Source organism: Myotis yumanensis, unplaced genomic scaffold, assembly GCF_028538775.1.
Source record: "Myotis yumanensis isolate MYYU_CA2020_CCGP unplaced genomic scaffold, mMyoYum1.0.hap1 SCAF_5, whole genome shotgun sequence".
NCBI lineage: Eukaryota > Metazoa > Chordata > Mammalia > Chiroptera > Vespertilionidae > Myotis > Myotis yumanensis.
Genome location: NW_027223756.1, coordinates 48199749 through 48776464, shown reverse-complemented (window position 1 = coordinate 48776464; position 576716 = coordinate 48199749). Strand labels below are relative to the sequence as shown.

At 44.0% G+C, this 576716-nt stretch overlaps 2 protein-coding genes across 3 annotated transcripts; one reads left to right on the top strand and one right to left on the bottom strand.

Moving 5' to 3' along the window:
- Positions 1 to 128515: 128515 nt before the first annotated feature.
- Positions 128516 to 508251, top strand: MAML3 (mastermind like transcriptional coactivator 3). Of its 2 annotated transcripts, none has more exons than XM_070415205.1 (5): positions 128516 to 129756; positions 355054 to 356571; positions 495902 to 496165; positions 501144 to 501225; positions 506328 to 508251. In XM_070415205.1, the coding sequence occupies exons 1-5, from the start codon at positions 129289 to 129291 to the stop codon at positions 507323 to 507325; spliced, it is 3330 nt and encodes a 1109-aa protein (XP_070271306.1). In that variant the 5' UTR covers positions 128516 to 129288; the 3' UTR covers positions 507326 to 508251. The 2 variants fall into 2 exon arrangements, with proteins under 2 accessions (XP_070271306.1, XP_070271305.1); XM_070415204.1 differs by having other exon boundaries at positions 501141 to 501225.
- A 6911-nt stretch (positions 508252 to 515162) lies between these two features.
- Positions 515163 to 527429, bottom strand: MGST2 (microsomal glutathione S-transferase 2). Its single transcript, XM_070417210.1, has 5 exons — positions 527289 to 527429; positions 525150 to 525249; positions 519691 to 519761; positions 516123 to 516204; positions 515163 to 515419 (listed from the first exon to the last, which is right to left on the bottom strand). Exons 1-5 carry the CDS (start codon positions 527344 to 527346, stop codon positions 515290 to 515292), a joined length of 441 nt encoding a protein of 146 aa, XP_070273311.1. The 5' UTR covers positions 527347 to 527429; the 3' UTR covers positions 515163 to 515289.
- Positions 527430 to 576716: the final 49287 nt, after the last annotated feature.

Below are 576716 nucleotides of genomic sequence, written 5' to 3'. Positions count from 1 at the left end.
AGTTATATTCTACATTTCCTATTGGAATCTCCCTGACATCCTCGTAATTTTTTTTTTTTAATGTGCATACAGTAAAGTTCATTCTTTGTAGTGTATAGTTATATGGAGTTTGACAAATGCATAGAGTCATATATCCACTGCTCCAGTAATTTATCTTGAGTAAGTTTTAGTGGTTTGGGAATTTTGGGGAAATGGTTCATTCCATCTAAGTTGGTGAATTTATGAACATAAAGGTAGGTGTTTGTAATATTTCCTTATTGTGCTTTAATGCGTATGCGATCAGTCATGAGGTACTATCTTTCATTCCAGATATTGGTAAATTGTGTCTTTCTCTTCTTCTTGGTCAGCCTCACCAGAGGCTTATCAATGTTATGACTTAGTAAAAAAAAAATCATCTTTTGGGTTAATTAATTTAATGTACTTTTTTGTTTTTCATTTCATTGATTTCAGTTCTATATTATTTCCCTTCATCTGCTCACTTTATACTTAATTCACTGCTCTTTAATTTCTTAAGGTGAAGGAATAGATCACTGAATTTAGGTCTTTCTATAGATCTTTTCTCATGTAAGCATCTAATGGTATAAATTTCCATCCAAAGATGCTTTGGCTGCATTCTACAAATTTTTGAAACGTTGTATTTTTATTTTCATTTAGTTCCAAATATTTTTTAATTTCCCTGATGGCTTACTCTTTGACCCATGGATTATTTAGATATGTATTATTTAATTCCCAAATATTTGGGATTTACCAGATAGATATTTTTCTGTTATTAATTTCTGGTATAATTCCATGTGATTTGAGAATATACTCTGTATATTTTCTATTCTTTTAAGTTGTGAAGGGTTTTATGTCTGAGAATACTCCCTATGCACCCGAGAAGAATATGTGTTTTGCTGTGGTTGGATTCAGTGCTCTATGTATGTCACATGGACAAGCTGGTTGATGGTGTTGCTCTGGTCATCTAGATCCTTACTGATTTTTCTGCGTACTCATTCTATTATTTTCTGAGAGAGGAGTGTTGAAGTCTTCATCTAAAGTTGTAGGTTTGTCTATTTCTCCTGCAAGATCTACCAGTATTTGTCTTGTGTATTTTGAAGTTATTGTTGGGAGCATACACATTTAAGATGGTTATATTTTCTTGGAGAATTGACTGCTTTTTCATAATATAATATCCTCTTTATATCAGATAATATTTGCTATTATGAAGTCTACTTTGTCTAAAATTAATGTAAATTCTTTGTTAGTGTTTACACGATATATCTTCCTTCATCCTTTTATTTTTAACCTAAGTAGGCCTTTATATTTAAAATGGGTTTCTCACAAAAAAAAAAAAAAATGGGTTTCTCATAGATTGCATATTCTTGGATGTTGGTTGGTTGGTTTTGTTTTTGTTTTTGTTGTTGTTGTTCTGATCATATCTGTCTTTTAATGGGTGTGTTTAGACCATATTAAAGATGAATGTGATGGCATTAAAATCTATCATCTGACTGTTTTTTATTTGTTTCATTTGTTATTTATTTATTTTTACCTCTTTTTCTGCCTTGTCTATGTTTAATTCAATATTTAAAAACTTTTTTAATGATTGCCCTAGGGTTTACCATATACATTAAAAAAATAAAATCTGAGCCTATTTTTAAATATATTATATTATTATATATGTACTATTATACATGTAATATATACTATTATATATGCTGTAAACACACAATCCATTGTTAATATTGTTGCTTTAAACAGTCAGTTATTTTTAGAGCAATTAAAACAAGACAAAAATAATTTTATAAGACCTTCATTTATTTTATTTCTGACACTCTTCATTTCTTGGTGCAGATCCAGTTTTCTGGCATATATCATATTCTACCTTTAAGAATTTCCTTTAATATTTCTTATAAGGTAGGTTATCTGTTTGTAGGTAGGTCCCTACATTTTTGTTTGTTTGAGAAAGTCTTATAGTTTTTATACATTAGAAGGACATTTTTCTGGATGTAGAATTCACGATTGATGTTTCTCTCCCTTTTAGCACATTGTAGATATCATTCTATTTAAAGTTTCTCACAAGTAATCTGCTATAATTGTTCCTTTGTAGGTAATGTGTTTTCACTGCTGGCTTCCTTTAAGATGTTGTCTTTGTCATTGTTATGTCTTGGTGTTTTACTTTTTGTTTTGTCTTGTTTTATTTGCTTTGTTTTGTTTTTAATTCTTCTTGGTGTTCTTTGAGCTTCTTGGGTGTTAGCTACTAATTTAGAAAATTTTCAGCCATTATTTCTTGAATATTTTTTTGGTCTATTCTTTTTTCTCCTTCTGAGATTCTAAATTACACATAAGTTAGATTGTTTGATATTGTGCCACACTTTGTTCTATTTTTTCTCACTCTTTTTTCTCCTCGTTTTTTAGTTTGGATAAATATTATTGACCTATATTCAACTTTATTGCTTGCTTCTTTGACTACATCAAGTTTACTGATGAGCCTGTCAAAGATATTCTTCATAACTGTTACTAAGTTTTTTATTTCTAGCATTATCATTTGATTCTCTTACTGTTTCTATTTCTGTACTGAAATTATCTGAGTTTGCATATTGTTTACTTTTCCATTTGGTCCTTTAACATATTAATCATAGTAATTTTAAATTCCCTGGCTGAGAAACCCAACATATGTCCAAGTCTAGTTTTGAGGATTGCTTTGTCTTTCCAGACTATTTTTCTTCTTGCCTATTGTATGCCATGTGGTTTTTTCTGTTGAAAGAAGAGCATATTGTATAGGAAAATAGATACTAAGTAAATATTTTTTATGCCAAGATATGAGCATGCCTTTCCTTCTGCCAGGCCTTTAATGTGACAGTTTATGTTAATCTAGTCAGAAATTGGACTGGAAGTTTATTGTTGCTATGGTTACCTTCAGTGCTCCAGAGGCTTCATATTCCTCTAGTGACACTTTGATTTCATTTCCCCTCTTGGTTTTGGGTCTCCACTTGGGCTAATCTCGTGACAGAGTCTGAATCTTGTTCTCTCAGCAACATTCCACTGAAACTCTTGTTAGCGTGGTGGTAGGAGATGGGTGAGGGTTGGCCTCTTATGGTCTCAGGAAGCCTCAGTCTTAGACACTGGAAACCTGAGTCTGAAGTGTTCCCACCCCTCTCCAGCATAGGGCTGGACCTAGCCAGTATTCTTGTTCCTTCCCCAGTGGGAGAACTCCCCCTTCCCCCATTCTTCTGGCCTAGCTGCGGTCAGTTTCCACTAGTGCCCTTAGGTACAGTTTTGTTTTCCTTCCCTCTGCAGATTAAGGCTTTGTTGGGTAGGGGACATAAAGGAGATGTCTCAGGGTGAGGTGGACAGTGGCTGCTGTTCTTCCCCAGTTACCACCTTACAGGTCATTTTCTTGGGATTCTTCCTGGTCTTCCCTGTGAGCACCTGGAGTTCTCAGAGGGAAAACCTGCAAGAGGGTGTGACCCCTCCTATGTTTGAAGCCCCCTGGGACTTGATACTTTCATGCTAGCCCGCAGTTGGCCTTTAACAATTCTTTAAAGATGTTTAGTTTAATCTCCTTATTAGCTTTTATGGGATTCAGCCACGTCTGTCCCAGGAAAGCAAATGCTTGTATCTTGTTTCTCCCTGCAGGCCTTTGTCTCTCTCTTGGTTTTAAGGTAGTTGTTTGTCTGCAATACAGGGTGGGGCAAAAGTGGGTTTACAGTTGTGAGTACACAAAACATAGAATTTATTCTTGTATTGATATTTATTAGTTATTGTATTATTTTCCATACAAACAACTGTAAACCTACTTTTGCCCCCTCTGAATTAGTTCTCTGATAAGTTCAAGAAAAGTTGTTAATTTGAAGTTTATCCAGCTTTTTGGTGGAAACAATGCTTTTTTCAGCTCTTAATTCTCTGACCTTTCATCACAACCATTATTTATGTTTTAAAATTCAAATTTCACCAGCATTAACCCAATTTTTAAAGTTTTGGAGGACTTTTGCCACAATCCAAAAAACATCTTTCTAAGTATATTTGGAAACTAGAACTGGGAATCACCAATGAAGAGGGTATAAAGATGTGATGGCATAATATTTTGGGTCACTATTTTATATATATTTTTTTCTTTTCTGTATGTTTCTCTTACTCAAATGTGGAGCTGATTCTGTGTTTCATTGCCTCAAGGGGGGAGGTGTGATAAGACAGAAAGAAAAGGTAGCTTCCAAGAATTTCTGGGTTTTGTCTCCAGAAGCCTGAGCCCATAGAACTTAGAAGGTTTGCAGAGATGGAAGGGCATAAGGGTTTATAAGAAGCAAAGAGGATAGCAGGAGGGAAAAGAGCCTTTCCCAGACTAGAAAAAAGTTTCCTGCACCAGGACTGGGTATGAAGGAAGGCCCTGGACCACAGCAGCGAGGATGCCACAGAACCCATGATCCAGGCAGACAGGACCCCTAAGCCACCTTACAAGAGAGTCCCATCTTAGGCGTGACTTGGAAGCGTAAAGTACCACCAGTTCTGAAAAGCCCGTAGGACCAAAGACAATGGGAGTCTTAGTAGAAACCTGTGACAAATAGCAGAGTTCTCCACCTCCACCGATAACCTTCACACTGCAGGATATGCTGGACACCTGAGGTGACCTCGAGGGGGGAGGGGCAGCTCCAAGAATGCCAGAGATTCTGTTTTCTCAGGAGCATGGAGAGATTGGAGCACCAAGTCCAATATAGTAGATTTCTAGAAAATAGAGATTTAATGTTCTTTGCACACTTTAATTGTGGATTGAGAATCATACCTGCTACTACAGGATTCCATTCCCAGCAACCTGGCTATCGTTCTGTTTTGTTTAAAATGTTTTGGATTCTAGTGACTCAAGATTTTTTTCCACTCCAGTGCATCTGAAAGGTTCAATGTGCTCTCAATTGTAATGATTCCTCCTGGGGTGGGGTACATGGTGATAGAGACTGTAGGGGTAAGGCAGTTCGAATGAATCTTCCAGGTGATTCTAAAACTATACATACTCCCCTCACTGGCTCCCTTTGCCCCCACTTGCCTGAGAATCTCTGTTCTCCCCTCTTGGCCTATATGCTTGTTTTTTAGGGCACAGCCTAACTCTTAAGAAGGAGTTGTCATCTTACAAAGATGCATGGAAAAGCAAACAAATATCTGTGAAAATGTATAGTGTTATTTACATTACAAACAACTAAAGAATAAGTGTATTTGTGAATCTGTAGATAGAAGAGAAAAAAAAATCCCTGGATTTCCTCCTTGTGAAGTGGTTGTTGACTCGGAAAGCTGTCCTTCTTCTGACCCCACCACCCACAGGGGTTGTAAGAAGGATCATGTGAAACACAGAAACATCTGAATGAAAATGCCCCCAAAATGAACAACTGAGAGAATAACCGCATTTCTCCGGTTCAGTTCTGTTGACTGAGGGCTGGTGCTGGTGTGTTGAGAGCAGAGATGTGTGGTTTTCCTAGTGTTTCTGCCAATGAGACAGCAGCTGGCGGGAATAAATGTTGGGGGAATAACGCCTTTTGCATGAGTTTTCCAGAGCATCTGTCCGATGCCATTGTGGAGAAACACAGTTTGAGACCTGGTGTGGAACTCATACTCTTATTTTTGTAAATGTCTCATCACCACATAAGGTCACAGCAACCTGATATCTTAAAGCTGCTGCTCAGCTTGTGCCCATTTCTCTAATCTAATAAAATGATATCATGGCATTTCTTCTCTCTTCTGGGGGAAAAAGGCCAGAAGCCAGGAATCTTTTGGAAATTGGAGCACAAAGCGAGAACCAGGTAGAGATCTCTAAAAATCTAGGTTAAAATGTTCAACAGGTGGATTTATTGGAGCCTAGAAAACACCACTGTCCCAGACAGTGTGGGTGTCACCAGCGACTCACTGAGAGGGTCTAGTTGCTGCCCAGAGGGGCTGGATGTGGGTTGTCTCTTGGACTTACTAATGGAAGAAACTTCTGGGAATAGAAAAAGTCCTGTCTCTTAAATGTGGTTTTAAAAGTTGCTCCTATTACAGCGCACTGGTGAGGAGCTCAAGCTCTGGAGTTAAAACTGAGTTTGAATCCCAGTTACTGCTGTGTGACTTCTGGTTAGTCACTGAAGTATAAAAATGGGATAAGGTAACACCTATCTCGAAGGGCTGTTGTGAGGATTAGATTAGGGAATGTAGTGCAGAGCCCATGGAGCTTCACAGTCAGCACTAGGTAGTGCCAGCTACGCTCTTCCTTTTTCAGTATTTAAGCCACAGGCTACCACTTTGTACCGTTACTCAAAGGTCGCTCCCCACTAGAAAAGAAATGTCTGTTAACATCCAGGAGAAGAATAGAGATTTACATTTTTATTATTCCACTCACTGAGAAGAAAGAATTTTATATCCTTTTCAGGAGATTTGTTAGGGTCAAGCAACTAGGTTCTTTATGTAGGAGTCCCAACATATTATAGGGGCAGTGAATTGCCGCCTAGCTTTCAGGTACTTGATAGAAAGTCTAGCCTGGTGTTTGATTCTCTTGGGTTCAAGGCACTCAGACCCATTTGGTGGTAGAGAGTTATTGTAAGAATAGACAGGAAGATAAAAATGGCAGGGAATCGTTTCGGCAGCCACAGAGCCATGCCTCCTGCTGGATTGGAGGGGCATTCACGGTTATGCAGAATCTCAGGCCCAGGGACCCCTCTGGCCATGGTCATCTCATTGCCCTCTGAGACCAGCTTTTCACTGCACTTGACACCAGTGTCTCCACCTAATATTTGGCCAGCTTCTCTGTCAACATCTACATCTGCTGCTCTTGCCTCCTCAAGATTCATACCCAGGAGAGAACTGTGTGGAATATTTTGTTCTTTGGTATTTAGGGCTCCTGTTATGGTGCTGAGTTCTCATTCACAGAAAGCACTGGAATCACAAAAGGACAGAAAGAAAGGGACCCCGTTATTTCATGAAACGATGACTTATTGCCTTTATCCTTGGCTTTACTTTGTAAATTAGTAAGAGAGTCTTGAATTTAATGGCTGCCTCCCCAAGACCCTAGCTCAGGTCCTTGGATCTAAGTCTCCTAGTTCTTAGGTACAGGTGGCAGATTTGTAATCAGAGAGATGGTTTTTCTGTTCTTATTACTCTCCACACTAGCTCGTATGCTAGGTTTCAAATCCACATTTCTAATTTGATCACTCTTTGCTTGCAGGATAAACTTCAGGTTAGTGACTGTTACTTAATTTGTTAAATAGAAATGCAACAATTTGTGACAAATCAACTGACATGAATATCCCCTGGCATGAAAAGATGGAAGGCTGACTTAGCGAGAGGTCTTCTAGGAAGCCCTGCACCTGGACATCACAATTGGAGGAGAGGAATAGAACCTAAATGATTATCATTTATTATGTCACCTCACTTAGTTAACATATAAAATGTCATTTCAATTTTACAGAAAATTATGTGAAGGCTAATGTGACCTTCAAGTGAATTTCTTTCTTAGTAGTTCTTCCTATAGGTTGCAAAATTCCTGGATGGTATAATGATCATTATCTTGAATTTTTAAAAAAATCAGCAAGAAGCAATCTTCTCTTTGTAATAACAACAGTGAGTTTATGAGATGAAACAATGAAAATCCCGAGATTTCAGAATAATTTTGCTCCAAACTACTAATTAAATATATAAGTATGTAATCACACATGTAAATCTGGGTTTTCCTTTGCTTGCAGTGCCCCTAGCTCAAACTCAAAGGGTATTTCTAGTTCCTCTTTTTCCTTTTTACCAAGCTTGATCAGTGAACGAGAAAGTCTTTTTTAAAAAAAAATATATTTTATTGATTTTTTACAGAGAGGAAGGGAGAGGGATAGAGAGCCAGAAACATCGATGAGAGAGAAACATTGATCAGCTGCCTCCTGCACGCCCCCCACTGGGGATGTGCCCGCAACCAAGGTACATGCCCTTGACCGGAATCAAACCCGGGACCCTTGAGTCTGCAGGCCTACGCTCTATCCACTGAGCCAAACCGGTTCTGGTGAGAAAGTCTTTTCAATCATCTACGTGTTGGAAAGTGTGTAGCTTTTGAATCACAGGGCGCATCTCAAAATTAGAAATGCCCCCTCTTCAGGGCTCACGCCAACACTCTCAAGAGGCATTTGTCACTAGTTTCAGGTCTGACATGTCTTCGGGTAAAAGTCACTAGAAATGTTCCTTGAGATGGTGTAGGTGGGGAAAGCAATAAAAAATGGAATTTTTATTCTTTAACAAGTAAATTCCAATTCATATTTGCTAGAAAGCTAAAGAGCTGTTTCTCACTTACAGTGTTTTTCCTAAAATGTTTGCCAAACAATTTTTTTTTAAAGCAAAGCACATTTTCTCATCGAAACATTCTAAATACATCCTCATGGGATATTTGAGGTGACAGAAAAATATTTTATTACTACTGATAATGATCACTAACATTTATTCATGGCTTACTACCTACCAGGTATTGTTCTAAGATCTTTACCCCATCCTCTCATCCCCACAATGATGAGAGATACTGTCCCAATTTCCCAGATAAGGAATCAAAGGAATAATGAGTTTAAGTAACCAGCCCACAATCTCACGGTTGAGGTGGAGAAAGAATGAACTCAGACACTGACCCTGAGCCGCCCCCTTAACCTCACCACAGTGCTGCCACCAGCAGAGGTCCAGGTTCATCAGGAGGAGACGGAGCATTTCATAGTCTGTCCAACATGGAGATAAAATCCACTGTACGGTAAATTGGATCGTGGAGTTTAAGGTCTCCATCCTCACCCTTGATAACATCCTACGAACTTATCTAGGATGGCCTTACTGTTTCTCTTGGCTTTAGACTCTCTCATGGTAGATGGTTGGGAAATATTAATTGCACGATATAGATTCACTCATTATGTGGGACTGAGTCAACTAGTTCCCTCCCTCCTTCGGGTATTTATAGAATAGGTAGTTGAATATTACCAATTCAGTTTAACTGAGTTGAATGCAGATGTTGTAGTTTCACAAGTGCTACTGAGAAACGGTTGCAGAAATCAGACAAATGAAGATTTTATAATTATGTTTTATTAATGATAAAGCTGGATTGTGGCAACAGTCAGACTCTATTATGCTTTTCCCCACATCTAAAGCTTTGTATACCACCCCTAAAGGAAGATTGGTGCTGCAGACATACATAGGTATACATAGATATGTATTGCTATACATACATAGCAAAACAGCCATATCAGCTCTATCTACTGTGTTCCTCCATTGGAACAAAGTGAGAGCGAGGCCTTTAGACCTGGGCCTCACAGCAGGTGGGCTCTGATCCCTCTCATGATTGACACCCAAGAGGCAGGAGGTGAGTGCAACACACCCGTCCTCAGACAAGGAGATCCAAAAAGAAAGAGGGAGAAAGGACTGAGTCTCATGCTTAGTCCTTTCAACTTCACCAAGCAGACAGGTACAACTTGGCCCTCAGGGAAAGTAAACAGGGTGAGAGAGGGGCGGGCTGCAGCTACTTTCCAATGGTTTTAAATGAAAGTTTCTATCATATGGTCCAAGGCCAGAACTCTATGAGGGAGGGAGAGGGAAGATTCCCTCCAATGCTAGAAACTGTGCTGAATGCTCTGAGCCTGCTGGTTGCTGCCTTTGCAATGAGTTCTTACTCATGTAAAACAGGGACACAGATCTATTGCACCTGGAGTGAAGGTTCCTGAGAGGAGTGTGTGTGTGTGTGTGTGTGTGTGTGTGTGTGTGTGTGTGTGTGAGAGAGAGAGAGAGAGAGAGAGAGAGAGAGAGAGAGAGAGATTTATTTAAGACTTGACCATAAGAGGTGAGAGATACGAAGCCAGTTGACAGCAATTAGGTAGCTGGGAATGCACTCACCACGGCCTCCTGAGAACATTTCAGTCAAGGGGAGAGGCTGGATATTTTCTGTGTCTGAGAGGCAGGAGCATCCTATTTGACATAAGGAAGCATCAGATTTAGGGAGCGTTTAATTAATACTGTATTACTTCCAGCACTTTAAGAATTCCATAATGGAGCAACCCAACCAAGTGCAACTAACTGAAGATCAATTTGACTTGACTTTTCACATGGTAAGGTGGAAAAAGTACTAATGTGTACAAATTCACAACTGTCTCATTTTAAGGATAATTGTTGTCTTAGTAGCTCAGTTCCTATGCCTTTGGTGTTCTGGTCAGGAAAATGGGTGGGAAGGAGAATTGGGAGACGTGAAGAGACACAACTTGATTACATAGGAAAATGCACAGAGCCACCTAAGGAAGCAAAGAAAACACCCGTCATCCAGGAAGGATAGCAAGAGAGAAAGAGGGGTAGTGACAGGAGAGGCAGCCTGGGCTGGAGACTTTGGAAGAGAGGAAGAGAGAAATTTGAGTAGCTGCCATGAGCTGTGTGATTTGGGGAAGAGAGGAATGGAGAGGATTTGTAACAAGTTTGTAATAGGCACTTCTGAGTAACTCTGTCTTACCAACATCAAAAGAAAGCTTTAAGCCCGGCAGGTGTGGTTCAGTGGTTGAGCTTCGACTTATGAATCAGGAGGTCATGGTTCAATTCCTAGTCAGGGCACATGCCCGGGGTTGTGGGCTCGATCCCCAGTGTGGGGCATGCAGAAGGCAGAAGGCAGCCAATCAATGATTCTCTCTCATCATTGATGTTTCTATGTCTCTCTCCTTCTCCCTTCCTCTCTGAAACATATGTGTGTGTGTGTGTGTGTGTGTGTGTGTGTTATAAATCCATATATATGTATATAATTTTGTTTCAAATAAAGAACGCTTTAATAAAGATCTTCATCACTCTTCAAGATTTGGGAATTGGATTTCTTAGATAAATTATCATGAGGGGACAGACTTTAAGGAATGGCAAAGAAGCCCATATGTATTTGTATCTGTCAATTTGGCTCTTTCTAGGTTGGGCATCCAGTGGTACTGGCAGGGGGTGATTGTAAAAAGATGAGCCAGGAGGTGGCTGGGGTGCACAGCAGGATGTGATAGTGGCTCAAGGAGAGTAGTGACAGGGACATGTTATAAAGTGGTCCTTGGCAGAAGCCAGAGATCTGAGGTATCATCTCCTGTCTAGTCACTCTTGGCCAACACACTTCCTGTCTCCTATCAATGGGCTTCCCTAGCTGAACCTTGTGAACAGTCTCTGGCAAGCTGCCTTTGAGCCTTCCATCCTGAGGATGTCTGCTGGAGAGAAAGGCCTGCTGGTGAGGCAAGGTCCCTGCTGGTGGGTACAGTGTTATAAACGTCACTGTGCTGGGCTTCAGGGTCAGCCCTGGTGCTGGATGACTCTTCACTTGCTTGGCCTCAGTTTCCTCATCTGTAAAACAGTCTTGGTAAGTGGATATCAATGATCCCTTTTGGTTATAACATCCCAAGATACCTTTCCAGGTACTCATTCCATACAGCAGTGATTGGTGCCAGTTTGTCCTGTGCCTGAGGCCTGGCCAACGCCCCTTCCCCTCCCAGATATTCATCACTTTCGCTTCATGCCCTTCCCAATCAGACCTGACTAGGAGTGAGCAAGGCCAGTGGAGCCATGGCTAGAGCAGGAAAGCTGCCTGCTTTTCTTTAATCTTAATGCGGACGATCACGAGAATTCTCATGTTTTCTGTTCTAAGGCTTGTGGCCAATCACAAGAATTCTTTAGAAATATATTAGCTTGTAAGAACATGTAATAAATAACTTCAAAATAAAATGGGTATTTAATTTTAAAGCATGCCTTTAACATTTATGTAAAACATTTTTTGTACTTGCCCAATAGAAACTTATTTGGCCACTGGGTAAGGCTAGCAATAAAACTACTGGTCCGCAATGTGTTAAGCTCTAAGCTAAGTGGGGAGGGAGCAGGTGTCTCCTCAGTGACCCAGGCGCTCTGGGAACCACAGCCCCTACACGTGTACACATGTAGATTGAGATAGTAGATTGTCTTTGGAGGTCAGACAGCTTGCATAGCAGGAGGAGGCAGCTTTGTTTTTCTACAGACACTTCTCAGAGCCACTGAAACAGCAACTGGATAAATATAGAAGGATGACGCATGAACTCTGAGTGGATGTGTGCGCGTTAGCATGCATGCACAAACAAGCCTGTGAGCTGGAGACTGCCACGTGGCCCACAACCTCCAGGAATCAACACCGAGGCTCCCATAGCCAGAGAGTCTGAGCAGAATGTGGTGTCATCAAAGAAGCCTGGCAGGAGGGTGAGATGAGGCCGCGAGCACAGTCATGCCCTCGGCTCCTTGGAGCTCTCTCAGAGGTTGCCCTCCAGTCAGGCCAGGCTATATATAACCCTGCTTACTGCAGTGCACATGCGATCTTTCTGAATGAAATACCAGAAATCCTTCCAGACTCTGTGAGAGCATCAGCTAAGTGGCATTTGAAAGCCCTAGAAAATGAGTGGGAAACTGAGCAGGTGTTTTGCTCATTGTGAAAGGCAAACACTGATTTGGAAGGTTTCAAGGTAGGGAACATGGGCCAAACTCAGTACTGCCAATTTTTAATTACCTGCACAATTAGCAGCCTGGCTTAACAAAGCCTATTTTGTCAAGCTCTGTTTTAGAACTAGTGAACTGCAGCAATAGCACTAAACAGATGAACAGTGCAGTGATCATATCCCACTCTCAAAAACCAATGCTCTGCCCACACAATCCTGGAGCAGGCCCTCCCACCACAGATATCTGACACTTCCTTCTTGGCCATGACTAAATTGGCATAAGGGCAGGGATCATGTCTCTATAAGACCATCTGCCCTGTGGTTGATCAATCCATATTAACTAAACTATATTAAATCAATTTGATGTGCATCAACAGTAACTTCTTGGGATAAAAAACTACAAAAACAGAGTCTTCTCTCTTCTTATTACCATTCCTAGTCATGACTGTCATTTGAAATAATTTCAAACCATTTAATGGGAAGGCATACAACACCTAAAGGTTACTAGATGGCATCTCCTTGGGGACAGGATCTCTGTGGGAGACCCAGTATCAGGTGACCATCAGGCCTTGGAATGCTTTGGCACAGGTCCCCTTATAAAAGTTGTATATGCTTCAGTCTGTTTCTCAGGTCAGGCCTAAGAGACTCAGACAGGCCTAAGAGGACTCTGAGGAACAAGGGGGCTCAGAAACAACAGCAGAGGACTTTGCCTCAGGGACTGAGTCAGAGAAGCAGAAACCATAGGCCCAGAGCAGCGCCTGCTCAGCTTTCACAGAGCCTGCAGCCCTTTTATTCCTGAGTCAGACAGGCGTTGGCTGACTCTTCTCCAGAACTAACCCTAGGGCGATCGTGGTGGAAGGAATCTCAGACTCCCCGAAAGAGACCAGGCAACGCACCCCTTAAGCCACGATTCTGATTCCAGCGACTCTCCCATAGGTCGGGCAGTGGGCCAAGTGGTGTTCATCGCAGAGTCACTCAGAAGATCTTGCCCCCAAATATGGACTCAATAACTAATTCCACCATCATAAATATATTTGTGAGAGAAATCCATTGCTTTTTCTTTGAGAGTCATCCACAAACAAGAAATGCTTTATACAAAGAAATGCTTTTCCTTCCCCACCCTTCCCCTACTGATATCTGTGATGTACAAGCTACATATATTAGGTTTCCTTACCAACTGACTACCAGTTAGGTTAGGCCAGAGAGGGCCCTGGCTGGAAGTCAGAGGGCTGGGGAAGGGGAGGAGGAAGGGTATTTCCACTCTTCTCTCTCTGCCTTGGTGGTGTCTCTGGTGGTTTCTTCCATGGTTCCAGCTGCCACCAGGCAGCTCAGCCATGACTCCAGTGTTCTCACGGTGGTCCAGGCTCTCGTCCCCTGGTACCTCCAGCTCCAGCTGTTATGAATCTCTGCCTCATCATCCCCCATTGGTTCTTCAGCTCTTCTACCCGCCCCCCCCCCCCTTTAAAAAAATTTTTTTTTATTGCTTCAGAGAGGAGGGAGCGGGAGAGATTAGAAACATCAATGATGAGAGAGAATCATTGATTGGCTGTGTTCTGCATGCCCCCCACTGGGGATCAAGCACACAACCGGGGCATGTGCCCTTGACTGGAATCGAACCCAGGACCCTTCAGTCTGTAGGCTGAGGCTCTATTCACTGATCCAAAACAGTGAGGGCTCTTCCAACCTTTCTGTAGTGAGTTTCCCTTTTGTGAACTACTTGACTTGGGCTCTATTTTCTTGTCTCAACCCTGACTTATTCAAAGGGTTGGCGTATAAACAATATAAGAGAAATGAATGGTTTATTTCTCTGCACCACCTACAGTGGCATTGAAGTCCTAGGGAGCTAAGGGAAGGACCCTAGGGAAGGAAAGGTAAAGAATTTGCCCACTCTTGTCTACCCCACAAAATACCCCTCTGACTCTGGTGTTGTAGAATTTGCCCCACTCTTGTCTACCCCACAAAATACCCCTCTGACTCTGGTGTTGTGTGGGAAAGCCACAACCCAGCAGCCCTCTTCCGCCATCCTGATGCATCATTCCCAGGCTTTGTACCACAGAGTCTCTGCCCCTGCTGAAATCTGCCTGCCAGCACCCATGCTTGGGAGCTCCCAGGGCAGGCTTCTGCACATCCACCCTTCTCCCCGAACAGCTTCTCTCTTCTCACCTCTGTCTACATGGCCCTTCCTCCTTTGCAGCCCCGCTGAAAGCCTGAAATCTGAGCACCCTGTACTGTTACACGTCTTTCAGCGGGTGACGGATGGGATCTGAGCTTAATGCTCTTGCACTCTTGAGCTTGTTTGTTTTTGCCAGAGACCTTGTAGTTTTCTTTACACACGCTTTCTTATTTGACCCACAGAAGCTTAAGGTCTATATGGTGATGAGACCATGACTGCTATTTCTTTTGCTGCCTTCCCCTGCCCCACGCTCAGCCCCTCCACCTTCCAGCCCTCATCCCCCTGCTATTGTAACATTTAGCACTGTCCAACCATTGATATGCTGCCTAAACAAGTCCCCTCAGCTAGGAAGATAGGTTTATATCTATCTGTCAGGACAGCATGCTTTCTGTGAGAGCAAGGCTGGTCTGAAGCATGTCAGATCTGTTCTCTCATGGACAGACCCTCCCCGCTCCCCCCTGCCCCACCTCCCAGTAGAGTGCAGTTTCCAGGCATGAGGTTTGCACAGTCCTTACTTTTATTTCTCCCTGGGCCTTGCATGTTTCAACACTTCATTTGCAATGCAGCTGTTTTTATCCCAGCCCAAACCTCCTGAAGGGGATTCTTGCTGATGGCCTCTGTGGCAGAGACGAGCTCCTGCCTGAAGAGATAAATTATTTATGGTGAGTGGTGCCCTAATGGATTGTGTGATCAATAATGCTTATAATAGCACAGCACGGACAAATCACAGAAGGGCTCCAACGCGCATCTACATCATTCTGAGAAGACGGGGTCCACCAGATAGCAAGAGGAGAAAAGGGGTACTCGTGACGTCAACCTCAAGTGGTTCTGAATGAGGAGGAAAGTGCAGTATTATTTTCTTCTTTTTTTTTAATTTAAAGGGACAGGTCAGCTCTTAGTCATGAAGATGACTGCACCAAAACGCCACTTAGCAAAGACCAACCTCACTGCTCTAATTTAGCCATGAGCCTCCCCATGTTTCCGAGTTTCCCAGAGGCTCTGCCTAGAACAAGCCTAATTTCTCCTGGTGTTGGTATATGGCAGGCCTGCAAGTAATAAAGACATTAGTATCTGTTGCTTAGAGTATTAATTGCTTCACTGCAGCACGGAGCTTCAGTTCCTAGGCAACAGCCAGTATCTCAGCAGACCTCCGTGCAGACGTATGGTCCCAGGTTTAAACTTTCTCGAGACTCTGCTCTTGTTTGCCTGCTGGAAAGCTCCACTGGGCTCTCCGGCTGGAATTTCATATTCATCATGTCCCAAACCAGTGGCATTATCTCGGCATCTCTCTCCCCACTTCCTGCCTGCTACCTTATTGCTCATTGTACCCCCATCCCTGTTTTTCCTCTTTACCTACTGTTATCAATGGCACATCTTGTGGCTCACCATGCCAGGGTGCCAAACTCTTCCCTTTCAAGGCCCAACTTAGGTGTCGCTCCCCCTCTGAGGCCTCCTCTCAAATCTGAACCCCCATGCTGCTTGGATTTCCTCATACCACTCACCACAGCCTAGCTAATGTTCTGCATTTTGAACATGTGTCATCTCCCAAACTATATGAGCCCCTTTAGGTTATGGGCCACTTCTTTATCATCTTTGAATGTCCCAGAGAGACAAAAATAACCATGGTAGACTGGCAGAGTTTGTAGAATAAATGAGTGAATGAACAGATTCACAGGCAGGCAGTGGAGGTGGCACAGGCAATGTTTGTTTTCTTTCTCACCCACATCCCTAAAGTGTGCAACAGAGGAGAGTGGGGAGGGATTAAGCCACATCTGAGGAATTCTGGGTGAAAGGTCCCCAAACTCTGTGTCACTAGACTGAGTCCCACCTCCCCTTTCCTGGGTTCCCATAGGTATTTCTGAAGATAGTAAGAGTTCCTGGTATCGTCCCCATAGCTCCTGCTGACCTCAGGAACTAACTCAGGAGACAATCCTGTAGAAAGGAGAGGGCAACCTGGCTCTTCTGGGCTGGTTTGGGTATGGAGAAGCTATAAACACCTTCCCAAGGCTCCAGAAAGCTCCAAAGGAAAGACACAGGTCAGCATCCAACCACAAGCACTGGAAAGTCCCGAGGGTGACCACAGTCACTTCTCTAGTCACTCATGTGCTCGAATAACCAAGCGAGGTTGGTGGCAGGACTTGACTCACACAGGCTTTGTGTCATCTTTCTGAATTGATGGGGTTGTTTTGATGTACAAAGAAAGACCAAATGATGTTTCCATAAAATGTGTATAAGTGCCTAGCCCATGGTAGGGCACTTAATAAATGGTCATTTCTTTCTGTCGTCCCCTTCCATGGGTGCAATCCAAGATGCATGCCTGGGTTTAATTCTCTAAAGAAAGCTGTCCTTCAAGCTCTAGGAAAGGGACAGTAACAGATTTGCAGGCAGCTTCCCAGGTGAGGTTTCAGTCCCCACATCACGGTGAGTTCCTCCATGTGGCAGAATCTATCCTGGTTACTAGACACTCTAAGGCTCCATTGTTGCTGTGAGAACTTTAATTTTGTATTTTCTCACTTGGGTGCAATTAAGTTTTCAAACATAAAATTGAGCTAAGGTCATCTTTGAGCATTTCATTTACATTTTCTTATAAAGGAAACCGCCCTTGAATATATTTGGCTGTGTGATTGCGCAGTGAGATAAGGACACATTTAAATATTCATCTGGGTAACTGCATCTACAGTCTGCTTTCATTACTGGCCTCCAGCACTCTCCTGGATAGGAACACCCACCTTGATAATGTCTCTTGATATTCACGCTGGCTCTTGTGAATGACATAGCCTTGCTTAGCTTATTTATTTCCCCTTCTAATCTTGCAAACCACCTGATTATCATTGAGGCTGCTATCTATTCTAGAGACACTGTTCAGGATGACTTCAGGACTAGAAATTGCAGCTGGCTCCTTTTTAGTGCATTTTACCTAAGAATTTTACATATGAATGGGAATGGAGAAATGACAACTTTTGGATAGGCAACTAACTCTACACAGTCTTACATTGTACATTTTGCCCATTCCAAAAATCGAATCTATCATTCCTAATTATTCAATTTCTTCAATTCTTTAAAAACTAGAACCCCAAAGCACTTTGTTTCCTCGATACCTTTTGGCAACACAATTCTTCTTTTCTGTGTAGCTTATCCCTGGTCTATAGTAGTCTTCAACAATTAAGTCATTGATGAAGGCATGAAAGAATAAAAAAAAAATGAAATGACAAAGACTCCCTTGACCTTCTGTGGTTAGGAGGTGCAATGACCTTGTCTCATGGTTTTGTAATCTGAAAAAGAGCTGATGCAAACCATGACTTGAGATATGTTCCTTGTGCTTTGGGGAATTAGGGTTCTTTTTTGGAGACATACGTCCTCAGAAGAAGAGTGATTATACAACTCCATGGCAGCGTACAGGAAAATATATCAGAATTCAGCAGAAACTGTAACTTCACAGTTGAGACCTAGGCTCTCATGTGATTGTCTAAACCAGGCAGGATTGGGCAAAGGTCACACCAGAGGGAAGTCCTCAGGACCCCGACCTCCTTTCAGCAGGAGATGGTGTTGGTGACACAGTTCTGGGAGGCACTCAGATTCTCTCTGAAGCCAACATCTGGCACAACTGCCTTCTCTGAGGAAAGCTATGATTAAGACCTTGACCGTCTCTGGTAAATGAAAGGGTTTTGAGATTGTATGTAGCAGTGAAGCGTTGGTTGGATTGAATATTTGTGAAGCCTATGAGTACAGCAGTGTCAGAGGGAAGATGCCTTCAAATTTTATATATTCCACCCTCCCCCAAATTCTTAGAGATCAATTGGAGATGAATTATGCTTTAGCTGAAAGGCTCTAGAAAGGAAAATTCAATACCGGACTGTTTTAGAACTTATTCAAAGTAAAAAGGAAAGAACAACAGAGTTCTTTCTACTGTACATCCTCCTTCAGATCCACTCATCCTCCTCACCTACAACTTTACCTGTGCTCTTGTCGGAAAAACCCAGGTTAGTTCTCCATCATTCTCCACCCCTGATTCCACTCTTGGGTGACAACTGCCTTTCTCCTGGACCATAACCTAAATACCCTTGCTGTTTGGCTTATTGCAGAAATGTCCCTTCCTCAGGCCCATGTCCTGAGGCATGTATAATGGAAGAAGATGGCTGCCTACACCAACCAGCTCCTCAGGCTTGATCCATTGATAAAAATGTCACCACCATGAAGGAGGTGCCAGTCCTCTGTCTGGAGGTGGTGGCTCATTCCAGAAGAAGGCTGCCTTGCCTAAACACACAGTGTGTTTGAGGACAGGAGGTGAAGACTATTTCATCTGAAAACACCAAGTTAATTCATTTCCTTAAAGCTATTTATTTAGAGGCTAAAGAGCAAAAGCAGAATTCCCACTAGCACTGTTGACATTTTCTGCTCAGAATGATTCCCTTTCAGTCAACAAAGTGAGTGCTTTTCAGGGTCTGGGGGTTGGCCTGAACAGCACAAGAGAGACCAAAGTACCTTCCATTAGACCCCTCCCAGCACAGACAGTCCCCCATCCACACGCTCAGCAGGTCTTAGTCCCTTGCCCACCCCACAGACCCCACACAGCTACCCGGTTTCTCTCCAGTGCCGTTCTGAGCCTCTGCCAGCTTCCAGCGGGGAGGCCGACATTCATTAGTGCGGATTGTTCGTGTGCTGTGCTTTCCGAGCACCTGGAGGAGGAACCCAGCTCTGACTGCTGTCGCCTCTGCCTTCTAAGAAACCTGTACAGTGCCAGCCAGTGTGCAGAGATAGGCTCTAACCTTGCCTGCCCACCTTCCCAAGGAGAGTGGATGGAGATGAGGAAGGGGGAGTGGGAGAAACGGAGGGAGATCAGACAGAAGTATTCTGCCTCTCTGACTCTCCAACTCTCTTTATATCTGAAACAATTCTGGTGCTCTGCTAACAAAGCTTTAGTCACTGGGAGCCTTATGCATTCAGACAGTTTTGCTCACAAATATGGCAGAGAAGCTGCGAGGTGCTCACCACCCCTGTTACCTATTTTCCTGAACCCACTGCTAGATGACATTACCCAGCCTCTTCAATTAAATGGAGCTATGTGACTGGGTTCCAGACAGTGAAAGATGAGAGGAAGTGATGGGTATTACCTGTAAGGCAGGACCATAGGACCTCATGCACGAGCCTGCATGCTCTCTCATCCCCGTTAGCAGGCTCAGTGTCCCCAGGGTGAACTTGGGAGCCACGCATTATAGGCAGAGGCTAGGTCCCCAGATGACTGTGGAGAACAATGAACCATGAAGTGAGTGGAAAATAACCTTGTGTTAATCCATGGAGACTTTGGGGTTGTTGTTGCAGCAGCTGGCCTTACTTGCCCTGACTAATACAACCATCTTCTTCCACACCAGTCCCAAAATGGTGTGGCTGCTGTTCTTTGTGTTTTTTTTTTTTTTAAATATTAGAAATAAAGTCTCCAAATTTATAGATATTTTAAAAAGCAAATGACATAACAATTCTAAAGGGGGTGTTCAAATTCTTTAGTGTTAGAATTCATTTGTTTCTAGGACTGCTCAAAGAAAGTAAATTTCATGGTAAAGCTTTGATATTTCTAGTTCAATCACAGATTTAAGCTATAGTAATATTGATAGATAGTCTGACTAGTATTCTTTTTTTTTTTTTTTTTTTTTTTCTGGTAATTTTTTTTTTTTTTTTTTAATTTTTCGCTTAAAGTATTACAAAGGGTATTACATAAGTATCCTTTCCCCCCCCCCCCTTGACAAACCCCTACCCTCCCTTACCCCCCAGTGTCTTATGTCCATTAGTTATGCTTATATGCATGCATACAAGTCCTTCGGTTGATCTCTTACTCCCCTCCCTCCTGTCCCCCAACTCTCTCTGGCCTTCCCACTGCAGTTTGACAATCAGTTTGAGGCAGCTCTGCCTCTGTATCTATTATTGTTCAAAAGTTTGTAATGGTCTTTATTATCCATGAATGAGTGAGATCATGTGGTATTTTTCCTTCATTGACTGGCTTGTTTCACTTAGCATAATGCTCTCCAGTTCCATCCATGATGTTGCAAATGGTAGGAGTTCCTTCTTTTTAACAGCAGCATAGTATTCCATCGTGTAGATGTACCACAGCTTTCTAATCCATTCATCTACTGATGGGCACTTAGGCTGTTTCCAGATCTTAGCTATGGTGAATTGTGCTGCTATGAACATCTGGGTGCATATATCCTTTCTGATTGGTGTTTCTGGTTTCTTGGGATATATTCCTAGGAGTGGGATCACAGGGTCAAATGGGAGTTCCATTTCCAATTTTTTGAGGAACCTCCATACTGCCTTCCATAGTGGCTGCACCAGTCTGCATTCCCACCAGCAGTGCACAAGTGTTCCTTTTTCTCCACATCCTCTCCAGCACTTGTCGTTTGTTGATTTGTTGATGATGGCCATTCTGACAGGTGTGAGATGGTACCTCATTGTTGTTTTGATTTGCATCTCTCGGATGATTAGTGACTTTGAGCATGTTTTCATATGTCTCTTGGCTTTCTGAATGTCCTCTTTTGAAAGGTGTCTATTTAGATCCTTTGCCCATTTTTTGATTGGATTGTTTATCTTCTTTTTGTTAAGTTGTATGAGTTCCCTATAAATTTTGGAGATTAAGCCCTTATCAGATATGACGTTGGCAAATATGTTTTCCCACGAGGTGGGTTTTCTTGTTGTTTTGTTGATGGTTTCTTTTGCTGTGCAGAAGCTTTTTATTTTGATGTAGTCCCATTTGTTCAGTTTCTCTTTAGTTTCAACTGCTCTAGGAGCTGTATCAGTGAAGAAATTGTTTTGGCATATGTCTGAGATTTTGCTGCCTTTGTATTCTTCTAGAATTTTTATGGTTTCCTGTCGTACATTTAAGTCCTTTATCCATTTTGAGTTTATTCTTGTGTATGGTGTAAGTTGGTGGTCTAGTTTCATTTTCTTGCATATGTCTGTCCAATTTTCCCAACACCATTTATTGAAGAGACTATCTTGGCTCCATTGTATGTTCATGCCTCCTTTGTCAAAAATTAATTGAGCATATTGGTTCGGGCTAATTTCTGGACTCTCTATTCTATTCCACTGATCTATATGCCTGTTCTTGTGCCAGTACCAGGCAGTTTTGAGAACAGTGGCTTTGTAATACAGCTTGATATCTGGCATTGAGATCCCACCTACTTTGTTCTTTCTCAGGATCGTTGCAGCTATTCGGGGTCTTTTTTTATTCCAGATGAATTTTTGGAGAGTTCGTTCTAGATCTGTGAAGAAGGCCATTGGTATTTTAATGGGAAGTGCGTTGAATGTATAGATTGCTTTGGGTAGTATGGACATTTTAATGATGTTGATTCTACCAATCCAAGAACATGGTATGTTCTTCCATCTGTTTATGTCTTCCTCTATCTCTTTTTTCAACGTCCTGTAGTTTTCTGAGTAGAGGTTTTTAACCTCTTTAGTTAAGTTTATTCCTAGGTATCTTAATTTTTTTGGTGCGATGGTAAATGGGATTGTTTTTCTGATCTCCCTTTCTGAAAGTTCACTATTGGTGTATAGAAATGCCTCAGATTTCTTGGGGTTAATTTTGTATCCTGCTACATTGCCAAATTCATGTATTAAGTCTAGTAGCTTTTTGATGGAGTCTCTAGGGTTTTGTATGTATAATATCATGTCATCTGCAAATAAGGACAGTTTTACTTCCTCTTTTCCAATTTGGATGCCTTTTATTCCTTCTTCTTGCCGAATTGCAATGGCTAATACTTCCAGTACTATGTTGAACAGGAGTGGTGAGAGTGGGCATCCCTGTCTTGTTCCTGTTCTTAGGGGAAATGGTGTTAGTTTTTGTCCATTGAGTATGATGTTGGCTGTGGGCCTGTCATATATGGCTTTTATTATGTTGAGGTATGATCCTTCTATTCCCACCTTTCTGAGAGTTTTTATCAAAAATGGGTGTTGGATTTTGTCAAATGCTTTTTCTGCATCAATTGATATGACCATGTGGTTTTTTTCTTTCAATTTGTTTATGTGATGTATCACATTTATTGATTTACGGATGTTGTACCATCCTTGCATCTCTGGGATGAATCCTACTTGGTCATGGTGTATGATCCTTCTGATGTACTGCTGGATCCGATTTGCTAAGATTTTGTTGAGGATTTTGGCATCTATGTTCATGAGGGATATTGGCCTGTAATTCTCTTTCATTGTGATGTCTTTACCTGGTTTTGGTATTAGGGTGATGCTGGCTTCATAGAATGAGCTTGGAAGCGTTCCTTCCTCTTGAATTTTTTGTAGTAGTCTGAGGAGGGTAGGTTTTAGTTCTTCCTTGAATGTTTGGTAGAACTCCCCTGTGAAGCCGTCTGGCCCTGGGCTTTTGTTTGCTGGAAGCTTTCTGATGACTGCTTCAATTTCTTCCATAGTTATTGGCCTATTGAGGTTTTTAGATTCTTCCTGATTGAGTTTTGGAATGTTGTATTTTTCTAGGAATTTGTCCATTTCCTCCAGGTTGTCCAGTTTGTTGGAGTAGAGTTGCTCGTAGTATTGTTTAACAATCATTTGTATTTCTGTGGGGTCTGTTGTTATTTCGCCTCTATCATTTCTGATTTGGTTTATTTGGGACCTCTCTCTTTGCTTCTTGGTGAGCCTGGCTAGGGGTTTGTCAATCTTGTTTATCCTTTCAAAGAACCAGCTCTTGGTTTCATTGATTTTCTGTATTGTTTTTTTGGTCTCTATTTCATTGATTTCTGCTCTAATCTTTATTATCTCCTTCCTTCTGCTCACTCTGGGGTTTTCTTGTTGCTCTCTTTCTAATTCTTTGAGTTGTAGAGTTAGATGATTGACTACCATTTTTTCTTGTTTTTTGAGATAGGCCTGTAGAGCTATAAACTTTCCTCTCAGGACTGCTTTCATTGTGTCCCAGAGGTTTTGGATTGTTGTGTTTTCATTGTCATTAGTGTCCAGGATGTTTTTAATTTCTTCTTTGATGTCATCGGTAACCCAATCAATATTTAATAACATGCTATTCAGCTTCCAAGTGTTTGAGTATTTTGGGTTGGTTTTATTGTAGTTTATTTCTAACATTATGCCATCGTGGTCTGAGAAGAAGCTTTTTATGATTTCAATCTTCTTGAATTTGTGGAGACTTTGCTTGTGACCCAATATGTGGTCTATTTTTGAATATGTCCCATGAGCACCTGAGAGGAATGTATATTCCGCAGCTGTGGGGTGAAGTGTTCTGAAGATGTCAATTAAGTCCATCTGATCTAGTGAGTCATTTAGGATTGCTGTTTCTTTGCTGAGTTTTTGTCTAGTGGATTTATCCAGTGATGTCAGTGGTGTATTAAAGTCCCCTACTATGATTGTATTGTTGTCGATCTCTCCCCTGATATCTTCCAGAAGTTTTCTTATGTATGTGGGTGCTCCTGCATTGGGTGCATATATGTTTACCAGGGTTATATCTTCTTGTTGTATTGATCCCTTTAGTATTATGAAGTGGCCTTCCTTATCTCTGGTTATGGCCTTCACTTTGAGATGTATTTTGTCAGATATAAGTATTGCTACCCCAGCTTTCTTTTCCTTTCCATTTGCGTGAAAGATATTTTTCCATCCCTTCACTTTCAGTCTGTGTGAGTCCCTTCTAATGAGGTGGGTCTCTTGTAGACAGCAGATGTATGGGTCATGTTTTTTTATCCATTCAGCCACTCGATGTCTTTTGGTTGGAGCATTTAGTCCATTTACATTTAAAGTTATTATTGAAAGGTATTTGTTTGTAGCCATTTCTTTTTTGTGTGTGTGTATGTGGCTGTTTTCTTTCTGAGCTTGATATTTCTTCTTTTTACACCAGTCCCTTTAGCATTTCTTGCATGGCTGGCTTGGTGGTGATAAACTCCCTTAGCCCTTTTTTGTCTGTGAAGCTTCTTATTTCCCCTTCAATTTTGAATGATAGCCTTGCTGGATAGAGTATTCTTGGATTCAGTCCTTTGCTTTGCATCACTTTGTAGATTTCCGTCCATTCTTTTCTGGCCTGATGTGTTTCTGTTGAGAAATCATTTGATAATCTAATGGGAGATCCCTTGTATGTTACTTTCCGTCTCTCTCTTGCAGCCTGTAAGATTCTCTCTTTATCCTGAACATTTGCCATGGTAATTATGATGTGTCTTGGTGTGGGTCTTTTCGGGTTCACCTTGTTTGGAACTCTCTGGGCTTGTGTGACTTTTTTCTTCCCCACCTCAGGGAAGTTTTCTGATATTATTTCTTCGAATAGGTTTTCTAATCCATGTTCGTCTTTCTGTTGCTCTGGCACCCCTATTATTCGTATGTTGTTTCGTTTCATGTTGTCCCAAAGCTCCCTTAGGCTCTCCTCCTGTCTTTTAATTTTTTTCTCCATTTGCCGTACAGTTTGAGTGTGTTTTGCTTCCTTGTCTTCTAATTCACTAATTCGGTCCTCCGCTTCTCCCAGTCTACTGTTGATACTTTCAATGGAGTTTTTTATTGAAGCTATGTCACTCTTCATTTCTTCTTGGGACTTACTTAAGTTGTTGATTTTTTCATCTGTTTCTTCTAGCTTCTTGCATAAGTAGTTGAGTTTTTCATCTGTTTCTTCTTGCTTCTTGAACATGTGGTGCATGTACTCTAGGAACCTTATTCTGAATTCTTTTTCCGTCATGTTGCATATCTCTGTCTCACTTAGCTGCTTTTCTGGGGAGTCCTCCTTTTCTTTCCTTTGGGGGTTTCTTTGCCTACCCATGTTTGATCTCGCTGACATATGTAGATGTTGAGATGTTCAGTGGCTGCTCCCTGGGTGGCAGGGGCTCCTTGGGTTGTGGTTGCTGCTCAGATGGTTGCGGTAACAGCTGCTTTCCAGTTGGCAGCAGCTCCTCTGGTGGGTGTTGTTCACAGCTGTGTTGGCTCTTCTGGCTGGTAGGGGGAGGCTTCAAGTACAGTTGCTGTTCCACAGACAGAGGGTGTGGTGATCAGGAGGCTGTGGTGATCAGGAGGCTGCGGTGCTCAGGGGGCTGCTGTTGCTTGGATCTGCGGTCTGGGAAACGCTCCTCTCTTATGGGCACTGCATGGTCCGGTCAGTTCCTCAGGATGCCCCCTTTAGTCTCAGTTCTCCGCAATCACAAAATCCAAATCTCAAATCTCCTGGCGCCAGCAAACCCGCGGAACTCCTTACCCTGGTCAGGGTCTGTGTCTGTCCCAAGAGACGCGGCTGTCTGCCATGCGGTCTCCCTCCGACCCTCTGGGCTCAGGTCTGGCAAACTTTCCTGCCCAGATCCCTGGTTTTTAACCTTTCCAGGGGAGGTCTGCCCTTCCAGGCTGCAAGCCGTCTCACCAGCTGAGTAAATTTGCCAATTCGGGGTGGGTGTTATTAGTTTCAGCTGCTTACTCCGTTTGCTCCGGGACAAGACCTGGGACGCGTCTGCCTATATCGCCGCCATCTTCCAACCCTAGTCTGACTAGTATTCTATTTAGCTTCTAACTTTAAGAAATTCCCACTGGCAGCTGAAGAGTCCTAATTCTTTGAGAGAGGGAAAAAAAGAAAAAAGAAAGTTTGGGGGTCATTATAAACTCACTTTTCCACCCCCCCTTATAAATTCATATCACTACTGAGTTGGTATTTAGCCTTACATTTATGTGTGTGAGTTTCTTGCAGACAAGGCCTAAACTTTACAATACTTTATATATCTCATAATAAAATAGTAAGCACAGTATTTGACAGTTTGGTGGATATTTTAAAATAAAATCAACCTTTGCCCATCTTTTTCTTGCATCCTTGGATCATCCCTCTATTTAGTCATTTGCATTTGGGGCCTCAGGAAAAGTTTAAGAGCAGATATTAGAGAAAAGAGGAATAACGGGTTAGCCACGGGGAGGAAGGGAGTTAAAGGAAAGTCCCCAGAACTTAGAGGCTGGCAGGTACCTGAGAGACGTTCCTGCGCCCCCTTCAGGAGTTCACCAGGTGCAGGACTGGGCAGGAAAGACAGGTGCCCTCCTTACCCACCTTGGTTGGTTCTGCCTCGAAAAGGAAGTGACCTGCATCCAGGTTCCCAGCCAGAGCCCAGGAAGCAACACAATCCCACAACAGGCCCCGGCATGATGTTGAATTTATAAAAGTGGCAAAGAAATGGAGAAAGATTTTGGACAGCCTCTTGGAGATTTCTGAGGCCCGGAATTGTGTGGCAGAAACAGTTAGTATATGCCGAAGAGGTGCTGGAAGGAGCTGAGAGAGGGCTTGGATGTGCCTCGTGGTCAGGAATAAGGTGAGTCAGCAGCCACCTGGGGAACCAATAACCGAAGACCAGATGGCAAGGTGGACACCTCGGGGGAGGCCAGCATGGATGGCGGATGATCCCGAGGACCAGATGTCCTCTCCCAGTACCTGGCACCGTGTAAGCCTCCAGAATGTAGAGGAACCCAGGGAAAGGTGGGAGGGGAGAAGCCAAATTAATTGAAATTAAATTCCTGCAACCCCAGAGGAATGGAGGCTTAAAACAGAAAAAAGACAAACAAAGAATTACATTTCTGCCTACCCGAATATGTGGAAGGGAACGGATACCTCTTCCATGTGATCCAAGAAACAGGGGTTTTTATTAACTTCAAATGAAAGGCAAAGGGATGTAACTAGTATCATGATCTCAGGAGCAATGAAAACCCCACTTTCTCCCTCACCTCTGTGTTAATGTGTGAATTTCCACCAGTATAACATGCCCCCTCTCCCTTAGACTTAAGATTTTCCCCTTAAAATACACATGCTGTTGAGGGGTGTTACCTTATTAATCATTTATTCCTTAATGTGAACCAGCTCATTGTATGTTTTTCTGATAGCAGGGTACCAGCGAAGAATATTTTCTGGGTAAGAGGAGGAGGGAGAACGAGGGTGAGGGATGGAGAGAAAGGAAGGCATGGAGGACAGCAGAGAATAAATGAATCAAGGGACAAAATAATGTGCCAAAAAAAAAGCGTGTGGTACCCCTCGAATGCAAGCTCTGCCTACCTCATGCTTTGGGATAGGAGCAGCGGTAGGACAGAGCTAGCTCTGTGTTATAGAAAACTGCCCTGCTACTCCTCGAGGAGGTGCCGCACGCTGTGTGTTTCATTTCTAAGTGCTGCGGTGCCCAACATCATCACCACCCCTCCCGCCCTCTGCGAATCTCACACAACCTGACAGACTAAGGAATTCATGGAGCCCGACAGTACACCTGCAAGGCAGTGCCCATTACATCAATTAAGCACCGATAAACATTATTTCAGTAGAGAGATGGTGCGCCTAACAGGCCCCAAATGCGATTCAGAAGAGGCCCAGGGCTCGTGAAACCATGGCTGTCTCTTGAGGGGTTAAACCAGCCTTTCGTGTGACGAGGCTGCAGCAGAGGCAGAGCATATAAAGCAGGTGTTTGCTGTGACAGGAATCTGAAAAGTTAAGCCAGGGGAGAAACAGGTAAATGAAAGCGAACATAAGACCTAAATCCCACAGCAAGACCAGTGACAGGGAGAGTCACTCGGCAGCCACAGAAAGATATGATTAAGAAGGAAGAAAAACAATGCCCCGTCCTTTGTGTACGAGGATAGTGAATTATGATGTTTTTTTTCTCTCATCATGACCTTGTGATATTGAGTAGCCTCCCCTTAGGCAATCAATGTTGACATCAGCTACATGCTCAGATCAATAGACATTTCATGGCATGTCGAGAAACTGTTCTCAGAGGCAAAGCAGGCAACATGCGTACCTGGTTCACCCACATCACCTGCCTCGCCGGGAGACAGGATGTGGAAATGGGTCAGCATCCTTCTGCGGCTTCGGCGAGGCTTTTCCACTGCACCTCGGGCTGAACCAGTCTCTGGGTTATTTTCCACTGGCCCAGGCACATGGCCATTTATTAAATCTGGAAATAAATCCTGCACAAGGCCCCAGGGGAATTTATTTGTTTTGCATGGTTCTAATTCAGTACATCCAGCTAGAAGAGACAGCCACTCCACCCTTACCAGTTCTGAGAAAATAAATCATTGCTTATTTTCAGACTTTCTGCCTTAAGAGTTTGCTCATTGCTGGCTTGGGATTTTTGAACAGTGGTTCTCAAAAAGAACATGCTCATTAAACCCAATATTCACCAATATCTGGTGAATATTGATGCCAGCAGGGGTTGTAAAGAACAGCCCCCCCTCACCATGTTGAGCCTGCCACAAGCAGGTACTGATTCACACCTAGGCAGGTGGGACTCCCCTGCTGAAATTTGCACAATATGCCCAGAGCGGTATGTCTGAGATTTTCATTGTGTAAGAATCACCCAGGGAATGTGTTAAAATCCCTATTCCTGGGCCTGGATCCCAAAGACACTGATTAAATAGGTCTGTGGCAGGGAGCCAGGAATCTGCATCTTTATAAGCCTCACAGGTGATTTGCCTGCAGGTGGTCTTGTGGGCAAGCTTTGAGCCAAGCCCAGCCTGCAGGCAGGGCAACGCGGAGGACAGAGCAGCAGCTTCTCCTCTCGGGTGTCCCCTTCTCTACCTGCTGTCCATGCTGACTCTCAGCCCTTGCCCTCAGGATCCTTCCTGCCTGTGTTTATTCTCTTGCTCCATTGCCAGATCCCCCTTGGCCAGCCCGGCTCTGACCACTGACTCCTTCTGGAGAGCGTGGCTCTGTGCAGCTTCAATCCCAGCGTGGCAGTATGTGGCAGATGTCATGTTCACATGGGGTGGTGGTGTGCAGTGATACTTAGGGCTTTAGTGATTTTTTTTCATGGTCCAGGCCACCATGGTTACTTTTTTTCCCTTTATCTGCCAACCAAAGGTACCAGACATAAGCTCCTACAAACTCCCACCCAGTGCAAACCTAAAGGGGAGGGATCTTCATCATTCATTATAAGCATTTTCTTCAAGAAGGAAGGAAATATACTACCAAAATCTCCCAATTATCTGCACTAATGAAGAAAGCCATGGCACAGATAATCCAATTATTTTTACTTTGAAATTAATTGCATGGTTTCTTGACAGAAGATATGCTTCCTAACTGTGCCTCGTCTTTCCTGACGTGTGGCCGATGCTTCCTGAGCCATGTGCCCGCTGATTGCATGGTGACAGGGGAGTGTGTGGGACGGTCGGTGGGGTCTGACTGCAAATGTATAATGACAACTGCGTTTAGGTGCAGTGTGCTACCTGCAAGTCGCAGGACCCAGACACTTGGACACAGAAAACCTTGGACAACCAATAATTGTAAGAGCCAGAACATGGGCTGGTAACTACCCCTTGCTGTGTCCAAATCAGTGAAAGGGAAGCAAATGTGATAGCAGAGCTGATGTGCATGGCACCACCAGGTCTGACCATCTACATGACAGTGTTGCCAGCATGTCAGGTCATGGGGAGCGGGGGTTGGGTAGGATGGCTCATATGGTCCCTTCTTACTGTGAAATTCCATGGTGCTAGAACTGCAAACCCAGTGGTCAAATATGGGTCTGGAGATGTGGGTGACGCTTAATAGAGTCTCCACCAGCCCGAGGAACAGAGCACAGCCACTACAAATTGCTGCTGTCAGAATTTGGACTCATTTCCTCCAAGTTTTGAACAGGAGAACTCCATCAGTTGGTCAGCCAATTAACATGTACCCAGATGGACTCTTCAGGGCCCACGTCCCTTCCTGGCAGTGGGCTGGATAATGAGGTAATTAGATAGAGAATTGCACTCACACATGCAGGGAACTTTTATACTTAATCATACATGGGAGCAATAATGTCTCCAATCAGGATTCACTTACTTTTCATGTTGGCATCAAGCACTTCCAGGGGAGGTAAACTGAGAACTGTGTGGCAGTACTGCCCTCTCCGCAGTACCTTTCCCTGATGTTGACACTGCCTTAGTCTCCTGTTCTGAATGGAGAGAGTTGGAGAGGAGATGGGTATTCTAAGTGGGGTGCCCTGGACTGACACCTCTGGAATGTGACCTGAGGCTGCCACTCTCAACAAGACATGGTGCCCTGGCGTAAGGATGGCTACTACACCTACCAGTGCAGTGAAGTCTCAAAAGGTCCAGAGTATCCCCTCTAAAATGAAAGACCAAAGTCTTGAATCCTCTATCACACAAAAGGGAGCATAGCACCTGATAGGCCTCTTGGTCTTCTTCTGGAGGCAGCATATTCCACACCCTGGAATTCTGTTCCAGCCTGTTTACCAGCTGACTGAGATGATTTGCAGCTCTCCATGGGGCCTGGAGTAGGAATGGGCTCTGCAGCAGCTCTTGGCTGTGGGGCAAGCTGCCTGCCTCTTGGACCATTGATCCAATAGAACAGTGGTTCTCAACCTTCTGGCCCTTTCAATACAGTTCCTCATGTTGTGACCCAACCATAAAATTATTTTCGTTGCTACTTCATAACTGTAACGTTGCTACTGTTATGAATTGTAATGTAAATATCTGATATGCAGGATGGTCTTAGGCAACCCCTGTGAAAGGGTCGTTCGACTGCCAAAGGGGTCGCGACCCACAGGTTGAGAACTGCTGCAATAGAACCTTGGGTGTTGGAAGTGTCAGTAGTATAAAAAGATATTGCATGGAGTTTATGGCATTTCCCAGTGTGAAAACAATTCAGGCCTCTGGGATTCTGGAGGAGGGCCATGCCATCTACAGCAAACTTATATATCTTTTGAGGAAGCTCTTGGCATTATTTCTGGACATGTTTCTGATTGAATGTAGACTATGGGGCATCACGTGACCACGCATCCAGGCTGTCTGGATGTGGTCTGTCAAGTTATGAAGTCAGACAGGCTCAGAAGTTGTCTGTTATGAAATGGAAATGCGTGGAACCAGAAGCAGGAGGAAGTTGCATGAGCAGGGAGCCCAGAACCCCTCATCACCCATCACGGTTGCATCAGCGCCTATCCCCAGCTCTCACCTATTGCCAAAGGAGTGTCCCATATGACCCACTGAAGGAGGATGGAGAAAGTCCAAGCTTGGTTTATGATGGGTCAGCTTATCAGGGACTGTGGAGGATCTGAGATTTACCTTGCTTACCCTGTAAGCTAACAGGTTATCCTGACACAGTTGTATAAGATCAGAAGATATAAGATCAAAAGAATTCTCTTACTCAGCACAATAGCAGTAGCCAGGGTATCAGCATTTATTTTATTTTTATTTTTTTTGGTACCAGTTCCCTGAGCTCTAATTCCTGTAGGGCAATGCAAAAAAAATGCTAAGTGACACCTGAACATGTAGCAGGTTGCATTATAGGAGAGAAACCATGAGCTTGCAAAACCCAAATCTTCTCTAATGGACAGTAATCATGTCTGCTCTTTGTTCTGGAGGGAGACACTATAACTCACTGTCTTCCACGGGTGTTCACTTTACTCATCCTGGAGAAGATGGTCTGGAGCAAAGGCAGTCAGTGCCTCCCTCTCCTTGCAAACATGTAGAACCAATAGAGATCCGTGGACAACTGTCTCTCCCAAGGCCCGTTATGGGATGCAGGCCAGAAATGAATGGCACCAAGATTACAGCCATATTCAGGGGGTGACCTTGAAAGACAGCAGAAGACAATCTTCCCAATGGGAAGAACAGTGAGCAGTGAATCTGGTCCTCCACATTGTGACCTAAGGTGAGAATATGTAGAGTCCTGGGATGGCCACTACTAAAGGGAGTAAAAGAACTAAAAGATTGTCAAGAAGTCTTGGGACAGGGGCACGTTAATGGGCATTTTGGGTTGAGCACTAAGTGTCAAGATTTTGTATTCCACTTTAATACCCACTCAAAAGGCATTCTCACAGGAGAGGAACAGAACGGTCAGGCAGACAAAATGACTCGGCTAGTTGAGGTTAGCCATTCTTTGTCATCAGCTATCTCAGAACTGGCATAACAGGCACATGAAAGGAATGGCCACAGGGACGGAGACGAAGACGATGGATGGACCTGACAGTACTGGCTTCCGCTTACCAGGGCTGATCTAGACACTACTGCCCTGGAGTGCAACCTGTCGGCAACAAAGGTCAACACTGAGTCTCAGCTGGGGCCCTCCTCAGGGACACCAATGGGCCATTTGGTGACAAGTTGCTTACACTGGGCCCTTCTCAGCTTGGAAAGGTCAGCAGTTCCTCTTAACAAGGAGGGATTCCTATCTCAAAATGAATTTGTCTTTGCTGCCCACAGGTCCTTACCAGCATCACTATCCAGGGGTTTACAGAACACTTGATCCAGAGTCTCAGCATCTCTAACAACATAGCACCCAACCGAGGACCCACCTCACTGTGAAGGAAGTAAGGGGTGGGCCCATGGGATCCCTCACTGTATCACATATCACACCTTCCAATATCTGCCAGTCTCAGAATTCTGAACTGCCTTCTAAGAGCACAGTGTCCATGTATACAGTGTGTGTGTGTGTGTGTGTGTGTGTGTGTGCTGTGTATGTGGCATATGTGCATGAGTATAGTGTGAGGTTGATATGTGTATTTGTGTGTGCTATGTATAGATATTTGTATTGTGTTATATGTGGTGTGCATGTGTGATATGTGTAGTGTGGTGTGTGTACGTATGTTTGGTGCATGTGTATATGAAAGTGTGTGTGATACATGGTATATTTTACGTGCCTGTGGTCTGTGTGTGGCAGGTATGTGTGTGATGTGTGTGTAGGTGTGTGGTATATGTGTAGCATGTGTGTGTTGGGTTATATGCATGTGTGTGGTGTGCCTGTGTGCACATGTGTTTGGTGCATAGGGTATGTATATGTGTGGTCTGAGTGCAGAAGGCATATGTGTGTAGTGTGTAGAGTGCGTGTGTGGTAGGTATGTGCCTGGGGTGTGTGTGGTCTTCCAGCTGAACATTAACCCGTTTGGGGATGGCTAGTGTATTTTCCTTCTTTTACTTCCAGAATGTCTCATTACTCAGCAAGGTCTTGAGAGCATTGTTGGCTGATGGGAGTCAATTTCCCAAGTAGCTTGAAAGCTGCTTGACTCCCTTAGTCGTCCTTGACAACAGGGCTCCAGGGCATCAGCTCCTGCATACATCAGGCCTCCCACTGTTGGGCAGGTAACTAACCAGCCATGACATTGGCAGTCACACTCATGTGCTCACACCACCCCTGCATGTGACAGGGGCACAGGCACACAATGGCACACACCACCAGTCTGGGCTCCAAACAGCACAGCAGTTCTAGCAAATGCTGCTCATTACAGGGAAATGCGGCCTGTGATCCCATGCTACATCGCCTTTGGTCTCAGCTTTGTGCAGACAGCAGACCTCATCTCTCAGAGGCTGCCGATGGTTCCATCCAAGGGCAGAGTTAGGGAGGGGCAACAGCAGGGCTCGCAGGCCAGATGCCTCCATCCCGTCTCTCCCTCTTTTTCTTTTTTTAGGCTTTAAAATGCTTTTCTTTCTTGATTTAATCTTCCTTCTCTCAGTAAAAACTGTGGACTTGTAATAACTACCGTTTATCAAGGACCTACTGTGTGCAGGTACGATTGTACGTGATCTCTGATCCTCAGGATAATCAGCAAGGTCAGCATTCAAATCGCATGGTACAGCCGAAACCGGTTTAGCTCAGTGGATAGAGCGTCGGCCTGCGGACTGAAAGGTCCCAGGTTCAATTCCGGTCAAGGGCATGTACCTGGGTTGCGGGCACATCCCAGTGGGAGATGTGCAGGAGGCAGCTGGTCGATGTTTCTCTCTCATCGATGTTTCTAACTCTCTATCTCTCTCTCCCTTCCTCTCTGTAAAAAATCAATAAAATATATTTTAAAAAATCGCATGGTACAGATAAGGAAACGGAGTCTGGGAGGTGAAGGCCTGCCTATGTGGAGGAGCCTGGGTGGGAGCCACGTACATCCAGCTCTTCCCACTGTATCACTCACATGCTTAGCGTTGTCTTGGTCACTGGAAAGGGGAGGGGCTTCTTCTCCCCCTAGCCTTTATTACAAGGGAAACACTGCATTCTCATCTCGACTATTCTTTCTCTTGGCATCTCCATTAGCCAAAAGACAAAAATTAAAATCTAGAGACACCCTAAAAAAATGTCACAGCTTTTCATGACTCCAATCCAGAAAGCAGTGACTAAGGAGCTACTTTCATGTTGCTCTGTCATCAATCTGTGTCTTCTAAGGGCTATCCCCTTGTGCAGGGTCGATCCACTCTAGCAGTAAAACCTTGCCCAAATGAGTACACTCTCAAATAAATACACTTTCCCCATTTGTTCCCATTCAGTCACCTGGACTGTCAAAGACCCATTTATGACAGAGGTGTGCTCTGCCACAGTTTGCTCCTGTCATCTGAATGGGCTCTTCTCTCTTTCAGCTCCTTAAGAAAAACCTATTCCTAATTGCAGGTATAAGTCTGTGATTTTCTTTGAGTCACAGGAAGTGCCCTAAACCCATCTATTACTCCTAATTTGCTTTGTCAAGAGATTTTACTTGCATTTATAGGAAGGACCAGTGGAAAGCATTTTGGGATCATGAAAGAATGCCAGTGCAGTTCGGCTGGGAAATACATGGGCATGGTCTGGATTCAGGACCCTGCTTCCGAAATGCATTGCAAAACCATTTAACATGCTCAAGCATTCTCCGAGGGGCAGGACTGTCCTGCAGAATAGATAACACGGTCCAACTTCAAGAAGTTAGCTAACAATTTAGAAGATAAATCTTTGGATGCTTAGCCTTGCCAATGTTCTGATGCTGAATGGGGCCGGAGGGTCTAGTGCAGGGCTGAGCCCGGGAGCAGGGGCTGGTGGAAGGTGGAGCAGGGGCTGGAGAACTTGGATCAGGATGTCATCTTGCTTAATCAAGGTGAAGCCTTACCCGGTTATCAGAGAGAGGAAGAGCCAGCGAGCCTGACTCCATAATTGCTACTTATCTCTCTTAAAAAAAAAAAAAAAAAAGGACTGGGAAAGAAGGGAGGAAGGAAAAGACAAGTTTAGCCTCTCTGTAGGTTATTTCTGAATAATGGAGATATTTGATATTTTTGTTATCATTAATCAAATCTGTGCTCTTTTGGAGTAGACACCTAAGTGGATGCATCATTAATGGCTTACTGTAAAAGCACAATCATGCAAATTTAACATAGCCTCCTATTCATTCTAACTAAAAACTCTAACGGTGAACGTCTTGAGCTTTCACCACGCACCAGACATCAATGGTGACAGCTTTGCACACATCAGTTTCCTCACAACCACAGATGAGGAAACCAAGGCTCAGAGAAAACCAATTGCCATTTCTCTGAATTTGCATATGGTATAAAGAGGATTTGACTCTCTGAGGTCTTACCCAAAACTGTGCTCATCGCCATGATGCTCCTTTTCTTCTCTGGCAAACCTTTAAATTCCACTAAATTATTAAAAGTGACAATAGACTTCCAATTTTGTGCCCAGACCAGCTCACTAATAAAATGACCTCCTTGTTATGGGTGAGGATATATTTGATACAAAATTTGCCACAAATTTTAACAGCATTCAATCTTGAGACTGTGAGTTACTGTATCCTCCATGTGTTGGTAACTTACTTTGATTAAAAATGGGATAAATCAATGAGAGAGGCCTTTCCCCCAAGGCTGGGTTCCTTTCACATGAAGGTCAAATGTGCACTAATTGGTTGTAATATAAATTATGTTTCTTTCCACAATCAGTTTGAGATCCTGACCTGTTTAGTGTCAAGAAATCACAGGGATTTCTTCTTGTCAAGGTTGGCTCAATTCAAAGATGATTTCCTTAACTCATCAAACGGTATTAAATACATTTTAAAATAAGGAATGAAAAGTTCATAGAAACTTTTTTAAAAAGCTTCCAGTGGTATAGAAAATGCAGTGAGAAACTCGACTCCATTTGCTTTCCTGTGTCAGACATTTTAAGGACAGGAGGACAATGTAATTCCCTCTGGTGACACCTGTCACACGTCCCCTAGGAGAGGTGATATGGAAGGGCTATCATTTTGATCAATTGAGCAGCTGGTTTCTCCTTGCTTTAGGATTCATTGGTCTGGTCTGTTTTCTAAAAGGTTTAGGAATTTTAACCTTTAGCAAAATGAGCAGATCCCATTTCTATTTTTCCTGTTAAATATCTATTTTGAAGATATTGAAGAAAGTTCTACTAGGATAGTTTTCACTCCAAGATGCCAATTCTCTTGAACTTAAAAATAAAATAACACACTCAGAGGGAAAGCAAATACAAACACCTGTTTTTGGAACACTGGGTACAGTCTAGAGCAGTGGTTCTCAATCTGTGGGTCGCGACCCCTTTGGGGATCGAACAACCCTTTCACAGGGGTTCCCTAAGACCATTGGAAAACACATATATAATTACATATTGTTTTTGTGATTAATCACTATGCTTTAATTATGTTCAATTTGTAACAATGAAAATACATCCTGCATATCAGATATTTATATTACGATTCATAACAGTAGCAAAATTACAGTTATGAAGTAGCAACGAAGATAATTTTATGGTTGGGGCTCACCACAACATGAGGAACTGTATTAAAGGGTCGCGGCATTAGGAAGGTTGAGAACCACTGGTCTAGAGGGACATGAACAAAAGTCGATTTATTTCACCCTCAGCTTCCCATCTCCCAAAACACAGGTGCCTCCCAATAGGGTGATCAGATCAAATATAGGATGGCCCCCATTCAATGTGAATTAAGATAAACAACAAATAATTTTTAATGTAAGTTTGTCCCAAATATTGCATATAGTTTTTCCTTTGCTAAAGCTGCCCACCTTACCTCAAAAGCTTTTAAGCATATGCTCCACAGCTGTCCTGGGGAGTCAAAGCTAAAGAGACAGATAATCCCATAGTATCAAGAGCAGGGAGGTACCTACCCATCCTTAAATCCACCTTTGACTTTACATATGATCAAATGGAGGTCCAAGAGAGAAAGAACATTTTCCAAGACCACCTGGCTACCTGCCCCTGTCTCATAGGGCAGTGCCCCTCCCTCTAAGGACCTTGCCTCCTGGAGGAGTTGGATTCTGACGTTAGAATTAGCCCATGGGTAAGCGCACCACATTTCTCACTGAAGCCATAGGAACAGGGCCCAAGGAAATGCCATCCCCTCTCAGAGAAGGAAAATAGAACTGGCTACCTTCATGGAGGGGAGGGGGGAGGCAAATTACAGCAAACAAAGCACAGATTAGCATCTCAATAAATTATCCTGCCACTGAGGCTTCCCACATCAGGTTTTCTTAAAGTAGGGGCACGCTCCAGTTAGTAATTTGTGATTACTGCGGTTGGTTACAGAATGCTCCCCCCTGGAGACCTTTCAGAGTCAGATAGAAAACCATTTGTCTTTGTTAGCCAAGTTGCAGCCCTACCTAGAGACCTGCAGGAGGATGAATGTAAATGACGTCCCCAGAACTCCTCTGAACCTTAGAATCTATGAAAATTTAAACAACTAATATAATAATGTTCCAACCTAAGACTAGAATAAATGCAGAAGTAGCTCAGTGTTATTACAGAGCTTGGATATTACTCAAGGATTTACAGAATCAAGGAAAATCCCTCCAAAGGCCCTGGGAATGCCCTGCTTGCTTTCCTGAAACTTCATAAGGAGGGCGCAGAACACTGGTTGGTGATGATTGAGGATGTTATTTATATGCATACAACACACTCAATTTCCTTACCATTTGCAAGGGATACATTCTAAAGAGCAGGCAAACAGGAAAATGCATTGTTCACCTATAAACAGGAATAATTGGATAATCGAGGCCTTAGGCCAAGGTACCGAGACTCCACTGCCTAGTGGTGGAAGGGGCTTCGTTTCCAACTCTCCCATTTCCCATTTCTTCTGCTTCTCCAAGGTAAGCTGATTATGGGAACTCACCTAATAAAGAAACAAGGAGCTCATTACCAGAAATAATTTGTCAGTCTTTGTTGTTAGGGGAGAACCCTTCTTTCCCGCCACACCATCTGTGGAAGGAGAATCATTAGCATAACACTCCTGGCCTTCCCCGCCCCCAACCCCACCCATTTGGGAAGAGGAAAACTGGGTGTATGCCACGTGGCATCTCTCTCTCTCTCTCTCTCTCTCTCTCTCTCTTTCTCTCTCTCAGCAGGTTCTGCTCACCTCCTTCAGGGACAGCGCTCCCCTGTGGGAAGGGCACAAGATGGTCTGCTCAGGTACAGAGCTATTGAGTAAATTTGTTTAAATCTAATGTTCAGTATTTGGAAGACCACCTGTGTTTAAAAACATAAGCCACATTCTTGAATATCAGCTTTTGTAGTAATATTGGTGAAGATTTGACCTCCATCTGCCTTAATCTTTTGTCTTAATTCTCAATTGCTTCTGAATTCCAGCAGATTAATTGGGGCCCCTCAAATCCCCACATCCACATCAGGGATTCCTTCATGGCCCACGTAGTTGGTGATAGGGGTTACTCAACCACAAAAATGGGTGTATGATTGTGTGCTCACATAAGTTCATGACAGGAAAGAACGTGGGTCTAAGGGAACACATCACAAAGCAGTCTGACCTGGATAAGGGTTGCTGGAAGACTTTCCTGAGGACATGTGCTTGCCCTACATTCTAAAGGAATAAAAGGACTTAAGCAAGTGGAGAATGGGAGATTCAGGATGTTCCTGGTGGAAGCAACAGAGTGTGCAAAGCCCTGTGCCAGGTGTGAGGAACTGGCCTGGCTAAAGTGCAGAGACACAGGGAGAGAGTGGTGCAAGATGAGATGGAAAGGTAGATGTGGCCCAAATACACTGGGTCTTGAGGATCATGTTAAGGATCTTGGTCTTTATCCTCAGAGTACTTCTACCCAAGTAAGGATTTATGCAGAGAACAGAGCTCGGTAGGATGAACATTGATTCTATCTGTAGTGTGAAGAACAGATGCGGTGAGGGTGTAGAGCGAATGCAGAATAATCATTGCACTTGCCTAGTGTTGACATAAGACATGTCCACACCTGTAGAGAAGTTTTATGAGTTTATTTGAGCCAAACGGATGACAATTGTGGGGAAGCAAAACCTCAACGGATTGAGAAAATGCTCCGCAGAATGGCCATTTTACCCTATACATGACAGTCAAAGGAGGAGACAGGTTACATGAAATTCATTGGTGGAAGATTAGGGAGGTGGGACCAAGCAAAGTGGAGAAATCTCTGAGATTGGATAAATGTAAAATGGAGAGACAAATACTTCTTTTACATTAGTGGGTACAGGAGAGTTAACAATTAACATTTACAGCACATAGGGATGGTATGTCAGGAAAAAGATAACTATGAGGGGTTCTGAGATACCCTGCTCTGGTGGGTGTGCCCTGAGGGTTCTAGAAAAAGGAGATGACTCTGACATTCCAAGGGTATGTTATCTTAGATGCAAAAAGACAATAGACAGGCAATCTTATGGTAAAGATTGATCTTTGTCAAGGAAGCTACAGGCCTAGGATGTGACTAGCCACTATGACTCGCTTTTAGTTAGGAAATTTAATTTCAGACCATCCTGTGGTTACTTTTGGTTTCTGAGTCTGTAAGGCTCACCATGCAGGCCTCCCCTGAGCTTGTCAGTTTGAGTATGTGGCCCCTTTTTCATCCACACTAGGTCAACAGGGATGGCTGTTAGGACCAGAGCTATGTCAGGGAGAAATAGTTGGTAGTCAATTTCCTGGCACAAAAGAGAATCACACCCTTAGCCAGCTAGACTTAGTTCACACAGCTATCTCAAAAGAAGCAAAACAAACCACAGAACTATGTAAATGGTATGAATTACAAGTGCATCAGAGTTCCAAAATTCACTATGGCAAAAATTTGTTTTTACTAAAAGTTTCAATAAAATAAAAAAGCAATTTAAAATTTGTTTTACCTTCTCCTAAAAGAGCCAACAAATCTCTAATCACATAAGTTATATCCAGGATAATTCTCATTTGAGCCTTTCCCTGGACATAGCACCATCCTCTGTGGGTGATATTTGTTACGTGACCAATACAGAAATCAATGGTCATCACAGTCAGGATATGTCTCTACTGTTTTGTTTTGTTTTAGACTTTGTTTGTTTTTATGCTGCTTTTCTACTAAAATGGGAAAATAATAATCTCTTTGTCTGTCTAAAAATATCTCTTTGTAAATATCCCTCCGAAGCTCATAAGCTACTTGAGTGAAACTGTTTTCCTCCCTTTTCCACTAGAAGCACAAAGATAAGTTATTCCTTGATGAAATTATTGACTATATATCCCACATGACCTCCTTCGAGAGCAAGTAAATATTCCCTCACTAACAATGGGTGTGGAATGGAATAAAAATGGAGCAGTTTGGAAAGTATGGAAGTTCTTTGAGATTTGATAAAAGGAGGCTGGTCTTACACAAAAGGGACTTGGTGATTCACAACAGCGCCCCCTACTCCCCAGTGGGAGAGTCTGCAACCTAGAGGGGTGTGGCCTCTACTACAACATAACAGGCTCACCAGATTCCTACTTGGCCCAAAATCCCCAGACGTGAGTCTGTGTTGAGCTCTAGCTCTTTACGCTCCCAAAAGAGAAACTCCACTCTGAGAAATGAAATGTTTTAGTTACCTTTCAAAATTGTATTAATTTAGAGTATGGAGAATAACAGTACTTAAAAAAATTTTAATTCTGAAGAGCCTGAATTTTAGACTCATGTTCAAAAAACGTTTTTTAAAAAGTCACTTCCAAATACACAGAAATTCAAGGTAAGTTTGGAAACGTGGGCCTTAGCATTTATGTTGTTGGTTTGTGCTAACTAGGCTGACCAACCATCATGGTTTACCCAGGACCTTGGGTAATTCCTGGACATGGAACTTTTTATTTTAAAACTGGGACAGTTGGGGAGAACGGAGATAAGTTGGCCATCCTCCCTAATAAATATGGTTTATTAATTTTCTCAAGAAGTTGAAGCATCAATTGATTAGTGAGTATTTGAGTATTTTCATCTGCTCAGCCCTCTGCTAGGCACTGGGAGATACAGAAGGAATAGAAGTCATGAGGCCCATCTCTCGCCTGACACTCTGTGGTTCCTTTATTGCTTCCCAGGGGGTTTATAATCTAATTTCCACTAAATACTCAATGACTGCTTATTAGATATTATTTGTCAGGTACTGTGTTTGGTATTTGGGATGCAAAGATGAATGAGACATTTGAGTCGGGCCTCAAGAAACTTCCTCTTCTGTGGGGAAGACAGACCCTGGTAAAATACAACACAACTTAGAAAGGGCCATTCTACAGCTACAGTAAAGTACCAGGCACGCGTGACAGGCAGGACACAGCTAACTGTGGCTGCAGATATATGCAGACACACAATGGGCCAGGTTGCCTGTGATGTTTCAGGCTAATGGTGGTCTAGACTATAGCTAATAAATACAGTAATTGTTCAGAGGAGAGAAAGGGCCTTCTTAGCAAAGTGATCATCTCTGTGTGTCCAGAAGTGATCATTTCTGTGTCCAGAAGTGATCATCTCTTATGTGTCTGGAGGAAGACTTTATTGAACAGATAGGGTCTAAGGTAGACTTGGATAAATTTTTAATATGTATGAATAAATAGGAAAAGACTCTTGCACAGGCCAATCATACTGGTATGATATGAATCAAAAATTATGATTTATCCAGGTCTGTGCATCTGAGGTGCAGCCAACAACCAATAACCACCAAAGATTAACAAGCAGAGATAATATGAAGAAGTGTAGTGGTGTCACCAAAAATGTAGATAAGAAGCAAGAAAGCTTCACACCCCTTGGTGAGGTGGATTTAATGAAAGAGGAGAGTTTCACATAGAACTTAAGTTTGAGAAAAATAGGCTAAGGCCAGATGATGAAGGATCATGCATTGCTGAGAAGTTTTGTTTTGTTTTAATCCTCACCCAAGGATATTTTTTCCATTGATTTTTAGAGTAAGTGGAAAGGAGAGGGAGAGACAGAGAGAGAACATCAATGTGAGAGAGATACATTAATTGGTTGCCTCCCGCACACACCCCGACCAGGGCCAGGAATGGAGCCTGCAACTGAAGTACGTGCCCTTGGCCGGAATCGAATCTGGGACCCTTCAGTCCAAGGGCCATCACTCTATCCACTGAGCCAAACCAGCCAGGGTATTTGCTATGAAGTTTGAAACTTCTTCTATAGATACTGGGGAGCCATTGAAGGCTTTTGAGTGCTATAGTGAACATTATATTTAATTTGTTATAATCTAGCAAAAGTCATTACCTAGGTTTTGTATGAATTAGAAAAGGTGCTGAGTTGGTGAATTAAAACCAAGGGAGTTTTAACACATGTGGAAAGGAATATTAAAGAAAACTCTCCCTTTTTACTGCAGAGTACAGCGGCAGGCTTGTGGGTGGGGAGGCTTTGGCATCTCCCTGGGAGGGTTGGGCAGTTAGTGCACTTGCAGAGAGAGACACTGGTACCTCCTCTACCGAGAGGATCATGGCAGACATGGATGAGTCTTTTCTTCCACTAAAAGCAGTCTCTTAAGTGGATAAGGTCACTTACAAAGAGAAACCAAGCTCCAATTTCAAAATAAAAAACAACCGGAAAAATGGTTACACCTATGTATGCCTAGACTGAATTAAACAAAGTGAAGAGAAAGCCCTGGCCAGTGTTTTCAGTGGTTAGAGCACCAGCCCATGCACAGAAGGGTCTCTGGTTTGATTCCTGGTCAGGGCACGTGCCGGAGGCAACCAATTGATGTGTCTATCTCACATTTATGTTTCTTTCTTCTCTCTCTCTCTCTCTCTCTCTCTCTCTCTCTCTCTCTCTCTCTCTCCTGCCGCCCCTCCCTCCCTTCCACTCTCTCTAGAAATCAAGGGGAAAAATATCCTCGGGTGAGGATTAGCAAACACACACACAAAAAAAAGTGAAGAGAAAAACTATCTGCATCATTCCATATTATAGACTCTTTCCAATTCCTTTCTCATAGTCTATTTCCATTTCTAATTCCACCTGTACAAAATAGAATCATGCCTGCTTGTAATTACTTATGCATTCATGAATACTAGTAAGTTAAAGTCGTTCATCTATTTACAAAGACAGTGTGAACATAGTAGCTTAGGAATTGCTTCTTTTTGCTATAATTTTTAAATGTGCAAAGAGTTTCTTTCTAAAACACATATTTGCAGATGTCACTTTAAACACTATTTTCTGAGATTATATTTTCCATAGAAAACAGATGTCTGCAATTATCCCTTTTTTGACCTCTGAGACTTATCAAAGTCAAATAGGTAATCATCCAATCAGACGGGCTATCATTATCAGAAGAAAAGTAATTATAATCTGAATATGTTTGAACATGATTATTATAAGCTTTAAACTGTTACACTTTTGATTGGGGCAGAATTGGGAGACATTATCACTTCATAATTCAAATGATGTAACTTCACTTGTTTTTGTCATTTGGAATCTGGAGAGCTAAATTTATTTAACAATATAATTCTTTAAACATGAACAAATTATGCAATAATCTCCTTAAAACCATGAGAATGCTTCTCAAAATCTTGACAGTGAAATTAGGGAGTTTTTTTTTTTTTAACCAGAACAAATCAGAGCTCAGTGCCGAGCCCATCGGAACAGGAAGCTTGAGGCAGACGTGTTCATTTGACAGACTCTGTGTCATCTGCTTGGTTCTGTTAAAGAGACAAGCCACCTTCCTGCCTGCCTCTGGAGGCCCACCCATTGCTGGCTCAAAGCAAACGCAGAACTAGGCCAAATACAGAAATGATGAGTGAGAAAAAAAAGGAGAAAAAGCATATAAGAAAATGATTGTTCCCAAGAAGATGTATGAATAAAAGAATGAATTAAATTCAAAACCAAAACAGAGAATGTTTTAAAAAATTTAAAGACTTGGGGTGGTGGAGCATTGAAAACCCGATGCATATGGAGTAAAACAGCATTTCCCATTGAAAAAAAAAATTTAGACAAACCCGATGGCACAATCTTTTTGTCTAGATGTTTGATTTGGAAATATGCTTAACGTGGTGAGATGCCCTGATTTTTCTCCTCCAACTTTTTCAAGGTCTGTTCCTTTCACACTGCGTTCAGGCTGGCATGCGCATCTCCTCTGGGGGAGGCCTGGAGACGGCGGGCATTCCTGGGCTTTGGCTGGGCCCTGAGTTCACGTGGACCTGGTGATTGTGTATAAAATGAGCACATGGAGTCCTGTAGTCGAAATGTCTGGCATTCCTGCTCTCTGAACATGGCATGGGTTGAGGTTACAAATGTAGGCCAGAGGAGCCTTTATAGTATTTGAACGGTATCGAATGATTATTTTTGCATAAGCACAGTGTTTCTTAGGATGGGGGTTTAAGAGGTACCATTCAACTTGTAATTTCGGTTCAGCAAAGACCCAAGGCTTCTCCCCAATACAGCAGAACTTTGGTAAAAGCACTTCATACTTTTCCATCTCCCTTATTAATTTTATCCCTTTCTGCTCATTGTTTCTTCTTGACTTGACTTCTTCCCTGCCTCCACTATGCCTATGTGACCAATTCCTTCATTCAACAAAGACTGATAGTATCAGTATCTACTACCAGTCAAACACTGTGGACATAGCAGTGAACAAAATAGATGAAGATCTTCACCCATCTGGAGCTTACATTCCAGTTAAAGTCTTGCTAATTCCAGCTGCAGAAATGGTAACTGAGAACAAAGTTATTGACGGAGTTATCAAGGATGTAAGGTAGAACTTGATTTGTCGCCCAGGGACTCAGTGTCTCTGGGGGCAGGGCCCAGGGTTCGCGTGCTGTGAGAGTGATTGCCCTGGGTGCAACTCCCCCAGAGACCGCAGGACACTTGTAAGAGACTCGATCCTGTGCTGCCAAGAACTTCCAGTGCCTCTTGGACTCTCACCTCATGGACAGGTGCCCACCCAGGACACCTTTGGAAGATGGGGCTGAGCAGGGACCCCCCTTTGCTCTGCCTGGTGCTACAGAGATGAGAGTTCACTACTTGATTAGTCCCTCACAGGCAGAGATCCTGTTTTATTGACATGACTAATGATTGGTAACTCCCTAGCACAGTGCCAGGCACCGTCTGAGCACTCAGAAACCTCTGAATGAAGGAATGGCCATCAACTTCACTTGCCCAAACCTTTGACGTTCTGTTCAGTCCAAATGGAGAGAACTTCTTTTGTCTGTGTGCTCCCTATTGGTCACCGATTTCCATTGTAACTTATTATCTTGCAAGGTGTCAAGAGGCAATTTCCAGCTCGATTCTTACTCTAAATGTCATCTAGCCCAGGCGTTTAAATTATGGCACTGCTTTTAGATGGGGACACTTTGTTGATATTTAGTCCACCATGCTGAATGTTCTGCACACCCAAGCTGATGAATGCAGCTTCTTCTTTTTTTAAAAAAATATATCTTATTGATTTTTTACAGAGAGGAAGGGAGAGGGATAGAGAGTTAGAAACATCGATGAAAGAAACATCCATCAGCTGCCTCCTGCACACCCCCTACTGGGGATGTGCCCGCAACCAAGGTACATGCCCTTGACTGGAATTGAACCTGAGACCCTTCAGTCCGCAGATCAACACTCCATCCACTGAGCCAAACCCGTTAGGGCTGAATGTAACTTCTTAAAGTTGGTGGCATCCAGCCACATCTTCCCTTCCTTCTCTTTCCTTCTAAGGAACCAAGGCAGCCTGTTAACACTTGATGTGTTTATCAGACATCGCACCTTACTCACTGCCTTTGAACTTTGTGATCATATCATTACCCATCTTTTCAAAATATCCTTCCCCCTCAATTTTGCCTGGCCTCATTCTAGCCAACTTTTAAGACCCACCCAGCAAGCATGATAGCCCTGTCATCTCTGAGTAGGGGGACCAGCAGCCTGAATGACACAAAATAGGAGACTTGTACCTGCCCATATTAAAGCATGTTTTTTCATTCTGATGCTTTGACATCTGGAGCCTGGCTGACTCTGGAGAGAATTCCTGCCACGTCCTAGAACTGGCAAGGGACTGACTTGCAAGTAGGCCTTTCATAGGCAAACCAGCCAATCTAGAGCCCATCCCAACCACCTTTTTTGAGTCTCCCACATTGGACCACTAGTCCATTGCCCTAATCACCCCAGGGCAACTAGGGACAGACCCTAGGCCCCAGACCCCACTAAAATGATCTAAACCAGTCAGTGCTAAGCTTGCTTGCCCTGCCTCACCGTCCCCTTCCCACAGAAGGCACACAAAGGCTTTTGCCCACGGTTTCCCCTGCTGCTTCTCCATGTGGACGCATGCTGCCCCCTGTTTCTAAGGAACTGTGACTAAACACATCTTTCCTTATGACAGTCATTTCCATGTCTGCATATCTTACCATACCTGATTAGTGTTCCCATACCTAACACTAATCCTGTGCACGTTTCCAGCACAACCCCATATGGTTTTGGTAGTGGTTCTCCACTGGTGGTGATGTTTGACTTCCAGACACAATGGGGAAAGAGGTGCTACCAGCGTCTGGTGGGTAGAGGCTAGGGATGCTACTAGACACCCTACAATGCACAGGACGGTCACCCACAACAAGAATTATCTTGCCAAAAATGTCAAGCATGGCAAGGTTGAGAAACCCTGGGTTACAGTGAGGATTCAGCAAGGGAAAGTGCTCACTAGAGTGATTCTCAGGCTACAGTGTACATCGGAATCACCTGGAGGGCTTAGCAAAATATATACTGCTGGGCCCCTCCCAGAGTTTCTAATTCAGTAAGTCTGGGGTAGGACCTGAAGATTTGTACCTCTAACAGATTCCAAGGTGATGCTGATGGTGCTGTTTCAGCACCAACTTGGAGACTCATTAGCCTAATTTATAGCAGTCATTCGATAAATTTCTCATAATTGTTATTTTATCAGATCTGCTAGGTCAGACACTGAACCTTATACTTCACATCCTGCACATCTCTGGGGTTTGCAACAGGCACTTAATAAAAGAGGTTGATCTCTATTTGACATTGAAGCATTACTAAGCGGTGAACTCTGCCTACTAAGATACATTTGGGACTCGATTAGAAACTTGTCTAGTTAGGAATATGTTCTTGTGAATAACAAATTGCCCCCAAAATTTAGTGGTTTAAAAAACAACCATTTTTTTTATACCTCATGATTTTGTGGGTCAGGAATCTGGGCAGGGCCCCGCTAGCTGATCTTCTGTTGCATGGGGCATTGATAGGAGCTTCTCAAAGATATTTACCTGGCTGATGGGCCCATTCATTCAAAGTCCGATACTTTGCTGGAATGGCTTGAAGACTGGGCTCCACTGAGACTGTCAACTAGAGCGCCATCCCCCCCCCCCCCCCCCCCCAATTTGGTCTTTCCATGTGGTGGCCCCAGGGTAGTCAGACTCATCACAGGGCAGCTTAGGGCTCTCAGAGTGTTCCAGCTAACCGGGTGGAAACTACATGGCTTTTTATGATGCTGCCCCAAAAGTCCCATGTTGTGACTTCCGCTGTACTCTACTGGTCAAAGCATGTACCACCACCACCCTTCCCTGCAAAGGGTAGGAGATACAGTTCCCACATTTTAATGGGAAGAGTGTCATAGAGTTTGTTCACTGTGTTTTTAAACCACCACAGAATGTTTGATTGCAGCCCTCTTTCTAGTGAATAGAGTAGAACAAATAAGTAAATGACCCTAGGACTTGATCATTTTACTCGGCTATTCTCCGTTCTGAACTTTTCACGATAAATCTCCTCCCCAAATATATCTTTGCAAGCCAGGCAGCTTCCCCGCTACTGTCTTCATCTTATGACTCTGACTTGGAATAAGTATCCATATACCTGTCAGAATTGCCGAGTGCAGTAAAACCCACAATGAAATGCCCGTCATTGTTGCAGGTTCATTACACAGAGTGAAAAATTACATCCCCCAAGGACACAGTCCCAGACGGCATTTCTCTCCCCGCTGTAGTCCACGGTGCCTGTGATACAGGTATGCTTCTGTCCCCATCCCCAGCCTGGCAATGGGTTCTGTATCACCGGATTCACACGTGATGCTCCAGTTCTCTGAGTGACGCCTTCTCTCGTGTCTCCAGAGCCGTGTTCCCTGTGAGATCCTGGGCTCTCTGACCTGCTCAGCGTGTCAGCAGGAGCTAAACGATGACCTCACCGGCAGCCAAGGACTGCATTGCTCTCTGTGATTATCCGAAAGGGAAAGCAAAATGTCACTTAAAAGGTAGCTTGTGCTCTTCCAGTACAACAAAGGATCTTCTAGAAATCTCCTATTTTTTTAAATGGCATTATAATGTGCTTTGTTTTGTTTGATCACTTTTATCATTTCTTAGCAGAGGCCCGAGTGACTTGGCTGGGGTAAGGGGGGACAATTATAATGATTCATTTGTATACATTTGTCCTAGTGGAAACTTGATCTGGTGGAAATAGTATTGGAATATTAAGTAAGAAGCACTCAACTTTATTTTCTGTTCTATTTGAAATCAGACACAAGGTACAAACATTATATAGGCCCAGGAGTGCCACGGTAATTCAGTGATTCATGAGCCCCCACCAGCACCTTGGGTGTTTCTAAGTTGAGTTGACATAGCTTTCTCCTTGTCCTTCCTACATGACCCTATGTTAGTGAATTTTCTAGCTGCCCCTCCCCCCATATCAACTCCTCTGTTAAAGTCCCTCCCTTTAGACAACAGGGAGGTTCTGGAGAGGATGGGGTCAGGCAAGCACACACCACGCTGTCCTACAGACCCCTTGCTTTCCAGCAAACCTCTCCCAGCAAGGGGTTCCCAGGCAGGTCCTTAGCCGCAGTCCCCTGAATCAGAGCTGTCCAGCTCCAGAGACCAGTGGATAGGTCAGGATCTAAGCAGGAAACAGAAACCACTGAAGAATTTGAAACAGAAGGGCTTTGATGTAGGGATTGATTACACTGGGGATGGAAGAGCCCAGAGGCCAGCCAGGGGGCAGTGAGGAATCCAGAGATTGCAAAGACAGGAAGCTGATACTGCTGCAGAGCAGATGGGAGGGGGCGGGGCTGCAGAGCTCAGGGGTATTGTCACCAGGTGCAGGCTGGAACCTCATGGACCTGCCCCACCACAACTGGAGCCAGAGAGGTTGTGCAGCTGCAGAAAGGGAGGAGAAGTACCTATTCCCCCCTCCCTACCCCCAGTGCCTCCCATTCTCTGGCCTTGGGAAAGCAACATACAGGGGTTACTCCCCTTTGATTCAGTACAAGGTAGGGAAAGGGTAAGAAAGAGACACAGGGTAGCAGCCAGGACATGCACTGCAGTGACCCTGCGAAGCTATTATCACTCAGCTGTCTGTGGTCTCTCAGAGCCCAACACATGTCCATCCTCCAGCCCAAGGTCAATGTCAGCTGCTCGAAGGTCTCAGCCATTGACATCTGTAATGATAGCACCGATGGACCTTGTCCAATAACAGCCTTTTACATGAACACCCCACCTTGGTCACATTTCCCATCCTGCCCACACTCCCAGCCCCCAATCCAAATCTGGGCTGGAAGTAACCCCTTAGTATATTTTGCTTATATCCTACTTTGTGACAGGGTATTTACATACTTGATTTATCTCTACGTAGACAGTAAGTTCCTCAAGAGTAGGACCTGGGCCTCATTCATCTTGCTATTTAGCACATCATTTAGCAAGTGCCTCACAGAGTGGAGTACTCACTAAATATTTAGCTCACAAATGGAGAGAGCACCAGCCTTCAGTGTTGGTGGCAGTGGAATCAAAGGGACCCAGACAGTGGGGAAGAACTGTGACACTGTTATGGCAAAGTCTAGGGCAGGGGGCAGGGGAAACACGGTCCTCTCCAAGTGCCTATTGATTGCCAGTCATTCCAAATGTTCACTAAGGGACCGGGGACCAATGGGCTAAGGCTCACCTCTTGGAAAGCTGTTGGAGTGTCTGGGTGCTGGCATTTTCTTTTCATAAACCCTCGAGGTACAAAGTCAGGAGCCAGAGCAGAGGGCATGGTATATTCGCTTTCTGCCTAGTGTCATGGGCAGTGAAACCCAAGCCCTGCTTCTGGTGGACTGCCACAAACACACATAGTGTCTACAAACTTCAGATGAAAGATGATAGGTTGGCACCGTCATTATCATACTTTTTCATTTTCCCACTATCTTTGAGCTTCCTGAGGACAAGGATCTTTATTACTTAATTCATTCTTTTTTATAACTATAATATCTAGCACACTGCTGCTCAATAAATATGTATGAAATATCAAGTGTTTCTTAGAGCTTAATAGAGATATGGTTTAAACTCCTCATATAAGGACATAATTATTAAGAAAAGCTATTCATCAGCTGTTTTTTAATGTTCACAGAAAATGGTCCTAGAATCTATATGCTTGAATTAAAAAAATTTTTAAAAATATCAAATCAGACCAGTTTCCCCACCCCCCTTCCCCCTCAGAGTGTGTTCTCCAGACTACCCAAATCAGAATTACCTGGGAGAGCCTGGCCTGGCCAGTGTGCTCAGTGGTTGAGTGTTGACCTATGAACCAGGAGTTCAGGGTTCATTTGCCGGTCAGGGCACATGCCCAGGTTGTGGGCTCGTTTCCCAGTAGTGGGTGTGCAGGAGGCAGTAGATCAGTGATTCTCATCATTGATGTTTCTATCCCTCTCTACCTCTCCTTTTCTCTCTCTGAAATCAATAAAAACATATTTTTAAAAAAGAATTTCCTGGGAATATATGTATATTTCAAATATATATACAGTACTATATATATATTTGAAATATACATATATGTCTAATTTATGAGCCTTCACCCCCAGAATGTTATTCTTTGGGGTGAACCTGGGAACTTACATTTTAAAGTTTTTATGGTAAACTACAATTTCAAGACATTGGCCCAGAATGACAAGTGAGAAAACTGTCACAGGGAGAGTTGACGCAACTCTGAAACTTAGTTATCCAGAAGATCTAAGGAATTCTACCCATGGGCTCTTTAAGCACATGCTGGAACTCTTTTTTAAAAAAATTTCTTTATCGATTAAGGTATTACATATATGTCCTTATCCCCCCATTACCCCCCAGCCCCACCTCACTTATTCCCTCACCCCCCTGTTGTCTGTGTCCATTTGTTAGGCTTATATGCATGCATACAAGTCCTTTGGTTGATCTCTCCCCCTTACCCCCGCCCTCCCCTACTTTCCCTCTGAGGTTTGACGGTCTGATCGATGCTTCTCTGTCTCGGGATCTGTTTTTGTTCATCAGTTTATGTTGTTCATTTTATTCTATAAATGAGTGAAATCATGTGATATTTATCTTTCTCTGGCTGGCTTATTTCACTTAGCATAATGCTCTCCAGTTCCATCCATGCTGTTGCAAATGGTAAGAATTCCTTCTTTTTTACCACAGCGTAGTATTCCATTGTGTAGATGTACCACAGTTTTTTAATCCACTCATCTACTAATGGGCACTTAGGCTGTTTCCAAATCTTAGCTATGGTGAATTGTACCGCTATGAACATAGGGGTGCATATATCCTTTCTGACTGGTGTTTCTGGTTTCTTGGGTTATATTCCTAGAAGTGGGATCACAGGGTCAAATGGGAGTTCCATTTTTAGTTTTTTTAAGAAACTCCATACTGTTCTCCACAGTGGCTGCACCAGTCTGCATTCCCACCAGCAGTGCACGAGGGTTCCTTTTTCTCTGCATCCTCGACAGCACTTGTCGTTTGTTGATTTGTTGATGATAGCCATTCTGATAGGTGTGAGATGGTATTGCATTGTCATTTTGATTTGCATCTCTTGGATAATTAATGACTTTGAGCATGTTTTCATATGTCTCTTGGCCTTTCTCTGTCTTCTTTCAAAAAGTATCTATTTAGGTCCGTTGCTCATTCTTTGATTGGGTTGTTTATCTTCCTTTTGTTAAGTTGTATGAGTTCCCTGTAAATGTTGGAGATTAAACCCTTATCGGTGATAACATTGGCAAATATGTTTTCCCATGCAGTGGGCTTTCTTGTTTTGTTGATGGTTTCTTTTGCTGTGAAAAAGCTTTTTATTTTGATGTAGTCCCATTTGTTTATTTTATCTTTAGTTTCCATTGCCCTAGGAGTGGTATCGGTGAAGAAATTGCTTTGGCATATGTCTGAGATTTTGCTGCCTATGGATTCCTCTAGTATTTTTATGGTTTCCCATCTTATGTTTAAGTCCTTTATCCATTTTGAGTTTATTTTTGTGTATGATGTAAGTTGGTGGTCTAGTTTCATTTTTTTGCATGGATCTGTCCAATTTTCCCAACACCATTTATTGAAGAGATTGTCTTGACTCCATTGTATGTTCATGCCTCCTTTGTCGAATATTAATTGAGCATAGTGGTTTGGGTCAATTTCTGGGTTCTCTATTCTATTCCATTGATCTATATATCTGTTCTTTTGCCAGTACCAGGCTGTTTTGAGAAAAGAGGCTTTGTATGGAACTCTTTTGTCTTAGATGACTTAGAGCCAGGAAATTGGACAAGATGACCTCACACAATTCTTTCTAGATATTTAACACTATGAAAAACACCTTCTCTATCATCCCCTCAAGTTCAACATGCACAGGAACAAAACTCTGGACACATCATATCTCTGCTGGGGATGAAAAGGGCTTGACTAATTGGTTGTCCTTTTCAGCTGCTTTTTCTTCTGTTCATTAAATCCAATATTCTTGAGTGCGTACTTAGTGCAAGGCCTAAGGTACTTTAAAAGAAACGTGGAATATGAATCAACCATCTGTGAGGAACTCACCACCCAGGATATTTGAGACATGTGACAGGAGATCAGGATAAAAAGCTAGGGTGCAACTCAAAACACTAGAAGAAAAGTCAGTAGCCAGTGTTGGTTGAGTACATGAAATTAATCATACAAATAACACCTCTGAGCAAGGTGATCATTTCAGGCTTGGAGTGCACTTGAGCCCAATCTATAAGAGTGTGTATGTGGAGGAGGATGGGGGAAGATTTGAAAGACAGGAAGGACCCGGAAAGCCAGGAGTTGGAGTGGCATGAGCACGTTTTAGATGAGGAGTAGTAAAACCATTTGATAGGTAAAGTCCAGAAAGATGGGAAATAGATGAGCAAATTGGAAACCTGGTTTGTAGGGGGTTCTAATATCATACCAAGAGAATTTCGTACATTTTCCTTAGGGAAATTGGAGGCTTGGGGTTAATACAGTTTGGAGAAAGTAGTGTTTTAACTAGATTAATCAGATGACAATTTTAAGATACTGTATCAAGAGAAAAGATGTGAAGTAGACAGACCAGTTAAAAGGCTATAGCAATAGACCAGACATGATTACTTAACCAGGAACTGGAGTATAAAAGGAATGGAAAGAAGGAACTGATTGAGAGAGATTGTGAAGTAAAGAAAGGGCGATAGAACTCAGTGGCCAATGGGAGATGGGGTTGCAAAGGAGAGAGAGGAATCATAATGGGCATCCTTTTAAATTTTTTAAGTATTGATCGCTGGTCAGCTGTATCCAAATTTGTAGACAAAGGTGTTTCCTCTGCATCTGAGCCTTGCCGGTGCATTTTCCCATGGACTTAGCTGTGTAATAACCATGCCGGTGTGCGTATCCAGGCGTTTCTCTATCATACTCTAATGTGAGTTGTTACCAAAGGAGTGTCCATGTGAGGAAGTAGCCAACAAAAATCCATAGATAGGTGGGCAGGCAGATAGATAGATAGATAGATAGATAGATAGATAGATAGATGAGTCATGATTAGGAGGAAATAGTACATATTGATGTCCTCGTCATAGGCAAGAGAATCTCTGCAAAAAACTGAACTTGAACTCTAGTTTCCATACTGAGTTTGGTTCCTAAGAGAGGAAAATGCAAGCTATTCCCGGAGCTTAGTTATTAACTCAGAGAAGAGAAAGCAGACCCAGAAGCTCGAGGGAGAGCTGTGCTCCAACTCAGGCCCCATCTGAAGGGGTGGTTCTGCTGCTACAATGAATGAGTGTCTGACCAAGTTTGAAAATAAGGAACTTGAAGTAATGAGATCAAATGAGGGAGAGGCTGGCATGGCACTGACCTTATATTCCAGAGAGAAAGGCCAACTTCTCAGTCAAAGTCAGACTGATTATGTGGCTTGTGTCTTATTTGGAGAGAGGCAGAAAATGTCTTACCCTAATCCTCCATGAAACTCTAGATGTTCGATGGAAACGGGGATGGAGGTATCCACTCATTTGGAAACAGAACTTGGCCTCAGGAACCACTATATTCTGCAGAAAGTGCTCGATGTGGATGCACTTCTGTGAAAAAGGATAAGATTAAACCTCAGTTCAGATATGAGTAAAGGCTGGAGAGAGCTTGTTAATAAGCTTCTTATCACAGCAAAAAAATGGGGGTCAAAGGCACTCATCGGTCTGGGCCTTTGGAGTTGTGTGGGCAGAAGGAAAGAATCTGAGGAGCTGGAGTGCTCGGCAGAGGGTAGATACAGAGCAGCTGCCACAGGTCGCCTCCTTGAAAGACCCCCACAGAGGCTGGGAGCCCGAGCAGCATGCCCGCCTATGTGGGGAGAAGCAGAGGTCAACCGTAGAAAGGGAGGCTGTACTGTCCAAGGACCCCGCTCCTACCTGGAATGCAAGTTTCCACCACTTGTCACCAATTCTGCCTGGGAATGTTCCCTGACCAAGGAGCAGAAGCTGATCTGGGGCATGCTGACACCAGAACCAGAAGTACAGAACCACTATGGTGCAGGGATTCTTCTAGAAGCTCTAGGGACCTGCCAGGGCAGAGGACTGTCACGTGGAAACAGGAGGATATTAGCTATAATGCTGCCGCTGCTGGGAGGCACTTGCTGAGTGCTTGTAATGTGCCAGGTATTGGACTGAGCTTTTTATACCTTCTGTTGCCTTAACACCTCACACTGAACTTATGAGGCACTATTATTATCCCCAAATGAGGAGACTGAGGCTCAGAGGTTAAAAAAAATGTGTCTATATTTACAGCCTGGATTTCTCACCACTGCCAGATACCTCAGATGACTCCTCCCACACCCCTCCCCCCACTTTTTTTCTTGGTTAGCGGAAGCACAGAGGCACAGACTAACTGATACTCCTCTAGACTATAGGCCTCTCCCATGAGTGTTTGCACTCACAAGCAGAGGTCTTGAACAAAGCCTGCGCACAGCCACGTGAAAAGCTTTACTCATCTTCCAGACACCTCCCTGATACAGGCAAAGAGAGGAAATAAACTTGCTAAGCTTCAGATGCAGGGACTGGCCCCGTCAGAGGCGAGAGAGTCTCTGCAATGATGAGAAGCACTATCATTTTAACCTTGTTGTTGGACTAAGCACAGTTTACGCTAGTGATGAAAAAAAAAAGGGGGGAAAAGATTTGAGATGTACGATGGAAAGATAAACTCTTGTCCCTTAGTGGCTATTAGAAATATTGTGAAAATACCATGAATGTGTGAAAGATGACATGATTATATTTGTTTTCCCACTGGGCATTTCCTACATTGCAAGAATTGACAGGGGCAGAAGTCCTCAGTGCAGATGTAGAGCTGGAGGGGCATGGAGGGACAGCCAGCAGCAACATGCCCAGACCCTCCTCTGAGGAGGAGGCCCCACTGACTGAGCTCCAGGCTGGGGTGGATGCAGGGCAGGTGGCTTTAGGCACATAGTGTGCCCAGTTGCCAACACCTGCCAGCATCTTCTTTATTTCCCGCCTCCAGCCACCTGTTCTTGGGGCTGCTTAGGTGGCAATACCCTGCCCAATGTTTCACTGGGATTTGGTATCAGATTCGCATCCCCTACAAAATTTGGAACACGAGAGGGCGGCTCGGACAGCCAGGAGGCACAAGGAGAACCAGCTGGCGTTCGTCTGGCTGCCCCACCAAGCGCCATACGCAGAACCTTCCAAGAAGTTAGAGCCACCGACCTGGCCCCCAAGGAGCCACAGGGGTTTTAGAAAAGAGCAAGGGAAGAGACACACAGCATGTGGTTTAACTGAAACCAACCTGAAATCCTTCTTGCAGCCGGGCAGTCAGGACTGGTTCTCCTGGAAGAGGCACCATCATCAACATCTGAAGGCCTAGTCGCAGGCAGTTAGTCAGGGCTCAGGCTGCTGAGTCAGGCCTGGGATGCAAACTGTGTAAAGGCCTGGGGTTAAATCAGGTTGTGGCTCCAAAACTCTCCTGACCTGGCAGCCAACCTCATGAGCAGTAAGTAAATTTGGGCTTTGATCCCTGGAGAAACTTGCTAGCAGGCTTGCTTGTAATAAGATAGGACAACAACTATTGGGGGAATTGGGGTCCAAGATTTGCTCATCCCCTGGTAACATTGATTCTTCTTGTGGAGCTCAGTACAAGGCCATGCATCTCAAGGTTATGAGCCGATACCATGGAAGTGAGCTGGCCAGATTAGGCTTCACTTTCCATAATGGATCCATATGTCTCCAATACAGATGTTAAGAGAATTAGTCACATAACATCTGCAAATCACTTACGGTGTCCTGAAGAGAGAGGCTGCATAAATAGGTAATACAAAAGTAATCTGCCCCGTGAAGTTAGTGATGTGGAGCCCTTGCAGGAGTAGACATGAGGGCTGTATGCCAGCAGTACTGAATTGAATTACGGTGACTTCTGTGTCTACCAAGAGAGTACTTGCGTCGCTGTGTTCCGTATTTAAATTTAGGATGCAAATGGAAAAACAGTTTTTACAACTCTAAATACACTTTCTACTACAGAGAATAGTGGCTGAAGCAAAAGCAAAAAATAGCTGCTCGCACCACAGCTTGAGAAAATGTAAATCTGAAAACCATCGTTTTTATTTGCATGCTACCAAATAAGGACATTGGGGAAGCAGTGAGTCACCAATATTCCAGCATTTACCAGATTCCAACAAGAAGCAAGGGCACTCTTTAAGATGGTATTCTAACGTTTACATGAAGCTCTCCCCTGAAATGTAACCCTTTCTGTTCCTGTCTGAAAAATGGGCCGAAACACAACTGTACAGAACAGCGAGGGTGCTGCTCCAATGAATGATTTCAACACTTTCAAACCCTCGGGAATATGGGAATCATACCTCACATCTAAAGAGTAGTTTAGGCTTTTAAAAGCACTTTCACCTACATCATCTCATTTGATCACATTTGATTCTCACAAAATCCTTGAGGCAAGGTGTTTGTAAGCGTGTGGCTGTCATAGTAAAATGTCACTGAACTGTGGGTCTTTTTGTAGAGACAGGATGAATCACTCTAGGGAGGAAAAAGGAACAAACAAATGAAAACAAGGAGATTTAGAGATCTAAGCTCCCTGTTGACATGGCCCCTGTATACACCGAAGCTCCTCACGTACCGAAAGGCAACAAAAAGGCTTAGGAATCGCTTGCAACCCAAGTGTGTTTTCTTCTTCTCTAAGCCTCTAGAAGACAGTTTAAAGAGAGTTGGGAATGTTCTGGCCTTTTGTTTTGAAACTTCCTCTGCTTGTTGTCTACTTGTCTGCTGACTGTGAGATCAGGCTGTGTGCTTTAAACAGACTGAACAACCTCTACGCAGGCGTCGACGACAGGTTGACTTACTTTGAACGTGTGGAAATGTTGACTGAGCTCCTCGAGGATGTGAAGATTCTTCTGCCTCCGTGTGACACGGTGAAGAGTTTAAAGGAGAGCGCCGTCTGTGGCAGCCTTTTTGGGAAGGCGGCAGAAGAAAAACGTCTCTGTTCTACTGCACGACCAGCTATCTGCATCTCCCCAAGGATTTTTCATGAACCTGAGAAGGAAATCTGTATTATTCTGTTTCCAAGGGCAAACCACGAAACCACGGAGCACGATTTCCAAAGGTGGAAGATATTTCTTCTTGTGTTCCCAGGTTAGCAGTGGGCCAGCGCAGAGCTCAAGCCCTGCATCCCACGAGAAGCATTTTCTGGAGAGTGTGGGGCACTGCTGTAGATTTAACATACTAACTTACAGCAAAGTAACAAAATAAACAAACGAAGGTGACATCACATTGCCCCCTGCTTCATTGTACAGAGGGGAAGGGATGAGAAGGGAAGAGAAGGGAATTGCCACCAAGCAGGGATACCTACACTCTGCCTCCCTCCCACACCCTGAGTTGTCATCCATGTCTGCACAACACAGCTCACGGTGTGCTGCTCCTGCCAGAAGGGTGGCCGCAAGAGCCAGCAAGTGTGTGTGTGTGTCTGGGGGTGGGGGGTGGGGCCTAGTCACCAGGACATCAAACAACAGGTTATAATAGAAACCAGGGCCCAGGAAACAGGTTTCTGGCCCTGCCTCCATCTCTAATTATCTGTGTGACTTTGGACAAGGCATTCCACCTCTTTCATCTCTATAAAACAAAGGGGTTGGGCTAAGTATTCTTCTCCAAGGTTTCTAACAGCTCCTAAAAATTAGGATCCTTTTGGTAAGCACTGTGTAGGGAGGTTGTGAAGCGAAGCATAATTATCCCTGTGAGCTGTGAAAGAACAGACCTTGGAGGTGGTGTGAAAAATAATCCACCAGGAATCCTTGTGATGGGTTGGAAAACTATATAGAAGCATCAAATTGTGTGTAGCGTATAACATGAGGGGTATGAGATGTATGAGCCAATATAAATTGGGGCTCATATGGAAAAGCCCACATCTTAACACAGAAAAGCCTGGCTTTTGAAGCTAAGTGGTGCCCTATTCCCTTCTACAATCTCTCCCCATGATAATGTAGCACCTTGTGCACACAATTAAATGTCAGCCTCAGAAAACATTTCCCTTGGCTTTGTTGTTCCAGAACGGGATTCTTTTGTCTTCACTATAATGGATATGCAGAAACAATGATAGGACAGAGATTTTTTTCTAAAGCGATGACAAACACACTGCTGCTTCCTCCCTCCCTCCTTCATCCTTGTCCCCACCCCCCAAAATAAATCATTGTTCCAAAAAAAAAAAAATCCTATTGTCTATTGTCCACGGAGATCAAGATCTGCCTAGGAACAGCTCCGGCGGCTCGCAGCGGCCCCGAGTGGCCGGTAGGTGGCGCACGAAGGCAGCGCAGGCGGAGCGCAGGCCGATCTGGGAGGGGGTCTCGCCGCCGCCACCCCGCCCGCCGCCGCCTTCCACCCCCGCCTCGCGTGCTAATTGCTGGGTACTCTACTGGGACTTAGGTTAGGGGAAAGGAAAGCGGGAATGGGAGGCGGAGAAGGGAGGTGGTGAATCCGGTTCCGAATACACAAAGCCTCCCGGATCTCCTGATCTCCGAGGAGCCTAGCGCCCCTTCTCCCTCCTCCATCCCCTGGGCCAAGGATCCGACCAGAGCAGCAGACAGACCACTAGGAAGAAAATGGTGATCTGGGTGTGAGCCCCTCGCGCTGCTGTGCCGGGCGCCCTCCAAAGCCTGGACACCTCCCTCCCCAGCTCACCTATCCGGGCATCACAGCCCAGGCCCACCCCAAACGCTGTCCAGGCGCGTGGGGCTGCCTTCCGACTCCGGAATTGCTGAGGTCAGCGAGAGGAGACAGGTCCCCATTACAGGCCAGGTCTCCCAGCCGCAGGGCCCCATGTGGGTGCCTGGGCCCAGGTGGCGCCATCAGCAAGCCTCCTTACAATAGAGGGGCAGCTATCCTGCCTCTCAGGCGTGGGGACTGGCGCTGTCATTTCATGCACCCTCCAGACACCCAACCTCTGGCTGGTAGAACATGGTGTTAAGATTCCCGAGGGCCTTAAAGTCAGAGGCCTGGGTTGGAACTCTGAGCATTAACACCTGGGTCTTTGTGACCTTGGGGGTGTTCCTAAACTCCCCAACCCTCCATCTCCCCAGCTTATCTCATAGGAATGTTGTGCAGATTTTTAAAAAGTGGTGCTTAACTTAGCAGGAGGCCATGGTTGCAGTAACTATTATTATTAGCAACCTGCCTCTCCTCGGAGGAGGAGGGAGATGCGTAATCTGCTGCCTTAAGACAGATCTCAAGACACTGTTGCCTAGACTGAGGAGAAAGTGTCTGAGAGGACCATCCTCAGACTGGTCATTCCTAATGCAAGGTCCCATCTGCCCCGGGCTGCCCTCAGCCCCCATCCCTCTTCCTGTTCCTGAGGCTGGGCTGTCACTGTTTTAGACCCTCCTCTCCTTCCTCTCCCTCCTCTCTCTGGTTGTATTCCCCTACTCATTTGGAGAATTCCTAGAGAGTGGACAGCATGGGCTTTGAAGTCGGACATACCCATGTTGGAATCCTAGCTCACCCAGTTGCCAGCGGGGAAATTGGACCATTTAGCCTCCCTGAGCTTCGGTTTGCTCTTCTCTGAAAACAGTGGTCATGATACTTAGCTCACTGGGTTCCCGTGAAGACTAGTGGAGATAATGTATATAAACTGCCCGGCTTGTACTTTTCCTCCAGTAAATTTTAAAATTTCAATTTAACAGTTGAAATTAGGTAAGACTGTCTTACAGAAGATAATGGAGGTTCACTGGAATTTCCACAAACGCCCATCAAAGGTGAACCCAGCAACTGCTAACAATTAGGTTCTTTACACACATTTGAGTCAGCAAGGTTCATTTGCCCTCCAGGAAAAGAGCAGAAATCTAGTGAGGACACACTCTCCCCAGAGCCTCATAGGTATACCTCAGACACTTAAATAGGCTTATTAATTCTTTGGGGCCACCAGATGCCCATTTTAGAGCAATACTCCAGCCAGAAGGTTCTTGCTTTGAGCTGCATTCTAAGCCATGGTGTGTACCTTGCTGATGGGTGATTCCATGACTCCTTCTTAGCATTCATCACGTGTGCTGCTACCCAAGCAGAGGTGTGGTGGCTAGGGTGTGGCACTGAGCCACCACCTGCCTGAAGTAGGCAGGAGGTCAGGAGCTGTTGACTTTTCTCTGAAAGGACACGGGCATTTCCATGAGCATCAGATATTTGTGACTCTTGGGAGAAGCTTAGTCTTTGGGCAGACCAATTCCCATGGGCAGTGGAAGGACCAATAGGTAGGTGTGGTAGCCCACCTCTAAGATGGCCCCCCAAAACCCTTGCCTTCTGATATTCATGTCCCAGGTAGTCATCTTCCATGTTAAGGAGGACTGACATATGTAACCAAGTGAATATTGTGAAGTGACAGTGTGTGACTTCCAAGGCTAGACACTGTGACTTCCACTTGCTCTTTCTTGTATCACTCACTGTAGGGAAGGCTAGCCACCATGTCATGAGAACACTCAAGCAGCTATATGGAGTGGTCCTCTTATAAGGAACTAAGACCTTCTGCCACCAACCAGCCCCAACTTGCCAGCCTTGTGAGTGAGCCATCTGGTTGATGTGCAGCCTCTAACTCCAGTCAAGCCTACAGATGACTACAGCCCTGGCCAACATCTTGCTTCATGAGAGACCCTAAACCCAAACCACAGTTAAGCCATCCCTGAATTCCTAATTACTGAAAACCTGTGTGAGATACAAAACATTTAGGTCTGTTTGATGTGTATCGATGTTACATAGATGACAAATGCATCAGCACTACCAAGAGCCAGGGCTTCCATTGCCTACAGTGGAGCTGGTAGGGAGGGTCCCACCCCCTCACTTGGTCAGCCCTGCTGGTTCCATAAAATGTCTAGGCTCTAAAAACCTCTGTTAACCTCACCTGAATGCCCCACCTGCAAAGGATGGGGGCGGGCATCAAACTAGAATCTCCCAGGAGCACCAAGTTCACAGTAGCCCTAACCCTTTGTTTGTTGAGAAGGGTTGAGAGTAAGTCCTCCCCTCCCTTCCCTGCACCTCCACCCCGGGCCACTCTGGTGCTTGGCCCAGGTCTGAAATTGCCAGCACTGTCACTACCTTTTTGGTCTTATGAGTGTGTCTGTTCAGCTGTGCTGGTTTCAGCATGTCACAGTGAAGTGCGAGCACAGGAGAAGAGGCTCTGTCAGATCTTTCTCTCTTCATGTTAGAAGCCCAATGCTGAAAAGCCGGTAGGTCGGGTGGGAGGAAACAGGTTACTATGTCCTGAGGGGTGTAGAGCCAGGCTACAGGATGGATCAGGTGTGGAGGCTACACTAGTCAGGTCACTGTGCTGCTTTCTGGAGTTTCCCTGGTATTGTCTTCGGTTATCTGATGACGGAAATGAGTGGCTGAGTCCCAGCCCCTAAAAGTGGCAGACTCACTCTTGTGCTCCAACTCTCTAGTAGGAACCTCACTCTTTCACTGTTAATCCCTGGGAAGAATCATGTGCTCAATTCAAGCAGAGAAAATTAAAATGATTTACTAGATGGTAGTATTCAGCTGACCAAATGCTACTTGAAATCCTGTTCTTTCACGATATATCTGGCAGTGAGTATAGTTAACTCATGATTTTGTTAAGTCTAAACATCTAAAATATCTGACTGGGCATCTGTACCATTCAGCTAGAGGTCTGTGGCTAATTGTTTTGTGTAAACCCTTATAGCTCCTAGATCTAGGGCCATAACAGGGTTGGCTTGTCAGGAAACCTCAAACTCTTGTAAGCCATCCCGATCCCCTAAAAATCCATTTCTTATTTTTGATGTGATTCTAAGGTTCAGTTTTTTATTTTTTTCAGAAAGTTTTATTTCTGTTGTATTTTTAGATTCCAAAGTATTTATTTAAGGTGAACAAATGATACAGCATACACAACTGCTGGAACTGCTTTTTAATTGAGAACAAAAAGGGAGTACCTGGGACAAAACGATGCAATTACCACACATTGTTTTCAGGGAATTTTTGTCAAGTTTGTTTATCTTATTGTTAATGTGATGATACAGCAATCCTTGGAAAAAGAATAACATTTGCGTTAAAGAACAAATCTAGATAAAAATGGAAAGCAGAGTTAGCACAACCCACAAAACCTTCGGGAAGAACTCTTGAAGGAAAACCGACTCAGGTTCCACAGAAGAATGTGGCGCAGTCGTGTCTCCCTTTATAGTGCCAGAGTGTTCCTGGACAGAGGCCTCCTGACCTTATCAACTCATCATCTATTTTTTGATGTGATTTCTATTTTCAGGACCTTGTTTCTCCCTTTTGTTCCTGATGCATCTGGTCATTGATGCCTTCTACTGTGGTCCTATCATATTCAATGTGACCGGCACCCACCTGGAGAGTTCACTATGGTGGCCATGAGTCAGACCCAAGGTCATTGTTCAGCCAGGAGAAGACCAGAGGAAGAGCTCAAGGATCCACCCACTCCAGTCAGAAAAACTGGAGATATGTGGAGTCTGAAGGATGACCAGTTTATTCCAAAGGATCTAGAAAGGAACTAATAAACTATCAGTACCTAGCCAAGCCCTGGATATTTTTTTTAAAAAAGCGTAACAAAAACTTTTTTATTCTATTGCTAAGATTTCTGATGTGTAGCCTAATTAAAGATAGCTATCCAGTGCTTATAAATTTACGTAGCTCAGCCACCAACCTTGTAAGAGTAAGGAAAAGAAGAAACTGAGGGTATTTATATTTCACTGATAAATGATGGAGTTGAGTATCTCTAAACATGTGAATTTTTCCTATTCAAAAATTCTGCAGCATAAATTCTATAAATGACTTTATTCTGACATCAATATTCACTCATTCAGTCAGACATTCAACAATTATTTAGATGCCTAGTATGTGCTAAGCACAGAAATGCATCAATGAATAAAACAGACATGGATCACTCATTATAGTCTATAGACAACCGATCCCCCACAAACATGTATAGATATACCCACAATTGCATACATTCTGGAAGAAAATTGAATGGATTCAGAGATAGAGTATAACACAGTGTGCCTACATAGGTAGAGGGATTAGCAATGGCCCAATGGCCTCTCTAGGAAGAAAGCATTTAAATCAACAACTGAACAATTAAAAAAAAAAAAAAGAAAGTCAAGTCAACTTTAGCCTGGAATGTGCTGACATTCCAGGGAAAACACACACAAAACCAGTGTAGGCAAAGACCCTGGGGGGCTGAGGGAGTGTAATGTGTTTAAAGAAGAGTAGAACATTATGGATGCAAAATGTTGCAGACTAGAGAATGTGCTAAATCATAGCCTCTCAGGGTTTGATTGGGTAATTTGGTCTGGCCACCTGACCAGTTCTTCAGTCCCCTTCACAACAATCCCTCTGAACAGCCATTCCCCTTATGCTTGATTCTTTTCATGCGAGGGAATGTACTACCTCTTGAAGTATCTGTGACAGTTTAGGTTAATATGAATTCGTTCCAACCAGGAAGGTGGAGCTGGAATCATGAATTGTAGTCCTGGGTCTGCACCTGAGAAAATTTCCAAGTTGAAGTGGAAGAAGCTACTAAGATAGCTGTGTTTGCCATTCTTTATTAGGCGGAGAGCCAAGGACATACAGCCGGCTTTCAAGTTCATCGTTATTTTCGGGAAGAATGAACTGACAATGATAAGACAGCTCTCACAAACTTCCCACACTTTGCAACTATAGTAAAATTCGTGTCAGTATCCTCCTGGCAAACCAGTGACTGCACAGCAAGGTCAGTTAGGCTCTTGAAAGACAGCCGTGTGCTTGGGTCAGGGTGATGAAGTGGGAGTGACTTCCTGTGGTATTTGTGGTACATCACGTAGAGGAAGTGCACTGTATCCACCAATTTTACAAAAGTCTTTGATAATATGAGTTGATTTACACACAACCTATAATATTGACCTGACTAATAAAGAAGCTCAGTGGGATTCCACAAAGATTTTGCCAGTTATTTGAAAGAATCCCCTGTAGCCGGTCCATTCCACTAATAGTTGAGACTGGTTTGAGTGTTTACTTGTTCCCAAGTACATCAGGACCTCTAAGTTTCAAGGTCTTTGGGAGGTACTTCCAAGCTACATAACCCACAGGCCATTCTTCTTAAAGCCATTTATGACTGCTAAGCCACCCTACTTGAGACAGCCTCCAAAGGATTTTGGACCATCTTGCATAGTTATAATGTTGCTAAGGGTATGAAAAGTCAAAAAGTTGACCAAAATGAAATGCTAACCTGTGCAATGAAAATCCTATTGGCAGCCAATAGGATTTTACCTCTGAGATACAAGAAAAAAGCCTCCATTGACTTTTGCTTCTCAGCTAGCAGTAATGCTCTAAAAATATCAAAGCAGTAGGAAGATAAAGCCAAAAAAAACAGGATATCTTGGTGAGACTGTCAGGTGGAGTATGGTGCCTATGTGGCACCTGGTTCTAGACCAGACTAAATAAAAATCTATAGATCGGTGCATAAATGTCACACCCAACTTCTTGAGCCAGTTCATGGGATTGCCTAGTAGACCTGCTTCTCATTAAAGGATAAAGACAGATCCATCAGTATGCCTGGAACACAGCCAGCCCACCAGGACTGAAGGGATGACCACCGGGCCTACCAAATGTCAAGAAGGAATGTCAACAGGATGCTCTTAAGCTGCCCCTGTGGTGGGTTGAAGCAGGACGACTCTAAGGAGTAGGCCAAAGGATTCCTTTCAAGTTTTGCTGGAGCACGACTTTAGTGATGACTTGTAGCTATGGCAGTTTGGCAGAGAGAGCAAGAGACCTTGCTGGCCAGCAGCAGGGAGAAATGAGCACAGGCATCTGACAGCCAACTCCATGAGAGAGCCCATCTGGAAAGAGCAACCGGCCCTGTGAACAGGGATTAGAATTGTGAGCCATAGGGTAGTCCTTGCCTTTTATACAACATAGAAGCAGCAGCCAGTTGTGCAGTATGGTGTAATAGTTCGGCACCAGGTTCTAGAGTCAGGTTGCCTGAGTTCAAATCCTGTCTCTGTCACTTACTAGCTGGGTGACCTCAGGATTGTGTCTTAACCTCTGTAAGTTCATTTCTTCACCCATTGAATTGGAATAATGATCACACCTACTAATGATTTATGTATGTTGCCTGTTAGAACAGTGTCTTTCTAAGTGCTCAATAAATGCTAGCTCTAGAATTATTAGTCTCTATGGCTCCCCACAGGAAACTAGAGATCATATTGTAGTCTGCCATTAAGAGGTCCGTGTTCATATTTCTGCTATTTACTACTAAATAGGAACAACAAATTATTAAGAATTTTTAATATCAGTTTCTTCTTCTGTCACATACAAATAATAATGCTACATGGGCTTTGTAAAAATCAATGAAATAGTCATGAAACATCAACAGTTGGGCCTGGTATGCTGTTGGACCTCAATCAGGGCTAGTTATTATTATTTGCTCTGATTGCCTAGAGTCTGGCAGGGCTCTCTGGTAGAAGTTTTTGTGATGAGAGAAGTGATCCGTGTCTGTGCTGCCCAATATGGTAGCCACTGGGGCTACTGAGCACTTGAAGGGTGGCTGGTGCAACTGAAGAACTAAACTTGTCATTTAATTTAATTTTAATTTTATTTTAATTGAAATATTCACATATGACTTGTGGCTAATGTATTGAACAGTGCATGCTGGGTTGTTCAGGCCTCATCCTGCCCCCTCCATATCCTGTCTACGCTCATGTCATGTCTAACTGTTGGTTATTAGTATCTCTAACCGGGGTTGGACAAGAGCAAAGAGAGGATTTGAAACCCGATTTTGGCAGGTTGGTATGGTGGCATAATAGAAAGAAAAAGTCAGTACTGAGTCTATGGGAACCATTCCATTCCCATTTCTGCCTACTGTTCTTGGGCAAGTCACTTCACTGCTTCCTTGGATAAGAATAACACTTTCTGCCCATCAGTAGATGAATGGATTAGAAAACTGTGGTACATCTACACGATGGAATACTATGCTGCTGTTAAAAAGAAGGAACTCCTACCATTTGCAACAGCATGGATGGAACTGGAGAGCATTATGCTAAGTGAAACAAGCCAGTCAATGAAGGAAAAATACCACATGATCTCACTCATTCATGGATAATAAAGACCATTACAAACTTTTGAACAATAATAGATACAGAGGCAGAGCTGCCTCAAACTGATTGTCAAACTGCAGTGGGAAGGCCGGGGAGGGTTGGGGGGGAGGAGAGAGGGGATTAAGAGATCAACCGAAGGACTTGTATGCACCCATATAACCATAACTAATGGACATAAGACACTGGGGGGTAAGGGAGGGCAGGGGCTTGTCAAGGGCGGGGGGGGGGGGGGGGGGAAGGACACTTATGTAATACCCTTTGTAATACTTTAAGCGAAAAAAAAAAAAAAAGAATAACACTTTCGTTAAAGAACAAACCCAAGGGCCAGCATCCCTGGGAAGGAGAGGTTAGATACTGAGATGACTCCAAAGGTCCCACCCATCACATGATCACTAAGGGGAAAAGATAAGAAATAGTACACAAGCTTGATTAATTTTTAAGGTACTGCAGGTTACATTTAGTTGTGTTTAGTGTCTCCCAATTTAAATGTGGTGTATATAAGTGTTGGTATACAAACTAATACCAGTGAATAGACAGAGATAAAAAAAGAAATTGAGGCCAAAGAGCAATTAACCTTGGGGCAAAGAAAAAGGATTTTGATGAAAAAGGACATGTGTCCTTGGGAGCAGAGTGTTCCTGCCATATCCCTCTGCAGTGGCCTTCCAGCCGTGTGGGTGAGAGTGGAGAGTGCTGGGGAATGTTTCGCTGGTAAGGGCTTTGGATACACAAACCCATGCTATGATTTATTGTCTCCTACTGAGAGCAAAGTGGAAAGGAAACTCTGCAAGTCAGATCTCCTAGAATCCACCCTGGGTAGAAAGAGCACAGGACAAGGAGCCTGGAGGCCATGTTCCTCCTCTGGGTCTGTGGCTAACCAGCTGGATGACCCACATTTAATCTGGCTAACTTCTCTGGGCCACAGTTTAATCTCCTGTGCAAAAAATTGGTTGGACTCTACTCAGACCAGCTTGGAAAATCTGTGGTTGTGTTTAGAGCCCCCGAAATTTCAAAGATGCTTTTTTTTTTTTTTTTTTTTACAGGAACAGAGTGTGATGAATTACAACAGCAAAACCAGGTAACAATCCCCTCAACACACACACACACACACACACACACACACACACACTCACTCACATCTTTTTTAATCTTCTGAAGGGTGTGGTCATTCCCTTTTGGTTATGACCCCCTTAGTCCCTATGAAAAGCAACTTATTAAATGAGGGGATCCCATTTGCTCATAAGTATCATTCTGATTGATTAGCCTTGACAGTACCCAAAGAGTTTTCTAGACATTTTTAAAGAGACAGAGCAAAGTAATTCCTCAAACTATCAGGGAGGTGGTGATGGTGTGTGTGTTTGTGAAGTCAAAATGAGAAACCTCACCCCCCGGCTTCTATGAATGGTGAAATATAATACACTGTTCTCATTTGGGGCAAGCTGATTATTTGCAGGAAAAAAACCAACAAACTTTCAGAATAGAAAAACCAGGGGCTGAAGAAAATCATCCAGGATAATTGAGTTTATTAATCTATTTGACTTTAAATCTTCTTTCCTCCACCAGTTTTATAGTCTCTAAGTCCACAGATTGTTTTGAAACTCAAGCCCTCTTCCTCTGCTTCTCCCAAGGTTGCTGCATGATAAATAGCTCAGCCTGCCCTCCCTGCTCTCTCCCCCATTTCTTCTCACATTCCTCTCTCGCCTTGTCGATTCTTTCCTGAGAGTAGGTGGGAACGTCTACCCAACAGTCCACTTGCTTGGGCCCTGTATCTAATAACACAAAGAGAGAGTGTTTTAAAGGAAACACTCCGGGAGTGATTCCTACAGACATACACATACCTTTTTCAGACCAGAGGTCTCCTGGAGGCAGTACTAGCTGGACCTTGAACCCTAATAACATCAGGATGAGACTGAAGAGCCATAAGCAAGGGCAAGTCTACCCTTATGTTTGCCGTTTCTGGGTCCTCCGGCACCTCGTTGGTGAACAAGCTTCCCTGCGGTGTCTACTTCCCAATGAGGCTCTCTCTTCTTTGTTGGGGTCCCTACAACTCAATTTATGGCCCTTTTATTAGGTTGGCAGGTGCTTTAAGTGAGGGAGGAAAGAAGTGGCATGATTTGCATGCAGTTTCAGCTCAGGAAACAAAGAAGTGGAAGAACGTATCCAGTCATTTTTTTGCATAAAGGTTGCAAAAATTCTTTAGGGACCACTGAGAAGAAGCCTTGTCTCTGCTTCAAGTCTAGATTTATGATGCATTAAGGCTAGAAGGGATTTCTAGATCATGAAAACTACTGATAGGAAAAGGGGCCTAGAGAGAGAGGTGAAACAACGTGCCCAAAAGATCAGACATTGCAGAGCTAGTTAGGAGAACCCCAGGACTAACGGCTGGGTCAACTGATTTCCTCAGATCTCACAGCACATGCACACACACTCTCTGTTTCTGCCTTGATCATCTTCAAAAAGGACCTTCTTTGGTGGGCCTAAGGAAAAATAGTAATCTCTTAAAGAGACAAAGGAGATTGACAATCTGTTTGCTAGCTTCCCTTTCTTTCTTTCAAGATATTCAATATTCTGACTTTGCCCAGGAAGTAAAGAAAGAAGAAAAAAGATAACCAGCTACCTTGATAAACAAAACAAAGCAATAAAGAAAACTGCTTTTTAAAGGAGTGTGTGTGTGTGTGTGTGTGTGTGTGTGTAAAACCAGGGCCATATATCTTTTTCCTCTGATTAAGCTAAATAAAAATGTAAATGACCTTCCCGTTGAGTGGAACACATAGAAAGGAGGCCTTCTTTGCTTATTCCAGCCCTTGAAAAGCCTAAAAATCAGCGTGGGGACAAATGATTCACTCCACCGCAGACACTGGGTCTCTGGTCTGCCCTGTATTCTGCGAGACCATCTCATTTCCTTTGGGCTTCCCCCAGCTCTGTCCCAGCCCTTGCCAAGTCTCCTTTCATTATTAGTCATTCTAATAAACACTCCTAATAAACACAAGCCCTATAAACCAATCCAGGGGGCTACTTCTGGCTCCTGTGCTCCCTTTAGGGAAAACTGATACCTGCATTAACTCTTGTCATCTGTCCTGGAGAAATCCAGCTGAGATCTCTAACATATTTGGTCGCAAGCTGCAATATAATGGACATGTTTAGTGTACATGCTCTTGTTAAATGGAATTTGCATTCCTAACTGATCTAAAAATGCTTAATTATTAATAAGTCCCCCAGGGATTAGTGACATTTGGGATGATTTTATCATGCTGTAAATACTTAACAACATAATGTGTGCAGTGGTATCTAATTCAACCTTTTTCATTTCAAAGAACATTCCCTCCCAATTTGTTTGGACTTATATGCCATGTAGATTGTTCCCTGAGCATGCAGCCCTAGGTGAAGGTAGAGGGGTGTCTCTGAGGAATGGGACGGATTGAAGCTGGGGCTACAGTGCAGTGCTGGGGCTACAGTCCTGGGAGATGGAATTGGTTTGGGGTGGACTACAAGCCAAGTGCTTCCATTTAGGTGGAGGCACTGGTGGCAATAAACAGAAGTTTCTGGAAAGATCTCAGGACTATGTGTCACAGGACCAGGAGCTAAGCTTCCAGTTCTGCACCAATTTACCGTGTGACTCTGAGCGAATTACCTAACCTCTCGGAGACGGAGTTTTCTCACGTATGTGGGAGGGATGATCACACATTCCTTAGCCGCCTTATTAAATTGCATGCGATGCATATGAAAGTGCTTTCAACAATTAAAGCACTTTATAAGGAAGATAGCCAAAGATGGGATAGAAGGAAGTAGCACTTCCTAGGCCCCCTCTATGTACTGGGGGGGGGGGGGGGGGGTCGTGTTCAATACTTTTACAAACATGAAGTCAGTTAGTCTTAGCAAAACTATCTGAGATAGGCCTAGTTGCCCCATATGCAGAGGAGGAAATTGAGGAAAATCTCTAGCTATAAGCATAGTGTCAAAATTCAGTCTTTAAATAGGGTAAGTGGGTAGCAGGTCCTGCCATTAGGTTTCTATGATCTTGACCTGGATTGGTCAGTGATAATGAATTTTCCACTCATGACTTCCTGATTCTGGCCGTCACCGTGAGACCCACCGTTGATGCCATTTCTGTCCTCCACAGTCTCAATCATTCCTTCTCCTCCATTTCTGTTCAGGCCCCTGTGTTCTGTCCCCAGGATGGCGGACATACCATTCTCACACAAATGCTTTGTATATTGCGGGTCCCAATTGGCAGTGTTGGCCTGGAGATGAAGTTCTCGATGGCTGTGTATGAGAGAGAAGAGTGGAGCAAGGTTGGAGCAAGAGATCAGAAGCCAGTCCATCACCTGTTTCTCGGGGACCTCACTTCACCTCTTTAAGTTTCAGTGTCTCCGTTTGTTGGTGGAGAGTGACACACAGCACCTTCACTCTCAGAGTCGTAAATGTCTTTGTAAAGCACGGGAGATGCTAGAGAGGCCTGCAAGACCCCATGGTTCCCTTTATGTAGCAAAATAAAACCCCATCTGATGGTCTAAAAATTATAGAACTTTTTTTTAAAGAAGATGATCTTATACCTGAAAAAGCACTTGCATTTTTTTTTTTAATTCATCAGCAGATGGTGTTCCATAAAACCCACTTCAATGGTTGGACTTAAATATTTGTATAATAAATAAGCATAAGCATGCACAAGGAGCTGTGGCTGTTATTATTACTATTCATTTACTTTTCAACTACAAAATGCATTTTCATACTAATTTTAACATGTTTGGTGTGCTTATTCTTGACACACACACACACACACACACACACACACAATAGAATTTTAGAGAGTGGTATTGGCACCCTATTTTATAGGTGATAAAACTTAAACCAGAAAAAGTAAATGGATTGCCATGTCCCCACAGATAATTAGGGGCAGAGTTAGGAAAATAGTCTAAATCCCTTTTTTTAAAAAACTATGTTTTTATTGATTTTTAGAGAGGATGGGGGAGAGATAGATAGAAATATCAATGAGAAAGAAGCATCTATCAGCTGCCTCCTGCACACCCCCCACTGGGGATTGGGCCTGCAACCTGGGCATGTGCCTTGACCAGGAATCGAAATGGCGACTTCTTGGTTCATGGGTTGATGCTCAACCACTGAGCCACATCAGTCTGGCTAAGCTAAGTCTTGTCTCAAACTCCTCTCTTGTCTCAAACTCCAGTGCTAATCCCTCTAGCTTCATTTTTTATAATCCTGGAAACTGAACTTCTCCGTCGTTCGGCCGTCTACATCATTCCTCCCACACACACGCACTTACTGCTATAATAGGGCTACAGTGCCTTCTCTACATTCCTCCCCGGGGGAACGGAGCCCTCAAAGGCAAGGCTCTCATCCCTGATCTTCTCTAGGAAGGTTTGCGGTCAAGTGAGAGCTCAGACATGACTCGTTAAGCTTGTTCCTCATTGCAAGCTCTAAGAAAAACCTGCCAAAAATCACATTAGTGAGTCACAGGGACCTCCAAACTGCTCTAAGTGGAGGAGCCAGTGAAGCTGCACGAGTAACTTTCGGGCTGAAATCGCCGTGTTGCGATGCTATTCCAGACATGCGTTTGCTTTGAACATGCTTCTAAAGTGTATTCAGGCTTAGGTATCAGAAGGGAAAGTGTGGATTGAACACCGAAAGAGCACTTTAAATGGGCACCTTTTTCTGTGGGGAATTAAAATGCAGAGGTTATCAGAGGCTGATGGCACTAGCTCCATTGTGAATATCAAGCATGTCAAACTCATGGCCTGTGGGCCGCATGCCTCATTTATTTGGCCCATGTTAGCCTTTGAGTTTGACATGCTTGGTGTACACACCTTCACAAGGACCTGGGTTCTCTGTATGCCCGTGGCCAACTCAGGTTGCTATTCAGTGCCTTTCAAGTGAGCACCCCCTGCCCGGTACCACTTGGCAAAAAACAAATGTTCTATTGAGATTTTAAAACATTGAAACTGAGAAAGCTGCGCAGGCAAACCCCAGCACAACAGACGGCTGCTGGCCATGGTCTGGCTGCCGAAACTCCATCAGTAAGAACAAACCCTCTTGAAGGTGCTCCTATCTGCCTGCCCCACTTGAGCTATGACTGCCAGGGCCAGCATCCCTGGGAAATTGCCCTGTAAAATGAGCAGCTCCTTTTCAACACCAGAGTCCCAGCTGCTCCCCACCTCCGAGGCTGCTGTCGGGCATGACAGAGTGGCCAGCTGGGCCTGGCTCGCCTCTCTCCCTGCTGAAGGCCTATTAGGAGTCCGAGCTGGGAGGCACAGGTGGGCAGAAGCAGTGTGGCAGCCCCAGGTGGCACACCTGCCCTCCTACCTGCCCGGTCTTCTCCAGCTTTGGGTTGAGGGGGTGGGTGAGTTGAGGGTTGGGTGTCCTTTGCAAGCGGATCAGTCTCCCCTCCTCTTCCTGGGCAGCATCGTGCACCTTCACCCACCTTAAAGCCCTGCCTGGAAACAGGACACTGAGGCCAGCCCTTCCCCTAGGAGCCAGAAGGGCCCTATCTGGCCCAGAGCCAGGCTCTGAAGAATCGGCACCGGGCAGAGAGAGGTGGTGGGTGGGGCAGGGAGCCTAGTGTTACACATTCAAAGCCTAATTTCGGATCAGAGTCATATTGTAGCCAAGCCTGAAAGATCACCGAGGCCCCCAGATGAACCCACAGCTCTGAGGCGGGGCCTGGGCGCGTCCTCATCTCTCTTGCCCACATGTTGCTGTCCGTGGGGAGGTTATGTTAGGCGTGTTTGGATTTTCACTGGTATTTTTTTAAAGCCACATCAGTTGGCTTTTTGCCTCCTGCTAGCTGAGGGACAGTGCACGTTTCCTACCCCGATACCTCTTCATGTTCGCAAACTGCCCCAGCTGAGACGCCAACCGGAAGCCTGGGCTCCTCGTGCTGCTGCCTCCCTGCGTTAGGCCTGGGACTGCCATCCTGCTTGAGGTGGCCCCAGCACAGACAGCAGCTAGCAGGGCCAGGGCAGCTGCAGGTGGCAGCTTCCTGTTAACAATAAAAGCGACTCTCGGATAGGGAAGAGCGAGGAGACCAGGCAGGCACTGGCCTCTGGGAGCCACAAGAGAGAAAGGCTGCTCCCTTTGCTTCCAAGAGTGTGGGCAATTCCTTCGGAGAATTTGCTGCTGCCAAGAGCCGGCTGTCGCCTCCCTGGAACTCGGGGTATCAGGAAGCTTGTTTGCAGAGCTGGCCAGCCAGCAGCCGGAGCAGCTGGTTATAATTATGCGTTGCAGCTTCAGAGGAAGTTGCTGGCTGCTGAGCGTGTGCTGGGCCTGGCTGCACACTGGCTGCTGGGCTTAAGGGAACAATGGAGATAGAAACCAGTGGCAGAGCCGAAGGGGAGGAGCAGGACGAGGGTGAAGACAGGCAGAAAGAAAGGGCGCGAGCTGCTCCCAGTGCTGAATGCGGAGAAACCCGCCAAGGATCCCTGCTCTTGTTCCCAGACTGAGAAACAAAGTCTGTGGCCCCCTGTGAGGAGCCTCCTGACTTATGTTTTAAAAGCGGTACCTGCTGAACGCTGTATTTAGAGAAGTGTGCCTGGCTGACAGACTGAATAGCACTTCTCAGCCTGTTTAATCTAAATTGATGCCTCACTGCAGCAGCTGGCTACGGGGAAAAACAAAAGAAGTCGTGATGAAAAGGCAAATCGCTCCTGCCTGGAAAGAACTGCTGCCAGGGCTGCAGCTCGGCATTTCAGGGCCCTGCTGAACGCGGGGAGGGAAAGACCGCTCTGTAGACGCGAAATGTGGTAAACTAACAAGTTGTTGTTTTGTGTGTGTTTTTTCCTGGATGGAGAAAAACTTATTAGTGTCTGGTTCCTTGTACTCTCCTAGACGTCTTCAGTGTTTCCTAATTCGAACACAGCAGGAAAATGAACGTAGGAGGGGTGGGACATGGGGTCGGGGCCGTCTTCCCCGCTGCGCTATTTGGGACCCCAGCGCTGATACCATCCGGATCTTCTCTTCAGCTATAGGGGTGGTCACATCCACATTGTCCCTCTGTCAGCAGGTCACCTGCAATATCTACAAGGCTTGGCGTCCCCAGCAAAGTATTCAGAATCCCACGGTTTTCCCAGCTCAGGAAACAATTTCAAGGCCCTGAATCAGACAAGTGGACGAGCCTGAGATTCCCGTGGCCTCTCCATGACCCCTCTGCACTTGTACAACTCCTGATTTATGTTGCTTTCAAAGTGGGGGGGGGAGGGAGGGTGGTGGCTTACCTGGTACTGGGCACCCTTGATGTAGAAAACTGACAGCCACACACAATGACACATTACTGGCTTGGCTCATAAATGAGGAGGCAATTTCATTACCTTTCCCCCTTGTCCACTGCCTAGCACAGGATGTCTTGAAATGCTATCAATCAGTAGGCGTGAATGCAGAGACGTGCCAGCCTGTACGTGGGCACGGCAGCCTCGTTCCCTAATGATTAATGAAAATAAATGATGACACCATTCTCTTTAGGAACTGATGGCGAGGATCTCCTTATTACCTGGGTGCAGAGATTATGGCGACAGGCCGAAAGGATTTTTCCAGAAGGGTCCAAGTAGGCAATATTTTTTCTTCATTGTTCTTCTTTCTCCTCCACCTGAGGTCTTAGTTTTCTAAACACTAAACACACACACACACACACACAATTCCTATAGCTCTGCTGTTCAACACAGTAGTCACTTAAGACAATTTAAATGAATTAAAATTGATAATTCAGTACTTCAGTCATTCTAGGTCCGTGTCTCCTGCTCAGTGGCCACGTGTGGCTCGGCGCTGCCACGTTGGCCGGCACCACATTACAAAAAGTTTCCGTCGTTGCAGAAAGTGCCGCAGCGCAGCCTGTCCTAGAGCCTCTGCTTGCTCTTGTGGCTCAGCACTCCTGCTCCTTTCTGAAGAAATCCTCTACCAGAAATTCTGAGAAAGGTGGAACCCATTTTTCCTTGCCCACAGCTTGGAACTGATGAGCTCCCTCAAGGCTCCTGAAGGAGAGCTCCCTAGTCTGTGCGGGCAGGACCTTTTGGGTAACCAGGTGTGGCCTCCCAGGCACTGAAAGGACACGGAGGCAGCAGGAGTGGCTCAGGCAGTCTGACCCCCACCTCGTCCTTCCAGTACTTCTCCTGGACAGTTCTGAGTCATAGCCAGGAGGAGCTATTAGGAGGCCAAGGGGTGGGTCAAGGTAGATACCAGGGCGTCTCTGTAAAAATTTGCACAGGAAACAGAGTGATCGCTGCTATAGAACTACACTGTGTGCTGCTCTGCTCTAGGAATTTCTGCCACCAGGCTTGGCAGGTGGGTGGAGATGCACCGAGCAAGGAGGCCTGATGCAGCTGGTGGGCCTTCAAAGCATCCCCGGGGAGAGATCATACCCACTACCTGGAACCAGCAGCTCAGGTCCTTTGTGTGTGTCGTGGTGGGGGCAGGGATCAGGCCACACAAAACTTACACAAATAAACCCAAAGCTATGCTGAAAGCACTGTCTCCCTACTGACTGTAACCAGAGGAGACAAAAGATAGGGTATTTAACACTTTTACTAAAATAAAAAGAAATTGCACCCAAACATTTACTGACTTTTTAATTTTCTAGTTTAAAGTACAACCTTGTTGGCATATGGTATATATGTTGAATATTTAAAAAATTGTCATTTTAAGCTCCTTTTGGCAAAATTTCCAAATGGGCTTTCTTCTCATCTCTCAGAGGAATGATAAGCTATAAAGCTTATTAGCAAGTTGGACAACCTGAATACAAACTGTATCCTGAGCCTCCCGCACTTTAATTTAAGATGAAAGTGTCCACGGTGCAGGCCCTGTGACCACGGCATGATTCACAAAGTCTCATGGTCTTGTATTCGGCTCCATTGTGGTGAGGGTATTGGTGCTAACAGCGCATTCCTGGAAGCAGATAAACAGGATATTACCCAAGTCGCTCTCTTAGTCCAAGCTACTTCATCACAAAGCAGCCGTTGTGTGTTACAGCCACCAACCTGAGCTATTGACTGGCCTGATTCCCCCCCCCACACTTTTTTTTTTCCAAGGAATAAATGTGGGCCTGGCCTTGTTTGAAAGTGAAAGCTGACACAGGGAGGGAGAGAAGGAAAGGGACAGGCTCATCAAGTCCAGCTTGGAGAGTTTCAAGGTTAAGAGTTAGAAACCTTCTAGGGTAAGAGATCCAGCCCTCTTCTTTCTGACCCCTGTGGGGAGTGTGGGGTTGGACGGGGCTGGGGGGCTGGAGGGTTGTTGAATGTTCTCTGGGGAGCATTTCAGAAAATTAAGTGGGACCGCTCTCCGCATCAGTGAGGTGGGGAGGCAGTCTGACAAAGCACAGAGCAGCCAAACAAGATCCAATAAAACCTGGTCCCTTTCCAACCTTTCTCCCTAGGCTTTGGGCTGCAGACCCTGCCTTTGAGGGCAGCTGTTCCAGCCCCCAGCAGCACCTCCGATAGGAGGGTTTGGCCCAGTTCAGAGTCACTAAGCCTCCTGTGGCAGCTGAAGGGCACAGGTCCTCCAGCTACAGCCATCAGTTAGCTTCTCGAACTGGGGGTGTCCTCAGTTAAGCAGGGAATAGGGCAAGTGGGGACCAGGGATGCAAGGGGTGTCATTCAGCCCATGTCTGGCTGAGGCAGGCTCGCTGTTTCACCCAGCTCCAGAAAGGCCAAATGGTACCCTGATCCTTGATGAACAAATCCTCTGAAAATGAAGCTCCTTCCTAATGAAGCTGGCTGTTTGCTTTTCCTTTAAGTCGTCATAAATCATATGCAGCAACGTTGGCATGAGTCATATGGCTCGTCAGCAAAGCTCCTGCTAAGCCACACAGCTGCACGGGACAAAAATACCTCTGTGAATAGAGCATGTTTGTCCTGCAAGGTTTATGGTATAAATAAGAAATCAGCAGAAACGTAGGGGTTCCCCAGCCTCTTGTTCTGAGTCTCATAACCCCTTAGCTGCCTCCTCTATCCCTTCAGCTGCCCTGTGTCCACCTGCCTCCCTGCTTCCTTGTCTTTGTCAAGAAAGAAAAGGATCTGATCAAGGTTATTTTCATGTTCTGATTGTCCGATTCATTGGTGAGTGACAGTCTAAGTCAGTGATGGCGAACCTTTTGAGCTCGGCGTGTCAGCATTTTGAAAAACCCTAACTTAATTCTGGTGCCGTGTCACATATAGAAATTTTTTGATATTTGCACCTATAGTAAAACAAAGATTTATATTTTTGATATTTATTTTATATATTTAAATGCCATTTAACAAAGAAAAATCAACCAAAAAAATGAGTTCGCGTGTCATAGGTTCGCCATCACTGGTCTAAGTGGTAATCTGTGTAGAACCTCAGCCAGGTAAAGATATTTGGTCTTCCTCTTCCAACGGAACAATGAAAGACACTCCTTTGTAAAAAGGACTTGCGTATGGATGGGGTAATATGGAGCCCAGTGAAACATGTCCATGTGGCCCAACAGTGAACTTGCCATTGGTGGGTCCAGGGGTGTTTGGGGATTCAGAAGTGCTGTCTCTCCTCTCTGGATAGTCTGTGTCCTTACAGAGATATGTCTGGCCCAGGCTCAGCCCCAGCTCCTCAAGGCCTCTTCTGGGGCTGTTGGGGGCACCGAATCAGGCCAAGTCCATTCTGCTACAGGCCAGGCCACCTGCAGGCTTCTCCTCAAACTTTTCCCCACTTCTCGGGGAATCACAAAGCACCTCGGAGAGTCCCATTCCCTTTTAATTCCCCCCTCTATCAGAACTTCCAGAATCTTGTTTTTTTGTTGGCCTACTTTTATTATTTTGGTTAATATTTAATAATTTCACGCTGTACCCACTTCTTCTCTGTCCTCCGTGCATGGGCCCATATGATTTGTTACTGCTTCATCGGCTAATGAAGTTTCTGACACTGACGTGTGCTGTTGGAATGCATTTGCCTCACTAATGGAGGTGCCACTGTATATGTGGGTCACTTAATATCTGTTCCGTGGCATATCTCATTTACCTTCAGATTAGGGTAGCATTTAATATGTATTTAGGGCTTTGGTTTTAAGAAATGTATTTTTTTAATTAAATACATATTTTGAGTCCTGACATGTGACATGTTTTGCTTATATATAAAATGTTTATATAATTTGCCTAAGTTCAGTGAAGTATAAAATACACTAATGAATGATAGTAAATCACTCTATACATAAAAACCTCTATTGATTTGTGGCTGGACTAGAAAGAGCTTAAGACTTTTCTAACATTCCAAGTCCTGTTGCTTTTGGATTTACTTCTCCCAGTACACAGGAGAAATCCCTGCCTGCACCGATGCTTTAGAACAGGATTCTGGCCACATTTCTGCTCTGAGGCATGGAAAAACACGGAGAAAACTAGGCGATGAGACATTTTCAGTGATCATCTTTTCTCTTTGAACTGTCCATTGACTTCCTCAGAGAAGTCCTCACCTGATGATAAGAATGAACTTCAGTGTCAAAGGGAAGTGGATTCGAATGTGTTAGCTCATGACCTTGAACAGTTGCTTAACCTTTCTAAGCCTCATTCTTTTCATCTTTAAAAAATGGATGATGATAGGTATTTCCTGAGTTGGTTATAAAATGAAAAGTACTCAGCCTGATCTCTACCTGTAACAGTATTCAATAAATGCCAGTTCTCTTCCTCTTCCTATATTAACATGGGTATCCGTATCAGATAAAACCATATTTAGAAGACAATATGAGGAAGTATTTTTATCCTACCCCCATCATCGTGTAAGGTAATTAAGTAAATTGTCTATTAGAATGTGCGCCTAGAAAGTTACCTTGGTCTCACATTGTGGATGTCAAAGCACCAAGCCACTGCCCCAAGGCTCTTGTGTGCTCATCAGCACAGTGTTACGTGGAATTAGTCCTGTAGGGCAGTGAGCAATAGGAGTCCCAGCCAGGCTCCAGGCTGGAGGAGAACCCTGTGAGGCATGTACCTACCTGCCATCACCATCTCCTTTCTGGAGGATGTTCTGAAGGCCATGGAGTGTAGCCTGCCACCCACCCACACATCCACCAAATTTCTGTTAAAGTACCACTGTTAAAATTTCATTCCTTTTGTTTCAGAATTAACAGTGACACACAATTTAAATGAACTCTTTTAAAGGAGTGGAAATATATTGGCTTATATAATTTGGAAGTTTAAGGTGACACTGACTTCAAGTACACCTGGAGCACACGTCCAACCACTAAACCAATCACTCTGGCTGGGACATGCAAAAATTTCATTGGTTAGACTTGGGTGACCAGCCTACTCTCAAGCAAGGGGTAGAGATGGTTCTACCTGAACTACATGGACAAAGAGTAAGTTTGGGGGGCTTGCAAAATAAAGAGATTCGTTTCTTGGCAGACAAATGCAATAGATGTCTACAGGAAGCGACTATAGCATAGCATGTATTATGGGAGTGTTAACACGTGAATCTAGGTTGTCAGCTGGTATATCAGTCAGGGTCTAATCAGGAGATAGAAGCCATTCCAGTTATTTTAACAGAGATAATTTAAAATAAAGAATTCATGCCGAAACCGGTTTGGCTCAGTGGATAGAGCATCGGCCTGCGGACTGAGGGGTCCCGGGTTCGATTCCGGCCAAGGGCATGTACCTGGGTTGCAGGCACATCCCCAGTGGGAGATGTGCAGGAGGCAGCTGATCGATGTTTCTCTCTCATCGATGTTTCTGACTCTCTATCTCTCTCCTTTCCTCTCTGTAAAAAATCAATAAAATATATTTAAAAAAATAAAATAAAATAAAGAATTCATGCCAAGTAAAAAGTTGTTAGCTAGGTAACTAAAAGTGTGAAAAGAGGATATCAATATGATTCCAGGGCTGAGATGAGAAGGGAAGAGGATGGAATTATCAAAATCTACAAGCTTGGAGGAGATGCCCTATGGAGCTAAAACTCAGACCAATGGGTGGGGGTGATGCTCGGCTGGTGCTGGGAGCTGGGGGTGCACATCATGGCTGGTTCTGCAGGAATTGGGCAGACTACGTACTGGATCCACTCACTGCTGTGGGAAAGAACTGCTTCTGCCGAGTACTCTTAGCGATGGCAAACAGACCTCAAACCAGTAGGAGCAAACAGGAAGGAGTTAGTCCCTTTTCCTCCTCTAGACTTGCAGGCTCCCTCAAGCATTAGCCCACTAATTTCAGAACCTAACCTGGGGCTGCTGGCAAAGGAGAAACTTGGTTTGCAGAGTCTCAGTTCCAGCATCATAAAGCCAAGGGTGGGTGTGGAACTAAGAGACAGTAACTTTATGACAAGGAGGTAATCACACTTTCGCATGCATTGATTGCTCCCTTAAAGACTGGCAGAAAATAAGTGTACTAGAGACTTGGAAGTTTGGATGGCATTGAACCATGCATGGGGGTCTGATCATGAGTCTCTCCTACCTTCAAAGTTCCTTATTCCTGGGGCAGAGCAGACCTGATATCAAAGGGCTATGCTAGGCGTGACCATAAAATAAAAGGGATGGCATCCCCAGGAAAGCACTTCATTCCCTTGAATTACTCTTTCAGGCATCCATGCTGCAAGCGGTCAAGCTTTCCCTTTGCCAGCCAAGCTGTCGGTAGTCAATGGCTCGGTAATTATGGAGCCCTGTTGATCAAAGTTCAGCTGAAACTTTCCCAATGACTAAGCATAAACAACCTTGCCAGAGGAAGGAGCCAGTGTGTTTACACAGAATGTTTGACCTTTTCCTAACGAAAGGTTCTTCTCTTGGTCAAAATTTCTCAATAACTCTGTCACTTAAGATTAGCTCTTGAAGTCCTGAAGTTTTAGACACATTGAATTTCTCTAGTTATTCTTACCATAGTTGTATGAACCCTTTGATCAAAGCAGGTTGTGTGTGTGTGTGTGTGTGTGTGTACATGCTTTATAAAGCCAGGTGGAAAACACATATTCTATGTAAGCAATAAATGTCAGAACATCAAGTACAATTTGATGAACTTTAGTAGAACAGCTATTAAGCAATATAGTCCTTACTTTTGCTGCAACAAATTGCGAAGGCTCAACTTTTCAAAGGAGAAAAGCTGAACATGAAAAGCACTACTGAACCATGAATCCAGTTTTGTTTTATTGTTAGCAAAAGGCTGTCATCTAAATTTTATTTCTATTAATAAATGAGTAATAAATAACAATTGTTCCAAATAAGAATAAACTTTCCAGGAAAAAAAAATTATAGACATACAAATCTGTCATCAAGAAGTGACTTTGAGCATGATAGAAATTATAAAAACACTTCATTTTGTTTTAACTAAGTGCATTATAGTTTTCAAATCTGTCTTCCCACTCAGTCCTCCCAGGACCTGTGTGAGGTAGGTAAGATTTATCATTCAACTTTACAAATTCGAAAAACAGAACAACTGAAGCTCAGAGAGGTTTAAGCAGTCTGTGGAAGTTGTAGATGGTAGAACAGAAATCAGGTTTTCTGAATCCTACGTGGATCCTCATTGCATTGCCGCTTCTTTAACTCTATAGTCAAGTTTCAAAAAATGACAAAAGTAAAGGATCATAGCCTGCTATTTACTGCATATATAAAGTGGTAAGATCTATCCTTTTATCTGGTGCATCTAAAATGTAACTTATAAGTGGGAAGCAAGATTTGAGAATAATAATAATAGCTAATGTTTATTGATTTTTACTACTACTCTTTTCCTTATTCAGCCCCTATAACTACTCATGAGGTATATATTTCCTGTAGTCTCATTTTCCAGATAAATAAACAGAGGCTCAGGGAACTTTCCAAAGTCTCGTAACCAGTAAGTTGTAGAGGAAGGATCAAGTCGATGTTTGTCTAATTCAAACCCCACGCTCCTCCCTGCTCCTCCGCGCAGCCTCGGCCCTGGCAGGACTGCCTGTTATAAGTGCTGATTCATCCCACTCTCCCAGACCTGCCTGAACACAGAGGATCTAAATAAAGACGACGCAGCCACAGCCTAGCACACTGCAAATATATCCTCACCTGGGAAAGACATGAACTTCAGCTTTTACTTGCCACGCAATCTTGGTTAAGACCCTCCTTCACATTCTTCCTCAGTGACTAGGGAGTGACAATATCAGGGTCATCTTAATGGCCACCGACCTCTCACTTACCTCCATTGGAGCTTGCCCTCCCAAAGGATGAGCCATTGTCCCGAAATGCGGGCTTTCCCCGCTTTGTTTAATACCTTAGAATGAGAGATGTCAGGTAAATTCCAGTTATTACCTAATTAACTGGAGTGGATAATATTCTCAAACTGCAGGCCTCAAGGCAGGAACCAAACTCCAATGCTGGCCTACATAGTGGTGTGTTGGGTTTTTTAAAAAAATCATGCACTACCCAACCCATTTCCAAGCAAATAGTTCAGTCCTTACTAGCTTTGTGTCATCTTCAAAACATCCCAGTGGCATTAATCCATATTATGGACTTGAAACTTCCTTTTTTTCGGCTTCAAGTCTAACTTATTTTCAAATTATAAAACTCAAAAGTGCCTGAAACCACAAAACTTTTTTTTTTTTTTGGCACTCATAGCTGAAAAAGGGCTGAAGTTTCCCCCCAAGATTTTTTATAAGGAATTTGCTCTTAGGCCGATGCTTGTTAACTGGAGTTCTTTTTTCTGACCAACTTTTAACTTCCTGAAAAGTGGGGATTATGACATGGAGAAGGCACTAACAAATCCTAATCTGGGCTAATGAGCTGCATAGGTAAGCGAGTGGCAGGCCACTACCAGAAGATAATAGCGCCCTCGGATTTTCTTCCCCTCCCAATTAAGCATCGAAGTGATTATCTGCATGTACAGCAGTATTCCTGTAGTCACTGTGCTAGACTAACGGTCTGAATTTATTTTCTGTAATATTCTTTTTAATAACAATGTCTATTAAAGACATCTGTTGAAAGTCTGTAATGCTTATTTCGTGAATAGACAGCATAAGAGTGTGCTTTAAGAATTCTGTTTTTAGTTTAATGTTATGGGCTGTTAAGGAGAAGGTTTATGGGTGTAACATTATTAGTTGGAATTTGACTCAAATTGAAGTCAGGCCCAAGAATTTACTTATCCATAATATTATGAAGGGCTTTTTGAAAACATTAAAAAGTTTAACTAAACAAGAATATTAGTTGAATTTAATGTTTTACCTGCAGTTCTCAAGGCCACTCAAAACACTTCGTAATCACCAGATTTCAAATTCACATGTTAGCCCGTCTCTCAAACTACAAGACTTTGTGAAAGTCAGAGATTTATTACATCAGGTCAACATTTTAACTCTGAGAGAAAAAGAGAGAGATTTGCTGAATTATTTGAGTAGAGATGAAAAAAAAAATCCCATATGTCACACACCCTTTGTTAGGATGTGAGGTGCCAGCTGAGCCATGGGGATGGTGGCGGAACAGCAAGGCTCAAGGTCCCCAGCCCAGGCTCAGCCTGGACAGAAGCCACCACACTAACACCATTGCCAAAGTAGAAATGAATCACCCTAGCCATTGGCTGGGCTTAGCATCCCTGCAATTTCGTTTGAAAACCTGAATGATCAAGATGAAAAGAAAGCAATGAAACATACCAAATTTTTCCTCGTGCAGTTTGAAGAGCCCCTCATTCTCCATGTCTGTGGCCTTGACACTTCTTTTGGCATCGCTATGAGTAACATGAAGGGTAATTCACCACTGTCAGGGAATTTGGCTGTTTCATCACCTACATAAGAGACCTGCATAACTCCATGGTGATTGCCGTCTGGATGAATTATGTGGCTCCTTCACGCACTTTGTGATTGAACAGTGGTAACTCAGATAATGCATTATCCTGGGCCCCTCTCTAAGAGGAATCTGCTACTGTTTCTCGCAGAGCAGTGAAAGAAAGACCTCATGGAGACATTTAAAGTCACATCACCGTGCCGATCCCAACTATTACAATCGGTAAGAAGCAATTGCTAGACCAGATGTATTTGTGATGATAGATGCACCCCTGTGTTCATTGCAGTATTTTTCGCTGTGGCCAAGACATGGAGACAACCAAAGTGTCCTTCAATAGAGGATTGGATGAGGAAGATATGGTACATATATACAATGGAATACTACTCAGCCATAAGAAATGACGTTTGCCGTAAGTACTGCCATTTGCAACAACATGGATGGACCTTAAACATATTATGCTAAGTGAAATAAAGTCAGTCAGAAAAAGCTAAGAACCATCTGATTTCACTCAGGTGTGGGATATTAAACTGAAACTCGTGGACACAAACAGCAGTGTGGTGGTTGCCAGAGGGGAGGGAGGGAAGGACGCCTAATGGATGGTGATGGAAGGTGATTTGACTTTGAGTGGTGGGCACACAGTATAATATACAGATCTTGTATCATAGAAATGTACACTTGAAACCTATATGATCCCATTAACCAATGTGACCCCAATAAATTTAATAAAACAAATAAATGCAACAAAGCTAAATCTCACTGACAATTCTTTCAGCTGCTTAGAGCTGGTGCTGATTGGTCATCAGGTTCTTAGAAAAGAGTAGATGAAGCCATGCCCAAAATGTGGCATTCATACCTGGCAGAGGGAATTCCCTGGCTTTGCCATCCATCACCCCTCCATCCATCCATCCAACATATCGTTGCATGCCCACTCGACGTCTGGGCTAAGCACTAGCGATTCAGCAGGAAGCCAAACAGATGTAGTGTTGCTTTCCTAGGGTTTCTCATCTGTTGGGAAGACAGAAATGAAAGGTTTTACAAGTGTGATGAATATTAAGAAGGAGACAGGCAGGCTACTCTGGAAGTTTGTCACAGGAGAACCTAACCTAGTCAGAGGAGTCCAAAGATTTCCTAAAAGAAATAATGCTTAAACTGAGACCTAAAGGAGGAGACTGGGGAGGGAGTGCCTTTGAGTGTGCAAAGTCCCTCAGGCAGGCAGGAAATGCAGGGCAGCCAAGAGAAACGGAGAAGTCCGTATTGGTGGGAGATAGATAGACAGGGGAAAACAGGTCCAAGCTGAGCCAGGAACAATAAACCAAGAGGGGAAAAAAAGTGTTATATCAATAAGATTTTATTATATTATGATTCTGGAGGCATGGGGAATCTTTAAAAAATTTTTATGAAGTATATCATATATATTGAGTATATATATTGTATGTGTGTATATACATATGTACTAATATATATAGTTTAAGTAACTATATTCTTTTTTTTTTTTAAATTAAATCTTTATTGTTCAGATTATTACATTTGTTCCTCTTTTTTCCCCCCATAACTCCCCTCCTTCCAGCTCCCACCCCACCCTCCACCCTCACTCCCACCCACTGTGTTCATCCATAGGTGCATGATTTTTGTCCAGTCACTTCCCGCATCTCCCACACCCCTTTTTCCCCCAAGAATAGTCAGTCTATTCCCTTTCTATGTCCCTGATTCTATTATAATCACCAGTTCATTCTGTACATCAGGTTATTTATTCACTTGATTCTTAGATTCATTTGTTGATAGATGCATGTTTGTTGTTCATAGTTTGTATCTTTACCTTTTTCTTCTTCTTCCTCTTCTTAAAGGATACCTTTCAGCATTTCATATAATACTGGTTTGGCGGTGATGAACTCCTTTAGCTTTTCCTTATCTGTGAAGCTCTTTATCTGACCTTCAATTCTGAATGATAGCTTTGCTGGATAAAGTAATCTTGGTTGTAGGTTCTTGGTATTCAGCACTTTGAATATTTCTTGCCATTCCCTTCTGGCCTGCAAAGTTTCTGTTGAGAAATCAGCTGACAGTCGTATGGGTATTCCCTTGTAGGTAATTGAGCCTCTTTCTCTTGCTGCTTTTAAGATTTTCTCTTTGTCTTTTGCTCTTGGCATTTTAATTATGATGTGTCTTGGTGTGGTCCTCTTTGGATTCCTTTTGTTTGGGGTTCTCTGCGCTTCTTGGACCTGTAAGTCCATTTCTTTCTCCAGGTGGGGGAAGTTTTCTGCCATTATTTCTTGAAATAGGTTTTCAATATCTTGCTGTCTCTCATCTTCTGGCACTCCAATGACTCTGATATTAGACCGCTTAAAGCTGTCCCAGAGGCTCCTTACACTATCTTCACACTTTCGGATTCTTTTTTCATTTTGCTTTTCCAATTGGGTGTTTTTTGTCGAATCTTTGGTTTGATTATTGTACTCCTCTGGTCTGCTATTGGGTATAATATTCTTTATTTCAGTCCGTGTATGCTTACTTTCTAATTTCTTTATCGTAGCATCGAGGGTCTCATTAGTTTTCGTGAGGCTCTGCACAAATTTATGGCAAGCCCTCAAAATTGCGATTCTTAGCTCCATATCCTCCATTTCTGTCATGTTTTTTTGTCTCCGCATCTTTTATGCTTTCTTGGTGCACCCCCTTGTGGTCTCTGTGCGCAGTCTTGTTCTAGCGAAGCCTTAATTGTTGTAGTTAACACTAGAGGGATTTGACCCCCAGGCCGACTGGCTATAGGAATCAGCTGTATGGAAAACGTCTGCCTTCTGGGGAGGTGCTAATCCAGCCTTTGCCTGAGGCGATCGGCAAATGGCTGTGCTCAGGCTTTGGGCGGGGCGGGATCAACAGGGCGGGCGGAGGGAGCAGTTATGGCCACGCTCAGTCCCGTTCCCAGAGGCTCTGCTTCTCAGAACCCCGGCAGCCGCTGCAAACCTCGGAGAGAAAGCTGCCCTCAGGTTCCAACTGATGCCGGATAATCCCGCTTCTCCCGTTTGAGTCTGGGTCCCTAGAGACTCGCCCGGATCTGGAGCCCAGAGTCTGAGACTCACTCCCGACAGAAAACGACAACCGCGCCCTCAGCCACCAGCCCGCTTTGCGCGCGCACCTCGGTACCTTTGTATTTTCCACACTGCGCCGCCTCTGAGCCTCGATTTGCTGTTCTCTTTCCTTCTAGTTGTAGAGTCTCTCTTCAGCCAGCCTTCCTGTGGTTCTGGGTGATGTCCGTTCAGTCTTTTAGTTGTATTTTTGAAATGGTTGTTTGCTGCAGCGGTCTCCGGTGTTTACCTACGCCGCCATCTTGGCTCCTCCTCCTCCCTAAGTAACTATATTCTTATTAAACTATTGCTATTTAAACTATAGTTTAAATGAAAATAATAAAATGATCATACTTGTACCAACCACCCAGCTTAAGAAATACATTTTTGTGACATTTAAGACACTTTTTATATCCTCCCCAACATATTTCCCCTCCTCATTTTTATTTATAATTTTACCACATATGTGCATATCACTAAGCAGTTCATTGGTTGTACATGTCTCCCTGAAATTTATATAAATGAGATTATAGTCTATGTATTTTGAGACTTTTTTTGAAGGAATTATGCTGGGATTCATCCATGTTGATGTTGCAGGATAGGACTTCAATCTACAGCTAAACTTTAATTCACAGTGAGATAGGCAAAATAGGATGGATTTGGGAAATCTGTAGTCAGTTCTCATATTTCTTTTCATTCCTTAGTATCTCTGACCTTCTTCACCCACCTTTATAGTAAGTAACAATAGAGCTGATAATGAACAATAAATTTACCAAGTAAAACCTGATATTTGCAAAAGGTTTTGTACTTTGTCATACAAGCATATCATTGCATTTTATGCCCCATATTGCCAATTGACAAGTGAGGGACTTGAGGTCTAGAGAGATTACAAAACTTTGCAAGGAGCCCCTTTATATGGCAGTAGGTAAAAATCTCAGTTTTGCTCTCCCCACATCACCAAGTATTAGGCAATGGGAAGTGAGAACAAGGAGGGACTAAAGACTTGAATGATTAGAAAACTTGGTAAACAGTTTTTCCTGATATCTCATCATCTCCTTCTAAGCTCTGGGTGTGAGTACAAAGACAAACACATTCTGATTTAATCCCCACGTCTTCCATTCACCCTTGCTTCTGGCCTTCTAAGATTTCTGAGAAAAAGCAACGTCACGAACTGCTGTGTTGGCCGGTGGAAAGCTACGGTCAGAACTTATTTCTGTAACTTTGCTGTGCGCTGGAATGTTTAGTGATGAGATGAATTTGCCACAAATACATTGCATTTTAAAGTTTCCAAAGTACTTCACACTCTTTATTTTATTTCTCACACTCCAGCAGCCTTCACAGGTAGTATTGACTCCAGGGTGAACCTTGGCAGGGATTACATGACGGCTCAGGGAGGCCAGGTTCCCAGTGTCCAAGTCCTTCTCAGAACAAAGATCTTCTTAGTCCTGACTCCTGATCCAGTCTTCTCCAAGATCGCATGCTCGGCCTACACCCGGGATCATTTTTAGTTACGTCACTGCCTGAGATTAGGTTCTGATTATCTCTGAGGTCCTGGATCTAAGCGGACCATGGAATTTGTCCTAGGGCACAGAGGATTTGCATCGGGATCCTTGGTGCAGAAGGCAAATTTCCCAGGCTGACCCTGCAGTCCCAGGGCTGAGTCATAACTGGATGAGCTTTAGGAGCCTTGGAGATGACATCAATGAGTCATATCCAACTTGCACTCAACCTCTAAATTTGCATCTGTATTTTTTTTAATCATCATCCTTCTACTCCATTAATTGCTTTGAAATATTTTTATCTACAAAACCACTTGAAAAACATGTTGGCTTATGGTCTTGTCTTGCATAAATGAGGGCCCTCGCTCATGGACCTCCATAATACTTCCGAGACTGTTCCATGTGTGCAGCACAGGCCCGAGAGCCACAGCAGTCCCCTGGCATTTGAAGAGTTTGGATTCACTGCTTGAATTACTCCAGAGAGACCTTAGGGACCCCTGACCTATGTGACTTATAGTTTAGCTAAGACCAATGTGATCAAAGTGAGCTGCAAGGTTGGAGACACCACATTCTCTAGCTACCTTACCGAATGAACCTAGTCACCTGCTTCTGATCCGAGTTTTGGAGCACTTTAGCTGTTCTCTCTTCTTTCTCAATCAAAAACAGTGAGAGATGTTATACGACAAAGCGGTGTTTGCCTATTTGGGTATTTACAAAGGTCTTAGGAAACCTTTCTCAAAGGCCAGGAGTCTCCTCTAGTCACCCACAACATTGTTTGAGAGAAAAATAAAATGACACAGTGCAGGATACAATCTATGTATACATATATGTAAAACATGAAAAAGATTGCAATGGACAACTCAAATGTGAAAGAAATTGTATTTCCTCGGTAAGATTAGAACTGTGTTAGTCAACTAGAGCTGTCTTCTTATTCCCGTGGCAGTCATTCCGATGGCCACACGTAGGTGCAATGGGAACTGTAGTTTTTGGCTGTACGGCTGCATCTCTGCCCTGAGGGGAGTGTGAATTTCAGTGGTCAGCTAGCCATCTGTGCCACAGGGGGCCTGATCCGCATGTAAAAGCCATCTCCTTGCTTGCCTTGTCTCATGATTGAGCCTTTCCCATGCTGTAGTGCCTCCCTATCCCAGCCCTCACCGACACTCACTGCTCTCTAATTGGCATGGGGGTTGGGAGAAAAACCTGCATGCCCACCCAAGTGTTTATGAAGTCAGTCCTCTAACTACGAAGGAGGAGGGGTGATGAGCTATGCTCTGTCCGCACAGGTTCGTTCCTATTGAGCCTTCTTTATTTCATCTGAATGATGCTTAACAAATTAAGTATGAATGAATATATTAGAGATTCCATCCTCTGTGTATATAGTGTCCCAAGGAGCCTTCAGTGGAACAAAACAGCACTTGACCCCTCCCAGGACTGAATAACCTTTCTGTCTGGCTGGACAGGGCAGGTTGGGCCAGGCCATGTGAAGTGGTAGCACTGCTTGCAGTTCCCCAAAGGCAGCTACTTCACCTGCTGTGCACTGTCTCCTGCCCCTGAGAGGCTCCTGTTTGGAGTAGAATCTCTGGTCTCTGTCCTTTGTGCCGGCCCGACCGCTGGAGAGCAGGGTTTAGCCATTTCTGAAAATCCCCTCTCATGCCTTAATGCCCTCTCATCACAGCCCTCTGTGTTGCATGAACATGAAGACCAGGTGGCTGTTGGCTGCTCTGTGTTCTATTACCTCCAGAGTATATTGTGTAAAACCCACAAACCCAACTCCAACTAATGTAAGCAAAAAGGCGAAATTTGTCGGAAGGATGCTGTGGACCCTCTTGATAGTCAGGGAAGAGCACGTATCTGCAGGGCTTCCCTGCCTCCCCTCTGGTTCTCTTGGCATAACTGTGGCATTTCCCCCGCTGCTCACTGACTCCTTGCTTTTTCTCCATCTATTGAGATGTTTATATGGTTTTCCTTTCCTTTATTTTAGCCTGTCAATATGGTGGATTACATTGACTTTTTTTTTTTTTTTTTTTTTGTATTTTAAAGCAGCATTGCATTTCTAGGATAAACTCTACTTGATCATGATGTATCATCCTTTCTGTGTAATTATTGGATTCAATTTGCTAACATTTTATTAAGGATTTTTGTCTATTTTCATGAGGAGTATTACTCTATAGTTTTCCTTTCTTGCAATGTATTCATCTGGCTTTGATATCACGGTAACACTACAGTCATAAAATGAGTTGAGAACTCTTCCATTTTCTGAAAACACCAACACACAAGTTTAGTGTTGGTATTAACTCTATTTCAAATATTTGGTAGATTCACCAGTAAGCTACCTGGGACTGGAGTTTTCTTGGTGAGAAGGCTTTCGACTCCATTCAGCTTCTTTCGGGTTGATTTGGCCCTACTATTGAAGCAATACCCTCTGAGTTTTCTGTTGGATGCCCTGCACTGCGACGTTTCCCCATTCCAGCTGGAGAAAACAAACTGATCCCAGCTCTGTGTGGTCTCCACAAATTGTTTCCTCTGCTCTGGGAGGTTCCTGTCCTCGTCTCGGGTCATTTTCTCACACACATGCACCGATCAGTATTTACCTGATGACTCACGGGGTACACTCTGCTGAGCTCTGTGGTTCTCTGTGCCTCTCTCTTCCCTCTAATGCACTTCCCAGTGAACTTGAGCTACAGTGACTTCCTCGAACTCTGAGCTCCATCTCCTCCACTTAGGGAGATTGCCAGGCCCTGCCTGGATTCCCCCATCCTGTTCTGTGGCCTAAAACTTTATCCAGGAAGTACACTGGGCAGTCATTAACATAATTTGTTTCCCTCTCTAAGTGATCACTTTCCCGTGCTGCTTGTTGTCCAATGTCTCAAAAGCATGACTTCACACTTTTAATCCAGAGTTTGTAATTATTTAAGTGGGAAAGAAAATCTGGTTCTTGCTCATTCATCTTGGCCAGAAGCAGAAATCCCTTATATACGTATTCCTGTTTGTGTAGATTAAGTTGCTTTGACCCTTTTAAAAGCCAACTTTTACAGAATTTTCAGTCCATCACAAGCTATGGATTTTTATTTTTTACAGTCAAATTCTTGCAAATAAGTTCTCCCTGATTTTGTACTTATGTGATTAATTGAGCAACTTAAAGTCAGCTCTCATATTTATTCTGTTAATTTTCTTCATATTAATTTGGTTCTTAGGTATTTTGAATTTTGTTTCTGACATCCATTCTACTATCTCGTTTATTAAATGAATATCTATGCCAATCATAGGCCTGGCATTGTTTTAGATGACACAGAGTATATAAACACCGTTCTTGTTCTCATGGAGCTAACAATTTGGGAGTGGGAGGAATACACAACAAACAGACAAAAAGAGATACACCAATGAATTATTTCAAATAGTGCCAAATGCTCTGAAGAAAACAAAACTGAATGCTGTGACAAAGAATAACCAAGGCAAGGGAGTGGCTGCCTTAGCTTAGATTTTCAGGGAAGTTCTTTGCACGGGTTCTTGGTTGAAAACAATAGAAAACAACTCACTTAAGCAGAAAAGACATTTTGGAAAGAGTTTCAGGTATCAAATAGCATGGGTACATAGGCTGCAGAAGCCAGCTTCCTTAGGACCCCAGGGAGGCAAAGCACAGCCAAGATGAACTCACACCTTAGTCTGCACACCACCTCCACACCAACCAGCCACGGCCACTGCTAGCAGCACCACCACTGGGCCACCATCACTGCTATGAGCTCCTCCACCCTTAGATGCTGCTGATGTTCTGTGGACTCTCCGTGGCACCACAGCTGCCAGGAAATCTGCCCTGCCCCAGCCCCTATGCATCACTGTCTTAAGATTTGAAACTCAGGGTCAGGAATTGATTCAAGTCATACGCACATGACTAAGTTTCCATAGGTGGGGAGAGAGACCACCTGAACACCTGGCCCTCAAAAGTTCCGATGATGGGAGCCACAGATGTTTGGTTGTTGGGGAGGTAACAGACAATGTCTCTACAGCCTCTCTAAAAAGGTGACATTCGAAACACTATCTATATCATGAGAAAAGCCAGCTACATGAAGATATGAAGGAAACACATTCTAGCTCAAGGGAGCAGCAGGAGCAGGAATCAGCTTGGTGTTTTCATGGGACATGAAGTCCTGGGGGGCTGGAGCATAGTGGACAAGGAACAGAGAGTCAAGAGATGAATCCAAGAGGTGGCAGAAGCCTGGCATGTGCAACCTTGAAGACCGTGATGGGGATTTGCATGGTGTTTTTATTGCACAAGGACCACTGGGTTATAGGAAGGGGGAAGATGTGACCCCTCTTGGTGGGGTTCACTTAAAATTAGAAGCAATTTTTTCTTCCTTACATGAAATTGTAAAAATGTTATAGATGGTTAAACATTAAAGAATTAAAAAATAATTTAAATATCATTCTATCAGTATTTTCTTTATAAGAACAAACATTTTTTTAAATCCTCACCCAAAGGTATGTTTATTGATTTTTATAGAGAGAGAGAGACAGAAACATTGATGTGAGAGAGAAACATTGATCCATTGCCTCCCATACATGCCCCGACCAGGGACCAAACCCACAACCTTTTTGATGTAGAGGACTCTGCTCCAACCAACTGAGCCACCCGGCAGGCATTTATCAATATATTCACTTTTGCCTATTCTCTTCACACCTTGCTATATGCATACCTATCCTATTTTTATATGTCTGCCCACTATACATCTACTTTTATATTTTATTCTTTTTACTGAATAGTATATATTATACACGTTCAACACCACGGACAATGCTGTCATGCAAATTTGTCTTTACATACTGTCCTTTGGATGAACATTTAGGAATGGGATGAGTGGGTCACAAGATACAAAGTGTTTTTAAAAATGTAATGCCTATTGCCATGGAGCTTTCTGAAAGAATTGCATTGATTTATAAGGTTACCAAAGGCCATGAGTGTATTAGTTTCACCAGTTATATAACTGCTGGTTTTGCAGAGGGAATGCGATCCAGGGTGCTCTTGTTTTCCTTTCTTGGATGACTGACTACTGCCACACTTGCCCATTGAGGCCACACAGAAGCATTGGTGGAGCTCAAGGAGGAAGTGAGAGGGGAGGAGAAATGGATGCCTTCTCCCTTCCCAACACACAAATGGAAGACCTTTTGGGACAATAAGCAAAGACACCTTAATGGGATACACTGGTTCCAAGAGCAGAGTAAATCTTGCTGAAAGCTATTGCCATACCTAAAATAGACCGTGTCAACTTATAAAGGGGGCACTTCAGCCCTGGCCAGTTTTTCTCAGTGATTAGAGCATCGACCCATGGACCAAAGGGTTGTGGGTTTGATTCCTGATGAATTTATTGTTTTTTTTTTTATCATGTCTTTTCTTATTCGTCTGAATCCAGGGTGTGTTTTTTTGTGTGTGTGCATATTATAGATACTATTCTGTCATATTTGATGCAAAACTTTTCCACAAGCTAATATTTTTCCTTTTTAGGTTAGTGATGTGATTTTGCATTGTTATGGATATTTTAAAAGTCTGCTTACTCAAACCTGTCATTTGTCAGTCTTTTATGTTTAGATTACCTGTTTCTTTATAGCTGAGAACATTATCCTTCCTCCACAGATCCTCTAAAGATAAAAAAAATCTTTATTGTTGAAAGTATTACAGATGTCCTCCTCACCAGTGACCCCTTCTAGCCTGTCCCTGCCCCCTACCCCAGGCCTTCACCACCCTATTGTCTGTGTCCATGGGTTATGCATATATGCATACAAGTTCTTTGGTTGATCTTTTCCCACCCACCCACCCCCACCTTGCCTCTGAGATTCAACAGTCTGTTCCATACTTTCATATAATTTTGAATTGTTCAGTACTTGTAATCTATTTGAGACTAATTTTTCTGGTTCTTTAATATGTGGGCATAATCCCCTCCCCCAATATTATAAAATCTTCTATATTTTCATCCAATTTACTGATAAAACTTTGGGAAAGTCCAAGTCTGCCATCTAAACCACTAGAAACTTCTTTTGGGTTTACACTCATCCATTCATCAATATTCTTGGTGATTACCCTATCAATCAATTCTCCAGGGATCATCTATACATCCCCATCACTTCACAGAGTACCTTACACTTTGTTTATTTGGCACCATAAACATTTGTTGAATGAATGAATAAAAAGAAAGAAGGAGTTAATTAGCTGAGAACCTATTCACTGTTATAATATTCATCTTCCTATACATCCACAAGAGAAAAGAGAAGGACTTATAGGAAGCCTTCTGAAGCCACCTGACATATTATTTCCTTGATCCACTAGTCTGGTAATGTTATCAAAAGAGAAAATGAGCCATAACCGGTTTGGCTCAGTGGATAGAGCATGGCCTTCGGACTCAAGGGTCCCAGGTTTGATTCCGGTCAAGGGCATGTACCTTGGTTGCGGGCACATCCCCAGTGGGGAGTGTGCAGGAGGCAGCTGATCGGTATTTCTCTCTCATCGATGTTTCTAACTCTCAATCCCTCTCCCTTCCTCTCTGTAAAAAATCAATAAAATATATTTTTTTTTAAAAAAGAGAAAATGATGTTAGGCTCACCGAATCCCTGTTGGATGCACACTGACTCCCAATAATCACCACCTTCTCGTCTAAGTGTTCACAAAATGCTTAATAATCTTTTTTAGAACCTTGACTGAAATCATCAATAAGCCCCTTGATTTCCAGAATCCATTCCTATCTTGCCCTCACTTCTTTTTGAAAATGAGGAATAGGGACCATGTCTTACTTGGATTTGGTCTCCTCTTTGCTGAATACTGTTCTGGAAAAGAAAAAGTAGTTGTTTAATAAATGTTGAATGAATGAATGAAAAAATAACTGATCATTATCCAACAAAATCTTCTAGACAGCTTAAATGACATTATCAAAATAAACACATAATGTTGGGTAATGCATGCCAGCAAATTGACTCTGCCCATGGTCCTTTGGGCCGTGATGTAGAGGGAGTTCTGAAAGTGCCCACTGCATGAGAGGGGTTCACAGGGAGGCAGAAACGTGAGATCATCCTGACATCAGGAAAATGCCCTGCCTGGCATTAGTGACAGTCCCCAAGTTTTTAGGTCCTTTGGGTAATACTCGACCCAGGCTGGGAGATATTTGCAGAGACGTGACTTTATTGTTTGAAATGCCGTTTATTGTATTCCTTTGTTGTTAAAACAAGAAGGAAAGAAAGCTTTGTGTGTATCACAACTTCTTCCCAGGCCTGACCACCTGAGCAAGGGTCCAAGTTGAATCACTAGTCTTCGGGTGTGCAGGAAGAATATTTAACATTAAAACAAAGTGCATTAGAAAGTCATCTGCCTTTGAATATTCAACTGAATTCTTTAAAGTTATTGCATATGGATAGTGTTTATTTGTCATAAAGTAGATTCAAGTTAATCTTACTGAAGGTCAGGCTGAAGGTCCCCCAGTTTAATGAAGCAGCAATATTAAATTGGAATTAGTAAATTTGTATTGGAGAATCTGATAAGCAATGCCAAATCTAAGATGAGTAATGAATGCAAGGTTAACTAAGGCTACATTCTGTAATGATGTGTTCTAACCAAGATGATTTGTTGACCTGGAGAAATCTTGGTCCAGGTAAGAAAAAGAATGTGTACTCAGAATAAGCCTCCCACCTGGCAGGTGACCAACAGTAGGGGGTCAAGCGAGAGTCCCACTTGCTCTCTTTCTGGATTCCACACCTCTCTCTAGGACTATTACAAAAACAGGGGGTCCCTGGTCTATAGTTTGCTGGCACTGGCCCTAGATTGTCAACCTCTTCCAACAGCCTTTCTGGATGTTTTCTGGCTGACACCTGGCTCCCCCTTAGACACGTTTTCTCTAGTCCTCTCAGGTGGTCTGGTAGTTATTTAGTCTTTGTACTATGGAGTCAGAGGTGGAATAGGTGTTCTTCACATCCCACATTGCTGCTCTGTAACTGCGCTACTCTTCTTCCAAAACACTCAGCTTGGAATCTCACTCATCCGATGGTACCACCCCCTAGATTCTGCTGTCTACTGACCCCAAGGCCACTACCCCTTGCTCCTTGTCTTCAAAATCAATCCAATTATTATTCATGTGATTTCAATAACCAGATCTTCTTTTCAATACCCTGGCCTTTCGGTTCCTTAATTTCTTTTCTCCAACAGCTTCAATCTCTGCTACTCACTTCTACGGTCATACCTTTAACCTTTTCATTATTAATAATTTCAACACTGCAAACATTTTAATTTCAGACATCCTATTCTCTTACCACCCCTGTTATCTTTTGAGCTGGTTCGCTTTGGCAGCCCAATACAAACAATCCTTCTATACCATCCTTCTATGCCAACATTCCTATCACCTTCTCACTGTTCCATCCCATGACATCCTCTATCCCTTCCCCACCCAGATTAAACTTCATAGTCTATCTTCATAACCATCCCCTTACATACAGAATTGACTCCTTGCCCCTCTCTCCCTTGTACTGGCTTGACTTACCCAAGTCTCAGTTAAATTTCAACTCTACCTATTAGGTACTGATAGCTTAACAGCATGACCAGACAAAGACCCAAACATGGCCAGAAAAAACAGCCAAATATGCTGACTGATTTCACATAAAGTTCATGGCCACGAACCTCAAGTGGTCCTTGATACTGCCTCGAACTCCTCCTGGTTCCATCACTTTGTCATGTTCCCTGGTGGCCAGTTCCATCTTAGTCTTCCCTCTCTTCAAACCTCCAACACCTCCTCCCCCATCTTTGTGCTCAGAAGTCTCCCAACACACATCCAGCCACCTGTGCCCAAATACTCTACTTTTGGGCCCCATCCTCTTTGACTACTCAAGGACATTGCCCCAATTATCCCCTTTCTCCACCAGTATCATCAATTGTTCCCTCTCTACTGGATAGTTCTCATTAGTGTACAACATACTGTCCTTTTCTAATTTGAAAAACCCTTTTGACTCTACTGCACCGCTATTTGTCTCTTCTCCTTTGCAGCAAAACTTGAGAAAACAATTATCTATTCCCACCATTTGCAGTTTCTCTTCTCCCATCCTCCCTTAAGCTCAATCCACTCTGGCCATCTCTTGCACCACTCCACCCCAAACTGCTCTCATCCAGTCACCAGTGACATCACATTCTTAGGCTGCAATGGCAGTGCATGGTCCTCACCTATTGATCGATTAGCACCTGTTCTATCTGTGTTTGCCTGGAGAGTCCACAGTATACTGTCCTTCTGAGAATGGAATGGTGCCTGGTTTTATGAAATTAAATTTGTGGGATATAAACAAACCAATCTATAGAAATATGTCTTATAGCTATTCATTCATCTGTCTTCTCTGAGTTAACAATGATTTATAACAGAGCAGTAGTAAGGACTGTTAATTGTCTTCATTTTAGTACACTTAGATTTCTTGCCAGGGACTGGATTGATGGGGGGAAATTTTATGGAAAATGGAAATTTTTGTTTTCCAACTGAAAAAGCCCTTCCTCTCATCTATTTCTCAATATTTAGAATCACAGAGTAGTGCTAGACTTAGACTGTATCTTACAGAACAACTAGCCAAACCTAGAGAAAGCCCAGAAAAGCTAAATGATCTTCCCAAAGTCTCACAGTTAATTATCGACCAATTTGAAATAGGACCTGAGCTTCTCACTCCACGTCCAGTATCCTTTCTCTCATACTTGCTATTGATCTGCATCCTGACAGGTCTCTCAATGTCCACGTTCTATAGTGATACTTTTACTCCACTATTCAAGGAATCCTTTTATTCTCCTTGACTGTGCAGGGTCTCTAAGTCCAATGTCCTTCCCAGCGCCTTGGTGCCAATAGCTTTTCTAACAGGTCTTTCAACATGTACATTCTGTACTGATCCATTTCACTCGCCCCTGGACGGTTGGGGATCTTTGGTTCCATCAAGAAACGCACTTTAGGCATTAGGGCTCAATCTGACAGTGGCTCTGATTTGTTGCTTTGCCCCCAAGTTGTATGAGAGACACATTTGGCAGAATCCCAAGTATATTCCAGCCCCAAATACTTAAAGATGTTCTCACTTGGGCAACATTGGAAAATGTAGTCCCAACATAAAATTCTAGACTGGCTGCTTGTTCAGCCATTGGTCAAATGCATTTGTAGTGTTCCCACTCGGGACTTCAGAGAGCCTCTGAGCCCTGCCCTAGTTGTTGTTTTTTTTAGCTCAGTAGTTATTGCATATATATCTATAATCAGGAAAATGGGAGGAGAAATGAGGCCTTTCCCCTTCCTAGCACACAAGTGGAAGACCTTTTAGGACAATGATAGTAAAGACACTTTAATGAGATATACTGGTTCCGAGAACAAAATAAAACTTGCTGAAAACTATTACCATACCTTAAAAAGACTGTGTCAACTTAAAAAAAAAAAGAGATTCTTCAGCCCTGGCCAGTTTTTCTCAGTGGTTGGAGTATCAGCCCATGGACCGAAGGGTTGTGGGTTTAATTCCTGGTCAGGGGTACATACCTGGGTTGCAGGTTCATTCCCCTGCTTTAGTAGGGGCATGTGTGGGAGGCAATCAACCAATCTGTCTCTCTCACATTGATGTCTCTCTCTCTCTCTCTCTCTCTCTCTCTCCCCCGCCCCCCACTCCTCCCTCCCTTCCACTCTCTCTAAAAACCAATGGAAAAAGTATCCTCGAGTGAAGATTAACAAAACAAAACAAAACAAAAAAAGAGGTTCTTCTTAGCATCTAGAATGATAACTAAGACTTCATTCTGTGCCAAATACTGTGAACTCATGTGTCAAATTGTGTATATCATTACATTGTATACTCACAACTATACAGAATAGGTGCTATTTTTTAGAATTTTAAAAAAATACGTTTATATTGATTTTTATAGAGGAACGGAGAGGGAGAGATAGAAACATCGATTGATCAGCTGCCTCCTACATACCCCCTACTAGGGATTGAGCCCACAACCCTGGCATGTGCCCTGACTGGGAATTGAACTGACAACCTCTTGGTACATGGGTTGATGTTCAACTACTGGGTCACACCAGTTGGGTCAAAATAGGTGCTATTATGGATGAGAAAGCTGAGGCACAGAGAGACTAAATAGCTACCAAGGTCACACAGCTAATACAATGGTGGGGCAAGATTTGAACCAGGAGTATCCTGACTCTGGAGTCTTCACTCTTAACTATTGAATACCCTACCTTTTGGGAAGCCACAAGTTAATGAGCTGGCGTCCACCCTTGGCAGAGCCAGATGGAGACTTGGGGACAAACTGTTTCCCTCTAAACAACCATACAGGCAAAGCCATCCCTTCAGTGGAGAGGAGCTCCTTGAGCTATCTCTATTAAGGAGCGATTCTTAATAACATCCATTTTCTGAATATCCTCTTATAAATCCACTTTAAGATCTAATTTGGTCTCTCATGGAGCACAGCCTAGAAAGGGAGAATGCAGGTCAATTCGTGGGCCTTCTAGTGTTTTGCCCAGACTCTATGGGTTCTGGTTAACAAGAGTCTGGGTGCTCCTCTGAGCTCACTCTCTGGAAGCTGACAGATCAGATGCAGAGCTAAGAGCCAGAGGCCCATGTAGTGAGTGCCACCCTGGGGAGATCCAGGTGCTGATTGCTCCCTGAAATGGCAGACATCTCGGCATCGCAAACCTTTTCCTTTGAAGTTTCAGCTGTCCTATCTTCCTTATTAGATCGTGGCCTCTCAATGGGAGCTACCCGTGGTTGAGATGTCTTGGTGTTCCCTACAGTGTCTGTCATTGCCCTGCCCACATCCCTAGGAAGTTTCTGTGTTCTTCAGCTGACTTCCAGCTGCCAGAATGGCATCTCTGTGCTGAGGACTTCGCCCCAGAACTGCAGGTGGCATCCTTCAGGCTGGAATTCCCTGACAATGAATCTGCCCCCCTCCCAGTAGTCTTCAGTCGATGAGTCTTGGGAAGAGGTGTCTGTAGACCTCAGCACTCCCCTCCCTCAGGTGGGATGATTCCAGGCCCTGTGTTGCACTATTTCCCGAGGGGATTAGGTTCCAGTCACCCACACTGGTCTAGCTTCATATCATGTCCTTTCCGACTGTTCCCCAATCCCCATGTCACTTCTCCGCTGCAGCATCCATGCCCAGGAATCCCTGTCTCAGGGCCGAAAATAAGACAAAGTGAGGAAGGCAGATGATGGTTACAGAATGTCCCTTGTGCTCAGCATCGCGCTAGGATTGTTATGGGCGTGATTTATGAAATCCTGTCATAGGACAGGGAGCTTCTTCTTGAGGAGCAGTCTGAAGCACAGAAGGACGTACACCTTGCTCCTGGGCAGGTAGCCGCTCAGCCCTCTGCTGAACTTGGACCACTCACTGTTCTCCTGGGCTTGATGGCCATCCTGCTTCCATCCTACCCTGTGGCCCTGGCCAGGCCTTCACATTCCAGAATAAAGACTCAAAAGTGTATGCAATCAAATTGTTGATGTTTCTAGAAAAACCTCTGATGACTTATTACTTATTCTGTGGATAGATAAAACATGTATCAACATAAGGAAGTGTTTGCAAAATACCTTTTTCTCCTCTGTTCTGTCTCTCTTTCTGGGGAGTGAGACTGTGCCCACGTTAAGGCAGGGAGCAGGCATGACTCATTAACAGCCTGTTCAGCAGGCTGGTCCATAAAACTCTCCGCATACCAACTGATGACACAGACACAGAAGCGAGAGGAGAAAGCCGGCTGAGGTGTGAGGACGGCTCCCCACACCTGTGTGCCCAGCTGCACTCCCGCAAATATTCTGAGCCAGTGTGTGGGCAGAGGCTCAACAACTCACAGAGAAAGAGCTCGGCGAGGCTTTGCTGTCCTCTCCTATTTGACAAATAAGTGACCAAGCTTTTCCTTTTCTTAGCCTCAGAGGAAAGCTGTAGTGTTTGTTTGTTTTTTTGGTTTGTTTGTTTTGTTTTGTTATTGTTGTTTTTGAAGATCTCTCTAGGGTCACACATAGAATATAAACTTAACAACATGTTTTTGTCCTAAAAACATTAGGGTCCAACAGCAGAGTTTACCAACCTGATCCTTCATTGAATGAAAAGCCCTCACTCGCTCCATTGCCTCACCTGGACCTCAGAGCTACTAGCAAGTGCAACTTCCCTGGTCACCCAATGGTCGGTTCTGCCATTTTCGTGGCGAGAATTCAGTCAGGGTCTAGCTTCCAGGTGGGCCTCACCTCCGAGAGTCAGATCAGTGGTGTTCATGAGGGGTCTCCAGACAGATCCCCTAGGAAGGCCCTTCCTCTTGCTCTGACCAAATAGGTTCTCGTGAGGGAGTAATTGTCCCAGAGCCCCTATTGATTAAACGCTGAGAAACGTGCTTAGGTTGCATTTGCTGTCCGCCAACTAGTGATGGCTCTGTGTCTTCCTCTAACTTCTTTCCCAGCCGGGCTTTTTTGTGGTTTAGTATTGAAATAGATGCTTCCTAATTAGATAGATCTCTGTTGGGAGGCTCAACCTGAGAACTTCTGTGGTGTTTTCATATTAGATATCGCTCCCTGGATCAGCTCTGTACTCCCCGGCTTTTCTAAAGCATAACTCACTGAATAGCTCCTTAAGCAGGCAACAGCCACATAACTAGTAATTAGTGTCTTGTCAGCTGATATCGGCAGCATGAGTTTTCCGCTGCTGACATCAGCAAGTCCATCATATACTTAAAGCTATAGCTCCTCATAATTGTGATGAATATATCTAAACTATCCAAGTCATAAGGAGATCTTTTTGAAAAAGCAAACCACGTTTAGGTGAAAGTATATAAAACAAATTACAAGCCAGATTTCAGCACAAAAATGAGTCTGTAAGAGCCCACAGCCCTGGATAGTCTTCCAAGCTGTGGCACAGACATCTATCATAAATCCACCACCAAGTCTGCTCCTTCCTGATTAGGGGATGGCGTTGTTTGGTCAAGGTCATAGAGAACATCTGTTTTAATGACAGAAGTCAGAAGAAGAGCAACCCTTTCAGCCTCCCTATTTTTTATTCACTGATTGCTCATGAAAGAGCTAGTGATTTCCCCCCAAAATATGCTCTGATGAAAAATAAAACAAAATAAACATTTAACTCTTATGCTGAATGAAAAAAATTACCATGTCAAGCTGGTGTTTAGTTAAAAATTCAAAAGTTGAAATTTCAGAACAATTCAAAAATTGAAATCTCTGAACAGTAGCTATATTGCTTCTCAAAGGAGTTACACATGAATGTGACCAAAGTGCAGAATAGGACAGATAGAATGATTTTAAAGAAATTAAATATGAAGAAAAATGCCTATTTTGCTGATAAAACTATTTCATCCTTAGGAAATAGTTAGAGAAAACATATTTTTCTTTGAGAAATGTACCTCATTGGTTATTTAACTTCTTCCATCCCCTAAAATACTGTCGAAGTGACACCTATTTTTAGGCTTTGTTCTGAAGTTTTGCACTAAATTGATGATTGCTACACCTGCAAAGCCTTACCTATCAAACTGAGTTAGCCTGAACCAGACTGCAATTGCACTAAACTTATCAACCTCCGAGAAACTCAGCCTGCTACCACCAAAATACAAGAGCTAAGATTTAATAAAGGCATCCTAAACCGGTAACATTTTTCTTTCTCCACCATTTGAGACAGTGTTTGTTCATCATATAGAAATGGTAAATATGCATGTTAGAAACCCAGGAAACAAATATGTCAGCAAGCATTTTCTGCATCATTAAAAATTATATTTAAACAGTTCCCCAGCTGTAAATTAAAGAAAGAAATTATGTGCCTAAGCTTTCATAAATGTCACAGACCCAATTCATAGAAATTAATAAACACAAATCAAGTACAATTTATCTTTTTTTTTCATTAAATAAAACAGTAATTCACCAAGTCCAAATGAGAGCTACAGACACTAACACATTATTAAAGGGCACAGTGATACTGTATTACCAGAAATGTTAGTAACACATTAGATATGTTGCCTCAAATGAACAGGAATAAATTAGAAGTAGCATGTATATTTTATGACATGTTGAGAGTTTTTCTTCCTTGTTTAACCCACCCCTCTTTTTTCAGAGTTTAACCCTTCCCCTGGGGCAACAAATGCTATCAGTTCATGTCACAGTCTCCTTCAGGATGATGCAATGGCTATACTTGGGGGGATGGAATCCTATATAATAAAAGGCTAATATGCAAATCTACTGGTGGAACAACCAGTCGCTATGATGCGCACTGACCACCAGGGGGCAGATGCTCAACACAGGAGCTGCTCCCTGGTGGTCAGTGTGCTCCCACAGGGGGAGCGCTGCTCAGCCAGAAGCCCTGAGCTGGGCTCATGGCTGGTGAGCACAGCGGCGGTGGTGAGAGCCTCTCTTGCCTCCACAGCAGTGCTAAGGATGTCTGACTGCTGGCTTAGGCCCACTCCCCATGGACATCCCCTGGCAGATGGACATCCCCCAAGGGCTCCCGGACTGCGAGAGGGCACAGTCCAGGCTGAGGGACCCCCCGAGTGCATTAATTTCGTGCACTAAGCCTCTAGTATTTATATATTTAGACAAGATTGGGGAATAAAATGCTGATCCTTCACTAGCTTTTCTTGTTTGTTGACCTGCACAGCCATTTCAGATACCCATTTACATTTTTTAAAAGGCCCTGGACAAGGGGGCAGCTTATAGTGATGGTTTTTAATTACCTGGATCTCTGTGCTTTGATCTAGTGCCAACTGGACTGGAGGGGATGAAGTGCTGAGATGAGCCAGGGCAAAGATGAAGGGGTTTTTTTTCTTCAAAAAAACTTTTAAATTTTTTATTTTACTTTTTAATTTTTATAGATTTATTTTTTAGAGACAGGAAAGGAGAGAGAGAGGGAAGGGGGAGAGAGAGAAAAAAAGAGATAGAGATAGAAAGAGAGAGAGGTGAGAGAGAGAGGAGAGAGAGAAACATCGACCAGCTGCCTCCTGCATGAGCCCCGAGTGGACCAGGGAGGGAACCCACAACCTGGGTATGTGCTCCAACCAGGAATGGAACCTGCCACCCCTTGTTATACAGGACAATGCTCCAACCAGCTGAACCACACCGGCCAGGGTGAGATGAAGGCTCTTTATTAAAAAGTTGCCTTTTCAGATCATAGAATTTATGTTTGTTACACAACTTAGAAAAGACAGAAATAGATTTAAAAGTAAAAATCATTAATCATCTAACCTCTCAGAGGTAATCACTGTTAAATTCTGATATGTTTCTTCTGGCCTTTTAAAATATAAATGCATATGACAAAATTTGAAGTATATCTTATACCTTGCTTTTATTTGTGGGCATGTTTCACCCTATAAGTTATTCTTCAAACACATGCTACGTGGTATTGTATTGTACCTACTGTCACCCACTGAGCCATCCCCGGGATGTAGCTTGACCATGAACAAGGTGGCTTTCTTCAGTGAAGGCTGAAGAGCCCACCCATTGCTGGCTGTCCACTGAGACTAGAAGGTGAGGTAATGAGACTCTGTGAAGGGGATCTGGCTGAGCAGAGCTGCTCATGTGAAGACCTGGAAGGAAGGCAGTCTCTGCAGTGAAGGAAATGCCTGAGGTAGGTGTGAGCCTAGTCTGTCCAGGAAGCAGATGGACATCCATAACTAGGAGAAGAGTAGGAAATGAGTCAGTGAGGTAGCATTGTCAGGCCGCATAGGTGACTACAAGAAATTTGGAATTTACTAGCAACATGGAGATGGAGAGCAACATAACTAGGAGAAGAGTAGGAAATGAGTCAGTGAGGTAGCATTGTCAGGCCGCATAGGTGACTACAAGAAATTTGGAATTTACTCTGAATGCCAATAGAGGACTTTGAGGGTGGGGGTCTTAGGAAGGGTCATGATTAGGATTGAATTAGTTTTAAGAAGTTCTGTCTGGCTGCTGTTGGCAGAATTGACTGTAGGGGAACAAGAGTAGACGCTGCAAGACTAGTGGGAAGCCATTGCAGTCAGTTGCATGAGACTGTGCTGGCTCGGGCTGTGTTGGGAGCTGTGAAGGCAGTAAGAACTGGTTGGATTAACGGTATATCTGAAGATTTTGGGGATCTAAAGAACAATATAAATGAACAAACAAGACAGATTCACAGACATAGAGAACAGACTGATGGTTGCCAGAGGGGAAGGGGGCTGGTGGATGGGTGAAAAAGGTGAAGGAGTTAAGAAGTACAGATTGGTGGTTACAAAATGGCCATAAGGTTGTAAAGTACAGCACCGGGAATATAATCTGTAAATTTGTAGTAACTACATATGGTACCAGGTGGGTACTGGAAACATCAGGTGGGTGGGAATGCTTTGTAAAGCATGTGATTGTCTAACCACTAAGCTGTACATCTAAAACTAATACAAAATATTGAATGTAAGCTATAATTGAAAAAATATTTAAATTAAAAAAAAAGATAAAACCAGCAACATTGAATGGTGAATTGGATGTAGGGTTGAGGGAAAGAGCAGCCGACCCTACAGCTCTTACCTAAGCAGCTGGTGACTGGAGTAGCCTGTACAGAGTCAGGGAGGCCCTGGAGAGGAAAAGGTTGTGTGTTGCTATGGGAAGAAGGGAAGCCAAGGGCTCTGCTTTGGACAAGTTAGGTTTGAGATGCTTATTTTATCTCCAGTGAAGATGTCAGCTAGGAGGATGGAGCTGGATATGCCTTGGGAGGTCACCAGTGTGCAAGTGATATGTAGCATCACAGGAGAGAGCGAGAGCATCAGGCTGGCCAGCAAAAATGAGGAGAGGAACTGAAGAGGGTGCAGGGCTGAACTCCAAGGAACTTTAACACTTACATACCAGAAAAATATGAAATAAGAATGAGAATGGATGATCACTGATCTAGGAGGAAAAACTAGGGGAGTATAGGCTCATAGTAGCCAAGAGAAGAAAGTGTTGCAAGAAGGAGGGAGAGATCCTTCGTGTCAAAAGCTGCCAAGAGACTAGAATGACAATTTTCCATTAAATTTGGCAATGAAATGGTGAAGACGATAGCCTGATGTAGTTGGTTGAGGGAAAAATATTAGGTGATGGAGTGGAAACAGTGAGTCTAGAAATAAGATTAAGAGCATTCCCTTCTATTTGTAATTCGCTGTTTCTTTAATCTTAAATATTTAAGTTTATTCCAACATAATTTTTGTATCTGTTGAGAATGATTTTTGTCTTTCATTCTGACAATGCTGATTACATTAATATATCTTATGATGAAATATCATTACTTGATGGGAAAACTCCACTTAATTATGTTGTCTCCTTTATATAGATTGATACATAGGTGTATGTTGAATTTAATTTGTTCTTATTTTAGTTAGGATTTTTCTGTCTGTGTTCATAAATGAGATACAATTATTCTATGATTATCTTTTCTTATGCTATCCCTTTCTAGTTTTAATTTCCAAGTTACACTATCTGCATAAAATGAATTAGGCAGCTTTTCTACTTTTTCAGTTATCTAAAATAATTTATATAAGACTAGAATTATCTGTTTAATTCCTATAAAACTGTCTGGGTCCAGGGTCTTTGGAGATTAGGAGGTTACAGAAGATACAGAGAATATTTTACTTGTAGATTCCATTGCTGTAATGGTTACAGGTTTATTGTTGTTAGGTGTTGTTTTTTATTTCCCCCTTCTTCTTCTTGAGTCAATTTTAACAATATCATTTCTTTCCTATCTGTTCTCTGATAATTTCTCTACCTTCCTACAGCAAACTACATTTCTGAGAGTCCCTATCCAATTGGCAAGCTTTGGGTAATGGTAAGCACTAGCAGAAAACTAGTGGGTAGGAGGAAGGGCGACGCCAAGCCATGTCTCCTGTCCCCCCTCTGCCTCCAGCAGTGGCTGTCTCTTCTGAAGTTCCAGCTCCCACAAAACAGGGTTCAGGTCCCTCTCATCCCCTGCCACAAATCCAGCTCCTACCGGTGGGTGACCGTAGTTCTTACACTCCATTAATGCCAACTCCCCAGTGGTCCCTCAGGCCCTAGAGGTGGTAATAGCTTCCTGATGGTATTAATCCCAGGGTTGCCTCACACCTACTCTTTCACTTTGAAGTTCTCCTTTGTAGTGAATCTCCTGTATTAAATTCCTTTTATTGGACTACCTAGAGAGCTCTGTTGCTCTGTTTTCATGGCTGGGCCATGACTGATGCAGGTAGTTTATATTTTTCTGAAAATCATCTACTTCATTTGCATTTTCTAGTTTATTGGCATACATATGAAAAACTGTTGGTACCATATTTAATTAGGATGTTTAGAATTTTAACCATATTATAGTTATGTACTCCTTTTCATTCCCAGTATTATTTATATCTTCTCTCTCCCTCCCTTTTCTCTCTCTCTCTCTCTCTCTCTCTCTCTCTCTCTCTCTCTCTCCAATCTTTTTAAAGACCTAAAAAATATATTCAGTTTACCATTTGAGTTAAAAAATGAAGCTGGGAACACTATACTATGTATACTGGCTTAATGAACAAAAATTACCACTAGAAGGATGAGAAAGACTAAAATGTTGGTTGTCTGTGGAAGAGAAATTGGATGACCAGGCAAAAGAAATGGAAAGAAATCTTTTAGTTACATACCAGTTCATACATTTTGAATTTTGGACCATGTAAATGAGTCACCGATTCAAAGGATAAGATTTAAAATAGTGTGCAAGAGCAGATTTTAGATTTGCCTTCCTTACTCTTATGCTAAAGTATATATTTTTTAAATTTTATTAACTTCTGCTTTTAAAATTATTATTACTTCTCACTTTTCACTCTATCTAGATTTACTCTGTTCTTCTACATCACTTATTTTCAGTTTATCTTTTTAATAAATGAATGTAAGACTATGATTTATCTTTAAAAACATTTATCCTTCTCATTTTTTTATAGGTGGTAATTTCATGGTGTCTATTTCTAAATATTTTATTTGTATTTCCAACGTAATTTTTTCTTAATCATTGGATTATTTAAGTGGATCTTTAATATTTCAAACATAGGTGCTTTAAAATTTTGTTTTTATTGTTGATTTCTAATGTAAATGTACCATGACAAGAGATTGTGGTCTATAGGGCAACTTTACTTTGAAATTTTAGCCTTATTTGAATGGTCAATTTTATACAAGTTCCACTAGTGCTTAAAATCAAAGTGTATTTCCTATTAGTTGGATGTATGATATGTGTGTGTGTGTGTGTGTCCACACACATTAACTCAAACTCCATAACTTTACTTTGCAAAATTTTATTTTATTGTAATTTTCTTCTAATTGATCAATTAATTTTTAATATGTGTATTCAACTATTCCACCATATTTTGCAAAATTGTCTTTATAATTGTCAGCTTTTGCTTTACTAATATCAAGAACATGTTGTTAGTTGCACAGAAGTTCATGATTATATTCTTAGAGGATTGATACTTATGTAGTGTCCTGTTTTTATTTTTATTAATGCATATATTATGTTTTCTGATATTAACAAGTCTCTACCATCTGTTGTGTGTTGTGTATTAACCTGGTATGTTTTGTTCCATTCTTTGTTTTCAAATTTTCAGAATCTTTTTAAGTTATGTATCTTGAAAGAAGTATAGAACTTAACTTTTTAAAAATATACTATAATGAATGAAATAAAGAAAATCATCTCTATTTCCAGGTAACATGATTGTATACCTAGAAAATATGAAGGAATCTACCAAAAACAACAGTAACAACAAAAAAACCTCTTTGAACTCATGAGTTCAGCAAGGCGGCAGGACCTAAGATGAACATGCCCAAATCAGTTGCATTTCTGAATACTAATAGCAAACAAGTAGAAACCTAAATGTAAAAAATGCAGTACGATTTTTCCAAAGAATATTAAATATTCAAGTGTAAATCTAACAAAAATGTATAGAATCTGTATGATGAAATTTACAATATACTGATGAAAGAAATCAATGATGATATGACTAAATAAAAAGACATACTGTGTTCATGGATTGGAAGACTCAACATAATAAAGAGGTCAATTTTCCAGAATTTATATACAAATTTAATATGATTCCTATGAAAAGACTAGCAAGGTTTTTTGTAGACATAGTTGAAATTATTATAAAATTTATATGAAATGTCAAAGGAACTAGAATAGCTAAAACAGTTTTTAAAAAGACGAATAAAATGCCCAGGCGGAGTGATTCAGTAATTGAGCATCAACCTATGAACCTGGAGGTCACAGTTCAAGTCCTGATCAGGGCACATGCCCTGGTTGTGGGCTCAGTCCCCAGTGGGGGATGTGCAGGAGGCAGCTGATCAATGATTCTGTCTTATCATTGATGTTTCTATCTCTCTCTCCCTGTCCCTTCCTCTCTCTGAAATAAACAAAAACATATTTTAAAAAAATAAAAAGAAGAAGAAAGTAGGAAGAGTCAGTCTACCTGATTTCTTACATGGCTACAGTCATCAAGACTGTGCAGCATTGGTGGGAGAATAGACACAGAGATCAATGGTGCAGAATAGAGAACCCAGGCAGGAGCCCACACAAATGTGCTCAACTTATTTTTGACGAAGGTGCAAAGGCCATTCAGTGAGGGGAGGATAGCCTTTCCAACAAATGGGCTGAACCGATTGGACACCCAGTAAAAAAACACACCACAAATACCTGAACCTCATACAAAAGTTAACTAAATTAAATCAAAATAAGCCACAGACTTAAGTGTAAAGTGTAAAACTAGAAAAGTTTAGAAAAAAATCATTAGAGAAAATCTTGGGGACCTAGAGCTAGGCAGAGTTCTTAAGCTTGATACCAAAAGCACAAATCCATAAACGGAAAAACTGATAATTTGGGCGTCATCAAAATTTAAAATGTTTGCTCACAGAAAGACTCTCTTAAAGATGAAAAGACAAATTACAACTTGGGAGAAAATATTTGCAAAACATATATCTGACAAATGACTTTTATCTAGAGAATATAAAGAATTCTAAAAGCACAATAATAAATAATCAAATCAGAAAATGGGCTAAAAGGCATAAACAAACTCTTCACCAAAGAGAACATACACATGGCAAATAAGCACATAAAAGGATGTTCAACTTCATTAGCCCTTAAGGAAATATAAATTAAAATAGCAATGAGATATCACTACATACCTTTCAGAATGGCTAAAATTAAAAATAATGACAACACCAGATGCTGGCAAGAATCAGAGAAACTGGATCACTCACACATTGCTAGTAGGATATTCAATGGAAAGTAGTTTGGCAGTTTCTTTTAAAAATTAAACATGTACTTATATGATTCAGCAACTGCACTCCTGGGAATTTACCACAGAGAAACAAAAATGTATGTTCATGCAGAAACTTGTATAGGATTGTTCATAGCAGCTTTATTCATAATAACCAAAAACTGGAAACTACCCAGTTATCCTTCTATGGGTGAAGAGATCAACCCACTGTGGTCTATCCATGCCAAGGAAGAGTACTCAGCAATAAAATGGACAAAATATTGATAAAGGCAACAACCTGGGTGAAATTCAAGGGAATAATGATGGATTTTTTTTTAAAAAGGTTACAGACTGAATGATTTCATTTATATAACCCTCTTGGAATAACAAAATTATAGAGATAGAGAAAAGATTCGTGGTTGCCAGGGATTGGGGATGGATGATTGTGGTGGTAGTGACAGGAAGCGCTTCATGTGCAATTGAAAAGAGCAAGCTAAGGACAACCCGAAACCCTTTGAGAATGTTGTTACAACTGAAAAATACAATTTTCACGGAAGATGCAGAAATTTGTGTTCTTGGAATTGAGCATGACATGGAAATACATTATTGATCAATGAGAATTATTTAATTTCATATCCATACAGTACATGGACAATATACATTAATCCTTCAGGTTCAGTATGTTAAATACTGGATGACATCTGCGTTAATACATTTTAAAAAATCAACTTTTAAGTATGAAGACATTTGGCTGTTTATCAACTAGAAGATTTCCTATAATGTTAGTTAGAAAATCATTCTGAAAAGCAATCCATCTAAAATTGTAGAAAGCAAATGTTTTGGATTGCTAAATATTTTCATTTTGACATACTTGGGAGTACAATTCAGAACAAGCTCTATTCTAAAAGAATGGTTCTCCAATCTAAGAAGGAGATGGAAAAGACTTCTCACTTCAAGTACTTTCCTGAAATATCAGTTTTCATAAACATCCATCTGTTTGGGTTTTCATTTCCCTTATCATCAAGGTTATGGAAACACAAGTCTCAGTTTTTAAATATGAGTTTTTAAATCAGAAATGCAAGATTACATCTCTTGAATGTTCTTAATGTATCTTTGATTAAAATAATACTAGTCTGTAAGAGGCAGATATAAAACTTGGATAATAAAAATTTGGGGTTAATTTTTAAAATTTCAATAGATTAGTAAGTTCTTTTAATAAGTAAATTTTATTTTACAATTATTTATTGTGATTAGAGATAATATTTGAATGTCTTTACTATTGTCTTCATTTATTTTGTTTTCTTTTTATAATTTTCCTTTTCCTGTTCTCTGCTGAATTGATAAGTGCCTTTATTCCATTTTTAATATCCCCAGATGATTTTGACACTATAACTAATATTTCTCTTGAACACACTGAGGGTCTTTCCATGATTTAGCCACTTATGGAACATCTGATATCATTATTGTTATTGTTATTAGCATATAGAGTTTTAGCTTTTCCTCTTTTTTTAGCCCCAAAAGTTAATTATTTCAGTCAATGGTTAATTAAAATATATTCATTTATTTTGTCAGCTTCTTTGCTTGTTATTATTTCTTTCATCCAATATCTTCCCATCCTGCCTAGTTCAAATCCTAATTCTTACTAGCTATGAGATTTTAATCTTTCTGTACCTCAGTTTCCTTTCTGTAAAATGAGGTTAAAAATGGGTCTACCTCATACTTTGTGAGGATTAAAAGTAGTTGATGCATGTAAACTGTTAACTATTGTTATAATTTTTATCAGGCTTTTTTTGTTATAATCAAGTTAGGCCTAGGAGGGGGTAAACCTCCCATGGGTAAAATGTCTTTATTTTGTCACTATTTGGAATGATCATTTAGTCTCAGTCTCAGTACAAGAATCCACTAGATCAACACTTACTTTCCGTTGCCTGTGTGAATAATTATTTCATCTATCCTTGCTGATGAAAAGACTGCTGCTAGCCCAGTGTCATTCTTTTATAGGTAACTTGCCTTTTAGAATTTTTCTATTTGCCCTTGATGTTTTAGTTTCCTTACAATGTGAAATTTTTTTTTTTAATGTTGCTTGGAATTTTTTGTGAACTTTTAGTTTGAGGATATGTCTTCCATTCTGGAAATTTCTCAGCCACATCAAATGTTGTTCTGTCTTTCTCCTTCGTCTGGTTTTCCCTGAACCCCCTATAGATTTTATCGGAGCCCCTCCATCTATTATTCATGACTCTTACTTCTCTTTCATAGTTTCCCTCTCTTTGTGCTGAGTTCTGTGAGACGTTTTAGTGCTACTTCCAATTCCCTCTTTGGCTGAGTTCCATCTAGACTTTATCCCATCCATTGAGATTTTTAATGTCATAGGATGCATGTTCCAAAATTTCTAATCAGTTTTTCCCATATCTACTTGTTCTTGAGGATATTGAGTTTTAGTTGGTTCCTATAAATAATTACTCAATCTTGTAAATATTCACAGTTGTGCATTGAGGTAAGGCAGTTTCAGGACTCTGACCTGCTAAATTCTCAGGAGGTTAAATGCTTTAAATCCATTCGTGTTTAGTTCTAATTTTTGTAAAACTAGTTTATTTTATGATATCCGATACAGTGACAAGGATTTTCGAAATGCCTTATCTTTTATTAGTTCCTGTTTCATCAAGCTCAGGGACTCAGCTATGCATGTACGTCCAGCATACTCACACTGCACACAGATTCCCAGGAAAATCATACTGAAAGGTAACAGGAAAAATGCAATCACTCCTTATCTCTTAATGCTCCTCAGGCAGTGCAATAGGCGCAGGTTAATTTGCAGTAATTAGCAGCTCTGTGGATTCAAATGGTAGTGGCTGAGACACGATTATGACAACCTGTCTCCAACCTTCCTTCAGAAAGCCTCTCAGACTCATTCTTCTAGGGGCCTAACTTAGAGTCAGAAGGAATGTGAAGAAACATTTCCCCCACCAAGTGAATGTTAGCACCGAAGCGTTTACTCAATGGCCCCTTTCAGTCTGCAAAATATAGCCAGCTATCCCGGCTCTGCTCTTTGTTTCCCAGGGGTAAATGGTTTTAAGCTAAGACATTTTATTACTTCTGTTTCATTAGGAGCTCAGACTGAATGTGTCCCTTTTATCTCAAAGGATCCCAAAGTCCTCAACAAGTAATGTGCTGGATGACAACCCCTCATTTGAAGACCAGCCCCCTCTGTGAAGTGCTGGACTGAGCTAAGTGTTAAATCTACTATTGATTAACTAAACCTGCCATGGGGTTGGTTAGAGTCATGGAATAGGCAAAGAGGCCTCAGTTTTTAACTTTTTAGATATATATGAGCATTAGCATTTTCAATAGATTTTAATGCCAGATATTATTCAAAAACTTTCCAAGAAAATGAATGTAGCTATTATATATATATATGATGTACATATGTAATTACTTTAACCTTATTACTATCATCTTGTATGGAGCTGTAACACAGTGTTTGCAACCGGAAATGGGAGCGCGCTCTGCGCATGCGTTCCCTAGTAGGTTCCTGTATCTTCCCATTCAGTCCCACGTACCAAGAAGGATAGGCTTCTCCCTGACTAGGTTTATTTATGGGCAACTGTAGAATTTTAGAGTTGGAAGACGATATGGACATTAACCTTCTGATATAGATAGATAAGCACCAAATCACTAGTAAAGTCAAGGTCAAACATGGAATTAGTAATAAGGCTGGGATTATGGTTTGTAATTTCTGAACTAATGTCCATGATGTCAGAAGGGCCTATAAGTTAATATGAATATTTGGTCCATTCAGAAACCACCTGAGATAGTCCTTATACTTTATAAAGAGTCTGTGAGTAGTATAAAAATTGTTACTTCTGACATGTTATAAACGAAATCAACAATCTAATTAATCCATTATGAGATACTTAAGAACTCTGTTTTGAAGGCTTTGAAAGACAAAGGAAGATGGCCCAAGGAGCAATCTGCAAATGGGCAGCTTTTCCAGAGAGCCCCGGGAGGAAAAATGAATGGACAAATTTATGAATCCGAGTTCTTTGAACAGTTCTAGCATGGTGTGTATTTGTGGGTGTAAGGCCCTTTGACTTCATCGCAAAGCTTAGCACTGTAAATGTTGGTAAACTTGCACTCTTTCAAGATACTAAAATTGGAGCAAGCTCTTGTCATTGAAATGAAGAGAAACCTACCAAACCATATTCAAAACCACAAAGATTGTACAGCCCATCCTGTCCATCACAGGTAGCATATTTCAGAAAGCTTAGTATGTATCAGGCAACCTCATTTCATTGCCCTAATAAGCCACTGTGGTTGATCTTATAATCGATACTGCCTCCATTGGATAAACAAAGAAACTGAGATTTAGATGCGTTATGTAACTTGCCCCAGTTCATGTAGCCAGTAACAGCAGGGCTGGGATTTGTACCCAGGTTGTCTGATGCAGAGTTTAGCTCCAAGTCACTATGCTCTATGAACTCCGTTCTGTCACAGAGAGGGATGGGAGTTCATGAAAGAAGATATTTATATACCCCCAGTGCCTGGAACTGTGCCTGACACCTAATGGTGCTTAGTAAATATTCGTTGGATACACAAATGAGTAAATTAATAAGAGTTAATTAAGCTCCTACCACATTATTAGGCATGCATGACCCAAGAAAGCTTTTCAAACAAGTCTTTGCTGTTACCTTAGTATCCACCAAATTGCTTCCAACGGGTCACAATATGAACTTCATAGGAGTCCCCTGAGTAAATTGTTAGCTCTCTGCAGTTCTGTTTAGTTGTAAACTGGTGGAGATACCACATAGTGGGAATTATTTGTATCCCTGGAAAATAACTTACGGAATAAGTCTTTTTCAATCCTTGCTGTTCTTCAGTGAAATTACAAGAAGTACATTCCGGTTGGGAGAACTGATGGTTAAGCCTAGGCCCTAGTGTCTGGAGTCAGCCTTGTCAGCTGTGGGACATTATTACAGTGATCTCTGCCTCAGCTTCCTCATTCAGAAAATGCTGTGCATCCCCTAGGGTTGTTGTAAGAGGTGTGGTCAATACATGGTAACTAGTATTACATCAAAAGTATCTTGCTTGCTTCCTTAATTCCAAGCTTAATTCCATCCTCAGCAAACAGGTATCGGGGGACCCTGTGTGCCAGCCTCTACTCCTTGTGCAGGGGATAGACACACAAGGTTGTCTGCTTTCATGGCCTCATGTTCTAGAAGGAGACTTGAGAGATAAATAAAATAAGATGCACTATATGCTTTATGGTGCAATGTGACTCCAAGAGGGGTAGGAGGATGTAGGAGATGGTGGGGGAGGATTATTTCATACAATTTGGCAGGACGACCTCTGAGGGACACACCTAAAAGGAAGAAGGCTGGTCCCTGCAGACACTGGGAATAGAGCACTTCAATAGAGGGAATTCCTGGCCTATTAAACAAAAAAAAAACAACAAAAAAAAAAGAGGCAGGGCTTCCAGGAAGCAGGTGAATTGAATGAGGAGTGGTAGAGATGGAGCCAGTGAGGTGGAGGGGAGCCAGGTCCTACAGGGACTTCTGGCCATGGGGAGGACTTGGATTTTGCCCTGAGTGAGATGGGAACCGTTGGTAGGCTGTGGGCAGGGGTTGGACATGGCCTGGCATGTTTGAGGAGGAGCACAGTGGCTACTGTGGGCATAGCCATTATAAAGGGGAAGTGGTGAAAGCAGGGAGACCAGTTAGAACACTATTGCACTGGTCCAGATGAGGGATGATGGAGGTTTAGACCATGATAGTAGCCGGAGGCAAGGTAAGTGATGGTCAAATTCTAGATTTATTGTAAAGATAGAGCTGACATGATTTGCTTTGGGTTGGATTTTAAGTGTGAGACAAAGAGGAGAGTCAAGGATCACCTGAAAGTTTTTATACCAAGGTATTGGTAGATTCATTTTACCATTTGTTGTTATGGGGGCACTGGAAAGAAAGATTTTAGATAGGGTTCTCCAAAGAAACAGAACCAATAAAATGTGTAACTAGATAGGTAGATAGATAGATAGATAGATAGATAGATAGATAAGGCATGGCTCACGTGATTATGGAGGCTGGTAAGTTCCAAGACCTGCAGGGTGAGTTGGCAAGCTGCAGACCCAGGAGGTAATGGTGTAGTTTCAGTCCCAAGGCCGGCAGGCTCAAGGCCCAAGAAGAGCCAATGTGCTTAAATTGGAGGGTAAAGGCAGGAAAAATCTGGTGTCCCAGTTTGAAAGCAGTCAGACAGGAGGAATCCTCTCTCACTTGCAGAAAGGTCAGCCGTCTTATTCTATTCAGGCCTTCAATTGATTAGATGAGGCCCACCCACATTTGGGAGGACAATCTGCTTTACTGTCTGTTGATTTAAATGGTAGTCTCATCCAAAAACACCCTCAGAAAAACACCCAGAATAATGTTTCACCAACTCTCTGAGCACACCATGGCCCAATCAAGTTAACACATAAAATTACCCACCACAGAGGAGGAGCAGATTTGGAGAGGAAATCAAGAGTTTTGCTTCAGACATATTAGGTTGAAGATATTTATTAAAACTCAATGGAGAGATGTGGTTAAGGCCCAGCGGTTCTCAACCTGTGGGTCGGGAACCCTTTGGTGGTCGAACGACCCTTTCACAGGGGTCGCCTAAGACCATCCTGCATATCAGATATTTACATTACAATTCATAACAGTAGCAACATTACAGTTATGAAGTAGCAATGAAAATAATTTTATGGTTGAGTCACAACATGAGGAACTGTATTTAAAGGGCCAGAAGGTTGAGAACCACTGGGTTAAGCCATGGGTGTAGAGCAGTGTCCTTGAGATATCTTTCCCTTGTACATGCTATATGCAATTCTGATATGAAATTCCTTGTGTTGACATTCACTTTATTGACTCTGGCCTAATTATTAAGATTAAATTGCTAATTTACTGACTTATTTAGCTCTATCAGAAAATTTATTCCTAAGACATCATAGCTTCTCACCTTTCTGAGCCTTCTCCCTTCTGCTTTATTTTTCAGGATGCCCTCTGCTCATCTGCCCACCCGGAATATACATTTTTAAGATTCATGAGATAGTATCACCTCCTCATTGAATCTTTCCCCAAATCATTTAACAACTTTCAGACTATAGACACTCCTACTCTTCCTTCTCTTCAGATTCTCCTTCATTTCCTTTCTTTTTTCTTTTTTCTAGAAAATAGAAAGTTTTTAATTTATTTCTCTTTGTTATATATATACATATACAATTAAAGCAATATGGAAAAGAATAAATGATGGTAAAAAGCACCTAAAATCCTAGAGTTTTAACTAGCTTTCTAGAGTTTGCTAGATTTACATATACAAAATTACATGATTTTATGAGTGTTTTTAAAATGCTATTTAGTCTGATTTTAAAAATCAACAATAGCCCGACCGGCGTGGATCAATGCTTGAGCATCTACCTATGAATCAGGAGCGTCACTGGTTCGATTCCCGGTCCAGGCACATGTCCAGGTTGTGGGCTTGATCCCCAGTGGGGGTTGTGCAGGTGGCAGCCGATCAATGATTCTCCCTCATCATTGATGTTTCTATCTCTCTCTCCCTTTCCCTTCCTCTCTGAAATCAATAAAAGAAAAAACATTTAAAAAATAATTTAAAAAATCAATAATATGTCAGGAAGCTCTTCTAAATGTCAATCAACATAGCCAACTATGACTCATTTTAACAGTCGCTCGTTTGGGTATATGGATATAACGTCCTTTATTTATCCTATCTCCTAAAAGTGGCTTCCTGGCTTTGGGCCCAATTGGGTCTAGGACAGAAATGGTGTCACAAGGACTCGCCATTTCGCAGCTCTGTGTTTCTCTGGATTGGCTTTCTTTTCAAACAGGGTTTGTCCATGTTGTATCAAAGCTGACCCAGGCAGCTGCAAACTTATAGTCCTTAACATATGACTTCTGGTTGAGAAAATGTTCCTTGTATGGTAGTTCCAACAAAATTCCCAGAGAGAGCTTTAATTGGACCAACCCAAGTCACATACCCATCTTTCAGTCAATCACTGTGGTCAAGTGGAAGGCGATCTGGGTGACCACGTGCCCCTGGAGCCAGGCGAGGCTCAGTCTCCCCTCCCCTTGGCAAACCATTGGCTGAGAATGTTTAGCCTGGAGGATTTTGAAAAGACATAAAGATATTCTGTTACCAGGTGACATGGGTGTGGTAATTGAAAAGCCAAAAACAATAATACTTAAGGCAGATTAACATAGTTTTTTTGAAAAAACACCAGTGCTTTTGTATTTAATGACTACAGATTAGCATAACATTGACTTACCATACAAGATGTCTATGGTTTGAACTTCACTTTAACCAACAGATGCCACACTGTTTCTATTTCAGGGCCCTTTGCCAATCAGCATTGTCTTTTTTGCAACATCTGTCAGTTACTCATCCACTGATTGAACTGAATTGGATCAATGAACTTCCACTGTCCTGGGCAGCCATTACCAGCCATTACTTTATCCCTGTGCCAGGTCTGTTTCTTAGGGAAACTGAGTATCATGACTGTTTCTTTCTCCCATGCTGAAAATGTCCTTTAACAGAGAATTGGCTGGAGGGGATGCAGAAAAAATTAAGAGCATGGCAGCCAAAGCCGAGACCTTTGGGGTCTCCTGGGCACTAATACACTGTTCGTAAAATTGTTACATTTCAAATTAGATTGTTGTCTGGCCTCACCAAAAGCCTATGAACAACTAGAGGCATGACTGGGCCAAGGTATGTGGATGACCTGGCTAGGTTCACATTTGGTGGCCCTTGAAGTCACTTTGCTGGGCATTTACTCAAAGGAGAAAGTGAGGGCAGTGGAAGAGCTGAGGTCACTCTTAGCCGTCTCCCCTCTGCAGGCCCAAACTTTCCTACCCCACTCAGTGAGACAAAAGCCTTGTGATACCAGGACACACTCTTCTTAGCGGGCACATGGTCAACCATGGACCTTTGCATGACTTCAGGGTCTCGTAAACCCCACCCACCTTTACGTAGGCAGATAATCCTAGTGTCCCTCCTGAGAGGCACAGCACTCCACTGGGTTCTAGAAAGTACAGTTTTCTCCATCTCATCACACACTTGGTTGGACCATCCTTAACCTGCCCAACTCAGAGGAATGAAGAAGAATTTGAGGAAGCTGACATTAAGCAAGTGGGTCATTAATCTTTGGACCCAAAGTTAACCATTTCAGAGCCAATGTGAACCGGGGGTTGGTGCCATCAAAAAGAGAATCAAATGATAATATGTTTGTGATGCCGGGTGGCAAATTGGTAGAGGAGGGAGCATTTGCCCAAAAAACCAAGGTGAAACATAGAACTATTTTCAAACTCTTTTTAGCTGTGGAACCCTTTATTCAAAGGAAATGGTGCTCCACATTCAAAGAGAAGGTGGATGAGTGTAAGAGGGGCTAATACCCAACCAATTGCTCTCCCCTCCTAAATAGCCCCCGAGGCCCCTCCGAGGGGATTCTTAGGGCTCAATGTGGCTTAAAAACTGCTGACCTGGCTTAAAAACTGTTGTTCTGTGTACTAGAACAACAGTGAAGAATGCAGTTTGCTCAGAGACAAAGTGGTGTTGCCTAGGCTTGGCTCCAATGTTAAAAAGGCAGCATGCAGCTGAGGAACAGACAGTATCAAACCATTCAACAGGTACCTTCGGGTGATTTTTCATCAGACAATGAAATATGATGCTTTGTGTTCTTAAACTGTTATATCTTATCATTTGTTAACTTTTAAATGACACGCATAGGATGGTAAAACTTTCTTTAACATTGGTGTATAATTCTAACTAAGCTTAGGTTGTTTTTTCCAGTCCCCTTCTTACAAGTCTTGTTTTAATTATTAATACACCTTTTCCTATCCCTCCCTCAAACTCTAGTCCATCAAGAGCCGACTATACTTCTCTTATTTAATCTGCTGTAATACCGACCTTTCCTTCTCCCCACTAGATTGTTAAGCTCTTTTGGGGGAGGAAAATGTTTCTGTTAAAGTATGCATCTCTCGCACCTAACACAAAACTTGTCAGCTCTCAATAAATATTTTCTGAATGAACGACAGTAGTGAAAGAATGGCTACAAGAACCCTACAATAGTGACAAAACCACCCAAAGGGGAATCCAGACAGGTGCATAAGATGGAGGCTTTGGAGCTGATTTGTATGCAAGTTATATAAAATCTTCACTCCTTCATTCTCTCATCTATAAAATGGGAGCGATAATTTGGTGGCATTACAGCTTCCTCAGGCGTGTTGTTATAATTACCTTAAAAACCTTACACCATCCATGAAGTAAAATAAGTACACAGCATTTGGCACATTCCTCTACTCACTCTCAGAAGCTCCAATATAGATCTTCCAAGCCAGATGAACAGATGAAGTAAATGGAAGATCTTATAGGTGAATTCACCTTAAAGGCATATTTGGGCCAACTCTGGTTTATGTTGGGTTATTGGGTAAACATGTGGAAAAGCCTTGCCTACTATCTGACACGTGGCCATGGGTGCATTACAATTGTGAGCGCTTCCCCCTGCTGACAGACAGCAGGGTGCAGTGAGTCTGCGGTGAGGCTGGCCTGACCATCTGCTTCTCTTCCCCCCTACACATCTCCAAGACAATTTATAGCCTACCTCGAGCACCAGAGAAACAGCCTTTTGAACTAAAACACATCTTACTATACTTTTCTTCCACTACATTCAAATAGTTTCTGCAGAATGGCACCACAGCATTCCTCTCCTCTGGGACTACTGTCCAGGGCTGGTCACAACTCCCTTTCCAACTTTGTAACTGTGCTAAATTGTGAGCTGGTCACTCATTCATTTCACTCATCCCCGAAACACAGTTACAGAGGTCTGTCTTGCCAGGACCCGGTGATAGGTCCAAACGCCAATAAAACGTAAGTGAGAGGCAGATGAGTGAGTAGACAGTTACAACACAAAGTGATAATGCGAGTGCCAAGGAGGAGAAATGTTCATGGTTCTCAGAGCCCTGGGAATGAGGGCTGAGGGAGGCATGGCCAAGGACAGCTTTCTGGAAGGGTGATGCCTGAGCTGAATCCCTTCTCAATGCTACAGCCACAGGCTTCTGTTAAGGCGAGATCTGGCTAAAATGTAGTCATTTCAGTTTCATAGAGATGTAGAATCTTAAAATGAGTAGGAACCTTAGGAGCCTACTTCCATGTCATGTTCCTTCAGGGGTGTGCTCTCTGGGGTCAGACCTTCTGGGTTCAAATTTGGACTCTGCCACTTTTAATCTGTGTCTTGGGCAAAGTTCCTTCCGCTTCTTTTTTTTTTTTTTTTAAATATATTTTATTGATTTTTTACAAAGAGGAAGGGAGAGGGATAGAGAGTTAGAAACATTGATGAGAGAGAAACATCGATCAGCTGCCTTCTGCACACCTCCTACTGGGGATGTGCCCGCAACCAAGGTACATGTCCTTAGCCGGAATCGAACCTGGGACCTTTCAGTCCGCAGGCCGATGCTTTATCCACTGAGCCAAACCAGTTAGGGCTCCTTCCGCTTCTTTACCAGTGAAGTGGGGCTAATAGTAGAGCCTGAGAAAGAGCAAGTTTCAATGAATGTTGGCCATTAAAATGATATCTGCTGCTATTAATGATCACCAGTAAATGTTTATAAGAAAAAGATACAACTCAATTCTTTGATTATTTGTTAAATAATTGTTTCTAAAGTTAACAGTATGTCTGCTGATATGCCTCCAATAAATAAAAGATTTCATAAATATTTTTCCCAAATTTCAGAAGTCTTCAACATCTTAACTTGGAAGCCAGACCTTGTTCAAGGCAGGTGCCTTATTATATCAAGTGATTTTGCACTGAGAGTAGAGGTATATATAAAAAAGAATGAAAAGTTTTTAAAAATGTGTCTGCCATGGACTTTAGATAACCTTTATCCTAATAACAATAAAACTCATATATATATATGAATAAGAAAATAAACTCCATCAATTCATATTTTTTTTCAAATTTTATGACTTGTCTAGAGCTTAGTAAACCTCTTCTTAATAAAGAGTGAAAAGCAATAATGTAAACAGGCTCTTTCTAGTAATATTGAAAATACATAAGGAAGCAAACTTTTGAAACACCCGTAGTCCACAGGGGATGTCACCTACATACCGTTGGTTTACTAGGTAGAAAGAGCTCATTAAAATAGCTCCAAGAGGCCAGTAATTGTTAGACTAGACAGAGTACGTGCTTTAAAAGTAATGAAACTCTATATCCTTAAATATATCCCATCATTAAGATTTCCAGTTAAATAAATCTGACCTTTCCCCCTAATAAAGAGGTTTTACTATATAGGGATAGATATTAATACAACATTCTCAGAGTACTGATGCTGAAAAGGCTACTCAAATTCAGCCTTCTGGGACTTTCGCCTTTGCTTTGCTCCTTCCCCACCACTTAAAGGTCACAATTCAACACACCCAATTAAGGTTAGGGAAGGGCCTTGAGCCCTAAGTGCTAGTGATTCTGGTCAGAGGACTGCATCTTTGTCACAAACTACCTGACAGGCAATTGTTGTGAACTTAAGTGAGTCTACAACTGCCTTGGATTCTTGCTCTCCTACCCTGAGCTCTCTACAGTGTTTCATTCTGTGAGACATAACAGGATCTGGGCAATGCCAGGTTAAAGTTAAGCATGCTTTGCTGCAAGACCTCGTGTGGCCTTCAGTGCGGTAATGAATCTTTGAGAAAGAGGTGGTACGGCTCATCTCCTCAACTTCCTCGGCTCAGAAGCCTTTCTGGTGAAACAATTTATAGGGCCAGGTTCTTCAGAAGGCACTCTAGCAAACACCAGAATAATACATCCATTGCATCGGCCAAGTAAGGAGTGCGAATCAGCCTGAATCCTTTCTATGGCAGCGTTGTCCCAAGGAGCTAGCCAAAACTTCGGAGGACCTTCACGATGTGGCTCCTGCTTATCTCCCAGCCCCGGCCTCATTGCTCCTCATACTCTCTCACACTCACACTCCTGCGAGAAGACACTGTTGGTGGATCTGCTGAAACCACAGGCCTCAGGGCCTCACCCTGGCTGTTTCCCAGCTCCCACTGCGTACCTGCCACCAACCTTTGCTTGCCTTGCTTCTACCCAGTTTTCAGAGTGAGTTCTTCCTAGACCTCCAAGCATGCACCCCGAAGCCTCTTTTTATGTGTCCCCATACCCACTTTATCTCGGTCCTATCACTGCATCTCCTGTCCTGAGTCTGGTTGGCCATCATTGAGGTTGGGACTATATTCTATACCCTGTTATGCTGTATTCCCAGTGCCTACCCCACAGGTGCCTGGTACACAGAAGGCCATAACTATATTTGTGGAATTATTGAAGTGACAGCTCTTGCTTGACAGTTGAGGGCACACCCCCTGCTGCTGGTAATTCAGACTGCCCGGACCCACTCTGTGGGCATATTTAAATGTTTGCTTACTCACAGTGGATATCAGAGGATTCCTACTCTACCTTAATCACCACGTACATTCTTAAGGTATAATTATGAAGCCAGTTCTATTGATCCACCTTAGTAGGGAAGTAGAAGTGGCACATATACTGAAGTTTCTACACAAAAACCTTTTTCTTATCACTAGGACACTGGGTCCTGTCAGATGGACATGGGAGGATGACGCAGAGTTGGCCTAAAGCAAAGGGAATCTAGTTCAACTCCTTAGAACTGTCAACTTTGGCTCAGAGCCAGAGCCTCAGGACAACCTGGTGCAGGTACTTATTCATCAAGCCCTTCTTTTCTTTGGCATCCAGAAAGATATCATCAGAGTCTGGGGATGTAGCCATGTAATTGCTTTCGAATCACTGCTGTGGCATCTCAGATTCCTTCGCCTTTCTAGAGCACCAGCACTGCTGATGTGTCCATAGCTCTGAGCTGGAAGTGCTGCTCCGTAGCAGCTTTCGTAAAAGATAAAGATGGTCATGCTATCAGAGGACTTGGTAGGGAGAAGAGACTAAAATTGCTTCCTCTGAACTTGGTCTTCCTTTGACTTCCAAGGAGTTCTTCCAGAATGGTGACTAACAAAACTGGCAACTTTGCAGGGATATATCATGAGAGTCTAGAAGTAGCCAGTATAAAGGCCTCTGATTCTTCTAAGGTCACTAGAGTAGATTAACATCTCAAATTCAGGGTGACTTGTCTACGTTACTCAAGACTCGTCGTGTTCACTTCCTGCTTCTTTCTTCTAATTGTCCTGCACAATTAGGATGGGGTTTCTGATCTTAAGTATGTCACAGTAGAGTACTACACAGGTCAGCCCTCCCCTGCCCCCTGGGCCCCCCATTAGCCACCACTCAGTTTTACAGTTTCTTCCTTCCTTCCTTTCTTTCTTTCTTTCTTTCTTTCTTTCTTTCTTTCTTTCTTTCTTTCTTTCTTTCTTTCTTCTTTCTCTCTCTCTCTCTCTCTCTCTCTCTCTCTCTCTCTCTCTCTCCTTTCTTTTTCTTTCTTTCTTTCTTTCTTTCTTTCTTTCTTTCTTTCTTTCTTTCTTTCTTTCTTTCCCCACATTTTGGTCTTGGAGCTTGTGGCTGCTACTCCTACACTCTTGATGAGATAAAAGATAGATGTGTGTGTGTGTGTGTGTGTGTGTGTGTACTCATACACCCATGAGCAGTCAACCTTTCTTTTTTATAGAATCCACTCATGTACTAACCTTGGTCAGCAAACTAGACTGTGGTTGTGCAAGAATGGCTCCATTTGTCATTGTGCATTTCTGAGGTAAAGCCACCAAATGTGGTCTTCCACCTGCTGGTCCCCCAAAGAGAAGGATGCAAATTCTTGTGTATTTTTGCTTTCCCTTCATGATAGGAGAGAGGTAAAGAGCTTGATGGGAATGCATGTTGCTGCTATTGTTGTACTATTTTTTTTTTCAGAATAATGAACTCTCAATGAAAAATTAAATTTGGAATCACAGGAAAAAGCTGGAATTAGAACCCAAGTCTTAAAACTGAATGAAGACCCTCAAACTTGTTGCCTTTGTAAATCAAATTGTAGTCGCATGTGGTTGTAGGCGCATGGAGTAGGAGGAGGGGTAAGAACTAAACTACCCTGGAGAGAGATGAGAATGAATGCAGAGTCATGGCTTCCTCTCTACAGTGAAGCCGGGTGTTTCCTGAATTAATAGAGATATTATTCACTGAATGTGTGAAAAAGACAAAGGCCACTTTGTGAAGTCTTTTTCTTGTAACTTTTTATAGTTTTCTCTATGTTTTTATGATCTGATTCTTTGCTATAGCACTAATTCAATGTAATTTTCTAACAGACTTGGAGGGGCAGTTATGATACAGCATGCTCAGTAACTAGCCCTCTGAAAAAATATGGCAACTTTCATTGACAGATACTCTCCCTCCTTGGTTTCACTACTAGGCGGTAACTTCACACCACGTTAATCAATATTTTGCTGCCCATTTTACCATATAATCCAGTGATGTTAAAGATATAGTTAGTTCACCATATAAACCTGATTAATTGAAGAAAAATATAGCTTCTTGTTGCTGACTTTATGAGGTTAGAAATAGCACCCAATGCTAATCTGCAATGCCAAGAAATGAAGATGGCTTAAATCATATCTCATGACTAATGCATGAGACCCAAAGTTCTTTTATTCCTGGCTATTTTAGAAAACTGGGGTATATTTTTTACCCTAAAAACGAATTCTATAAGATTTATTGAGATAATACAAAATGCCTTATTATTGATAGCACACAATCAAGATTTTATTCTGATGATCACAAAAATGTTGTTTCTCTATTTTAATTTTTTTTTAAATTATACAATGGGTTAAGTCCAGAACCAAGAATATTATATCTGATCCTTAATTGTTGTTTTTTAAAATAGTCAATATCTGGTCATATGATGGAAAGTTTAGATTGCTTTCTGTAGTCACTATTTCATTTTAATTGTACTTGTGAATTCATTTAAACAGAAAGAAATATATCTACTAATAAAGTAATCCTGTTATTTTTGCTTGTTTTTGTTTTGGTCATGACAAACTGTGAAATGCTGTGTTTTTCCTAGAGTTCTAGTGTATGAAATTTGCAATCTTTCCACTTGATTTACAAAGGGTCCTTAATTACTGCTGTCATTAGCACCTAGTGTTCAAAACAGTCTGTTAAAATGTACTGTTAGTCTCACCTTCAAGTCCCTGCTTCTTTAATTTTTTTTCCAAGGGTAAGTAAAACAATAATTGCCTTAATAACAACAATCATATACACTAAATTAAATAATATTCCAAGTTTTTTTGGTGCCTATTTCTTTTTGTTCAGAATTCAGCATGTGTGTATTAGGACTGGCCTAAAATTTGAACAAGTGTCCATAACGAGGGTTATTACTAGGATAGACTTATTACCTGGGTTTTAAAAACAAGTCACTCATTTGCCTTTTTCTTTCCACTTGGCTAGGGATGACAGACAGCTGCTGTGGAGCTTCAATGTTTCTGCCTGGTCATGCACAGTTCTGCAATATAATGCATAAATGTATAACAGCAACTTGGGCTAGCTTGATACCTCTCTTGGAATAAGGAAATCCAACCAGGCGTGTCCATGTGACCCTCCCCCTCCCCCCCTCGCGTGTGTGTGTACACACACACACACACACACACACACACACGTTAAAAGTTAATTCATTCCCAAGATCCCCCAGAATCTTTCTTTTTCTCTGTTTGGCAGCTCTGGTTCCTAGCCTGGGTTGTAGTGAGCTTGGGGGCGTGGGAGGGGCGGGAAGCGGGAGGCCAGGGAGGCGGGAGCCGGGAGCCGGGCGCCCCGCGCCGGTGTGTGTCGCGCCCGCTCCTGCCGGGTGAAAGTCCGGGCCGGGTTTTGCACCGTGCCCCCGGGCTTGTCTCACGGCCTCCAGCCGCCGCCGCTGCCGTGTTTACTGAGCTCGCGCGTCCTGATATCACTCCGCTGGCATGGAGGAGGAGGAGGAGGTGGAGGAGCGAGAGGAGGAGGAGGAGGCGGCGGCGGCGGTGGCGGCGGCGAGCAGTTGATCATTGTGATGGTGGCAGGAGCAGCGGCGGCAGCGGCAGCCCAGCCGAGCGTTAGGGGCTGCTCTCCGCGCGGCGTTTTGCAAAGGACTTCACCGATCTACTTTTGCAGTCGCCTCGGACTGTCCATGTGTTTACTTCCCCCAGCCCGAGGATTCGCTATCTAGGATCCTGTGAAATGCAACTGAGCAGCCAAAGTACTTTGAGAACACGGGGCGGCATAAACACCAAAACTTTTTTGTGGAAGGAAAATGCAATAAGCAAGCTTGCCGTTTTCCGATGCGGTGTGGAGTGAGTGTGTGTCGCGCGTGTCCGCACTGGAGGCATATGCTTGTGTGTGTACATGGGGTGTGTTTTTCGGTACGTAGGGAGAAAATGCTTGCCAACCACCGGAAATCTCCTGGAATTTATTAGAAAATAATGGATTATAAAAAGAAGGCAGGAGAGGAGCGGATCTCCCCTTGAGTTGCAACCCGATTTGCTGCTGGCTCAGTTTTGTTGTGATTCTTTTTGTTGATAGGTGTCTGATGGCATTCTGATCTCCCCTTTTTTCTCCTTGAGCTTTACAGTTTTTACAAAAAAGGGAAACAAAAAACCACCCCAAAATCTCTCCCCCCCCCTTTTTTTTTTGCCCCGTCGGGATTGCTGTTTCCATCCATGTGCTTGCGTCTCCCCCGCGTTCCACTTAAACTATTTTAATCCTTGGACCCAAGGAGGAGGCTGATAGGGGGGTGGATAAAAAAAGTTCTTCCAAAATAGTGTGCCCGGGGAGCAGGATGGGGGATTTCGCAGCCCCCGCTGCTGCCGCGAATGGCAGTAGTATTTGCATCAACAGTAGCCTGAACAGCAGCCTCGCCGGGGCCGGGATCGGTGTGAATAATACTCCCAATAGTACTCCAGCTGCTCCGAGTAGCAATCACCCCGCTGCCGGCTGTGGCGGCGGCGGCGGCTCCGGGGGCCACGGCGGCAGCTCGGCGGCCGTTCCCAAGCACAGCACCGTGGTGGAGCGGCTCCGCCAGCGCATCGAAGGCTGCCGGAGGCACCACGTCAATTGCGAGAACAGGTACCAGCAGGCTCAGGTGGAGCAGCTGGAGCTGGAGCGTCGGGACACGGTGAGCCTCTACCAGCGCACTCTGGAGCAGAGGGCCAAGAAATCGGGCGCCGGCAAGCAGCAGCACCAGAGCAAACCCCAGCAAGATGCGGAGGCTGCCTCGGCTGAGCAGAGGAATCACACGCTGATCATGGTGAGGGCGCGCGGGCAGTGGGCACAGGGCGCGCGCGCGCGCCTGGGGGGTGGTGGTGCTGGAGCTTCTTACATTGGGGGACGGGGGTCTGATTTGCACGGCGGGCGAGGTGGGCCGAAGGGTTAATGTCAACTTTTCTGAGAGGGAAAAGCTGCGGTCGCCGCTACCTGTTAATCTGTCAGGGTTGTCAGATGTGGGGAAGAGGGGGCGAGAGGGGAGAAGCCAGTCACGACTGCGAGGGGCGGAGGGAGCCTGGAGGAGCAGCGGAGGGAGGCACTGGAAAAGTTTTTTTCTCCTCTCCTTTTCTTAGATACGGATTTGAAAGAGTGTGAACCCAGAGTTGAAACCTCGCTCCTCCTCTTCATCGCTCCCACCCCACCCCATCCCACCCCACCTCTCCCCTCCCCTCGAAAAGCCGCCTCGCCTTCCCAGACCCGTCCCCCTTCGCCCACCCCTCTCCGCACATCCGCCGGGTTCGGGGGAGAAATTGATGCTGTCGCAGATTCTGGGCGGGCACCAGGCCCTCAATCCCTAGGGGGGCGGTGGGGGAAGCGAGAGGCTCTCGCCTTTTCTCCCCAGCTCACCCTCTTTGGGCTGAGAAAGTCTGAGAGTTTTGTGAATGAACTTTGAAGTGGGTGAGAAGCGAGCGAGGATGGCCGCAGCGCGCCTCCGCGGGAGCGCGCGCGGATGCGGGGCGCGGGTGCGCTCCTCGGCGGCTGGAGACCCGAGTCTGGCCCGGCAGGTGGAGCTGCGGGTTGGGTCGAGCGGAGAGCGGCCTGGCGGGGGCGGGAGGGGAGAACTGAGTCTTCTGTACCAGGAGTCCCCGCCACGCAACTTCACTGGGGACTGTGTCCCCTCCTCCTCTGAAACTCGCGTGCACTGAGCTCCGCTTCGGCCCCCGCCAACTTTCCGGGCCCGGCATAGAAGCCCGGAGGAGTGGATGGTAGCAGGGAGGTGAAAGAGGCTTAAATGGCTGGGTGGGTGGGTTCGAGGGAGACTGAGCAGCCAATGGCTTAACTTCTCCGGGAGGAAGGGGCAGTTCCCACTCCCTAACCCTGAGGGTAGAATCCTTTCTCTTATCTCCTCTCTCAGGTTCTTTTGCTTTCCTTCCAGGGTGGGGGAGGCCGGAAGCTCGGAAAGGTGTCTGCAGCCCCTTCCCCCACCGCGCCACCCGGGTTAGTGAGGCTCGGGTGTGCGCAGCGGGCCGGGCGGTGGGAGTCTGAGCGCGCGGAGCGCCTTTGCCCGTGCCCCTGGCACACCGCACCTCGACCGGCGGCCCTCGCAGTGTGCGGTTGATAAATCGCACCCGTCCTGGGTCTGGGAGTCATCGGCGCCGGGGGCGGTGCGGTGCCGCCGCAGGCTAGTGCCCGGCGCTCGGTGACAAAGAGCCGGCTTGGGGGAGGGGAAGAGGCTAGGCGGCCTCGCTCGCTCCCCACCCTCTCCACCTCCCCCGCCCCGCACGTGAAGAGGAACAATTTGTTTATCTTGGCCTTCAAGAATCCTGCCCTCCTCCCCGTTCTCCGAGGCCGCCCAGCCCCTCCTCCCTGCCCTCCCTCCTTGGCGCGATCCTGCCCAGTCCCGCCGGCAGCACCTTCCTCCTCCCCTTCCTCTTCTCCCAGATCGTCCTCCTGCAGCCCGCTTTCCCCCTCCCTTCTGGGACGCGGCCGTGGGGGAGGGAGCGAGAAACGCTTTGTCCGCCTCGCGGCCCGGCTCCGTCCCGGAGGCCGCGGGCTGGGAGGGGCGCAGTGCCCCGCCGCCCTGCCCCCGCCCCGTGGCCGCTCCCACCCCGCTCCCGCCTCCGCCCTCCGCCCTCCTCCTCCGGCAACGGAGCCAGCCCCGCGCGCGAAGAAGAGGCGGACTTGGTTTTGAGGAAGAACGAGTGTCAGAGAGTCAGGGAGGGCGGTTCTCGCTTTACAAACAGGAAGCCCCAAACCACTGGCACACTGTAGCTTGTCTGATTGTCCCCGGAGGCGGGGCAGGCCCTGCATCCTGACTGTATCTCCCCGCGCCCTCAGCGTACCTATTCCCCCAGTCCGCCTGGGCTCTTCTTCCCGCCCCCCTTGCGCCCTTCCGCAGGTCTGGAGACTCACTTTGGGAACCTAAGGATTTGCCAGGCACTAAGGATATCATCCTTGCCTACTCTATGCCCCCTTTTCTGTGTTTGTTCGCGCGGATGGCGTAGAAATGGGCTGTTTTCTTCGTGAAGCCCCCAAATCCCAGCACCACGGAATCTCCCCCGACCTTCGGGGTGGAGAACTGCTGTGGATCTGACCTCGTCCGCTGGGCACCACTGGAACAAAAGCCAGCGCCTTCCCCTGTGTTCAGTCGCTTTACCTCGTGGAGCGACAGCAGTAGAGTTTATGGCCAGAAAGTTTTTGTGTTCGGGTGGTGTTCTCTGGAGGGTGCCACATGGGCCCCTCGGAAGGGCCCAGGGGAGGTCTCGGGGTGCGCGCGCCTGTGTTCAAATACGTCCGCAGGTGGAAGCAAGCCCAGGATGCTGACTTCACCTGGAAGGACGTAGCAAGCCCAAGCGAGGGCTTACTTTTGAAAATGAAAAGATACTGCTTACTTGAATGGATGGTGTGCAGAATCGGAGCATACTCTAGCTTCAACTGTATTTCACATATGCATCTCTCGCTGATACCAGTGGCAAGTATGTGTGCTGAGTGTGATGAAAATAAACAGCCTTAAATCTTAAGCAAAGGATTGCATGTAAATTCTATGTACCACAAAAAGGAAACAATCAACTCCATCCTCTACAATTTACTTTTCTTTAAAAATAATTAGGAATTCACATTGGCCCCTGAAATGAAAGGGTATTTTAACTTAGCCTGTGTACGAGATAAACTCTTGAAAAAGGGTTTGCAAAGAAAATGTTGATCTTGATTTTCTTGAATTGGCTGCTGGCTTATAGTTGTGCTCTGGTAGGGCACAGAGCAATTATATGTAGTTCACACACTGGGCCCTTTATTTGGAAAGCCCTAAAGAAAAGCAGTAGTCAGTCAGAACCAAATAATAATAATAATAATAATAATAATAATAGTGATGATAAAAATAAAGATGAATAGGATTCTTTTCTGTTTTATTGCTATTGTTTACCTTCGTAGAGCCAATATGTCCAAAGTACTAAATATCGATCAGTTCTCTTTCTGCCTGGCTTGGGTTAAGAAGGCTGTCTAATCAGGCCTTTACCTCTTGATTTGTTTTCTTATCTCACACATTTACAAGCATATGCATGAAAAACAAACAAGCAAACAAAAAGCAGGGTAGATGAGGTGAAACAGAAACCTTCCTTGGCTCCAGACTGCTGGGAGGGGCCTGAGTTTTGCGTGGGTCTCTAACAGCCCTGTTAGAAAGCCTGGTGCACAGGCCTGCGTTGGAAGCTGCATTACCTGGACATGTAGTCAAACGCTTTTCCCCTGACATACACTTTATTTATACAGAAGTGTTCCCCTCCAGGATTTATTGGTGAGGCCTATTGATTTCACTTATTAGAGAGTCTCAGTTGAAAATGTGCCTTTTTCTAAAATAGTTTTAATTATTTGTGGTAATAGAAGGAGACATTGTTCATTCTCTGTACTTGGAACTGCACTCCTGCTTATATTAAGGTATATTCCAACCGACAAATTCATTTTCAAGCCAAAGATTCATGGACTTGACAAAGGTGCAATCACTCAGGCACACCAAAATGCATGACAGTGCAGTCTTCAGAATTGCAAAATGGTGGTGGTAGGCCTTGGCCTGGCTAAGTTCCCCTGTTTTCACAACCATTTCACTACCTTAGCGCCATCGTAATTTTCAGAGCATGCTTAATTTATACACAGCTTACAGACTGCAGGAATCTAGGCGATTCCTGCTCTGAAGTGTTTATCCCATAAAATTCATTTGGTAATAAGCATATTAATTATTGAATGTTAGAGAACACGGTAGCCTATCCAGAACGTTCTCATCCATTCCTGGAATAGATCCAGGAAACGTCATCATATCAGTCCATCGCTAAAGCTCCTTATAAATGAATCTGGTGTCCTGTTTCTTATCCTGTTGAAGGTAAATCACTGGCTCTGTATCCAGTTGTTTTTGCGAGCTTGTAATGCCAAACCACTTGTAAAGCTTTCCTCTGGACCTTTCATTGGCTTCTCCTCTTCTGCTGTCCTGGGTTACAAGATTGACATGTGTCTCTTGAAAAGCCTTCCATAGCCCAAGAGCCCACATAGGTGTACCTTACATTTGTGAAAAACTTTTTTGAAATTTCATTTCTCTGTGCTTCATAAGTGCTTGTCTTTTCTTTTAAATTTCAAGAATCATTCCCCACCCCCAAAAGCTCTAGTGCAGTGGTTCTCAACCTGTGGGTCGCGACCCCTTTGGGGGGTCGAACGACCCTTTGACAGGGGTCGTCTAAGACCATCGGAAAACACATATATAATTACATATTGTTTTTGTGATTAATCACTATGCTTTAATTATGTTCAATTTGTAACAATGAAATTGGGGGTCACCACAACATGAGGAACTGTATTAAAGGGTCGCGGCATTAGGAAGGTTGAGAACCACTGCTCTAGTGCATATTAATTGTTATTTATGTCTTTTGGTATGGTGCATTTTATTTAGTGCTGGGCAGCCAGTGATCGGAAAAGTAGAAGCAGAGTTAGTTAATCATTAATCATAATCTATAAAATGCTCTCAGGCCCAGTTGGTTCCCAGGGAAAGCTGAGTTTTCAGGCAGGTAATATATGTGACGCTTTCCATCCTGTCTCATTAGAATTATAAGCAAGCTTTAGAACCTCACTGGGAAAAGAAACAGTCCGGGTGCATGGTTTACTGACATTTCTGTAAGAAGAAGGATGAGGGTTTTAAACCTTAAAATAATTAGATAGAGTTATTTTTCTAAATACTTCTCTGAGACCAAGAGCCAACTGTTGTTTAAGAGGTTTCCTGACCAGGTTCTTCCATTTGGTTTAGATAATAATGGGGGAGACATCTCTCCTAGCCTCTCTCCCACCCATCCCTCCCACCTCTCCCCCTTCTCTCCCCTTAGAGTGCTACATACATGGAAGGAGTCCAGTATAAGAAACCATGTTGCACATTACATAGTAATTGTTGGACACACTAGAAGTACTTGTGTTTCATTTAATGTCCTTGATGGAATATTATTTGTGATGAGTGCTCTATGTTTGTTATTTAACAGTCCTGCATTCTTGGAACTTAGGATGGCCAAATTCTGTCATCTTTTTCACATTACCCATCACAGAGAACTGTGAAATCAATCAATCGGACATTAAAATCTTATAATGAGGGACATATTTAAAACCTGAGACTTCATAATCTATGCCTTTTAACTTTCCCAACTAGCTTTGCATTTTTTGGAACTCTGTTATTCAGAGCTGGTTTTCAGTTTTCAGATCCTGTGGGTGCTTGCTTTGTTTTCCTTCCCCCTCCTACTGCAAGCCTTTTGGTCTTCTCTCTGATCTTTATCACCTTTACCAAAGGTTGGGAAGAAGCACTAAGAAGAGAAATTTAATTTTGGTGCTCCCTACTCTCATAATAAAATCATTGAGTGAGATTCCAATTATTTTAGATCAATTATGGATTTGGTTTTGCATACCATGTAATCTTCATTAGCACAAAAAATAGAGAATAGACTGAATTTTACAATTTCTTCATCCCTTCAACATACTTCATATAAGTTAAACTACTAAATCACATTCTTGCATCTAAGACTTTTGCAATGTTTATTCTTTGTAGTCTTGCAGTGTTATTCTAGCTAAGGTTAAGGGGATAACAGGTTTTTTTGGTTTGTTTTTGTTGGTTTGTTTTTTCAGCAGCATTAGGCTTGATGCCAGTGACTTCTCAACAGCTTCAGGCTGAGTTATATCCCCTCTTCATGACATTTTAAGTAAGGTACTATGCTTTACTTTCCTGTTCTTTCAAACTAATTTGTCATTGGTTTCTGCCAAAAAAAAACCTGATTTACAGGTGTCTGTTCCACAGTTATAGGATCCCCCAAATTATAGTTCCATTAAAACATACAGCATGCTTTTCAGGCAGATGCATTCCAAAAATTCATTATTCATGTTTGTTACTTGGAAATGCAGCTTCTGCGAATCAGCTATCACCAAGAACTGATTAATTATCCTTCACTTAAAATTGTTGTGTGTGTTCAAATCTAAGAAAATTTAAAGAGCTAAAGAAATAAGAGCTAAAGAAATACTCAGGAGATGGAGTTAAGAGACTGCTATATATAATAAATGCTTTAAGATCCCAGGCTTCCATTCAGAGAAGGAGTACACTTTTTTTTTTTTTTTTTTTTTTTTTTAAGTCTACCTGGCTATCGCATCTGTTAAACAGTTTGCGATGTGGGTAAGCAACTGCATTTAGGAAAGAAGCACAGCATTCCCCGAGGGCCAAATACACACAGGCATGGAAAAAAGAAATGACTGCCAGTGGCTTGGGTTTTTTAAGGCAAACTATGCATACTGTCCTTGGGGGATTTAATACAAATCTCAAAAGGCTCGAGGTATTTCCTCTGACATAAGGAAAGTGATTCCTGGAGAATCATTTAGACACTTCTTTTTAATTATATTGGACCTCCCATTGGTTGGAATGACCTTTATGCTGAAGTAGAAGCTTTGAAAATATGAATAACTTATAGCCATCCTCCTTAGCAATGGCTTAACAGCTGTAGAAAACTTAAGTGAAATGTTTAATTTTTAACTAACCACCTCCAGCATTTCATTTCTGACTCCTTCACTCTCCATCCTGTTGGGGAGAATCTGGTATGTCATGTTTCCTGGTGTGAACTCTCTCCAGCATTTGCTTGGACATCCGGAGAGTTTCTTAGGACACGTTCCCCGTATCTCCCCTCCATCGCAGGATACCTTTCTCCGCCTCCAGAAAACTCGTGTCTGGGCAGGCACTTCTCTCCCCGCAAAGGAGAAGTTGAAGAGCCCTGAGTCTATTTGTGCAGCTTCAGCCCAGGGTCGTAACGATGACTCCTAAGCTTGCAGGGCTCTAAAAGACAAGCTCCGCAGTGCCCTTTATCCTCACAGTGGCTGGTTATTTCTTTCTTTGATTGTTTTGTAGATGTTGAAAGTAATCAGTGATTGACAGTGAATCTAAAGGGACTGGTACCCACTGATGGGCTTTAAGGAAGTGCGGTACCTCAGGGAGGAGAGGCCAGACGGGTTGAGGGTTTCGCATCATCTAGAATGGATGGCCAGGGAGAGACACATAAGGGAGATGCTGGGTTTTGCTTATTTGTGGTGAACAGACGGTACCTGGTGCCTTGGGAGTTTGCAGAGGTAAAGTGTGCTTTTTGTAATCTGTTCTGAGCCTGCAGACCCCACTGAAATGCAAATATGTATTTTCCAGAGCTAATGGCAATATTGTTTGTAAATGGGAAGAAATCCATTTCCTAAAATATTTCAGCGCTCTCTTAAATTATCACTATTGCCATTTGAATGGATTCCCTGTGGTTTCCTTTAAATCAGTGATTTTTCATCCCATGGGGATTATGCCCCCCCCCCCCCCCAACATCTGGCAACATTGGGAGACAGTTGGGTTTTCACAACTGGAGGGATGCTACACTGTGTAGTGGGGAGAAGCCAGGGATGCTGCTAGACCTCCTACAAGTGCACGCCCCACAAAGCATTACCGGGTCCAAATACAAGGATTGCTGCTGTTGAGAAACCCTGCTGTAAACAAGGGGCTCCCCTCCATGGTTGCCAATACACAGGGCAGAGGCACTCACAACTTCCCAGCACTCTCACAGCCCGCGGAGTGGAGTAGGGAGGCGCTGCCATGTGGGAGAGTGGCTGGGAAGAAGTCAGAGGACTGCTGGCCTGTGACAGGCCGGCTTTTTGTTTCCTGTCTGCCTCTGTCTCCTTGCCTGTCAGGAAGGTGAACAGTACTCACTCTTTTTACCTTACAGTGTAGTCGTTAGGCTCAAATGAAATGCTAGGCCTATTTTTATGAATCACGTTCATTTTGCTTCATTGTTTGCCTCTTGCCCACATGCAGACGTAAAGTTGAGTGATGTGAGGCATGTTTCACTCATGCACAGGCCAAGGTCTAATGACTAGGCATTGAGCAACGGCTTCCTATTGGACAGCATTTCCAGGTCCTGGGATACAGTGGCATCCTTGCTGTCTCTGGCTCACACAGCAGGGCACCGTTTCATGTTTCAGATGAGGTATATGAAACGGTCTTTGTGGTTTTAGGAGAATGTGCTAATGGAGGTCATTAATAAACTAACATTTAGGAAAATCCTAAGGGTGCTAAACGCTTTGGATCTTCTTACAACCTTTCTATAGCTTTAGCTTTCTTGCATTGTTTTCTATAACAGCATTTTCTTTCTTTCTTTTTTTTTATATTTTATTGATTTTTTACAGAGAGGAAGGGGGAGAGATAGAGAGTTAGAAACATCGATGAGAGAGAAACATCGATCAGCTGCCTCACCCCCTACTGGGGATGTGCCCGAAACCAAGGTACATGCCCTTGTCTGGAATCGAACCTGGGACCCTTGAGTCCGCAGGCTGACTCTATCCACTGAGACAAGCCGGTTAGGGTCTTTCCTTCCTTCCTTTCTTTCTCTCTTTCTTTCTTCCTCTCTTTCTCTCTTTCTCTTTTTCTTTCTTTCTTTCTTTCTTTCTTTCTTTCTTTCTTTCTTTCTTTCTTTCTTTCTTTCTTTCTTATAAAATCACTTTGTCGATGGAGAGGATTAGCTGGCACGACAGAGGATAAGGTGAAAGTATGGTTGTTAAAAATGAGGTAGATGATCGTCTTTGCTTCCCTTGTTTTGACCAGGTGACTTGTAAGCACCATGGCTTGACATCAAGATTTTAGAGGAAATTAGACAAAGAGGAGAGCATTTAGAAGGAGCAAGCAAAGCAAGGTGGTGCAAGACTTGCACCCATGTCACAGAAAGGACAGGTGGAAGACCTGGCGGTGTTTAGTCTGACTTAGGAGATGATATGGTTGCTTTCTTAACATATTTGAAGGGCTGCCATGTAAGAAAGGACTAGATGAGCTCTTTGTGGCCTCAAGGGGATAGGTTAGGATCAGTGGTTGGCAGTTATTAGGAGCCAGGTTTGTTTTAATATTAAACACACACAATGCACAATTACATGAAAATTAAAGCTGTTCAAAGATGAAATAGGCTGTCTTGATGAGTGAAAATGTTCCAGCAAAAGTTGTTCAATTGGCTGAAATATTGCAGAAGGGATTTCAACATCTTATTTTATTTATTTATTTATTCAAAGATATTTTTATTGATTTCAGAGAGGAAGGGAGAGGGAGGGAGAGATAGAAACATCAATGATGAGAGAGAATCACTGATTGGCTGCCTCCTGCATGCCCACTACTGGGGATCGAGCCTGTAACCCAAGCATGTGCCCTTGACCAGTCCACAGTCCAATGCTCCATCCACTGAGCCAAACCACCTAGGGCTCAACATGTTCTTTTTTAAATTATAACACTTTAAAATAATATAGAAATAAAACAGCAGTTAGATAAGGACAAGGACTTTCTGTCTCTCTTCATCTTTCTATCCTCATGACCAGAAAAAGACCTACCTGTACATGGGAGGAACGCTAAATATGTGTGGAATAAATTAACTGCAAGTAAGTAGATTAAGAAGTGACGTAATTCCTCTCTCTCGATGTTACCCCCTTCTTAGAAGTTATCATGGTTTAGAATATCTCTCTCCAGACCTTCTTTTGTTTGCTTACATGTATACTAAATGTTGTATATCATTGGATGTTAGTTTTTTCCTATATCAATGAAATTATATTACACAAGGTTTTGAGATCTACTTTTTCCACATACTGTATTTTGGAGAGCTATCCAAGTCAATACATGTAGATTAGATCCTCAATTCATTCTTTTTAACTCTTAGATAGCATTTCATAATGTGAATGTTCCATAGTTTGTTGAATGATACCCTGTTGTAAGACACATTGGTAGTTTCTCTCTCTTTTTCTCTCCCCCCCCCCACCCCATTGCCAATTTAACATTACTACAATGAACATCCTTATCCATATTTCCCCTGTACATATGTCAGCATTTCTGTAGCCCAGATTAGGACTTCTTTCTATATATGTAATTTGTATAAACAGAAAAAGTTGGCCAAAAAAATGTCTTGATCTAATATGATATAATATAGCATCTGAATTATGTTACTACCCATTTTAGGGCAGATGATAATTGTGTCTCCTTTAAAACATTGCTTTAAAAGGTATCAACCCTAGTAACTGGTGTTGGTCTTCGAAGTCTAGGGGAAACAGGATTAGTCTTCAAAGTCTGTATATCTGGCAACACATCTTACAGGAATGACTTCCCTTCTTTTCCTCTGGCCTAAAGAAGAAGTTAGGAGGACTCTGCTCACCCCTCCTGCTCAGGCCCTGAGGGTGGGAAAGTCACTTCCTTGAACAAGTTTGTAGTTCCTTCCCCTTTCCCCGGCTTTGTGTTTCACAGGCCCGTGTGCCTGTATTTCTAAAATGTAGTTCAGTTGGTGACGCAGTGCCTGGGGTGGCCGTGGGTGCAGGTTTGCGTGGTCATACAAATCTCAGGTCTGTGAGCTGCCACCTCCTACAGGTTAAATTGCCCTGACTAATCCAGTCGTCTGTGTAATGTGGTAATAACAACCTGCTGACCTGGCCGACTGTGGAAAATGCATCAAAATGGACTCACCTTGACAGCCACGGGCAGCATCTGTTTACAGTGAGGGGTCCTTTCGGTTTTCATTGTACACACGCGCTGGAGGGGTCTGAGGGCTGCCCTTCACTGGAGTCCTTGGGCATCCTGGTTTACCTCTGGCATAGCAGCTTCCCTCCCCCGAGATACTACTAACTGGAGCCTCCATTTTTATGGAGCCAGAGCACTTTGGCTCCAGAATCCATGCTCTTGGCTGCTACATTATTCTGCCTTCACCTGGCGGAGGTGTTCCTTCCGGAAAAGGCTGTGTGAGCACCTGCGTTTCTTCAACAACCGTGCTCTCCCCAGGAGGAGTCTTCACCTTCCTGACTTGCCTTCAGGTTTTAAGATCAGTTTGAACAAGAGCCAAAATGAAGACGCGTGGTAGTGCTGGGCCTTGCCCGTTTCATCCCGAGGAGCCCCGCTTTGTCATCTCCTGGCCTCCCTACTCCTGGCCTGCGTGCCTCCCTTTCCCCTGTCCTTTACCACTGCCTCATTTCACCGTCGTCACAGTGACAGGGGCATCCGCAAAGCTGTACAAGATGTAGGTGGCAGTCATTTGAACCACAGAAATAAGCCAAGGGTGGCGTGGAAGTGCTTGGCGGCCTCAACTTTACAGGCCATTCTCTACTAAGTGACTCGGGTGAACTAGGCATCCTGCCTCCATGCGTGACAGCGATTTTCAACCAGTGTGCCACCGGAATTGTAAAAAAATGCAGTGCCTGACTGTTTAGTCGGGGCGCTGACTTCTTTTCCCTTAGACTGTCAAATAAAAAAATGAGCCTGGCCGGTGTGGCTCAGTGTTTGAGCGTCGACCTACGAACCAGAAGGTTATGGTTCAATTCCCGGTCAGGGCACATGCCTGGGTTGCGGACTCAATCCCCAGTGCGGGGCGTGCAGGAGGCAACCTATCAGTGATTCTCATCATTGATGTTTCTATCTCTTCCTCCCTCTCCCTTCCTCCCTGAAATCAAGAAAAATATATTAAAAAATATAAAAAATTAAAAAATGACAACAGCCTACAAATACAATATCTGTAAAGTGTGGATTAATTAAATTACACTTTTTTTTTGTCAGATTGGCAAAAAATATATCTCTTAGCATGCTGCAGAATTTTAGTAATTCACCTGTACCATGAGATGAAGAAGGTTGATGACTAAATGCTGCTTTGTGGCAGCCATTTTCTGCCATTTATCTGTGGGACATAGCATCTTAGTAAGAAAAATCCTTTTAGCCAGCTAAGGTAATGGGCTAGGACTAGGTGCTTAGTGCGTACTTCAGGGTGTGGGATTCAGACTGAAGGCAGCGAGGTCTCTTCTGTTTCAATAGCTTGAAGAGCAACAGTTGGCTGTGTGCATGAAAGAGCCTTGCTCCTGATCTCGCACCCGGGCCGTCCACTGTGGTAACTAAGAGACCATTAAAGTTGATGCTCGAGTCAGGCCGTACGATTTCACTGCTGTCAAGGCAAGTTTAAAGAGTCAAGTTTAGTTTTGCTACTCTACTGTCTCTCTGAGGAGTGTCATCTCACTTTTCTCGTATTTGTGTCTGATTTTCCCTGGATCTGTTTCTTTCATTTCTAGTGCGAGAATGTTATGAAGATGACTTTCATCTCTGTGCAAGGTGAGCTGCTGCCTTGCATTTTGTATGAAGTATAACATTTACCTTTCTAGTGGTGATAAGCAGATAAATGGTTATCAGATTATAATTATTAAACAACAACGACTTTCTAAAAGCTATTGAGATTGCAGCCATGTTGCTGTAAACTTCGAATTTCTGATTCCTTTGGAAAGCATTTTCTTATCCTCTTTGAAAAAGTGCAGAGATAATTTGTAACAGCTAATAAATGACTAGAATCAAGTTGTGCCTTATTATGGTGTTTCCGACTGTCCAACCTCAGGGAGAAGGCAGGGGAGGGGGGGGTTAGAGAGCAACCAAAGGACTTGTATGCATGCATATTAGCATGACCAATGGACACAGACACTAGGGTGCTGGAGGCTTGCCCTCAGGGATGGGAGTGGCGGGGGAGGGGGGGGTGGTTAATGGGGGGGAGGTGGAAAGGAGGCATGTAATACTTTAAACAATAAAAGTTGTTGGATTTTGCTTAAAAAATATGGTAATAGATTATTCAGAGTAGTAAATGTAAAACACTTAGCAAAGTTCGCAAAATTGTATGTAAGAATTCAAGACATGTTAATTTTTTATTATTAGCATTGAATAAACTTATACTATTTCAAAAAAGAAAAACATGTTACAAAAAGTGTTTCAGACCTATTGGTTTTTCTTAAGGAAGTTTAATAACTATGGTTATATACTTTTAATCGGAGTACCTGAGTTAATATTTTTGCAAAGAAATCTGACATGTCAGGACCCAAGAAAATTTTCTGCATACTAAGTAAAAGGAATAAGATAACACTGTCTTGATAGTTTACTCTTGAGTTTTAGCTTCAGAAGGTCTAAGTGATAATAATGCCAGTTCCCAGCAGGAGTAAAACATACATTCCCTGTGGTTGCTCCCCTCTTCTGTCCTGGGCTCCTCTGTCCCCATTTCTAATCTACTGTGAAATTCAGTCCTTTCTCCTGTCTCAGTGAGTAGAGTGTGTGGCTAGAGCAAGGGCCGCCTTTGCCCAGCGTGCAGGTGGTGTTTATCTTTAATCACCCCAGGTATTTTCTCACAGTGGTGTGTCCAGATCCACACCTCAGGATGGTAACATTCTGTGACTCTTCACATCCTGCACTCGCCCTTGACCAGATGTTTGGTAAACAGAGGTGACTTGTGTAAAGAAGCAATTTCTTCTCAGTGTAGAAGTTGGTGTGGCTCAATGGTGGAAAACCTATTTTGCAGTTTAACCAGACATTCCTAAATGCTTTGCAGCTGCTACTGGGTTTTTAAAAACATTTATTTTCTTCAATGAGGCATGGGAACCATGATTTTAGATTTGGATTTCACGTTGCTTAATTCCCAGAACCCATAGAAGGAATACGTGGGAAAAAGTTGTTTGTCATCACAGTAAATAACCACATGCAAAAACTATTCTGGGCAGGTTGTACTTGTTAGAGTGGAGCAGTCTGGAGGCCACAGCGAACCGGAACACGCAGCGGTAACGGAGGGTGACCAAGTGCGATCAGCTGGGACTTTGCGGATCAAGGCTATCTGGCAGCGGGCTATTGAAATTCAAATGGGCTGTTGCTTTTTTCAGTGTTTGATCCTTTTCTTAGATTGAAAGGACTGATATGAGTTGTTCAGGGCCTTTTATTACCGTTGAGTCTGTGGTCCAAGATTGGAATGAGAACACGGAGAAATAGGTAACAACAGCCAGGGAGCGTAATGACACTGTGAGCTTGTGGGAGTCATGCTTTGTCCCCTTGGCCAGGCACAGGTTGTCTGTGTTACTGGTTTGGTAGGCTTGGTGTTTATCTGTGGTCTGGAATGTCGAAAGATTGCAAACCTAAGAATTTTGCTTCCCTCTTTACCCTAAAGTGATGGTGTAGTCATTTCTGATATTGGCTGATGGGGGTGGGGACAACCATATATGGAAGGGGATGCTAGGGTGGGAGCAGGGGCTGGCTGTGGTATTCTCATTCACTCTTTCTAATGCCATTTTCACTACTCTATTAACAAAGAGTGGATACTTTAGATAATTATTTATGTCTGTCTTTTCCTTCACAGTATAATGCACACTTCACTTGTTTTCTTCAACTTTTCATAATATATGTGTTTATGATACACTAAAGAGCAATAAATTTGTGAAGGGAGATAATTAGCTTTGACAGACTTACAGAAAATGAGCCTATAAGAGGAAGAAGCAAGAGGGTTGCTTAAGAAAAGGATTCCATTACTGGGTTTGAGTGAAATTATCCAGATAAGAAATTCTTCAGTGTTTTAAAATTCACAACCCTGTGGGTGGCACAGGTTATAGGAAGAAGTGGGTCATTTTGTGATTTTTAAAAACTGCAATATTTTTCACAGTTAAAAAAAATAACTCTACTTTTAATTCTCAAAATAGAATTTTTAAATGGAGAAATTGAAGATACGGAGCATTAGAATGGGAGGCAGAAGCAGGAAGTCAGCCTCTGGCATTGAAAATGCCTCCTGTTGTCTGCGGCCTGCTCTGACTGTAATCTGTCCTGGCACGAGTGCACAGCGCTTTGAGGAACTGTTGGTTAATAGCTATCTTACCTTAAAGAATAGTTTTCCTTTCGCTTTGGTGGCTCGTGCACTCGTGGAAGGGGCCTCCGAGAAACGTGGCTCGCTCAGCATCAAGTGACTCAGCGCCACCCCCCCCCCCCCCCCCCAACTCTTCTCAAAGGAGACAAGGAAAGCGTGACCGTTTCTGTGGAGAAAGAGATTAACCATGGGTTGGGGTGTTAGTCTTACTATTCTTGTATATAATTTTCTACTTTCTGGATTAAAAGAAAACTTGTGGAACAGAGTATTTGTGATTATAGCAGAGAAGGTGGGGGGTAGGGGCAAAATTCACGTCATCTGAGGTAAGCAAGGCTCCGGTATCGCTGTCATTTCTATGGCGCATCCTGCCTGGGCCCGATCATGCCTCATCCACAGTGGAGGCCCTGATGACACAGGGGGAATAGAACATTCTCAGGTATATTGGCTTTATGCTCATCAGAGAAAAGAAGAGGCATTCTGGGGGAATTTCACTGAGAAAGAGAAAGAAACCGCTTAGGAGGCAGTTCACAGTCAAGTACAGGACGAGTTACACTTGGTTCCTGCCCGCTCGCAGGGTCTCTCAGCATCGACTAGGGACTTGCATGGAGGGGCGCCCAGGCGGGAATATGAGGAGCTGTATTTCCCTGTGAACTGAACCCAGTGTCCCTGGGGACCGGAGTGCAGAGCTCCTTTACAATGTCCCGCTTTTCTTCTCTCCACACCCACAAGCTGCTTCTGCCCCCCGCCCATCCCTATGTCTTTTGTTCCATGAATAAATATTATGTGGTTTGGTGCTCATTACTCTTTGATATGAAAAAAGGCAATTCATTAGGTTGGAGGAGGAGAGGGAGGGAGACACCATTTTTCACCCGGTGCATCAAGCACGGTTACACTGATTTGAATTCCCAGAAAAGTAATAAAACGGCAAAAATAATGATAAAACAGCTCCTGGGCTGACAGCTGTGCGGCACACGGAGCGCCAGGGCCCGGCCGCAGGACAATATTGCGGAGCATATGGGACCCTCGCAGGCCAGTTGTTGAACTCAGTGGCCGGCTTTTGTTTGAGGGACTCTGCCAGCTTTGGGTCGGTGGTAGCTCTTCAGAAACTTCTAGTCCCATTGGCAGGCGGGCCCTTGGTGCCGTGCCAGGCTTGCAGTCCCCGGGCTGACGCAGGCCATGTGGAAAAGCTCCTGCTTGGAGAGCATTCACGCCTCCTCACGCTGGTCACTAATCAAATCATTTGTTCAGTGACTATAAATGGGGGGACCCTTTTCCGTAGCAGCTCAGTGGCTCCATCACAAAAGGGAAATGTTCTGCAGGAATGCCGGTCAGTGATGGGATGCCCGCGTCACCAGCCTCACCTCTCCTCGTGCGAGTGAACGCTGTTCTGTGCTAGTGCTTTTCAGAAGCACTGTGCACGTTACCTCTTCATGCTTCAAGCTCCAGTAGCTAAAACCAGGAGAACTGATCTGGCCAGTGTTGCTAGAAAGGAGAGAGAAGATCCATCTATCCAGTTTTCATAAGACAGTGCTAAAATAGGCCCTCTGCTTCGCTTGGGCCTATATTTTAAATGTGTGAAGCTGGCATGTGTGTGTGCATAAAATGACTAATTAGCTCCACTTCCCTCAGGAGGGGTCTCCCGGGCTGGCCCTGCGAACATGCGCACGTCGGCCAGAGTGGCCCCGTCATCTTGAATCCCTCTATGGCACCGCCACCCATTCGGCTTCCTTTGCTCTTGACTCCGGACACACAGAAGGGCTGTGGGCCCTGGGAGAGCGGTTCCTGCAGGCCCAGCAGAAGGCGTGTCTCCGAGAGAATCACACTCCGGAGGAAGGGCAGTAGCCGGAGCTGCTGTGCTCGTGCGTGAGAATAGTTTTATTTCGGGAGCTGAGAGAAAGCCGACAGAGTTGATATTCTGATTGAAAAGCACCACGCGTCACCACTTTCTTGGTCTCTGCGGGACCTGCTTTTGCAGAACACCCTTTCCGGTTGTGTTCTGGTGTTGGGACGAGTGGATTTCTTTTTCTCACGAACAAAGGTCATTGCAAGGCCAAATCCACTGGGAAAAATATACATATGCATGTATATGTATATTCATTTATGTCTGTGATGTTCTGCTAATCACTAATCAGAGATTATATTTTAACACAGAGATGCTGCTAGGGGAACTGATTTTTTTTTCAGGCCTTAGTTTTCCTTTGTTGATCATTGGCCTTGCAAACCAATGTTTTTTAAGGGAGGAAACGAGATCTTGCAAACCTGCTGTAAGTGGACAGGGATGTGCTGGGAGAGTTCACGCCTGGGCCCTGGATGGAATGCAGAGCATCGGGAGGGATGACTGGGCCCTGTTTTCTGTTTACTCTCAAGGCTGGTCACAGCAGTTCCTCGCCCCTGTGAGCATCCTTCTAGCTTTTCCCTGACAGTGTGTTTACACAAGTCAGAATCAGGGGAGAAGTATCTCCGGTTTTACTTTCCTGAGTTGCCTGAGTTAGAGGAGCAATGTTACCTTCTCTCCCTTTAAGAAAGGCAAGCAGGAAGGTAATGACTGGAAAAGGCTTACAGTGGACCCTTCCTTATCCTTGCCCCAGGCACTGCGGAGCCAACCACAGCCATTCCTGGAGGTTTTAGTACAACGATCACAACCTCCCCTGAGGGAGCGCGAGTAGAGGAGGCAGACGGAAGGACTGGGAATAAGAATGAGCGAGGAGGGAAAGCTGGAGAAAAGGGGGGGAAAGGTGAGGGTAAGAAATGAGGTGAAAATGGTGGTAGATGAAGTATCCTTGTTTTCATTAAATTAAGTTTGCGAATGTCTAGATAGCCATTTTATGTTTGCACAGTCATATTAGGCCTTCTCGTGGTGCAGCACGTTGTAAGTGGAGCCACAGGGAGACTCAGCTCCCCTACTAGGTCACCAGGTAGGTAGCTGACAGAGCCCAAAGGCCAGACTAGCAAATGGTCTCCGTTTGGGACAGCTCTTCCAGTTGGATGAAGAACTATGAATCCAGCCCTGGCTGGCTGGTGTGACTCAGTTGGTTGGGCGTCATCCTGTGCACCAAAAGGTTGCCGGTTCAATTCCAGGTCAGGGCATGTGCTGGGGCTTGCAGGCTTGATCCCTGGTAGTGGGTGTGTAGACGGCAGCTGATCAATGTGTCACTCTTACATCAATGTTTCTCTCTCTCCCTCTCCTTTCCTCTCTCTCTCTAAATTAATAAAAATATATTTTTTTAAAAAAGGAATATTAATCTGAAAATCCAGCAGGGTTTTTTTGGTTGGTTGTTGTTTTATTTATTTATTTTTTATTTTTTTACAAACTATTAGGAAATAGAATCTTTAGGGGTTAAGGGCACAGTTCAATTAAAAAAAACACAACAACTCCCTCAGTGTGATTTTTATTATAATTATTTAATACCTAAAGGACTGTTATAATTGAATTTTAGGGTGCTTCATTTATACTCCAGCTGGCGAGATTTAGAAATACTATCACTTTGTGGTCCTCTAATCGCTGTCCCAAACATTCGCAAAATGCCCTGTGATACAATTATAAGTATCTTCTGGGGACCTTGTAATAACGTACTATCTAGTTATCATTATAAAGCACCAGGGGGCTGTGAGCCAATCAGGTGGCATTAGTGGCTGGTTGGTCATAACCCTGTAATTGATAGCACAAAGTGCTTTGGGTAATACTACACATTTTATAAGGGGGGGGGGGGGGCAGTCTGGATTTAGGGGCAGGAAAGGGTTACATACTAATTTTTAAGTTACACAAACAGGACTTTCGTAGTTAGTGCTTATTGATAGGATACTCTAAAACAACTGACTGACAAATTTGTCTAGAATAAATGAAAGATGAAGTGTAAAGATGTAGCCCAGAAACTCTGTAGGTTACCATGAAAGAAAGGGGGAGGGTACTGTTGGGTATGGAAAGCTGTGTCTTTGTAAAACGAAAATTAAACAAAGAACAATAAGAGAACATATGCCACGTGTAGGAAATAGTTACTTGATATGGGTGCATAGTAATCTTTGAATTAAAGAGCAGAGAGTGAATGTTTTCAAAGATGCTTGTGCAAAATCGGAAGTCTTTAGCCTTCTCCTCCCAGGGCCCCACGGAGGCCTTTACGCACCGACTTTGCCTCCTTCCAGAGCTCTTTAAAGTGGTTGCCACCTCTCAACAGCAATTGCTTCTGAGTAGTGTTCAAAGAACCCTGACATGAGTCCCTCGGTGTATCATTATCTAGTCTCATATTTAACCTTTTTCTAATAGCCTCCCCAAAGTCCAGAGTTTTCTGTTAGTGCCAGAGGAAGCGATAAAAGGTGTTTTTCCCCCTCTTGACTGCACAGCTGTGAGACGTAGAGTTATGTGGAAGTCGTCTCTGTTTTTCCTTTTTCTGTCCTCTGAGGGACCAGGTAGATATGAAAGTGACTTACTGTGGAGATGGGCCCAGCCTTGTGGCAAGTGTTGATGCATTAATAACTTCTCTTTTTGCAATTTTTACGGAGCCCTTCTCTTGCTTAACTCTTTGTCTAGGAGAAAGGGCAAGGGAGTAAGTACATGCATTCAGAGAGTATGTGCCTCTCTCCTCTTTCCTAAGCTTATGAGTGAAGCACACAGCCAGGAAGAGGTCAGACACAAGCTGCGCAGTTGCACACAGGCCTGAGAATAGCAGCAACGCTCATTTGGTATAGCCCTTCCCCCTCCCAACACCTCCTTACAGTAAACAAACCCTATTTGTCCAATTGCGGCACAACCTCGGGACCATTGTGCCTCTAGAGGGATGTCACTTTCTTATTTAGAGAAGCATATGGAAATGATGATTTCTCTGATGCCTTTACAGAGGCATTGGAGAGAGCACTCCTGAGTCCAGGAGGGCATGGAACATCAGACTGTCTCGGGTAAGAGGTGGAAAAACTTCGCCTTCACTCTTCACAGTGTCTGGCCTGGTGTTGGGGACAGTAGACTGACTACGGACACTCAGGCCCCACTGTCATCACCATGGAGATGGAGGAGATGGGCCATGGAGGGGAGAGCTGGGTGGAAGAAGAAGGGGAGGTGGAACGAGTAAGGGCAAGGACTGCCAGGAGATGTCTGGATGTGGACTCCTCATGACCTAGAACTGATTTTTGCAGTAGAGGGGAAGTTTCTCCACTTTCCTTGGAGGTAACTTGTGGACATTCCATTCTGATTTCCCGTCCTGGCTTGTTACCTGCTCAAGCGTCTCTGTGGCTCTGCCTCTGCCCTGAGTGCTTACGCAGCAGCAGTTTGTGGTTCAGTGGGAGGAGTGAGGCCACCCCCTGAGTGGCTCTTCTCCCTCCGGCCCCTTACTCAGGGCGTCCCACCCTTCCCCGACGGTGGCTTTGCCCTGACTCTCTACGGGTGCTGTGTGCCCATGACGACTACAGCCTTTGGTCTCTTGGCGGTGGTCTGCTGCTTTAGAAAGCTATTGGCCTGTGCTGGTGGGCATGGTGGGAGGGAAATCTTGAAGGTCTGAACCCAGATGCTACTTTTTACCATTCAGTCCCTGAAGGATGTCCCCACTCTGCTCTGACCTTACCAGACAGGTGACCCTTCTGGGTTGCTGCCCCCAGCTCTCAGTTGCCTGGTTGCCTGGTTCGTACATATGGCCCGATAGTCATGGTTGTTCTCAGACTGAACTATCTACTTCTATCAGTTTGTTCTTCTCCCAGCTTGCCAAAGTTAAAATCTTATTTGGGCTTGAACACACATCTAGAGGACTAGCCCAGCTGCCCTTGGAGCTGTGTGTGGTGAGAGCCTGTGTGCGCACGCGGGTGTGTGTGTGTGTGTGTGTGTGTGTGTATGTGTGTGTGCTCGTGTGTGCGTGCAAAGGGCTTTCTGGGTCCTCCAGGTTGGGAGGAAGCCTCCGCTCCACAGACCCCATTGCCTAGCATAGCAGATGCTCCCTAACAGGAACCAACTAGTGGTTAGAGCGTGAAGCTCTGTAAAGGCCGGGATTTTTGTCTCTTTGGTTCCCTTCTGTCTTCTGGCCTAGGACTAGTCCTTTGGACATAGTAGGTGTTCAACACACATCTGTGGACTTAATTAATTTTATAGCCAAGCATGGTTGTCCTTTGGCACAAGGTTTCTACTCTAAGTTCCATACTTCCCTCCCCATCTTTCCCTTTTAATAAACCAATAGAGTTCTCTCATCTGTGAATTTATCTAAATCCTTTTTGAGCCTATGGATAGTTTTGGCTTCTGTACCTGCTGAAGTGATGAGTTTACTGTTTTCATTGAAGAGACCCCAAGATCTCGTATGTGTTCTAAAGCACCCTTCATAATCAAAGGCGTGTGGGTGGTGGTGGAGGGAGAGGGGTCTTTGGAGGAAAATGGACAGATGAGGGGGCAACAGAGAGTCAGGTCACAGGAGTAGGGGCCTCACCGGTTAAAGAGGAGCTGTCTGTCATATCACTTCGGTCTTGCTGTGCAGGTGATGCTGTCTGTGAGGCACTGCATGAAGGCAGTGATGCTGTAATTTAGTGAAGTGACTATTTGGTGGGAGCGGTGGCTCAAAGTTTAAGGACAATAGATTCTTTTGATCTTCTATTCATAGTCAGTTCTTAACACCCACATATAATTTTGGGGACGAAGTAAGATAGGCAGGAGACTTGGCTTGTATTCTGGCAAATAGTTTCCTTAATATTAAATCTCTGTGCCTTTAGTAAAGTTATTTAATAAGTAGGCCTCAGTTTCCCCACCTGTAAAGCAGGGGTAACAGTAGTTCTGTCCTCACGGTGCTGATATGAGAACTGAGAGATAGAATTCATGTTGAATTTTCAGTCAAGTTCTGGATACATAATAAGCATTCTATAAATATCAGCTGTTATTATTAGCACGTCACCCAGATGCCTACTGTTGTGCCTCGTGATGGCAGGCTCAGTGGGTAGCCAACATGTTTTCTCCACACACACACAAATTGAGCATGACTCTGTGTGGTGGGTGTTGTAGGGGAGAGTTGAGTTTTTGATGCTGGCTCCCTTGTCCTTCTTGTGTGGAAAGTATTTAGCCTGTGTAGACTCCATTGCAATGACTTTCAACAGGAGTCCAAATTCCTTCAGCACTGTTATTGTTATTCATTTCAAACTTGACATGCATATGCTGCCTTCCATTATTTATCATTGATCATTCCCATGGCACCTCTAATGAGCAAGAAGCTGGGCAAAGCATTGACAGAACAACCACAACTGGGCTACCACCCCTGCCCTGGAGGAGCTAGAAGAGGATTTGGATGGAGGAAGGATGGAGGTGTGAACCACGGGGCATGAGCAGGGAATCACAAGTGGTTTGGTGTTGTTGAAACAGAGGTTCAGGGCAAGTAGTGATGGGAGAAGAGGCTGGCAAGATAGGCAGGTGTTAAGATTCAGAGGGCCTTATAAGTCATGCTCAACAGCTTGACTCTGTGATATATGTGAGGAGAAACCATCAAAGGGAGTGACATGGTCAGTAGACTTTAGATAAAATATTCAGTTGACCATATGAAGGATGGGTTTGAGATAAGGACTAAGTCAGGGAGGTCAGTTAGGAGATTGTTGAATACTCCAGCAGGAGATGGCAAAGAGCTTGAAATAGGTGAGTGGTAGGTAGAGATGGAGATGTGAGACCATTTTCAAAAACAAATTAAGGAAGTAATTATTGAGTAGATAAAGATGATTTGAAGGGATCTGCAATGACTAAAGGGTTTCTGGCTTGGGCGATGTCATCATTATCCACTACAGGAAATGCCTTCGGTTTGGGAGGGAAGATGATCAGTTCATCTGTGGATATGCAAAGTTTAAAGGGCCTTTCCCTGAGGGATGTCCAGTAGCCGTTTGGATGTGCAGGCCTAGAAGATAGCCCAGAGGTCTGAGTTGTAGGTGTAGACATTGAAGATGGCTAAACCTTCAGAGTGGGTGGAATTGGCAGAGGTGTGCAGTATGAAAAGAGAAGAACTAGGCGGGAACCTTGGAAAACAACATTCGGTGGGGGCTTTTTGAAGGAGATCCTCAGAAGGAGATGAAGAAGGAATAGTCCCATCCATTGATGAGAGGAACCAGGAGGACATTGGTATAGTGAAAACTAAGGAGGGTGTAGCCAGTAGTCCACAGGCAACAAGACAAGGACCAAATGGTGCCCTGACATTTGGCACCTGGAGAATCCTGGTGTTTTGTCAGGGTCGTGGCAGTGGGATGGTGTGCACAGAGGTAGTGGATGAGAAGTGTGGCAGAGGGGAGGCTGGCTTGGAAGGGAAATACTGCGTGCCTAAGAGGTAGGGAGGGGACTAGGAGGAGATCTCACATTCAAGAGAGGGGACCCCTTTCAAGTGAATATTTGTGGTTGGTGGTCGTTGTTGTTCCTACAATGTCCATTTTAGTCTATTATTATTATTTTAAAAGAGAGTCCACTAAATTGAATTATGATGTTGCCTCTTTAAAAGGTGTACATTCTCTACTAGATAGGAGTGAGATGGTCAGTTGATTTGCCTTGTGCATGAGTAAGTATATGTATGTAATATAATTTGTATTCTTGCAAAGGACAAGTAATAATGCCATGTGATTACCAATAAATTTTTTCATGGTGAGTACTTTATTGTTTCTAAATATACACAGTTTAATAGCTTTTATTTTGTAAAAAAAAAAGGAGAAAGAAACAAACCCATGCTTTATATTGAGTATTTATTAGCTTATATATTAATATTAATTTCTGTTCTGATATGAGTCGGAGTGTCTTTTAATAGCATCTATACGAATTGAATGTCAAAACTTCAGGATATTGAAAAATAAGCTAAAGTTGGGCTTAATTAAAAAACCAAAGTCATTGCCCAGTTTCCTTAATTAAAGAACATTAGAAAACAATTAATTTCTATGAATCATTTCTTTTGGAAGAATTTGCCTCCCTGCATTATAGAATCTGGGTAGGAGTGGATTGGATGGGAAATAGGGCGTTTGTAGACTGGGTGTCAGCCCGATGGGACTTGCTTTCATGGTAGTCTCTGATGTGGACAAGTTACTCTGTTCACGATCCTAATCATGGAGTTTAGGCTGCCCCTGCCTGTACTGCAGACTTTCCTCCATTAAGGACAAGGTAGAATCCATTATTTCTAGGAGTTCACTAGCACAACGGCTGTGGTGAAGGGTCAACTCAAGACTAATTAGAGTTGGAAATAGGCCTGGTAGCCTTGAAAATCCAAATACTAAACCCACCTTCCCTGGTGGTTCTGCTTTTTAAAGCAGTGCCCGGGCTTCTATTCTGTGATGGCTTTTGGCTCCTGTTCTTTCATCCAGATTTTATTGTGCTTCTCAGGGATGACTGTGCAGTGTCCCCAAGCTCTTGAGTGAGCACATGCTAGTGGTTATTATTTCTTTCCAAATTAAGAGAGACTTGGAAATGTCTGAATGTTTTCCCCTCCTGGACACTTTCCCATCGGATCTAGTGGGTGCACTTTAAGGAAGTTGCATCACTGTATTAGGGTCACAGAGCACTGCACTAGGCACCTGCTAGGAGCTGAAAAACAAGTCAACACAAGTTCAGTCTGGGGTGCATTTAGGGGCAAATCAAGAAGGTAGTACCTTGGGCATCATTTCAGAGTAGCCATCATTTTTTAGCTCCCCATCCCCAGGGACGCTGATGTACATGGCAGGTCACACAGTGCAATGGTGGGTGTAACCTGGATGTATAGGACGTCACAAAGAAAATTGAGAAAAAAGGCGGGTTAGATGATTGTTAAAAACCTCAGAGACAAGGGTAAAGCTAGACCTGTTGGAAGGACTCAAGTTGGAAGTTTGAGAAGGAAGGAAACTAGGAAGTGGTTTTTGGTAAATATTTGGAAATTTTGGAGGGAAATCTGACTGGGTTACTCCTAAAAACTGGTGTAAAACTTGGGGATTTATAATTCAAACTTTAATTTTGGGGTTTGTAGTGAAAAGTGACACAAAAGGAGTCTCACTTGTCTCGAGGCTGAATAAAAAAGACCTCCGCTTGCTCTACCCCAGAAATCTTACAAAGATTTCTTTTTATGAGTGACTTCTCTCTCACCTCCCCATCTTCATTACTCAGAGGGTTTACACAGTGTCCAATCGCATGCAAAGAAATCAACCATCTTTTAAAGATGTCGCCCCATAAAATTAAATTTAAAAAATATTTCCTCTTTAAATGCATCATTTCATTTGAGTCAAAATACTAAGAAGTAATAATGGACTTCAAACATGGTTCTTCTGTGGGGAGCGGGGGGCGTAGACTGTGCTATACTTTCTTGTGGGGCTAAGAAAGGGATTTACCTGAACCCATCAGACTTAGATCCAGAAAACAGAAAGATACATTTGAGACTTTGTGAGAGAGAGAGAGAGAGAGGAAGAGGGAGAGGGAGAGGGAAAGGGAGAGAAAGAGAGAGAGAGAGAGAGAGAGAGAGAAGAAAATGAACATGTGTCAATTTCTCATCTACTTAAAAAAATGTCTTTGTAAAAAAATTACTCATAACCCCACTCTTCAGAGGTGCCATGCAATTGGGGAATAGTGTTTCAGGCTTTTAAAAAATTATGTGCATGTAGACATATATGTATTTTTCCAAAATTGTTAATCTCTTATAGCAAATATTATAGTTTATTTTGTTGTATTTTTGTAAGCCACCTTAAACCTTTTCTGGAACAAGATGGGACTAAATAAATATGGAGTCACAGTATCATCTAAAAGTGAATGTAATTCCAATTGGGCCAGCTCTTTCTTGATTGTAGCTCTCTCTTTACAAAGCTATAGAACTTTACCTGGAAGAAGTTTGAGATGCTCAGAATATCTATTTTGTCTTACTTATAACTAGAGGCCCGGTGCATGAAATTCGTGCACTTGGGGGGGGGGGTCCCCTCAGCCCAGCCTGTGCCCTCTTGCAGTCGGGGAGCCCTCAGGGGATGTCTGACTGCTAGGGAGGCAGGAGAGGCACCTGCCCCCACAACTGCGCTCGCCAGCTGTGAGCCTGGCTTCTGGCTGAGCAGCGCTCCCCCTGTGGGAGCACACTGACCACCAGGGGGCAGATCCTGCGTTGAGCATCTGCCCCCTGGTGGTCAGTGTGCATCATAGCGACCGGTCGTTCCACCATTTGGTTGATTTGTATATTAGCCTTTCATTATATAGGATATCATAAACATATTGGTTTAGTAGAGAATGGAGGAGATTGGAGGATAACATAGTAAGAAAATTTCAGGAAAGCTCAAACCTTGTCGGTAGGATCAAAGGTACTTACAGATATTTACTTAAAATTTAGTTAAATATTGGTGTGCTTTATTTTAAAAAATGATGATACATTCAGATTTACAAAATGGATTCACTGTTGATGATCATGCCTGTCATCAAAGAATTTTTCTTTAGGTAAATCATTTGCCTCACTACCCTTGAAGTACACATACTTGTAGTATCTTTTCCAAATTTTGTTTTGCTTCTAAAACGCCCTATATCCCATCCAATCCACATGCCACTTTGAGGGAACAAAGTCAAATAAAGTCTATCTGTAGAACTCTATTTTTTACTTTGCTGTATTGAGTCTCTAGCAACACAAGTAAAGCAGTGGCTAATGTATGAAAATAGAGGTTTTTCCCTCAGCTCTGGAGTCTACATAGCCTGACAACTTTTTTTTTTTCTGTTCAGAGCAGTGATGTAGGTGTGACTGCCAGCCAAAGAAGATTTCTGAGTGCTTTCAGAGGAACATTGGGATTTATTTACTATTAGAATCCAGGGATGGATTGTAAAGAGGCTAGGCTGGTTTTCTAAGGCCATAAAGATTGGATTATTTATGTGAAAATTAGATGCCTTGAACATTTAAAATTTTACCTGGACCATGATCAGTCCCAATGAAACATTATTTGAACTTCTTTGCCACAACTAGAGACAGATCTCTTTGCTTCAGAGACTACCATGTAAAAGAAAATAAAAGCTCTAAGAAGTCAAGAAATTGAGTCTGAGTTCATGATAGTTTATGTGCCCAAATGAAAATGACTCTGCCCTGGCCAGGTAGCTCAGTGGGTTGGAATGTCATCCCCAATATGCCTAGGTTGTGGTTCAATCTCCAATTAGGGCATATACAAGAAGTAACCAATGAATGCATGGGTAAGTGGAACAATAGGTTGTTCCGCTTCCTTCCTCTCTTTCTCTAAATCAACCAATAAATTAAAAGAAAAAAACATAATTCTACCTTTTGATGTTTCTTTCTGCAACCTATCTGGTGGCAGAAATTTTAGTAAAATAGCTCTTATATAAACTTAGAAAAATGCAGACTGTATAAAAACTTAATCAGAAGTCTGACCCTCAGTCTAGATTCAGAGTTTTTAGCCCAAAACATTTGCTCTGACACTGGAAGTACATTAAAACCACTGTTTGTTTTTGTTTTGTTTTATTTTTAAAATAGTAGTTAATGATCACCTCAAGGTAACCCATCCTTAAGGATGCTTTAGCTCTCAGAAGAAGTACCGAAGGACACTTTTTCCCTGTTGGTAATTTCAAAATGAAAACTGAGAGGAAAAGAATAGTTAATAACATATCCATATGTTTCTCCATGAGGAAAAAAAAAGATTAAGAAGAAACTATTAGATCTTAGCCGTGACTGTCTTTATATGGGAAAAGGTAAATTCTAATGGACTGTATTCAAAATTAGAACTGTGGGAAAGAATTATATGCAACAAAATGCAAAAGATTAATGTGAAAGCATGATGCCTAAGAATCGGATACCCTTAACATATTAATCTCTATCAGGCACATTTGCACATTTCCATGCTATCAATAAGGAATTAGAGAAACAAGGATGATATCAATTTAACCAAAGGTTTCATTAATTTGGCTTTGGTTAATAACTACTTTTCTAAGACACCATCTAGCTTAGATGTACAGCTTTTTGTATAAGGTATCGGTTGTAACCTGTAATTTAATACTGCTTGTTACTCATTAGGAGAGGCACTTAGATTCATAGGGTAGGCGTCACACTTTGGTTAGCTTTTAACCTCAGGAGACAAACGTGATTGTGATTGGAAGTCTCTTTTCAAGCCTACAGTAATTATTAATTTGCTTCTTTGGAATAGCTAATAGCAGTTGATAAAGTGGAGAGATTTAGAGATGTTTGGCCGCAGAGGAGTGCCTGTCTTCAAATGCATCAATAGTGTGTATCCCAATGTGTCTCCTTAGAGGTTCTATTGAAGAAATTTCTAATGACTGCATTTAGGGAAACTTAATGCACCACCCACCAGTTCATATCTATAAATGGATTATGAGGTGAGGGGGGGGGGGAGGGAGAGTAAAAATAAATGAATCCAGGCAGGTATCAAATTATTTGAATTAAATTGATTCCTATCTAATATAAGACTCTCATGGCTAAATCTAGCTTCCTTTCAGGTCACCTGAAATGAGTAGACAGTGCTTACAATTTCATCTCAAACATAGATATTAAAAGTTATTGATTACAGTAACATCCTTTAAAATGGTTTCTAGAAAGGGTTATGTAATGGAAAACTGAATAGGTTTTTCTATTAGCTGAGATTGGCACTGAGGACAAGATCTTGAGGTTGACTTCATCATGACTTTTGCCTTGAATTCTGTGGAAATGCTGTCATAGACATTGACTTGTAGAATATGTGTTGAAGCTTTGTTTAACTGAAGTTGCAGTTAACACTACCTACCATTCCTCTAGCTAACAAGCCTACATTAGTTTCCAAATCCCTTGTCAAAAAATAATTTGGTTGATTTGGATGACTACATTTAAAGTATAGGGCCCCGTGTCCTTCCTCTGTGTGCCATCAGAGGCCTTGGCAGGAGGGACAGAATCTAATCCACTTGGATCTCTTGATCTTGTAGATGTTACTTTTGCATTTGGAGAACGTGATGCCTTCTTCTCCTGCTGTAGCTCATTCAGTTCCAGTGGGCTCTAATATAAACACTGACCAGATGAATGAATCAGGGCTGTCCAAAATATTTTCAATGGTATATACTTTTGTCTTGTTAGGAACTCATTTTTTCCCCACAGTAGAATATAGATGCCCCACAAAGATAGTCCAGGTCATGATTCTACTACCAGATCCTCATATGTCATATGTATTTTTTTTTCTTCTTCTTTTGCTTGTTCTCATTCTCCTTCTTTTCCTTCTTCCTCCTCCTCCTTCTTTCTTCCTCCTCCTCTTCTTTCTCCTCCTCCTTCTTCTTATTAGCTAATACTTATATGGTACTTACCATGTATCAGAAACTGTACTCAGCCTCTTACTTTTACTAACTTATTTAATCTCCAAAGCAGCCAATGAAATAGGAGTATTTGCAGATGAAGAAACAGAGGCACAGAGAGGATCTGCAAAGTGTCCTGACACAAGTCATACATCTAGTGAGTGGTAGACCTGTGGTTTGAACTTAGGCAGTCTAGTTCCAGGGTCTGTGCTCATGACTATTATTTTTTAAAAGATTGAATTCTGTGTTTAATTTTCTCCACAGGAAAATCCTGTAAATATTTTGACCTGTAGCTGATATCAGAGAGAAAATCTTTGTGGTAAATGTGTAGCTGTAGACCCTGAAGAAATGCCTGTGTGGCCGTCATGATTCTCATTTTAGAACATTTAAAAAAGGAATTTAGTGTGTTCTTTTAGGGTTTGATTTCTTTTGTATGTTTGCATATATGACTGGGTATGGTTATCTGTGAGAAGCCCTAAAAATATGTGCACAGAAACTGAGAATTACTACATAAAATTATTTTTAATCTGAACTCCTGGCCTCTGATATTGACTGAGAAACTGTTTGGCTCCTTGATAATCTCAGGCTTCTGTAACTTAATTTTAAGGCTATATCTGGAATTTAGAAACTTTAAAATTTGTATTTTCATGAAACCTGCAAAGGTGGCATCGGTTTACTCCAGTTTCTCTGTTGTCTACTAATGATTTTGGTGTGTTTAGTGAATTAAAAAAACAACAACACAATTTACAAAGAATTTCTGATTTGGAATACCTGGCTTTGTCACTGAGAGAGAACAAAGAGTGTTTAAGAAAACATAGAGGAAGTACTTGGATCAATATAATTAGGAACCCCAAACATGTCTTTGTGGATTATAGTACCTAAGATAGACGATAATGTCCTTCCCTATAATTAGTATTTTACTTGCATTAAGGCCCTAAAAATCACTGCAAATCACAATAAGCATAAAAGAAGAAACAAAGAAACCTGCATTTTGGGAACAAACACCAGAACTTTTAGAAAAAAAATATTTATTTTTCTATTACAGTTGACATTTAATATTATTTTACATTAGTTGCATGTGTACAGCATAGTGGTTAGACAATTATGTAATTTACAAAGTGACACCCCCTCCCCCAATGAGTCTAGAACCCAGCTGGCACCATACACAATAAAAGCAGAACTTTTTATTCCACTGAGGAAGAGGAAAGACAGTCAGAGCCTGGAACTAGAGCTTCTAACGGGCGTTGAGGTGTGGTCATTAGCCAGAGTGCGCGGAGAGCTCACGTTGAGGAAGGTGACACACGGAGCTGTGCAGTGTGCTTGGGTAACATGCTATATGCTTTTTATAAGTCTCACCTGGGAGGGGAGATGTCAATTGATAAAATCCCATGACACTTCTTTACAAGCCAAGTGTTACTGATCCAGTTTGGTTGGCTGTGCTTAGCTTCCTTAAACCTGCACAGTTTCAGTTGAGTAAAGCATGATTCACTCCCTGCCCTGTGGGGTATAAACCAGCTCCAGTGGTTTAGTCTGGAAGTGGCCCTGGCCACCGTGGATGGAGGGCAGTGGGGTTGGCACCGGGGTTAGAGTGGCAGTTTCTGACGTGACTTTCAGAAGGAATTGAATCTTTTCAGGCATCCAAAAGTCACTTGGTTACACGTGACTCGTGTTGTATTTTGCGTTTTTGGGCTGCCCGTCCTTGTACTGTAGTAAAATAGACATCCTTTTGATTTCTGACGACAGGCAGTGGCCCTGACCATGAAAGACAGTGTTCTGTATATAGGTATCTTTTCCAGGAGACCACGTGGCAACACTTCAGGGCTGATGATGAGTTAGGGGCTTCCTGAGTCTTAAAAGTACAAAAGGGCCGGTTGTCTGGGGCTCTGGATACAGGATGGAGTTGTTTGGAACACATGCAAAACAGTAAAAAGTCAGAATGCAGGAATGCAGCGTGACTTGATTCATTTGAACCCAGATGTTCAGAACTTGTGGTCATTGTAATATGGCTTTTTACCTTATATCTACCAATATCAGCAAAGTAGTGGGGTAAATAAAACAGGAGTAAGGGAAGATGTTTAACCCATTAAATAAAATAAACCGCTTTTATTTAGAATCACCTATTTTTTAAACAATACAATAACTGCAAATAAAATCACCAAAATGAGGATCTTAAAGGACATGTATTTAGCAAATATTTATAGTCTGTACAGTTATACCTGTTTCTAAGTAATTCCTACTTTTTATTAGTCCATGTCACCTTACCATCAATTAGTATGAATTAGTAAATATTTTCTCTATTTTAATTGATATCTGAATTTCCAGTGATTTTGTGTATTTGGGGCAACCTACTATATTAAAACTTAAATTTTAAGAAGACGATTTTTAAAAAATCCTCAATAATATTTTTTTTATTATTATTAATTTGAGAGGCGGGGGGCGGGGGGGGGGGGGAGGAGAAACATCGATTGAGAGAGAAACATTGACCCAGGAACGAACCTGCAACCTGGGAATGTGTCCTGACCGGGAATCAAACCCACAACCTTTTGGGGTACAGGAGGATGCTCCAACCGGGGCTTAAAAGGGCGATTTTTGCCTTATAGGAAAGGATCTTAATTTCTCAAGGTCTCCATGTTAGTATTTACTTAATAGTAAGATTTCCCCATATAAATGTTTGGTTATTTGTATTCAGTTTTTCAGAAGCATTTCAGTTGCATAAATTGAGTACACTTTGTGTTCTTTATGCATCCGTTCCCAATTCCAAGTCAGGGATTATATAGTGTGTGTCCAAGGTCATCAAGAAATGAATTCATGCAACTGTTCTTCAATCTTAAACCTGCTTCTGAATAGCTCTGTGGTCCTGGGGTCTGTCTGCCTGAGGAGACCGATTACTTTCTAGATTTATCCTGGCGTTAGTCTTTTTGCACTCAGTGATTTGTGTTATTGTGGATGTAAACGTTTATGTATTAATGTGCATGCCCAAGTAAAAATTATACGGAGAGCTTTGCATACCGCACTTGTTTATGAATTGCTCATTTTTTTCCTAGCCATAGTTTTATTTTAAAAGTGAAAATTTAAAGCGAAAGTGTTTGTGTTAATGAGGAGTGAGCGCTTGGGTTTCAGGAAGAGGAAAAGCTTATACTTTAAGACTTAAAATAAAACGTATTGTTATGGGCTATGAATAACTTGGAAGTAGTGCTAACTCATGTGGAAATCTTGGTCGAATGAAATCCTTGGGCAGAAAGGTAATGAACTGAAAACAAATTATTTTACACATCCATATAGGGCAAATGTTTAACAAAATTTCAGTAGCATAATTAGTACATTGCAATGAAAGGAGACTTCATGAGTCTTATCCTGTGGAATATTATGGCGCTTTAGGAGACAAGTTGGGGCTTTTTATTTCAATAAGACAATTTGTTTGCGTTGTATGAAGTGATAGTATATTTTCACTGTTAAAAAAAATCTATTTAAAAAAATTGAGACAATTGGGAATTTTAACCCTACTGAATGTTTGATATTAAGGGTTCATTAGTAAATACTTTTCAGATGTGATAATGGCATTATAGTTATATTTTTTGAAAAAGAGAATAACATTTAAAGGTACATTCTGACATTTTTATAGCTGTGATACGGTGACTGGGATTTTCTTTCATATAATACGAAAAGGGAAGTGGGTGTCCTGTCCGTTCGGGCTGTTGTAACAAATGACCATAGACTGGGTGGCTTATAAGCAGCAGGCATGTATTGCTTATGGCTCTAGAACAGTGGTTCTCAGCCTTGGCTGCACATTAGAATCACCTGGGAATCTTTTTAAAATCCTGATTTCTGGGCCTCCTCCTACGGAAATTCTGTTTCTTTGTTACTAATGTTGTGGTCCCACCCCATAACAAAGAAACAGAATTTCCGGAGGAGGAGGCCCAGAAATCAGGATTTTAAAAAGATTCCCAGGTGATTCTAATGTGCAGCCAAGGTTGAGAAGCACTGCTCTAGAGCCTGAAAGTCCGAGGTCAGGTTGCCAGCATGGTCAGGTGAGGGCCCTCCTCCTGGTTGCAGACTCGGACCCTCACGTGGCAGAAAAGGCTGCACATCCCTCTGGAGCCTCTTTGATGGAAGGGCACCAATCCCACTCATGAGGGTTCTTCCGCATGGCATGCCTGAGGCATCTCCCAAAGGCCCCACCTTCTCAGACTACCACCCTTGGGGTTAGGATTTCAACATGTGAATTGGGAGGGAGACACAAATATTCAAGCCATAGAATTGGGGTTGAGGTGTAGATGAAACCCATGGGTTGAAGCTGAGTAGTTTAAGTTTACATGTTTGACCTTTCCAAAAATAAAAGGTTTGAAAAAGGGAAAAGGCACACATATACACAACACTTATACAGTGAAACTACATCAGTATTTTGTTAAAGATAGTTAAGGAGGATTTCAAGGGGAGGAGGTGCCTAAAAATATCAGTGGTTTGATTGCGTTGCAATTATATATAGCTATATACAGCTACGTGATTTAAAAACCCAATAATATTATAGTTTTATTTTAATTGAGATAAGCCTGTACTTAAGTGAAAGAAAAAAGAATACTAGCAGTTTTGGCAACAGTCTTTAATTCAGCAAACATTTTTTTTAAAGCTCCTCTGTGCCAGGTACTGTAGAGATAGTTGGAAATTCAAAGAACACAGATACGGGCCTCTTGCTAAGGTAGCTGGTGAGACTTTTACACGTCGTTCCCCAGGATCATGTGATGAGGGCTCTAGTAGAGTCACTCAAGAACATGGAGATTGGAATGATTTATAGGAACACGGAGGTTGGAATGATTTAATTCTACTTTTGGGGGAGGGGAGCAGTAAAGAGCATGTCAGAGAAGACTGTACAGGGGGCTGGTGTCTGATCTGGGCCTCAAGGGATGAGTAGGGCTGTTCTAGGCTGGGAAGATGGGAAAGCCATTGCAGACACCAGAAGCAGCAGGGTCAATAGCACGCAGGTGTGAAAATGAGTTCAGCCAATGGCGATAGTTTCAGTGAGTGTGAAGTGCCAGGTGCAGTGGGGTGGGTGGGGTGGAGGATGAGGCCAGTAAAAGAACATGAAAGTAAATCCAAAATGTGCATTCTGCCCCCTGCACGGAGAGTAGCACCACTGAGACCTGTTAGCCTGGATCTCCAGGCCCAGCTTCAGGCGACAGCTGTGACTGTGGGTAGGATTTGTCACCTCATTTGATTTGTGGGGTTCTAGGTAGACTAACTGCAATGGCCCTTCACTTGGGTAGACAGGTTGGCATTTGTGTACTGATAAAGTTTGCTAACAGCTAATGAGCACTTCCACTTCACTGCCAAACAGGTTGCTCCCTTGCTTTGTGGGAGTTCCGGTTGCCTCCCTACTTTATTGAATGATATTGATGCAGTTGGAAGCCCCTCTAGTAGGTATGTCCCTGCTACTATTTCTTGGAGTGGAAGCGGGAGGCTCTGACCCTCTCAGGCCATTGGAGGGCTGTGTGACTGGCCTCACTGAAGAATTATCTTCCTACCGCTGGACCTCGGGGCTACAGTGAGAAGCTGACACTGCTTCTGGGCAGAGGTGGACTTGTACCAGGAAGTCAATGAAATTTGAATTTCAGGTCCTCTCCCCTTTACAGCTATTTACAAAGTTCTGGGAGGGGCCCTGGACATTTTCAGATAGTCATGCTTTATTTTCCAGTCATTTCATTCCTAACAGATTAAATAGCCCAGGCTTCTGACTAGCCCATGCTTCTGAGCATCTTCTAGAAGGGTCTCCGCTTTATTTTTTTTCTTCCTGAAAAGAACCATATTATCGTCCTTACAGATCAGTCACAGATTACTAAGCAATTGCATGTTAAGCAGAAGCTATTTCCTGAGCAAGTGAAATGTGATAAACAATTTGGTAGCGACACAGGAGGGGAAGGAACCCACACCTCCTCCTTGTAGGCTCCCTGGGTGGATTCTACTGGTCCTGCAGAGAATCTTTGCTAAGTTTGGCCCTGACCAAGGCTGACTGGCTGGCATGCTGTCCTTTGTGTCCTCCATCCTGCACTATTGCTTTGGAACTCTGATCTCTTTTCTCCTCTCTGACCTGAAGTCGCCTCCTGGCTTTCATAGGCCAGCTGTGTGTGGCCAGATGTAAAGCCAGTTCCATGTCACTGGGAGGGAGCACATGAATTGGCTGCATGCATTTCTTGGCTACTTTCTCCAGATGGTCAGTGATGTTTCCATTCTATATTGGACAGACAGACACTTAGTTTTACGTTGCTTCCTTTAATGTATTTGCATCATAGTCCTGGAAACATCAGGTGAACATATTACACTAAAAATATGGAGTATGACTTGGGGAAAAGGTTACATACCAGGGCTGGTATAGGAAAAGTATAACATGGGCCCAGAACATCTTATTGAGCCAGAATAAGGGGGATGGTCAAAGAATTAAAAGGACTGCAGAGCCTGCTTGATGGGCTCCCACTGGCCAAATTGGGAGGCTTTGGACATCAAAATGAATATAGTAATGTATTATAGCCAATTTAGTAAAATAAGAATCCGTAAGTCCATACTAATCTAAGAATTGAATAAATAAGTGGGAGGAGCAAAAGCTCACATTTAGACGAGCAACTAATGAATACAAAAGGAATGATGGAGTTACAAAATCATGAATGTATGCTAAGACTGATAGGGGAAAATTTGGTGAAGAACAGATTTACATAGTTTCTCCCCATTTTGGCGATATGGGTCATGGGTTGGCCATTTTGAGTAGAGATTATTCAACATTCATGTTTTTCCAGCATCTATGTCCTGTGAAAAAGGACACAAACTATAAATTAGAAAGGCAAACATAATAAATTTATAGTAGAGAAGTCGCGGGTATATCACTTTAACCAAATGATCCAAGTTAATATTGCCAATACAGAGACAAACCAACGTCGCATGCCTTAAGATGCACTGAAAATACAAAATTATCTCTGTGTTCTAAAAAAAGAATTACCAAATCGAAAAATAAAAATAGAGGGCCATTCTATAAAGGAATTGGCCATAATCTTCAAAACTGTCAAGATTAAGACGACAACTGCTGAGGAAGGCCAGGCGAGGGCTGGGTTTATAGGAATGGACAAGTTGGAAGGGTTGTGAGAACTTTTGGCTTCCTCCAGAGGTTTCCAAACCAGTTTTTTGAATTTGCTTTTCAAATGAAGTGGTGTCGTAGAAAAGATCCTTTTAATTGACATTATAGAGATCTGTTACAAGTTGAATCTCTTCCCATAGTATGTGTGTGTACGGGGAATAGCAGATAGGAAATTCCTTTGTGAATGGTAGCCTGAGTTTTCTAGCTCTATTCTATCAAGACCTGTATTTATTGAGCCCTTATTATCTAAATTGTTTTTCAGATTCCACCATAATGGAGAGGAGACAAAGCTAGGATGACTAAGATCCACAAATGATTATATGGAAACATTTCATCCAAGTGTTATAAGTTGTCAGAATTGATTAGAATGTTCTGGTCATGGGTTGCCATTTTGACTAGAGATTACTCAACATCCATGGGTTTGCCAGCAATCTATAGAAAATGATGCAAACTCTTGAATTTTTCCACTAGGAGGCTCAGCCTCCATTTCATCTCATACCATCTTTTGCTGACCTCCTCTGAGGGCTGCAGATGAACACTGATGGTCAAGAGAAAGGTAAAAAGGTCTGTTCACCAACCACCAAATAAAGTGTCTGTGTCACAGAGGCCTTTGACGAATCAGGCTTTTCATATTTGTTGCACAATATATATAGTGGCATGTTGAATACACAGCATAGGTAATGTTAACGCACAGCTATAATGTTTTGACAGCTGGTTAAATGGTTTATGGCTGTGGTTTTTAGGATTTAACCTAAATAAAACATTTCAGGTTCATTCTGACAAATGTACAAATACTAGTCGAAGAATTTCTTTATACTTAGAATTGCATTGCTTTTGTGGATTTGTGTATATTTGATCATATGGAATTGCTTTATTCTTCTTAATAGGAGTATTTTATGTTAACCACAAAGCTAGGAACCACTCCATAAGGCTTTTTTGGTAGTTACTGCGTAGATGATGGGTATGACTTTATTTCTGCAAAAATGACTGAAGTTAAAGAAGGGTGCGGCGGTCTTACCAAGAGTTGAGCCACCTGCCCCTGAAGGATTATCTTTCTGTGCCCTTTTGTCCATTTTTGCTCTTTGTAGTTTGCTTTTCAAGTCCACATGACTTTTGACTTTGCCTTTACATTTAATTCCTCTTTCCTGTAAGTACTTGTCTCCACAAGGTTTTTCCATAAAAGTGTTTGCCGGTCAAAGTTCACTTTTTAACACTGTATGAATGAGACTTTTCTAAGACCATGTTGGACCCACCACTAAGAATGTGAGGGACCGAATCCAAATATCAATCCGTTGCCCTTTTTTATTATTGAGTGTGAAGGAGAAGGGTTGCAAAGTACTGGGGAAGAATGACTGGAGAAGTGTCCATATTGAAGACCTCTGCTTGCTCACCCTTGTGAGCTGTTGTACATTCAGGGTCGCTGGGACTGCCACGTGCTGTGTAGAAGGGGGATTGTGATACTTGTGCAAAGCTTGCGATGGTGGTAATGAAATGCTTTTAGAATAGGCAGAAATAGGGAAATTTTCTTACTCAAATTTAACAAAATCTTCAGATGGTAATCGATGAACTAAAGGTGTTTGTTTCTCTCTCGTTGGCTAGTTCATTCTTTGGCTGCAAAGGGACAGTTCACACACAGGCAGCTACATTTATACCGGCCACAGCCTCCTCTTTCTCCCACCCACCCCCCTTCCCACTTAAGGTTTCTTTTAGTTTTTGCAAAGCAGCCATGTGAGAGGAATAAAATAATTTTGAAGAGCATTATATGGTGGGAATTTTGACAATGAGTGGAAGATGGTAATTACTCTCTTCCATTAGACTCGGTGGCTTTGGACAGATAAGCTGTATTGAAACGTGTGACCAGGGCATGGGATCATGGATTGTCTTTCACTGTTGTCATGGCGACAGTGATGCAGGTGGCCTATAACTGCCGGGCTGTCAGATCTTATACATCAAACTGGTGCTAAGTGAAAATATGTTAGAGGCATTGAGGAAGAAATTGCCAGCAGTGTTTATAGGATCAGCTGGAGAAAAGCTAGCCTCGTTGAAGAAAAGATTTCCGTTAAAAGCGCTGGGTGATACTGCAGAAGCCGAGTTTTAACTTTTTATTAATAAGATGAAAGTGGATTATTAAAAGAAAACATGCTTTCTGGATGTTGCACTGCCGTCTGCATACAGATAATTAACACAAGGCCTTTCTGCTTCCCCCTTGAGCTAATGTGATAATATAGTGGCTTCAGAAGAGGCAAGAAGACGCTGCTATGCTTGGGGGCGAAGGAACCAGTTCTGCAGGAGGTCTGAGTCCTTTTCCAAGAGAGCCTCACTGAATTATAGTAAGAAGTGCTGAGAAATCATCGTAGAAATCCAGGACACTGCTTTAAGTAGCACATGGAGTCCAGAGTTATACTCTGTTATGCAGATTGGACTAAATCTACTGAAATGTAGGAGAATGCATTCAAATCTGGAGAGGCTCCTCTCCGTCAAGCATAGTTACCACACTTTTCTTTTCCTTTTTTTCCTCGCCTCTTCTTTTTTCTCAGTGTCTTCTGTCTCTCCTTAAAAGTATATAAATGCTCTGAACTGAAACCCTTAAATGCTAAGCAACAATGGGTATAACCCGCGTGTGCGTGCATGCATGCGTGCGTGTGTGCGTGCGTGCGTGCGTGCGTGTGTGTGTGTGTTGGGTTAGGTTCGGGCTAGTTTAGGGATGGGAGAGGGAAAAGGTGTATAAAGTGTTTCTCCAGAGTTAGCATAGCATAGCCGAGAATAGCTTTTGCACTATATGTGATTTGGGATTCAAAGATAAGATAGTGGCTGTTGCCTTTTAAGTTCTTACAAGCTAGAGATCATTGACTTGCAATGGTAGTTCCCACTAGATTTTGTTTTAATTTCTATTGTTCTCTCGGAGGCTTCTGTTTTCAGAATAGTTTTTTTTTTTGCTCACCCTGCCATGTTTTTTTCTTTTATCATTCTGGTTGAAGGCTTTCTTCTTTTTCAATCCATAGTCTGAGACTCTAAATAAAAGGAGAGATTAGGTAGAACACGTAAAGTGTCTGGTCACCTAACAGCCCAGAAAAATAATTTAAACGATTAAGATGAGGAAGATTTGTACGTTCAAAGCACTCAAAGGTGATGGTTCTTCATTGTTAAGCCAAGTTGCTGATTGAAAACTAGACTCAGCTTTAGTCTCCATGTTAACTGCTTCATCATGTAGTTTATATGCCCAATGGAGATTTTAGTCCTCCATTCAATAATGTTCATAAATTCTCCACTCTTTTGTTTTCTTGTTTTCATAAAGACACCACCTCTTTTAAACCTAACTCTTTGATGAATAGATTTCGTTCTAGAAATCATTCTCAGGATTTTGATAAGCCTTGTCTATTTTAGGTCCAAAAAGAAAAATAATGGATTTTTTTTAAGCTGTGATTGCTGATCAGTAATTTTCAAATGGCCCCAGGTGAACATCGAGATGAAATGTTAGTGTGCATCAGTCTCCATGTCCCACTAAACTAGTTTGTTAACATCAGATTTCAAATCCTGGCACTCTGGAGCTGTTTGGAAGTACCAATTCTTTATTTTGTTCTGTTTTGGACAAAGAAACTAGAGTCTAAGGTCCCAGTTGCATAAAAAAGATTCTTCTCCACTCACGGCTCACTCGTCTGTGGATGCGCCCATGCACACAGGAGTGTAGACTTCTGTTGGACTGGTATGTCTAAGACTAGTGCATATAGCAATTTACTACGTGTATTCGGTAAGGAAATTTACTCTGGAGAGCCATAAATGCATTGACCAGAACTAGGAACGACTTATGACAGTCAGGAGCAGTTGGAAAGAAAAGAATATATCTGGGCTATCCAGGGCTGAATAGGATTAGCCAACCTACCTTTGCCTCTAAGCAGGAAATGTCTAATCAAGAGAATGATTTTTTGAAACATCAGGAAATGGAAAATTAATTTGAGCTTCCTCTCCCCCAATTTTCTACATGTCTCAGGAGGGTTTCTTTTTAAGAAAAATCAGTTTTTACAAAGAAATATTCTGAAAGAAAGATGACAAGTGATTCACTCGTTTTAGGATAATTGTCCCTAGTGGTATAGCATAATGCAGAGTAATGGGATTATTAGGAAGGAGTCCTAAGCGTGGGATTAGGAGCACTGAGGTGGAATAAACATGCTAGCTCATTTAAAATCTTTTTTGCATTTGTAAAACTATAGCCACCTCATATTCAGTTATACTTTTTCAAGGACAGAAATGTCTTCCTACTTATCTCATTGGGTGTTTGCCCATCAGGATGGCAGGATTTCAGCATCAGTAGGACAGCATGCCTGTCACTTTGATGTGTCATGGATGTATTGACCAGACTGTGGAATAGGGTATCATTTTCACCTCCATATTCCCCACAAGCAACTTCTCTGAGTTACATGCTCACTTATTAATTTGTCAGTTAAGCTATTTAAGTAGGCAGCTGTTTGTTGCACTTTATCAATACAAGGCTTTGTAAACAAGAAAAATGGAAGGGATCTAACTTGAACATGCCCTGTAGAGAATAGCCCTGTGTTCTCAGGCAGAGGAGGTCTGACCTGTTCGGCCTTTTCATGGTTAATTCCTATCTTCATCCCACAAGACACTGAGAGCTTCCGTAGGGACCCTGGGCACCTGCCTGCACTTAGCTTAGCTCTGAAAAAGTAGAGCAGGTGACAGGAGTGGAAGAGAATTTGCAATGGAGTGTCAGGCTTAGACCATGATCATGTAATGTCACTGGTTAAATCTAGTATCATGATTATTTTGATCACTATTCCAAATGGCTTTTCCTCCAGTTAAAAATAAAATGCCTTATCCAATAATGTGAGTTAGCAGAAAAGGATTTTATTTCATGCAGCATCTCTTTCGTGATAGGGTGCACATAAGGCCTAGACAAGGAAGTTGTATGCTGGCGGTGGTGGTTTGGAAGGGCGCTCAGGGCGAAGACCCTGGAATCTATCCCTCTGAACAGGGAATCCCAGTGGAAATACCAGGGCTATCTCTTATTCTCATATAGGCACTCTGCATCCTCTGCTCCCACTCAGAAAGTTTAGAGAGAAAAGGTGAAAAGGCTTTAAATTAATACCCCAGATGAAACCATCAACAAAACAACAAGAAAGCCCACTGCATAGCAGAACATATTTGCCAATGTTATCTCTGATAAGGGCCCAATCTCCAAAATTTATAGGGAATTCATACATCTTAACAAAAGGAAGATAAACAATCCAATCAAAAAATGGGCAAAGGACTTAAATAGACACTTTTAGAAAGTGGACATACAGAACGCCAAGAGACATATGAAAACATGCTTAAAGTCACTAATTATTCGAGAGATGCAAATCAAAAGGACAATGAGATACCATCTCACACCTGTCAGAATGGCTATCATCAACAAACGACAAGTGCTGGAGAGGATGCGGAGAAAAAGGAACCCTCCTGCACTGCTGGTGGGAATGCAGACTGGTGCAGCGACTGTGGAGAACAGTATGGAGTTTCCTCAAAAAATTAAAAATGGAACTCCCATTTGACCCAGCAATCCCACTTCTAGGAATATATCCCAAGAAACTAGAAACACCAATCAGAAAGGATATATGCACCCCTATGTTCATAGAAGCACAATTTACAATAGCTAAGATTTGGAAACAGCCTAAGTGCCCATCAACAGATGAGCGGATTAAAAAACTGTGATACAACTACACAATGGAATACTGCGCTGTGGTAAAAAAGAAAGAACTCTTTCCATTCGAAACAGCATGGATGGAACTGGAGAGCATTATGCTAAGCGAAGTAAGTCAGTCAGAGAAAGATACATATTACATGATCTCACTCATTTGTGGAATATAATAAACAACATAAATTGATGAATGTAAATAGATCCAGAGACAGAGAAGACCGTCAAACTTGTGAGGGAAGGCAGGGGAGGAGGTGGGGGTAAGAGATCAACCCAAGGACTTGTATACATGCATATAAGCCTAACCAATGGACATAGACACTAGGGGGGTGAGGGGATGTGTGGGGGTTGGGGGTGGGGGGTGGGTGTGGCCGGGGAGAAGTCAATGGGAGATAAAGGAGACATATGTAATACTATATGTAATACTTTAAACAATAAAGAATTTTTTAAAATCCCAGATGAAGGACAGTGCCACTAAGAGAATATTAAAATATAGGGTGCCCCCAAAATGTATATACACACTTTGAATAATTATAAAGGCAGTGTTTATTAAAATACATTTCATTTTCAAAATTGAGTTATCAGCTGTTAAAGTGTGCATACATTTTTGGGGTCACCCTGTATATGTGTTAAAATATATGTGCAATTTTAAATTATTTTGATTGGTTAAAAAAAAGTTTTGTAATGTTGCCTTAATTCTCTTACTTAAGGGATTGTACTATTGGTTTTTAGTACCCAATGAACAGTTCTCTTGGAGAACAGAGGTTACTAATATTTGTACAGCCGTGTATACTGTATCTTTCCTGGGAGAAGAAGAGCGGAGACTGGTTTGTTGAGTCATTGTTTGAGTCATTTCCTGACTGGTCGGATGGGCTGGCTTGTAAACCGAAGTTTGGTCTCTGCTGTGGGGAGGCTGAGACTGCCTTCCTGATGTTCATGTGGTTGTAGCCAACACGCTGGAGATGCGGCGGAAGGAACTGTGTCCAGCGTCAGCTTGGAAGGCCTGACTGTTCTGCAAAATCCAGGAGAGCCATGTTCTGAGGACAACACAGATTTCATCTCGTTCTGCTGTGTCTCGGATTTGTTGTGACATGATCCACTTAGGAAAACCATTTCCATATGCTTTTAAAACAATACTTCAGCCTGATTTAAACCTTTCTATAAATTTGCATCTCCAATATGCTGGTTTAATCTCGTATGAAACTGGAATTTTGGTTGCACAAAAGAAGCTCAGCCCTCCCTCAGAATCAAAACAAACACAGACACGAACAGCAATAAAAGTTCCAGCTAATATTTTCAGAGCACAGACACCCATTTACATGCACCCAGCAATTCTCTGCTAGTGGCCACTTTAAATCATTGTTCTTTTTAAAAGAAAAATCCAATATAGTCGAAAGCTGTGCCTATAAACATACGGTGCTTCCTTGCATTATCTGAGGTAAAGGGAAAAGCATGTCTTGCTTTTTTAGATCAAACAGGTTTTAGCTAATCAAAACATCTTTACTAATTGCATTGGTGAGCTATATAGCACTGCGAGAGGGACTTTGAAAAGTTTGGGGGGATTACAAAAATGTGATGAAAAAATAAGTTGTCTATTATCTTGTAGTTTTGCAAAACACATGTCATTGGGTTGTGCCTTGCCAATGGCTTCTGGTAGGGGAGCAAGCACTGGTCCCCAAGGCCTTCCTGACCAGTTGAGAAGCTGGGGACTTTGCTGCAGTCACAGCAAAGCCAGCCTCGTGGGGGCGGGGAGAGGACCCCTGGCCAGAGAAGGATAGGTTTGGGTGTGAGCTACATTTCCTGTTTTGCTAAAGGTCCCTTTTCCTGGATTTCACACTTGTCTTTCTGCATTTCAGCTTCTTCTTTCTCCTTTCCACCCCTTCTCTGGCCTTCATCCCCTGTACTTTGTGTAATGGGTAGTATCACAAGGCCATCGTCTGTGGACACAGAATGAGGGGGTGGTGGGACTGTGACGCACCAGGACAACAGCTGGGTGGGTCATAAGAAGTGGCAGGAACTGGGGATGCACACCCAGGTCCACACTGCCTAGCTTTGTGACCTCGGAATATGTTACTGACTTACATCCCTCCCTCCCCCCAATTCATAGTTTAAGGCCCTAACCCCCAATGTGACTATATTTGGAGATTGTACCTTTATGGAGACAATGAAAGTTAAATGAGGTCAAAGGGTGGGGCCTTAATCCAGTGTGACTGGTGTCATAACAAGAGGAAGAGACACCAGGAGTGCCTGCCTGTGCAGAGGCAAGGCCATGTGAGGACACAGAGAGAACATGCCATCAGCAAGCCAAGGAGAGAAGCCTCTGGAGAAACCTCACCTGCTAGTACCTTGAACTTGGATTTGTAGCCTCCAGAACTGGGAGAAATAAATTTCTCTTGCTTAAGCCATTCAGTCTGTGCTATTTTGTTATGGCAGCAACAGTGAACTAATACAGGAGAACTACAAAATCTCTCCAGGCCTCAAGTTCCTCATCTTATATTTAAGATGGAGTCAGAAATCTGTCCTGTGTTTTAGGGTTGTTGTGTGAGAAATGCCGTGATGCAGTCAGTATAGTGCCTCAGTGCATGCCATTGCATGTATGAAGGAATTCATGACCACAAGAACAAGCTAGTGTTCATTTTCTAATAGCCCAGGCCTTTTGCCGAGTACTTAGCAGTATAACAAAACAACACAAATCATTATGCATACATAGGGTGGGGCAAAAGTAGGTTTGCAGTTGTTCGTATGGAAAATAATACAATAATTAAAATAATGCAAGAATAAACTCTGTTTCGCGTCCTCACAGCTGTAAACCTTCATTCACCTCAGCCTTGATGTTTCGAGCTTCCCAACACATTTTGCCTGGCTGACGTTTTGTAGAAGACCCAGACTTACGGCACAGATGATTTTTTCCCCTAGTTCCAACACAGGATATACTTCCTTCAAAAGTTGGTTGAGTTCTCCACACATTTTTATGTTATTTTGTTTGCAGTCTCTGGGCAATGGAATAGGAGATCTGGTAAATTCCAAACAAATGCTCGGCTGACCCAGCACATGGATTTGCATCTACTAACTCAGACTCTATTATATACTAGAATCACATGTATCTGCAAAATAATGTAGTAACTTGAGTTTACCTGGCATCCCTTGGCCAAGGAACTGAAGATACTTTCAATCTGTAACCTCTGCTTCTACTGGTCTCAGGTATCAGATAGGATTCTCCCCATCTGATAGCTAGGCAAGTCGAAGCACAAAGATTTCTTCCTCACATGCCCAGGAGGTGTGGGTGGGAAAAGACTCGCCTGGAGAGTCTCCTGGCTTCCTGTTCAGTGTTCCAGTGGGTTGTTCCCAATGTTATCTATTCAGTACATCTGTCCAAATATTGGTAATGAGCCTGTCTTTTCCCTTCTCAAAGAATAGAGCTTAGGGTTCTATACCTCCAGGTTGTGTAACACAATGCTCTTTATTAAGCTGGCAGTCAATAAATCAAATACTCTAACAAATAGTATTGAACACTTGCTGTGTGCCACATCCTGTGGGGTGAAGCTATAGTAAGATGTGGGGTCCCCGAGTTGCTGATTGCCTAGTTGAGGAGAGGAGAGATGGGCAGCTGAGGTTTTAATACACATGTGTATGTCTAATGCACATTTCTTTAAGACAAGTTTAGTTTCCCCCAACTGTTCTATCTACTGACAAGTAAGATAAGTATTCCATTTGGAGGAAAGTTATTCAATTAGGTAGGCTAGGAAGCTGAGCTAAAAGTGATTACGAAGGTGTTCCAGTTACCTATTGCTGCTAGCAAACCACATTAAGACTTGGTGGCTGACCAGCGGTGTGGCTCAGTGGTTGAGCCAGGAGGTCATGGTTCGATTCCCGGTCAGGGCACATGGCCAGGGTGGTGGGCTCAATTCCCAGTGTGGGGCGTGCAGGAAGCAGCTGATCAATGATTCTCTCTCATCATTGATGTTTCTATCTCTCTCTCCCTTCCTCTCTGAAATCAATAAAAATATATTAAAACAAAAAGACTTGGTGGCTTATACCAACCACCATTCAGTTATATCTGTGATTTTATTGATCATGAATTTGAACAGGACTCAGCTAGGTGATTCGTCTAGTTCATGCAGCATTGACTCTGGTCATTCAGTGGTATTCAGTCAATGGATGGTCTGGTCTGGCTTTACTCACCTAGCTGGTATCTTGGCAAGGATGCCTGAAAGGCTGATCTCCCCTGGCTCTGCCTCTTCATGTAGACTGAGGGCCTCTCCCTGAGATTTCTCTAATAGGGTGATCAGATTTCTCACAGGGAGGCTTAGGGTTCCAAGAGAGCAAGGCCAAAGCTAGGCTTGAGAATGGCATAATGTTACTCTATTGGTCGTAAATGGTTACAGGCAACTCATGTTCAAGGGGAGGGAAATAGGTTCACCTGTCAATGGAAGAAGAATCAAAGAATTTGTGACCATTTTTAATCTGCCACAGATGGCATATACCTCTGTGTTTTGCTGGGGTTTTTAGTATATATTTTTAATACACCAAGACTTAATTTCCAGTGCATTTTTTTTGACAGAAATTGAAGTGCCTTGGGAATGTCTTGCCCCATTTTTACCTTTTTGTTCTACCTTCTTCATGTAAGGAATGATAAAATGTGGGAGAAAAAAATGAATACAATTTGGTTTCTATCATGGAGGAACTAACAGTTCAGTGGAGGACCATATGGATGTGGGCAACTGTGGAACACAAAGCTTAAGTAATAAAATTGAGGAACGTACCACTACAGGGTGAGTGAAGCTCTGAGTCAGCCAGGAAATCACGGAGGGTTCCAAAGCGGAAGTGACCTTTGAGCTGAGCCTTGAGGAGGACGGTGGTCTCTACAGATGGGAGGGGAGGAGTGGGGATGGTGCCCAGGAGGAGGGGCAGGGAGAGTCAAGGGACAGAGCAGATGGTGTGCTCCGCAAACAATGGCTGGGAGCCTGGAATGTGGGGCCTGCGGTCATCCAGGGGGCAGGGGTGTGGTGGTCATGGGAGGCGAGGCTGAGCAGATGGGTTGGGGACACGTGGACTTTATTCTGAATGCAGATTTGTTCTGAACCTAATCGCCATAGGAGGATTTGTGGCAGGGGAGTGCCATGATCCAATTTCTGACTCTGAATGCTATTTCTAATAGCAGGTTTGGGATGGATTGGAGGGATGGCAGACAAGAGCCGAGAAACCAGTTGGAGTCCAGGAGAGCAGTCGCTGGGAAATGGAATGGGAGAGAGAGGTTTTGAGTGTGATGTGTTGGAAGAGGGGGTGGAGGGACAACTTTTTCTGAATGCCTAACCTGTGTCCGAACACTCTGCTTATATCCTCTCCCTAATTTATTTCTCTCAAAAAATCCATTTTCAGATGAGGCCACTGAGGCTTGGAGACATTTAAGAGCCTCTTGACATTGGATAGCTAGAGGTGAGCAGGCTTGAGATTCAAAGCCAAGCGTGTTTGGCTACAAAGCACCTGTGACTTTCCAGAAAACTTCATTGCCTCACCAGCCGAAAATAACTGAGAATCTCTTACTTCTGAGACTAGGTGGATGCTTAAGCCAATAACAAAAATAGAAAACACAGAATTTCGCTTAAGGCTTTTAAAAATGCCCCCGAGTTGTGTCGTGTGTGTGTGTGTGTGTGTGTGTGTGTGTGTGTCAATTACCTACTTCCAACTTGAATATAATTTTAAAACACAAAGTTTTTAGCTAGTTTCTTTAATTGACCAATTCTATAGAGTTGTTAGAGATAAGAAAGTAGAATACACAATTCATGTTAGTTTACCTGATACTGTTTCTTTTTTGTGCATAAATTATTCTTGGCCTAAAAACCGGTTTTATTGCACATTAGGATCTTGTACACAAAGGGCCTGTTGTGCCACGTGGAGCACACCAAGACACCAGGGAGGTCTGGGAAGGAAAAGTGAAAATGAGTCAGAGTGAGAGAAACAGGGTAGCAGTTTCATTTGGGAACTTCCTCTGGATAATGCCTCCCTCCCACCCACATTAAGTCACCTTTCTCATTTTAAGAGCAGAAAGGTAAGAGGGACAACAATCTATGTATCTTAAATTCCACTTCTGCCTTAACGCAGAAGGCCAGGGCATGGGTTGCTCCCTCTGCCATTGGGTTCCCAGGTGCACTGGACTCATGGCTGCAGGTCTCGCTTGAGGTGCGATTCTTGATGCAGGCCACAATGGGATTTGGAAACAGTGGTGTTTGAAGGATTGGTACCACATCCACTGTTTCATTTTCACTGGTTTCCAGAGCCCTTGAGAAGTCCTGGTGACAGGTGATGGAGAGAAGAGGGATTTCGCTTCTCTTTTCTGTTGCTCAGGCTCCACGGCTAGAACAGAGCTTGCATGTAGTAGATGCGCTGAATGAATGATTGCTTACAGGCCATGGGCCAGGTTCTCCTCAGTGCTTGACATCTGATGTCTCAATCTTCACATATCAGTGAAACCTAGCCCTCCACTAATCAGATGCAGAAACCAGTGCTGGAGAAGCTAAGTAACTTGGCCCGTGCAGCTGGATTTCAAACCTGGATTGGCGTAGCTCTCAAATCCTTGCCCTTTTGAGTGTCCTACACTATTACATTCTGGATCAGAATGTTGTTTGGGTGTAAATCAACACCCTTCACACATGTAAAAGAGAATTTACTTGAATTTGAACTCTTAAAAAACCCCTGGACCGAACGCATATAGGTGCTCAATAAATGTTGACTCAATGAATGACTAGTGCTTATTTTTCTCAAGTCTGCTACTTTGCTGTTAACTATCATGAAGAAAAATATGGATGACTTGAAGGTTTTTAGCTTTTAAAAGGTTATTTTCAAGGCAAGCGTCTTATTAGAAGGGTATTGACAAAATACTACACCAATAGGTGATAGCTGGTTAAGGCTCCCTATCCTATGCCAGTTTGGTAACATTTGGTAGAAACACAATATTGGGAATATTGTAGTAATTTCTCTCATCTTGCTAAAAGCGTTCACTCCCTCCCTGTCACCAGGAAGGGAAGAAACGGTGAGCTAGGAGGCGCAGTGGTGAAATTTCTGGTTTTTCAGGAATGGTCAGATAAGTGGCCACACTTTAGCTTCTTTCCTTCTTTCATCCTCTTTATTTAACTCTTTCGTATTATTTATAGGATTAACCAATTTTTTTCTGCCCTCTCTCTACCCTAACTTTCCCTTCTATACATTCCTTCTTGTAATATTCTGTTTCTAAACAAATTCTTGCTTTAATACTTTCTAATCTAACAGCTCTTTCTCTTAATCTCACTTCAAACTCCTATCTTTTGTGAAAAATAACCAGGTCATCTCTCATCCTCCCCTTCTTTGGATTTCCCTGGGTTGGACCTGCTGAATCACTGAGGAAATGATGACCACATGACTGGCACGAAGTAAACAAAATCTCGCTTTTTCCCTCATCTAAGCTGCTCTCGTTACATTTGAGGGTCTGAGACAAGGTGGTGAAAGACTGTGGGAGAGAGGGAAAGAGAGACAGACAGAGGAGAGAGCGTCGTCAAGACCAAAAGAAGTTGTTTTGGAAGTAGAACCTGCCTTGAAATAGATTCATCTGTTGAGCTCTTGACCTGAATTTAAATCTTAGTCCATCCGTGTTTTGCAGGGATGGCGAGGTGTGGGACATACTATATTTGGTAGTTTTTTGGCCGATAAGGTTTCCTGTTTCGCTGTGTTTTAAAATAAAGCTGCATCTTCAGATGAATTCTCTGGAGCGTTGAGTTATTGTAGGTCAGACACTCTTGGTGGGCAAGGCCTGTGACGTGGTTTCACATTGGATGAAGTCAGGCAATGACTCATTTATCAGGTATCTCGACAGTAAAATTTCTAGATAAACACAATCTACCCCAAGAAGGGCTAAAACTTAGGAAAACAAAACATGTTGATAGAAATTCTTAAAATGTTTTACATTTCCTTTTCAAGTAGAGAATTGTGGGGCGGAATTTGGCCCTCTCATCTCTATTGTGAGATGGTGTCATTAGGTTCCGTTAATGGGTTTGGACTCATTATCCGTAAACATGAACTGTCCCCAGACTGCTGTGTACCTTGTATGTTTTTCAAGTTTGTCTCCTCTTCTGCCTGCCGCCACTGTGCCGGTCCTAGGATCCTCTTTCTGCCTCACCTCGCCTCCTCTTCTACATCTAACTGCTGTGGCCAGGGAATGAGATTGTACAAAAAAGCAAGAACAAATGGCCTCTGGATGCAGAGCAGATGACCCCTAATAAGTTCTCTTTCAGCTCCGGCGTGTGCACTTGCTGATGCTTTGGCTTCTCAGAAGTGTGTTTGATTGGGGTTCCAGGCTTGTTCTGGTTTGTGAAGATTTCAAGACAAGTGAGCTGTCATTTTGTGACTCATCATGTACTGTTTTAAGCAACTACACAGCCTCAGAATAAAAGGATGGATAATCATCTTCAGTTTCCTGTCATGATTCACATCATTGTCATCATCATCATCTTCAGCTCCATCACATTATTAGGTACCCAAAGAACAAAATATGTTACGTAGACATGATCCTTGGTATCTAGGTGTCTGTCTTCTTTAAACAGGTAACACTGATATGGATCTAATTCAGACTAATAGATGGCATTAGCCAGGAATCTCAAAATGCAAATGCAAGATGCCAATTGCTGAGAGCTTACCAGCTGCTGAGACTACAGGCAGATATCACCCAGGCCCCCTGAGCTGTCCTTAAGGAACCGGATACAATGATAGAAGTATGCGTCGGCATACAGGGCCCAGAGGAGCAGCAGACAGCTTTGTCTGGATGTGGAGAAGCAAGGAAGGATGGTGCCTGGGCACAGTCACAGGTATTAGCGAGGTGAAGGGATGGGAGTGACAGTTCTGTGGGGAGAGCGGAGCCTGAGCACAAGCAGGAGGCAGGGAGCATCTTGGTGGGGCAGGTGCTCGCTGCAGGCCCATGCTGCTGCGAGTGACTGTGGGGAGGAACACAGCTTCCCAAATGTCGTGCTACGGGCTAGGTCCCCACAGCCCAGTCTTATATCCCTAAAGTAGACTGAGTGCCTTCCAGAGGATGCCGGGGGCAGGGCAAAGGGACACTGGATGGTGGAGTTAGATTTATGTAAAGGTCCCTTCTGGCTAGGGATTAATGAGGAAGATAACTGTGGGCTTAGACTAAGGTCATGGCCTTATCTCTGGATTCTGGGAAATGAGTTTGAGAAATGCGTGTGAAGTAAAGTTCAGAAACTGTAGGGGATGAGGACAGGAAGCAGTAATGTCTGACCCCCAGCCCGCCCTAAGCACAGGTGATGTCACAGATGGAAGGGTCACCTGGGAGAAGAAGATAATCAATGCAGCTTTGGACACACAGGTTTGGCCCATCGATGGAGATGTCCGGGGAAGCACTGGGAGTCCAGGCTGAATGGTCAGTGTGATCTTGGAGCATTTGGAGTTGGAGGTTCCACTGATGTGCGCTGTGAACACTGGGGAGAGCCACTGAGGTTGCTGGGAATGGCAAAGGTCCTTCCCATTCAGTCAACACTGAATCTGAACAAAGAGACCAAAGAAAGGCATGTTGTCCCCCAACTGCAGGGGACTGTGACATTGTTGGAGAGAGGTGGGGCTCCTGTCTGAGGCCACCGGGCAGCTCTGGGGTAGTTGGTGGCAGGAGCCCAGGATGTGGGAGGCAGCTCCTCTGTGGATGTGGGCTCTGTTGATTGGCCTGGATTTTCTGTTCTTGGCCATGAGTGGCGGCTTCCCAAACTTCCACAGGGCTGCCACTCACGGGGATGGCCTAAGAATAGGAACTTTTTCTGCATAAAGTAACTTTTGCCTTTGAGACAAAAGAAAAGGAACCATTTATTGCACACTTCAGGATCCAGACTAATCAGCTGAGAAACAGAGAGGGAGAGAGGGTGGGGGGAGATATTCAAATAGTTCCTTCAGCTTGAAACGGCATTTTAAAAAACACAAAGAGCCGAAAGGAATAGAAAGTTACTTTTGTGTGGGCCCTTAATTAGGAAGTTCACCCTCTGGCCGCCAGCTATCTTAGCAGCTACTCTTCATCTTTTGAAGTGCTCTCTCTTCTTCGGAGCTAGGTCAGGGCGATGACTGAAGGGAGCAAGAAAGGAGCAAATTGGTTCCAAGTTTAAGGTTTTCTTAATTAGAAGGCCTGAGAGAAGATGCGTGCAGGCCCTGCGTGTCTCCTGGCCTGTGGCTGCTCAGTGCTGGTGGCCCCTGATGAGCTTTATTTGACTTATGATTTTTTTTTTTGTTATGCACTGAACAGATTTCCTTCTCTGGTATTCGGTGGGGAGCATGTAGCCCGAGGATGGCAATTAGCTATAGCTTGGCCAGCTCTCCTTTGCGCAGTCCAACATGAGATGCACAGTGACTTTGGAACCTCACCAGAGGTACCAAAGCCCTCTCTGTGCACAATGGCAGGACAGGCCCATCCTCAGAGAGCCCCTTGCTCCCTCCCCCTCCCAGTGCCTTCTTACCTGGATGAAATCCTGGGGAACAGGGGTCTTGCCTGCAAATGGAACTGACAGCACGTTACATCATCAGGCCTGCGAAGTTCATTGGCAGAGAAGTTGAGTCTTATTTTAGACCCACCAACTGGGCTGTGGGGATCCAGCCAGAACAGGTCTCTTCCGGCTCTGCCCCAGCTGCCCACCTCCCCCTGCAGTTGCTGGGGCTTCCGAGGATGGAATGTCGGTGGGAGCTTGCTGCTAACTGCAGGGCCAGCAGGCTGACCTCACCGCTATTGAGCTGAGGAAACGAAGGTGCTGACAACCACCCAGCTAGCTGACATTCTACCCTCCACGTTGGCTCCCACTGCCCTTCCCAGTTGATATGAATTGCAGTTCCTCGGGCAGAAGCTCGGTTATTGAAGACCCTGGCTGTTCCTCAATCTCACCTCCTCTCCCTTTTCTTCCGGTAGTCAGAGTTTAAACTTAGCCATGAGCTTCTATCCCTAACGTAGACCCAGTGCCTTCTAGAGCAGCGGTTCTCAACCTGTGGGTCGCGACCCCTTTGGCGGTCGAACGACCCTTTCACAGGGGTCACCTAAGACCATCCTGCATATCAGATATTTACATTATGATTCATAACAGTAGCAACATAACAGTTATGAAGTAGCAATGAAAATAATTTTATGGTTGGGTCACAACATGAGGAACTGTATTTAAAGGGCCAGAAGGTTGAGAACCACTGTTCTAGAGGATGTCTCGGGCCAGGTTCATACACGCTTCCTTCGGAAACAGGGAAGGTTTTACCTCCTGGGAGAAAAGCTCAATGCAGTGAACAGCAGGTAGGTTTGGTCCAGGAAAGCGGAGGAAACAAAATGTTTGAAAAGGCGAGCCCTTGCTTTTGTGGTTAGGACCCCCTGAGCCATCAGAAAGAGGAGCTTTTCAGAAATTAAAAATCTGGATTCATGACTTGGCAAAGCGTGTTTTTTTCCCCTGATTTAATTGCAAAAATTCACATTTGGTTATGCCTTTAAGGAATCTTTTTAAAAAAGTAAAAGTTTGTGACTAAGTGCAAATTTACCACAAACCTATAATTCAACAATAGGATACAAATATAATTTTTAGCTATTTCAACTCAGAATTGCCTGAGAAAATTCATATGTTCCCTACACCTTAGGGCCACGTGATCCACGGATAAACCCCTGCCTGGGAGTCTGAGGACAGAAAAGAGCGGTGAGAACTGAATCAGGTCTAGCTGTCTTCACATCGGGGCTGCGCCCGCCTCGGTTTCAGGAGAATGTGTTGCAGTAATCCCTGCCGTGTCCCCTGCTTGTCTCTTGTCTGCTGTCACACTCAGCTGCAAACATTTCCATTGCTTGAGTGTCACCATCATTATTATTGACTTGGGGGCTTTTAATAGTCAGATGTTCCTGTGTTCAGTTGCTGCCACCTCAGTGTAGATGCGACTCGGGTTCAGAACAAAACCGGAGCGTGGTCGGAGCCTCCAGTTCCTTCGGAGCCCATTGCAAGGTTTCTGCTAGAACCCAGCGCAGCCGCAGCGGCTGGCATGGGCTCTGCCAGCCCTGGAAGGCCAGGTCCTGCGCCTGCATTTCCTGTCCCGCCCTCCTCTGGGCTGGGCCCTGACAGCACACACTGAAACACAAATGACAGCAGTAATTGGCTGAGATAAACCCCGATGAGTGAGTGAGCAGTGCTGCGGGGAGTTAAGTGGCTAAGTGACAATTACGGCTCTGCAGCCTCCGGGATCACGAGCAGCCCGGGCCGTTTGTTCTCGGTTTTAAAGGAGCAATAACACATTAATTGGAGGAGAGCTTCTCCGCCAACATTGCCTCTCCAGTTTCTTGTCTGAGGAGCGGGAGTGGGTGGAGGCCAGGAGAAGGAGTGTTTTGTTGACTGCCTTCTGCCACTCTCCCGACCCTCTCCCCCACTCTAGTTGGATTCAGATTTTGGGGCTGTATGTCCTTGATTTTGCTAAACTGACAGTTGACTTAGTTGGAAGATTTTGTAAAAGCAATCTTGCAAGGAGGACCTGGTAACTCTCAGTCACAGGATTCTGGTGTCCACATCAGGGAAGAGCAGGGCCTTCAACTCTCAGTTGCTATCTTTCCCTCCATGAAGTCCATTTACCCCTGATTTAAAAAAAAAAAAAAAAGCTTTATTCCAAAAATGATCTATTAGCCCGACAACAATGAAAAGCAGACATGATCGCTGTCCTTTTCGGAGCTGACAGTCGGCTTGAAGAGACAGGAAGTAAATAAACTATGGCCTGCTGTTTTACTTGTTCAGCAGAGAGCCTTAATAAAAAGAAACTTGTGTCCTGCGGAAGGTGGAGCCGTGGGGAAGGGGAAGTTGCAATCTAGGGTAGGCTAGGCCGGCCCTGCTTTCTTTGAACCCTGTGCTGGTCACAAACAAGCATTAAGATGACTAGCTTGGACTTGAGATAAGCAGACTAAACAAACCCGTGAACTAGTTGAGAGCCCTTCTCTGGGTATAGTGGGCCTTTTTCCGACATTCATACAGCTCTCAGGGTCTAAATACCTTCCAAGCATTGTCCAATGGGCTCCTTGTTTTTGGTTGGTTTCTTTCAGCCCAGGCAGCCTGGTCACTTTTTATTAATCATCCCTTCTGGGTGGGAGGGGTCTAACGGCTTCCTTTGCCTAGTGCAGAGAATTGGTCATTTTAGGAACAGGCATTTGTCTCCTGTGGGATGTGTTTCTAACAGCAGGCCCAGACCTACATAAAGTAGCAAAATGATGAAAGGAAAAGGTAACCCTTATGGTAACAGGTAGAGAAGTTCAGCCCTCTCTTGACTAGTCTTGGGAGGACTTAGGCAAAGCTCGCTGCTCAGCCAAGGCCAGCTTTGTGGAGGCCATGAGGGTGCAGCTGTGCTTGACTGTGAAAAGCCATCCATGTCAGCCTTTTTGCTCAGCACACTTCATGAAATGACCAGGCAGAGGTGCAAGGAAGCCTACGACTATGGAAACACATAGTAGTAGCTAGAGACTCTCCGAGAAGATGAATACATTGTTCTTTTAAATAAGCTTTTGTATTCAGTGTCATAGAAATGTGGTTAGAGTTAGACTGTTTAGGTTTGAATTTTGACTCTGCCACCAAAGCCATTTGATCTTGAGCAATTGTTTGTTCGTTTCTCAACTGTCAAATGAGAATAATGATAGAACCCATTTCATAATTGTCCTGAGAACTAAGAGTTACTGTAGCACAGAGTAAGGCTGTAGGTTAGCACTTAGAACAGTGCCGGGAACATAGTAATTACACGTCAGCTGTTTTTGGTACCTCATATCTTTAGTATGAATCACAAGAGTAAAACAACATTTGGACATTCCATGAACACCATGCAGGGCCTGGGCAGCCCCAGAATCATTCCCACCTGGGTTCATTTTGCTTTTTCATTGTTAGATGTAGCACACTGGACAATGAGGTACACAGAAAGGATTCTGTGGAATGTCTGTCTACAGATTAAAAACAACAATAAGGCCACAAAAACAAGCGGCAAATTATTTGGATATCAACGTGGTTCATCTGTCATGGAACAAAATGGTGGTAGCAAATACTGAAGGTCTTTGAGGAAAACTGTTTAGCTATTACGTCGTCAGAAATTACATTGGCTTTGGAGAAATATACTTTTTAACCTTTAAATCATTTAATTTACATACAGCAAAATCCACCTTTTTTTGGTGTACTGTTCTGTGAATTTTGGCAAATATACAGTTGTATAACCACCAACACAATCCCGACTGAACAGTTCCATTACTCCTGCTTCAAAGCAAACTTCCTCCTGTAGTTCCTTTGTAGTCAGATCTCCCTCTACCTTTAATCCTTAGCAACCACAAATCCACTCTCCTTCCCTGTAGTTTTGCGTGTTCCAGAATGTCATGTGAATATAATCAGAGAGTGTGTAGTCTTCTGAGTCTGACTTCTTCACTTAGCATAATTTGTGATTCATTCATGCTGTTGCCATGTATCAGCAAAAAGCTTATTTTTACCTCATAAATAGTTGAATTCTAGAGCTTGATGGAATCTTACAGATCAGAGCCAAACACTCTCATTTCCCAGGTGAAGAAACAGAGACCCCTGGGGTAAAGTGACTTGCCCAAGGTCATGAAGCTAGTCAGAGAAAGAGCATGAACTTGGAATTCTGTTGTTTGTCTGGGCAGCATCTATTAAGTCATGCTGGGATTAAGAAGAATGTGTTGCTGATTGTCACAAGTGAGTTCCATTCTTATTTTTGGTCAAAATCTGATCAAACTAACTGAGCCTATGATAATAACTTTGGAAGGAGTAGATTTCTGGGAGGTGCAGTTTCTTGAGAAAGTATATAGATAAGTTTCTTGGTAGCACATTTCTTCTGTGGCACATCTTTCTTTTGCTGTCATCAATCATAGATGATTTGATTTGATAATAGAGCTTAACCTGATGTCCTATTATTTATTTCGTGTTCATAATAAGTTTTTGATGTCTAATTTATGGGACTACAATGAATAGTACTATCTTCCTGTTAGTTGCCATTTTATTTATTTATTTGTAATCCTTACCCAAGTATGTTTATTGACTTTAGAGAAGGAGGGAGGGAGGGAGGGAGGGAGGGAAGAAGGGAGGAAGGGAAAGAGAGAGAAAGGGAAACATTAATGTGAGAAACATTGATTGGTTGCCTCCTGTACATGCCCCCTTCGTGGATCAAACCTGCACCCTGGGTATGTGCCCAGTCTGGGAATCAAAGCCACAAGCTTTCTGATGCCTGGGCCAATGCTCCATTCTACTGAGCCTCCCTGCCAGGCTTTGTTGCCATTTTAAATACCGATATGTTTCTAGGTGGTTATTCTAGAGCACATCACAAGTGGATCCAGAGTGGAATTCAGAGCTAGTGACTCCGTTGTCATTTGTTAAAATAATTATTTGTGGGAATTCTACCATGTGGAGAGCCCTGAACGATGGAAGATATAATTAAGGCACTGCTTTTTGAGAAGATCACATTTGAACAGGTACTATGAAGTAGGTACACAAAACATCCTAATTCAAATGAGTTGTTTTGAGTACAGTTAGAATCTTGGGAAGCACTGTGAACATACACAGGTGACAATGCCAACTCCCTCTCCTCAGGGAGCTTATAAATACCAAAGAGAGGTACAAACAGATGCTACTGGAAAAGTGGCTTCTTGGTTGGGAACCAGCAGGGGATATGGTTTATCGGTGCATAAAGCACCCTGGGATTCCGTGCATGGGAGGGACAGGTCAGATCTGTGCTACAGGGGGGCTACCTGGTAGCACCACATAGGACAGGTGGAGGGACAAAGACCGGAAGCTGGGAAATGCATTAATCTGGGCAGAAGTGAGGAAACCCCAAACCCTGGGAAGGGAGAAGGTGTTTTGGAGGTAGAGATAACTGAGTGAAAGAGAAGATGATGAGATTGGGCCCTGGATGCCTGAGTGGGCAGTCCCGACATGATGAGGGAATCAGGGTTTGTCTGGTTGGAAAGTGGACGGTGGAGAATGAAAGGAAGAGGGAAAGGGCTTTCTTCCTCGGACCAGATAAATTTTGTGTGAACACATTTGCATGTGTGAAGTGGTTAATAAGTATTGATGATTGATTATGACTCATTTCCAGAAGGCTAAATATTTCCAATTTTCCTTGAGAGGAAACATAGCTGGTTGTGATTAAACAATTAGTTTTTACCTCTTCTTCAAGCTGGCATGATTCAGTGCTTAAAAACAGGCCGAGTGAGTAGTGAAGGAGACAGACAGTTTACACAGGATGGAATACAGACCATAAATTATCACTCTCAAAAGTATACACCCTAGTTAGGAGATAAAGGAACACATATTAAGACAACTTTAAGGTAAAGTTTTGTGCCTAGAAGACTAGAAACAAAGTCAATAGAAGTTTTAAACCCAGCATTGATCAAAATGAGGGAAAATAGCTTCACTTACCCTTTGCTGATGTTTCTGTAAATGAGTCTGATGTATCCAGAGAAGAATCTTGCAATAATTTTAAAAATCTAAAACTTTACTTTTCATAGCCTTAAAACCATAGAAAACCCCAAATAATTATAAAGAATGAAGTTTCCTGTGGCAGCATTATTTACAGTGTTAAAAAACTAAAAGCAGGACAAATCCTAAAATAACAGAAAGTCAAGGCAAATATTGCTGAATAGGAGATTTTATTTGACTTAGAATGAGCTGCTATGACAGGGATGAGTATATAAAGTAATATTCAGAGGCAAGATAGCATGGACCCTCTCTTGACAACTAGAGGACATGATTTGCTAAGAGAATTGGAGTCACACACAAATGGAAGTTTATAATGCAGGGAAGGGATTGGTAGAAGAGTCTGCTCCGTGTTTTCATTCTTTTTCCTGAGTCAAACGGGGACATATTCAAAAACAGTAAGAAGATTTCAAGTGACGTTGTTTACTGTCCATTGGTTCCCCACCCACCTCCTTTCTCTCTCTCTGACCTCCTGGTCCTCTTCAAGTGGTTCATGGTTCAACTTATATTTACGATATGGTCACGAGACAGAGACATACGATAAATTAACTCTATCTGTGAGAGTCTGAAAGCTGGTACTTTAGTTCTGAATCCTTCATTCCTGTCAGATCTGGAGTCAGTCACGTAACTTTTGATATTTAAAATTGACTGGTCTTCCTTGTTCTCACATTGAGAAGATCATTGAAATAAAACACGTAGAGGTACTTGAAGCATTTTGACCACTGGATAGTATATTTGTTTAACTTGATTGTGAGACAAAAGAAATGGATACCAGGGCTGCATTGGTGAGACTTTATCAAAGTGGAATTAAAGAGAGAAAAGTTGTGTGAACCCCGAGGGGGGCAGAGTCTTAGGGCCACACTTGTGCAGCTGAGCCCATGTGGGGATGTCAGAGACCCCTGTGAAGCGCAGCTGTTCCCAGCTTAGAGTGACTTTGGCATCACCGACGCTTTGAATGTTTTATGTATGTGCAGACGATGCTCTAATCTTGGGAAGCAAACAAGCAAGGAAGGCCTTTAAGAGCTGTTACTTATGTTCAGAAAAGACTTGTGCTGCCTCCGAGAAGAGAAAGCATCTCGGTGAAGCGGAAAGAGCACATGAGTTTAGTTAGGACCGGAATTCCCTTTAGTAAGTAAATTTAGGCCACTAGCAGTTAATGCAGAACACATACATTTGACTGGCAAAATGTTAGAGACCCAAGGAACAATCTGGAGGACAAATGGCCACAGATATAAAATGCCGTTGACCCTGCACAACATGGGTTTGAACTGCGTGGGTTCACTTATGTGCTGATTTAATTTTTCAAAAATCTGCACATACATGGATCCATGCCATTCAAACCCGCATGGTTGGAAGGTCACCTGTAATGACAAACAATGGATTTTCAGTACAACCGGAGCTTCAGTCTCTGGAAAAGGTGACTCTATACGAAGACGGCAGCTCTGTCTACCCAATAGGCAGGCTTTCGGGTGTTTCTAAAAAGCATGGGTACCTCATTCTTTATTTTGAAACTGAATTATAAACTAAATTTCAAGGTACCTGTGGGGAAAACATACTCTTGTGTGAGACAAGAAAAGCAACTGGAAGACTTTTCAGAATTCTTGGTTTTAAACATGCGCCTTCCTGTATTGGCCAAGCAGCTCTCGGAACATGACTTTTCTGAGAGGCTTGTGTGTGGACACGGCGGGTGAGAGTCGGTGGAAGGACCAGTGCAGGGAGCTATCCAGTTTTCCTTTTCCCGAGAGAGAATGCTCTCAGCTATGACAGAGGAGTACTGGCTGATGCATGTGCCCAGGTGGCTCAGGGAACCAGGGGCAGGGGGTGAAGTAATTGCCTCCTGTGCTTTACTGGTAGAAGGGCGCCTTCAGGCCTGCACTCTGTCCCTGTGAATCAGATCCAGACTAGGGCTGTCCTTTGAAGTTACTGGCTGCTCCACCTGGACCAGCCCTGTGACTGCAAAGCAGGATGAGTAACTGGTCCCAAATGTTTAACTACCCACTCCCTGTGTGTTGAGAGCTTGGGAAGAAATAAGCAAAGAAAACACAAAAACAGGTCAGACAACAGGTAGTTAGGCCTTTTAGTGTCTCCCTGCCGGGCTGGTATGTAAATAAGACCTGGGTTTCATGGACTGTTCCCAGCCTGCTGACACCTGCATTGTGGTCCGGGGAGCAGACGCCAAGAGGCAGGAAGCCGTAGAGGGGACCGAAAGGGGAGCATTTTCCAAACTGTCACCCAGCAACTGCAGCCACGGTAACAAGAATAACCACCTGACACCAAATTGTACGCACTGTTCTTTAAAAAAAAAAATTCTAAGGTTACTATTGGCCTGGATGGTTAATTGTAGGGAACAAAAATGTAGCATTTTAACTATTAGCCCTTTGTATTTTTCCCATCTCATGATAAGACCTTGCACACAATGTGTCCAAGCCATTTTTTAGTCCTCAAAGTAGGTTAAAGGGTTCTCCTTCTCTGGAAAAATAAGTCTTGCTTGTGGGCCCCAAAAATAGTTCCTAAAACTTCCTCCTTTTTTTTTTTTTGAGTCTTTTTTATTTTGGAGGTCAGGAAATAAATGCTGGCTTAAGGTCATGCTTCATAGTAACTTGAGATGAAAAGTGGAATGTTAGGACTAAAGTGATGGGAGTGGAGGTGATGGGGGAAATCTGACACATCCATAGTCAGATACAGGGAGTTGAACACTCTGAGAAGAAATAAACTTGAATGGCTGATCTACTAGTAAAAATGTATAATGAAACAACATTGCTCTTGTCTTTGAAGAGTCTGACCTTTGGAATTACATACTTACATTACATGTGTGTACATGCACACTACATTGCTCATATGGCAGCAAATCATAACAACTCGTTGAGAACAATTTTGTAAACAAGTAAAATTGAAATGACTGAAACAAGACACCATTGGCTTTAAAGGTTTAGATGCCATTAAAGGGTAAATCTTCAAGTAATCATTGAGCCTTTGCTTGTCCAGTAATTTATATTTTCAGTGAGAGTTTGGTAAGGTTTCTGTCAAGTGCATATTATAGGATAATAGTAGTCATTCAGTACTTATCGATGCTGGGTGATGGTGACACATGAGCAGACTTAGGGAGATGGGTCCGACATTCCCTGCCGGCAGCACACAGTGAGTTGCACCTGGTGCTCCTAGAGCTGAGTTCCACTCCCAGCAAGTTGGTTATTTTATTTTTCTAAAACTAGGGTGTTTCTTTTGCCACTGGGCTTCTTTGAAGCCTGCAGGAGTCCGTGTGTGGGAGAGAGCTTAGGCCTGGAGGAGGAGTGGAGTGGGCCAAATGCCCAGTAACAGCCTGGAGAGGTAGGAACCCGCAAGTTGATTTTAAAACAAAACCCCCAAACCCTGCCGTTGACAAAACATCATTTGGCCTCGTTAAAACAGGGAAGATTTAAAGGGACCTTCAGGTAAAGCTGAGCAAGGAAAAACTAAGGAGTAACTGGAGTGTCCAGAGAGGTGGTTGGAGTCTGGTGGTTTAACTTTTACAGACAGACCTGCATGTTAGGAGAAGCAAATGGTTCAGGAGAGCCTCAAGTGGCAGGTCGCAGAGCCCAAATGACATTTATGTGCAAACTGGGAACATATTCATCTGTATGCTTTCCTGTTTTTTTCTGGCTACTTTAGATTCCATATTAGACACAGGTAACCCCCTAAATCTGGCCCCGGGCAAGAGAGGGTGAAGGTATTTTGAAACGGCCTGTGGTGGGAGTGTCCGTCGATCCAGATGCAACTTGCTGAGCCTCAGTTAGAGCCATGGAAGTGGTGGCTGTTTTCTTCCCACACCCAAGAAGAATGGGCCATAGGGGGAAATAGGAGAACGCTTTCCTGCTCTAAAACGACAAGGCTGCCTTCCCACGATGAATGTCGTGGAAAGAAACAAGACCAGAGTTTTATTTTCAACTCTCTACTCATTCACCAGGTTGTTTCCGAAAATCACTTAGCAAATCTGAGCCTTCGTTTCCTCTTTCGGAAAACGGTAATACTCATTTCTGCCCTTCTCCCGCCTGCATTTGCTGTGAATACTAAATGAAGTTGTTCACTGAAAGAAAGCAGAGTAAACTGTTCAACATTACGTAGAGGGTGGGGCAAAAGTATGTTTTCAGTTGTTCCTATGGAAAGTAACACAGTCATTAATTAGTAAACTGTGTTTCACATGCTCACAACTGTAAACCTACTTTTGGCCCACCCAGTATACATGTAAGATGATTGTTATTTAAAAATAATAATAGCACACCCGGTGTGGACTTGTGTTGTTGGCCGATCTCCCCTGTGTTCAAGAGTGCCCGCTAGGAGAAGCCTCGGGTGTACAGTTGACTTGTAAGCAGAACTTTTTCTGGTTCCCTTTGGTTTTAGGGCTATTGGGCTGAGCTCAGCCTCATGGGGACCCAGCAGCCTCATTCTGGTCTCCACTTGTAGCAGCTTTGACTAATCCCAATTCAGCTTCTTTAAAAAAAAAATCCCTGAGTGGTTTATTTCTGTTCTGGGGAAAGCCTGGCGGGTGCTTCTGTGACTGCCTCATTGGAACCCTCGCCTCCTGATGTCGTTGAGACGAACTTGGCCCGTGAGGTTGATGCAGGCTCGTGGCCTTGGCAATGGCACCAGCGGTGGGCAGAGCCCCTCGTTAGGCCTAAGAGGCTGCAGACAGGGAGGAAGGTCACTGGGATGCAATGGAAATACTAAGCCCTCCCTCCGGTTCTGCTGAGGTGGTTCCAGTCCTGTGGGCCCGTCTTCTCTTTCGGAGAGAGGGTGCTGCTTCACCATGCGTGATGCTGTGTCTCCGGGCGGCTTGCTTTACATGAGACCAGGCCTGAATAATGAAAGGGAAGAATTTCCATTTGGGAACATATGGAGATGACCAAACTCACCCCACTGGGGCCCCAGGCAGCATCAACTTGCCCCGCTGGCCCTGAACAGCCCTGTGTGATAAAACATTCTTCCCTGGAACCCTTTTGACTGGGAAGGAGGCACAAGGGGAGGACACAGCAGGGATTCTTTCTTTTCAGCTGCTTCGTACTCTGTTGCTTACATTCACTCCACAGATCTTATTGGGCTGCTACTGTGTGTGAGAGAGAAAGAGACCGAGCCTGCGCTTTATGGAGGAGACTGATGAGCTCGGCCCTGTTTTTGTTGTCCTTGGTGGTGCTATGGATCCTATTTTATGTTTACTGCCCCTTGACATTTCTTAAAAGGAGTCTTCAAAGCAGAAAGCCCTATTCTGAGGACAGGTTTCTGGGCAGTAAAGTTGACAGGGTTTAACATCGGGAAAGTAAACCTAATAGAAAAAGAAAGGAGAATAAACAACTCCGGCTCCATTCCCAAAGGCCTTTGGTGGGAAAAGGCCCTGTTTATGGAGATCTAGGGGCAGGCCCCCCTGTTCACATCCTCCAGTGGCTTTGAGCATGAGGTCTCTCTCACCTCCCGCCACATGCCCCGGCATTGGTAGTCACGGCTAAGTATTAAAGCATTAGATAAAGTCATGCCAGTAAGACGTCAGTGTTTACTCCCAGGATTTCTCAAATCAAGTCACTGTTGACCTGTTTTCACCGCCCCATCTACTTCTCCCTCTGCTCATCCGGGATCCGTGCGCCTCCCTTCTTCAGCCAACCCATGCCTGTGGATTTAGTGAACTTTGCATTTGCATATTGAACTTGAAACCGACTTGCTTACCATGACTGAGGCAGTCGTGAGAAAGTCTTATTTCAGTGAGCACACAGTATTGGTAAATAATGAGACTGCTGGCTCATGGTTCTGGGCGCACCATTTTTCTACTCAGTGAGCAGACAGCGAGTCAGTGAGGACTTGGCTGGTGGATCTTCAGGAGTGGGTTATAAATGTGTGCTTACATTTGTGGTCATGTCCACATGTGTATGTATATTTTGATTTTCTTGATGTGTTTAGTGTATGACAGAAATATTTGTTATATCCACACCTCTTTCTAAACAGAATTCCAGGGCTGAAAAAAATCTAGGCAGAGGGAGCCTAATATATTTTTAGAATATAAAAGTGATATTGCTATAACCACAGATCGTAAAAGAAAAAGAAAGAAGAGCTACATAGAGAAGGTAATGCGGCCCATGCATTGTACACATTCCTTTTATAGTAAGGCTAAGGCATGGGGGAGAAAAGAACCCCCTTAGCATTTCATGTTTTTTGTGCTTAATGATGTATAAATATTTGGCTGAGCTCAATAATTAAAACTATGAATTTCTTTTTCCTCATTGATGACTGTTCCATTCAGAATTCCTTTTTACATACATGCAAACAAAAACATCTTCTGGGGTTTGGCTTGGGGTGGACTAGACCAACAGTTCAAAGCCAGGTGTTGGTTTGAGCGGAATCAGTGTTTGAAGCTAATGCAGCCATCAGTACTAGCTTCTCTCATCATTTTTGCATTGGCCAAGCCAGCTTCTGCAATGGGAGAGCATTAATCAAACAGAACAATGAAAATGTTCATCTATTTTCTTTTTTTAAAATTAAATCTTTATTGTTCAGATTATTACAGTTGTTCCTCTTTTTTCCCCCCATAGCTCCCTCCACCCGGTTCCCACCACCCCCCCCCCCCCCCCCCCGCCCACTGTCCTCATCCATAGGTGTACAATTTTTGTCCAGTCTCTTCCCGCACCCCCCACACCCCTTTCCCCCCGAGAATTCTCAGTCCACTTCCTTTCTATGCCCCTGATTCTGTTATATTCACCAGTTTATTCTGTTCATCAGATTATTTATTAACTTGATTTTTAGATTCACTTGTTGATAGATGTGTATTTGTTGTTCATAATTTGTATCTTTACCTTTTTCTTCTTCTTCCTCTTCTTAAAGGATACCTTTCAGCATTTCATATAATACTGGTTTGGTGGTGATGAACTCCTTTAGCTTTTTCTTATCTGTGAAGCTCTTTATCTGACCTTCAATTCTGAATGATAGTTTTGCTGGGTAAAGTAATCTAGGTTGTAGGTTCTTGCTATTCATCACTTTGAATATTTCTTGCCACTCCCTTCTGGCCTGCATAGTTTCTGTTGAGAAATCAGCTGATAGTTGTATGGGTACTCCCTTGTCGGTAACTGACTTTTTTTCTCTTGCTGCTTTTAAGATTCTCTCTTTGTCTTTTGCTCTTGGCATTTTAATTATGATGTGGTCCTCTTTGGATTCCTTTTGTTTGGGGTTCTCTGTGCTTCCTGGACTTGTAAGTCTATTTCTTTCACCAGGTAGGGTAAGTTTTCTGTCATTATTTCTTCAAATAGGTTTTCAATATCTTGCTCTCTCTCTTCTTCTGGCACCCCCATAATTCGGATGTTGGTACACTTGAAGTTGTCCCAGAGGCTCCTTACACTATCTTCATATTTTTGGATTATTTTTTCTTTTTGTTTTTCCGGTTGGGTGATTTTTGCTTCGAACTTTAGGTTGCATGCTTGCTATCTGCAATGTTAGATTTTGGGGTTTTTGGCAGGGCCCTGCAAACTGTGCCGAAAGAGCAGTTTCTTTTTTCATTTCCAATCCATGGTGGACGGATGCATTTAGAAAATACAGTAAAGATGCATTAATGGAAAACAGTCACCTGCTTGGATGTTCCTTCAGTTACATATTAAGGTTCCTAACTGCGTTCTCAGAGCTGTGCATCTCCTGCAGGCGTGGAAAGTTATCTGTTCGGGGCTGAGGCTGAGTTTAGGGACCATACTTTGAGTAACACTGTCCTCCAGCATATTCTGACCCAGGGCTAGAGCATCTGTCTGTGATGGTTGAAGGAGGAAAAGTGCTGAAAAAGAGATATTTCAGCTGTTTGTCATTTCTGCAAGCTTTTCTATGCTAGCTTATGCTAGCTCCTTCATTAGTCTTTGCCTTCCATTTTTTATATTTGTACCTGTGGGTTAATTACACATCTTAACTTCCTGTTTCCTGCAAATTAACCTTTACTTAAAAAATGTAAGTGATTACATGCACTTCTTTTTCACAAAATTAACTACCAAGCACTCTGTGGTATTCTTTGTTCAAAGGAGTAGCGTATTGGTTGTTGTTGTTGTGTTTTTTTTTTTCCTTAAGTACATTTGAAGTAAATCCAAACACCTGTCTTGCATTTTGTAAACATGTATTTTGGAGTGAATTACACCTTCCCTGATTCCACAGGTATTACAGGTCAGTCTGAGACATTACATAACAATTAAGAAAATGAATATTCTGCTAACTTCCTGTCTTGGACTTTGAATGCCTATATGAGGGCAGGAAGTAAGAAGATTTTGGTATTAGTAATACAGAATTCACTTTTCCTAGTCATCTGGGAAATGTCAACAACTTCCTTATACCTGGCAAACCATTGACTAACCATATTTTTTAGGATTCAGAGAAACTTGGTTTTGGAAGTGGGGCTGTTTACTATTTAATTTCCCAATGAAAGGAGTAAAAATATAAGTATATAGAACTACCATTTGCTGCTTACATTTCCCACGTTCATTCATGAATTTAACACCCTTAATTCCTTCCTTTTTTAAAGACAGTTGACATTCTGCTGAAGAGGTTGTCTTCCTTTTTTGGAGAGAGAGGCAGAGATGTCCTTGCCAATGGTGAACCCCAGAAATGAGAGGAGCTCCTGGTCCCAGTTTTGCCTGGTTTTCTTAGTGACCCTAGAATGAGATTTGGAAGACAGAGTTCCCATCCAGATGAAAGGAGCCCTGGGGATGTTCATTGGCCATTGTGGACATAGTTTAATAACTTAGTACCCACACAGATCTCTCTCTCTCTCTCTCTCTCTCTCTCTCTCTCTCTCTCTCTCTCTCTCCTGCCTCTTTCCGCCTGTGACATTGGTTGCTAGGACCTACGGGCAGAAATCCCCCTCTGTCTCCTTTCCTTTTCAGTCCTCCAGGTGGGCCAGGTGAATTTGTACTGAGTTGGGAGCTTCTGTTCCCAGAAGGAGTTCATCATCCTGGCAGTGGATGCTAGATACAACGCTTAATTTATTTGATTCCATAGCTGTCTTTTCATTTTTATGCCTATCTTGTCTGTTCTTGCTCTACTTCCCTCCTTTCTTTGAATGTTTAGCTTTTCACCTTTTACATTGTCTTCTAAAGGCACAAATTACTCATCAAGTCCGGGCAGGCTTCAGGACCCGAGTTTGGGGGTCTTCTAAAAGCAGAGTTCAGAGTGGCCACCCCTAATCACCAGGACATAGCTGGTGTCACATTAACAGCCCTGAGCGCTTCTCTTGTAGCTTTCCACAGAGCATTGTGTGGGAGGCACAAAAGTGTAATAAAAATGGTAATGATGAAAAGAATCCTATTTTTCTTGAGGGTTCTTCTGCTATTTCTGAACTAGAGTGTAGGGGTCATAAGGCTCATGCTTAGCAGGCTGATAAAGTTGGAAATGATTGTTGTGGGAGTGGATGATATTTTTTATAAAACCAAAACATCTGGTTTCTATCCTTGGTGCCTTCTTGTCCTTTGCCTGCATCTTTCCCCTGTTGTCTGCCCTCTTGGAAAGAGAGAGAGAGAGAGAACAGACTTAACTTCTAGGAACGACTATTGGTTGCAACTGATTCATTTCCAGAAGTGTTTGAGGACAGAAGGACTTGACTTTATTTTTAACTCTGCTTTGCTAAGAAGGGGATAGTGGTGACTTGATAAATAATGTAGTCCTTTCTGCAAAGATGTGGTATACATTATCCCTAGCAAATACCAAAGCAGCTGTTATCATCCAAACAAGGGTTCAGAGTGGCTTACCAACCTGCCCAATGTCACAGAGCTTTGTGAGAGGTTGGAATTTGAATTCATATCGGTTTGACCCCCAAACCTAGTAGTGTATTGAGAAGAGGCAATATGACTGATGCAAGCATTGGCATCCCTGCTAGAGTGACACTTCAGGGCTGATGTGGGGCCACCAGATTTCGTTGGGAATGGAGGGGACAGCCCTCTAATTCCTTTCGTGGCAATGAGGACCGGGCAGGTTTGTATGAATTAGGAACATTGGTATAATAAACTACATTGATAAGATTTCTGCTGGAGACCTGGAGAGATGAAGAGAAGCTTCTTCAAGGTGTTTCAAATGAAAAGAACTTGCAGAAATTATTGAGGATAAGCAATGGATGGCTAGAAGGAACAAAACAGATGCAAACAGGTTTCAGGGGAAGATCATGCCCATGCAGAAGCCAAATGCTTGCTCAGAGTAAATAGCAAAGAAAATGGACTTTTGAGAGGGGTAGAGGCAGCTTCTCCAAGGTCATACGAACCGAAGGGCACCAAGAGAAGCAGGGCATAGTGAAGGCCGAGCTTCCAGGGGCCCGGAGCCTGAGACCTTGAAGAGACCGACACAGAGGAAGACTGCAAAGCCAGTGCAAAATAACCGGAGATTTCTCAGTCCAAGCACAGAAACCTTACTTGTCTCATTTAAATATGCACACCTCATCCTCAGAGCTCCCCCCATAAAGAAGATTTGGTCAAACTTTTTTCCTCTTGTTTGTTTTACAAAAACAATAGGCATAGACTTTCATTTTGAAGATATAAAATATAAATGTTAAATATCTTTTTCTTTTTTTTAGATTGCACAAAAAATCCAAAGCAGAATCTGCAGCCACCATAATATCTCATTTGATCTTCACAGACCTTGGAGTAGGGAATATTCATAGAAAGAATAAATAATAAATAACTTTTATATTGTGTTTTAAAATATGTAAAGTGAATATACATATATTATATGTTCTTCATTACACCTGGGAGGGAAGTTGTTTGGTGAACTTTTTTTTTATTGTTGTTAATCCTCACCTGAGGATATTTTTCCATTGATTTTTAGAGAGAGTGGAAGGGAGGGGGAGAGACAGAAATATCGATACGAGAGAGACACATTGATTGGTTCCCTCTTGCACGTGCCCTGGCCAGGGCCAGAGATTGAGCCTGCAACTGAGGTACGTGCCCTTGACCGGAATCAAACCTGGGACCCTTCAGTGTTCAGACAGACACTCTATCCACTGAGCCAAACCAGCTAGGGTGGTGGGTGAACTTAATTGACAAACATCTAGGTTTTTATGTTATGAGCACAAGAGACTTGCATTTTGCTAACTTATTTTTTCTATGAATTCATACTTGGCCTTTAAAAAAATTTTTAGTTCAGTTGATTTTGGAAAACCCCAATCAAATTGTGGCCAGAATATAGAAAGGACTCTTTGTGGTGAAGTGGTTCAGAGCCCTGACATAGGAAGGGGGCATACCTGGATCCGGCTTCTGCCTCTGTCTCTTGCCAGCCCTGTGACTTCGGGCAGGTAGTTTAACCTCTCCACGTCTCGGTGTTTCATCTGTGTATTGGGAATAATACCTGCCTCAGAGAGAGGTGATGAGCATCAAGTGAAGTGGTAGAGCTAAAGCATTGAACATACTGTCCAGCCGACAGTGAGTCCTCAATATAAGAAACAATTACTATTCTTGTCAATGTCAGTTTTCTCCCCCTTAGAGGTCGGTTTGGTGACAGCTGAGGATTCTGCCCCAGATGTTTTCTAAGCACCAGGCAGAGCTAGCAGGTAGAAGGAAAACGTACAAGCTAGAAACCAGCTGGAGAGGAGTAGTGACCCGTTCCTTCACAGTACGTGTCCTTCTTTTTCCGATCTCTGTTCCCTGCTTGGCACCTGGCCCTCTGGTTGACTTTGGTTCCTACTTAATCTTTAAGGTTTCTCACTGATTTCCTCTTCAGCACTCTCCAATCAAAGTACTAAAGTGAGTTGTTGGCAAAAAGCAACATATGGGTTATGTAGAAGATCATTTTTTCCAGCCTCAGGGGCTGAATGTTGATTGGTGTTTACACTTACACACCCTCCCCCAAACTGGCAGCCCCAGGACCCCACACCTGGGTCTCCTGTTATCCTGCAGGTTCCTGGAATTGCACCTCAATGCAGGGTCAGAAGAAAGAGCCAAAGGAGCTCATCTGCCACTTCCATCGTGATGCTGGTCCATAAGGGACTAAGTTGAAGAAGGAGGTATAAATTGGTACAGAAACCAGACTTCTGCAGACCGTTGATTTCTGGTCCTCCCATCTGGTTTGCTGGGGCTTGTCATCCCCCTGCCCTCCCCCCTTCCCTTCCAAACACAGCTTTCTGTTCTACAGGTGGAGTCGTGGCACATTTAGAGAAATTTTACCCTGGAAACACTGTGATCGAGAGGAACACATTACAACTTCTGTATGAGCTCAGAACAGGAGCCAAAGGTGCCCGTTTCGGCTGCCTATCCCAGTGATGGCGAACCTATGACACGCGTGTCAGAAGTGACACGTGAACTCATTTTTTTGGTTGATTTTTCTTTGTTAAACGGCATTTAAATATATAAAATAAATATCAAAAATATGTCTTTGTTTTACTATGGTTGCAAATATCAAAAAATTTCTATATGTGACACGGCACCAGAGTTAAGTTAGGGTTTTTCAAAATGCTGACACGCCGAGCTCAACAGGTCCGCCATCACTGGCCTATCCTCTTCCGTATCCCTCCATATTTTTCTGTTTGTGGGATACTTACATGTAGAGGCGGGGTTATTGGCAGCTGCTGTGGCCTCTAAATGGTTTTCTTCATACTGATACTGTTGTGGGAACAGGAGGAGGGGAAGCCAGGAGTGTCTGGGTGACAAGCCAGTGCAGAGGTGTTGGTGGCTGCTGTTTGGATCACAGCAGGCTGTCTGTTCTTTCCTTCCCCACATCTACCGCATGGCCTCGTAGCTCAGACATGCACACATTCTCCAAGTAGTGCATTCTAGGACATTCTTGCACCCCACACCAGCCTGCCCAGGGGACACGCGGAAAATGAATGAGAGCTTTCTTAACTAATGATATTCTCACCATCTGGCTAGCCAGTCACTGAGAACATAAGGCAGATGCTCTTTTTAAAAAAATTTACCCTGGTCCTTGGTAAAATGATCCATGTAAAGATTTTCTGTGTTACTGAATCTGAAAGAGGATGTCTGTCGATATGTTTTCATTTTGTGTGTGTGTGTGTGTGTGTGTGTGTGTGTGTGTGTGTGTGTTTAAATATGATTACTGTGAGGTTGTGAGCTGGAGACATAAAGTGATTTTTTTTTTCAAGTCCTGGGCTGGTGTGTATGTGTTTATATTTATTCTCGGCCCCTTTGGATTTCTCAGTGTTAACAAAGTAGGCGTCTTCCCTCCTCTGTTTTTCACATTTAAGCTAACAGGGCGATGGGAACCCACATGGGGGAGGAGGGGGTCTCGCCTCCGTGTAACATTCCTAAAATTAGAAAGCTGGGCCAGCGTGTGCCTCTGCACGGTTTCATTGAGCTGCAGGAATGCATCTCGGGGAACAGGCTGGCAGAGTCAGCTGGATGGAACAAGTTCAGGGCAGCCTTGCGGCTCCGAGGATGGTATTTCTGAGGGGAAGGAGAGCGCGCGTGTGCACATGAGCTGCTCAAGTCCACGCGCACGCGTGGGCTCTGCGGCCGCACGTGGACAGCTGCTGGGAAACCTCTGAGCAATGACAAGGCGTGGTGCGAGTCCCCGGGAACTCAGGGACAAAGGAGGCCACCTAAGATGGAACAGGCACGAGATCCTGGAAGCTGGCACGGAGGATGTAAAGTACAGCACAGGGAATAAACAATGATAGTCTGATCACTATGTATGGTGTCAGATGCGTCTGAGATTTATCAGGATGATCACTTAGTAAGTGATAGAATGCCTGATCACTGGCGTTTACACCTGAAGCGAATGTAATATTGTATGTCAACTATCATTGAAAAATAAAAAATGATTAAAAAAAAAAGAAGTGCAGGAGTGAACAGACAGACATTGTCACTATCCTCACAGAACTTAGAGTCCGGCTCATTTTTCGTTTAGTATTTATAAAAAACCAGCAACTCCCTGTGCCTTTCCTCTGTGGTGTGATTTACCTATAAGCTACTTCGCAGGCCCTCTGCTGCCAAAGCCACCCCTGCTCCTTTCACAGCCTCGCACCCCTGGACATAGCACATGAATTTTGTTTCTTGCCATGATTTCCTCTGCAGAAGAGAAAGGCAGCCACTCTGTAGTAGAACCTGTGGAAAGAAAAAGACTCCACATTTTGTCCACAGAATAGTTACATTTCAAAGTTGCGGTAATCAGGTGAAAATTGTTTTCTTATGTCAAATCGAAGCTAATAAATGTCGTGTATTGATTATGTGACTATTCAAACCACTTACAAAGCCTGATTTTTCTTAAAATATAAAGAAAGGAGGATAAGACGTTCTGAAAGTCTGATCTGTCAGGTTGTGAAATTTGTCAGCAACCCCTTCAATGTTTGGTTATAATAGGAAGGTAGATGGGACAAAATGAGGATTACTAAATAATAAGTCACTTTTATGGAGTGCTTATCCTGTACTATGGAATGGCCTAAGAATTTTACAGTGTTAATAGTGATACAAAAACAACACATATTTATTAAGTGCCAACTATATATCTGGCCCTATTCTTAGCCTTTTCTAGCTGTTTACATTTAATCCTCAAGACAACAATATGAGATAGGTGGCATTATGTGTTCTTGTTTTTAAAATGAGAGCACAGATTTTGGAGGGGGCGAAAGAATGTGTTTTAAGGTCCAACTTGTAAATAATGAGGGTCAAGATTCAATTCCACATTTTTTTTTCACTCAAAAACTGACATAATGAGCTCTTGGTAGATTTCTCTTTACTGAACAGTGCTTGTTTTCATTCTCTTTCAAACCCAAGAACTGGCCCAATTAGTGTGAAAAGTGCCTAGGCAGAGAGAGACCCTTGTTTAAGCACTTATATATTTTTGAACATTCCTTTGTGAGTCAACTTCAAGTTAGTGGCCATGCCATACCTCCCTTCTGAGAAAAGTATTCTTGCCATGCCTTCCAAACATTAATTGAACATCCCCCCGCCCATGTACCAAGCCTGTGTGCTCAGGTTTATGGGCACACATTAAGCTATCTGCAAGGAATTATAGATAATGCAAAAATGGAGAAAAACCATTGTGACAGTTGTAAAACATGGTACCAAAACTTTCTGATACTCTTCCCATTGAGAGGTGAGGTCCATATCCTCTTACGTCTTGTGACTACCTGGACCAAAAGAATACATGGAAATGATCATTCCAAGGTTCCCAAGGCTAGGTCAGAAAAGGCCACAGTCACTTTGCTTAGTCTTCCTGGGACCCTTGACCTGGGAGAGGCCAGCTGTAATGTAAGAAGTCTACCCTGAGACGGCTCTGCAGGTAGGCCTCTGGTTGACACTTGGAGTAAGTAGACCACCCAGCCAACAGCTACTGTCAGTTGCTGCCTTGCAGATGAACTGTGGTGGGCAGCCAGCCCAGTGGGGCTTCACATGATGCAGAGCCGACAGACCTGTGACTGTAGCCATGAGAAAACCAAGCGAGCCCTTCCCAAATTCCTGGCTCACTACAACAAAATGGTTGTTCCAAGCCACTGACTTACAGGGATGGCTGTGCTAATTACCGTAGTCAAATTCGCACACAAAGTGTCTAAATTGTCAAGCTTTGAAACCAAGTATTGTGTAGTTTAAGGTGTTTCTTTTAAACTATTTTTTTTTTCCTGAAAGGATCAGAGCTTACAATCTGAATATATTGGATTGTGAACAGTGGTCACTTAATTTAAGATAACATAAATACTAAATAACATATTCCATGTAGATGGTTTCTGTATGCATTTAAAAATTACCAGTATGCACTGTAATTATTGTATGATCTTTATTCCCCAATTTATCCTTCCTTTTTGGTTCATCAAAAGCATATGAAATAGGTTAAGATGGACATTTATGCATTACCTGCAGAATAAATTTTAAATGTTGGAAAACTTTGAATGCAGGGAAGGGGACTCAGTCTTATGTTATATTTATTATTACAAATAGAATTAGCTTCCTAATCTTGGCAGATAAGTAAAGGCAAACAGAAAACTCTGCTGTTTTAGAAATTTAATCCTATCAGCCATACCACTCCCCGCCGCCCCCCCCCCCCCAACTCCAATTACTTTTATATATTCTGGGGCATTATAATTTAATAGCATATGGAAATTGTATCAGGTTTTATTGTAAATACCATTTATGCTGCTTCCCTCAACTGGCTTTGTGACTGTCCCCAGCACTTCTCAGAGAATCCGTGTGACAGATTTGCAAACTGTTGGCCATTTTGATAACTGGGTTCAGAGTCATGTCTCTGAAGTAGTAGAGGAAATCGACCTCTTTCTGAGAGCCTTGGATCTCTTTTTCACTGTTCTCTCTCTCTCTCTCTCTCTCTCTCTCTCTCTCTCTCTCACACACACACACACACACACATACACTCCCTATAAAATGTTATCCTGAGTGAGCCACTGGGGTTATGATATTTAGTGATTCCCTTGATTACTATCCCAAGTCCCTTTCTCTGCTTCCAAACTAGTGAAAATATCCCAATAAATGTTGATATTGGAGGCAAAGCACGCCAAAATGCATTATTCAGGAATTCATATGGAACATTATTGTTGCAGTTGCTCCTATAAGCAATGCTGGGCCTATCCCATTTACATAAAAGTTCGGAAGTCTTTGAGATAAAAAATAGCCTGTGTGGTAAAAAAAAGCTCCTTCATTTGATGTTCGAACAATTGGCACAAAACGATTTGCAGTTCATCTCTCAACACTGATCTGAAGATATTAGGCTCAAAGTGATCCTAATCAAGACTTAAATTGGATGGGCTCTCCTGGAAAGGAAGCGCCGCTGGTGGAATGGAAGGACCGGGGCAGTGCTGGCGCTGCCTGCCAAGGTCAGGCTACAGCTTCCTGCAGCCGCTCCCACACAGGCCTCCCGTGTTCTATATGCTTCCTGCCTCTGGTGATCTGAGTGAAAACAGAGCTGGCGTTCCCTTAACACCATTTCTTTGGTAATTATTCAATCCCCAAAGTTCACATTGGTTATCTTTAGTAATATGATTCTCCCCTCCTCCCTCCTTATTTTATGAATATACTTGTTTTCTTAGCTAAGGTAGACTCTTAGATTAATTCCCAGTGCACACCTGTCCACATACATGTCAAACTGGGCAAACCACTGACCTGTGTGGCCTGAGAGGTCTGAACCTGAGAGGGAATTGTGTTGAAGTGTCAGAAAGATACTTCCTAAAACCTCTGTTATGGAGAGCCAGTGAGCAGAGAGATGCAGACATTCAGAGAATCGGCACATATGAGGAGCGGACCTCTGTTGCATGTCTTCTACGCAATAAAGACACCATGTTCGCTACTGAATAAGTTGTTTGGTCCTCAACGCAAGCGCAAAGGTATGATTCCCACTTCTGCTGTTAGAAAATTAAGACTCGGAGTGGCTGCTGGCCCTGCCCAGTAGCCAAGTTGTGATTCTGAATCAGAGCTGTCTGCTGCTGAAGTCTATTTCATACATCTGATCGACTTACTCTCACCCACCCTTTTCCGTCTGCCTGGTGCATGAGACACATGGAGGTGTCCCTGAGAACTGTGTGTAAATCAATCATTGCTAACAGTGGGCACTAAGAGGCCTGGCTATTTAAGCTCTTACAAACAGGGAAGACCTTGAGTAAATCCTTTTGAAAAGTGAGAATGTCATCCATCAATGGAGCAGAAACTTACCGAGCAGCTTCTTCATGCCAGGAGCTGGACTTTGCTCTGATTCCGGTGGAGCCTGCTGTCCGATGGAGGTGCCAGGACTGGGTGGTGAGGGGACTGGGTAGGGCAAAGCCCCTGGAATGATTAGAATAGTCACATGCCGATTCACTTGATCTATAGCTTTGGATTTTTACGTGTTAGCTTAGTTTTTAAACAGGGAGTAAAACTTAAAACTCCTGTGTAGGCTAGAAGAGAGTTTTAAGGCAGGGCTCTGCCAAATGTTTCAAAACCTTAATATGGATGAGTCAGGGCCCAGATCCTCACAGCAGACTGTTAGCTTTGCAAGGCCGATGATTTGTGAAGGCCGGCGGAGACTGTCTGGACTGAGTTTAATCCAGAAGGTCTTGAAGATGCTAAAGCCAAGAGACATGGATTTTGAAAAGTTACAGCTCTGGGGGCGAAAGGCCGCTCCTGGTTTCTAAAGGCAGACGGAATCGGCTGCATTTTATATGAGAAATAGCACCATCAGTAGAGCCAGCAATTTGGGCAATAATTATATTTCTTTTCCTTCTGCTTCAGTAACTACTGGCAATGTATATCAATCGGGGGGGGGGGGGGGGGGGCGGGAACTACAAAGAGAGATGGGATTCTACCTTGATGGAATTTTTCAAAGGAAGTAAAAGCAGACCCTAATTCCAAGCATAACTGAGTGTTTAATGTCAGCTTAATTCATACTTTCATTTCTATATATGTACCCTTCACAGAGGGGCTTTTGGAGTTTGCTGGTGAACCCTTCATAGCAAAGCAGGTCTCTACTTCTGCTTCCCTAAGAGGTCTTGGCCTTTATTGGAGGAGTTACCTCCATGGCTGGAAGGTCTACCCTAGAAGGACCTTTACATGCAATGAAAGCTAAAGACAACCTCAGTCCAGACAGACATAGTGGCTGGGAGCATGTGATCTCTGTCTGTGATTTAAATGGGTGATTTTGGCGAGAGAATTTCCAGTTCCAGGAGATGGGCAGTTTGAAGTCTTTGGAATCTTCCAGCAATTTGACAAGAGGCTTGAGAAAACCTTCTGGTAATTAGGAGAAAGCTTTTAAGAAATAAAACCTAAAAAGACCCACTTTAATTTTAGGGCACGGCTGTTCTGTTGTTTTTGGTAAGATAAGATGAAGGTCACGAGAGAGAGGAAGTGATGGGCAGTCTTCACTGGTCCGTGCACAGTACCGTGAAATACTGTTTCCACAGAGGACCAGGCACGGCAGAGTCAGGAGGGCTCAAGCTTCTTTCCTTATCTGTCTGCCCGGAACCAGGCAGCCAGGGCTCCAGGGCTACCTTCTGCCTCTCCCCGAGGCATCAGCCAGACAAGCTGGTGCTTGAAGTGTGGAAGGGCAAAAGCCACCTCCAGCCCAACTCTATAAACAACAGGACCATTTAGAGTTCCATAAAAGCCCACGATAAAGCACTTTATATGCCAGGACTTGGTAAACTTTGGATAAGACTGTGTTCCACTTACATTTTCTCTTATATATAGTGCCTTCCTCATCCACACAAAGGCTGATAATGTGCCTCTCACATTTCCTCTGGCGTGAGTGTTATGTCAGAATGTGAAGACAGCTCACTTATGAAACAGTCTTTCCCTCTTAGTTCAGTCATTCCTGTAGGTGGTTGCTGTAGAAGATGGATTTTTTTTTCTAAAAAAACTCAAAGAAGATTGTTTGAAATTTAGAAAGCAGAAACCCACTTATGTGATTAAATATGGATTATAATCAAGTTGGTAAGATACAAAGTTTGCTTTTGATTTTCTCTATAAGAAATGGAGATTTTCCAGAATCTCTAAGGAGGAAGGAGAGGGGAGCACGAGGTCGGCCTTGATACTTCCTGACACACATTCTTAAATGCTCTCTTTTTAACATGCCTAATGTGTCTCATTGCACCAGGATTCACCCAGGGCATCTGTTTGTATATTAAAATGTTAGAGAACACCAAACATCATTTCACGGTGCTATTGAAAGCTGCATAGTGCTACTTAGGCTAAAAAAAAAAAAAAAAAAAGACAACTTGAAACCTCTTTCCTTTCACTATTTTGTTTTAAAGCAGTCAAACGAACAAACGAACAAACTCAGAAGTAAAGAGGACATTGCAGTTTAGAGTGTTCTGGAAGGTCAGTGGCTATCAGTTACAGCATCTCAGCCGTGTGCCAGAAGATTCTGACCTCATGAGGTGTACCAATATGAAGATCCTGTGTGCTTTAAACAAGCTTAACTAATAACTGTAAGGACCCCAAATAGAGCATAAAAGGGAAATGGACCCCTGGGGGAAATAGATTAGAAAATCCTTTATGGCTCTCCAAAGTGTGGGTCGGCTTCAGGCAGGGAGCAGAGAAAGCGCTGACGGCACCCCACAGGGAGTACATGGGAGGAACTGGGAGGTCTCTTCTGCCATGGACACTGGCAGGCTTTGACTTTCCAGATAGGATGGCATGACGAGTCATTTGTCTTCCTTGGTTCCTTTCTAGGAAGGCTACATGTATGCCTTTGTCTGAATATTGACCATTTATTGCAGTCCTATGCCACTCTCAAGATTCATCCTATCTCTACCTCTCTCTTCTACTAGTAAGCTTTCAGTTCATACTGGCTGCCTCTTTACTAATTATCCCAATGCTATTAAAGAAAAAGAAAGGAAAAAAGGAAGGCTAACCTGAGTAGTTCCAGCCTGCTTCTTAATAGCTCTGTGATCTTAGGAAAGTTCCTCCATCGCTCTGTGCCTCGTTTCCTTAACTAGGATGGAGCTAATATCTGCCTCAAGGTGTGAGGATCTGATGAAACAATGTATACAAAATGCTTAGCACAGTGTCTGTCACATAGCAAATGCTTAATAGTAGTTATTATACTAGTAGTTTTGTTTTAAAAAGTCAGGTGAATGTTTCATTGACTCACTTGTAAACCACAGAAACATTTCATCAACTGGCACTTGGTTATTCGGCAACCTCTGCTACTGATCATGAATGAAAACAAGTAAATAGTGTATAATTTAAAAAGTAAGCAGAATTGCCTCTAACTAGCCCCCCAAAAAAAGAAAGAAAAAAGAAAAAAAAGGGCATCAAAATATATGTCCTTAGAACTATGCACTTTCCTCATGGCTTTTCCAGTTCTCATTCAGTTCTTGACTCATTTGATCCTATGTATTTGTATTTTACACATGATGTTTAACAACTGTGATGACTGACTTCTAAGCCTATAACAGATTAGATACAGCAGATTGGAAGGGAGAAGGACCCATAGAAGCAGCTACACGATGGGCAGAAATAAGTAATAACTCAATAGCAAGTAGAAGGAAAATCACTGAAAAAGGACAGAAAAGTCTATAAGAGCACAGGAATTCAGAGCCATTTAATGGGTGACACTGGTTTTGAAACCTTAGCCCGTGTCAAACCTGGAGGGCTTGTTAAAAACAGTCGCTTGACCTCACCCCAAGTGTGTCTGAGCCCATAGGTCGAGGAGGATTCTGAGTATATGCTGTTCAAATTCTCAGGTGGTGCTGCTGCCCTGGTCCTGGGACCACACCTGTGTACAGACAGTACCCCATCAAATGGTATGAGGCCGAATTTTCATGATCCAGAGATCAAGAAGAATGTTTAATTTTGTATACTGTTCTCTGTTTAAGGAGGCAAAAGGGCTTGTGATTCATTTTAGAAAGATATGTTCAAAATAATTAATAGAAAAAGACAACTCTTAAGGCATATCAAGAGGGAACTTTCAGCTATCAGAAGAGAGAACTGTCCACAGTGATGTATTGCCCGAGACGCCTGCGCAGCCCAGTCTGCTGGGTGCTATTATAATGGGGATGGGAGGTATCTTTTCCCACCTGACAATGCTATTTGATTTTTTTTGGAGGTATTTGTGTTTGGGTGATTACTTTGCTTCCTCCTTCTTTTTTTTAGTGACTTTCTAGATAAAAAAGACTTCACAAACATGCTTTTTCTGCCATACCAACTGTTTGATTCAACTTAGCTCTCATAAATAGTTGAGCTTGTTTCAGTAACAATGTCAAAACACTGGGCTCTGTGGCAGTTGCAGATACAGGCACCATATTGTCACTCTCTTCTCAGTTCCCTTTGCCAGTCAGTGGTAATTTCTGCCAATTCCAAAAATCGTCTAAGGAACAAGTCATGGACTAAGGTGACTGCCTTGCTCGTGAAGACCATTGCCATTCTGAACATCAGATTTTAAGAAATGTTGTTAGGTAGGAAGAAGATGTGTTTAGATTGGCACACATTAATACTGGCCAAGGTTGTATTTTAATAACTGGGTATAAACTTGGCTGTTCCTTGACTTGAATCAACACATTGAAACTCTTGCATCATGGGGAACTTGGATCATTGTTTCGATTGCAGAAGTTCTTCAGAATTCTCTCCTCCCAGGCCTTCTAAGAACAGCATTTTGTTTCCTGCTAATCTTGGAGTGCTGGCTTCCTCCTATACCAGCAGCAGTATGTTTTCTAACTGGAGAGAGAATGCAGCCTTCCATATCATAGTTAGGGAATTATTTTCATTAGGCAGATCTTGGCCTATGATAAATCTCCTTGGTGCACTGAGCTGTCTCACTTACTCAGGGACAGTGTTTTCTTCTGAGTCTAATTCTAGTACAAAGGGATGACTGTTCCCAGGGTGTTCACTGAAAAATGAAATATGCCTCTAGGGTTTGGTGGCTGAGGAAGTCGGGGGAAAGGGGAAGTCTCTGCATGTGGGTGCCACGTAGACATCACATCAGATGTGTGTGCCTCATTGTCACTACTGGCCGATAGGAAGTCTAAGCCATCGCATCCTCGCTGATAACTTGGAATAAAGACAGCGATTCCTGGGACCACGCTGCTTATTCTTCCTGCCTGTTTAGCTGAGCGGATTATTCTCTTGCTGATGTCATTGCAGCTGGAACCAGGACCCTCTGGCTGAAATCCAGGGCCATGTGTAGTTTGGATTTCTGTTTACATGTGATCACGCTGATCACCGCATTAATACTGTAATTAGGAATAGGTCAAACCTTTTACTCCAACATGACAATATGAAGTACTAAGTACCAGTATTTAAAAAGAATATTTAGGAACATCAAACTATTCTAACAGTGATGTTTTAGGTAGGCAATGGCTGAATTTCAGATGCTGTTTTACAACATTAATGTAGGATCTGATGCTCTCTCTAAGAGAAGTCCATAAATTAAGCAAGACTTGAATTTTCCTTTTAATTCCATGTTTGACTTGGAAATGCTTTACTGTGACCAGCCATGTCAGCGCTGATCTAACCCCGTTCAGAGGAATCTTTATGATGTTGTCTAGGATATCGGGGCAGGGTACTCGGGTTAAATTAAGGGAAGTTAGCCTTTTGCAGTTCACCATTTTTCCTTGGATTTCAGGCTTGTGCTAATGCTGTCTGTGGTTTCTTGATGGCTTTACTATCCCTTTCCTTTTTTGCCCTTGCAAATCCCAGGAGACTCTTCCAGGCCATTATTAGCATAAATAAAAATTGATATTGCTTCATAGATCACATCATATATGAAAATTTCAAGATCTTTTGAGTTCTCAATATCCTAACTGTTTTGTTTGGGAGAAACATTTTGGCCCATGTTTTAAATGCCTCTCACATTCCCATGAGAAAAAGATGCATATTTGATCTTGCCACTGCAGTGTCGCAGAAACCCTGACCATTTCTGTAAAACTAACCAACCCTTTTATTTTCTCCTATCTCTTAACCTGGTCTTTAACTCTTATAAACACACTTAATATCACCAAGGCCAGCCGTCATCTCATCCCCCTTCGTAAGGGCTGACTCCCTTCAGTGAGGAATATACTAATACAAATGTAGAAAATGTGATCTATATCAGACTATCTTCTGGTTCAGACATGTTACTGTCTTTATTGAACATTGACCCATTTCTTTATGCATTTATTCTATCCTCTTAAAAATAATAAGTATTTATTTTATTTCCTTAATAATCAGATGATGAGAACGTCAGAGCATTTCTTTCTACCTTTGGTCTAAATCCCCAGTCAGCAGATGTTCCTAAGTACATTCTTTAGGAGCTATGTGGTATCGGATGTTTGAAAACTTTCCCGTCCATAAATATGCTCTACAGTAGGGGACAGTGATTGCCTTAAGGGAAAGGAACCCCTCCTGCCACCAGGCATTTCTTCAGGGGTGTTTACCGCAACCCTCCTGTATTCCTGTGACTGTGTTTACTGAATACCTACTATGTTCCAGGGCTGTGCTGGGGATATTACAGTGAATAAGGAAGATGTTTTTCTTTCCTTCATCAAACTTAAAGTCACCCTAACGTTCTCGATACTATAATGACATCTATTTCTTTGTGGGAAATAATGAGAGTTGTTCCGGAAAGCACTGAACTCTGACTCTGCTCTACAATTAGAATTTCTAGGCAGCAGTGAAATCACAATGAGAAATAATTTCACCTGCACTGTGGCGTTGTTCTGCTCGTGCAGAAGAACAGATGATATTACGAGTGTTTTACATGCAGGCTGCAGCTTCTCTGGGAAAACACAGCCCCAGACTCTGTGTTAATTTCTCTCATACCCTTTCTCTTTTTCTGCCACTTTTTTTCTAACTGTGCTTGGATATATATTTTTTAAATTGGGTCAGTAATGTGAAGATCCATGTTTAAACCCAAAGGATTAATCAGAAGAACAACTTGTTTATATGAAAACATTCATTGTATTGCTTTTTAAAGCAGCAAAAAGACATTTTTAAACAAACAAAGTGCTCAATATTAGGGAATACTGAAATGAAAATAATAGGAATACCAGAAAGTAAAATGTGCTGGTGAGCATTATGTTCACACACGGGAACATGAAGTAACATAACTGAGGCAAGCAGAATACAAACACTATAAACATATGCAATGACAATAACGATCTTCCATTTCATATCTACTATATATCCATTCATTGATTGAAATCAAGGAGGAGTAAGGAAAGAATTACAGCAAATGTTAGTATCTTTTTCTTAGCAACCTTAGTAATTAACAAAAACAAAACTCAAAGGGCTTCTACTAACAACAAAGAAAGCGTTGAACTGAAAACAAAGCTCTATTTTACATTTTAATAGAATCATACTTTATTTTCTCTTCCTGGTCCATTATGTATTGATATAGAATTCTAAAAGGGTATGGTACCTAATTTCTTAAATGAGTAACACTTCTCCCAAAATCCACATTTGGGTTATTTAGAAAGACAGTTACATAAAGAGAAAACTAGAGTAACTCTACATTTATTTGGAGGTTAGGCTTACATCAACCTCACCCATGTGGTTTTAAAAAATAAAAATAAACATTATAAATAAAGAACTCTGAGAGGTGGGGGTACCCTTCACAATTAACCTGGGAGAGGCATGAGCCACCCTGAAATCCACAGCAGCCATCATGTGTAAAGTAAGAGAGCAGATTAGAAATCGTGTGAAAGCAAGAAGTGCAGAGAGCAGAAAGCAGGAAAAAACACAATCTAAAAAGCAGACTTGGAGATCTGGGGGTGTGTGGCAGTTTGGGATCATTTAATGCAGGGTCAGAGTTCTACTGAGTTCCACACATCCCCCAACTCCAAGAGAATTGAGTAGCAGGCTATTATTACTAATAATATTCATAATGATGATCCTGTAATAAACCATCAAGAAGATGCTGTTTTCTGTTTAAGGACATATGGCTATAGGTATGTAATGTTATAGAAAGATTTCCATAAAAATACCTTTTATTTCATTGACTAAAACTTGAGTATCTGGATAACTGAGCTACACAGAATACTCTATTTCTCTTAATGCCAGATAAAGTGTATCTTAGACATCACTTTAGAACAGTCTTTTGCTGACCATTAGGCTATTTCTTTTATTTCTTCTCTTTTCATGCCAATAAATGGACTGATTTGGTCATTTTCCTGTGGTTTCAAAAACAACAACAACCTTGTGTCAAATGGTCCCTGGAGTCTGTATAAGACTTTTGGGGCAAATTTCTTAGAACATGGTTTTTATTCATTGTGTCCATTTTTAAGACAACTTTTTAGTTAAACTCTTATTAACAAATAAAGCAAAGTTTCACCTTCTCATTCTCTGCTCTTCAAAAATTAAATAGCTCTGCAGGGTGACAAGGTGACAAGACCTCTAACTTGAGGGCAGTCACCATGATTTTACCGTGTTACAGCTTGGTTGTTAAGGGCCCTGGGTTTGGAGCTAGACTGCTTAGGTTTAAATTCTGGCTCTGTTACTAACTAGTCTGATGATGCTGGGTAAGTTACTTAACCTCTGTAATCCTTGGTTTCTATCTCTAAAATATGAGCCCTAAGTAGAAGGGCTGTTGGAATTTGAAGTGCTTAGCTTAGTGCCCACACACAGTAAGTACTCAATAATTACAAGCTGTTATTATTACCCACTGATTTGTTTTTATGGCCAGGAGACCTAGAACATGATTGAATCTTTTCTTAACAATTCCAGGAGAATATGAAAAGAAAACTGACATTAGCGGAAGGCGTACTGTGAGCCAGGCCTCAAAAGAGGTGCTTTTTTGAATTGATGTCATGACACCCTTAGAAAGCACTTGGGAAGCTGAGATTACTCCTGATTATGAACACCAGTTAATTTGCTAAGTGCTGTGTGGCAGGAACTGTGTGGCATGGAAGCTGTGTACACACATATAATAGGTGCCCAGCACTTTCCAGAGGGTTCAGGATTAACCCCCAGGCAGCGTCCTGGCCACCCTTTCTTCCCTGTCAGTGCCCACCGCTCCCTGCCCTTACTTCTGAGGCCACGTGCCCCTGTTGCCCAGCTGATTCTTACTCTCTTTTTCATCCTTCTCTTCCCTCCATGCACTTTTCTTTTCTGTGTGTTGTTGTTTGTTTGTTTCCTGTCACCAGCTCTTCATTTCTAGGCCTTTGAATAAAAAGGTTGGTCTTTTAAAGAAACTGAGAGCCAGTCAATGTATTTATTTCCTTTCCTTTTCTTTCTTTCTTTCTTTCTTTCTTTCTTTCTTTCTTTCTTTTCTTTCTTTCTCTTTCTTTCTTTCTTTCTTTCTTTCTTTCTTTCTTTCTTTCTTTCTTTCTTCTCTCTCTCTCTCTCTCTCTCTCTTTCTCTCTCTCTCTCTCTCTCTCTCTCTCGCTCGCTCTCTCTTTCTTTCTTTTCTTTCTTCAAACTGAACCTTCATTGGGCAGCAGGTGTTAAGTCCTAGAGTGTGGGAATTTCCCCATGCCTGGGCGCCCGTGGGCAGTCAAAGGGATTTGATGACAGAACTTATGACTTGTACTTTTGGACCTTTGACTTTTCGAGGTTGTGTTTACATGTGGCTGAGTTGTCAGGGGTGATGTTTTTACCTCCGTAGAGGCAGTGGAATATGTGTTTCTAAGCTCATTTTGAACATGGGTTTTCCCCAGAATTCTAAAGATCTAGAGAGCTAGATTCAGGATAAGCAATATATTAGTATAGTTGTGATTTATTTACATCTTGTTGTTCAGACAGTTGATTAGTTAACCCAGCAACTTCTTTAAAAAGTTTTAAAAACAAACAAACAAATAAACAAAAGCCATAGAAAACTGTCCCCAGGGAGCTGTCTAGCTAAGGGACAAAAAAATTATCTCTGCTCTGGGATCTTCTTTTCAGATTAGTATTGGTGGTTTATCAAATATATTAAGTCTGCTTAAACCAATTCATTCCACCGTAATATACCCATAGAATTGCAGCAAACAGGAAACAAGTAGAGTTTTTGATGATGTGAGTTGTGAACGTGCCACCCCTGTTACTTTGAACCACTTCATTTTAACAAATAAATGAGATATTTGGGGAGAGGAATAGTGTTGGTAAGAATAACAAATTCTTGAGTGAGAAGGGCCTTTAGAGCCATGTGTTCTGACCTAAATAATCCAGGAATTCCTTCCACAGAATCCCTGACAGATGGTCATACACTTGTGTTTTAAATACTTTGTAGTGTCAGGAAATATGTTATTTCAAGAGGCAGTGTGTTTCATTGTTGGACAGCTCAAGAGTTAAAAAGTTATATTTTTTGTACATTCAGACCAAATTTTAATTCTTACAACTTTCACCCACTGATCCTAGAATATTTATTAAATATACTATACAGTTGGATTTAGCACAGGGTGACTAAAAAGCTGTCAAATGTTTGTTGAACCTAAGGCTGCCTCGCTGTTTGGTGCTGTGGAGGACACTTAAGGTTCTGAGCTGGTCTCTGTGTGTGGGGAGCTCACAGATGATTGAGGAGACAAGCTAACACATTCTAAATGAACTGACCAGGGGTGATCAGAGAACTGAAGATTGCCCCATACTATCACAGGTATGGAAGTCTTAAGGGAAGAAGGTAGGGAGAGGGAATGAGCCTTGAAATATGAGTATGGTTTTGCCAGGTGTGAAAACAGCAGTGGGCATAGGATTTTAAGCAAATAATGAAGAGACCACTATCCTAATAGATTATAGTAATGGAAGTTAAATTCAGTAAAAAGGATATGGAGGAACTTGAAAACTCTGAAGTCTTTAAATTAATTAATCACGTCCTTCATTACTGTTTTCAAATCATAAAAGTAATACATGCTTATAATAAAGATGCAAACAATACAGGAATGTGGTTATTAAAAAGTGAAAAAACAACAACAATTTACCTTTTCACTCCCCTCACCATTCCTTAGACCTAACCACAGTTTTAACCACTGATGTATATTCTAGGCGTCCCCAAACTATGGCCCATGAGCCAAAATGGGCCCACTATCTCTTTTTGGATGGCCCATGGGCTAAGAATGATTTTTACGTATTTAAATGGTTGAAAAGAAATAAAAAGAATAAGGTTTCATTAGATATAAAATTCAAATTTGAGTGTCCATAAATAAAGTTTTGAATCTTGTCAATAAAAATTTTATAGAATTTCATTTTCTCTCTTGTTACATAAATATCTATATAAAAGCCTCAATTTTGCCTTTTGTGCCCCCCCCCCCCCCCCCCCCCCCCCCGCCCCAAGCCTACAATATTTGTTAAGTGGCCCTTTAGAAAAGATTTGCTGGCCCTTGGTGATTCATTCAAAAAACTGTTGTGTAGATATACACAAACATGCATGTTTATGTTGTGGGTTTTTGTTGTTGTTGTTGTGTTTTGTTTATAAAAAGAGGGATTGTCTGAACAATGTTATGGCAAAGTTCTTTAGATCTGAAACCACTGAATAAGAGCCACCATTGGTTGTGAGGGTAAACTGTGTGTAGAAGCCAGACAGCCCCCAGTGGAAAACCCAGGATCTGGAAATATGGCCCCTGTCACCGTCCAGGGGTAAAGCGCTGTGCTCCCAGCCTGGGTTACCTGCATGCAGATGGGAGTGGGAGCTGGTGTGAGACTTACCAAAGAAACAGTCCAAGGGGCCTGGTGAGTCACTGAAGGAGGTGAGGCGGGGAACACAAGGGCCCCCACTTCCAGGTCAGTGCTGGAAGACATGATGGATATTGGAAGGGACTGTTTGGAGAGCAAGTGTCGGTCTTGCTGAATTTGGAGGCTCTATCCAGCTCCATGAGGAGCACCAGTCAGTGCCGACAGTTCATATTTGTCTGAGGGCTGCGTAACCCCTCACCGTGCATTCGCATCTTGTGTGGTTGATTTAATAAAATCCAACTTTCACATTTTGAATGAGAGAAGTTCTATGTGCCCCTTTTCCGTTACATACAACTTGTGACATCCACCCATACAGTTAATGGTAAAACAGTATCTGGGAAAGAAATGAATCAAATTTATCATCATTTACCTTCCTTATTAAGGGAAAAGAGTAGATTTAAGAATGTTTGGAGGGAAGGAGCCTCTCACTATCTCTAGAACATGTGGGGTTTTTGACGGACACGTGAGGCTGCCATTTCCACCCAGGGAACAGATGTCTCCACGCGGGCCCCTGTGATTCATGGCACCGGCACAGTGCTTTACTTTGCACACAGAACACGAGTCTGTGTCCTCTTGTGTCCTGCCAGTGTGCAATTCTGTGAAAAGGAGGCAAAGTTTCAGTGTTATGCTGTTCGTTAGACCACATGGCTGGCTACCCCATAGCAGCTCCACCTTGTGGATTGTGTCTGGGTGGTGAGCCCGGGCGGCTCCTTTTCTGAGTATCCTCTGGGCGCTCATTTCCGTGTTAACATGTAAGAGAGTCAGGGAGCCACAGGTGGGGAATTTTAGCCTTTCCTTTGACTTACGTTTGAACCACGTCTGGGTTTTCCATAGGTTTTACTCAAGCCTCCTGCATACTAATTTTTTCCCTTTACCCATTTTGTGAAAGCAGCAGGTAAATGAGATCACAAAACTAGGAACTTTAAGGAGAAATGTAACCAGAATACCCCCACAACTCCGAGGCACAGCACAGATTAACCCCAGGCCTGTGGCATCGCTGTGAGGTAGAGGCCACAGTGATTCAGAGGTTGCCTGGTGCCAGTGGGCCAGTGGCCAAGCCACGGGCTTGAAATCAGGAAGGCTGGTTTCTTACTTCAGCCCTCCACTGGCTCACTCTGTGCTGTTGCAAGCTGCACAGCTCCTCTGTCTTCCAGTTAGGAAATGAGAATCTCACAATTTAACATCCAACTATTCCAAGTGGGATGCTTGGGAATAAAAAGCAAAAATATTTGCAAAGCACTCTGAGCATTCTCAACGAAGAGTGACATTTGAATTTTCAGTTCCGCTCAATGTGTACCTATCTCGGTGAAGATTCGGTAGATATTCTTTGCCAAAACGAATCAAGCTGTACCTCCCGACCCATTACTTTTAGAATCACCCAGACTTCCTTCTCCTGGAACCTTTACTGTAGTTTTAAATATAGTGCTTATTTTGGGGGCACAGAGAGAAAAATCATGGATTCTGTGAGTGACATTGTTTCTTATCCTTAGTGGAGAAAAGAGTAATAGACTTACTGATATTTTTCATCATTAACATATAGGCATGTTTCTGTGCTTTCAGAAAAGTATAACCTGGACTTTCATAATTAAATGGGTTTTTTCTTCCTCAGTGGGAGGGGATTTCTGGGACTGGGCTAAACACATAGAGTAAAACAAATATGGATTCATTAACATGCTATTACAAAAGCAGAGCAGTTCCTAAATACCTGTACTGTACGGGTGCTTCACTGTCCTATCTTTGTCTGTAGAGGAAAAATTGAGCAGATATTGGACAAAGTTTTATTTTTCCCAGGATAATTTAATCAGCTATCAAAGAGGATGGTTAATAAAGTGATTTCACCTTAGTAGTGATTCTAAAGGAACTGTGGGCTCTTATCAAACTATGTTTTCCCACCCCAGTGACTTGTGTGTAATCACTGTTCGAGCAAGTCTCGGTGGAGGGCTGAAGACCGCTGGCCTCATGGGAGGTCTGAGGGACAGGTTCTGAGGCCAGCCAGCGAGGGAGGAGCTGACCGTTTCCTCACTCAGGTGTGAGCCCACAGTAGTGAGAACTGTGTTCAGTGGAGCAAATGGCTGCCTTTGTAGGTGATACCAGGTTGTACAGCCATGCCCCGAGCAGTAGGTGTCACTGTAGTCAGTGGCTTTTCCTGCTCAGAGCCTAAGGGGTTAATTGGGTCTGGTTTAGTTGGGCTGATGGAGGCCCAGCTGTGCCCCCCGGGTGTTGTCTTGGTCTCTAGGGCCCCAGTTGATCTTAGGAAAGGCCCCAGTCCATACTGAAAGGCACCGGTTTTTCTGTAGGAAGGGAAGAAAGATACTTTCCCTTCTATATTTTAGAGTTTAAGGCTGGGTTGAGTTGGGGTGGATCAGTAGGTCAGATAACCCTTCCAAAATTTGGTGGGGTGCCTAAGACAGAAGCCCTGTTATATGCAGGTGCTAAGAGCTTTCAGAATTTCTATCTGCATCCCTCTCAGAAATTTCCCTTTACCACAAAGGAGGCAAAGAAAAAACATCTCTTTCTAGCAGAGATGTACTTTTGCCACTTTCTACTCCAGAGAAGCTAAAATGGAATTTAGAAATAACTACTGTGTTGGCTAATTAAAAAAACAACACACCAACAACCTGTGGTTACTTGCTTTTTCAAGCACACCCAATTTTACTTCTTCTTGTCTAGTAGCACCCTGGTGTGAAAACAAAATAAAATCTAGGAAACTCACCGTAGAGTTTCAGATTCATCTGCTCTCTTCCTTTTTGCCTAGATAACCCATCTCTCTCCCCACCCACCACCCAGTGTGGTTTCTCCATCAAAAAAATACATGAAGGAAGTATATGTGATATACCTGGAAACTCATTAAAAATACCTCCTGTCCAGTCTCTGCACTCCTCGCCACCTACCCCCCCCCCCCCCGCCCCACCCCCCGCCAGTTGGTTGTTGCTAATGCCCTGAATAAGCCTTGCTCTTTCTGGTAGATATGGTAAACCCAGACTGCTCTCAATCTCTCTCTCTCTCTCTCTCTCTCTCTCTCTCTCTCTCTCCCTCTCCCTCTCTCTCCCTCTCTCTCCCCCCACCCCCTCCTTCTGTCTCCCTGACTGAGTGGCTCCCTTTTAAACCATCCGCACACTCCTCGCTGAGCCAGGTGGCGTTGCTTCCTGTCTCTCCAGCTCGCTGTTGCTAAGTGAGAGGCACCATATCACACATAAAGCTGAACCAATAGCATCCTGACCCCCATAGGCTGGTAAAAGCTGAAGAAAGAGACTCCCACAGTGTTGTCTGCGGCTGACGGGTCCTCCCCCCTCCCTCTCCCCTCCCACCTTTTCTTTTCCAACAGGAAGGGGAGGTGGTGAGGGAGATGGTAGGAGGAAGAGGGAAGAAAGAGAATGGGGGAGGTGAATCCTAATATGCCTTGCTGTACTTGAGATAAATGCCATTTTTTCTTTGTGAAGAAAAGGAATGGTGGCTTCTCTTGAGCAATCAGGGACCAGAGGTGCACTTCTTTCTGCCCCCAAACTGCCTGTGTTGTCACAGCTCAAACTCTGAATAAGACGTCTGCTACCTGCATCAGCTTTCTCCTCTCTCTCTCTCTCTCTCTCTCTCTCTCTCTCTCTCTCTCCCTCTCTCCCTCTCCCTCTCTCTCCCTCCCTCCCTCCCTCCTTTTCTTCCTCCTTCCCTCCCTCCCTCTTTCCCTCCCTTCTTCCCTCCCTCCCTATCTCCCTCCATAGCTATGAATCTTTTCATTTTTTTAAATCCCCACAGTTTTGCAGATCTTGGCACCCCTGTTCTTTCTTCCTCTCACCTCTCCTCTTTCCCATCTCACAGTGTTCTCCCATTCCAGAGTGCATGTTCTTACATGTAAAAATTAGCAAAGGGTATTTCATCTACGGTCCTGTGGAGGTAGTCATCAGAGCATCCTGGGGAATTGGACAAGACAGGAGGAATATTTATAAAGGCCATTAAAAAAATCACCTGTTCAGAATGTCCCCATCTTTGGCAAGGTCTGTACAAGCACAGAGTGCAATGAAGGGCTGTTCTTAACTGGAAAACGGCCAGTGTAGACACCAGTGGTACAGTTGAGATTATACAGAGGAAGTGACATTTCTCCTATAATTACCTGGTTATTTTGGGCAACATCAGACCCGAGTTACCTAGGTAATTATGGCTTCGTAGATCTGACCTTCGAACAAAACAGATTCCAGTGAAGTTTTCCATGGAAAATGTTTGCTATCTTTGGTGATGAAAGCAGGGAAGGCATCCACCGTTTCTGCAACCACATGAAGTCCAGTTCCAAGCAGACTTTTCTTCGGTTTGATGCCCAGTAGGTTCCCAATAAATTTCTCCTAACCTCTTGGAGATGGCTTTATTATTGGCTGCTCACGTGCCATTCGAAAAAAATAACCTGTGTTTATTTCTCAGTTGAGGGTATTGTGATTCTCTGTAACCTATTCCTAGGTTTCTTGTGTTTTGGTGGGATATCCCTGGTTAAGCTGTCCATTTCCCTCAAGAAATTTTCCTTTTATACTTGAAATACTAGCCTACTACTGGACCTGAAATCCAGTCTACTTCCTCAGCACCACATAGAAAAGTGACCATGCCACCTCCTTTTACAGCATTTACAGTAATCTTTATCTTTTTTTCTTCTTTGAACCAACACTAAAATGTTTTCATGAAGTTAAGCCTGCGGTATCGGATTAACCAAAAGGGAATTACCAGTGAAAAAACGTACCCAGTGCTGAGTAACTGCAGTGTTTTCTGTTTGTTTTAAGAGCCCGTCTTTTTCTTATTATCAGGAAGTAAAAAAAAGACAGCCAGTGCTGTCTCCCAGGCACCATTTTAAAGCTAAACTTTCAGATCTCATGTCACTTACTTTCAGTCCATCCAGGTGAACCCAGAACTGTTTGCAGGCAGCTGCATGCTCAGAGCTGAGTGATACCTTTTCGCCCCCCCAACCCCACTCCCACCCCACAACACACACACACACACACACACACACACACACACACACACTCCCCGTTGGGGGGAAGTGTTAATGATAAATTAAGGCTCCAAAAGTGGACAATGGTCTTATAAAAAAAAAAATACTGACTTGCAGCACCTCCCATAAAACTGACTTGCCCCTGGACTGGTCCGTGGGTGGGTGTTATCAGCTGTTACTCATTCACTGCATATCTATTTTATGTTCATCGCTGCGCTGAGAGTTTTGAGCTGTTCCGTCGGGCATGGTGCCTCCATCTCTGGGTTGCAGCCCTCTCCATTTCCCAAGTTTATTATTCAGATACAGGCCCCGTGCTTTGGCCAAGTAAACCTGCCCCGACCAGCTCTTCCTGCTTCTCGCCTTCTGGTTGGTAATTCTCTTCCTTCAAATCCCTGTTGCACCCCCACCTCCGCTGCCCCAATGCCCTGCCCCAGCCAGCCAGGCACAAACCCCTCTAACTCCCTCAGCACTTTCCCCAGATGCACACTTGTCTGACCTTCTTTCTAGACATTAGTTATGACTTCTCTGCCCCAGGTACCGGACACATCCTGTGTTCTCCCCGCTCTGCCCTTGCTGAAGCTGGGGGTCCCTCCCAGACTACTGCTCTCCCCGCCAAGCTCTGGCGGTGGAGACTGGGCCCCACAGTCCCTCTCAGGATCCATAGTGAAACTTTGCTGTCAGTCTCGCCCACGCAGACTGCATCTTCCAGCCTAGGAAGCAGCAGGGCCTTTCTCCCCGCCTCTTCGCCTCTTCGCCTCTTGGTTAGAAACTGCCCGTGTTCTCAGTTGTACTTGCTGTATTTTTGGTCGCGCCAATAGATCAGAGGCGGGCAGTAACCACTCCCCATGCCCCACCAGCCTCCCTGCAGAGCCACGTCAAATCTAGGGTTCCATACAGATGGCATTTGCCCTGCAAACCTAGAGTCAAGACAGTCTCCCAAGAGCCCTTTGGGTCAGTGGCTAAGCCTAAACTCCTTTATGAAACTGTATCCTCCCCACTGGATTTTAAGCTTCCCAGGGCCCATGTCTTCCCCATCCTCCTGTTTCCTCACGTACCCAATGTCAGTGCCTGGTACCCAATAGGTACTGAAAAAATGCCTAATGAATTGCCTCATCACGGAGCCCAGGAAACCTTAAAGATGATGTCTGCAACTCTCCAGGTTTTCAAATATGTGCAGGAAAGAATGGACTTTTATGTGACTATTTTAAGTCAGATCACAATGTCACGGAGTTCAGCTAAACATTATTGTTTACCCACCAGGAGAGGGGAGGTGATGATACAGCAACAGGTGACCCCCAAATCTTACTAGTTTAACATCACAAACGTGTAATTCTTCCTCATGTGTGTTGCGGGTTGATGGAGAGAGGACGGACTCTGCTTATCGTTGTCGCCCAGGGAGTCATTGTGACCAAACTAGCCACTATCTCACACCAGAGGCTGTGCCGAAGGAAAGAGAGGTCCGGAGGGTCTAACATCAGCAATTTAATGTTCCAGCCCAGAACCAGCACCTGGGACTCTATTCACAGTTTATTCATCAGAACTGGCCACATGATCCCACCTCACCACACAAGGGCCAGGAAGTGCACTTCTGCGTGTGCCTGCAAGATAGCGACCTGGAGATATTTGGAGGAGAGCATGAAATAAGTCCCACATTTTACTGCTCACGCAAAGGTTTTTGGAGGAAGTTTCTGTTTACTACTATGTGTGGCAGCGCAGAGAATATTCACATAATTCCTCTCTCTTCGCATGTAGCATTCTTTTCTTCACCAACCAAGGCAGATTACTGTGCTAAATCCAGGAGACTTGGCCATGGCAATTCAGGGATAAACGGTTTTGTTGTCTCAAAGTATAAAACAGAGGACTTGCCCATTGTTTACACTTCTTCAGCTGCTCTTACCAATACTTCAGAGGCTCTTCTGATGGTAAGTTATATCCAAGGCACCTATCCAAGGACTGCCCCCAAATTCACCTGGAGTGTTGCCCCTGTCAGGGTCATAAAAAATCAGTACAAGGTTTTATAAATTTAGCCTAAGAAATTAGCCAGAGTGCTTACAAATATTACATAATAGCTGCATTATTTTTCACAGTAAAACATTGGAAACAGCCTAAATGTACAACAATGGGGGATTAGCTTTGCTAGTCATGATATGTAGAAAATGGAGTATGCGCAGCCATTCAAAGGATATTTTTGAAGAATATTTAGTGAGATTGGAAAAAATGTTCGCCACATATTGATTGCTACTTTTTTAAAAAGCCAGCACTGGAACAGAATAAATAGCAGATTCTGCTTTTTAGAAACGGGTTATAACGGAAAAGAAAAATACTAATATAAAATATTCAAGATACTAATGGAAGCAGGGCTTGTCTCTTTGTGGTAATATTATGAGTGGTTTTTGTACTTTTTCCTTGCGTTCTTTTTTTCCAAGTAAGCAGGAATGAGTTGTGCATAAGGAGATCATGTGAATACCTCTGGCCGTAGGCATGTTGATTTCAGGAAACAGGGGTGGCGTTAGTGCTGTTAGGGGAGTAGATGGACTAGGAGGCACACCGATGACTCTCTCTATGGTGGACTGAGCCTGGTGCCAAGACAGAGGTTCAGAAACAGACTTCCTGTGGCTCAGGAGACAGTGTGACGTCAGCTCCCACTTGCCCAGCCATCGGCATTTGACCATTCCTTCTGCCGAGGCGCTGTCTAGATCCTTCTTGGCATTTTGACTTGACATTTCACAGCCGCTGCAAATCCACTAAGCAGGGACATGACACTGGCACTTTGAGGCCACTGGTAACACTTGGGTTTGTAAAGAGATGCTACCTTTGCTGATGTAGCAAAAAACTGGCACGTATTTATTTGGGGCTGATACAAACCCTTGTGAAACAGGGGCCCGTTCTGGAAGAACTTGTAACACTCATTCATCCTGTGTTGTGCACTGAGCTATAATGCCATAGCTGTCATCCACTCTCAATGAACAATTGTCATATTGTCAATCCACAGTAATACGGAACAATTTTCATTCCCCATGTTGAAATATCGCCATTGTAATATAATTCAGTTCATATTAACAATGCTTTGATGACAATTCTTTTCCACTCCACCCTTCAGCCCTCCCTCTCTCCTTTTCTTAACCAGAGGGAAATGTATTTTGACAATATCTCCAGTGTTAACGGTTTTCTGCTTTTAAAACAGTAGGGCCCCGTAGCCCTCATTGAATCTGCAGAGAACACACCAATCTATTTTTTATATATTTTTTTGCTTTTTATAGAACTATCCTGGGATTTGGTAGTGCCTTCCCTAGAAGAACGAAAAGTATTTTTACCCATTTGACTTATTATTAAGACCCCCCCCCCCCCATGGACAATGAACATGCATTATTATTCTTCCCTTTATTTAAGGATCATAATTAGAACTCAACTCTCTTCACTTAAGGGTTTACAGTCTGTTCATTAGAAAAGACTGCTTATGTTTTGAGTATTAATGGTGATGGCAGGAGCTGTTTACATGGAGGAATTAACTACCCTAATGAATTTATATTCACTGATTTTCCCTAGAGGGGAAGTTGCTTCTATGTCTGAGTGAGTCTTCACCAGTTTTCAAGGTACTTTCCTGTCACAATAGGCTATTTTGAGCTGATTGAGAGTGTTATCTTCGTTGGAATTTTCCCAAGAGCTAAATCTAGGCAGGCACACTTGATTTGATTAAAATACACTGTGCATAGGTGCATGAGCTCTCCCAGGGACAGCGCTGCAACTTTAAAATCAAATAAAAGGTATTGTCTGTTGGACGCATTCACTTTTCTCAGTTTTTAAATTCTTTGCTGGCCCTCATACTTGTCCCAAAATACGTTGCAGAATGTGGGGAGTTGGTGAGAGTTTGGGGAAGGGAGGAAGTTAGATGTCAAAAACCACCAGAAAGTTTTGTAAGGTCACGGATCCTCCCGACGGCCGCTTGGAAAATGTTAAGGTATTGCTTTCCCGAGGCCTCTTCCTCGGCATTCTTGTGAACGAAAAATCAGGGCTTCTGAAGCAGTGTATTTCTCAAATATAGGGAAACAAAATTGAAACTGGGCGAGAAAAAGAATTCTGTCTGGAATCCGAGAGTTGAGCAGAGCCTTGGGTAAATGAGGATAGATTTAACAGACGACATGTCTGCATCCATCAGAGAAGGCTGGAGAAATGAAGGGAGAAAAGGGGTGAGAAGCAGAGGGGAGGGAGGAAAAATACGTGCATAAAATATGCATTTCATATTTAAATTGTCATATGCCTGGTGCGATCGTGCATGTTGGAACAAATTGAGTAGTTTGTCTCTTTGTCCCCAAAGGTAGCCCTGTTTTTCCAGACTTGGGTCCCTCCTTGCTTCTGAGCTTTGCAGGGCATTATACCACCCAAGGGTAGACACCTCAGGGATGTGAAGTACAAGACTGTTACTCAACAGCTTGGAACAGGAAGCAGAGACCCTGCCACTAACTGAAACTTCACAGTTCATGTAAAGTGTGTGCCCACTTGGGATGCTGCCAGAGCCCAGGCCAGATCTCTCCCCTCCAACAGGAAGCACCGGGGCCCGCAGGAAGCCCCGCAGTCGCTGCTCCCAGGCCTCACTGCCTCTGTGCACGGAACCTGTGCGACTGGGTCAAACAACTGAGACCTCAACCTTAGTTTTGACTTTGCCCCTTTAAAATGGAAGACTAGATCAGGGTGGGGGAGGGATGTGTGTCAGGCATGTTTTGTGGACCCATAGTTGTTCATAAGGCAATTCTTTGTGCTATGGACCAGCTCTGCCAGCAGCCTTTAAAGCCACAAGTTAGGAACAGTGAGCATAACTTTAGTATTCGTTTTTTTTTCCATTCATTCTTCATTCATTCCCTCCCTAGTGAAATGGGGGTGTCTTAATAATAAGTCAAATGGGTAAAAATACTTCCAGTTCTTCTGGGTAAGGCACTCCCTAATCCAAGGATCTGTAATAATAAAAGCATAATATGCTAATTAGACTGGACGTCCTTCCGGACAAAGCGGGCTGCCAGGGAAGCCTGGGTCCCTGGTGCCAGAGGGAAGCCGGTGCCGGCAGCTGGGGGAAGGAAGGCCTACTCTTGCATGAATTTCATGCATCGGACCTCTAGTAGTACTATAGCAAGAAAAAAAAAGTAGATTGGAGGGCTATGGGACCTACTGTTTTAAAAGCAGAAAACTGTTAACCCTGGAGATATTGTCAAAATACATTTCCCTCTGGAATCAGACAGCTGGTTTTGAAGCCCAGCTCTGCTACTTCCTGGCAGTGTGATTTGGGCACACCACTTACCTCTTATTAGTAAAACGTGGATAATAATAATCGCTACTTCCCAGGAGCTTTGTGAGGATGAAATGAGTTAATATGTACTTCCAAACAGCACCTCACACCTAGCAAGACCTTAGTAAAAGTTAGCTCTGTTATGCATTGATCTCATGAACAAGAGACAGCTACCCATATAGTCTTACTCAGATCTCCTCTAGCTAAAGGTCCCTCATGAAATATCAAGCTCTCTGGAGGATGGAGTTGCCACATTCCCTTTAAACTTTGGAGGTATGGTTTCCCTTTTTATTTATCTTTGTATGAATCATTTTTTAAAGAAAATAAATATCCTCATCTTAAATAGTGCTAGAGGTGAGACCACTCCTCTGACTGTTTGAGGGAGGGGGGTGCATTGCCTTCCAGTCCCTCCACTGGGAGTAGCTGCCCCTCCTGCCGTTCCCTGTCTCCCTTTCTCTTCTCTTCCTTCTCGGGTCACTATCATCGTCCTACCTCCGCCCTACTCCACAGAGCAAAGGTGTCCACGCTCTTCAAGACTCACTCCCAAAATAGTGTCATTTGCCTCTTGAATCAGGATATCTCAGTATGCATTTGTATAGAAACGCGTTCATATTATCGGACATTAAATAACTTCTGTCTGAAGAAATGATGTCTTGCTTTAAATGTCAGGCATATAAAAGTTTAAAAAATATTCACACTGCACCATACCACACAGTGATTCCATGGCGTCTTCCATGAAAGTTTCATAGAATGCATTTTAGAGACAAGCAGAATGGATCAAACACTGGCTAAATAGTAATTGAAGTTCTGTTCTTTCAGGGACTTGAGTGGAATTAAATGTATTCCCTTAGATTGTCATAACGTCTCCAGAATAGAAGGAGGGTAATATTTTATGTTTATATAATAGTGGAAGAAGACTATTATTATGCATAAAATATATATTGGAATCCTATTTAAATCAGTGAAGGGTTCATTTCTGACACTGATTCCCATATTCTGGCAGGATAAGGTCACAGTGAAAGACATAAATATAGCAATTGTTCTCTGTGCAAATTAACATTTTCATTTTTCACAAAATGATGATGTGCTTTTGTTAAGCACTTTACCCTGCATATTGTTGATTTTTGGAGGGGGGTGTGCTTTGCCGTTTCTAATTTCTGTTGAACATAATATTGGATGTTATAACCCTAAGGTTAGGCCCTAGCCGGTTTGGCTCAGTGGATAGAGTGTTGGCCTGTGGACTGAAGGGTCCTGGGTTCGATTCCGGTCAAGGGCACATGCCAGGGTTGCGGGCTTGATCCCCAGTGTGGGGTGTGCAGGAGGCAGCCGATCAATGATTCTCTCTCATCATTGATGTTTCTATCTCTCTCCCTCTCCCTTCCTTTCTCTGAAATAAATAAACATATTTAAAAACACACACTAAGGTTAGAGGAAGGAGGGATGGATAGGTTGATGGGCATCAACCATATAAACCTCGCATGGGAGACAAAGGAGCATTACAGGTGGGAAGAACTCTCAATCCTCTGCCTAGATGTGAGTTTTGTTTATAAATTCTTTATAGAGGCTGCAAACCACACAGGACAAGGACCTCACTCTCAGGAGTTTAGGTACGTTTCGAGGAGTATCTCCTACGTTCAGTGTTTCTTTGTTTCCCTTTTGTCTCCTACCCAGTATCCGTTCACACATTCAGATGATTGGAGATGCCCTCAATGCTATGGTGGAGTAGGAGTAGAAAGGAGAATGAAAAAGCGTTCCTACCCTCAAAGGTCTTATAAGATCTCTCCTTTCTTCTCCCTCTCCCTCTGTCTTTCTCATATGAAACTAGACTTTAGGCAGTGCCCCTCCCATTTTCCTGGATCTTTTCTGCCCTGGACTTTCAGTTCTGGAGTGTGTTACCAGTATGCCCACTTATGTCTGCACTTTCCTTGTGCCCTTGTTGAGGGTCCATCAGTGTGTGTGTGTGTGTGTGTGTGTGTGTTCGCCCACCTGCCCCAGCAGTGGCAAAGGAGTTGCCCTTTACTTTCATATGTGTTTCCTTTTTTGGGGGGGTGGGGCAGTTGGCAGTGGTGATGGTAGAGTATATTTGCTCTTGAAAGGTAAAAGAGAAAACCTCAGAGGCATTTTATGGCAGTGTGATAAGTCCTCCGTAGCAGGGTGGCTCTTGTTTTTGTGTGTGTTACACAGGGACAATCCACGGAGGTGTCCCTTTTGTGAAATTCCTGCCTGGCCTTGTGTTCAGGAAGGACTCCTGAGCAGGAAATGCAGAAATGGGCAGAGTAGGGGAGTCATACAAGTAAACGAGCAGTGACAACACAGCATGACAAGGGCGGTGTGAGGGCTGTGCCTAAAGTGCTGAGGGGCCAACCCGAGCAGATTGGGGAAACCTCTGAAGGGGGTGAAGTCACCTCCAAGGTCAGGGCCTGTGATTCAATGAGTGCGGATGTTCCCACCAAGGCAAGGCGTGTCGAGTGCTCAGACCATGTGCTTGAGAGAAAAGATCTCCCGTGCAGTTACCTGGGCTGGTGGGCTCCCGGGGAGATAGGCATGCAGGTTCCCTAGGGGCATTCCAGCAGGCAAGTAGGATGTTATGGCCTCATCGCCCAAACTTCCAAGAGTAACCATCTCAGCCCCATCGGCCTCACCTTGCTCTCCATTTGGAATTCGCCCTTGTTTCCGTCATCCCCTCAGACTTCTTCTGAAGGAAGCCTAGGACTCTTGTTTACTTTCCACGTTTGCCTCAGTGGTATTCCTGCGCATGTGGAATACCAAGAGCATCTTCCCAAATAACAGCTGCGCTTGCGTGGACCCATCTCTGTTCTGTGCGCTTTATGTAGACTAACTCCTTTAATCCTCACCACAATCCTGCAAGGTGGGTACTATTATTACCCCCATTTTACAGGTGGGGAAACCAAGGTACAAGGAGTGGAGTAGTTGCCCAAGGCCACAGATCTAGTATGTGGCAGAGTGGCATTACGGATCCAGAGAGTCTGGCTCAGAAATGATTGCTCTACATACACACAACACCTCCTGAAGGTACCATGTGCAGTCACTGTGTGCGGCCCTAGGAAATCAGGGAAGTAAAACACAAGCTCTCTGCCTCCCGTAGGAACAAAAGACATGTGAACATATCAGACCCATGCAGGAGTTTCTCTATATTGAAGTTTGTTTTCAACAGCCTTGAATGTTCTTATTTAGAGAAGTGAGAGCTGCCCCTTGCCAGCACTGTGTGACCTTGGGCAAGTTCTCTTGTTCCCCGCCTTATCGAGGACACGAGAGAGCTGGAGCGAATGATCCTGAAGGTCCCTTCCTGCTCTGAGGTTGTCTGGTTCTGTGTTTCTGCATCAGGCGCTCCGTGGCACTGAAAACAGGTAGCACTTCCGAGTGCACTTCTCTCTGAGCCTCTTCCTCACCCAGGTGGGATCTCCACAGCCTCCTGTGAGCTGTATTAATCACACAGAGACTGTCATCTTCGCAGACTCGGGTGGAATGGCTAAGGTGCCCTCTGCAGAAGATATCGTGGCTAATGTTCTCATTACTGACTAATTGGCTAAAGAGACTTCTCTCACATTGCATTTAGCCTGATTGATAGTTTTGTATCACCTGATGGGTGGAATGGACAGCCAAACCAATTACCACCACAGAGAGCACCCGGTACAGCAAAGCAGTGCCGCCTGAGACAAAAGGCCCTTATAGATCACGTCTAGGGAGGGTGCCTGCTGAGAGTTTGTTAGACGAAATGATTTTCTGAAAAGTACAGTTTGACATGTACTTGGAATCCATGTACCTCAGGTCACCCCTAAGCTCACTGGGCCTTGTCTTATTGAAGGAAGGTGTGTTTCTGGTTATGTTTCAAGCATGGGTAGCCTGGGTAACCAGTTAGCTGCGTAACTAACCCAAGTTAGCTTGTGCTACGTGAAACTGTATATCGGTTGGCTCAGAACTCACGCTGCAGGCCTCCCATGGGTCACGTCCCACCCAGTCCTTTACTCAGTAGCCCTCGTTAGACCTAGGGCATTGCTCAGATCCCTGCCTTGCTTATGTTGCTCAGGCTGTTGAGAGGAAATAACATTCAGGGCACTTGCTGAGTCATTTAAATCGAGTCCATCTCTTTTTAGTGAATGTATTACTTTGTTGAAATCTCTGTTGAAAGTGCAAGTCTCATTTTCAGAGAGGAAAGAGAATAACACATTAGGATTCATTCTCAGAGAGGAAAGAGAATAACGCATTAAGATTCACCTTAAAGTCCAAGTCAAGGAACTTCTCCATCTCTTCTTAGTCCTTTCTTTTTCTAAAGTAAAGAGTCAGAAGTCATTCATCGCACTTCGCTGTAAATAACCTTGATTTCTGAGATTTCCTGGGAAAGATAAGTGAGTTCTGAGCGCCTTTCCCTGTAATGTATTGAATTGACTAGGAGATGTCAGTGAACCAATGAGCTGTCCTCCACTCTGTCCCCCGAGCAGGGCCGCAGTGATCTCAGCGTCGGCTTGGGATTCTTGTGAATAACAAGGCACGTGACAAGAGACTTGTGACCCTCGGTTTGATATAAATTCTCGTGGTTGAAGTACGTTTCAGTCCATGTTGGAAAGTAGAATTGAGGAGTCCAGGGGAATGGCTGTAATCACAGCAGCGACCACGCTGTGCTCCTGAGTGTTGTCCTCTTCAGGTGTTTTCTTTGCTTTCAAAAAAACAAAATACTTTCTGGAGGTCTGGTTGACATACCGAAAGCTATATGTATTTAATGTATGCCACTTGCTGAGTTTGGAGATAAGAATACACCTGCAACACTGTCACCACAATCAAGCCCATAAACTTATCCATCACCTCCAAAGTTTCCTTCCTCTCCCCTCCCCCCGCACCATTTATTTTATTTTTAAAAATATTTCAAAAACATTTTTCCTTGCCATAGCTGGTGTGGCTCAGTTAATTGAGTGTTGTCCTGTGCACCAAAAGGTCAGCAGTTTGATTCCTGCTCAGGTCACATGCCCAGGTTGCAGGTTCGTCCCTGGTTGGGGTGTGTGCGGGAGGCAGCCATTGATGTTTCTCTCTCTCTCTCTTTCTCTCTCTCTCTCTCTCTCTCACTCTCGCTCTCCCCCTCCCTCCTTCTCTCCCTCCCTCCCTCCCTCCCTCCTTCTCTCTAAAATCAATAAAAACATATTAAAAATATACATTTTTTTCCTTTTGTGGTAAAGCACTTACCATGAAAATTTTTTAAATTTCTTTATTGATTAAGGTATTACATCCGTGTCCTTATCCCACCATAACCCCCCCCGACCTCCCCAACTCTTACCATAAGATTTGCTCTCTTGGCAAATTTATCCAAGTATACAGTTCACTATTGTTCATTATCGGCTCTGTGTTGTACAGTATATCTCCAGAACTTATTCATCTTGCAAATTGAAACTTTGTAGCCTTTGACCAATCCCTTCCCACTCTCTCTTCCCCTTGGAGATGTTTTCTACAAGGCACACCAGGAGTTGGATTCTAGAGATTAGCTCTAGAGGACCAACTGTCAGGAAGAGACATGAAAGAAAGCATGATTATTTTGGTAACTTAACAACTTGTAAGTAAATTATCCTTGGGTGACTATTAGATGGAAAGAAATGGGAAGAAAGGACCTTTCACTTGCAGGGCACAGGAATGCGGGGACACATGGCCTGTGCGCCTTCTCATCCTCTCCATTCCTTGTGCTCAGGGAGACGCTGGGGGGCTGTCCTGAGACCGTGCAGTTGGCAGGAGCCATCAAAGGGGTGGAGGTGAAGGTGCTGATCCAGCTCAGCACCCGACTGGAAAGGGTCATTGTGTGGCCCAGCAGTGGCCTAGCAGTTGCAAGAGGGGCAGGTTTTCAATCATTGTCGCCCTTTCATCCTCCGTGTGGTATATTCCCTGGCGATGCAGATGGAGCTGGTAAATACATATGTTCCTGCACGTTGGGTGCCCGAGGTCTGTCTCTGTCTTCCTCTCCCTGACTGCTGCATCCACCTGTCGAAAAGGAATCCAGGAAAGCCGCTGAGCATGCTGTAACGTGGGCCATGGGTGGCTTATCCCCGGGCCTCATAGCAGCACAAACTGTGAGAGTGGGCCTCAAATGCATTAGAAAAACACATGCACTTCTTATGTAATGAAAACCTTGACCGGCAGGGTATGTCAGCTCAGTTAACAGCAGAAATACTGTTGACAGAATAAGGCTGTAGTACAGTGACAAGCCATTTAGAAAAGGAATATGTCCTGATCCTTACTTCCCGATACAATCCTTTGCCTTTGGTAGATATGCTCTGTTTCTGCTTTGAGTTCACCCCAATCCATTCTCAGCTAAGCTGTTTGTTCTTCTACGAGCTCCCCAATGAGAAATACAGCAGGGCAAAACTCTAACGGAAAGCACCAGCATGTTCTGGAAGGAATTAAACTATAGCTTTACCCCTCAACCTGAGATGGAGCCACTTAGAGTGAAACTTTATTACCATTTTCCTGGAAAGACCTTTCATATATTTTCTGGAGATAAAGACATGGTTTGTCTCTTAAAAGCTCTGTTTTATTAAGCGATGATTTCAGTAATAACACTATTGTATTAAACAAGGAGGGAAATCTGGGTCCTGTGTTCAGACATCAAATCTATAAAGGATTGTGTTGATTTCACTAATTTGGGACATGGACATGGACCATCTTTGAGAGTTTAACCTTAGAACTTCCTGGACTCATAGTGTTGGACAACTAATCACATATTTGGCCTGTGTCCGGTAATTACTTTCCAGTGAGTTTGTGAATATGATTCTGCCAACCTCTACCCAAATAGAACCCCACCAGTGCATTATTTGATTTGGTTATATATCGTTAACTGGAATTAGTATACTGGAATCAGACAGACAGGGAGTTAAAATACAATCAAATAATAGTAATGCCCTCTTTATTACGCCCTCCACATCAGGGTAGCTCTTGTTTCAAATCCTCTAAATCCAAAGCAAAACAAAAATGTGCTCAGTTACTGAATAGTTGAATTTGTAGATATAGGAACATTGGACAACAAAACTTCAACCAACTGTTAAGGGTTTGAAATTTTTGGTAACTTGCTCCATTTCTGTCCAAGCCAAATCGCAATCAAATTATGGCACATCAGTTGGTCCAGTTCTGCACGACCTTCTCCCTTTTCTAAATGCCAACATTTTGTGCTTGGAAATTAATTACTGCCTTTCATTCATGGTCCCCTTTTCAAGGGCTATGCCATTGCTATGGGGCATAGAGATGAAGACGATTCTCTTGAGGTTTGTTTCTGCATATCTCTTGGCGCCGTGCTGCTCATAGGATGTGTTCAATAGGTGTTTTTAGGGCTACTGATTATGTGAAATCATCTGGGAAGAAGAGGTACAGCTGGATCCTTCTTCTTCAAACACCAACTGGTGCTCTGAACACCTGTTGGCAAGCTGATGGCCTTTTCTAGGAAACACACTTTCTTCTCTTCTGTAACTTTTTGACCAGAAAAAAAAATCAACCAGTGCATGAGAGCATAAAGGGGCCTTGGAGGGTAAGCAGGCAGTTCCATTCCTTCATTCTTTACAAACAGTGAGCGGTTTTTACAGCAACAGAAAGGACATAAATTCATTGGAAGAAAATGTGGAATTTATCCAAAGTGCAAAGAAGGAAGAACAAAAGTTGATCCTTTTCCTAGATCTCTAATAAGTTTTCCTTAGAATACATTTTGAGAAGTGACATTGACAAGTTGAAGAGGTTTCACATGTTAAAAGTCTTTTATAACATACTGCTAAATGCCTTTCAGTAAGGTTGTACCCGTTTACCTACTTGTGCCAGCGGTGTGGGTGTGAGTCTAGTACTCTTATTTTTATGTAATGTGCAATAGAAATAATTCTCAGATAACTAAGAGGTAATATAGTCAAAGGATTTCAAGCCTCCTTAGACTTGGTGAGGAACTGAAAGGAAAAGTGAGATGATTTTAAATACATGGTTTAACTATAATGAACAATCTCAGTCTCCTTGAAAAGAAGATAATTCTAAGTCTGAAATTTTCATTCAGATGAAAACCACTCTGCCTTCAGTGTTAGAGTTTCAACAGATCCCAAGACCAGGTCATTGGCTGCAAAAATAGGCCAGAGCAGCCACTTTCCCTTCGGCCTGATTTTTATCACTAACTCTGATAAAAGAACACTTAACCTTAGAGCTTTGCCTTGTCTTTTCTAATGAGTGGGTTGAAGTAAGTTACATCTAGAACCATGTTCAATTCTGCGATTCCAGGACTGCCCGTCTCAGTCGATATGGCTACAACTAGAGTGCTGGGAACACTGTCTTGTGGGTGGGGACACCTGCCCGGTGAAGGAGGGAGGTACATCTGAGGCTGTGCTAGAGTTAGGACCCACATTTCCACATTTTCCGTGGGCATTTTTATTTATATAATCCTTGCTATGGCAGGCACTTGGCCTGTCAGCCAGGGTGGGATCTGCAAAATGAGTTCCTTCCAGGAAAGCTTGATGTGAGGGATAGAGCCAGGATGGAAATGGAACCCCGAGAGAATCTGAGCATTGTGCACAGGGTGGGGAGAGCACACTGCTGTCGGGAGAGCAGGGACATCCTTGTGAAGGCAGAAATTTCTCAGGTGCGTCTTGGCAAGTCAAGATGGTAGCAGGAAGTTTCTGACTGAACTAATCTTGTCATTTTCAAAGGACAGTGACTAACCCTATGAAACTTTCAAATTTATGAGTGGAAGTTTCCAAGCCGTTACTACAGGCTTATTATAAAATTTAAGTTAAATTCCATTTCAACAAATGTCATTCATTGAAAGTCTTTGCATAACCAATATTGCGAAGCCTTTGCCAGTGGATTACTTATTTGAATCAAAATTTAATATAGGAAAGTTTCAGTGAAAGAACTGTGGCAGGCTCAGGGGTTTGTTGTCTATCCCCTAATAACCTCACAGTCCTCTCGCAGAGGGTCGCACACTTCCTTAGAGTTGGAAGCAGTGGGGAACTCTGTTCTCTGAGGTCGTGTATAAGAGAAATAATTACATAGTTCATTTTAAAATATTTATTCTTTCTGTAATAATAATATATACACAGAATCTCAGCCCTGACCTTCGGAGGAGACCTGAAGGTCCAGTGTTCTGATTAGTTCAGATGGACACACTCTGGCTGTATTTAAGGAATAAATATTTAAATCATGGGATGGGAAAGCATTGGGCGGATACCAGAGACGTTTTCTTCATGGGTAACCTATTTATGCTTCAGTTTGTCTTAAACGCCCCCATTTGGACATTTTCAAATACAATAGACGGGTGAGAGTGGTCCTAGCCGGTAGTCCTAGGGAAGGAAAGGTGAGGGACAGTCCCACTGGATTCTACAGCCGTCTTCTGGTAGATTTGAATCTCCGCTGTCGCTGCCCATCGTGATAACCAGAGCTTGAGTTTGTCAGCCGGTATTATGGGCTGAGGCTCTCACCAACCAATGTCATTTCTGAGTTTCTCATTATCAAACACGGGAGCCGCAATCTCTGCCTGACGCTGCAGTGCCTAGAGGTGATAATGATGACTATCTTCATCCCTGGGGTTGACACTGTCTCCTGGGTTATGAGGCTTGCCCAGTGGCGGGGGTAGGGGGTGGCCCCAGGACTCCCTCCTCCCTGAGCACTTGGAGGGCCCTGGTTGGAAGCACACATTTGTCCCTCAGCAGCTGGGAGACTAGGATGGGAAGCCCAAAGGGGCAGAGAGTGGAGGACAAGGCCTAAGAGTTGAAGAGAAGGAAGCCCAGGTGAAGTAAAGGAACCTGTGCTTTTTAGGAAATACTGAAGAAAAACAATGTGAGAGAAGGGAAAAGTCATGAGGAGAAAAAGAAAGGGTAGAAGGAGGTGGATGGGGCGAGAGTGATAGGCCTTGGGATAAGCTGCTCCCAGCCAGGCCCTCCTTTTGGCTAACAGTCAGGAAAGCTGGCCTTGTCTTCCTGCGGCCTTTGTCTCCCCCGCAGAGACAGGCTTCCCTGGGATGTGTTTGGACAGTGTAGGGGAGGCCCCTTGCCAAAGCTGGTGCTCATTGTTCAGTGCCTCTGAGTAGTGGTTTATCAATAAACGGTCATAATTTTAAAATAATTTAATCCTTTGTTTCCCACGAAGCTGCCACAAAGTTACTGATGTGGCGTTGCAAGATGAAAAATGCAATTACCCTCAAAATGGGAAGGGAGAGGTGGAATGAACTGTGGACAGGATCAGTGCCAGACTGAAGGAGAAGAAATGAATTGTATGGGAAATAAGTCAGGGGCCATGTGGATGCAGATACTGGGCTGGGCAGAGAGAAAGATGTGGTGATGATACATATATATATATATGTCACTTTATTTTTAAAAATATGTTTTTATTAATTTTAGAGACAGAGGCAGGGAGAGGGAGAGAGAGAAACATCAGTGAGAAAGAAACATCAATCAGCTGCCTCCTGTACACCCCCTATTGGGGATGGAGCCTGCAACCCTGGGCATGTGCCTTGACTAGGAATCAAACTGGGGACCTCTTGGCACATTGAATGATGCTCAACCAACTGAGCAACACCGGCCAGGGCTATACTTTATTTTATTCATTTTTTCCCACTCATAGAAATGCTATATCCACTCCCGAATGAAAAAGTATGAATATGTGAGTAGCTGTCACTGAGATAGAGGAGAAAATGTATCCTCCTTATTTTGTTCCCATCATCTTATTTGTCACACCCAGCTAAGAATCCTCTTTAAAGTATCCACAATAACTTTAATTAAAAATACAGGTTTGGGATAAAAAAAATTAGATTGATTTCTTTGGGATGAATTTTAAAGAACATAATAAATTGACACCTTCACTTATTTCAGTGAAAAGAAAGAAAAACGCACACATTTGCTAGGCTGCTGTAAAAATGGCATCCATGTAATAATTATGGGTGTCTTATTCTAGTCTTTAAAAAAGAAGCATATAATTGAAGTGATAGATGTAATATTTGCAAGCATTGCAAACTTGCTAATATAGTAATATGCCCCTTTTTCTTTAATTTGTGACTTCTCCGTTGTTAAACTCTTTAGAGCAAATCTTTTTCTTAAAAATTTTCTATTTCATAAAATGCATTTCTGTACTCTCATACAGAGTGAAAACTAGTTGGTAATTAATCTAGCCCAATAATTAACTGCCACAAATTCAGATACCATACAAACAAGAAAGGAATAAAAACAGAAAGAGTGAATATATCTAAATCCAAATATAAGCATGGATATTACCCAAAAAATAAAGATAAGTTAGTGTTTCTGTTGGTTTGTGGTCTTTGCGGCATCATTGATAAACAAGAGAGACAATTAATTGTCCTAATTGCCATGCCAGTACTGAGGGGGGAACCATTGCTGGGAATGGCCAGGTGTGCTATTTTGAGGTGGGAAATCACAATAGGAAACAGCTCCCTCGTCCCCAGTGGGAGCAGCCTCCGTGCTGTGCTGTGCAGAGCAGGGTTTGGTTTTACTGAGAAGATGTCACCTGTCCCACGGGGGCAGGAGCAGGTGTATCTGAGCGGTCTCGGGCCGTTGGCTGAGTCCTGGGGATCTGCAGCACTTCTCAGCCTGTAAAAGTGGGGCAGGTGCTTCACGCAGGGTCAGTGCCTTCACCACAAAGACCAGACATCATTGGAAAAAACCAGAAGCAATATGCAAGTGATGATGACAACGGTGCAAAAATAGAAACACACACACACACACACACACACACACACACACACACACACACGAAACCTGAGAGTAAATGGAATCTGTCTGTAGGACTCTCACAAGAGAACATGAATCACCAGAGAGGTTCCAGAGTTACAACCAAGAAGTATTTATGGCGATCACTGGTGCAAAGGCTAATAATACAAACATAATAAAGAAGAGAAAGGAAGGCATACCAGAGATAAAGGAGACCTCGCATTAAATGAATAGGGAGATAAGCTTAAGGTTTATGCTCAAATGACTGAGCTATTGATGGCAAAGTGGCTGAGCTTCTGAACTGCTTTTTAAAACTGGCTTTTAAGAAGACAAATAAGGATAATTAAACAGTAATGAAGACCTGTTTCATTAAAAGAAGAAGGAGAAAACAAATAAATAGGCGAGATCTTGGATGATGTGTTAACCAGTGTTAATGGCAGTAGTAATGAATTCATCATTTTATGGGAGCTGTCCTTTGGAAATCATGAAGAATAATCAGACAGACAGACACTGGAGTAAAAGATGAATATCCAGTTGTAAATTGTCCTGAGCATTGTTGGCAGAGATGTCACAGATAATCCGAACACAGATTCATTCTAATGTCTTATTTTAGCCACCTTTTCAGAATCCTTACCCCAGGAAACTATCATAGTTCCCACTAAGACTCCAAACTTAACTTTCTCTCTTCTGCCCCATCTATAGCCCATTGTTGCTGATGTATAATGAAAATTAACAGTTTAAGAGAGCATTGTCCTATATATTTCACAGAACAAGAGCCCTTAATTCTAAACAGAATTCATTTTAAACCTGTTCCACAGTGCCTGCCCATAGTAAGCATTCATAGACTGTTGTTGAATAAATAAGGGAATCAGGAAAACCACATTATTAACCAATAGAACATTTGGGAGGTTAAATCTATGAACATCTAAGAGATATTAGAGCCATCAGCCTCAACAGCATGGATTTATAGCATTGTTTATGTTAGACCAACTGAATTGATTCTTTTGAAAATCTGAAAACAAATGAACAAAAAGAATGCACTGAATGTATTATTATTTCTAAACACACCCAGAAGTTAATGAAACAATTGATACCAGATCTCATGAAATCTAGTTCAGACAAAGAATTCAGATTGACTTGAATGTGTCAGATTGATTGAAAATTGCCTGAAGGACTGAATGTGCAATGATAAGAGGCAACGGATTGAGTCTAGAGGAGGGAGGGAATCTATGTTCAGTGCAGTCTTATTTAACATTTTTATTAATTATCTGGGAGAGAATGCAGATAGTACATTCATTAAACTTGTACAAGAAGCTTAATAGAGGGGTGTTTTCAAGCAGTGGGTGGGGCGGAGGATAATACAATGGGGACCTACTTCTTCAAGAGTACAGTGGTGTTAACAATTTGATTAAAATCAGCTAATGTCCTGGCAGTGTTTACTGTCTGCAGAGCACAGTCCCAGGCACTGTATGGATTAAAAGAAGAGTTAAAAACTTAGCAGAAGCCCTGTCAGTGTGGCTCAGTGGTTGAGCACTGACCTATGAACCAGGAGGTCACAGTTCGATTCCCTGCCAGGGCACCTATCTGGGTCGTGGGCTCTTTCCCCAGTATGGGGCATGCAGGAGGCAGCCGATCAATGATTCTCTCTCATCATTGATGTTTCTGTTGCTCTCTCCCTCTCCCTTCCTCTCTGAAATCAATAAAAATATATTTTTAAAAAAACAAAAACACACAACAAGACCCTCAGCAGCAGAGGATACGATTCCCTGCTTTTTCAGCACCCAGTAGTGTTCCATTGTGCAAATGTACCGCAACTTTTTTATCCAGTCATCTACTGATGGGCACTCACTCTTTGCCACAGCATGAATGGACGTGGGGAGCATTATGCTAAGTGAAATAAGACAGTCAGAGAGAGGCGAATATCACATGATCTCACTCATATGTGGAATCTAATGAACACAGTGAATTAACAAGCAAAATAGACACAGACTCATAGATTGCGAGCAGGCTGACAGTTGCTGTCAAGTGGGGGGTGCGGTGCTGGGTGAGAGGAGGTAGAGGGATAGAGAAAAGAAAAAAAAGAGAAGAATCTCATGAACATGGACCACAGTATGCTGATTGCTGGTGGGGCGGGGGGAGGGGGGAGGAGGGTATAGGGGAGATAAATGGTGACGGAAGGAGACTTGACTCGGGGTGGCGAACACACAATACAGTACAGGTGATGCATTGTAGAATTGTGCACCTGAAACCAGTATAATTTTGTTAACCAGTGTCACCCCAATAATTTCAATAAAAAATAAGCCCTGTGCTCTTTTCCGTAAACCCTGCACTCAGTGGTGGGCCCTGCGTGTTTGACCAGGCTTAGTCTATGTAGAAGGAGAACAAGGCTGCATTAAAAAAAAAATATTCTGCAGCCCTAGCCAGTTTGGCTCAGTGGATAGAGCGTCGGCCTGCAGACTGAAGGGTCCCAGATTCACTTCCGGTCAAGGGCACATGCTGGGTTGCAGGCTCGATCCCAGTGTGTGCAGAAGGCAGCCTATCAATGATTCTCTCTCATCATTGGTATTTCTATGTTTCTATCTCTCTCTCCTCCCTTCCTCTCTGAAGTCAATTTAAAAAATTCGGCAGTAGATATGCCATAACTAACTACCCTGCGAGGGGAAGGGAGGGAGTGCTGCCTTAGTACAAGCTGTGGGAGCAAAGGAGGGGTGCCATTCTAAACAGAGCAGTGAGGAGAGCAGGTTCACTTGTTACACTGTAAGCTCAGCAACTGGAGCGAGAAACAAGGAAGTGACTTGCGTTAGATCAAGGCAAACACCAAGTGCAGCCAGGAAGCAGCCAGCCAGGCCGCCATTCCTTCCAGCTCACAGTCTGAGCCAGATTGTGGAGTCAGGACATGGGGCTCACCTAGTGCAAGCTCACCTCTCACTGGGACCCTTGCCGGATTACTCTTTTCTCTCTTGTGTTAAGGTACACGACTAAAACACTAAAATTAAGGTGCCATTCTTATTTGTGTGTTTTTAGTATGCTCTGAGGAGCAATCCTATGGAAACACACATAAGTATATAAGAAAGTATTGTATATAAAGATGTTCATTAGAGTGTTATTCCTAATATTAATCCAGTGGTAACACCGTGGTTGGTGTCCAGTAGTTGGGGAAATTTTAAGTAAAATTTGCTGTCCCTTCTTGATGGGATAGTCTCCATCCATAAAGGGTGTTTGTGAAGAATTAAAACAGGAAAACATTGATATTTCAATATTAGGTGAGAAAACTAAATGGAAAACTTACCAGCAAGCATGATTAAAAGCAAGTACTAGTGTATTTTTAGAAATACACTCTGGGTTGAGGGAGAAGAGGATGCTAGAAAATGTAGTATTTGTTTACTCTGACCAGTTAATTCGTTCAGGGTTTATTCCTGTCTCTAAAGATTTTTATTTGCCTTTTCATGTTTTGATGAGCCTCAAGTAAAGATACTTAGGGAAAGTATGATGATTTGCTATGTGGTCATTTTCTTTGAAAAAACAAACCCCTTTATTTCCTAATTATTGAGGAATACGAGCTGTTCTGAAGATGGATGTATATCAAGCACACCTGGAATACCAAATAGAAGTTTGGCTCTTGGTCTTATAATCAAGGTATAACCCAGTGGGTAAAGGACCAGGATGTACCCTATAACCACCCTGATAAAGCAGGCGCTCACCACACACACACACCGTCCAATTAAACCAATTCCTAAAGACTGAGAGCCAATCAGTGAGTGAAGCTATAAATGCCGAGCGCAGAGGTGAACAGGGGTACCAGGCTCATTTTATTTCATTTTTCCAGCCGTGGCTGAGAGCACTGGCTGAGAAGTGCACTTCTAAAGGAGGTTGAAGCGCACACAGCAGAACTAGAGCTGGCAGCTCGTCCTCTAAAACCTGCCTGAGACGATGCTGGCACTGTCGCTGTGGTTCTTTCTTCCCGTCTCTCTGTTCCACGGTCACCCTGTGCTCTTCCCTTTTATCTCACTTCCTTTTCCTGGCCCCAGTGTCAGGAGAACTGAACCATGTACCTAGGTGTGTATTTGGCCATTTCTGGACCTTTATTTTTCAAAGTACTTTACTTATCATATGTCTCTTTTCATTAGGATAGAAAATTCTCCCATATTCCTGATCAATATGCTTTATCCTGACTGTCAAACATGCAGAAGCAGAGAGAACAGGTCCCTCATACATCATCACTCAGACTCAACGATTATCAAGATTTTGCCATACTTTCTTCATCAAGCCCCTCTTGTTGTCATTATTATTATTTTGTCAAAGTAAAAATCTCAGACTTCATGCCATTTCACCCTTATTTACTTCAGGAAACATCTCTAAAAATTATGGAAGTAGTTTATATAATCACAATGCTATTATCAGACCCAGCTACATTAACAATAACTCCTTGGTAGCTTCCAGTACCCAATGCATAATGAAACTTCCTTGACAACTCAGAAAAGCCTTTTCCAAGTTGGTTTGTGTCAATCAGGGTAGAGACAGAGTCATATGTTATATTGGTTGTTAGGTTCTGTGAGTCTTTTTAGTCTCAGCCTCTGCTATACTCCATTAGCATGTTGAAAAACATTCCTCTTTTTTTCATTCTTTTTATTGAATTTATTGAGGTGATACTGGTTAACAAAATAATACAAGTTTCAGGTGCTCAATTTCACAACACATCACCTGTACATTATATTGTGTGTTCACCTACCCAGGTCACCATCACCATTTATTACTCCTCCCCCAGCAATCACCACACTGTTGTGTGTCCATGAGTTTTTTCTCTTTTTTTTTGCTCAATCCCTCCACCACCATCCCCACAGCCTCCCAACCCTGCCTCTGACCTGACAGCTGTCAGCCTGTTCTCTATCTATGAATCTGTCTCTATTCTGCTTGTTAGTTAATTTTGAAGAACATTCTTTTAATGACTTAGAAAAATAGTCATGGCGTACTCCCAGGAAGGAAGTGAAGTAACAAGGTTGAAGTCAGTTAACTTAGCCCATTTTAATTTCCATGGGAACTTTCCCAGAATGTTTCAAATTGAGCATTTGGGGAGGAGCTCTCACAGCCTCCTTAGATACAGGGAACAGACAGAATGTGTTTCATTGCATTTAACCTGTATCCTCATGATAAGTCAGACCTTCCCCCTTGTTCTGACGGAGGTAGAACCAAGAGGTTAGAAATTTCTTTTTCTTTAGTTACATCATGGAGTTCATGTAACTCCATATTATGTCCTTCAATTGATATATTTTTATGCCTTTGGTTCCATTGTTTTCCAAATCTAAGCGAGAGGTAGTGTAGCATATGATTAAGAACAGAGACAGCTGAATTCGGGTCTCAGCTTTGCCACTGACTGGTGGTGTGGGACCTTGGCAAGTCACTGATCCTCTCTGCACCTCAGTTTCTGCATCTGTAAAATTGGGGTAGTAATCGCACCTATCTTATAGGGTTGTTGTCAAGATTGATGCGCACACATCGCTTAGAATGTCTGTCACATGCTAGGCACTTACATAAGTAGTTATTGCTGGCATATCATTGCTATGTCCTTGCTATAAAAACAAGAAAGTATAAAGCCCAACCTAAATTTGGAGTTAGAGTACCCTTAGTTTTCTCTAGACTGTTTTAAGGGAGAAAAACCATGTAAATAAAAGTAAAGGTGAATAATTTTGTGAAACTGTATAAAAAGCCATAGTTTCAATATTAGGAACAATCCTTTGGATGGTGATCATTTTCCCCCCAAAAGTGTAAATATCAGGATTACCAGCATTTCAACAGAAATCAGCTGAGAACGTAGCCTAAGAATGTAGGCCTAAAGACTCAGTTGTAAGAGTGCGCTTCATTTCTCTGTTTTGGGTGAATAATGTTTATTAAACTTGCATATTTAAATGAAAAAAGCACAAGAAACTATTTTAAAAGCCACGTCTGAATGCCAGCAAATGTTTCAAAGAACAAATGTAAGCTTGTTTGAACAATTCCCTACAAATTCCTTCCTTCTGCGTATCCCCCCTAAACAGCCTTTGCAATATTAGTGCTCAGCCTGGGCATAAAGGACCTAATGTGAAGAGTGTAAAAGAGCCCATTGTCTAGGCGGCTCCTGGGTGGTGGGAGGTGCCCGGAGGTGTGGGCTCAGCAGGGGAGAGCTCACTGGTCCAGAGTGCCTGCATGGAGCCCCAGCTTCCATGCTGTTGACCATGGCCACTTAAGTAGACGAGTTGAAGATACTCTTGGAACTGTGTGGCTGGACAGAGCCTGTAGCCATCACATGGGCCTGCTCCCTCAGGAAACTGAAGTCCAGGAAAGCTCAGTGACTTATGTCACACAGGAAGGAAAGATGGCAACTCAGGTTGTTCTCCTGCTGGCCTAGAGCTCTTACCTTCATTGTGCACAAAAATGTTAACAGGGATTAAGTTAAAAGGATTATATGGCTAAAAGGTTTGGGAAGCGCTGGGTCACATCTGTGATACAGGTGTCTTTCCCGAAAGACTTCTCAGAGCCTTCAGTGTCTTAAAAGAGGGATCATCATGCAGCACTTCTCAGATTTATTGGACCATGGAACCCCTTTTTCCTTTGAATATGCTTTGGGTAAAAGCTACCTTGTGCAGTCCTTTACTTAAATAGAGCAGAGGAGACAGGAATTAAGGGAGAAAGTAATGGCATAAGCTCATAATATTTATTATAGCCATCTTGACCTGTATTTGAACTAGGGTTATACATTCTTCTATTGAGTTAGTAGTGGCAGATGAAGTCAGGGAGGGAAAGGTAAAAATTGATTAAACTGCTTATTTAGTGGGCAGAGCCAAAAAGAAATGGGCATATTTTATTGTCTGTTCTCAATTCCTTGAATTGTATAAAGAAGAGATGAATTTCTCTGGCCCCATTGCTTCCTCTCTCTGGCCTACACAAATTTTGCTATTTCTAGAACCAAGTTAATTCATTGTTCTTTGCTAGGCATCTTATTGATCTTCTATGTTATTAATATTCACTTTTGGCTGCCAGATTAGCTCTAATGAACCGTTTACGTTTATTTTTAGCACTCTTGGAAAGTTGGGATGTATTATCCAGACTGCATTCTGCTGTGCAGGAGTTGTACCCGCAAGGGATTTGAAGTCTCCTTTCCCCTTTGTCCTGTGTCCCCCACTTTAACATTACCCTGACGGAAGTAAAGGTAGAACCCCAACTTATGAATAGGCTGGCTGTTCTAATAGTTTGGGGGAACTCAGAATTTATGTTCCTATAAAAACAATGTTCCTAGGCTAGCCCACTAAACAAAATTGAATGCATTGTGATTTAAAATGCACATTTACAATAAAAAGAAGCCACTTTATTTCCAACCCCATAAAATATATCTACTAACTTTGTAAACAGGTACCCTCTCTCATGCTCAGACATGTTTGCTGGAATCAGGAACTTATTTTGGGTCCCTCCAGGGATATGGAGACCGTACAGTGTAGGGTTAGACCAAGCACTCTGGCACCAGACTGCCACTTCCCCTGTGCTCCTGGCAGGCTATTTCACTTTTCCATGACCAGTTTTCATATCTCTAAAGTGGGGATAATAATGACACATATTTCATAAGGCATCCAGCACATAGAAAGTGTTTGCTGCCAAAACCGGTTTGGCTCAGTGGATAGAGCGTCGGCCTGCGGACTGAAGGGTCCCAGGTTCGATTCCGGTCAAGGGCATGTGCCTGGGTTGCGGGCACATTCCCAGTGGGGGATGTGCAGGAGGCGGCTGATCGATGTTTCTCTCTCATCGATGTTTCTAGCTCTCTATCTCTCTCCCTTCCTCTCTGTAAAAAGTCAATAAAATATATTAAAAAAAAAAAAGAAAGTGTTTGCTATCATCATGATGATGGTGCTGATAATGGAGGTGAATCTGATAGGAGCTGTGGGTGGAGGACAGGGCTCAGGCCAAACCAAATTAGATAGAAATATTGGCATCAATGACACTAGGAAGTAGGTGTGTGTGGAGGGAGTGATTTTAGGAAAGGAAAGAAGGAAGAAGACCCCAATATAGTTGTGACCTGGACTAGCATTAGGAAAAGAGGAATCAGAGAGGAAAGGAAAATTATTGGGTCATTTTTTCTTAATGAGAAAAAATATGAGGTAAGGAATGTAAGTGGAATATTTTGCCTTTTTTTTCCATTTTGAGACGAAGTCTAATTCCTTAGCTACTTTGAACCTCAGTTTCCTCATCTTATAAACTGGGAATAATAGTATGAACCTTGCAGGATTGTATGAAGAGTAGAATATTATATCTGAGACGCTCAGGAAATGACAGCAATTTTTATTAAAGGTTATGTTGCTAAAGTACTTGCAGCAAATTACTCTTTTTTTCCACCCCCTGTTAATCTCTTTTACATAAGTAATCCATGCTCACTTTTGAAAAGCAGAAAATTAAAAAGAGTCAAGTAATTCATCCAAGATCACGCAGCTACAAGAGGGTTAGGTGTGTAAATCCCAGTGGTCACAGTGTTGTTTTATGTTTTAAGGCTGTACTGACAAAGAAGAAACAGCCTCAGTTCTCTGCACGCCCTGTGTTCTCATCTCTACGGAACTGTACTTTAAAAATGAAAAGTTGGCCCACACCTTTGCTCTCTGTGCAACAGATCTTATCAGGAAGCAGGGCTTCAGCCTCAGTGTGCCTCACTGGCACTTCCCTGCAGCTATCTGAGGATAGAATTTTGCCTTGTCACCTGACCCAAGCCTAAACTCAGGTAAATTTATGACAGTGAGCCAATGTCCACAGAAAAGCTGACCCGAGTGAAAGATTTTTTGCCTCCAAGTCAACTTTTTGTTTATATTTGATGTCTTCGGCAAGGGGTTTGGCCCTCCTCTTTGCAAATTTTGCAGTTTCTCTGTCCAGCAGGCAATTCCTGATGGGCGTTTTAATAAAACCCTTCACCCTTCTTTGTGCTCAAGTAAATATTGTCTGCTGTCTTCCATCCCTCAGAAACAGGCTCCCACCCACTCTGACGTCGCTGCTCCATGCAAAGAAACCAAACACGCTAACCCCGAACAAAGAGAGTTCAGGGCCACGGCTTATTTCTTTTCCCTTTATTCTGTAAAATATTTATACACTATTTACTCAATACCAACCTGTTTGAAGCCCTTATAAACAAAGCTGGAAATGTGTGCTTTATATGAAGCTCCTAGGTTAGCAAGTAACTGGCCAAATGCACAGGCAAAATCAGCCGTGAGCAAGATCTCACAGTACAATTAGCTCACGTGCCCCTGAAAACGATAACATAGCTCCTGGTTTCTTCTCTCCTGTCAGTCGTCTCCAAGTCTCCTCCCCACCCCCACCTAGAAAAAGACCAGGCTCCTGTTTGCATTCAGCATTTACATAGGCAGGTCCCTCCTGGAGAATTGTGAGATAGCCCAGGCCTTGTTAATACTTAACACTGAATAAACAGGGCAGGTAATGCCCATTGTTAAGACTTCCCAGTGCCCTACAGCAGCACAGTTGACAGAGGTCAGGAGGGAAAAAGTAGTGCTGCTGTTTGCAGGGGGAAGAACCTTCTGAAATGAGACGGGAGGAGACAAGGACAGGCACACATCCCGTGTCTGTCTCAAGGCCGTTTTCCCGGGAGAACTGCCCGGCTCTCTCAGAACGGGTGTTGAAAGTTTTGCAGTCTCAATACTGAGAAAGATGGAGACTTAGTGATGGACTTTAGTACCAGGAAGTCCTCACTTTATAGTACCCAGGCCTTTAATAATTCTCCAGGAACATGAAGCAGGCAGATTAACCTTCCTAAATATCATATTATTGGTAGCCTCTTGTGCCATCTTCACTCGGAACACCTAGCTGCCTGTTGCACACTGAAGCCACATGACCTTGCTGGAAAGGACTTTGTACTTACTTCCAAGAGTAGCTCACGGGGGACACCTGTTAGAGTAGGTGTGGTTCAGGAAAGGAGCTTAAGTTTCTCGATGGTACAGCAGTAGGAAGATGAAGCTCTGAAATAGATGGGGGGCATCTCCAGTGAGCTACCACACTGTTTTCCATAGTGGCTATATTATTTTGCCTTCCCACCAGCAATGTATGAATGACCCAGTTTCCCCATATCTAGTTGTGTTTTGTAAATTCTTTATATATTCTGGATATAAGTCTTTGGTCAGGTGGGTGGTTTGCAAATATTTTCTCCTAATCTGCAATTTATTTTTTCATCCTCTTAAGAAAGGCTTTCAAAGGACAAAAGATTTTAGTTTGGATGAAGTCAAATTTATCCGTTTTCCCTTTACTCATAGTGCTTTTAGTATAAACTTTACGAACTCTTTGCCTAGATCCCAAAGATTTTCTATTTTTTTTCTAAGATTTTTTTTAATAGTTTCATATTTTACAGTTAAGTCAGACCATTTTGAGTTAAGTTTTGTATAAGGTGTGAGGTTTAGGTCAAGGTTCTTTTATAAATGGTTATGCTTCAGTCCTTTTGTTGAAAAAGTTATTTTTCCTCCACACAATTGCTTTTGCACCTTTGTAAAAAATCATATGAATATATTATGTTGTGTGGATCTATTTCTCAGTCCTCTATTCTGTTCCAATGAGCTAATGTCTATCTTGTTACTGGTACTACAGTCTTGATCACTGATGCCTTCCACTCTATTCTTCTTTTTCAAAGTTGTTTCAGTTATTCTAGTTTCTTTGCATTCTCATTTAATTGTAGAATATTCTTGTCTTTATATACAAAACATTGCTTAGATTTTGATAATAATTGCATTAAACTTGTATATCAGTTTGAGGAAATTAATATGTTTGCTTTGTTGAGTGTTCCCATCCATGAATTCAGTATGCCTGTCCATTTATGCCTGTCCATTTAAAACTTCATTGATTTCATTCATTATGGTTTGTAATTTTCAGCAATAAGTGTTGTATTTGTTTTGTTAGATTTACACCTATTTCATTTTCTTAGTGACTATAAATGGGATTATGTTTTTAATTTTGGTGCCCACATTTATTGCTCGTATATAGAAATCTATAATAATAAAAGGGTAATATGCTAATTAGACTTGACGTCCTTCCAGACGAAGATGGGGCCGGAGCGAAGCCGCCGAGGTCCCAGGTGCCTGCTGGCAGCCAGAGGGAACCTGGGTCCTGGGTGCTGGAGGGAAGCCGGTGCCAGCAACTGTGGGAAGGAAGGCCTACTCTTGCACGAAATTTCATGCATCGGGCCTCTAGTATAATTATATTTTTGTGTGTTAATCTTGTGTCTTGCTACTTTGCTGGAACTCACTTACTAGTTCTAGGAGGATTTTTTTGTTGTTGTTGCTGTAGATTTCTTGGGATATTCTATACAGATAATCATGTCATCTGCAAGTAGGAATAGATCCATTCTCATCTTTAATTTCTTTTTCCTGCTTTACTTCCTTGGCTAGTACTTCTAATACTTTGTTGAATAACATTGATGAGAGCATACATCCTTGCCTTATTCCTGATCTTGGGTGGGGGGGGCGGGGGGAGCATTTTAGTCTTTCAACATTAAATACATAGGGTTTTTTTTAAAGATGCTCTTTATCAACTTAAGAAGTTTTTCTCTATTGCTAAGAATTAAGAATTTGAAAGAGTAAATAGGTTTGAATATTATAAATCTTACTGGTTATTTTTGTTTAGCTCAAGAAATTATTATAGAACTTATCTTCTTGCGAGTTAAATATATCTTCAAGACTTATGCAAAACAGGGCCACCCAGAATGGTAGATGTCCTTTTTATTGCCATTTCATACGAGATTTTAAATTTCATTTCTTCTTGCTTTTTGTAGTTGACTTTTATTCCTTTATTTTTGTTTTGTTTTAAATTCGTCAATGGACAATAAACTTGCATTATAATTGCTCAATGGAAGTCTTTGAATTCATACTTTAAAATAATATGTTTATAATGAGTATATAAAAATATTTCAAAAAGCTGTCTGAAATTTAGTTTTAGTTGGAATTCCAAATTAATCTTCATTTGATTTGTATTTGCTTACTTTTTACTCAGAATTTTATTTTAGAATGTGCAGCTTTACTTTTTTCTATAAAATTAAATATGCCAGAACTACTTACTAATATGTGTATTTCTTCGGAGCAGGCTATGAACATAGAATAAATACATCTTCAAGTTATTTTAAAAACAGCAGCAATAAAAAGTTAATTCATACACATTGTACCCTATTGTAACCCACCGTGCCACTCAACAATACAGAATTTCTTGTCATTACATATTCTTCTATATCAGGGGTGGGGAATGTCTGGCCTATGGGCCATAGAAGGCCCTTGAAATCATTTGGTCTGGCCCTGCTAAGGCACCGGGGTGAGTTACTTAAATGTTTGACCAAATATAGCAGGCTAACTTTTTTTTTTTTTTTTTTAATATTTTATTGATTTTTCACAGAGAGGAAGGGAGAGAGATAGAGAGTTAGAAACATCGATGAGAGAGAAACATCGATCAGCTGCCTCCTGCACATCTCCCACTGGGGATGCGCCCGCAACCCAGGTACATGCCCTTGACCAGAATCGAACCTGGGACTCCTCAGTCCGCAGGCCGACGCTCCATCCACTGAGCCAAACCGGCTTCGGCAGCAGGCTAACTTTTAAGTTGATAATTTTGTATGGCTCGTGAATGATGTTATAAATATCCAAATGGCCCTTGGGAGAAAAAAGATTCCCCACCCCTGTCTACTCTCTAAGCATGATGAGGGCAGGTATCATTTCTTTATTTGTTTCATACAAATAAGGCACTCAGTAAATATTTATTGAATGATTGAATAATTTCTGATGGCTGTGTAGTATTCCATTGTTTGTAAACATCATTATTCACTTAAGCAGTTCCTTATTGTTGGATATTTAAGCTGTTCTTAGTTTTTATAATGATAGACAGGTAGATAAGTCTTTGTATTCCCCTCCTGCTTTGATGAGTCATCTCATTTCAAATTATGTCCGCATTAGACTTTTGAACATGCATATATTTTAATCCTTTATAGGGCCTTGTCATTTCAATTACTCCACTCTCTGGTTGTTTGGTTGGATATGTATGTCAAGCTGCTTGACAAATGAGCATATGGCATTACTTTACTGTCCCACGGTGTTGGGAAGTTGGAACAGTGTTCGATGGTGAGCCCTTTAGGAGAATTGAGAACGAGGTTGACCAGGAAATATTTAAAAGCTATAACTAAAATTTATAACACTAATTTAGCAGAAGATCATGGGAAGGTGGTTCCAAATTGTGTAGCTTCTGCAGTGCTGCTCCTGCAGGGATCAGCTTTGCCCATACAAATGAAGGAGAAGCCTCATCACATCCTGAAGTGTTTTTAGAACCGTTGAAGGTGTAGTGGGGTCTATACGACATCCCTATCCGAGGAGGCAAGTGGCCCAGCATCATTGTTAACATACATTTAATGTCTGTGATGGTGAAGAAAGGATCTCTTTTGGAGACTGAGGAGAGGCACATAGGTACCACAAATAGGCTGCTTGCCCTCAAATGACTTGACCTGGAGGTAGGGAAGTAGGACTGAAGCCCTGTGATGCTGTGGCGAGAGCTCAGGCTCTGGAATTAGGTACATCTGGGTTTAAGCCATGCTCTTCCGAGATGTATAGCTGTGAGCAAGTTATCTGATTTCAATAAACCCGAGGTTATTCATCTGTAAAATGGAAATGAAGATAATATCTAAGGTTATTTTGAAAAATAAGTGGAAAATGCATATAAGGCTCTAAGAACAGAGCTTGGCATGAGATAGGTATAAATTTTTTCTGAAAGAAAGAAAAATGGCACCAGAGACGGTAAGGCATTGTGTCAGAGATAATACAGGATTTCAGAGGACAGAGAGATTACTCATCACTAGTGAAGATTAAGGAAGATGTCACAGGAAAAAAAAAAAAGTAGTCTTAAAGGACAGTTGGAATTGTGGGTGGCTGAGAAGAAAAGTAAGGAAGGTATTCCAGAGGAAGGAATGACATGCACAAGGAAGAGGTGTGTTCATGGGACTGTAGGTAGACCAGGGGGCAAGGGTGAAGATGGATTGAAATATGTGCCCCTGGCAAACTAAGCATTTGGCTCTGAATATTTGTTGCATGTTTCTAGTGGGAGAGTAGGGGAAGAATGATTGTTTGTTAGTAAAATCAGTATACCTTTCTTCATGTTTTTCTATGTTCAAAATCAGGTGTCCATTGCATGCTTTGAATGTAACATAACATCTTAGCATATTTATCGTTGTCTTTCATTTTATTTATTTTTTATTTATTTTTATTGTTGAGAGTATTACAGATGCCTCCCATTTCCCGCATTTGCTCCCCTCCACCCGGCTCCCACCGCACCCCATGCCTTCACTTCACTATTGTATGTGTCCATGGGCTATGTATATATGCATATGCGTTTTTTGGTTAATCGCACATAATTGGATGCAGTCATACTCACCATGGATAGAGGTAATTTACATGGATACAGTCACATGGTCTCTGCCCAGGGCATAGTTTGCATGGATGGGAGGGGGTCTGGCTTACATTTCACTAGTGAGTGAGGAATCTGAGGGTAGAAACCTGAGTTAACTGGCACTGTGTTTCTAATTTATTAGTGGTGTTTCAGTGCCCCCTATGGGATGGTGCCAGGGCAGCTGTTTCACTGGGTGTCTGTATAACTGGACACTGAGGATGGAGTGGAGTAGAATGTAGAGCTCAAAAGGCAGGTTAGAGCCAGATCCGGGAGAACTTGACTCACTGGTGAAAAAGGTACGGATTTTATTTGTTAGACAAAGAGGTCTCTTGGAAAACCGTTAAACAAGTGCCAAGATGGAATTTAGAACATTTATTTGGTGCCAAAGTGTATGAGAAAATGAAGGCAGGAAGCTCCGTTGGTGGTAACTTTGGAAATACAGGTGTGAGGTTGTAAGTTCTGGCTTTGGATGTGAGTAAAGCAGGTGGAAGGAAACAGAGCTGCAGGCAACATGATGAAAACACTGGTTGACTAGATGGCTGGATATATCTATATATATCTATATCTATATCTATATCTATATCTATATCTATATCTATATCTATCCAGGGAGTGAGCCAAGACAACAGAGATATTAAGTCACATTGACCTTCTAGGTATGTTTGTCACCATAGTCTATAACAGTCACAATTTATGTCTTCTTGCAAATACAATATAATAGATTATCATATATCATGGGAACTAAAGCTTAGATTCCAGATACAAAACTTGCTTTTTAAACTAAACCACACTCATTCTTTTTTAAAAATATATATATTTTATTCATTTTTTTTACAGAGAGGAAGGGAGAGGGATAGAAAGTTAGAAACATCAATGAGAGAGAAACATCAATCAGCTTCCTCCTGCACACCCCCTACTGGGGATGTGCCCGCAACCAAGGTACATGCCCTTGACCAGAATCGAACCTGGGACCCTTGAGTCCGCAGGCCGTCGCTCTATCCACTGAGCCAAACCGGTCAGGGCCACACTCATTCTTTTATCTCCTTTTTCTCATTGAATTAGCTCCAAAGTAAGAATTTCCTGTCTTTCGTTTTTTAAAAATTCATCTTTATATTGTTGGAAGTATTATAGATCCCCCTTTGTTTTTTTCCCATTGACCCCCTCCAAGAATTCCCTGTTTTTCAAAACTTTCTGTTTAAGGCCCTTTCCTTTCAAGAAAATGTGTTTGATTGAAGATGTATTAAGTAATAGGTAAGTGGTTAAAACATCTGTAGGCTTTTTAAAAAGATTTATATTACTTCCCTAATATATGTGAAAATTAATTTAGACGTACTAATTCAGAACTTTTGATAATTTAGGCAGGGACAAATTTCCATTATAATTCTCCATGAAAAATGATTTTTCTCCCTTTTCCCTTTTTTTCCCCCAGAGGTGGAATGTTTAAGGTGGGATTGAATAAGAAAATAAATGGTTTATAGCATTTTGGAAAAGCAATTAATATGCTAATTAAAACATATTCTCCACATATACAGAAACTTGCCAATCTACAAATAGACAGAGGTTAGACTTATATAAACAAACAACCTACTTGGAATAAAACTAATGAATACCCTTTCTCTGTTTTGTAAACAAATTAAAGTGTTTAAGGCTATATTTCTTATCTATTGTTTAATATGATCATTATTTCAAATTAGAAATAGCTTCATATTTTTATCAAGTGCACCCCTCTTTCAAAATATTTTGACAATTTTCTTTCAGCTGAATCTAAAGAATTTTTCCTTACATGAGCAGATCTCATGAAGCTGTTGTAGTTATGTGAATATATTCAACAAAATGCATTCAAATAGATATCTTAAAGGCTTATGCTTGGCAACACATATTTTATTGATTTAGTTCTAGTTAGTGATGTGCTGGAAAACAAATGCCATATCTAAATAAAAATTCTTAATTCTAATTTTTAAATAGTTCAGACTGATCTTTCTCCTACAAAGAGAATGAATTAAAAAGCAAATATGACTATATTAGCAAAAAGTATATATTTACATGTTCACTTTGAATGAATGCTAACATTGAAAAAAACATTTGTGCCGTACAGTGCACTTGTGTGTGCGCACTCACACCACACACAAGCACACATTAGGGGTACAAATGTCTAATCACCCCAGTCAAACACATCTGATTTCAATTTATTCCTTCTGCTGAATGCCAGATATGCCATTTAGAATCAGGTGAAATGGGCCTCTTTTAGAAAGGTCCAGAACCAGTATCTAAACAGGGACTTCATATTTGTAGCTAGCATTAATGATTTTTTAAAAGTAGAGCATGGTGGAGAATAAAGAACAGAGTTTTGCCCTAACCGGTTTGGCTCAGTGGATAGAGCGTCGGCCTGTGGACTGAAAGGTCCCAGGTTCGATTCCGGTCAAGGGCATGTACCTGGGTTGCGGGCACATCCCCAGTAGGAGGTGTGCAGGAGGCAGCTGATCGATGTTTCTCTCTCATCGATGTTTCTAACTCTCTATCCCTCTCCTTTCCTCTCTGTGAAAAATCAATAAAATATATTTTTTTTAAAAAAGAACAGAGTTTCTCCCTTTGCTCCTTCATCTCATTTAGTATCTACTGTGCCATTTACATGCGAGGGTCAGGTTACCTTTTGCCCTGGGAAACAAAGCTTTTACAGTATGGAAGAACCCTTAAATAAAAGCATTGCCTATTTCCCCACCATCTTAGTTGAAAACAATTTCTCTGGATAAGCAAAAATTCATTTATTTCCTATACCATCTAGCCATTTGCTCAACATATGGTAAGCCCAGCCTTGGGGTGTATAAATTATGGTAGTATACTAAGAGACATTCTATCTCAAATGAGTTTAGGCTAAACTGATAAAATTCCTGTGATTCTAGCTACCTCCCTGGGTACTTAATACATATTTGTTGAATGAAATAAATGACTAGCTTTTGTGCATAAATTTCTGAGAATAATTTCTTTGACTCCACAAAGGAGAACTTCTTAATGAAATGATGTTTAAAATCTATTATTATTATTATTATTATTATTATTACATGTTACAGTTGAGTCAGATAAGTGTCTAATGTAAAGATTCTTAATCATTGTTTACCTTGGTTAATTGAAGACAAAAACATTTTATAGGAAAAGATCTCTTGCTCACCAGAATTAAGAGACTAGGAAAAGGCTGGGAGAACTCATTCTACACTGAACTGGGCGAGGTCTAGGGAGGTGGGTCAGGATCGGGAAACGGGTGATGGGAGTGCTGAGGGGAGGGTTGTTCGTTCTAAGAAAAGGGTAAGACACCTGTGCCACAGATGAGGCCCGTGGGAGCCTGGCCAGGATTGGTTTCTGGTTTGGACCCCTCTGTGTGTCTTCCTGGCAGTTCCCAGTTAGTGACCCCCAGATGTGAGGAACCCAAATGCATATTGCACACTAACAACAGGCACAGAGTGATGTTTTGTCTCCACATCAGCTGTGTCAGACTGGAGCATAGATGCCTCTGTGTGGACAGGGTGTCAGTGCACACTACACAGGATGGGGCAAAAGGAGCCTGCAGTTGTGAGTACGTGGAACACAGTGTGCTCTTGTATTACTATGTATTAATTATTGTGTTATTTCCCATATGAACAACTGTAAACCTCCTCTTGCCCCACCCTGTATTTTGGGGTCCCTGCCATGGGATTATAGTAAGAACTCAAACTCACAGGAATAACTGTCCCATCCAGTCCTAGTTTGAAAGGTATTAGCATTTTCAAGAAAGATGACCTTTTTTACTATTCAAATAACTCAAGGTCAAGCCAAATATGCAAATTATAATTTATGAACAATTGCATCGTCTCTTTCCTATCAGGTCAATTGGCAAGCATGTTTGCCATGGTGAAAAAAATGTACAGGTGGGTTTATATCCCTGTGAAGGCTGACACATGAGGAGGCCAATAGAATATCTGTTCTATTGCAATTAATTATCAGGTGTGTGTGTGTGTATGTGTGTGTGTGTGTGTGTGTGTGTGTGTGTGTAAAGGTTGTTAACAGATAAAGATTCATCTCTTTTTCCCATTCTCATAAATTTTATTTGTTTATTAGAGTAAGATACTTTGAGATTATCTGGCAGATGAACTATGTATATTCAGTATCTGAAAATCAATATAAAGGCAGGCTTTTCACTTGTGAGGAAGAAAAAGAATTAGGCTTGTCATTTGCCTTTTCATCTCTTATCTGCCCATACTTTCCCTCCATGATTCCTTCACGGACCAGTGTCATGAGGAAATGATCAGCAGCCAACTGTGTTCCTAATAAACCTGTTTTGAAAAAAAAAATTGTTTGGTCAGAAAATGTTTGGTCCTCACCATGTGATAGGATTCTGAAAGGTCAGCCACCCGTAAACACCACGGGGAAACATTTAAAAACTCCTCTAACTCTGGGACCAGCCTAAGTAAATATCACAAACATTAGTCCTAGGCATCGGGACTCTCCTTTTTCAGCAGTGCAGACTCACTTAGCACCCAGCAGGGCCATTTCTTGTGGATAAAAAATTCTCTTGGACAGTGGGGCCCAGTAAGTGACTGAGCTACAGGAGTAATGCCACCTAAAGGGCCGTGTCCCTCCGAAGGCAGGTGTCCCAGAGGCTGCGTCAAAGAGCAGGAAGCAGGCGTGGTGGGGGCAGCCGGTGGCTTCTGCGGGAAGGGGTGGAAAGGCACGGGGTTGAGAACTGGAGGCTGGAGAGACTCATCCTTTCCCGACTTGCTCAGTCAGCACTGATGGACGTGTGACCAGCCTGGTCTCTGAGGCTGTCCTGGGCCGATGGCTGCAGAGCCTACCTTGATTCTCCTTCTGTTCCAAACAGCGGACTTGAAATGGCTGAGAAGGCAGAAGCAGCAGACACAGGAACTCCTTTTCAATTGTGATTTCCCCCTCTTTTTTTCTAGCTCTCTGAGGCTTTTCCCACCCTGCCCCCAAATGTAATGAAACACAGAGACGTTTTCTATCCACCCCCACCCCCCCCCCCCCCGCCTCGGCCCCATTTTCCATGTCCTTATTATTATTTTAGCTCCTAGGAAATGGCACTAAGAAGAATCCCAGGAAGTGAAAGCTGTGATGATTATGATTTCTAAGAAGGGCCAGCCCTGTTCCAAGTTTCTTTAGAATTTTTTGCTCTTTTAATGAGTGTAGACAATTTCCCTCAAGTTGATGATAGATTTTTAGCTACTATCATCATAGTAGGTCATGTCACCATTTAGCACATACCCTTTCCCCCCTAAAATCTTTTAAATCTTACTTTTTCCTCCACAGAGATTAATATTCTCTTTGGTGACAATTTATAAACAAAGCTATTTAAACAAAATGCAGGCAAGAGATCCTTATATTTTCTTCATATATCATTTGCCCCAGCAACGTGCAGGGGCACATTCCAGGATGTGTAGGCTTCAGAGATTCCTTTTCAAAATTATTACCCACCTCTGTCCTATTTTACCACCAACATTATGAAGCTTTTTGTTTCTTGGGTATAACCAAGTGTATATGCACTTACGTATAGCACCAACTTTAAAGGGTTTGGGGGAGGATTAAGTGAATTCATATATGCAAGGACGGGCAATAGTGCCTGGCACAGGGTAAGCTCTATGTAAGTTTTGCTGCTATTGTTGCTACCTGTTTTATTGTTTTCATTTGATAGAAGAATATACAGGGTGTCCCCCAAAAATGTATACACATTTAACAGCTGATAGCTCAATTTTGAAAATGAAACGTATTTTCATAAACATTGCCTTTATAATTATTCAAAGTGGGTGTATACATTTTGGGGGGGACACCCTATAGAATGTCAATTTCAATTCACCCCTAGCTATGGTTGGGTACAAAGTTGGCCCTGAAATTGTTCGTCCTTAGAGTTTAACAGAACTACTTCAGTTGAATGAGAAGACAGGCCAACCACATGTTCCTCCCTTTTGCTCCGGGGTCTTGAAATGTCCCCCCATTTACTTCTTGTCACTGTAATACCAACCAGGAGGGATGAGGGCTGCGGGTCCCTCCTCCTTCCGCTCACCTTCTCCATGTGGTCCCCTTAGAATTAGGGAAGAGACAGAAGAGTGTTTTTTTTTTTGTGTGTGTGTGTGTGTGTGTGTGTTTTTGTCACCTCATTCGTTCTGATGAGAAAGAGTCAACTTATTCTGTGAAGGCCACTGAAATTTGAAAAGCCTCACATAGCACATGATCGTAAATGACAGGCTGTAAGCAAATGACCACTGAAATTCAAGGTCAAGAGACTGAATAATGAGTGTTTACCCACCGGTCGCTTTAACATTGACCTGTGTGTCCCACAAGATGTCTTGAGGTTGAATTATGTCACAGCATAATCCCCTTGAACACTGTTGTGGGAGATGGTTTGAGAGAGAAAGGTTTCCGCAGGTGAGTGACAAGACTTGCATTCCCTCTTGCAGTGCACAAAACAACTAAACATCACATGCATTTTACTGCAGAATTTCACTCACGGGTTCACATTAAAATCTTTTTTGTCAATGGCCATTGAAATAGTGGTATATCTCCCATGAATGCGATGGTGCTCATTCCCAAAATCCATCTCCGGGACATACGTTTTTCTGTTCTCTTTCTAATCTTTTGGGAGAATGGAGGGCAGGAGGAAATCCATTTTCCCAGCTAGGTCTGTATTTTTTCAGAAAAGATGTTTCACTTGTTGTCCGATGGTACTGAGACACTTTTTCCAATCTGTCCTTATTGAAAAGAGCAAACCCTCTCCCTGCCACCACCTGGGACCTGGGGTCTTACGAAGTAAGTGCTTTGTTTGTACACGGACAGCGGCTCTGAGAAGACTTGGTCTGGTGGTGATCACGTCTCCAGCGTCCTGGTGGCCCTGTTCGTTTTTTCTTTTCCATGTTTCAGTTTTAGGTCTCTGTGCTGAGTTGATCCTTTTCCCCAATGTTCTCTAGGTTAGGAAAGATTTTACACATTACTTGTGAAATCTCCAATCTTTTTCTGTCAAGGATGTCTAGGAGGCACGTGTGAATTAAACTGAGCTTGATCTTTTGGGGGCGAGAGGAGAGGTGAAATGTTAAAAATTCCACCACTTTGCATAGGCTTTTCACTCAAGCTAATACCGTCAGGTTAAAAGTCCCTGTCTCCCAACCCCATGACGCTTCCTTCCAATCTTTTTGTTTGTTTTTTTCGAAGAAGCTCAGATTTGAACTACTTTGCTGAACTTCATCTTTTCCTCTTATTTTACTTGATTTCACAAGAAATTCGAAACTCTTACAGAAGAAACCAAAATCATGGTTTGTTCTGTTGATAGTTTAAAATATAGCTGTATCTGGGGAAGGTAGCAATGAAGAGATGTTCTTTCTTATCTCTAAAAACAAACCTAATTAAAATGGCATAAATCCTTTTAGCCAGGAAATGACGGTCTCTCCTCAGCGGCAGCTGCTGGGAGCCACTGGTCAGCTGGGGAGACGTGCTTGCGGGTTGGGGAGGGGCCGCCGGGCCTCCCGCTGCTGCGTCCTCCGCCTGCATTGTCTCCCAGACACTTGGTGCTCTTTGTCTGCGGTGGGTGGCTCCTGCCACACGCTCAGAGTCCTGTCACTGAGCCTCATTCAGCCCGTTTTCTTTCTTTCTCTCCCCACTCTTCCCTCCGCCCCAGGTCTGTTCCTCTCTCATTGGTTTTATGAGTCGAGTGATTATGGAGAGCAGTTTGGTAAAGTAAACGCTCAAAGGGTTACGGTTTCTAATGAGCTTCAAAGAAATGAGATAGGACGCCTCTAGCGTGGACAGTGTGCCTGCCTGTGTGGATTTGGGAGTTCCGTGTTCTGGATGTGACAGTTTCTACTAACAATACTGGGCGGCGATGTGGAGGGGGACCTGGATGGGGAGGTGGTGTGAGCCCTTAGGGGGCCTGTGCTGTTGAGTAGCCTCCCCGCTCCCGGCCCCCCACCCAGTATTTGGAGAGAACTGTCAGTGCTTGGGTGCCATTGTTAATAAGAAATGAAAGGCGACAACAAATGCCTTGTGAATTTCAGTGGCCAGGTAGGACGTGCAGAGAGCCTTCTGAAATAAACACGCTGAACCGTATTCTGTCCTGTGTGAAGCATTAATGTCTTGGTGAGGCTTTGCTCTGAAGAGCCCATTTTCCACCTCCCGCTTCCCCTCTGCCTGCCCATTACCTGTAGCTCGCAATGCATTTTAAGTGATTCTCTTGCCTGAGCTGAGAAGGAGAGCAGCTGGGGGAGAAAGGCTGGGTTAACAAGGCTCTCAAAGCCATTTGTAATTTATACAAAAAACTTTCCTTGAGGGGACTGTACAGTCCTTCACACCCGGAAATCTTTTGGCTGGGACAGACGTAATTCTAGGAGCCAAGCCCTTGTTGTCGACATGGAAACTGAGCTGAGAGGTACTTCAAGGTGTTTCCTAGGACACAGAGCTGGTGTGTGGCCACACTGGGACTTGGATCTGATGCTCTTTCAAGAATCCTTCAGGGACACACATTAGGAGCTTGTGCCCTTTGACACATGTCACTGGCAAAATGTTATTATCTCCACTTGAAAATGAGGAGTGACAGAGAAAAAAGAATGTTCACAAAGCTAGTGACATAGGGCCGTCTTCCTAATGGATAGGAATCACGTTGACCTTACAGGCATCCGTCCCCGGTCCCTGCCATCCCAGAGTTGCTTCTGCTTCTCTTTCCTGCACTGCCCCCAACTTACCACCTATCCCTCGCACCATTCAGCATTTTTTCCTCCTTATACCCAAGGTGTGTCCTATATTTCTCTCTCATTGGGTGCTTTTCTCCCATCATATCTGGAATTGTGTCTGAAAATCCCTTCTAGAATTGTCCCCTAGGTGGCCCAGACCTAACTCATGTTCCTCAAGAAGCAGTGTAGTGTCATTTCCAAATGCACCCCAGGCTAGTGTTGCAGGGTAAACACAGAGCAGGCCTGGGGCAGGAGGGCAAGTCCGGGAAACGCCTTCACTCCTGTGGATTCCCATGCAAAGTTCCTTCCAACTCCAGAATCCTACATTTTCATAGGAATTGCCAGAGAGAGATTTTATTTTTTTATTCTCATCCAAAGATATTTTTTCTGTTGATTTTTAGAGAGAGTGAAAGTGATGGAGGAGGAGGGGAGAGAGAGAGAGAGATAGGGAGACAGAGATAGAGCAACAGAGAGAAACATACATCGATGTGAGAAAGATACCATGACTGGTTGCCTCCACATGCACCCTGACTGGGGCCGGAGATTGAACCTGCAACCGAGGTACATGCCCTTGACTGGAAATCAAACCCGAGACTCTTGGGGCTGCAGGCTGATGCTCTAACCATTGAGCAACTGTCCAGGGCTGCCAGAGAGAGGTTTTGAGGAAAAATGGGTCCACTGCAGCATCAACCCAGTCCAGTGCTATTATTAAAGGTTCAGGCCCTTGGATACCAGTATCTTTAGTCCCACATTGAGCCAGGTGCTTTGTCCTTGCATTGCCGTTCTGCCACCATGGTGGGAGCTGCTCCAACGGGCTCTGCCAGCGCTCACTCAAGGGACCAGTGGTGCTGGTAAAGGAGGACCCTGGGAGTTTTTCAGAACAAGGGATGCTACGCACACAGGTTTCTTTTCTGCCAACTGGCTTGGGTATATATAACAAACAAATCAAGGGATGTGTGCCGCTGTGTTCGTGTGGGTATTTTGGTTTTCTGTGTTGTGACTTCTGACTCCACTTCAGAGTCTAGGTCCTTAAGGGTAGCAGGGTTAGGCAGTGGGTTGCTGCTTAATGAGTAATCAGTGATAATGACACCAAACCCCGGGCCTTCGGACTTTAGGTCTAGTATTTAGAACCTATTGTCTGGTGGAATTTGAAGTCATTATTGTCCTCCGAGTGGTCACGAATGTACCATGAAAATTTGATAGGAAATTGGCAGGATTATTCCTTCCCATTGTGACTTATTAAAAATCATGATTTGTGCTTTCTGCTTCTACTTCTGTATAAGTTTTCCCACTTCAGGCCTCAATTGGAGTAATTTTAAACCTATTCCAAATATATACAATTGACCCTTGTACAACGTCAGGGTTAGGGGTGCCAAGACCCCTCACCCCCACCCCTTTACAGTTGAAAATATGCATATAACTTTTTACTTCGCAAAATCTTAACTACTGATAGCCTATTGTTGATGGGAGGACTTACCGATAACATAAACAATTAACACATAGATTGTATATTATATGTATTATATACAGTATTCTTACAGTGAAGTAAGCTAGAGAAAAAATCACAAGGAAAAGAAAATACATTTACAATAGTGTTTGTATTTATTGGAAAAATCTGTGTATATGTGGACCCATGCAAAAGTGCAGTTCAAGCCCATGTTGTTTAAGGGTTAACTGTATAAGTTAAGGAGAAGAGATTTCAGGTAGAGAAAAAAACCAAGTGTTCACCGGAATGATTCTTATCTTTCCATGTTGCTGTGAAAAGGCATGGTAGTCCAGGTATGAATTTGGTGGTGGTATGTTTTTTTAAAGGCTCTCTACATAGATTGACAGTAAGTTAGACCAAGGATATGATTAAATGCCGGTTAACCTTCGTGAAGCAAATATAAAGTTCATGTTCCAAGTAAGTACATGAGGAAAAACTCAGTATGGTTTTCATAGAATCATCTGGATTAATTGGGAAGCAATGTTGGGTTAGTTAATATAAAACCTTTGATGTATCAAGGTGTGCCTGTATATAGATGCATAGACAAGTGAGATTATTCCTCTGACTTTTTGTCACCTGCAATTTGGACCCATTTCTTATAAAAAGTGATCCAGGAGAGGGTCAGCTTAACTTTTTAGACACAACTCTGTTATCAACTTCAGAGACTTTAACATGTCCCTTTGTTACTTAGGAAATCTGAGACCTCTTGGGGGCATCTTTTAAGCCCTTGGCTTTCCTTTCACTGGAATTAGAATCCCTGCTCCCTACCTTTCTTAAATTAGTATCATAACAGTTATCAGGACATATAGGATAACAACCCCCATCAGAAGGCAATTTGGAGCCTTCAAAGTGATTCCATTATAGAGAAGAAGCTCTGAGAATGCGTTTTAACATGCTGAGAACTAATGGTGGCTAAACACTGCCATTGCAGTTGGAGCAGTAGCTTGTATATTTAACACACATCTATTCCATTCTTGGCCGAAACAGCAGATCAATCTGTGTTTTGTTAGTTTATTTGAGATGTGGTTTTGTGACCATGCATGCATTGCACTTGAGGGAAAAGAAGGCCAAATCTTTTCTTAATTCTTTGCTCTTTTTCCGCTGAGGGCACTATTAACAAAGCTGGATCATTGAATCAATCCTTGCCCTCCTCCATACCACCATTCTTCTTTTTTAGGAAGAAAACTCTGAAGCAGAAGTAGAGCTGGGATAAAGGTTTGGGTAACTGGCCCTATCGTTTGGTATTTCTGTAAACAGAGGGAGACGGATATGGTGATTACAGGACATGCATTCTGCTCTACTTTTCTGTGTTTGTTTGTTTTGGTTTTTTTTACCAATGTGTTATACGATCCCAGGTAGATAGGTTTATGCTCCTTTAAGCGGTTGGCCATGATTTTTAACTTGACCAGCTGTGGTGAGTTTTAGTTGATGTTGGCATAGCTCTTTTCATTCCCGGTTGAATCATGCCACTGGAAGTGCTGTGTTGTTTTTTTATTCAGAGAGAGGGGAATAGAGGTAATGGATCTCCTACTGCTTTGCTTGCTCTTTTTATCTCATAATTTCAGACATATAGCAATAAAGAGCCATTGAAAGTAATGAACAGTCTTTATTGAGGTAAGTGAAGATGACCATGACAGTTTTAATATATTAATCAAATGGTATTGCTGTTTAACATGAACAACATCTCAATCAGATGCTTGCTTGAGATTAACTGGAAAACCCACTGTGACTTCCAAGAGGAAAATCATGCTAGAAAGTAAAATGTAGCTATAATTGGATATATTTAGAGGATATATATTTTTTAAATGACTCTTAATTGTATCCTTCATATGGCAATTGGTATAGATGCTTGGTGAAATGTAATGGGCAGAAATATCATAAAAATTGGGGGAAATAAACACATTTCTCCTCAAAATATATGTAGTAATCTACATCTACAAATTAAGGGTCATTTACTAAGTTTATGCTGTATATTCAGAACTGATATGGTTAAATTTAAGTTTTTAATTTATCAATTGTAGTTTTATTCCACAGTTTCTAGTTGGGCTATATTCACTTGAAAAGATAAACTTTTTATCAGACCTACAAAGATCTATATAACACGGCACTATAAAAACCCTAATGGAGCCCGGCCGGCGTGGCTCAGTGGTTGAGCGTCGACCTGTGAACCAAGAGATCATGATCCGATTCCTGGTCAGGGCACATGCCCGGGTTGTGGGCTTGATCCCCAGTGTGAGGCATGTAGGAGGCAGCTAATCAATGATTCTCTCTCATCATTGATGTCTCTCTCTCTCTCTCTCTCTCTCTTTCTCTCTCTCTCTCTCCCTCTCTCCTTCCCTCCCTCCCTCTCTCTCTCTCTCCCTTCCTCTCTGAAATAAACTTATAATTTAAAAAAATCTATTGGATGGAATAGAAACAACCTGGAGTGCCAAGTTTCTATGTAGTACCCACAACATTTAAAAATAAATCCCGGAGCAGGACTTCTGACTATGGCCAACTAAGGAGGTCAACAAGTCCTCTCTTTAAAAAGGCAAACATAAAACTGGACAAAATGAAACTGGACTTAATCTTGGTAGCAGGGGATTGGAGAGGGCTATTGGCTATGTTATATCCTACAGTTGCAGGCATGGTTAGGTAACCATATTGCTAGATAAGGCTGCACACATATGCAGCATACAGCAGAGAGCCCAAGCCATCCACACACTCTTGGCGAGTCTGAGGCTGATCCCATGCATAGGTGAGATGTGCAAAGAGCCCAGTGGAGAGCAAAAGCTGAGACCCATGTGAACATGGCTTGACCTTTGCGTGTACTCCTCTGCCCATAAACAAATTCATCGGCAGAGAATGAAAATTGTACTGGCTTGAGGTGTTTGATCTTGATCACAGTCTCTGTCAAGCCACTGGCCAACCATTAAGCTATGCACACACAAGGATGACAACTAGGAAGCCAAGATTAAAAATATGAACAAGAATTTTTTAAAAAAAAATCAGAGAGAAGGCATCATAAAAGTAGTATGAGCCCAACTAGTGTGACTCAGTGGTTAAGTGTCAACCTATGAACCAGAAGATCCCGGTTCGATTCCTGGTTGGGGCACATGCCCAGTTGCAGGCTCAATCCCCAGTGTGGGGCATGCAGGAGGCAGCCGATCAATGATTCTCTCTCATCATTGATGTTTCTATCCCTCTCCCCCTCTCCCTTCCTCTCTGAAATCAGTAAAAAAATATTTTTTACAAAGCAGTATGAGAAATCCCTCAAACTGTGGCAGAGTCAGATTTTAGAGAATTAATTCAGGCAAATTATTAAGCAATTATAAAGAAACAGAAACAACAACAACCCTCAGGGGAAAGTATAAGAATCCAGAATTGCTACAATATATCTTTCTTTAACATTCATTTTCAACAAAATGTTATGGGACATTAAAAAGAAGGAGGAATGTGATCCATACTCAAGGAATAAAAGCAGTCAATAGAAATGGAGTTTCCACAAATATTGGATTTGCAGGCAAAGACTTCAAAACAGCTCTTATAAATATGTTCAATATTATGTATTAGACAAATGTAAAAAGAATGAAAGGTAGAGAGAAGGCACATCAGCTATGGACAAGAACCGAAATAAACCATGTTTAAAGTGTTAAAGGAAAGAACAGCAATAATGATTAAACAAATAGAGAATCTCAGTAAAAGACAGTAATTATTATTTTATAATCCTCACTTGAGGATATGTTTAATTGATTTTAGAGATTGGAAGGGGGGGCGGGGAGAGAGAGAGAGAAGAGAAACATCAATTGGTTGCCTCCAGTATGCATCCCCATATCTGAAACCTAGGTGTGGGCCCTGATCAGGAATTAAACCGGCAACCTTTTGGTGCACAGACAACACTCCAACCAACTGAGCTACACTGGCAAGGGCAAGATAGAAATATTTTTAAAAACCAGACAATAGTGTGGTGAAGGCCTGGGGCAGGGGGCAAAGGTGGGCTAGATGGGGTCAAGGCGGGGGTGGGCGGGAAGGGGACATATGTAATACTTTCAACAATAAATATTTTTTTAAAAAAGAAAATTTAAGCAATGCAAAAATAAATATAACCAAACAGGAATTTTGGAGTTGTAAAGTACAGTAATTGAAATACAAATTCACTTGAGGGATCCATTACTAGATTCAAGATGATAGAAGAATGAATCAGTGAACTTGATAGGTCAATAGAAATTACACAATTTGAAGAACAAAAAAAAAAGAAGAAAAATGAACCAAGCCTCAGAGATCTGTGGTGCAATATCAAGCATCCCAACATTCATACAATGAAAATCCCAGAATGAGAGGAGAGAAAGAGGCAGAAAAATATTTGAAGAAAAAAATAAACACTCCCCAAATTTGATGAAAAGCCTTAATATACACATACAAGAAACACAACTAACCCCAAGTAGAATAAATATCTAGACACATGATAGTCAGATTGTTGAAAGACAAAGACAAAAAGAAAACCTTGAAAGCACATACAGGGAGCATTAGCATGATGAATGGCTGACTTCTCATTTGGAAAAAAAAGAAATGGGAGCAAGAAAGCAGTGGGATGACATATTCAAGTTACTAAAAGAAAAAGGAAAGGATGTCAGCTAGGAGTTAAGCAGCCCATAAAATTATCCTCCAAAAAAATGAAGGCAAAATGAAGACATCACTGATTTTAAAAAAGAAAATGAGAAAAATCTTTTACTAGCATACCTTCCTTACAGGAAATACTTCAAACTAAAAGAATATGACTCCAGTCCTGGCCAGGTACCTCCATTGGTTAGGGCATCATTACAATACACCAAGGTTGCAGGTTAGACCGCTGGTCAGGGCACATACAAGAATCAACTAATGAATAGAATGCATAAACAAGTGGAATAACAAATTGATGTTTTTCCCGCTCTCTCCTTTCCCCTCTCTCTAAAATCAATAAATAATGTTTTTAAAAAAATGACTTCAAATAGCTCAAATCCACAAAAAAGAAATGAAGAAAACAGAAAATGGTAAATGTGTGGGTTAATATAAATTACTCCATAAATATGTTTTTCTTATTTTTATAGCATCTTTAAGAGACGTAAAATTGTATAAAGCAATAATTGTAACACTATACTATTGAGGTTTTTGAACACATGCAAAACATGTAACATATGACAATCAGAGTACAAAGGAGGTGGAAGAGAATGGACCTACATCGGAGCAGTTTATATATTTTACTGGAATTAAGCTAGTATTACTCTATAATAGATTGTGGTAAGTGAAGGTGATATGTAACTGTGGGACAGCCCACTATTTCATGAAGACTGGCACTGAACAAACAGGCAACAGAGCAGGGGGCCCCAAATGAGGTTTGGAAAAGACTCCCCACACTTACAACTCCATGTTTCTTCTGAGAACCCTCACATTGTAAAAGAAGGTGACCTTGAAGGAGAAAAAGCATGCCAAACCTTGGAAGGAACGGAAGCGGCTTCTATTTTGACATGCTACGAACACAGAGAACCTGCTTTCTTTTTCAGCTTCTCGTGACACCGTAAAGAACAGGATTATAGACGGGGGCATCCTGAACACACGATGATGCGTGGCCTTCCCACCGCACAACAGAAAGGCGGGCATGACGCGGCAGCAGTGGACTCAGTGGTGACTGGCAGTATTCAGAAGCAATAGGCTGGCTGGTGTTTTGCCTTTACCGCGGCTTCTGTTTGCTTCCATGAAACTGCTGACCAGGATACCTCAAATGATGCCAAAATATTTATAAACAGTCATCCCTTTAGGGGGTGGGGGCAGTGAGGGGAGATTGTGGCTTACTTAAAAAGAAACCTTAATGTCGGGCAGGTGAGTGGCTAATTTAACCATCTATCTTTTTAACTCGGAGAGAAGCCTGCTTTCTGAGATCTAAAGGTTTCACCATGCCTGCCTCCGGAATCACTTCTCACACTGCTGTAAGCCTTTCACACTGGCAGGTTGGCAGCCCCCGGGTTGATAGTGCAGAAGTGCTAAGTGTGTTTGATTGGTATCATTACTGGTCTCTAGTAATTGATTACTGTCCATGGTGAAATATTCGGGGCAAGCGCACGGCCAATAGCAATCACTTAATCCATCATGGCTGTTTGTTCCTCATCTCCCGAGACCTATCAGCCACATGCTATCCGACCCACCAGGCAAATTGCTGATGCCTGCTTTGTGTGTACAATTGACTGCGTGTTTACTGCCTTTCCTGTGTTAACCAAAACCACTAGCTTTAGTGAACAGGGAAACACAGGGGAGGTTCTTGCTTTGCAATGTCAAGTTCACTCTCTGGTTAACCTCTTTGGCCTCCTTTTCATGGCGATTTGTGATACATCAACATTGGTTTTTGTTGCTTTAAAAACACACACACACACACACAAAGTAGAATGGCACAGTGGTTGTATTAGGAATATTAATTGTGAGACTTGAGATAAGTTGATTGGAATAAGATCCTGGAGGGTTGTTTGTAATGCAGATTTTTTAGAAACAAGACGTGGGAGAATAATGAATAACAACCAGAACTAATCAGTTTTGTGCATGTATGCGTGTGTGTGTTTAATCCAGTGATAATGACTAAAAGTAGTTATAAAAAGAAGGAGAAATTCAGTGGCTACACCACTTTCCTGGCTTCCTTCCAAGATGTTTTATCCGTGGATCTTGGCAAATAAGCCTGTCCCTGATGTACACTGAGGAACTTTGATACTCAACGGGAGGAAATACAGTCAAAGGAGGAGGAGGGGGTCAGCTGGGAGGAGAATAAACAAATGACTGTTACATGTGATAGCGCTCTGATGACAAGTGGTAATACTGTCTGTGACCAAAATCTGAAAAAGCACAGCTTGAGCTCAGCAGTCCATGGGGGGAAAGAAAAAAGAGGAGAGCCACGAGTGGTGGCAAGCGCATGCTGGCCTGCCCCTCTGCTCCTTCTGCTGCTGCAGTTGGTAGAGCAGGAAGAAGCAACTTGCTAGGTGCTGTTAGGTCCACCCCCGAACTCAGGAAGCCAGCAGGAATGAAACTGAGAAGAGTATGAGGAGGCGTCACCTTTCGGACAGCAAAGAGATCTTGTCTCTGTCCATAGCCACTCTTGAAGAGTTTGTAATCCAAACTTTATAGAAAATGATGGTTGTAAGAGGAGATCTTTTTTGCCTCTGTTAGCGTTTTTTGAACACTCCTTAGTGTGTGTAGCACACATGGGAATCCAGCTGATTCTGCACAGGTGAGGTCCAACAGGGCTCTGTGTGCCCCAGTCCTGGATAAGGCTTTCGGTGAGTGTCTTCCCTACCCTACACATGGCGGTTTCTGGAGAAAACAAAATCTTAGTCCTTGTACATATGCATTCCTCACTGGGGCCTGTTAGCTAAATGACATAGACAGATGCTTTCAGTGATTCCCAAGTTAGTTGAGCATGTTTCACTGTTGACCACAGTCCATTGTAGGTCAAATAAATAGACTAAGAACACTAAAAGCACTCACCTTTTAGGGTGCACTATGAGACTTCAATTATTGCAGAGCATTGGCTCATCCTTCCGCCTTCTATCTAACATGTGAGGTACTTTATGACTTGAGGAACTTCGGAATTTGGTATTTCCTTCACCAGAGCTCTGTTCCCTTCTCTGGAGTCTGGTGTTATGGTCACCTTCTCACTTTCCGTCACTCACATTGAGAACTAAAATAGCAGTCACTAAGTGATCCAGCCATATTGCTGGAAACTTCTAGACCCGTGGTTGGCAAACTGCAGCTCGCGAGCCACATGCGCTCTTTGGCCCCTTGAGTGTGGCTCTTCCTAAGCCTTAGGAGTACCCTAATTAAGTTACTAACAATGTACCTACCTATATAGTTTAAGTTTAAAAAATTTGGCTCTCAAAAGAAATTTCAATTGTTGTACTGTTGATATTTGGCTCTGTTGACTAATGAGTTTGCCAACCACTATTCTAGACCTAGACTGTGCTATATTAAATACCTGACACTCTTCTGTATTTGTTGACCACTCAGTAACATTGAACACTATTGATCGTTACCTCTTTATAAAGACACTAGAGGCCTGGTGTATGAAATTCATGCACGGGAGGGGAGGTGTCCCTCAGCCTGGCCTGCTCCCTCTCGCAATCTGAGACCCCTTGGGTAGGGTCCCTAGGCCTGGCCAACGATCAGGGCCTAGCAGGGCTTTCCTTCCCCTGGCTGCTGGCAGCTGGCCCCGCCCCCGCCGCCGCTGCCACTGCTTGCCATCTGTGCAGCGCTGCCCCCCCCCCACCCCCCCACCCCCCGCCACCAGTCGCCTTCCTCTGTGGGCGATAGGCGTGGGGTGCAATCGCTGGGCTGCTCTGGGCCTCCCTCTGCAGGGTGATCGTGGGGCAATGGCGGGGCCCCCCCAACCAATTGCATCGCACCCACCTTGGCTGGTCTGGCGCCAGTGCGTGTCATAGCATGGTCGTCCGAAAGGTCATCCAGACGGTTGTTCTGCTGGTTGGTCCTTCAGTCAATTTGCATATTACCCTTTTATTATTATTGATTGGTGTTTAAGCTGGTCTGAAAAGGCTACATCCTATTTTGATGACATTCTGTAAAAAGCAAAACTAAAGAGACAGTAAACAGAACAGTAAGCGGAAGGGAAGGGAGGATTAAATAGGGGATTTTTTCAGGGTAGTGAAACTCTTCTATATGATACTGTGCTGATGCATACATGACATTGCATTTGTCAAAACCTATTGAGCTTTACAGTACAAAGAGTGAGCTTTAATGCATGCAAATTTAAAAATGTCTTTAGGAAGTCAGAGGATCCCGGGATAGAATACAGATTGTGACAAAAGAATACAACTACTACAATTATATGAAACTAGGGGCCCAGTGCACAAATTCATGTGCCTTGAAAGGAACTGTGGGCCACGAGGTTGTGGTGGGCCCAGGAGTGGGTCTTGGCCCATCCTCCACGTCCCCGCCTAGCCCCTCCCGCCGCAGTCTCTGGCCCCCTGTCTACCAGCAGCCCCGCTCCTGCCTCCGCCACTCCCATGTGCTGACGGCACAGGCCCTGCTCGCACCCGCTGACAGTGCAAAGTGATTGGGGCCAGCGCCAGCAGCAGGTGTGAGCGGGACTGGCACCATCAGCAGGTGCAAGCGGCAGCTGCTGCACTGATCACCCCTCAGGAGCAGGGGGAGGTGGAGAAGCCCTCAGGGGCAATCGGGGCCGGTGCTGGGTGCCGGCAGCGGGTGCGAGCAGGGCTGGCGCCAGCAGCAGGTGCAAGCACCAGGCAGGACCACAGTGTGCAGGAGCAAAGAATTTTTAGTAACCACCAGAGGCTCGCCCCAACGACAGCAACTGGCACCCCGCCTTGGTCTGGCGCCCCCGCTCACCTGCCCCACCATCCCACCATGGCCAATGCCTGCCATATTCCACACTCTGTGGCCTGCTGCCGATGCTCGCCATTTTCTGCAAGCACCCCCTGGTGGTCAGCGCACGTTATAGCTACCGGTTATTCTGTTATTCCGCTGTTCGGTCTATTTGCATGTTAGGGTTTTATATATAAAGATAACTTTACTGAAGGGAGTGAGGGATAAAGGTGCTGACCTACATAACTTTAGAAATGAATGGAGGCTGCAAAACTCCAGTAAATGGAGCTGTACATTAGCACTAACACCCTAATTGATATGTTTTTTCATAGGAAGGTACCTATTAACAGATGAACATGTCTGAAGCAACTATAATGTACATTGGAATTGAACAATTAAGTAAATGAATGGTGGATTGTGGGAGGGAGGTTTCTCACTGTTAGAGTGGGGGGTTACAGTGACATAAGAAGGAAAGAATGATCTATGTAGAAATAGGTTAGAGTTGGAGATACCAATATGAAGTTGTATTTAGCATGTATAGATACATTTGGATTCAAATAGAAGTATTTACAGATGTGTGTACCTAGAAACACAGATTTGTACTGACGTTGTTTGGCTCTGCCAGTTGAGAGGACCTAGAAAGGACACCCCAGCAACAGTGAACACACCTAGTGCCCAGATCTTGTTTTCTATACCAGTTTTCAGTGAACGGAGCCAGGGCTTCTTGAAGAAATAAATAACTATGACATTTGTAACAGTCAGTTTGCAGCAGTACTGTAGGGCCAGTGCAAGAAACACAAAAGATGAGCCTGGAGACGCTTAATGCTAAGAAGTGAAGAAGTGTTGAAATAAAACCCACAGTAGTGGGGGGTGTCAAAGGGAGGCAGGAGCCCACTGAAAGAACTCTCACTGGCCGTCACTAGAACAAACTGAGCAACGAAATAAGGACAATTAGCACTGGATTATAACCCAAAGTGTAAAATAAATGCCCACGGGCCCATGTTGCTGTAAATAAATGACTGGATAAATGGGTTGAAAGGCAAATCTCCCACACAGAAGAATTCCAAATAATTGATGGAGATACTCTGCCAGCAAAAGGTGGGGGGTAATGTCCCGCTCCTTCAGTGTGGTCACATAGCCACACAGTATAGAAAAGGGGGGGAAAGAGGGACTTTACAGTGAGGATGCCTGGCAAACACCACCGGGGCCGGCTGCTGGAGGTTCACCCCAGCAGTGATCCCTCATGTTGATGACATGCTCCCTTGATATGAGGTGCTGAGATTGGCACTGGTGGCTCTCCTCCCCAAATTCCATGACAACGATATAGCCACGAGGAAAGCCCCGGACAAATCCCGATCAAGAGACACTTATAAGCTGGTCAGGCCTCCCCAAATCGCTGACTAGTTTTTTCAAGCTGCTTATCAAAACAAGGGAAGTCAGAAACCCTCACAGCCGAGCCTAAGGAGACATGATGATGAAATGTAAGATGGTAACCTGGATGGGATTCTGGAACAGAAAAATGGTCAAAGCCAAGGAAATCGGAATATTGTTAGACAAGGATAATGTGTCAGGAGTGGTTCCTTCGTGACAAATGTACCATGGGAGCTCTGTAGTCTCTGCAACTTTTCTATAATTTTAAACTCTGGGCCAAATTCTGTTGTTCCCTCCCTCCCAATCTCAAATTCATGTGTTGCAGTCCTAACCCCTGGTACCTCAGAATAGAACAGTGATGGCGAACGTATGACACGCATGTCGGAGGTGACACGCAAACTCATTTTTTTGGTTGATTTTTCTTTGTTAAATGGCATTTAAATATATAAAATAAATATCAAAAATATAAATCTTTGTTTTACTATGGTTGCAAATATCAAAAAATTTCTATATGTGACACGGCACCAGAATTAAGTTAGGGTTTTTCAAAATGCTGAAACGCCAAGCTCAAAAGGTTCGCCATCATTGGAATAGAACCATATTTGGAGATAAGGTCATTAAAGGGGTGATTAACTTAAAATGAGGTCATTAGGGTGGGGCCCTCATTCAAAAGGAGGTGACATCAGGGATACCTGTGCACAAAGGGGACACAGGGTCACATGAAAAGACAGCAAGAGAGTGGCCATCTTTTAGCCAAGGAGAGAGGCCGCAGAAGGACCCAGCCCTGCCGCCTGCACAGCCTCCAAAACTAAGACAATAAATGTCGGTTTTCTAAGCCCCCCAGTCTGTGGCATTTTGTTACAGCAGCCCTACTAAACTAGCACGCATCTAAAAATAAGAGGTTATTTAAAAGCAACACTGACCTTCTTTCTATTCCCAACACAGGACCTTTACCTGTATTTCTTCTTGTCATTCATATCTCAGCTCAAGGTCACTGGCAGAAGAGCCTGTTTTGACCACACCCTTCTCTCTTTATCACACCACTCTATTTTACTTCCCTACGTGGGGCTTACCACTAACGGTTATTATTCTCGTCTGTTGACGCACATACGGCTGTCTTCCTGCAGTAGAATGTGAGTTCCTTGTGCGGAAGAAGCTTGGCTGTCTTGTTCACTGCTGGATCCCCATCACCAAGTACCAGGCCCAGTGCTGGCTATGTGGAGACACTCAGTCAATGTCTATTGAGTAGTTAATGACCCCCCTGGAGTCTGGGGACTCTAGATTTGGACTATGCACTCACTTCTATTATTAAACAGAAAACACCATTCCAAGTCTTCCTGAATCACTGGGATCTAGAGCAGTGGTTCTCAACTTTCCTAATGCCGTGACCCTTTAATACAGTTCCTCATGTTGTGGTGACCCCCAATTTCATTGTTACAAATTAAACATAATTAAAGCATAGTGATTAATCACAAAAACAATATGTAATTATATGTGTGTTTTCCGATGGTCTTAGGCGACCCCTATGAAAGGGTCGTTCGACCCCCAAAGGGGTTGCGACCCATTGGTTGAGAACCGCTCGTCTAGCAAAAGGAGGTGTCTATGTGGGCAGGAGAGAGGGAGTCACTATGGAGGGAGGCAGGCTGGAGTATGGCACCTGATTCCAAGGGTAGACACAGTCTCTGTTAGCTCTGAGGTTAGGGATTGGAAAGCCAAAAAGGCTCTTCCTGATGAAGTTAGGGGTCCCTCCAGCCCCAGATGAGGCTGGTAGGGAGTAGAGCCTCCAGACAGCTAGCTGCGGTTTAGGGCTTGGCTCACGCTCTGCAGGAAAATGAATGGATGGGGAGCAATATGCCAGAAGCTCTGTGGAGGCTAGCCAGGCAGGTAGTAGGATAGTCCAGGGATACTACATATAGCTCAATGCTCAGTCAGGCCCTGAGCTGGCCACACCCACCTGGGCCCCGTGTGGGACAGTGGGATAGTGCCAGACCCCACTTACTAATGGTGGTACAGCTTCAGGAAACCACTGATCCAGCTGTTAGTGGCTGGGCCTGGCTAGAGCTAAGGGCACAGGTGGACAGCACGGTGTGGGCAGTGTGGAAGGGACTTGGCAGACAGGGAGGTGGAGGCAGTGGTCTCTGCGGAGGGGAGGGTTGGTGAGCTCCGCCTCAAGGCACCAAATGTGAGAAGGCGTGTTTAAGTAGCCCGATGAAGGAGCTTTGAGGATAGTCTATGAATCAGGCTAGTCTAGACTCATTTATATCAGTTTGAAGAAAAAGGCAGCTTGGATTAAGATGTTTTAAAATTTTATTTCCCGGGTCGGTGGTCTTCAATCATCCTAATCCTTAGTTTGTTTACCTTTAAAATGAAAGTAAGAATACCTACTTTATGGGGTTGTTGAAAGGTTTAGAGACAATATGGGAATAACGCCTGACCTAGGGCCAGACATGTCCATGATGCTTAATAAACAGCGGCTGGTATTAGCATCTACTCATACCACACAGGAAGGTTTGTGGCCTTCGTTCTGGTCGGTTTTTCTAAATATGACAACTCATAAAGCCCTTTGAAAGTGAAAGGGGAATGTGTACTGTTTCAGTGCCATCTGGAAATGGAGAAGTGACAGATCTGCTTCCTGCTCCACCGCCGCTTCTGCGGGGACAGGCCAGGTGGTGGCAGCTGGACAGGGTTTGCTGACCCACATGGTCCCAGGGAGGGATGTTGTCCATGGGAGGGCCAACTGAGCCACCCAGAGCAGATCAGGCATGCAGAGCCGGAAAGTGACCCCAGGCTCTGTGACAAGCCACCAGGGCTTAGATTGGAGACCAGGGAGAGAGAGAGAATGTGGCAAATGCCCAGTGCATTGTGGGTTCTCTTCTTTCATGTGATGTGGTCGGTGCTGGGAAGCCATGGGAAGCATCTGGAGGATGTGGTGATGGTGCAACTGTCCCTTGTCCAGCAGGAGAAGGAGCAGGGAGGCCATCCTGTGCCACTTATTTATAAAGCATCTCTAGATCTTCGCTTTTTGGTAGGACTTTCCCTTCAGAGAGAAATGACACTTGAGATGCACTTGCCACCTGTTTAAGCTGTTCCCTGCTCACTTTAAGAGGACCCCTTGACTGGGGGTGTGGCTCAGTTGGTTGCACATCGACCTATGAACCAAAAAGTCTTCGGTTGGATTCCTGGTCAGGGCACATGCCCAGGGTTTTGGGCTTAATCCCTGGTAGAGAGGGCATGCAGGAGGCAGCCGATCCATTTTTCTCTCTATATGTACCTCTCCCTTCCTCTCTCTTGAATCAATAAAACTTTTTTTTTTTTTAAAGAGGATCCCTTGAGAGGTTTGGCTCAGGCTAGCTGGGCCTCAGAGAGCTCTGCAGCCAGAGTTGGTGTTGAATCCTCCTCTCTGCTTGAGGGCTCGCCACCCCCAAGCACAGAGAGCCTGCGTGCCTGCGTCTCCTTCTTGGCTCTTTCCCTCTGAGGAGGAAGTCCAGAGGTAGAATTTGGCCCAAAGACATCTTTGTGACCTCCTTGGCTCCAGTGTCCACGTCTGAATCAAGTAGCAGGAGCACACATCTGAGGGATGAGACGAGTTCTGGTCCCAGCCATAGAACGAACCAACTGTGAGCGCAGAAGCAAGTCCTGGGACCCCATTCTGCATCCCTCCCACTCCCAACCCCCACTGGTAAGATGAGAGGATGAGTCGTGATCACCTCTAAGGCTGTCTGTCCCTGATTTTGTGAGTGTGAATTTCCTTGAATTTCTGTGCAGGAACAGAAGAGAGCATAGAACATCCTTTGAATGCCTATCTGGAGATTTAATCTGAATGTTCCTAATTAGCATGACCAATAGGGGCAGAATGCCCCAAAGCAGGATCTGACTGCTTTTTAAAACAATGCAAGTTGCAGGCTTTGACTTTTCGACTCCTTAGTCTTATGTGAAGGACACACTTAGACTAGAAAGGTTATTCCTTTATCATAATTTGGTGATCTCTATCAGAGATGATTTAGGGCAGCGTTTCTCGCCTAAGAACTATTGACCTTTTGGATCAGCTAATTCTTTGTGGTGTTTAGTGGCATCCCTGGACTCTATCACTAGATGTGAGTAGCACCTTCCCCCCCCCTCCTCACAGTTGTGACAACTAAGATGCCTCTAGACATTGCCAAATGTGCCCTGGGGCAAGTGTCACCCCCAGTTGAGAACCACAGGTGTAGGATATGTATTTAAAAGGCAGAAACATAAATATAGAAACAAATCCTATATAATAAAAGGGTAATATGCAAATTGACCCTAACAGCAGAGCAACTGGGAATCACTGGTCACTATGACACACACTGACCACCAGGGGGCAGACGCTCAATGCAGTAGCTGCCCCCTGGTGGTCAGTGTGCTCCCGCAGGGGGAGTTCTGCTCAGCCACAAGCCAGGCTGATGCCTACCAGCACAGTGGTGGTGGTGGGAGCCTCTCCTGCCTCCTCAGCAGCGCTAAGGATGTCCGACTGCAGCTAGGCCTGCTCCCCGCTGGCAAGTGGACATCCCCCAAGGGCTCCCAGGCTGCCAGAGGGATGTCTGACTGACAGCTTAGGCCCAATCCCCTGGGGAGCAGGCCTAAGTCAGCAGGTGGACATCCCCCAAGGGGTCCCAGACTGCAAGAGGGCACAGGCTGGGCTGAGGGACCCTCCCAAGTGCACAAATTTTTGTGCACCAGGCCTCTAGTTTAATTATACAAGTGCCCCTGGGGGAAGGAAGTGCTGAATTTCTAAAGAGGTAATAGTAAAATTTGAGCGAGCAGAAGTATAGGATTCTTTAAAGCTCATTCCCTACATACATACCATCCACATATACCCTCTCAACTGCATTGTGGTATCTTTATAGTCAGGAAAGAGGATTTCCACTGTTTCTTCGGCTGAAGACATCATATAGGATTCCAAATAAGATTGAATGGCTGAGTGTTAATGCTTCAATAATGTCTTAAGAAACGTGTGGATAAGATGCTAGGCTCACACATGTAGTATTTTCTTCCTGTGACTCCTGCCAAGTTGTAACATCTGCATAGACTGGCAGAGACTGCGTCACAAACACCCTCTCTTTTCCCATTTCCAATATGTTTAATTACACCGAGGCTGACGTTAGAAAGATGGATTGTCTTTTACACTGACGACTGTTTCGGAGGAGGAGGAGACATAATGGGGAGGAGAAGAAATTCCAACAACCGGGAGAACAGGATCTGTCTTTCCCCGTATTCTGTTTCGTGTTCCCAGAGCCCAGGGAGAACAAATTGTGAAATGGGGGAGGTTTTGCCCTGCCATTCAGGCTGAGCTTGCCTTAAAAGGAAGACCAGGCTATGTGCTCTCCACTTCCTTCTTTTTTAGTTTCCTTTCAGCCCTTCTCAGAAATGTAAGCAGGAAGAAAATTGCAATCCTGTTTAGAAACAACTGAAGTTAAATCTGACTGATACTTGTTTACAAAACTATGCATTGTTTTCTTTTCGGCACATCTCCAGTCCCTCTTTGCCCTTGAACATCCTCCTGATCCCATGGTGAACACCCTCCCTTCTATCCACGCCTGGATATTGAATCGTGCACAGCCCCTTTGGGTTGTCGCTTGTAACAGTCAGCTCTTTGTCTCTTCCCATGGCCTTGCTTAGTTCAGGCTTTCATAGCCTCACTTCACTGTAATAATCTGTAGGGGTTCCTCCTTGCAAGTCAACTGCTAGATTCATTGACTTCACATCTTATTATATTCACACATTCATGCACCCAGGCTCATTGTGGGGCCAGACATTGTTCTAGGCTCTGGAAATACAGCAAGGAATAAAGAAGGCAAAATCCCTGCCCTCCTGGAGTTTATATTCTTATTTGTGCAGTCAGGTGGGGTCGCAGATGGGGACACACATTTTACAAAATAAATAGATGATATAGTCTGGGAGAATGTGGTAGATGTTATGGAAAGAATAAAGCAGGGAAAGGGAGATAGGGAGAGGTGAGAGAGGTGAGCAGGGGGAGAAGGAGGAGTCTGTTTGGGAAGAATGGGCTGCAATTGTACATGTGGCGGTAGGGAAGGCTTCACTGAGAAAGTGACTTTCAAGCAAATACCTGAAGGGGTACGAAAAGCATGTGTGAAAGTTGGAAGGGTGTCAGGTGTTTGAGGAGAGGTCTGAGGAGACTGGTGAGGGCAAGAAGTAGGACATAAGGTGAGAGAGTTGGGGTGGGGAGGAGAAGCCTTTATCTCAGAGATGGGAGGCTGCCGGATGGTTCTGGAACAGGGAGATCTGACTTCCAGGTTAAGAGGATCATGTCATCAAGTCACATGTCATTTCCCCTTGACAACAGCTTCTCATGCTCCCTGCCCCTACTCGAGAATTTTCCACTCTGCACTCTGAGTAAAGAATGACCCCACGCCTTTCCAATTCTCCCCATCCTTCAAGTGTAAGCTGCAGTTTCTGCTTTTCCAGAAAAACCCTTTTGTGCCAACCCCAAATCCATCCCTCTCTGCTCTGACCGCCTACTGTATTGATGATTGATAGTGCGCACTTGGACTTGATCGTTTGCTGTCTTGCACTGTCTTCTAAACAGGTCTCTTGGAGATCATACCAAAAGGTCAGATTTGAGACCTGAAAGAGCCTCAGGAATCATCTATATTGACTCCTTCATCTTATAAATGAGGAAATGGATGCCCAGCAAAGTTTAGGATAGTGTTCAAAGTCAGTCAGCTAGTTGTTTAATGTGTAAATAGCCTTTTGTAATAACATTAAAGCCCATTAAGTGATGGTACCATGCTTTATGCTTTATGCTTCTCCAAAGTTCCCTACGATAGTAGTTCACAGAGTACTTATGCAAAAGATGCTTATTAAGTTCAATTAAATGTAAAAGTAAATTGACTTTGGGGTTGATTTATTTGTTTTTAAAGGGCCATTATAGGACCTTAATTCATCAACCATATCTTGAATTCACAGATATCCTAGGTGCAGAGAGCCATGTGAAATAGTTGTATTTGATTTTAGCTTTAGATTTTAGGGATTTGCTTGTGAATGTGGTTAGATGGGGAATGAAAAATGTTGCCTTTCTAGTAGGTATTTGTTCTGATGAAATGTTCAACAATAATTCTATCATCTCTACATGATACAGCTATTTTTGTTGCTTCAATAAGATTTATCGAATCAATTTGGATTAGAAACAGAATGGTTATTTTTACCATCTTTGTCTAAAAGGGAACGACTCGTGGCCAACTCCATCCTCTGAGCTGTTTCTTTGGAGAATTATTGGTTTTGATCACAGATGTGAACGTTCCATGTTCTCAGACATTGAGTGCCTATCAGGACTATTGCAGGAGACCTACCCCAACCTTTGACCCAGAGATGTCCTTGTGAAGCACAGAGTTTACTTGAAAACATAGCTCCACGTGGGGATGATGCTGAGTTCCTCTTCCCAGGGATAAGTGCACAATGAAACGAAGTGGTTTCTAAGAGTCTGGGGTCCAGAACACAAACTTGTTACACTTAACCTTTAAAATGCAGACCCACCCCAACAACCCAGTAATGATTTTCCAGTGCTTTACTCTTTGCTGCTAAACGGAGCACTGCTTGACTTTGGCCTCTGTATGACCAGAACCACAGACTGCATATGGAAAGTGAATTCCGTCTGCCATTGGTATTCATGCCCAATATCCAGACCAACGCTCCTGAGGTCTGAGTAACTTATGGAAAATCCTCCTGGCTTTGGAGATCTCTTTTAACATCTAATATTGGTGACCCGTGGTCTGATGCTATGACTAGAATCAGTTAACTCAGCTGACCATAGCATGATTACAGTAATGAGAAGAAGGAAGATGACATACCTGAATGAGCCAGGGAGCTTGATTTATACACATTTAGCACATTTTTTATTACTGCTTTTATTTGGTGGCAACTGTTTTAGTAAATTTGACTTTTGTAGGAATTGAAAAACATTAAGAGTTACGTTCATTGGCCAAAGTGATTGGCGATTCCAGATAGTGATATGACCTTGGGTCAAAAAATAAGAGTGACTGACTATGTAATCATGGCAGCTGTTTTCTGATGAGGCTGTAAACTAGTTCTGACAGCCATTTCAAAGTTGAGCACCCAAAACATTTTGAGCAAAGGGTTGGATGTATTTTTGTTATAAAACCCTGGTATTGTCTCCCAGTGTGGCTACTACTATGAAGGACAGCATTTGTGTGTGTTTTTAATATACCCCTGGTATTTGCAGATTTAACGTTTTGTGTATTTAAAGGAACCCCAAAGATCTGAGATAGGAGGAAATTGTAGTTTTGCCAAGGCTTATTTACAAATGACTCTGTAAGCCGGATGGTTACAACAAGAGGAAGTGGTTCACTGGTGGGTGAGCTGAGCCCACTGCAAATTATTCTAGTTGCAAAAGACCATTATAAAGGTCTCTTCCAAGCCTGAATGAGGCCATTTTCATAGAGTGATAGAAGCATGGTGTCTTCCTGAGAAATGGATCCCCATAGAAAGTTAAGTGCTAGTATTGGGGATGGAAGTGAAGAAAATTATGGAAATAAAATTTTAAAAAGTTCAGAGAATAGTTCAGCTAATGTAAAAGTAACTTCTTAAGAGGGAAATAAGTCATTAGGGGTTGAAGAGATCCCTTACATCAGTCATAATTTATGTTACTATGAAGCACAAGGCAAGTTACATAGTATTGTATTTCTGAATTTGGGAATTCATGAATGTTGAGGGTTTATTATGTAAGTGCTGTTGTGTTAGTTTTGATGCCAACATCCTATATAATTTTATATAATAAAAGGCTAATATGCAAATTGTCCCCTCCCGAGTTCGACCGACTGGGAGTTCGACCACTTGCTATGACGTGTGCTGACCACCAGGGGGCGGTGTGGTACAAAGGAAGGCCCCAGCCAGTGGCTGGCAGCTGGGGAAGGAAGGCCCCAATCAGCCCTGATCGCCAGCCAGGCGTAGGGACCCTACCCGTGCACAAATTTCATGCACTGGGCCTCTAGTCATTAAATATAGTGTACCTGGTGTGTGTCCAAGAATTTGGGGAAAGTTGACATTTGAAATGGAATCTGTTGAACTAGAGATGGAGAAAGGCCTTTCAATACTTTCAGTAGTTTAGTTTATGGTCACCAGAATGGTAGTTGATTGCGAGAGGCTGGTGGTGGGTCATACTGCAGTACCATTTAGACCTCTCAGAGTATGCAATGGGAAGTATAACTAGAGGAGATCAGGTGGGGGCTGGTGGCTGTACACTCTAAAAAATAGGAAAACTGGGATATGAAGAGATAGCAAAACTATCTCTAAGGTTCTTAAGACATAGGTAGATATTCTAAGCCTTTCTTAGCACTAGTATGGCTGCTTCTAGTTAACAGTACAAACCTGAAATGTAGATTTTTGCTTTCTCATTCATGATTATGGAAAATCCCATGTTCTTATCTGACAATAATAGAGTAGAATAACTCAGATATTTGATGGCCTGGTATGTGTAGGAACCCTTCTAGGTCTCTAGAAATATAATGAAAAGACATAGCCCTTGCTCCTAAGGCACTTCTAATAGTGAGAAGACAGACATGAACATGAGTCATGAGACTTCCATGGAAGTTGCTGTCATGAAGATATGTGTCGGGCACAGTTAGAACCTAGCGCCTGCGTCGGCCTCAAGATGCTGGGGCTCATCCACTCTAAAATTGACCTCATCATTTGGAGAAAATAAAATGATGTGAGGCCCTGAGAAATTAAATCACTTTTTTCTTCATCTGCCATCTAAACAACTTGGGCATCGTCCTAACCTCCCTTCCGCTTGCTGATCTCTTGATTCTCTGGTCTGTTCTGAAACCTATTGCTCCGTTTCCCTGTTAAAACCCTGCATGGATCTTTATTGCCTGCACAGTAAGTCCAGAGTCCCTTCTGTGGTTTTCAGAGCCACTGTGGACTCTCCTCCCACCACCTTCCCTCAGGACCCACCTCCTCTCTGCCTGTGCGTACTGCCCACAGTTCCTGCTTCCAGCTTTGGCTCATGTTCTTTGTTGCTCAACTTCTTCTCCACCTCTCAGAACCCAACTAATTCATACAAAGCCCAGCTCAACTGCTACCTCGTCTGTGAAGCCTGCCATGATTCTCCCGGTTTTACTTAATTATTGATTCTTTGCATTTCCACAACACCCATTTGCAGATAGTCCCATTCTACTTGGGTTATGGTTAGTGTTTATAGTTTGGCTCTTTCACTGAAATTTAAGTCCCTGGAAGGCAGGGACTATATCCCTTATAGCCCATTGACCTCATAATTAATAAATAAACCCCCATCCAATGCTGCTGAATATTGCCCAAGATCAGATGTTAGTGGCAGATCCAAGTCTAAAAACCTGGTTCTTCTTACCCACCGCAAGATTGTAGGAACTCCAGGACGTTACCCAGCCTGTAGCCACTCCATCCTGTTGCCTCACCTTGCAGAGAGTTCTTTGTGAGGCTGTGCTGTGAAATTGCCAGTGTTGTCATGGCTCCCAGCATTTATGGTGGCAGCAGGGTGAAGAGGTAGTCAGGATGGATGTGTTTATGTCGAGCGTGATTTCCCGACCTGCAATGGGCCCTATGAATATTTGAAGCGGAGTCTGGAAGCCGTTTCCTATGAGGGAAGTTAAGTTGAAATGCAAGAAGTAAAGATTAAGGAATATTAACATAAAATCTCTATTGCGAGTTCTTTCACATAAATATGTTACCATTGGAGGGAGAAGTGGTGTCAAGGAGCTTTTCAAATGTCTACATTTTAATACCCAAATGAAAAGTTTGTTGTAAATTATGAAATATGGTGATTCTTCATGCCTGTAAAGGTCCTTGACAAAAGAACATGCTGAAAGGAGATTGTGTGTGTGTGTGTGTGTGTGTGTGTGTGTGTGTGCGTTCATTTTTCCAAGTGTCATTTTCTGATGCAAAAATGTGCGGAGGCAGAAGAGAGTAAGGGTAAAGTGAGGAGTGGCTGGCTCAGTCTTCGGTATTCTAAACCAATCTCTCTCTGATCTGTCTGTCTGTCTGTCTGTCTGTCTGTCTACCCTGCATGGGGGGAGTGTATATAGCCTCTGGTCAACCCAGTATTACCTGGTACCTGGCATGGGGGTCTGAAAAGGGGGTGGGAAGATTGCAGGTCCTCCGTCCCTTACACTCCACAAGCCCCTTTCTGTGCAGGTCCGGGCCCACCATTAGCAGGGTCCCTGCTGCAGGCTCGTGGAGCATCACCTGTGGTCTCCTATTTACTGGCTGGCTGACCTCGCTCCTTCAATCTCCCACCTCACTGTAGCTGGGCCACCCAGCACCCTTTCCGTGTTTCTCTGACTTGTGTTTGCTGTCCGGTCCAATTTACAGTCACTTGTCTGAATGCCTCCAGACAGGTTTGAGGCCTGGCTGGCTGACTGGCGTCCCCGGAACAGGAAAATGCTATGGGAGGAAAGAACAGCCTCCCCTGTTCTCCACTCTTCAACAGGGGGGATTTGCTTCCTGTAATCCCACAACCACTGAAGTGCTTGCAAATAAAGACGTCTAAGCAGTCATCTTTGCTTGAAGGGGTTCCGTCTGAGAGGTGGTGGTTAGAGCCAGGCTATGCACTGTGCTGTGGGGTTTCAAACCCTTCACCTCTCAAGGTGGCAGGTACTTGACCTCTATGGACCTTAGTGTCCTTGTCTGTAAAATGGGGGTAATAAACCCATTTCATCAGGAATTTGTGAGGATAAAGTAAGTTAACACAGATACAGCACTTAGAAGAGTTATCTGGCCCATAAGAATTATATAGATACTCAAGCTATCATTACTGTATTCTTATACTCTTGGTTTTGTCTGCTGCTCAAAAGCTCAGTTTATGGTACTGGAAATGGACTTGTCAAGAGGGGTTAGTAGCCTTCTGACCAGAGGAGAAACTGAGGCACGAGATAAAGCAGCCAACTAATGGAAGTCAGATGGAGCCCACAGTGTTGCAAATAAACCACATGGGCCTCTGTCTACCCTCTCTCTACATATTCTTCAGGAAGCACAGGCAGCTGGACGTGACTCTAAGTCAGATGGAGCCTGGGCTGTGTGTCTGACTGTCTGATGGGAAAGAGAGATGAATGTAGAAGAAAGTACATGAAGAAAATGATAAGCAGTGAGATCTGAATGCCATGCAGGGCTGGCCAAGAGGCCGGGAGGCTCCTCTCTCCTCTGCCCACGTGTTGGGGAAAAACCATCTCCCAACCTGTGCCAACCAGAGTCAGTTCTGCAGACGCTGTGATTTTGCAGTTTGCTTGCATCTGTGTTTTGCTAAAAGCTTGCAGTTTTAGGTGCCCTCAAGAACTCTTCAGACCTGGGAGGGAGACACTGTCTCTCATTGCCTTCTGCAGGCAGCCCCGGACAGCGGATTTCATTTGGGAAATTGCCTGGGATGAAGAATAGATGTGTGCATGGGTGCATGTGTGTGTGTGTATTCCTTATAAAGAAAACCAACTTGATATTTTTTCACGTTGTTTTTAAAGAGGGATGTACTCTAGGCAGCAAGGGAATAGAGTAAGATTACATTTTAATGCCAGCTTGCTTCTTGGTTCCTTTTCCTTCTTGTGTTTCCCAAATGCTACCAACAGGAAGGGCAAAAATGAAGAGACAGGAAGGTGACCTCAGGGAAAGAACTGTACATTTTGTGGGGGCAACTGCTTTCACTGAGCACCTTTTCCATCACCTTCCTCTCCTTCGCCTCGTACTTAGCCGTGAGGAATTCCCAAAGGCCTGTGAGATCCCCAAGAGAGCTCCTTTTCCATCGCTGCTGTGTTGTGTATGTTTGTTTATTTGTGTGTGTGTTTTCCGATAGAGAATATAGGGCTTTTTGTTTTGTTCTTAACTTAAGCATAATTAAATTTATTTCTAATCGTTAAAAATGGTATGAATACTCATTTGTTTACCAGAATATGTGTATGTCTGCATCTTCTATGTCCATGTTCATGTCTATATCTATATCTATGTATCAAACACAACTTCATTCTGCACGTCTCTTTTTAAATGTCTTCATGTAACAGGGCTAGTGCACTTGATTCATGGGGAGTCAAGACGTCTGTCACAATCATTCAAGAAGTGAGGTATTGTAAATACGTTTTCTTCATGTGAGTATTTTTGTCACTGTGAAAGCCTGTTAGCTAGTCTTCTGGTTATTGTAAAAATCTTCTCTTAAAAACAAAACAAATAAACAAAAAACCAACCTGGGTCCTGGAAGGTAATTCAGTTGGTTAGAGCATCATCCAGATATGCCAAGGTTGTGGGTTCGATCACTGGTCAGGGCACATACAAGAAGCAACCAATGAATAAATAAGTAAGTGGAACAACACACTGACGTTTCTATCTCTCTTTCTTCCTCTCTCTCTCTCTCTCTCTCTCTCTCTCTCTCTCAAAATAAGCTGGACCCCAATTTAGTGACATTAATGCTAGCTACCAGTCAGACGTTGCTAGAAACTGATCACCTGCCGGAGTCTCTGCTTAATGCAAAGATGAGCTGGCAGTCAGCAAGCCCTGGTAAGAAACAACCAGGATAGTAAAAGGCTTTCCTGTGGCTAACACATTCATCCACAGGAGTGGTGAGCCCAGCCCATTAATAATCCTGTCAAACTAGAGATGAACCTCGTGAATTTAAATGCATCTGGAGAAAGGCAGAAGCAGGGACAAAGTCTGCCTGTTTTACCTTTGATGAGCTGACTGCCACCATTTTTCTAACATGAAAAATCCTTGCGTGCTTCTGGTTGCTAACATCTGGTGAATGGTAGGGGGTATGTGCTGGGTCGTGTTCTGCATGTGTTATAACCTAATGCCTTCATCATAAATGGGACGCTCGGTAAAAAAGAATTCTATGAGTTAAAAAAAAATAGCAAGGCTTTAAAACATATATATTTGAAGCGTGCATAGGTGCACACAGTACGCGATTCAGAAGACACGAAGGTGAGCACGGTGGGGAAAAGCAGGAACACTTGATTCGAAGCAGCATTTTTTGCCTGGTTTGTTTCAAGCAGAATTTTTTCATGTCCACTCTTCTGCCAAAATCGTTTGTGTTTGAGCGGTGGGCGGAATGGTGATGGCTTTTTGTTTGCCTGGTTTTGGCTTTCGCTGGCGGAAAAAGACATGAGTGTAGTCATGATGCGAATGTTTTTCTTCAAGTTAATTGCATTACTTGGCCAGGCATTTTTCACCAATGTCCTCCCTCCCCCATCCTGTGAGCATTTGCATTCTTATAAGAAGAACTCACTGGCAATAAGCAGGTGGGTAAAAGTTTGAAGAACACACTTAAATAAATAAAGATTAAAAGTAGATAGGTGTTAGAAAGAGTTGTATTTGTGAAATATGCAAAAAAACAACAACATACCTACATTAGAACCTTTGTGTTAAAAATGCAATTTTCTCATCCTAGTGTCCTTTTTAATAGAAAATGGTGCTGTTGTTTTTAATTTGAAGCAAGTCATTTTAGATATGGGAGAGGAAGTAAGGATATTAGGTCGCCGTCACTCTCTGACTCAGTCTTAGGAAACAATAAAACCACGGTGGGCTTGGCCTTTCTGCGGATGCACAGTCCACGGAGGCGGACAGCTGGGCCTGCTAGCCCATGGATGGGAGAGGTTGGAATGAGCCAAGCAAAGACAGGGGAGTTCACTCTCAGTGTCCTATAGACTTCTGACCCTTCAGCACGCTTGTGTCATTAAAGTCCATAGGGCTGCCCAGCGACCTGCCTCAATTCCTGGTCAGGGCACATGCCCTGGTTGTGGGCTCCATCCCCAGTAGGGGGCTTGCAGGAGGCAGCCGATCAATGATTCTCTTTCAATGATTCTCTCTCATCATTGATGTTCTCTCTCTCTCTCTCTCTCTCTCTCTCTCTCTCTCTCTTTCTTCTTTCCTCTCTGAAATCAATAAAAATATATATTTTTTAAAAATCCAAAGGGCTTACTTTATAAAATTTTGTGGTAATTATACAGGTCATGAGATTGTCATTAAACAACAACAACAAAAAAAACACAAAAAAAACAAACAAACAAAAACCTACGAGGGAATTATTTTTGGTGTACATAGACTCAAAGGCTTATAGACTTAGTCTCTTCAGTAACAAAGTAAAAACATTTTAAGAAATAAGCTATCTTGGAATACCACCTCTAGATTATTAGAATTTAATTATGAAAACAACAGTATTTTACATCTGACCCTTGTTATTGTGTACCAGAGCCAACTTGTACAGCTTTGTGGTCATGCACATTCCTTCCTGATTCTTTGTTCAGTAAAATCAGATTGATACTTGAAATTGGCCATAGTGGGAGTATTTACACCATAAAAATTGGCAAAAGCTATATACCAAGGCTTCCTCCCCCTCCCTGGAGAGCTGGTTATTAAATATTTACCAGCACACCACTGTATATAAAACCCAAGTTACATTAATGAAGATATGGTAGAAATCTAAAATAAGTAGAAGAATTATTGTGTTCAAATAAAGTATTAAGGGGAGGGCGAAGTAGTAGAGAACTAGGAATGTGGCATTTGTGGCAGGTATCACAATACTTCCCATGAGTTGTAAGAATTATGTTTTTCATTATTCAAAGTAGCTAATGGCCTGGTCCCATCATTTTGGATGGAGTAAAATGGATCATATCTTTGTTAAGTGAATGTCAGCCGTATGGCAGGATGACCCTCCATCTTACAACAGTCCCCCTGTGGACCGTAGCTAAGATCCATCTCTTAAAAGGGGAGGTTCTAACAGTTGCATGACATTTTTTTTCCTTAACCACAACCGTATTACTAGTTCTAATAGCTGATACTTTACAGATACAAAATGTGAGGTATGAGAAGACATATAATCAAATTAATAAATAACATCACTGCTTCTACCCCTTCCCTGTCATGGCTGGGCACGTTGAATAAGAGCGAAGAGTTACTTCTTAGGATTCTCTGAACTAATGGGCAACCTGACCCATGGTATAACACCATTTAAAACACCAAAATATTTTAAAATTTAGCACAAGGAATTATTGGCCAAGAAAAATAGAAAATGTATATCAGTTTTGTTGACAACTGCTTCATTCAGATGTATTGTCAACCAGGTAAATGAGACATTGTGTCTCTGCCTCTGGCCCATTGTAATCACTCACCCCATTACTATTTCTTACACCCTTGCTACTCAAAGGATGGGCCAGGGACCAAGAGCTTTGGCCTCAACTAGGAGCATACTACAAACACAGAATCTTGGCTGGGGCCATTTTAGACCTATCAAATCAGAACCTATTGTTTCACCAGGTCACCAGGCAATTTGTATGAGCATTAAAGATTGAGAAGTACTGCCTCACCTGTTGTCTGACTTCATTCCCATACTGTCCTAAGAACTCTCCCTTCCAGGGATATTGAAAGAAATGGTAGGTTTAAGACATACTGAGAAACAAACTAGAATTTTGGATAGATGGTGGAAGAATCAGTATTATTCTTGGCTATTGTCTTTCCCTTCACCTGGCTCTAGTCTCCAGTACAAAGCTATCTGCAGAAGTAAAAAAGAAGCACTGTGGTATCCCCAAGGTAGTGAGAGCATTAACCTGAAATTCCCAAAGGGAACTATACTTTCTGAACTACAGTTGAGTTGACTCTTGAAAAAAGTGGGGGTTAGGTTTTAACCCCCCCTGCGCAGTCAAAAATCCATGTATAATTTCTGCTTCCCCAGAAACTTAACTACTAATCGCTTACTGTTAACTGGTAGCCTTGCCAATAACATAATAATCCATTCACACATGTTTTATATGATATATGTATTATATACTATATTCTTACAATAAAGTAAGCTAGAAAAATGTTAAGAAAATCATAAGGTGGAGAAAATACATTTACATATTTATTGAAAAAAGAATCCATGTGTTAAGTGGACCCACACAGTTCAAACCCCTGTTGATCCAGGGTCAACTGTATTTGTTTCTAAAGCTTGCTTTGACCTATAAGCTGCTAAAATCGAAGTTGCACATTAAACAGCATGTCTCTTTCACATCCCTCTTTTTCCCTCTTTCTTACTTTTTAAATTTTTTTATTTTATTTTAGAACACTTCAAGGTTTACAGAAAAGGTGTGGAGACAGCACACAGGGTTTCCATAGACCTCAAGCCCATCTTTCTTGGTTTCTGACCAGAGTTGTATTTCTCCTTTTACTAGATTGGCAGCGTTTCCTGGCTAAGGAAGCAAAGTTACAGCACCTAACACAAATAGTATTTGATTAAGGCTAATTACAGTGCTGTCACATAAAAGGGGAGAAAAGAAAGCTGGCTTTTTCAACCAGCAATGAAATAACCTGCTGTCTATCTACTGACTTAATAGCTTTAATTGCCAGAACATAATCAAGATCTGGTGAATTTGTTTGAACATATCAGCAGGCACCAAATATTTCAATGAGATCAAGTTGTAGAAATAGTTACTCTCTAACTCGAGCTGAAATTGCTCTGACAAAGTGAGTTTTGTAGCCTACAAGACAACACCTGTTGGGAGAGGCCCACTGATAGAACGCTTTGGTTTATGAACACTTCGTGGACTAAGAAAGTTATAGATTTAACACGACCACCTTAGGTGAGTGGTTTGACTCTGTGTCTGACTTCTGAGTTTGCATGATGAATCAGGTCAGGGATATATTCACACTTTACTTGAAAACTTATTCTACTTCCTACTTATTGAGAACTTTTTTCTAAAAAAGAAAAAAACAACAACAAAACAAAAGAAACAAACTGGGCATTTCCTTTAACAGACTTTGTACATTTCAGACCATAAGTCAGAGTCACACATGAAACCAACCATTCTTCCACATTTTATTGTCTCTAACTCTTAGGAATGTAGAGCCAGAAATTAAAGGACGTATAAGACTCCCCCTTCAGGAAGCCAGAGCAGGAAGTGAATCTGACTAACAGATGATTTTGAAAAAGGGGCCCCGGATGGGACCGTGCAAGGACAAAGGAGTTTGACTGGTTCCTCCCTCATTTAGATACTCGGTACCTGCTTCAGGATATTCCAATGGAGGGTTGTCTGTTGGTAGATGGTATATATATACCCCTGAGCTTTCTGAAAACAGATGCGCAAGTGAAAAGATCCCTTTTTGTGGAATAGAAAGAATAATTCCTTCCCTATTTAGTAATCATTGAATTCCTCGGAGGAATTCATACTCTTTACAAACTTAGCACCCCATCAAAACAGTCTCAAAAGAAGGTAAATGTAGACGGCGTGCTCTCAACTTTCAGAAACAGGAAGGTGAAGTTTCAGAGGCGAGAAGTAAGCAGAGCTTACTGGCCTCCACTCACTCCCCTGGAGACCACCACTTAGGGAGGGTGATCACTGCTAGCTGGCGGGGCTCATCGGGAGGTGACAGATAGTTTGTCACCCTACACCCACGCCTGTTGCTGGACTGGACTTAATGACAGGCACGCTGAGAAGGCTCCATGCGTCCCACAGAACTACATCCTGCGTCACTCCTGGGGAACTCGTGGAATGAGCAATGAGGACCTGAGTAAAAGGATTTGGGCTGGGGAGGAGGCTCCCCCATTTCTTTTCCTTGCCTTTTTTCCTCAACCAGGATCATTCCAAACTCTTGGCCTCCAGCTTATCCTCACAGGTCCTGACAGGCCGCGGCTCCTGTGAAGCTGTTGAGGGGCTAAGGAAGCTCTTTGCTGCTGGTTTTCAGATGTGCACAGAGCTTAGTATGTCAGAAGGTCCATAGGAAGCAACAGAAAGCTGGGGATTTTGCTTTTCAAGTTCCTGCTGTTAATTTTTTTTTTTTTTTTTCATTTTCACTGCCTCATCTACTAACTCGTTGAGGCTTAAGAGGCCCAAAGTCAAGTTTGTCCTAATTTTAAACTTGCCTCTGTGCCTGCCCTGTAATTTTCATTCCGCAGCTTAAATTGGGACGTGTCTCCGTAGGTTGGGCCCAGAACATCTTTCTGTGAAGCTTTACCAAACTACATTTAGTAGAGCAGTGGCACTTCAGCATAAAAATCCAGGATTCGGTCTTTGTCAGACCACCATGGGAAGAGCTTTGTCCAATTTAAATTACTTACTGGCTGATTGATTTTAGAGAGAGAGGCATGTGGAGAGAGAGAGAAACATCTATTTGTTATTCCATTTATTCATGCATTCATTGGTTGATTCTTATATGTGCCCTGACGGGGATCGAACCTGCAACCTAGGCGTATTGGGATGATACTCTAACCAACTGAGCTATCCATCTAAGGCAGAGCTTTGTGCAATTTTAGAAGGTAGTGAGGGAGGAGGGGCAAATGGAGCTGATCAATCTCTAAAAATAGATGCATTTTAGCAGATGCACACAGGACAAACATAGTTATATCCCTTCTTTGACATGATAAAATTTGAGAAATTTTTATTGAGATTGTCTCATTCAGATTCTTTTTCTCTGTATGTGTACTTCCAAGAGTCAAGCTGTGTCTTTTACCATGAAGACTATGTACCTCCCTCCTTGTCTGTAGGCCCCAGTTGCATATCTTCCATCCCCAAGGTAGGGCTCTTGAAATGACCTAGGACCACCATGATTTTTCTCTTCCTCTGAGTGTCTAGCACAAGGATGTACTTGGATCTCTGTGGTTTTCTCTAACTAATTAATACTCTTTACTTTTCATTTTGGTCATGCCCATTACAGGCATGGGATAGGATATACAACATGATCTTAATAAATGGTTTTTCAATTAATTAATGATTATCCATTATAATGCTCTGCGACTCAAGAATTTTCTCACCATTTTAATAATCATGGCTAGTAGCCGCCTTTAAAAGTTCTACTTCCTTTAGAAAAATGAAATATTTATACTTGCTCTGTATAAATCCACCTCACAAATAAAAGACAGATTTATATTTAGCTAGGAGCATGGAAGAAATCAGCAGTCATAATCCTAGGTAGTTCTTTCTTCAATAACAATTTTTTCCCAGATTAGTCCATTATATGGTAGGTAACTTGTTCATTTCCTCCAGGACCTAGAGGCCTAAGAAACCTCAATGCCTGCCAGTAGCTGAGGCCGAAAAGGCTCACCTGCTCGTGAAAACCACTGCTGGCCTCTTAGTTTTTAACTCCATGATCGCAGCCTTCCTTCCTGCCATGGAGCAGTGGCCCATATGGAGATGTCTTACATCCTGCCCAAGGCGTGTCAGGGACTGCTGTGCTGTGGAGGCCCTGAGAATAATTTCAGCCTGAGAGCAACCCCACAACCCTGAGTCCCCATGGATGTGGTCTCCAGACAGCTAGGAAAGGTGCATGCTCTGCACCTTCCTGTTCCTGCTGAACACACCCATCTATGGTAGGTACAGGTAGATGTCAAGAGCCGTGGAGGCTGAAATTTTATCCTACTTACAAGCTACCCAGCTGTAAGTAAGCTGCCTTTTATTAAAATGCTTTAGTTCTTCTGCTGCAAACACATACCAGTGAAACTCGTGTGGTTGGAGAGTGGAGGTGGTCACAGCCTGGTGCCCCAAAGACCAAGCTCCTTAGTTTAGTCCCCACATGGACTTGTCAGCTCCACCTAGAAAAAAAATGTTCTAAAAGCTGCGAATTCCAGCCCTTGTCCAAGATGGCCATCTTACAGAAGTGTGCCACCGGTCCCCGGAGAAATCAACAGGACGATGGATGTGCTGGCGTGAAGCCAACACCACTGCAAGGAAAACAATGCAGGCACAGCTCTGCAGATAATTAGTATCATTGGCATTTATGTGAAGGACAATGGAGTGTTATTATCTTTGTGGTCCTGATACTAGTAGTTTTCCAGACCCCCAAAGGGGTGGGTACTTTAGATACACTGAAAAAAATGGAGGGGGAGCTCTGTTGGCTATAGAAGTAACACAATTCAAGACTTGAGTGTGAAGATAGACATTGATTTGGCTCTGGATTTTCCATGAGGTGACTCTCTTGACATGGCCCCAACGTTGCCAGATCTGGTTTCTTCTGCTCCTCCTCTATGTCGTGCTTAAATGCTACCTCTTCCATGAGCACTTCCAGTCTTCTCCCTGACAGATGAAGTCTTGTCTTCCCCTGAGTAGGGTTGGCCCTCTTTGGCAGTGTAATTTTCTACCGTACATTGTAGCTTTATGTATACACTCTATGTCTCATCTTTCCTGCTAGACTAGAAAGTCCTAGAGAGTAGAAACTCAGCATATTCATTTATGTATTCTCCACATTGCCTTTGGTACATAAATCACACCCATTACATATGCATTGGAAGAATCAGTGAGTGAACAGTGACAGAATACAGACATGGGCACAGCCACTCGAGGCTGCCAGTGGAAGTGCCATAGCTAGGCTTTCTCACACACACACCAGGCTCCCAGCAGGTGGAGTGGTCAGAAATACAAAAACAGGAAACAAATGAGGACACTGATTGATGAAGATAGCGTCATTTGACTCCTTCCACTGTGTCCGGTTCTGCTCATAGAATTTTTTCTTTTTTTCTTTTTATCAGGGATGGTATTGTTTGTGGAATTCACTCAGGAAAAACTTAGTAATTTTCCAACATAGTTAATATTCAGATATGAAAAATCTCTTACAGTTTAAATGGTGAATAGATGCTAATTTATACATATATACTTATGCTCAGAATGCTTAATTAATGATCTTCTGTGTCAGTCACGGGTATGTTAATGAGCTTCTTCTGCTCCTGTGTCATAATTGCATTGCGCTTCTCTCGCTTAAGGTGGGGAGAACGTCTTAGCTGTGGATTAGCAAATGATGCAAAATAACAACAACAAAACAACTAACAGTTATTCAGTGATTCATAAGTGGAAGTATATGATCATAACAATTTAGATGTAAAGACAGAAAAAAAAACGCAGTTGGCTACTTTCATAGTAACTCTCCATTTGCTGAGTTTTTGCTTTTTGTTTGTTTGTTTTTTAAGGTAAGGTTTGAGTTATATGCATGACTATCTTTCTTTGGTCCAAACACTGGATTCACCATGTTTCTTACTCTGAGGACAAAAAGGCTCTGTGATAAAGGGAACTCTGTCGATAGGTGTTATCCTATATCTAAATCTGTTATATTTCTCAGAACCCAGAAGTGTCCCCTTCTACCTCCCACAGTCTGTCTTTCCACTACCTTTTTAATGTAGGGGGGTTTCTTCCCCAAAGTCTTGCATATTTTTCAGCTATAAACCTTCCCACTTTAATCTGGCAGAGTCAGGTTGGATTTGATTCCTAACTTGCCGCTTTTTGGCTGTGTGATTTTGGGCAAGTTAATTGACTTCTCTGAGCCTCTATTACTTCAGCTGTAATAAGGTAAGAATAGCCATAAGGAATGCATTCATGTGTCTGAAGCCCACTACAAGGCATGTGGCGGCAATAAGATCCCCCACCACCCAAACCCCCCATTTTATTTCTCTTTTTCTAGTCTCCCACATCAATGCAGTGGTTAAGGCCACAGCATCTGGAGCTGGACTGTCTGGATTTAACTCCTGGTTCTGCCATATTCCCGTTGTGTGACCTCAGGCAAGTTCCTCAGCCCCGGATACTGAAATGTCAGTGCTTGGTATTTACCGAGTGCTCCCAAAAAGTCAGCCGTTATTATGTGACAGCCCAGGCAGCTGGCGGAAACGGCCCTCCGCGCATCGGTCTGTGGGTCAGTGTCATCTGCTCGCAGGGTCAGTAAGCCCTTCTCCTGGGTTAGACGCAGGGTGCCTTAGCCCTCTGCCCGGGACAGCAGGGGACACAGACTCCTGTCCTGCTTCCAGATCTTGTCTGTGTGGAGGCCATCTCTTCCGTCTCTCCTTTCCTCCGTGGAGAAATCTGTCTTCTCTGAGAGGAACGCAAGAACCGATTGTGCTGCCCTCCTGAACATGCCCTGCTCGCTCTCTGTTCTCCGCGCGGGTGGACGCTGGAATGTCCGACCTCTCTGTTCCTCCCGTGCTCTCTCTCCCTCCCCCCCTCTAACGGGCCGTGGGAGGACTGAGGGCTTTGGGCCAAGCCTTTCTTTGGGGGCCTCTATTTTTCCTTTCTTTTTATGCCAGAGGCAAATAGTTGAGTTTGCTTGCTGGAATTGAGGCTTCTGAAGCCACTCAGCTAGCCCTGACACTTTTAAGATAAATTATTCTGCAAGCAGTCTCAGAATTTGACTTCTTCTGATCCTGGTCTATCACTGGAATGTATTGCTTGGCTTTTTAAGCATGACAAAGCAATGAATTCTAGGAACCGACCCCAAATAAGCCGTCAAGTTTAGCCCCTAGACTCTCTGACACACCCACAGCAGCAGTGCTGGGACTTCACATCCAGGTCTGTGATTTACAGATTCCAAAATGCTCTCAGGAAAATGCACCAGGTCCTCACCGACCCCTGAAGGGTAGACTTGCCACAAGTTATTATTCCCATTTTATAGTTAAGAACAAACAGAAGCCCAGGAAGCTGAGGTGACTTGTCTCGCAGTTATACAGACCGGAAGTCCAGTGTCCCTGGCAGAAACTCAGAGATTTGAAACCAGAAGCTTTGATTAATCAGAAAAGGAAATATTGTAGGGGGGAGAAGGAGTAGATGGAAGTGGAAGAGTGTATAGGGGGAATAAATGGTGATGGATAAAAAAAATCAGCCCTGGCTGGTTTTCTCAGTGGTTAGAGCATTGGCCCGCAGACTGAAGGGTCACGGGTTCAATTCCCGTCAAGGGCATGTACTGTAGTTGCAGGCTCAATCCCCGGCCTAGTCGGGGCACATGTGGGAGGCAACCAATCGATGTGTTTCTCTCACATCAGTGTTTCCCTCTCTCTGTGTCTCTCCTCTGAAAATCAGTGGGAAACAGTAATATCCTTAGGTGAGGATTAACAAGATAAAATAAAATAAAAATATATAAATAAATAATTAAAAATCATAATACATAAATGGCAATATTATGCTATAGTAACAAATTGCACCCCACCCCCATCCCCACCTCCTGTTTCACTGGCTGAACACAGCAAATGTTGTCCCTGCTACATTTCCAACTGGAGTCAGAGGAGAAAGGTCAGGAGGCTCTGCTCCACCTAGTCACTCAGGGACCCAGGCTGACAGCCTCCACCATCTAATGACACTGCCATCTCCACCTGGGACCTCCAGGTTCGCTGCAGCAGCAGGAGACAATGTGGAGAGTGCACACCTGCTCTTTCTCTGCTCGAAGCCCACTGGCCAGACTAGTTGCTGGGACCCAAACTAACCACATGGGAGCCTGGGAGGCCTTCCCGTGTGCTCCGAAAGAAAGAGAACCAGCTCAGATGAGACCCGAAGTCTCTCTTGCAGGCTTTTGGGTGGTCCACTGAAAGCACTGTGCCGGACATGGGACCCATTTGGAATTAAGCACACTTCGTATTAAATATTATTTCATTGGTTTGGAAGGAGAGAAAACAAATTTAACTAGCACCTGATGTGTGCGGTAGTTGCCACAAAGAAAAAGAAACGGCTTGTCATCACAATAGGTCATGATGACCTTTCCCTATTTGTTTTAGTTCAGCCTCATTGAGGTATAATTAACCAAGAAAGTGTAAGATATTTAAACTGCACATCATGATGATTTCATATGCAAATACAGTGGGAAAGGATTCCTCCCGTCAAGCTATTAATACAGCCATCACTTCACATATTTAACTTTATTTATTGGACCAGATCTTTTAAAAATTAGAATTTTCTCTGAAAAGTAAACAGAAAACTTTTGATTAACATTTACTGGTCCTCTCCCTCATCTCCCCAGTCTGCTTTACAGGAAAACTTTTATATTTAAAAAAAAAATCTTCTAATTATTCCTTAGAAAAAAATCAAAGTTAATTCCGAAGCTATTTTAGAAAACTTCCCAAGTCATTCTAAACAAGTTTTATTAACCACTCAGTTTACTTCCCAGGAAATAAGCATCTGCATAGTTTAACCTCTGTGTTTGGATAATTGATGTAGAGAAAAATTGCTATCAGGGACATGAGCAGGTTTGACTCTTGAGTTACATAGACTGCTTGGGTGTGGATGGCCTTCGGTGCAAAAGATTTGAGGACATCCAGAGATAAGGATGGGACCTGTGAGCTGAACATAAACGCTCCAGAGCCAGCTCAGCTGCTAAAGACACTGCTCAAGCAAAGTGAATCTCACATGCTCCCAGTTCCATGGAGTAACCCGCCGCAGAACCAGCTGCTGCCTGGACACTCATCTTGTGTCTAAGCTGCCCTCTCCTCCAGCCACGGGACTCACCTGCAGAAATACCCTGTGCCTCCTGCTCGGCCCGTGCATTCTAGGAGCAGCCGCACTTGTCACGGGGTGGGGGGGGGGCGGGGGGAAGGATCAGATGGATGTGAACTCCCTGCTAAACACATGGTGACACAATGGACGTTCTTACAAGGCTTTCCATGGAAACACCGATATGTTTTCCAACCCCTGTCTCTTAAAATTCAGTATTTTTTATGAAGTGAATTAGAAAACATAAAATAGCAACCCCAAACATACATGCTCACATTAAAGATCATCATAATTGTCATTTGTATGCTATGATGTCATTTTGCAGGGAGTTCAGCCATGTTCGCAGGCATCCTCTTAGCCTTAGCAACACTTTGAGTTTCAGAGGTCAGATATGTCATTACCTGTATCCCAGGTGGCAGGTAGGACACGTGGGCTGATGAGAACAGGGTTTCCCAGGTGTGCCTGGGCGGGCATAAGTCAGCAGACACTTGCTAACAAGATGGTTTTCTAGGCTTCCCCTCAGAATTACGGAATCAAAATCTTCAGGGAAGAGGCCCAGGAATCCTTCTTTTACCAGACACTGTGAGGGACTTGTGATGCCCACACTTAGGAATAACTCAATGCAGCAGAAGGAACAACGCCTCTCAAATTTCAGCCTCCTGTCACCACTGGGAGGGAAGGAACGTCCCTAAGAGGGTGAGAAAGTTAACCCCAGGAATTCAGCTGCTCTGTGGGAATAGCAGCTACTTCTCCCCATCCCTGGAGTTTTCAGGCAAAGTACAGTTTTATGTATTTTTAAATGTCAACACCTTGTACATTGGTTTTCAAAGAAGGCCCTGGGGACTAATCGTAGTGTCTGTAAGCATTCTCCAGGTGGTCCGAGGGCTGGATTCTTTCAGAATTTGTGTTTTTTAAATGTAACTTTTGACTGGGTAAAAAATGCACCACGTATAAAATTCAAAAGGTTAAACACAGTATGTGCTGAAAGAGAAATCTCTTTTCCATCCCTCTCTTCCTGTTTCCCAAGGCAACCACTGTCACCATTTTCTTACGTTTCAGTGACATCCCAAGCTATATAAGCATGTATGTGGGCACATGCTTTAAAAAACAATGGCACCCATTCCATGTTTAACATCTCTACCATGTTCACCATCCATGTCATGGTATCTAATTAACTTGATACTTTTCCTCTGATATCACTTATTGATTTTGTGCAGTTAAAATAACTTTTGTGATAGTGAAACTCTGAAATCCCCAACGGCTAATCAGTGTAAGTTTATTTCCCTGGTGCAACAGTCCAGTGTGGGCATTGGTTGGACAAGCAACCAGCTCCTTCCATCCTGAAGTTCCTCCCTGGATGAAACCAGCTGGCAGATGGAAATGAGGGAGCCTGGAGGATCACGGAGAATCTCCCTGGAGGTTTTTATGGGTCAGCCCTGGAAATGGCAGGCATCATGTCTGCCCACTTTCTTTTGTTAGAAACTAAGTCATCTCTCCCCATCTAGATACAAGGAGGGCTGGGAAATGTTGTTCTTGACCGGACAACTACTTACCAGTATCAAACCCACTAAGTCAAGGGGTTCACGCATCCATGGTGGAGAGCTAGCCACTCAGCCATAGCTTTCATCCCCAAATGCACCTGGATCTTCTTTTATGACAGTAAGTGGGCACATGGAAGTACAGTAGGGGATTTGGTAGGGGGGTTATACCACAGAGGAGGCCTGGGAGGGTTTGAGAACCACTATTATATAAGAGGCCACAGATTTTTTTATTTTTTTTATTTTTTGCCTATGCTAGTCTCTGAGCCCAGGTCCCAAAACTGCAGGTGTCTTTGGACAGAGTGACCCATTGCCTACCTGATCGCTTTACTTATTTGACCTCCTCCAACTAAATGACTTCCCTATTATCTAACCCAAGTAGAGCCCGTAATAGAAGCATTTCAGAATCCCCAATTCCCAGTCTGCTTATAAAACATTATAGCGATTTTATAATAGCCCTTTCCAAGCTTGAATTCCTCTCTGCTTCTCTCTCTGTCTCTCTCAAAATGTCTCTGTCTGTCTGTCTGTCTGTCTGTCTTCCTCAGTTAGACTCAGACTTGCTACCGAGCAATTTTCTGGCATCCTTTTACTTTACAAAACTTCTCCTTTGTTGCTGGAGAAAAAAAATGAATACAAATAAATCAACAACATAAAGGACTTACAAGTTAACTGTTGGAAAGGGGGAAGTTTGTAAAACTGCCCAAAAGTAGAGGCCTGACCTGCCTCCCTCCCCAGTACCAGCAGCCGCAGGGAGGGAGCCTAGCATTGTAGGGAGACTGGCTCCCTCCTCCACGGCTCTGCATGCGTCAGCCCCCAAAATAGAAACACTGGGAGGCAGCCGGGGTGGCAAGGAAGAGCAGAAGGAGGTGAGCTGCTGCCATTCCCCGCCACCCGGGCCTCTGTGAGCCATCCCGAGGCCTCACAGGTGGACCTCGGGGAAGCCGGGAGGAGAGAAGCCTAGCGTCGCCCTGACATTTCTGCATCTGTTTTCTCTTCCTTGCTGGTTTGCATGGACTCTGTGGTCACTGTTCTCCATGTCAGCACATTCAAAATTGCTGACTGTAAACAGTGAAGGCGGCATGCCTGCTACTGAAGAAGCCGCAAGGAAAACAGCTTTGGGCCACAGTGTATTTTCTCGGTTGACACAGTCCTGGCTCCCAGCACAGGCTCCTTACAAAGAACAGGGCTTGGTGGTTTGGGTGGGATGGAGAGAGAGAAAGGAGGAGGAGGGGAGGAAAGGAGGAGGCTTGGCTTGGCGAGATCTTTTCTTAAGGAAACAAATGCTGGTTTTCTACTGTGTCCTTTCTTCGGGAGCTGGCCTAGAAAAGGAATTCCAACAGCTGAACAGAGAGGATTGCCGGCAAGCGAAATGAGGTTCTAACAACCAACCCCACATGCAGATGGCAGTTAGGAGCATTAGGGCTGAGGTGGCTGTCCGAGATCGTGGGAGGAAGTGGTCGCTGCAGCGCCAGTCGCCGAAGCGCCGCTGTAAACCAAATTGCCTCTCCCAGCCCCTCAGGCTGGCCCGGAGCATGTAAAGCCGCAGTGGCGGGCTGGCTGGACCCTGCGCTGGGCAACGGCAGGTCTCTGGGGTCCATCAGGGGACTTCCATAGGCCAGCGTGTGTGTCTCTGTAGCCTGTCAAACCACAACCATTCACAGAGGGCATGTGGTTTTGAGTCTATGCCATGAAAACAGGGAGAGTGCGTTACATGTTTTCAGGAAGTTTGGTAGGCCCTATATTAGTACATAAAGTAGCCAGCTTCATCTTTTCTTACAAGAACTACAATGAGCCCTGGCCATTGACGGATTCAAATCCCTGTCATGGCACATACCCAGGTTGCTGGTTCCATCCCCATTCAGGGCATGTATGGGAGGCAACCGGTCTCTCTCTCTCTCTCTCTCTCTCTCTCTTTCCCTTCCTCTCTCTCTATCAATCAATAAAAACATATCCTTGGGTGGGGATTAAAAAAAAAAGAACTACAACCAGAAATCAGAATGGGGACTTGACCTAGTAACATCCATGACTCTTTACTGAGAGTCTCCTGTGTGAAAGGTGATAGAGGTGGGGTTCTGGGGTGTATTCTCCAAAGAAAAAGAACCAATAGGAGAAATGTATATGTGTGTTATATATACCAGTGGTGTGTGTGTAGAGCAGGCCAGCAGCTAGAAATTCAGTCAGTGTTGCCATCTTGGGTCTAAATCTAAAGGCTGGACACTCAGAGTTTCTATGTTGCAGCCTTAAGACAAAATTACTTCTTCAGGAAACCTCAGTCTTTGCTCTTAAGGCCTTCAAGTGATTGGATGAGACTCAGCAGGTTAAGGAGGGTAATCTGCTTTGCTCAAAGTTGCTGATATAAAAATCACATCTAAAAAAGTACCCTTCATAACAGCATCTGGACTTGTGTTTGACCAAGGTACTGTGTGCCATAGTCTGGCCAAGTTGACATGTATCAAACCCCAGCTCTGACACCACCGGCATGTGTTTTAACCTACCTGTGCCTCAGTGTCCTCACTCCTACAATGGGAATGACAGGAATTGTTTCGACCTCCTAGGGCTCTTGTGAGGGTTAAGTGTATTAACTTTGTAAGTGTCTATACATAGTACCAAATAAGTGATGGTCTAAAACGATCACTTCCTGGGAATATGAAGAGATAAGTGTCAGTAGAGGATTGAGATGGTTGGAAAAAGATTTTAGACATAGATTATACGTTAGAACTTTGAAATAGTTAAGTCCATATTTGAGACCACTTTAGAGTGTTGTCCTTTAGGGCAGCGTTCGCCCTTTCGGACTTCACTGACCACCAGTGGTCCGCCGACCACCGGTAGGTGACCACTGCTTTAGGGATTTCCGTTCACACTCCTCTTAGATGAATTGAAACCAAGACAGAGCCTCCCTGAGTTAAACTGCCTTCCGTACTGTCGTTAACAGTGCTGTGGAGAACTTCCAGGGTATTATAATGAGCTAGTACACCTATGCATGTTAAATGTCTTGGAAGCAGTTTCCTGATGAGCAAATAGCAGATGTGACAATGACCAGGTCCTAATTGCCCAAGAGGCAGTTAAATATAGTATTGAGTCCTTTTCTAAGCAGCTACTTGAAAGCCGAAGTATTTTCTCTCAATGCCCATCAGTTGTTCTGAATGGCCAGATGAAGTGTAGGGGTCGGGAGAGTAGAAGGCGTGTTTGGGAGTGTGTTTGCTTCCTGCACATCTAATTTATTGTGTTCAGTTGTGAGTGTTTCTATGTACGTTTTGATATTTGTCCATGACTTTTTGGTGTAGAGTGATGCCTTCTTTTGCTCTGAAAATCTTGATGAAAAATAATACTGCGATCTTCTATGTGTCATGCACCCTATTAAATGCGTTCCATGTATGATCACATGTAACTTCAGACTCCTCCAGCAAAGTAGGTGCCATTACTGTCCCTACTTCCCACTTGAAGAAACTGAGGCTTAGAGAGGTCAGCTTGCTCCAGGTTCACGCCAGATAGCTGGACTCAAGGTAGCAGGGGTACAAAAGCTCTAGCACCTCACTGCTACCCCCTTGTGTTCTTGAAGTCCCACAAATTAAAATCAGCCCTACCTCCTGCTAGTGCTAGGAGGTGTTTTGCAAGGTGTGGGTTGAGCTGCTCTTGGGTCTATAATTATTTTATTAAATAGTACTGAGTCCAGCCGAAACCGGTTTGGCTCAGTGGATAGAGCGTCAGCCTGTGGACTGAAAGGTCCCAGGTTCGATTCCGGTCAAGGGCATGTACCTGGGTTGCGGGCACATCCCCAGTGGGAGATGTGCAGGAGGCAGCTGGTTGATGTTTCCCTCTTGTCGATGTTTCTAACTCTCTATCTCTCTCCCTTCCTCTCTGTAAAAAAATCAATAAAATATATTTAAAAAAAAAAAAAAAAAAAAAAAAAAAATAGTACTGAGTCCAATCTGGCGTGATGGAAAATTTTCATTTTCGTGCCAGTGTTGTCAGTATTTCACTGAACCCATGTATGGGTTCCTGCCATGGTTACGTTTCTTCTCTGGAGGCGATCAGGGACAACCCTGTAGGATGCTGAGACCTAGGAATTGGATAACTCTCCATGTCCATTTAGCAAACGTCACTTCCCTGCCTAGAGAGCAAGAAGAAAATGCCATTTAAATAGCAGGTTAGAGCTAGAGGCAGGACAAGGCAGGGATAAGATTTACCAGAGATGTTAAAGTCTCCACTCCCAACAAAAAATTAAAGCAGGACGATTTTCATATCTGCTGTGTATTAATTTTCAGAAAGGGTGATTCTTTTATGCAAAGAAGACACTGCCGTATCAATGACTAAAGTTAAAAACCAATCAGAGAGGTTGTACAGTGTGGAGAGTCTTCCTCTATATTTAGAATCAAACTTTGTGTTTTTACCGTCAGGATGTGAGCTTAATTATAGCGTGTTGCAAACGTTGCTTTTGTAAAGGGTGTGTGTGTGTGTGTGTGTGTGTGTGGCTTACTTTGCCTGGAAAAGTTCAGGTGCTATTTTTTTCTTTGTGAAGCATCAGGAGGAGTTGATGTAAGGTACTTGGAGAAGCACAGTATTTCTTGACCCTCAGTGAACCGATAAGCAACTGATGTCAGGAAGCATGTTTTATTCCTCTGTTTTAGCTCTCACCATACTACTTAGTGATATTTATTGAATAAAACCAGGGATGTCAACTGGGCTATTTAGAAGGCTTTCATTTTTTATTTTTACTTAAATAATGCACTAATTCTACTAGAAACATATTTTTTAACCTACTGGAAATAAATGTTTTCTCTCATGGAAACTTATACTTTAAAAATTCTGTATTTTTTCATTCTGGTATCCTCGGAATTAGCAGTTATGTGTTTGGTATGGTTGTTTCTTGACTATTCAGGGATTATCTTTGTGTGTGTGTGTACATATCATGTATGTTTAGCATCGAAAAAATTATTGTATTGAGATTATTCACATTGTCAGGCTCATTACACAGACTGAAAGCACTTGATTCTAGCCTTAAGTCCTTCATATCAACCATGAAAATTGGCTCAAACCCACGTTCCCTGATTCTGAAAGAATCTGCCTGGATGGTTTGTCTAGAAAATTAATAAGCCCCACCTCACCCTTAAAAACCCCTTTTAATACGAATCTGACGCATATATTATTATCTTTAGCTTCCAAATATAAGATTTTATCACACCTTTCATGGAAAGTTTTCAATATTATGGATATTGAATGATTAATTCAAAAGAAATAAAGGTGACATGATTTCCTAAGAAAGATGAAAACATTTATAAGCTCACATTTTGGAGGGGGGGTGTTCACGTGGTTTCCTTGGTATTTTCCATTCTGATTCCACCATCATACCATTTGGGGTAACTTAACATTTTCTCATTAGAACATGTCTGGTGCTAAAATAGAATGTAGTTAATCAGGGCTGAGGAGATGTGTGATGCATACACTTATTAGGGAACAAACCACTGGCTCCTTATCACCGCTATTAATTCCCAGGCAACACCCCCCACTTTTTGTCTGTGTCATACAGCATCTTACTGAAAACCACTGCCTGAGTACATGCCTTGGTATGATGTACATGGATACGTAGATGAAACTGTACTGGAAAAGTCATGATCTAGAGGAATTCGTATGTTTCCAAAATTTAAATAAAATTTAGATTCAGTCTTATTAGCTGTGGGGGGAAATATGTCTGGACATTTATTAAATTATCTAGTATCAGGCTGTCTAAATTCAGTGTAACAATTTGTGAAGGTAGTTGAAAGTTAACATGATGATTCGTTAATATCTCATCTTCATGCAATTAAAACTTTGACTTTAAGTGATATCTGAAAGACTACAGGGGTGTTGTAAAATATGGGGGTGGAAAAAAGTAGGTTTATAGGTCTACTACAAACAAATAATACAAGAATTCATAATAATACAAGAATAAACTGTGTTTCGCATACTCACAACTGTAAACCTATGCTGTCTTGTCTGTGATTGGATTTTGGTAATAAAGATAAATGTGTGGCTGTTAAAAAAAAGAGGAATTGGCATCCAGCAGTCATCAATCCATAAACCAAGTATGAAACTTCATGCTTAAGGATAAATCTTTTTAAAAGTGTATCTTAAAGTTTTAGACCAAGTCACATCCATGTATGGCTGGAAGTCATTTAAACATCTGAATTCATCAGAAGCAAGTGAAATGATAATTCAAATAATCTGCAGGAATACAAAAGGTTATTTACTTTGTAATAATTCAGTCGTCATAAAAAAAATGAAAATTTAAAAGCAGGGAAGCTCATCTCTCCTTAATAGCCATGCAAATGAGAAGGAACAAGGGAGGCCTGGGCGCGTGCAGTCGCTAGAGCAGATCTGGATCAGAACTCCGTGGGTGCCTCTACCGGGCCCAGGGGCCGGTGGAGGGACCTTCCTTTTTAAAAGTTTGTCTTTGGGCCTGCAACCTAACCATCTAAGTGCCATGTTGTATTTGAGACTTTTTATAGTAGATAATCCACAGATGGTGGCTGTTTAGCATATGAGATCTGCTATTGTAAGAAGATCTCCACTGTACATATTCCAAACAAGTAAATCACACACAGTCAGTGTGGACATTGAATCCAGTCTGTACACATCTACTCCTGGTCCTAGTTCTTTCTATTTGGGTTTTAGGTCACAGGATACTCTGCTTAATCACTTGGATCCAGAGCTGGTCTTTCCTTAGAATTCCAGGAATGCCACAATTAGGCTCATCTCCTTAAGCTCCAAACCATCCTCCTTGCCCATCCCCCATAGCCAACCTCCCACCCCAAGACTTATATTATCTTGGCTTCCCATTCTTCCCTGATGCTCAGTTTGTCCCTTCTCTACGTATTGTCTGTATTTTCAAAGCATGGACATTTTATTTTTCCAGCCCCTGGCAATTTGTAACCCTCTGGAGCAGACCTCCAGGGGCCATCAATCCTGGGTCCTCTTTATTCTTTTCCTCCATCCCCCCTGGCTTCTCCAATCTGTTCTTTTACCTCCAATGGGCTGTAATGGCTATAAACTTTTTTTTTTCTCTAGAGGAAGAAGCTTTCTACCCTTTACTGTTAAGTGATTGGAGGGGCAAGGTCCTTTTCAAAACAACCCTTTATTGTAAGTTTACTTTTATTTTGGAAGAATCTTTTTATTTAAGTAAAACATCCTTTTTATTTTTTGTCAGCACTTCATTTCACCTTATAAATAATTTTTTATTTTTATACTTTGGTTAAAAAAGTATATGTGTTTATTTGGAGAAAGAGATCAAACTGCAAATGCATTTACATAAACATTTTACCTTGGCAAAATTTAATATCAGTGATTTTGAGGTATGATGGCTGTTCTTCTAATACAGCAGAGCAGAAAATGTTGCCCAGATTAACCTGTCAAATGGAAAATATTTTGTCTCTTTGTGACTTCACAGATATCTGCTTTATTTAGCTTCAAGGAAAAAAAATAACCAAATCGTGATTCAGTTTTCTAATGTAACTGTGCCAACGTGTGTTTCTATGTCATTTATACGTAAAATCTGTACCTTCTTTACATGGGAAAGCTATAAACCTGAGTTGTTTATAATTAATATTAGGAATCTATACAAAATAATGAAATTGTATTTTCTTGAAATGAAATTGAAGTCACCTTTCTGATGAGTGATTTAAGTAAGATAGAGTCTACGACAAAGAGGGCCCAATGACCTCACGCATAGTCATGGAGGGGCTCCCAAAGGAAATGTCAGCTCTGGGTCTTCTGGACAGTGTCATGTCACAGGGAACATTAGTAATCACGAACCCTCCCGGGCACAGCATGTTTGCAGCAAGGAGAGGATGGGGAATAGGAAGGGTGAGTGGGCATGGCCTCCTAAAACCCAGTGTAGCTGTTCAAGGGTGGGATGAAAGCCCTTGGGGAGTGCTTTCCTTGGTCTTATGCCACTTTGCTTTGGGGCTTAAGGTTTTTAATGCAAAGTAAGAGAGGATTGTGTAGTTCATCCCATTATGTGAAATTATGGGGCATATTAGACAAAACATCCCAGAGCTTGACCGTTGCTCTGTGTCTTGCCCCTAGTGGGGTTCAGCATATAGCAACCCTGTAAACACGCACACAACACATGCTTACTCATATACCTGACATATGCACACACTAGGGCACAGGCCTTAGTTGACAGTTTCATTAGTATTATTCTTTCTGCCCCAGAATCTTCCCCCAAACACACACAAAAGAAGACTCCAATACCACACCACCTCCAACATCAACAATACAACAAGTTATGATTACCCTTATTTTGTGCATCAGAATTAAGCTACAGCATGAGAAAACTGGGGAGAAAACTTCTTAACAAGTACAATGCTAGTACTGTTGAAAATCTTATAACTAATACATCGAACTACCTCTGTGAGTTGATAGTTTTGTTTCAGAAACTTACAATAATACATTCTCATGAATCCTCGGGTTATTTTACAGGATCTACATAGTACTGTAGGAAGACCAAAGATTAAACACAAATAGTAACTTAAGCTAGAAAACTACATCCTGAAAAGGATTTTCAAAGATAGCATAAATATAATGTATTACCAAATTCTGTAATGCTGGCAGCATATGTTGCCACTAATATACGGCTAAATCTAGAAATAGAAAACAAAATAAAAAAGCCAGCATGTCTTCATGGCAACTAAGAGTATTATGTCATCATAATGAAATCCTAGACCAAATCTACAAAGTAGGGGCGGAGAATGTTTAAATTTATGATGGTAATTGAACTAACACAAACGTGACATCCAACCCATTCATCAGCATCACTCATGATCTATATTTAACATCGATTACAGGACAATATCATTAATAACAAAGTCTGAGAGTTGAGCTACCTCCCAAGTTACACAAGTAAATCGCAATGAACTGCAGTTCCCTCGTATTACATCTCTGTGTGCTGGGGCATGGCAGAAATGGAGACTGAGCTGCACTGTACTCGTAAAGGGAAGGGTGATGTGCCAGGCATTGCATCGTGTGTCATGTGATGAGGGTTTAGTAATGCCACCCATGTGCAGGAACTCAGAAAGCCAGTGAGCTGGGGAGAAGCCAAGCGAATCCCCTCGGAGGCAGCCAGGTTTTGAAGATGAGTATAAGAGCTCATTCACAAGGCAGCTAACACTGATTTAGGGAAACAATCTGCTTCATTTCTCAGCCGACTTTCTTTGGCCTGGTCTAAATCACACCGCGTACCATTTATTGAGTGCGCCCTCTACTCCAGGTGATTTACCCGTGTTACTGCCCCAGTTTATTCTCATGGAACTGAGGGATTATTATCCCTTTGTGCAAGTGAGGAGACCAAGGCTCAAGTTAAGCACCTTGCTCAAAGTCACACAGCCCGGGAGTAAGGACGTGCAGATTCCAGTCATTCTCTACTCTAGGTGCCCTGGGGAAATCTTTAGACATTGCTACAGACTGAGTGTTTGTATCCCCTCAAAATTCATGTTGAAACTAAACTCCCAAGGTGATGGTATTAGAAGGTGGGGCCTTTGGGGGATGATTAGGGGATTAGGGCCTTTAGAAAATCAGTTAAGAAAGTTCCCTGGCCCCTTCCACCATGTGAGGATATTCTAAGAAATCTGCAACCTAGAAGTGGGCCCTCACTGACCACGCTGACACTGTGACCTCGGACTTGCAACCTCCAGACCTGTGACAAACTTGTTGTTTATAAGCCACTTAGTCTTTGGTATTTTGTTATAGCAGCCTGTAGGCACTGAGACCCATATTGTGCAGGTGTGAGGCGGATTGAGGCGGATGCATATGGAGAAAACAAACCCACCAAATACAAGTGAAGGTAGTTCCTGACAAGTTAAGTGAAGCAACCACAAAAGCAGTGTTAGCGGTTGGGCAGTGGAAGGGCAGGGAGGGGAAGGTGTAAGGATGCACCTAAAAAGAATGCAAAAGAGCCACGGCAGGTTGGGAAAATAGAGCACAAACAAATGGTATGGCACATAGAAGTACATTCCATTTTGACACATAGTTATGAGAGCCTACTATGCAGAAGGATCTCTACTGGTGCCTGTTTAATGTATTAAGAGCTGTCATTCGAGATGTTAACAAAGAATATCACTTGAAGACTAGGTGGAGCTTGGCCAGTAGTGAGGGAGGCTGGGATGGGGATTAGAATAAAAAGGACATCCTGCGCACTGAGGTCAGTAGGCAGAAAGGTACATGATGGGAATACCAGGGGGTGCCTAGAGGATTGGGTCGAAGGTTGGGAGCCAGGCTGACCAGCTCTTGGAGAACCTGGAACACCATGCCTCGAAGTTTGGACTTGACTCAGTTAGCCACGGGGAGCCAGAGGAGGTGTCTGAGTAACTTGATATCTGGAATTGTGCGTTAGAATGATAACTCTGAAGCCTCTGTCAAGAATGAAGAGAAATATTGACAAAACTTTTGCAGTAATAGTTTATATAGGAGGTAAGGGGGCCTCAAGCAAGTCTCTGGCAGCAAAAAAAAAGGAAGACACACATACAAGAGACATCATTGAAGAGGTAGCATCAGCCGAGAGGTGGAGAGTGAAGACTAGCAAGGAATGAGTGAGGCAGCCCTGGGTCTTCTTGAGTTAAGGTACCGCGTGTTCCAGGAGGCTTCATGGAATACAGACCTGAGTTAGAGGCCACTCGTCACAGTGTACAGGGTGAGGAAGCATTTTTGGTGACAGACCCTTCTTTAGTCCTATATACATCAAGGTCATAAAAATTTATTAGTGGAATTGTGATGGGGAAAGATAACCAATGTACTACATGTTGTATGCATTGGGTTTGTGTATGTCCAAAGGTGTTTGCGTTCTGGGTGGGCGCTGTGACTGCTATTGGCTGCACAGTAAAATTAGTTTCATTATTTTAATTATAATACATATATCTTTAAAATATATTTTTCACATACGAATACATTAACATATTACTTACTATAAGTGTATATTAAATACAGCTTTGATGTGTATAAAATATCTCATATATTTCAAGTCATGGAGGCCACCAAGTAAAGATGGCCTAGGTAACTTGAATTATTCAGTTTTGTTTTAATGTAGAATTTTATCTGGATTTCTTGTGTAACCCTTGAGGCAAAATGAAACTGTGCCAATAATTCATAATGCAGCAGGCTATTAAAATATTTTATCCCCTTTCATAACCATCACCACCCCATTCCCCAACCATATCATGGCTCATCCCCTAAGCACTGTTATAATATATATATATATATATGCTAATGTCATATGGATGGATGTATTAAAACACTGTTATACTTTCTGACTTTCCAATCTAGAGCTGGCTTGAATGGTATAAGAAACCTTACTAACTGATAAGGTTCTGGCTTTTGTTTGCCTCCAACTGGCTTTGTGACCCTGAGCAAATCACTTTATGATTCTGGTGGTGAGAGTTCTTTTCTGTGAACGGATGGAGTTTGACTAGGTGGTCACCAGGGTCTCCCTCACCTGTAAGATAAGATACTCTTAGTTGTAAGATACTCCTCCTGGAAGACAGCACTCCTATGCCCATCTCTCCCAATCTCTAGTATTGAGCACCTACCCAGGGAGCAAGGGCAGTTCAAAATGTTTGCTATTATACTTTCAGAATATGTCACTGCCTATCCTGTAACACCTCTTGGCCTTGGGGACCACGCATAGCTCTTGATGACCATACTCCGTAGGGATCCAAGAGTGCACACACTGGCACGGAAGGCAGGCGAGGGTGGGGAGGAGCACCGTGTGTGCGGTATCTGACCCAGCAGAGAACCACTAAAATCAGTGTTTGTCTCCCTAACCTAAGAGTCCAGCAGGGGCATCGCAGTGGAGTCTGTACATCTTGATCCTTCTGCTTTGTGAAATGTTGAAGTCTGGGGAAATTGCATGAAGGCAGGAGAGTTGTGGTGTAATTTATGGAGGCCGATCTCCTAAATGCATAAGCAGGAAGCACGTCCGTGTGCAGAGGAGCCTAGGGGAAAAAAAAAGAGGCGTGTTAGAAAAGGACCAAGATGGAGAAAAGAAAAGGAAATTGACCAAGAAGCTAGAGGAGTAGCTGGCAAAAAGTTGAGTTCTGCTGGGGTTGCCTTTGAGCTTAAGTAATAAAAATGTCCCTTGATGGAGCATTGTCTGGAGCAGATTTCTGTCATTAACCCATAATTCACTTTAAATGGTCACCGACATGAATCCTGTGCTGTTGTGTTGCTGCAGGTTACATCTATGAATGAGGTTAAGCATAAAATATTTAGTTCTAGGAAACAGGAGTGCAATAATTACATTCCACAAGGGACAAAATCTGATGAAATTAGGCGGATTTAATTCAGTGCTGAAAAGTATCTCCACAAAGCTTTTTGATTGTATCTTTTACAAAATGTAGCTAGCTAGAAATACTCGTTGGCAAATAGCACAACAGCCTCTCTCTTTCTTTCTTGTTCTCTTTTGTTAAAAACAAAAATTAAGACAAGTGTTTGCTGACTTATTTTTGGATAAGAATGTGATTCAGTTGTTGGACACCTGGTGGAAACCTGATCGTCCCTTGCTTTCATCAAACAATAGAGGAGACCCCTGGCTCCTAAATCCAGCTTCTTGGCTCTTGGGAGCAAGATGAGTTTCCACTGTTTTTAGTTGTTGAAAAACCCTACTGAAGCCACGGTTTAACAGGACTTCCTTTCAGGGGGGGTCACTTTTTTATTTTAATATAGTTTTATTGATTTCAGAGAGGAAGGGGGAAGGAGAGAGAGAGAGAGAGAGAGAAACATCGATGATGAGAGAGAATCAATGGGCTGCCTCCTGCACGCCCCTACTGGGTTTCAAGCCCTCAACCTGGGTATGTGCCCTGACCAGGAATTGAACCGTGACCTCCTGGTTCATAGGTCGACTCTCAACCACTGAACCACTCCAGTCGGGGTGAGGGTCACTTTTTAAAACTACTCAAGTGGCATTGTTGGGGGTGGGAGGACAAGTAAAGAGAAGGAGGCGGGAGTGAACAAAGATATCTTTAATTTTTTTCAATTTTTCTTTTAAAACAATAAAAAAAAACCCTACCAAATAAAGAACAAACCTAGGAGAGCTGAAGCATTGAGAATGAATGTTAGATTAAAGAAGCGCTGGTTTCCTCGGGAAGAAACAGCCCCAGTATCGGAGGTGATAGATTTATGATTTTACCAGAGCAGAGCAGGACAGCGAATGAGGGCCTATTAGCAAGATATTGCCGAAATCGCTTTTGCTTGCAGAACGGGAAGCTTCCTGAGTATTGTTTGCTGAATATATGTTTATTGCTTAAATCCATTCCACGTATGTTATTTATTTATAACTTTAAAGATAATTTGATATGCAAAACCTCCTCTGCTGAAATGTGGGTATTAATTTCCAAGCATCATTTACTGTACTTATGGCTGATGTATTGTTATGAGTCAGAACTAATAAACTTGTAAGGATTAATAGAATATTGGTCTGAAAAAAAAAAGAAGGCTCTTTCTGGTTGCCATGTAACTGCATCTGCCGGGAAGGCTGGATGACATGAGAAGGCGCTGGGCTCCGTGTGCTGCTCAGGGCCAGCGGGGGAAACAGGAAAGTGGGTGATTAATACCCTCTAATTGAGTGGATATTGGCAGTGGTACGTTGCCCAGGACATGAAGTGGCTGGCAAAGCCGAGATCTGCTCATCGTGGTTATAGTCGCAGGAAGGGCCTGTTCTGTAGATGGGGTCAGGTGATGCTAAGGAAACCTGGCTTTGTTGAAACAAACTGGGCACAAGATTCAACAAGCAGAAAATTGCTCTGTGCCTTCGGTTTATTTTCTCTCTGCGGATCAAGAATCCTTGCCCTCCACGTTTGTTACCCAGGGTGGTCAGGGCAGAGAGGTTTAGAAAAACAGCAGCAGCCGCCCCCCAGCTTTCCTTGGCATTTCAGGAAGAAAGCGTGGAGTGGAGTTTGTTTTTTCCCTACCCCTGAGGATACATCCTCTTTGGAAGCTGACCTCCCTTAGCTACATCCAGGCTTCTGAGTTAGGGGTGGAGAGAGCCCTGTGGTTCATATTTATCCTTTGATGGAAGGAGAAACAGGGGAGTGGAAGAGCCCCACGTCGACTTCCTCTCCCTCGTTCAGAGAGCATGATAGGATCTGCCTTCTGGAGAATGACATCACAGCCGAAAACTGGGTTCATGGGTTTTTTACATGTGAATCTGTATTTCCAGATGAGAGAAGAGAATCTCCATACGTTTTCACCCACCCTCTCATTTTCCAATTTATTCTGCTCCATTTCCTCCCCGCATTGCCCCCAACATACACTCTTACATACACACTCACAGTCACGCACACTCACAGCATATTCCCTCTCTCTCTCTCTCACACCGTCTCTGGGTTCCCCCTCCCTGCTGTGTGAACACTTGTTTTCCAACAGAGCTCCAGGCTGACCTCAGGAAGCAAAGACTGCGCTGGGTTAAGAGCTGCCTGTTACTGTAATCGTATATTAGACCTGAGGTTTGATTGGCCAAATGGGACTAAGTAGATATTTAGCAGGCAGATGCTGTCCTGACCGTGAACGTCAGAGGAGGATGACAGACTCCACCACCCGCCGCTGGCGTGGGCCCACCGATGCTGCGGCCACCCTGGGACCTCACTCACTAGCGGCACCTCGGCCCTGAGGACCCCAGAAAAAGACCCTTTGTGGTCCTGTAGGTGAAAGTACAGACCTATGTAAGCAAATTCACATTTATACGATGAAAGGCCATCAATGTAAACTGTATTATGTGTTGGATGTCTCCCCCTCTCTCACCCTGCTACAAACACACGCCCCAGAGCCCTGTTCCTTAGCTCCTATTATAGGAAGATGTTTGGGTGTTTTAGTTCATCTCCAGCAGCAAGCTCCAGAGTAAGGAACAGCGACAAACTCACTTTAAGGCAAAAGCAAAGGATGCCTGTGGGCTGGGCTTGAGTGGAAGAAAGCCAACAAGGAAATCTCTAGGGGCAAACCACGCCTTCTCAAGGGTCATAGAGCCTATCTGTTATCTGTCCTGTGTGTGTCTGTGTCTGTGTCTGTATCTCTTTCTCGTTTTTTCCTCCCTCCCTCCTTCTATCCTTCCTTTCTTTCTCTTTCAACACACGTGTTTCCTCATAGTCATTTCTTTGTAACTCAACACCCAGCCCCTGGTTTCTCTGAGCCCCTGTCTTTCCAGTCCTGCTGTCACTGTGAACTGCATCTGTCTCTCCATGTTCCCCGTGCATTTCCCAGGGTCGGAAGCGATGGAACAAGCTCATCTCTCAAGCCGGCCTCTCATACAGAGACCAAGGCTTCTCCTGGACCAGGTGCTCATTCCTGGACCAATCAGCTATAACCAAAGGGAGATGGCCTCATTTCCCTTAAAATGGACGTATGGGAGATCACCACTGCTGCTGATAGAGTTTGAAACTAGATTAGTTCCATGAGTTTCACGTCATCTTTTCGATCGCCAGGCATGCAAACCTACTTTTGAAGGGACTTTTAGTAGCATTTTTCTGGGAGGAAAGATTAATAGTTGACTACACTTATTCGAAATTTATGATGATTTAACTTTCCTTGGCCTAGCAAAGATTTGGTTCTAAAATAGTGTCTATAAATATTGAAATAAAGGATTTGGAAGGCATATTTAAAACTCTTAACAAGCTACTTTTCAGCTCCCCTCAAGCACTTCAGAAGCTTGCATTTATAGGTAAACAATCAATATGCTAATTACAAATGTCTTATCTATTTATTTCAGCATTTAACTAACTCCAAGTCCCTGTTAACTAAGCAACATTCTGTTAGCCTTCACTTGAGATATTGTGCAATCCTGAGATCAATGGCTTTTTAAAAGTATTTTATACAGTAGTTTATTCTTCCCACATGATGGACTTTTTTCCATTTCTAGTCAGGCTGAATTTGAGGGAAATATCAAAAAATTCCAAGATATAAAAAAAATTAACATAAAAAACTCTAAACCAAAAGAACTAATATGGGGTAAATTAATCAATGGAACTCTGAGCATTGGTACAGGGGGTATATGGGAAATCTCTGTGTCTTTGCTGTAAACCTAAACTGCTTTAAAGTAATAGAGTTTTAATATCTTTTTAAATCAAACAAAAAAAATCTGAGCATAAGAGACAGTGCCCTGATGAGAAAGTAATAACTGAATACATGATACTTCTCTAACATAAATTTGATCAAAGACGGGTAGTTAAAAACACTATTCAAAGTTTTATACAAGAAATCACTTCTAAATCAGGAAATTACTTCTAAAATACTTTCTTCAAACTCTTTTCATATGCCTGTTGACCACCTAAATGTCTTCTTTGAAGAAAGGACTTTTCATGCCCTCTGCCCATTTTTTGATCAAATTGTTTATTTTCTGTTACTGAGTTACATGAATTTCTTATATATTTTAGATGTAATTCGTGAATATGTTCTCCCATTCAGCAAGTTGCATCACATTGAAAGGTATAAACATGTTGAATCACGATATTTTACCCCTGAAACTCATATAACTAATATAATACTGTATACCAAATTTAAATTTTAAAAATTCATGGACTCAGTTGGTAAAATGTAAACCTAAGTGACCAACATAACTAATGTAGTATAAACAAATAGTCTAAAACTCTAGTGTCAGATTACTCTCCATTTAAACATAAGAAAAAGGGACTTAGAAGAAAAGACAGAGAAGAGGGGCCGTGGCCACAAAGGAAGGAGTATATGGTGGGGGAGGGGCAGTCTTTTCTGCTTCAAAGTCTTTGCCTTTACCTCTTCCTTACTACTATGTTTGAGTGCTCATAATTGACCCTTCAATCCTGCCAACTTTGCTTGCCTTAGTTGATAAAGGTATTTATTAATACAACAATTTTGCAATGAGGGAGCTTAATTCCTATGGGTATGGCTGTTTAATAGCTTTACAGATGCTGAGTTCCTTAATGGTGGGGACTGTCCTCTACGTCTTTCCACCCTCCACCCACCTTTGTACTAATGAAGGTCAGGTGCATGGCCTTTCTCAACACCTTTGTGAACTCAGTGAATGAAGTCATGTCTACAAACTCTACCAGGAAACGTATGGTGGTGGTGGAAAGCTCTTATGGTCACGGAACTTTCTTGGTAAACAATATGGGCCCCTCCTTCAATGTGACTCTTTTGACTTCCTTGAAGAAGAAAAAATGCCTCTATCTTTCACCAGATTATCTGTATTTCTATAGGAAAAAAATGTCTGTTTTAGGAATCATTTTAGAAGCTGTATTCTGTGAGGGTAGGAAGGATACTTTTTCTAAGACAAGTCCATTCATCTCTACAACCAGGGAGAAGGATAGTGGATGCTGACCCACCTCCACGTGGTCACCTGCCTGGGGCAAGGCTGGACCTAAAGGCCAGACTTCCTTAGAGCCAATGGATCTGCAGTTCCAAAGTTCATCACAAGCTAATTAATAGAAGAAAATTGTTTGCTCTCTTTTCCTTCACTCTGTCCTTCCTGTTACCCTTTGGCATAGTTAAGTTGTCTGGTATCTTACAAAATAAATGAATAAATTTAGCTCCTTCCTTTCTTCCTTCAAAAGAACATAATAAACAGAGCCTGTGGCATACCAACAGTTGGCTTTTAGTTGCTTCTCAAACATGAAAGCCAAATATTCTCCGGCACGTACAGCCCATGCCTGTGCATTATGTTCTAACTAATAAATGCTGTCATGATTGCATAGATGTGAGTATATTTGAGCTTAAGCTGTTCCCTGTGATAAACTATCGCATCTGAAGAGTGATACAACATTAATAAAGTAGCTGTGATGGTTTCGATCTAATTCCAGTGTCCTATAACTCCCTGGTGACTGAAGTTGTTATTTGGCTCTGTTTTAATGGCCTTATACTCATAATGGATAAAATGTAGGCAGTTTGTAGTTTGGAGGGTGCTAACTATTGAACTGATGAACCTCTTTAGCTTTTTCTTGTCTGGGAAGTTCTTTATATGTTCTTTGATTCTAAATGATAGCTTTGCCAGGTAGAGTAATCTCAGTTGTAGGTCCTCGCTTTTTATCACTTTGAATATTTCGTGTCACTCTCCTCTGGCCTGCAAAATTGCTGTTGAGAAATCAGCTGATAGTCTTATGAGAGCTCCCTTGTAGGTAAATAACTGCTTTTCTCTTGGTTTTTTTAAGAATTTGTCTTTAACCTTTGACATTTTAATTATGATGTGTCTGGGTGTGGACCTCTTAGAGTCCATCTTGTTTGGGATTCTGTGCATTCTGGACTTGTATGTCTATTTCCTTCACCATGTTAAGGAAGTATTCTGTCATTTTTTCACATAGGTTTTCTTTTAACTTCTTTTGTTGTTGTTGTTATTGTTGACAATATTACAGATGTTTCCCATTTTCTCCTCCATTTACCCCTCCCCAGCCAGCCCCCACCCTCCCCCAGGTCATATAGGTTTTCAGTTTTTTGTTCTTTCTCTTCTCCTTCCAGCACACCCATGATGTGAATGTTGGTATGCTTGAAGTTGTCCAGTGGTTCCCTATACTATCCTCATTTTCTTTTGGATTCATTTTTCTTTTTGCTATTCTGATTGGGTGTTTTTTGCTTTTGCTTCCTTATCTTCCAAATCTCTGTTATGATCCTCTGCTTCACTGTTGATTTCCTGTAATGTAATCATTTCATTTTATGTATTCTTCATTTCTGCCTGGTTCTTTTTTATGCCTTCTAGTTCCATTTTTATGTTTCCTATCTCTTTGTTGGAGTTCTCACTAAGTTCATCTACTCTTCCCCTGAGTTCAGTGAGCATCCTTATAACCAGTGTTTTGAACTCTGTACCTAGTAGAGTCCTCTATCTATTTTGTTTAGTTCTTTGTTCTTTTCTTTCATTTGAAACATGCTCCTTTGTCTCCTCATTTTGGCAGCCTCCCTGTGTTTGTTTCTACATATTAGGAAGAGCTGCCATGTTTCCTGGGTTTGGTAGAACGGCCTTATATAATAGATGTTCTGGAGGGTCCAGTGGCACAGACTCCCTGATCACATAGGCTGGGCACTCCAGGTGTGTCCCCTCCCATGTGGACTTTGTACACCCTCCTGTTGTAGTTGAGCCGTCATTGCTATTGGCACTCCAGGCTGATGGGTTGTGAGGACTGGCCATGACCACAGAAGTGGCTCTGTTGTGCAGGGGCCCACCCCACGAAGCAGTACAGATTTCAGCATGGTAAATGGGTTTCTGTACATAAATATATTACCTGGTTATGTCCGCTGAGAAAGCCTAGGAGAAATAAGCTCACTCAGCCCCCATACCTTGTTTCTAAATGTCATCCTATATAATAAAAGCCCAGTGACCAAACGGCAGAACTACCAGAACGACAGGTTGACCAGTCACTATGACATGCACTGACCACCTGGGGGCAGACGCTCAATGCAGGAGCTGCCCCCTGGTGGTCAGTGCCCTCCCACAGTGCAAGCACCGCTTGGCTGACCGGGATGAGCAACGCTCCCACAGTGGGTCGATCCCCGCAGGCCACGCCCCCCCCCCCCCCCCCCCCCAGTGCACGAATCCATGCATGGGGCCTCTAGTTCCCCAATAAAAGGAACCAAGTTTCCTTGAAGAAGCAGTTGATTCCAGGGCTCAGGCAGAGAAAACATATAATGAGTCTAGAGAACATCTAATAGTGCCAAAAAATAAGGAAATGCTTAAAGAAAGAAAGAAAAAGATAGACAAGAGCTTTTTTTTTTCTTTTGAATTATTTCAGCCAATATAGTCAGGGGGTCTTATCAGGCATATTACCTCACTAGTGCTGACCAGGAAATTCCAGACTGATTGGTTTAAAATTCCACTCTGGAAAAGAGTCTAAAACTCCACTTAGGTTAGGTATTAAGTCTTTTTTTTGTCCTCGCCTGAGGACATGCTTAGAGAGAGGAAGAGGCAGGGGAGAGAAAGAAATTCATGTGAGAGGTGGCCTTCTGTACGCATCCCAACTGGTGATGGAATCTGCAACCCGAGCATGTGCCCTGACCAGGAATCGAATCAGCAACCTTTCAGTGCAAAGGACACTGCATCACTCCACTGGGCGACAAGAGTTTCTTGAAAGAACACAAAAAATGTGACCAAAGCTGGGACAATTGGGGCAGCAAAATAAAGAATGATAGTATTGAATTGTAACCCATAAATTAACTTAATATCCAGGAGTCCAAACTGATTAAAAAACAAACAAATAGAAGAGAAGGGACAGCTCTTCCTTAAGTAGAATCCAGATAATAAATGTGAGAGGAAAGTGGGAAGCAGAATCACCATTAGGCAAACCCCACAGTAATAATTGTTTCAGACAAGGTCACCAGATGGATGCTAAAATTAGTGGCAGTGTTTGAGGAGAAGCAGGATTTTCCTAGTCTCTGCACATTTCCCCCAAGATACTTATTTACTACAAAGGTAAAGATAGTCACTGCCGCGGAGAAACCAGCAGACACCAGTTTAACCAAGTGATCAAGGGAGCCATCACCAGTAATAGACACACTGACATCAGGAACCCCTCCATGGGATGCACTGAGAAGATCATTTGCGTAGTACTCTTGCTAAAAATGCCTCACTTCATTCCAGTCATGGAAAAACATTAGACAAAGCCAAACTGAGGGACATTCTACAAAATAACTGTCCAATTCTCTTCAAAAGTGTCAATGCCAAGAAAGTCAAGGAAAGACTAAGGCGATAGTAACTGAATGCACTATGAGGTCATCTTGGACAGGATCCTCAGAAGAAAAAGGACGTTAGTGGAAAAAATGGTGACATTCAAATAAGGTCTGTAGTTTAATTCATAATATTGTGTGAATGTCAATTCCCTGTTCTTGAGAAGCATACCATGCTTATGTAAGACATTAACATTAAGGAAAGTGGCATAGAGGATAAGAAGGGTTTTGTACTACTTTTGTGTCTTTTCTGTAGATAAAAAAAAAGCAGTTCAAAATTTTTAAAAAATGAAAGGGAGGCTTTTATTAATTAATATTGCAACCATCTCTTTAACCAAAGAGGATCCAAACTAGCTTTAAAGCAGGTCAGGCAGCCAACTATCCTTTGTATTCTTGCTACTCACCATTCCTTTCCATGCCTTACAGCTCTCAATTCCACGTATTTCTAGACCAGTGATGGCGAACCTTTTGAGCTCGGCGTGTCAGCATTTTGAAAAACCCTAACTTAACTCTGGTGCCGTGTCACATATAGAAATTTTTTGATATTTGCAACCATAGTAAAACAAAGACTTATATTTTTGATATTTATTTTATATATTTAAATGCCATTTAACAAAGAAAAATCAACCAAAAAAATGAGTTCCCGTGTCACCTCTGACACGCGTGTCAGAGGTTCGCCATCACTGTTCTAGACGAATGGGTCGAACTAACATCCTGGGCGAAAAGCTCTTTCCTTTGGGTCAGAAAAGACATAACATGCGTCTCCTCTCTGTGTGGACAATTTAGTTTTCAAGCTGACCAGGGCTTTAACTGGAATCTCTTCTGAGACTATGATGCAGGCAGCAGCGTTTTTTTCCTTTTCCTGGACCTTCCCGTTGCCCTGGGAAGTGCTTTGAGCAGGACCGGAGGCAGTCTGTTTGTACTAACATTTTACTTTTGAAATGTTCAAGCACACAGAAAAATAGAGAAAATATAATAAATGTCCTGTCAGCATGTCCTTAACTAGACATGTATCCTTTCCAAGTGCCATTAGTGGTCCCTGTTCTGCACGGTGAGCATGAAGGTGGCAGTACCTGGATTCTTTCATATTTATTTTTATACTCTTGGTTTGGGGATGATGCCTTGTTTCTTGGCCACTTCATCCATAGGAGCAACCACTCTATTGCAGAGACCTCAAAAAAAGATCCCTCCTCTCTCCCACCCTCTTTGCACAGTGCAGATTGAGGTCATTTCTGGGATGCCTCGTGGAAGAGGGACCTCTTTAAATGTTCTGCGTTAAGCGCCCAAATTCAGCTCATGCTTTTACTCTAATCTCCAAATCAGTTTTTGCTGTAACAGAAGCTGAAATCATGTTTCGCAGATTCGGCTTCTGCGTTACTGGACACTGAACGGCCACGGAGCCAGAGCTCTTCCAGTTGTTCATCCGAGTTTTCTCATCAGTAACTCAGGTGGAAGACGCTCAGGTTTTACTCCCAATAAAGGATTTCAGCAATTTGGGTCATCAGGAAGTATTGATCTAAATGGATGCTGAAATGCGACGAATTAGATGCTCGTTTCCCCGACGGGAAGACAGGTTTTTACATCTGCCTCGGTGTAGGTTACGGAGTGGGAGGCCACGCCTCTTTGAGAGTGCGCTGCGCGTGAAGCCCGCCAGGGGAGGGACATGCACTTCAGGACACCCGACTTCCATGCGCTTAGCCATCACCTAGCAGTGTTACGCTCAGGTCTGACTTTATTTCATTGTGGTGAGAAGGAATGCATTTCTTGATCCAGGATGACAGAATGCAAGATGTCTACATGGAGATAAAATGTCTTGTGTTACCAAGTGAAACAAAAAGAGACAACATTTTTATGTAAATAGAATGGAAGGTAAAGATTTCTGAGATGGTTCTTCACCAACAGGATGGGGCAAAAGTAGGTTCACAGTTTTTCATATGGGGAGGAATACATTAATGAATAATAGTCATACAAGGCTAAACACTGTGTTTCACGTGCTCACAACTGTAAACTTACTTTTGCCCCACCCTGCATTTTAAGTTAAAACAGCCTCTTGCTGCAATCAAAAGAAGAGGAATACCCCTATGGGATCGCCTCTACTGCCATCATCTTGGAATTGCTATTAAGAAAATATTATTTCACCGCACCTCTCCATCTTTGGAGTAGAATTTATTTTCTGTAATTTTTTTTTCAGTTCAGCTGCCATTTCTGGTTGAGAATGACATTATGGGTTCACGGGGATTTTGTGAGTTTCTGTATCTGGGGAGAGAAAAGAGAATAGGTTGAAGAAGTTTGGGGTCAGTATTACTTTTTTTAGTTCATGGTGATATTTCAAACACAAAGAACAAAATTAAAATGTGCTGTTTCTGCTGAGTGGAGATGGGAGAGAGTTTGTGCTGTATGGAGAAACAGATATGGCACTTCTCCGGGTGTTAGACCCTGGACATATAGCACGGCGCTGTCTCAAAGCGGGGTCACAAATGAGTCTCAAAAATGCATTGGTCTGTCCTCTTTTACAAGGTTCTCATCTTTCCTAATAAAGGTAGGTGGTTATCAAATAACTAGCCTTTCTTTTCTAGACAAAGAAGCTAAACAGTAGCTTATAACCAATAACCGGTAGCTTATGACTCCATGAGTTATTAAAAAAAAGTTAGCTACCCTCTAATAAACTAGGAAAGCATCCAAATATTTTAGGAAAGCTTTTCATCACAAAGGTTTAAAATCTTTAAAAATTGTTTTGGAACTTAAAAGATTATACATACACACATACACACATACACACACACACACACACATATGTGACATGTATATGTAGATAAAACTTAAATGGAACACTTCATTCCCCCACGTGCAGAACAGCAACACATTGATTATGCTTCTCAGAAGGGCTTTTACCATCGTGCACCCACACACGTTTCCAGGCCTGAGATAATGAGGCCATCCCATGAATGTTACATGAGAAAACCAAGGTGAACACAAGAACCAAGCCTACTATTCGTGGCTGATATAAAATCAGTGATATTTTATCTGACATCAACAGATATGGGCATCGAAGGTTACTGCCCTCTCAGTCGCCACAACTGTCCCCAGTTAGTGACAAAGTACAGTGCCAGAGTATGGGCTGGCCGTAGGACAGGGCCCGGCAGCCGTGCGGCCTGCCTGGTGGCCCCACCGCCGGGAGCCTGGGGCAGTGGGAGCTGGGTTTTTCTAAGACGGGTGTAATGGGGAACAAGAAGGCAAGTCCAGGCTGCCAGGCCAGGTCCTCTGTTGTTCCCGGGACGCAGTGTGTGCTGGACTAGAGGCCCCACAAACATGCTATAGACCGAGTACTTCTCAGTCTGCTCATGATCCGAAACCCTGTCGTGGACAGAGCTCGCTCCATCTCAGCTGTGGGGTGCAGAGGGTCACACAGGCTCAGACCCCCTTAGCACGCTGGCCACACAGCCTTTGAAGGGACAGCTTTATCCTGACACCCAGCAGGTCTCGGGCTCCGTCTCGGCTGGATCCCCGCTGCCAGGGACCTCGGGGAATTCCTGGTGCGTGGATGGCGCCCTGTGAGCACTGGGTGTAGCATTTCTCAGAGCTGCCAGACGCATGCATTGCTGCGTTCTCACTCTTCCTCGGGAAAGGAGGACCGTAGTGGGGGCAGATTTCTGAATGAAAACCAGAGGAGAGTAACGGAAACCGAAGCCCCACACCGCTTCATGTCCAGAACTTAAAAAGAGAGGAAAGGATTCACTTTTCCAAAATGTTTGTTTCTTAGCTGAGAAATAAATTTAATCTTGCGTCTAATTCCCCTGGTTTTCCAGCCTCAGCTACGGCAGGAAAGCAACCCATTGCATTATTGACTGGCCCCATGGGCCTGAGGTTAGGGGCGCACCGTTCCCTCTGCAGGAAGCAGGCGGGCCCTCCTTCTCGCTGCCAGGTTATCTGCTATCATTTTGCTCTCTTTCTGTCACCTTTGATATGGTAATGATTTTTCACAAGAAAAGCCTTTTTTTTTTTTTTGAGTGCTTAAGGAATTAAAGGTGAGTGAGAGGTGGAAGGTGTTAATAAGGATGGCAGTTTGTCATAAAAGAATAAATAAGTACACCCCTTGGAGTGAAAAAAGAAAAGACAGAAAGGAAAGGGAGCCGAGTGGGAGGACAGCAGCGTCTCCGGGCAGAGGCGGGAGCGTGTTCCTAACAGGCTGGCTTAAGGCCCTCTTACCGCCGTGTAGTCGCTCTCCCTGCCGTCATTGATTTCCCTCTGCCCTCCGCAGACCCAGCTGCGGCTCAGCCTTGTGTCTTCCACGTGACGCTGAGCCGAATCAGATTTTCCTTTTAGTTGTTCGATCAAATTTCCCTTCCTAGAGCTTAGAAGGCACACTTGGGACCACATAGTAATTGCCTCCCCACACTGAACTGCTGATACCTTTATTGGATTGGCATAGGGTTTCAGAGGACTGTGTTTAACATGCAGTGAGCCGCAGCAATGCAAACAGCTCCAGTGTTTAAACAAGCATCCATTAGGCCCGGAAGCAAGGCGGTGCCAGCCCGCTGGGTGCTCTGTAGCGCTGGCAGCTTGAGGTGAGCAGGGCAGAGCTGGGCGCTGGAGTGGAGAGGGCAGGCGAGGAACCGAGTGTCCGCGAAGGAGCAGATCCTCCTCAGACTTGCGGAAGAGGGAGTGCAGGAGGGAGGGAGGGAGAGATGTTGTGGCTGGGGACATGTGCAAAGCTCATTAATATCTCATTATGTTAGAATTGCAATCTCCCCACAGATTGGCGATAACATGTGCCATGCCAGAGGAAGGGCTCTGGGAAAGCAGCCGCCCCCCCGCCCCCCCTTCCCCCCCCCCCCCCGCCCGCCACACACACACACACACACACACACACACACACACACTTTTTTGCAAGCCCCAGCAAGCTGCAGACGCCTGTTTTGCACTGGGCGAGTGGCGGTGTGGAATTTGCGAGGGGAGGCAGTGAGAAAACCCCAGAGGAGCAATAGTGAGCAGCACTGTAGAGTGAAGTGAGACTGAAAACTAGTTTGTAAATAACAAAGTGCCCAGCTTTCCAGTGTGCCAGCAAGCCACCGAGAGGGTGGAGAGTCGACTGGCAGCCAGGAAAGGGAAATTGTGGGTGTTCAGTATGAGCCCTCCCGGAGCCTGGCTGTGAGGGGCAGGGTGAGGGGTGGTAGAGGGACGAGCTCCAGATGCAGATCCAGGCCGCCCGGAGAATGTGTCGCTTGCCCGCTGAGCTTGCCCCCGGGCTCCTGGGGGGTCCCTGGGATCAACTGGGGTAACACAAGGTGGAGAGAAGAGAGGGCACAAATGAGGAGCAAAGAGAAAGAAGGACACGGGAAGCAGCCGGTGGGATTTGGGAGGACCGCATCCTTGGCAGTTCCCACCTGCCCCGTCTGTGCGAGTGAGTGGAGCAAAGGGAAGATGGGAACAATATAAGGGCGGTGGCCGCTTTAGCAAATAGTCACGTAACAGGAGGCACCAAACACAGCAGTGTGGCCGGGGTCATTTGAAGGCCCCTAGAAGTAATTCATGTTCCAGTTCTTTGAGAATATCCCATTTCTGCTGTTTTGTTTTCAGTAGTTCTTATTTCTTCCTTGGCATTTTCTTTCTGTGAAGGGCTGACATTCAAGTTCTGGTTCTAGCATCAATAGACACACACACATGTCCACAGAGATGTCACCCTCTGGATGCTCAGCCAGCCTCCTAGAAGCAGTGAGCAGTGAAGGGGCAGGTGTATTTGGTGAACGTCATCTAAAGTGACAAGGCCGGGTTTCAAGTACGGTTTGCGAAGACCTTTACGGTCACACTGTGTTCTGAAACACCATATTCCATAAAAACATGGCTTATCCATTAACTTACAGACAGGCGAAGGAGTTAATGTCCTCATTGGAAGCTGCTTGTGTTCCTTCTGCATAAAAAATAAACGAGGGTCATCGCAGCCATTAGCTTGCTATGTACAACAGGGCTTGTAATGAACACTCACAAATAAATGTATTTGATAATCACAACCAAGTTTCTTTAGGTTAGAAAAACAGTCATGGCACACCAATCCTGCAGAGAAACACATTTCACGAGGCTTCTGACAGTGTGGCCTCTACAGTAAAAATAGTACAATCCAAGCTTCTGTGTATTAAAGTCTATTATTCTTTTGACTACGCAGCTTTGACAAATCAAGCAAGAGGCTTAAGAACAAAGCTAGGAAAGACTTCAATTGCAATAATTTCATAACCAATACAAGAAAAATATGCCCTTGTGGGTTACATGTTGACTTTCTCAAGCTTGATCTCATTAAAAAACAAAACCAACAAAAGAATGAAGAATTATTAGTCAGGAGCAGCAGACTGGACTTCTAGGGCCTAACTTCTGTGTTTCACAGCAGCCGCCCCCATGGTGGGATGTGCTGCACTCCTCGGGATCTTGCCCTGTCCCTCCGTCCTTCCTGGTGGCATGAGTAGGACCCTCACAGATGTGTGCTCCTCAGGCTGTTGTTTTTCAACATCTCAACGCTTCCAATTTCTTTCTAGAAAAGAGAGAATGGAAGTGAAGTTCCATCCAAACTTTCTGCATAACAAAAAAAAAATGATGGCCTCCAAATGGCCTGCTTGAGGAGAGAAGCAGAGAATGGATGATCCGGCAGGATTACAGCTGGAACTCAAATGGGATTCCACTTTCAGTTACAAAGAAAAAGTGGATTCCTCGCTCCTTTCGGGCTTTTGCTGTGAATAAAACTTAAAGAGAAATATCAGAAAGTCAAGGCTGAGATGGGACTTAGAGAGATCTTTCATTCCCTGTCCCACCCCCCTCTTCAGTGAGGACCATATCTAAATCATCCCAGATGGCTGTTCTATTTTTAAAGCTTTCCAGAAAAGGAGTTTCTGCCACCTCCTCAGTAACCCATTCCAGCATCTCCTGTTCCTCACTGCCAGAATATTGTATTTTTCTGAGAGCCCTCAGAGGCAAAAAAGACACACTTTCCTAGATTTAGGGACCTGCTCTTCTTCCTCTCTAGGTTCTTACCCCACCGTGCACATAAGGACACTTGGGGGTATCAGTAATGTCTTTCTCTCTTCAGGGAAAAAGATTATTTTCTCAAATCTTTATCTTTAAATTACATGAATGAGCTTCGTGGGGTTCAATCCAAAATTCTCTTGAGGGCCTACTGTGTGCACAGCTCTGTCCTGGAAGAGGATGAGGCCTCAAGTAATTCTATTCATGCTTTCAGTCTAAGAGAATAAGGTCACCCACGACCTCGAGCTGACCATCTGTCCTGGAGAGAGGTGTTCTTAGGATCACTCGTTCATTCATTCTTTCATTCCAGAAATACTTTCAGACCACCAGCTATGTCTCTGTGCCACACACTGGACACAGACACATTACTGAACCATACAGACCAGTTCCTTATAGTCAAGGAGCCTATACTTGAATGGGGGAAGAAGCCACTTCCAAACCAAAAGTAAGAAGCACGATTATATAAGTCATGATAAGTGGAAGGAAGAAAATAAAACAGTAATGTGATAGGGTATGGGGGGTGGGCAGTGGCTACCTGAGTGAGACAGGGTAGCCAGGGACAGACTTACTGAGTTGATACTTGAGCTGAAACTTGGAGGGAGAGGGAGAGCTAGAGAAGCAGGTTGCGCAGAGGACAGAGATGCAGGTGCAGGTGGAGAGGAGGAAGAGAGCAGGAGGAGAGGCCAGCGTGGCGAGAGTGCCGTGGAGATGGGTGGAGGGCAGGAAATGAACACGGAGACACCAGGTCACCCGGCGCCTTGTAGACCAGGGTTACGCGTTTGACTTTAAGAGAAATAGGAATCCATAGAAGGACTTTAGGTAAAAAGACATACCCTGACTCATGGTTTTAAACTCTTCCTCTGGATGTTGGTGGAGAATAGATTGGAGGAGAGCACAAACGCCCAGGGGAGAGAGGAGGGTGGGTGAACCCTGGTGGGAACAGTGGAGACTCAGAAAAGGAGGTCATGGGAGGAGCGTGTGCTGAAAACACAGACACAGCATTCCATGCATAGGTGCACCCCATTTTAAGGAAACAAAATACATAAAAATAAAAAGTTAAAGAATGTGATTATTCCCTTTATAAAGTCATTTGCCACAAGTTATTAGAAGGGTCTTTGGCTATAAATTTTAATAAGAGATATAAAAGCTTAATTAGACAGACCATGGAATTGGAAGGAATTGTAGAGGTCATTTTCTCTACCTTCCACCCAGTAAAGAATCCCCTTTACAAATTCCTGACACATGAATGTGCAGCCTTGGCATGAAAACTCAAGGGACAGGAAGCTCATTAGCCTCACCAGACAGCCCTTTCTATTTTGAATCTCTCTAATCATTTTTATTTTTTTATTACAAATTTTAATATTGACATTATTGCACATGTTCCCCTTTTTAACCCCTCCCTTCCATTGCCCACCTCCCCCCTGCCTCCCCTTCCCTTGGTCTTCACTAAACTATTGTCTGTGTCCATGGCATATGCATATATTAGAGGCCCCATGCACGAAATCCATGCAAGGGGCTCGGCCCTTGCAGCCCCGGCTTTGTCTGGAAGGTCGTCCAGACGGTTGTTCCGCTGTTCAACTGTCTGGTCTAATTAGCATATTACCCTTTTATTATTATAGATGTTCCTTAGCTAATCCCTTCACCTTCTTTATCCAGTTATCCCCGCTCTCCTCCCCTCAGGCACTGGCCAGTCTATTCCATGTATCCATGCTTCTGGTTCCATTTTTTTCATTAGTTTATTTTGTTCATTAGATTCCACATATTAGTGAGGTCACATGGTATTTGTCCTTCTCTGACTGGCTTATTTCGCTTAGCATAATACACTTCAGGTCCATTCATGCTGTTGCAAAGGGTAAGAGCTCCTTCTTTTTTACAGCTGCATAGTATTCCATAGTGTAAATGTACCACAGCTTTTTTTATCCATTCATCTACTGATGGGCACTTGGGTTGTTTCCAGGTCTTAGCTATTATAAATAACACTGCTATTAACATAGGGATGCATATATTCTTTCTGATTGGTGTTTCTGGATTCTTTGGATATTTTCCCAGAAATGGGATCACTGGGTCAAAAGGCAGTTCCATTTTTAAATTTTTGAGGAAACTCCATACTGTTTTCCACAATGGCTGCACCAGTCTGCATTCCCACCAGCAGTTCATGAGGGTTCCTTTTCTCCACATTCTCGCCAGTAATTGTTGTTTGTTGATTTATTGATGGTAGCCATTCTGACAGGTGTGAGGTGATACCTCATTGTCGTTTTGATTTGCATCTCTTGGGTGATTGCGCAGAGGACATGATGATCTTGAACATTTTTCCATATGTCTATTGCCCATCTGTATGTCCTCTTTGAAGAAGTGTCTATTCAGAGCCTCTGCCCATTTTTGTTTTTTTTTAAAAATAAATTTTATTGATTTTTTACAGAGAGGAAGGGAGAGGGATAGAGAGTTAGAAACATCGATGAGAGAGAAACATTGATCAGCTGCCTCCTGCACACTTCCCACGGGGGATGTGCCCGCAACCAAGGTACATGCCCTTGACCGGAATCGAACCTGGGACCGTTGAGTCTGCAGGCCGACTCTCTATCCACTGAGCCAAACCGGTTAGGGCACCTCTGCCCATTTTTAATTGGATTGTTTGTCTTCCTGGTGTCAAGTTGTGTATGTTCTTTATATATTTTGTAAATTTAGAATCTAATCATTTTTAGAAGTCCCTCCTTAGATAGTTCTCTCCATAACTTCCAACCATTGATCTTAGGCCCATATTCTGGAGCTGTATAGATTAACCCTTTTCCTATATCAGGAACCATCAGCCATTTAAAGAGAAGTTGTGGCATGCCTACTCCTCAGCTCTTCTCTTTCTCCAGCAAAATGGCCTCAGCGCCTTCACCTGACTCACATGATATGGTTCTGGGGCCTCCTCTGCCATGGTCATGCCCTCTGTCTCTCTGCTGCCTGATGAGGATGATGACTCCAGAGTCAAGCCCAGCCTTCCAGGTGACGCCAGTGTAGAACATGCATATGTCTTCCTGGATCTAGAGAACATATGTTCATCAATGCAACCTAGAATTACAAGAGCATGTGGCTTTGAACTTCAGTGACATCAAAGCTGCTTATAAGACAGATTCCACACAGTCATTTGTTACTGGTAAGCTGAAGGAGAGTGGTTCTTCAACTTTTGAAGGATCATGAACCACACTGAGAATCAAATAAAAGCTTTAGACCCTCTTTCCTGAAAAGAAAAGAGAGAGAGAGGGAGGGAGGGAGAGACACCTACCCACAAAAGTCTACGTACAATTTTTAGGGTTCTCAGAGATCTAAAAATTCATTTTTTAATGTAAACCTCCTGTTTAAAAAGTCAGCAGTATCCAAATCGTGGAACCATGGTTCTGTCATCTAAAACTATGTATTGGCATTATCTCTATAACAATATTGTACAGGGGGATGAAATATACCCACTTGAAAATTCCTACAGGTTACTATGGAATTACTAATGGGAGAGGGCAGTTACAAAAGTCTTCAAGTGGTATTATTGTTGGATGAATTGTTGATGTTAACTCATTTAGTCCTTAACATCATCTTCTGAACTAGGCAAGCTTAGCCCTATCTTACAAGGGAAGTAAAACTTAAAGATAGTAATAAAGAATTAGAAAGACCTGGGTGAAGGCCATGAGGGCACAGAGTGAGTGTGCACAGCTTCGTCAGTGACCCATAGTTGGTGGCCCTCTGTACTTTTAAGAGCTGAGGTGTGTTTACCTAGAGCACAGCTTGTGAGCAGGTTCTGTTTCCTGGGAGATGTGTGCTCCTGTGGGTGCCTTTGTAGTGATGTCCCTGGAAAGGGGTCATCATTATGAGTAGTCATGACCGTGGCTCACGTGGGCAGCATGCCATCGCCGACACCATCTGTAGGATCCGACTGGGGCTGGGTTAGTGGCCGATATATATTTATACCTGAGCAACTGAGACAGCTGCAGAACGGTAGTGAGAACGTCTGAGAGCACTAAAGCCGTTCTAGGAAACCCACTTTCAGATAGTACTTCCTTCTATGCCAGCAACCACTGTGGGGATGGAGCGGTTCTGAGGCTTTCTTCCCTCTTTTCTGTCTCCTTTCGGAGCCATGCTCGCTTCTGAATAGTTGGGAAATGAGGAACACATTCCAAGCACAAGTGGAGAGGCATGTAACGGAAAAGCACAGGCTTTGGAATTCAAATCTCAACTCCCTCACACTAGCTGCGTGACCTTGGGCAATGTATTTAATCTCCCCAAACCCCCAGTTCCTCATTTGTATAAGTGATGTTTATTACCTTGCAGGGTTGATTTGGGAATTAAAAGATTGTGGATTTGCCTGGCATATAATGGACATACAAAGAAAATTGCTTTGTGCTGATAACTTTGAGGAGAGCCTAAATTATTGGTCTGGGTAACAGTAGATTTGGTCCACAGGACTATCAGCCTGACCCTGGTTTGGATCTGGATCCCTGAGGAACTCCATAGGAATTTCTGCCCTCATCCCCACCCCTTATCACCACCACCATTTTGCTTCAGATAAGGAAGTCAGAGCGTGTCCACCTTGACCCCATCCTCCATGCGAGGTATCATGTCACAGGGACCTTCAGAGTCTCCAGCTTCCCAAGGGCACCAGACCTAGGTTGCCTTTGGCTCTCTCTCTCTCTCTCTCTCTCTCTCTCTCTCTCTCTCTCTCTCTCACACACACACACACACACAGCTTTCTGCAATGAAGCAATGTGGGGATTCAGCAGGTAGCAGACCTCGATGGTACTTCACACAGACAGTTCTGAAAGAATCCTTGGTCCAACAACACTGAAAACAGAACTTTTACTGGGGTGGGCTAATAATGCTCATACAGATTCAACAAGACACTGTTTGAAGGTTAAAGTTTAAAAACTGAAATGGGGCCAGCTAACTTCCTCATTCTGAGTCATCAAATGTAGGCTAGACTTGGGCATCCCCCTTTGCTAGTAAGGAAGCTGGTTTAATTAACTGAAGGAAATTAACTCAGATAGTTTTGCAACATGAATCTGTTTCCGAAGAGGGGCTGGATTTTCCCTTCCTGTGAGCTGATGGTCATACAGCAGTTAATTCCGAGGCTGTGCTGGCACATTAGCCGTTGATGCCAACTGACAAATGTAATATTTTCCTGATTGAACTCGAAAGCCTTTCTCCTTGTTCCTGGAACAACTGAGAACAGAGTAATAAACTATCCAGAATGATTTTGCAACATGGGAGTCGTTTGCATGTCTTTGTAATATGGAAGTCGAACACCTATTCTCAGTAAATATAAGCCTCCCAATTGACTTAAGGTAATTGAATGATTTTAGATTTATTGTGTATCTACTTTTCTCCTTAGCCACCGATTCTAAGCGGGCATAAAATCACATCAGAAAACCTGAGTTTTGATATTTGATTCGAGTTGGCTCATCTGAGTTCAAGCCAAACTGTGTAGAAATTGGGTTATCAATTCCAGACCCGGATCCCTTTGTCTGGGAAACCTCACAGTCTCCAGTGAGCTGCAGGTAATGTCTTTCTTCAGGTGACAATCTGGGGCAATTCTGAAAAGGACACGGAGAGAAGGATGCTTTTGACTCTGTTCCAGTTTGTCCCATTTCTCTTTTTAACTGATTTGTATACTATGTATAATTTTCTTTTCCCAATTAGTTTTGCATTTCCCTAATTTAGTTCCAGCTGTTTGCTGTGCTTCGGCGTGGTGCCGTTTGCTTAGGCGTTTTGCTGTGTCCTTTTATTCCCCTGCCCTGAGTTTAAAGGAGGTCTAAGCTCACGGTGTAGCTATATATCTGGAGAGACCTGCCACCTTTACAGGATTTACTGTGGTCATTTTCTTTCTCTTTTTTTTTTTCTTCCCACAATATGGTTCTTTGTGCATTAAAATCAAGGTTCCTGGGGCTGGAGGTAGGAGCAGGGCATGGAAGCCTGGCCACATTATAATGAATAATAATAATAACTGTTGTGAGCTCTTCCAGGCAGCCTGTGTCTTATTCATCTCTGTGTCCCCAGCTTCTCGCATGGGGCCTGGTGCACAAATGATGCTCAGTGAGTGTGTGTTGAATGAATGAACTGATTTTTGCAAATCCCTTTACAATTTATAAAGATATTCCACATAGCAACATGGGGTGACTGTTTTCGAGACCTCAACAAAACCATTTCCTCCCTCATTTCATTATGATTGTGAAATTGCTTTGGAATTTTGGAACACGGATACTTTTACTGTATGCCTTTCATGAAAAGCCAAAGTCTAAATGCCTTTTTCTTTTCTTTTTCTTTTTTTCTTTTATTTAATGTGAGGGGCTGAGGAAGAGAGGGAGGGGAGGGAAGAGTTTGGTAACTGGATACATTTCTTGTAAAGAAATTTAAAATTTTCATTACCTCTGGATTATTTTTTCTTCAGAACTGCAGGTTAGAGCTCTTTTCCTCCTCTTTTAGTAGGATGTGGGCGACTTTTAACGAAAGCGAGAGGTATGTTTTAAAGGGAGAAGAGCTTAGGCAGCAAAGGACAGTCTTTGTGTTTGTTGTTATCACTTATGTTGTGACTTGGCGGATGCTCAAGGTTGTTCTGCTTAACCAAATAGTTCACATGGCTTCCATGTCAGCCATAGCTGAGCTCCCCTTCCAGGGCACACCAGCCAGCCCCTTCTGTTGAGATGGGCTGAAGGATTCTGGCCCTTTCCTCTCACTGCAGCGACGGCAGTGCTGACCCCACGGCCCCTGGACTCTCATAGCCTCGGCACATCCACCTCTGGGAGAGACCCACCCAGGGGTCCCTAACCCAACAGCTATTTTCTCCAGTGGCTTATTCTGTTGGCACTCATCACCTTAATGCTGACTTTTCCCCACAAAGTAGGAAAGTAATTGTGCTACTATTTTCCTGAAATCATTGGCACTTAGGACAAAGATGAACATCAGCAAAAGCAGACAAATTTAGCCATTTTTAAAATGAGAGAAGTCTTTGATTTTTACAGGGGAAGCAAGAGTCATACTGAGGAGTCTAATCCAGAAAAAAATAATGAAGGGCCACATGTGGGTGAAATAAAATTCAGAAGAACTTCCAGGTAATGACAGAGCTAAGGCATGGCTTGCCCATGTCTACTCCACATGCTCCTTCCCCAAGGTACTGAGAGGTCTTTTCCCCTCTTGGTTCTTGAAAACATACAGTTTAGCGTGTTCATATGCATGTCCCATCTGTGTCTATGAAAGACAGAAAGAAAACCTTTAGTAAGGACTATGCTTCAAAATAGGACTTACATTGACTAATTCTATGCAGACGTCCCTGACTGAATGATAGTCCAAATTGCAATTTCAACTCCACGATGGTGCAGAAGTGATTACATTCAGTAGAAACTGTACTTTGAATATTGAATATTGATCTTTCCTGGGCTGACGATACCTGGTACGATGCTTTCTCGGCAGCTGGATGATTTTGCCCAACTGTAGGCTACTGTAAGTGCTCCGAGCACATTAAGGTAGGCCAGGCTAAGCGATGATGTTGATCCAGAAGATCAGGTGTATTAACTGCATTTTTGGCTTATAATACTTTCAACTTAGAACAGGTTAATGGGAACATAACCCGATCATAAATGTGGGAGCATCTGTATTATCACAGTTTGTCAGAAAGCATATTGCTCATAGGTGGGACGCACCTTAATTCAGAAATACTCATTTTGGCCTTGGTGTGGAATGACCTTGGCTTGTTGCAGATTTATACTCTGCAGGTGTATTAGTTCCTAAGGCTTCCATAACAAAGTACCACAGACTGGGCGGCTTAAAACACCAGAAATTGATTGTCACACAGCCCTGGAGACTAGAAGTCCAAAATCAAGGTGACACCAAGGCCATGCTCCTCAGACTCTGCATGGAAGCCTTCCTCGCCTCTTACTGAAGGTTCACTGGAGTTCTTTGGCATCCTGGGCTTGCACCTGCATGACTCCACTTTCTGCCTCTGTTGTCACTTGGTGTTCTCCCTCTGTGTCTCCATGTCTTCACATGGCCGTCTTCTAAGAATGATGTCACTCATGTTGTGTTAGGAGCCCACTCTACTGCTGTATGACCTCATCTTAACTAATTACATCTGCAGTGACTCTACTTCCACATAAAGTCACATTCTGAGGTCCTGGGGGTAAGACTTCAACATGTCTTTTTTGTAGGAATGCAATTCAGTCCCATAACAGTAGCCACACCTTTGCTTCTGAGCCCTAAGAAAGTGTCCCTGTCCCTCTTTTATAATGGGCCAACTCTACAGAACCTTCTTTCACTTCTCTCCTCAACCCTTGGTCTTTCCTCCTCAGCAGTGTTTTTCCCTTGGAGGTGAGGTCCTTGCATTGGCATCAGTGAGAAAATGGAAATTATTGGAGCCAAACCACCTTGTTACACACACACACACACACACACACACACACACACACACTTCACATCTCAACATATCTCTTTCTCACATTTGTCTTTAGATCATTTTTTTGATGGCTCAGATGTGCCATTATTTATTGTCTCAAAAACAAATATTTCATTGGGAATGTTTAATGGTACACCCACTATGGGAAACAGTATGGAAGTTCCTCAAAAAACTAAAAATAGAGCTATCTTATGATTTAGTTATTCTCCTCCTGGGTATCTACCCAAAGGAATTAAAAGCAAGGTCTCAACAGATTAGCAAGCCCATGTTCAGAGCAGCACTATCCACAATAGCCAAGGGATGGAATAATCCAAATGTCCATCAAATGAGTGGCATATATGCATATCACAGAATATTATTCAGCCTTAAAAAGGGAGGAGATTCTGACACATGCTACACCATGGATAACCTTGAGGATATTATGCTAAATGAATAGTCCAGTAATAGCAAGACAAATACTATATGATTCCACTTATATGACTTGCCTATAGTAGTTAAATTCATAGAGACAGAAAGTCGAATGCTGGTTGCCAGGGCCTGAGGGGAGGGGGAATAGGAGCTATTTAATGAGTATAGAGTTTCAGTTTTGCAAGATGGAGAGCGTTCTGGAGATGGATGGTGTGGATGTGATTGTACTTAATACCCTTGAACTGTACACTGAAAATAGTTAAGATGGTAAATTTTATCTTATGGGTCTTTTACCACAATTAGACATTTCCAACACAATTTTTCATCTTTCTTCCTTTCTTCCTTCCTTCCTTTTCTAGAGAAACCTTTACTTTATCTCCTGACATTCGAGCTATGATGCCTTTTTTCCCTCCTGATTGTCCATACAAGATTTCTTATACAGAAGAGTCACACCCAGTATCTCCATTCTTCACTATTTGCTTCTGTTACTGACCCAAAACCTGGCATTCATTTGCAGCACAGTTCTAGAGCTTAGTTATCCAATAAAGTAGCCCCTAGTGGCATGTAAGTGTTTTAAATTTAATTAAAATTAATAAAATTTAAACTTCAGTTCCTTGGAAGCACTAGCCACATTCCCAGCACTCAGTAGCCACATGCGGCTAGAGGCCCATGTGTTGGACAGTGTACATACAGAACACTTCCATCATCTCCGTGAGTCCTATTGGGCACACAGCACTGTCCTTGAACAAGGATTCTCGAAGTCATGAGAATCACCTTGGAGGCTTGTTAAAACACAGACTCTGGGCGCCACCCTCAGAGTTCAGGAAGTCTGGTGACTGGCTAAAGAGTGTGCATTCCTAACAAGTTCCCAGGTGATACTGATGCTGCTGGGTGCCCGAGAGGACCCCCGCTCACATCCCCAGTGAATTGCTCCGATACTAATCTAATGGTCTCAGTTCTCATTTCAAAGCTGCAACTGACACTGGGAATCTGACCACAAATTATTCTTCATTTTGTCCTGCTTTCTTGAAAGTGCTTTATTTTGATCTCTCACTGATACTCTTTCTTTGTCTCTTTGCTGACTTCTCTCATATAATTAACAGGACCCATCTCCAACAGGACCCATCTGCTCACTTTCTTAGGGAGTTGTTGCACTTCCATTGTTTAGGACGCCTCATATGTATGTACCGAAGATGCTCAAATAAACATCCCCTTATTTCTAAAGTCCTATCTTCAGGTTGGCGGAATATACCACTGCTCTTGGACACGATGATGTTAAAAACTGAGCTGCTGAGTCTCCACCCTCTCCGGGCAAGGAGCTGATGCTTCCCAGATCTCTGATAATTGTTGCCATGAATTTCTTTAAATGATGGTGAGATGCTTGCATGAAAAGCTCCATAGAAATGACAAGTATTGTGTGTACCTGTTCATTAGATATTCATGCAGTTAGAGAAGTCACCACTGCAGTAGGCTGAGAGATTTCCTTAATGCCTTTCCTCCTGGTGACCAGCTGTTTTATAGACTTAATCTGCTTAATCCTGTCCATGAGGTATAGTAGGGAGTCACACATGAATATGCCCATTTTCAAAGTAAGAACTGAGGTACAGAAAAGTTTAAAAGAGTGACCAGTCACAAAACTGGCTATATTTCTTCCAGGAAACGCCAGCTCCAGCGCATGATTGCCATGCTGAGCCCCTCACTCCCATGCAAAGCCCCACTGTTAGAGAGCACTCAGCTTCTGGGTTTCAAGCATAAAAAGAAATTGCTAAATGTGATTCAACTTGTACTCTGCATAATGTGTTTCTGTGACACTTCATAGTAATGAGATAATTACCATGGGTACAGTATTAGAGTATACATATTCTGATAAGTTGCAGCTGTAAGAAATCAGTAATGGACATTAATCATTCCATTTCATTCCTTATGAATCTCAGACTAGAAGTTAAGCTGCAGAGTTCCAACAAACCTAAAGGCGAATTTTATAGTCATCATTTCTGCCATTTAGATGAAGACTTTATGAATACAATAGACTCTCCCTAATTTAAACTAATGGGAGCAAACAGCTGCCTGAATTGAGAAAAATCTGAATTGAAGTCTAGTAGTAAATATATACTACATGCAATATATTTAAAAGTAACAACTGCAATTCAGAGTAGGCTATCAAACTGTTAGTAAATAAACATCCTGGGGGAACTACTTTAATTAATATATGAGAAGAATTCATAATACTTGTATCAATTGTTTATTTAAATTTGAGTTTCTTGAGTCCTTGAGTTCTTGAGATCTATTTCTGTCTTAAGTAGGTTGAGCATTCTCCTTATAATCTTCATTATACCTATTCTTTCACATGGTAAGCTCCTTATTTTTTGTACATAAGGATAAATATCAGGTTGGCCCTTAGCCAAGTTACAGCTAAAGGCAAAATTAGCAGGAATTGAATTAACTGGGTTTTACAACACAATACATGGAAACAGCTATAGATAAAAACCTTGTTTATTCTTTCAAATTTAGAAATTAGTTACATATTTTTGAAAGGTAAGAGAAAACCTAAAATGCCAGTTGGTATATCTTCCAACTATATCTATATGCACCTAGAGAGATCATACAACTCTAGGCTGTTAGCTTTATAAGAGATTTTAGAAATTATTTTGTCCAGGTAAAAATGGAGGTAGAGAATAGTTGACTAACTTTCACAGTAGGCAAAGCTTGGTCAGGAGAGAAGTCATTCCAGGACCCAGGGCTCCTGACTTTGAGCCTAGGATTAGGCCCACAACCATCGGCCTCTTCTAAGTCAAACATGCAGTAATGAATGTCCAGGAAAGGTGGGCAGCTCCTACTTGTAACCTGGTCCAGCACCTAATGGACAAGCTAGCACATTCAGGCTCTTCATGTATTTCAAGGCCATTTAATCAAAACCATTCATGGTGGAGATGGAGAAGAGCCACGTACCATTCTACAAGTTAGTCAACTTGGTCAAATTGTAGTCCCTATCGGAATGGAAGCATCACTGTTGTCAGTGTCTGACAAGTGCTATGCATAACAAAGATATTTGCCCGTAGACACTTAACAAAATGAAAACGTGGAATAAGTTCTGAATTTCTTTGAAAGAAGGGGTCTTGTGCATCTTTCACACCCTCTGCACCCTGCTTGGCACCTGACACCATGTAGACCGCCATAAAGTAAAAAATTCTCCTAAACAAACCACGTAGTTTACACAGTTGGGTTTATGTGTTTTTAATAAACTTGTGATTACAATTTAGGTATGATTTTTCTTCCAAACTCATTAAAACCAAGAAACCTTTGCAGAAGACTGTAATGAACTCTTGCTCTTTGACTTCAAATGAGGATCTTAGTTACTCAGTGACGACCTGCCAAGTCCAGCTGTCCATCTGAGTTAATAGTGCCTTCCAGGGTGGTTTTGAAAGTGAGTCATTGATTTGAATCCAGAGTCCAAATAGAGACTCTGTTAGAGCTGGAACAAGCCTGGAGGTCGGGTAGCCCGGCCCCCTCATTTTATAATTGAGGAAACGGGGTCCAGAGAGGTTAAGTAACTGCTGCCCAATCACATCATTAAGTGTGTTTAGTTGCTGTGCTTTAGTGAGATGGGGACAACGCCACATGCATATTTTTGCTTTTCAAGTTCCTGACATTTTCTGTTGTGTACACTCAGGGTATTTTTAAATACTGATAAGCATGCGAACGCAAACCTTGTTTAGTCAAATCTGGCAGGGTGGGCTGTGCTCAGTGAAATCTATTACATTGCCTTGCTTGATGCCTTTATGTTCACTCTTTTTTTGATTTACGGTGTTTGATTGGACAAAGGGTAACAACATATTTATTGCAGTAAAAAAAATCCTCTTTTCTTTTACATAATTAAAAAAGATCCCTCCAAAGTCATTTACTTTCACAAATAAGTTTATCTTGAAACTGAGACCAAGGTGAAAAAAATTCTGTCCCAGGGGAGTTTTAGAGAGCCACAACCATGCAAAAATAGGCAGTTACAAGAAAATACTATGCAAACTTAACTATAGCATTATAATGGAAACTGCATAAATAATATCTGGATGGCTAGGTAAGAAAGATAAAACCACTGAAATACATGCTTCTGACTCTACATTGTTACAGTACATTTACAGTGCACCACAATTTGAACAGAACATTGGCAAACTCTGAACCTGTTCCTGGCACAGTGATTTATTGCATGGGGCAGGGGCCATGGGGCCTGAGCAGGAAATCCTGACCATCATTCCTTGTGCTTCCTCTGAATTGTGTTACTGCCCTAGACTCTCTGCATGTCTCTCTGAGGTGGATTATCCATGTAGAGTAACACATACGAAGCCTCAGGGAACAAATAGTCATTATTCAGAGCCTCCTAAATCATGACAGGCTCCTTCTGCCGACTCGGAGTTTTGCTTAGAGTCATCTCCAACTACACATCTTTGCTGATAGTTAAGGGGTAAGTGTGAAGTGTATTTTGGATTTTGGATTAAAATTGGGAAACAAACACTTTTTAAAAATATATATTGTTGCCCTGGCTGGTGTGGGTCAATAGGTTAGAGCCTCATCCCGAGCACCAAAGGGTCACTGGTTTGATTCCCAGTTAGGGCACATACCCAAGTTGCAGGGTGAGTACAGAAGGCAACCAACTGGTGTTTCTCTCTCACATCGATGTTTTTTTCTCTCCCTCTTTACTCTCCTCTCTCTCCCCACCCTTCTCCCTCTCTCTTTAGAATCAATGAAAAATGTGTCTTTGGATGAGGATTAACAAAAAAATAAAAATTATATATAGTTAAGCTCTGGACCAAGTAGCAATTGTTGAGCTAACTTGCCTCAAGACCAAGTCTGTGTTGTATTGATTTATAAGTCAAGGATGGCTTTAGCCATTTGCTTAGTCAGCCATGCAGGAATGATAGTAGGCCATGTTATGGGCTGAATCGTGTCCTCCCCCAAAATGCCTGTGTTGAAGCCCTAACCCTCAGTACCTCAGACCATGACTATATTTGGGAGGTAGGCCTTTTAAGAGGTGGTTAAGTTAAAATGAGGACACTGAGGTGGCCTTAATCTGATCTGACTGGTGTCCTTATAAAAAGAGAAAGTTTGGACACACATAAAGACACCAGGGATGCACCCACACCAAGGAAAAGCCATGTGAGGGCACAAAGAGGAGGCACCATCTGCAAGCCAAGGAGAGAAGCTTCAGGAGAAACCAGACATACAAACACCTCGGTCATGGACTTCCAGCCTCCAGAACTGTCAGAAAATAAATATCCATTGTTGTTTCAGCCACCCAGACTGTGGTGTTTTGTTATGGCCGCCAGAGCTGGCTAATACAGATCACCTCAAATATTTTACCTTTTGCAACCCATTTCTATCATTATCAAATCAGAAGTTAGCATTACAAGTGACCATTATGCCTGTCTCGCCTCCCAAAGCCTCTGGACAAATCCAAACTTCTTCACATGGCAGACAAGCCCTTCAGGACCTATATAGCTCTCATATCTCAGCGCTTCCCCCTTACACTCTGGCTCAAGCCAGGGGCATTCACCTAGAAGCCACACCTTCTTCCTCCTCTGGCGTCTTCACCTCAAGGTGAATACTGCAAGCCTCAGCTTACATACAGTCCCTGCAGGAGGCCTTACCTCATCTGGACTGTGGCATTCCTCTCCTTTGTGCTCCCACAGCACAGGCACCCTCATCAGAGCTCACCTGCTGCTTCCCCTCAGCTTCGAAGGCTCTTGAGGTCAGAGGCTGAATCTGATTAACTGGTGCATCCTTGGTGCTTGGTATAGAACCGGGCGCACAGTTGATGTTCTGTTAGCTGAATCAAAGCATGAACACATTTGTGCAACATAGTCCTTCAAAAGAGTCATTGAGTGCCTCATCTGTGTAAGACACTGAGAAAGGACAGGGATACATTTCAACCAGATTAGTAGTTGTATTAGTCTTCTTGGGCTGCCATGACAAAGTCACAGACAGGGGAGTACGGTGAGGGGAGGCTTCAACAACAGAAGTGTGTCTACACACAGTTCTGGAGACTAGAAAGCCAAGGTCAAGGTGTCAGCAGGGTTGGTTTTTCTGAGACTGTTGTCCTTGGCTTGCAGATGGCTGTCTTCTCCCTGTGTCTTCACATCGTGTTCCCTCTGTGTGTCTGTGTCCTGATCTCCTCTTCTTATAAGGACACTAGTCAGGTTATATTAGGGCCCAACCCCTAATGACCTCATTTTATTTTAATGACTTCTTTGAAGACCCTCTCTCCAAATAAAGTCACAAATAAAGTTACTGGGGGTTAGAGCTTCAACATATGAGTTTGGAGAGGACACGATTAAGCCCACAACATTAGTCGTGAGCACTGGCTTCATCTTTAGCACCTTGAGGTACCCCTGGGGTGGCCGTAGACGACCATATTGCTGGCTCCTATGGAAAGTTATTTGCCATAAAGGTTCGGTGGTAAACATACATCATCAGGAAAGGGGCATTTTGGAGTTGATTGTTGTTTTCAGGGGTGGGAGTGCACTGTTATATTAGGAATTCCACACCACCGAGAATAAAGTCCTAGAGGGCTAAAATAATGAAAACATTTCAAAATATATGGTGATTGCCAACACTAACATCCTCACTGGAAATTCCCATTCTGAAATGGTCAGTATTTGGTTAACCTTCAGAAATCCCGTGATCACGTGTCCAGTTCCCACCCAGGATGAAAACATCATCACTGCTCCTGGACTGTCCAGACGGGAGAGCTCTGTGGGACACGGTCAAGTCCTGTCTTCTATGTTCTGGTTGGACAGAGAGGATTTAGCCTTCCTCTCCATAAAAGGCTGGGAAAGGGTCCACCCAGGCTCAGCCTTGGTCACTCCCTGTGCATAATTGAAATCGCTGCCCACAGAATTCAGGGTGAGGTTGTAGGGAAGAGGCTGTGTAAGTGACTCTGACTGTTGCTATAACAACAGTACCGTGGTCTAATTTCTTCTGAAAAATGAATTTCAGCTGGTAGGATGGAGCTGAGCAGCTTCTCCCCACAGATTAAAAGCTCTGCGACAGCCTCCCTAGCTCTTCTGTGTGTGGACGGAGTGAGCGGAGCCGGTTCAACCACATCCACGTTCATCTGAATGTGAGAACGTGCCTGTCTGTGTGTGGTCATCTTCACCCACCAGTGATTCATCCTGGAGAGGAAAATCCTCTCGTTCTGCCTTTCCCCTATTTGTGAACAAAGTTACTGAAGACATGTGTAAATATGGCAGTCCCCCTGTTGGTACAAGTCCCTTAGCTTCCAGCTTTGGGGTAAAAGCATGCTACTGTGGAATGGAGGTCTGGGAATCAGATGCCTTCTAGAAAGATGCTATTCTATGTCCATATCCTATTTGCTCACTCACTAAGATGGTGTGTGTGTGTGTGAGAGAGAGAGAGAGAGAGAGAGAGAGAGAGAGAGAGAGAGACAGAGAGAGAGAGAGAGAGAGAGAGAGAGGCTGAGGGAGAGGGAGAGAGGGGGAGAGAGAGAGAGAGGACTTCTTTTCCAGCAGGCAGCTCTTAGCTTTGCTTTATGCAAACTGCAACTCACAAGGAAGAGCAATGTCTGACCTCTTTGAGGGAAGCGAGAGGCTTTTTATAGACTAGGCCATCTTATTTCAATACTGTTGTTTGCCAAAGGGAGATAAACACGTGCTGGGATTTTATGCAAAAGCAGTGTCGGGTCTGGGCACTGGATGCTCTGCCTTCCTGTGCGGGTGCAGGGCTTCCGGGCCATGGAGACGCTCCTGGAAGGGGCTGCCAACAGAAATGAGAATTTCTCGTTGAAAATCAGGGACGTTTTGAGTAAACAGTGAAATTAAAATATTCTTGATTCCTACCCAAGGGAGAGAAAAGTACTCAGCCTCCCTGAAGTGTCTCTCCCTCCCGCCTCCCTCCTCCCAGAAAATAAACAAATCGAAATCTGGAGCTTAGTTCCAACATGCCTGTCCTTTGGTGTGTGCGGTTGGTGTAAGTCTCCAGCTGTGAACGATGCAGATGAGATGTGATCTTCTCATTTGCCCTCTTCCTCCCTCTGGTTTTTCCCTCTTTCCTCACCCACCCCCTTCACCGTCATTTCTTTACAGCTCTAAATAAAATCCCATTAGGAATCTCGGGTTGTAATACAAGGTCGCGCTACAGGCGTGTTTGAATGGATAATGTATGCATGACTTTTAGTAAACGATATCAGGAGATATTCCTGAGGAAATTGTTTCTTCTTCTTAAAAATAAATAGAATGTAATATGTCTGTGTGCTTATGGAGATGAAAAGGCAGAGCAGCTCAGGGTTCAGATGTTGGCGTCTGAGGGCAACTGCGGAGCTCAGTGGAGCTTTTCCCACGGAGAGCTACCTGGCGCAGGGGGCTGCTGCCCGGGTGCACGCAGCTGCCGCCTCCTGAAGCGTTCAAGGCTGCAGCTCTCATCACGCCTCAAACACATGCTAAATCTGCACAGTAACATCCTCCCTCGTAGAGGAGCACGCCTTTCTGTGAATCAGGCAGATCTGACTCAAAGACATGAACACATCCTCCCAGACTGTCACGACGCAGGCGTGGAAATCACTTTTTCAGAATTTCTAAGCAAGGTTTGCTCACGTTTGATCAGGACAGGAGTCGGCAGGCACAGAACAGCAGAGTGGGTGAGAGCACGGAGTGAGAGGCAAGTGGGACTGAGGAGAGCTCTGCTCTGGGCTCTGGGACACACTCCTGTCCTCTCTGGTTATTGTGAGAATTAATCAAGGTAATACATGGAAAGCATTTAGCCTGATGCCTGGTGCATGGTAAGTCCTCAGCCAATTAGAATCTTAAATGACATGAATGTCCTGAAATATTTAGTAAGCAGTGAATCAGATCCTCTGATAAAAACTTAGAAGTGCAGCACTTTCTACTGAACATTTTGTGAGATTTGAAAATCATATAGACTTGGCATTTGCAGAAATAGCAGTCTCAGTTTTAATGAGTTCATAATTTGTCCAAACACTGATTTGAACTAACTGTGCAGAGCTCATGAAAAACTTTACAACTTGAGATATAAAGAGTCCACAGGATTCACATGACCGATGGTGAAAATACAATTTATTCATTCAGTTCAGAGAAAGCCACAGGCTTGTGTGAACATTTATGTATTTGGAATTACGAAGATTTGAAGAGACCTTGGAACCCACCAGTTGTAAATGTCAGCAGCCTCAAATGCTCTGCTGATGTTTTAGGATCCATTCTCAATAGTTATTGTGCATTTAACTGGTGCTGATTACATGTTTAAAAGCAACTAAAGAATCAAAGCATACCTGAGATTTCAGCCACACCCAAAAAGACTCAAAATGCTTTTAAAGGGGACCTTCCTCTGGTCCCCACAGCTGGAGTTGGGTGAGCATACATGCTCCCAGCACTGAAGAGACCAACAACCCTCTTGTATATTCCTGAGACTACTTGGGAATAGAGCTTTAAATCTGACTCTTAGCAGAAAGGAAAAGGATCATGGTCATTTCTAAGAATAACCTCAGAGTCCTCCAGAATATTCTGAAGGGTCCTGTTCCCCTGGCCTAGGGGCTCAATGGTGCCCCTGCATTTCTTTGGGCCTCTGAAGCTGAGGTTTCAGATGCCCATTAGGAGGAGAGGCACCTGTTCAGATGATCCTTTCCTTCCTGGAGCATTGCAGGGTGGAGATTGCTAACTGCTCAAGGCTGACAGACATCCCCTCCAGCGACCCAGATTGCCCACTGATCAGGTTTGGAGAATCTGTGTTCTGGGATGATCAAAAATAGAGGTTTTAAACTCTTGGCTCTCAGGGAACTAGTGTGTGTGTGTGTGTGTGTGTGTGTGTGTGTGTGTGTGTATCCACATGAATTTTATTGTGTAGCGTAGTTCCTTCCTCTCAGACATAATGTTGGCAGTGTACAAGGCTGACAAGGGAGACCTCGGAAGCTGTGATAGGTTTCTACATTCTGTGTGTCGCTCTATCCTTCACATAGATCTCCTTAAGACAAACATATTCAACTTTTGTCAGTACATGTGTGACACGGGTTCACTTTCTGGGGTGGTCTTTGTTCTTGGGAATGAGTCCACCCCTCAGCACTAGCACACAGGCTATGGCACGCCCTCAGTTCATTGCATGAAAATGAAGGCAAGTGTATAATGTGGAAAGGGAAAATGTCTAGGATATTCCCTGCCCAGAGAAACCTAAAATACAAAAAAATAAACATTGTCATGAAAAGTCTTGTAGACATCCAGCAAGCTCTGCAGAATCTCAGGGCCTCTGAGGTTGGAAGCATCTCACCCCGAGGCTTGTTCCCTAGTCCTGTCTATGAGCTGTCCCAGAATGTCACTGATGAACATTTTATATTGACATCGGGTTTGTGTGTGTACGTGTGTATGTGTGTGTGTGTGTGTGTGTGTGTGTGTGTGTGTGTGTGTTTTAATCAAACCAATAACTTCAGAATGTCATAACTTGAACAGAATTATTAATGTAATTCAGAATTCCTTACAACTGGGGATCCTGGACCAAATCTGATAAGTGTCTTTAGATACCTGTGCATTTCACCTGTGTCCCAATCTGGGCCCCACTCTGGGCTCCTGTATCAGAAACTGTGGAAGTGAGACCAAGAAATCTGCATTTCTCACAGTAGCCCAGGTCACATTAAGTTGGATAATCAGAGGTCCAGAAAATTGGACCACTTAATAACCCTCAAAAAATCCTTTCTAAGGGCTCTGAAATCTAGGAGACAACTCTGAAAATGCTCTGCACACTATTCATATTCTACTAATTAAAATATCTAATGAGTATTCTGGGTCACTCATCGAATGCCTTAACTAAGCAAGTCAAATTTGCCTATGTGTTCCTGTGCTAGTTATCTACTGGCAGAGTGAGGAAAGAATAACCATATGAAAATTGATTCAGTGAGTCATCTTCTGGTTTGACCAGAGCAGATCAAAATGACAAAAATGTTCTTTTTGAGCCTCGAAATCAGTTATAGCATCTGCAAACTGCGATTCCAGTTCATCTTTCAATATTAGGAAATACGTAGCTGTGCCTCTAATAGTTGGTGAAGGGAGTACTCACATTTTTGGTTGGGGGTGGGGTGCTTTGATGGATGAAAACTTGAAGTCTTTGTATGGAAGTTTAAAATTCAAATATGAAAATAGCCAGCATTTTGAGTTCACGTAAGTGTCAAAATGTGTGACCTTAGCAATGTCACGTCAGGTCTCTGGGTTTCAGTCTCAGCCTCCCTTCCACGATTCTCTTCATATGCTCTCCATTGTTCTCATCATAGTTTTCCTGAATCCTTACTGTCCTCAAAAATACTAAGGAGGGGACAGTCCACAAGCCATTTCCAGCATAAATAAATGTTACGTTTAATCAGTTGCCACTAAAATACTATACAGGCCAACATTTTCAAGTACCTGCTTTGAGGATTAATGACTTAAGCTCAGTGTGGTTACTTGAGAGGTCTTTTTAGGGTTCATCCATTCCTACCGTCCCATGAAGGAGGAGGAAAGCAGCTATAGGACAATGTGTATTAGGATGACTTGGGAGCACATGGAGGGTCCCCAAGATCAGGAGTTGTGGGGAGGGACCATCACGAGAGCCTACACTGAAGGTAATGTCTAAGCTGACTCATGAAAGACAAAGGAAGTTAGTCAGATGAAGACGTTGGATAAGAGTATAGCATATGCAAAGGCTCAGAAGAGAGAGAATAAGCACTGTATGTGCTAAGAGCTGCAGATAATTAAGTATAACGAAGATTTAGAGTCGACTGGTGTTGGAGGGCCAGTTGGGGAAAGAAGGTCGGAGGTGATCACTAAGACAGGAAAGGTAAGCGGAATCAAGTTGTGGAGGGCCTGTGTGCCAGACGTCCATGATGCTGAAGACATTGGACAGCTCCAAAGAGCTGCAGATGAGCAATGGGCTGGATCAGGCTCACATCTATTCAGAAAAGCACAGCCACGTCGCAGAGAATGGGTTGAAGGGCAGGCGGACCTGGTGCAGGGAGACTACTCAGGAGCTGCTCCAGAAGTCAAGAGAGAAGTGATGATCTGAACTTAAGTAGTGTCATCGGGGGTGGAAGATGATAATTTGAAATTTATTAATGATAAGAACAGACAGTTCTTGAGGTTTAATTGGATGTGGGTGGTGGGGAGAGGGTGGAATCAAGGGTGGTTCTGGAAAACAGTCTGAGGGAGCGTCAGACTGTTCGCATTGGAGTCAGTGCCGCAGAAGAAGGCACGGCTGTGTTTCATGGTCCTGGATGAGGGTGTAGTGTGGGCTGTGGAGTCAGACCGGGGTTACAAGGTAACACCTGTCTCTTAGAATCATCGGGAGTACAAGACAAGGAATCTGATGGTTTACCCCGATATCTTCCATCCTAAAGTTGTCATTAATAGCAGTGTCATCATCTTCATTCCCAAGCTCCATGATCATGCCCAATTTCATGCAAAATCAGGACAAGGCATAAGAGGTGTGGGCTTTGGGGAGGGAAGGAAATTGGTTTTGTGTGTGTGTGTGTGTGTGTGCGTGTGTGTGTGTGTGTTTAACTTACTAGCACTGCTAAAAGTCTAAAGAAAGAATATCTTTTTGTGGACATACTGACCCCAAAGACCCTGAGAATCTCAGGGAATAGGGTTCCTCTATGTCAGCAGGGGCTGTAATCTTAGCCCTGTTCCTCCTTGTTATGGGTGTCATCCACCCTGCCCATCCCACCTCCTCCAAAGCTCTGCCCCTTTCCCTGTAGAGCCAGCAGGACCCACACATGACCAACCCCAAAGGTTTGCTGTGAAAACTAAATATGGTCCTTTGTGAAAGGGCTGTATAACCCCAAAGGCACAGCTATTCTTGTTACTACTGGTCTGTGTATCCTCTCTCTCTCTCTCTCTCTCTCTCTCTGTCTCTCATCTCCTACATACACACACCCCACCGTTTCACAGAAACTCACACCATTGAGCTACAGCACGTAGACCAGAGACTGGTGCTGGAGCCAGTGTGAAGCAGGAGTTGTTTCCTTCAGAGTCACTGACGGGTGATAGTGGCCCATAGTGTCACTGGCCTGGGGTGAACAGTGTGCTTCAGCTCCTGGCACCACAGCGTCCCTTAATGGGAGAAAACACTTATAATAATAGTAACCCAGGAGCAAGGAAGCTGATGCTCAATAAAAAGTTCCTGTGATTTTTCCATGGGGGCACGAATCATAGCATTGAAGGCAGAAGAGCCAGGGACTCCCTAAGACAAGGCTGTTTGGGATGAGACTGAGACCTAAGTCCTGGAAAGGGGGGGAAGTCACAAGGACATTTCCTCGTGTAGTCAGCCTCTCTCTCTCTCTCTCTCTCTCTCTCTCTCTCTCTCTCTTAAATTGATTTCAGAATGGAAGGGAGAGGGAGAGATAAAAACATCAATGATGAGAGAGAATCATTGGTCGGTTGCCTACTGCACCCCCCCTACTGGGGATCAAGCCCACAACCCAGGCATGTGCCCTTGACCAGAATTGAACCCAGGACCCTTCAGTCCACAGGCTGACGCTCTATCCACTGAGCCAAACCAGCTAGGGCTAGTCAGCCATTCTCATGCTCACTGAGCAGAGTGCTTGTGAGTTCTTCAGTCTTCCCAAGCACACTTGGGAAAGGTTCTATCCCTTCCTGCTCACTCTCCTTCTACCCCTGCCTGCCCACTCTCCTTCTACCCCTTCCTGCCCACTCTCCTTCTCCCTCCCTGGAGGTGTGAGGAGAGAATCAGACTCTCAGACCACCTTTCCATATAGCAGCGAGTGCTGAGACAGTGGGGATGCTATTTGGGACACAACTAAACAAAATATAAAAACCACAACATAGCTTCAGTGTCTTCAGTGGTGCCTTTTTTATATTCCTAAACGCTGACACATGAAGTATATGTCAAGATTTGGGTTAAAGGGGCCAGCAGGAGAGAACTTGAGGCCCTCAAGGACAAAGAAATTCTTAGCATCCACTCAGGTTGAATGCTGGAAATCTATTTGATTTGAACCTCAACAACCTGGAGCTGTTTTACAATCTAGGACACGAATGCATTAGCACTTGGACGTGGGCTTGAATTGCAAATTTGATTTTTGTTGTTCACATTTTAAAAGGTTCACCAGATGCTTGGAAAACATTAGGGTTTTGCGGGCTAGCGAACAGAAATACTGTCATTCTACCTATCTGTGTCTTAGAGATCTGGAAAGTAATCTCTCCCAGTTGCAGTTGTGGCTATTAGTATCAGTGAATTTTAAAAATAATAATAGCTAATGTTTAATGGGTGCTTACTGGACTCCAGGCACGAAGCTAAGTGCTTTCCATAGTATTTCATTTAAGTTCAGTCTCAGGGTAACTCTATGAGCTACAAATTACTCACCCATTTTGCAGATAAGGAAACCAAGGCTTAGGAGAGGTTCCATGTTGTCCAGGATTCATTCATTCAACGTGTGTTTATCAAGTGTCTACTGTGAGCTGCTGGGGTCTCAGTAGTGAACAAAACAGAGAAGTTCCTACCCTCATATAACTCAGTATCTAATGGTGGGTATCACAGCTAACAGTTAGTAAGTTCTAGGACACAGGTATATGTTTTAACTCTTAAGTGAGGGCCCTGGGTTTGAATCCAGGCATTCTGACTCCAAAGCCTGTGCTCCTGTATCTGTGTTACTGCCCTTCACGGCTTCACCCAGATAGGCCCGCTCTGCTGGTAAGAGGTGAAACTTGTGATTCCCAACCAGACCTGTCCTTGCCCATGGTCTTGACCGCCACTGCTCTACTGAGGAACAAACAGAGTGTTTGTCTTTATTTTCTCCATCCTGCCCCATCCACTCTGTGGCCCTACAACAGAATGGTGGGCCCTGACTTTCTAAAGTCAAGTCAGGTTCATCTTTAAGACAAGAGCTTATTTGTTTTAAGGCGAACATCGCTTCAGGAGGTGCCCAGGGCCCGCATTGTTTCCTTCAGGCCCTGAGGCTGTGATATCTGAACTTGCCGCTCTGTGTTGGAGCTACATTCAAGTATCTGCCATACCGATGTTCAGAACCACCGTCTCCTGGTTTGTTCAATAAATCACGTCATGTTATAACAGTGTCTACCTAATACGAAGGCTTGAACCAGTATCTTCTTTGAAGTTAAATTCCAGTGCGTCCCCATTCGGGCTTTGTTTTTAGCAATTCAGGGGCTTTTACTAAGTGAGTGCAGACAGTGTTTGGTGTTGTGATTAAAAATATAGGATTTAGGAACAAGGGCTGGACTGGGTTTTCACCCAAGGACCTTTTCTGTTTACTTTTAACATGGATTTCTCTACTTATTGGAGAATAGCAATAAAGTGGCACTTCTTAGAATCCCTACATCGTCTCCGGATGGGTTTTATTTCACACGGGGCTCCTCTGGAGCCTGGTCATTTCCACGTGTGAGTGCCTAGTGCAGGGTCCGAGGGAATCCTGCTCCTCTCTTCCCTGGAGGACTGCTCGTCCTGCCCTCCCCATGTGTTCTGCCTTCTACCCTCAACTCTGTGAAGTTACAAAAACCCGGCTAACCCCATCTACTCTTCCTTTTGTCACACATTGAGCATTTTTCCAGTACTTACTTTCTGCCAAATGCTTTTACCAGAAATCCTACACACTTACCTTTTCTGGCAGAAAGGAAGGGGGCAGACAGATGAATTAGGTTTATGGCTTATAAATTCATAGAGTTAGCAAGACTTTTCTTAATTTGACTTAAATGAGTCCAGTTAAGTAGGCACAACACACTCCAAAGTATGAGATCCTATTCTTGGGGATGCAGAATCTCAAAGCCAGGCATTCCTTATGATCATTGGGACAGCCTTCCTGCTCTGATTTAAGCTCACGTCTTTTAGCCTCTATGAATTGCACAACAGAATCATTCACTCAATTTGCCATTATTTGTTAACCACTGCACTGAACTTGAACACAAGGTGCAGCCCCACCAGACACAGTGATCAAGTCAGCTGTAGTCCCACCTTCCTGGAGCTCACTAAACAGACACTTACATAATTGCCCCAAAGTATAGTAGGACCTATGATGGGGAAGTAGAGATTGCTTGGAAAGACTTACTCCAGCATATCCAACCGAGTATAAGTGAGTCAAAGAAGACCATGGGGAATGGATATAGGAGAAGATTTCTTAGAGTAAGTGAAGTCTAAAATACAACCAGAAAGATGAGCAGCTGTTAACCTGGGGAAGGGAGGGTGGAGGGGAAGCAGTATATTCCAAGAAAAGAAAACAAAATGTCCGAAGTCCTGGAAGCAGAGCAAAGCTTGGCGCACTTAAGAAACTGAAGTTTCAGGAGAATTTATAGAAAATGTCCGGCAGGGGATGGGGAGGTGATGCTAAGCTGAGAAGGAAGAAGATGAGCCTGGAATGATGACCAAAAGAGCCAGGTGAAGTAGGTTCAGTTTGTGTTTTAATCTAAAGACAGTGGAAATCACTACAAGGTTATAAGCAAGAAGGGCGATATGTTTTGTTTTGTTTTGTTTTGTTTTGTTTGTTGTTTTTTCTTTTTTGGTTTTGTTGAAAAATGTGGCAGTGCAGTGAATAAATTGATAGAAAGCAAAGCAATGCATAAAAGAATAAGTGAAGGAGTAAATGGATAGATGAACGAAGCCAAGACATGGAGATCAGTTAGGAGACTGTTGTAACAGTCTAGCAAGAGATAATGGTATCCTGGCCAAGGATAGTAGCAGTGAGGTTGGAGGTGAGTCGGTATATTAGAGTAATAGTTTGGATGCAGAATCCATAGGACCTGGTCATTGGTGATGTGAGGTGTTTCAAGAAGAATGCTCACGTTTCTGATTTGGGTAACTGGGTAGTACTGAGATAGGAACATGGGTGAGGGCCAGGTTTGAGTAGGAAAAGATAATCAGCTCAGTGTTGAGACATGTTGAGTTGTAGATGCCCAAGAAACATCTGGTAAGAAAGCATTGGAGTTAGTGGAGCTCAGCAGAGAAGGGAGGGCTGGGTATGTTGTTATGGGGTCACTAGCCTAGAGAAGTTAGTTGAAGCTGTTGTGATGGGTGCAATCATCTAGGCTAGGGTGTAGAATGGATAGGGGGAAAAAAGCTTAAGATCAAACAATGAAGAATTCTATCATTTAAGGGAAAGAAAGAAGAATACATAGGGAGCTGAGGACGAGCAGGTGGTGAGACAGGAGGAAATCCAAGAAAGCATGAGAGCATGGAAACCAAAGGAGGCATGCCCTTAGGCAGAGTGGGCTACTGCACCACCAGGTGCTGGGAGGTCTTGTAAAATAAGAACTCAGACGAAGTTTGGGGTTATGTTAACCGTTCATCTTCATTTCTACACTCTTTAGTAAATGTGTTAAATTTTCTCTTCTTAGAGGCTTCTTATTGTTCTTTAAAAATATTGTTTATTTAATTCCTTAATGTTCTCAATGAAGAGATGACACAAATTTAAGATAAGTGTTAATATCTTCCTCAAGTATAGTACATTTTGGTCCAAGTGTCACAGTTAGCATCCAGTTGAAAATAGTAATAGATGATTCTCACTCTCCAATCTTTAGTTTGTTTTCTGTCTCTTAGCTTTGTGGGCTCTGCATCTTAGAAGTTAGTGGACAGCAATACATTTCACCACACTGAAAGAGTAAACAATGAGCTGGAGATTTAATCATTCTCTTTCCTATTTCTTTTCCAGCTCCAAGAGACTGTGAAAAGGAAGTTGGAAGGAGCCCGATCACCACTTAATGGAGACCAGCAGAATGGTGCTTGCGATGGGAGTTTTTCTCCAACCAGCAAGCGAATACGAAAGGACATTCCCACCGGGATGGAAGCCATCAACAGTTTGCCCAACAACATGCCACTGCCTTCAGCTTCTCCTCTGCACCAACTTGACCTGAAGCCTTCTTTGCCCTTGCAAAATAGCGGGACTCACACTCCTGGGCTCCTAGAAGACCTAAGTAAGAATGGCAGACTCCCGGAGATTAAACTTCAGCCTGTTAATGGTTGTAGTGACCTGGAAGATAGCTTCGCCATCTTGCAGAACAAGGACCTCAAACAAGAACCTCTAGACGACCCTTCCTGCATAGACACATCAGAAACATCTCTTTCAAATCAGAACAAGCTGTTCTCAGATATTAACCTGAATGACCAGGAGTGGCAAGAATTAATCGATGAACTGGCCAACACAGTTCCTGAGGATGATATACAGGACCTGTTCAATGAAGACTTTGAAGAGAAGAAGGAGCCAGAATTCTCACAGCCAGCAACAGAGACCCCTCTCTCCCAGGAAAGTGTGAGCGTGAAGAGCGACCCCTCTCACTCTCCTTTTACACATATCTCCATGGGATCTCCCCAGACAAGGCCTTCTTCTTCCGGTCCTCCCTTTTCCACCGTCTCCACAGCCACCAGTTTACCTTCTGTTGCCAACACTCCTGCAGCTCCGAACCCCACCAGCTCCCCAGCAAACTGTGCGGTCCAGTCCCCGCCAACTCCAAACCCAACCCACACCCCGGGCCAAGCTCCACCTCGGCCTGGCAATGGTTATCTCCTCAATCCGGCAGCAGTGCCGGTAGCTGGCTCGGGGTCAGGCCCAGGGGCTGTGCCCAGCTCTGACATGTCTCCAGCAGAGCAGCTCAAACAGATGGCAGCGCAGCAACAGCAGAGGGCCAAGCTCATGCAGCAGCAGCAGCAGCAGCAGCACCCAAACCAGACTTCCAGCTGGTCCCCGTTAGGGCCTCCATCCAGTCCATACGGCGCAGCTTTCACTGCAGAAAAACCAAATAGCCCCATGATGTACCCCCAAGCCTTTAACAACCAAAACCCCATAGTGCCTCCGATGGCAAACAACCTGCAGAAGACGACAATGAATAACTACCTCCCGCAGAATCACATGAACATGATCAATCAGCAGCCAAATAACTTGGGTACAAACTCCTTAAACAAACAGCACAACATTCTCTCTTATGGCAACACTAAGCCTTTGACCCATTTCAATGCGGACTTGAGTCAGAGAATGACGCCACCCATGGCCAATCCCAACAAAAGCCCCCTGATGCCCTACATCCAGCAGCAGCCGCCGCAGCAGCAGCAGCAGCCGCAGCTCCAGGCTCCCAGGGCACACCTGAGTGAGGACCAGAAACGCATGCTTCTCATGAAGCAGAAAGGAGTGATGAACCAGCCCCTGGCGTACGCGGCACTGCCGTCCCACGGTCAGGTAGGTGGGAAAGTGATGCCCCCCTTGCGCCGTGCTGGTTGTGCATTTCAGACTGTCCACGTGTGATGCTTTGGCACCAGCAGCGTTTAATTGCCTGTGGAAATGCGTCCTACACATCCTCATGGGGTTTTCAGGTTTGGGTTTGGGGTTTTTTCCTTCCTTTTCTCTAAGAGATGGAAAAGGTTAGCCCGATTAACTTGCCTGTAGTTGAATGCCTGGGAATCAAACTTCTTTGATTCCCAGTGGCAGATAAGAAGTGAAAAATTACATAAGGTCCTCACTCTGAGGGAGGCAGTGCTGTAGCGGTCCCAGGGCCAGAGCTGGTCTCCTTATCTCCCGGGTCGTTCAGTCCTACACTCGGCCTTGAGAAGGCCAGAGCCTTTGGGGATCTCTGCAACACTTTGATGAAGCCCTCAACAGCCTTTGCCTAGCTTTCAGAGTTGTGAATCCTGGACATTTGGGTTCTTGATGTTCAAATCTGAGAGAGTTTACTGTATTTTCAGAGTGACCTGCAGGATAGATTTTTGTAGGATTTGTCGCTGAACTAAGGCAATTAGAAGCTGCTTCAAGCTCACCAGTTTATTCAGCTCTAATTCAGGGATATTCAATGGTGCCTGCACCTTAGTATCCAAACAAACTCCTCTCTCCCACTTCCCGGCTTCCTGGTTTGGACAGTAGGGAATAGATCCATGGAAAAATGAGTGTCAGCCAATGGGGAGTGAGTACTCATTGATAAGCATTCACCTCCTCATCCTGACCACTGTGGCAACAGGCAAAGCGCCTTCAGTATACCACTTCCTCTACCTTTAAGGAGAGGAGAGTGGGGAAGTGCATTGTTCTACTGCCCTTCTCCATAAAGGGGTGAGTGAATTCATGAGCCGCCACTGTACTGCTGTTTTGTGCCCTAGTCCTTGCAGGATGCCAACGTTTGCATTGCAGTTGGAGGTTTTGCAGAAAAGTCTTTGCTTTAGGGGCATGTGCATACAGGTTCTAACTAGTGCTCAGATATGTATCCACAGTTGGCTGCATCAGAAGTAATGCAGGCAGCTCTTGCATCACTAGGCAACTGCTTGCATCTTCTATCTCCTGGTGTGACCCCCTCCCGCCTCATATCCACCCAACCCCCCTGAACTTGATGGAGGCCACAGAGCTGGCAGTGGTGCTGGCCTGCAGAGACAGGCCTGAGCTCTGTGGCTTGGTTCCTGTCCTTCACAGCCTTCCAATCCCAAAACCTCACAGTGGTTTCTTGTCTGCACATGCCAGCCGGCTCTAAAGAAATTCTGTCTGGAGAAATAAAAATGTAGCTTGGTTTACATCAACTGCAATGAGTTGCGGGTAGGAAAGAATCATTGATATGTGAACTTTTATGTATTATTTTGGTATATAAATATATATATATATATATACACACACACACACACACACACACACACACCATTGGAAAGGTGTGACATTTTATACACTTCAGAATTAAGTTCTGAAGCAGGCAAAAATATAGGCAGTTCACAGGGATGTTTGTTGTAGCCCATGCGTATCCGAGGTTTATGAGATCACAAGCTGTCAGAATGGTCTCATCTTCATCTTAATGCAAATTGTGCCTCTACATCTGCCAGCTACAGTAAAATATCTCCTCTGAGCCAGACCAAAGATGATTAATCCTAATTCCCAGGCTCTGCAGACATGTGAGTGCAGTGTGAGCCCATCCTCACCACCACCACCACCACCACCACCCCCTCACCCCCCCAACTGAATGTCTTGAAATTTGCTAACTTGGGATGAAGTTTTTGTCTTTGCTGGGACATGAATTTTAAAGGTGCTTATTTCAGGTCCTTATGCTTGCCTCACTATGAGTAACTGAGGCCTTAAGCTACAGAGCTCATGTTTGGAAAGAGCTCAATCAGGTGAAGAAATGAAGGTGATGGTTTTCTGGACTAAATCTATGGGCTTGTCCTCTGGTCCTTCCATCTCACGAGGTACTTTCAGGGTGGACAGGATCTGCGTTCTTGAGGCCTCATTAGAATAATCACTTCTTAACCTCATACAGAGCCATCAAGCAAAAGTAGGCTTTTTAATGAAATATTAACTCACCACTGTTTGAAACAAGCTTCAAAATACACATATAAACATGTGAATATCCTTCTGCAAACATACCAGTTATTTCATGCTTTTATCTGATTGTGGAGCAGTATTTACATAGCTCTCAGAATCGTTAATTTGCACTCTATGCGAGTACATGGCACAAAGACGTGCACGCATTACAGGCAAGACATAAAATGTAATTATACATAGGTGTAGTTCAAATTTGTTTTCTGCTGTTGCTAGTGAAAATTCACTTTATTCTTTGTTTTGGCCACAAGGACCATGAGCAACACTTAGTTGTAATGAATGACTTGAGCACCAAAGCCAATAACACTAGAACATTGATTTCAACATAATTATCTTATAAAGATGTTTACTTATTTGGGACATTTGCAGAAAATGCAATTCCTCTCAGAAATGAACAGAAATTCACTCAGTTCCTAGACATTTCAAAAAAGATGGAACCAAAACTAGAAAGCACCCAAAAACAACTTTTTTCAAAATTGAGCAAAGACTTATGTACAAAGATTATGTGCTAAGAGTGTTAATTACAATAGTGGAAAATTGTGACCAAAATAAGAATTTTGGAAAAATAATGGACATGAAAACCATGATATTGAGTGATTATCATGTAGAAATGCTCATAGGAAAAGTGAAGCAGATCGATCATACAGTAGCTTGTATGTTGCAATCCAGATTGTGTTTTTAATACATATAGAAAAATACTGAATAGCTAAAATATTAAGAATGGTATATTTGGTTGGTAAAATTATGAGTGATTACTGTTTTCCCTCCATAATTTACCAAGTTTTCTGTCATACATGTATGTTAATTCTACCATCAGGAAAGATAGTTTTTAAGGAAGGGAAATCCCCTATTTTAAAAAAAACTTATACTATGCTAATTATTTTTTTAAACTTTCTTATTTTCCCAATTTGCCAGTTGGAGTGAGATGGGGCCATTATTTTCTACTCGTTTGCATATAGTATTAGTTATGGATCCCTGCTTTAGCAGATAGATAGTTCCAAACCCTTCTCCTCATTCACTCTCCTATTCTTTCCTCTCTTCACCTTCTCTTCTCACTCCTATCACCTGCTCTGAATTCTTATAAAATCTCAGCTAAGATAGCGACAATGAAAGTATCAGTGAAACTGCCACTATTATGAAATTTCAAGTCTTCTCTGGGTTATGTTCTCATATTAATTCTTTGATGATTTCTCCTTTCCCTTTTTCTCGTATTATACTTTCTGGGCTGCTCTCTAATTTTTAAAATATGTGATTCTGTGATGAAATAACCATATCTTACTTTGGCCAAGTCTATCTGTTACTTTTTCCTAATTTTTTTGTTTCTCTAGAACAGCCTCTCTTCTCTCTCTCTCTCTCTCTCTCTCCTGTTTTTACAACATTTTGCATAGTACCTGACACTGCATCTTAAACATAAGGATGATAATAAATAATTACACATGGTGATTATCGGTGTTCGGAACCAATGTTTGCAGTGGAGTCTCAGCTCCAGTGGAGAGAGCATTAGCACAAATAACACAGAGCTGCTTTTGAGATCAAACAGAAGAACTGGAAAGGCAAGTCTGAAAGGGATCCTTTGATAGCAGGTGGTAATCTTGAACCAGTGGAACAACAGTGAGATTGCGGGAAAGGCAAACTCGGTCTCTGTGTCTGACAAACAGAAACAGTGGAGCAACTCTGAAAGGAGGGGTCAGGCGAGTTACAGGCACCCAGAGCCCAGGAAGACCTTTCACACGGAACAGCGGAAAGGGAGTCATTTCCAAGGTGTGATGTTCATTTTTAGTAGTTGCCATCAGAGGACTAGAGAATAGGATGACTATGCTTCTTTATTAATACTTTGCATGCTGTTTGCAGTATATGACTGTGTATATCAGAATGAGTACATGTGTTCTCATGTTTTATAGAAAGTTTTTACTTTTCCATTTTATTTGACCAAAATATGTTGGGCACCATGTGAGGTGTCTTCATTGTAAGATTTTTAACCATAAAATCTCCAAAAAAGATCAGAGCTCCAGTATTAACAGCCATCATAGGAATCCCTTTGAAGATACATTGTCCTTAACTTTAACAACTTGGAGTCCTTTTTTTCGTTTCCTTAGTGTGTGTGTGTGTGTGTGTGTGTGTGTGATTATTTTATCCAAATAACATATGACATAGCTCAGAAAGTCAAATAGGCCAGAAGGCTTGTAATGAGGACGAGCAGCTTCATCCACTTCATTCTTTATTTCTGCTTCCCAAGGTGACCACTTCAATTCATTAAGTCGTTTTCTCTCATTTATTCCATAGACTGCTGTTTCTCAATATGTCAGTTACTTGATTCTATAAAAGATGAAGCTTCAGCTCACTTATACTACCTCCTCATGAACACAACCCCCTCCACACACAGAATCTCTTTTTTTTCTTTGCCCCATACTCTCAGTGTAGCTAGATATAGTACAAATTATGATTTTCAAAGTCTTCCATATTTACATGGAATTTTTGCATAGTACCTCGCAGTTTAGCTGTGTAGCATATTATGGTTATATTTACCTTCTAGTATGACTTTTTGTTTTCCCTGGAATTAATAACTGCCTCTTTTTTTAAATTGGTGTTATTTCTGCACTTATCCTCAATCTATCCTCAAACTTTTCTGACTGTAAAACTTTCAATGGGAAATGGGATCAAGCACATCAGATCATCTATTTTTCTTGCATTTTCTTTTCTTTTTTCTTTCTCTCCTTCCCTGTCTCCCTCTCTCTCCCCCACCATTTTTCTCTCTCTTTCTTTTTCAATCTCTCCCCCTTCTCTCTTTCGTCCCCTCCTTAATCTCTTTCTCCCTCCCTCTCCCTTTCTCTCTTCTCCCTCCATATTTCTTGCTCTCTCTCTCTCTCTCTCTCTCTCCTCTCTTCCTCCCTCCCCCTCTCCTTCAGTGTCAGTCCTGAAGGCTTACACTCTTGCTCCACTCTTCTCTCCTACAGTTCTCTGGCTCTGCTGCTTAAATGCCTTTCTTCATGGTCCTGTGGCTTCATAATACCCCGTGACATTCGGACCCCCCACTCTATGGGTGGGACCTGTTTTTTCACTCTGGGAGCTTTTCAGATCTTCTCTCTTGTCCCTGAAATTTGTGATGATCTGTTCCTTCACTCACTATGTCTGGCTCTATGAACTTTTACCCAAAAACCTGGAAACATATATCCTTAAAATTTGGGATATGTTCTTGTGTTTTAATCATTCTTTTCCCTTTCTCTTTATTAACTTTCTGGAACTTTTATTTATCATGTATTGGACCTCCCAATTGTTCTCTAATTTTCATATCTTTTCAACTTTCTATATTTTTATCCTTTCTTCCACTTCCTGTGAGATGGCCTCAGCCTTATCCTCCATCTCTAAAATTAAACATTTCATTTTATTTATCATACTTAAAATTTCCAAAGCCTCCTTCTTGTTCTCTGAGGTAGCCTTTTTGATCTAAGGATATTAATTATCATTTTTAGATTAAGTTTTCTTGTGTCCCCCTCCATTACCTGGTTCTCCCAAGCACCTTTTTCATATGCTCATTTTATTTTATTTTTTCTTTCATGTTAGAAGCTTTTCTCAAATGTCTGTTTATTTTATTTTTAAACATGTTTTAATTGATTTTTAGAGAGAGAGGAGGAGAGAAGGAGAAAGAGATAGAAACATGGATGAGAGAGAAACATCGATCAGCTGCCTTCTACACTCCCCCTACTGGGGATCAAGCCCACATCCCAGGCATGTGCTGTGACTGGGAATCTAACCAGTGAACTCTTGGTGCATGGATTGATGCTCAACCACTGAGCCACATTGGCTGGGCTGTTTAGTTTATTTTAAGAGTGAGGCAAAATAAAGCTTAGTAGTTGCTCTCTGTCCTTCCACAAGGCTTGTCAACTGTTGGCTTTGCTCTAGGGGGGTTGGGCTAGAACCCAGCCATCTCACTGGGTCAATGTCTGTAGACTTTTACCCCAAAGACCAGACAGAAAAGACTCCATCCATCTCATTACTGAGAGTTGTAAATGTGGAGGCTGGCTTTCTGGAGCTGAGCAGAGGAATGGAGTTAGTAGGTGATGGTGTTAGTGAAGGATGTCTCACTAAATAAAGGCAATGTAGACTTTCACTTAATCTCCCTGTGTTTGCATGGCTCCTTGCCCACCTCAGCTAGGGCTGGGATGCAGGATTCCAGAGCTTTGTGGCTTAGTCTCTCCAGAAAGTCATACACTTTCCTTCTTCCAGTCTGGGAGGATGTCTGGTCCACCTCTTCATTAAACAGGACTTCAGCCAATTCTCCTTCAGTGTGCACCCGCCTCTGGCCTCCGGAGGTGCTTCTGGGTCCTGAGATGTTGGAGTATTCTTCAGCTTGAGCCATCTTGCTTTATTTTGGGCTTCCCCTACCGCAGGGTCAGATTTAGCTTTCTCTGAGCTTCCAAGTCATTTGCCACTAAGCCACCTGATTTTCAACTTCCAAAATTGGTTGCCATCCCTCGATTGCTATTTCCATCTTCCATCCTCTTTGTTCTTGAATGTTTGTATCGTTGTTATTCCTTTATTGTCATTGTACCAGGGCATTGCAGAAAGCTAAGGTAAAGGTGGGTGTTTGATCCACTAGTGGTTCTCAACCTTCCTAATGCCGTGACCCTTTAATACAGTTCCTCATGTTGTGGTGACCCCCAACCATAAAATTATTTTCGTTGCTACTTCATAACTGTAATTTTGCTACTGTTATGAATCGTAATGTAAATATCTGATATGCAGGATGTATTTTCATTGTTTGCGACCCACAGGTTGAGAACCGCTGCTAGAGGCTCCTTTGGTGACTTTCAGCATCTATCTGCATATCAAATATTATCCAATATTGAAATTTATGTTTTACAGCAAATTTCACACTATTGCTTCTAACCTGTTGGCCTCTGTTAGAGCTGGCTTCATAAAACCTAAAGTGCTGTCTTAACATAAAATTTACATGTGCCAAACACGTGCTCTAAAGGACAGCAGTGTCAACATGATCAGCATGCGGTGTCAGAATAAGGTCTTGTAGTTATAACCACTGAGAAGTTTTTAGAATCTTGAAAATATTGACTTACTTCAAGGACTATAAAAACAATTTAGGTTCCCTGACCCTGACTAAGCCAATAGTATCTGGCAACTCAGATGCAAAGTAAAATATTGACAGAACACTCATCACGGCCTGAACCCAGGGCCACCCAGCTGAGGGGAGAGCATGGGCAGCACCGCTTTAAAAATGCAGATAACGAGTGAAATGTTCTGTTGGTTGGTATAACGGTCATTCCCATACACATCCTGGCATATTTTGAAAATCCTGTCAGAGTCGTGGAATTATGAGGCTAAGTATAAACAGCAAAAAAGGACAAGTTCTGGGAAAGGAATTCATTTTATAACAGCATTGGGGAAGAAAGAGGTTTTAATTAGCCCCCTATGAGAATACTCTTTAAAGGTTTTGTGCACCAAGAGAGAGCTTACAACCCATCAAACAGTGTTTCTGAAACTTGCGGGCCTAGGAATCACCTGGGGAAATTGTTTAAGATGCAGGTAATCAGATTCTACTGCCGAAGGTTCAGAATCTGGAGCGGTGCCTGGGAATATGCATTTTAACAAGCAGTTCACCACCACTGTAACTGACATTTTAATTAAAGCAGCCTGTGTTTATTTCAATACTCAATATTTACAGCTGCTTAAAGATGGCAGTTATTGTATGTGGAACTATAAATTCTGTGAGGTCTAAGACTTGAATTATTTCAAGTAAGATGGGAAATTGTGGTTACTTTGTTTAATGGATTTCTTTTTTTATTAGGTTAGAGTAAAATTTTGTTAATTTATTTTTTTATTTTTTTATTATAGTTGACATTCACTATTATTCTGTATTAGTTTCAGATGTTACAGCAAAGTGGTTAGAAAATCATGTATTTTACCAAATGATCCCCCCATTGCTTCAAGTACCCACCTGGCCCCACACAATATTATTGACTATGTTCCCTATGATGTAATCTACATCTCTGTGGCTATTCTGTAACTACCAATTTGCACTACTCAATCTCTTCATCTTTTCCACCTAGCCCCCGAACCCTCTTCTCCTCGGTCACTGTCAGTCTGTTCTCTGTATCTGTGAATCTATATTTATTTGTTTGTTTTGTTCATTAGATTCCACATATAAGTGAAATCATACGGTATTTGTCCTTCTCTGTCTGATTTATTTCACTTAGCATAATAATCTCTAGGTTCACCCAGACTGATGCAAAAGGTAAGATTTTATTCTTTTTTACAGCTGAGTAGTATTCCATGGTGTATATATATCACATGTTTTAATCCAATCATCCACTGATGGGCAATTGTGTTGCTTTTATATCTTGACTACTGTAAATAACACTGCGATGAACATAGGGTTGAGGATCCTAGCTATGTTTTGTAAACCATAGAATCACTCCCGTTGATTTTCTCAATAGGACAAAGCAGTCCATCCTCTCCTACCCTGGTGGAGGGTGAATTTGCCTTTGTCTCCAAGAGAGGACTGGTTATTCATTGCTCTGTATCAGGACCTACTGAGGGCACAGCTTTGTGTGTGTCGAGCTTCTCTTCTCAGACCTATAGGAAGAGAGACTGCCCTGGAATAGAAAGTATGCACATTAAAGGAAGCACGAGGCTTCCTTAGGACATCTTTGGGACAGCCTCCTCAGGGCAAGGCTGCTCGCAGGCACAGCGGTAGGGCCACAACTTGGTGTCCTGTGTTCTGACACTGTTCTGTGTCGAGGATGGCATCCAGGCACCTTTCCCAGATGCCTCTGGGCATTGAGGAGGTGTTGCCTCGCCCAAATTCCCAATTTTATTCTACTTCTTGAGTCATAGATTCCCTTGCATCCAATGTCATCAGACCCAGTACATAAAGAATCAAAATATCGCCATAGGCGGTGTGTCTCAGTTGGTTGGGCGTTATCTTGTACCTGGAAAGGTTGCCAGTTCGATTCCTGGTCAGGGTACATGCCTGGCTGCAGCTCGATCCATGGTGGGGGGCATGCAGGAGGCAGCAGATCGATGTTCTGCTCTCACATCGATGTTTCTCTTTCTCCCTATACCTTCCTCTCTCTCTAAAAATCAAGGCAAGTATTTTTTTTAAAGAATCAAAATACCTTTCACATTACATTTCCAATACATCATTGTGATACATGAAATCATGCAGTTTACCTATACGTTTTTATTTACTGAGCAGTAAATATTGACCCCCAAATCGTATATAGTCTGGTAATTCCCATGTAGTACTACTGTGATTCCCTAGAAGAGGTTTTAAAAGCATAGCTGCATTCTCTCATTGCTTTTGCATCTGAGATGTTTGGAAGCCCGTGTGGGCTATTTTCCTGCATTGGGCTCTAGCCAGTTCATACAAAGGACCTTCTAATCGGCTTGTTAGGCCAGGAGCACTTCCAGTGCTAAGCTGAAGTTCGTCAAGGATGCAAGGAGAAAGGTCATTTCTGAGTGTAGACTTGGTCCATCTCAGGCCACCACTAGGCTTTTTGGTGCCTTGGTGAGGATTACAGGAAAGGCATTTCCTCTGAGCAGATGGATGGGAGTGGCTGCCCCATGGGCACCCCAGGTGGGCCAGCAACCCCCCTGGCACCCTCTGCTGGACACTGTCGTGCTAGCCACAAATTGCACAGCCGTAGGTGGGGTGCACCTGCCCATTCACTAAAAGCCACTAAACACAGAGCAGAGCGTCAGCTTCTCAGGTCAGTGCAACAAGAACCCGAGTTACATGGGCCACTCGGTGCTGCAGCCAGTCAGATACTGCGGTGTGAACCTGGCCGGCTGACGGGTGACTGCAGGCGCTGAGATGTGAGGTGGCTCACGTCTGACTGTCGAGCAGCCTTCATGGTGCATATGCTCATCTCAGTATTGCCTGTCAGTAGGATTTTCATTCATGTGGCAGAACAGCCCAGAGAAAAGACCTGGAAAATTGCAGGGCCTTTGCGTCCCCCTCAGAGCCCGGACTGGTGTAGCAGCACCGTCCAATAGAAATACCAAGCAGACCAGGGAATTTTTAAATTTCCACTGGACACATAACAAAGGGCAAAGAAGGAACAGGTGAAATCAGTTTTAATATATTTTATACTTAACCCAATATATTAAAATACTATTGTGTCCATATATAATCAATATAAAAAGGTTTCATGAGATATCCTAACCTTCTTTCTCCATATCAAGTCTTTGAAATCTGGCGGGTCTGTTACACTTACAGCACAGATCAATCAGACCAGTCACATTTCAAGGGCTCCGTCGTCATGGGGCAGGTCTACAGCAACAAAAATAATCTGCTCTGTGATCAGAAAGGCGATAGGCAGGACCAGAGGCTATTTCAGAGCTGCTGGCTCTCTATGGCACCTTTCAAAAGCTAGACGACCCTAAACTGCACAGAATAGATTAGTGCTTCCCATTGCCCTGCGCCCGGCCAGGGGCCCTCTTCAGAGTGGCCCTGAGCCCTTCCCTCTGGACGGCCGCACGCAGCAGGTTTGTGCCCTGCCCGGTAGAATCCACCTGCTCTGCGGGGCCCACTGCCATGTGTGTGTCAGGCGGCTGTTTCTCAGGAGGAGGATGTGGCCCTTAGTCATGCATGTCCGACCAGGATGTATAGCATATGTGAGCAGCCGTGGGGACATACACTCATCCTGTGGCAGGTCGGGAGCCCCTGACCCCCTATTAGCATGTCAGTGAGGGCGGCTGGTGCTCTGGGCTTGTTTTCTAGGGTTTTGATGAGCTTCATTAATTATGTTGGGGCAGGGGGGGGGATGTGCAGCTAGAGAAGAACCCACTTAGCTCCATGTGACTATTAATAATTGGACAGTTGGCAGTGTGTTAAATCGGTGGCCTAGTGAGAGGAACGCGTGAATAAACATGATGCCCCAAAACACCAACGGGCACAGCCCTCGTGGCTTCGGCAGGATGCTCTCCCTCACTTCACTTTCTGTGGACCTGGGGACGGCCTGGGTGACAGCACTCAGGGAGCCACCCTGGTGGGAGGTGGCAGAGTGCAGGGGTCGCCAGCTGACTCTGAAGCTAGGACAAATCCTGCTTCACTGCTTCGTTACCTGCGGGACCTCGGGCAGCTTACACGACCTCTCAGAACTTTAGGTTTTTCATCTAGAAAATGGGGATAATAATAACAGGTTAATTATGATGGCACTGTGCCATAATTTATGTAAAGCATTTAGCATAGTATCAGACCCACAGTATGTACTATATATATTTTTAAAATTCAAAATATTAATCATATCATGTACTATTCACACCTTTTTAATCCTCTAGGCAAGTATAACTATGCTTCAGTTTTCCTCTAAAGCCAACTATATTCATTCACTCATCCAACAGACATTTATTATGTACCTGAAATATCTAGATCTTGGACATACAAATATGCAGAGGTTCTGGAAGGAATACATTATCATATACATGTGAAATTACGTGGACAGGGACCGCAAACAAAATGATAGAAGTATATTAATGTTGAAATGACGATAGAGTTTTCTTTCACCTGAGCTATCACCATATTGTTCCTCTTACATTTATACCTATTTAAAATAAAAATCACTCATTTGTCATATTTTAATATAAAATATAAAAATGCCACATTTTTTGTTCATTTGCATTAAATGATCTTAAATGAGGAAAACACCTCCAGGAAAAATCTATCCATGTCCCCAAGTTTTACCCCAGAGGTCTCTTAGACCCCTAGAGGCCTTTATTATTATGAGAAAAATCATTTGTCTTTGTCTTTGTTAATCAGAAGCTAAAAATGAAGGTGGGATTTAATTCCACTGAACACTTATAACATCTAACCTTTTTCTATATTAGAAACAGGTAAACAAATATTCACCAAAATAATGAAAACTATTATTACTTCTAAATAGATTAAAACAGGCATTTTAGTCAGACTTTTAAAACTTAACTCCAAAATAAACAAGAGTTCATTTGGAAAATTTATTGTATGCGTTGTCTATTGCTAGGTAACAAATCACTCCACAAACGTAGCAATAAAACAAGCCTTTATTGCCCCACACGGTTCTGAGCAGTCCCGGAGCAGCTTGCTGGGTAGCTGTGGCTCAGGGTCTCCCATGTGGTTAAGGTCAGGTTGCCAGCTGGGCAGTCAGGTTGCATCATCTGAAGGCCCGACTGGGGCGGGAGACTGCATTCCAGGGGCTCCCACCGTGGCTGCTGACTGGAGGCCCCAGTTCCTTGCCACGTGGATCTCTCCAGGGGGCTGCTTGAGTGTTCTCATAACGTGGCAGCTGGCTTCCCCAGACCAAATGATGCAAGAGAGAACAAGGAGGAAACCACCCTGTCTTTTTAGACATGGTATTGAAGTCACACACCTTTGCATTTTCATTATTTTTTCATTTGAAGCAAAACATTAAGTCCAGTCACGCTCTAGGGAAGGAGGAGCATGTCTACTCTCTGAAGGGAGTGTCAAGAATTTGTGGACCTATTTGTGGACAGCATAATTACCATGAAAGGCTATTGACATTTCCTAAAGTGCTTAAGTGGCACTGGCACAGAGGAGCTTAGCAGGGCAAGGCCTGAGCTGGCAAAGATGAGCCGCCCCATCTGGGGGACATGTGCATTGGGATGGTGCACCCCCCAGGGGGATGGGGAGGGGCAGGGAGGAGGACATACACTCCAAAGGCACCAGAAATGTCTTTCCTTTTACTTTGCAGCCCCAGCCTGATATCAAAGCTATGCCTTCTGGCAGAGAATTAATGGAGAATTCCGTGGTCAAATGTGAAGAAGCCTTGGCTTTCATTCAAAATAGAAAGTAAATTTTAGAGGATCGAGCATCTGAACTATTGTCTTGTTTACACTAAACCCAGCCTTTTTAGTTACACGGATTTTCCACTTCTGCTTTAAGAATTCCTTCCCTCCCCTTTGCACGTTATGGCACTTAGTGTTTCTAGACCACGGTTTCTGTCCTTGCCCTCGTCCCCTGTGCTGTCTTTCCTATGGAAGCATTTCCCCCAGCAGGACTGCATGCTTGAGGCTGCCATGCGCTCAGCGGCACCTGGGTTCTCCCCCCATATCTTCCAGTTCTTCCGTTTTCCGTCTCACAACCTGGACGCTGCCGTCAGCCACATTGACTTCCTCTTATTAAATATTTCAGAGGCTGGAGCCCTCTGTGCCCCATGCTGTCCACTTAGTCATCTCTCTCCACATTTGTATTATTCCCAGCAAGATGCACGCACGCAAATCCTTTAAGTCCTCCGGGCCTTTCTTTCCATTTCCCCTTCAGCTATGAATCACCTAGCAACATTTATTGAGGACCAAGTGCACAGGAAGCTGTATTCCTGTTACGGTGAGCATCACAAAGACGTAAAAGGCATGGTCCCTGCCCTTGTGAAGTGTATCCTCTGGTAAAAGCTAAATTTAAAAAGAAATTTTTAAAAATAATAACAGCACATAGATTCCTACTTATATTCAATAGCATAACAGGTTGTCCAGGTTCATTTCGTGAAAATCATTTCTTGATGTTGGCTTCCTAGTATTATAAACGTGTCTCACCAATCTAGTGAAAACTCAAATGTGCTTGGAATCAAAATAAAGGAAGCATTTATTAATAAGCTGAAAAAAAAATACATCCTATTAATATAAGTAATTAGCTACAACTGGTCACTGAAGTATAAACAGAAGGGTAACTTAGTGTTTTCGTTTTTCTTCTTTCTTAAAAGACATCAGCTCCATGCTTTGGCTTGCTCTACTTTTAATGGATTATGGTTCAGAAAGGGCAGGGGGACTGTGGGGCTGTGAAGAGTTGATAAAGAATAAGAAGTGCAAGCTGAGGAGGAGCACAAGATGAGGCCTTGGGAGGAGCCTGAAGGCCACCAGGAGGCTCCGAGGAGCCTGTTATTAAGATGGAACCTTGATGCAAGAAGGAGTGGGTAGTCATTGTCGGCTTCTGAGAAGAGGAGAGTGCTATCTGATCGAAGTGATGGGCTGGAGAGCCGCTAGGACACAGCACACCTGGAACAAGGTACTTCGGGCCTGACTGCTGTGACCCTGGAAACAGATCCACAGAAAGAGGAAGTGGCCTTAGGACAAGTAAGGAAAAGAGAGTCAAATGTGACTCCCAGGCTCTCACTTAAAGAAACTGAGGACAGCCACCAGTTCTAGTAAAGGGAGAGTAGACCAGAGGGAATAGTTTGAACACTATTTGCCTTAATTGTCAGTTGGACATTCAATGAAAGATGTCTTCCAGTGGAAAAGTGAAGGACTAAAGCTATGGGTTTCCGCTTCATCCACATCCATTAAAAAACAAGTGGATGAGCCACTTCTCCAGGGAAATTGTACATGAGGAAAGTTAACTGGCATCTAGCACGAAGTCTGGTGGTTGCTAGAATTAATGGCTGGGGAAAATGACAGACAGACAGACATGAAATACTTGCACATGTGAGTGTACATGTACATGTGTATTTGTGTATATACACTCATGTATGTATTCGAAAAATATCTGAAAACCCCTTCATCATCATGTTAAGCCCAGTTAGTTTTAACTGCTGGGATTACATATATAATTTTTTCCTCTGTCCTTCTTTCTTTTTTGCTTCTCTGTATTTCCTGATTTTTCCAGTTGAGCATGTATCATAGGGAGTGGTACATGTTTCCTCATAGGGAGAAATCATGTTTAAACCCATGGTACAATGGAAGAGAGAGGAATAGAATTTTTTCAGGGTCAGAATAAGAGGAAACCTTGAAATAATGGTCTCAAGGTGAGGAAACAGAGACCCTAATGGTTATGTGATTTATTACAAGGCTTTTGAAATAAGACTTTGAATTTTCCAAATCTGGGGCTTAAAAATACTGTATATGTCAAGGCGGAGAATGGAGTTTTCCTTCATCGTCTAGAACTTGGATTCATCCAAAGCAATGGTTCTCAACTAGGGATGATTCAGTTCCGCTATCCCCGGGTACACATTTGGCAACATCTGGAGACATGTTTGGTTGTCACCATGGGGGCCAGGGGTTGGGGCAGGGAGGGCTGCTACTGGCATCCAGTGAGTAGAGACTAGAGATGCTGTTGAACATCCTGCAATGCACAAGACAGCCCCACATCAAAGAATTACCCAGGTCACAATGTCAGCAGTGCCCAGGTTGAGAAACCGGTTCCAAGGAAGGTGCGTGTGGTGGCGACCACCCATGGGTTGCTTTGTGCGCCAAACACCTGACATGAATCACTTCATCTCATCTTCAAATGGTCTTGAAACCTGGGCATATAAAGTTAAGTAGCCTGTCCGGGTCACACGGTAAAGCCTGTTTGCATCCAAACCTGAGCTCTTAAACACTATGCAATTCTGCCTCCATGTTGACAGAGTGAAATGGAAACAAGAAAGCCACTTTGGTCTCACTGTTTCTCCCCTTGCCAAGGGACTGGCTCCAGACCACCTTTGCTCTCCTAGATTGTACTAACTGGCAAAACAAATCTTAACACTTTTCTATGTCTCTCCCCCTGCACCTCTCTCCACCCCCATCTTCCAGATAGATGTTTATTTTTCTAATGAGTATTATGTGCTTCTTGTTGGAGTTGGGGGTAAGACATGGTGTTTGGTTGGTCAGGCAAATGCGAGCTGTTGCACGTGAGATCTGCAGGCCTGTTGGGCATGGAGAAGCGATCTGAAAATGTGTACTTTGCGATCTGAGAATTTGTACTTTGGGGCATCATTTTAGCACAGTGGCAAGAAGGCAGGGGTACATCTTCACGTTGTTCTTACCCAGCTTCCTGGGTCTCTTCGCCTTTATCTCTGGATAAAGAATTCTCCGGCATTCTAAATTTACCTCAGCCTCCTTGTCATTTTCACCGAAGGACACTGCATATTAAAAACAAAAACTCTATTGCTTTTAGAAAGCTGACTTCTTGGGTCCTTGAAAACATAGATCAACAACTTGGTTGATCTGAAAGGGCTGTACACTCATATGTCTCTGCTCTGATTGATTGAAAATTGGGATTTTATAAACAAGCAAAACTGAAACAGACTCATAGACATAGAGAGTGGACTGGTGGTTCCCAGAGGGAAGGCAGGTTGGGGACCTGGGTGAAAGAGATGAAGGGATTGAGAAGTACAGATCGGCAGTTACAAAATAGTCATGGGGTTGTAAAGCCCAACGTAGGGAATATTGTCAATAATATTGCAATAACTATGTATAGTGCCAGATGGATACTAGAACTATTAGGGGGAACACTTTGTAAAGTATCTGATTGTCTAACCACTATTTTGTACACCTGAAACTACAACAAAATAATACTGAATGTAAACTGTAATGGAAATTATTTTTAATTTAAGAAAATTGGGATTTTAAAAGAAGTTTGTCTTACACTCATGGAGGAGGAAAATTTGTTCATAACCTTTATCCTGTTTTGATTTTTAGAGAGAAATTTTACAAAGTCTCTATTTCTGCACATCCTTTTTCTTGAAACATGAAGTTATAAAAACAAAATGCTACCATTTTTTTTTTAGTGAATACAATGTTTCAGGCATTGCTCTACACACCCTACCTGCATGTCCTCATTTAATCTTCACAAAGCTTGTCATCAGGTCCTGTTATCTCCATTCATACATGAGAAAACGGAGGCTCAGGAAGGTCAAGTGATTTTTGTCCTAAGGATGCACAGCTAATAAATAGGAGAGCAGAGATTTGAACTCAGATCTCTTTGAATTCAGCGCCCAGGCTTTGCTTAACATCTGTGCAGAAAACTTCCTTCCAGGTTATATATCAAACCTGAATTTCAATACTATTTTCTTTCAAAGAGTTAATAGCACTCTCACATACTAATTTACTCTCCTAACATCAAGCTGAGTAGCTAAGTGGAAAGAATTCAGAATATCAAATGAATCTTGAATGATTCTGTGGCCAGCCTTCCATATATATCCAATATGGATAGTACTGTCTCCGAGTTCCTGCTAAATCTATGGGGAGTAGTACTCCTTGAGCATCAAACAGGGAGTATTACCACAGCCCCACTGAGTGCAGTCACAATTTTCCTAAATAGCCCCAAATGCAATCATGAGCAGAAACAGTCTCCAGAATCTTGGGTTTTTTTAATGCTTGCTTTACACACATTTTCCTATTTCCCATAGTACCCAACACAGCCCTAGGTACAAAAGGAGTGCTTTATAAATGCTTCAAGGATTGGATACATCTCTAAGAAATATAAAGGAAGAGAATTGAATACCAGAGGGATAATTGTGATATATCGAAGCCAGGAACCAGTCCACTGATTTGTGTGTAAGAGTCATGCATGGGGAAGCCAGGCCATCGCCACAGGGGCTGTTAAGGGCAGTCAGGGTGGTGAGCTCAGGCAGTGGGTGGACCTTGGTTAATACTGGACCAGCTGTGGGGCCTTCTGCATGTTGCCTTCTTTCCTTGAACTTCACATACCAGTATAGTTCTTAACTTCAGTTTCCTGCCTGTGAAATGGGGATGGTAGTATACTCAAAGTTAATTCATTTACCTTTCATTATCAGCATTGACAGTTTAGGTAGGAAATCAGAGAGGCACAAACAGTTTTCATGAGCACTTCCTCATTTGGAATTAAGCAGACCCAGGCTCAAACCTCACATTTGATGTTTAATAAAGAGGTGCCCGGGGCAAGTCTCTGCAGTGTCTTCACCTGCAAAACGAGATGGCACTGCCCGCTCTGCAGGGAAGAATGTCAAGTGTGTGGTATGTAGCAGGTGCTCAACAAATGTGAGCTCTGCTTATTCTTTTCCTCTTACCAAAGCTGGTGGGTTATTGTCCTAGGACCTTAGACTGACTTCCTGAGGACCCTCTCGGCCTGTGAGGTGCTGTTTGTTTGTTTGTTTGTGTTTCTTTCTGATGTAGCACATCCCTTTGAAAAGACAATAAAAGCTACAGCCGTAGCACCAGAAAAATACACATTCCCCAAACAAATTCAGATACAATTGCAGGGGATTCACAGGCACCCTCTCCAAGATAAGATAAGGCCCAAGAGGGTAAAATATATATGGCAATCCAAATGGAATGATTATTTGCTTTGTAAAGGGAATTATCATAGTATTCCCATTGCAACGTTTCCAGTCTTGTTAAAATAGAATTCCATTTACAAAAAGCAAAAACAAAACAAAAAACACTGACTTTATTGGGAACATTTTAAGAACACATTTATTTCATTAACAGAGGCAAGCCTCTTCTAACAAAGCACATTTATCAAATGCCTATCATGTGCCTAATAAGGTGGTGGGTGTTATGGGGAACAAAAGGAGCTTAACATGTGGTCCCTGCCCTCAGCCTTTCCTTTCTAATTGGAGAGGCAAGTGAACAAGCAGCATTAGATGTATTAGCGCTATATGCTGATATAATCAAGTACTAAATTGTGTGTGCTTGTGTGGGTGGGCGCACAAGCCTCACATATCATTCTCTGACCTTGAATTGTACACAAATCATTAGCGTCAAACTGGAATTGCCGACTGCTCCCCCACCCTTGTCTTTGCTTGGCCGGCTTCCATCACAGCTTCTCTCTCTGTGTGTGTCTGGAACACACTTTAGAAAAGAGAGGGTGAAATAACACAGTGAGGAAGAGAGGAAAATCGGGAAGGAGAGGTTACTGTCCGTCTGCGGTGACGGCTGCCGACGGATTCCATGTTGGACAGCGTCTGACCCAGGAACAACCCGTGCTTCTGGGAACCTCCCTGTGGGACACGGGACAGCTTCCCTTCCCTGTTTATAAATTAGCCTTCCATCAGTGACGGACCTGAAGGGAGAGGAATGGTGCGAAGAAGGCGGCCTGACTAAAGGGGAAGGGAACTCAGCCACGTAGAAGGTCCACACTGCTCACCAAAATAGTGTGGGAACTGGGTGCAGGAGGAGGCTGACAGGAAAAACCCGGGGGCGGGGGGGGAGGGGTTTCCAGTCAGGCCTGCCCCTCACATTCATGTGCTCAAGGCAGGAGTACAAAGGCTGGCCTACATGCCATGTATTTGTTATATATCTAGCTAACTCTTCAGTGAAATATGTCCTATTTTCTGACCTTGACAAGTTTAACTTCCTAGTGATTGGGAAGGCCAGGTGGGGGCCCTGCAGCATGGGTTTCCTGGACCACCAAACTCTCTTTCCATCCCTGACTCTGTGCTTTTCCAGAGGCTCCCATGCATGTGGGACACCCCAGCCCACACCGCCAATGTCCATGTGCACCCCTCCCTAGCCGCTCTGGGCCTACAAGGGCACAACGATATTTAAAGCTGCACCATTATAGAACCTTCTAAAGCAGCGGTTCTCAACCTGTGGGTCGCGACCCCTTTGGCGGTCGAATGACCCTTTCACAGGGGTCACCTAAGACCATCCTGCATATCAGATATTTACATTACGATTCATAACGGTAGCAACATTACAGTTATGAAGTAGCAATGAAAATAATTTTATGGTTGGATCACAACATGAGGAACTGTATTTAAAGGGCCAGAAGGTTGAGAACCACTGTTCTAAAGGAAAGACCTAGGGAGCAGACATGAGGCCCTCTGGGCAGGGAATTTGGGGTTCCAGGTATCCAGAACACAGTCTCACCTTGGCCCTGCAGACTACTTGCCCTGGTAGGGAGGGTTGTGGCCAGAGAAAGATCCAGTCAGACCTAAAGCTGGGGTCCAGGGCAGGGTCCCCTCAATGCCTGTGTCTATGGGCATAACTGAAGAGGAGAAGGGAGACTGAGGAAGGAGATAAAGCAAAGTCATTCAGTTTGCTCAGTTCATTGGAGGGGCGGCAGTGCCAACTGGAGGTGTAAGTTGGGAGGAACTGAACAGGATGGAGGAGAGGCTGATGACTAGCAGGGAGGAGGCCAGCCCTGGACCACCTCCACAAAGATAGGGACTCTTCATTTATTATTGTGTTTAGTAAGAGAATGAAACAAACCTGCTTTTACAGAAGCCAAAGGGCTCTATAATTCAGTGATAAGAGAGATGGGAGGCAAAAGAAGGATGGTTTGGGAACCAAGAGCAGAGCCTGGGAGTGATTCCTCCCCGAGGTCACCTGGCTCCCTCCAGTTTCTGTAGCTTGTCCCTCCAGCCGCTGCCTGCCGGCCCCGGTGAGTCCATTCAGGTAGAGGCTTCCACCTTATTGCACCCCCAGAAGAGCGCAGGACTGAAGGGTTAACTTTAATTCTCCAACGAGAAAATAATTATTTTTATGAAATGACGTAGGTAGCATATTGAATATAAATATTGAATATTTAGCCAGACAAAGAGAGGATAGTTGCTGAATTTGAAATTGCACTATTTGCAGAAATAAAGAGGAGAAGATATTTAAAACTGCACCAATATACATTATAGAATTGAAGAAAATTCTGATGATATTTCAACATTTTAATGTATTTCCAATTCACAAATTATTGTTTTGTGGATAAAATATATGAGTGATTTGGGAGGGAAGAAAATGAATTAAGCATTTATGAGGGGAGAAGGGGAATGAAGATACAACTTTGTGCTACTGTTGTCCTAAAAGTACTTTGATCCACACTTAGCTTTATTCCTGTCAGGTTAGTAGGCTGGGAATTTGAGATTCCTTGAAGGTCCTTTGACCCCACTCAACGTTGACCCTTTGCTGCCAAACATGTTGATGGTAGCTGTTGGACTAGACTAAGAAAACATTGTTGACTTTGGTGTTCAGGAATTCATCGTTCAAAAATTTTCTTCATCCCCAGGAAAGCCAAAGACTTGTGGTATGAGTAACTCATAGCTATATTGGAGTATGGATCTGGAGTATGATCTTGAGGCCAGAGCCAGGAGGAGCGAATCAGAGGGCTTGTGAAGGAGCCACGAGTGGCCCAGAGTCCAGGGCTTCTTTCGAGCTTTGTTCCCTGCCTGCCATCTACCTGGAAATAGCGCTCGTGAAATGGGAGTTTGTCACTGTTCGTCACTACCGTTTAGATCAGTGGTTCTCAACCTTCCTAATGCCGCGACCCTTTAATACAGCTCCTCATGTTGTGGTGACCCCCAATTTCATTGTTACAAATTGAACATAATTAAAGCATAGTGATTAATCACAAAAACAATATGTAATTATATATGTGTTTTCCGATGGTCTTAGGCGACCCCTGTGAAAGGGTCGTTTGACCCCAAAGGGGTCGCGACCCACAGGTTGAGAACCACTGGTTTAAATGTTACCGACTTTATTAAGTTCCCGTCTGACATTACTGCAACAGTGATGTCACGGACCCCCCTACCGTGGGAAATCATTTTTGAGAGCTGGTGTAGTAATAATCTATCCTCAGAGGTGAGGGATACACTTCAAACTTCCTTTGTTTTTACTCCAGCTTCTAGACTCCAATCTTGTTGTGATGGGCAGATGCCTCTCATCCTGACTTTATCACAGATGGCCTGGCTCCTGATGCAGTGATGATGAAGTCAGTCCTAAATGTGGCTCGTTTTCTGAAATTCTCAGTGGCCAGATAGGTCCCCAGTCCCCAGAGCATTGCAGCCTGGACTTGTTTGGTGTGAAGAGTGGCCGGGAGGATGGCGGGTCAGTCAGGAGTGCAGGCACTGTTTACCGTTTGTTTATTTCCCTAAAACTGCAGGCGGCAACCATGCCGCCCCTTCGACCTTCCCTGGGGCTTTGTCGAACACAGGACTTCTTTCAGCGATTTTTATTGAGTATTAACTGGCTGCGTGGGTTGCAAAGAAATGGGACAAGCATTCAAGGAACTTACAATGAATTCATTTTTTAAATAGTCTCATAATTTGACCAAATGGGATAATTTCCACTGGCATTGGGGAAAAAAAATAAGGGGGAGCCAAGAGTCATTAGTTCTGTCCTGCCATGGTTCTGTCCTGGGCGAAATTTTTACAAATGACTTAGGAAAATTATAAAGGGCATATTTATCAAGTTGGATATGACATGGGACTGGAAGGAATAATGAATGCAACACTTTGAAGGAAGGAATGCAGATCACAAAAGATCTTCCCAATTTGGGATACTGGGCAGAATCTATCAAAATCGAGTATATCAGGAATCAAGGTAAGGCTTGCCAGTTACTGTGTGACTTTAGACAAGTTCCTTAACCTCTCTGTGCCCTTGGGCTCTTAGGTGTAAATTAGGAGTAAAGGCAGCCCCTGCACACAGGCGTATTCCCAGTGTTTAACTCAGTGCATGTAAGGTGCTTCCCACCTGAACTTGATGGGAAGACAGGACTGAAGGGTGCCCTGAGATTCTCTCTCCCAAGCACCCAACAGTCACTGTCACATCCTAGTAAGTGTAGCAGGTACTCCTTTCTGCATGCAGGTGCCTGATATGTGGCAACCCAAGAGGGTGGAGATGGTCCCCAGTGACTGGTGCTTGACAGGCCACATTACGTGGCCTGTGTCCAGTGAATGACACACTTTACAATCGAGAGAGAGAACCTGGATTGAGTTCTAAGGACCACAGCCCCGGTGGTGAGAAAGCTTAAAATCATATGAGGGAAAGTCAAAAAAGAACTGAGTGTATTTAGCCTGAAGTGGAGAAGACTCGGGTCGTACATAACAGCATTTTCTAACACTTGAACGGTTCTCATATTGTAGATGCTTTGGATTTATTCTCTACCCAGGGGCCAAAGGTGAATATTTTAGAAAGACAAATTTCGGCTCAGTCTAAGGAAGAATTCGCTAATATTCAGAGTCGCTCCGGGATGGTAACAAATGCTTCATGGGGAAATGAGGTCCTTGTCACTAGAGGTGATCATAGGCCAAAGGGCCACTTGATGAATTAGTGGGTGGACCCGGTAACCTTTAATGTCCAATCTCTGAAATTCTGTGGTTCTGAGAATAAATAGGGCTATTTCAATCAAGGCAATAGGTGGGAAGATTTATGATCAATATATTGATTTCTTATACACCAAAGAGAAGATCCACGGCTGGCGGATCCGAATTTGGTGATGGTCATTTTCCTTTCAACTTGGCAGAGGGTGAGGTGGGAGGAGTGGGGTGGGGGCACCTCCATCCTGTTCTACGGTGACCAACCCCTCCCCGCCTGTTCCCCTGGCTTGGTTGGGTATATGTGAACCCATTGGCTCAAAAACAGACCTTCTATTTGGCTGGATACTTGCAGCCAAATAAAGAGTGGCTCAGCAGACTGCTTATTGTGTATCTCTCTTCATCTCCTCTAAAGCTCTTCCTCTTCGCGAGCAGTAAACCCGCTGCAGAGGTTAAGCTGACTCCCACTCCTCTTTCTCTTTGGTGTTTAATGTCACCGACATTTGTGTTTCCTGTTTGCCTTGGGTTCTGTTTGTTGTTTAAAATGACAAAACTTCATTATGCCTGTAGAAATTATTTATCTTCTTCTATGTGGTGTTTTTGTGACTTTGGTGTATTTGAATTTTCCTTCCTTTTTTCCACCACTGGAATTTAAAATTTGGAACCACATATATAAGTATACAGTTTTGCCTTCCCTTTGTGTATTTATATTTATTGTTGCCTTAAGCATCTGTTAATATTACAGAATAGCATCTAGATATGGTTTATTAGTTGCAGGGTCCTGAGAGTTATAAATCATATTCTTCAACAATAGCAAAGGTTATCACTATTGATATACTTGCAATTAGTGGGTCGGATGGGACCAGAACCCTCCAGTGCTCTTCACAGAATCACACAGTGTTGAGGTGAAAGGTGGCTGCCTTTCTTAAAGGGTCCACCTTTTCCCAGCTTTAGCTCCAGCTCAGCACTTCATAGCTTCCCCGACCTTGGACAGAGGGCTTGACTCCAACCGCTAATGCATCAAGACAGAGCCCATCGTTTGCTTTCTGATCACTGGTATGTGACCCTCTGAGCACTACCTGCTTACTCTGCTGTCCCACATTTTTCTGTCCAGGAAAGTACTGTCGCAGGAAGAGACTTACAGTCAGACACTGCTTCTGTCCATGTTGCATTTCGAGTCCTTATAATTGTCCTTTTTCTAACCAAGGATCATTCTCCTGACTCCTCTCCTCGGCCCCATTTGAATTTGACTTCCTCGGTGATAAAAACCGCACTCATCTTAATTGCTTACCAATATTCTCTGACTACACTAGAAGGCCCCCACTGCACACTTTCTGTATGGTACCTATTTCCTATGGGTTTTTTCTCTGCATTTCGCATGTACGGACTGTCTCCCTAGCACCTCGCAGTGTGCTGGGTAAGAACAGGGGAGATGAAACAAGATACTGGCATTGCCCCCACATTGCTGGTGGTCCAGGGGAGATTGACAGTTGCAGCACAGCGTAGAAGGAGCTGGGATGCTGATAAACACAGGTGCACCTGGAGTCCTGAGGAAGGACTCGGAGTCCAGACAGTGAGGAAGGGTCACTGGGAGGAGATGCCCTGGAAGAAGCGAGACCTAAACAGTCCGAAAGGGTGAGTGGGGGTTTTCCAGAGCCAATATTTGGAATTGACCATTATTATAAAAGGTTGTATTAGGAAGCACGCGGCACCCTTATAATCAGTTATTTTGTTTTCCTGTAGCCTAAGGAAATTTGGGGTGCTATGTGAAAATTAAAACTTAGAGAGAAAGGAGGTTTGCAATACAATGTCCATGGACCTCAACTAGTCTCATGCTCTCCAAACCACATCAAACCTTTGATGGCCGTCACCAAAATGAGAGGATGTATACAGAAGCACTTCGTGAAGTACAGGGAGCCATCCACTTGTACTTTTAGGTTTAGGACTATCAGACAACCTTTATGGTGTATTATCACTCCTTATAAATAAATCCTCTGGTGATTTTAAACCTGAAGAACTGAAACCTTTGGAAATATGAAGCAAAGAACACTATGCAATACACATGGATATGCCACCAAGATGATGAAAATTGTACCTGTGTTGGAAAACACATGGGTTGGGGCGGGGGGGTGCGTAATAAAATTGCTTTAACTGTAACACATCCCTGAAGCCATTTTATTTGGGCAAAATTGTTTTCTCTAATATATACACATTGATAAACATTTTATTCTGATGTCAATTCATCCCTTTGCATGAAATGCTTTTTATCTTGTAGCAGCTGCATTCCCTCAGCCCTCCAAAAGTGTCAAACTCAGAATTGTTTTTCACCAGCATGTAGTTCAGGTTCAAATAGGGTGAGGACAGGATTGGTTACCATATGACACCTGCCCCAGCTACCCCGTGTCATCCTCTGTGGAGTCGGCTAGAAACCTCAGACGTCTCACCACACCCAAGTCCCATGGTAAGAGACAGAGCCCCTGACACAGAGCCACCCCAGGGCCAAGTCCATGGCTTCAGACTTGAAAGCAGACAGAGATTCCACAAGCTTGAATTTCCTTTCTGCTGGGTGACAGCACGTAGATGACTTAGGGAATAGAGGGAGTTCCGAGGGGGGCGTTGAGAATGATCATGAGTCTTAAGAGTTGAAGGTTCTGATTCCACAACCAGTCTGGGGCCATCGGTCGAGTTTTCTGACAGCCACTGGCTGCCGCACAGAGCCCTCAATGGTCAGAGTTCCCACCACCAGGTTCTGCAGCAAAGCGCAGGCCTCACACCCTCAGCAGAAGTCAGCTCTGATAAGTGATACTAAGCATGAGTGACAGCCATCCCCTGGGCTGGAGACCAGGGTTTTGCTCTCTGCTCTTGCCACCAACCCCGGACCAGCATTGAGTGGATCCTCTGTGGCTCGGGGTGATCTGTGAAACCGTTCCTCACCATTAGCACAGAACATTGAGAAATGGCTTTATGTATCACACTGTCACTTAACATCCTTGATCCTGTAAACCTAGAAGGGCCCTCGGAGCTCATCCAGCCCATTCAACAGATGACCGTCTATGAGGCACATCTGGCATCAGAATTAGCATAGAGGTAGAGGAAAATGGATTGTCATAGTGGCAATAACATTCATGTGTCTTCCATATTTTGCCATTAATCTGAGCCTGTGCATTTGAGCAAGTCCCTGTACCTCTCTGGTCCTCAGTGTTCTCAATAGGAAGCTGAATTAAGTAGCAAAAACAACGGACATTTCTTGAACATTCACTGTGTGCCAGGCGCTGAGAAAACGGTGAAGCTTTAAGTATATTAGAAAGCTTTGTAGACTTCAGACTCAATTCTCAAACAACTTATGAGGCTTTCTCCATTTTCAGGTGATAAAACTGAGACATAGAAAAGATAAGGAAAGTTCTCAAGGTCTCATAAATGATAGCAGGCAGAGTTCGTATTTGAACCCCATCCCCTTCCCTTAACCTTGAGGGCTTCCTAAAACTTCTTCCTTGACATCCTCTGACTTTCTGGCTGGGTGCAAGGGGAGACCTGAGCACAGAGGTGATCAGACATCATCTGCCTCCTTTTGTGTGTTATGGCCCCGCCTCTAACACCCTGGCTCTAGGAACCTCCGGGGCCGTGCTTTCATCCTCAGAGCTTCCTTCCAGCTGTGTTTCCCTCACCACACCCAGCAAATACACCTGCAGGCCCTACCTGGTCCCCTTCCACGTTGTTGAAATACAGAAGGACTTTGTATTTTGGAATATGCAAGCGCGTCCTCATGAGGTTCCGTTTAATCTTAACCATTTTCAAAGTGGGCATGCTGTTGTTTTGAAGAAAGAAACAACTGGTTTTGAGAGTAGCGTTTGAAATGGATGAAGCTTTACATCTATTAAAAGCCTGTCTGTTGTGTGTGCAAGTGGAAGCAGAATCGAGAAGGCATGCGGTTCCCTGGGATGCGCAGGCTCCAGGTTTGATGGAATCGCTCCATGATTCTGGTGGCTCAGTTGTCTCAGTTTTCCTGTGTGGCCAGCGCTTCATCTGTAACACAGAGGACAGTGATAACTGTGTGCTGTGCATTCCCATTGACAGGTCATTTTCACATGCGTGACTTCTTTTAATCCTCACTGACAGGACAAGTATTTTATAAATAAGGAAACGGATGCCCACAGAGGGTACAAGACTTGGCCAAGATCACCCAACTAAAGGAAGGGTCAAGCCAGGAGACCAACCCAATATGACAAACCTCATTTCACAATACCTGGGTCTATGAGGAAGGCAGAGAGCATTAACCAGATGCTTCTTATACACGTGGGCACAGGTGGGTCTCCTAGACTAGATTTTCACAGTCTGGAAATAGGAGATGTGCCATACAACTAAAACTGCACCGTCCTCTGAGTCCTCCTGAACATGGGGGTTAAAATTTAAGCTATCTATGATAGGTTTCACATATCTCTATGACCTGTGGTGCTTTCTATATTTTCATATTTTTTACCCTGTGGTCAGAATGTGGGGATAAGTTGAAGCACAGATTATAAAAAGCTATGGACCTTACCCCTAAAATTGTTAAGTCTTGCACAGTTTCCATCATGCCCTGTTCAATAATGTGGTGAAGGTGTAGTGATGAAATGATTTTCAGCAAAATAGAACAAGTATTCTGAAACATTTTCCATAATCTCAAAATGTGTACTTCCTTTGAGCCTGATTCCCAGGGGTAGGACCCGGACTCTGTAGTATTCTGTATGGCTGGTATAGCCTGGGACAGCTGGCTAAATCAGGGTGAAGATTGCTGTGTTGCCAGTCGAACTCAGAGTGCAGTCAGCAGCCAGTCTCAAGGTCATCAGGGTCTTAGAACCCCTTCTTTGTTTGAGAGAGGGCAGATTTCACCCCTCTATTTTCTATCCGTGACTCCTCAGCTATTCATTCAAGAAGCACCTACGGTCAGTTTCATGCAGGAAAAGCCCTTCACCCTCCTTGAATGATCTGCTCTTCCCAAGTAGCTATTGTTTTAATGTGAGAACATCTATATCAAAGCCAGAATGATCGCAGTCTACAAACCTAACCATGCTTTCCTATTTCCCTTGCAATCTCTAGAGGAGTCTTGAAGCCCTGTACACAATATCCACTTTCTGCATAAGGACTTGAGCCGATGTGCCCACCCAACCTACTTCACTTATTCTCTATGTGAGCCTCATATTGCCAAGAATGACATGGACCCTCTGTTTGGAAAATGGAAATAATGAACTACTTATATGCTGGTTGTCAGTGTTTGAGGAGAGAAAAAGCCTGAAGACATTCTGTATTCTAAAACAATTTGGCTGATCTTTCTTGCTCCTTTCCTTCCTTTTCTCCTATATTTTCCTCTAAGCCTCCGTGTTTACAGCCTTAGGCATTGGCAATATAAATTGGATTTTCAGAGTGAAAGGAAGCTGGCCTTCCTTGGAGAAGTCTCAAAAAGCCCTGAAGAAGACAAAAGTAGTCTGGGTGGCATTTGAAGTCTGTGATGCCAAACAGATGAGCCAGTGGCAGAGCTGGGCCATAGATAAATGGCACTCAAAGAAGTTGGATTGTCATGACTGTGGTGTGATGCTCTGTGTCTGAGAAGAGGTCTTTCAGTTCTAGGAGCCCCAGTGGGGCATCTGCAAGATTATAGAGCTGCCATTGGCTCCTGCAGGGACGGTATTTGAAAGGAGAACATAATTAGAGAAAGTTCTAGAACCCAAGTCACCAAAAGAGGAGTATTAAAAATCCAAAGAAAATCCATCTAGCCCTGGCCAATGTGGCTCAGTTGGTTAGAGCATCGTCCCATACACTGAAAGGTGGCAGGTTCAATTCCCAGTCCACAGACATACCCAGGTTGCTGGTTCAATCCCCGGTCGGGGTGCATACAAAAAGCAGCCAATCAATGTTTCTCTCTCTCTCTCTCTCTCTCTCTCTCTCTCCCTCCCTCCCTCCCTCCCTTCCTCTCTCTCTTAAAAAAAATAGTAAAAAACATATCGGATTAAAAAAAGAAGAAGAAGAAGAAAATTAATCTAAAATAATTACCATAATGTCTCACTTTTCTAGGAAAAGGCTCTTAAAACACGGGTAATCTTCTAGGGTCAACCATAGTCAAAATTTTGGTAGAGTTGCTCTCTCTTTTCTTTCTTTCATCTTCCAAATAGACCTATCTTGCATGGGAATATTTGTTCAGCAACAGCTTTTTAGTCTCAATAATCCTTTTAGAAGCAAAGAAAATTGAGGTTTCTGCCAGGGCTAGATGTTGACAACCTAACCTACTTTATCTTGTGAGCTCATGGGAAACCTCAGACAATTCCATCTAATTTATCATCCAAACCAGGTCACTTTGAGGGTAAGGGACACAAACCAAACAGGTCACCAGGATAACCATTTAAGCCAGAAAGGTCCTGAGCAAGTCAGGAGGTGTGATCACCTTATTATGCACAGTGAGATTCACAGGATGACCAGAGAGTGCTGAACAGGCGCAATGACCTGAAACTATGTTTGAAGATTTCATTTTGCCATTGTTTGCATGTTTACTGCTCTTTTACACAGAATCATCTCAACTTAGATTCCACAGAATACTCTCGCTCTTTGTCATGTTCTAATACAACCTACATGGTAACTAGCTACAAATACAAAGGGTCTAGAACAGCCGTGGGCAAACTACGGCCCGCGGGCCGGATCCGGCCCGTTTGAAATGAATAAAACTAAAAAAAAAAAAAAGACCGTACCCTTTTATGTAATGATGTTTACTTTGAATTTATATTAGTTCACACAAACACTCCATCCATGCTTTTGTTCCGGCCCTCTGGTCCAGTTTAAGAACCCATTGTGGCCCTTGAGTCAAAAAGTTTGCCCACCCCTGGTCTAGAAGGAAAACACAAACCACTGGATATAAATGAAATTGGCTTTTAGACAAGTGAGAATTTTAGCAAACTGAAAAGACGGTCTGCAATGCCCATGGTTCTGTTTGTCTGTAAAGCTCACATAAGTCATAAAACACACAGTATTTTATAACGTATAAATAGCCAGGTATAATTTTGTTTCTAGTAAGCTGCAGAGCCATATTTATAAGATAGTTTTCTCTGTAACCTCTCTACATACAAAACACTATTTAAATTGTTAACAATTATGGAAAAATCGCCTTTTAGAACTTTATGCAAAATTTCAAGGAAATGAGCTAAATCAGAAATGAACCCTAAAGGGGTGTTTGGATAGGATGCAGCAAACAGGACATGTTAAAGCTCAGCCAAGTGGTTAAGCTATGTACTGAGCTATGCGTCTCATTTGGGCTAACTAGTTTGTACTTGAGGACTTTTATGGCCACCAGGCACAGTATTGTTAGAATGAAAGTGATTTTCAGACTCAAAAGTTAAAACAATTCTTTCCAGTGAGGCCCCATTGCCCATCCCTGCTGTTAAGCCTTCTTCTGCACATACTTCACGCTCTAACCTCTTAACTGGAGAGAGCCAAACCCTAATGTACACTTGAACCCGTTTATCAGCCATGGGGTCAGACCTTGTCTTATTTTTCCCCCTGTGTCTCTTATAGACGCAGAACCCGGACCCTCCTCTCAATGTATTTGCTCTAATCCTCTTCACAAGAAGTTTCTAGGGACCAATCAGAGCCATGTAGTTAATACAGTTTTCCTTTTAACCTCTTAGTCACTGGACTGGAGAACTAATAGAAGCCGCTTCCAGAATGACAATCCTGTGTGTGTTCCTGAAGCAGGTCAAGGATGGCTGGTCCTGCTCCCTGAGATACCTGTGTTTGTGCATTTCAGGGTAGTCATAAATACTCTTACCTATGCATCCACTTGAAAAAAAGGCAATATGCACATACATACAATGCAAGAAACAGTGAGGTATAATTGTGTTTAAATATGTGTGTTGGGAAGAACATTTCCAGAAAAGAACAGTAAAAAGCGAATATTGATATCACTGAGCAGAAAGGACAAGAGAAAAACAAGAAGGAAACAGGGCTCATCCTGGCAGATTGAAGCCAGGGGCATTCTTCAGTTCAGCTCATTTTTCTCTGTTGTTTACAACCTGAGCCCCAAGAAGTGGCCAAAGAATACATTTGGTGTAATTTCATCGCAGAAAGCACGTCCCTTTTCTGATTATGATATCCTGTCTATTGAATCTCCTCTAAAAATTCATTTGCCTTTTCTCTAGCCTTAAAGGGAAAAATAGGTCTTGTTTCCCACTTATTTCATAGCAAAAACTTAGACAAAACTTACTCTCTTTCCTTCTTTTATGTTTATTTTTAGAAGGTATAAGTGCATATTTCTCAATGGAGAATTATTTTAGCTGGTGAGAATTTTCTTCTTATGATATTGTTATTTTGCCCATTGTAGGATTTTTAAGTTAATTTTTCTCTTACTACAAAAATAATGTGTTTATTGTAGAAAATGTTTTTGAAAATTCAGACAAGCGAAACCAAGACAATTAAAAATCATAAAATCACAATGCCCCCTAGTAATTGCTTTCAAAATTGCTGGTGTGTTCATTGTTTTATGCTTTTGTTTTTTCATTGTTAAAGGGCTTTTTTTGAGGGAAGGATTCTGCCCATTTCGACACGGTATATTTGTAGATGCATGTATCTCACGCCTTAATGCTGCCGGATCTATATGATAGAATAATTTTTTTAATGACTGGAATATTTAACCAGAAAATATCTGACATGTGCAGCTTCTGTGCAGCTTTAACGGTGCCCTGGTGAGAAGCAGCCGTCGACGCTGTCATTTCCGTGCACACACACAGACATCCATCCATCATGAATATTTAAAATTCAATCATTAGGTGCAGCGGCGGCCGCCACAGCATATTTGTTGCAACTGATCAGCCACTAATGGTTTAAAAACTTAGAAATTGGGGGCTGCCTTTGTCAATTCAAGAGGATTATTCCAAGCCACTGAAGCTCCTTGTCAGAATGGAAAAGTGTATTAAAAGAGACGGGAGTGCAACCCCGGGGTTGCTCACAATATATAATTTACTAAGCACACATGCTTAAGAGAAAAATGGATCAGAGGGTGAGATTGGAGATCCCTAAAATAGTCTCCTGCCCAGATCAAACATATCACCCAATAAACAAACAAACAAAATATTCCAAATTCTGTTTCTTCCTGATTCCCACGCCGACCGAGGTTCTGGTGACGAGGCCCGGGCTTTGTGAGGCAGGCTGGGCTCCAGGCATTCGTTCTTCCAGATGAGCTTCCTTCCCAAGCGAGCCTTTCACAACAGAAGCAGCAGCGTGTCCTTCACAGTCATCAGGGGAAGTCTGCTTTCTCTCATTCCCTGGAATTTGATGACCGGCAAGGTGGCTTGGTTGGAAAGTATTTTTAAAGATTCTGTTTTCTGAGCGTAATTTGCACAGTTCACGGGCACAATCAGCTTCCTGGTGCTGGCCGCACACTTTGTTTCTGAATCCTCCCCATCTCTCTAGATCAGACTCAGCAGGCGCTGTACAGAGGCCCAGAGAAGGCCTCCAGCTAACCCAACACCTGTACATGACCTGCGCTGTCCGAGTCCGTGCGAGAACATGACAGTATCAGGGCAGTGTGCACAGGAACACGTTGTAAACAAGCGCTCTGGACTCCCTCTGACCCTTGCAGGAGCCATGCAGAAAGGGGTATATGATTTGCTCAACAGACTGACTCAGTGAGTGATCTTGCTCTTCCACTCTGCCCTCGGCACCCAGCTGTCCACACTGACCTGGATAGACAGGGATCTCCACTAACCCAGGAGAAAAGAACAGTCTGAGTATTTTTTTTTTAATGTTCTCATCTTATACAACCTCTAATGGAGGAAGGAGAGAAGACTGAGAAAGGAAAGAGAGAGGGACAGAGGGAGGGAGGAAGATTTGTGAAGTAGTGAAATTTGTGCCCATTTGCTAGTCAGCTGGAGCTCGGTTCCATTACCCCATCTCTGGCTGCCTGGCTTCAGAAAATCCCAAGTGTGAACTGTGAAAATCTAATTGAATGATGTGAGGAGAAGCAGAGCCATCCAGTCTCATTATGCTGCTTTGGGTCCGTCGCCCCCCCCCCCCCCCACCCCCAGCCACGCCCATTGCCATTCTGAGATCAAAGAGCTGTGACATGGATCAGCAGCTTCACAGGGAAAACCACACGGTTTTCCTCCAAAATATCAAACTGTATCCCCTTGATTTCCTAAATTACTGGATATCCTGATAAAGCCACCCGATAGGTATTTCTGAGTACAGCAAAGAAGCAAATGCGTTTAAATGGGACTATGGTTTAAGAGCCGCAATTGTATAGTCAAAGCTCTATCTGCCACCAAAATTCATAACCGAATGACTATTTTTAAATACATCTTCAAATGTAAAGTAATACTTAAACTATTATTAATAGACCATTTATTTCTTAAATGCTTCCTCTTACAGACAACAATGCTTAGTTGGGTGAGAGGATCTGGCTAGTCAATTAAAATAAGGTGCCGTGCTAGCTTATTCTGATCCAGAGCTTAGTCGGCAGGGCTCCCAGCAACCTGCAAGAAGGGAAATTAAGGCACAAGGTGACCCTCGGAGGTTTGCATAAAAAGGCAGCCGCACAGTTGTGGAGAGCATTCAGCTCCTGACGTTTCTGTCTCTGTCAAGCTGTCACAAATAACCGTGAGAAAGTCTGCTTGGGGCATTTCAGACTCAGAATTCTCTGTTTATATGGATGTTGAGATTTCCTTCTGCTCTGGTAGAGGGGGGCAGTGGGGGGGGGGGGACATCTGTAATAATCTCAATAATAAAGATAAATAAAAATAAATAAAATAAAACTATATTCTAGACTAAAGGGTTAAAGTTTAACATTTTCCTGATCAACCTTATTCCGACTCAGGGTTTACTTAACTGACTGTCCTTTCACTACTGTACAGATTCAATCTGTTGGGCAGATAAAAATCATTCTGAAAATGACCTACCTATGTATTTATTCTGTTTTTTTATTTCAGAATTATCATAGTATCAGGCATAAGAAAAGGCGTGCCAATGAAACTATTCTATACCACTTGCCATAGATTTATAAATGGGACCTAAAAGGGAAATAAGAAATCACATTATATGTGAAAATAAGAAATTCCGCCATAAATGCTTCGTTCACATAAGCGTCATCTGTTTCAAATCAAAAGACATCAAGATGGGTATAATTGTGTCCCACGTAGTTTCCTGCTTTGTCTTGGTCTTAAGCCCCTCTCACTCCTGATGGCCCTCGCTGTGGGGACCTTGATGTGGTCAGGAAAAGAGTGTGGGCATTCACGGAAACGTTCTGACATCTCCTGTGCGAAAGGAACTTGTCATACCGCAAAATATGACTTCCTTGTACTTGGTTAATTTTTCTCATTTAAGTTCCTACCTGGCCCTCTCTGCCAACTTGGCCTCATTCAGACACCCTGATCTTGGGTAAAGGCACTCTTTTCTATTTTCATTCTTCATTTGCAAGTCTGTCTCCACTTCTGTGTGGGTGGACCCTCCAGTACTCTGCCCAGTACCGCCATGTATCTGAGTCCTTCCTTTTCTCTACCAGCCCACCGGTCCCCCCTTCACCTTCTTACTTCTTTGCTGGGTGCTCTCTGTTGGACATGGTGCCATTCCTGATCCCCCCATACACACTCTCTCCTGGATTCTGCCCTCGGGATTAGATTCTGGGAGCCATCAGGCCTGAGTGATTTATTTGCCTAAAAGTCAACACCCATTATCTCTTATTTAAAAAAATAAAATCCCCTTGGGAGGCTGGGGGAAGAGGAGAAAAAACATGTTGACAATATAAAGAAGAGAAAGAACATGAATAGTGTGGACCAGAATCGGGCACTGACAGGCTTTGCCTAGCTCTCTGCTCCCTGCTCCCTGCTCACCACGTCCCCAATCTCTCTGCTGTCTAGTCTTCTAGCCTCGTCCCCCTTTCTGCCATTCCACTATTGACGGCTCATGCACTTGGTTTGTTTTTCCATAGTTCCTCCATCTCACCCTCACGGTCAATGCCAGCCCCTCCACAGCACAGGAAGAAGAGTACTCAGCTGCGATGATGGGGAGGGTACCATCTCGGAGGGAGAAAGGGAAATTTTACAAGGCACTAAGGAGACAGTTAAGGGCCGGGCCGCACACGTAGCTCTGACAATCTGATTGTCACGACCGATTTCAAGTCACGACCGATTTCAAACGTGTTGGCAGTGATCCCGCAGCCTGTAGGAAAAGTATCGGGTCTTAAGAGATTGAAAAGTTCGCCAGTGGTCTGCTCTGGGAAGGAGCCTGCCCGGCCTGGTATAGTTTTCCCCCTTCCCCCCCCCCCCCGCCCCCCCCCCACACACACACGTCATATCTGTGCCTAATGAACAAGATAAAGACACCAGAACGCCACCAACATCGAAACGGTGGCATCTAATTGATTTTCATCTTAGTTCAACAGTGTGACCAGAGGGATGTTTCAATTACGACCACCATATGGGACAGCAAGTGCCTGATGAGCAGGGACGCGCCTGCTCTGCATTCTTTCAGGCAACTCCTCGTTATTTCACAAGTTGTTGCCTCCATTGGTGAAATCACACCCCCGTAGACTCAGTCCACACAGGTACTTGAAGGCGCTGAACTTGCAGCCAGAGCTGGTGGAGGTTTGGGAACAAGCTGGGTCCCCCACACACGGCTCCTACTAGGGTAGGTGGTGCAGCCGCCGCAGACTCCCCCTCCAGCCTCACCTCGCGTATCTGCTGTGAATCTGATAAATGCCATCCTGAAGAGCAATTGATTTATTAATTAGCTGATTCAGAATGTTCTTAGGACTCATTTGGGATACGGAGTCGTTATAATTTAAAAATGTCAGTGCAGTGCGATGGCAGACGAAATGGCACCTCCCAGGAGCCCTGTGGGCAGAGCTTGTTCCTTGGCTGGGTGGGGTTTTCTCCATGGCCTGAGTGCCACCCACAGGAAGTCGCCTCCTTGGGCCTGGGCGGGAGTGGGGGGCTGGGGGGGGGAGTGGTTCGGGAAAGGTGGGGAAGTTCCCACCATGAAACAGCCGGGATCCAGACTGGACCAGATCAAGCAGGAGAGTTTTGGCTCTTAAACTCGGGCTAGTCACTGGTTCATTAGAGGACAAATTAAGGTTCTTTACTTAGGAGTGACTTCTAGAAAATCCCCGACTGTATGTAATTACCTGTATTTATGAATAGGTGGTCCATAAGTTTCTTTCCAACAAAAGAGATGATGAGCTAAGAATTGGAAAATATAGGTTAGATTCTGTTATCGAGAATGTGAACTAAGCAGGTTTTTGTTTTTATGTTTTCGTTGTCCTTAAGCATGAGTAACTAAGACCTGACAGTAAGTTGGCATTTTTTTGTTGGTAGTTTTTGAAACACTCGACTTCCCTGTACTGGGTAATGAATCCAAAATTGTTTTATATTAACTTATTGTCTGGTGTGCTTTTTAATGTGAGCACATGTATCCAGAAAGGTGACGTGTCTTAGTAGCAGACTCACCTCTGGGCCAAAGAGCGCCATGTCCTTTCTGCTGGATGCTGAGGGCTAAGGAGACTGAGGAGTGGGGGCGTGGGAGATGGGGTGATTGCCAGAGCCGTGTTGTCACTGGATACACACAGAGCTTTGGGGAGGAGCCGGTGCCACCAGCTATGGCCATAGGCCTGCCTTTTCCTTAGAGCAGTGGTTCCCAACCTTCTGGCCCTTTAACCCTTTGAGTGCCAACCAATATCCTAGGAACTATGCTAAAATTGCCAAGGCATTTTTGCTGATTTTACAGCAGTTTAGGAAAAAAATTATGAATCACAAGTAAATGAAGTTACATATTCAAAAACTTAAGGAAACCTTTACTACATTTGTTTTCATCTTTGACATATATTGTTTGCTGATTGTATTATAAAATACTAGTAGAAAAAAAAAATTGCCAGTAGCACTCCCGGCACTTTTGGCAAAAGACAGGGGGAGTGTGATCGCGCTCCCCGGCACTAAGAGGGTACAGTTCCTCATGTTGTGACCCAACCATAAAATTATTTTCGTTGCTACTTCATAACTGTAATGTTGCTACTGTTATGAATCCTAATGTAAATATCTGATATGCAGGATGGTCTTAGGCGACCCCTGTGAAAGGGTCATTCGACCGCCAACGGGGTCGAGACCACAGGTCGAGAACCGCTGCCTTGGAGGGAGAAGGAGTTGAAGAAGGCCTCCTCCACTCCCAAGGAGAGGCTCGCTCTTCACCTTTTGGAGCTCCACGGCGGAGCAGGACAGTCAGCCCGAAAGCCTCCCACAGGCCCCCGCTGCTGTGGAGAGCAATGCAGGACCCCCCAGGGTATCTAGACCCCTGGCACCCTGCATGGGCTCCATGCTCACAGGGGCACTGAGCAGCTAGAATGGAATGCACAGGGGTGTAAAGCCAGACAGCTCAAAGGGTGAGTCCAGCCCGGGTAAGGTGATCATGAGCAAGCCGATTCGTCTCCAGCCTCACGTCCTCAACCCGCGCGCGCGTGTGTGTGTGTGTGTGTGTGTGTGTGTGTGTGTTTCTCTGTGTGCGTTTAGAAGCCCTGCCTCCCAGGATCGTGGAAATGATGAAACTCAATAATGTATATGAAAATGTCTGATATACAGTAGGTGCTCAATAAACGCCAGTTCTCTTTTTTCACGCTACAGTCTCCTCTTCTATACTTTAGTTTCCTTTTATATAAAATGGGGGATAATAATGTTAACAAATACTTACCTGCTCTATTATAAAGCAAGTTCTTTGCAGCACTAGACCCACCTCTCTCCTTTTCGACTCCCCATCCTTGTTTGACATCTCTCAAGCCTCTCAGCTTCCTGCGGCCCAGTGTCTGGTCCTAGCGCAGGAGCAGGGCTGTCCTGTGTGCGGCTGTGAGTGCCGCGCCCTCCCACGGGACGCCTTGTCTGCAGGTACTGCCCCAGCCTGCAGTGAACCAGGGACCTCTTATTGATTTCGTGTGCATCTGGCTCTGCTGTGATACCAGGAAGAATGGAGGTGGCTGGCCCTGGACTTGGTCCTGGACAAATAAATGTGTTTGTCAAAGCCCTTTCCTGACACTGGTTGTCTCAAGCCCAGGTGGCCCTGTGGAGGGTAATTAGTTCTCTTTATTGGAGGGAACCTCAGGAAGCTCTGGACTGCTTACCAGGGGACACATGCAGAAAGGTTTTGTTAATGCAGCTGTTCCTGGCCTTTTCATGGTGCTAATGGGCAGCCTGTAAGAAATTTAACTTCCTGTCGCTGGCACCACGCAGCACCTATCAAACAAAGCATTGTTTCTCCGCACTGTTGATGTGTGACTTGTGGAGGCCCGCGATAGGATGCTCGTTTTTATCTGCTACATGCACCGCGCTTGTAAAAAACCAGCAGTGGCCTTGTTACCACTTGACACGACACTAGGTTTAGCCGTTTGCACTGACACGCGGCTGCACCCTCTTGGAGCTGCAGCCCGGGGTCAGATTCATTAGAGAGCGCAGAGGCGCCCAGAGGGAGGCGGCATCGGGGAAGATTCTCTCTGCTCCCCTGTTGGAAGCAGCCAGGCAAGGAGCTTGCATCTTGGAATGGGTGACTTTTAATTCTTGTCTTTGTTCTGATGAGTCAAGAATCCCTGTTTATTCTTTGACCATACATGGAGAAGATGAGAGGAAGAAAGAAAGGTCTGGAGATAACACTCACTCCCGTGAAGAAGAAAAGGAACGCCTGCCTCTGTGTGTTGCTTTTCTCTGCTAACGTGGGCTCTTTGTTGCCCAGCAAAACGCACGTGTCTTTCTTGCCACAGCCAAGGCAGCTGAGAGGCGGAAGTCAGTGGAGTGGAACTTGACACTTAGTGGCTCGTTTCCTCCGCTTTCCTCCCTGTGTTGTGAGGATGGCCTTGGAGCCACATATCTTTTGTGCGAGAGTCACTATCCCTTTGGACATTTCAGAAGTGGAGGGTGCTCTTCCAGAATTCGGGGTTCCTTGTGCAATCACTGGATCAGACCAGTTGCTGCTGATAACCTCGAACAGTGAGAGTGTTCATCACACTGAGAGAGGGAGCCCAGGCCTTCCTCTTGCAGCATCCGCACGTCCGTCTGCCCGTAATCAGCATGCAGAGGAATGCATGTGGAAGAGAATGTGCGTGGCGGGGGAGGAGCTGCCTGTGCGGCCCCGTAAGAACTGTGAGTGGCAGGCTGGCCACACAGGCAGGCAGAGCAGCCATCTCCGTATACAGGGAACCTCAGGCCCCGCCACCCGTCGCTCATGCATCTCATGCCCTGTCACAGCTTCTCTGACAGGCTGCAGAAACCCCGTCCCACCGCCACCTTTCCATGGGGGTGTGAGGATAATTAGCGCATTTCCTTGGGTTAAACAATGTACCCGTTTCAAAAGCAGCTACCACTTCGTTCTGCCCTTGCCCGTGGAGACCGGATCACTTCCTTTGTCAGGAATATCTTTTGTCGGGCCCTTTCTTCCAGCTGCTGCCGCTGACCTGGTGCAGGGGGTTCTTCTGTCTGAATGCTTCTTACTGGGTTGTGCCTGAAGCACATCATGTGACAGGATAGTGCCACTGGCTCTCAGAGCTCCGAGACGGTCTATCAGGATCAGCAAGGCTTTTCCTGCCCGAGCATTAGGCTACCCAGTTTGCAAGGCCATTGTCGGGTCGGCTGACCTGGGATTTACCAGCTGCTCTGGAGAGAGATTCCCCCATGAACTGTGTTTGCCTGTGCGCCCAGCACACGGTCATTAAGGCAGTGTCCCAGGGGCCAGGGGCTGGGCACCAATCAGCAGCTCCATGTCACTTCCTGTCATTGCTGTCTCCGTCCAGGTCTTCTCCAAGGCCCAGCCAGGATGCTGCCAAGCGCTTCCAGGCACAGGAGCAGTGAGATGGTCATGGTTGGCTAAGGGCTGTGTACAAGATGCTTTTCTATCTTTTTCTTTGGGGGGCGCAGGCAGGGGGAGATTACGGCATGTTTCCATTCACTTCAATTTACGCAGAATAAGTCACATACTCTTCCTGGGGTTTAGGTCACAAAAGCAGGGGGCATTGATTCTGGGTCCTCATCTCCATTGCCCGCCACCAGCAGCAGCAGCCTCCCCCCCGGCCCCGGACACTTCCCCCCAGGCTCCCCAACATAGCCACCATCTCCTTGTCTCTTTGCAGGTCATTTATAATCAGTCGTCGTGGCGTACAGTCCTCATTAGTGATATAGCCATTCCTTCAGTGCTTCAGAAATAATCATTTAGAAAAAAATGCACGGTTTCCTTCCCTTGAGAGCCCATGAGTGATGAATTTATTTCAGTTTGGCTGGCTTGGCTGTCTTGCTCAGCCTTATTTCCATATTTATTTCAACAAACAATGTAGGGTGGGACGGGAAAACACACGCTGGGTGTACACACAGGCTCTGCGGATCTGCTGCCAGCGCCGGTCCCCTGGAGGGGGGTGTCCGAGGAATGCTGGCGACAGTGCCTCCATTTTAGAAAAGAATACAGCTGTTGGATTAGCACGGGGCGCTGTGTGCAGAAGATGAGCTAGTTGGTGATTGCCTGTACTCGAAAAAGTGTGGGCCACAGGCCAAAAGCAATTGATTTTTTGCCGCCATCCTGGTAAGGAAAGTGTCCTCCGGGGTGCGTTAGCCCTTGACCCCCCCTGCGCGTGTAGGATCCGATGTGTGTGATAGTGGATGGCGATGAACTTTCTGTGCCAACTGAGGACCCCAGGCCTCTGTCTGACTCTCTGCAAACAGACCTCATCCCTGTAGGGTTGGGAGGGGCGAGTGTGGGGTGCAGACTGCTCTGACGGGGAACCATGCCAGCAGGTCCTTGATGGCAGTAGTGTCCTCAAGCCAGACTTGCAGATGTGCAAGCCACCTGGCTTCCAGATCTCAGATCTCTGCTGTCCTGAAAGACTTTTTTGGTTTCACTGAGAATGTGGTGAAGGCTCGGCACTTAGCCCGCCTGAATTTTTGAGGGTGGATGTTTCTAAGTGACTTCGGCACCAGGTCAGGAGAGAGGACCTCAGAAGTCTGTTGAGAGCTATGTCACTGACACTGCGTCGGGCAGCCAGGCAAGCCACGTCACTATTACAAGCCAGGAGGACAGGCGCATACCACATCTTGAACCTATGGGGATGCTTTGAAAGTGGCAATTAGTGTTTAATAATAACAATAGTAGTTTTTCTGTCCTATTGTGAAAGGAACTAGAATGTGCAAAACAGTATCTTGTCCTAAGCATAACAGAACATCGTTTTTCCTGCAGAAAATTTACACAATGCACCCATTTCACAAGAGAACGAATGGAAAAAGCAAATGAATAGAAGAACCAGGAATAAAAATGTTTGATTCGGGGATCTGAACAGCAACACTTGCAGAATTTCTTTTTCTCAGAAATGCATTTTTCTGAGCTGAAGATTCCTTTTTCTAACAAAGATGTCTTGCTTTCCCCAAACTAGTTCAATGGACAAAGCAGAGGTATAAAAGAAGGATTGAACAACACCTAATGGATACTATCCACCCCCAAATTAGACTCAAAATGACACTAGACAGGAGGGGCTGTCTACAGGGGAGATGGGGACATACTGCTGAGATGCAGTGTTTTCTCAGAAATAACACACAAAAATGAAAAGTTCAAAATCTAGTGCCTGGTTGAAAAATGAAGAGTAGATTCACATACATGCTAATATCAGTATTAAGAGGAGCTTGGAACCCAACAGAGGGAGCCTTGTTAGAGAGACAGGCACAGGGCAGCCTCCCACAATGAAGATCTAGAAAAAGGTATCCCAACTCCAGCCTGTGCCCTTATGGGAGTGTAATCTAACAGGGACAGGTCTCTGTCAGCTTATCCTCCATCCTTTTCATCTAATACAGACAAACATTGTGGTTTTTATTCAGCCAGCATAGTGTTTATTATCTTTACAATTAATAGCATTATAAAATAACTAGAGGCCCGATGCACGAAATTCGTGCAAGGGGCTCCACCCTTGCAACCCCAGCTTCGTCCGGAAGGTCGTTCTGCTGTTTGATCTAATTAGCATATTAGCTCTTTATTATATACGATTCCAAGTGTGGTGGAGGAGAAAGTGCCTCCTCTTACCCAAGAAGAGCAGAACTGTGGGCTTGTGGGAAAAGAGATTGCTTTAGGGATGGTGTTGGGGGTTAGTAACTCTTTAGCAAATGAAAGGTCTGTAAACTCGTCCTACCTTCTTGGAGAAACAGTTGAATCACAATAAGGACAGTATTGTTTTGTAAGTGAGAGTAATGATGAATTCCACCAAGAATAAAGTGAGTCCCTGCTCTCCCACGTTCCTCGTTCCTCGGCCTTTGGAGATGTGCACAGGTGCCAGGAAGCTGAGAAGAGCCCCTTATCACGCTACCAAAGGAGGGCCCCCAGCACTCCTGGGGTTTGCTTGCTGGAGCTGTGCTATTCCGTTTTTAATTGGTAATCTGACCACCCTTGAACATGGCATTAAGACAGCAGAAGTTGATAATTGAATAAGGTTGAGCATCATTGTTTCTTTGAGTTGGAAATAGTTCTCATAACAACCCTCTGAGGATATTTCCTATCCCCAACCTAACCCCTTCTGATGTAACCTTAGACTGCATAGGTCTGTGATTTCATTGTAGTCAAGCATTTCCCCCAACTGTGCTTGCTGGATTTCTTTCCTGTTACTGATGGGCTGGCAGACAGGAGGAGTATAAAGCAGACAAATTGATTGAGTGGCTGAAATGTAGGTGTCTGGTCTCTGTAACACCTTTTTTCTCCTATATGTATTCACCTGCTTTGTACTTTGGTGCATTTTCTAATGTGGTTTATCTCTAGAAACTACTGTGAAGGAAGGAGACAGAACGATGGGTCTTGTCTTCTCATAGGCATTTCAGCCACTCAATCGCCATGTTCACTGGCTTCCCTGATGAGGTTCCCTGGGGTCTGCTCTCTTGCAGAACCCCAATAGCACCCTCTGGCATAGCCCCCCAGGCCCCCTCACCCAGGGCTCCTTTACAACTTCGGGGGCGGAGGGGAGAGCATAAAAACGTGTTCCTGCATGTCAGCTTCCTGAATTATAAGGTTATTCTCTTTTCCATTACATAGGTGGAATGCCTTCTTATAACCTTTGCATTTGGATTTGCTTCTTTGAGCCACAAGAAATTCCTTCTTTGTGGAAATAACATTTGATTCTTTTGTTATTGTACGAGGGAACTGAAGGGCCTCTTTGGAAAAGTTATATTAGACTTTGGGTGAGAGAGAGCAGGATGGGAGAGAAAAAAAAAAAAACTCCCAAATGAGAGTTAGGAAAATTGGCTTCAACTCCAAGAGCTGATACTCCCAAGTTACTTATTTTGCCTCGATGACTAAAGGTCATTGAGGAAAAATGGGGACAGTCCCCACTGGTAAAGTGGGAGGTCAAATTAGATAATTTCTAGGCTCCTTTCAGCCTTAAAACAATTTCCCCAGTCTGTGGATGTGGAACATTACCTTGGGTGTTTATATATTCCTCCCCACTGCTGGGGGGACTTGCTAGTCATAGTTTGCTTTGGAAGCCCATAGATTCAGAGTCTGGAATAAATACGGCAAAGACCGAAATAACATCAGTCTTAGGACACCTCAAATAATAAATGAAAGCTGAACTCACCCATCTTTAGTCAGTCAACAGCATTCACTGAACACGTAGTATTTGTGGCATAATAGCAGGTACCCTGAGGCATGAGCTAAAGCTCACTCATTCCTCACACAGGACAGAAACGTACAAAACAGGCCACCGAAGGTGCTGTGCACGCTGCTGACACATGGGGCTGTCTCTGAACTGGGGTGAAGGGGTCACCTCTCTCCCTTAGCCTCTTCTCTGAGTGAAAACTTTTACTTTAGTTAAATCCAAATTACTCTGCAAGAACACGCATCGGAAGAGGGGAGACCCCCTGGTCTTATTCCCTTGTCCCTACAACTGGGACTTTAGCCGGAGCTTTCTCACCCAACCAGAAAGCCAAGTTTCCTTCCCCTTGTGAACTGAACAGTATTAACTTCTCAGAGTAAACATAAAATCAGAGCCCGTTTCATGTTTCTACCCCTCTCTCTAACCGTACTGAACATCCCTCCCATCTCTCCCAGAGAGGAGTGGTCACCCGTGGATGATCTCTGTGGCCAACGGAGGTGTTGAAATTACTTTGACTCAAACAAATTCCCAGAGTGATTGTATGCAGTACCCCATGTTCAACGAACCCTGCTTTCTTCCACCGTCTTCCCCCCCCCCCCCCCCGCCACCCACCCCCCGCACTAACCCAGCTGGTATTGTGCGGAATATTTAGAGCTTTGCTGCTGTCTGGGGACCCTTCCTTTGGAACTTGTTAGAAATGAGAAGCTCAGGCCCCGCCCAGGACCGACCAACCCAGAGTCTGCGTTTGACGCCGGCCCCACTGTGCTATGCTGCTCAAAAAGCACTGCATCCCAGACACCACTGGCTAGTCGCTGGACCCCCAGGCCTCATGAAGGGGTGGCCACTTGGGTGTCCAAGAGCAGGAACAGGCTGTGTGGAGTGCCAGCAGCTAGCGGGCACTGCGGGGTGGCCCTCCCCTCCTGAGAGCCGCCAGGTCTTTCAAGCCAGCAATTGTGATCCACAGAAGATAGCATTGTTCCAAGGGGAAGAAAGATCGATGGTTAACCACACGCGAAACCCATAATATCATCAGTTGTTTAATACAGACTCCAATGGCAGTGTGAATCCTCTGGCAGAAAGCTTTTGTGCCGGAATGAAGATAAGTTTCCCATCGAAACCCACAGTGGGTGGAAGTCTCATTTCACACCGGCAGTGTGCGGCACTTTCCATTTCTGTTTTCCTTGTACCTGTCACCAGGTTACATTAGCGATTGGGGACTCCTGTTAGGAGGAGTTTGAATGTGAACCGAGAGCAGGGGGAGCATCTTCTTTCCCCACCCCGCCCAGCTTCTTTCACTGAATCTTCTTCCTAAAAACCCTTGGTGGAGATTTCTTCCCACTCTGGAAGCCTCCCCCACCCCGCCAGGGCTCCCTGTGTGAGTGTGGATACAGCCATCCGCTTCCCTAAAGAGCCTATGGGAGAACCCCTCCCCCACCCCATCCTAGCCTCACCCTGGTTCCCTCCGACCAGCTGCCTCTGCTGACAAGCCCCTGGAGATGGCAGCAAACGGGCAGGTCGGTTTGTCCCTGAGCCACAGCCCCGGTAGTGATGATGGAGAACTCAAAGTGACCAACCCCGGGCACTCTCATCTTTGAATAGCAAGGAAAAGCAACAGCTGCGAGAACCTATTCTTTCATCTTAGACTTGGGGCCTCTGAACTCGGAGTTGAAACACTATTTCTCATCATACTCCTTCCACTAGGACCGTGATGTCTCCGTCAAAAGCATTCTTTCTTGGGTTTTCCCCTGTCTTTTCTCTTCCCCCCTGGCTGTTCCCCTTTCCACCCACCCCACCCTCCCCTCCCCAGCTTGCCCACTCCCCAAATCGAACATGTACAGATTTTACGGTTCACTGGAGAATAAGTGGCTGTCATTTCACAGACGGGCCAGGATGTAATTAGCCACAATGCATCGGAGTAATGGAACAGATGTCTCTTTGTAAACTGAGTTTGCTGCCGGGCACCGCGTGTGTGTGACCTACTGCCTGCTCCAGGCGATTCCACGCTGTTCTCCCCACCACCCCTTTCTTTCTCCATCTTCCTCTGGCCCTTCTCTGGGTTCCTGAGCCAGAGGCTGGGCAAACTGAGTGTTTGTGTCTTGACTGTTTTTGTTTTCCCCTCTGTGCTGCCCTGGCTCATTCCTGCTGCTGCTGAAAAACTGCTGGCAACGTGACGAAAAGTGGGTGAGCTGAACCTACACTTACTGATGTAGTCATTCACAGCAAAAAAGGTGGTACCCCTCTTATAAGATAATTGGCAGTTTCAGGTTGCACTTATTACTGGATGATAATACACCCGGCAAATCATAAATTACTGTTATGCTCTCTGGCCTGTTGTTGTTTTTCTTAGCTGGAAATAAAGGAGATGTGTCTCCCTTCTTCCAAGGTTATTATTTAAAATTTAAGAGGAAGGGCCCATGCTGGTCACAGAGGGATGATGGGCACAAGTATCAGATACTTAAACGTATTGCCAAACAAGCTTTACCATCATTTGTGTGCACAGATTATGCGATCACATGGACCTCTGCTTTTCTGCGTGTTTTGCCTTAATATGAAGGTCTTCCCTTTTTTAAAAAAAAAATTTAAATATTAACTTTTTTACACCCTTACTTTTCAGGCTGAAGGTTTAGTAAGACAACAGGCAAAATTCCTGCTGTATTAACTGTTTCTTCTCTCACCAGGGAGACGAGAGGTACAGACAGTAATTACATCCAACTCCTCCCTCACATTTGGAGAAAAACAATCCTTATTAAAATATATAGGATCAGCTCCTGGGGATGGTGCCGGCCTTTGTTCCTCAGGCTCTCCTGTTTGGTCTGATTGGTTTTTTTTTCTCCTGGCCACATGCTCAGAATCTCAGATTCGGCCACACAGAAGGGGATCCAAGCTCAGGTCTAAGGTTACACTCCGTTGTGTCCATATACTTGGTACCTTTGTCAGATGAGAAGTACTCTCCTGGTTCTCACTGGTCACTGGCATCAGCAAGACCCCATCCTCTTGGTCAGTGATAGAAGATGGTGCTATGTAACATGCCTTTATCAACAAGCAGGGAGCAGTGTGCGTATCACCTGGGAAAACTTACCTGGTGAGCAGGAGCGTCTCGTTCTGAAGGTTGTTATCGGGCTTTGGGTTTGGGACTTGGTGTCAGTGAATCTTAGAATATTGGGTTAATTCAGATTTTCCATTTTAAGTGTTGATTTTATTTTTCCAAAAACGGAACTCAAGACCTTTCTTAAAGCTTTCAAAAATGATTAAAACAGCAGTCTAAAGTTAATTTTCACCCTGAGGATTTTATAATAAATAATGGGTGGAACTGGATCTCTGGTTCATGAATCTGATACTTCTAACTGCCTTAGTAATGAGTAATTGGACACCTCCTCACCATGACCTCATTGATTGCCCCTTGCTTATGAAAGTTGAAACTTCCCCATTCTCTGAAGGGTTTTGGTGATCAAGAGTGTGTCATTGGTACAAATTGGGAAAAGAAAATGTCTCAGTGTTTAGCTAATCTCCTCATAGTCCAGAAGCCAGAATGTGGGGTCCCTGACATGCACTACGCTCTCTATCAATATCACTCTTACTGTTTTGGTTTCATAACTCAAAGGAGTCCTTTGTATCCTCGGCATGCATTCTAAGTTTCATTATTTCTGAATGATTTTGGCTTCCTAATTAATGCCAAATTGGGATCAATCCCCACTTTCATAAGAAGTCAGTGGTTGCCCATGGGATCGTGTTGCATGCCTCCTTGAGGAAAGGGGAGCCCATAGGATCTTGTCTTGTTCTTTTACCTCCTCAGAAACCAGCACAAGGTGCAGAAATAGTTGGTGATTATTTTAACAGAAACTAGATTTCCAGAGGTGTTTACTACTCAGGATCATTGGTTAATTTGAAATTATAGACAGTGGATATAGCCAGGATGTGTTGACATGTTATGTAGAATCTGTGGGTAAAAAGGATTTGCAAGGTCGTCTAGTGCAACCTCTCGCCAAAAGCAGGAATCTCCTCCAGGACTCTGTCAGAATGGCTGTCAAGTCCCTGCTTGCCATTCGTGTTCACTGTCTGGATAGGGAACGATTGGAAAGTCCTTCCTTGCAATCAGCTGAAATCCCTCTCCATGTCACCTGCACCTTGTTCTTCTCCTGTGACACAAGGTAAACCTACCCCATTCATAGCCTTTAGAGAACGAACAAAAGCCTTCATATTTCTCTTGCTCTCTTTCCTAACGTAGACATTCCCCGTTCCTTCTGCTATTCCTTATATCAGCGTGATTATCTGACCCTTTGTCACAAAGCTTGTCCTCTTTCCAACATGCTCATAATAACTGATATCTTTTTAAAAATGAGATTCTCAGATCTGTAGATAAAATCCCAGATGTCATTTGACCAATGCAGAGTTCAATAAAAATTATCACACCTTGCCTGCAGCCTAAAGGTGATCGCATCAATTAAAAACCTCAAATCTTTTCGTATAAACCACATTTAGACAAGGTTTTCCTAGAACAGTACAAGAGCAGTTAGTGTTCGTGAATCTGTGTATTCAGGTGTTAATATCTATCTCCCCTGGCCTGGTAAGATTTTTTTCCTTGTAATTGCCATTCTTCCTGCCTACCAGTATACAGATCGCTAATACAGACAGAGCGCAGAATTCCTCCAGGGGTTGTCCATCACTACACAAGGAGGATCCAGACCCCTTGCTGTGTCATCCAGCTTCATCATCTGCCCCCTGTCAACCTTCACAGCCTCATCACTTTTCCTCCCTCGTGCATCCTCTGGGACCTGCCACAGCAGTTCCTCAAACAACATGCTCTTCATGTCTTTACAGGCTATTCCTCTGCCTCAGAGGCTTTGGCCATTCTTTATCTGACTCACAAACTTCTACTGGTCCTTTAAGGTTTAAAGCAAGAATTACATCTTAGATCAGACTTGTGTTTCGAGGGGGTGGGAGATTGGATGAAGATGGTCAAAAGGTACAAACTTCCAGTTATCAGATCAGTAAGTACTAGGGGTGTAATGTACAACGTGATGACTATAGTTAACACTGCTATGTGGTACATGTAAAAGGTGGTGAGAGAGTAGACCCCAAGAGTTCTCATCACAAGGAGAAAACTTCTATTTCTTTTTCTTTTTGCGTATATATGAGGGGATGGATGTTAGCTAGACTTATTGTGATAATCATTTCACAATACATGTAAGTCAAATCATTATGCTGTGCACCTTAATCTCATATAGTACTGTATGTCAGCTATATCTCAATAAGGTGGTGTGGGGGGGGGCGGGAAAAGAAAAATGCATGCACAAATGGACAGAGTTCAGAAGAGTAAAAACAAAATTAAAAGTATGTCTGATGAGGAATAAAAAGAGATTCAGCTGTTGAAGCTCTTTCAGGATCCTGAGGGAGGGGCACATTGAGGGGTTTCCACCATAACCAACCCTGGAAACAAACATTCTGTGTGTATTTTTGGGTGTTTTTATTTATTTAGTATAAAGACCATAACTTATCAGCAATTAAAATATACTTTGGGGGAAAAAGAGAATTGCCTCTTGTGCAAAACCTTCTCTGGCCCACTGCTGACCTTGATCACCTATGTGGCGTTTAACTGGGGTTCATTTGTTTGGCCTCCCTAGACTTCCAACTCCTTGATGGTCAGGGTTTGGTTTTTCTCTGTGGCACTCTACCGTCCAGGACAGTGCCTAATATTCCATAAGATGATATGTGTACTTGACAGTTCTTCAGGTCTAGCAGTCTGCCTAAAACTCTTTGTTCAAAAGGATAGAGAGAGAAATGATGCTTTACTGTTAATGTAGTGAGGCCTCTAAGAGTAGACGTGAGCTGCAGTGGTTTGCTTGGTTTATGTATCCCCTCTTTAAAAAGCTCAGGCTCGATCCTGGTGTCCTAGTGCCAAGGCTTTCTGACCATGCAGAACATCTGCCTAACTAACTGTTACAACTACCATGATGACTCTATCCGAAGCCATATTACAGTTGTTTTTCTCTACATGTTAATGGGTTTATGATTAACTATAATTGCATATAGGAATGCACAGTGAGGAATTATTACAGATGCTTAGTCACACCTTTTAAATCCCTACTGTGTGCAGGTATGTCAGACAAATAGCATCCTGACAGCACTGTAATGATGAAGTGTAATCAGCAGACAAGACCATGCTGGATTCTGCAATTACATGCCCACTTTTTCAAGAGTTGACACACCACTGCTGTATTTATCATCAATTAAATTTCCCTATATTAGTTACTTGCAGTAATTTTTTAGGCAATCACCTCAGCTCAAATTGCCAGAGCAAACCACATAATCTCACCAAATAGAATTATTATCAGCAGTCATCATCCTCATCAATTCTTTATTAAAGACTCATTTCTCAAACCATTTTAAATTGTGACTTAGAGTAAGTCATTTATAACCACATTTTGGAAATAGGCACATTATATTTCCATTTCATAAATATGTTTTATTAGTAATGAGTAGGATAGTATTAGATTACTGTTCATATTCTCAGCATAGGTTGGGAAATGCTTAATTAACAACGATATTGGATTGGAAAAAAATGACTCTGGGCATATTTATTCTTGACCAAATTATTGTCTATTTTTTCCCCTCTAGTCCCTGGTAATTTTTCACTGCACACACCTATCCCAGAGAGTGTATTTCTAAGGCTCTGCATAGGGAAGCTGAAACTCAGTAGAAGAAGCAAACTTTCTGGAAAGACTTCCCTGTTCGTGTCAGGATCTCCAGTACCTATACCTCAACCCAACCCCCAGCTCCTTTTTAGAAGCCACCACCAGCAGTCAGTCTGTTGGTGAAGGGCATTGCTGGGGTTCTCTTACAAATCGCAGAGCGACCAGATTCTGGCTCTGGTTATGATAACCTAAAACTGGTGCTTGAAATCCAAGGGCATTTTTCCAGTCACCCTTCGGGTGTCTTTAATTCTGAGAGCACGCAGCTCCTTATTTTCTGTGCTCTGACTCAGTCTCACTTTTTAGAAGAGCCGTGAGCACCCGGGAAGCCACAGAGATGACATACTCAGAGACGGTACTAACCTTGGGCACACACAGGTCTGCGTTAGCCCTTCTCTTCATGGCTTTGTTTTTAGGTGGAGCTTCTGGCTTGCTTTCTTTCTGTTCTCGACTCTTGTTGGGGCTCTCCCCTTGCTTTTATTTGCTTTCCTTGGCAGTGGTTCCTTGCGCTTTCTTCTATCCTCTTGTAGGAGATGGGCTCTTTCTGTTATTTTCTGCTATTATTTTCCCAAGGGCCAGGGCTCTTTGTGTGATGGTGTGATGTGTTCCTGCGAGGACATGCAGCTTGTTGTGAAACAAGCCGCCGGCTGCACGTGCGGACGCTTTGCCAACACGGAAGAGCCTGAGTTTGTGTTTCAGCCTGAACGCGGGCCTTTTGGACAGCTTAAGCCTGAAGCGCTGGCTGCTTCCCTAACAGCAGGCAATTATGTGAACTCGGGGAGTCTCCAGGCAGGCTGTTCTTATGCAGATAGTTGTCTGAGGAAACGGGATTAGCCGTGGAAATATGTGAGAGACATGTGACTTCTCCTCAGCGATTGATGGCCCACAGTTGTGTCCTAAAGGCTGAGGACACGTTCCATCCGTACTTAATGTTTGGTTGAGAGATCTTTCCCAGGGCCCCTGGTTATGGGATTTGTGTTCATAAAAGCTTCTAATATGGCCTTTCTGTTCAGCCAGCAGGTGAATAATCCCTGAGTTAATAAAAGGGTAAGCACTCTTCTTGAGGCAGGATAGAAAGATGTCCCTGCCTCTTTTTCTGTACCCGAATAAAACTCCTTTCATGCTCACTCAAACTCTCTCTTTCCTGAGGGAGTCAAGAACCTGGAGGTCCCCGACTTTGCTGGCCCCCCACCCCACCCCCTCATGGAAAGGGTCTGGTCCGGTGACATTATGAGCACAGCATTAAAAGGCTCTACCCAGCTGCAAGTTCATACGGGGAGAGCTTATCCTTGCCTGATACCCCTCGTGGCCTTAACCAGTGAGCTAGCCCACACCAGCTTGCCATCGTTTTAGGAAGGTTTTGCCTAGAATGATGTGGAAGGAAACGGGCATTGACCCGGGATGCTAGAGAGGAGCGGTGGGGTGAGGCGTGGCTAAACGTGGCCGCTGGGGAAGCCTGCTCCTGAACAACAAAGAAACAGACAGCAGGCTCTTCTCAGATGGGAAGGAATGGCTTCTCATCAGGAGGCCCCTTTCTCTGCATCGGAGACCTGCCCTGCCTGGTGCAGAAGCGCGACCTTAGCCTGGGAGACCCAGGGCACGCACCCCTTGCTCCCTTCCTCCGCTGGGCTCCCCATGGAAAAGCAGGCTAGGGACCCAACACCATGCAAAGCGACATCCGCCCCGGTTACAAATGAGGATTGATGTGCCGCTGAGGAGCTGCGATGGCCCGATCACAGCCATCTTTCCAGAACTCCCCTCTCTCCACCTCCCTTCCCATCTGACTGGGCAGCTATTGTTCCTCACCGCCAGGGCTTGTTTGAAGAGCTCCGCGGCATTTGCGGGTATAAGAGGATGTGCAACTTTTCCCCCTTGAAGTCATTGTCTATATTTAGGTCAGTGACGTGATGAGAGATGTGTTTTGTACCTCGCGCTGAAATTGTCTCTCTGCGTGTGGAGGGGCCCTCGCGGCACCGCGCCTGGCAGCCCACGCGGAGGGGGGATCTGCCCGGTGCCACCCGCCACCACTCAGCACAGCGTCGCAGAAACCCTACCCTGGCCTCCCTGATGCTCTGTTCGAGAGAGGGGACTGTCGCAGAAAAAGATGGGGGGGAAGGCGGCTGGACGTTGCTTTCTCCTTTACGGAGAGAACTCGCCCGGCACGCTGCTCTGTCAAGTAGAAAATGCAGCCCAGATAAATCCTGCCCACAAAGGCGCTGCAGCTTTTTAACATGCAAATGTACAGGCGGGGAAAGTAAATAGACTCTCCTGCTTCAGGGAGCCGGGAGAGGACCGCCGCCGCCCCACCCCACCCCCACCACGGGTTTCCTTTCCTCCTCCATCGCTAAGAGAAAAATATTCCGATTTCTTTCCCCCCCCCCATCCCCTTCCCCCATCATTTTTACTTCGTTTTTTAAAGGGAGGGAGGGGCTTGCATCGAATTGCTCTTAAACCACTGTCTTCTGCTCCAACTTGCTCCGTCTAGATAGGCTTCATTAATTTGATCAGCCCCCACCACAGAGAGGGTGGTGGAGGGAGGAGGGGATCGCTGGAGCGGCTGCCTAGGGGCTGCCCTGAGGTTTCAGAAGATGAACTGCTAATGATGTTGAAGACGTACCTTTTCAGACTGCCTGGTCCCTGCGGAAAATCAGGGTCCTCTTACACTTATTCTGATTGTACCACAAGAACAGGATAAGGGGGCCCCGGTTGGAAGGGAGGAGGGCGCTGCAGGCTGGGGGTGGCCGCGAGGAGACCGATGCCTCTCCAAGGAGGAATCAGAACACGTCAGTTACACAGCTTGACTGTCCCTTTGCTTTTAACAGGGTATCTGATACTGTCGTGCTAAAGAGTCAGAAACCAATGGGGGGGATAGATTAATTTGCTAGGTCATTTATTGGACAGTCTTGCCTGATACTTACAAACTAGTGAAATCAGTGTACATTGGCAATATTTGTATCAACATCTGTGACCCTTGAATTCAAACCGAATAGGAGGGGAACCACAGAGCTTTGGACATTCCAGATGCACTAACTAATCTCTGCTGGTCCTTTCCCATCTCCTAATACGCCAGAAGCTGGTTATACCTAAGAAAATCACATGTAGAAAATCTTCCCAAGAAGTCTCAGTTAATGCCACTGGTCCTGCTTAGGGGGGGAAAAAATGATATATTTGCCCTCATGATCCCTCTGAGCAACTGGGAGAAGCTGAAAGGTGCCCAGCTTCAGTGTGATTTTATGTTTATTCTCTGTTCTCCTGCATACTTTCAAGACCATTCTCAAACATTTATGGAAAGCAAACGTGCAAGGCATTCTGAGGATGGAAGGATCTCTCCTCATCTTAGTTGGTGGCAATACTATATAAGCAATTTGCAGATTTATCAGAAATCTTGAATACTCTTGAATCACAGATCACATCGGACACTGGCTTATTTTGCCTCTGAAATAACTGCCGCGGTGGGGGTGGGAGGTCAGTGGGCACCATTAGTCACCTGACAACAACCCAGGCTGCTGCCCCCCAGAGTTTCTGCTTCAGTAAATATTTTACTTCCTCCTCAATTTTACCAAGTGACAGTGATCGGCGGTGCAGGACTAACTGCTTTGTGGACGCAGGAGCAGCTTTGAGCCTGAGGGGTGGATGGTGGGAGTAAATATTTCAAATAGATGAACAGGTCTTGGCCTGTGGACTTACCATTTGCTTAACTAGAAGCTAAATTAGAATGGCTAATAAACATGCATTCATTAAACAAATATTTATTGAGTACCTGTTGTGTGCCAGCCATTCTTCTAGGTGCTTAAAGTATATTTGTGTACAAAAAAAAAATAGATAAAGATTCCTGGCCTTGTGCTGCCTACATTTTAGCAGACATTAGACATAGTAAGTAAATGTCAATTATATAGTATGCCAGACAGTTGTAGGTGTTATGGAGGAAAAAGTAGAGCAAGGTGAAGGACGTTTTAAAAAGTATTAAAACTGAGGCATATTAAAATTGTTAAGAGTTTGTTTGAGCAAATATTGGTTCACATCAGGAAGCACCAGACTGGAAGTGGTCAGGAACACTCCATGGACAAGAGCTAAGACTTATAGATAAAAGGTGGAAGCCAAACAAGGAAATTATTTGATTGGCTGCAGCTTACTCATTGGCCTTATTTGGAAAAGCAGAGGTGGCTGTGATTGGTTGTGCTTAGGTATTTCTTTCTTAATCTTGAGGCATTTTTAAGGTTAGGCTTTGGTTTGCATAGTAGGCTGCTAAGGTGTTAAGATCACCTAGTCCAGTGGTAGGCAAACTCATTAGTCAGCAGAGCCAAATATCAACACTACAACGATTGAAATTTCTTTTGAGAGCCAAATTTTTTAAACTGAAACTATATAGGTAGGTACATTGTTATTAACTTAATTAGGGTACTCCTAAGGCTTAGGAAGAGCCACACTCAAGGGGCCAAAGAGCCGCATGTGGCTTTCGAGCCGCAGTTTGTCAACCACGGACCTAGTCTGATGGCCTCCTTGGTTAATTTAACAGAGGGTAGAGTGAAGGTCCTTGCTGGGCAATGGGTTTATGAGCTGCTGGTGCCTTAGATCCAGCCCTAGTAGGACTACCTCCCACCTGCACAGAGCCCACACATAGACACCAAGGCTGGCAAAGGCCAGCACTCACCTGCAGACATGTAAAGCCGGAGTCGCATGAAGGGTATGACATAGGCAGCAGCAACAGCCATGGTTTGTTTCTTTGTTGCACCTGTCCTGGCTGTCACGGCCAGTGGTAGTGTGTGTGTGTGTGTGTGTGTGTGTGTGTGTGTGTGAGAGAGAGAGAGAGAGAGAGAGAGAGCAGCAGGGTTGGAAGGTGGACGAAGGATGGCTAGGCCCTCCCATTGGCGTGAAGGGCTGACATCAGCAGTCCCAGTTCAGTTCAGGATTCCCAGCCAGAGACTGGGTTCCTTGTCTGCTTTCTCCAGTGGTTCCTCATGTAACCTGCAGGAGGAAACTTTTGTCTTCCTGGCAGTGGTCAGAGTCATAGAATCACAAGGTACAGGCAGTAGCATTTGGCTGACCTGAATGCTGAGGAATCACTCATTGGTTCTGAAGTGTAAGCCAGCGTTATGAATTCCTTCACACCCAGTGGCGTCCCAAAGACAAAACTACAACATTTCTAAGCTTCCCCTCGGTGTGGTGCATTTACTCATGTAAGAACTACGCTTTTGCCTCCCTGCATGTATTCTACACCTGCCTGCCTTTGGAGCCAGCGCTTCTGGAGAAACACTAGACCAGTGTCGGCAAACTTATTAGTCAACAGAGCCAAATATCAACAGTACAATGATTGAAATTTCTTTTGAGAGCCAAATTTTTTAAACTTAAACTATATAGGTAGGTACATTGTTGTTAACTTAATTAGGGTACTCCTAAGGCTTTGGAAGAGCCACACTCAAGGGGCCAAAGAGCCGCATGTGGCTCTCGAGCCGCAGTTTGCCAACCACGGCACTAGACAACCTTTGCTTCTGCTCTTCGGTCAGGGTGGTCCTTCCTATGTTGCCGTAAAGACGGTGGCTTCGGCTGGGTTGAAAAGCAAAGCAGACAGAGTTCTGGTTTTTCTTCCCATTCCTAACTGGGACGGAAGTTAGGACGGCTGGCTTCCTGCCTGAATAGGGTGTGAGGTGTGGAACAGATCGCTGGAGTGGGCAGCCGCCGTGCCGAGGTCCTGCTGTCTGTGTGCTTTTGCTGCTGCTTTCTGTTCATGTGTGGTCAGTGGAAGGAGGAATGGACTCAAAAGAACCCCTATTTCTGATAGGGAAGATGCTGTGCTTAAGTGTAGAGAACAGTGTTCCTGGCAGAAATGCCCTGCCCGTATGTCTAGGGCCAGTGAGGGGCCTCCTGAGACTCAAAGGCACGAAGCCGATTCTTCCTCCAGCAAACCTGTTGCTCGGAGAGGCCTAGTGAGGCTATGAGGGGAACCGAGGCCCAGAACTCACACTAGAAAGTCAGCACTCAGCACAGAGCGGTTGGCACAGCCCAGCAGCAGCCCTTGTGGTCACAGAGCCATTGTCTCTAGGGCCCCTACTCCTGTTTGCCATCAGGATGATGATGATGATGATGATGGTGGTGGTGGTGGTGGTGGTGATGATGATGGTGATGGTGATGATGATGGTGATGAGGCCCACATCCTGACTTCAATTGCCTTACCAAAAAAAAGGGATAAGACAAATCTATGAACTTCAGAAACTTCTGGTCCCAAATAGATGGTTTATTTCTTATTTCATCTACTCCCCACATATCAAAGTTTCATATGCAATTGTGACCACGGAATTACTAATTTTCAAAACTGAGTACTTCCTGGATGCTTACAATTCACCTGGCACAGTGATAAGTAATTTATCCCATTTAATCCCCACATACCTTTTGAATTTAGATACTATTATCCACACACATTACATAGATGAGAACAATGAGCCTGGCTCACAGTTATCCAGCCCCCAAGGTCCAGGGTCAGGCTTTGCATTCAGCAGCATCAGGCCCAGTGCCCTAACTCCTCTGCTCTCAGCTTCTTCAGTTCTCCTGGGGAGAGGGGAGGGGAGTGTGAGTAGGGGATGGGGAGTAATAGAAAGATATGCCTTACAGCAGGGCCTTGCTTGTTGGCACATGCTGAGCATGACATCATCAGTCAAATGAGAAATCCCAAGTCATCTAAATGCTATCTTACCAGGAGCATCAGAGCAATGAGCAGGTTCTTCTACATGTGGGAAAACAGCTATAGACAGAGAAGGTCTGTGTATGTCCCCTATGAAATTTTTTTTAAGATATGTTTTTATTGATTTCAGAGAGGGGAAGGGAGAGGGAGAGATAGAAACATCAATGCTGAGAGAGAATTATTAGTCAGCTACCTCCTCCTACTGAAGATCAAGCCTGCAACCCAGGCATGTGCCCTGACTTGAAATAGAGTCATGACCTCCTGGTTCATAGGTCGATGCCCAACCACTGAGGTACACCAGCAAGCCCCTAAGAACTTTTGACATAAACTATAACACTTAGAATCCATTGAAAAAGTTCATCAAACCTTGGTAGAATTAGATTGGAGAGAAACCTGAGTCAAGAGTTTGAGAGAAAGCTACCTAACTATATTTAGATATATGTGCTAATCTTGTTCTTTATAATTAATCATATCTCTGAGAACACTTGGATGTTTCAAAAGTAAAGTCATAATTACCTGTGACCACTTACCTAGTGGCAACATAGCCCAATTGGAAGAAAATACCCCAAAAGAAGTAAAAAGCAAATGGAGGGCTGGTCTTGCAAATCAAGCCAATCAAATGATTGCAGACCTCATATCTGTCTTCCCAAAGCCAAATCTGCAAAAAGAGGCAATATTGAGCAGCTTCCTAGAGAGGACAAAGTTGGAACCATGTTACCTGTGGAACAAAATACTAAATTCTTAGCATTACATTCAAGATGACATAGAATCTGACCCTAAATATCTTCCCAGCTTCCTCTCCTTTTCACTACACCTCTCATCTCTGCAGGCACACTGTTCTTTCCTATTTCCTCCGGGGTGAGCCACACACTTCAGGGAGTTGGGGTCCGGCCTATTATGTTCCCTCGGCCTGGAATGGCCTGAAATGCTCTTCTTCTTTGCTCATCAAGATCACTCTCCACTTTCCAGGTCCAATCAGCTACCACTTCAGTCAGAAACGATCTGACCTTCCTTTTCATATCTCTAGGTTTTTATAGGTGCCTTCACTTAATGTTATGTTCATTTCATTCTACCTTACATTTTAGCTGATTGTATATGTTCTCTCCCCTATTGGATTCATCTATAAAGGCTTCTGATGCCAGTCCAAATGTTGTCATGTTGTAGCTTAATACGTGTTTGCTGAATTTGGTCAAATACTAGAAAGTATATGAATATTAAGATGTTTGATACAGACCATATATGTAACTGTTTTCCAGACGAAATATGTCCAGAAATGTGACCTTCGGACAGTCTATCTAAAATTAGACTGGTCCTAAAAAGCCAGACTGTGAAGGCTACTATAATGCCAACCCATAATAATAGCTAACATATTTGAATGTTTGCTACATTCTAGGCACTACACTAAGTTCTTTCCATAGAATATCCCATTTGATCATTCCGACAACCTTATGAGGTTGGAATACTATTATCCCTATTTTACAGATAAGAAACCAAAACTTCTTAGAGGATCCTCTTACCCAGGAAACCAAAAGGATAGCTACTTTGCCCACATCTTTCTCTACTGGGTCTGTCTCTCTCTTTCTCTCTCTCTCTCTCTCTCTCTCTCTCTCATCACTTGTACACTTGTACAGTAATTGCTGGTATTTGCTTATATTATATGCTGGTATTTGCTTAATTCAGTCACAAGGAGGAGATCCTCACAGCAGGTGCTAGTATCTTTTGTAAACATCTCTCTGATTCTGACATCTTCTCCAATTGTCATTGGCATTCAACAGTCTTTGGTAATTTTTCTCTTCTAGAGAAGCTCTAGAATATATGCACTCTAAAGTGGGAGGCTTCTTGTAAGTTAAATAGTCATGCATAGGAGGTATATTAGTTGGGGTTCTCCAGAGAAGAGAACTAATAGGATATGTGCATTGATAGCTATATAAGAGGAGATTTATTGTAACTCTGCCCACTGGAAAGCCACCAAAGAGTTTTAAGCATGAGTATGATATGATCACATTTTGAAAACATCCCTCTGACCACAGTGTGGAGAACTAATAGAGTGAGCAGACTTCAGTCCTCTAATTTGAAAACTGACAAAATGGAATGATAGAGGACAAAGTTGGAACCATGTTACCTATGGAACAAAATACATTGCCTATTGAGACAATGGGGAGTGAATTGGAGTAGAGATATATTGAGGAGATGACAGGGCTTTGGCAATATTTTGAAATGAGGATTGAGGGAGGGAGATGTGTCAGGATGGAGCCTAGGTTTCTGGCCTGTAAAACTAGATTGAGAGTGGTGGTTCCAGTCATTGAGATACAGAGGGTGGAGATCATGGGTTTCATTTGGGTCATATAGGGTTGGAGGAACCTTTGAGCTATTCACTAGATTTGGTTGAAATTGGGTGGATGAAAACCAGGGGGAAAAGAATTCTTGAGGGGGAGCCAAAGGATGGAGATGGAAATGACTTTCTTAAGGTTTGTTTGCCTATATGATTATTTATTTATTCATTCATTCATTCATTCATTCATTTATGAATTCATTTGACCTATTACGCCCTGCTAAGAACATGGAAACATTTGAAGGATAGGAGAGGAAGATTAATTGGTGGGATGAGAACCAGCTATGGCAGATTTTGAATTCCAAGCTAGTAACTTTGGATCACCATTGAAGGTAGACAGGGTAACATCATGGCAGCGGTTATGTTTTGGGAAGAATGACCTGGCAGTGTTATAGGCATGCAAGAAACTAGAGGAAGGAAGACCATGGCAGGAACTCTAAGGATGCTAATGGACTACTACCTCATTCTTTCTAATTGTAATATAAAGTTATCATGTGGGGATGGCTAATTCATATATACTCATTCATTATGTTTCATACATTTGGATCCGTATCTTTAACCTAGCTCTCCATTATAGGCTTGGGAATAGGAAAAGATAAACTCTGAGAATATGGAAACTAGGTCTTTTTCCTTTTCAGTTTTAAAAAGAACAGCAGAGATAGGATATTTTAATGGAAGCTAATGTTAATTAGAAATGAAAGACCTACACATAGTAGGCACTCAAAAATATCTATTAGATTGAATTGGATTGATGTCAGGGGAGTGGTGGGAAGACACAGCTCAACACTGGACTGCTCAATGGGAATGGGAGAGCATGGGAGCCCTTGCATGAGAATCAGGACCTGGTGACCCCCATCTGTTCCTCCCTCCCCCCTTCCTCCCCCACCGCTGCCATGGCGACATGTCTGGAATCACAGTAAGCCTTATACTCCAGAGAAAACAATACTCTGTTTGAACAGTGTAAGTTGGCCTCTAAGGCTCAGGGTCTGCAAGTCCCATCCCCCACAATCAGCTTTTCACCAGAGGGTCAGCCCTACACTCCTGCTCATTGATTTGAGCGCATTTTATCCCTCAGCACATTCCACTTGTTTGTTTTTGAACTCACACCATAGCCTCAGTGCTGTTGGTCTTGTTTTTTTGGCATGAAGTTACTGTTGTGGCCATCTGCATCCCCTCTGCCTAGCCCCACAGACATGCTGCTTCTTTCTTTCTTGTGTCTTCTTATCACCGCTGTTGACTCACCAGGCTGGGGCTGTTTGAGCTCAACTGGATTACTAACAATGCAATCAACATCTCTATTTTTATCTTCACTCTTCCCACCCTTTCTCCCCTCCTGACTAACTCATCATTTCTAAGTCTCAGAGCTTGGCATTCTTCGAAGAATTATATTGGGGCTGAGGTGGATATATGCACACATGTGATATTTCTACCACTTGATAACGAGTGTTTTCTTTTTTTTCTAGTGGCACAGGGTTCAAACATTGTAAGTATTATTTATGATGCTCATCGTCATCCTTATAGTTACTGTGTTACTGCTCCAGCTGCTGTTCGACTCCTGGGGTCTAAGATGAATTGTAGGCAAGGGACAGGACCCTGATCTGATTTCTGAAACTCATCTTCAGAGAAAACTTCAGTTTTTCACTGAACTTTTCACTTCATCCCCATTGAATTGTGGAAGCCTGAGCTGGAATCCATATAAAACATAGACCACACAGGGTATTACCTGTAAAAACTATTACCTGTAAAGGATGTACCATTAATGCAAAAAATCTTTTCCTACCTAGGCCTCTGCATGCTGATAATTATATTAATTTTATAATTTATAGAGATAGATATCAATTAAGAACCTGGGATTTTGGAAGCTAGATTTGAATCCCACTTTGCCACCTATAACCTTGGGCTAATTACCTATTTTCTTTGTGTCTTAATTTTTCCTTCTATCAAATGGAGACTTTTACCTCTTATACTGTACATACATCATAAGACATATCTCATGGAATTATTTTGGGGGTTAAATAAGTTAATACTTATGAATTACTTAAAAACAGTGTCTAGCCATAGCTGGTTTGGCTCAGTGGATAGAGCATCAGCCTGCGGACTGAGGGTCCCAGGTTTGACTCTGGTCAAGAGCACATGCCTGGGTTATGGGCTCAATCCCCAGTAGAGGTCATGCAGGAGACAGATGATCAATGATTCTCTCTCATCATTGATGTTTCTATCTCTCCCTCTCCTTTCTTCTCTGAAATCAAGAAAAATATATTTTAAAAAATAGTTTCTAGCACAAAAAAGTTCTCAATAAACATTGGCTATTATTGTTCAATAGGCCATATTTACCTGTTCTGAAAGAAATGATGCAGTCCTCAGAAGAGTTGTTTTTTTAACAAGCACGGCACACCTCAGGATTTTACCTTCCCTTATTTCTGGATTTATAAGCCGCCTATTTTATGGACACCTAGGTGGACCCTAAGTCACAAAACAGACCTCTGTATCTGTCATTTAGAAGTAGAGCTTTCTAGCTTCCCAATCTGCCTTTCACACAGCCAAAATGTTAGTCTAATTTCATCAAAATTAGGTTTGGGCTGTCATGTGGCCTAAATCCGAGTGCATTTACTTCTTCTCATTCTCTTTCGCATACAGTGACTTTTCCCTGGCTTATCTAATGCTGCCTCGTTAGAGTCTAAACCCTAGTGATACTCTTTCATCTCTATAATCCAGGCATGGAAATCGCATATAAAACTCTCAGTAGAAGTTTTCCCTTTGTCTTCCAGCACCTGGATCCCACCCTCACCTCCAGCCCCACCCCTTTACTGGATGTGGGAGGGAAGGCCAGCTGTTTCCTTCTAATAGTTGACACTAGTCCAATAGAGAAGGTCATAGAACTCAACTGCAGGCCGGATCCAGAAGGTGCTGGGAAAACTCCCAGCAATTCTGTGAGCCCCCAGAAACTACATTATCCCTATGGCTTGTCAGATCAATGGGTGGGGGTTGGTGTAGCTGTCAGAGTTACACCAAAAATTATATGAACCACAGTTTATTGCAATTTGGTCATATCTATACACAGCCACAAATCAGGACTCCAAGAAGGCAAGGCACAAGTTCGTAGGAAGCAGTGCTGCTGATGTTAAAATGTCCCCCATGACAGGAAACACCCTCAGGATGGTCTCCAAAGCCCGAGGGAATCAGGCACACTTGCTCACCTTCACCCTGTTCAGGCCTTGGCTCTTCTGTTTTTCCATCAGTGTCTTTATCTGAGTACACGGGTTCAGAAGATGAGGTTGCATAGTTCTGTAAAACGTATTGGATGAAAAGCAGCCATCCTGCCCTATTCCTCTTCCCTTTCTGATTCCTGCTCCCCAAAGCTTTTAGCCTTTTCTTCTGGCATGAACCTTCTTATTTTTAAATAACATGTTTTGACAGTTATGTCTTGATGAGCATGTTTTAGATATTACCCTACTGACTCCTTACCATGGAAAACAGGGATTAACTCCCCAACTTCTTCCACCTCTCACCATAGATCCTCTTCCTCTGTCTTCCCAATTATAGTTATGGCACAATTTTTTGGTGAAGTCAGGTGTGTGTGTGTGTGTGTGTGTGTGTGTGATGTTGTTCACAGCAGGAGCCAAGTGGAGGACTTTGTTTACATTGCAATCTCTGTACATCTTTTGCGTTTCCTGCAGTTATTGGTTCTGCTGCTTTGTTCTCTTGCTTAATTTTTATGCTCCTGTCCTTAAGTCATTCACAGAATCTCCAGCAGCAGTGCGAGCCTCCTCTCCGTACATCTACAAGCATCAGTTATTCCTCCTGGAGTCCCGCATCCTTCTACTCCCACCTGGAGAGGTGCTAAGTCTGCTGATATCCTGAGCTTTCGAATCACATCCCTCCCAGGTTGGGCCCCTTGTTCATGGATCCCAAGTCTCTCTCACTGAGGTTAGGCCTCATTTTAGTGGAATGTGTCCTCTAGTAACTGCCTGAGAACTCATGAATTTTCATGAAAGGTACGTTTTTGAGGTCTTGCATGTATGAAAATAGCTTTATTCTTCTCTCATCTGACTGGATATAGGCTTCTAGACTATAAATAACTCTCAGAAGGAATTTTGAAGCACTTACTGCATGTTCTTCTGGCTTCCAGAGTCGCTGTTACAATGTCCATTGCCATTCTAATTCCCACCCTTTGGAAACTTCTCAGATTTTTTTTTAATTCTTGGCTTTCTGAAGTTTTACAGTGATATACCCTAATGTGGTCTTTTTGTATTTATTATCCATGAAATTTTCTAGTCTCTTTCTATGTGAGAGTTCATGTACTTCAGTTCTGGGAAATGTTCTTATATGATCCCTTGATAATCCCTTCTGTTTTATCTTTTCTCTTTCTGGAACTCCTATTATTTATATGTTGTAGTTTCAGGATTAGTCCCTATTTTCTTAATTTTTCTCTTCTAGTTTTCATCTCTTTTACTTTTGCTATACTTTTCTAAAGATTTCTTACTGTTACCTTCCCACCCTTTAGTTTGATATTATGTCTACCATATTTTTTTAATATATTTTATCGATTTTTTACAGAGTGGAAGGGAGAGGGATAGAGAGTCAGAAACATCGATGAGAGAGAAACATCAATCAGCTGCCTCCTGCACACCTCCCACTGGGGATGTGCCCGCAACCAAGGTACATGCCCTTGACAGGAATCGAACCTGGGACCCTTCAGTCCACAGGTTGACGCTCCATCCACTGAGCCAAACTGGTCAGGGCTACCATATTTTTAATTTATAAAAGTTTGTTTTCATTTTCTAAATGTTTATACCATCATTTTTTAGTTCATAGATTTAAGAAATTCATTCTGAGAATATATTAATGGTATTTAAAGTGTTTCCTGTTGCCTTTATCTTCTCTGTTTTTCTTTTCCATTTGCTTATTTGGACTCTGCATTTTGTGTTAGAGGCTTTCCTGATGTTCATGGCCATACTTGCCTGTATATTTATTGGTGAGAGGAAGGTATAAACTGTCTAACTGGGAGCTTTGTGTTTATATGTGAGGACTTTCAAGTGGAGGTGATTGGCCTGGAACCCAGCCACAGGGCATCCAAGATCTAACAGTCATTTCTCACAGGCTGGTTAATTCTCTAGAAAGTACTTTACCAATCTTCTGTCTAGAGCAGTGGTTCTCAACCTTCTGGCCCTTTAAATACAGTGGCTCATTTTGTGACCCTACCATAAAATTATTTTCATTGCTACTTCATAACTCTAATGTTGCTACTGTTATGAATCGTAATGTAAATATCTGATATGCAGGATGGTATTAGGCGACCCCTGTGAAAGGGTCGTTCGACCGCCAAAGGGGTCACGACCCACAGGTTGAGAACCGTTGGTCTAGAGGTATAAGACTGCCTGCCAGTGTTCTTGAAGCCAAGTGGAGGAAGATTGGGAGTTGGATAAGGTTATCTTGTCAGTGACTTGTAGATTTTCACTTAATTCCCCTGTTTTCAGCATAGTACTCTGCCTTCAACTGTGCTCTGTGTCCATGTTCCAGATTCCTTTGCTTCCACTTCTTCAAAGAGGAAACCACGAACCCTTTCAGGGTGAAAGATGAATAGCTGCGTGGCCATGAACAGAAAGAGAAGGGTCTTAGAATCTAATGCTTCTTATACAGACTTTCAACCAACCCTCCTGTTATTTAGTCCCTTCTATACCCCATCATCAGAGGTACCTGGTGCCTCACATTCCTGAGTTTTTGTAAGGTTCTTAACATACATTGGGTTCCTTCTCCTTGGCTTTTCCCCATTGAAAGTTTAGATTTCAGCTTTTCCTGCTTTGCTAAATTAGTTACCGCTCATTCATCTGCTTTCCAGTTTACAAAATTATGTTGTCATCTCATATCTGCTTTTGGCTCCTTTCCTATCCTTTCTATGAAGAATTTTGCTTTGCAAAAAGAAAGATATAATCTCTTTTTGAGTCATTTTTGTGGAGGGTAAGGAGCTAAGGAGTTGAGATAAACACGTATCCAATCTGCCATGCTTAACTGCAATTTGTGAGCTGACCCTTGGTTTCTAAGGGATGCACTGTCCCATATGCATCAAAATAAAACTGTCTGGGTTACTTGGCAAATTCTTCATCCTGGAATATTTCCACTTGGGGCTGCTATAATGATATGAGTCTGCATCAGAATACTCTTAAGAAATGCAGTGCAATCTAAAGCTATCCCAGGTAACATACATCAGATTTCTCTGGCAAATAGTGTTAATTCATAGATCAGAGCCAATCAATTCTCTGATTCTGGAATGAAATCCAGGCCCACACTCAACAGCCTAAAGAAATAGAACTACCTAAGCTATGAGCCTCGGTATGAGCTGGGGGAAAAATCACACCACACCCTTCTTCAAGGCTTTTCTGGAGTTGTTGGCACTCTGAAAATAGTCTATCATAGTGTGACAGTATGTCATTGTATCATATTACAACCAAGGTCCTTTGATAGAATTGATTTAGGGTGCAATTATAGCTCTGCCCCTTTGTAGGGTGTCAGTTTGGATCACATTTTTCTGTATGCAGGAAGTACAGATTAATTCTTAAAAAGGGGGGGAAAGATGTTTCATTTTCCTTCCATAATAAGAAGCCAAAGATAACAGATGAAAGGAAATGCAACTGATCCATGATGTCAGATATTTCCCACCTCCTTCTCTCTTTCTACCCGGTCTGTGGCCTTTACATTCATATTTGTTATCTGGGGTCACAAGATGATGCCTCCACCACCAGCATTACATCTGCACTCCAGGCCCAAGGGGAAAGAAGAAAGGTATGAGGAGAAGGGCTGGGGCCAATAACAAATCCCCAGCATATTTTACATGCATCTCATTGGCTAGAATTGTGTCACATGACCACACCTAGCTGAAAGAGAGGCTGGAAAATCCTGCCTCAAATACAATTGAGATTCTAGTAAAGAAAGGAATAAGGATATTAGCTAGGCAGCTAACAGTGTCTACCACACTGGGTATACATTTTGAGCAAGTTATCCAATCTCAGTTGGCATTTATATCCTTCTTAGAACATGAGAATAAAAGTGCCTACCTAATAGAGTTGTAATGAGAAATAAAGTAGAAAATGTTTATAAGACACATAGCACCATACCAGACACATGATATGCCCTCCTTAAATGTTAATGCCCTTCTCTGTGATCCCTAATATTGGACCGATTTCTGAACAACCACACTGTCAGCATATACTGTGAAGACTATACAGATGTATGTTACCTTATAAAAATTAAGTTTATTTTGAGCATTCATAACACCATTTGGGAATGAGATTTGGGAATCAGAAGTCAAAAACTAGCGTAGAATGTTTGAATTTGAGACGCAGAGAATATAAGACTATAAAGATGATTTTACAGTCCGTATCTTTTATTGTAATCCTTAATCTTCCTTTATATCCCTTCCCTTTAAAGCTATCTCACCCATCAACCTCTTTTTAGCATAGTCTTCCCTTGATCTCTTGAGAGGTTCCTTAATTTGTATTTACTATTGTTTATCTACAAAGCTTTATTATGCAGTCATGGGACCATCAGAGTATGTGTGTGCACACGTGTGTTGCTTCAATTGGTCCCAGTAACAGACTGCCCCTTTGCAGAGCTGTGTGAAGACGTTGTAAACCAGGTTGGGTCGAGGAGGTGGGGAAGCTAACTCGAGGGAGGGTTGTGGCCAGCCAAACCACAACTGAGGATTTATGAAAACTGCAACGGCCTATTAGAGTTCAGGTGTCAGAGGTTGAGAACACATATGGTTCCTGTGTCTTTACATCCGTAGCATTTCCCTGCCTGTGCAGACAACGGAGTGCTTTGCGTCTCGCCTTGTTTCACACCCCATGCCTTGCGACCTGACGTGTGCCGTGCACACAGTCTCTCAGAGGACAGGGACCAGGGCCACCTTTCACAGCCCACATTAGAAGGGACCTTTGCTTTCCTCTCTCTGGCTACATGAGCACCGGTCACAGAGGGCAGAGGTTGGGTGCTGCGTTTCCGTACAGTGGAAAACAGAAACGCTATTCCAAGCCTGCCTGAGCCAGGCTGCCTCCTAAAGCCAGCAGCTCCAAACACATCATCTCAAGATAAATACAGAAGCAAAGAAAGAGACCGCTTCCATTGAACAGTGTTCCCGTCCCCGTGGCCCTCTCCTGGCTGGTCCTTGCCGACACTGTGTTCTGGCTGGCCGTGTAGAAACCAAATGCCACCGTCCAAAGGAGAAGCTCTTTCACGGGGAAAACAAAAGGCAGCTGTCAGTTTAATCCCAAGCTCCCTGATAACATTCCAGCAGAGTTCCTTTTTCTGGAGATGAAATAAGAACCCTGGCAGGCCCTCTTGACTGGCCACATAAATCATTTGTAGTAATTGCTCTGAGAGAGGAGTGCTTCTCAGGCTCCACAGTTAGGGAGGGGGATGGGGGAATCACACGCCAACATTCTCTCTCTCTCTCTCTCTCTCTCTCACACACACACACACACACACACACACACACACGCTGTGCCATTGCCTCTAGTTGGTCCCTGCAGGTGCACAGGCACCCACATGCACGCCCCCTCTTCCCAGGAGTTGCTCGCACCGGGGTGGGCTCAGCCAGCCATGTTAAAAACAAAACGAGCATGGCACAGCATCTAATGAACAGTCAGTTTTATGTTTCCTCCTCTTTGAGCTTGAGCCAATTTAAATTCTTCTGGAGTACAGTTTGGGAGGGGATGTTGGGAGGGTTGGCAGGAGAAGTGGGAGGGAGACAGCACAGAGGTAAGAGGGGGATGGTTGTGACTTGGCTTTGTTAGGCTGAGCCATCGCTGGGTCGTCTGTGCTGTTCACCTGCTTCCTCCTTTTTGCCTTTTCTGGTGAGAACTGCGATGTGGTCATAAAACCCCCCACGCTGTGATCTGGGAGCTGCTGCTGAGGCTTGGCAGTTCACTAAGGACCGAACTCTCAGAAGCCACAAAGCTGTAATATCCCTTCCCCTCTGTGGCCAATAAAGATGGTGATAATCAAATAACAGGGCTCAGAAGTGGTGTGGTGCCTGCAGCGGTTGGCCACAGGCCGGTGATATACACCCTTCACTTGTACCCTGATGCACGTTCATTGAAAATATTGAGGCCACCAGAGCTGGCGGGGGCGGGGGGAACTCCTCCGGGCACACACAGCTGTTTGAAGAATGAATGGATGGATGAATGAATACGTGAATGGATAGATGGATGAGTGAATGATAGGTGAGTAGAGTTCAGCCTTGTGTTGTGAACACAGCTCAAAAAGCCAGGAAAATTGCCGCAGTCCTGTGACAGATGACGGCCGTGTCCCTCGGCTCACACTGTAAGTTATAACCAGCCTCGGCATTGTGCCCATGGATAGAGAAGAGACAGTGTGGGAAGGAAGAACTAGGCATGAGTGGAGAAGCATACCTGTCCCGCCTCTCCTCAGTACTGTCTGCCCTCACTGTGAACATGGTACCTGCTACGGTCAAATTCATGGTCATTTGTTTTGTTTGATGAGAAAAAATATCAAATTTAGAACACATCATTTATGCACTACATAGCCATCTGCCCAGAGCCCATTTCACCTTTGCCAAGCTAATAATAAAATCAACCTTCTTTATTGACTTCCCAGTTTATTTGATGCCAACTATTTAACTTCAGAAGGAGAGTGAAGTGTTGGCAAAGAACTGTGTCTCACCCAGTGTGCCCAGGCATAAAACTAGGTGTGTTCCACCCAAGTCCCTTCTGCCATGAAGGGGTGGGGTATTTTAGGGCCCAAATATGCTCAGTTGAGGTAGCCTGTGGAGTCCAAGCTCAACCCATCCTGGGTTGGGTCTTTCTTTTATCTACTCCACCTATAACCCTAGAAGTCATTCATCGTTCCTCTCTTGGCTACTAAGCCAGTTGTTACATATCAGCAGGTGTGTGTACACTAGACCAAAGATGGCTCCAGTGTCTGATGAAACAAGGACAGATATATTTTAAGATTTTCCTGCCCTGGCTGGGTTCCTCAGTTGGTTGAAGTGTTGTCCCGTACACCAAAAATTTGCAAGTTCAATTCCCAGTCAGGGCACATACCTAGGTTGCAGGTTCAATCCCTGGTCAAAGGTAGTATGGAAAGCAACTGATAGATGTTTCTCATCTCTCTCTCTCTCTCTCTCTCTCTCTCTCTCTCTCTCTCTCTCTCCCCTTCCCCCCCCCCCCACCCCCACCTTCCTCTTTCTAATATATAGCCTCCGGTAAGGATTAAAAAAAGATTTTTAGGAGCAAAGCTTCTCAGATATAGGTTAGTAAATTTTTGCTTTAATCTGCAAGGTTGGTTTAGTTTAGAATTTTAAATTCAGTCACACACACACACAAAATAACAATAATAATAATAATAATAATAATAATAATATCTTAGGCTTGTATGATAGTTTCCAGTTTGCAAAGCAGCTTTCCATATGGCAGGTCTTGTCAGTTGCTATTTTTAAGCTAAGAAACCAAAGCTCAGAGGGAGATAAGTGACTCGTTTAGGGTCGTAGAGCAACTAAGCAGCAGAAACAGGTATGGAAGCCAGGTGATGAGGCATCTAGTCTCATTCACCATTGAGCTTATATTGTCTCTCTAAATTACTATGGAGAACTTGAGCAAATTACATTGTACATTATATATTTTAATGCTAAAATGTGTACTTTAGAAATTTTTCACAATATACATGTTTTTTCAAATCATGAATAACTGTACCATTCAAGATGATCTTTCCAATATTATTTGAAGTGATTCATTCTAGTCATTTCTATGCATGCTAAAGCTAACATAAGGTTTTGATATATACAGCATTAAATCTGTATATAAATGAAGCATTTGGTTTTGTATCTTATTTTTTCACTCCTTCATTGAGAATTTGTTCTTTGTCATTAAACATTATAAAACATGATTTTTAATGCCTGCATAATTTCCCCTGATCTAACTATCCCATAAATTATTTAAAATTTAATCTGTACCCAATTATTGAACATTTTAGTTATTTACCTTTTTTGTTTACAAACATCCTTGCAAACAAATCTTCAGTGGAATTTCTAATTATTTTTATAGTACAGATTCCTACGAGAGGAATTGCTGGATTGGAAGTTATTACAGTAACAACTTTTTCGAATCTTGACATGTGCTGTATGATTGGTTTTCAGAGTGATTTTTATCCATTTCCACCAGCCATCTGAATAAACTCTCTCTCTCCACACCCTTTCCAGAATTAAGAATCATGAGCTTAAAAAAATATTTTGCAATATAATAATAAGAAATATATTTTGATATTTTAATTTGCAGTGTATGATCATTAGTGAGATTAAACATCTTTGTTAAGAATTATTGGCTAAACTATATTTTTCATTCATAAACTGTCTTCTATTCATGCCTGTTACCCATTTTTAGGGAAATTTCTTCTTTTTAAAAACTCACATATTACATTATTTGCAAATATTTCATCCCATTTTTTAAAATATATTTTATTGATTTTTTACAGAGAGGAAGGGAGACGGATAGAGAGTTAGAAACATCGATGAGAGAGAAACATCTATCAGCTGCCTCCTACACACACCCTACTGGGTATGTGCCTGCAACCGAGGTACATGCCCTTGACCGGAATCGAACCTGGGAGCCTTGCATCTGCAGGCCAACGCTCTATTCACTGAGCCAAACCAGTTAGGGCTCATCCCATTTTTAATCTGCCTCTTAATTTGTAAGGTTTCTAAAGTGCAGTCTTAAATTTTTTTGTAATGAAAACTGTTAGCTTCTTCTTATGTAACTTCTAGTTATTTTATACTTAGAAAAATGTTACACCAAAATCATTACATATTGACTTTTTAAACAATTTTGGGAGTTCATTTTTTTACAGTTAATTATGTGCTTCTCTGAAAATGTATTTTGGTGTAATGGTGAGGTACAGTTCGACCTTTTCTCCCAACTCTTATCTGTTTAATAATCCTTTCTTTCCCCATATATTTAACATGTAGCAAATTTTTAAGATCTCCTTTTGGACTATCATTCCTCTTTCATTGACCCATCAATTTTTTCACCAATAGCACAATTTTCAATTATTCTGGCATTATCGTAGGTTTTAATGTCTCATATTGCTCATCTTTAGCTCTTCTTCTGTTTATTTTTTCAGAATAACTATAAAAACATTTCATTAAATCTATAAATTAAACTCTCTGGAATGTTCATTTGAATTACATTAAATCTGCAGAATAATTTGGGAAGAATTGTCTTCTTCACAAACATACGGTCTTTCCATTGGGGAATATGAACTTTATCTCCATTCAAGTCTTCTTCTTTAAGTCTCTAATTTTCTTCATATAGTTCCTATTTGTTTCTTATTAAGGTTATTCCTGGGTAATTCAAGTGTTTAATTATTTCTGTTTCTGAAAGCATTACAAAGTGGCATTTTTTAAAGTAGGGTCCTGATTAGCTAAATTGGGGTTAGGCTATGAGAAACCCCAACAGAACCTGACAAGCTAGAAGTCATTAGTAATTAAATAATTTCCAAAGGAAAATTAATTGTATTAAATTAGCCCATTTTGAGGTATTATTTCTGGTACAAGAAGTGTCCAGTTGCTATTCTTATATTACCAGCATGGCTATGCCTAATAATATGCCACTCTTGTCAATGAGTAAGCAAGAGAGAAATGAAATAAAAATTCATTTTTAAACACGTTGCTCTGTGTCATTATTACATGGCAATGTTCCAGATGCTATTCCCTACTTCTAACGTCATACTTCTCTCCTAAGTCAAGTCTCAGGCTCTGCCTCAGTAGAACTTTCTTTTGATTTCCAAAAACATAGATAGTTCCAATACATAAACATAGTTAAGACTGTATGCATATATAAATTAACATGTTTCTAGAAAAAAAGATGTATTACAGAATTTCAGAGCACAGATTGACCTTAGAAATCAGCCAGCCAAAGCCTCTAGTCTTTGAATGCCCTAAGGCATTCTAGTCTAGGATCCATGAATGCCCTGAAATTGTTGGGAGATGTGTTTGTGTAAGTATCTTCATGTGGGCATCTTCTGAGAGAGTCTGTAGCTGCATTTCATGTGCTTGCCCATTGTTTCAGACCCTAAAATCAGGTGAGAATGGTTGGGCTACGGTAAGCCTGTCATTCGTCAGATGAGAAAGCAAAGTTGTTGAGGAGACAAACCTTGGGTACACAGCTCTCCAGGGGCACGGCCAAGGCAGGAATTTGGGCGTCCCGATGCCTCCCCTTTTCTGCAGCACCTTTCTGCTCACTACCTCTGAAGTCTTCCCTGTCCCTGCACACCCAGTGCAGTGTGCCTGCATCGTGGGAGCTGGGCGGTAGAACTGGTGTGGAATTTGGAGCCAAGGTCCCAAATTGAGATTTGGCTTCAGGCTCATTGGTTGTGTGACCACTCGGGGCAAGGTATTCAACTCGGGCCTGTTTCTTCTGTGACATTGAGTTGCAGAAATAAAACCTATCTCACAGAGTTTTAAAGAAGATACAGTGAGATGATGTGTGTATGTACATACATTAGCCCCCCCTTACCTGCAGACCACAATAATACCAAACCCTATATGTACTGTTTTCTCCCATACATACATACCTGTGATAAAGTTTAATTTATAAATTAGGCAATTTCATGGATAGATTTGTTCTTACCATAGATCTTAGCATCCTTAGCATATGCTACAAGATTTATATTACCTTCCAATAGAAGGTTCCGGCAACTTAAGAACCAACCAGCTTATTCCATGTATCCCCAGTTATAGGACATCTTCAGGCTACCCATCCTGGGCTCACCTACCCTATCCCGGCCCCCCGGATCCCACAAGGCTAGTGAGTTGGAGCTCACCTCTCACGAGGAACTGGAATTTGGAGGTAGTCTGAGGCTGATCTGAGCCCTAGGATTGAAACTCCACAGCAATGAGAACCTTGGTGTTTGGAAATAACCAGACGGCCAAAGCCCTCAACCACATACCCAGCCTCACTTGGGTATCTGGGGAGCCTAGACCCGCGGCCACCTGCCCTGTACTTGAGAGTTCACTCTCTACAAGACTGTCCTCCTATTTCACATCTTTTCTTCTCATCGAACAGCTTTCCCTCTTTAGTGATTCGCTCTGGTCCTGATACTAAGCACCGTTGCTGCCTGGGCTTTCCAGAGAGGCAGACATGAGCGCCCCTGTGTGCCACAGGTCAGCACCCTCTTCCTGCTCCCTTAGATGCTGACCCGAGCCTGAAACCCAGCCTCAGCTTTGCCATCTTCACTAGGACACATCTGTTAGGGCCTCGGTTGGGGTGGGGGAAAGTCCGCTCCTGAGCCCGAGGTACCCTCCTCCTCCCCTCCCGGCCCCACTCCTGCCCAGGCTTCCTCACTCTGAGCAGCTAGGGGAACCTGCCCCTGTAAGTTACCTTATCTTGGGGCAGGGCTGCCAGATTTAGAACACAAGCAAACAAACAAAAACAGGAAGCCCAATTACATTTGAATTTCAGATCAACAACAAAAATCTTTGTTTAGAACATGTATCAGTGTCAGTTGTTGGTCTAAAATTCAAATCGAATGGGGTGTCCTCTGTGTTATCTGGCATCTCTGCTAGGGAGCCCTGCCTGTCTTGGGGGCGTGCTCAGTGCCCTCTCAGGCAGAGCTATCTGGCGATGGTGATGGCCCGGCGCCTGAAGCTGGCCTGTGCCCCAGTGGGCTCCTTGTGAAGCCTGGTTATTTCTGAGAACTAAGCGGATTCCAGCTGGATCTGTTGGTCAAGCCCAGGCCCCTCCAAGCCCGCCTGGTGAGCACCAGGCCAGATCCCTAAAGATCTCCCTCCGTGGATGCAGCTCTTTATAAGCATCAAATGTCATTTGATTTTTCTCTCTGCCAAGAGTTCCTCCGATTTTTCAAATCAGGGCCAGAAATATTGCAGATAACGCAAACAATTTGCCCGTCCTGTCTCTCCTCAGCAGGATTACTGGTTGCAGAATAAATGAAATCAGTGTTGTTTACAACTCATCATCCAAAATTATTATTCATTTCGGGCAAATGGCTGTTTGTGAAACTAGTCGGCCATATTTTGAGTCTTTATCTTCCATTCCTTTCAGAAATTAATGCTGCTTTTGAGTTTTCTCATGGAAGCAAACCAGAGGGCTCTCTGACACGGCCTGTTTCCCCTTGTGTATGCAGTAGTCCGGGGAGGGAGGCCTGCGTCCTTGCTAAGGCCCAACTGGCGACGGAAGGGGTGCTGTGCTCTTTTCTTCTCTTCCCTATCTAAAATTTCTCTCTGATCCATCAAACGTCTGCAGCCGGAACTTTATACTTTTCAGTGAATTGTGTATTTTGTCCTCCTTTTCCTCTTATTCTCACCATCGAAAGAAAGACTAAATACACAGATATTTGTGACGGCCCCATACACAGGAGTTTATACCTCAGAAAGGCAGCATCTTTATAACTTCGCCTTTGCAGAGACCACACACGTCGGCTTCTGTGCGTGCGTCTCTCAAGGAAGATGCAGGGAATCATGAAGCAAATCTGGACAGAGCAGCAGCCCTCTTCCAATTCTGACGACGTCTAAGTCATGCCCTCACCAACCCTCACCGGGAAACACTGAAGCATATGTACTTTGGGTGGTACATGGAGCGTGTGTGTTTTTAAGTGTGAGCTGTTAAAGTCTGAAAAAAACAAAGCCTGGTTCCTCTTTTCTCAATGAAAAAGTGTTTGTCGTAGATTTTATACTATAATAATATACCTAGCTGTTCTTTAGTATGATTGAAAAAATACAGTGCAGTTGTTTTATACAAAGGTTTACATTATTTTCCTGATACTATAAATATTTGGTCTCATATTCCCTTTTTTCTCCTATTTCCTGTACTTCCCCCAAAGCCGAGAGGGTAAATATTAAAGTCCATTTGCTTCTGTTTAAATAGGAGCCACGGGGCTCACTGGGAGCCCTCCCTCTGGAAAATATTCCCGACGTCCCACAATTGACATTATTTGTAGTTTTGTGCTTTGTCCTCATGTGGTGTAGCGGGAACTGCTTGATTCAGAGTCCAGTCTTTAGTTTCTATAGGACAAAAGACACGATCCCTTCAACCTGGAGGGAAAGATGAGGGGGCTCCTTCCGTCTTCCTTCCTTCCCTGCCCCAGCCCCTGGCTCATCCTGCTTCTAGTTCATGGTTCTTTTCTAGTTTCTTTACCTGAACCTTATCATGACTATCTTATGAGGACAGGAAGAGTTCATTTAAGTGCCTTCTGGGTTTTTGACCTCCCTTCCCACTGTCCAGGGCTTAAATTGACCTTCTGTTTTTCCTTATACACAAACATGGTTCATCTATGGCTATTTGTCTAGTTATTTTCTGAGCTCAGTTGCTTCAACCTTGAAAGTAGAATAGCTGCCTTTATCATTAGACAATTTGTAGCGTTAGGGTGATGTATGGTGTCAAGATGTTTTTTCTTGCCAGAATCACTTGAAGGACTGTTGATTCCAAACAAATATTAGAAATGGCCATAACTCATAGAAGTGATTTGCTTTAGAAGAAGTTGGTCATCTAATTATGTGTAGTATTTCACGCACAAAAATGGCCCCACTCACCTACAAATAATGAAGATCATGCTTTTGAATGTTCTCACCCAATCTTTTTTTTTTTTAATATTTCTATTGATTTTAGAGAGGAAGGGAGAGGGAGATAGAAACATCAATGATGAGAGAGAATCATCGATCAGCTGCCTCCTGCACAACCCACACTGGGGATCAGCCTACAACCTGGGCATGCGCCCTTGACTGGAATTGAACCCGGAACCCCCCAGTCCACAGGCCGATGCTCCATCCACTGAGCCAAACCAGCCAATCTCACCCAATCTTTGAACCTAGGGGAGTAAGGATACAGTGAGGCTGGCTGGGGTTGGAATGCCCGTATTAACCATGGGCCAGAAAAGAAAGCTTAAGAAAGAAACTCAACACCGTACCCTAAGTTTAGGCCTCTTTAACTGCCTAAACTAATTACTTATAGACCATGATATTCAGCTGCTTGTAATCTGCCCAGCTCAGATAAAGAGATAAACTTATTAGATATTTAAAATTACAAAATTTAGAGGGTGAAGGTCACAAATGAGCCAGGTAGAGGTTCAGGATTTAAAAGGAAATGCTCATACATCCTTGTTAAATTGGATAACATTCCCTATTTTAAGGTAAAATACCCAAAATCATTTTGTTATTTTCTTTCATTTTGGAGGTGAGGCCTGGACTAAGTTTAGAAATTGGAAGAATGTCAGTCTCCGAGGGCCTGTACTTTCTACACTTGGAGGGAGCAGTATTTTTGTGCAATTGGCCCCGATCTGTCTAACTCGTAGACTCTGAGCCATGTGATACTTGCACGAAGGAGATTCTGGGGGTAATCGCATCAGGAAAGCGCATCATGACCAGTGACTGGTGGGCTTGACCATAAGAAGCCCAGGCAGGTGACAGCTGTGGCCTGTGTGTTGACTTTATCTTTCCATTGCGCTTTGCAGTAAGTAAGGTCCGGGCTACCAGAGGCAAGGAAATGTTAGGTTTTCACATCCTGCACTTAGTAATTTAGAGAGGTTCAAAAGAAAATTTTAGAACTGACCCCTTTTAAAAATTCATTAGAGCTTGAACTAATTTGTGAGAAAGGTAGCATAGTTATCCCCATTTTAAAGATAGATGCAGAGGCTTTGGAGATGGGTAAGTACTTTCCACATGGCAGAACTGAGGAAAATTCTAAAGCTTTGTCCCATGTCTAGTTGGGCCCATTGCCTTTCAGTACTGACAACTGCAATACAGGTGTAATAGAAGCAGTTCCTGAAGCTGGCTAGCCAACCGTCTTTTTGTGTTCATTCTTTACACCTTTGGATATTAAGCTTGAGCTGGGTACACAGTTTAGCTCTGTCTAGGACAGTGATGGCGAACCTTTTGAGTTCGGCGTGTCAGCATTTTGAAAAACCCTAACTTAACTCTGGTGCTGTGTCACATATAGAAATTTTTTGATATTTGCAACCATAGTAAAACAAAGACTTATATTTTTGATAATTATTTTATATATTTAAATGCCATTTAACAAAGAAAAATCAACCAAAAAAATGAGTTCGCATGTCACCTCTGACACGTGTGTTATAGGTTCGCCATCACTGGTCTAGGATAATAGCTAGAATGTCATAGATTAAAGACACTTTGAGGGTATTGGGGTTGGGTTGAGCCAAATAAAGTTGCTGACATTCAGCTGTTTTTGACCTACAAAAATGGCCATTTCATGTGGCTCAACCTAATGCGTACCACTCATTTTACATTTGGCACCAAGTTTCAGAAAGAGTAAATGACTTTTTCTTATTTTAGTATGAAAAATTTAAAACAGAACAAGTGTTAAGTGACTACTACAATTTTATATATACTAGAGGCCCATTGCAGGAAGATTCCTGCAAGAATAGGGCTTCCTCGGTCCTATTCCTGCAAGAATAGGGATTCCTGCTCTCTTCTCCACTGCCTCGCTCCCTCCCGTCTCCACTGCCTCGGCTCCACTCCCGTGTCCACTGCCTCGGCTCCACTCCCGTGTCCACTGTCTCGGCTCCCTCCCTTCTCCTTCACCTTGCTCCCTTCTTGGCTTCCTTCTACGCTATCTTCAGTCTTCGCTCTGCTCCTGCATATGCAAATTAACTGCCATCTTTGTTGGGTTAATTTGCATACTCATCATGATTGGCTGGTGGGTGTAGTGGAGTGACACCAATTTGCATGTTTCTCTTTTATTAGTGTGTGTGTGTGTGTGTGTGTGTGTGTGTGTATATACACACACACACATGCTATCCAAACTCAATTATCAAGATAGTGCCATACTTCCTTAATCAATCCCTCCCCACTTTTTTTTTTGGCTGAATTATTTTAAAGTAAGTTTCTAGACCTCAGGTCACTTCACCCCTACACTGTGTTCAGTTCTAAAATATGGATTTTTAAAATATAACCACAATGTTATTATCACTCAAAATTACTAGTAATTGCTTAGTCTATACTAACATGGTCTCAAAAGTGTCTTTTATTGTTGGTTTTATGGTAGGTAACTATACAAATAAGCCTACCTATATTGCATTTGGGTGTTACATCTTCAAGTCTCTCTTTTTAGTGGGGGGAGCACATTTATTTTATTTATTTCTTTTTTCCCCTCTTGCTGTAATATTTTCAAAGCAAATTCCCACTACACCTGCATTTGATCTCTGCCTCTCTCTGTGGTCACTGGCCAGCCAGGAATGCCCTCCCTGCTGAGAATGGGAGAATGCCCCTTTCCACCAAGGATGTGGTGTTTCAATTAAGTCTCTTTTAATCTGAAGCAGCACATCTCTCAACTCCTTTTTATTACATGCCCTTCATTTATTGAAGAAACTGGGTCAGTTGTCCAGGGTCACATTCTAGATTTATCTCTTCGGTGCCAGATGATGTTCTTAACTTATAAGTGATCCTAACCATGGCCTCTCGCCTGCTCTCCTGACCACAAGGCAGGTGCCCCACACCGTGTCCCACAGCATGAACCTACACACATGCTCATCACTCAGGTGGCCGGGACCACCCCTTAACTGGACTCTACTTACTTAGATATCAGCATGTGCGTGTGTATATTGCCATTGTGCTTTTTTATTACTTTAAAGTAATGCTTACTTGACTTGAAGTAAACGATAAAACTGTGTGACGTTTCACATGACATGAATGTTATTTTCTTCAGTTATAAGAACAAATTGAAAGTTCCAATGTCAATAAGCAGTCTCTCATGGAGCACCTGTCCTGGGCCAGGCACCTTGATGTTATCACTTTCAGGCATCACCACAATCCTGTGAATTACCAGCCCCATTTTACAGATGAGGAAATTATTTAAGGGAACTTAAATAATCTACAAAGGCCCTCTAGATCCAAGTCCGGTGCTCAGGTATAAAATAAGGTCTGGAAATCCTAACTACTGAGTCGTTGTACTAATCACCATTCATTCATTCATTCGTGCTATGTCCCAGGCATTATGCTTGGCTATGGTGAATATTCATCCTCTTTTGATTTATGATCACTTTAAAGCATATATTATTGTAACCTTTTTTACAATTACTAGTATAGTGGTAAGGATGGAATTGGCCTCTGCCTTATGGCTCAGGATCTACTATTAGGTGTTTGCTGTTGTTTCTGAAAGGATGAGCTAAACCATGGCCTGCCCAAGTCTATGTTGGTTGGTTTGTTTTTTAAGACATATAACCAAATTTTCCATTATAATGGGCCAGTTCCTTTGGAAGTTGGAGCCCTAGAGTTCACCCCCCTAGGAAACTGATGGGGTATTCAGCCTAAAGGACTCTCACTGCAGATGAAAAGCCTGGGGAGAGGGTAGTGTCTCTGAAAATCCACGTAGGGTCTTTGTACCAGCTGGGCTTCATTTCAGAATCTACTGCTGTCATTACAAAATAGCTGTTTTCTCTTTAATCTGTGTGCCACATTGCAGCAATTTTCATCAAAAATATATTAAGCCCCTGCTGTAAATTGGCCCCACAGACCCTTGTCAGACACGTGAAGCGTAAAATATCTTCTTATTTCAAAGTTTTTTCTCTCTCTAAAACCCTAGCAGATATCAGCAGCTCCTACAGCCTCATAATAGTCCATCATGTCTGTAAGCCAAGGATTATAATGCGTAACGAATCTAGTTCAATGTCAGAGACGGATCTGAGCCTTTGTTTCTAAAAAGTGACAGAAAAATCATCCAAGAATAAAAATGAAAGCCCCCACATTTCACTGTCTGATGAAATCTCACCGCAAATTGCCCACCGAGGAAAAATGAATTTTCTAACCTCAGAGAAGAGGTTTTCGGGTACTACCTAAAACTTACCTACCTCAATGCCAGGTTGGGGTGCAGCTGTGCCTCAGAAGGTATGTTATGCTATGATGAGGGTGGGGGCTGGAGGCGTGAAGTGTGGGTATCCACCTTCAAGAGACAGAAAGGGTCGTATTCGCCGGTGCATTTCTATTCTAGTCTACATGCGTGACTCCTTCTCCTGGAGGGCGTTCGGATGCTCCAGAGGTGTTTTATGTCCCTACAGCAGCACTACAGTGTGTTGTAAGTGGTGACAGCTTGAAACCTCCTTCAAGAGGGTCGCTACGAAAAAACCCAGGAGCTCATTTCTGGCTTGCAGCTTTCCAGACCCTGCAGCTCTGTGGTAGGGAGGTCTGGTCGACCTGATGCTGAGACCACCTGTCTGTGTTACGGAGAAAAAAATGGAGTTCATTCCTTACTGGAAAATGTGACTTTGAATATTTCTTCCACTTTTTCAGTTTCTTGTACAGGAGAACACAAGAACTGTGGTGCCTTAAACATTCCCCCCAGAAGCTCCCATAACAGAACAGCTTTGACAATGTAACAGGAAATTGCCTCCGATTTTTAAACCATTCTAATTTTACCCTTAACACTCACTAAAATGCATTCAGAAACATTTCATGTAGTGTATGCACGACACATAAAGCACGACCCATTCAACTGAAGTCTAATTTTGTTGACATCCTTACGCTTCTGTTTTTAAAAAAACAATAGGCAGAAGTCTACATGTTAAGGGGCTTCCGAATTGACTTGCTTGTTTTTCTCTACAATAAAATGTCTATGAAATTCAACACTATGTTAGGGTTGTTGTTGGGTCTAGTCTTTTTTTATGACTACTATTAATGAGATTTCAAGTTAGACAGTTTTTCTGGCTTCCCTGAATTTTAGGATGGATTATTGACATACCTGACAGGTATGATGCAAATCTTGCATTGCTTCAACTCCGCCTGCCCCCCTAACTCTGTGTGGCTGCCCTTCTGAGCCCTGGGGAAGGAGCAATATAACACGAGTCTCAGTCACTTTCTAAGAGAGATAACTATATTGGTGAGGCAGAATGATTTTTTTCCTCAACACCTTCAGCTATTTGGGAGTTTCTAGGTGTCATTGCCACCAATTCTTACCTTCTTTCCGAAAAGAAGCCTTCAGGGCAGGCAACCTCCTGGCTCCTGACCCCAGTCTATTAAGCAGCGTGAAGATAGGAATAATCTTAGCCAGCTCCACAGAGGAGCAGAGACTGTTGGCAGTGCCAGTCACCAGAGTTGAATACAGATGTGCTCATTCCTCCAGCATGGAATACAGAGGTGCCCCTCAAGCTGCATTTTAGCCACAAATCTGGGAGCACACAGGCTAGCATTTTTCCAATAGGAAGTCATTTAAAAACAGTTTTTCAGACCAAGTAGAAGCCCAAATTTAGGGGCCTTCTCAGTAGTCATAGGGGTTCATAGGAACTGCTAGCATGGAGATGGAGGGGGTTAGAAATAGCATGACCCGTTCAACTGAATTCCAACTTAATTGACATCCTTACTGGAAAATGTGACTTGTGAGTAGACATACAGGCAGGGCCAGGAACAGAGGGAGGTGAGTAAGGCGCATAGGCCTCGCACAGTGTGAGGACACAGGCCACCCCATGGCTGCCTGGGTTTATTTTGCTGATTCGACCCACTGCCTTGGTAACTGGCCTCTCTCCTCACCATTCTACACATGTCCCTCCCAGTACTACACTCCTGGTCAGAGAGGAGAGCCTTCCCAGCTAGAGCATCATTCTTTGGCCAAGGGTGTATAACTCCTTTGTCTGTTATCTGGCATTCTGAAGAAATATGGTGTTCTGGTTACTCTTACTGGAGTAAATAGAATCCTGAACGTGAATATTATCAATTTGCTCCAAAAAAGCATTACATTAAAATGAAGTAAGTACAACGTAATCTTTCTTTGATAATGAGATCATAACAGTGCCCAGGGGGTCATAGGCACCAACACCAGTTACCCACGCAGGACGGTCTCTTAGGTACATGAGTACTTCCTGACAAGGAGTTCTAGCTAATGTTAAAAGGTGAGGGGCCAACATGTATGGTGCTATTTTTTTTTATCTTTTTCCTTCTAATTAGGAAAGAAATGCATTCTTAGTGCACAGCTATAGTAATATTTCTCTAGACTAGTGAGTAGACCCTAGAGGCGGGATGGTCACACATCCACCTGTAGATGCTGGCTAATAACATATGAACAATTGAGAGAAGAATGCACAAAATACCCTTTGGAACTGAAGATCTGCATTTCTGGACTCAGTGTGTAGGGTGGGTTGTTTGGTAGAAATCAGCTCAAATAAACCAAATCAAATATGTGTATGTATGTACATACATATATACATGTACTCTGGCACTGAGTACATTGCCTTAGTCTTATTGCTATCTGGATAGCCTATAAAAAGTACATGACATTTTTAATGCTATACATCTGAAAATACAGATCTGAACAGAAAAGCTATGTGAGCTTGGTTCATTCACTTAATTAACTCTACGTAGTTGTGAGATAATGTTATTGTAGAATATTTGTAATTCAGAGCCCATTAATTTGTAAGGAACATAAATAAATCAATATCAACAAAATTTATTTCTTAAACATTTTTAACCCTAATTGGTATTAAGACATCAGCTTAATTCTCTATCCCAAAACCATCTACACTGTTTTAAACAAGCTCTTTGTACAGGATATTGTTTGCTTATTGTTATGGGCAGAATTAGAGTTGGTGACCTCTCAGGTCTCACTTAGCTTTAATATACCATGAACTTAAGTCTTGTCCCTTTGTATGTACAGTGACTGTGTTTTCATTCTCTCTGTATGTCCATGAGCAGAACTACATGCTTGACCCCTGGCACAGTGCCTGAGACTTAGTAATTGCTCAATAAATGACTGGATTGAATTGATTTGCTCGAAGTAGCTAAAACGTAGGTAGCACTGTCTGCATTCATGCTTCTCTAGCCTACGACATGCATTGGCCCAAATACCAGAAAGCTCTGAGTTCAGAGATTCTAGCATGTCCATACTCCCTAGCAGACAGAGCCTCCATTACTGATGTGTCCATCTGTCTGCAGCGCTGCTCCGGGAAGGAACGCCTTCTCCTATAACAATGCCGGAGCTGGTTAACAATAGCTTATGTCCTTGAGAAAGCGATACAGAACACGTGGCTGGAACACAGTGGACTAGAAACACTGTACTGTAAGATGTGCTTTAGGTTCTGGAATAACGTTGGTTTTGAAATAATGTAGCTTGTGGCCAAACAACTCATGGTTAACTTGTAGGAAGGGAATTTCCCTGTGTTATGAGTAAATCTGCCTTCACTCTCATCTTGAAATTAATATAAATAAATGCACTGAAGAGAATACTTAACATATATTATGAACGTTTTTATTATACTTCAAAGGAAATCTATTTATATCTTTATGTCAATGATAATCTGTTTGGATCAAGGGTACCTTGTTTTCTTCAAGGTTAATGGATGAAAATATACTTTATAAACTAAAAATTTATATAAGGATAAGGTTCTAGTGTCATAAAACTTTTGAAACTCAGTGCCTATTACAAGTTCAAAAGATACTTAAACAAAATTTCTCTCTAAATTTTCTATAAGTTTGATTTAATATCATAATATCAGCTTAGCTTTCTATTCAAAAATTCTGTGTAATTTGTTTTAAAAGTCTTTTTAAATGATATAACCTCCTCTGCAAAACTGTCAGAATGAAAAAGAGGGGGCACTATAAAAATTTTCAAGTTTCTCCATGTTGCTGTGGAAACTTAGTCAAAAGCTGACTGGTTAAGGAGATTTTAAATGTAAGATTACTCAGGTACAGCATTATTCACAATAACCAAAAGATGTAACAGCCCAAATGTCCATCTACAGATGAACAGATAATCAAAATGTAGTATATTAATACAATGGGATATTATTCATTCAGCCTTTAAAAAGAATGAAATTCTTATACATGCTGCAACATAATAAACCATGGAAACATTATGCTGCATGACATAAGTCAGACACGAAAGCACAAATATTACACAACTCCATTTGTAAGAGACCTAGACCAGGCAGACTCATAAGACAGAAAGTGGAACAGTGGTTACCAGGGTCTAGGGCAGTGGTTACCAGCGTGGGGCACACTGGGGGGCAATTTGATTTTTAAGGAGGACAATTCGAGAATGAGTTATTAACAGTGGATTTTTTGCATTTCTTATGGTTCCAGGGGCCTCAGATACAGTATGTAAATATATATTGTGACATATTTATGCATTTCAGTTCTCTATATGTTTTGAAACTTTATTTGCTATTTTTTCATATCACTTCATATTATTTTTTTAACAATCTCCTAGGGATTTTTTCCTTAGTACTTCAACTGTCCTTCCATTCTTTTATTTTTCTCCTTCATGGATGCCATGTTCTTTGGAAGCTTGTTTAGACCAAGTTAATGACCTTTTAGGCTTCCTCCACATGAATAGGAGTTCTTTTTGAATAATAAGAATTGTATGTCATGGGGATGGGAGGGAGGGGGCATCAGGATTTTAGAGATGCTTAGCTGGGCCTGGCCAAAAAAAGGTTGGGAACCACTGGTCTAGGGGAAGTTATTCTTTAATGCGCACAGAGTTTCTGTTTGAGATGATGAAAATATTCCAAAAGGGGGCAGTGGGGATGGTTGCATGACATTGTGAATATACTAATGCCACCGAATCGTACACTTAAAAGTGGTTAAAATGATCCATTTTGTTATGTGGATTTTCCACAATTTAAAAAAGTGGTTCGTTCTACACATCAAGGGGGAAAAAAAGATTACTTAGGTCATTTTAAAAAGGGGTGGAGATCATATATTGTTGGGGTTTTCTTGATCATTATTGGTTCATTAGACTTGTAGGTCTCCTACTAAGCTTTTTATAATTCTCACCACCATCCCCCCCCCACCCCCCCCCCCGCAAGGAGTTGGTATTTTTAGTGCCTTGATTTTATACGCAATAAAACTGAGATGTACAGAGTTCACCTAACTTTCCTGAGGTCACACCATGCTCCTCCAAATCCATGGCCCAGACCCTCTCCGACGCCCCACGCTGTTTCCATGGGGATGTCGTCTTCATTCTTGAAACTCCCATCTCCTGGCACCCACAGCATTCCTCCTCCTCTCCCTGCCACTCCCATCACGTGCTCCGGGTCTTCATCTTTGACCTCTCTTCCCCACTCTACCTTTCTCATAAACCTTAAACAAAATGCCAAGTTCACCAGAGGTCCACCTGCTGTTTCCTTTTCTTCCCAGGCCTCACTTTCTCCCTCAGCTGACATGCTGTTCAGTCTTCACCTGGGGACCAAGCCCTCCAGGTTTATTTCTGGGCCCTGCCCCCTCCACTTCATTCCAGGGGTGGACATTACCTCTCTACCTCTCTTGATCACTACCGTGGAGTTGACTAATGGCCTGGGCCAGGTGAGTGGCCCCTTCATCCCTTGCTGCTCCCTGCCTGTTCCCAGCATCCTCGGAGAGATTTGTTTGACCAGCATCCTCAGGGAGTTGTTAGTTGAGAGGCTCTGAGTAATTACAGTTTTCCACTCGAGCTTCCAAACAAGGTCTGAATGTCCCATGTGCCAAACCTACGTTCCCACAGTCGGCTAGACTCCTGAGAATACCACTCTGGCGCCTCAAGCTCGGCATATTCAAAATCTAGTTAGTAGCTTCACAAGCTTCTCTGTCACCCTCCTTCCGTGGGCATCAGTCCCCAAGTCCAGATCCTCCCATGCCTTTTGTTTCGCCCCCTCCTTTCTGAACTCACCAGCATTGCCCTCGTTGAGGCTGTAATAAACCTTTATAATAACCTCCTTGTTGTTCTTTCTGATCTCCAATATTTTCTGTATTCCAAGATCCCCTAAAAACCATGATTATCTATCACTCCCTTGGTCAGTTCCCCAATACTTACAGACTAAAAACCACCTTACATGACATTCAAAACCCTACAGACACAGATTTCAAGCCCTCATCCATCCAAGCTTCACCCCTGCATCGTGTCACCCTGGACAGCCCCCCGTCCCCACCCACAGACTGGGTTTGCCTGCTCTTCACCTCTCCCAGCTCCCTGGGCCCCCTCTGTCTAGACCAGTGGTTCTCAACCTTCCTAATGCTGCGACCCTTTAATACAGTTCCTCATGTTGTGGTGACCCCCAATTTCATTGTTACAAATTGAACATAATTAAAGCATAGTGATTAATCACAAAAACAATATGTAATTATATATGTGTTTTCCAGTGGTCTTAGGCGACCCCTGTGAAAGGGTCATTCGACCCCCAAAGGGGTCGCGACCCACAGGTTGAGAACCACTGGTCTAGACCAAGCATGTCAAACTCAAAGACTAACGCAGACTGAATAAATGAGGCATGCGGCCTGTGGACGGCAAGTTTGACATGCTTGGTCTACTGTATCTCCCTCCACCCGCCCTAACTGTGAAATGCTGCCCACCCTGCCACAAGGCTCAGCTCAAACACCCTGTGAAGCCTTCCGTGGTCTGGGCCATCTCACCCTGCCCTCTAGTCAATTACAATCCTCCCGTGTTTCTGCTGTACTGTGAGTTCCTCTCCTATGATATTTGACATTACAGCTCCTTTAAGGGAAAAACAATATTTCACAGCATTTTGTCTCCCCTGTGGCGCTTAGTCTACTGACATTCACATAGTAGGGCATTCAACAAATGAGATTAATTGGATTGTGTACCTGATTATCTCTAAGGCCACTCTCTACCATTAAAAGGTCTTGGTTATGTGAGCCCCCACATCTTGGTTTTGCTCAGTAGATAGAGCCAAACTGGACTGAAGAGTCCCGGGTTCAAGTCCAGTCAAGGGCACACACCTAGGCTGTAAGCCCTGGCTGGGGCATGTGCGGGAGGCAACCAATCAATGTTTCTCTCTCATATCGATGTTTCTCTCTGTCTCCCCCTCCTCCCTTCCACTCTCTCTAAAAATCAATGGAAAAATATCCTGGGGTAAAGATTATCAACAACAACAAAAATGGTCTTGGTAATGTGAAATAAACCTAAGCCAAGTCTCTCTGTATGCACTAAAATTAAATAGAGCTGCAAGTGACAGAGTTTCCACCCCTATCCCATCCTCACCGTCTCCTCTCCACCCTCACCTCCCCACCCTCACGATAGTGGCTTAAACAAGATAGTCTATTTCTCTCATAAACAAAGTACAGGAGTGGGAGGCGCAGGACCAGCATGGCAGCTCCGCAGAGCCATCCAGAACTTGGCTTCTTCCAGCTCCCAATCTGCATCCCTAGATTGTGACCCTCGTGGTCGCTAACAGCTTCTAGAAATCCAGCCATCACACACAAGTTCTGGCATGAGTTCATTTCCAGGAACATGAGAAGAAGGCATGCCCTCTTTGCAGGAAATTTCCAAGAAGACCTATCCAAGCTTTCATTTCTATCTCATAGGCAAAACTCTGTTTCTTGGCCACGCTGTCTGCAAGAGAAGTTGGGATTATAGCCTTTGAACTGATTAGTAATGGGTCCTGTTAAAAGTGGGGAAAATAATACTTCCTAGGCAATTAGTATTCTCAGCCACATTCTTAATGGTAACTTTAACAGTGAGAGGTCATTATCCTGCCAGGTCCAACACCCGCTTCTGGCCGTGTGGGGGAGAGGATTGGAGACAGTTAAGAGCAAAGAACTCCAGACAAAGCGCAACATACTCATCTTGCTTTTGGAATCTGAAAAGAGAAACCAGAAAATAACCATGGAAAAGCCTCTGGTAAACTCACTGGTCTAGTTTCTATTCAAAAAGAAACCACCCTGAAGAAGACGGAGGGAGGGAGGGAGGGAGGGAGGGCAGGCAGGCTTTGGGAAGGCCACCTGCAGCCACCAGAGGTCACAAAGGAAGCCCGAGGAGAGGGCAGCTCAGCAGGAAATTGGCAATCTGCTAGGAATCCTGTCTGAGTTTTAAATGTAATATCCAAATGAAACGGGAAACGTTTTTTGGACCATTTATTCTCCGCACAGGAAGGGAGGTGATTCTCAAAGCTGAATTTGACCCTGGTGCAGCACCTTCAGGAGTGTTGTCGTTAACTTCTCAGAATATTTTACATATCACTTAGCATAGCATGGTCCCTAATAGTGCTTCCTTCCACACCTTCTGAAACCCACTGACTTTCCAGAGCATGAAGAGCGTCTAGGGCAAAAGCGCTAAAGCAGAGAGTTAAGTAGGAAGCGTTGTGTCGGCACGGTTAATAAAAAATTAAGGATTGCTGCGAGACACTTCAGGCAATGCTTAAACAAACCAGGGGATTGGGTAGTGTGAAAGCAGATGAAATTTAATTTGGTTAAGTGTAAAATAATGCACTTTGGGAAAAATAATCTAAACTTCTCATAATCTCTGATAGGTTCTGAACTCATAGTAAAATAATTTAAGAGTCATGGCTGATAACTTGGGGAAAATATCTGTCTGGTAGACAGCAGCAATTTCAAAAGCCAATAGGATGCTTCAGGGTGGGGGGCGGTTAAAAGAAAAATAATATAGAAAATTTAAGATAACATATAAAACATTAGTGCTATTCTGTGTCCAGTTTTTGTTGTCGTAGGAGATATTAAATCCCAGAAAAGGGACTTGAAAATAGTTAGAAAAGTAGTGTGACTTGGGATTTATATAAGCGTACTGATTTAGAAATTGGCATTTTGAAAGAAAGAAGAGCTATAATACAGAGAACAAGAATAGCAATTGAGAAAAGGACACTTCCTCCTTGGTTCCAGTGTCCTGTTATAAGAAAGGGCAGCACTCAGTGAATTTACATACCACAGCCCTGGCCGCTATGGCTCAGTCGGTAGAAGTGTTGTCTAGTGCACCGAAAGGTCTCAGGTTCAATTCCCAGTCAGGGCACATTCCTAGGTTTCGGGTTTGATCCCTGGCCCTGGTCAGGGTGCATGTGGGAGGCAACTGATTGATGTTTCTCTCTCTCTCTCTCTCTCTCTCTCTCTCTCTCTCTTCCTTCCCCTCTCTAAAAATCAATGCAAATGTCCTTGGGTGAGGACTTAAATATATATATTACACAAGGATACAGTTGTCCCTCCATATCTGGGAGGTTGGTTCTAAAACCTCTATGGATACCAAAGTCCACAGATGCTCAAGTCCCTTATGTAAAATGGCATAGTATTTGCAGACAACCTATGTGCATCCTTATGTATACTTTAAATCATTCCTAGATTACTTATAATACCTAATACAATGTAAATGCTGTGTAAATAATTGTTGCACTGTATTATTCAGGGAATAATGACAAAGAAAAGATGTCTATACTTGTTTAGTTCAGAGGCAACCTTTGTAGGCCTAACTACGGTAGTACATGGCAGTAACAGCTTAACTTTTTTCCGAATATTTTTGCACTGCGGTTGGTTGAATCCGTGGACATGGAACCCATAGATATGGAACCTGTGCATACAGAGGTCTGACTATATAAGATGATCTCTAACCAGTGTTCCTCCAAGTAGTAGATTTCCCTATTCCAAGAAGGGACTTGTATTACATTAAGGGACACAGAATTCCATTAACATTTGTGTCTGTTCAGCTGAGCAGGAGGCAATGTAAGGGGATTCCCTGTGGGACACTGGACCAAATGGGGTACAAGATGGGGAAGGTCAGCTGAGTGCTGCTCGCAGCTGGTGAGAGCAAACTGAACCAAAAGGCTCAGCGGCCAAACCCAGTTGAGTCATGTGCATGTTTCTGCTACATACAGAATATTTATTTGTCCTCCAGTTATGCTCTCATGATTCAGCGTTTCCGACAGCAGCAGTTGGCAGGGGTGCCTCTAGAAGGCAGAGGGTGTGTGGACTCTGCCGAAGGACGTCGCTGGACAGATGAGAAGCAGGGCTGGGAAGCAAGGCGAGAAACACATATCATTTCCCTGAAATCAATACATGGTGCTCTCTTTCTCCAGTGGACACTGTACTAGCATTAACCTGGCCCTTGACCCCACTTTAACCTCACCTCCTGAAACACATAATCCCGGGCCATTCATTTCTCAAATATAAGTAACTGCCGAGCGGTGCTTCCCGCTGTGAACACAACCTGCCCCGCGAAGGCAGTGCTGTTGTATTGACAGATACGTCTGTTACCAGCTGACACCTTGGAGAACCGATTGATTGGCTCAAACAAAAATACAGAGATTTGTTCGAAGGGCCAAATAGGTCCTTCACAGCATTTCCTTGGTGCAAGATGTCAGTTCTGTCTTAAAAACAGGAAGCTATGAGCAACTGCACTTTTACAGGTATTTTGCCAAGCGATAACAACCTGTTTTCCACCTAGCCTAGCATCTGAGCTGAGATTTACGGAATCCACCCTTCTCAAGTTACATCAGCTAAAATGATGCCTTAAATCCCCTAAATACTGTGAAACTTCCTCCTCCCCCCCCCCCCCCCCCCATTGTTTCTCACATCCTTGGAGCACATTAGGACTCAGCGCCCTGTGTAGGTTTGCTGGGGCTGCCATGACAATGCAGGGATCCGTTCCCTTGCAATTCTGGAGACTGGAAGTCCAAGATCAAGGTGTTGGCAGGGTTCGTTTCTTCTGAGAGCCTCTCTCCTTGGTGTGTAGATGCCCATCTTCTTTCAGTGTCTTCATATGATCTCCCCTCTGTGTGTGTGCCTTGTCCTAATCTCCTCTTCTTATAAAGACACCAGTCAGACTGGATTTAGGCCCACCTAGTGATTTCATTTAGCCTTAATGACCTCTAAAAGACCCTATTACCAAATATAGTCACATTCTGAGGTTCGGGGGAGGGGGTGTTAGGACTTCAACATATGAATTGGTGGGAGACACAGCACAGTGCATTTTACCACCATGACCTTAAAACTCAAGATTTACTCCTTTTTCCTGGTTCAGGTGGTAAGGACTAGAGTTGGAGTTATATCTGTTTTTTTATGTATGAGAAGCATGCAAACCACAGGTTGTCCTCTGCTCACCTGTCAGTCAAGGACCTCGCTTAAAACACAGAGTAGTTCTAGGACCAAACCCCCTCAGTAGCATTTTAAATTCAGGAAGTCCATTTTTTTGGTCACAGGAAAAAAAGAAAGTATGGAGCTATGTGAACGAGGGGACAGTCTCACCATGCATCGCCCGGGGCACTGGCAGCCATACTGTTCTTGCTGGGTGACATCCTTCCCAACAACGCTCCACAGCGCGGCACCAGCGAGCCGGTCCAGCAGCCACACGCAACCTGCTCTTGTCAGCGGGGATCACCATATTCCAAACAAAGATAAAACGCTGCGTTTACTGCCCAAGTCACTCAACGGGAACGCTCTGATCCCACAGCAAGCATCGCTTCCCATTTCATTCCTTCTCGTGGCCTTGCCAGGGGAATTAGGAATACACTCTGCTGTCAGTTTTATTTTCTGCCCAGAGCCCTACTAAAATGAACTCTTTGCTATTTACATGTTAATATTGTCAACATGTAAATAGCAAAAACTCCATCCATGCCCTTGATATCAGGATCCTGCAGGGCCTGGGAGGGCCCCGGGGCTGAGGGCCAGGATGCCTTCAGACAGTGGATACCAGGGGGCCCGTGGCAGGGTGGCCGTCAGTCAGGAAATCAGGTGTGGGTCCTGGCCTCCTCAGCTCTTGTGTTCACGCCAACCTTCTAAGCCTGTCCAGGACCTTTCTCTGGTGGCCGCAGAGAAACAAAGCAGGAGAGCCGTCCCCCGGTCCCCAATTGAGAAGCTCCCACTAACCATGAAACCAGACAATGAACAGGACCGCTCCTGTCACCACTTGAGCCAGTTAAGCGGAGACAGGTTTGAATCATGTATGAGTGTTTATTCCAATAATGCCGGCAAGGCGGGAAAGCAGCAGGTCATCCAAGAAAATCTGCTCTACCCCCCTCCCCCATAAACCAGCTGCTTATATTGGGTAGAAGGACAAAGATTACATGGGAAAGTAGGAATTATAGGCATAGGGAGGTAGGCAAGGTGTAATGGTTGCAGGTTACAGGCCATGCGGGCTCAGGGAGGTCACACAGCGGGGACACCTCCGGGACTCCATTGTTAAGGCAACAAGGTTTTTAGTCTTCCCATGACGATAGGCAGTTCTTGGAAAAGGAGAATGGACCGCATTCCGAGGTTAACTCCCACGTGCCAGGGCGCACAGCGCTTAGCCAGACCAGGATGTGCTTTCTCTAGTCAGAGCAGAGCCATCACAGTTAACGGAGCATAGTTAATATTTCTTATAACTATAGCTCGTCCCCACTGTTCCATTTCTCCCTCCCATCCCGAACAACCAGAGGCAAAAGAAGGGGCTGCTGTCTTGGCCGAGTCATAGCCAAGGAAGGTCCTGGTGCCCTGTTTGTTGGTCTTTCAGAAGAATCGAGAAGAATACCACATCTAGGGACTAAACGGAAGAGGCGGGAATTTTATTTTCATTATTTTTTTAAATCCTCACCTAAGGCTGTGTTTTTATTTTTTATTTTATTTTTTTAAAGAGAGGAAGTGGGGTAGAGAGAGAGAGAAACACCGATGTATGAGAAAAACATTGATTGGTTGCCTCCCGTATGTGCCCTGACTAGGGATGGAACCAGCAACCTTTCGGTGTATGGGATGATGCTCCAACCAACTGAGCCACCCAGCCAGAGCAAGAGGTGGGAATTTTTAAAAAACAATGCAAATGTGGTTCCTTTTAAGGAAGGGAAAGAGACCCTTGGGACAGGAGATACTCACACACATATGCTCACACACAGGAAAACATCCGTGTTCATGCCATCGTAACCCCGGGCCACAGAGAAATGTCCCCAGCAAGGAGAAGTCAGTCCCCCTAGGAAGAGAAGAGGGAAGGGGTAACAAAGGGACCCAGAGCCCCCTAGGTAACCCCTGAGCCACCTCACCCTACTGCACTCGCTCACACTGAGTAGGCTCGTCCTGTCACTCGCCAGGATTGCTTGGAATGCCGTTGGAGATGCAAGACAGTTTTAGAAACAGGAAATTGGAAGTGTTCTGCTTAAAATACTTCAGGCTGTGTGTGAGAGAAAGAGAGGGTCTGTGTGCCGATAAGAGCAGCGCTTGTGTGGACGCACCCAGGCAGGCTCAGGACAGCCGGGCGGGCATCAGGCTGGCCTGGCCTGGCCGACTCCTCTCTTCCACAAAGGCTCCCTTGTTTGCATAGCCCTTTTCCTTGACTTTCAGAACCAAAGGTCTTTTCTTCTTCTCCTCCTCTTGCATCAGAGAAAGCTGCTGTGTGCAGATGCTCGGGAAAGTAAACATATGCATCTGAATACGTGTGGCTCCCCCACAGTCCGGAGCTGTTTGCTCCCCGCAGGTGGAGAAAGGAGAGCGGGCCTCCCTGACATGCTGGTTAGTCTGAAAACAGGCCGCTAAATGCATAATGAAGAGCCTCGGAGGAGTCAATCTGCATGTTAAAATGGTGTTCAGCAGCCCGGGCTGTCACACAACATAATTTGAAGATGAATGTGCACCCAGTCCGACGGCCAGTGGCTGACTGGCAGGGTCCTGGCTGTAGGGATTACCTGTCTGCTCGGTGGCAGCGGGGCTCTTGAGGGGGCCACACGTGAACCGCTCCCCCCCCCCCCAAATCTGTGACGGGATAAATGGGCCCTCTCTTGGTCCTGCCCAGATTTGCATGTCAGATTGACGCCAAGAGACAGTCTGAACTCGAGAGGTGCAGTTATTGATCCTAACAGAAGGGTACAAGGCTCCCAGCACGTGGGAGTGCGGGGCTGCAAGCAGCAACAAAGAGAAGTGCTCGGGCTGACACTCGGAAGCAGGAAAGCCAGTTCTGAGCAGCTGGGTGCTGCCAGGTACGGCCCGCCACGCAGCCTGTGTTGCCGCCGCTGCTGTCGCCGCCGCCGCCACCACAGTTCACAGCCAGGAACAGCCTTCGCATGAATGATGTGTAGATGCCACTTTTATCTCTGAACATTTGACAGCAATTAGGACCTGACTCCAGGGGCAGGACATCACACGAACACAGGAGCACTGGAGAAATGAGGTTAGGGCGGAGAAATGAGCCATCTGCCTGGTGAGGACTGTATCCTCCGGTGACATTTACATAGGAATGACAGGCAACACGTATCCATTTCTATTGTCCGGTGCTACAGCCAGACCGAGCACAAAACCGGCTAAAAGGACCACGTTTTCTTTAAGGCCCCTCTACTTAGAGAGGCTGCATGTGTCTTTTTTTTTTTTTTTTTTTTTCCATTCGAAATGCCTGATGGAGCTGCAGCTAAATGCCAAGCCCTGGGGAAGGATTCGAATTAGCTGGAGGTTTTATGCATTACTCCCTTCTTGAGGTTCCCAGACACTGAAAATAGGCAGCCTAAAGCCAAATTTGGAGCATAGGAAAGAGCAGCAAATAAAACTGTGAAGGCCCTTCTTTGGATATTGCAAATCTCCATCTGAAAGACGAAGGAGAAAATGCTTTTAAGTGAGGATTCCCAAATAGAGCCCCAACCCAGAGCTGCAGGGTTGACGGCAGAGGCCCCCCACTTAGAGTGAAGCCTCCCCCGCTGATGCACATTCCAGGCACATGCACCACTGGGCCCCAGCCACCACCTCCACAGTAGAGAGCGCAGCCTACAGGTGCTCCTGGCCAGGGCTTCGCCATTCATAGATGGAGAAAGGGACAAGGTGCACCGCCCTTCCGGAGAGCCCTGTGAATCTGGGAGAGCCACCCAAGGAAGTGCTTGGTATATGGGCACGTGAGCGAACACTTTGGTCTCTGTGCCCACGTGAACTACGAGTTTCACTTTGCCAAGTTGGCCAAAAAGTTCTAGCCTTAATTCTCAAGTCTCTCCTCTCCCTCTCCCTGCCACTTCGCATCAAGTTACCTCGATGTTCATGGTCCGTGGTCCAATTCTCGCCGGCACCCAGCATCCCCCTCCAACAGGCAGATCCAGCTTCTGTGGGACCCACTGGATAATCATGGATATTATCTACTCGAATGGCACAAATAGGGTGCTTGCACATGGGGGAAATGTTGCGAATAGATTTCATCATTCTTAACATTTTATGCTATTCATTGCGTTCAGTTGCCTTGACCTTAGGGTGCCAGATCTCTCCTCAAATTTTTGAGACAAGGCAGTGTCACTGTGAACAGAATAGCTGGCGTTAAAACCAGTGCCCGCATGCTCCAGCTGTGACATAAACTTGGTTTGTGTGCAGTGTCGGAAGTAAAACCACACTTCTCTGCCCTGCGGGAGGTGTGTCTTTCACCCCTTTCTGCCTCCATTTGCCCACCTGTGAAGGTAGAACAATAATGGCTAATCCTGATTGCCGGAGGCTAGTGCGGAGAAAGAGCCACATGGGTGTGCAGTGCAGATCATACGTACAAATATGTTCGAAGGGAAAGCTCTAAATAAATTCAATCTAGCAGTAGAATTGGGATTTGAGGGTTTATCAAACTCAGATGCCAGAAAGTTTACCAAATGTTAACACTTCAACCTTTCAAATATAGAACTCCCCAATTTATGTCAATTTCTAGGTAAAAGGGCTTTCTCTTTCATTAGTCGCGCCCCCAATGTTCAGCAACGGAGTTGTGCGGCATAAATTCTGATCCAAGTCGGAAAGGGTGGGTTATGCTGCTCCGTGTTCTAGAGTGCTTCTGGGTTTTCTTCTGCAGCTTTATTTTTGGAAGATGATGTACAACATCTTTGAAGGTAGTAAATAAATTAGGGATTTAACCATGCAAAGCAGGGTGCAATGACTAATGCATTTGGGGTAAGAAGCTAGTGGAACCGGTCATAGTGGCTGGGCTTGGGGGCAGCGGGTGTCGGAGTTATGATTTCAATGACTATCCTATCAGCAAAGGTGAATTATCAGAGCTTTTGTAAATCGTTGTCATCAGAGATGGGAGAGGCTTGCATAGCCACAGAGAAGATAAAAGGCAATTTTGTCAAGGATCTCTCGGGAGTAGCAATGAAAAAGGTGGCATATACAGGGTCAAGGTCTCCACGTGCCTTTTGCAGTTCAGTAGAATGAACACACACACAGTTTATGCCCCTATTGAAAGCCAGGAGGTTAGTTCAGAGTCTGTCCTTGGTTCGAGGTCCCTTGCGCTGTGACCTGAGTCACAGATTCATGGCACCCACTTTCCAGGTGGATGCACAGCCCCCAGAGAACTCCCCAACTCTAACAGACCCCTCCTCTCCTACACCACAAAGGCAGCTGTGGTCTCAGAGTCTGTGAACAAAGAAGCAAGGGCCCTTGGCACCAAATGAGTCTTCTGGATCAGAGCTGCCTGATGGAAATTTCTGGAAAGTGAGAGACGTTCTCTATCTACAGTCCAGTACAGTAAACACGAACCACATGGGGCTCTGAGCACTTGAAAAGCGCTAGTGCAACTGAAGGGCTGAATTTTTTACTTTATTTTATGTAAATGTAAATAGTGGCTCTGCGTTGGACAGCACGCTTTTCATGGCCTTGGAAGTCAGAAGCGGTAACACCTCGGCTGGCCGGGAGGCGTGAGAACAACAGGGTCCGCAGGTTGACAGAGAGCAGCACTTAGCACACATGACATATGGCTTGTGGCCTACAGAATAAACTAAGACTGATCGGTGACAGAGGGGAAAAGTCTTTCCCTGTTGGCCTCCCCTCCCCCACTCATTCTAATTGCAGAGAGTAGAGAAGGGACCTATGGAGTCAGGCCTGGTTATTGTCAAGCTCAATTTGCTATGACTTTTATTTCCCAATAAGCAATCTGGCCAGCTGTGGCTGAAAATGAAATCACTAAAGCGGACAGTCCCTCACCCCTCCTCCAATTATTGATTTATATAGAACCTCTCCATGTTTCCGTCTGTCATCATATCCTATGGTCATATGAGTCACTAGCAAATCCCAGAATACAGATATAGTCCAAGAATTACCTCTTGAGATGGACAGCAAGTATTAACTTGTATTTCTAAATTTGAGGAGATTTAACTGGCTTTTTCTCAAACATTTTAGAAAGAATGTTGAATGTAAAAAATCAAGGCTACTGGCCTGTGTGGCTCAGTTGGTTGAGCAGCGTAGTCCCATGCACCAAAAGGTCGCAGGTTCGATTCCCAGTTAGGGCACATGCCTGGGTTATGGGCTTGATCCCCAGTAGGGGGCGTGCAAGCGGCAGCTGATCAATGTTTTACTCTCCCTTTGATGTTTCTTTCTCTCCCTTTCCCTTCCTCTCTCTAAAAATCAATTTAAAATCTTTTTTTAAAAATCAGGGCTATTAGCCTTAAAGAACACAATTTAAATTGTGACCATTTGGAGGTTTGGGGGGATAGTGGAGGCCATAGTTATTTTTACAGCTAAGTTTCTAATTTTATATCAATTATTTTTAATTTTTATCAACCACCTGATGGTAACTCTTTGGGATTTTGAAATGAAGAACAACAAGGCCTACTAAAACACAGGCTAAAGTGAAGTCTATGGGTCAATCCATCGTGAACATTTATAGAATGATTGCCCTCAGCTCTTTGGGGAAATTAAGGGCAAAAATAAAATAAAAGCCATTGACCTCGGTTTTAAGACCTTGGCTAACTAGCTGAGGTGATGGTTGGCTATTGCATGCAAGGCCTACAGAAATCTTAGGATCATGTCCTCCAGTGGTCCTTCCCATCCCTCCTTAGTCCAATTCTGAATCCAAGTAGGTCATCTGAAGGTAGATTTAGGGTGACCCACTGCATTTCCTATGGGAACTTAAAACCACAGGGCCTTATAAATGTTATGGAGATAGAACTAAGGAGTAGCTTTTAGGAAGAAGCAGGGAGCAGCTCTGCCTCTCATGACTCTGAAGAAGGAACAAAATAGAAACCTCAATTGATACAGTTGATCCAACTCAATGGTTTTTGAGTGGGGTAGTGGGTCTTACATTTCCATCTTTTTTCTTCCACTGTGACTGCCCTCGGAGACACAAGGTCAGCCCTCTGTGCTTTTTCTCTTTCTCAGAGAAACCCTCTAAAATCCCCTAACCCTAGTAAAGATGAGACCCCACCAGGTTTAACTCTCCTCTGGAACCTCAGTGTAGTAGGCAAGGCCCCCACTACCAAGGTACACACACCCGTGAATCTCTGAGCAAAACATCTAGTCCATTCATAACAGATTCTTTTTCTCATCTCCAGCTCTCTTGGAATAGCAGGAAACAACCTGCTTTTACAGTCATCCTGTTCTTTATTCAACCAGTATTTTTTGCATTACCCCAATGTGTCAGGGACCCAATCAAGGCTGGAGGACACCATCATGAACAAGATACAGTTCCCACTCTCAGAGTGTACATTTCTGGCTGGAGAAGGCCTGGAGAGGTGACACTTGAACTGAGACCAGAATGACAAAAAGGAGACAGCCACATGAATTGCTAGGGCAAGAGCATTCCAGGCTAAAGGAGCAGCTGGTGCAAAGACGAACAAAGCTGGCTTGTTCAGAAACAGCAAGGAAAGTCCGTGTGGCTAAAGTGAGCAGCCTGTAGAGAGGGGTGGATGAGATGAGGACTACGCAGTGGGCAGGAGCCAGATGATGCAGGGCCTTAACGGCCATTATAAAGAATATGAGCCTTATTCTAAGCATGATGGGACGGTTTTGGATGGTGTTGAAAGAGGACTAACATGGTCGATTTATGCTCTAAAAAGCGGCTATATTATGGAGAATGGATTGAAGGACAATACAAGGATCCTCCTGGTTTGGGTCCAAGCAAGTGATGCTGGCTTGGGCTAGGAAGGTGGTAGTGGAAGTTGAAAAGTGACCAGATTCAGACTTTCTTCTGGAGGTAGAACTGACAAGGTGTGCTGAAGGATATTGTTTGGGGTGGGCAGGGAAAGGAAGGAAATGTGAATGAATGGTTCCGAGGATTTTTTACTTGGCCGACGGGGCAGATGTTGGTATTGTTGACTGAAATAGGGAAGATTTCAGGAGTGTCAGGAGTCTGGGAAAAAGAACCAGAAATTCTGGACATGTTATGTCCAAGATCCATATTAGCCCGCCTACAGTTTTGATTATCCTGTCTTTCCCCAAGTTCTTCCTTCTAACCAACTGCATATTCCCCTGCCTTTTACTGAAGCTGCTACTTCTCACCAGTCTCCCTTGCACGTGGAGAAGAGTTGACCAGTGGCCTTCCAAAACCCTGCCTGTATTTAAATACAGTCACCCTCTAACCTGTTTCCCTTTCAAGATAAACAACCCAATTCCTTTCATCTCACTTCGGAGGAGCTTTTCTCCTATCCCATTAGTCGTGCCTGCTGCTGACCTCAGGTCCTCACCGGTTTGCTCCATGTCATTTTGTCAATACCAGAACCAAGGTAGGACACAGAATTCTGCTAATGGCCTGATGCCGGAAGGAAACAAGGACTCTCTCCTGCCCTTCATATGTCACTGTTTCAACTTCCCCGGACAGTCCTTTTCTGCATGAATGCCTGGCTGATCCTTGGCGCACCTGTGATCTCTATCCCTTTGCTTCTATCTGTGCCCGTGCCTTGCCACCCAATGTGTGTGCCTTCTATTTTGGGGGTGTAAGTGCTCCACTTTGCAAGGATCTGCTCTGGGCATATTTCCATCCTGTTTTTGTAGGAATCTTCCAAAGACAGTTCAGGGCAAGTCTTGCTCTACTTGAGAGCCTCTGTCAAAATGGCACCCCTGCAGCCCTGAGCTCTGCCCACAGCGGCCAGCAGCTTCGTTATTTCTCAGTTACCTATCAGTGTGCATCTTCAAAGTACTTCCAAATGGGTTATCATCTAAACTGCAGAGTCACTTCCTCAACTCCCCGCCCCCAAAAAAACGTCCCAAAGAAAAACAAAAGCAGAGAGGGGGTATGTGGGTTTTCTAGGGCCCCATATCAACACAGTGGTCACTTTAGATATGATCAGGTATCAAATATATCTCTTTGCACATGACAGCATATTACAGGTCTGGCTAGACAATGGCATCACTTCTGCAATAAAATACAGCAAAAATTAATATTCCGAAATAGCATTAGAGCAAAATTCCATAAATTAACTGCAATTGATACCGAAGAACTGTTGATTTACAAAATAATCTTTTTTTTTTCCAGCCTACGTGAATTGGAAAATTGTTTATGCAGATGCAGCTATCATTCGCCTTGAGTTAATACATTCAGATTTGGCATGCTATTGGGTGGAAAATATTTATGTAAGATTTTTATTGACCATAATAAGTTAAATGGCAGTGGTAGAGCAGAGCTTATTGTATTATACTTGGCTCCTCCCTTCTTTCCCGGAGATGGGGGAAGGTGCAGAGTCTTCTAACAGCTGCGAGAAGTGCCTTCAGTGTGAAAGAAAACTAAATCTTTTCTAAGCAGTTGGAACCATAAAATTCTTTAAACTAAGCTGAAGGTAACAGGCTTTTGAGGGAACCCTGCACACAGTGGAAAAAATAGGATGTCAAAGGGTGTCCACCGTGCCTCTCACATAGTCCATAGATGATAACAACTAATTGACTTGCTCACAACTAATGCACAGGGAAGATATAAACAATAGCCAGGATGTGTTGGAAAATCAAATGCAAACCTGGAATCAAACAGAAATCAAACTGGATGATTCTCTCCCCAGAACCTACTTTCCTTCCTTTGCTTTGCAGGCTCACAGCCCAAGGTTTAACCTGGGAGATTGTAAACTCCAGTTTCATTCCTCATCCTTAATTTAGCTAGACAGAGCTTTGAAATGGCAACTAAATTACCTTTCGGTGAAATCAAATCTTCCCTTCTAGCCTCAAGCAGAGAGGAGTCTAGACCACATGGCTGGCTAATGCGCCCGGCAGCTGCTAGCACTCTCCTGGAGCCCAGAGAGGGTGCCCGCCATGAAAGGGTTACTCATGTCCTTTGTCCCCTGCAGTTTCTCCTCTGTGTGTGTGTGTGTGTGTGTGTGTGTGTGTGTGTGTGTGTGTGTGTGTGTGTGTGTGTGTGTGTGTGTGTGTGTGTGTGTGTGTGTGTGTGTGTGTGTGGTGTGTGTGTGTGTGTGTGTGTGTTGGGGGGGGGGGGGCGGGACGGTTACTCCACATACAGTCTTTTCTCTTTGGACTGCCTGCCTAGCAGGAGGTTGCTTAGGGCAGTAAAATGTTTATTACCTGTTTATTGTGTGAGTAACTGCAGTCTAGGAGGAGGAAATATTTCCCAGTTTACCTAGGGCAATGAAAATAGGATTAAGAGTTCTGAGGGCTGAGGAAGGAGCAGTATAAAACCCAGAGAATCACCGACCATGCAGTCCTGAGAAGCCCCAGTTCCCCTGCGTTATCCTTTTATTCTAGTCATGGTGACTTTGCCTCTTATGCTCAGACCCGTGTAATTCACCATTATGGACTGGCTGGTATTTTAAAAGTTTAAGTCATCCCCAAAAGAGAGTTTGGCTCTCATCCCAGGTGGAGCTCTCCAACTGGACCCAAAGACAGGTCACCAACCTGATTAACGTTTACACACCCATTTATTTCTCTTCCCTCCAAAGGAAGTTGCAAACAGCTTAATTTCCACCAATTTTGCAGTGTGAGGATTCAATAAAATATCATTTAATAGTTCAGGCCATCCTACAACTGCCATTTGCATTGAATTCAGTTATCATGGTTTAGATCATTTATGTCTACGATTTAAAAAGGTACTACCATAGATCGGCAATTAGTCCTTAAACATGAATTCTTCCTGCTGTCCTCCCCTCCATTTTTTTCTTTCTTAGAGGTCTTTCCATCTCGATTATTAATGGAGCAGCACAAAATTTTAAATTTTGTTCATCCCTCACAAAAGTATACTTAGCCATCTCTGAATCAAAAATACTGGGTCCCCTAAAATGCTGTCAACTCTTAGGGATGCAGAATTGAGCCCTAATTACTTTTAGTGTCTTCTGGTATCTCTTTCTTTCTTTTTTTCTTTCTTTCTTCCTTTCTTTCTTTCTTTTTCTCCTTTCTTCATCCTTTTGACAACTATGGATGTTATAACAAACATCTGTTTGAACTCCTACTATGTACCAACCACAGTGCTAGGATGGCCAGGTATGGCTTGCTTCCCACCCTAACCTTTTTAGATTACAAAACTTGAAAACTGTTTCAGAAGTAAAGTGCACAGTAAGAAACAATCCATAAATGTGACTTCACAGTGGTCCTATTGTTCGTAATGTTTCGTCAAATGGATCATCTTTGCTGGGGCATCTTCTCAAAGTACCTGTTTCAGGTCTGAGGCCCAGAGCTGCCCAGGTGCCTGTGCACAGTCCACACGCCGTGGACTGAAGTAGACGATTGGTAGTCGCTTTATCAATGTGACCCGTGTAAATGGTCTTAGCAGGTACTCCAGGCTCCACAAATTCACTCCCCGCTTTATCTGGACTGTTGGTGTGAGTAATTGGGGAAATTTCAGGATCTACTGTTTCTTTTGCTTTGCACAGGCCCATCTTCTGTTCCTATGATCGCTGAGCCTTTGGTGATATGCTAACTGCTGCCCCACCCACTCCAACATCTGTCTTGGCACTATTTTTCTGTAGCAGCCATGATCCATATACACAGACATCTTAGTCAGTGAAGAGTAAACTCAGGGGGCTGTGGAGAACAGCTGAACCAGCCAGCACAGTCAGGCATCGGCCTCTTGAGAACTATGACTCCCCAGTCCTCTAGGGGTGTCCTTTACAGTGGAAGAACCTGAAGCATTGGGAGGAATTTAAGTTCTGTGGTCTGATGAGCACTAAGCTGATGGATGAAAAGTCTCAACAGTCATTTCAATGCCATCAGATGTCACAATGTGTGGGATGTGGAGACCACTGTGAAGATGACAGACCCCTTTGCCTCTTATATGTTTGTCCTCATGAGCACAGCGTTGACCAGTAAGTTTCAGAGCTGGAATTACAGCTAAGAACCCCTGAGGATGCTGTTGGCTTCATCCTTAGCTTCTGAATTTCAGTTGTATAGATTGGTTTTCTTGTTGCTTTTACGAACTACCAGTAAGACGACCATGGTAGATCTCCCTCTAACAGGGAAGAAAAGGCCTTTGCTACCTGACCTTTTATTTTTATATTTAGCCTTAAAGTGGCTGCACAGCAGGACCGTTAGGAAGGACACTGTAAAAAAGGTCCCTTTGTGTTGTGAAAGCTCTGTCTATACAGGACCATCCGCCCATAAGATGAGGTCAGTCTAAGAAGTGCTCTGAGAAATGGCTTCGGTTCTTGGACCCATCACAGCACGCAGTCGGTCTGTACAATGGCCACCCAAAACCTACCCCCACATAGAGCCGCTGCATAGAGGAGGCGCTGTGGCCCCTCTGTTAGCTAGATAGGCCGCCGAATCCGTCGCTGTCATTTTATAACTGAAGCTGTAACTTCGGGTGAAGACTTCATGAATGGAGAAAAGTTGGAAAAGATTCAGAGAACTCTCTAGAACAGTGGTTCTCAACCTTCCTAATGCCGCAACCCTTTAATACAGTTCCTCATGTTGTGGTGACCCCCAACCATAAAATTATTTTCGTTGCTACTTCATAACTGTAATTTTGCTACTGTTATGAATCATAATGTAAATATCTGATATGCAGGATGTGTTTTCATTGTTACAAATTGAACATAATTAAAGCATAGTGATTAATCACAAAAATAATATGTAATTATATATGTGTTTTCCGATTATCTTAGGCAACCCCTGTGAAAAGGTCGTACGACCCCCAAAGGGTCGCGACCCACAGGTTGAGAACCGCTGCTCTAGAAGGAAGGTGTGGTGTGGGTCCTTCATGGGGGTCTTTGCATGAGGCATTCTTGCCACCCGATCCCCTGGAGAACTTTCTGAAACATACTGCCCCCTGCACTCACTAGTCCCTGCACAACCTCTGGACAGCTTTCCCAACCAGCTTTCCCTCCCTAGTCCTGGCCACTCGCCTTTTTGACTGGCCGGTTCTGATTTACAAATAGATGCTGCAGCCATATCCTTCCAGAGAAACTTTCTCTTATGCCACTTACTTTATTCTGTGGCAGTTTGTCAGGGGCAGAAGATGACGAGGGTCTTTGGAGTTCACCTCTGGGTTGAGGCTGTTGCACTAGCGAATCCAAAAAAAGAGGCCAGCAGCTGGCGGTTTCATTCTAGGGAAGAATCCAGAAAAGGAGGGTCGGATGTTTTATTTTTAGGAACAAAGAGCAACGTTTCAACTGAGTGCCTGCCTGGCCCTCTGACATCGGGATCCTATTCTATTTTGCTTCAACCCAACCACCTCCGAGCTCTGGCCCCCCTCCCTAATTCCACTCCTAAGGAGCCCAGGAGGAGCTGTTAGCAGGGACACAAACAGAATAGTCCTTTTGAAAGAAAAAGTTTAAGTTAAGTATTAAAGTGGGACATCTCTCTTCCTTCCCCACTCTTTTCCCATCCATGGGAATGACTGTTGGGCTTCCACCCTTAGCCCATTTAAGCCAGAAGTGTCTGGGGGCGGCGGGGGGGGGGGGGGGGGGTGAAACAAGAGCACCTGAAGAAACAGCTGGGTGTGGCCGGCTACCTGAGGTGCCAAACCTTATTCTGTAATGGTTTATGGTTGTTTATTTAAGGAACCACAAGTTTTTTAAGACATTCCCCTCACTGCCACTACCTTGGCACCTGCTGCTTAAAAAAAAAATCATGCATGAAGCAAGTTGACTGCCATGTGCCTTACAAAACAACCCATGATAATCTTTTTATGGGATAATAGGACACATGATGGACCAGGGGGAAATACACAACACCTTGCCCTTGTTCAGCACATAATAAGTGCTCAATAAAATGTAATTCTTTGTTGATTGAAAAGATTATAGACTTCTAACTAAGGGTTTTCCAAATAAGTTTTTAAAAAGCTAGGATAAGATTTAAAATTTTTAAGCATCTCACTCCCTTTGCCACTTACAGTATGCGCCAAAACATACCTGGATGTGAAGGAGGCCACCTTTAAAATATTTTAGAAGCTGAGACTGTAATTATTACGTGGAAACACTTTAAGCCTTTGCGGCATTTCTTTAACTTTGCACTTTCAAGCCCAGGAAGGCCGAAATCAGGGTAACTGGATGCCATTTTACAAAATGTTAAAACTCCAATTACACTTCCTTTCCTTTTTTGTTTTAAAGACTATTTAGCAGCATTATAGACCGTGTGGGAGAGGCGAGGGAAGCATTCACTGTCCCACATCCTAACAAAACAAGTGATTTCACTTTTTAATATTCCCTTCCAGATTTCGACAATATGCTTGCATATTTTTTTATGTGCATCACAGTTACCGCCGTGGTGAACATATAATATTTTATCAGATTTAGATGTAATATGTAAGACAGATGAGAGGGAGAAGAAAACCAAAGGAAATAAATAAGAACCACCTCAATTAAATGACGGCCAAGCAGCAGCTCTCAGCGGAGCTGCCGGGGAGAAGGAGGGTGTCTCGTGTCCTCCCAGCCAGAACTAACCAGCCTGGGGCCCAGCCCACTGCAGGCGCTGTGATGACCCAGCAACCGTTCATATCAAGGCTGGGCCCGCATCTGCCTGGGTCCCTGCTTCCCAATGATCCCGGGCCCAGCTCTGCTTGGTGAGCCGCCCCGAGGAAGAGCTACAGGAGAGAGAGTCTAGCCAGGAATGACGGTGATGAGCCAAGTTGAGATGGAAAGCAAGCCGGCTTCCTATAGCCCCTGCTGCTCTGGGCTGGGGTGTGAGCACTGCTCTTACCTGCTTGAGGTGGCGCCATCCCATCAAAGAGGACCCAGGCCAGCAGTCTGTGTGCACAGCACTGTCTAACAGGAGAGGTTGCTGTCCTTCCCCGGCCTCCAGCACAATGCCCAGGAACAGAGCAAGGGCTTTGTCAGGCTTCCGGCTTCACAGAGTCACAGGCTGCTTTTGCGTGCATTATTAGCTCCTTCCTTCTCCACAACAACCTTAGGAGGTCGTCGGGGCCGGGTTTACTAGCGTCACATCACACGAAAGGGAAACTGAGACTTGGAGAGCTGGGGCAGCGTCCTAGGTCGCAGAATGCAGGTGACCTTGTTCTTGGACCCCCAGGCCATTCTAGAAAGGACTGCACTGTCCGGTGGCACGCGATCGCACACACTGGCCCTTGTCCGTGCTCAGGCAAGCAGCTTTGCCAGGCCGGTGCCACTCGGAAAAGGGGACCTCTCCCGCCGGGCATTAGTGAGCAGGGCGTGGGTGGCTGGTAAGGGAGTCCAGCAGAATGATGTTTAAAAATAAATGTCTCCTGACCAAGTGGGGAAAGGTTTGCTTGTCAGCAGGGTTGCTCGTCAGGACCACAGATCTAGGTACGCACCGTCTTTTTGACGCTACCATTTCTGGCTCATGTTATTAAAATATAATACATTGATGACCACTACCTCGGTGGACTCGGCATAGGGAAGCTATTTATTTTTGAAAAGTGGCAAAGGCAGGAAATTACTTCCTTCACTTTGGCATGGTTTCTGACACACTTTGGGAATCTCTCCCTCCTCCCCCGTTCCTTTGTAGGTTTAGAGGAGGAGTCTACGGATTCAGTATTATTTTAGCATCAGCAATGCTTCCACTTGGGCTATTTTTAGCGTGTCAGGTGCCCGCTGCCTGCCATGAACTTGGTATACGCAAGTGTTTCATTCAGCGGCCTCTCCCGTTTGAAGGGGAGCCTGTTCCAGCCTCTGACCACCATAGCTCCGCTTTTGCAGCTGCTCGTAAATTTCTGAACCTGCAGAGATATCTTTAGCTGTGACTTGAGAAATTTCCTGTGGAGCGGCAAGAGGCGGGCCTGCGAGCACACGGAGGCTAAATATACCTCCTCGGTCCAGCCCTCGGCCACACAAACGGGCAGCAGCAGGAGGATATTTTAAATCCAATGCTGAACAGCCCTTCTCCGATTAATTAGGCAATATTATTTATTTTGGTAATGGAAGTCAAATTTCACCTGCCCCTGAGCTCTTCACACCGAGGCTTCGTTTCCTCTTCCAATTCAAGATCCAACCAGATGCCCAGGTACAGGGACCTGTATCGGGCATGTTTTAATCCCAGGCACCTATTAACGTCGTACTTCTACTCGGTTAAACAGATGGCCCCCCGAAGCCCACTCAGGCCAGGGCCTTCCCCGTCCTCTCAGAACCCAGACTCTTCCTCAGCCTTACCTGGGGTCTTAGGCATTTGCAGGGAGGGGGAGAGAAGTCAGGATTTTCTTTAGGGGATGTGTCCTTTGGACACTTGACAAAGAAAAAGAATGTTGAATTCTTTCCAGGCCTGGAAGGTGGCCTGTGGCAGGAGAACCCTCCTCTCTGGAGTTAAATTCCTGTCCATGGATGCATTGACCTTGTTACCAGACCCTAAATGGCTGAATTGATAAGTCCTTGGATTCTCAGAAAAAGTTCTGTTCCCCCTGAATTTTCGGAACCAGTAATATACATCCACACCGAATGCCGCTGGTCAGTTTCCCTGTAACCAAGATCAGCCAATCTTGGGCCATGCACCGGCCAGGAGGACACCACGCAGAGAGAAGTCGAAGAAAGCCATGTGAGGAAGCCTGGCATTTGCCCTTAGAACACCAAATGTGCACCCCCACACCTGTCCTCCTTAGGGAGGCTATGGAATTGCACCTGGCCTCACCCCTGCGACTAAACTCCTGTTGGAAGGTTGTTAGGGTAAGATCTACAGGTGGTTGTTTATTCCCTCGTTTTCCACTCACCTCCTCTCCAAGGTTTCCTTTGGGGGCACAAGTTTCCGCCTTCGGTCCAGCAGTGGAGCCTTATCTGACACTTGTACGCTCCTGCCAGGAGGCCTGTAAAGATGAGCCCCAAGGCCCCCTTCGAGGCACCCAGTGACTCTCCTTTGCATGTCGTTTTGTGGTTCCTGATACTGAACATTTCTGTAATGCTCTGTGCCTTGAGGATTTCTTTTGGGTGCTGTTATTGTTTGCCAAACACCATTACTCATCAAAATTTATTTAGCAGGGGCAACCACAAAAGCAAAGGTGTAAGCAGTGGGCTTACAAAACCTACAAGACAGGAGAACAAGAAATACAAATGAATAATAATAGCCATAGCTCTCCCTTATTAGCGCTTACTAGGGCCAGGTGCTGCTCTGAGCAAGATATATACAGCAACTCAGGGAAGTCCCACAGCAATCCTATGAGGTTGCATCCTTTCTGTTTGCAGTCTTTCTTTTAATGGAAGCATACAATATTTATTGGGCACCTACTATGTTCCAGGCACTGGCCTAGGGCAATAGGATGTAGCAGTGAATGACATAGACAAGGTGTCTACCCTTTTGGAGCAGAGCAGACATATGGTAATGAAGAAAATGTATGGTAATGAAGAAAACAATTCCTAGAGGGCAGGGACCGGCTGGGATTCTGCAGCTTGAGCAAGAGTCATAGTGTGAGTCAGTTCATGTGGTGTGCAGACCCTTAGAAACCAGCCCACGTGGGGCTCTCTGGGCCCACACCCCTTCTGGTTTCTGCAGCCCCTTCTCCTCCTGACCCACACTCCACACTTCACAGTCCAGCAGCACCCGAGATGTCCACAGGGCTGTTTCTTACCCTTGTTCCTTTGTTCACATTGGGATTGTCCCTGTGCCTCTGATGCTTTCCTTAACCAATCCCCACGCAGCTTTGGGAATCTACTTCTCCAGAAAACCCTCTCCTGGGCCTCCTCTCCCCAGCCAGCGGAGTGAGTTGAACTTTCTCTGTGCCTCCGGGTCCCTCCATGCTGATCGCCATCACTGCACTTGCACAGGGATCTGGGTAGGGGTCTGTTCTCACTGGCCTGGGTGCTCCAGGGCTCACACTGGGCCCGTCTTTGTTGCCCCTGTCAAGTAGTAGCACCGACCCTGACCCACAGATGCTACCAGTGAATGCTTGTTAGATGACTGAACATCTCTGCGTGAAAACGTGCCTTCTCCTGCCCTAGTGGAAAAGGTCGGGGATCGAGACTCTCCATTTGACCTAATAGTAGTGAATGGGGCCAAGGGAGCCTGACGGGTGGAGCAGTAGAGGCTGTTACTGCTGAAATAGGAAGGGAGGAGGAGGGGCAGGTGTGGTGCAGACCTCTCCAGCTCCCCAAGGGACACCCACCCAGACTCTCTGAACAGTTGCAATGACCGAGAACTGGAGGCTTCATCAAGCACCTGTTCCTCTGTCACGTCTACTGGAAAGTTCTCCCTTTTGTTAAGCAAACTCTGCTGCAGATTGTTAAAGACCCGTCTTTAGAACAACAGAATAGTGTGACTCTCCTCTCCACCTTCACCCTTCCAGTATCTGAAAAGCGTTACCGTGACCCATGTTGGGTTCACTTTTCCTTACCAAATAATTCCGATTCCTTCTACTATTTCTCACTATCATGTCACACACCTGGACTCCCTCCAGCTCTTGATGTCTCTTTTAAAACATGACATCCAGAGCTGGACAGTATTCGAGATGACTTCTGATCAGGTGGACTATAACAGTGCAATTTCTTTCCTGAACCTACAGCTTAAATTGGATTTCACTTGTTATATGGCCTCGTCACTGTGTCAGTTCTTACTGCACATGTAGGCAATGAAACTCCTTGGCGTTCTGCATACAATGAACTCTTGTCAGCCACATGTAATAATTATAATAATAGCAGATACTAGTTATTGAGCCCGCCTGTGCCTATGAGCCAACCTAATCATTGTACCATCAGTATCTTAAATTCTCCCATCTGCACTGAGTGAGGTTGACTAAGTTGCCCAAAGTGCTGGGATTTGAACCCACAGACTGCCTGACTCCAGGCCCACATTCTTTTTACCCCACTGCCCTCCTTCCCAACATGAATTTGTGCAGCTTATTTTTTCCACCTAAATTCTAGGCTTATCACTATTAAGTGTGATCTGAGTTTTTAGTGAACTCCCCAGCATCTCAGAGATGCCATAGCAGAGCTTTTAGCTCATCTTTTCAGGTTTCTATCATCACATCTGCTGCCTTCATCAAGGAAAGTGCCTTCTATCTCCCCACCAGAGAGTGCTCTCCAGGTTGACACCCGCTGGGCACCATTAGGCCCAGACTTTCCATCAGCTTCTTACCTAGCAACTTGCCTTTGAATTCCTGCACCTTTTTTCTACTTTATCCAAAGTTATCATGAGAGAATTTGTGGAAAAAAAATGTCATATTGGTTTGAAATATGTCATTTACGTAGCATTCCTCCACTCTAGCAGACTAACAGCATTAAGGAATAATGCAAAAGGTGGCCTCTTTATTTTACATATTTTCATAAATTTTGTGCTTAATCTTTGGTCCTAAAACTGCCAGAAATCAATATCATGTCCACCATTACCCTCTGTGTGAAAGTGAGCTATTGCCCTGGCTCTAGGCCTCATTATTTATTCTCGTCTCCCATTATTCATTCATCCATTCTCAACATCAACAATGTGCCCACGACCGCGGATGCAAAAGGGGTTTTTTTTGTATCTTAAATCATTTTCCTTTTCCCCAAACATTAAAACAATGCATACTTCTTATGAAAAGTACAAATATAGGTAGAGAAAGCACAAAACACCATTGTCTAGTAATCTTAAAGATCACCTCTGACATCTACTAATTCTTTGTATAATCTAGAAGGCCTAGGTGCTAAAGTCAGTTATCACCAAGACGGAGGGTTTGTTTCCCACACCTACAGCAAAAGCTACAGTCTAACATCAGCTAGAAAATTAGAGAAATACTGGTTCAGGAGAGGAGGGAGGCTGGGCCCCTTGGCAAAAGTGGGATGGATTGTGGAGGGGAGGGTGATGCGATCCCTCGCTGTGTGAACCCCCAGGATAGCCAGGTCTGTTTTGTTTAGTCCTTTTGTTGTTGTTGTCGTTCGTGTAGAATTTTGCAGGTAATTTATTAAAAGAATGTTCAATTTACGCTAACGTGTTTTGTCATTGGAAGATATTGTGGAAATTGGAGGTGCCGTGTTCTGTTCAGTTCTGTAGTGTGGTGATATTCAAGACTGCACATGGTATTTCCCCACCCTCTTGGTGTTGTTTCCCCTGAGGAATTACTGGTCTGCTCTTCTGCTGTGGTTTTCTCTTTCTGTCATAAATGTTGTGCCCCATACTATCCAGCTTGAGAGTTTTATCTGGACACATTTCTCTCTTCCCCTCAAATGTCAGTTTGAACATCAGGGATTAGGAGACAAGTCATCTGGGCAGAAAGATTCCTTCTGGGTGACTGTGATATGTTGGACATCTGTCTCCAGACACATTATGTTCATTTTGGAATCAATCTCTCAATCAATCAGTGTGATTTTTCACAGCTGGATGGATGGACAAACATCTAACAAAATGTCTTGTAAATTTTCATCCAGAAGTTCAGGTACAGTGCTGCCCAGAGGTCCCTTCCAGCTCAGTGATTCTTTGAATGTATGATTGATATTTTGGAAACAGGGCTATCACTTTGTATATTTGTGATGTATCAGTGACTGCTGATCTTCCTGAAATTTCAGTGTGGTCCAGGGAAATGAGGGAGAAATGACTTGTCTAGAGGAATTTGGGGAAGAGACAAGCTAGTCACCAGGTCGCATAGGTAAGAATGTGGAAAAGCCTATTGGGGGAAAGTTGTTGATGGAAAACAAAAGAGGGAATTAAGAGAGGGCCAGGAGAAGTGTTGATAACATACAGAGCATTATCCTACAGTCGAATCTGGCAGAGAAGCACAAAGGAAAACTGCAGGAACCACTATGTCAAGAACTTGACCCCAGAAGGCAACAGAAGGTCATACCTACCAACAGAGGGGCAGAGGTTTCAGACACAGATCAAATGATGTGCCTGGTATCAAGTGAACAGCTGGGCATTCGTCCGTCTCAGTGTCCACCTCTGCAAACACAGATAGGTATCAGCTGTAGTAGCCACATCATAAAATGTTATCAAGAAAAATTCAAAGGTATATTCAGGTTCTGCAGTGACTCCTCAGTCCTCTTCCATAGCCATGTGAACACAGGTCACACCTGCCAGGTAGGAAGGCACACCTTCTCTCTCCTTCTCTTCCGTGGCTGCTGGGAACTATAACTTGGATAGGAGCCTCAAGAAAAGCAGACGGCTCTCCCCAAAGCAAACAAACAAAACATCAACTTGTGGAGGGGTCAGGTGGGAATTTAGGACAGTTAAATGAAGCAACCAGCCACAGACCCGTTTTCTGTCGCTCATTCATTCACTCACGAATTCCTTGAGTCCAGCTGTGTGACAAGCACTGCAAGAGGCAAGTGAGTTACAAAAGCGAAGGCTGACAAGAGTCTCACAACCTTACAGGGGAGATGGACGGGTTAGCACCCAATTGGAATCAGGTGATCAGAAGGCCAGCGCAGAAAAAGCAGAGGGTGGTTTGGATGCTCTGAGAGAGGCAAATAGCCAAGTTGATGACAGGGAGCACTTCCTGGGTGTGGTATTACAGTTCAGTGTTAAAGGGTAAGTAGAAGGAGTTAGCCAGGTGAAGAATGAAGGAGGGGGGAGGGTTGGAGGCAGAGGAAATGGGGGACAGCAAGACACATGCCACCAAATAAAAGTAATTTGGTAGAGCCAGGGTTAGCCTGGGGGCTAGGGTGAGGGCAGTCAACAGACAGGACTGGAGAGGAAGGTCATGAACTATGCACTGCTAAGGAATGTGGTTTCCACCCTGCATGTAGTTGAGGGAGGTGAAGGGTTAAAGAGTATAAGCATCATCAGTCTTATGACTGGTGGCTGGAGGGTGTATTGGAGGGCAACAAGAGAGAAAAATGGAAACCCTGTGCGGAGACTCATAGTCATCCAAGGGAAGTGTTGATGGCTTGGACCAATGCAATACCAGGTGGAATGGTATTAAGGAGGTAACAGCGACCAGCTTTTCTACTGGATTAGACCTAAAGAATGAAAGGGGAAAGGAAGAGTCTCAAATGACCCCCTGGCTCAGACATCAAGCTAGCAAGATGGCAGCACCACTTTCAGAGGCATGCGATTGAGGCTGGAGTGCAGTGGTAAGGGCCCATAGGGTAGCTGATTTCATTCTGGTTGCACTGAGCATCTGTTGGCTATGAGAATTTGCTTCCAAGCTGCTGTTGATGGGAACTGTTCTGCTGTGAGACTTCGTCATGCATTCATGTCAGGTCCTGCAACTAGAGAGCCAGATACTGAAGCAAAACCTAGGGGAAAGGGCAGGGAATTTTGCTTTTGCAAAACCTGGACGTTTCCTTGGGGAATTATTCTAACGTTAGTTCTCAAGAATATTGTGTGCTAGCATTCATAGTAACAACTGTTTTACTGGTGCCATGCTCTCAGACACTGACCTACTCTAGAGCAAAGAGTTGCAGGTGGTGGAGGGAAGGGAGAAGTGTGCAAAGAGCTGTTCATGCTGGTAGGAACTTAAACAGCTTAGCACAGCCTAAGTGCTAAAACACATCCAAGTCATTTCCAGAAATATTTTATTACCGACTTCTCCAAGGCAGCTTCCCTCTGAGGACAAAGTCAGCTTGTGTATCAGGGGTTATTTAAGATGTAGACTTTGAGCACTTCACTCCAGGTATAGTTCTTGGGGTATTCAATGAGAATACTGAGAGACAATATTTTAAGACCACCTTTCTCCCTTCAGCCATATGTGATTCTGTTACATACACCAACATACTGCTGGCTTTTGTTTGTCTGTCTTGGGGGGCATAATAAAAATCTCTTCAAAATTAGAGATCCAGGAGGCATCCTGGTTTTGCAAAGCTGTAGTAATTAAAGCAATATGGTTTGGCACAAAAACAGACACACAGATCAATGGAACAGAATGGACAGCCTAGAAATAAACCCACATATATATGGTCAATTAATGTGTGACAAAGGAGCCAAGAATATACAATGGGGAAAGTACAGTCCCTTTCATAAATGGTGTTGGGAAAACTGAACATCCTCATGCAAAAGAATGGAGCTGACCACTAATGTACCCCACACACAAAAATTAACTCAAATGGATTAAAGGCTTGAACATAAGTCCTGAGGCCATAAAGCTTCTAGAAGTATTATTCAGCCATAAAAAAGAATGAAATCTTGCTATTTACGACAACATGGGACCTCAAGGACATTATGCTAAGTGAATGAAGTCAGGCAGAGAAAGACAACTATCACATGATCTCTTTTATATATGGAATCTAACGGAAAAAATAAAACTAGATACAGAGAACAGATTGTGGTTTCAAGAGACAGAGACTAGGAGGTGGGAGAAATGGGTGAATTGTTTGTTTGTTTAGTTTAAATAAATAAAAATTATTTTTTTTAAATTAGAGATCATTTCATTCAACACCATGAAGCTCTTTAAAGTGACTAACCATTATCAATGCACGTCATATTTTTCAAAACCCTCAACTTTTTTCATGAGAGAGGTGTTATTTTAAAACATCCTAAACAGCTAATAAATTGGGATTAGAAGGTTCAAAGTAGCATTATTCTACAGACAACCTACATGCTTCAATAGTCTGCACAGCGTTGCTTTTATCATCTATTATGTACAGCTTTTCTAATTAATTGTGTAGATGAACAAATAACTTTTAAGTTAACTTTCCATTTCCCATTCTCACACTTAGATCTCTTCTCCTCAGGCCACTGAGGATTTTCTAACATAAGGTCTGCAGAGCTAGAAATTTAATTTCAAACTTGCAAAAACTGTTCTCAAGCTTTGGACCCCACAGTGTCCATTACATAAATTGAATTAGAAATTACAGAATTAGAGTTTTGGGTTTTTTCCTGTTTTAACTATTGCCATATTCTGATGCACTGCATAAAATTCAGACAACCAGGAATTTTTGTAGACCTTCCCAGCCTCCAGTAGTTTAATCAGCAGAGCTATCAGTGTCTCTTTGTCATGTGCGTCAATATTCAATGGATATGGACATGCAAAGCTCACTTTCTTCTTTTCCTGTTGCTGTAAACCATGTATACAACCAAAAAAGTAATTCGAACCCCTGAATCAGGTCAATTGCCATTGGAACAGAGCAGTGGATCCTAACTTGCTGGCAGTTACCTTTGATCCACGATGCTAAGTTAGTGCGAGGGCGAAGCCAAATAACAAAAGCAGGCTTTCCCCAGTGTTATTCCAGGCGCTTTTCATTCCCAGAGCCTACAGGTGTTCTCCTGGCGTAAGGCTGTTGAAATATGGAACAGCAAACCAGCTGCCATTCATAAGAACTGGTGCTAGCCAGCTGGCCAAGCCAACTACAGGACTAAGAACGTGCCCTTTCACTGTGGGACACGGGACCTTGCCTCTGCGGAGACAGCTGGAGACTCTCAGGTGACAGCCCTTGGGAGCAGTGTTTGGGGCATTCAGGCATTCCCCGCCGTGGAGAGGTAGGGCATGAGACATCTGCTGTCAGCATGCTGTTCGGGAAAGCAAAGACTGACCATAGCTTTGGGTAGAGGATGAGACACAGAAAAGCTTGGGTGAGTACATGCTGTAAGTTCATCTTATTTGCAGCATCTCCCATTGTGTGCACTAGAAAGGCAACGTGAAGAATCCTAATTGCACAGGGCCAGTGGTCATCTTTTAAAATTAAATCTGAAGTGTAGTACCGAGACCCGTGTGTATTCCTGATGGGAGTGTAAATATAGGTTAAATCTTTCCAGAAGGCAATTTGGAAATATGTTCCAAAACAGGAGGCTTAAAAATATTCATGGTCTTTGACACAGAACTTCTACTTGTAGGAAGTTATCCCAAGGGAGTAATCAGAGGCATGCACAAAGGTCTATGTACCAGAGTACTCACTTCAGCATGAAGTAAAACGGTGGAAAATTGAAAAGGATTTAAATGCGCCACAATAGACAGCTAGTTAAATAAATGAAAACACATCAATACAGTGGAATAATGTTATCCTTATTTTATTTGACTGAATACTTTGGAAAGAATTTTACCAAATGATTCCCATTTTGCAGTCATGAGTACCAGTGACTTTGCTTTTCGGTTTTACATTTTTCCGTGTGGTCGAGAAGAAAAAAATTATAAGGAACTAAAAGAGCATGTTTACATCTCAAAATTTAAAAACCACCCATAGCCCTGGCCGGTGTGGCTCAGTGGTAGAGCGTCAGCCTGAAAGGTCTTGGGTTTGATTCCTAGTCAAGGGCACATACCTGGGTTGCAGGTCGAGCCAAGGCCCCGATGGAGCGCATGTGGGAGGCATCTCTCACCTAGATGTCTTTCTCTCTCTCTCTCTTTCTTTCTCTCTCTCTCTCTCTCCCTCCCTCTCTCTCCCTCTTTCCCTCCCTCTCTCCTTCCTTCCCTCCTTCCCACTATCTCTAAAAATCTATAGAAAAAATATCCTCGGGCAAGGATTAACAAACAAATAATAAAATACAATAAAACATCCATAATCTAAAACAACTTTGTTTTGCATGTTTATATTTTTCACATTCTACACGTGTTAAGTTTTAACACAGTTGCAGTCATAGGACATGTGACATTTAATATTCTGCTTTTCAACTAACATTATAGTTCTATAACATACAGTATATTATTTTTATTCATAACTTTATAACATCACAAACACATGAATGCCTAATCACACACTGGGTACTATTAACTCTGCCTTGAGTGAGGAGGGTTTTCCTTAGCTCGCACCCCCTGCCCCCATCCCCACCAGGGACAGACTTAATCCTTCTCTCATCTCCATTTCACTCCTTACATAATTCATCTCTCTCCTCAGGTAGGAGTTAGTTACCAGTGGGCCGGCCAATACTGTGTATCATTGTAGCCACAGTGGCCAGCAGGCACCAGGCACATACATAACACTTGCTCATAAAAGCGGACATCTGAGAGGGAGAGATGGACCAATGGACAGGCAGAAAAGGAGAATGGGGTAGGATTTGAGGATTTAAGAGTAAGCCTTGCAAACTTACTCATTCTGACCTCAGCCCCAAGGAAGTACATGGGTAAGGAGCATAAAAGGTCTGCAGTTGCCCTAATACCAATGACCCCCCTGTAGTCATTTTGTAAAATCATAATTTATTTTCACAGTAAGTTTTAGACCCTGGGTTTTAAAGGCCTGTTTATAGAAGTTCTCATCCCCGCTTCTAAAACTCGCCTATAACTTTTTGGACAGGACTTTTCTCATTAAGCATTTGTCACATTCCCTTCCAAATCTGTATCCATACCCATAATGGCAGTGAAGATGCTCCCAGCAAAAGAAAGAAAGAAAAGAACAAAGAAAGGCGGGCTGCTTCGTGGGTGCAGGCTTTCTGTTTGGAATGATGGAAAAGTTCTAGAAGTGACTGATGGTTACACAACTGTGTGAATGTACTTAAAGCCCCCGAATTATACATTTTTAAATAATTAAAATAATAAATTGTGTGCTTTTATCAGGAGGAAGGAAGGAAAAAAAGAAGGAAAAGGCAAATTGAGTCATGTGGGGCTCAGTCTTTCTATAATTCTGTTTTTTATTAGTTGAACCCTTTCCTGCACAAGATTCAAGACAGCTATAAGTCTATTGGAAGACAGGAAGAATAAATCCCTCTGTTTTGTATTGTACCCTATTACCTTGACCTAGCAGATAAGGCCAAAAAAATCACCCAGCCTACAAACACTTTGCCATCCCGTTTTCTTTCTTCCTTTCAGATCTTCCTGGTGTCACCACCAGGAAGTTGATGGCCACAGCGTTAGCAGCCTGGAGAACGATGGCTAGAAATGTAGAGGCTCATTTTTCCCCCTTAAAATTATTGCCTGCCCCCAGCTTTTTTTCTTCTGGAGTCACACTAAAATCATTTTGGCGCCACTCCTGTGTTTATTCCAGTGGCCATGTTACTTCTTATCTGTACACGTGCTCTCATTGGGAGAAATGTGTGCAATGCTATATGGTAAAGATTTTTCTGAGCTATCATTTTGAAAAATACAGAAAGCGCTTGTGCCAAGTCTGGCTCTAAATGGAGCCATGAGAGGGAAGCCCTGGCTTCCCGGGTTTCCCATGACCCACCACCACTGTCCCCAGCCGTCCTCACCTGCTTCCAGAGAAGCGTGGCCGTGGTCACTCGCCCCTTTTCAGGGTGGGCCGTGAGCACAGAGAGAGCATGGCTAGGTCCAGGGTGGATGCCACCCACGGGCAGAGGCGTGACTACCACTCTGGTCCTACTGCTTGTACAGGAGCCTAAATACCATGTTTTCTTGAGCCTGAGATACACATATTGAGATCTCTGGAATCAAAAATCATGCATGCGTCTTAGAGTTGATGAAAGACAACATTTTAGGGAGAACCTAAAGATAGCAGTCTACCATTTTGTTGAAATCCCCGCCTGCAAGGAACGTTAGAATTGGAGTGTACCTAAGTCACAGGCCAGGGAGAGAAGATGAGTCTATTTCAGAGTCAGACGGGCTACAGATCTCTGCTGGGGCCACGCCCACAGTGGTCATAAATGCAGGCCAGGCCTCCTCCTACATGGGCTCCTGGAGGTCTCTGCTTGAATGTGAACCTTTCTTTATCAGACAGGCTCTCGGGAACCTGCCAGACAGGCACTGCAAGAAGTAAGAATGGATCCTTTGTGGATTAGAGGTCAAAGATGTCATTGGAACTCTGTGACTTGCTGCAGGCAAAGCTGTGACCTGGGCTGGTGTTGGGTGTTTTTTGTGTGTGTGTTTTTTTCCAGCATCTTCTCCCTCCCTTCCTCCAGGCACAAAGTCCTTTCCCCTGGCCCCCTGGGGTCCACCAAATGTGCCCATCGTGTGTACCTCCCCTTAGAACCCAAGGACTCTCTAGGGTGAGGGGCTGTGTGGATTAGAACCACGCTAAGCCATATGTTATGTATGATAGCATCTCCTAGAAAACCTGAGCCCATGTATGAGAACTGAGACGGTGGCATATGGGAGAGAGACTTTTCAGAGGCGCGATGTTATCTGGCATATCACACCTGTGGGTAACCACCCACCCCACCTGCACTAAAGACTCGTCCTTTGCCCACTCCTGCTGCCAGACCCAGAGTTGGAGCCTGAGGCTGTGGGGCTGATTTGCAGATCTGAACGTGTTTCGAGTGGGGAACGGAATGATTCGCTCCTGGAAGACATCTTGCCAGCTGTCCCAGAGCGCGTGGGCATTTCTGCTCGTACGGCCTACAAAGGGGATCATTTTCAGCTGAGGCCGAAATCAGGTTGTGAAAGCAAAGCAAATAGCCCTCTGCCCAAACCTCCCTTTAAAAACGGGGGCAGGGAGAGGGGATCCGTAGTGATGAGACTTGAGGATGGGAAATGCCCAGATGAAAATGCATGGAGAGAGCATGAAATTCCAAATACAGTGGTCTTAGACCGTTTTTAGGTAAAACCTAATAATAAGTTATCTGAGCCTAAAGAGAGCCCATACCTCTGTGACTGTAGCCCCCCTCACCACCCCCCACCACCCCTTACCCCCCCCCCCCCCCCCCCCCCCCCCCCCCCCCGCCCAGGCTGCACCAGGGAAGACTCAGCATTAAGGTCAGGCAGAGTGAACAATGGCGGAGTGAATTCCAGTGGGTCAGGTTTCGTCATGGGATGAGATATGGTTTAGATACAGCTCCATCTGTAACTCAGACTGAAAGAGGATTTAAGGCTTAATATCTCCAAGGAACAAAGGGGGAGAAAACACAAAACTGCACCAAAGGCCATTCCGTGAGACCGCCTGGTTCGCATTTAATGCAGAGGCGGAGGGTCTGCAGGAGCACAGGTGCCCGCCGCCTGGAAGGCCTCTCTGTCCTTCCCTCTGAATCAGTTGATTTTCTTGGGCGTGGAGCGTGACCCGCCGAGAGCGCCTGTGTTAAGTTCCTAAAGCTTCTCATGCCACCTAGGAAGGAGCTAGGGAATCGGCACCCTCCCTCCCTCTCTTCTGTAACTATGGAGGCACCCAGGGCCTCTTAACCCTCCCTTCCCCTTCACTTGGCATTGAAACGTCAGGTGGGCAATGTGCTGCCTTCAACTTGGGGGGCTGGACCCTTGCAAATGAAACCCAGAGCATTCTGCCATTCAGTTCCCTGTGTTTTTCACGGCTGTGTCTGGCATCCTATCGGCATTTCAGGTTACAATCAAAGTCATTATCACTCTAGTGACCTACATAATCTATCCATGTCCAAGAAACGATAGCGGGTCCTCGACAACTCTTCCCCTATTCTTAACCTGATTTCCAATAGCGTGAATCCCACTTTATTTCGGGGAGGGCACATTTTGACTCAAGTCCACTATGGGGGAGAGGGACAGAGATCATGGAAAGGTGCTGATAGAAAATAACTGTAAAATCATGACTGCATTGCTCAGAACTCTGTATCGCATAGTGAGAGCTCCAGTCGGTACCACACTTGAGTGGCAACCTCACCAATTAGCATTGCCGCTGTGGGTCTGTGAATTGCGCGTGAAAACAGAATTTGTTTAGAAGTGCTCATGCAAATTGTGCGACACGAACGTGGCCTCCGTGTCAAGTCCTTCCCGTGTCCTGACAGACTCGTGTCTTTGCAGATTTCTCTGATCGGTGCCCCCTTGACAGTTCCCAGAGCTCATAAGCCAAAGGAAACAGCTCCTGTTGCCACGAGGACTGTGTCTGCAGCCAGGTTTATGAGTTGTTCCTACCGCTGCGTTTTGCCTAAAAAAAAAAATCACATTTTCACTTGGATCTGCAAGAACACAGATTAAGAAGGGAACATATGCAAATATCTATGCTAATGCCGCCAAACCTATAACTTGGCCCCATGGTGCCCGTGTTGCCATTTCTCTTAGTGAAAACTTTTCTTCCATGTTAGCATTAATGTATGTGCCTCATGTTTTAAAAATCTGCAATAATGCAAAAGAAAAAAAAACATTGAAAGCAAAAGTGTTAGGACAAATATGAACTGTGCCCTTTTTTATGTCATCAGGATATATAGTATCTTTGTAAATATAGTAAGGGTACATTTATAAAACATTCACTGTTTTTCCCCAATTTGAAGAAATTCCTGATCTTTTTGAGGAAGAAAATATTTGTTCCATTGGAGCTCTGTTTAGAACTGTTGATGGATTGTTTTGTTTATTTGTTGTTGTTGGCAGTTTGGGGGGCCCAGGTGGGGAGGAGGAGGTGCCCTCTGGCATTTCAAGGGCTCAGGCAGCCACAGCTCATGCCCACACTCTGCCCGCCAGTGATGCACGATCAGAGGTGGCCCGCACGCAAAGGGGGTCCCAAGACAGGCTGGTCCGCAGGCCAGCAAAACAAAGCCGATGAGTTTGCAGGCCTGGGAAAGGGCTGCCAGGCGCATATCATATCCGGTCAGGTTGAGACCCTCGTTCTCTTCCACCTGTGCTTCCACGATCCAAAACCTAGGAAGCAGCCACTTGAAATTGCTGAACTTTCCAAAGCTAGCTGCATTCGGACTAAAAGAAAAATGGGAAATTTCACCTTGTATAGCACTGTCCTATCCCTAGGTTGTATACCGGAAACTAATGCATTATTATATGTTAACTTTACTTGAAAATAAATTTAAAGGAAATTTCACCCCAGTAGCATTTTTGTACTTTACCCCTCCCCCCAAAAAAATGTATAGACTACATGTCCGGCCAGCACAGCTCAATGGTTGAGCATCAACTTCTGAACCAGGAGGTCACGGTTCAATTCCTAGTCAAGGCACATACCAGGGTTGTGGACTCAGTCCCCAGTGGGGGTGTGAAGGAGGCAGCCGATCAATGATTTTCTCTCATCATTGATCTCTCTCTCTCTCTCTCTTTCTCCCCCTCTCCCCCTCTCCTCTCTGAAATCAATAAAAATATATATTTTTTAAGATTTATAGACAACAGAAAGCACAGCTTAGAATGTCTCCATACCAAGCTTCCCCATGCTTTTGGGGACAGGGATGGGAGTGTCCAGGGTCTGTTCTGGGACTTGCCCAGCCTGATTCTTCTCCAGCTGCATCCTGGCCCCCAGTTTCAGTCATTCCCATGTGTCCTTGTGTCCCCTCCTCTCCCATTGTGGTCTGTGTTTGCTGTTCAGTCCCAGACATTCTTAATCCATTGGGTTCCTGACCTGACTTCCACTCCTCTCAGCTTCCAGCCCCTCCTGGCTCTCAAGTCCTGAGTGCCTCTGTTTTGAGGGGTGGGACTATTTCTCTGAAGCCCTTAAAGGGAAAGTGATAGGCAGCGCAACGCGTGGTGACCAGCACTAGGAACCCCAACTAGAAAGTGTCTCCTCTTATTGGCCGAGTGCCCTAGCCCTCAACTCCCAAGGACTTTTCTCTGTTAGCCCCCCGACAATGTAAAGGGATAGAGGCGCTGTGATGGAGAGCAGATGAGAGAGGGAAGCTAATGTCCCCACAGTGTCACTGAGGTTCCTTTTCCCAGTCCCCCCTTCGGAACCCACCTCCTCTGCCTGTGCCTTCCTGCCGCTCCTGATAGGTTCCAATGATACAATCACGTGTGCAAGGAACAAAGATCCTATAGGACTCCCCCCGCCCCCACCACCACCACCAAACTCATCCTCTAACTAAAGGGATACAGATGCTTAAAGGAAAACTCCCTGTGCCCTCCTCCCTCCATCGCCCAAACTCCCAAATCACATTTCCTTTCTCGGAGGTGCAGAGAGCGTGGGGGAAGTTTTAAGGGCTTAAATGGATTTTTTTCCCCTGAACCTACCAACTTCTTTCAGATTATCAGGAATCTAGAAAATATGATATTTAAGTTCTGAGTTCCCTGCACATTTTGAGGGCAGGTCTCCCTCCGTGCTCACCCCCTCTGCGTCTCCCCAGACCTGGGCTCACCTGGCTGAAAGCTGCACAGACTCAGGTGGCCTGGAATACAGGCCCCTAAGGAGTTGCTGGCCTCCGGCCACTGAGTCCCATTGGAACGGGTGGCCCGGATTCCTTCAGATGACCCGCCAACAAGCGCTGGCCTCGCCTAGGACAGTGGCCACCACCACCCCCCAACCCTGTGTTCCCTGGGCTTTTTATTGCCTTTACTCGGTCAAGGGAAGGAAAGCAGTCTGTCTCTTCTACTTGTTTAATAAAAGAAAACATAATCATAGTTTGACACATTACTCTTGGTGGATGCACAGGAAAAATAACCTATATATCAGAGAAGGAGAGAGGAGCGGAGGGGGAGGCAGAAGAAAAATGCATTGGCTGCCTGCAGAGGTCCAGTATCAGACATCAGAGAAAAACCCATAGCAACAGGGCTCGGAGACAGATGGGGCGGTCTGCAGCCCTCCCTCAGGTGCGAAGACAGAGCAAGTAGGTGAGGCCATCCATTTCCCCGAGCCGTGGGAATGGCAGCGTGAGGTGGACCCGAGTGTCTGCTTCTTCTCCACGTTGTCTCACTAAAAGGTAGGAAGAGCCATACCAGTTTGGCTCAGTGGATAGAGTGCCGGCCTGTGGACTGCAAGGTCCCAGGTTCGATTCCGGTCAAGGGCATATACCTTGGTTGCGGGCACATCCCCAGTAGGAGGCGTGCAGGAGGCAGCTGATTGATGTTTCTCTCTCATCGATGTTTCTAATTCTCTATCCCTCTCCCTTCCTCTCTGTAAAAAATCAATAAAATATATTAAAAATAAAAATAAAAGGTAGGAATGGTTTCAAAGAGGAGATTTTTCATTTGTTTAGAGAAACACACATGTTTTTCCCCTGGAACCACCACCCTATTCTTTCATCCTGAATTTCCGGTGGCCTGACTGTGGTGATGAACTATTTTGTTAGAAATTCGTTTTACTACCATCTCTAGTTTACATTTAAAAGATGGATGGGATAAATGCAACATGAATTGTCTTATGAAAATATCACGCCACTTTTGATGCAAAAAAGATTTTCCATGAAGCCCAAGAGTGATTTTTCTGACTTTAAAAAATCCAAAATGGAGCTTCTACCACTAACTATGCCTGGGAAATACTTAGTTATCACTTTGTTGTGAATGCGACTTGTCCTGAAAACACTTTCATTGGGCCACCACCTAACTTTCCTTAGTCTTTGTCAGATCCTCTTGAAAAAAGTTCAGTGAAACATGGAGCAGGAAGTAGAAAGTTGGGGGCATGTTAGAAGCACAAAAAATGAAAAGGTTTCCTCTCAAAGTAGTTTTAGTCATATTTCCTGTTATTGTTTGGCATCTTCTCTTCATCCCCAGGCTGTATTGTGAGGGCTCTAAAAATAGACAACGTATACCCCTCCTATACCACTCCCAGTCAAAAGTCTGGTGGTAGGTTTAAAATGTTACTTATATTAAATTTACATGTAAATAAAGTTAGTCTTTTAAAGCAGGGAAGACAAGGAAAACTGGAACTATTTATACTGATTTTTGAGCAGGGGTTAACATCCCTGCCAGATTTCTGGTAGCCCGAAATCACAGAGACTAGAAGTGAGGAGGAGGAGATGGGGACCGCTGGTCCAGCACTTGGCCCCAGACATATGTTGCATACGAAATAAAGGCGTGTGAATTCTTATTCTGGCCAAATATACCTTACAGTTACATTTGACTCTTGACTCTTAAATTCCCACAGTCAGGAACCTAGTCTCGGCCAGCCCTTCACCTCCTGGCTGGATTACCCCAATCCTGCCTCACTCTACCTGACACCAGCCGAATCTCATGAAAAGGAATGCTTTCATCCTTTTATTTCCTTTAAGAGCCTTTACTGTGGCTCCCTGCCTGTTGGTCAGGTCAGATGTCTGAGCCTGCATTCAGACCTGTCCGTGGTCAGACCCACCCTGTGAAGCTTGTCCTCCACCCACCTCAGCATACTTCTCCGCACGGGCGGGCCCTTGGGACACCACCTCCCTCCTTGGGGCTGGCTGCTCCTGCCTTCTCCTTTCACTCAAATCCAAATCTCACTTCCATCCAAGCCTCTTCCATGAAGCTCTTCCCAAACAGAACTAGAGAACGTCAGGGCTTGGTAGGACTTAGAGAGCACCTGGGCAGGCGTCCTCATTTTATGAAGTCAGAGGTGTTCAGTGAACTGCCCCAAGTCACATGATCCCTAGAATCCATCTGTTCCATGTCCCCCTTTCTACTGTGTAGTCCTGCCCATCCCAGTTCTGACCAGGATGGCTTCATGGAAATCCTGGGGCACCAGCCAGAGAGCATGCCAGTGCCACTCTTGACAGGCCAGGATCATCCTCCAGCTTTTCAATGAGGGGAAACCTTGTCTCTCCACTGTTTTTTTTGTTTTTGTTTTTTTAATCCTCACCTGAGGATATGACTTGATTCGGGAGAGAAACATCGGTAAGTGTACCAGGGATCAAACCCACAATCTAGTTGTGTGCCCTGGCCAGGAACTGAACCTGTTGACCTCTCAGTATTCGGTGTATGATTCAACCAACTGAGCCACACCAGCCAGGCTCCACTGGGTTTTTCATATCCATCCAGGACCAAGTCCTTGGCCGCTCTTCTCCGAGACCTCAACCACAACACCTGCCAGTGTGCTGGGGTGCTGGGGCCCTTAGGGACTCCCTGAGCAATCGAAGTTTTTTTTAAAGGGGGTGTATATCTGAATTGAAAGAAAGTTTTCATGGCAAATTACACATTCTGCACCCTGGCTCATGTGGCTCAGTTGAAGTGGTGGATTTGATTCTTGGTCAGGGCACATGCTCAGGCTGCAGGCTTGATCCCCGGTCAGGGTGTATGTTGGAGCCCGCCAATCAGTGTCTGTCTGTCTCTCTCTCTCTTCCTCTCTCTAAAATCAACTTTAAAAAAATTTTTAATTATACATTCTGCAAATAATGTTCTAGTGCTCAAATCTCAGGTGGAAGGCTGTGTGTATGTTTTTCTGGTGACAGGTGCATTTTCGGCCATGGAGTAATAGTATCTTAACTCTGCACATTAAATCAAAGCAAAGTTGTAAACACAGCCCATATGCTCGGAGTTTTATATTCTATTAAGCAAGCCAGTTGCTTGTTTGTTTGGTTGTTTTGTTTGTTTGTTTGTTTGTCTCACCTGTGGCTGAATATTTTCTAAGAAAAATCAATTCTAAGACCTGGAGACTGAAACTGAAAATGCCAAGAAGGGCTGTGCAGTACTGTAAGCCTCCAGTGACAGGCATAAGGCTCCACGTTCTTAAACCAGTTCCCTGCGCTTCTATTGGGTTAGCAGCCTTTGCAATATATTGTACTAACCTAGGCACCCTTCCTTAACTGGGTCCCTTAGCAGAATGTGAATCCTACCCAGGGTGTGTGCACCTCATGGCAGGATACATTGAGGCTCTGTCCCCAAGAAGCCTGTGGGAGGTGCTGACAGTGACCGAGGCCCGCTGCAGCCCCAGATATCTCCACGGTGATGGTGGCGAGGCTCTATGCTGTGGGGGTGGCCCCTCTGCGTCATGAGACGTCTCTCAGCACACTGTACATGGATGTCCACTCCCTGGGGGCTGACACTTACCGACTGAGGGGGACCCAGTGACTTCTCTCCTTGGGAATTCTCTACGACTACATCAAAACAGGGATGAAAGAATGGCCTTGTCAGCCTCTTTAACATGCTTCTAGCCATGAATCACTGGGCCTTGTACAGAAAGTGACCTTCAGCAAAAACTACACCTGAGGACCCAAGGCAAAAGCGAAAGGGACTCTCACTCTCTCAGGCTTTCCCGTGTCACATAATGGGCACCTGAGACAGACTTAAAGTTCCATTTACAGGTTCCTGTCCCCGCCTCCCCCTCCTCAGCAGGTTTCCAGCCTTTCGTATTTAATGTCAGCTTTCAGAAAAGGTTTGGTTGCCTTGGGAAGGATTTCACCCATGCGATTGAGAAACTGTCTATTCTTAAGGTAGGGGAGGATGAAGAGGGGAAGAAACACAGGGGCACAAGCAGAGTAATTAGTGGGACCCAGGGAAAGGAGACTGTGTATACTGGAGAGACAGTGGAAAGGTAAGGAAGACAGGAACGCCGATCCTCAGTGCTGCAGACGCTTTTTCCGGTTGATAAATACCCTGAGCGGCAGGTAAGCGCTCCCTGTCCTGCTCCAGCATCAATCAGCCCGACCTCCTGCTCAGATTGTAACCTCCTACGAGCACTCAACGCTGAGAGAAGTGGTCATTGTGAGCGCTTTTAAAGGAGGCGAGCGGTCTGAGGTGGAGAGTGTGTCCAAGTCACGTGGACGTTGTCAGGGAGCTCGCCCAGATCCAGGAAGCATAAGAAGGGGGTGTTAGGTCAGCTAGCTAGGGGGAAATCAGCACAAGAAGCTTTGGGAGAAAGTTGGGAAGGATGGGCATTTGAGGTGCTGTCATGGTAAGGAGGTCAGACTTGGTTTTAGCTTCTGGTAGAAAGTAGTAGGAAACTGGTGGTACATCCCAGATATTTAAGCAAAAATATTTATGCTTTTAGAGGGGTATTTGGCATATCACCCCCATCTTAGAAGGCCCATATCCCTGTTGTCAATAGGAGTGGAGTTAGTCCTCGCTGAAATGAAAGCTTCCCTCAGTTTCACCTTCATTCTAGGATCTGGTTCCATATGCAGCCACCCACCTAATGTTTATCGTCAGCAAAAGGCTTGTAAATGGGTATTTTCCTTCCTAAGGCTGAGGAACTGATTTGACCATTAAGAAAGAACAAAATATGAACTGAAGATATAAGCCCCACAGAAGGTTTCTAGTTTCCTCATTATTATTAATACTGGCGATAACAAGAGCCAGCATCTCTGAGCACTTGCTGTGTGGAAGCATTCTACCTGACAGAAGTGCAGGTAAAAGGGGCGAAAAGTGTGAGACTGTGGAGAGGCTGACTTCTGCTTGCTTCCTGATTCCTTTACCAGGTCGCTGTGTGTGTGAGTGTGTGTGTGTGTGTGTGTGTGTGTGTGTGAGTGTGTGTGTGTCTGAGTGTGAGTGTGTGTGTGTGAGTGTGTGTGTGTGTGTGAGTGAGTGTGTGTGTGTGAGTGTGTGTGTGTGAGTGTGTGTGTGTGTGAGAGTGTGTGTGAGTGTGTGTGTGTCTGAGTGTGAGTGTGTGTGTGAGTGTGTGTGAGTGTGAGTGTGTGTGTGTATGTGTGTGTGTGAGTGTGTGTGTGTGAGTGTGTGTGTGAGTGTGTGTGTGAGTGTGTGTGTGAGTGTGTGCGTGTGAGTGAGTGTGTGTGTGTATGAGAGTGTGTGTGAGTGTGTGTGTGTCTGAGTGAGTGTGTGTGTGTGTGTGTGTGTGTGTCTGAGTGTGAGTGTGTGTGTGAGTGTGTGTGTGTGAGTGTGTGTGTGAGTGAGTGTATGTGTGTCTGAGTGTGAGTGTGTGAGTGAGTGTGTGTGTGTCTGAGTGTGAGTGTGTGTGTGTGTGTGTGTGTGTGTGTGTTGTCAGGTGCTGTGTTCACCGCAGCGCCAGTGCAGCCCAGGGACCCCTCTGAAGTCCGTGGTTCTTTTAGGACCATTTTTATCCCAGTTTGTCCCCAACTCTTCTCAAGGGTAGCAGAGGACCTGGCCACTTCTGCTTTTTGAAGCTACCAGGCAAATTTAGAAAATGAACAAATGCCAATAAAAAAAAGAGAGTAATGTTACAATAGTGTCATTGTACCCTTTGCAAGATAAACATGGGACGTAGAATATTAACCATAATGAACTTGGTCTGGTCTTGGAACAGGGCACAACTTAAAGCTGTAAATTAGAATATATCTTTCCATCCTATCAGCATTTCTCCGTGACTCTATGTAAAACCTTGTTTGAGGAACATGTCTAAAAATTTAAACTCAAGGATGTTTCTGGATGTGAGGCCCAGGGTCTGATGGACCCCATCCCCACCCACCCTGACCCTCTGTGAGCCCCTCTCCTAGACTCACTTCCTCTAAGAATCTGGGTTCTCAGTCAAAATCTCTAAATATGTAAAGTTCCAATCCAGATTTCTTGTTATTTCTTTTTCTCCTGCTTTCTTATGCCCTCCCCAGATTCCTGGGCCCTCACAGCACCCCCCACTACTGCTGCCTGATCTGCTCTCAGGAGTGTGGGGGGCTCAGCCCTCCTCTCTGAGCCTTGGTGGGATCACACCTGGGTGGCCCACAGACGGGTAGGTTCCGCAGTCAGAAACCAGGTCAGAAAGCCAGCAGAGCAGGCTGACATGGACCCCCACCCCTCTGAAAGCATCATCTGCTATGAGGAGAGAGCAGGAGGCCGAGAGTAAGCAGCTTCGTAGAAAAGTCTCTTCCCAGGCAGCCAGTGCCCTCGGCCCCCAGCCACCTGCCCAGGCTGCGGAGAGGATGGCGATGATGGAGGAAGCGCCCTTGGGCTCTGACTTTCCTTCCTTTCGTCCTGTGTTGTAGTGGTTGCAACAGAGAGCTCCACTTGGCAGTGTGGTGGGCTCTTGTCTATAAATGGAAACATTGGCCTGGCTCCCAGTATAACACAAGATAGGCCTCTGCATCCGTTATGTAATCTTTGCTGTGATGACTTCATCAGAGGGGGCGGGGAGGCGATAAAAGAGAAAGGCACGATTTGGGGGAACAGTAGCTTGGGAGAAACTCTTCCCAGCAGCTGGGCTGAAGACAGCTGAGACGCCTCCTGGTTTTTAAATCAAGGAAAGAAAGGCAGCAAGCAGATGGGGAAAAACCCAATTCTTGCAGCCGCTGGCAAACCACTTGCAGTCCATGTGTCCTGACAGCGGCCACTGGGATGCGGACAGATGCCGCCCCACCTCTGAGGGGCAGGTCTGGCAGCCCCTGGGGCTGGGGTTTTCCTACACCCCTGCGGGGAAGGCAGCCTGTGCAGATGAGTGATGGTTTTCACTGGTTCCCGAGTTCTTCGACGCTAAGGGTTGGGCTGGTTCCGGCCACGCTGTGGTTTCTAGCCTAGACTTGGAGAAAAAAAACACAGAAGGCAGGGTGGTGAGGCAAAGGGCAGCCTGCCCGGGCGGACCGGAGAATTCTTGGACTATGGTCATGCCCTTCAGGGCTGCCTCTGGGACTTGGGAGTTGTTGGGTGAAGCAGTGAAAAGGTGGCCTAGTTTCTGAACCTGTAGCGAAACCCATTTGGTTCAGGTCTTGAAATCTCCAGAGACCTGCATGTAAGGATGTCTGCTGCACACTCCAGAGCCTAGGTGGGCTCAGGTGGAAACAGTCGCAGTCCCAGACACAACCAGGACCCTTTTGAACTCAATAGGCTCCATTCCATGACTGTTTGGACTAAGTGCTCTTAATGAGGTTTGGGTTTTTGTTGGGTTTATTTTGGGGGAAGATAAGTTATTGTTTAATGAATCCTCTAAATGTTGGCCATTTAAGTTGTAGTTGATTTTTTGCTAGTCTAAGTCATTCAAGCTAGTCAGGATATATCTTTGCACAAAGTTTCGAATATGTCCATGAGATGAGTCCTTAGAAATGGAATTCCAGGATATGATGTATTCAAGTCTTTGGTCACTCTATCCCTCTGCTCTAGAAGCCAGTTCCCTCTTGTCCCTCTGAGCCATTCTGAAGCATCCCTTCCTCTGAGAGCCTTCAGTCCCTCCCCAGCACAGAAGTGCTTCTACCACCGGGTCCCTATGCTCTGCTGTCTCCTTAGCCCAAGGTGTGGCTTGTGCCTCCTCCTCTGCAAAGAAGCCATTGGCTGCTCAGGAACTAGCAAATAAGCAAATAGGCCCTTTATCTTTCCCTTCCTTCCTTCCTTCCTTCCTTCCTTCCTTCCTTCCTTTTGGCAATTTAAAGCCTTTATTGTTTTAGAGCACACATTTTTAAAGTAATTATTTAAACTAATATGTTCATAAAAGAAAAACTGAAAGAGGATAACAATAAAAATCGCTTATAATCCTTGTCTAACTTGATTATTCTGTGACGACTGATTTAGAAACTGCTTTTTTTCTCCTCTTAACTATATGTTGTAAGCTTTCTTTTCTACGTGATTAGATAGTCTGAGAAGGCATGATTTTATTGGCTGCCTAATACTCATGGTATGGATGGACCATCATTTATTTAATCAGGCTCCTATTGTTGCACACTATTGAACTTTTAACCAATTTAGAGTTGCTTTGGTAGAGGAATTAACCGCAGCAACTGAATCCAAAGGGCTCTATAATTTATGTCAAAGGCAGAGGAAAAGCATACCTCTCCAAGCTGTTTTGCCACTGGAGGGACCAACAGTAACTTTGTTCAAAGCACTGGTGAGGACAAATGGTATTTTTGTTGTTTCTACCCCCAAGAAAGTCCTTGAAAGCCTGACCTTCCTGTGGCTGATGGCACTCTCACAGCTTGCACTGGCCCGCCAGCTTTAACCCTCTCTTCTTCGGCAGAGGCTACATTCAGCAGCTCAGAGAAGCAGTCCGTTGTAGGGCCATCTTTTTTCTCCTCCCCAGGCATACATGATGCTGGGATAGGCTAGCATTCATCATAGCCAATTTGTCAGCTCCATTCAGCAAATGTCTCTTCTGTTGCAACTGTGCTAAATGTTAGAAAACATTAAAAAAAAAAAAAAAAAAAAAAAAAAACTACAGACCTTGCACAAATTAACCTATGAGAAAACTAACTTGTAAGCATTTGGAAAGTTGGAACTTTCTACCTTTCTTACATTATTTTGTAAGAAACAATCATGTATATACCATGATCATAAGCATGGAAAATATATTATTGCGTTGGGGCTAGGCAAGGCTGGGAGTAAATACAAAAACATCAAAATATTAACATGGTTGCCTTTGAGCATTAAAAATGAATATTGCCTTTTCTTTCTTTATACTTTTATGCAAAGTTTTCAAATTTTTCCAGTGATCAGGGGGGAAATCAGCAAAACATGCACTTTTTAGACGATTCAATGTCTAGATAGGAACTCCATTCTGCTCATTGAAGCCTAGAAAGAAAAGCAAGTTTCAAGTCTTAGTCCTGATTGTCTTAGGAGCTCCCCTAGAACTAGAAACATAACACTTCCCTCACCCTGACTTTCCAGAGCTGCATGTTCAAGAGGCTATAGCAACGACAGTAATAACAACAAGCGATTTGTTATGGTCAGGGTGGGCCAGTCGTTTGATGGAGCGGAGTATCTACCCAGGCCTGTTGGGTCCCCCAGTGTAAGTGGCTCCTTCTTAGAGGATGAACACAGAACCACTAAACCCATGTAGCAGGCTGAGCATTGGGCCCCAAGACACTGCCGTTTCAGTGATAAGCTTCCTAAATTGCTAAACTATCTCAAAACTCAGTCGTCTTGGAGACACAACCACCACACATCATAAAACAAACCTTTTTATCCGACCTTCTTCAATAATCTGCTGAAATAGAGGGGTTTCTACGGGGCAGTTCCTGTTGGGGCTCTGCTATGAGTTTATTGTAAGCAACTCTCCATAACCCACAGTGAGAAATTGGTCCGGTCAAAGAAATTCTGTAAAAGAAACCACCATCCTGAAACCGAGTTTCTGCCCTGACAATTGATCAACTTCAAAGGCAATTCTAAGGTTTTATTTTATTTTCTCCCTTCCTTCCATTTATGGCTGAATGGGCTATCTTGTGCCCTTTCTTTAAATGTCAAAGTTCAGAGCACAGAGGCATCCTAACTTGGGGTACCAGGCAGCATATAAAAATGACATATTTTGGTGCTCTTTCAGTTTCACCCTTTGATCCCAATAGAGTTTCTACCTTTCAATTCTAAGCCCATCCCTCTCCCTCCCCCCCTCCCCAACCCCCTTCCCATTTCTTTTTACTCCAGAGTCTTCTTGGGTGGTCTGCTCAATTTAGACCAGATGCATGTTATGGTCAGTGAAAAGGTCCGAATCCCAAAGACACCACCACCAGCTGGGGGACATCAGACAAGTTTCTTAACCTCTCCGAGGTGTGGGGTTTTTTTAGTCAGTAAATGAGTTTAATTATGGAGGCAAATGCACCTAGCAGAGTACTTTGCCTATAGTAGATGCCCCATAAGTGTTTAGTTGTTTTCTTCTGTTGCTGCCTCTGTGCTCTCCGTGTTTGAAGAACCTTTTCCAACCAGAGGGACTTTCCTCCAATCAGAGCTTCCCATAGTTCTACCTTAGTTCAGACCAGGAGACAGGAAGTCTAATGAGGTTGATGCTTCCTCACTGAGCAAGCGAGTATACTGGCCTCACCCTTCCTCAGTCCTGGCTGCTCCCCAGCCTCACAGCAGGGCAGCAGGAAGCCTGGCCTTCCCGGAAGACGCATGGCCATGGCTCCTTTCAGAATTCTTGGGTTTGCATTGCCTGAGCAGCCCTCTGGAAATTTGAGAATTTTGTTCCAAATGCAGAAGAACCTGCAATAGAAATCTAAGCAACTCAGCACCCTGACTTGCTTTGGAAAATGCAGGATTTGCAATCTCACCAGGGCACATGGAGCTGGGAAGCCCCAAGCTACAGTCAGTCTCTATAAACCAGGATTATTTGCCCAAGTGATTCTCAAACTGTGGGTCACGGTGTTTACCTGGAGGGGTTGTTAAAACAGCTCCAGGAGTTGTGGTTCGGTATGCCTGGGGTGGAGCCTGAGAATTTGCATTTCTAACAGTCTCCCAGATGATGCTAATGCTGCAGATCCTGGAACCGGACTTTGGGAACCCCTGGGTTAGCCCATTATTGTTCCCATTATTGTTCTCTCCCTTCTTAGCCATTAACTTTCCATAGGGCTTCATTAACTCTTTCATCTCCAAAGCTTCCACTGTCAAGGAGAAGTCTTAGGAATATGGTTTTCATTTGAAGGTGTGGGAACTGAGACCCAAAGGTCAGATGCCATCCCGAGCCTCAGCCTGCCAGTTCACCACCTTGAGCCCTGGGAGTCACAGCCGGGTGCCTCCATGCAGCCCGCGGTGGATTCCTCCTAAGCTGCTCTCAGATGTGAAACTGCTGAACTCTCCCAGCAAGTGTGTGTGTGTGTGTGTGTGTGTGTGTGTGTGTGTAAGGGGGGAGGGGGTATGAACGTTAGCTTCCGCCAAACTTAAAACTTGAATAATACCTTTGCAGGGGACACTGGTGAGAGGTTGGACATAGAATTCTTTTGCTGTATAGACTCTGGGCAAAATTCCGTTTGGAATGGATTTGTTTTTTATTTAATTGCTTGATCCAGTTCAGTGTGTGTGAAAAGCACGGATTTTTTTTTTTTTTCTGGGACATCTTTTTTGTTCTTTATTGATCTATTATTACTTTTTCCTACAGGAATAACGCTCTTCCACCCCCTCCCAACCCCCGAGCCCTGCACTCACACTGCCTTCCCAGCCCCTGGCACACGCGGTGCCGCGGAAGCTGGGAAATGCGCCCCGAGCGCCTGCGGGCCGCGGACCTGGCGCCCCCGGGCAGCTGGCCCGCCCCGCGTCGCCCGCCCGCGCCCCGGCCACCTCCGCGCCTCCTTTGTTAGGGACGCCCGCGCCGAGCGAGCGGCGTTTGCCGGCCCCCGGGGAGCGCGCGGGCCCCACTCCTGACTTCTTAGAGCCCCCTAAGGACTTGTCAGCAGAGAGGCTCCAGCAGAGAGGCTAAATTACGCCCCTGGGGACTTTTTAAGGAAAATCCCAAATTTCATTTAGGCTGTTCGTGGGCCACGCGATTGCACAGCCGGCGGAGGCGCGCCTCTCCGCGCCGGCTCTGTGCACCCCAGGCTGCGGGAACCCCGTCCCTCTCGGACGGCCCGCCCGGGGTCTGGTGGACGCCGCTCTCCCTCCCCTCTCGGGTCCCCACCGCCCCGCACCGTCTCCTCCCGCTCCCAGCCCTTCCACGGCCTTCCCCACCCCACCCCCTGCCGTCTCCCTCCCCGCGCTCGGGCTGGGAGAAAAGTCGGTAATAAGAAACCAGTTCGGTGTCAGTGGGAGAGGGGGGGGCGATCACCCCAGAGATACACGGCCATGGAGAGAGAACTCATTTTGTGTAAAGAGGGCCTCGAGTCGCCAGGGAATTCCTGGATTGTCTCAGGCTGTCGTGTGTGATGTCCATCACGCCGTGCGAACACCATCTGCTCGGTATTATGCTCGCAGTTGCCAGGCTACCTGCTGTAGCAGTAACACTTGACTGCCTGGCTCCGCTCGCCGCGTCGGCCCGCGCGGGCGGGGCGGTGGGGGAGGGCCGGGCCTGATTAAGCCATCTGCGGGCAGCGGGCGGGGCGGCGGCGGCCGGGCGCGCGGGCCGGGCTTGCGCACCGGGCTGACACCACCATCTGCTGGGCCATCGGAAGAACAGCAGCTGTTCCTTGTGTGTCGTCCCCCTCCCCCCCGCCCCCCGGGACCGCCTGGAAAAGGCTGAAGCCCTGGGCATCCATCCTCAAGCCAGGTCGCCACCAAGTGCCATCACCCCAGGCGCATCAGCCTTTTGTGAGCCCCCGGCTCAGGAGCCGGCAGTCTTTGGCTCACCGCCAGCCACCCTGGCCCCGCTCACCCAAACACGAGGCGTGTTCTTGAAAACACTTCAGAGGAAGAAAGCTGCCCTGCGCACAGATTTATAAATAAACAGCTGGCTGCTCTTGGGAGATATTTTTACCACAGCTGTCTTTTGAAGGAGAAAACTGCCTCTTCGGGAGAGGTGGGGTGTGTTTTTTTACACCTTCTACCTCTCTCCGGCCCTTAGAAAATGGCTAAGATCTTTTCCCTGCGGGAGAAAAGATATGGAAAATAGCTTCACTGGTTTTTATTGTCCCACCCCCCACCCCCACCCCACCCCCCACCCCACCCCCCACTTTATTTTACGGAAGAGTGAAAGGTTTGGGGAGTAATGAAGATCAATGTCACCATTTGGATTGCTGACAGGGAGAGACTGAATGAGGGAGGTCGTTTGGTAGGGGGATGGGGTGGAGAGCAAGCCCCGTAATTAAAACTAAAAATACTGCATCATTTGGCTTCAAGGCATGACAGTCCTGGTGAGGAAAGCTCAGCCCGGTTTTCTCTAACTGCGCACACACTGTGTGTCCACCTTAGGAACAAGAGCGGTGGCATGAAGTCCTGAAATTTGACAGGCGATTGCTCACCAAGCCCTCTTGGCCTGGAGGTTAAAAGCCACCATGTAATATGAAACAGTTAATGGCCTCAGCCAGCTCACTGTGTAAGGTGAGTCACTTGGTGAGTCTTCACGCTCTGCAATACACACCTGAGTCTGGCCAGCCACTGAATGCAGCAGAGCTGGTTGGGAGAGTCTTAAAGGTGTAATTACCTAGATCCACAATGCTTCATTGGGAAGGCAAGCCTTTAAAAATGCAGATAGCCCTCCTGCCTCTCGGTCTTCAGGCCTTCAGCGAGAAACCTGAAGACAAAATTTTGGGGAGGGAATCATTTAGGGAAATATATCATCCTGGGGAATAATAACCTAACTATTCTTTTGAAAAGGGTTTTTTTCCCCACTCTGCTTTTTAGAAAAAAAATTTTTTTATTGATTGATTTTTAGTGAGAGAAAGAAACATCGGTTTGTTGTCGCACTTATTTATGCATTCATTGGTTGCTTCTTGTATGTGCCCTGACCCGGGGATCAAACCCACAACCTTGGCATGTCCAGATGATGCTCTAACCAACTGTGGCCAGGGCCCCCCTCTGTGCTTCCGAAGTATGTATTTTTGGCACAGGGAGACAGGGGCCAAAAGTAGTTGGATGTATCAGCGTCCTCTCCGTGGCTAGGTTGAGAAAGCAACAAGTCACTACGTACCACTTCTGAGCATGCGCCCCAGCTTCCCGGGCAGGTCACAGGACAAGAATATCTCAAAGTGCGCAAAAATAAACAGGGCCTGCCCAGACCAGCCCTCTCATAAAATCAAGCTGAAGAAAACTTTATCTTCCCTTGGGTCTCATTTTCTTGCCAACTCTCTCCTCTTTATCAAAACTGGGAAATAAATATAGTGAAATACACGGAGGGGGGTGGGGGGAGCCCCATATATCTGTATTTTTGCTGATTGGTTAACTGTCCTTCAGTGTGAATTTGTTTAAGTGTTAAGTAGTCATTTAGCCCTTTGTTTCTAAAGGTGGGAAGAAACAGCTTTAGCTACGGGAAGGGCTTGGAAAGCAGGTAGTAAACATTGGGAGCAAAGGAAAGACAAATATCTTGGTCCCTTCAGGAGTCAAGTAAACCGGTAGCATGAAGGTTCCTGGCATTTTTTAGTATAAGGTCTTTTTAACATAAAGTCACATCGTCTTCTACCTAATCATTGTCTGTGTACAGACAAAATACAGAAAGGCAAATTTTATTAACTTCAGCAGTGACACTTGCATTCAAACAATAGAACACAGGACACTTATGGGAGACATACTATCTCTTTTGTCTGCAGGCAGTTCTTAAGTGCACGCGTGGCAGCGTGGACCTGTGGCCTGGGAAAGGCCTGTGCTAGTGGAAACAATATGCACTTAGACTCAGGAGCAGTGTTCTGGTTCTGCTTCTTCCATTGATTAACTGTGTGACCTGGGCTACTGCACCAGAGCTTCCTGGGTTCTTATTTCCCAGGTGAGAGGAGTAATGGTGTTTTGTTTTATTTTGTTTTGTTGGTTGTTTGGCCTGTTTTGTTTGGGTGGTAGAGTCGGGATTAATTACTAGAAATTTGAATGAACTGAAAGGAACATTTCTGTGGAACGTTCAGACAATACTTGCCATTCCCAGGTGTGCCTGGTAGAATGAACAGGAAAGGCAGTGTCTGCAAACTGAATGTTTTGGTCTTACACCGACACTTCCAGTGAGCATTTTCCCCACTCGTCTACACTGTCAGCTGTTACAGACTTCCCCACTCAGCACTATCTCAAGTAGTAGCTTGCACTGTGTGTAAACAGGTCTCTACCACTTTACTTCCTATCCCTTAAGGATCAATGCTTAAAAGTTGCCATCATTTGAATGACCGACACATAATTATAGATACCCAATTCAACACCCCCTCCCCCTCCCCCCCCCCCGGCCCCGCCGCCGCCTTTAAATTTTCCCAGACATGTGAGACTCAATTCTGTTTTTGAAGATATTGGGAGATTATGTGTCTTTGGGCAGTGTGACAGGTTTCCACTTCGCACCATCAACAACTCTCACTAACAGGATTTTTTTTTTTTACATTTATCAAAGCTTTCAGATGTCACAATTATAGTTGGCCCTTGAGCAACACAAATTTGAACCACACAGGTCCATTTATACACAGTTTATTTTCTTTCTTTTTCTTTATTGATTAAGGTATTACATATGTGTCCTTATCCCGCCCCCCCCCCCCATTGCCCTCCTACCCTCCCACTCATGCCCTCACCCCCCTGGTGTCTGTGTCCATTGGTTATCTTAGTTGATCTCTCCCCTTTCCCCCCACCCTCCCCTACCTTCCCTCTGAGGTTTGATGGTTTGATCAATGCTTCTCTGTCTCTGGATCTGTTTTTGTTCATCAGTTTATGTTGTTCATTATATTCCACAAATGAGTGAAATCATGTGATATTTATCTTTCTCCAACTGACTTATTTTACTTAGCATAATGCTCTCCAGGTCCATCCATGCTGTTGCAAATGGTAGGAGTTCCTTCCTTTTTTACAGCAGTGTAGTATTCCATTGTGTAGATGTACCACAGTTTTTTAATCCACTCATCTGCTGATGGGCACTTAGGCTATTTCCAAATCTATGGTGAACTGTGCTGCCATGAACATAGGGGTGCATATATCCTTTCTGATTGGTGTTTCTGGTTTCTTGAGATATATTCCTAGAAGTGGGATCACTGGGTCAAATGGGAGTTCCATTTTTAGTTTTCTGAGGAAACTCCATACTGTCTTCCACAGTGGCTGCACCAGTCTGCATTCCCACCAGCAGTGCACAAGTGTTCCTTTTTCTCCGCATCCTCACCAGCACTTGTCGTTTGTTGATTTGTTGATGACAGCCATTCTGACAGATGTAAGATGGTACCTCATTGTCGTTTTGATTTGCATCTCTCGGATGATTAGTGACTTTGAGCATGTTTTCATATGTCTCTTGGCCTTCTGGATGTCCTCTTTTGAAAAGTATCTATTTAGGTCCGTTGCCCATTTTTTTAATTGGGTTGTTTATCTTCCTTTTGTTAAATTATACACAGGTTATTTTCAATAAATATACAGTTGGCCTTCTGTATCCCAGATTTAGTATCTGCCAATTCAGCCAACTGCGGGTAGAAAACAGTATTTTCAGTCCACAGTTGGGAATTTGTGGATATGGAGGGCTGACAGTATGCATTGATCTACACCATTTTAGATAAGGGACTTGAGCAGCCACAGATTCAGTAGCCATGAGAGGGCCTGGAACCAATTCCCCGTGCCTTCTGAGGGAGGACTATAAAGTTTTGGGGGAGTCAATAATTATACACGGACTTTCAACTGCACAGGGGTCAGCATCCCAAACCTCACGTTGGTCAGGGCTCGTCTGTGATTAGAATTCCATCAAATAGCAGATCTGTCAACTAGTAAATTGCAGCAAACTTCTGTGAATGCCTTTCATACTACCTAAGAAGTTCATTTTGGCCAGGTAGGCAGTAAGGAGTAAGAGGTAAACTCAGGCTGTCTCCTTCAAGACTTAAGGTAGGCTCCGCCTAAGGGTTTGTTTCCTTTCCTTTGGAGAAACAGAATGTTAGCTGGAAACCCAGTCCTTGTCCCTTAGTCAGTCCCATCCAAAAACAGATGGGACTTGGTCTCAGATCCCCAGAGCCATGCTTTGTGACTGTGCCCCTGGAGCCTCTCCAGCTCCAATGTGATAAGGCCACTTCTGCGGTCTACTGTATTGTTTGTATAAAAACATAATGTGGGCCACTCGGGACCCCTTGGGTCAGAGCCTCTGCCCCCTGCCCTCCCCCACGCTTCAATCACTGAATCTGCCTCTCTATCCTCCTAGGAGCAGCACCCAGTTGGGCTTCCCCGGACCACGGGCCCCATGCAGTCCTCCGTGCCCCCAGGCTCAGGTGGCATGGTCTCCGGCGCCAGCCCCTCGGGTCCGGGCTTCCTGGGCAGCCAGCCCCAGGCGGCCATCATGAAGCAGATGCTCATTGATCAGCGGGCCCAATTGATGGAGCAGCAGAAGCAACAGTTCCTGCGGGAGCAAAGGCAGCAGCAGCAGCAGCAACAGCAACAGCAGCAGCAGCAGATTCTTGCCGAGCAGGTAACGTGCCCATGGTGTCCGAGCGAGCATTTATCCAGCCCCTGGGGTCCGGGAGGGAGGTACGGGGCAGGTCCTTCTTCAGGATGTTCACAGTCTCCTGGGTTCACAGGAGAACCTGCAGAATTTAGACCTTTCAGTTAGTTAGACCTTCCTTTAGAGTAAATTAGTTTGTTCTGAAAAGAGAGGCTTCAGCTATCCATTTGAAAGCCCATTTGCCAGAGATGCGTCTTCCATTGGAGTCTGACTCCTTTTCTTTGGGTTTCTGGTGCAGGGGTTGCTGTAATCCGCATGCAGGTGGGAGGGCTGGCTCACATTCTTCATAAGCTCTAATATTTCTAGCAATAGGAAAAAGAAAAAGAATTCTGAGAACCTTGTCTCTTAAAAGAAAGTGTGGGGAGGATTGAATCCGTCATGAACAATGGAACAGGAACAATAGCAGAATGAAAGGGCCTGTGGAACTACCTGGAAGCCTGAACCTGAGGTCACAGAAAGGGGGCAGATTTAAGAAAACTCCCAACAGCTTTGAAAACAGCTCGAGAAATCTTTAAGTTCAAGGCAGGCCTGACACAAAGCTTTTCCTTAGACATCTTTGTCCACCTTCCCCATGTGACTCCTCCAGCTCTGAAGGCGAGCCTTCCCTGTGGGCTGCTCCTGTCTGCTTCAGTGTGGTTCTTTGGGCGAGGGGGGGGGGGGGGGGGCGCGGGGGAAGGGCTTGTTTTTGGAGATGCTCATGCCTAATTTAGTACTATCCCAGGAAAGGCCTTCCACAAGAGATCCTTAGATGGCTCCTATGGGGTCTATACAGGGCATCCCACTTTTTTTTTTTTAATCCTCACACAAGGATATATTTTCCGTTGAGTTTTAGAGAAAGTGGAAGAGAGGGAGGTGAGGGAGAGAGAACCATCGATGTAAGAGAGACACATCAATTGGTTGCCTCCTGCACACGCCTATACTGGGGCTGGGGAACCTGCAACCAAGGTATGTGCCCTTGACTGGGAATCGAACCCCTGACCTGATGCTCAAGGGTCTGAGAGCTGACGCTCTAACCACTGAGCAAACCATCCAGGGCAGGGCATCTCACTTTTATTATAGGAGATGTGAGGTTGTCATCTAAGGCTCAAGGCCCAACAGAGCTCTGCCTCAGAGTGACCCTTCTGGAATGTTCCTAATAGGATAAGAATTGTGGAAATGTATCAAGCATCCTCCACCGCCTACTGTGTAGGACACAGACATGTTAAGATCTCTACTAGCCAAGAGCAGTAGTTCAAAGAAATACCCGTCATCCCCCAAAGAGAAAAATTGTACTGTCGAGCACAGTTCACCTAGGTTCCATTTTTTTGCTTTTGTTCCTGAACAGCTGTGTAATTATCTCCCTTTTCAGCAAGGTCAGTCAGCCGCCTGGCAGCTCTTGTACAAACAAACCTCTATCCCTCTCACCCTGCAGAAGGTGTGTGACAGGGAACCGTGCGAATGTCTCTCAGGCAGTGATAAATGGAGCTGCTCAGGGGAAGCTGGGCTTTGTAAATCCTCTCCCCAGCCAATCCCAGGAAGTTTCAGGTGTGCCTGATACTTTGAGTGGTGGCTTTCAATATGTGTGCTGTGACCAGGCAGAGCTCGGCTGTGCCAGCCCAGGGGTGTGCCCACCTGCTGAGGTCAGCCAACCCTGGAACGGGGAGGAGGCAAAGGAATGGGAGAAGAGAGATCACAGGGTGACACCCACAGACTAGGAGGTGAAAGTGTAAGGCAGTGGTTCTCAACCTTCTGGCCCTTTAAATACAGTTCCTCATGTTGTGACCCAACCATAAAATCATTTTCGTTGCTACTTCATAACTGTAATGTTGCTACTGTTATGAATCGTAATGTAAGTATCTGATATGCAGGATGGTCTTAGGCGATCCCTGTGAAAGGGTCGTTCGACCACCAAAGGGGTCACGACCCACAGGTTGAGAACCGCTGGTATAGGGTTCACCCAGGACATGGAGAGATACAAGGCTCCTTGGAAAAGACAAGGAAATGAGAATTAAAAAATGAGGATAATTCCTTGCTGATTGTGAGGACCAAGAGATGATGAGGGACCAAGGGACGAACAACTCACTCAAGGTCAGAAAGTGTCCAGTCTTTGGCCTGCGGCAGGGTTTCCTCTGCCAGGGTAGGTTTTAATAAGTTCCCAGCCTTCCTCGTGTCGTCTTTTAAGGACTGCATGGGATAATGTGTGTAAAAGTCTTTGGAAACTGCACAAATGTGTATGGGGACCTGGCACATGACCCTGATGTCACAGAAGAGCCGCACGTGCCAGCCATCCTGCGGGGCTGGCCCAGAAATGAAACCGAGAAAAAACTCAGGGCACTGTGGCACCTTACCTGCACCTGCAGGCCGTGCTTCTCGACGCAGGCTGCCTCAGGGTCTGCAGGGGGTGGGCCGTCAGCTTTGTGTTTTGAAAGTGAATGTCGCCATATCCAGGCCAAGATGTTTTTCTCGGTCTTAGCTGCAGCCAAGTGTCCCTAACACTTTCCATTTTGTAAACAGCATATTGGGGACACCTGGCTTTCCTATAAGGACAGGTGATGGGAAACAGAAGGACTTGCAGCCTTGCTTATCGTGGGGAACTTTAAAATCATTCTCAGTAGCCCTAGCTGGTTTGGCTCAGTGGATAGAGCGTTGGCCTATGGACTGAAAGGTCCCGGGTTCAATTCTGGTCAAGGGCACGTGCCTGGGTTGCGGGCTTGATCCCCAGTAGGGGGCCTGCAGGAGGCAGCCAATCAATGATTCTCTCCCATCATTGATGTTTCTATCTCTCTCTCCCTCTCCCTTCCTTTCTGAAATCAATAAAAATGTGTTTTTTTAAAAAATCATTCTCAGTGGACTTAGAAATCAGAACAGAGCAGATTGAAAGCAGAGGTGGAGTGACATTTACTGCCCTCTTCTCAGAGCGTGCAGGCCGTGTTGCCATTCCTGCATTCCCAAAGTTCCACAGAACCTAGAATTTTCTATCTGAAAGAAACATTAGAGATCATCGAGTGCGTTCATTTTATGTTTAAGGAAACAGAAGCCAAGGAGCTGAGGTGACTTATCTGAGATCACAGGGTTAGAGAGAGGCGAAGCCGAGACTGGAGCCCCACCCATTCCCGCACAGGCTACCCCACTGTGTATCGGGTTGTATGTAGGACAGTAAGTGGGAACTTTGGCTGAGGAGAAGCTTTTATGAGCTCATCTTACTTTCAAGAATGCCCTTATTTTGCTGCCTAGAAGATTAGCACAGTTGCTTGTCTACACAATTAATTAATTTTAACAGTTTGTGCAAAACACCAAGGTAGGCACCACAGGACGGGGTACACAGGGCAGAAGCTGTTCTTTCCTTTGGTTGCCAGGGTGCTGTCTGACCTTGTCGAGAAACGAGAAAAAGAAATGGCAGAACTGCCCAAGAAGAAAAACAAGAGAAAAAATAGAAATAAACACATGTGTTAAGAAGTAGTCAGTGTGTGTTGTTTTTATAATGAACAGAGCAGGGCCGTAGCTGTATGTTCTTTGTAGCCCTTCAGATGAAAGGTGCCGAGTGAATATTAGCTGCAGAAGGAGGTTAAATGACATGCCGAGGTCACGCAGCTACTTGACGGCAGGCTGAGAACTAAGACCCCTCTCTCTGCTCTCTCCACCTCTTATTTTCTCTCCCTTTTCACATACAGCATGGTCATGATCATAGTGGCCTTGCCAGAATATGGGTAATAGCGTGGGCAAAGCAGGCTCCTGTGAGTGGAAGAAGACAGACTAGCACTAACACGCAAGCCTCTTGGCTCTGGGTCCATGTGGAGCCCCACATGGTTTCCTCGAGGCAGTGAATGCTGGGTAGTTTACTTGTGGGGATGGATTTTATAGGCAGGGTGGCCTCTGGGAGTAAGGTTAGCCTTGTTCATAGCCCCTAAGAATCCCATCTTCCAAGCCCCGCAGCATCTATTTAGGTCATTCCAAATGAGTCGCTTGTCCCTTTGAGCTGGGTCCCCGCACAGCTGAGGAAAACCCGCAGGCTGATGATGGAAAGTCAAAGCCTCTTGGCTCACATGCCTCATGAGCCAGCACGTCCACACAAGAGGCAGGGACAAGGGTGTTCACAGCAGCGGCATTTGGGACAGCCCCAACCTGGAGCTGCCCTAAGTGACCATCGGTAGGAGAACAGGTAAATTCATTGTCATGTTAACAGGATGGACCACTTCTCAACTGTGAGAATGAATAGACCACAGCTACATGCATCCCATGGCTGAATCTCCCAAATGTAATGACCACAAGAAACCAGACACCAAAGCCGACACAAATACATTATATATGTAAATCCATAAAACCAAGTACAAAAGCAGACATAACTGATCTGAGTTGTCAGGTTCGGGCAGGGGTTCCCCGGGGTCAGATGAAGGGTAATGACCCGCAAGCCCCATATCCTGGCAGTGTTTCGTGTCTTGATCTAGACCAGCGGTTCTCAACCTGTGGATCGCAACCCCTTTGTGGGTCGAACAACCCTTTCACAGGGGTCGCCTAAGATCATCGGAAAACACATATATAATTACATATTGTTTTGTGATTAATCACCGTGCTTTAATTATGTTCAATTTGTAACAATGAAAATACATCCTGCATATCAGATATTTACATTACGATTCATAACAGTAGCAAAATTACAGTTATGAAGTAGCAATGAAAATAATTTTATGGTTGGGGGTCACCACAACATGAGGAACTGTATTAAAGGGTCGTGGCATTAGGAAGGTTGAGAACCACTGATCTAGATGCTGGTTACCAGGAGTGTGTTCATTTGTGAAAATTCACCAAACTGTACACATCTGCTTTCTGCACTTGCCTATACGCATGTTATTCTTCCAGACAAAGTTTAGTTTTGGAAAGAACCCTGCCTTCCTCAGAACGGCAGGCTATTTAATGGCGTGCTCTGTCCCCACCTCACCTCCACCCTTCTTGTCCTGTGTTCCAGCAGATGCAGCAGTCACATGTACCTCGGCAGCACCTCCAGCCCCAGCGGAATCCATACCCTGTGCAGCAGGTCAATCAGTTTCAAGGTGAGGCCTGCATAGCCAGTAACATTGCCTTGTGGGCTATGTTTGTGTCAGGTAATATTACAAACTAGAGGCCCAGTGCACGGATTCATGCCTATTGAATGGAAATTGATTAGAAGAAATATTTTAGAGGCCGGGGAGGGACCACGGGAGGTTGGTTCCAGGGCGTGTCCAGCCCATCTCATCCAGTCCTGATCAGCCAGACACCAGCAGCAAGCTAACCTACTGGTCAGAGCATCAGCCCCCTGCTGGTCAGTGCACTTCATAGCGACTGGTCAAACGGTTGAATGAACAGTCGGACACTTAGCATATTAGGCTTTTATTATATAGGATATTTAAGAACTGAGAATACCAACCAATCAAAAGCATTCTGGTTCCAGGCAACCTTGCTGTTCCAGGCAACCTTTTGGTCACTGGGCTCCAGAGATATCCTGGTGGGTTCAGGGAGGGGTCAGAGTGGCTGTGGGGGGCTGAAGCAGCTGTTCTTTGCCAAAGGTACAAGAAGTATTTCAATAGTTCAACAACCAGTAAGAACATACCAGTGCCTGTTGGCCCAATATCGGCTTTGTTAATGTCCAGGTCATCATCTCAGTGACCACAGTGGGGGAAATCTTGTACCACATTTTTCTTTGCTAATTTCAGCAGGTCAGCTGGCCAAAGCCCTCACCTCCAGCAGCTGAAGTAGAAGATTCTGGCTTGCAGCAACCACTAATCACTATTACATATAGAAATAAATAATGCCTTGAGGATGGTTGGACCATTTTGATCCTGCTGCCCTTTGCAGAAATCCCAAATCTTGGCCCCCTTAGCAGTGGGCGTACCATATGCCATTGTTTCATAAAGTAGAAGGTCCACTCAAGTTTCATCCTTTCCATGTCCAAAAAAGAGAGCCCCTGAGGTTCTTGTGTGGGGTGGAGGATGAGCCTGAGGACCCTCCCCAGTCTATCCACAGGAGTTTTCAGGGGGTTCCAGGAGTCCCCTAATAGTAGAAACCCTAATCGCCATCCCCTTCCCTTTCCGTAGGACCTAGATCAATGCGTCCTAACATCTCACGGGTTACCCATCCCTTTGTGAATCTGTCAGGAGCTATGAAACCCCTTGCACAGAAATATGCTTATACAAAAATATATATGGCCTTCAAGTAGCATTTCACAAGTGTTACTGCTCTTCATGGGCTGTGGGTGAAAAATTCGTGATCTAGGCTAACATTTTTCAGTCTTTGGATTGTAACACACAAATAGGTTGTGAAGACAATTGAACGAGCCACAGCCAACATTTTTTCAATGCAATATAATAGAGAAGAAACTGTCAGAGGGTATCATCCTAAGGGAACCGTTTGTTCCTGTCATAAGACCACCCGTGTACATTCTGGGTCATGCACTGTGAGGTGTGGGTTAGAGAGAAGCCGCCAACGCTCACAGCCAGAGCCTGTGAAGAGGGCCTGGGAGCATGCTGACCGGAGTAGCTGCCGTCCCCTCCACTGGACACAGGGAAGGGCTAGAGCAGTGATGGCGAACCTTTTGAGCTCGGCGTGTCAGCATTTTGAAAAACTCTAACTTAACTCTGGTGCCGTATCACATATAGAAATTTTTTGATATTTGCAACCATAGTAAAACAAAGATTTATATTTTTGATATTTATTTTATGTACTTAAATGCCATTTAACAAAGAAAAATCAACCAAAAAAATGAGTTCGCGTGTCATAGGTTCGCCATCACTGGGCTAAAGGGACTGGGCTGTGCACAGGTGTTCTATGCACTAAATTAGTGCCAGAATTCTTTGAAGAATTGCTTCTCACTTGGTCCTGGGTGGGAAGGAGTGGAAAATAGTTATGGATACGTGGGTAGTCTTTGGTGCAGACACGGGCCCTCCTCTATCCCTGTAGTTCTCACAGTTCCCCTGCATCAGAATCCCCAGCAGAGCTTGTTAAAACACAGACAGCCCACCACCCCCTCAGAGTTCCTCATTCGGGAGGCCTGCAGTGGGACCTGAGAATTTACATTTTAACAAGTTCCCAGGAGTTGCTGCTGCTGGCCGGAGGACCATACTTTGAGAACTGGAGCTTTATATTATGAACTTATTAAAAACATTAAATTGGATAAACCTGGCATCATGTCCATTGGGTTTTCTAGGTTCATAACTCACTTACTATTTTTTGGAATGAAGTGACCCACCCAAAGTTAACCATTCCTGTCTATTAGAAATTATTCTGAATGCTTTGGTTCCAATTTAAAAGTTCTACTTCTTGAATTTTTCTAAAACCTCAAAGCATAGGTAATCAACCTAAAAATTCAGCTACACTTAAGTTAAACAACCCAGTGGATTCCTGAGCTAAATATATATATCTTCAGTATTCTCCTGTATGTACTCACATCCTAGATATCATAATGTTATATATCTTGGAAAATAGCAAATTGGTAGATAAGAAATATTGTCCTTGGAGAGAAATTCTGCATGAGAACCTACACATCTCAAAGGTTTTAATGACTATCTTTCTCTTATTGAGTTCTGTGTCTCTGGGCAATGTTACATGATATGAGGAAATGTTTATTCTTCACAAATACAGGCATCTTGTGAGTGAAAATAGAAGATAGACCTTTTAGGAAAAAATATCATATTATCCTTTCTATTCAAATATGGAAGATTGTCTTTGACATCATGGTATTAACCATTAGACAAGAGAATTAATTTGATTATAGTGTCTCACAGTATGATCTGTCTTAAACAAAAACAAAAAAAAAGAAGACAAAAGTAGTAATCAGATAAAGGCAAGTTAATTCTTTGGATACACCTGATATATATATATATATATATATATATATATATATATATATATATATAGTTAAAATTAATGAAGGCGTAAAACTAGATTAATAAAATGCTTTGTTATTTTCTTGAAAATATAGTGCTGATTGCTGATTTTAAAATGCCCTTTTTTTCCATAAGAATTACACTTAGATAGTGTAGCCATTTACACTAAGTAAAAATAAAGGTTCGCTTGGGTTAATCTTTTAATACTGCTTAAAAAGCATTGCAGCACTTCTGCCCACTTAATAAAGGAACCTATTTCTAATTCAAAAACTTAGTCCAGACAATATCCAGTCCCTCAATATGTCCATTATAAACATACAACAAAAATTTCCAAAATATTAAAGTCTTGTTATCTATTTCCAGCAGCCCAGCAGACTGTGTGTGTAATTTGGGTCTACCTGATCAATCTCTGAGTCAGCAACATTTTTCCTTTAAATTTTTAAATAAGCAACTCAATAACCCATTTCACCACAGTTGATCAGATTGGCCACGAAGTCGATATAAATTTAGTCGTTAAGGTCACAAAACTTCATAACAAGATTATAAGTTGCGCTGTATACTGACATCCAGTATTTAATCAGGAACTTTTGATTTTTTTTTAATCACTTAGATATAATTAAGCTTAAAACAAACAAATGGAAACATTTCTAAGGATCGCCCCCAGATCTTTCAGGTTTCCCCACAGTAACCTTCATTTTTCAGTGCAGAATTATATTGATCTCAAGCCTCAAAAACGTAAGTCATACTCAAAATTCCCGTAATTTTCTTTCTTAAAGAGAGAAATAATATATGGAGACATATTTGCTGTCCAGAAATCAATACCCCCATCAGGAAGACAAAAACACACTTCAGTTATCTGCCAAGGTGCCAGGCTTAACAAGGTTACACTATTCTCATCTGGTTTCTCATCTCAGTTCCAGGGAGGAGCAAATTTGCTTATAATATCGATTGGCTCCCATGCTGCATCTTTTTTAAATGTCCAGGAAGAAAAAACTATTTTTCTTTGTCTCTTAGACTTAATCATTAGCCAGGCACATAGCACAATCCATTGTGTGCTCCTCCTAGTCCTTTACAGCATTGACTGCGGCTCAAAGGGTGACATTTCTATTCTCCTGGCTGGTTTGGAGTCTTCCTGGGAACAGGTAAAGAAGTCCCCACTCACATGCCCAATTAGAGGGGAGTGACGCGGGGTGTTCATACTCCGGCCAACTTTTAAACAGCTTCGTCAAAACTCTGTTAGCGATCGGCCGAGAGCCACAGTCACTGCCGATTTCAAGAAGTGGACTTTGCTGGAAAGATCCGTAAAGTTCATTGCCAAGTAGCCAGTAGCAGGATGATTTTTTTTTTTCCTAGCTCAGGAAGCTGGCCAGTTTGCACTGACATGTTGTAACTCAGAGTCTGGAGCACGTGGAAATCTACAGAGTGGGTCCAAAAACACATCCAGTCTGTCGCAATAGCTTCTGAGCAGAAGCAACGGCCTTTAACCTCTCAAGTCCTGCTTATGTCTTCAGGGAAATTAGTCTAACGGTCTTTACTGATAGTATTCTCTACTGAACCATGTTCCACTTCACAAGTAGAATACACACAACCATCACCATTTCTTAGTTTAGCCTAGGACAGTGGCCAGCAAACTGCGGCTCGCAAGCCACATGCGGCTCTTTGGCCCCTTGAGTGTGGCTCTTCCAAAAAATACTGACTTCTGCGCATGGGCCACGAAGTTTCAATCGCACTGTACATGTGCGCCCACACGTGATATTTTGTGGAAGAGCCACACTCAAGGGGCCAAAGAGCCGCATGTGGCTCATGAGCCGCAGTTTGCTGACCACTGGCCTAGGAGGTGAATTCCCTCTCACCTCCAGAAAAAATGGTATCGAATTGGTTGAGGATGGCATCCTATCAAGAAGTGTAAGAAATAATTTGCTTCTGAAATGTGAACAAAAACATCAGGGTACTCAAGTGAAAAAGTCAACTACAGACACGTGTGTACAGTGTGATCCCAATTTGTGCAAGTGTGTCTGTTTTTATATAAATAGTAGTGAGCTGTGGTCAACTCTGCAGGGTGGGAACTTGGGTGACTTGAATTTTCATCTTTGTGCTTTCCAACACTTTCCAAATTTTGCACAATCAGCGTATGTTCTAAGCAGAAAAACAATACTTGTTTCTATTAGGGGTGTATTACCAGAGTAGACCCTTTCATACAGAAGCGTTCTGTGTCTCCCAGAGAAAATCCCACACCTGGAACAGTACACGGCTTACCAAGAAGAGTGAGTGCTGTGTGTCCTCTTTCCCTGCAGGCTCTCCGCAGGACATGGCGGCTGTGAGAAGCCAGGCAGCCCTCCAGAGCATGAGGACGTCGCGGTTGATGGCACAGAACGCAGGCATGATGGGTATGGGGCCCTCCCAGAACCCAGGGACAATGGCCACGGCCGCTGCCCAGTCTGAGATGGGACTGTCCCCTTACAACAGCACGCCTACCAGCCAACCAGGAATGTACAATATGAGCCCAGGAATGACCCAGATGTTGCAGCACCCGAACCAAAGTGGCATGAGCATCGCACACAACCAAGCCCAGGGGCCGCCGAGGCAACCCGCCTCCGGGCAAGGGGTGGGGCTGGTGAGTGGGTTTGGTCAGAGCATGCTGGTGAACTCAGCCATGAGCCAGCAGCACCAGCAGATGAAAGGGCCAGTGGGCCAGGCCCTGCCCAGGCCCCAAGGCCCGCCAAGGCTGCAGAGCATTATGGGAACGGTCCAGCAGGGAGCCCAGGGCTGGCAGCAGAGGAGCTTACAGGGGATGCCTGGGAGGACTAGTGGAGAATTAGGGTCATTCAGCAACGGGGCCAGCTACTCGCTTCAAGCCGGCCAGCCAAGGCTGACCAAGCAACACTTCCCACAGGGACTGAGCCAGGTCGTGGACGCTAACCCGGGTGCCATGAGAACCATCAACCCGGCTGCCATGGGTCGGCAAATGATGCCACCGCTCCCGGGGCAGCAAGGGACCAGCCAGGCCAGGCCGATGGTCATGTCTGGCCTGAGCCAGGGCGTCCCCGGCATGCCAGTGTTCAGCCAGCCCCCAGCCCAGCAGATGCCTAGCGGCAGCTTTGCTCCCAGCGGCCAGAGCCAAGCCTATGAGCGGACTGCCCCTCAGGACATGTCCTACAGTTACAGCGGGGAAGCAGCCGGGGCCTCCTTCCCAGGCCTCTCGGACAGTGCCGACCTCGTGGACTCCATCATCAAAGGTGGGCCGGGGGACGAGTGGATGCAGGAGCTCGATGAGTTGTTTGGAAACCCCTAGTCAGGAGGGGGCCCAACGGGCAAAAGAAACAGGATGTGGGCCCATCCTGGTTTTTTGGTTTTTTGACCCACGTAAACTGAGCAAAACTGCAGCTGGCTGAGTGTGGAAGATCCAGGTGCCAGTCCACAGCCCCGCGGGGCCTCCTTCCACCCGATTTTCTCACAGCAGCCTAGACGAGACCAGGCAGAGCCCTGCTGCAAGAGAGGGAACCGCACCAGAGGCAGTGGGGAAGGCGACCCTGAGCCCCCTGCACCGCACTCCCTGCGCCGGCCCAGACGGACTGCTGCCCACGGCCAGGCATCCGTCAGCCCCTCCTGGCCCAGGCACAGAGCCTGCAGCTTTGGAGACACAAGAGACAGAGCCTCGGGCAGGAGGAGCCCCACAGAGGCTGCTGGGTGGTTGCACAGGTCGAGAGCACAGGTCAGACATGTGCTGAGCTCTGGCTGGAAAGAGACCTCAGGCTCCAAGACCTGCGCCTGGCTGTGGAGGGCAGACACAAAGAACAGTGGGATGCGGCAGGGAGAGCGCAGAGGCTCCTGCAGGCCTGTCTCCTGCCCGTGATGACCCTCAGGAATGCCAGCGGCGTTGCCCTTCGCTGCCTCACCAGGACAGCCAGTGAGCTGGGAGGAGGGTCGGCCCCGTGGTCCCTGGGGCAGCCCGCTGCTGGTGACCGGGTGGCCATCACTCCCGGTAGTTGGGCTGGAGCCTCCTGGGAGCCCAGAACGACAGCGACACATCCAGGCAGTTCCCGCAGGGCCGGGAAACCCTGAGGACACTGTCCTGCCCTGTGACCGCCTCCCTCCCCCGCCCCACGTCGTCCCTCCTGTGTCCACCCCAGCGTCCTTCCAGGAAGTAATGACATTTTTGTCTCTAGGGAGCTTGGGCAGAGTCAAAATAAACGCAAGATCTTAGGTCTGAAATGCCAAGGCGACCCTGGCGTGTTCTTTCTCTACCGCGTGTGGAGTTGAGGGGACAGTCTGCCCGGAACTGAGCAGGCTCAGGGTGGGCTCACACGCACCGCGCCTGACACCTCTGGTGCACCCCGAGAAGACCGGCCTGCAGGGCTCCCCTGCGGGAAAATCTAGGGGTGATGCACTAAAATCGGCCTTGCCCCTAACCCCTACTCACCAGAAAGACAAATCTAAACACCTGAGAGAGGAGGCACTGAAAAATCAATTACTCCACCTTACATGTTTTGCTGACATAAAGGAGAAAGATATGGTTCCTCCCATTTGGGCAGTCACCCACTTCAGAAGTCCTGTACAGTTGTTCTCTGTGGAATTCACTCAAAGCTGCCCTAACTGAAGCCTGTCTCCATTGTCAGGCTTGTCTCTTATTTACAAGGACTTGTGTGTAAGTCCTCGCCCTCCCCCACCCCCCCCACCCCCGTCCCGTTGCGGAGGCCATGTGGCGTAACTGTTGTCCTGAGTGAGTGAGAGTGACGTGTGCTTTTCTCCTCCCGCCCCCTCTCTCTGTGTCGGAAAGGCTGGCTCCCTTTTGAGCAACTCGTCACACCTGAGCCCCCGCTGAGGCCCATGGGAACTGGACTGGCAGCCCTGGGGGAAGGTCCTGAGCAGGGAGTTCGAATGGAAAGCTGGGGGCAGAGGATGTAGAGGCGTCAGGCAGGCAGGCACACGCGGCCTTGACTTGCTCTCCAGGTCCTAGGGCTATAGATGCATCCAGCGAGGGCCAGGATGGAGACCGAGGTGGCCAGGTGGGCCCGAGCCCAGGCAGGGGCCGTGCTGTCTCTGGGAAGAGGTGTTAGCAGGGTGACCGTGAACACCTGCATGGGGACAGACAACACCAGGGAAACTCCTGAGTGGAAACAGATGAAAACCAAAAAAAAGTAAGCAAACAGGAAGACAGAATATATAATTGCCTTTTTCTGAAAGGTACAGGAAATAAATATATAAGCGATGATGAGAAGCTAGAGGCGGCTGATGGAGGAGCAGCTCCATTCCCTTTTAAAAGCTTCCTCCAAACGCCCAGTCCTGGGACCAACTAACTAGAGAGGTAGATTTTAATAACGTTGTTCTGTTTTTGTTTTTACTACGGTGCTGATGTATATGTAATGTCTAAAGAAGTTATTTGTAAATAAGTTTTTACAATACTGCAGATATCACTGGGTCTACTATCTGTAAAAAAATATACATATAAATATATATATATACTGTTTGTTTAAAATAGAGTATTTTTATTTCATCCCTTAACTCATCATCACAGCAGTGGTATTGCACTTCAGATGACATCTAATTACTAATTTGTACTGTATGACCTATGGCAACTTGCTCCATTTTATTCAGATTTTTCTAGTTTTCTCTTTTTACTTTGTACATTGAGCATTGCTTATTTCCTCTTAAGAAATGTACAGAACTCTGAAATGTAGAAATGAAGTGATGTTGACATACCACTTTTAAAGAAAAAAAAAACAAATAAAAGATTGTTATCTGAATCAACCCAAAGTATAGTCTATTTTTGGATTGTCACTGGATCCCCAACCTTAATTAAGCTGATATATTATGCCTGGGTTGTAATTGATTAACTGCAGTTCTTGTCTCAAAATTTTGATATCATTATTTAAACATTTATGTAATAGTACAGAGCAATCAGTCACTCGCAGCCTTTTTAATTCAACCGAACAACTAAAGCTTTCTAAATCTGTCCTCCGGGGGTGGAGGCAAAGGAGGCAGAGGAGCCGAAACCGGTTTGGCTCAGTGGCTAGAGCGTCGGCCTGCAGACTCAAGGGTCCCAAGTTCGATTCCGGTCAAGGGCGTGTACCTGGGTTGCGGGCACATCCCCAGTGGGAGATGTGCAGGAGGCAGCTGGTCGATGTTTCTCTCTCATCGATGTTTCTAACTCTCTCTCTCCCTTCCTCTCTGTAAAAAATCAATAAAATATATTTAAAAAAAAAAAAAAGGAGGCAGAGGAGCGTCAACTTTGAAAGGAACCATCTGAAGTCCATTTGTGGATGTAGCACCGTAACAGTTCAAATCCACCTGGGTCATTCAGAGGACGTGGAAAATGATAGTAAAAATTACATTTTAAAAAAAAGTAAGAAAACTCAAGGAATTATATTGGAGGGAAAGTAAGAAAGGGATTTTAGCCCCACTAGAGTGGACACTGTCCACCCACGCGCATGCGACACACACACACACACACACACACACACACACACACTGTTTGCCTTACGTCTACCGCCCAGCTGTACCTCTTGGATGACTCCCTGAGCCGGGGCCTGGCTTAGCCTGCACCCTCCTGCAAAGAGTTAACGTGCTTAAACTGCTCCAAGGACAGGTGAAAGAGTCCAGTTCACTTCCTGGACAAACCCAGAAATAGGACTTATGTTCCAGAGCTCCCCCTGCAGGATCAAGCAGAGGCTGGGACTTTGCCTAAAGTTGCCTCCTTATGGCGCTTCTTGCCCTGTTTCCCCAGTTCCCTTTCTGTTCCCCACCCCAGGAGCCCTTTGTTCACAGTTCACACACATATGACTCCACCCCTTGGATTCTAGAAGACCTGGCCTAAGGCCACTTGGGGAGAGTCAAAAGTAGATTCGAAACAAAGGTGAACTTTAATGTATGGAGGCATGGAGGCTGCAGGAGAAGAGGCCAGTCCTACCCACCGTGGGCTATGGTTCCAGACTGGCTGGCAAATTGCACCATGTGACACTAGGTAACATGAAAGCCAAAAATGAACAGGATGGGGGGAGGGGCTAACAGGGAGCTTTGAGAAGGGTTGAGCACTCCTAGTTCAGATTAAAACCACACCTTTGTGCCCGGCCAGTGTGGCTCAGTGGTTGACTGTTGACCTGTGAACTAGGAGATTCACCTTTCCATTCCCGGTCAGGGCATATGCCCAGGTTGCAGGCTCAATCCCCAGAAGGGGGCATGCAGGAGGCAGCCAACCAATGATTCTCTCTCATCATTGATGTTTCTGTCTCCCCTTCCCTTTCTCTCTGAAATCAATAAATATATTATTTAAACCACACCTTTGTACTAGTATTTAAGTGAAAACGTGTTCTGCACTGGATGAATGGAATAGGTCTCTCCTTTAAAACAAGTTCTTATATGTAATCCTATTGGCCTTTCTAAAATTCCGGTTCAGTGAGCGAGGGAAGAAGGTGGGAGAGTGTTGGGAAGCATGAAACTTGGTTGGGAAGTTTGTAAGGGGGACACTCTGATAAAGGGGAGTGTGTGGAAGGCTGCCTGCCCTGTTTATCAGAATTCCGACTTAGGGGAGACCTAGGGGAGTGCCGAAGGCGGCGCCCCTAATTATTCCTTGATCTTTCCAAACAAGTCTGTGCACCTGCAGACCGCCGGGTGTTTACTGGAATCCTTATGCTTAGTCCCTGGATGCCCCTGCCTAGAGGACAATGTAAACACGTGTCCTCCCAAGATTACTCACCTACTGATTGTATCTAAAGATAAAAACTGCAATAAACGGCTAACGCAAACAATCAAGGCTGCTCTGGCCACTAGAGTCAGGAGCCCCTTAGCCCTCTCTTTCACAGTCAAACTGTGTCTGAGTAATCTGTTCATCCATCGTTCAGGGGCTGCTGGTCAGCCCCACAGGAGAGCGTAACGTCTATCACTGCAGAGAAGTCAATAGGCATCTACCCCGGTGAGAAAGATGTATTTTGTTGCTGAAAATTAAGGAACATTCAGAAGCACTGGATGAGCCATTTCTGCCTCTGGCCATTTTTTTCAAGGAAGACTGGAGAAAAAGAGGTGGAAAACAAATAACCTGATACATTTCCTTATGAATGACTTTGTTGGTTACACCCCACCTCCTCCAATTCTGCAAAGTGTGGAGGGAAAACACCTGGTTGTATAACCAGACCTTTATCTTTTTTTTTTTAACACGTTAAGCTCCCAGCCTGTTTTGTCTTCCAGACGGAAAGTATAGTGTCAGTCACCAGTGACTGACTGGGCGCTTAACGTGTTAATATATTTTTATTGATTTCAGAGAAAAAGGGAGAGGGAGAAAGAGATACAAACATCAATGATGAGAATCATTGATGAGTTGCCTCCTGCACACCCCCTACTGGGGATCCAACCCGCAACCTGGGCATGTGCCCTGACCAGGATTCGAACCGTGACCTCCTGCTTCATAGGTTGAAGCTCAACCACTGAGCCACACCAGCAGGCCAGACCTTTATCTTTTTATTTTATTTTCCTCTTTTACCTTTGGTTTTCTCCTCTAATCTTTTTTCCGTTTGGTTTTAAGTTCTAAGGACATTAGCTTTCCATTCTGGTGTCTTCCGGATGAGCTACCACAGACACCTGTCTTTTTCATGCAACAGGTGGAGGTAACTACGGCAGTGTTCACACACGTGAGGCTCACGTGTCCCTGCCTCTCCCAGGACAGCTGGCTCTATGGATGCCACAGATTCCAAATCAGACATACAGCTACTAAGAGCTACCTGCTTTAAGGATTTGACTTTGCTTAGATTTTTAAACTTTTTTTGAATACTTTTCAAAAAATCAGAAAAAATAATAATACAATGAATAACTATATACACTTACCAACTCGATTCAATAATTGTTAACACATTGCCAAATCGCATACTTATTTTGTAGAACCATTTCAAAGTAAGTTATACACACTCCAGCCAGTTCACCCCGCCACCTCTCAGCTTGCAGCTCCGAAGAATCAGGTGTTCTCTCCCCTAGCCACGCTATCAGTATCACACCTCACATAATTAACATCCATTCCCTAATAGCATCTCATTCTCACTCCATATTCAAATTGTCCCAATTGCCTCCCAGATGTCTTCCGTGCTGTTTTATTCTAACCAGAATTTTTTGTTGTTGTTAATCCTCATCTGAGGATATTTTTTCTATTGATTTTTAGAGAGAGTGGAAGGGAGGGGGGGGGGTGAAAGAGACACATCGAATGGTTGCCTCCTGCATGCACCCTGACCCGGGGGTCGAACCAGCAACCTAGGTACATGCTTTTGACCAGGAATCAAACCCAAGACCCTCCAGTGTGCAGGCTGGCGCTCTAACCATTAAGCATACCAGCCAGGGCCTGAGGATTTGATCGAGGATCCTACATTGCCATTTGGTTTTTATTCTCTTTAGACTCTTTTAAGGCGGAAAAGTTCTTCTCCACCCCTTTTGTTCATAATATTGACTTCTTGAGATAATAAACTGATTTCTACACATAAAATCAATTTAACTAATATGCAAAAAATATATATGTAACTGTCAAAGAGATGGGAAATTCACATCTCTCCAGCCAGTGCGTTTGCTCCCTGTAGCCCAATTTGTAGGAATTAAAATGATCAAGAGGTTGCCTTGGTGACAACAGAATTAGAACAAAGGAAATAAATTCTGTCGTTCAGATGTTTAAAGATGCAAAACTCCGATATCATGGTACACCCATCTTCTTTTTCCACATGCTCTTTAACCAAACTCAGTGTGTGTTTATAATTTAAATAGTTTCAATTTAGATGCAAAAATAGAAGTTGTTTAAAAATCCTCAAATGTAAGATTTGAAGAATTGTATTTTCCCCACTTCCAAAGGAGTAATTGTGCTTTAGGGTCAAATATTTGCATTCTCTTCCTTGTCTTCAGTGTATAAGACAATTAAAATGTCACAATACAAGTCACCATAGCTGATCAGAATACTAAAAAGTGAAAGGCCCCAGGATTACAGCATTTTAGAGCATCAGCCCCATTTTACCTGTGAGAGCACTGAGGCAGAGAGCCATGAAGCCAGCAGGCTCAGAGCAGGAGCGGCGTTGCCGGCTCTGAGTTCTCCCCGCCTTACTGCTCTGCCTCTGCTGAGGTGCTCGGGAGTCTGACAGCAAATGAGGGGTGGGAGGCGGGGACAGGCTTGGAGCCAGATATCTCTGTCCCCAGACCAAAATGTTCTTGGCGTACTTTGGGTAGTTGGTACTTGTGTTAGGGGTGTAAGAAGTTGTTTTCTCCCCTCCTATTCTAGAAACACTGGCGTTTAAATATTTTTATTTCTTTTTCTATTCTTCATAACCTTTGTAACTTCCTTTGTACACACAAAAGAGAGAAGTTCTGATAAACAGCTCCTTGAATATCCACACCAGATTCAAGGCGTACAGCTTTCTCTGGAAAAATTGACAAGAGAGCTTTTTCCCTGATGAGATATTACATGCTCATAATTTCATTTTCCTGAGGTCCCTGCGGACTGCGAGGCGGACTCATTCCCATTTTACAGAATGAAGAACGTGAAGAAAGGTCATGGTAATTGTTCCAGGCAGTGGCTGCACACAGGGTCACAGCAGCCATGGCCCATGGCCCCAGGCATCGGGGGTGGGGGACGGGGGAGGGGGGGGGAAGCATCAGAACCCAGCCCGGTCCGACCGACCACGGCCCTCCCTATCCCTGCCAGGGGCAGAACGCTCACTGAGCACAGGTCCCTGGATGGTGCCTTGAAAATACTATGCCTTCCTTTTTCTTTATAAAGTCCATTTTCACAGCCAGGCTTATTTTGTGCTGTTAGTCGGCGGCTCTCTGCTCTGGCTACTCTGTGTGTTTGCCTGATTCCCCCACATGCAGCCACCTGGGTTGCTTTCCAGCCGCCAATTAAGTGAGATCAGCTGTCTTATCAGCGTCTGTCTGGAACTTTCTATCCAGGGATAAGCAGTCTCAGAGGCAGGTGATGGCCACGGTCCACAGAAAGCCTCGCAGGGTCCAGCGGCAGGCTCTCCAAGCCTCACGCGGGCGGGACTTCAGCCTGCACTTCTCTAACCAGGCCCAGCGCGCTTCCACTGATGATCCCATATACCCTCCCAGAGCAAACTTCCGTTCTTAAAGACACAGGGAATCGAGTCTCTAAGGATGTGTTTCTACAAAGCCACTTCAATAAAAACAGAACCAAGGCTTTTATTTTTGTTTTAATGGAACAAATGAAACCATATAACCTTCAGAGTGGAAATACCTACTGCAAGCATTTGAGCAGGGGGGTGGAAGGTGAGGGGTAGGGGGTTAGAAGTGCCTCAGTTTCTTGGCGATATCAATGTCCAGGTATTCATCCAGAAAGCTGTTTGCAATCCCGAGAACTGCTAGGACGGCCAACAAGGCCAGAGCCCCCAGACTCAACCGGAAACCAAGGATCCTGCAGGGCAGAGATGAGGGAGGGAGGTGTTAAAGGGCTACAGTGGTGAAGCTGGGCATCCTGGGGTCAGCTGCTCACTGTAGATACTGCCCAGAACTTCCATGTTTTGGCCACTTGAAAATTTGCATTCATCATGTAAATTAAAAGGGATGCCTAACCACACGGCTTAGTTGGCTCCTTTGAACATTCAAAGGATTGTTAAGGCTAGGCAGGATTATTTCCTTGGTAACTTTCTGAAGATAACACAAAATTTTTGCAAGGATTGAAAGTGTGATGGTCAGCCCTAGCCAATTGGCTCAGTGGATAGAGTGTAGGCCTGCAAACTAAAGGGTCCTGGGTTCAATTCCAGTCAAGGGCACATGCCCGGGTTGTGGCTCGATCCCCAATAGGGGGCGTGCAGGTGGCAGCCAATCAATGATTCTCTCTCATCATTGATGTTTCTATCTCTCTCTCCCTCTCCCTTCCTCTCTGAAATCAATAAAGATATATTAAAAGAAAGTGTGATGATCAAAGAGTGCACACTTAGTACACACTTTTATACTTGAACTTTCCTGTCTGGGTGCCTAATTGTGCATGGACTTGGGGAGATGTGGCCTCAGGCAATCACACCCATCGGTGCTGTTAATACTCTCAGGAACAGCACGCTAATTCAGACTCTGTCCACTGCTTTTTGCCCAAACATTAATTCTTGGGTTCTCCTTACCTTTTTTTAGCAGCTTCCGAATATCCCCAGAAATACTGGTGACGGGCATACATGTACACCAGACCCAGACAAGTAGCGAAACCTATAGAGAAAAAAAACAAAAACAAAGAAGATACAGTCTGAGGGCAGTCTCTCAAAGTGTGGAAGCTGAGAAAATGGTCACAAAATGTCTGACCAAAGACGTGTGTCCAAGATACATAGAGAATTCTGACGACAGTTCAGCAGTTGAAAGAAAAACAACATGACTTTTGCAATAGGGAAAATATTTGAATAAAGAATTCACAGGAAAAGATAAACAAGTGTACCAATAAGCACATGAAAATTTTTCCCACATTATTCATCATCATTCAGTATCAGCAAACTGTGATTTAAAACCACAAGAGGACACCACTGCACGTCCACGAGAATGGCTCAGACACTAAAAGACTGACAATACAAATGTTGGTGATGTAGGAATCTTCATACGTTATCGGTGGGAAAACAAAATAATACAGCCACTTGGGGAAAAGGTCTGGTAGTTTCTTTTGAAACGACACATACTTTTGACCCAGCAATTCCATTCCTATGTATTTACCCAAGAGGAATGGAAGCGCATGCCCATAAAAAGACTGGTACAGAATGTTCACTGCAGCTTTATTCGCCATAGCCAAAAACTGGAAGCAGCCCAGAAGCCTATCAACAGGAGGACAGATCCCCAAACTGTGAGACTCATGCAGTGGAATATCACTCGGCAGTGAAAAGAAACATGGTGAATCTCAAAAACATGTTGTGGAGTGAGTGAGGCCACAGTGTGTGCTTCCAATATGGAAAGTTCCAGAATGGGCAGAACTACACCAGGAAGAAAACCTTCCGAACAGTGTTTGCCGCTGAAAGCGGTTGACTGGGCAGGGCATGGGACAACGTCTGGGAGGTCGTCATGTACTCTATCTTCCTAGGGAGTTGGGTCACACAGGTGTACACACTTGTCAAAACTCATTGAACGGTGCACATAAGATTTTCTGATTTCTTTAAAAATAAGTTTTACCTAAAAGAAATATAAAGCATGGCGTGATGTCCTGCCATCCTGTCCAATGTAAAACATCAGCACCCTCCCTACATGAGGAGCCCTCTCTTTCCTGATCACCGCACGGTGGGAACTGCCAGAGCCCTCTCAGAAACACACAGAGCGTATCTGTGCGATTCTGATATGCTGGATAGAATTAAAGTCAGTATGTTATTAGGTCACAAACATTTTCTTTTTGTTGTTGTTGATTTTAGAGAGAGAGGAAGGGAGAGGGAGAGAGAGAGAAACATCAATGTGAGAAATATCAATCGGTTGCCTCCCCGACGGGCGGGGGATGGGGGGAGCAGGGATCAAACCGCAATCTGGGCATGTGCCCTGACCCGGAATTGACCTTCCAGTGCATGGGACAGATGCTCAGCCGAAGGAGCCACACCAGCCAGGCCTAGTTTCTTCTACATACCAGGCATTAGTCCAAGAATTGGGGTTAGCAGTGAGATAGATACAAGCTCCCTGCCTTTATGGAGTTTATCAGCAAAGACTGACGACAAATACATAGAATAATGAAAAGAAAATTAGACTGGAAGGTGTGGTGAAGGAGATGAGGGACGGGACAGCGGGAACTGGAGGCGGTGCCTTTGGTTTTCCATTCTGAGGAGATTGAAGGATGCCAAGCAAGGTGCCTGCGGAGGTGGAGAGACTCTGAGCAGGCTACCGTTTGAAACTCCCCACCTAATGAATGACTCCCCAAAAACCGGTGAGAACAGTTCAGGGGCAGTTAATAGGCAACTTACTTTGGATGAGAAAGAACCCAGAGAAAATTACAAGAAGAAAACACCTGAGAATGCCTTCCTGACAGGCAGTGGGCCCATCACAGCGAAATGCAAAGGCTCCAATGGCAGAGGCTGAGTCCCATGATCAAAAGGCACTTTTCTTATTAGTTGTTCATGTGGTCTCACCTGACAAGGAACCAGGCCTTCACTCGTGCCCGTAAGGGACAACAGTGTGAGTGGGAATAAAGTTAAGGAGTCTTTCTCCAAAGGACATTTTATCTGAAATTCCTCAGTCGACAGTAAAAATTACAAGAAGAAGGTGATAGGATTGCATTTGAAAGCAGCGGGATTTGGGCTTATTATTTAAGTCTTAGCCATCATGAGTCAAACTCAGATGAGGCCATCAGAGTTACCAGAAAGCAAATGGGATTGCCCTGGCCGGCATAGCTCAGTTTGGTGCCTCCTCCCATGCACCAAAAGGTTGCTGGTTTGATTCTCAGTCAGGGCACATGCCTGAGCTGTGGGCTAGATTCCCAGTAGGGGGCGAGCAGGAGGTAGCTCTCCATTGATGTTTCTCTTTCTCCCTCTCCCTTCCTCTCTCTCTAAAAATCAATTAAAATATTTTTAAAAAGAAAGCAAAACGGATGGACTTTCTCCAGCCAAGGCAGCTGGCGCTGATCTAACCTCCCGTGAGGCATAGTTTGGGTAAAGCCCTCGGCTTGCCAAGGATACCTCAGTCCAATAGAAAGTACATCATTGTAGAGTTGTTACATACAAACATCAGCTCTGCATCCCTGGGAACTCTCAAGAAAAGGGACATGGATTGTCAGGTCCAATTCCATAGACCCTGCTCTGTACTTGAAAGCTGATTTTCGCCTACACTGGTAAATGTTAAGTTGGACAAATTACTTAGCCTCTCTGTACTTCAGTTTCTTTGTATGGGAAGCAGGAATAAATTATAGAACCGAGGGCTGGGGTTCGAAACTCTGTCTATACATTAGAATCACCTAAGAGGTTTCAAACACTCGGTTGCCTGGGAAGCCCCCAGATGTGGGTGGGACTGGGCAGCAGTATTCTCCACGTGCTTCTGACCACAGTGCTAAGGCCAGCAGTCCAGGTCGGCCACCACCGTGGCTTTACCGCTCTCATCACTGCCGCCCAGGGAAGGACGCCCACAGCAGGGGCGTGAGATGACACATGAATAAACAGCGGCTCAGGTTCTGCTTCAACTGGGTCCTTCCATGGCTTGGGATTTTAGACATCAGTCTTGGTTACGGCTGTTAGTCTTTCATGCAAGAGCCCCTCAACCCCCTTCAGTAGGCCCTGGGGATACAGCAGCAAATGGGGCAAATTCCTGACCTCAGGGAGTTGACATTCTGCTGGGAAACCACAGTGAGGGACTGTGACATGGAGCTAAGATGAGGCAAGCCATCCGCCTCCCCCACTATCAACTGCAGGTCAGGACACACGCCTGCAGGGGGTCTGGGACATGATCCAAAGGAGGTCAAGAAACTAACGCAAGATCTGGAAGTCAAGACAAATGTTGTGTTGTTTTTATTCTGAAGTGCCCAACATATCATTTGTTTCAACTTTTTTTAAAAAAGTATTGAATTAAATTAGAATAGAGCAGAGTTAGACTATCTGCAGCACAGTCCTCTTTGATGAACAGAGATGTTGCTGGTTTTGTTTAAAACAATCTCCAGGATTCGTAGATGTGTGGTTGCATGTCTACCCCTCAATCGTTCCAAGAACCATAATCCTCCTTGGAACAGAGTGGAATGTGTTTTGCAATTACCTTGGTTGAAATACCATCCAGCCATCCACAGTGTAGTCATGAATAGCGGGTAAAACTCCACACCATTTTGTCTGCAGGAAAAAGGTAAAGACATGAGTTATTTTATGAGAAAACTCTACGCCAAAGTATTGAGTTTCAATCTAGAGGTAAACTGTCCAGTCTTTTCACAAAAATAATATAAGAACTTACATAAAGAGCCTAAATGACCCTTCCATGTAAAATGACTCTTTTTTAAAAATATGTGTTTACTGATTTTTAAAGAGAGAGGAAGGGAAAGGGAGAGAGAAACATCCATGTGAGAGAGAGACATTGATTGGTTGCCTCCTATACACACCAAGACTTTGGAGATCAAACCCACAGCCTGGGCATGTGCCCTGACTGGTAATTGAACCAGTGATATTTTGGTGCAATGGACAATGACGCTCAACCAACTGAGCCTCACCGGCCAGGTCGAGAGTGAGTCTTTTGAGGTGAGACTGAAACATTGTTTAAACCTCAGAGCAGGGCCAGGAATCACTCTCCTACTTACAAGTTGCCAGAAATAGAAATGAATCATGCTCTTTTCCATAAGAAAGGCCTTGAGATTGTCATGATTCTGAGCCTAAAAAGTATTCTCTATCTTATCTGAAGAACCCAGAAAATAACTCAATTCATATTAAAGATATTTCTTCCCCGAAATTCCCTCATTCCATTGCTTCCACTTAAGTGACTCGGCACATTTTTTTAAAATGGTCTTCAAATAATTTCCCTAAAACCTCCGGAGGTAAATGAATAAGCATATTTCATTCCCATTGTACAGAGGACGGACAGAGTCCACTGAGCCCAATTTAACGGGGCCTCACAGAGAGTCGAAGGGAGACCGTGTCAGCTCCAGATTCCGAAGCTCTGTCTTCATGTCAACTCAGATGGCCTCTGTTCATGGAAGGCTTGGATGGAAAAGTTGATACTATTTTAAGCAAAAGGGAACAGTTCTCTGGGAACCATAGTTAATGCATCTGCACCTATCAAAGGGAAAATGATGCATCATATTCTGCCACCTTCCAGAGATCTTGGCGAGGTTGGCTGCCTTCTTTGCTGACAATATCACAACCAGAAAGAACTTTAATGTAATTTGTAATGAGGTCTTGAGTGGATCTTGGTGGGAGAGTCATCATGTACAGGATTATCAATGATCCCACATGCTTTATTTTTTTTATTTAATTTTATTTTTTTCCATCACCATTTATCCCCTCTATGCCCTCCTTCACCCCCACTCCTCCTCCCCCTGCAATCACCACCGTGTTGTCCACATGGTTTCTTAAAGAAGCCTTAAAAGTTTGAGCACTTAAATTGAGGTGATGGGCAATTGACCCGGAAGTAGCTGGTAGTGGCTGGTGAAGCCCATAAGTGATCTTTTTAATTAGGAAAAAAAAGTGGTTTGGTTTGGTTTGGTTTGGTTTTTGCAACCCAGATGGTGACATCAGGAGCCCCCGAACCTCTCTCCTCTCGTGGTATGTACAGCTGCACACAGAGCAACTCCCTCTGAAAGTCCAGACACCAGCTGAGTGGCTCCTACACCTCGGTCAAATGAGGAAATGCCCACTCTGTATTATTTTTATAAGAAAAGGCCCAGACACACTCACACCATAAACACCACCCCCAGCACAGCGCCCTACAATCAGGAGGGAACCCTCAACTCCCAGCTTCTTTCTGAGATCCGCACACCCAGCACCCCAACCTGAGGGCCCGGTCCCCCAAACACTGAGCTCTGAAAGCCAATGGGGCTCTCACCCACACGACCCATGAGGCTTTGGGGAGGACTCCAGCAGGGCGGCGCACGGCCATGCCTTACACTGCTGGCCAGGAGGGGCTGTGCCCCTGCACACACCTGCTGGGCTCCGGGAAGTAACTGAGAAGATAGGAGGAGGAGGGCTGAGGTCCTAGTGAGCAGGGCTTGTTGGAAGCCATTCAGATTCAGGTCAGGATGGGAAGGTAACAGGCATTTGTGATCCTGGAGGCCAAAGCCTGGAGCATTGGGCCAGTTTAGCACCATATCCTGAATGACCACGTGGAAGGCCACCCAATAGGAACACCCATATAAGACTTCACGTGAGCAAGAAGGAAACGTCCATTGTGACCAACCATTGGGAATATGGGGTTGATCCATCAGCACAGTTAATACAATTGACTTGGAAAGAATATCATATGTATTATGAAACACACACAAAATAGAAACGAAAGGATGAAATTTTAAGTATAAATAGAAGTTTGAATATCCCACCCCCCTTACCAGCAGATTACTTAGTGCACCCTCTCAGGGTACACATCACTTCTGAACATCTTTGTGATTTGACAGAGAGATTTCTAATGAACAGACAACTTTGCTTATAACAATCTTGCTCATAGGAAATCTGAACCATTCGCCAAAGGAGAAAACCTGATCGGACGTAGAACATTTGTAGTGCCGTGCTCATAGAGTGATATCTTTTAAAAACTAAAAAAAAAAAAAAACTTGCCGAAACCGGTTTGGCTCAGTGGATAGAGCGTCGGCCTGCAGACTCAAGGGTCCCAGGTTCGATTCCGGTCAAGGGCATGTACCTGGGTTGCGGGCACATCCCCAGTAGGAGATGTGCAGGAGGCAGCTGATCGATGTTTCTCTCTCATCGATGTTTCTAACTCTCTATCTCTCTCCCTTCCTCTCTGTAAAATATCAATAAAATATATTTTTTAAAAAAACTTAAAGGCGCTTTCGTAGGTTTTCCTCTTTCAAGTTTCTGTTTGCTGCGTTTTCTCCCTCCTTTTGCTTCACGGCTGTTTTCCCAAGCAGCGGGCTGCTCGCACTGTTAACAGAGGCCCCAGGCCCCAGCCGCTGGCTTTCGACCCTGGGACGTCTTTTGGATTATTACTCTGACTGGGGGGTCGGAGCACCAGGCTAATACACTCAGAACAGTCTTGGGGATGAGAGGTTGCTGAGTTAATCTTTTATAGACGCGTAACTATCTAAATTGCTCCTTGTCAAGTAACCCTTGTGTGGGGACACCCGAGGGAGGTTGTGGGGGGTGGCAGGAGAACATGACTCTAACCAGCACTTGTCAGCGATGTGGCTGACAAGGAACAGGGTGAGCAGAGAGGGAGTGAGGCTTGCAGCTCATCAAACGCCAGCCGTCCCCTGACTCCCTGAAATCACCCAGCCTGTGCGACAGAGGCTTCTGGTGGTGGCACTAACTGAATGCTTGTGCCCTCCCCAAAATTCATATGTTGAAGCCCTACCATCCGTATGTTGGTGTAAGGAAGTACTTAAGGATACACAAGGGCAGAAGGGCCCTGATCCCATAGGATTGGTGTCTTATAAGGAGAAATAGCCGGGAGCTCTCTGGCACCCACCGGCCTCACTTTCCCAGCACCCAGGCACACGTGAGGACATGGAAAGCCATGAAAGGAGAACTCTCACCAGAAAATCGAATCAGCCAGAACCTTGGTCTTAGCCGAGCAGCCTCCAGAACTGGGAGAAAACAAATGTCTGTTATTTAAGCCTCGTGGTCCGTGGTGTTTGTTACAGCAGCGCAAGCTGACTAAGACCGGTGGCTTGTGGAGCGGGATGCTAGAGTTCAAACAGCTCACCATTTAGAGTCATTTTTTCCTCTTGGAGGAATCTCAAGCCCTCGTTTAGTGGGTAAGTACATTCTGTGCTCTCAGCTAGTGCCCAAGATGAGTACACGTGGAAGAAAAATGGAGACGTGCTTATGGTCTCTCTCATTTAACTTATTTGCACTTACTACAAAATTAGGTGACCCACATTCCCATCATCCTAGTAGCGCAGAATGTTTGAAAAAGTACTATCTTTCTAAATTTTCCTTTTCTCCATAGTTTTTAGATATGCATTAAGGTCACTTGTTTTAATTCCTGAATTTCAGAATTAGAATTCAAAATGACTATAAAAAACTAGTTAAATGGTAACAACAACAAAATTACAGAACTACAAGAGTAAGAAGAGGGTAATATTACAAAAAGTACTCAGACTCGTGACGATTGGGTTTACTTGGGCCTTGTGGCAGGTTAATTCTGGACCAGGAACTGAATAATTTAGCATGAAGTAAATGAGGATACTTTAACAAGAACTAAGTAAGAAGCAATTCCTCTATCTTACCCAGAAACATGAAACCCACTACATATACTTCTAGACTCCTGGCTTAGAAGTAATATGAAAAGTTTTAGTCTAAAAATAACAACCTAATTTTTGCAATGATTGGAGAAAAACAGCTAAAGAATTCGTGCTCCCTAGCCTCAACATGCAGAAGATGAAAGACACTCCGTAAATGATCCTCAAGTGTATGAAGAAGAGTGAGGTGCTCAGCTACTTCCTTCCAGTGAAGATAGAATCCGAGGAAATGTATTTAAATTGCGGCAAGATCCATTTAAAACTTGGATCTACTTTTCAGATTTAGAAAAGCCTTTAATCTAAAGGAATCGAGGTGCTCAAATTAGACTACTATATAGAAGTTTCTAAGCTGAGCAATAGCATGAAGGAATGGCCCTTGGTGAAATTATAACTGCTATTTTCACAATTGGGAAAAAATGTGTTCTGGTAAAAGGCTGGGAAACTCTAGAGATAAGTCACCTCAATCTGTGTAGGAAAGGAAGAGGAATTGAATGGGGGCTCTGGAGAGGGGCCTTGGGCTGGCAACTGGGTAAGTTAGGCTTCATAATAAGCATCTTTGCTTGGCAAACGAATATCCAAGCTGAGGCTCCCCTCAGACAGGAAACAGGTACTTCCGTGGTGCTCAGAGGGACCCTGCATGATTGCTGTGAGATGTCAAGTTCCACTTAGAGGTAGAATTCGCCATAACACCAGGCTTCCTGACTATGCTTAGAGCAAAGCAGCAGGAGAAAGAGGTAGGGAAAAGGCAGCATTTCCGTTACAGCCAAGGCCATGAGATCTCTAAGGGAGGCTGACGGGCCTCCGTGCATGGTCCAGGAGAGCCAGAGAAGAAAGTGCATTCCCCTCTCGGGAACCGGCAGAGCTCAAGCAAGCCCGCCCCTCACACCTGAACAGGTGGCCAAGTAGGCTTCGGAACGAAGTGGTTCTCCCCAGAGATCCCGCCTCGGATAAAGCTGAAATGGCTTTACTAGTCATCTGATTTGGACAGATTTATCCTGAACCTTACACTCTAAGGCAAGAACTGGGTTAGGGCTGAGGACCATCTCAGGAGAAATTCAGGGAAGGGAGTAGAGCCATCAGAGCCCAGCCTTTTTGTAAAGGCCCCTCCGAATCTGTAATAAAGGTGGGTAGAGACTGCACGCACTGGCTACCTCAAGCTTCAAAGATCATGAGAAGGGTGTTGGCCGGGAAGAGTGATTCTCTCTTCTCTGCACATCTTTCCCCACATCAGAGGGGTGTGTGTGTGTGTGTGTGTGTGTGTGTGTGTGTGTCTAGTGTGTGGCCAGCCCAGATCCCTGAACGGTGGAGAAGCATGACTTACTGTGCACGAAATATTCTCTCAAACTCAGGTGACCCAGAGACTGCTGGGGGCATAACTTTGTATTTTAATCTTGCTTTTGCTACATGCATAGCAAAATAACCTGCAAGTAAAAGGGAATCGATGTTAAAAATCTGACACAATATTATTCATTAATAAAATGCTAATTTAAACCACAATTAGATACCACTGCATACCTATTAAAATGTATAAAATTTGCCCTAGCTGGTTTGGCTTAGTGGATAGAGTGTCAATCAGAGGACTGAAGGGTCCCAGGTTTGATTCCGGTCAAGGGCATGTACCCAGGTTGCAGGCTCGATCCCCAGTAGGGGGCGTGCAGGAGGCAGCTGATCAATGATTCTCATCATTGATGTTTCTAACTCTCTCTCCCTTCCTCTCTGAAACCAATAAAATTATTTTTTAAAATATGTAAAATGTAAAAGACAGGTCATACTAGTTTACAAAGACAGACAAGTGAAGATACAAGAGTAACTGGAACTCTTACCATGGCTGGTGGGAATGTAAAAAGGCACAACCACTTAAAAAACCATTTGGAAGGTATTTATTAGTTAGGCATAGTGAGACCATGTGATTCAGCCTTTCCACTCCTGTGTGGGCATGTCCTACCCAGGGTCCTGCTTCACCCTTGCTGATGAGGACACTGAAGGACATAACATCCTGGCCAGGGCCACCTGACTGAGACGTGGCTGGACTGGACAGATTCAAGACTGTCTTCAAAACCTGAGCTGCTTCTACCACAACACATGAGTTCCTGACTCCATTAACAGCAGACTCTTGTAGGAGCTACAAATTCTGGTTCTTATGCCAACTGAACAGCCCTTCTCTCTCTCTCTCCCCCTCCCTCCCTCCCACCCATCACCCAACATTCCCTGTCCACCCCCAATCACCATTGGTGCAGTCTCCTCTCCTCTCTTCCCACCCCCACCCGTGGCACCCAGCTGCCAGACCTTCTGGCCCAGTTCACACTGTCCCCACACCCACCAGCCACAGAAGCCTCCTGTGAGGATGACACGGGCTCTGTCAGCGGGGTGCCCAGGGCCCTGCAGTGTGGGGATGAGGGTCACACGGTGGGTAGTGGCTCCATGTAGGTCTATGCGACCCAGGGGGCCAGCACGGGGTGCCTCAGACCTAAGTGCTTCGTAAATGGGTCACAAACATCCTGCTCTCCTCCACGAAAGGCTGTGACTCAAACCACACAATGGTGTAATATTTCCATAAATCCACAGAACAAACTGGCTAGGCAAGGCACTGAGGGCGTGTGCAAGCTGGACTTTATCCTCAACTGCAGTGCCTTCGAGCAGCCCACAGCCCTTCCCGGTTTGCGGGTACAAACAGTCTTGGCAGGATAAAGAAATGTGTACTTGGTTTGAAGTCATGTCCAGCAGTGCTCAGACCCTCTTCCCCATTTAGAAGGTCAGAGGCTAGGAACTGAGCACCTGTGATCCCCGTGGAGAAAAGCCCTCGTCCAACCAGGCGACTGGGATATTGAGTAATCCTAGTGGGGAGGTGCTTTAGAATTTAGAATTCAGTCCTGAATCGGAGGCTCATATCTCTGCAGGAGATTCCTTTTAACCTGATACTCAGACCTGCCATAAGCAGTGTATTTCTGAAAACACATTAATTAAAAGATCAAAGTTTAAGAAACCACAGCCAGAGTTCACAGGCAGGTACAACGCTACCTTTGGAACAGTCGTAATTAATATTTATAGTCTGCTTGCCCCGCTCCTGGTTAGCACCCTTGGGATGCTGGCGTGAACTGGGGGTCATCACCACAGAGGGGCGCTGGGCAGACTATGGTCTTCGGAGCACACAGGGGCACCAGCAAGTATGCAATCAAGAAACCAACCTCCCTCGACCACACACACACACACACACACACACACTCACACACACACACACACTCACACACATTCTCACACACACACACAAACACACACTCACACACACACACTCTCACACACATACACACTCTCACACACATACACACACACTCACACACATTCTCACACACACATACACACACACACACACTCACACACACACACTCTCACACACATACACACACACTCTCACACACATACACACACACACACACACACACACAAACTGCTGGACTCTTACTTTGCTGACAGGCAGAGAGGACAGAGACAGCAGCCAGCAAAACTGAGTTCCCGGCCATCTTTCACCAAGAAGGTTCTGCTTCTGGGAACTGTTTGTAGAAATGAGGGGAAGAGAACAGGGCACGTTCATGACCTTCCTTATAAGGTAAACAAAGCCGGGAGAGAGAGAGAAAAAAAAAAAAAAGATGATTGCAGGCGGAGTGACCTTTGCTCTGGAACAGGAACAGGAAAGCGGCTGGTCTAGCTGCCAGTCTCGGTCTTCATCTGCCCAGCTGCTTCCTGAACTTGATTTACTGGCTCTCTCGTGCCAGCCAGTGGGCTGCAGGATTCCCCGCGGCAGCGGCACCTGCAGCTAAACCGTCTTCTCAGCCAATTCCCAAACAATTTCCCCCTCTCCCAACACCGGGGCCCCTCTGGTCCACTCCCCAGCTGCAAGGCCTGCTGAGACCGTCCTCATCTCCTGTGAGAAAGTAAAAGGAAGCACTTATTCAATCCCACTGAGAGTTAAATGCTAATCTAATTTAAACAGAATCTAACTTTATTCCCCAGTAAATTACAGGCCCAGAATTGGAACCCAAGCCCAGCAGCTCCCACCTGGGCCCTGTCCCCTGTCCCATGCTGCCTCCCACGGTCACCTTGACACTCCCACGATCATGGTGACAATGTGTGTGTTTTTTAAAGTATAATTGACATATAACATTGCGTTTGTTTCAGATGTACAACATAATGGTTTGATATTTGTATATATCGTGAAATGATCACCCCAATAAGTTTAGTTAACATTCATTCCTCACATAGTTATAAATTTTTTCTTGTGATTTAACTTTCGTCACCTTGCTGTACATACATCCCCATGACTTATTTGTTTTATAACTGGAAGTTTGTTTCACGGATTAAAAAACAAACAAGCTCGGATATATGTTCGGAGAAGGAAGAGGGCCCGAGAGGAAAGAAGTGGAGCGATACTTTAATCGACCTCTGGTAGTAACACGGTGACATGCTGGCCGAGGGCCTCTGCACCGCAGAGCCACGCCCCGCCCCTCTGCACCCACGTAGGGTGAAGCACGCAGCCGGGTCCTTCACGGAGCCCATTCATCATAGTCCCCCCTCTGTCCATGCAATCGTTTTGCTCTGGAAAAATGCAGCTGCCTCAGAATAAAGTCGGGGGCCCTTCTTTGTCTCAGATCACTCACACTCGAGGCGTCCCCAGTGCCCACAGGGCGGCCAGCACGCCTCAGCCTCAGCCTCACACAGGTCTGGCCCGAGCTCCCAGTCCAGACAGTTAAGGTAACACCACCGTGGCAGGATTTATGGCCTCCGTTTGTTCAGAGGGGCTAATTCGGGCTGAAGGGAAGTTCAAATGAAATAGGGCTGTTAGGAGGGTTGAATTAATTAACATTTGTAAAGCACTTAAAATAGCACATGGCAACTAAAAGTGCGTGCTGAGTGTTTGTTAAATAAGCACATAAAATACCTAGAAAAGTATTGAGCATATTGGGTACAGAATGTTAAAAGATATTTGTTAAAAGGTAAAAAACCATGCGCCACCCCATCTACCAGATAGGAAGGAGCTCCAAGGAGCTGTACAGAATGAAAGACTTGGGCAGAAGGGCTGGGAACAAGGAAGTTATACTTGGCAGAAGCGACTAGTGATGCAAAGTCACTTTCCTTTAGGGGATGGCAGGGGTTCATCGGGCCAGTTAGCTAACCAGTGCTGATCAGGCGATTCCTGATTGGCTGGTGCAGGATTCCATTTCTGGGTGAGCTGAAGCTGTAATCAAGTCCGGTTTGGTGACATGGTGCTTAGAATAAGTGCCTCCACTTGGTGCCTGCTGTCTTGTTTTTAGCACTGAGGAACAAGGAATGCAAAAATTAACTTGCAAATACCTGCAAACCAGATCTTCTCACAATGCCCTGCTGGTCTCTGCAGGTTCCCCCTGGTCTTACTTGTTCTTGAAGCCAAAGAAGACCAACACGACGCAAGGAGATGAATCCTAGAAGTCCAGGACAGTATTGAAACTTCCCTGTGTGTTTGATTGAATGGTTTTGGCCTTCAGTACACAGCAGAGATTCTAAACTGCACACCGGCTTCCCTGAACCCACACCACCATCTCCTAAAATAACTTCCCAAAGGACAGGCCCTGAGGGGGAGGTCTGGGCTGGGCCTGCGGGCAGGCAGAGGTTTTCCGATATGAGGACTGCTCCGAGAACACAGGAAAGGCAGAACAAAGAGGTGAGCAGGGAAATGGGACCCCTGTCAGATGGCCAAAGCCTTGGGGAGTTTATAGCTCCTGTTTTGAGAAACCTGGGCACATCCATACTAGAGAATAATCTTTAAAAAACAAAACAGAGAACTCCAGAGTGACCTTCTTTGTCTCCCCAGTGAATGACCTTCTTTCCTTCCACTTTCCAGACACATCCTGAGATTCCCGGCTGACTTCTCCCCACCGATGCCAGCCAGTCTGCAAACCCAGGTCCTAAGACAGTGATGGCGAACCTATGACACGCGTGTCAGAGGTGACACGCGAACTCATTTTTTTTGGTTGATTTTTCTTTGTTAAATGGCATCTAAATATATAAAATAAATATCAAAAATATAAGTCTTTGTTTTACTATGGTTGCAAATATCAAAAAATTTCTATATGTGACACGGCACCAGAGTTAAGTTAGGGTTTTTCAAAATGCTGACACGCCGAGCTCAAAAGGTTCGCCATCACTGACCTAAGAGGTAGTTGACATGATGGGGGAGTGCCTCAAGTGTTTGGAAGTTTTAATAGAGCTTGAGAGTGCAGCTAGGTTCTGCCACTTGGAAGGTGTACAACAATGGAGCAATACTAAGCCTGCGTCTGGGCTGACCCACCAAACAACAGTCATTGCAACACAGCACACGGCCTGTTATAAGGTGACTCATGAAAACCCCGAACGGGTGGACCATAGGCCAGTCAGTTCCTGCAGAAAAAGAAACATAACAAAACACAAGGAAAAACCCCACCAGCCCCAAACAGGAAAAACCAGATATCACATCAGGAGGCAGGAAGGCCTAGGACTGTTCTGCTACCCTGGCAACAGGATAAAGAATTTCAAATACTGGCCTGGCCAGCATGGCTCAGTGGTTGAGCATTGACCCATGAACCAGGAGATCACAGTTCAATTCCTGGTCAGGGCACATGCCCAGGTTGCAGGCTTGGTCACCAGTAGGGGGCGTGCAGGAGGCAGTCGATGGAAGATTCTCTGTCATTATTGATGTTTCTGTCTCTCTTTCCCTCTCCTTTCCTGTCTCTAAAATCAATAAAAACATATTTTAAAAAAATAATTTCAAATATTGGATATTTGGTTTGCTCTTCTTTTCCTTTATTTTTTTTCTCTTTTTAATCAATCTTTTTTATTTGTTTTTATAAAGTCTTCACTTTTTTTGAATCTTTAAATTTTTTAAAATTACAGTTTACATTCAATATTAGTTTGAATTTGTTTCATCCTTCTTCCTTTTTGTTTATCCTTCCTGCTTTCTTTTTATTGTGTTCTGTTCTCGCATTTGCTTCTGGGACTTGGTCAGCAGAGCATCCTCAGAATCTCAGTCTCTGGCAGGTCCCAGGCCAACCCACCGGGAGGGAATTCCAGGCAACACAGCTTCCGCCGACCTCTGAACCCACTTCCCATTCACGTTCAGAGAACCCACCAGCTCATCTCATTCCAACCCTAATTTGCAATTGGAAAGTTCTGGACAGCCACACAATTCAGAGCGGAGAGCTGTGGCTTAATTGTGTCCTATCAAGAGAAGTTATATCTTGTCACACCACTAGGGGGTGTAAGTCGCAGGGTTACCAGAACTCGGGATTCCACACATGGGGAGGCAGCTGGAGCATCAGAACCAGCAGGTGGGGCCTCCCGGTCTCAGCTTCCTCCTCCAGCTCTCCAGAGGCCCGAGATCAGAGCTGCAACAAGTCAGTTCACAAAAGCTGTTTGCCAAAACCACTCCTCCTTGGTGCCCTAAAACACACCAGGTTTTCAGAAGGCCACATAATGACCCCTTCCAGCAAGAGCTCTGAGATGCGCCGGAGCTTCAAGCCTTGGTGCTTAAATGTAGAAATCCCAGGGTTTAGTCCTTAGTCCTGTCTCACTCAGAACTCCACACAAGCCAAACACAGACCCTGCCCAGAAAGGGCCGTGGGCAGCTGAGCCCAGCTGTGCAGTATCAATAAAGCAGTTCTTTGAAGTCTGCAAAAAAAAAGGAAAGGAAGGGTCCAAAACAGGACACTGCAGAGGAGGCGTCCCTGTGGAGACCACAGGAGGCAGTCTGTCAGGGGTGAGAGGTGAGACCAGCCGAAGGAAGTCCCACTGAGTGGACGCAAAGCCAAAGGGTGAATTCCATTTTTTGATACATATTTTGAAGAATCAAAAGTCCTATCTCAGACTTTGGTTTGATCTTTCAGTGCATGCCTGGCTTCTAGAGCGGTTTGGTAAAATTAAAGCGCAGTCTGCAGATTACTTTGCCTAAATTCTTTGCAGAGGAGCAGGTCACAGAGCGGGGCCGAGTCTGCAGAGGCGCCTGGGCCAGGCAGGCTGTTTGGTTGGGAAAACATCAGAAAAGAGGGCTGGCTCCACAGGGGCAGAGAAAAACCTACAGCAAGCAAAGGAAGGCGTCTAGAGATATTCCCAAAAATATGCCTAAGTAGTATTCGCCCACTCATTCATTCATGCATTACCCAGTGCACTGAGAATGTCCCACAGGCCCAGGGCTGAGCGAGACAGACAGCAGCCCTGATCTGGTGGCGTTTTCAGAGCGTGAGCACAAGCATGAACAAGGCTGCAACAAGCTAGTCAATTCAGCACCACTGTGTTGAGTGCTGTACGTGGCAAGTCCCAATGCCCCCGGAGTGTGCACCAGGGCACTAACCTGGTCTGGAGGCCACAGAAATGCAGTTTCGGCTGAGGACTAGTAATGCAGTGACAGCTAGGTGAATGGCTGAGGACTAGTAGTAATACAGTGACAGCTAGATGAATGGCTGAGGACTAGTAATACAGTGACAGCTAGGTGAATGGCTGAGGACTAGTAGTAATACAGTGACAGCTAGGTGAATGGCTGAGGACTAGTAGTAATACAGTGACAGCTAGGTGAATGGCTGAGGACTAGTAATACAGTGACAGCTAGGTGAATGGCTGAGGACTAGTAGTAATACAGTGACAGCTAGGTGAATGGCTGAGGACTAGTAGTAATACAGTGACAACTAGGTGAATGGCTGCAGGTGTGTGCGTTGGGCTGGACAAGTTGGCGAAAAGGGCATGTTCCGGGCTGAGGAACAGCAGTAAAAACACCGGAAAAGGGAAAGGCCACGGTCAAAGAATTCTGCTGAGCCAGGGCCCGCCCACACAGGGCCTGGTAAGTGTGCTCACTTTAGTCCAGAGGTGCTCGACCAAGATGATTTTGTCCCCTCCCTCGTCCCAGCTCCCAGCCCCCGGGGCCTTTGGCAATGTCTGGAGACATTTTCCTTGTGCAGTCGGGGAATGGAGAGCTACGGGCGTCCAGGTCGGGATGCTGCTACGTCTCCTGCACTGAACGGACGGCCCCCACAACAAAGAACCATCCCACTCAAATGTGCTGAAGGCCCGGGCCCTGCTGTATAAAGAGGATGAGGAGCCACTACAGGGCTTTAAGCGGAGAGATGGTGTCGTGCGATTTGTTTCCAAATCTCAGTGTGGACTGAGGGGAGCCACCAGTGTAGACATAAATGGGTCTGTCTGGAGCCTATTGTGCAGGATGAGGTGGTGGCCGGTCTCGGGGGAGGTCAGCGGGCAGGGAGGAGTGAATGGACAAGAATGATATCTGAAAGAACGAACCAGCCTGATGCGGTGACAGCTTGGTTGTGGAGGTAGCTCAGCCCACGCTGTCTGAAGCAGCAGAGCCCGAGGCAAGGGAGGCCTAACGCGGATGCTTTACTAGTGTTTGGACGGTGTGATCCCAAGGCAGCAAGAAAGGGGGCGTTTCCTCGCGCAGCGGTGCTTTAGATGAGCTGCGGTGACACACAGCTGCCGCTCAGGGTGGGCTGCTGGAGAAGGCGCCCCTCAGACCAGCCCTCTGGAGGGAGGGAAGGAGAATTTACCTTCTGTCACCCATCTCTCACTGATCAGTTTCCCCCCAGGACAGTTTGTAAGCATATTTCCAAAGTATTTGACATTTCTCCCATCATGAGTTGGGACCACAGCCTTTCCTGTGGCTCTAGACTGTGAATACCTCCCTCGTAACCAGGAGAACTCAGTAGAGGTGGTGCTGTGTGACTTCTGAGGGTCGGTCGTTAAAGGCCAAGGAGCTCCTGCTTCGCTCACAGGAGCACTGTGCTTGGAGCCCTGGGCTGCCATGCAAGAAGCCCACTATCCTGAGGCCACCGTGCGGGGCTGGTCCGCGCCCACAGCCAGCAGGAACCGCTGCACCTGCGAGTGAAGGTCTTTTCGGATGAGTCTAGTGCACAGTCACTTCCAGCCGTTGAGTCTCCCAGCTTTGGCCTCAGACACAAGCCAGTCCTACTGTGTCCTACTGACCCACCTAATCGGTGAACCTGATTCAACGGTTGGTCTACACCCCATTTGGGGTAATTTGTCACCCCTGAGTAGTTACTGGAACAACCTCGAGTTACAAGTTAACAACTCAGTCGTCCAGGTTGCATCCCTTGGCCTCTCTGACATCACTCCCCATGCCCTGCAGTGTGGCACTTCAGACAGGAGCCGGGACACGGATGGCTGACAGGCCTCACGTGGCAGATGAGATGCCCCACAGGGCGCCAGTCGGCCACCATGGAGCCAATGCGGAGCATGCGGATGGAGATGGATTCAGTAGAGAACTGAGGTCAAGAGCGTTGGGGATGGTGCACCGGATGTGCCTGATGGATGAGAAGGAAGCAGGAGCTAAGGGTTCCATGTTTTTGGTTTCTGACTTGAGCAACCAGCTAGGTTAATGATGGTGCCATTTACTGATATAGGAATTAGATCAAAGGAGGGGTTCAGTTTGAAATTCCCATGAGTCCATTGGGTATGGCAGGAAGAGGGAGCCCAGGTCACCAAAGATGGTCAAGGTCATTGATCTTAAGACTGCAGGGCCCCAAGAGGGCTTAGGGTCCACCCCTGATCCTTCTTTCCTGTGTGATTAATATTTTCTAGGTCTTGGGTTGGGACTCCTGCCCCACTGAATAATGTATTTCAAGATTAGTGTTAGAGAAGACAGAGGTAGCCCCCAGGAAAGTGCCCGGCACCTGCAAGAGCTGCCATATACAGGCACATGCCCTGAGCCCCAGATTTTTTTAATGTGAGGGAAAGATATTTCTGTTACTTTCAAATACGTTGGAATCCTTCCTCCACAGGCAACTCTCCTGTCTCCTTCCTTTCACCTTTAAAGCAAATTGCAAAGGTTCTCTGTGTGCATAATGGTGATCTGTTTCTGCATCATTTAGATAATGGGTGTCTTTGACTCGTGTTCTTGTCAGTGTTGCTGTAGTCCATAGACTCAGTACTCGCAGGCTTGGAGGAGATCTCAAAAGGTGAGCACACCACCTCCTGTCCCTCATCCGTAGGTAGGCAGGGTCCTCTTCGGAAACAAGTCAAGGTCAGACCTGGGGACACTAGCGTTGATACCTGTGAGAGCAGGGCCTGGTGGCCTCACTCCCTCCTGTTCTCAGTTCTTCCAGATGCCTCTCCCCTGACCCCACCACTAATAAAATAAATTAACTGTACAGGCTTTTAATTGTTTACAAAATCATCTAAGTGTGTGTGTGGGGGGGGGGGGGGCGGGTATTCAAGAAAAAATGAAGAAGGGAGAAAGGGATGAAGTGTTTACTGAAGTACAACATTCCAAGAACTGTGATGTTCTGGGGTTTTATCTCAATGAATCCTCACAAAATCCTGTTGGCATTAGTGACGCTTATTTTTTACCTGAAGAAGCTGAGACACAGAGAGATGAGCTTGCTCAAGAGTATGCAGCTCATGAGATGCAGAGCCAGGGTCCACGTCTGGTTCCAAGGCGGCGCTCTTTGCACTCTCGCTTTCCTCCCAAGAGCCTTTGTGCCCATGACTCCTTACAGAACCAAAGGCGTCCCTCTCTGCGTTTGGGGGACGCCCGGCTGTGTGCACTGAACCGCTGTACCTCTCCATGAGCACCACCAGATGGCGCCGCGAGAAGCTAAAATCCTGCTGCTTTTTCTGGGCGCACTTGGCGAGACAGACAAGCGTGGGTAAAACAGCTGCAAGGAGAATGTCAAAACAGAGTTCTATTTCGGTAAGTGAAGACTTCTGCCTGGCCCCGTCTCCCACCGCGACGCTTGGTTGGCTCTCCGCAGACTATAAATGAATGTGCCTCTTGCTTCTCTCCCCATCCGACTGCTAACCCACATCTCTGGTTCTATTTTCTCTCCCTCCCTGACACTGGTCCCGCCCACACCAGGGAATAGTCTGTCCTAAAGACAGAGGGCAGCAGCCAAGCTGGGTGGTGAAGAGAATCCTTCCCCATAGCAACTGGTGGGCTGTTCCCCAAACATATCCCTTCCCGTCACTTACCAACATACACACACATCACAACATACGCACAACGGCACAGGCTGGTCTGAGCACATGCCTGTCTGAGTCAGCTGGCGTAACAAAGTGCCATACGCAGGAGGGCTGAAACAGCAGAGATTTGTGTTCTCACAGTTCTGAAGGCCGGAAGTCCAAGATCTTGTCGACAGGTTTGTTTTCTTCTGAGGCCTCTCTCCTGGCCGGCAGAGGGCTGTGTCCTCACACAGTCATTTCTCCACGCGTGCATCCCTGGTGTTCCTCTGTGTGTCCCCACCTCCTCTTCTTAACAGGACACCAGTCAGATTGGATCAGGGCCCACACTAATAGCCATATTTAATGTATTTAATATATTTTTATTGACTTTTTAGAGAGAGAGGAAGGCAGAGGGAGTGGAGAGAGGGAGGGAGAGGGAGAGGTGGAGAGAGAGAGAGAGAGAGAGAGAGAGAGACATCAGTTGGTTGTCTCCCATACTCACCGCAACTGGGGTGTGCCCTGACCAGGAATCGAACCCGAGATCTTTTGGAGCCCGGGTGGATGCGCAACCAACTGAGCCACACCTGCCATGGCCTCAGATGCCCCTCCACTCCGAAAGCTCCATGAGCACAAAGTTGTTATATGTACTAGACCTTTGCCAAATATTGAAAGGGGAGACCACAGAAGAGCATATGGCTAGAAATAACTTAAAGCTGAACATTACACATAATATCCTAGAGTCCTTAATAGGAATTTATCAAGGACCTTTTTTATAAAATATATTTTTATTGATTTCAGAGAGGAAGGGGGAGGGAGAGAGAGATAAAAACATCAATGATGACAGAGAATCATTAATTGGGTGCCTTGTGCACACCCCACACTGGGGATTGAGCCCACAACCTGGGCATGTGCCCTGACTGGGAATTGAACCGTGACCTCCTGGTTCATAGGCCGACGCTCAACCACTGAGCCATGCCGGCCTGGCAGGGACCATCTTTCTCCTTAGGTTCCAGTTCTGCCAGTTTTGTTCAGGTCACCTCTCTCTAGAGAGACTCTTCGCACCCTTCTTCCTCCGCGGGCCATCTGGTTCCCCCATGCCTCTTCTATTGCAACCCTCCAGGGCCATGCTCTCAAGGGCACGTACCAGTGGGTATTCACAGGTGCAGCAGCGCTGTTCTTTCACGCCTCTTGCCACCAGGGGGCCCACCTTTTAGGTACTTGCTTAAAGAAGAGAGCCATCACTCTCCAAGAGGAATTCTGTTCCTCCCCCAAAAAGCACAATACAAGAAACTATTCTGATAAAACAGCTTTATCGTGTTCCTATTACCTAAGATAAAATGACATCATGTAGCTGATAGGGTTAAAATCTGAAAGGCACTTTTTTAGTTCAAATATGATGAGAGAAATTTTATGTACAATCTCATAACCCTGTCTAATAAAGAGTTGATCCATGAACCAAAGATACATTTGTGGGCAAGGCCGGTGGTATGCAAATCAGGGGAAGATGGGTTGTGGGTAAATGCGACGCTCAGTTGAAGGAATGAATGAAGTATGTGTATATGATGCTGTGATTTATAGCAAGAGATATACATTTGGTCTTTGTCCCGGTTTGGGGCACAGAGCTCCTAAATTTTTTGGAATAGTTACAGAGCTATAAAAGTGAAGAAGAGTGTCTTATCATAACAAACCCATTTCAACCACAGCTGGGTGTATGCTAATGAGGTGATTCTTGGAAAGCCCCTAAGGATGCAGGCTCGTTACCTTAGAACCAACCATGTGATTAGAACATTGGAAAATTCAGACACACACACACACACACACACACACTCACACAGGTGTACTAGGGAGGGGAGAGGGCTTGGAGGTTGAATCAATCACCAATGGCCAGTGAGTTAACTGATCATGCCTATACAATGAAGCCTCCATAGAAACCCAAAAGGATGGAGTTCAGAGAGCCTCTAGGTTGGTGGACACGCAGAGGTGCTGGGAGGGTGGCCCGGTGGGCATGGAGGCTCCTTGCCCCTTCCCACGTACCAATGGGTCTCTTCTACCTGGCTGTTCCTGAGTAGCCTCCTTTTATAATAAACCATTAATCTAGTAAATAAGTTGTTTCCCTGAGTTCTGTGAGCTGCTCTAGCAACTTAATCAAACAAAAGGAGGAAAGTTGTTGGAACCTTCCATTTATAGCCGGTAGATCAGAAGCATAGGTGACAACCTGGACTTTGAACTGGCATCTGAAGTGGGGGCAGTGTCGTAGGCCTGAGCCTTTCCCTGTGGGGCCCTATCCTGGCTCCAGGTAGTGTCAGACCTGAATTGAATTATAGGAAGCCCAGCGGGTGTTGTAGACTTGATCCCTGTGGGAATAAACCCGCACGTCCGGTGTCAGTGGTGTTGTAAGAGGTGTAGGGTGAGAGTAGGGGAGACGCACAGGACACTAGGCGGTTTTCAGCCATTTCAATGGAAGCCAGGCAAGGGTAGAGAATGAATGGGAATGAGAACATGGGTGAGATGACTCTGCCTTTCCTTTTCCAGGAGCTGAATGTGAAAGGGGAAGGACAATGGAGCAGCCACTTCGGTGCAGCATCCATGACACCATCCAGACTTTGTTCTGCAATCCGGTCATTTTACACTCATCATGTCTCCCGGAGTCTCTAACAAAGGGCACCTCCCGGGCATCCAGCTCTCCACTGCCATAGGCCTCGGGCAATGCCAGCTATGCCCTTACTTGAGTGAAAGTTTTGATAGAATTTTGGAGGGAAAGAAGTAGAAAGGTCTGCAGCACTGGAAAGAAGAGAGAAGAGATATGCTATGGACTGAACTGTGCCCTCTGCAAACGCTGTATGTTGAAGCCCTCACCCCCAATGTGATTAGATCTGGAGATAGGAACTTTAGGGAGGTAATTAGGTTAAATGAGGTCATAAAGGTGGAGCCCTAACCCAATAGGACTGGTAGCTTTATTAGAAGAGGAAAAGACACCAGGAGTGTGCACACACACACACACACACACAGGAAAGAAAGGCCATGTGAGGACACAGTGAGAAGGTGGCCATCTGCAAGCAAGCAAGAGAGTCCTCATCAGAAACCAACCCTACCAGGAGATTGATCTTGGCCTTCCAGCCTCCAGAACTGTGATAAAATTAGCAGACTAACGCAGGAAAAATAATTTATAAGCAAATAAGTAATAACTAAATAAATAGGGGTCTGTCTAGAATGCTGAACCTAGATTTTGCTTCACAGTTTTGTGTAGGTCTGGCTCTAGGGGCACAACTGGAGAGGGAAGGGAAGAAGGGGAGGGATGTGAGATATGCGGATTTGTCACACAAGGACACTGGCCCACGTCTCTCACACACACACACACACACACACACACACACACCATTTGCTGCGATCCATCCCCTGGATTTCTGGGGCTGGCTGTCGACTGAGGCAAATGCTTGGCCTCAAACAAAGGCAACTGTTTGAGGTGGGAGCTCTCTGCCTTAATCCTGAGTCACTGTATTGTCCTCTCGAAGGCTGGCTTAGTTTCTCAGTATCCCAGTTTAGGTAACTACAGTCTGTGGTGAGAGTCGTTGAGGTTTTTTCCTTCTGATTGATGCCAGGATCAAAAGGAGCTTTAGAGTCTTTCCTGTTGTTAAGGACCCACCGAGAGGCGCTCCGCCAACGCCGCGGTGATCCTCGGAGGCGGGGATGAGGCAGGGATGGAGGAGGCTGAAGAACCGCACGCAGCGAGGGTACCTGGCGTCTCTTTAGGAGCAGATAATGGACCCAAAGTGGTGTCTCACTCACGGATTCATCGCCCCTCCCTTCGTTTCTAACCTTGGGGGGCGGGGGGACTGCATTAATTACTTAAACAGCCGAGCAGCTCAGAGTCTTCCTTTCAGCTGCACCGCTCACGTGGCTGCCTCTTTTATCACCGCCGGTCGCGGCTGCCAAGGGTGGGCGAGGAGGGCGGAGGGCGGAGGGCGGAGGGCGGCCTTGCATGGGGCGTCTGTTTAAAGGAGGCCAATCTTCAGCCTGCTTTGCAATGCAAATGCTTACAAGAGCATCCCCGTTGCTCCTTAGAATTCGATGGAATAAAGGCACTTAGGAGGGATTCGGCTGGGTCTGTTCCCAGGCCTCCCTCTTCAGGCCAAAAGCAGTGTCTCCAGGTCATCCTTTGGTGTCGGCTGTTTTCAGAGTTTCTATCGTAAGAAAAATCACTTCATTCTACGGGAAGAGCAGTGTAAAGTGGGACCCATTTAATGCTGTTGTTTTAAATGTATTTAAAATAGTGTCTTTTCAATGGGCCTGTTAACCCGTTGGCCCGGGGCCGCTGGGGCTCTGGGCTCTGTTCGGGCAGCGGCGCTGGCAGAGGCTGCAGGAGGGCAGCGTGGCCTTAGCATTTCTTGTGTCTGGCCAGGTACCTGCTAAGCACACGCTAAGCGCTCACTAAATAACTTCCTTGGTGAATTATTTATGCTGCGGATGCATTCATCTTTTCTCTTAGACTCTAAAGTGTGGCTTTGGCCGTCCTGTACATCTTTTTCACAAATGGGTCTTTTCCCTGTAATCGTTGCATTGTTAGCAGTTCAACAACAACAACATCAACAATTATGTTGTTACCATGTGCTGGATGATGTTTTTCTCCGGTCGGTTTCGTTTTTCAAATTAAATTAACACACACAAATATTACCAAGATTGACGATCTTCCGATTGTTCTTCTGGCGGAAATCCTCTGCCTCCTCGCGTGGTGAAGGAAGCGCGGCTTCGCCGTCTCTGGAGCTCAGAGATGTCTTCATGATGGAATAAAAGGTGGGAAGGGGCACGGCCAAGTGTCGTCCATTGACACAAGCATTTACTGGGCTTAACCCTGCCTTGAGAAGCCCACAGTCTAGGGAAACACATAAGCAAGTAACAGCGGACATTTTCACAGCGTTTGTTATTTGTTAAATGTCGCGTTTGGTTGGCCCAGGAGCACCTTGCATACGGGATGGGCTGTAGCAGACACTAGTGTTCAGATGAGCCAGTTGTCAGCATCGGAGGCTGCATCCCTGGCAGCCTCCCCACTGTGCTGAGCAGGAGGCAGGTCAGCTGAGCAGAGGTGCTGTGGGTGTGTGGTGACCAGGACGGCGCGGAAGGGAGCAGCACGGCCTCCCACAGCACATTAGTCAGGGCCCCACACCAGGCCTCTTGGCTGGGTTTCCAGAACAGCTGCCTCCAAGAAAAAGCAAAAAAAAAAAAAAAAAAAGCAGGTTATCTAAAAGGTCACTAGCAAAAGCCCGTTTGTCCTTTAGAATAGTTCAACCCCCATCAGTGCTGCGTGCTCAGTCGCCAGCTATGTGGAAGAAGAGCCGCGGCGGACAATGGGCAGGAAGGAAGCCAGCCCTTCTGGCAGGACTTCTAAAGATCAGATGCACGGGCGGCCGTCCCCACCAGGAGCCCCACAGTCAGAGGCACGAAGCCTTGCAGTAAATCTGTCTTGGAAAGCAGTCCATCTTGGCCAAGTCCCTCAAGGTCGGACTATGGGCGGTTGCAAATGTTCGTGCCGCAGAAAAGGCCTGGCTGAAGCTGGCCTGTTATCTTCACCACAGCCACTTTGTTCCAAGCAAATGCTATCAGCTCTTCAGAAAGCCTTTGGAGAGAATCAAGCAAATCCAGCCCACGCTGCCCTCCCTGTCTGTGTCCGGGTCTGTTTTCCCATGAAGACAATGAAAGCAGCACAGCGGGGGTGGGGTAGGGGTGGATGATGGGGGAGGCTCTGCACAAGCTGGTGTTCTCCACCCCGCCCCACACCACCCTTCTGTCCACCACCCCGAGGAAGCCACCTTCTGGGGTACGCTCCCTCATCCCTGTCCCCTCCACTGTGGCTCTGGATGGAGATTACAAAGAGAAAAGAGGAGACAGAGAGAGAATTCCGTTCCGTTCCCAGAGGGGACAACATTGCCTTGACTGTGCCAAGGGCCTCCCTTGCCCCCTGACCAGCACAGCCCTACCGCTCCTTCCTCTCAGCTTGACCAAACAGCTGGCCTCCCTTTACTTAGAGCAGTGATGGCGAACCTTTTGAGCTCAGCATGTCAGCATTTTGAAAAACCCTAACTTAACTCTGGTACCGTGTCACATATAGAAATTTTTTGATATTTGCAACCATAGTAAAACAAAGACTTATATTTTTGATATTTATTTTATATATTTAAATGCCATTTAACAAAGAAAAATCAACCAAAAAAATGAGTTCGCGTGTCACCTCTGACACGCATGTCACCTCTGACACACGTGTCATAGGTTCGCCATCACTGACTTAGAGCATTTTCATTAGAAAGCTTGCCATTGCACATGCTTCCTCTGCCCCTTGAAGATGTATGTAAATCTCTTTTGTAAAAGCTTCTGGGAGGTTTACAACCAAGGAATGTCTTTCTCTGAGACCTGGGAACCATCTCTTTGAAACCATCAAAGCAGATGGCTCCTCTACCTCCCCGTCCCTGTGGGAGGGCAGGACCTCACTTCAGAGGGACATCTTGCTCGGAATTGTAAAACCGGCTCCTGTCATAAAGGTAGAAATTTGTTAGTAAACACCAATGGCCTGTGACCACCCCCAAAGTCCTCCAGGACTTTTGCATCAGCTCACTCCCACCTTGTAGCCCCACTACCCACCCCTGCTGCAGGCGAGTTGAGTTCAGACTGAGTTCTGCCCTCTCTCCCTATTGCAATAGCCTTGAATAAAGCTCTCCTTGCCTGCTGAACTTGGTCCGATGCGATCTGTGCTTTGACATCCACTCCTCGCCCTTCAACAACCATCTTATTCCTGGCCTGGCAGGTGTTTCCCATTGGTTAGAGTGTCACCCTGTGCACCAAAGGGTCAAGGGCACGTACCTGGGTTGCAGGTTCAATTCTTTGCCCCAGTCAAGGCATGTGTGGGAGGCGACCAATCAATGGGTCTCACTCTCTCACAACAATGTTTCTCTCTCCCTCCCTCCCTCCCTCCCACTTTCTCTAAAAATCAATGGAAAATGTGTCCTCGGGTGAGGATCAACAACAACAAAGCCAACTTATTCCTGTGCAGCACTGGCTCTCAAACTGCTGTGTTTCTGAATCACCTGGAGGGCTTGTTAGAACAGGTTCTGAAGCAGTAGGCCTTCTGGTGGGGCTCAGTGAGTTTCCAACAAGTTTCCCGATAAGACACACGCCTGCTTTGGAGACCAGGTGTCAGCCTTTTTTTACCTAGAGTGTAGTCCTCTGAGGCCCCTGGAGTTCCTGGAGGCCCCGTGCACCGTCCTGTAGTGGGGTCATTTCCAGATGCTTTCTTTCCCCCTGTCTTGTCCCTCTCTCCCTCTTTAACACCAGCTCCTCCTTTCCTCTCTGGCCTATTCCTTCCGGTCCTTTCTTTTCCTTCTGCTCCTGGGTCACAGCCCTTCTCTTCCAATGAGCCTTCTCCTTCCAAAAACAAACAAAAAGTAGCAGCCTGCTACTCCTTAGGTAGCACTTAATCTCTCCATCTTAGAAGCCGTAGTTGTTTTGTTTTGTAACCGCCAAATCCTTCCTGGGGCCCCTTTGGCACTCCGCTTCCCTGGGGCTGGGGGAGGGGGCTCCCCTCATACTTCCTGGTTACCTAGCAACTTGTCTCCTTGCTGACAAGTCACGCCCCTGCAGAGATGCCAGCTGATGTGCACACAACAAAGGGAAAGTGACACCATGGCTCCAGCCCCCTCTTAGAAGGCCTCCCTGTTCATTAGCGATGTGATAAGTGGCTCGCTATGTAAGGTCCCCCGCTGCCCCTCCCCGATGAAGCCAGACACAGCACTGCTTCTCCCAGGGACCTTGGAGTGATGGCAGCTTGTCAAGTTCCCCAGACGCTAGGTCTGTACTGGGAATTTCAGATTTAATCCCTAATTATATCCAGCCCATCACCTTTGTAACAGGAGCTATAATAGTTTTTTCATTGTTGCCTTCAAGTCACTGGGGCTGTGTGGGGAGCTCCATCCATATTCATGCACGTGTTTTCTAAGGTGTTGCTACATCCTCGTTAGACTTCAAAATGAAGGGGCCCTTTCTTTTCTCCTGCAAAAGCCTTTATGCAAGAAGCTGTTTGCTTAACATCTCCCGCCACCATCCTTTGTTCCTTCTCCACACATTCGTGAATTAGCTGCTTAGGCCCAGGCTTGGTAACTGGTGTTAACTGTCACAGAAGACGAAATGCCCTCAGGAAGCGCTGGGGTAGAGGAGACTTGGTTGATCCTGGACCAAGGAAGGAGGAAGGTGTCTAACCACTTTCTGTAATCCTGGAAGAGATAGCCGACTAAGGAAGGAGGAAGGGAGAGCAATAGAAGGCAAAAAAAAAAAAAATGAATTCCACTCTTTTTTTAAAAAAAGCATTTGTAGCAGGAACACTTATAAGAGAGAACAATGGTAAATTACCCAGATGCCCAATAGGAGAATGTCGATCAGTATAATAACACAACAGAAGATCATTAGATCAATTATACAAATGGTAGGCCATTTATATGGACCATACCAATCACAGAGATAAATGCATATTTAAATAGATATAATGCATGCAACATATAAATATATGTGACATATATTCGGTATGTGTATACACTATGTGACAGATATACATGTATACAGTAATTCAGAGGAAAAGAATCCAAGCGAGCTTGAACACTGGTTAGATACATGCAAAAAAAAAAATAACTATTTAGAAAAAATAGAGTGTGTAAAAGACATGAAGAGTTCAGAGCTGCAGTCTGCAGAGTGGTAGCCGCTAACCGCAGGGAGCCACTGAATCCCAGCATGTGGTGAGCTGACATGTGTCATAAGTGCAAAACTGGATTTCCAAGTTTAGTATGAAAAAAATACATACACTATCTCATTGATAATTTCATGTTGATTACATGTTGAAATGATTCTATTTTTAATACATTGGGTTCAATAAAATATATCATTGAGAGTGATTCCACTTGTTTCTTTTTACTTTTCTAATGTGGTCAGCAGGAAGTTTTCAATTACATATGTGGCTCACATTCTATTTCTACTGGGCAGTGCTGGTTTAGAGTTTAATGTTTATTAGGTCCTCTTTTCTGTAAGACTGTTAAACGTGTCCTGTTGATGTTTATAGGATGTATGAGTTCTGGAATATAGAGTGATTTGAATGCAACATTTCCACACAGACCAGTTCTAAGGTTAGCTTTCTGCGTCCCATAAGAGACTTTAGACAAATCATGGAAATTGTGGCTTTGCTGGGAAGATGGGAGGGAGGATGGTGTGGAGGGGAGGAAAGAAGGTATGGAGAAGGAAGGAGGAAGGCCACGTACTGCAGAGGTGATAGGATCATGGAGACAATTTAAATGTAAGGTCTGGCAAGAAGGCTGAGTGGCCTCCTTCTAAGATGTCACTCCTCCTTCCCAAACTAACTCTTTCCTGCAGGTCTGTCAGCTAGACCTCTTGGAGTTGAAAAAGGTCCTTCTATTAATGTCCTCAGGAGAACACACTTATTAAGCTATGGGTCAGTTATATATCTTAGTGTGGAATTTATTACATATTTGTCATTTATGTGTTTGATTACATGTCCTATTAGATCAGAAACCCAGCCTTAAATCAGTCACTGACCAGGAAAATGGCACTACTGCAATTGGCTCAGCACAATTGTGATTTCCCTCTGAATGGGAAATAGGATTGCCTTCACCTGAAGGAGGTGGACATGGCCATAAAATCAGAGCTCCTGCTGTTGGTTGCCTGGGCAGCCAACAGTGTCTGCTATCCATGACATCAAGTAGCTTTTATCAAGTATCATTACATTAACAGCTAACAGGTCCTCATCTCATTTTAGAAGGAAAATCCAAAATGAAAGTAGACTGTAGACAAGGTCTGCCACACTGTAGTGATGAGACTTCCACAATTTTTCTCAAACCCTTTTTATTTTGAGAGTTTGGTTGGTGTCCAAATTGGCTCACCCAGTGTAGTTCAGTTTGAGTCCAGATCATGGCACATGCCTGGGTTGTGGGCTCATTCGCCAGGGGGAGGTGTGCAGGAGGCAGCCAATCAATGATACTCTCTCATCCTTGATGTTTCTATCTCTCTCTCCCTCTCCCTTCCTCTCTGGAATCAATAAAAATATATTTTTTAAAAAATATCCAAGTTGTCCCAACCAATTCAAATCTTTAAAATCGTTATCTGTGACTGTTTCTCTTCAGGTAGTACTTTATTTTTAAGACAAAAAAGTGGGTAGAAGATAGTAAAATCTGCAAAGGGATTTGTAGCAACCAAACAGAAATGTTATCCTTGCTAAGAGACAGAATTTTCTGGGATTCCTGGATCTTTTTTGTATCCAATTGTTGAGATCTTGACAGCTTTTCAATTGAGGAAGATGGTCATGTCTGTTAAACTAATTATAGCTGTTCTCTCCACTACATCACTTTTACAACATTCCAGCTTCAAATAGAATGGCTCCAAAAATATAAAGCCCACTGACGCATCCCAGATTTCTGCAGTTTATTTTACACCAAGAAATTACATTTAGAGATTTCCAGACACATGCTATAAATGAAAATTCAACAGGAAGTTTCTTTCACTTCCTCTAGATCTGGCCTACATTTCAAAAATGTATGAGTGGGGTATCACCAGGAACTTCTCTTGCTGCCATTATTCATGCTTTGTTTTCTGAAGTGGTTTTTTTTTTATCTCCTCAGTGACTCTATTGGCCATTGAGGGAACCATAGACATTGGGAATCTCTACAGCCCTAAGTGAAATGAAAAAGTTCTCTCTAGGACTGGCCAGAGCTCTGGGCTACCTATACCCATCAGATTAACCAGAAAAGTTAGACATCTATGCTCCCAGCGTGGAATAGATGAAACCCATGGCTTCTCCATCTATACCACCATAGATATTTTTAGGGTGAGCAGCCATTTGGTGGCTACATCTTCCCCAGATTGTATGCCACCCATCTCTCTGCTCTAAAGGAATGGGGTGGTAATGAATTAGATCCAGTATGGCTAATACTGTTAGCTACGAGAATGGTACCATATAAATTCAAGAACTTGTGAACTTGTTTGAAATGAGCTAAGGCCCACAATACACCAGCTCACATATATTCTATTGTGCTCTAGGCTGCAACATAAACACAGAGCATTCTCATACCTCCCCTGCCTACCATCTAAAGAGTTCTGGAACTCAGAACACGGGTCTGGTGTGGTATTTAATTCTGGCATTCTTTCATGGTAAAAACACTCAACAAACTAGAAATAGAAGGGAACGTCCTCAACAGAATAAAAGACATCTATGAAAAACCCACAGCCAACATCATGCATAGTGTTGAAAAGCTGAATGTTTTCCCTCCAAGATCAAGAGCAAGACAATGCTGTCTGTCCTTGCCACTTCTATTCAATATTAAACTGTAGGTTCTAGCCAGAAAAACAAGGCAAGAAAATGAAATTAAAGGCATCCATTTGGCGAAGAAATAAAACTATCTCTATTTGCAGATGAGATCATCTTTTATGTAGTAAACCCAAATAATACACACACACACACACACACACACACACACACACACCCCTACTGAATTAGAGCTAATAAATGATTTCAGCAAGGTTGCAGGACACAATATCCATGTACTAAAATCAATTGTATTTCTGTAGACTAACAATGAACAACTTAGAAATGAAATTAAGAAAATAATTCCATTTACAACAGCATCAAAAAGAATAAAATACTGAGGAATGAGTTTAACAAAACAAATGCAAGATGTGTATACTGCAAGCTAGAAAGCATCATGAAAGAAATGAACAAAGACCTAAATAAATGGGAAAACTTCCTGAATTCATGGATGGAAGGCGATATTGTTCAAGTGGCAATACTCCCCAAACTGATCTACAGACTCCATACAATCCCTATCAAAATCTCAGATGCCTTTTTTGCAGAAATGAATGAACAAGCTGATCCTAAAATTTATGTGGAAATACAAGGGACCCAGAATAACCAAAGGAATCTTGAAAAATAAGAACAAAGTTGGAAGACTCATGCTTCTCCATTTAAAAACATGTTACAAAGCAATAATCACCAAGACTGATTCTGGCACGTGGAAAGCCATACAGATCAATGAAATAGACCTGAGTCCCGATTTACACTCAGAGACTAATAGTAGCCCAGTAGCCCTGTGGCAGGAAGACTCTGACAAGGACCTGCCTCTAAGAGTCAAATTCCAAAGTGAGACGAACACCTGACTGGTTAGCCAGGGTCACTTATCTGCTCCCCCCCAAGAAGCGACGCTTGCAAATAAGATCAGAATACTGTTAGAAGTTATTCTAGGCCAGTGGTCGGCAAACCGCGGCTCAAGAGCCACATACGGCTCTTTGGCCCCTTGAGTGTGGCTCTTCCACAAAACACCACGTGCGGGCGCGCACGTACAGTGCGACTGAAACTTCGTGGCCCATGTGCAGAAGTCGGTTTTCGGAAAAGAGATAGATGGGAGAGTTGGAAGGGGTCGACCTCAGCGAACGTACCTCAATCAGATTGAGGACGTTTTTAGCAAAGGCCAGCTTAGGAGTACCCTAATTAAGTTAATAACAATGTACCTACCTATATAGTTTAAGTTTAAAAACTGTGGCTCTCAAAAGAAATTTCAATCACTGTACTGTTGATATTTGGCTCTGTTGACTAATGAGTTTGCCGACCACTGTTCTAGGCTGTCCCCAACCCTTATTGATCTCCATGGAGTGCAAAAGCATATTCTCGAAAGGACAAGGGTTCCCACACCTCATTTTGTAGTTTTGCCATTAAATAGATATCTGTGCTTCTTTACTTTTTTCTTAGTTCTGATGCTTCTTTGCTTTACTCATTCCCAAACCTTTCACCATACTCTCTATTCTTTCTATATATGCCTGTCCCTGCCCCTGCCAACTTCTCCAACTCTCTCTCTCTCTCTCTCTCTCTCTCTTTCTCTCTCACTCCTTCTCTCTCTTTCTCTTTCTCCAAGACATACACACACACACACACACACACACACACACACCCCACATACACACTGGCCCTGCATTCTTATCATAGCAGTAAGTAGTTCATTAACAGCATGGATTTGGGATTTAGACTGATCTAACTTTGAATTCATCAGGCATATACCTAAGCTCTGAGCTCATTTCCTTGTCCACAAAACAGGAAAAATAAAAATATCTGCCTCACGGCAGTTCTGTGATGTTTAAATGAGGCGTATAGAAGACAGTTAGCCTGGAGCCTGGCGCATCGTAGCTTCTCACTTAATGGCATACAGTAGCTGTGATTGCCGCCACTTGCTACCCAGTAGAGACGTTTGTCATAAGAAACAGATCCTGGACTGGTTTTCTTCAGCTGAAGCTCAAAGGAAGAGAGACCCTGGCTTCCTCAACAGATGGAAAACCTTATAGCTTCAAAATAAATTTCTCGTTATGGTAGAAATGTCCCTAGACATGGTATCTCCCATGTTCCAGAACTGACCTGTCTGCAGATGCTTGTAATAAACACATGGTTCTGTCAAATCTGTTGCTTTTTAAAAGGGGGACTCGGGGGCTTACAAATGCAATCATTAAGGGGTAGAGAAATATGCACTGTGAGAAAGGTAACAGGAGCAGGCTTTGGCTGGGAAAAAAGAAGGCCGGGTGTGTGAAACGAATATTCAATAAGGATATTAAAAGCTATTATGATGAGTACAGTGGTCAGCTCTGTCTCATTTCCACTAAGACAAAAAATGAATTTTGAGGCTTAACTGTGGCATCTAACGTAGAGATTTAGCCAACTCTGGATTAAACACTTACAAAAAGGAATCAAAGAATGGATAATGCAAACCAGCTTATAATGGAAAACACTGTTTGGCTTTGAAGTGAAGCCATTGACACTTATTAAGGGGACGTCTTTATGAAAACAACTGTGGACTGTTTTGCAGGTTTTTTTCCTACAGCATTCATTCATTGCACAATTGACTGGACCCATTGGCAGGTCTCTTTGGGTAATTTTTATACTAAGGCAAGTTAATTAGCTTTTATCACAGTTAAAAAAAAGAAAAAAGCCAGGCCATCCTTAGACTGAGGCCATCCTTTGTCAGCCAGAGATGCACCATTTCCACAGTGAGTCCGGCCTCCTGGCACCAGAACTCCTCTACTCTCCTCAAAACCCTCCTCCACGCAGGCCCCCATCTTCTTGTGAGGATTTTGGCTCTTGGTTAGAACTCTTGCCACTAAAAGATTTGTTAGCATCTTAGGTGACTTTGAGATCCACCATGATGACCAGAGCTCCTCACTTCATGGGCACACCCTTGACCTTGCCATACCAGCTTCTCTCTTCCTGGGAAATCCTACCGAACAAAGTAATTTCTTACCCTTCCCACTAGCTTACTCATTCTCCCCAGATCACATCTCTGACTCTACAGCACCACCTAGATTCTTGAGTCAACTCTCTCCTGATCTCCTGACTGCTTCAAGCCTCCACCTGCAGACCCGGCTCCTCCCCGGTGCCTTCAGCAGATCACCCCACCCTGCTGCACCCAGAGGAAAACAGATGCCGCCAGGAAAGAACACCCACAACATTTGCCACCAAATCGTTATACCTGTCTTCTCCCCTTGCCTCCAGGTGCGATGGACGGTCACCCTCATCTGTCCCATCCTCCTGACTCGGCCCTTTCTTAGCTCCTCTTTTTATCCTCAGGCTCTCCCTTTCTGTGGACAGTTTCCATCAGGATTTAACATATTCACTTTCTCTCATCTTAAAAAATAAAATCAAGACTCTCCCTCGATCCCCACTACAAACCTGTCTCCTTCCTCACCTTCAAAGTCGTCTATTTTCTCCATCCACGCCCCTCACTCCCCCGACTCCAGCTGGCCTCGCTCCCATGGCACCAGGTGCCTCTCAGTAGAGCCTCCCGCCGACCCACAGGAAGCTTCTGCGTGAGCTCCCTTTGGTTCCAGTCTTCTCGACTGGCAGCATCGTTCACCCTGCAGACTACGCTCTGCTCAGCACTTCCAATGACACCAGCGTTCACTGGTTTCAGTCTCTCTCCCCTCCTGTCCGGCCTCCTGTCTAGACCCGCTGTTCTCCCCTCCAAAGGACGTGTTTTGTTCTGTATTTTCTCGTAGGACTCTGTCCTAGGCTCTTTTCACTTTTCACCCTTCAAACTCCCTGGATGAGCTTGCTTACTTTCCAGACGTTATTTACTATGTAAAGTCGGCCAATGCCCAGGCCTTTTCCTCTAGTCTAGATCTTTCTCCTGAGCTCCACACAGCCAGCTGACCACGGGCAGCCTCCCCTTGGAGCTTTCTCCTACAAACCCAGCATGTGCTCCCCCTTAGCCCTTCCTTCCTCCCAATACCCTCCTCTTGCAGGTCCCCTGTCATAGTAACAACCCCACTAAGCTCCGTGCTCCAGCCAGGAACTCGGGAGTTAGTCTCCACTCCTCACCTCCAGTCACTAGTCAAGTCTTCCAATTCCCTTTTCTGAATGCCTGTCCATCCAGCTCCACTCGCTGGTCCGGGCCACCAGTCCTGGCTTAGGGTGTGCAGCAAAGCCCTCCCGCTGGTCCCCCTGGTTTCTGCCTGGCTCTCGCAAACGCTTTGACTGATCGAAAATGTTCATCGGATTGTCCTGCACCCCCTCCCCCTCCTCTGAAATCCTCTAAGACTCCCATGGCCCTGAAGATAACATGCAGACTCCCAGTCAGGGCTCCCAGGGGCCTTTCTTCTCTGCCTCTCCCCTTGCTCTGCACACCTCACAGTGCCCCCCCCCCCCCCCGTGGCCCTCCCCCCACTCCCCCGTGCTCCTCCCACCCTTCCCTCAACCTCTAGCCCTCACTTAGGCTTGGGTCTCTGCTTAAATGTCACTTCCTTAGGAAGCCTTCCATAGAGGTTTGAATGGAACCACCACCCCCTAAAAAAGCTATTCTATGTCCTAATTCCTGGAATCTGTGACTATTGCCTTTATGGTAAAAAGATGCGATTAAGCTAAAAATCTCAAGAGATTGTCCTGGATGGTCCAGGTGGGCCTTGTGTCAGCCAGCTTGGGCTGCATCACAAAATTTCACAGACTGGGTGGCTTAAATCATTTTCTCAGACTTTCAGAGGTTGAAAGTCCAAGATCAAGGTGCTGGCAGGGTTGCTTTCTGGTGAGACCTCTCTTCCTGGCTGCTGATGCCTCTTCCTCTTCCGTTAAGGCCACCAGTCCTATGGAATTGCCCCCCTCCCCCCAAGACCTCCTTCAATTTTAATTACCTTTAAGGCTAGAGCTCCACATACAGTCACATTGGGGGTTATGGCTTCAACATATGGATTTAGGAGGACACAGTTCAGTCTATAACGGCCTAAAGGCAATGACATGTATCCTAATAATGCAGGCACACCAAGGAGGGGAGGAAATGTGACCTGGAGGCAGAAACAGGAGGGATGCAGCCACAAACCAAGGAATGCGGAGCCACCAGGTGAGGGAGGGACAAGGAACGGATTCTCACCTAGAGGGAGCACAGCCCTGCCAACACCTGGCTTCTGAAACTGGGAGGGAATAAGTTTTCGCTGTTTTAATCCACCCAGTTCATTGTCGTTTGCTACAAAAGCCACAGGAAACTAATACACTTCCATGATCCCACCAGCAAGATTAGGACCCGGCTCACTGCTCCCACAGCCCCTGTCGGCCCTCGCCATTCCCCATCATTGTGAGCGTTTGGTTAACGTCGGTCTACTCTTCTGGATTGCAAGTGCAAGAGGGCAGAGGCGTTGCTTTGCTTGTCTACTGCTATTCTGGGGCTGGTAAGTGCTCAATAAATACATATAAGACGAATGAATATATGAGCTGGTCCTGAGAATTTCTTGGCTGGGAGAGTTGTGAAATAATAAAGTGGGCTATGAAAACAAGCTAGGGGAGTTATCCCTTATAGGAGTCCTCTGAAATAATTAGGTAGGGGCTTGTCTGACCGAAAGAAAGACCAGTCACGGGTGGTAGTCCCTGAGCTGTGACCCTGTGGTTTGCAGTGTTCCTGGCAACTTGAGCTTTGGTGCCCTCTGGTGACAGAAATGATCATCTCTTGTTCGAAGTCTGTCAAGATGGACACAAATCGAGTTGCCTGCTGCTTGCTGTGTGAGGTCTTCTCCTTATGGAGAAGTTGAATTTTGTCCTTACAGTTAAAAGAAATCAACTGGAATTGTGTATTTAACCAAGAAGTCGATCAAAGTTGCATAAAGCACAGAACCTCCAAAGGCTTTGCCGATGTCCTTTTGAGTATTTTATTTTGAATACTAACATTCTCTTATAAAGTACAAAATTTCAGGTTATGTTTATTACAACACTTTCTCCTCAAATAGCCATGGTTGTATGGTCAAGTTAATTGTCATTTGGAAAACTAATGCTGTATGGTAAGTGGCTGCTTACAATTTATAAGACTTATATTGCTTTCCAAAGCCCTTAAACCTTGATTGTGATTGAAAAGCAAGTTGTTGTTTTGTTTTTTCTTAACAAACCATATACATGAAAAGATTGTGTGTGTGCTGCTTGTAAATGAGAAGTTATAGGTCTGGCCTGGTCTGCCTGTCTGTAAACCGACTTATTTCATTTCCTGAGCTTGTGAGAATGCTGACGGCTACAGTCTTTGGATTGTGATTCTGGGTGAGTTGCAATACCAGACTGTTCCACATGGCAGCTGCGGGTATAAGTATGCTCAGCTTCATGTCAAAAAATGTGTTTTTCAAAGTGTCATTATAAGATGATTTGAGAGGAGGAAGTATATAAATTTTTTCTCACTGGTTGCATAACCATTTTAGGGATAATTTGCTGTCATTTCTGACTGATCGTCAAAGGATCACTTTGACCTGCTAACATTTTAGTTTGGGGGTCTTTCTGACCCCCAACCATTTAGTCAAATAAACAGCACTCAATTGCACCAGGAAGCTGCTATGTATCGGCACTAACACTGGTTTCTTTTCTACGTTAAAAAATCCTTTTATAATGTACACAAGCACCTTCAGATTTGGTTTGTTTTGCATTTTCAAAGTTTCACTTTCCTATTTGCACAAAGCACTTTAGTCTGTGTGGAACCATGGGACAGTGAGCCCAGCTGAGCCGGTGGACAGCATGGGAAACAGAGCTTTCTGGAAACCCTGTGATAGACCGTTGTTGACCTCATGGTTTCCCCCTGGAGTCAAGTTTGGTTTCTTGCTCTAAGCTGGACAAGCAATGAATGCAGTGAGAGGACTGGTTCACTCGAAGGGAGGGGAGTAACAGGTGCTACTGGATGATACAACTTTTCAACTGAAAAAGGAAAGAAATCCTGGCCCATGCTATGACATGGATGAACCTTGAGGACATCATGCTAAGTGAAATAAACCAGTCATAGAAGGACCAATACTGTGTGATTCCACTTACCTGACGTGCTAGAATAGTCAAAATCATAAAGAAAGTAGAGGGTGGTGGCAAGGGGCTGGGCATGGGAAGGGAAGGGAGTTATTATTTAATGGGTACAGAACTTCAGTTTTGCAAGATGACCAGAGTTCTAGATATGGACGGTGGTGATGGTTGCACAATGGAAATGTACTTCATACCACTGAACTGTATTCTTGGTTTCCGGAAGCTAAGAGGGAACATAAGACAGCAAGGATGGGCCATCTTGTTGCATCTGTTCCTGTAGACCACTGATTTCCTGTTGTTCATTAAGCAAATATTTATTGAGCACTTACTGTGTACTAGACCTTGTTCTAGAGACTGGAGTTGCACCAGTGAACAAAAAGATCCCCCAGCCCTGGACAGTGTGGCTCAGTTGGTTGGAGCATCATCCCATACACCAAAAGGTTACAGGTTCAATTCCTGGTCAGGGCACATAAGTAGGTTGCAATTCAATCCCTTGTCAGGGTGCATATGAGAGGCAACCAATTGATATTTCTCACACCAATGTTTCTCTCTCTCTCTCTCTCTCTCTCTCTCTCTCTCTCCCTTCCTCTTTCTCTAAAATCAATAAAAACATATCTTCAGGTGAGGCTTTGTTAGTGAATGACAATAAATGGTTCGATCGAGAACTGACGCGAAATCCTGAAGAATGCGGCTTGTGGAAATTATTTCTCTGTGTCTGTAGCCAAAATATCTCAGGCTTCAGGAGTCTGCGACCACAAGGAGATTTCATCAAGATAAATAGCCAGCTCTCCATGACTCACAGCCTCCGCCAGCTGGATGGCAAAGTCCCCTCCCTTGAGTGTCATTGGGAATTCCCAGGGCGTGTATTTCAAGTTGCAAGCTTGGCTGAGAGGGGACCTCAGCCCAACCCCTCCAAGCCTATGGCTGCTCCAGCAGGGTACCCATGGGCTGGCACTCCTCTGGAACCCCATGTTGGAGAACCCCATGCTTCTCTCTGGGGAAGTTGGAGCATTCTCTGGTTACACTCAGGGGTTGACAGCACAAGGGTTCTAGAGCCCCAGAATGCCACAGGCCTTAGTCACCAGGCCTTCCCATTCAGGCACAAGGCATTTTCTCCCCTGGTGGAAGGCAGATCTGGAAAGTCACTCTCACAGCCCTTGGGGGTGAGTCGGCCTAGCTGTCAGCAGGTTCCTGTGTTCCAGGCCGACTCCTCACCCTCCCACGTCAGTAGTTATGAATAGGTTGATGAGAGAAGCTATTGCCTAACTTTATTTACCAGAACCTTCTGAGTTTCCACTGTCTCCAGCTGAAACACTTCTGTAGAAAAAAAAAAAAAATTAAGGCTTGGAAATGTTCTGTCCTCTAAAATGATAGCCCAGTAGACTGTCTCCAATTCCAGCAAATGGCAGACACTACGGGGGGTGATAGGGGCAGTGGGCAGAGCCCTTGGAAGAGGGGCCCAACCACTGCTCTCTGCAGGCTCCAGTCCCTGAAGCTGACGGCATCCCCCGGGGCTGCTCCTGATGGGGCTGGGGACACCAGGGAATTAGGCCAGCCTTGACCCGCCCCTAAAAGTCCAACAGAGGGACTCCTCAAGTGGAGACCAAAACTATTCCCTTCTCCACTCCAGCTCTCCCAGATACACACACCGCAGGGTTATTCTGCAGAGAGAGAGGGATTCGGCAATTTAGAGCCTTTCAACAATATGTGAGTTTTACAATAGTAGTGTCAGAAGAAGAAGAAATTTAAGTTACTATGTGCTCAGCACTGTGCCAAGCATTTTGTATACAACTAGAGACGCAGCACATGAAATCATGTGTGCCGCCCGGCGATCCCCATGACGCTCCATGATGCTCGCCACCCCGCGATGCTCCACGACGCCTGCCACCGTTGCCCTGTGACGCTCCCCACCACTGCCTTGTGCCTCTCCCTGCACCGCAACGCTCTGCGACACTCACTGTTGCTGCCCTGCGATGCTAGCCACTGCTCACCACTGGACACTCACCGCCGCTCGCTGCCCGTGGCCTGCCGCTGCTCAACAGTCCCCAGTCCCGCCGTGCCACCACCACCACCACCCATTCGCTGTGGTTCCCTGTTCGCCATGCTGCAATCAGAGCCTGTGGGATCAGGGGGAAGGACCGAGAGGTGGTCAATGTACCTCATAGCGACTGGCCGAAGGTCATTATGGTCATGATGCCATTATGGCCACTGGCCTTTTATTATATAGGATCTTATTTAATCCATACACCGAGCTTTTGATGTGGATTTAGTATCCCAGTTTTACAAAAAAGTAAACTGAGGCTCAGTAAGTTTTCACTAACAAGGCCACACAGCTAGTAAGCGTTAAATCCAGGAGCCCAACCCAGTCTGACTCCATAGCCTGAGCTTTGCACCACAAAACTATATTGGCTCTTAACATTCACATGTAAAAATATCACCCCAAACTCTCTCTGAAAACAGTAAAGCTCTTCACAAAACACAGTTTGATTGAAGGATGCCTTTGGACACCATTGCAGTGAACTTGGCCTGTGTTCCAGGAAGACTGATGTGAGTGACAGAAAAAAACACACATCCTGGGTCAGGTCTTCCTGATCTCTGCGAAGCTAACTGGCTGCAGGAGGTCTGGCTGCCCTGCAGCCTCCGTCTCAGACAACTGGCCCCGGGAGGCTGCGGGGTGTGACCCTGGGAGACCCTTATACACACAGGGCTCTTCCCAGGAGTTCCCAGCTCTGGGCTTCCCTGGACTCAGGGGCTGTGTGTCCTCAGAAAAGCCATGGCACCTCCCAGGGCTTCCTCCTGGCCAGGAGAAAGGTAGCAGGGGTAGTCAGGTGCCCCACCTCCAGCCCCACCAGCCCTGCCTGGCCCCACCAGGCCCCACCAGACCGGAGGGAACGTGCCCGGGGTCAGACAAGACCACTCAGAGGAGCCCTGGGTTCCTGAGAAGGACTACACACCAGAGTGTGCTCCTCTTCATTATTTCCGGAACCAAGGATCTCTGTCTCCCAGGCCATCGCCCAGGTTCTGTTCACCAAGTCATTTCACTAAAGATGAGCTCAGAAATGAACAATAAAAAGGCCATGACAAGTTTTATGATGGTACATGCCCAGTGATTATTTTTAAATGAAATCCCTTTGAAATTCTATTCTTTACTTTTTTTTTTCATCAAATGATCAGGACTGTTTGATGAATTATGTTGATTTTTAACTGCCAAGTAAATGAGGTATTCATTTTCATTCTTCTTCTCATCCAAAAGGAACATCAAATTAAAGAAAGGAAATTGTGACGATTTCCTCCTTTTCTTCAACATCATTGTGTAAGACCTTTTTTAAAAATCACTTCAATCATTAACCTTCAAGAAAGGAGATGGGTAATGAAAACCAAGAAGGCACCTGAAACTCACAAGGTCAGGAGCAGCATCCTTGCAGGAACCGTAAAGTGAAGCTTTGCGACAAAATGCACCAACAGAACCAATTCATTTGCATCCCATCTTATCCGACACTAAAGGGAAGAGCTGGTGTCACAACTGCATTATCCCTGCCCCTCGTGCATATTGCATCATGAATTAACGTTGTGCTGCAAAACCGAAAGCAACCTTCAAGCGGAAAACACAAGGCTCCGAGCAGCTTAGTCCAAGGTGCACCGTTCTGCCGACTTAAATGTCCCATCCTGGTGTTCCCTCACTCTCTTGCCCTAACCTAGTGACATCAGAGGCATTGGACCTGGAAGCTGAAGTGACAGGACAGTTCTCTGTGCTGCATACATACAATCCTTAGAAGATCTAAGCAGCTGGAAAGAGACCCTCCCCTTGGGGAAGGCGCAGCCAATGAGAGATTGCCTGGATGATGTAATGCCTTTTCTCCCAGGCCAGTCCTTGGTTAAACAGAAACAAAGATAACAATAATGTGCTCCAGGAATTTGTGAATTCCTTCTGCCTGAACAACTCTTGGCATTTTGCAGATGGTGGTGCAGGGGCTCATAGTGAGGCACCCCCAGAAGTGCCTCTGGTATGCAGATTAGTCTGAGCTAAAAGCGACCCAGGTCCTGCCTCCCCCCTACTTTGAATTAGAGGCCTTGCCCACAGTAAGAGATTGTCACAGATAACCTCTTTTGACCTGTCTGTAAGGCAGGGCAAGCTACTAATTACGGAACATACGCTTTTCTTATCCTCCTGCAGTGACGCTCTGAAGCTCCGAGGCGCCTTGCCTGATCCCACGCTCAGGAAGTCCCCTTCCGTCCCTGCACCTCTCAGGGAGTATGCGGGGTCTCTGGTTCTTTCCTGTACAGGCGGCCCGTGTGCACAACATTAAATTTTATTTTCTCTCGTCCATCTCTCATGTCGCTTTGATTATTTGACCCGCCGAAAGAACCGGAGCAGGGAAGGGAGAATTTCTCCCTTCCCCAACGTGGGCATGCTCTCTATATGGGGAATGGCAAGGATTTCAGCCGTGGCATCAGGCTAGGGCCCAAAGCAACAGGTGGACCATGGCTGCCTCAGAACAACAGCAAGACTCGCTCAGTCCCCAGGGTTTGCCTATCTCCCTGGGTTAGGTCGTCAGGTGTGTTTTCCCTACAGCGCCAGGCAATTCTCTAGTTCTCAGCAGACACTGCCTGGATGCCCTACACATTTAACTCAACTCTGACCCTACCTGGAGACAGCCTCAGATCCCACAGGTTAGAGCTGAAGTCCCCCACAGTCCCCATTTCAGACACCAATCACAAGTCCAGGTTGTCACCTGTGCTCCTGACCGACTGTCTATAAATAGGAGGTGTCCACAACCCCCCCTCCCCTCAGGATGGATTAATTTGCTAGACTGGATCACAGAGTTCAGAGAAACGTTCACTTACATTCAAGGATGTAAGGGATATGGATGAGGAGGTACCTAGGGTGAGGTACATAACACCTGGATGCTTTCACCAACCCAGAAGCTCATTGAATCTTGCTCAAGAGGTTGTGTAGAGCTTTGGCAGCCTCACCCCACCCCGCCCCCACTTCCTCCTTCCCAGAAGTCAGCATGTGGGGCTGAAAGTTCCAACCTTCTAATGCAGCCATGGGCAAACTACGGCCCAAGGGCCGGCCAGATCCGGCCCGTTTGAAATGAATAAAACTAAAAAAAAAAAAAAAAAGACCGTACCCTTTTATGTAATGATGTTTACTTTGAATTTATATTAGTTCACACAAACACTCCATCCATGCTTTTGTTCCGGCCCACCGGTCCAGTTTAAGAACCCATTGTGGCCCTCAAGTCAAAAAGTTTGCCCACCCCTGTCTAATGACTTGTTCTTTCTGGTGGCGGGCCCCCTCCTGAGGCTATCTAGGGGCGCCCTGAGCAACGCGATCCTGGTGTATTATAAATATTGACATTTTTTAATAAAATCTTCATGTCACTCTTTTAAATGCATCCAGTGGGATAAAATCCCAGCAATCTGAATGCCACAATATCCATTTTTAAAAACACAAGTGTGACTCAGTGGTTGAGCTTCGACCCATGAACCAGGAAGTCATGGTTTAATGCCAGGTCAGGGCACATGCTCAGGTTTCCTGCTACATCCCCAGTAGGGGGTGTGCAGCAGGCAGCCAATCAATGATTCTCTCTCATCATTAATGTTTCTATCTTTCTCTTCCTCTCCCTTCCTCTCTGAAATAATAAAAATTAAAACACACACACAAAATAAAAACCCACAAAAATAAATTCTTCTTGACAATTGGAAATTTTGTGTTGTACCTTTTTCTCCTAGAGCTTTCACTTCCATTCTATTTCCTCCTTTGAATTGGTGTGCTAATGTAATATATTTTATCCTTACAGTATTTTATTGATGACTCTTTCATGTATCTCTGCCATAAATATATGTATAGAATTTGGAATACAAATTTTTTTAAACTTCCTGTAACAATTAGGATCTGGGGGTACAAAAATTTTATTTCAGATTGTTATTATTAAAATTATTAGTAGCATACAATTTAACAAAACAAAAACATTTATTAAATGTGAAAAGTAAAATTTTGTTGAAAATGTATCTCTTAATAAGATTGTTGTGTGTTTTTTCAGTTAGTTCTAGTTTTTTAATTAATGTTAATTATGGCTAAATGAAACAAACTTCTTTATGAATTCTTTTTTAAAAATTTTATATATACACAACCACCAAAGAATATTGTTGACATGAATAAGTGGGTAAAAATGGAATGTGTTTTGTGGAATTTTACTTAATTCTCTCAATACCTTCCAAGTTTCAGGCCAATAATCACACAGTGTTCTAATATCTAACATTATTTTTTATGGCCTACCAGCTAAAAATATGATTAGGTTCTTCTTCAATAAAATTTAAAGCAAATAATTAGAAACCACGTGGCTTGCAAAAGGATTTGTTACCCAAATATTGGAGTCATTCTCTTTTTCCGTATTGACTCCATTATTTTAGATTGTCCCTTTCTCTGCTGCACTGGAGGTTTGGTTTTGTTTGTTTGCTTTTCTTTTTTCTTCTTTACTCACGGGGTTTAGGGTGAATTCCCTGAGGAAGCTCTGTTTTGGCTGATGTTAAAGATAAAAACTCAGTTTTCTTAGCTCAAATTCTACTGAATGAATTTATAATAACCAAACTCTCAGGAGACCAATTTATACACCACCAGGATACATTTATTATTTTGCAGTGGGAGATATGCCTGATTTAATATTTCCCTAGGAAGCACACACACAAAAATCAACAGGAACTGTCTTTGGAATTACTAAGTTTCTGTTGAGGTGAGCAGAAATTAGAGACCTCCCAGAGAACCAAATTAATTATCAAAAGGCTAATATGGAAGAACTTGGAGTCAGTAAAATGGTAAATACGTAGGTTTAAAGGACATTAATTCAAGATGTAACAGTCATACAGCTTGCATAAAACCACTTTCCTGCCAGGCACATTTCGGTGCAGATCACAGTTCTGTTAGTAGTGCTGAGGAATCATAGCAAATCAGATGGTTGGAATTATTTCGGTCCCAGATTCCAATCCAGGAATGATACTTACATGAAATTCCAGGGCCTTATTCTTTTGCTTTTGACTGTGAACCTATTTCCTAAGGCACTTATCTTCTTGAGCTGGTGCCACTTTTACCTTCCTCCCAGTTCCTGGCATCCTTTTAACTCATCAGCCTAGGAAGGCTTTTGTATGCTTCTTACAGGAAGGCCTCCATGCATCCATCAGCTCTCTCTGAGTAATGTATCTATTTCTGTGTGGCTCTGTGCCTGTGTTTCTCTGTGGCTCTCCATGCCGCTGCGTTTAGGTGTGTGGATTTATAGTGTGACAGCAAAGCCTTGTGCTTTACTTCACAAGCCCGCTGTGAACACTCACCTCACTGTTTAGACACATCGCCCAGCCGTGGACATATGCATGTGCATATCTGGGTCTTGAAAGTGTTTCTACACATTTGCTATTGCAAATCTTCTGGGGACACTTTGAGGACTGCTGGCTGCCCTGAAGTGATAATCTGTTTAAACCAGTTGCAAAATGAGTCAAGGAAGAATCTAGAAGACTGGGCCCTACTTGGACCCTGGAGAATGTCATGCCGAGCCATGGAGAAAAGAAGGGAATGAGTTCATATGAGTGCTGGCAGATCTCAGAAGAGTATTTTGCTCACAAAAACTGAAAATAGCATGTGGAAGTAGGACATTTGAGCCTTATGGAAAAGAATTAGAGGATATTTTGTAACAAAATGCTGGTAGGCAGGTAGGGGATCTCTACCCCCTCCTCACATGGGAATCCGAAGCACTATGGATCCGATGGGTCATTTTTAGCTCATGAAACATAATAAAGTTAATTTCTTAAAAATGAACATTTCTTTATAAGACAGACTAGAGTACCAATGCATGAAATTCGTACATGGGCAGGGTCCCCAGGCCTGACCTGCAATCAGGGCCAATCTGTGGGGCAACTGGCAGGGAGATTGGGGGGGTGGCGCTGGCACCCACCTTGGCCAGCCTGGCCCCCCCCCAATTGCCCCCCCAACCCCCTGCCCCCCCCCCCCCCGCTGCCACCAGTTGCCTCCCTCTGAAGGGCGACCCGCAGGGCAATGGGGGAGGGGGGCCCCGCTGGTACCCGCCTTGGCTGGCCTAGGGCCTGCAGGCTGGGGGCAGGTCCATCATAACGACCGGTCGTTCCACCATTCAGTTGATTTGCATATTAGGCTTTTATTATATAGGATGTTCCTAGTCACAGATTTTCATATCAACAACAGGACAACAAATCATTTTCTTCAAGCAGCAGTGCTATGGAACACCCATAGCACACTAGTTCCCAATCATTTTCCTATGAGACCTGGGAAGTAGAGTCAACAGAGTAGCGAGGAAGGAGTGAGGAACTGAGCGAATCATGAATGCTCCAGACTCTGAAGTCAATGTATTGGGCTCTCTGAAGCTCCACCTCTGGCCCTGCCCTCCCTCCTTCCCTCTGAGCCCCGCTTCGCCTTCTCATGCGTGTTAAATGTGTCTTGAATGAAACATTTAAAACATATACATTTTTATTGCCAGGTATTAATTGCTTCCTAGGAGATGGTCATATGACATCAGGACTGCTGCTAGTCTGTATGGTGCTTCTGGAATAATTAGAAAAGGTCTCCCTTACACTTTACCTTCTTCCATTAAAACATTTGTCATAGTGTATTGATTTTGTTTGAATAAGACCCTTGAGTGCCATTTTTAGGAAAATTGTCTATGACATCCAAACGACTTGGAATAAAACTCTCGCTCTGCCTCTTCCAACAGATTGACCTTGGACAAATTGTTTAACTTTTCCAAGCACTAGGCTTGTCCCATTTGTAGAATGGGGATAATATACTATCAAGCTTGTTATGGGGATTAAATGGGATGAATTGTGTAAAGCATTTAATATGCTCATTAAATAATATGGATTGTGGTTCAGTTGGTGTAGTGTTATCCTGTACACCAGGGTTCAATTCCTCATCAGGGCACATACCTAGGGTGCAGGTTCAATTCCTGGTCAGGGCTCATAGAGGAGGCAACCAATCTCTCTCTCTCTCTCTCTCTCTCTCTCTCTCTCTCTCTCTCTCTCCCTCTCTCTCCTTTCCTCTCTTTCTCTAAAAATCAATAAATACAGCCCAGCTTGTGTTGCTCAGTGGTTGAGCAAATGACCCATGCACCAAGAGATCACCGATTCCATTCCCAGAAAGGGCACATGCCCAGGTTGTGGGCTCAATCCCCAGCCAGGGGAAGGGGGTGTATACAGGGAGGTAGCCGATCGATGTTCATATTTCTCTGTCATCAATGTTTCTATCTCTCCGTCTCTCTCCCTCCTCTCTCTCTCAAAAATCAATTAAAAGTATATATTTTTAAAAATCAATAAAAACATATCCTCGGGTGAGGAACCCATAAAAAATAGTATGGGTTGTGCAAAAAGAAGAGGAGCACACATGCTAACCATGTACATGGTGTAAACTAAACATAGGATTTAACGGGGAACAACTTACAAGCCTAGAAGTAGGGAGTGCAGAGGCTCTGATGTCCCATTGTCCACCAGACAGGTGTGTGGGACTCAGCACAAGAGGTCAGACACACCATGGAGAGATCCCAAGACAGCGGCTCAGAGCCTTCAGTGCTCTGCAGGCGTTGGAGAAAGAAGCGTGGCTTCATCTACTAGTAGATAACGCTGTAGTGATGGAGCCTGTGAGAAAGGGGAGGCTCCTGGCCAGCGTAAGCTGCTTCCTCCATCGGCCAACTCTGACCAACTGAGCTGGCTTCTTGCTACAACAGAGGAGGGCGAGGGCCCCCAAGGCCATAAGATTTTCTCTCTTCTGTGTTACACCAGAAAACACGTGAGCAGGCCAAGGCGTTTCCTTGCCCGTGGCAAGGGTTGAACTCAGCTCTTCCAGTTCCTGAGACTAGGGATCTTTCTATTGGGCCGTGCTGCCTCAATAACAAGTCAGCCTAGAAACTATGGAACCAGTTTAATTGAAACTAATTCCAAATCTCTTGGAGCCATAAATTGAAAAGGACATTAGAGGTAATGTCATTCAATCCTACGTCTGTGGACAAAAGTGAGACTTGCAGGTAGTTCATTTGATTACCAGCAGGCAGTAGCCAAGTCAGAACTTGAACCTGTATCTTCCAAATTCCATTTCCTCTTAAATGGCCATGAAGTACACTGTAACCTTGTTTAGCACACAAGTCGCAGAGATCCTGTTCAAAAGCGCTTCATGGCTTTAGTCTACAAGTAGCGCCCAGAGTAAACCAAGAGAGCGAGGAGACCCAAAGGTGATTGGTGGATTTTGTTCAAAACCTTTGACTTCTGTAAATAGAAAAGAAAAGCTAGATAATTTAGCAAATAATGGTTGGGTGACTACCACGTATTAAAACCTGAGATGTAATCAAGGGTTTGCTCAGAAGAAAAGTCATCATCGTAAAACCTTTGTAGTTAAGACTGAGTCTGAAGGAAGTAATTATCTACGTCAAAAAGATTGGAAAAAAATATTTTTAAAATCTAAGAAAAGAATTAAAAATGAAAGCCGAATATAATGCAGTTGAAAAAAATCCATGGAATCCGTTGTCGGGAGACAATGGCCATGTGGGTTGCCTTTCTGCACACCCAGCGCAGAGGCTCGGCTGCTGCTGTTCTGGGCTGTGTTTTCAAGGAGATTTGGGGGGCAAACAGTGCTGGAAGAGAGAGAGCCTCTACCCAGAGCCACGGGCAGGCATCTTACTGTCCATTATAGAAGATGCAAGCTCCCTAAGCCTAGGGTTCAGATGCCTCTCCTCTAACCCAACCCGCTATGTGAGCAGGTGCTGTGGTGTCCACATGTTTGTGGGAAGTGGGGTGAGGGAACTGGCAAAAATGCTGATCCTCTAGCTCTCTCAGGCCTGGGAGGCGCCTGTGTTCTACCAGCAAACTAACTCGTCAGTGTGAATGTAGGGTACAATCTCAGACCTTTTCCGGCTCTTCGCGTTGATAAAAAAATTTAAAGCTGGTTCACTGAAAGCAAAGAAAACAATAAAAATAATAAATAACAAATAATCCATTAGCAAACCTGTTAAGAAAAAAAAGAGGGAAAACAAAACACCAATCAGAAAGGATATATGCACCCCGATGTTCATAGCAGCACAATTCACCATAGCTAAGATTTGGAAACAGCCTAAGCGCCCATCAGCAGATGAGTGGATTAAAAAACTGTGGTACATCTACACAATGGAACACTACACTGCGGTAATAAAGAAGAAATTCTTACCATTTGCAACAGCATGGATGGAACTGGAGAGCATTATGCTAAGTGAAATAAGCCAGTCAGAGAAAGATAAATATCATATAATCTCACTCATTTGTGGAATATAGAGAACAACATAAACTGATGAACAAAAACAGATCCAGAGACAGAGAAGCATGGATCACACTGTCAAACCTCAGGGAGAAGGTAGGGGAGGGTGGGGGTAAGTGGGAGAGATCAACCAAAGGACTTGTATGCATGCATATAAGCCTAACCAATGGACACAGACACCAGAGGGGTGAAAGCATGTGCGGGGGGTGGGGGGGGGGGGTGCAGAGGGGAGGAGACTATGGGGGGATAAGGACACATATGTAATACCTTAATCAATAAAGAAAAAACATCAAAGAAAGAATTAAAAAAAGAGGGAAAAATAAATTTAGAAATTACAAAATGGATTAACAACCTATAGGAAACTATAATCTCTTTTTTAAACTTTTGTTTATTTATTTGAAATGTAATTGACATATAACACTATATTAGTTTCAAGTGTATAACATGTATAATATTAGTTTCAGGTGTGTCACATACTACTTGTATACTAGAGGCCCGGTGCATGAAATCATGCATGGGGAGGAGGGGTGTCCTCTCAGCCCAGCCTGCACCCTGCACCCTCTCCAATCTGGGACCCCTTGGGGGATGTCCAACTGCAGGTTTAGGCCCAATCCCCAGGACGGGCCTAAACCAGGAGTCAGACATCCCTCTCACAATCCTGGACCACTAGTTCCTAATCGCTCACCTGTCTGCCTGCCTGATCACCAATAACTGCCCCCCCTCCGCCCCCACCAGCCTAATAGCCCCCAACTGCATCCCCATGCAGACCTGGTCACCCCTAACTGCCCCCCCTCTGCCAGCTTGGTCGCCCCCAACTGCTCCCCCCCTCCCGGCCTGGTCGCCCCTCACAGCTCCCCCTCCGGCCTGCTCGCCCCCTGCAGCCTGCTGTTCAGTTGTTTAGTCATCCCTCACTAACCCCCCTGCCAGCCTGGTCGTAGGCAGCCATCTTGTGAGGGCACGAGTGTTAATTTGTATATTACCTCTTTATTATATAGGATTAAAATTCTTATAAAATAATCATTTGTACAACTATGCACAATATTTTGAAAATCTGAGTGAAATAAATAATTGTTGAAGAAAATGTAAAATACCCAAATTCACTCAAAAAGAAGCAGAAAACCTAAACAGGGCAATCTCATGGAAGAAACTGAGAGGCCATGCCAAGGTCATGGTCAGCTACATTCTTCCAGTGCCTGCCTCTGGCCTTTCTCTGGCCCTGGATCAAAGATGAATGACCTCAGGGCCCATGTCTGGTTCTGTCTGAAGTTGAAAGTGGAGGTCAAATCTGCTGACCTTGACTCCAAACATTATGATGTGATAAAATGACCAAATTAATTGCATTTTTTCCACTGGAGGAAGAAGAGAGATAAAAATAATTTATATTAAATAGTACACATACATAGTTCTTATGATCCCTAGCCTTGAAATATTATCCTGTTTTCTTTATTTATAAAATAACACCTTTGCCCTGGAAATGCTGGCTCAGGAGTGACTGATTTGATTTGACAAGGACAGTGGGATCACCAGAAAGACTGTTTGGGTGCACATTCAGTGCATTCCTTTGGCTCAGTCTGCTGCCACATGTGATGGCCTTTCTCTGTCCACTCACCCACTCTAGAGCAGCATCAGCATTAGCCCAGAACCTATGAGAAATGCATGTTCTCGGGCCCCACCCAACCAACCCATTCAAAAACTCTGGGGGTGCGGCCCAGCAGTCCATGTTTTTGTTTTAACGAGCTGCTCCAGGTGATTCCGATGCACATTCCGGTTTGAGAAGGACTGTAAATGACCTCATTCATGTCATCGGATTTAGCAGATCCCACTTCCTGTTGGTTGCAGCAAAACTACTCAGAAGGGGAAAATTCCATTCCTTTGCATCCCCTCGGGCTATAAATAGTGAGCACTGGCTCACCCGCAGCTGGAGTTCCGGCCCATCCCTGCTGGAGCTCCAGGCTCAGTCACACCTGCTGCAGAATACCCACAGCGGATAGAAAGGGGCATTCACTTGGCAAAGGGAAAATTCCACCACCTTTCAGGCCTTGCTCAATAAACTCAGGCAAGTTTTACAGTAGAAGATGAGGAAAGCAAAGGTTGCCCCCCCCCCTTTTTTTTAATGAGGAAAATTAAGCTGGAACTAATACACAGTGTATAGCCTCTAATCTAACTACATGTGGGATTTAAAGAAACAGCAAGAATTAAGGCAACAAAACTGGATGGGCTAGAAACCCAAATCCTTCCCCTGTCTCTGTTACTTATTCACCATGGGCCTCGGGAACATTAGTTCAGCTTTTAATTCTTTAATATTCTGTGAGATATGAGAGATAAAAACTGCTCCTTCCTTCAACGAGGTATCAGACACTCCAGATCTCACCACCACTCCTATGAGGTGTTACTACCCCATATTACAGATGAGAAGATCGAGGCTCAGAGACATTAGTAACTGGCTCATTGGTGACAGAGATTGAATCTGAACCCAGATCTACTTGACTTCAACAGCCATGTTCTTTTTTTTTTTTTAATATATTTTATTGATTTTTTACAGAGAGGAAGGGAGTAGAATAGAGAGTTAGAAACATCGATCAGCTGCCTCCTGCACACTCCCTACTGGGGATGTGCCTGCAACCAAGGTACATGCCCTTGACCAGAATCGAACCCGGGACTCTTGAGTCCGCAGGCTGACGCTCTATCCACTGAGCCAAACCGGTCAGGGTAACAGCCATGTCCTTAACTTGTACATTCTTCCATGCTCAGCCTCACTGTGGGACGGCCGCCTCACTCCACGCTGCCCTGATAGTCGGACAGCGTCTTGGGGATGATGCTCCAAGGGTGGCCTCTTCCTCCTCTTCTACATCCCAAACTCTCACCTCTGTGGGAAGCCAATTTTCTGCCACTTTCTGTCTGGCCTGACCCCACTCCTTCCAATCTCTCTCCCTTTGGTGGGTAGTTTCTGATGGAAAGGTATAACTAGGTCTTCGTAACTATCCTTTTAGTTTTCCTCTTTTAAATTAAAAAAAAAAGGAAAATATATTTTTAATATGGAAGTATAATTTAGTGAAGTAAAGAAATTATCTCAGGCCGAAACTGGTTTGGCTCAGTGGATAGAGCGTCGGCCTGCGGACTCAAAGGTCCTGGGTTCGATTCCAGTCAAGGGCATGTACCTGGGTTGCGGGCACATCCCCAATGGGAGATGTGCAGGAGGCGGCTGATCGATGTTTGTCTCTCATCGATGTTTCTAACTCTCTATCTCTCTCCCTTCCTCTCTGTAAAAAATCAATAAAATATATTTAAAAAAAAAAAAAAAAGAAATTATCTCAGAACAAAGAACATAAAAGACAGAGCCCTACAGTGGTTCTCAACCTTCCTAATGCCGCGACCCTTTAATACAGTTCCTCATGTTGTGGTGACCCCTAATTTCATTGTTACAAATTGAACATAATTAAAGCATAGTGATTAATCACAAAAACAATATGTAATTATATATGTGTTTTCCAATGGTCTTAGGCGACCCCTGTGAAAGGGTCGTTCGACCCCCAAAGGGGTCGCAATCCACAGGTTGAGAACCGCTGCCTTAGAAGGACACGTACCAAACCTGGACAAGCCATTGCCAAGCTGTTGCACACGCTGGGGACCTCACAGACACCTCCACCTGCTGTGCCCTTGAAAAGCTCTCTGGAACAACAACAGGCGGTGAGAGTCTCTGTGCTGCCCTTGCAAACATCACCAGCATCAAAGCCCTGGCGCCATCAGAGGAGAAAGTTGGAGCAGAGAAACCAGCCCTTAACTAGGAGTCGGTCAACTCCTTCACTACTGACCAACCTCAGACCGCCTGTCTGGGCCTCAGCTCCCCATCTGCCAGCGACTTCCAAATGCTGGTGCCTGGGAGACTGTAACCAAATCACCTGGAGAGCTTCCCAAAAGTCCAGCTCCACCCTGCAACTTCGATGGAGTATCTTTCAGATGAGGCCTAGGAATCGGTATGTTTTCAAAGTTCCCTGGGTGTTCCCTACCCACAGCCAGATGTGGGAACCATTGAACTACTGGTAGATGATATCTAAAACACCTTCCGACTCTATGAACCTATGAAACTTCCCTTAGTTCACTCAGGGCAGCCTGATAACAGCCCCCACGTTCCTGGTATTGCCAAGTGCATTCCAAATGTTGGGGAAAACAGGGATATCGTTCTTTATTGCACATCAGAAGTCACAAGGATGGATTCTGATGACCATTTAAAATCAAGACCTAATGGGTGTGGCTGCCACCCAAGAGAGAAAGGGGTTTGGTTCTTGCCTGTCTGGATGGAAAGCAGTGAATACTTCCCTGAAAACAGACAATTTGTAACACATTCTTGACAGGGTCCTGCTGCAAAGAAACCCTCCTTCTTTAAACAAAGCAAAGGCCTTGCTTTCAAGTTTATTGACAAACAGATCAAGTGAAGAGTTTGATGTTTTTATATCTAAACATACTTGCAGAGCAAAATCTCTGTAATGATAACATCTTTCAGGGAAGAGAGTTTAGATAGCAAAATGTAAGACACTAGTTCTTACTTTGGAGAATTTTTGAAAGAAAGAACTTCTACTACTGTAATGGGCTGAATTGTAGCTTTCCTTCCCAACACCCCCCCCCCCCCCCCCCCCCCCCGCCCCGCAAAAGATATGTTGAAGTCTGAATCCCGGTACCTCAGAATGTGACCTCATTTGGAAACAAGATCTGTGCAGAGGCGATCAAGTTAAAATGAGGCCATTAGTGTGGGCCCTAACCCAATGTGACTGGGTCCTTATGGGAAGGGGAACTTTAGACAGGGACAGATGCACATGGAGAAGATGCCATGTGACTGGAGTGAGGCATCTATAAGCCAAGGAGTGCCAAAGATTGGTGACAACCACCAGAGCTAGGAAGAAACCAACAAGGATTCCCCTAGACCAGGGGTGGGCAAACTTTTTGACTCGAGGGCCACAATGGGTTTTTAAACTGGACCAGAGGGCTGGAACAAAAGCATGGATGGAGTGTTCGTGTGAACTAATATAAATTCAAAGTAAACATCATTACATAAAAGGGTACGGTCTTTTTTTTTTTTTTAGTTTTATTCATTTCAAAAGGGCTGGATCCGGCCCGCGGGCCGTAGTTTGCCCACGGCTGCCCTAGACGTTTCAAGGGGAGCATGGGCCCTGCTGACACCTTGATTTAGGATTCGGCCCCCAGAACTGTGAGACAATACATTTCTGTGGTTTCAACTCATTCTGTTTGTGGTGCTTTGTTAGGGCAGCCCTAGGATTTTATAAACATGATCTCATTTAATCCTCTCAGTAACCCAGTGAAGTAGTTATTATTCCCACTTTTATTTTATTATCCTCCCCCATTTTAGGAAAACAGTTAGGCATGGCTAAGTAAGATTATGAAATTTGCTGAAGATCATGCCCAGCCAGTGTGGCTCAGTGGTTAAGCTGTCAACCTATGAACAGGAGGTCATGGTTCAATTCCCAGTCAGGGCACTTGCCCAGGTTATGGGCTCAATCCCCAGTGGGGGGTGTGCAGGAGGCAGCCAATCAATAATTCTCTCTCATCGTTGATGTTTCTATCTCTCTCTCCCTCTCTGAAATCAATACAAACATATATTTTTAAAATAAATTTTCTGAAGATCAGACAGCTAGCAAGGGATGGGACATGGATGTGATCTTGGGCTATCTGACCCCAAAGCCTTCCTCCCAGGTTACACAGCTGCCAACACTATAGAGTAGGCTCCATGGAAGAACTCGTCCTACCAGTGGTCGGCAAACTCATCAGTCAACAGAGCCAAATATCAACAGTACAACGATTGAAATTTCTTTTGAGAGCCAAATTTTTAAACTTAAACTATATAGGTACGTACATTGTTATTAACTTAATTAGGGTGCTCCTAAGGCTTAGGAAGAGCCACACTCAAGGGGCCAAAGAGCCACATGTGGCTCGCGAGCCGCAGTTTGCCGACCACTGCCCTAGGCACGCTCTCAACCACTGAGGCCAATGTTTATGGCCTAGTCTCATTATCTTGTTTAACGTAAAATTGCAGGTCGGATCTAATAGGTACATACCAAACTGCATTAAATGTAAAATGGTTTCAAAACAAGTCATCTGAGGTGATTCAGACCCTGCTTCTATTAGCAAAAAGCAATTGATAGTTGAGTCTACGTATTTATAATAAAAACGATAAAAACAGCAATGTAAGAAGTGTGACTGTTTCCATTTCACAGTTGATGAAACTGAGCCACTTCAGAGAGAGAGGGGGGACTTGCCCAGAGAACAGGCTGCAATAAAGCTCAGAACCAGAGTCTGAATAGCCTATCGTCTCACTCTTAGTCCAGTAGGCTGTGCCTCCTTTAGAAGCAAATATGTATGTGATGTTTCCCACATATGCCTATTTACAAAGAGATGGCATATGCTATGTGATTACTATTTTCCCAATGAGATTCTGCCCCCCCCCCCCCCCCCCCCCCCCCGCTGAATTAGCTCAGCAGAATATATAAACAATTAGGGTTGTGGCTGAAAGAGTCAAATGTCTGTAATATTTAATGTATTAATTTGGTTTATATATATTTAAATCACACATTCTATAAATAATATCTTAATAAATATTGCTATTTTCAGTCTCACATGTGGTAAAACAAATGTATTCACTCTTCACAGACATCTTCAACATGAATGTCTCCATCATCACTGGGACCCTTTCTTCTCCTGCCTAAGCGCTTAAAACTCCACATAAGACACTGTTATTAGAAATGGTACCGCCTTCATATTTTTCTTCTATACGTAGATCATTGTTGCTACAAGTAGAACTACCTCAATTGCTTTTTGGTGATCTTTAAGAGTTCATTCACAATGATAGATAACACTTCATTTGTGAGGTTCTCTTTCTAGGAATAGTAACTAACCGACTGTGTGTTGAATTTCTTTGCATCTTCCTTTACCAGTTCTATCAGGAGACCATCTCTACAAGCTTCCAAAGTTAGAGCTGACTGGAGTTGTTTTCAGGCTAACAGGTCTTTCCCAAATAGAACACTTTCTTATTCAGAATAACAAAGAAATGTTAGAACTCCCCAGTCAGAAGACCCCTCTCAGTTTTGTGAGGCCTAACTTTTAGGCCATAAAAGCTTTGGCCTCGAGGTAGCAGCACAAAGATCAGATATGGGAAGGAAAATGCCTGAGATTACATAGAGGTAATTTCAATGATGAAATGATGATTTTCAATGATGAAAACAAAGCTAAACGTTGTATTACTTTTTTTCAGTTGTATCATCCTGCTTATACTTGCATAACCCACACAGAAATTCCCTGGAAAGCTCATGAACGATCCGATTAGTAGTACTTGGAACTTGGTTGTGTGGAAGAGCTCTCACCTTGGTTCTAACCTCTAGAATTCAATGGGTGGAAGAGTTGCTTCAGCCCCTCCTCCCTCGGTTGCAGGTATGTCTGCAGGAATGTTCCCTCAGACAGACTTAGACCAGGCCACCGCCAAGGTGTCCGGAGGAGGCGTGGCTTTTGTCTGCAGCCTCAGCCAATCAGACGCAGAGTTGAGGTGTGGCTTTACCAACTGGGCTTACTCTCCCCCCCCTCCCCACCCACCCCCCACCCCTTCTCAAATCTTCCAGACCCTAGCCAGTGGTTCTCAACCTTCTGGCCCTTTAAATACAGTTCCTCAGGTTGTGGTGACCCCCAACCATAAAATTATTTTCGTTACTACTTCATAACTGTAATGTTGCTACTGTTATGAATCGTAATGTAAATATCTGATATGCAGGATGGTCTGTGAAAGGGTCGTTCGACCCCCAAGGGGTCGCGACCCACAGACTGAGAACCACTGCCTAGGCCCTACACCTGGCCCTATGCCTCATGATCCTTTGTTGTAAGCTGCTTCTTCAAACCTTAGTTTTCAAGATACACATTTAAATTGTATTTCTTACTCATTCTCCCTGTTTTGTTTTCTAGAATTTCAACTTTTTTTTTCCTACTGAGCATGGTGGGTTAAATAAGCTTTTGTGGACTGGACATTGCTTGCAGTGAAAAACACATTCTGTGCTGGAAACAAACACCATACACAAAAAACCTTGGGAACACGACCTCTTTGTAGAGCGGGGACTGCCTGTCCAGCCTCATGTCTGAGAGTCAAAGCCTACAAGCACTCTCTTTTCAAATCTGGGCAGCCCTTTTTTTTTTTTTTAGGTCTCAGTCTGGGATGCAAAGCTATGAATCTGGCCTCATATGGAGGATCCTGAAAAGCAGACCATTCTGATATTTTTAAAATCATCCTCTTTCTACCTGGGCGGGGTGGGTATCGAAATAGTTACATGATTGCCTTCTTCCTCTTTAGGGAAGCATCAGTCTTGAGAGGAGAGGTGGTAGGAGGTGATTAAGCTGTTCCTTCACTTGACAAAGATAATCTACTTGATGAATTAAATTGTCCAACAACCATATATTGAGCGCCTATGATGCTGGACACTGTTCCGGTGTTCCAGTGAAAACTCTGACAAATAAACAAGGTCTATGGGGAGACCGACACTAGGTAACAGAATTAAACAAATAACAAGAACGTGTCCAGTAGCCACAGACGACAGAGGCTATGATGAAAACAAGCCAGGAGAAGTATTACACAGAAGTGTGCCTGGGCAGGGACTTTTGGTTGAATGGCCAGAGAAGTCCCTGAGGAGAGACTTTTACACTAAGACCAAAACCCCAGTTATGAGACCATATAGGGAAGAGGACTCCAGGTAAAGGGGAAAGTGAGTGCCAAGGGCCTGAGGTAGGATAGAACTTGATTTTATTCTAGGAACAAAAGGGTCAGAGTGGCTGGAGGGTAGCAACTAAGAAGAAGGGAGGGGAAGTTAGAGTTGCTCATAGAGGTGGGGAGGAACCAGATCCTGCAGGGTCCTCCCTCCTGGGTAAGCTGTGCAGTTGTAATCCTAAGTGCAAGGACAACATTGGAAGGCTTTAAGCAAGGTAACGGCTTATGGGATCTGACTTGAAAAGCCACTCTCCTACTCCAGAGAAGGCAAGAGTGGAAGCAGAAGCATTAATTAATACGATGATGCGCAAATTAATAAGGTTTGGTGGTGGCCATCAGGGTCTGTGTACTTACCCTGTGCCTGGAAGTCTTGGAAGTGCTTTACCTGCATTATATTGATCAATCTTCACAACCACTCTATGGAGTGGGGATTATTAGAATTTCCATATTACCCATAAAAAAAATAAAGCCTAGGAAGTAAAGAAACTTGCCTCCAGCTGGTAGGGGTTTATTTGTTTGTTATTATTATTTTTAATCCTCACCTGAGGACATGCTGAGAGAGATAAAGGGAGAGAGAGAGAGAAATACCAATTGGTTGCCTTCTGTAAGGTGTTTTTTTAACCCCAACTGGGGATCAAACCCTCACACCAGGTATGTACCCTGAGCGGGAATTGAACCAACAACCTTTTGGTGCACAGGACTGCACTCAACCAACTGAGCCATTCCGACCGGACAGTAGTTTTTAAAAAAATAAAATCCTATATAATAAAAGGGTAATATGCAAATTGCCCTAAAGTAGAACGACCTGAACGACAGGTCACCATGACACACACTGACCACCAGGGGGCAAACGCTCAACACAGGAACTGCCCCCTGGTGGTCAGTGCACTCCCACAAGGGGAGCTCCGCTCAGCCACAGGCCAGGCTGATGGCTGCGAGTGCAGCAGCAGTGACAGGAGCCTCTCCCACCTCCTCAGGCAGCGCTAAGGCAGTGCTGAGGATGTCCAACTGTAGCTTAGGCTGGCAAGTGGGCATCCCCTAAGGGGTCCCAGACTATGAGAGGGAGCAGGCCTGGCTGAGAGAAAGGCCCCCCCCCCCCCCCCCCCCCCCCGCTCAAGTGCACAAATTTTCATGCACCGGGCCTCTAGTATTTTTATAATTATTTAAGTTAAAAATAGTCATTATAAAAAACTTTTTTAAATGAACAACAACAAAAATTAAATCACTTGAGATCAAATCACTCTGAGATAACTAATACTGTTAATATTTTTGTTTATATTTTTCCAGTGCAAATATATTATCTACTGTTTTCAAAAGCATATGACTGCATACTTCTATAGATAACATAATTCCCAGATTATACATTTTTTACATTTTTATTATTAATTTTAAGAATACTGTCCACAAATCCATCTTGGATGACAGTATGGAAAAAATTGTTAAATTGTTTCTCTATCACAGTCCTGTTATTTCTCTTTCCTCTGCATTTGCCCCTCATGGTTTGGACCAGCTATGGCTTCAATCCCACTACTACCAGTTATGTGACCTGAGACAATTACTGGAAGAGTATAGCAACAAGAGGAATAAGCCCTTGGATGAAAATGAATCTATAAGTAAGATAAATCCACTGTATAACCCAAAAATATTCAATGAGCATTTTCAGAGGAACTATCTTGAAATAGGAAAATTAATTGCAAAATACCCAAATCTAATGCAAGGTTGGTGGGAGGGAAAAGAAAATTGACTTGCCCCTCTCTCTTATCTCATATATAACTGATATGCCTGCTTCAAGTCACAACCTTTTGGCACTCTTGAATGGATAGAGAATGGCCAGGGAGGCCAGTCCAGAGAGGGGAGTGCAGGCAGTGGTGGAGAAGGTGTTCTGCCTTCCTAGCTGATCAATAGCAAGGCTGTCCCCTCTGATGGGCACCCAAGGTCAGCCCAAGCTTGAGGCATTGCCTAGATGCCAGGTTGGGAAAAGATGCTTAGGGTTTACAGAAGACCTGCCCTCAGCCAGCTAGCATCAGCTCAGCTAGCATTGCTCTCTAAAAAGACAGTGCAAGGCCTGCCACCATTGGAACTGGGCTCTTTCAATTTGGATGAAATGACACTCAACCTTCAAAAAAAGACTGCAAGGCAGGTCCAGAGCAAAGTACAGCCCAGGAAGGGATGGCTTCACATCAAGTCCCTCCAGATGTGGGCAGCCTATGGAACAAAGGTATAATTTCAATGCCAGGAGTCCCAGAAACACTGCATCCACCTGTCTTTGTTTGTGACTTGAGTTAACAGGGTCATGTGATTTTTTTTTATTCCTGGATATTGAGTGAAAAGTCAGAGTCCTGTTTGGATACTTTGCTCTCCATCTATGTTACAGTAGATGGTACCTATACCCTCCAGGTGAACTTTCACAGCCTAAGTTATCATAGCATAAAGCCAAATACCCTTGAGGTGGGTACCCAGGAAAAGAGGAACAATTCTATAAGCACAGGACATATGGGCCTTAATGGGCCTGATCCCTTCATCCAATGGTCATGAGAGCCTGAGGAAGGTT

Coding starts and splice junctions, on each gene's coding strand:
- MGST2 (XM_070417210.1), bottom strand. CDS start 527,346: ATGGCCGGGAACTCAGTTTTGCTGGCTGCTGTCTCTGTCCTCTCTGCC. Junction 525,250..527,288: donor CCTCTCTGCCTGTCAGCAAA/GTAAGAGTCCAG, acceptor TTTTACTTGCAG/GTTATTTTGCTATGCATGTA. Junction 519,762..525,149: donor GAGAGAATATTTCGTGCACA/GTAAGTCATGCT, acceptor TTTTTCCTGCAG/ACAAAATGGTGTGGAGTTTT.
- MAML3 (XM_070415204.1), top strand. CDS start 129,289: ATGGGGGATTTCGCAGCCCCCGCTGCTGCCGCGAATGGCAGTAGTATT. Junction 129,757..355,053: donor GGAATCACACGCTGATCATG/GTGAGGGCGCGC, acceptor TTTCTTTTCCAG/CTCCAAGAGACTGTGAAAAG. Junction 496,166..501,140: donor AGCAGATTCTTGCCGAGCAG/GTAACGTGCCCA, acceptor CCTGTGTTCCAG/CAGATGCAGCAGTCACATGT.